This window comes from Pan paniscus, chromosome 2 (assembly GCF_029289425.2).
Source record: "Pan paniscus chromosome 2, NHGRI_mPanPan1-v2.0_pri, whole genome shotgun sequence".
Classification (NCBI taxonomy): domain Eukaryota; kingdom Metazoa; phylum Chordata; class Mammalia; order Primates; family Hominidae; genus Pan; species Pan paniscus.
Genome location: NC_085926.1, coordinates 154013972 through 154580277, shown reverse-complemented (window position 1 = coordinate 154580277; position 566306 = coordinate 154013972). Strand labels below are relative to the sequence as shown.

At 40.2% G+C, this 566306-nt stretch overlaps 2 protein-coding genes, 3 long non-coding RNA genes and 2 pseudogenes across 8 annotated transcripts; 6 read left to right on the top strand and 1 right to left on the bottom strand.

Annotated features, from left to right (window-relative positions):
* Positions 1-107255: 107255 nt before the first annotated feature.
* On the top strand, positions 107256-121298 carry SSR3 (signal sequence receptor subunit 3). Of its 2 annotated transcripts, none has more exons than XM_003830654.6 (5): positions 107256-107634; positions 108810-108936; positions 113599-113697; positions 118166-118297; positions 119339-121298. In XM_003830654.6, exons 1-5 carry the CDS (start codon positions 107502-107504, stop codon positions 119403-119405), a joined length of 558 nt encoding a protein of 185 aa, XP_003830702.1. In that variant the 5' UTR covers positions 107256-107501; the 3' UTR covers positions 119406-121298. The 2 variants fall into 2 exon arrangements, with proteins under 2 accessions (XP_003830702.1, XP_003830703.1); XM_003830655.5 differs by having other exon boundaries at positions 107407-107634; positions 113599-113736.
* Positions 121299-123979: 2681 nt separating this feature from the next.
* On the bottom strand, positions 123980-542943 carry KCNAB1 (potassium voltage-gated channel subfamily A regulatory beta subunit 1). Of its 3 annotated transcripts, none has more exons than XM_034957646.3 (14): positions 542635-542943; positions 240880-240923; positions 209698-209735; positions 205099-205178; positions 202756-202800; positions 198892-198936; positions 196964-197007; positions 187673-187759; positions 148099-148184; positions 147328-147448; positions 146186-146280; positions 138621-138741; positions 131097-131185; positions 123980-125928 (listed from the first exon to the last, which is right to left on the bottom strand). In XM_034957646.3, exons 1-14 carry the CDS (start codon positions 542907-542909, stop codon positions 125839-125841), a joined length of 1260 nt encoding a protein of 419 aa, XP_034813537.1. In that variant the 5' UTR covers positions 542910-542943; the 3' UTR covers positions 123980-125838. The 3 variants fall into 3 exon arrangements, with proteins under 3 accessions (XP_034813537.1, XP_003830698.1, XP_003830697.1); XM_003830650.5 differs by lacking the exon at positions 542635-542943 and adding an exon at positions 520144-522156; XM_003830649.6 differs by lacking the exon at positions 542635-542943 and adding an exon at positions 370126-371268.
* LOC117979804 (uncharacterized) lies at positions 205191-211182 on the top strand. Its single transcript, XR_008624917.1, has 3 exons — positions 205191-207631; positions 210019-210092; positions 211109-211182. It is a non-coding gene; the product is annotated as an uncharacterized LOC117979804 (long non-coding RNA).
* LOC130541372 (uncharacterized) lies at positions 215641-221421 on the top strand. The gene is made up of 3 exons (XR_008955418.1): positions 215641-215792; positions 216480-216542; positions 221150-221421. It is a non-coding gene; the product is annotated as an uncharacterized LOC130541372 (long non-coding RNA).
* Positions 434444-448650, top strand: LOC130541371 (uncharacterized). Its single transcript, XR_008955417.2, has 4 exons — positions 434444-436522; positions 446173-446232; positions 447170-447273; positions 448472-448650. It is a non-coding gene; the product is annotated as an uncharacterized LOC130541371 (long non-coding RNA).
* Positions 486964-489154, top strand: LOC103783671 (U5 small nuclear ribonucleoprotein 40 kDa protein-like; annotated as a pseudogene).
* A 6390-nt stretch (positions 542944-549333) lies between the features above and the next one.
* On the top strand, positions 549334-552639 carry LOC100994130 (double-strand break repair protein MRE11-like; annotated as a pseudogene).
* Positions 552640-566306: the final 13667 nt, after the last annotated feature.

Here is a 566306-nt window from a genome sequence, read left to right as displayed (position 1 = left end):
AGAGAGATATTGTGATCATGTAGGAGAATATCATTGTTCTTAAAAGAGATACATGTTGAAATGTGTAGGAAATGAAACATCCTTTTATATGTAGAGGACTTTCAAATGGCTCTGTAATATCTATATCTATACATATGCATGCAGTCTTCACTTTGCAGGACTGTAAAAAGATATGGTAGTACAAGATTATAAAAATGACCATGCAAGCTGAAACTACAAAGTGATCTTAATAATCAATGGGGAAAATCACAGTTGTTCTGTCACCTTTAAAAATGTTTACCAAAACATTAAGAACACTCTTACGGTCAGTCATAAATGCAGAAAATTGTAAAAAAAAAAAAAAAAAACACACACACACACACAAAACTAATTTGTATTTAGTGCACTGTAATTTAAAACATTAGAAATATTGAGGATTAAAGTGTTTTATTTCTTTGTTAAAAATTACCAAAGGCCAGGCATGCTGGCTCACACCTGTAATCCCAGCACTTTGGGAGGCCAAGATGGGCAGTTTGCTTGAGCTCAGGAGTTTGAGACCAACCTGGGCAACCTGATGAAATACTGTGTCTCCAAAAATAATACAAAAATTAGCCAGGCATGGTGGTGTGTGCCTGTAGTCCCAGCTACTCAGGAAACTGAGGTGGGAGTATGGCTTGCACCCAGGAGGCAGAGGTTGCAGTGAGCCATGATCATGCCACTGCATTCCGGCCTGCGTGACAGAGCAAGACCCCATCTCAAAAACAAACAAACAAACAAACAACATCAACAATAAAAAGCTTACCAAGAATAATTTGAACAGTGTTGCTTCTTCTGATTATATAACTTATCTTATGGATGAAGCATCTTTTCTCCGCTTTCACAAATCATCATATTCCTTTCTAAGTTTAGATTAGCTTATATTATTTTATCCTTTGCATTTTCAGTGTTGTGAAATGTTTCTAAAGAGATTTTCTAATTCTATCAATCTACCTACTTTTTTGTGAAGTTTTTTGGCAATGTCACTACCTCTGGGACATCTTCATCCTTTTTTGTCACAGCCACTTTCTTCATTAATGTCAATAATTCCACCTTTACTAAGTTCCCCTGACTGCATACCTAGAGTCTTTCTAATGATCACAGTGTCAACATTGCCATAGCCAACTATCGTTTCTGTAACTCTATGTTTGATCTGAATTTCACTTCCAGTGTTACTACTTTTCATGTTTTTCCTTCACTTTCATTTTTCTTGGCCAATTTCCTCTTTTTAATATCTGTTTTGTTTTGTTTTTTTGAGACAGAGTCTTGCTCTGTAGCCCAGGCTGGAGTGCAGTGGTGCAATCTTGCTCACTGCTACCTCCGCTTCCCAGGTCCCGGTTCAAGCAATTCTCCTGCCTCAGCTTCCTGAGTAGCTGGGATTACAGGCAGGAGCCACCATGCCCAGCTAATTTTATTTTTGTAATTTTAGTAGAGACAGGGTTTCACCATGTTGGCCAGGCTGGTCTTGAACTCCTGACCTCGTGATCCACCTGCCTCGGCCTCCCAAAGTGCTGGGAGTACAGGCATGAGCCACCGTGCCCGGCCTTTAATATCTATTTTTGTAAAATATTTTGTGAGTTTATCACTGGGAGACAAGGAAGTAACACAATTTCACGCCTTGCTGTCTGTGCATGAACTGAAAAACAGATGTGCAGTGATCAATTGCTGACAGATTTTCAAAGCAGTGAATGATTGGTTACTGTCATTGATGATGATGCACATTTGTTAATTACATAATGGTTGGCAGACTGAAGTTCTTGCAGTGAAGTTTGTGCTTTGTGTAATTACATTTAGTAGGCATAGTCACTGAAATTTGAATCATGTCATTGGGTAACTGCCTTTGTGTATGTATGTGTATATGCATATATGCATAGTTATGTGTGTGAATCTAGAAAAAGGTTATATAGGTAGCCCATTGTATTATTCTTGCAGCTTTTCTGTCACTTTCAAGTTTATCTTAATAAAAGTTAGGGGTGGGAGGGTGGGAAGGAAGCAGATCATAAGGAGATAAGACAATGCAACAGAAAATCTAGAGAAAGAATAGATAAGCCAGGCGCGCTGGCTCACACCTGTAATCCCAGCACTTTGGGAGGCCGAGGCGGGTGGATCACGAGGTCACGAGATTGAGACCATCCTGGCTAACATGGTGAAACCCCATCTCTACTAAAAATGCAAAAAAAAAAAAAAAAAAAAAAATTAGCCGGGCATGGTGGCGGGCACCTGTAGTCCCAGCTACTCAGGAGGCTGAGGCAGGAGAATGGCGTGAACCCGGGAGGCGGAGCTTGCAGTGAGCCAAGATCGCGCCACTGCACCACTCCAGCCTGGGCGACAGAGCGAGACTCCGTCTCAAAAAAAAAAAAAAAAAAAAAAAAAAGAATAGATAATAAAAACAAACAGGGAATCCAGAGACTAGAAAAAGCTATGGAATCAAACCGCCTGGGTTTGAATCTCACTTTAATTACCAGCCATGTGATCTTAGACAAGTTATGGAATATCTCTGAACTTGTTTCTCTTAAAAATTAGGGCTAAAAGAATATCTACTTCATAGGGTAATATGGATGGTTAAATAACTTTCATATATGAAGTAATTCTAAGTGTACAGATGTGTTAAGATGGGGAGACTTTACTGTCTTTAGATACTAATAAGAATCCAGAAGACAGAGGTTGAAGCTAGGAGAAGAGATAGTTAGTGGCGTACGCTTCTTAAGAAGGTGGGAGGTGATGGGATCCAAATAAGAAACAGAGGAGTTGGTCTTGCACTAAGACCCTCTCTATTTTAACAGGAGGGAAAGAGAATAGGATGGGTGAAGGTATAGGTTGGATAGTAACTTTGCTAGGGGGAAGAAGTTATTTAATTTTGTAGTCTCCAAGAAATAAAAGGTGAGGCATTTTCTGAGCATGAACAGCACAATAGGGGATTAGAGGTTGAAGAGAGTGTGGAAGACTTGAGATGGCTCTTGCAGAGACTAAGAGAGCCAGCTGGCCAAATAACTATAACAGCATTGTTGGCAGTGTGGAGGGCCCAGAGTGACTGACCTTAAAATTATAGTTCTTTCAGCCTGCCCTTTTGTGTTTCTTACTTCAGCTGCCAGTGGCTCAGCTGCCTTGGTGCAGGCATGGAGAGTGTGGGCTGTTGAGTTCATCCAGGATTGAGGTTTTTCCAGATGGATGTGAGGAAAAGATAGACAAGAGAATTTATGGTATTGGCAAGGAGGTTACTGAAAGTATGTACCATGAAATCTAACCTGGGAGGGAATTAGTAGTAGAAGAGGGCTAGTGATGAGGGGGAAAATAGGGGGGACCTGTTTTCTTTGGAGAATTGTTGGAGTGCCTTGGGTGTTTCTTTCCTTCTCTCCCAGGCAAAGATAGTGGCATCCCTGTCTCCTTAGCTCAAATAAAAAGGATACTTTATCAAAACCACCTGATGAGGTTTAAATGTGCCTCTGGAGTTTGAAGAGCATTAAGGACTGGTACGAGTAGCTCTGTGCAAATCATCCAGGTTAGAGAAGGTGGGGAGGAAAGGGGAGAAGTGGGCAGGGGCACTGGGAGCAAACTGCACATCCACAAGCAGTGAGGCAAGGGTGGGTGACTGTTTTTCCTGAGCCAGATGTGGGCCTGTGGAGAAGCTTGCCTGGGGCAACCTCATATTCCAAAACTGGCTGGAGGGGGTATGTGACCACAGGGAAGGGAGTGGCCACCAGATAGCCAGGGGCTGAGGAGAGAATTGTAGAGGGCCAGCCTGAGGAGAGACATTGCCTTCACAATGGGAGCATAGTTGGATGTTCCAAGGGGAGTATCTCCCTGAAATTCACAAAAATACCCAGTGAAGTAAAGAGTGAGCAACAGGATTCTGCCATACCGAGAGGCTGCCATAGGTGACTGTGTCTGTGCCTACCAAGTGGGACCTTGATGATCTCTCCTCCCTTTTCCTGATCCAACCCTGAAAGCACAGAGGTAGTTAATTGGGGGTTTAAGAAGGTGGATGTGGGTGGACAGAGAGCAAGGAGAGGGAAGAAGCAGCCGTCTGTATTTCCATCCCTTCTCCCCACCCCCTAGGTTTTCCAGTCTGCTGCAGCAACAAGATGGGGGTGGGGAGGCTCAAATTTTATGAGTGTCATTCAAATTTTATTGAACATTTTAATTACTGAACTGAGACCATTCTTGTGGCTGAGTTACCAGGAGAATTTTTATGACCTGAAAGAAGCCAGGAAAGTAAGTCTGCACTAGGGACAAGGAAAACAAACAAAAAAACAACTAGCCTATAGAGGAGTTGGAAAAGGGTGATTGATGTGGTTTAGATCTGTGTCCCCGCCCCAATTTCATGTTCACTTGCAATCCGCAATGTTGGTGGTGGGGCCTGGTGGAGGTGATTGGATCATGGTGGTGGTTTCTCATGAATGGTTTAGCACCACTGCTCTTGATGCTATCCTTAAGATAGTGAGTGAGTTCTTGCGAGATCTGGTTGTTTGAAAGTGCATAGCACCTCCCCACTCTTGCTCCTGTTCCTACCATGTGAGATGTCTGCTCTCCCTTTGCCTTCCTCCATGATTGAAAGCTTCCTGAGGCCTCTCCAGAAGCAGAAGCTGCTATGCTGCCTGTACAGCCTGCAGAACCATAAGCCAATCAAACCTCTTTGCTTCATAAATTACCCAGTCCCTGGTATTTCTTTATAGCAGTGCAAGAATGGACTAATAGAGTGATTTAGAGAAAAAAAAAAAACTTGTATTATCATTCTGCTGTATAAAATTCAGTTCATTCACTATAATACTGATCACATCAGTTTAGTAAAATAATGATAACAAGGTCCAGAGTGTGGCTGTGGAAGTAGCTGGCTCTGATGGAGTGGACTAGAAGGTCATTGAGGGTGAAGAAGGCAAGGTATGAGAAGACTTGGTGATGGCTGAGTCATCTTTGTAGATAATGAATTCTTCCATGATGCTGGCAAAGGTTGGGGTTGAAAGACTGCAAGCCCAAGGCCAGTGGTTCTTAAACTTTAGAGCGCATTAGAATCCACCTGGAGAGCCATTAGAAGATAGAGGGGCCCAGGCTTATTGAAATAGGATACGGCCTGGGCTTCTGTATGTTTTCAACAAGTTCTCAGGTAGTATGAAATACACAACAAAATTTGAGAACCTCTACCCAATATTTAGTGGTGAGTAGTAAGTGATAAATAGGTACATAACCATATCTACCTGAAGAAAGGAAGAGAGGGCAATTTAGCCAAATAGGAGGAATACCCAGGAAGCAATTTTTTTCTTTTTGTTACATGAGGGTAAAGAAGTAGTAGTTTGAGAACAGTAATAGGGTCAACTAGCCTCTCAACCCATTATCCGTAACTATTCTTTTTCATTTTTTTTCTTTTTGTGAATATGAGTGTTGTTGATTGAACTGTATCTCCCCTGAAAAAGATCTATTGAAGTCCTAACCTTTAGTACCTCAGAATATGATCTTATTTGGAAATAGAGTCATGATAATTTGGAAATATATGTAATCAGTTAAGATGGGTCCCTAACACAATATAATTGGCATCCTTATAAGAAGATGGCCACATGCAGACACAGAGACATACAGTGAGAATGCCATGTGATAATGAAGGCAGAGATTAAAGTTATGCAGTTGTAAACCGAGGAAGGCCAAAACCACCAGAAGCTATGAAGGGAGAAAGAAGGATTCCTCCATAGGTTTAAGAAGAATCACGGCCCTGCTGACACCTTAATGTTGACTTCTGTCTTCCACAACACTGAGACAGTACATTTGTGTTGTTTTAAGTCATCCAGGTTGTGATACTTCATTACAGCAGCCCTGGGAAACTAATACAATAAAGTTGAGATATTCCTTTCTTGGTGTGCCATAAATCATCTCTCCTACATTCTGCCCATGTTGTGTTTTTGTCCCCTTTGCAATGAATTACAGTCTCTCTCAGGACAGAGAAACCATGTTTGAGTCAGCAGATGCCATTAGAACAACAAGAAAAAGAAAAGTCTACTGCTTCCCAACATGCTTAAGCTAAAAACACAATATACTTTACGTGTTCTTGATGGAGTAGTCAGTCCCCACACTGGCGTCTGCATTTATTATTGACAATGAGTCAGTTCATATGAGACTGGTAGCTTATTTGAGTAGGTGTATGCTAAAGTTATTTTGAAAAAAGGAAAATAAGCCTATAAATATACTTGTATGCTACTTTCATGAGAAAGCACTTCTCATGAGGAATCTTTATTAAACCAGTTTTCACAAAAGTGCTGAGAAAACTCAGCAGTCATACATAATGGGTTCCACTTTCAAAAGTCCGCCCACCTCCTTTGACTTTCATAACTTCTCTCCTCTCCCTAATATTGAAGGAAAGTCTTGGGCCACAGATGGCCCAACAGACCACACTAACTGATCCCAGGAAATATTAAATTTCTAATTTATTTAGCAAAGCCTACAGAAACCAAGCAGAAGTGAGGTGCCATTCAGAGCAAGAACATAGAAACATACCACATCCCATTTCAACGTCCAGTGGTCCCTAAGAGGGTGCACGGCTGCCTGTGACCCATCAGATCAAAACATACTGTGGTCCAGAAATGCTACTTGTAGAAATTTAGCTTGCAGAAAAAAAAAGTCAAAGGGCAAGGTAAGGGACTGAGTGGCTTACAGATTCTAGAGAGAAGATAGAGCCAATGGTTGCTAGCTGAGCAGAGCAGTCCAGGACTTATGCCTGGAAGAGGGGTTTTGTGTTGAATCTCCCTTTTTATGTCAGGACCTTGAGCGTGGACTATAGGAGCAGACAGGGTAATGTCGAAAGGGGATCTGGGCTAAACATTCTATTTTTTTTTCTTTTTTCTTGAGACAGAGTCTCACTCTGTCACTCAGACTGCAATGCAGTAGCACGATCTTGGCTCACTACAGCCTCTGCCTCCTGGGTTCAAGTGATTCTCCTGCCTCAGCCTCCTGAGTAGCTGGGAGTACAGGTGCACACCACCACGTCCACCTAATTTTTGTATTTTTAGTAGAGATGGGGTTTCACCATGTTGGCCAGGAAGGTCTCTATCTTCTGACCTTGTGATCCGCCCACCTCAGCCTTCCAAAGTCCTGGGATTACAGGCGTGAGCCACCACGCCCGGCCGGGCTAAAGATTCTTATCCCAGCTTTGGCTACACATGCATGCTTTCCAAGCTCTCTCTCAAGTCATAATCCAGCCTTCTGTAAGATATTTTCACTTGGATGCTCTGCAGCTACCTGAATGAAGCTCATCATACCTAAAAACTTAGTTCACATCTCACCTCCATCTCCCTCCCCCAAATCTCTCTCCTCCTCTTGAATTTTCTTTTTATGTACTCTCCTGAACTCCCAAAGACAGTTGTCTGCTTGTGCTGTCTCAAAATGCTATACTTCTCCCATGTTCTCTGATCCGTCTTCAGCATCCTAGATATTTCTGAAGCTGCCTGGTTAAAGCTTCCAGTGACCCTGGTAGCATGCAACTGAATAGTCTCTTTGCTTGTCCTCATGCTCATTGCTCAACAGCATTCAAGCTGCATACTTCTCAGCTGACCTTTCTCCTCTCTTGACCTCTGGTACATTACCCATCTAGTTTCCCATCTACTTTGGCTATTTCTATATAGTCTTCTTCTCTTCAACTTCTAAAATATAGAGTTCTTCTGACATTTCTTTAAATACTATCAATATATGCTGATAAACTATATTTCTAATAGGCTCCAGACCTGAAAATGTAATTAGTAACTCAAACCTTCTCTCTATATTTCTCTCTCTCTCTCTCAATGTCTCTCAGGCATCTCAAACATAACATACTCTCCATCAAACTCTAGATTCCCTTGAAAGCCTCCCAGCTCTGTCAATCCCAAGTCTTTCCAGCTCAGTAAATGGCACTCCATTTCATACAGATCAGAAATCTCTCCCTTTCCCTCATCTCCCACATCTAATTCATCTGTAAGTTCTCTGGTTCCTACTATCCTTTCACCACTTTGATATAAGCCAACACCTGGACTCTGGAAATGGCCTCCAAACTGATTTCTCTGATATACTTCCTGACATCTTCAGTCCAACTCTGCCCCAATATCTTCACTGAGAACAGCTGGAGAGTAAACTTTTAAGAACTTACTGTGGCCCACAAGGCCATGCATGATTTGGCTTTTGCTAGTCTCTCCAAGCTCATCTCATTCCGTTCTCCTCTTTGCCCACAGAGCTTAAACCTGCTGTCCTTTCAGTTCCTGGGGCTAGCCCAGCTTTTTCCTGCTTCAAGGCTTTGCATAAATTGTTCCCTTTTCCTTGAACACTCTCTGCCTACTCCATATATATATATATATATATATATATATATATATATATATATCTCCTTTGCCTAACTACCCTTAACATTTGGTACAACAATTGATACATAGTAGGCTCTCAGTAAGTATTTGTTGAATGAGTGCAATGAACGGATCTGACTGGAAAAATTCTACCAACAACCCGTTGGTCAGCGAGGAGGACAAAGGGAAACCACTCACTAAGTGCCAGAAACTGCCTGTTAGAAAAACAGAATGTTCTTATAGATATCTATATCTCCTTTTCCTTAAAGATCTATGATTTCATAGGGCTGATTAAAAAATAATCAAAATATTGACAGAACAATATGTAGTGTGAGACTATGTAAATGCTTTCAGCAGAAGTTAAGATATAAATAATAAATACTGGCAGCAGAAGTACAGAAGACAATTAATTGCCAAATGATTAGTACAGGCTCATGGTTTCCAACATTTTCATCAGTAAGGATTTGTTCATTATGCTTTTCCCACAAGGACCTCATATTTTTGAAAACATCTGCCTACTAAACAAACTACATTTACCATGTGATAATTATTTTTCACTTTAAATCATATGTAATCCCCAATTAGACATATATAACCCCTAATTAGGGCATTTAGTCAACATAGCAATGCAAGCCAAAAGCAAGATCAGGAACTTTTGTTTTAATGTCAATAAAATTTTTACTGAGATTTTGGAAGTATTTAAAATATCTTGCCAACCCCCACCTGGTGTTTCATTCAAAGCTTTAGCTTGTGTATTTTGTAAAGAAAATAATACATAGGTTTGTTTACCATATGTATCTTTTTTCTTCATGAAAGTCTCCCTGTGTCTTTTTGCAGATTAGTAACTATAAGTGAATCGGGTTCCTTGAGGGAGAGAAACTTATATCATAGCGGTATTTTGAAAATGAGTTAATTGATGTTTTGATAGTCTACCAGAGCCAAAATACATAGCAGATTTTGCCATGGATTCTAACATGCTTCGTCTTTTCTCTACTTGTCATGCAGCAGTAAACAGAGAAATGAAGAGAAAAAAATGAACAAAACTTTCGTTTTTAGTGAAACTATTGTATTTCTTTTTATCCTGCCTTAATGGTAGGAAGTAACACTACACACTAGTCCAAACTAATTTAGCTACTTAAGCTCTTTGTTTTTCCTTTGAACACGTACATGTAATTTTAATCATTTCAGGCAGCATGGGTTCTCAAGAAGTAATTTTTGTCAAGGAAAGGAAGAATATGTAAATATTTTATATACATAAGATGAACACTCATCCATGTGCTTTAGACGGGTCTGAAATAATCAAACTAATGATATTTTTCAAGCTGCCTCTTTGAGAACATTTCCTAAAAACTGACCATTATTAGCAAAATCAGTGTTTCTATAGAGGTATTTAAGATATTCAGATAGGCTGGATTAAGAAAATGTGGCACATATACACCATGGAATACTATGCAGCCATAAAAAATGATGAGTTCATGTCCTTTGTAGGGACATGGATGAAATTGGAAATCATCATTCTCAGTAAACTATCGCAAGAACAAAAAACCAAACACCGCATATTCTCACTCATAGGTGGGAATTGAACAATGAGATCACATGGACACAGGAAGGGGAACATGGTCACAGGAGATCACACTCTGGGGACTGTTGTGGGGTGGGGGGAGGGGGGAGGGATAGCATTGGGAGATATACCTAATGCTAGATGACAAGTTAATGGGTGCAGCGCACCAGCATGGCACATGTATACATATGTAACTAACCTGCACAATGTGCACATGTACCCTAAAACTTAAAAGTATAATAATAATAATAATAAAAAAGAAAGTAAAAAAAAAAGATATTCAGGTAAATCATGTTACATAAGTTCTGAAGATAAAGGTTGTTAATCATATAGTTATTGAGCAACTTAACACCGGAACTCAAGATATTTCAATTCATAATTTTGCTAACAGGTGCAGAATCTTCTATATTTTTATAGCTTTTGTGTGGGAAGCAAGCTGTAGTGGAGTTGGTGGCAATTTTATCTTACTAGACAAATGCTTGATAGATCAAGCATTTTTGGTACTTAAAGTGTCTCACAATAGATCCAAATTTCACTTCTTTTTCCTGTCGAGATGCTCACAAACATCTCCCACCTTAAGACTTTAAAGAACTTTACAAATGAATGTCATTTTCCTGCATGTTTTAGCCATAGACAAGATGAAACAAGTATATTGACTCTTCTGAGGTTATAAAGCCTCTGCACAGCTGGAACACAAAGCTGTAGGATTTTTTTTCCATTAGGTATACATAAACTTTTTATTTCATTATGGTAAAATATCTATAACAAAATGTGCCATTTTAATCACTTTAAGTATACAATTCAGTAGCATTAGCAACATTCACAATGTTATGCAATCATCGCCACTATTTCCAAAACTTTTCCATCACCCCAAACAGAAACTCTATCATCAGGTGCACTTTTCATGCAATATGTTGAATAAATGTTTATTCATTAAGAAATAGTTCATCCATTAAACAAATAGTTATGAAGTATCTACCACCGGTGTAACCCTCTGTTAGAAACTAGAGATGAGCAATGGGAACAATGTGAGATGAAAAGAATAAACAATGGAGAGAGTGGCCCATTTTCAGAAACTGGTGCCTCTGGAGGCCAGTCGACCAACTAAAACACCAGTAATAATATTAATACTATCTAAGCACTTTAGTTATATTAATTCATTTAATCTTTACAACAACCCTATGAGGCAGGTACAATTATTATTATCCTGATGCTGCAAGTGATGAAACTGAGGCAAAGGGAGGTTAAGTCACTTGCTCAAGGTCACACAGCTAATAACAGTTGGAGCTGGGTTTCCAACCCAGGCTGACACACTCAGAGTATGTACCCTTAACCACTGTGTGCAACTTTAAAAAATTTTTTTAACTGAGGTATAACTGACATACAGTAAAATGCATCCAATTTAAGTTATGATTCAATGAATTTTAACAAGTGACTACAACCATGCATAGCATAATCAAGAAATAGCACATTTTCATCACCTTAAAATGTTCCCTTGAGCCCTTTTGCAGTCCGTGCTCCCTGACCCATAACCCTTAGTTTTAGGCAACCACTAAACTGCTTAATTATAGATTAGATAGATTTTCCTTCCTATAATTTCATATAAATAGATTCAAACGGTACTCTTTCCATCTAGCTTCTTTTGCTTTCCGTCTAGCTTCTTTTGCTCAGTAAACTTTTTTTGAGATCACTGATGTTGTTGCAGGCGTTAATAGTTTCTTTTAACAGTTGAGTAATATACTACTGTTATTTGTTTATCAGTTCATCTGTTGATGGACCCTTGGGTTGTTTGCATCTTTGACTACTATGAATAAAGCTGCTGTAAGCATTCATGTACTAATATAAGCAAATGTAGGGTTTAATTTATTTAGGATAAATACCTACAAATGAGATTGGTGGGTTATATAGTAAGTATGTGTTTAACTTTGTAGAAACTGCGGCCGGGCGCGGTGGCTCACGCCCATAACCCCAGCACTTTGAGAGGCCGAGGCGGGCGCTTCACGAGGTCAAGAGATGGAGACCATCTTGGCTAACACGGTGAAACCCCGTCTCTACTAAAAAACATTACAAAAAAAATTAGCCGGGTATGGTGGCAAGCCCCTGTAGTCCCAGCTACTCGGGAGGCTGAGGCAGGAGAATGGCGTGAACCCAGGAGGCGGAGCTTGCAGAGAGCAGAGATCGCGTCACTGCACTCCAGCCTGGGTGACAGAGCGAGACTCCGCCTCAAAAAAAAAAAAAAAAGAAAGAAACTGCCAAATTATTTTCCAAAGCAGTTGTAGTGTTTTATGGTCCCACTAGCAACGTATGAGAGTTCTGACCATCCATGTCCTTGTCAACAGCGAGTATTTCAGTCTTCTTAATTTTGGCCTTTCTAATGTCTAATGGATATGCAGTGGTGACACACTGTGGTTTTAATTTGTATTTCCTTGAAGATAAATAGCGAGTATCTTTTCTTGTATTTACACAACATTCATATATCTTATTTTCAAATCATTTGCGCCTTGTTTCATTAGATTATTTTTTCTTATTATTGAGTTGACTACTTACTATTGAGGGTTTTAAAAAATATATTCTGGATATCAGTCTTTTGTCAAATATATATTTTGCAAATATGTTCTCCCAGTTTGTGGCTTGTCTGTTCACTTCCTTAATTTTGTCTTTCTAAGAGCAGAGGGTTTCATTTTATGAAGTCCAATTTGTCATTCCTTAATGATTTGTCCTTGTTTTTATTCTAAGAAACTTTTGCCTATCCCAAGTTCACAAAAATTTTCTCCCATGTTTTCTCATCTAGTCTTTTATGATTAAGTATGTGGTTAGTTGCAGATTTTCGTAAATGTCCTTTACTATGTTAAGGAAGTTCCCTTCTGTTCTTGATATGCTGAGAGACTGTCATAAATGAAGCATTTATGAAATGCTTTTTCTGTATCTATTGAGATGGCCATATAGTGTTTTTCTTTTTTTTGTTAATATGGTGAATTCCACTGATCACATTTGAATTTCAAATCAACCTTATTTTCCTGAGATTTCACTGGATTCTGATACAGCATCCTTTTAAATACTACCAGATATGATTTGCTCATATCTACTGAGGATCTTTGCATCTATGTTCATGAGAGATATTAGTCAGTGTTTTCCTTTTCTTGTTGTAATGTCTTTATCAGGTTTTGATATCATAGTAGTGGTGGCATCACAAAATGGGTTGGGAAATTTGCCCCCTCAATTTTGTAAAGAACTGATACTATTTTTTCCTTAAATGTTTGATGAAATTCACCACTAAAGCCACCTGGGCCTGCAGTAAAACCCAGATTAGAACTTCAATTTCTTTAATAAATATGAGGCTAATAAGGTTTTCTATTTCTTCTTGAATCAAGGTTGGTTATTTACATCTTTCAAGGAATTTGTTCATTTCTTTTAAGTTGTCAAATTTATTGTCAGAGGTGTTCATATTCCATTCTTATGCTTTTAATATTTATAGAATCTGTAGTAATGTTCCCTCTTTAACTTCTATTGTTGGTATGTTTTTCTTTTTGATCAGTCTAGCTAGAGACTTAACAGTTTTATTGATCTTTTCAAAGAACCAGCTTTTGATTTCATTGATTTTGTCTTTTGTGTTCTATTTTATTCATTTCTGCTCTTATCCTTATTATTTTATTCTTTCTGCTTACTTTGTTTTATTTCCTCTTTTTATCATGTAAGTTGAAGGCTTTATTGATTTTAGACCTTTCTTCTTTTCTAATATAAGCATTTAGAGCTATAAATCTCCCTCTAAGCACTGCTTTTGCTGCATCCCATAAATTTTGATATGTCATATTTTCATTTTTATTATTTTCAAGATGTTTCCTAATTTCCCTTGTATTTTTTTCTCTGCTGCATAAATTATTTAGAAGTGTGTAGTGTAATTTCCAAATAATTAGGAATTTTTCAGGTATCTATTTTTGATTCCTAATTAAATTCCCCTGTGGTCAGATATTATACTCTGAATGATTTCAATTTATTGACACTTGTTTAATGGCCTAGAATATGGTCTATCTCAATGATTATTCTATGTGTATTTGAAAAGAATGTGTATTCTGCTGTTGTTGGGTAGAGTAGACTACAAATGTCAATTACATCAAGTTGGTTGGTAGTGTTGTTCAAGTCTTCTGTCCTTACTGATTTTTTGTCTACTTGTTCTATTGATTATCAAGAGGGAAGTATTGAAACCTCTGACTATAATTGTGGATTTGTCTATTTTTCCTCACAGTTCTATTAGTTTTCACTTCATGTATTTGGAAGCTGTGTTATTAGGTGTCATTAAGGACACACTTCTCTAGCTGGAAAGAAGTCAAATGACTTCCAGGCCTTTGAGAACACTGTGAATTGTTTGGTTTACAACTCCCCAGTCATTTCGTTATGAAGCTTCTTTGGAATTTCCCCCTATGTCTTCATGATGACTTATTCAGCAACGATCTCAAGGGCAACCCTACCCCTACTCAATTTTCTGAAGCTCTCTCTCTCTTTTTTGTTAGTAGAATTCCCCCTCCTGCAACTCTGCTATTCCAATCCCAGCTGTTCCCACCTTCTGAATTTCTAATCTTTCAACTTGGCAAGACTGCCACACTGTGCTTGGCCATGCCACACCACCATATGAAAAGTATCCTAGGCAGAAAGCTAGTACTATTGCAGAGCTCATCTCATTTTTCTCAGGGTTCAGAGCACTGAATTACCTGTTGTTGTTCAATGACTACAAACAATTGTTCATACATTTTGCTTAGAGTGGGAAGGTATGTCTAGGCCCAGTTACTCCATCATGATTAGAAACAGAAGTCAGTAACGTTTGAAAAGAGGCCAAAGTACTACAATATTCACAAATTATAGCTTACATAAACTAAGGTGAATTTTAAAAGGAGAAAATCCATTGAAAAATACTGGAAATATTTAGATTTCAAGAGTTTCAGGAACTCTGAAAAATAGTTTAACTAGTACCCCTGACATCAAGGGTTGATTATTCTGTTTGAATTAAGCCAGAGCTAATATTCCTAAGGATTCTAATGATTCTTGCCAGCTTTTAGGATTTCAGCAAGTAGTGCTTATTTATTCATTCATAAATAATACATTTACATATATCTCACATTAATTATGACCCATTTCATAACTTAGTATGCATTCATTCATCTTCTTTCTCCAGGGATAATAGATGTAAAGCAGAAATACATTCCATGTTATGTATTTGCATTATGTGAATGTTCAGAAAAACCCAGTCAAACTTTCATATATTAGTTACAGATAAATAATGGAATCTTCAGGAACTCTTTTTTCTCTCCTATGTCTGCTGAATATGACTCCTTCCCAGTGGCTGGTCCTACCATCACCTGGAAAAAAACTCTTCAAAGCTTCTGATCTACTTCTTTCCTCAATTTTTACTTCACCCCATGAGGCAGAGTTAGGATTTATGGTAGGAGGATAAAAGGAGAAAAGAGAATAATCATGAATAATATTAGCAATGAATGTTAAGCCCTTTCAATATGCCATATATTGTGTTCATTAGTCAGTATTGCCTAGGTTTGCTGTGATAACAAGCAATCCCCAAAGCTCAGTGACTTATAACTTGTAATAACAAAGGTTTCTTTCTTGCTATTTTAGATCTTTATTGTATGCTGGCTCTGATTTTAGTCTATATTTTCTTTACTATGTGACTTTGAGGAATGGAGCAATAGCTGTCTGGAACATTGCAGGTCATTATGGTAGAGGGAAAAGAGAAACATGACAAATGGTGTATTGGCTCTTCAATCTTCTTCCTCAAAATGTCATGTGTCACATTCACTCATATTTCATTGGTTAAATCAAATCTCATGGCCTAGGCTGACATCAGTGGGGTTGGGAAGTCTAATGCTCCCCCAGGGAGAAACACCAAATATTTGTGAACAATAAAGTAGTCTACTGTACTGTACTAAGCACTCAAATATTTTCTCCTTTTGTCTTCATAACAGCCTTCTAGAAATAGGTACTATTATTGTTTTATTTTAGAGATGAATAAACTAAGGCTCAGAGAGTAACCTGGCAAAAGTCAAACAATATGAAATGGTAAAGCCTGGTCCCAGATTGTCTGACCCTAGTGTAATTGTGTTATACTGCTATCAAATGAGAAAAGGAAAAGAAAGGAGCTGGGAAGGAATGAGCAGAAAGAAAGGAAAGGAAGCAAGATATTAAAAATAATTGCAAACTACTTCTTAAGGAAATCAGATGCAGTGATAAGAAAGGGGTAAGGAGAAGTAAATGGGAAAGATGAGAGAAAGGAAAACGTTCTTTTACCTCATTGCTTGCCAGTCCACCTGCATATATCCATCTTGCATCACATGCCTTTATCTTATGCCATCCCAAGAAAGCCCAGCTCCTGTCTCTCCACATTCCAAAGGCTCTAACCCCATGACCTACCTCGAGGTTCCCCAGAGTCCTAGTCTATTTTAATTGATTGTTCTTTTTATACTGTGCAAAAAAGTGAGTTAACCATATAAATTTAGCATTGACAAAAAAATTTCTATTCTTTATACCTGGCATGTTATAAAAATGCAAACACTTGATACTTTTCTATTGTTGTCTTTGGAAACATGCATATTAGTGATTTGTATCTGCCCTTTGAATAAAAACCAGTATCCAAAGTTTTCTGAAGCAATTCTGTGAGAACGGAAGGTGAATATAGCTCATTAATATAACTTTAAAATTACATTAAAGTGGGAAAAGAAACTGGAAAATATCACTAGCGTTAACGAAAAAACTTAAAATCTGTGTTCTATAAAATGCTCATACAAAATGAGCTGAGGAAAGAGATGCCTCTTCCAAGAGGAACTAACCAGTAAACAAATACATGGAAAGGATTTCATCCTCACTAGTGGTAAAAGAAATGCAAATTAAAACAAAAATGAGGACTATTTTGTGTTTATTAAAGGGGCACACAACTCTTTCAATGTCACCACTTGATTATGAGTTGGTTTTTCAGTGAAATTGTTATAATCTTAAAGTGTTGTTGATACTCCTTGTAGGAACTATGTGTAACATATAACAAGCTTGTATGGGTTAAATCATACTGTTTAAGCCTCTACTTTCCCGAAAATGAACCGTGAGCTTGTCCCAGCATTCCAGTGGGGCTGCTGCAGTGGCTGGATACATTTCTGATGGAGAAATGTCTATCTCAAATGTAAAAGTGGGAGGCTGTGGGTGGAACCTTCAGAGTTCCTTAGTCACTAGAAGAAATAAAAACCTCCTCATATCCAGGGTTTTGACCTTTGATCCTACCTCTAGAATAGATTCTGAACAAGTAATTCGTAAGGGAAAAAAAGCCAAATAAACAAAGATGCGCTGCATTATTTCTTATAGAAAAGATTATGAAATGTATGTTGGACAACAGGAAAATAATGTAAAAGATGATGTAGCTATTAAAATGTAGATTACAAGGACTACACAGCAACATGGAACATGCTTCTGAAATTGTATTAATTGAAAATGGCAGAAGGCACCCACTGTGATTATCCACAATGGCTAGAAAAGATCAGGGCCAAACAAAAAGTTGGATTTGCTGAGGTGACAAGATTGTAGGCAAAAGTTTTCTCTCAGTTATTTAGATTTATTGTGTAATACAGACAGAATATTTATGTAATTAGAATTTTATTTTCAGAGTAAAAGAGAAATAGGATACTGTGACCCTTTCCTACTCTTATTGGAGGCTTCAGGATTTCACTATAATGCAAAGCTCCAAATCATGCTCAGTTTTGGTATTTTCTGAAAAATATTAGAAGCTCACTCCTAATTTGAATTGGTCAGTCTTTTTCATAGGATGGTTTATGTGTAGATAAGTAGCTCTTACATTAATCCAATTAACTTGGAAGATTGTAGGCAGGAATGTACACCAATCATAGTGTCCCCTTGTTAAATTTTTTAAATTACAGGACAAAGCATAGGAGAAACTGGCATTTTAAAATTATGGTATTCACATTTAAAAAATACTCAATATATTTTTGTTTTCAACCATGTTTCAGGTGATGAATCTCTACATTTAAGGCAGTGGATTTAGTTGTAAATCTGAAACAAGAAGTGCACAATTTCACCTGTGTTTCCAGACTTCTGGATGCTCTTGTAGTGTTTTTATTGTACTTTTTTCAGATCAACAATTGGACCCATTGCATTATTTTTAGAGATGCTTCACCTGAAAGGGGGTCTGGAGGTTGAAGAAAAAAATATTCAGCATATTATTTGGAAATATAACTAAAATATTGTTTAAAACAAATTCATCCTATGTATCCTCACTATTTTGAACACACTGTCTTACCCTTAGCACTGTATCTATCTCATCAGCAAAAATAGAAAAGCCAGACATAGTCTTCCAAACTGGGGGGATGGCAGAGCAGAGCAAGGGAGGTGGAGGAAGATAAGCCATAACTTCTTGTGGCTGTTCTGGCTGAGGAAAGTTAGGTTTCAACAGCAGGCTTGAAATGAGTTATAGGCTCACTGATGGAGGGGGATGGGTTGAGGGGAGGAAACTATTTTCTGCTCTGGGCTCCCACACTCAACAGGGGAATGGGAAAAGAGTTTTGTGCCCTCCAGTACCTCTGAGAACAGCTTTCTTAGTTTTCACCTACTGAGCTTGAGGCAAATTTTCAAGATAGATGATCTAGTTCCTCCTCTCTGTTTAGTGGCTGCCCCTACCCTCAGAGATAGCTGTGCGGAAACCGCATGAGTGTGTGTGTAAGTGCAGGCACACATGTGTTTGCGTGGAACGTGGGAGTGGTAGCAGAGGCAGGGGAATGAGGAAGGAGAGGAAAATCTCAGAGAGAATAATGAGGCTGTTGAGTGTGGGAGCCCAGTGCAGAAAATATTCTGGTGCTTGAGAGAGAACAGGAAGGAGTGTGTATTTGTGTGTGTTTCTTTTCTTAGATCGTTTCATTCAGGAGGCATCTCCCTGGAGACTGAGGAAATTGTGAGTCCCCTGGGGTACTGTCAGCTCTACTTACTGAGCTTCTGGAGAAAGAGTGAAATACTAGGTAAAGGAGATGCCTCCAGCCGGCTTCCAGGCAGAGGCAGTACTGGGAAGAAGGTGCAGGGAGGTGAGAGGGACCCCTGCCCTGAATAAATTGGAGATATTTCCAGATGTGCTCCCTCCCCACACTCAGCCTCGCTGTGCTAGCTCTCGTCAGGAAAGACAGTAGGATTGTACCATGGCTCCCTGAAGCTCTAGGTTGGCAGGAGGGATGCTCCTCACGGTATGCGCTCACCTTCCTTGCTCTGGCCATAACCACTAAGCCTCCCAGCTTCAAATAAGAGCCATTCCTGTGACAACTGCTAAGTCCAGGGAGTGGTTGGAGGGCTGACACTTTCCCTCCTAGGGACTTCGGAAGCCCTGTGGTCTGCCAAAGACTGTCCCTGGCCCTTCTGTCCATTCTCCCGAAAGGACTGCCTGCCAGAAGCTTAGAACCAGCAGCCTCTAAGGCAGAGTAAGCCGGTGAGTTTGAAATGCCTCACCACACATTTGCAACAGCCTTCTTTGCTACTCTTTTTCATTGCAAATGTGAAGTAATCCATCTGCATTCTTGCTTCTGTGGTCCTATTTATATCATTGTTTCTGGAGAAAGTGTGCTCTATGTTGCAAAAAACAAAAAAAACCCTGATAAACAAACATCTGAAACACAGACTCTTTAAAGAATAATGTCTTGTAGCCTCTGGGAATGCCACCTATTTACTAAAACAAACATGTCTCATGCATCCTATGCCAGGCTTTGAAACACTGTCAGTGCTTTCATAAACTGGGTCACTGCGGCTAGTGCTCTGGGATGTACAATGACAGGGCAGGAAGTGCCCTTGAATTACACAGTGAGACCCTCTAATTCTCTTTCCTTCTGATTACAACAAGGAGGTTGTTTCAGTTTGGAGCTGATGGATTTGAACACCTTTCCAACACTTGCTTGTTACTATTATTACTGTTTTAACAGGCCATATGTTCAGAGCTTTTTGGCAGGTTTCTGGCTAGAATTTAATTTGTTTGCTTTGTTTTTGTTGCATTTATTTTTGTAATTAACTTCTGTTCATGGCCATTGATATTGGTCTTCCCTTTATGTTGTGATCATGTATTTTAAAAAATAAACTGAAGTCAGACATAAAAGTTCTATTTAAAGAAAGAAATAGTTATGATGTTGTGCAACGTGGCAAAAGCATGTTCAAAAATTTGGGAAACCCAGCGTTCACATATTATAGAGCACCTTGATAAAGTACTGAAAGCAAACTCATTAAAACAGTGTTTCTTGCTACCCATAGGGAACAACTAGGGTTTTTTTTTAATTGTTTTTAATTCATCATGACCAATTGCTGCTGTAAAATATAATAAAAATGAATTATTATAAACATTATCATGTGCTTGGGTTTAAGGACAATGTCATGTTGCTATATAAGTTATTAAATGCTTACTTTCTGTTTCTGCACTTACCTTGCCACAGAATTCTTACAACCCCCCACGGACCAGCATCCCATCACACTTTGTTATTTATTTCTGTATTTATTTATTTATTTTTTAAGATGTAGTCTCGCTTTGTCTCCCAGGCTGGAGTGCAGTGGCACCATCTCAGCTCACTGCAACCTCCACCTCTTGGGTTCAAGTGATTCTCGTACCTCAGCCTCCCGAGTAGCTGGGATGACTACAGGCACACTCCACCATGCTGGGCTAATTTTTTTATATGTTTAGTAGAGATGGGGTTTTGCCATGTTGGCCAGGCTCTTCTTGAACTCCTGACCTCAGGTGAGCCTCTCACCTTGGCCTCTCAGAGTGCTTGGATTACAGATATGAGCAACTGCTCCTGGTTCCATCACACTTTGGAAGTAGAAGGTGAGTTCTGCCTAAGCAAAATCAAGCAAGTTAATCCTAAAGATAGTTCAGAGGGAATACTGGCCTACCCAGGTTGAGAAAGCCCTTCACAGTTGTTTTATTTTTAGTACCATCTAGACATTCTTTCATTTATCCAACAGAGAGTATCTACTATGTGCAAGATATTACACAAAACCCCAGGAGGTAGGGGTTGAGGGGAGTAGAAAAGGATGACTATAACAAGAGATAAGTTAAAAATAAATTAATTAAAACCCCAGGAAGCTTATAATGTAATACTGAAGACAGAATATATATTACAAAGCAATTGGTTGTCAGGACCCATGAGTAAGAGTCTAAATATAATAGAAATGTAATGTAATAGAATCAGTACTGAGCTAATTCCATGCACTTCCCTGTTCTCTAATGCCTCAGAGAGATATCCTCAAGGCAGGTGGGTGAGGTGGGCACTGCTGTCCCTGGATCAAGCAAGTGGAGGTTGGTCATTAGCCAGAATGGCTAAAATCCTTCTGAGGGAGGCCTTTAACATCCATCATGGCAATAATCCAATCTAGAAAGTTTAGTTTTTTTATTTTCCACAAGGCCATCATGAAGACAAGCAGGAGTGTGAGAATTTGTTAGCCATAATTTGCAAATGTAAATTAACAAGGCTGCATTTCTACAATTTTTTGTTTGCCTGGATTGTCTCTGACTGCAACTTTGTCTTGGTGAACAGATCTGCCCATTCCACCCAAATGGGAAATCCCTTTGCCTGTTCCCAGTACTGAGTAGACCTGGGGCTACCCATGGCTGAGTGCAAAATAGAAGACAAGCCACTGGACCTTAGAAATAGTGCATGAGGGGCCAGGTATGGTGGCTCACATCTGTAATCCCAGCACTTTGGGAGGCCAAGGTGGGCGGATCACCTGAGGTCAGGAGTTGGAGACCAGCCTGGCTAACATGGTGAAACCCTCACCTGTACAAAAATACAAAAATTAGCTGGGTGTGATGGCAGTTGCCTGTAGTCCCAGCTACTGGGGAGGCTGAGGCAGGAGAATCGCTTAAACTCAGGAGGCGGAGGTTGCAGTGACCCGAGATCATGCCACTCTACTCCAGCCTGGGCAACAGAGTGAGACTCCATCTCAAACAAACAAACAAACAAACAAAAAAAGAAAGAAATAGTGCATGAGTTGAAGTCTAGGGAAGAATAGAACTATTGAAACTGTTCTCATTTTAAAGGAACCTTCTGTGTGCAGTAGGAAGTACTATTTGGGTTATGGAACAAAAATATGTAAATTCATGATTTTATAATTTGGTAAAAGGTGTTAAAATATTCACAGGAAAGGCTAATAAAATGTTCATGAAATACAACAAAAAATACAAAGAGATGACAAGATCAATTTGCCAAATTCATTTATTCATTCCCCAAAACATTTATTGAATGCCTACTATATGCTAGGTGCTGTTTCAGTGCTACGGATCAATGAAAACAAACAAACAAACAAATGAACAGACAAATTCCTGCTCACGTACAGCTTACATTCTAGGGTGGGAGACAGATAAAACCAAGTTAACTGAATATATAGCATGTTAGATGTTGACAAATGCAATAGATTTGATACCATCTAACAACAGATAAAAAGAAAATATGGAATGTAAGGAACTGTGCATGAGGGAGAAAGGGAAATTAGTGTTTTAATATGGGGACCTGGGAAAGCCTTGCTAAGAAGGTACCACTTAAGTAAAGATGTGATGGAGTTGAGGGAGTGAGCCATGGTGATATCTGGGGGAAGAGCCTTGTGGGAAGAAGGAATAGCAAGTCCAAAGGTCTGAGACAGGGTCATGCCAAAAAGGTTCCAGGAAGAAGAAAGAAAAAGAAAAAAAGGAAGGAGGGAAAAAAGGAAAGAAGGAAGGAAGAAAAGAAGGAAGGGAGGGAGGGAGGGAGGGAAAGCCCTTCACAGTGTTTTTATTTTTAGTGGCATGTAGACATTCTTTCATTTATCCAGTTCTTACATTTATTCTTTCACCTTTCCAAAGAAAGAAAGGAAAGAAAGAGAAGAAAAAAAGACAGAAAGACAGAAAAAAGAAAGAAAGAGAAAGAAAGAAACAAAGAAAGAAAGAAAAGAAAAGAAAGAGAAAGAATCAAAGCAACAAACAAAAAACAGGACAGAATGATTGGAGCACAGTAAGTAAGAGAGAGGGCTGTAGGGAATGAGATCAGAGGGGCAATCAGAAATTACAAGATGTGGGAAAGACTTTGTTGGCCATTGCAGTGACTTTGACTTTGTGTGGGGTGAGATAAGTAGCCATCAGGGGATTTTGAGCAGCAAAGTGACAATGCTCTGACTTGCATTTTGAGGATCACTCTGGCTGCTGGCATGAGAATGGACCATAGAAGAGCAAGAGTAAAAAAATAGGGAGAGCAATTAGGAGTGTAATGCTGTAAGCCAGGTGAGAGATAAGGCAGCTTGGACCAGAATCACAGCAGTAGAAGTGATGATAAGTGGCCAAACCCTGGATATGTTTTGAAAGTAAAGCTGAGAGCATGAAAAACTGAGGCGTCATGAGTGATGCCAACCCTACATGAATTTTGCTGTTTCTACCCCCGGACCGTCAGTAAGCCTGTAAGCATCTGTACCAGGCTCTAGCATAGAATAGGTTCTCAATAAATATTTAATAGATGAAGGAATGGGCTCTGCCAGAGAAGAAAATACTTTGGGAGGAGAGATTTGGGGTATGAAGGGAAGCTAGAGCTCAGGTTTGGCCGTGCTAAGTTTGAGATCATTATTAGCATCAAGTGAATAGGCAGTATGATTTCTAGGTTAGGGGTGTAGTGAAGGGTTAGACTTCTATAAATTTGGGAATCATCAGCATTGGCAGTATTGAGATGGCATTAAAAGCCACGAGATTAGATGAGATCACCAAGAGAGTTAATGCAAAAGAAATGATAAGATGTTGAAGGACTGAGACCTGGGACACTTCAACATTTAGTTGTTGTAGAGATGAGAAAGCATCAGCAAAGACAACAGAGGCAGTCAGAAGCATGGTAGGAGACAAAGTGGGTAAGTGTGGTATTCTGGAAGCCTAATGATCAACTCTGTTAATGCTGCTCAAGAGCCAAATAAGATGAAGACTAAGAGCTGCCACTGGATTTAGCAGTGTAAAGGGGCCTGGAGATTTTGACAAAAGCAATATGGGTGGAGGGATGGGAGCAAAAGCCTGATTAGGGTAGGCTTTACACAGAAGGAGAAAGACAGGGGGAGTGGGGAAGAGGAAATGGGAAGAGAGGAATTGGAGGCAGCAATCACAGACAACTCTTGAGTTTCGGTATAAAATCAAGGAGATACATGAAGGAAGCAGTAGAATCAAGACAGAGGTTTTTTTTGTTTACTCTAAGTTTTATAGGCCAATGAGAAAGATCTAAGCTGACGAGAAAGATCTAGTAGAAAGGAAAAAAACTGATGATGCCGAACAAAGGAGAATTGTTGAAGAAGTGCCCTTCAGTAGGTGAGAAGCAATAGGATCGAGTGCACACTTAGATCTTTGCTAGATTCATCCACAGTAATGAAAGAGAGCAGAGTTTGGATGCATATGCTGGTGGGTGGTAGATGTGTTGGTGGGAACTTGTAGAAATTCTCTTCTGATTGTTTTCATTTTCTCAGTGAAATAGGAAACAAGGTTATCAGCCTAGCCTAGGGATGAAGTTTCGAAGACAGAAAGAAGGGTATGAAATAGTTATCTAGGAGAGTAGAAATTTGAATGGATCAGGGAAGTGGAACATGCTTCTCAGGCCATATAAAAGGCACTACTTAGGTTTATGATTATTAATTTATATTATGTTCTACAGTTTATAATTGTGTTATTTCATCTGAAGTCTACCTGGGGTAGGACAAAAATTATTGGCTCCAACTTGTAGATGAGAAAATTGATTCTCAGAAAGATGCTGGTCCTGCCAAGTTCACCTAACTGGTTAGCAGGGAGCAGTGTGACCCAGTTCCTCTGACACTTGGTTTAGTTATTTCACTCTCTGTGTTGGCCAGGGGCTATGAGTACTATGACAGCAGAGGTAAAAGATTACTCAGGGTGAGAGTTGCCCGAGGAAGCTTCACGGAGGAAGTAAAGGGACTAGAAGGAGCCAGGACTTCCAAGTGAAGACCAACAGAGAATGCCTGCCAGGTTGATCAGGAACAGTGAAAAAAAAACTTGTAAGGAGTGTTTGATAGACAGTGAATAAACCAATTTGGTTGCTATAGAGGGCAGAATTCCAGACAGGCGTCTTTGAGGCTGAATCCAGCCTGCAGATATGATTTATTTGCACTGCACTTTACTTTTTGTTTTGAGCCAACATTTAAAAACTCAGGAAATTTTGCCTAAAAATTCAGATTTATAAACTCTGTTGAATAAATAGAACATCTGGCAACCTTCAGCCCAAATTTCTTCATAGCAACACCCAGCTCTCGCTTTTAAATAGGCCACATGTTCTCCCATTTGCCACAGTCCATACTACTCCTTACTGTTTATATAGGACCCATATTTTTCACTTCTATTATCTTCCCAGCCCCTCTGAAGTCTACCTGGGGTAGGACTTGGCATTTGAGTCTTACGCCTGTTCTATGAATTCTATGGCTTAAAAGCTAGATTGTAGTCAAACTCGAGTTCCAAGCTAAGGAATTTGGTCTTCATTCTATAGGAAATAGAGAGTCATTAATACTTTTTTTTTTTTTTTTTTTGAGACAGAGTCTCACTTTGTTGCCCAGGCTGGAGTACAGTAGTGTGATCTCAGCTCACTGCAACCACTGCCTCCCGGGTTCAAATGATCCTCCTGCCTCAACCTCCCGAGTAGCTGGGATTACAGGCACCCACCATCATGCCTGGCTAATTTTTGTGTTTTTAGTAGAGACGGGGTTTCAACATGTTGGCCAGGCTGGTCTCAAACTCCAGACCTCAAGAGATCTACCTGCCTCAGCCTCCCAAAGTTCTGGGATTACAGGCATGAGCCACCACACCCGGCCCCATTAATAATTTTTGGGGAGAGAAGCCAAGGCTTAAAATAGCTCTTTCAAAATGATTCTGAAAAAATATTCTGATTTTTATCTGAGGCTGGGAATGAGGATAGGAAAGTAAAGGCAAGGGGTTCAAACCTCATTGCCTGGTGCTATGGTCTGGATGTATCTCCCCCAAATTCTTATAAAACTTAATCACCAATATGATAGTATTAAGAGGTGGGGCCTTTAGGAAGTGATTAAGTCATGAGGACACAACCCTTGTGAATAGATTAGCAACCTTATAAAAGAGGTTGGAGGAAGCACTGTAGGCCCTTTTGCACTTATGTCTTCCACTATGCGAGGACAGAGTGTTCATTCCCTCAGGAAGAAGCAGAGTTCAAGGCACCATCTTGGAAGCAGAGACCTGGCCCTCACCAGACACCTAACCTACTAGTGCCTTAATCTTGGACTTCCAAGCCTCCTTGGAATAGCATAAATAGAATAAATTTCTATTCTTTATAAATTACCTGGTCTCAGGTATTTTGTTAGCTGCACAAACAGAGTAAAACACCTGGGGAAATGGGAGCTAGGAGCTGGGCACAGGCTGTGGAATTGGTGGGCTTGGTCCGTGTGGCTTCTACACATTAAGATCAGGGTTGGCAGGTTTGGGCAGTGCAGGGGTGAACAGGGAACCAAACTTGGACTGGAAATGCATGGTCATCAGTGAGGTTAGGTTAGTTGGCTCAGAGCCTGGAGGAGTTCCTTGAAGTAGAGATATAGGAGAAGGGGGCCTCGAATAGGGTCCTATAAGCAGGAAAGTTACCAACAAAGAGGTCAAGCTGGTTCTGGCCATGTAGTAAAGGCTGGACCAGGAACATGGCTGTGGCAATGGAAACAGTGGGAGTGATGTAAGAGCCATTTGAAAGAAAGATTCAATAGGAACTTTGTGACTAATTGAAAGGGGATCTGAAGAAGGAAGGAAAAAACAACACTAAGGCTTTTAACTCAGGGGTCAAGAAAATAGTGGTGCCATTAACAGACATAGAAAAGTGAAGAAGAGAATGAAGTTGTTAAGTATATGAGACATAAGGTCCCTTTAGAATGCCCAGGAGGCATTTGGAAGGAGAGTTTCTAGAGGAGTCTAGGCTGAAAGTAAATATTAGGATATCATCTGCATAGAGGGAAGAGACGAAGATGGAGGAAAGGCAGAGGGAGGGAAGTAGGGAAAAGAGCTGAAGAGTAAGGACTGAATCCTCAGGCGTATTTATATTTAGGGAGCCCATGAAAGTATCAGAGCCATAATAGATGAATTCAGCTCCATGCTGATCAAGGGGAAAGACATGGTGCTAAGTTAGATCAAACTCTGCAAAGACTAAAGAGAATGAGGACTGAGAAACAAAGGCAGAGCCAGAGGAAGGTGTTTGCTAGAGAGAAGAGCTACAATTTATTCATTTGACAACTGTTTATTGAGAACTTAGCCCTTATCCAGGCCCCGAACAAACTGAGGTGGGCAGAATGGAGATCTAGCCTCAGGGATCTTACATTCTACCGGAGCACACAGACATTATACAAGTGTCTATTGTGGTTAACTCTATGAAGAAAAATGAAGCAGGGCAAGTGGGTACAGAGGGACTGGAGGATTCAGAAAGGCCTCTCTGAGGAGGTGACATTTAAAAAGAACTCTAAAGGAAGTGAGGTTGCTGGCCATGCAAATATCTGGGGGAGAGCATTCCAGGCAGAAGGGAAAGCAAGGGCAAGGCTTGAGTCTGGCACATGCTCAGTGGGTGTGAAAACAGCAGAAAGGCCAGAGTGGCTGGAGAGTAAGGGTAAAGGGGGACACAGGGGCCAGATCATTGAAGACCACGTGGGTCACACTAAGGACTTCAGATGTTAACCTAAGTATGAGAGGCGTATTGGAGGGCTGACACCAGGCAGTGATATGGTGTTATTTATGCTTTAACAGAACTGGATGTTTGTTTCTGACTGTCTGTGACTTGGAGGGGGAAGAGGGAGAGGGCATGAGTACAAGCAGGCAGCTAAAAGGCTCTGGAAGTAGTTTAGATGAGAGATGGCAGTTTGGAGCAGGAGGAGTGGTGGTTTGGAGCAGGAGAAGTAGCCAGATGATGCTAGGGGATGAAGCCATCAGAAAGTGCGATCTTGCAGATCCTATAAAGAGGGGGAGGAGAGAAACTTCCATGAAAGAGTAAAATCTACACTCAGGGACTGTTTAGAAGTTCTGAGATGCAAAGAAAGCAAGGTGCCCTAGCCTTCATTTCAATCACTTTTGTTTGTTTTTGTTTTGCAGATCCCCATGGAATGGCTGTTAATATTAGTGGAAGGTAAATTGGCCAATGTTCAAAAAAAGCTCTCTCAGGAATGGTGATTGTATGCCTTTGGTTTACAGCAGGAAAACGCTGACCTCTCCCGATCTCAGGTATAGGTCTAGAGTGGAGGGCTTCTTATCTTATCCTAAGAGTTTTAAGAATAACACCTCATGACACCCTCCTTCTTAGCCCTGACTCCATGGTTTCTTGGACTCTGGCAGCTGAGGTGTTGGGGAACCCCTGTGGCCCATTACTCTCTTGTCCCATCCGCTCTAGGTCACTTAGTCCATCTGGCTCTCTAGTCTGCACACTGGCACTAAGTCAAAGTTCTCAAAGTACTGCTTGGATCGTGTCAGGTCTCTTCTCAAAAACCTTTAGGAACCTTTCTTATTTACCAAGTTGAAGTAAGTGCTGCTTCTGTTTGGTCCCAGCCTACCTTTGGATCCTTTGGCCTCCTCTTTTTTCCAAGACCTCATCAAGATGTCACTGCTTGCTTTTCTCCAAACACATATCCTCTTTTGCCACCTCTGTGTCTTTGCTCCTGCTGTACCCCAATCCTTCCCTGCCTGGTAAAAATCTACTTACCATTCAAAACCCCTTTCTAATACCACTTTTGCCATGAAGTGTTTTGAATGTGATCGTCCTCCTTGAAATCCTTTCACAACTTATGCTATTCTCAGGGTACTTGCTAGTTTTTTGGGGTTTGGGTTATCTGTGTGCTTTGTCTGATTCTCTCCTCTCTCCCCACATTTGACTGATGCTTCAAGGGCACAACTCCTTTCTCCTCTTTGTATCAACTGAGGTCCTTAGCACAAGGCATTGAATATAACAGGCAGTCAACAAATACTGAACTGGATTGCTTTTCAGACGAGACAAACAAGAATTCTGAAAGAAGTTAGAATGTGGGAAGAGAGACTTGTGAGCAAGCGTTCACAAATGTTGGAATGTACTGTGAGGATAAGCAGAGGAGCAGCCAGTAGGATGAGTGCAGGCGTGGTAGGCAGCCAATCATGTGGGCCTGGCAGTGAAGGAGCTGCAGGCCTGAAGCCAGGACTTCAAGGCCACCCTCCCACATGTGGCCTGCTGCCTGGACAAGCCACCCTAAGAGTCCCACAGACTGTATGAGTTATAGGTGACTTGAGACAATTCACTCTCCTCCTATAAGCTCTTTCAGGTGGCTTGGGAAGCCCCTGTCACCAGTCATTTTTATATGACAGCTGCATGGGCGGAACAGCTGGCCCCCTCCACTCTATTAATGTGTGTGTCTACTCCTAGCTATGAAGGCCTCAGTCCACCATGCCAGTGCCCAGCTTCCTCTCCTTTGTTTATTCTGATTCTCTTTCACTGTTTATCACCATGAAATTACCCCAAATCTGTGATCTGCACCTAACCATCAAAATAACTTGGCTCAATCGACTCGAAATTCCCAAACAGCCATTTCGGCTGTTAGAGCGTGAAAGGACCTCAACAGTTACTGAATTCAGCTGCCCCCAACTAGGCTGCAAAGCAGAATCAGCCGTGTAACTTCTCTATGCCCCACATCTGGAAATCCTGATTAGTAGATTGTGGTGGGCCCCTGTTTTAGTCCATTTGTGTTGCTGTAAATGAATACTTGAGGCTGGGCAATTTATAAAGAAGAGAAGTTTATTTGGCTCACAGTTCTGCAGGCTGTACAAGAAGCATGGTACCAGCATCTGCTTCTGGTGAGGGCTTCAGCTCACCATGGGACAAGCTCTTGGTAGAAGGGGAAGAGGACCTGATGTATACAGAGGTCACATAGCCAGAGAGGAAGCAATCAAGTGTCATGGTAACTGATAGAGCAAGAATTCACTCATTACCTCAACAACTGGCACCAAGCCATTCATGAAGGATCGGCCCCCATGACCCAGACACCTCTCGTTAGGCCCTACCTCTAATATTAGGGGTTGAATTTCAACAAGATGTTTGGAGGGTCAAATATCTAAACCACGGCAGGCCGGGAATCTGAATTTTAACATGCCTCCTAAGTGGTTCTCACAGAGCCTGTGTACCATGATGTAATCCCCTCACTCATCTCATAGATGAGGGCTCTGAGACAGAGCATTTGGTTGCCTGGTTCAAGGTCAGGCTGCTGGTGTTAATAACAACCAACACTGCCTTCACACTTCACAGTGTACATTATTTCATGTGATTCTCCAGTAACCTGCAAAGCTGGTATTAAAGGATCATCCCCATTTTACAGAGGAAGAAAGGAGGCTTCCAAGCAGGCAAGTGAGTTGTTGCAGGTCTCACTGTTAATGAACGAACAAGAACTCATGTTCAGATTTCATAAGCCTCAGTCCTGCCATCTTTTCACTAAAAAATAAGGGTTCTGAGCCCGAGTAGGTGGTGGTGGATGGGGCTGGGTGAGGAGGACATTTCAAACCAAATTCCATGCAGTTCTGGCTCCCTATTGCTTGCTGTCACCTGAAAGAAATGAGTAGTATTCAAAGGCATACATCAACTTAATGTGAGGTTTACAAGCTTTATAATGATTGATTGGAATTTTTAAACAGACTTTTAATTATGAAAGTGTTCAGGTACACAAAGTGAGAACAATTAGAATAATCCTATTTGCCATAAAATTATTCTATTCCTTTTTGTCTTATTGGGGCAAGAATAATCCTGTTTACCCTAATAGAAAATCCTTATTTATCCAACATCCAGATTCAATAATGATCACAATTTTGCTACATTTGCTTTATCTGGCCCCCTTTATTATTTTTCTTTGCTGAAGTTCTTAAATTGAAGTATGTTAAAACAAGCCCCAGGCATTGTGTCATTTCTTCTCTTCATACCTCAGGATGCATCTTGTAGCAACACCCAACCTGTGTTTAAAGGAGTGTGACATTGCAGGCAGAGCCCCCTCCACCCACCCTATACCAGGAGCATAGCATATCTGCCTGGGTGCCCTGGCAGGCACCTGTGTGTTGTACTCTGGCACCAGGTGTGGGTTCTCAATCATCCTGGCTGGAAAACACATTTTTGGCTCCTTCTAAACCCTCTGACCATTCAGGTGTTGATTTAATTCAGTTCCAGCTTGTCAGTTGCTGCTGAGTGCCGCCTTGCCTGCTTTAACGACTGTCAGGAAAGGAGGTAGAGAAGCTGCCTCCAGGAGAGTTACTCAATTCCTGATTCACCAGTAGAACTGTAACTAATTCCCTCTCCATGGTAAGATGCAGGACATCTATTCCTGCTGCCATAGACCTGAGGGACAATCACAGATTGAGGAATCAGAGTGTCTAGCATCCATTGGGCAGAAAAGAGTGGTTATTATTTTTGGCAAGCACATGTGAAATATCTGCCTGATGCTGGGGTATTCACCAGTCACATTAAGATGAAAGGTGCTCTAATGCCACCTCTGCAGAAGTAGGGAGGGATGATGAAAGGAACCTCGTATATTTCACTTTGTTCAGGCTGTCCTCCCGCTACATACCACCAGCTATTCCCATCAGTACTACATCTATAAAATCAAAAGCGAGAGCCCTAAAATCTGGAGTTAAACAGGTCTACAGCTTTTATCCTGGCCTTTGGCACTGCTTCAACCAAAGCCGTGTGTGGACTTCCCTTCGTCTGCCTGGCCAGCACCCCTACCTCTCTGCCAACCCTAGTGAGGCATTCTTAGGAGGCTCTAGAATGACAGTCCACAGAGATTCTTCAGCATTCATTGTGCTGACACACCATCCAACACAGGCTGGACACAGGAACCACAACTTTGGGTTAAGTTACCCACACTTCTATTTCTGGGATACTGCAGCATATATGTGTCCTAAAGTGCTTTTGGAAAACAGGAGTAGCCAAGCTCAACACATTTTTACCAACACCTACTAGTTTCCACTTTTAATTCAAGTAACCAATACTTGATTATTTAGTAGCTACATGAGGACTGCAGCCCTGGATTCTGCCACCAACATGCTGATATCTGACACCTATTGACTCACCTAATTAAATTCTTCTCTCTCAGGATCACATTCCTGTTTTTATGTGGGTGAACAGGGCCTGAGACAATCAGTGCTGTAGTTATTTTTCAACTCAGAAGGAAATTGTTGTCATTTGACACCTAGATGCATAACCCAAATTGAAAATAAACTATACATTATCATTATTTATAGAGTATAGGCTATGTCTTTATGATGCAGGAACCACCACTAAAAAAATAATTCAGTTGGAACAATCAGTGAATTTTTGTAAAGGAATATTTGGCTGGGGTTGCCACCATGTCATGACAAATGACTGGCACCACCTGTTACATCTACCTTATCTGAATCAGGGTAGAGGCTAGGAAGAGGCCAAATGAGGTGCCTAGGACACAAAATTTAAGAAGGCATCTACTCTCTGGACATGCAACTGTTGACCCTATGCTTGCACAACCCTGAGAGTGAGTGCCTCCTTAAATTTTGCACCCTGGGCTCTTTACTTGCCTCACCCTAGTCTCAGCCATGCTGTGGACTGGGGTCAGCTGAGGGCATACTAATCGCCTTGTTAAGTTACAGAGTCTCCCAGTCCCAATTTGAGAGATTCAAATTCAGTATATCTGGGGTGAGGTCCATGAATCATTTAAGATAAGCTTCCTCAGGTAATCCTGATAGGCAGCCAGGTTTAAGATCTACTGATGAAGTGTTCAGAATATCACAATTAGAAGATGACCTTCCCTGAAATTTAGTGTTACTAGCTCCATGTAAAAGTATTGGGTTCAGCTCTGAGTTTTCTCCATGTAAAAGGTACTTGGAAATTTGACTCTGTATAAAGATTTTATTCAGCTGCAAGCAACATAAATTTCTACTAACAATGGCTTAAACAAGTAGGGTTTTTCTTATAACTAGAAGTCTGGGGGTAGGTTACTGCTAGTATTGGGCAGCATCGCTGTGATTTTCTTGGACTTTCCACAAGTGTGTTTTGCTCATGATCCCAAAATGGCAGCTGAGGCTTCAGGGACTACCTACCCCCAAGACTGTAAGGAAAGAAGAAGCAGAAGTGCATGATGTGTGTTCCCTTGTACCAAGAAAGCAAAAATTTTCCCAGAAACCACCTTTTCTCAGTAGAACTCTGCTGGGTGGCATTGACTTGAACTGGGTCACATAGCCACCTGTTGTTGAAGGAAGGCTGGGAAATCAGGGAACAGGCTTATCATAATGGACTTAGACTAGTGCTTCTCAAACTCTAGCAAGCATTGAAATCCCCTGGAGGGCTTGTTAAAACACTGATTGCTGGGCTCCACCCCCCAGAGATGCTGATTCAGTAGGCCTGGGTTTGGACCTAAGAATTTGTATTATTTAAATATCTCAGTTGATGCGGATGCTTCCGGACTTTAAAAAACACTTTGAGAGTCACTGACCTCCACCAATGGCTCTCAACCCTGGTGGTGCATTAAAAACATTTGGAGAGCATTTTTAAAGATACCGTTTCCTGGTCCCACCCCCAGATGTTCTGATTTAATTTGTTGGTGGAGTCCAGGCTTCCATATAGTCAAAACTCTCCAGGTGATTCTAATGGTAGCAGAACTGGAAACCACAGTTTTAGGCCAGTCATGATTTCTTATCTGGGACTATTATCAAGGTTCTATTAGCAAACAGAAGGAGAAGTGGGTAATAGGCTGCAGCAGGTTCAGATAGTGGTTTCTGAACTTGATGCACTTTTGAAGCACTTGAGAATCTTTTTTAAAAATCTCCACTTTAGTACATACTCCAGACACTTAAATCAGAATCTCTGGGGGTGGGACACAGGCATCAGTAGTTTTTGAAGCTCCTCAGATGATTCTAATGTGCAAACAAGTCTGGGAACCCCTAGGTTAAAAGAAGATTGCTGCAAAGCTGATTATATTTGAAAACTATTTAAAAGGAAGGTGTGAAGGGATGTTATTAGTATTTGGATTGTAAAAGAGAAACCTGAAGATTAATTTAATTATGTAAGTACCAAGATAATTTTATAAAAGAATGGTGTTGTCCCTCTGAAGAACAGCGAGGAGGAAATGAGATCAACCTGGTCAGAATCCTTGGGTTAGATGTAAAAAGAAATTTCCTAGCTGCAAATTGTTGCAATGAAATGTGGTATGGTAGGAATGTGGTTGTGCAATCCTGTCATTGAAGAGCTATAAAAATAGTATAGATTCTCATCTGTTTAGAATGTTTTAATGTCATTCTTTCTGAAAGTGAAGAGGTGAATGAAATGACCTATCTAGCTTTCGTCTTTGAGAATTTCCTCTTTTACTCCTCTTCTTCTCATTTCACATCTCAACTTAAAAGGCAGACCTCTGCATTAGCAATTCAAAGAAAACATAACCTTTGCCCACCTATCTGCTTGAATGGATAAAATATCTGACAGCTAGTAATAGGTTGAGATGCCACTAGCTCAAACTGCTTAGATCTCTAAAAGGCTATTTTGAGCTTCCGGATGACAAATATACTGCCAAATAGAGAGGGCCTTCCACATTTGATTTGAATAGGTTCCTGTGTTTAAAATGTAAATGCTGTACTTAAGGATGATTCACTACTGTGTCTGGGTCCTGCTACATGCGTGCACACACAGAAAACCAAAATAGCTATTTTCATGCCACATACAAATAACATGTGTATAAATATAGCTACAACTAAAATGTGTTCTTTGTACATGAAAATGTCACTGGCTTTTGTGAGTAGGACATATCGTCTGAGTTGTCTTTGTCTTTTGCAATACCGATAATGAATCTTCCCTGGTCACATGTAACTTTATTACCAGTAACATTCACTAGTTCAACTGCTGAGATATCAATGGCACAGGAAAAAATAGGAGCCCATCAATGGAGCAAAACAACACTCAGTGGATCTTATCCACACTACTTGTATCTTAGGTTGAAGATCCTGTGATAGAGTTAAGGAAAAGATTTAGGAGTGTTTCCCCCCCTTTAGTCCAAACTTTTCCTGCAAATCAGAATCATTATGGGGGGCTTTTAAATACCCTAATGTCTAGGTTCTATTTCATACCAACTAAGTCAGAATGATTGGGTGTGGAAGTCAGGCATCATTAGTTTGTAAGATCCCAGTTGATTCTAATGTGCAGCAGAGTTTGAGAGCCACTGCCTTAGCCACCTTCATTATGAGATCTAAAAACCTCTTATAGAAAGAATTTCTCTTAGGTCTTATGGTCAAATGTAGATATAAGGATTAGGTAAATTTTCCTCCCTGCTGAGTGTGACAGAGATTAATTATTCTTGAAGGTTTATTCCTCCTAATTCCTCCATCATAAGAGAATGTCTAATTTTTAGCTGCCTACGTAGCCACACAGAATAAAGACCACTTTTCCCAGCCTTCCTTGCAGGAGGGCATGGCTGTATGTTTCAATTCTGACCCATGGGATTAAGTGGAAGTGGTGCATATTCCTGACAATCATTAAAGAGAAGGTATGTATTCTTCCACCCTTCCACCTTCTTGCTAGCTAGAATGCAGATGTAGATGCAGCTCCAACAGGCAATTGGTCACTGAGATGACTTTAGAAGAATGGAAGCCACACAAAACAAAGAAAGTAGGAGTCTTGTTCCCCACACCAAGCTCGATACCAGCTCTAGAATGACTATTCTGGGCTTCTTAATGGGGGAGAAAAAGAAACTAGTTTATAGCACTATTTCTGTTCATTATAGCTGAACCTTATTCTAACAGACTCAATGGTTCTCAAAATTTGGTATATATCAGAAATATCTACAAAATGAATGAAGCATATTCAAGTAGGTGATTCTGATACCTAACCAAGTTTGAAAACAACTGTACTAGATATCCTTAGGAGGTAGAGAGAACACATGATGAGGGTAAAACTTAGAATTCAAAAAGTAATGAGGGATTAGAATCATTTGCAAAAGTGAATCTACTAAATAAAATATTCAGCAGTACAGTGTAGTGGTTAAAGACTTTGGTTCAGGAGACAAACAGAACTAAGTTTAAATCCTGGCATTGCCACTTACCAGCCATAAGTAACTAAACTTCTAAACTGTTTTCCTCATTTATAAAATGTCAGGTTCTAACTGAGGTCCAAGGGGAGTCAGTGGGCGAGTGGTGGGTAGCTGCAAAAACACTCAAGGAATCGTAGACAGTTTTGACGTGGCTTTACTCTCTCTCTCTGGGCATGAGCAAGCTATATGTACAGCGTTAGCAGGGTAATTATACATTTTACAGACAACAGTGGCTTCGAGCTAAGCACAAGATCACGTGGGTGATACCTAATGCACCTCACATGGTGTGGTTACATAATGTGTGGGGTTGTGCACCTGCACTCCAAACCAGATGAGTCATGCTGCGCTGGAAGGGCACTTCAGCCTACTCCTGACTAAAGCTTAGCCATTTCCCTTACACTCTACTCCCTAGGCTGAGAGTGCCCTCTGGGCAGGGACATGTGCCTGTAGGGCAGAGCCCTGCATCCGTAACAACAACAATACAGAGAGCAACAGCTCACTACTAGGATCCCAGCTATGCTACTTATGACTATTAGGGCCCAGAGTAGGCCAGAGCCTAGGGATGCCCACTATTTCTGCAGGGGGTCATCAGTAAGGCTCTGGACCACCTTACTCTCCCATGAGACCTGTCGCAGAGCTACTGTTATGTTCTGCTGATTGTCAGGGATAAAGGTACAACATTGTGTTCCTAAAAAGGCACAGGTGCCTCCTTGGGAAGCTATTACTATGTCTAAGGCCATTCGATTTTTCCACAAAACCTTTCTGATCTGATCAACCTCATCTGTTAACAGGAGGGCCACTCGGATGTAATTCAGAGCCCGAGTGCTGTGCTCTGCAAGAGCAGTAACTTGTGCTTCTACAGTTATGACATCTGCTCCAGGGATAGTCATTGCCAACCATCAGGGGGCTTGTTGCACTCACAAAAACTGAGAGTGTAGTGCCTCCCATTTATGTGGGTATCTGGGCAATGTGGGGAAAACACATGGCAGGTGGCATGGGGGTGGCAGGTACATAAGGCCACCCCCAGGTACAATGTCCAGTCCAGTGTGCTGGTAGGTAAGGCCACCCTGTGTCCCCACAGATCCATAAACTCCCCGGGGGCACAACATCTATCGGGGACCAACCTTGGTGGGGCCACTTGTTCCACCATACCTTCGATATGGTGACATGTGTTATGTTTACACAGGCTGTGATGGGTAGGCATCCCACAGTGGTGTTACCCCAATGTTGCTCTATGCATCATGGCACCTGGGCTGGGGGTACTACATGTTCCCCCATTAGGCAGCCCCACCCATTATAAACACTATGGGCCAGCCAGGGGGTGGGTGCACCATGGGCCTTGTGGCAGCCTTTGTCCAAAGCTTGCTGCATTGCATTCGAGGCATCAGCCGTGGGACCCCAAGTCTCCAACCATGTCCAGTTCACTGAAGACACGGGGTGTATGTGCCAAGGAAAGCAGTCCGCAGCTGCTGCTGGAAGGGTGGTACAGATCGAAGAGTTGGAAACATTGGTCACTTCAGCGTAGGTGTGGGCCCAGTCCACAATGCAGTTGGAGCATGTTAACCTACAGCCAAAATGATAGAGCAGGCACAGGTACTAACAGAGGTAAATCACGTCCCTCAGGCAAAATACAAGCTAAACTTTCATCCCTGGATAACAACGTGGTCACCACGAGCTTTTGCCCTGGGAGATGGTACCATACTTTCTCAGCTCCCCATGGTTCCTTTGAGTCCCGTCTCCATGCAAAAGTCACGGGGGAGCTCATAACATGCCACACAGACAGTACATATGTCCCCTGAGAAGGGTTCCTTCCCTGGCCATTCCCCTATGAACAGTCAACCGTGGGGACTATGCATTGAACACCCAAGGAATGACAAGCAAGTCATACTGTAGGCCTTCCCCCAAGGGAGCTACAGTGGCAACCACCACAGTGGGGGCTTGGAGGGTCCATGGCCACAGCCAGGTTTTCTGTTCCCTCGCCTTCAGGGGTGTTGGGGCAAGCAACATTCATCACGGCAGGTTACCGTTCATCCCCATACCTGGTCAGGGGAGGTCATCCTTGGTATGTATCTGTAACTGAATGAGGGTGGTGGCCTGGTGTAACAAAGCCTCCACTGGGGCCAGGCCACCTTTCTGTGGCTATTCATTCAAGGTTTGGTGCATCAGGTCCAGCCTGGAACTCCAGCCCCGCAAAGACGAGGGTGTGACAGGCAAGCATAACCCATTCTTCAAGAGCCTGTTACATCGCTCAATCATATCTGCAGCTTGCAGGTTGTATGACACATGGAATCCCCACTTTATGTCCATTTCTTGTGCCCATTCTTATACCTGTTTTCCAGTGAAATGTGCTCCCCTATCAATCTCAATGGCCAGAGGGTGACGATACAGGGCACCTAAGTGTTGCAGAGGCCAGATGGTGTTCTGTTGGTTGGCCATCCTGCAAGGGTAGGTGAACAACGGGCTTGCAGCCGTGTCCACAGCTGTAGTGCATGCATATACCCTTGTAGTCTACTTGCCACCTGGTCAAGGGCACTCGCCCTATCGTCACTTATGTAACACTGGGCAGCTGCCTCTGTTTAAGGTATGCCTGAGTACATGCCCGACATTTCTGACAAGCCTCCCAAATATCTTGTATGGGCAGGTACAGACCCCAACACTTATTGACATGTTGCATCAGTTTACCCCCCGCATGTCCCAGTTTCCAGTGTAGCCACAAAGCCACATCTTGTGGAGGTGCTGAATCTAACCATCAGACCTTGGCCAAGGCATCTGCTTCATCCTTGCCAGGGGTGGCCAAAGGCATATGGCCTGACACGTGATAAATAGTTACCTCTTTCTGATGATCCATTTCCCAGAGGTCTTGCCACGTGGCTTGGCCCCAAATGGGTGAGTGGCCAACTAGCCACTTCTGTATTTGCCAGGTAGTTACCACAAGGTTAAGCCTCGAGAGACCACCCAGCTATTGGTACAGATTACCATAGGTGTCACCTCCTTTGTGATCACCATCCATGCTGCTCTAAGTTCAGCCCATTGGCTATTTTGTTCACACCCGGTTTCAACCATATGGTATCAGTACAAGGTTGGACTGCAACGGCAGTCCAGGCTGCAGTAGCACCTCAGTTAGACCCATCTGTTTACCATGCCCCATCAGGAATGGAGGGATGCCCTTCCTTAAATGGTGAAGGCTCAGGGTCTAGGGCTGCCTCAGGCCCCATGGCCTTATCTTGCATTAGGACTACAGGTCCCAAGACCTCTTGCAACTCTGCTGCTAAGGGGTTTGTACTCAGTGTACCCTGCTGCTCCACGTAGGCACCCCACTTTGCCAAAGTGGATGTCTGCACCGTCCCAGTCCGGGGGGTCGTTACCCATGAATGCACCCATCTCACTATTGGGTAAGTTATCCACACGACGACTGCAGCCCATCCTGTCACACTCTCACAGCTTGAAGGGCAACATATATAGCTGCTAGAGTTTCTCTATCAGGGAATACTGGAGCTCATCTCCCTTCCATAGTTGGGACCAAAAGCCTACTGGCACTTGCAAGCACTCTATGCACTGCCACAGGCCCCCCAGCCGAAACCATCTGTGGTCACATGCACATCCAGCTCAAATGGGTGCCCCAAGTCAACTACCCATAGGGCTTGTGCCTGCTGAATAGCCAGCTTGGCTGCCAGGAAGGCGGTCTCAGCCGCATCATCCCAATCCCAGGGAGCTCCCTTCTTTGTTAACCAATGCAACAATTTTATCATTTGAGCTAAAAAGGACACAAATGCCCACTGATATCCCAGGAGCCCCACAAAAATCTGCAGCTTCTTCACTGTGGTGGGCCAGGGATATGCCTGAATCTTATCAATCATAGCCTCTGGGATGGCCTTTGTCTTACCTGACCAGATAACTCCCAAGAATTTGGCAGCTAATCCAGGCCCTTGGACCTTGGATTCATTGATGGCCCAACCGTATGCTGCTACATGTTGCTGCAAGAGGGGTGCCACCACTTCTAAATCTGCAAGAGAATCAGAGGTTAACATGATATCATCAATATAATGGAATAGGTGGACCCCTTCTGGACATTGCCAGGCAGCTAAATCTGTTGCAACTAGACCATGACATATGGTGGGGCTATGCACATAGCCCTGCAGCAACACTGTGAAAGTCCATTGTTGCCTATCCCACATGAAGGCAAATTGTTCCTGGGTCTCTGGAGCAATGTCAATGGACAAAAATGCATTGGCCAAGTCCACTTCATAGTGATACTGTCCCAGTTCTGTCATCAAACAGTCCATCAAATCCATGATTGACAGTACAGCTGCATGCAAAGGGGGTGTTACTTTATTCAGTTCCCAATAGTCCACCATCATCCAACAAGTTCCATTAGGCTTTCTAACTGGCCACACTGGAGAATTGTAGGGGCTGTGGGTGCCACACACTATCTGCACCTCCTCCAGGTTTTTAATTGTCTCAGTTATCTCTGTATGCCCACCTGGCAAACAGTATTGATGGGTGGAAGTAACCTGTCAGGGTTGTGGCAGGACCTGAGGCTGGTGACATGTATGTCCACGCAGCATCGGCTTCACCACACACACTCAGAGTCTGAATTCCCTGGGTGTGGTTTGTAATGCCAGGCCATGTAAAATGTCCATTCCCAGAATGTATTCTGGTATGGGAGAGAAATACACAGAATATAAATGGGGAGCCAAACAGCAGATGCCAAGGTGCAGAGATACAGGTTTCACTTCCACTGACCAGCCTCCATATCCATCAATGTAAGCAGGTTAGCCCCGAAACTTATTTGGGTTCCCATAAGCAAGGCCACAATCTGTGCCAGTATCCACCAGCACCAGCACCCATTGTACACTAGTGGAAGACCAGTGGATCACTAATTCCACACATGGCCGCTGGTTGTCTGGTGTCCCCCCAAGATGGGCACCTCAGCCAGTTTCTTAATCAAACAGAAAAGGCTCTACATTTCCACCTGGCTGCAGCAAGTAGTCTTTGAGCTGAAGTGCCCGGGTGGGACTGGGTCACGCAGCAATGTCCTTCTCCCCGTTGGGCATTTTCTGGAATTGCTGCTCCAGAGACAATTGTCTCCACAAAGTTAAGAGTACTTCATTGGGCTGCTTATTGATTTTCTCTCGGTCAACCCCAGCCAAAACCAAATCTATCCACATCCGTGAGCATGTTACTTGTTGGGGCCCTCTTTTCTCCCATGGGGGGGCCCCTGTGGGCAGAGCATCTTCCCCTTCTTTATGGTGTAGACCCCTCAGTCCTGCTGACAGCCTTCTGCTTCCCCAAGAGCTGTCACAGCAATGGTCACTTCATGTATGTGGTGCCCTATGTACAGGGTGAGGACAGCAGCTAGGGAGGCAGAGGCACTCCGGAGCACAGAACCCAACACAAGATCCCTCATGTGGGAGGTGAAACGTTCATCATCTGGCCTCTGGGTATTCAGGTCAAACATAGCCTGCCACATACCCATCTCCCAGATGACTTGCACCAACTCAGCATACAACTCCCATTACTCACTGTTTTCGGTATTTCACTGGTGTTGTTCCCCACAGTCTGTATGGCTGATCATAGCCACTCAATCAGGGTGTGATCACCTTGCTCTGTGCCAGACACCTGCTCACTTGCAAATGCTGTGCTGCATCACTTAGGAACTGTGTGTGTACTTCTCATAGCACAGTCAAAAATGCCCATCCAACTCTGCCGGCAAAAGCTCGCTCCTTCTCGGTGCTCTGCACTTCCAGCTACTTCAGTGCTTTCTTCATGCTCACAGAGGACCCATCTACTACCATTCAGGTTTCCACCAGAGCCTATCTGAGCAGCACAGCTGCCACCGGGTACCATAACCCATGTTGCGGCCAGATGGCTGACCCAGAATCAGTGGGGACCGAAGGCTCACTCACCTCAGGATCTTGTTCATGATGCCAATTGTTAGGTTCTAACTGATGTCTGAGGGGAGTCAGTGGGTGAGTGGTGGGTAGCTGGAAAAACACTCAAGGAATCATAGATAGTTTTGACGTGGCTTTACTCTCTCTCTGGGCACAAGCAAGCCATAGGTACAGCATCAGCAGAGTAATTATACCTTTTACAGACAATATGGCTCTGAGCCAAGCACAAGCTCACATGGGTGATCACCTAATGTGCCTCACATGACATAACTTGCAGGGTTGTGTGCTGGTGCTCCAAACCTGCTGAGTCATGGTGCGACTGAAGGCCACCTCAGCCTACTCCTGACTAAAGTGCAGCCATTTCCCTTATAGCCAGTAACAGTACTTATTCCATCATATATTGTGAGAATGAAATGAGATAATCCAAGATAATGCTTAGTATAGTAGCTGCCACATAGTAAAAGTTCAGTAAGTGTTGGCTTGAAAAAAATTAGTGTAGAATGTATGATGTGGATTTTTAATTTCATTTTAGCCCCTGACTCTGCTTTGTCTAATATGGTAGCCACTAACCACATGTATCACCCCTTCACACTTACTAGGACAGCTATAATAATAAAAATAATGATGATGATAAATAATTTAAAAATAACAGCTGTTGGCAAGGATGGGGAGAAATTGGAAACTGTATACATTGCTGGTAGGAATGTAAAATGATGTGGCCCCTTCGGAAAACAGTTTGGCAATTCCTCAAAATGTTAAACATAAGTTATTACATGACCCAACAATTCTCCTAGACATATACAAAAAGAAATGAAAACATGTTCACACAAGAACTTGTATACAAGTGTTTATAGCTTCATTATTCATAATAGTCAAAAAGTGGACAAAACCCAAAGGTCTGTCATTTGTTTACCAAAAGGTTATCAAAACATTCTATGTAATGGAATATTATTTGGCAATGAAAAGGAGGTTTGATGCATGCTACAATGTGGATGAACCTTGAAAACATTATGCTAAGTGAAATAAGCCAATCACAAAAGACCACATATTATATGATTCAATTTATATGAAATCCCCAGAATAAAAAATTCCACAGAGACAGAAAGTAGATTAGGGCTGGGGGGTAGAAAGAATGGAAATGACTGCTAATACGTATGGCATTTCCTTGTGTAGGAGAAAAAAGTTTCTAAAATTAGATAGTGGCAATGTTTGCACAACTTGAAAACACTAAAAACCATTGAATGCTACATTTTAAATGGTCTAATTTTATGGTATGTGAGTTACATCTCAATAATGCTGTTAAGAACAAAACATAGCCCCTCACCTACTGACCAAAAAAGGAAACTAGTTTTGTAGCAAAAATACGGGAAATATGAAATTTACCAAGCAATGTCATATAAAAGAAAGAACATTGAGAGTCAAGACCTAGATTTTAGGCTTGCAGTCATTACTTACTAACAGCAAGCGCTAGGGCAAGTCTCTCAACCTCTATTTTCAGACTCCTTATTTATTAAAGAATGAGGGTTCTGGCCAGGCACTGTGGCTCACGCCTGTAATCCCAGAACTTTGGGAGGCCGAGGCGGGCGGATCACGAGGTCAGGAGATCAAGACCATCCTGGCTAACACGATGAAACCTCGTCTCTACTAAAAATACAAAAAATTAGCTAGGCTTGGTGACAGGCGCCTGTAGTCCCAGCTACTCGGGAGGCTGAGGCAAGAGAATGGCGTGAACCCGGGAGGCGGAGCTTGCAGTGAGCCAAGATTGAGCCACTGCACTCCAGCCTGGGCTACAGAGCGAGACTCTGTTTCAAAAAAAAAAGAAAAAAAAGAATGAGGGTTCGTTCCATTTCTAAGATTTGGTGGTCATGATGATTTTCCCTGTTGACCTGATAGAGGAGTAGTTGCATCAGACTCTCAAGGGGGTTCATGATCCAACACAGTTAAGAGCTGCTGCCTCTGGCTTCAGCCTTGTACTCTCTTTAATGGCAAAAATATGATGAAATACCTGCAGGAGGTTCCCACTTTGCCACACCAATGAAGCACTTCTTATTGCATTGAACTTCAGGAGCTTCACTGTATATTGTCGGAGGAATCCTGCAAAGAGACAGGGGATTATATTTTGACTCAGTTTTGCTTGAAGCATTCGGTTCAGTGTGTGACCTTCCCTTACAGACCAACATGGGTGTGAAGGAGAGAAATAAAGCACTCAAGTTGCCTTTGCTCAAAATTATCTTCCTTACACCATAGCAAGAACAAAACAAAACAAAATGATCGGGTACAGACTCATCTCAAGATGAAGAACATCAATGCAGTAAAAGAAGGAACATTTGTTCCAATTCACATCTCACTGATGAGGCAATTGAGAACAGACGGTTTGAATGACTGGCGTGTAGTCCTATCATCAGTATAACTGGTACTAGAACCCTTGTCTGTAGACTCGAATTCCTTGACCTAATGTAATACATTTTCCCAGTTAAATTTCACAGAGTGGGAGAGGGAATATTGAGCCTCATACACACTACAGTTTAGCTTAATTTAATTAAACAATCTGTATAGTAAAGTTATAATACTGAATGAATTAAATCTCAATATACCTTTACCTGAAATAGTGACTTCAATCACATATAAGGATAATGTCTCCAAACTCTTTTCTTGAAAGGTTTGCATGCCTCCTGCCTTAGAACTTGGTCCTCTTTTCTCCCTTAGGCTCACTTTGTTGGTGACCTCATGCTGTCTCATCACTTTTAATACTCATCTGTCTTCACAACCCACATCTGATCCATCAGGAAGTCCTGTTGACTTGACCTTCAAAATATCCAGAATCCAGCTACTTCTCACCACTGTCATTGCCTCCATACTGGTCCAAGCCACCATCATCTCTCCCTCCTGGATTACTGCCATGGCCCCCAACAATTCCTGTGCTCTGCCCTGGCTTCTCTTAAGTCTGATCCCAATATGCAATGTTTTGAAATGTAAGTCAGATCATATCGCAACTCTGCCTCAAGCTCTTATGACCCCTCATAAAAATCAAAATTCGTAAAGTGGCCTCCAAGCCCTTCCATGATCCTCTCACCTCTCTTGTTCATTCTGTTCCTGCCATGGGGTTTCCTTGCTATTTCTTGAGCAGATCAGGCACATTTACCACAGAGCCTTTGCTCTAACTGGTTCTTCTGCCAAAAAATATGTTCCTGTGGGGAAAAATCTTGAAACATATGCAATTTTGTGGATCCTCATTAAGGAACCACAAATACAAAATTAGATTCCAGGACTTGAAGGGGCCCCTGCAAGTTAGGGACCTTGAAATGTAAAATGTCACTAGCTTCAATAGTAAATGTACCTACTTTCTTCTTTCAAATGTCTGCTTGGCTGACTCATTCCCTCCTTCAAAGCTTTGTTCTAATGTTTCCTTGTCAGTGAGGTCTGCTATGACCTCTCTGTATAATTCTGCAACTTGTTCCTTCATGCCTTTTCTTTCTTTTCCCCCCATGGCACTTAGCATCTTTGATCATACTATATAATTAACTTATTTGTTATCTTTACTGTTTCCCCTACCAGTACCTTGCTAGAATATAAGTTCCAGGATTCCTAGTCCCTCAAATCGTCCTGGGCTAGAGTAGGTGTTCAATAAACATTTGTAGAAGGAATGAATTTATATTTCCTTAATGGTATTTTTAAAGTATAATAATCAAAGCTGGGTGCAGTGGCTCACGTCTGTAACCCCAGCAGTTTTGGAGGCTAAGGTGGGAGGATCACTTGAGTACAGAAGTTCAAGACAACCTGGGCTGTCTAGAGAGACCCAGTCTCTACAAAAAATTGAAAAATTAGCCCAGCATGGTGGCATACGCCTGTGGTCCCAACTACTTGGGAAGCTGAAGTGGGAAGACTGCTTGAACCTAGGAGGTTGAGGCTGCAATGAGCTATGATCACATCACTACACTCCAGCCTAGGTGACAGAGTAAGACCCTGTCTCTAAAAATAAATAAATAAATAAAATAAAATCAAGTGGAACGCCTAGGCCTGGCATGTGCTAGATTCTCAGCCATTATCTTGAAGATTAAAATTTAATTTTAAACAGCCATCATTGCTACTGCAGCATCTAGCCTGTGTCAAATTCTTTTTTACGTTCTCTTGACAATCGAATCAAGTAGGCACTATTCCCATTTTATAGATGAGATAACTGAGTTTAAGTCTATTATCCAAGGTCATGTAGCTAGGAAATAACCCAGGTATGTTGGATTCCAAAGCCTGTGATCTTTCCATTTTGCTGGCAGCAAGTGACATTTATATCCCGGTTTCTTTCTGGCATGGCTGAGGGAGGTAATAGAGAAAATCGTATGAATTTGGGATTAATGCCTAGCTTCAATACATCCTTGCTTTGGGACCCTGGGAAAGTTTCTTAACCACTGAGTTTTAGTTTTCCCATATATAAAATGGGCCTCGCAGTGCCAACCTTAAAGAATAGATAAAAGAACTAAAGAAAATAGTGTTTAATATCAAGGCTTTTAAAATTATTTGATAAGTATTCCCTTCAAAGGAGTTTATAATTAAAGTACACACAGACACACACACTTTCATAAATAGAATTTGGAGGAGGGTGCTAGCCAGTTGCTATGGGAAGCCAGTGGCAGGGATGCAGAGCTTTTCTGATGCCAACACACAGAGGCTTGGCTCAAGAGAACATTGTAGGAGTAGGGCAGAGAAGACGATGTTGCAAACCACAAGGGAATGAAAGAGACACTCTTGAAGTTACATTTTGTTCTTACCTCCTACAAGTTGGCTTGCTCACATCTTCCATAAGACCCTAGAGCAGGCCTTTTTTCAACACTTCACTGAACAAGTGTCACAGGATACTTGAAGTTTCCTGGAATTGAGTCATCCCATACAATTTCAAATATTTTAAGTGCTAAATGAAAGAAAAATCTCCAACCTCTTGTTATAGTTCTGCCACGGTTCTTTAGGAACAATAGATGAGGAAAGACAGCCTGACAGTGTGATGTGATGGGGAGGGGGCTGAGGCTAGAAGGGCTCATAGGTGAGGTACAATCAGCTAGTCCCAAGACTCCAGTTACCTGCGCTGAGGGCCCAGGGCTTGCTTCATGCACCACAGAGGGGCCCACATCTCACACAGATCCTGGCATGGGGCAGGCATCACTTATTCATGGTATTTTATTTTCATTTTAAAAGGAGACATTTTGGATATTCTTTAAATAATCAATTTGATCTTATTATTTAGTCCTAATTTATCCGACACATGTCATAAAAGAAAAATTTAAATGCCCATGGACCTATTACCCTAATGTGGCAACAATTAAAACTATGGATTTTATAAGGACTCTGTCTATGTACCTAATTATATGTGGCATGCTAGATCTTCTAGCTCATAATAAAGGGTTCTGATATTGAGGAGGGTGAAACAAATAAGATATGTGTCAGGATTAAGTCTAGATGTGAGTAATAGAGACCTGAAAAACTGTAACTTCAACAAGATGGAACTTTATTTTTCTTTCACTTTATATTTTCTTTCACTTAAATCTTTATGTAGTCAGTCCAAGCATGGTACTCCTCGGCACATGTGGAATCACACCACAACTCTCTGAACTGCTTGTTGATAATGCCAGTCCCAAACTACAGGTGCTGTTAATTGAGGAAGTTGTGCCTGAATGTGCCTTCAAGGCAGTTTATCTGTGATTATGCAGCCTTCTCTCTCTGGTGCCCTGAGAGCACACAGCTGGATCACTGATGGAGGCTGGGAGAGCTTTGATTCACTTCAAGATTTCAGACCTTTCTGAGGTGAGTTCCCTTAAGCTCTGCTGAAATAATAAATGTGCAATAACTTTGTAAAGTGTGAAGCCCTGGAACCAGACTTGAATACCAGAAAGGTGAGAAATCCCTATTGAGGAATCAGTAGGAGAACTCTTAGAATTTTCAAGAAGGTTAAGGAAAATGACTGGTCATAAGAGAATCTGGCAGGAATTTGCAGTTGCCTGGATAGTAGCAGTAACCAGTTAAACCACTGTTTCCCACACTTTGGGCATTAACATACTACCTTCATCAGTTTTACTGTATCCAAGTACTGTTTGCACTATCATTGACTTATTATTTTTCTTTCAATAGACTCATTCTTATTTAAATTAAATGTATTAAACAATTATCCACACAGTAGCCAGGGTGATCTAAAAATGTAAGTCAGATCACATCACCTTATGCTCAGTACTCTAGTAGTTTTATGTCTGATTTAGTATAAACATTGTCTGCAAAGCTGTATGTGATCTGAGCCCTCAGAGTTCACTTCTCACCTCATCTCTATTCACCACCTCCATGGCTTAGCTTCGTGCACAATGGCCTCCTTGCTGTTTCCCCTGCATGCCAGCCTCCTTCCTATTATGAAGTCTTTACATTTTGGGGTGGCTTTGCTCAGAATGCTTCTTCTCCAGATATCTCCATGTCTTACTACTTTAATACATTCAGGTTTCTACTCAAATCTCTCTCAGAGAGGTCAGTCTGACCAACCTGCCCAAAAGGGTGCTTGCTTGTCATTACGTGCCTCTTACCTTCTTACTTTCTTTACTTTCCTTCTTAGCATTTATCACCACACAAACTATTATACAATTACTAATTTCTTTAATTATTATCTGTCTGTCCTGACTAGAATATAAGCTCCAGGTAATCAGGGGCTTTACTTCTTTAGCTGTTATAGTCCCAGAAACTGGAATTGTGCCTGGCACATAGTAAGTGCTTAATACGTAATTGTTGAATGCAGGGACAGATAGATACCTGTAACTGACTTGATTGCCTAGAAACAGCTCCTATTTTTTAATAAGTGAGACTTCACAAGTAAATTAGATGAATAGATTGGTCAATAAAAGTTATAGAAAAACCTGATCAGCCTTTTTTTGGGAGAAACATGAATATAGATACCATCATCATACAAGTAGCTAATTAAATAAATGTGTACCCAGATAGATTAAAATGTGGATAATTTAGAGCAAATAATTTTTGAAAACCCTAAAATTATAGCCAAATTTTCTCCTGCTTTCTCATTGAGAAAGAACTTTCTAATCTAAAACAAGTGGAAAAATATATTAAAAGATCAACAAATTTAAATTCACAAACACTGTTAATTTCTCTAGGATATTTATTTCATTAGATATTATTTGCTTGTTTTTGCATTCTCAGGGAAATGCAAATTAAAGTTATAATGAAATACCACCATATATCTATTAGAATAGCTAAAAAATCCAAATAAATGACAATTAAAAAACCCAAAATGAAAAATGACACCAGCAATACCAAGAGACAGCAAAGACGTAGAACAACTGAACCTTTCATACAATCCTGGTGGGAATACAAAATGGTAGCGCCATTTTGGAAAATAGTTTGACCAGTTTCTTTTTTTTTTAAATAGTTTGACAGTTTTATGTGAAGTTAAATATACACTTGCCATGCAATCTAGTAATCCCACTAGATTTTTACCAAGAGAAATAAGTTTGTGTTCCAGTACTTGTATGTGAATGTTTATAGTGGCTTTATTCATTATTGACAAAAACTAGAAATAACCCAAATGTCCTTCAATTGGTATATGCATAAACAAAATGTGGGATTCCATACAATAGAATATTACTCAGCAATAAAAAAGAACAAAGTGCTGACATATACAAATAACATGGATTTTTTTCAAATGCTTTATGCTAATTGAAAGAAGCCAGACTCAAAAAGCTATATTCTATATATGATTCAATTTATATGACATCCTGGAAAAGGCAAAACTATAGGGACAGAAAACAGATGGGTGGTTGCCAGGGGCTGGAGGTGGGAGAAGGGTTGACTATAAAAGGTCATGGGGACAATTTTTGGAAGTAATGGAGTATTCTATATTTTGATTGTGATGCTAATTGCCAAACTTTATACATTTTTTGAAAATGCATAGAACTTTATACTAAAAAGGATGAATTTCCCTGTGTGTAAAGTATACCACAATAAACTTGACTCTAAAAAATAAAATTTAAAGGTAAGCAAACTGGAAAAGTGTTTAAAACAAGCATGATGAAGTATTCATATTGTTAATACATAAACTGCATAAAAAATTATAAGACAAATAGCAGTTGTTACATAACAAAAGCAAACAATGTTTATTCTAACTAGTAATCAACTAATCAAAATTAAAGCACACTGAGACATAGTTTCCTCATAAATTAGCCCTTCTCTTCTCTTCCCCCATTACCTTTTCTAAAAGGTTAATACAGGGCCAGGCACAGTGGCTCACACCTGTAATCCCAGCATTTGGAAGGCAAGAGGATTGCTTGAGCCCAGGAGTTTCAGACCAACCTGGGCAACACAGTGAGACCACTTCCCTACAAAAAATAAAAACATTTTCTGGTCATAGTGGCACAACACCTGTAGTCCCAGATACTTAAGAGGCTGAGGTAAGAGGATCACTTGAGCCCAGGGAGGTAGAGTTTGCAATGAGCTTTGATCCATGCCACTGTACTCCGGCCTGGGTGACAAAGCAAGATCCTGTCTCAAAAAAAAGAAAGAAAGAGAGAGAGAGAGAGGCAGGAAAGAAGGAAGGAAGGAAGGAAGGAAGGAAGGAAGGAAGGAAGGAAGGAAGGAAGGAAGGAAGGATTAATACAGAATGCTTGTAACAGTATGTAAGGATATAAAGGCTCACACAATTTTGTTGTGAGGGTAAATTGGTTCAAATCTTCCTGGGAAGCAGTCTGGCAAGTCTATATCAGAAGATTAAGAAGTGTTCACGCATTTTGTCTCAGTAATTTCACCTCTGGGAATCTATCCTAAGAAGATAAAGCAAGTTGTGAGAATAGTTTTATGTATGAAGATAGTGGAACAAATTATTTACGGTAATACAAAGTTTGGAACAACCTAAGTATCTGCATTAAAGTAATAGACAAATTATAGTTTATTCATATGAAGACATAGTATAAGGTAATCATTGAGAATGTTTTTGAAAAAAATTTAATATAAAAAATGCTTATGAAATAATGCTAAAAATAAAAATTAGTATAAAATGTGTAACCTCAACTGTCTTAAAAGTATTGATAGGCCGGGCATGGTGGCTCATGCCTGTAATCCCAGGACTTTGGGAGGCCGAGGCAGGTGGATTACCTGAAATGAGGAGTTCAAGACCAGCCTGGCCAACATGGTGAAACCCCATCTCTACTAAAAATACAAAAATTAGCCGGGCATGGTCGTGGGCCCCTGTAATCCCAGCTATGTGGGAGGCTGAGGCAGGAAGAATTGCTTGAACCCAGGTGGCAAAAGTTGCATTGAGCGGAGATCCTGCCACTGCACTTCAGCCTGGGTGACACAGCGAGACTCCATCTCGGGTGGGAAAAAAGTATTGATACATAAAAAATTCAAGGGCCAGGTGCGGTGGCTCACGCCTGTAATCCTAGCACTTTGGGAGGCCAAGGCAGACAGATCGCCTGAGGTTGGGAGTTTGAGACCACCCTGACCAACATGGAGAAACCCCGTCTCTACTAAAAATACAAAATTAGCCTAGCGTGGCAGCGCATGCCTGTAATCCCAACTACTCGGGAGGCTGAGGCAGGAGAATTGCTTGAACCTGAGAGGCGGAGGTTGCAGTGAGCCGAGATCATGCCACTGTACTCCAGCCTGGGGAACAGAGCAAGACTCTGTCTAAAAAAAAAAAAAAAAAAAAAATCAAGAAGACAGTTTCTTAACATGCTGATTATAGTTATTTGTGGTAACTGATTTAGTTTTATTTCTTATTGGCTTCTATTTCTTCTTTACAATAACCCCAAAATGTTATTACGAAAGAAGCAACCTAAGGTTAAGAGGACTCAGCAGATATCCCTGACTTTGGGTTAACATCTTGAAAATTAACTACATTTTTGGTTTTCATCTTCAAAAACTATAAGACATAACAATTTGAAATAAACACAATGCCATTAATGTTTTGAATATATTCATTTTTCTTAGAAGTTAAATTATGATTCTGTTTATATTCTGTAGTTAAATTTCAAAACTTTTAAATATGATACTTAAGGCTATAAAATTGCACTGTCTAATATGGTACTCACTAGACAAATTCATGGGCTATTGAACACTTGAAATGTGGCTGGTCCTAATTGAGAGGTGCTATAAGACATACCATATTTTGAAAACTTCCAGTGAAAAATTGTAAAATACATTCTTAATAATTTTTATATTGACTACATGTAAAAATGACATGTATATATAGGATAAATAAAATGTATTATTTAAATTAATTTTACCTTTTTTTTTTTAACTTTTTCCATGTGGTTACATTAATCAGATCAGCATGCAACAGAAACCACATTAGGTACCTCAACCAAATAGGTATTTCTCTTTCTCATGTTTCTAGAGGTGGGCACTCCTGGACTGGAGTGGCAGTTTCCCGACATCATCAACCCCCAGACTCTTTCTGCCTTTCCTGTTTCACCATCCTTGGGGTGGGGCTTTTCTCTTCCTGGTCACTTTCTAGTCAAAGAATGGCTACTCCACATCCAGCCATATGTCTGCATTTTAGGTAGAGGAAGAAAAAGAAAGTAAAAAGGAGGAAAGGAGACATCTATAGTAAAGCAAAAATTTCCAGAAATCTTCAGCAGACTTTCACTTGTATTTCATTGGCTAGTATTATGTCAAATGATACCCGGGTTTGCAAAAGTGAAAAATACAGTTCTTTCTGTTTTTCCTGTTGTATTGTTGCTGTTGTTATTTGTTGCTTTTTTGTGGGCTTTTGTTTTTGTTTTGCTGGACACATAGCTGCAAGGATATATCAGTACGGAAAAGGGGTTTCTAGTAGTGCCTGCCCACAACTTCTTGGATTTTTTTAGTCAAAATTTATTTCAGTGGATGGTGCTGGATACACATTGAAAATTGATACAATTTTTGTTTCCCCTTTCTCAGCTTCCAGAGGGACTTTGTTTCTCCCATTAACATAGCTTTTCTTCTAGCAAAAAACAAAATAGTTTATCACATTTTGGATTTTCTTAATTACCATCACATTTCAGTCTTGCCTCTAGGGCTTTTTCATTCATTGCACACAATGCCTAAAGTCTAAGAGCTTTTCAGGGCCTGAATATTTAAGACCTGAAAATAATATATTGGTTTCTAACTGCACAAAGGAAACAATGATATCAAAAATCATTAAATATTTAGTTAAATATCTCTACAAAATATACTCAATATATTAACTGTTAAGGTTCGTATTCTTAAAATGTTATATTTGAAATATATTTGTAGATTATGATCTCACTTTCATGAGTATGCATGATGATTACATAGAAATCACAGCTAACCAGAAATTAAATGATTTGTTCCTAGCGTTAGTGGACGTGACTATTGCCTCTCTATGTCCTTTCCAGCCAGATTATTGCTCCAAGCCTTTCACAGTACCTTTAATTCTAAATGAGTGAGTGAGTTGGAAATGGACACATTTAAGCCATTCAGACTCATGAAATATGAGTAGAAGTGTGCTGGCCTCTTTTAGATGTAAATAAGAAAGGATTTTGCCCTTATTGCTGCTGGCAGTCATCTATCTCCACGTCGTAAAGATACCTAGACTTAGGAAAAAGTCCACACTGTGGTGTGCAGAGCAAAGAGGCAAACAAACAAACAAACACCCAGGCCTTTGAAAGATTAATCCACAGAATCAACCCTGAAGTCTGTCCTTTCTCTGTACTTTCGGTTATGTGTGCTAGTGTTCTCTTTAGTGCAACCCCATTAAAATAAATCACATCTTTAAGAATAGTCCAGATCTCATAATCTCATCCTCTAGTTTGTTTGAAAGAATCTGAAGCCCACAGATTCAAGTAATTTACTCGAGCATTGCTGTATTAATTTGCCAGGGCTGCTTTTACAAAGTACCACAAACTGGGTGGCTTAGAGAGCAAAACTGTATTTTCTGACAGTTCCGGAGACTCGAAGTCCAAGATCAAGGTGCAGCAGGTTTGGTTTCTTTTGAGTCCTCTTGCCTTAGCTTGCAGATAGCAAACTTCTGGCTATGTTTTCACATGGTCTCTCCTCTGTGTGCACAAGTCCCCGGACTTTTTCTGTGTGTCAAAATTTCCTTTTCTTATAAGGACACCAGTAAGATTGAATTTGGGCCCACCCCAATGGCTTCATTTTAACTGAATCACTTTTTAAAGGCTTTATCTCCCAATACTGTCACATTGTGAGGCACTGGGAGTTAGGGATTCAATTTATGAACTTTGTTGTGACACAATTCGGCCCATACCTGTTACACTGTGCTTTTCTTACCACAACGCTAGAGCTCAGTTTAGGACCCACATTTCCTGACTCCCAGCTGCACTTTCTTACCACAATGAAAAGAATACTGAATTTCTGCATAATATTTGCATGGAGTATGATAAAATTCTTAGCAGTAAAAAAGTAGCATTTGTAAGGGCGTGGAGGTGGGAGTTCGTGAGCAGCAGTGCTGGAAAGAATATGGAAACTTCAAAAAGCCCGGCTAAAGTGACAACTCTAGAAGCCAAATACATAGAGAAGGAAATTTTATTTTATGATCCAGAAACAATTGAACATATCTATGCTATTCAATAATAGAAGACTGGTTGGGTAAATCATGATGTATCTGCTTGTATGAAATACTATGCAGCCTTAAAAATTATGAAGTTGAATATATTTCTTAACATGAAAAGATAAGTGTGATACAACTGGGGAAAGACAGTCTCTTCGAAAAGTGGTGCTGGGAAAACTGTATATCCACATGCAAAGGAATAAAGTTAGATTCTTACCTTCTACCATATACAAAAATTAACTCAAAATAGATTAAAGAACAAAATTTAACACCTATAACTATGAAACTCCTAGAAGAAAACATAAGGGAAATGCTTCAGAACATTGAATTTGGCAATGATTTCATGGCTATGACACCTAAAGCACAGGCAACAAAAGCAAAAGTAGACAAGTGGGACTATATCAAACCTGAAAACTTCTGCACATCAAAGGAAACAATCAACAGAGTGAAAAGGCAACCTGTGGAATGGGAGAAGATATTTGCAAATTATATACCTAATAAGAAGTTAATATCCAGAATATATAAGGAACTTCTATAACTCAATAACAAAACCACAAATAAACTGATTTTTAAAATAAGCAAAAGACTTGAATAGATAATTCTCCAAAGACGATGTACGAGTGGCTAACAAACATATGAAAAGAATGCACAACATCACTAATCATAAGAGAAAGATAAATCAAAACCATAATTACATACCACCTCATACCTATTTGGATGGCCAATATCCGAAAAACAGAAAATAACAAACGTTGGCAAGAAAACAGAGAAATTGGAATCCTTGCACACTGTTGGTGGGAATGTAAAATGGTTCAACCACTATAAAAACGGTATGGAAGTTCCTCAAAAAATTAAAAATAGAATTGCCATATGATCCAGCAATCTCACTTCTGGGTATATATCCAAAAGAATTCAAAGCAGGATTTTGAGGAGATATTTGCACACCTAGGTTTATCACAGCATTATTCAAAATAGCCAAGTGGTGAAAGCAACCCAAATGTCTACCAACAGATGAATGGATGAAGAAAATGTATAATAGTATATACATCTAATGGAATATTACACTGCCTTAAGAGAGAAGGAAATTCTGTCACATGCTACAACACGGATGAAACTTGAGGACATTATGCTAAACAGTCACAAAAGTACAAATACTGCATGATTCCACTCAGATATAGAGTCTAAAATAGTCAAAATTAAACAGAAAGTTGAAAGGCAGTTACTAAGGCAGAGGGGAGAGAGAATTAGCGTTGAATGGGGTTTCACTTTTACAAGATGGAAAAGTCCTAGAGATCTGTTGCACAACAATGTAAATATGCTTAGCACTCCTGAACTATACACTGAAAAATGGTTAAGATGGTAAATTTAAAGTTCTGAGTTTTCTACCACAATAAAATTATTTTTAAAATAGATTACACAACTATGGTATGTTCTCGTTTAAAAACATATACATGTATGTATATATGCAGTTACTGGCAGTTTACACATGAAACTATTAGTACTAGATATTTATGAAAAATATTTTTCCCTCTACTTTTTTTCTTATTTAAATAAATCTGGATAATGTGTGTGTGTGGAGTACTGAGAAAGGCCTCCGTATCTAGGGGTAAAATGTGGGGACTTTTTCTGGCCAATCAAGCCAACAGCAAACAGCAGGAAAGCGGGCAAATTTTCGACACAAATACAGCACCAGCCTCTGCCCTGGGTCTCTCCTCCATTCACCACAGATCTCTTAGAGCTTTTCTTCAGAGCTTGGCCCCCTGCCTGCCCCCTCCCTTTAGCGATGTGTGGGGAAATTTCGTTTTATTTTGTCCTTTCTTCCACCTTTTCCAGCCGCCGTGGAGAGCAGCGCTTTGGAACTTAAGTACGCGCGCTGCGCAGCCAGAGCGTCTACACACTGAGCCCGCACAGCTTCTAGGCACACGCACCCCGGGTCGGCCGGCCGGCCGGCCGGCTGGCTCCCCACCGCCCTGGTGAAATGGTTTGTCCCCAGTCGCAAGCTGTTTGGGTTGTTTGGAAATGTCTTTTCCTTGCCTGCGCCTCACCCTGAGCACATCCCCTTGCTTCTGGTAATAGCCTTCTAATAATCGCACGTTCGGCACGTCCTGTGTACCGACCACTCTGGGAAAAGGAGCAGCAGGGAGGCTAGGCTAGGAGCGGCCTAATCCAGGCGCCAGGCAGTCTTTGGGGAAGGGCCCTGTCCTTTGGAGAAGTCTGAAGCTTGCTGGAAATGTTTGATGACCGTTTTCCACTAACTTTTGTCATGCAGAGCCCAGGCTGAAAAAAGCTAGTCATCACATTCCAGTGTGGTCAAGGAGCGGTAAGGCGTGGATCTGAGCTTTCCTGATCCACTGGTCCCTCTCAGAGCCCCAGTCCCCACCCTCTCCAGCCCTCAGCAGAGGAGAGAAGTGGCCGGGTGCTGGGAGGGGCTGAGGCCCGTTACTAATGAGTGTGACTTGGAAACTGGACAGGAGAACTGCTTGCTGGTGTACATGTTCCCCCACCCCCACTGCTTTAAGATAAAAAGCAGGAGCCCCCAGAAGGGAAAATACGTGGCTTTTTTTTTTTTTTTTTTTTCCTTTTGGACCTTGGAAACCAAGTGATAAAATAACAGTAATGCGAATGAAACTCTCCCTGAAACACTAATAAGAAAACTAATTGCAGATTCTAGGACAAGTCTCTCTTTCAGTGCCTCCAAGTGTTGCCATTTTGCTTACAAAGAAGTGAGATAAAGGGAGACAATGAAATACATTAAGTAGGTCATTGTGGGGGGAAAGTCTGAGTTCTAATGCACTTTCAGTTGTTTTTAGTCTCTTGATTATACCCAATGTTGACTGATACTGGAATCTTATTTCCATGATTGGACACAGTTACAATTTACCTCGATTAGTTATTAAGAATTACAATGTAAATGTCAGATTGGTAGTACAGAAATTAAGTACAGATTTGCTCTTAGGCAATTTTGCTTTTATTGGTTAACAGTATGGTGAGCAGTAAAGAAAAAGATTGCTTGAAGCATAATTATGCAAATAGAAGCTGTTGCTATATGTTTCAAATGGATTATTTGTAGAAAAATCTATAGTCATCTACAGCAAATATTTAATTAATTTCCAGTCTTCTACTTGGCTAGGAACTTCATCAAATGAAGATGATGCAATCAGCACAAATTTATTGAGTGACACCTCTGTGTGGGATACTGTTCTGATCACCTTCTATTCACTCCATTATTGAAAGAGGAATTCCCCACCCTAAATAGTATGAGATAGTGGAACACCCAGCACCCAACACTGGACAGATGAGATTGATGGCAGTTTATGACTCACATAAGCTCACAGCCTAGGGGAGGACACAGGACACCATGCAGCGTCACTTGGGGTTGCACTCAGGAGTAGAGTGGACAAGCATGGCCTATGGGAGGCAAGTTCTGTAGCAACACAGGCTGGGGTGACCCCTGGTTCCCACTGGAGGATGAGTGGCTTATTTGAATAATTTCACAGGCTGGCAGGGAAGTAGAACCCCTTAGGTTGAAGACCAGGTAGCGTGCAGCTCATTTAGCTAATAGGGAAACTAGCCAGATGAGGAGCCTTTTCCACTGGGGAGGGCCTATCTGGCAAAAGCAGAACTCACAGTTAGTCTTTGGGGGCTCCAGGAAGCTCAAAGATGTCAAGGCAGCACAAAAAACTTTAGGCCTTACACTATAGATCCAAAAGAAGAGTAAGACATAGTCCTTGGCTTTAAAGAACTTGAGTTCTCTAGGCTGGGGTGGGAGTGGGGGTGCCAAACTATTATACATGGTTCTAACTGTAAATACAGGAGGACTTTTGAGCATATAGAGTAAAGTAGGTATAATAACAGCAGCAGACAGACTTCACAGAAAACATGGTGCTTGGCTAGAACTTCAAGGGTGAGTAGGATACGTGGTTGAGGGGAGTCAACCTGGGAAGGGGAAGCATTTTAGGAATGGAACAAGATGAGAATGGTCTTGCTGATGTTTCAAGACTGGTCTATTCATTTATTCAACATGTACTTATTAAGGGCCTGCTTGGCACACGGGCCTTCCAGGTTACAGGGTAAGAAACAAACTCTAAGGACAGCATGTACCTTGCCAGTTGGACTGTTTGGTCCAAACTGGTGGTGAACTGTGTGGCAGTGGCGGCCAGGAAGGTGTTTAGCTGGGGCCTACCATTCACTGGTAGCCTCAAATGTGGACTTTGGTTGTAATCTCCAATGAGGTGGAACAACCCTGGAAAGATATCAGTGGGATATAAATATATTCAATTTGTAATTGTAATTGTTGTAAACACCCAAAATATACCACAATCTTAACACCCTCTTCAGCTTTTATTTTTTAATATACTAGGACCCTTAAAAAAAAAGGAAGTGGCCCTGGTGTCCCTTAACTTCTGGGAGGCCCTGCTAGCCAGACTGCTCCCCATCCTGCCAGAATGTGGTTGGCTCTTCTGGGCTCACCTCTGGACTCTCTCTTCTCGGGTCTGCACTGAGCATTCCCATTTTTGCACTCCTGGAGCACTTTGGGCTTGTTCTCTCCTGTGGAGCATTTAGTACTTAATGATCCTGCCAACTGAACTACCAGCATGTATGGGCAGCCACAATCAGGAAAAGATGCTTTTAAATTACTGAAGGGAGCACTCTGTTCTTTCCAGCACAGGGTGCTTATTTTCGGGTTGTCCAGCACGAGTGTGTACCCCCAAAGTTATTTATTGGAGACAGGTTTCACCTCTTGTACTTGGCAACCAAAGCACAAAGATACATACCAACATATTCTTAGGTTTGTTCTAATTTTATATCCCAAATGGCCTGAGAGAAAAGAAAGGGGTGTTCTTTGTCTCCAGGAAACTCAATGTGACTTAACTTTATCTTCTTTAGTAAATTACTATGTACTTTGTATTACTTATTTGTAATATATCAAATAAGTTAGCTGGTAAAATATAAAGAGAAAAAAACCTCACCATATGTTCAAAGTCAACAACAATGATAACAAAAGAAAACTTTTTTTAAAAAAAATGGGGAGAAGAAAAAAAGGTTTACTGGATACAATTATCCCAATTGACAACAACTAAGTCCAAAAGCTATAATATAAATAGTTAAAATTCTCATGGCAAGGAATGAACTTGCCCCAAAATAAATGACTATACAGATGAGCCCAAAGTGTTCCCACATAAGCAAATTAATAGTTTGGTTTTCTAGGGGTAGATGTGCATAAACATCACATTAACTGTTCTGAGAACTGTTTGCAGATTTTAAAGACAACTGTGACCACTTTCATGATGACCCCATGGATGGTGATGTTCCCAGAACTGGACATCAGGAAATCTTTAAGTATGTACTAAATCAATTAGAAGGAAATCATGCTGACCCTAGAAGGGATTATGAGTTTAGTTGACACCTTACTAGGAAAATGAAATATCCTGTTAATGACTCACTAAAGCATATAATGTCCTGGAACAGGGAATCACTGTACAGTACTTTCTTGCAAGAGGTGTAGCATTTCAGCTGTGCTCTTTGAGACTGGAGTTATTTGGGAAATGAGTACATGAAAATCATGAGACTGAGACAAATCACCACTTACACCCTGAAGAAATTCTGACCTCATCTGTAGACTGTGGTTTTCTTTGAAACCCTGAGTTGCTTTTGAACCATAATGTGTGCTTACGACTATCAAGTAGCTCTGACATGAAGCTTCAGGAGACACAAACCTTAGACATACCACAAAAATATGGGCTTAGAGGATACTATACAATAAAGTAATGTGGGAATTGCTGAAACCCTAGTGTCAGCTCTGGATCTATTGGCACTGCTCCTTTGCTCCTGATTGGCTGAAAGAGCTTTTGATCTGGTGGATTCTTGTGCCTAGGTCTACTCCACCTGGGACTAGAAGGTACCATGGGGTCCGTCTTCTCTCACACTCATAAAAATTGTACTATCTGGAGTCTAAGGCAGTTATATGTAAGAGGAATTACATAAACATAATGCACGTGTAACTTCATTTTGTTTTACATGATAAATTTTGCATAACTTTGTTTTACATTCAAACTTCTTTGTCATTTAACCTGAAAGGAAGTCACAATTTACCAGTTCCACTCAAAGCCAGGATCAGGGTGAGGTGAGTAAAGTACTCACCTTAGACACACAGTTTAAGGTAATGCAAAAAATACTCAGTAATCAAGGTAAAAAATATAAGTCCGCATAACAACATCCTGGTCAATGATGAACCACATGTAAAATATAAAGATACCTTAAATATATTTTATCAGTTGGTGGCCCCATAAGATTATAGTGGAGCTGAAAATTCTTATCACCTAGGGACATTGTAGCTGTCATAATGTCCTAGTGCAACAAATTACTCATGTATTTGTGGTGATGCTAGTGTAAACAAACTCACTGCACTACCAGTCATATAAAAGTATAGCAACAAAATCATGTTCAGTACATAATACTTGATCATGATAATAAATGACCATGTTACTGGTTTACTACACTACACTTTTTATCCTTATTTTAGAGTGTACTCTTTGTACTCTTTCTACTTATTAAAAAACAGTTAGCTGTAAAATGGCCTCAGGCAGGTCCTCCATGAGGTATTCCAGAAGGAGGCATTGTTATCATAGGAGACGACAGCTCAATGTGTATTATCGCCCCTGAAAACCTTCCAGTGGGGTAGGATGTGGAGGTGGAAGGTAGTGATATTGATGTTCCTGACTCTGTGTAGGCCAAGGCTAAGTATGTCTGTGTCTTAGTTTTTAACAACAACAAAAAAAAGTTTAAAAACTTTTTTTAAAGCTTTTAAAAATAGAAAAAAAAAAGCTTGTGAGATAAAGATATAAAGAAAATATTTTTGTACAGCTGTACAATGTGTTGTGTTTTAAGCTGTGTTGTTATAAATACATCTAAAAGTTTTTAAAATTAAAAGTTTATAAAGTAGAAAAGTTACAGCTAGCCAAGGTCAATGTATTATTGAAGACAGAAAACTTTTATAATAAACTTAGTGTAGCCTAAATGATACGTGTAGTAAACAACACGTGCGCTACAACTGCCTACAGTACTCAGTACAGTAACGTAATGTATAGGTTTGTAGCCTAGGAGGAATAGGTTATACCATATAGCCTGTGTGTGCAGTTGGCGATACCATTTAGGTTTGTGTAACTACATTCTATGATGTTTGCACAATGTTTGCACAACAGAATCACCTAGTGATGAATTTCTCAGAATGTATCCTGATCATTAAGCAATTCATGACTTTATTTTAATGCAATGCTTTAAAAAACCAAATTGGCAAACCATGGCTCACAGGTCACTTGCCTATTTTTGTAAATAAAGTTTTGTTGGAACCAGGGCCAGGATTAGGGTGAGGCAAATGAGACAAGGTCATGCAAATGCAGGGTTAGATCCTGTTATTTAAATTTTTATAGTTTGTTCATCATTGAATTTTTGCATTAATTTCATTTTTAAAAAACCATCTCATATGTCTAAGTTGCCTTTCAACCTTTCTCCCATTTCCATCAATCTAGGCAGTGACCAAGTCATCCTAGATTAACAGTACATATCAATTAGTGGCTAGTGCACAAAGCTGACCCCCTACCATCAATTTTTTCTTCCTTCCTTCTTAGGGATGTGATCAAGTTCAACATTGTTCTCTCATTATCCTGTCTTTCCCAGTGCATGCGCGCGCGCACACACACAGACACACACACACACTTTTTTTTTTTTTTAAACAGGGTCTCACTCTGTCACCCAAGCTGGAATGCAGTGGCTCAATTGTAGTTCACTGCAGCCTCAATCTTCCAGGCTCAAGCGATCCTCCTACCTCAGCCTCCTGAGTAGCTGGAACTACAGGTGAGCACCACCGTGCTTGATTTTTTTTTTTTTAATATTTAGTAGAGATGAGGTCTTGCTGTGTTGCCCACACTGGTCTCACACTCCTGAGCTCAAGCAATCCTCTCACCTCAGCCTCCCAAAGCACTGGGATTACAGGCATGAGCCACCGTACCTGGCCATTTTTTTAATTAGAGACTTACATATGCTGAAATGTGTTGATTTTAAGTTTAAATTCCTACTTCATTTAATGGTTTGTAAGTGGATACTTTAGTGTTGTTGAAAAATACGAGAGTGTACCTGAAGTAGCTTACAGAAAAGAGCCCATGTTACTGATATAGCATTCTCCTATGTGTATGTCTTTAAAATGCATAAATAAATAATCTTTAAGCAGTTTTATATTAAAAATGTTTATTAAATAAATGGAAACAGCTCCAAACAAATATAAAAAAGTAAAAAGACCTGCAGCTATGATATAGATACATTAAAAATTATCTATGCCCCGTTCCGTTTTTCATAATGTTAATTTTTAAGTGACCAATATTTAATATGGAAAATTGCTTGGATTTTGACAGCATGTCTGACTGAGAGTATGCAAATTGTACACAATCCCCATGGAAATGACCTTGTGACCCCTGCTTTTTATTTAGGTCAGCGTGGCCAGCAGTAACCACCTTGTCCTCCTCCATGCAATTGTTGTGAGGAAAGGAAGAAAACTGTTGCAATGACAGGGGTTGGGGGTTGGGAAGTGTGAGAAGCTGAGAAAGGCAAGAAGCCAGAAAGGCCTGCCCTGGGGAGCATGAAGGCTCTATGAGCCTGCGTGGTGAAAAACAGTTCTAAATTGTCAGCGTGCCAAGTGTAGCAAGGTGAATACATGTAGCTACCTCCTTCTCCTGCCCCGACTTCATGGGGGGAACATTTTCTATTTAAAGAAAGTGTGCACTCACCAAATTGATAGGATTATAATTAGGTTTTTCCCAGAAGAGGAATTTTAGGGTGATCTCGTCTCCTTGCTTTCTGCCTTGCCCTAGCTGCAGGGCTCCCTCTATACAGAACGATGCTGAATGAGCTTTCAACACTAGAAATCAATCCTGTCATTTCTTCACTAGACCCCTGGGCTTCCTAAATGAAGTCCAAACCGCTTAGCTTGGCATTCAAAGCCTATTGTGAGCTGGTCCTTGCCTTCAGTGCTGGCCTCAAATCCGAAGGTGATTTCAGCTTGACAGTCTTCTATGTAATTTTTATTTCATTTTATTTTTTATTGAGGTTATGTATACATAATATACATAATGTATGCTAATCAACAGGGTACAACCTTTTGATATTTACATATGTATGAATCTGTATGTAACCACACTCAGGTCAATACACAAAACATTTTCTCTACTCCACAAATTTCTCTGGTGTCCTTCTTAGTCTGTACATGCTCCACTTACCACTCCAGGTTTTCCCTGTTCTTAAACTTTATATAAATAAAATTATATAATATGTATTATTTTACGCCTGCTTCTTTCAACATCAGTGCTTGTGAAATTCATCCATGTTGTACATTTATTTAATTCATTCTTTCTTGCTTGCTGAGTTAGTATGTCGCTGTGTGAGTGAACCACAATTTATCCATTTTCTCACTGCTTCTTCATATTTTTCCCATGGCACTCAGCATTGTATAAGGTTTGAATGCAAAGGTATGAGGAGGCCTAGCCACTGCCCGGGAGGCACTTTCCTGAGGCCTCAGGGGACAGTCACCTGGGACAGAGTCTGACCTTCAGCCCCATAGCCTCAGCAGCCTGGACTGTGAGCTCATGAAGAGGGACCTGGTGCAACCACGTCCTTAGGACTCAGAAAATCAGCACTCATTTATTTATTTATAGTGAGAAATACAACCGTCATATATTCAGGCGAACACATTTCATATATTTTTAAAACAGTTCTGTAATATTTATGTAGCCTTTCTTGCAAGGAACTATGAACACATTTAAATAATGAACTGCCACAACATTGTGGTAAATAGACTGTTGGAATTTACAAATGAAGAATTTGGGACAAAAGAAAGAACTAAATGTTCTCAAGGCAAACTTGTAAGGGAAAAACACATCAGCTTTAACCGTATCTCTGCTTTGCTTTATCCCAATTCCAGGAGGTAGGGCAGTCAACTAGTTAAGGCTACAGACTGGGGCCAGAGGCCTGGATTCAAATACATGCTCTGCCATCACCTCTGTGACCTTGGGCAAGTTACAGTGCCTCCTCATGCCTCAGCTGTGCCACCTATAAGAATGGGATGATAACAGTAGTTAAATGAGCTGAGAGGCAGAGTGATTTGAAAAATGCTGGCATGTAGTAAGCAACTTAAAAAATGCCAGCTGCCATTATGTCTTGGGCTCTGTAAATTGTCACTTTCCTCGTTATCAGACAATTAGATCACATTTAGGCATTACTAACTACTAAGGCCTCAGCTTGAAGTCGTAATGGTAAAACCATCACTTTTAAATTCCTGACGGACAAGGTATTTCCAGAGGAGAGTCAGTGTTAGCAATACTCAACACATATACTTTTTTCCCTTTTTTAAAAAAAATTATTATTTCATAAGTTATTGGGGTACAGGTGGTATTAAGTTACATAAATAAGTTATTTAGTGGTTATTTGTGAGATTTTGGTGCACCCATCACTCGAGCAATATACACTGCACCCTATTTGTAGTCTTTTATCCTTCACTCCCCTACACTCTTCCCCCTAAGTCCCCAAAGTCCATATCATTCTTATGCCTTTGCATCCTCATAGCTTAGCTCTCACATATCAATAAGAACACATGATGTTTGGTTTTCCATTCCTGAGTTATTTCACTTAGAATAATAGTGTCCAGTCTCATCCAGGTCACTGCAAATGCTGTTTATTCATTCCTTTTTATGCCTGAGTAGTATTCCATCGTATATATATATGCCACAGTTTCTTTATCCACTCGTTGATTGATGGGCATTGGGTTGTTTCCATGATTTTGCAATTGTGAATTGTGCTGCTATAAACATGTGTGTGCAAGTCTCTTTTTTGTATAATGACTTCTTTTCCTCTGGGTAGATACCCAGTAGTGGGACTGCTGGGTCAAATGGTAGTTCTACTTTTAGTTCTTTAAGGAATCTCTACATTGCTTTCCATATTGGCTGTACTAGTTTACATTCCCACCATCAGTGTAGAAGTGTTCCCTGATCACCACACCCATGCCAACATCTACTGTTTTTTTTAATTTTTTGATTATGGCCATTCTTGCAGGAGTGGGGTGAAATCACATTGTGGTTTTGACTTGCATTTCCCCGATCATTAGTGATGTTGAGCATTTTTTCATATGTTTGTTGGCCATTTGTATATCTTCTTTTGAGAATTGTCTATTCATGTCCTTAGCCCACTTTCTGATGGGATTTTTTCTTTTTCTTACTGATTTGTTTGAGTTCTTAGTAGATTCTGGATATTAGTCCTTTGTCAGATGTATAGATTGTGAAGATTTTCTCCTACTCTGTGGGTTGTCTGTTTACTCTGTTGAGTGTTCCTTTTGCTGTGCAAAAGCTATTTAGTTTAAGTCCCAACTATGTATCTTTGTTTTTATTACATTTGCTTTTGGGTTCTTGGTCATGAAATCCTTGCTAAGCCAATGTCTAGAAGGGTTTTTCCAATGTTATCTTCTAGAATTTTTATAGTTTTGGGCCTTATATTTAAGTCCTTAATCCATTGAGTTGATTTTTGTATGAGGTGAGAGATGAGGATCCAGTTTCATTCTCCTACATGTGGCTAGCCAATTATCCCAGCACCATTTGTTGAAAAGGATGTCCTCTCCCCAGTTTATGTTTTTGTTTGCTTTGTCGAAGATCAGTTGGCTGTAAGTATTTGGGCTTATTTCTGAGTTCTCTATTCTGTTCCATTGGTCTATGTGCTTTTTATACTAGTACCATGCTCAACACATATACTTTTGATGGTAAATATAAGGAGATTAGAAAAATAAGACGAAGTATCAGAGCATCCCAAGATGTTAGAATGTTTTAAATGAATATATTGTATTAGGGACACTGGTTTATCTGTTTTGCTTTGTCTTTTTAGAATATGATTCTAGAAAAGCAAGGAAGGCGAAGCATTATTAAAGCTGAAGACTTTCTGGGATGTTGCTAAGGAAAGTCAGAAATCCAGGGCTACTAAGTAAAATTAATTCTACTTATTGTCCATAAATTAGGTCCTAATGAGGTGAGAAACTGCAGTGAATAGTTAAAGAATGAAAATATTTTCTCTGAATAAAAAGAAAAGCCAGGGAGTCTTTACCCTCTCAATTCTATCTTATTTCTCTTTAGCTACAGTCAGATAAAAAGGAAGCAGCTCTGAGAACCGGGAGATACAAACAAAACCATTCATGTAATTACCTTATACTGTCTGGGCAAGGTGAATGGAACACCTGTGAATAATACAGAATGAAGTCTTTGTAAGCATTGAACGATAAGTCACTCAGAGGCATTTTAGCTCAAGATCAGTTCAAAAGTAAAGGACAAGTGTCTGGCGAAGGATTTTGATTCCAAGCCAGAGTGACATGAATATGAAAAGTTAAAGATTCATGTCAGAAGAACCAAATGATGTCTTTAATTATTTATATATTTCAAAGGTTACTCTTAAAGAACAACTTGTTGATAAATGTGTTCAAATTACCACTCTTTTAATGAAGATAATTATTTTTAGGTAACAGAGTGAGAGAAAGGGAGAGAGAGGGAGAAAGAGAGGCAGTGGAAGGAGGGAGGAGAGAGAGAAATGAAAGAGATATACAGGAAGTCTGAGTATTTCAACGTGTTGGATTTTCAAAAACATGAGAGACCCAACGGGACTTCCTGGAAAAAGCAAATTCCAGGCTTCCTGTTCTTGGTAAGATGCGATGTTAAACACAATGAAAAGGTTAGGCACGGGGACTCCTGAAGTCAGAGGTCATAGTCTTGGGACTCCCTAATTAAACCTGCGTGAAAGCTCATTTTGGTTGATCTACACTGAGTTTTAAAATGTTTTAAAACACTATCAAAAAAGAAGATGTCATATTAAAAAAATCCAATTTCTGGCTTTCCTCACAAACCCCAACATTCTGGCAACCTTGCCGCGTTCCTGCCTACTAAGAGTTGGCCGTACCTGAGTAGTGACAGTTCCTTTGCAGTTCAGCACAGCCCCAGTTTGGTCTGCCCTACCCACCTGTGCTACTGCTTTTTCAAAGCGAAATATATCTGTCTGTTTGTAGAAGCACGAATGAAACTGATGGGAATATTGTGGAATCTCTCTGGGATTAGGAATATGACACAATGGACAGGTCTTTGCTCCACCTATAAGGTGGCATCAGTCAGTTTTTGCGTAGCTATCAAGGTGCATATATTTGGATAACCACCTCCAGACTGAACTTCTCCAGGGCAGGGGATTCAGTCTCATTCATTGTTGTGTTCCCTGTTTAGCACAGTGCGTAGCATACGGTTGGTGCTTAATAAATATTTATTGAATGAATAACAGATTAGAGGACTGTAATGTTCTCCACCTCTAAATCAAGCATGAGAAAGTATCTGCTTTTTTAAAAAGTATCTCAGTTTTCTGGGTATCATCTCTCCCCACCATATATCTATATACCATCCATTCATTCTGTTGATCTTTTTGGACCTGGGGAGTTCAACTCCCACTTACCAGCAAACTAGATAGGATAATCGCTGAGCCACCTCTAGACTCCCATCACTTAATATGATCCTCACAGGAAATGGTCCAAGAGTATACCAGCTGACGACCAGCTGCACGACACGGAGGGGAACACAGGGGATTTATCACTTGCATATCTGAACAACACAGATTATTTAAAATCCGGACACATTGGCTTCCACGAAGTTAATGAATAATTCTTGCATGAACCAGCTGCTTTCACTTTGTTAAAAGGACACTGCTTTTCGTTGTCCCAACACACAGTTGCTGGGACAGATTTTTCTTAGGATAATGATAAGGAGAGCAAAGGTTGGCTCTTCGTAAACTCTACTTATAAACTAGGTATTCCAAACTCAGTAGCCTCCACGGCCAGGCAGGTAATGGAAATGAGTGAAGCCTGCTGGGAAAGTGAAGAGGAACAGCTGCTCCTTGCCGCAAGTAACTGAAGCTATTGCAGGAATCTGGGCCCACTGTCTCCAGGTCTTCCAATTTTTCCAGAAAACCCAGATGCCCAGATTTATAAGGACATTTCCCAATTAAAACAAAAAAACAAAAAAACAAAAACACAAAACAGGCCAGATTGAGCCCAAGCCCTTAGGTTTTTGAAATCTGCTATTTAGCCAGGTAGGGCATAACATTCCCTCATGAAGGCTTTTATGGTAGGCACCTTAGTAGCCTGTGACTAGCAATAAGAGACTCCCTTCCCTTCCCCCTACCACACCACAAAGGGCCCTGGAAGCCTCTGAAAGGAAATCATTGGTTTTATTTTTTTTTCCCTTGGGTTTATTCTTAATTAGGCATGTTGGAATCTTTACAAAAAAAAACAACATATAAATGTAAAGTGTTTGACTCACAGAGTACCCATGTGAAAATGAATTAGTAGTATTAACTGGAGACAACAACAAAACTCCCTGCAGGCAGTTGAAACTGTTCTGCGCATTAACATATATATGTTTATGTGTATGTGTGTATATGTTTATTTTTACTTGTTTTAAGAATGTTTTTTAATCCAAGTTGGACTTTAGTAGGTTTTTTTTTCCTTTATTATAACCATGGGATAGAAATGTATCCCTTGCCCAGAGCTACTTTGTTTTGAAAGTGGGGAAATGGGAAAACTTCAGGCTTTGATCCTTAGACCAGATTACTTTCTGTCTTACACTGAGGTCACAGACAGGACATGTGAATGGAACAAATGCTGAGAACTTGCACTGGCCAAAATCAGAGCAGTAGTTCAGGCCCCTCTAGCTTGATTGACAATAATAGGGACAAGGATATTATCATTTCCTTGCTGCTTGTGTATCCTGCTTTGTGGAGGAAAAAAAGTTGTGTCTAAAAGTCAAGCCATTTCTGATTTTTAAATTTTCATTTGTAAACTGGAGATATTAATAACTACTTTGCAGGAGTTTTGTGAACATTGCTAAGTTTGACATCTACAAAACATCTAGAAGAGTACCTAGTGCGTGGAAGAACTGAAAAGGTAGTAGGTAATATTATTCTGATTTTTTAATTTTCATTTGTAAACTGGAGATATTAATAACTACCTTGCAGGATTTTTGTGAATACTGCTAAGTTTGACATCTATAAAACACACACACACACACACACACATATATAATATATATTATATATTAAATATATTATATTATATATATTATATATTAATTATATTATATATATTATATATTAAATATATTATATATTATATATATTATATATTAAATATATATATTATATATATAGAGAGAGAGAGAGAGTACCTAGTGCGTAGAAGAACTCAAAAGGTAGCAGGTAGCATTATTGTTATTACTTTATACTTTCATTTGTGCTTTATAACCAAGTATGGTCCTGGATCAGCAGTATCAGTATTCCCTGAGTACTTATTAGAAATACAGTGCCTCAGAGCCCTTTCCAGGTCTGCTGACTCAAAATCTCCTTTGTAGCAATATTTGAGGTGATTTGTGTGCTCAGTCAACCTGGACATACGCTGCTTTATAAAGTATACTTTGTACTTAGAACTTTTCACATTTTAAATGTTAAATGGTGTTCTAAAACTTGAATTATTTTTACCACCTATACAAGATTTCCTATATCTGTGTTTCATCTGGACCATTATTTACTTAATAGATATTTTGAATAGTCTCAGCAGTTTGGGAAGTCAAGGAGGGTGGATCACCTGAGGTCAGGAGTTTGAGACCAGCCTGGGCAACATGGTGAAACTCTGTCTCTACTAAAAATACAAAATTAGCTAGGCATGGTGGCGGGCGCCTGTAATCCCAGCTACTTGGGAGGCTGAGGCAGGGAGAATCTCTTGAACCCGGGAGGCAGAGGTCGCAGTGAGCCAAGATGGAGCCACTGCACTCCAGCCTGGTGACAAAGCAAGGCTCCATTAAAAAAAAAAGAGGATAGTCTTAATTAAAAAAAAAAAAGAGAGACGTTAGCCTGCTCCTAAAAATGATATTGTGGGTCTTATATCCTAGCTATATTCATATAATATAGCTATATTCTATATTCATATGAAATAAATAATAGACTGTGAAGTTAAAAATGTCCTCCGTATACCCCTAAAAGCATCCTGGGTATCACTGTGACACACACCCTGTCTTTCAAGCAACACTTTCCCAGGGGCTCACTATTTACAAGAAGATTGTTCTAAGTGGTTTAATAAAGCAAAGACTCTCAATAAAATAGTGGCAAACAGAATCCAGCAGCACATCAAAAAGTTTATCCACCAAGATCAAGTTGGCTTCATCCCTGGGATGCAAGGCTGGTTCAACATACGCAAATCAATAAACGCAATCCATCACATAAACAGAACCAAAGACAAAAATCACATGATTATCTCAATAGATGCAGAAAAGGCCTTTGACAAAATTCAACAGTGCTTCATGCTAAAAACTCAATAAACTAGGTATTGATGGATTATATCTCAAAATAATAAGAGCTATTTATGACAAACACACAGCCAGTATCATACTGAATGGGAAAAAACTGGAAGCATTCCCTTTGAAAACTGGCACAAGACAAGGATGCCCTCTCTCACCACTCCTATTCAACATAGTGTTGGAAGTTCTGGCCAGGGCAATCAGACAAGAGAAAGAAATAAAGGGTATTCAATTAGGAAATGAGGAAGTCAAATTGTCCCTGTTTGCAGATGACATGATTGTATATTTAGAAAACCCCATTGTCCCAGCCCAAAATCTCCTTAAACTGATAAGCAACTTCAGCAAAGTCTCAGGGTACAAAATCAATGTGCAAAAATCACAAGCATTCCTATACACCAATAACAGACAAACAGAGAGCCAAATCATGAGTGAACTCCCATTCACAATTGCTACAAGGAGAATAAAATACCTAGGAATCCAACTTACAAGGGATGTGAAGGACTTCTTCAAGGAGAACTACAAACCACTGCTCAACGAAATAAAAGAGGATACAAACAAATGGAAGAAGATTCCATGCTCATGGATAGGAAGAATCAATATGGTGAAAATAGCCATACTGCCCAAGGTAATTTATAGATTCAATGCCATCCCCATCAAGCTACCAATGACTTTCTTCACAGAATTGGGAAAAACTACTTTAAAGTTCATATGGAACCAAAAAAGAGCCTGCATTGCCAAGACAATCCTAAGCAAAAGGAACAAAGCTGGAGGCATCACGCTACCTGACTTCAAACTATACTACAAGGCTACAGTAACCAAAACAGCATGGTACTGGTACTAAAACAGAGATATAGACCAATGGAACAGAATAGAGGCCTCAGAAATAACACCACACATCTACAACCATCTGATCTTTGACAAACCTGACAAAAACCAGAAATGGGTAAAGGATTCCCTATTTAATAAATGATGCTGGGAAAACTGGCTAGCCATATGTAGAAAGCTGAAACTGGATCCCTTCCTTACACCTTATACAAAAATTAATTCAAGATGGATTAAAGACTTAAATGTTAAACCTAAAACCATAAAAACCCTAGAAGAAAACCTAGGCAATACCATTCAGGACATAGGCATGCGCAAGGATTCCTGACTAAAACACCAAAAGCAATGGCAACAAAAGCCAAAATTGACAAATGGGATCTAATTAAACAAAAGAGTTTCTGCACAGCAAAAGAAACTACCATCAGAATGAGAGAAATTTTTGCAATCTACCCATCTGACAAAGGGCTAATATCCAGAATCTACAAAGAACTCAAAACAAATTTACAAGAAAAAATCAAACAACCCCATCAAAAAGTGGGCAAAGTATATGAACAGACACTTTTCAAAAGAAGACATCTGTGCAGCCAACAGACACATGAAAAAATGCTCATAATCACTGGTCATCAGAGAAATGCAAATCAAAACCACAATGAGATACCATCTCACGCCAGTTAGAATGGCGATCATTAAAGTCAGGAAACAACAGGTGCTGGAGAGGATGTGAAGAAATAGGAACACTTTTACACTGTTGGTGGGACTGTAAACTAGTTCAACTATTGTGGAAGACAGTGTTGCAATTCCTCAGGGATCTAGAACTAGAAATATCATTTGACCCAGCGATCCCATTACTGGGTATATACCCAAAGAATTACAAATCATGCTACTATAAAGACACGTGCACACATATGTTTATTGCAGCACTATTCACAATAGCAAAGACTTGGAACCAACCCAAATGTCCATCAATGATAGACTGGATTAAGGCAATGTGGCACAAATACACCATGGAATACTATGCAGCCATAAAAAAGGATGAGTTCATGTCTTTTGTAGGGACATGGATGAAGCTGGAAACCATCATTCTGAGCAAACTATCGCAAGGACAGAAAACCAAACACCGCATGTTCTCACTTATAGTTGGGAATTGAACAATGAGAACACTTGGACAAAGGGCAGGGAACATCACACACACCGGGGCCTGTAGTGGGGTGGGGGGTGGGGGAGGGATAGTATTAGGAGAAAAACCTAATGTAAATGACAAGTTAATGGGTGCAGCAAACCAACACAGCACATGTGTACATATGTAACAAACCTGCACGTTGTGCACATGTACCCTAGAACTTAAAATATAATAATAAATAAGTAAATAAATTTTAAAAAATAAAAAAATAAAGGAAAGACTCTTTTTCCAATCTGAATAATCATTCCTTGGCTTTTCTTTTTTATCAATTCAAACTAGGGCCATATGATGTGACAGAAAATATTTTATCAGTCTGATAGACCAGAGATGTCACTTTTAAGCATGTATCTGGGCCAGATTCCTTCCTCCCTTCTTAACTTCTATCAACATCCACTGAACAACCACTGCATGCCAGCCCTTGTACTTAGCATGGAAGACAGAGTTGAGGAAGACAGTGCCCCTTCCCTAGCATCTTACCATCTGGTTGGTTGTGGTAGTACAGGAAAATGTGACAAAGCTGATGGTAAAGCAACCCTTAGGACATCGTGGAGGCACACAGCAGGGTACCTGCCCCAGCCAGGGGGTCTAAGCAAGGCTTCCTAGCAAGAAGTAAGGCCTTAGCTCAAACCTAAAGGATTGACAAGGGGAAGAGTCCGGGGGGTATGCTCAAAAGGGGATATAGCCTGGGCAAAGCTGCAGACCAAGAAACAGTAAGGCACATCTCCCAGTCTCAGTTTCTTCATTTGTGATATGAAACAGGAAGGATACTTACCACATTAGGTCATTTAGAGTAAAAACTCCAAGGCTTGTGTTTATATGAGAGAATTACATCTGCATATTCACATATACAAAGACAGAAGCAGTGACAAGCAATAGCTGTAGTTCCACTCACAGATATATACCCAAGAAAAATAAAAACATAGGTCCACATAAAAATTTGTATACAAGTGTTCATAGCATCGTTATTCACAATAGCCAAAAGTGGAAACAATCAAATGTCCATGAATTGATAAATAAAATGAGGTATACCTACACAATGCAATATTAGTGGGCAATAAAAAGAAATGAAGTATTGATATGTGCTACAATATGAATTAACTTTGAAATGCTATGTTAGTGAAAGAAGCCAGAAACAAAAGGACCCATATGTGATTTCATTTATATGAAATGTCCAGAATAAGCAATCTATATTCTGTAGATTCTTATAGATCTATAAATCTATAGAGACACAAAGTAGATTAGTGGTTGCCTATGGCTGGAGGTGGGATGGGAGAGGGAGTGATTATTAATGGGTGCTGGGTTTCTGTTTGGGGTGACAAAATGTTCTAAAGTTGATTGTGGTGATGATTGTACAATTCTTTCTTTTTTCTTCCTTTTTTTTTTTTTTATTTTTTTTGAGACGGAGTCTCGCTCTGTCACCAGGCTGGAGTGCAGTGGCATGATCTCGGCTCACAGCAACCTCTGCCTCCCGGGTTCAAGCGATTCTCCTGCCTCAGCCTCCTGAGTAGCTGAGATTACAGGCATGTGCCACCACGCCCAGCTAATTTTTTGTGTGTGTTTTTAGTAGAGATGGGGTTTCACCATGTTGGCCAGGATGGTCTCGATCTCTTGACCTTGTGATCCGCCCGCCTCAGCCTCCCAAAGTGCTGGGATTACAGGCGTGAGCCACCGTGCCTGGCCTGATTGTACAATTCTTTCAATATACTAAAAACCATTGAATTGTAGACCATAAATGTTTGAATTGAATGGTATGTGAATTATATCTCAATAAAGCTATTTTTTAAGTGATAGCTAACACTTTCATAGCATAACCTAGGCACAGCTCTAAGTGTTTTATGTATGTTAACTTATTAATTCTTACAATATCCAATGATATAGGTACCATGATGGTCCCCAGAAAAGACTGCCTGGGGCCACATGGCCAGTAAATGGTAGGGCTGTGATGCAAATCCATGGGGGCTGGCTTTGGCACACACTCACTTAATTTCCAGCCTACACTGTCCTAGCTTGGGAACCATCAGAAGCTTCAGTTTTAGATTCAGATAAACCTGGGTTCTGATCTCATCCCTGCTATTTATCAGCCAAGTGATCCTGGACAGGCTACTGAACTCAGTTTTCTCATATGTTCAATGGAGATAATAATAGTGCATACCTCACAGGATTGATGTTTAGCACAGGGACTATCTATAGTAAGCTGTTAACAACTATGAGGTCCTTCTTTATGCAGAGTTATCTCTGGTTTGAGAACTGAAAAGCACTACCTAAAAGCAGCAGGCAGGCTAATACCAGGCAACTTGAAGAGTCAGCTTATTATTTCTGCAAAGACAGAATTTTGTTTTTTGTATGAAAATGGCCTAGTAAACTAGTGGTCTGGCATGCTACTTTTTACATAACATAACTTAAAGTCTTAAATGAGGAGAAAAATATTTGCCACATGCACTAAGCATTTGAAATGTTGAAGATCTGCTTTTTATGGCATGAAAATAAGCAGAAGTGTGGGATGGAGAAAGAAATGTGTCACTTCCCCAGCACTGGCCTGCAAGGGCAGAGTGACCTTACACAAGAAGAAAAATGCCAGTAATTTCCAAACTAATCTAATTTTAAATTTCTTGATTTTTCATTTCATTATGTAGAGACATATTTATTCTTGGAAGGAAAGAACAAAAAACCCAACATTAGTGATAAAATAAGTCATATAAGTTTTGCTGGCAAACTCATACTGCACAGTGCTACAGAGTTCATTTGCAAGACAGGAAGCAAGTCAAAGTCCATTGCAGTTCTCTGCCCAGAATGTTTCTTTGAGCACAGTTTGTGACTGGAATTTTTTAAATTTTATTTTGGGGTTGGCATAGTTTGCTGCGGTATGATTCAGTCTCTTCTTTCATCTCCTATAATTTTCCTCCTAACATTCAATGGACCCGCTCTGGGGTTTCCACATCATGGGAAACGTACCAGCATTCATTCGGCTGTTTAGGCCACCTTTGATTCCTCCTTTTCTCCCCCATGGCCAGTGGGTAGGTACGTTTGCTAGGCTTCCTCCAAAATATATCTTGCATCTTTTCACTTCTCTCTAACTCCTTTGCCACTATTTATCCAAGCCACTTACATCTACTGAAAGGACTACTGCAATAGTTTTTTAAATGTTACCTCTACTTCCACTGTATTTCCCTACAGCCAATTCTCCATGGAGCAACAAGAGGTATCTCTAGAAATATGAATAAGATCAAACTTCTGCCTAAACCATCAATGGTCTAAATTCAAATCTATGATTAGAATATTTAAAAGGTGTTCAACATTATTATCATCAAGGAAAGTAAATTTAAAGCTACAATGAGATACTACAGATTGAGTAGCCCTTATCCAAAATGCTTGGGACCAGAAGTATTTTGAATTTTAGACTTTTTTTATTTTGGAATCTTTTTATATACATAATAAGATATTTTGTGATGAGGCCAAGCCTAAACACAATATTTGTTTATGTATTTTTAACAATTTTGTGCATATAACTTATACACATAGCCTGATGATAAATTTTTATAATATTTTAAACAATTTTATGTATGAAACAAAGTTTGTGTACATTGAAAGCCAAGGTGTACATCAAAAAGCAAAGGTGTCACTATCTTGGCCACCCATGTGGACAATCTGTGGTTGCATGGCATCACCAACATTCCTGACTCTGAATTTATATGCTAACAATAAGTAATCATTTTCTAACACTTATTTACACATAATCACTTAACTGTAAAAAATATGACATAATATTAACACAGTGAAAAAATAATGTGGTTTACAGAAACTAAGCAGAATAGCAGCATCAACAGAATACCTGTATTAGCTGTTAAACAACAGCAACAACAATGGCAGGCTTTCAGTCTCTACTGATGATGCTGTGTTCTGTTTAAAAGGTTACTATATACACTTTTTTAAAAGGTGAGAAGAAACATCAGAAGCACTTGAGGGACCAGCAAGTGGGTCCTCTATGGATGAGGAGGCTTTCTGCTGGATGGCTTTTAAAAATATTTCCCCCAGAGTCATCTGCCTCATTAACTATGGTTTTTGTGTTAGAAGTCTGATTTTATACATTGCCACGAATTCTTACTCTGTTAGGAATGCACACTACTCTAGTCCTTCAATAAGCCCACCATAGATTTTTACCATGTCATCTATAGGTGATTTTTCTGCAGTGTTTTCCACTTGTGGTGTCGTGTCAGTGCTCAAAAAGTTTTGGATTTTGGAGCATTTTGGATTTTAAATGTTTGGATTAGGGATGCTCAACCTGTACTATGCACGCACCAAAACAGCTAAAATTTTAAGAATTAAAAAGACTGACAATACCAAATACTGTTGAGGATGTAAAGAAGCTAGAACTTTCATGCACTGCTAGTAAAAAGGAATATATGATACATTTGGAAAATTGTTTGGCTATATCTAATAAAGCCAAATATATGCAATTCTACTCCTGGGTATATACCAGAATAAATGAGTGCCTATGTCCATCAAAAGTTTCAACACTATTTAACTAGCTTTATTTATAATAAACAAACATTGGCAACAACCTAAATGTCTACTAACAGTACAATAGATAAATGGTTGTATATTCATACAACAAAATAGAACAAGTAATAGAAAAGAATGAACTACTGGCTCATCCCATAACATGGATGAATCTCCCGGATAAAGCAAGTGAACACGTACAAAAGTCTGTACTGTATGATTCTATTTATTTATGTTCAAGAATAGGCAAGACTAATCTGCCTTGACAGAAGGCGAATTATTGGTTACTGGACTTTACCTTTGCTAGGGACTGGGGACGGGGTGGTTAGATTGAGAAGTGGCATGAGGGAATCTTCTGAGGTTTGGAACTGTTCTATATCTTGAACTGGGCTGGATAGTTGTTTCATGAGCTGTGTGTGTGTGTGTGTGTGTGTGTGATTGTGTGATCAAGTTGTACAATTTTTGTGCACACTATAATTATGAATGTTTTTCTTCAGTTATAAAAAGTCAGTGGCATCCCAATGCACTTACAATTGACTCTATAAATCATATCATGGTCTGGCGACTGCCTTCCTTTTCTCATCTCACACTTTATTCCTCCTTGTTCTTTATGCTTTTGCTGCACAGGCCTGGCCTCCTAATTGTCTCTTACACATGCCACTCCCTAACCGTTACCCTCTTTTAATTTCTTCATAGCCCCTTCCATCATTTGAAATGATCTTATTTGATTACTTATTTATTTCCTGCTTTCTTGCTCTAGAATGTCAGCCTCATGAGAGTGGAGTCTTTGTCTGTCTTATTCACTCTCTTTTCCCAGCACGCAGAATAAGACACTTGTAAGACTCAGATATTTGTTCCATAAATTGATATGATCTTCAAATATTTGCAAAAAGTAACACTGCTGAGTGTTTACAATATCTCCATATTCTTAACAATATCTCAGATGAAAATGTAGCTATTATGACCATTTTGTAAATATCTTACCTGACAAATTTATTCATTTATTTATATTTATTTAATGTAATAGATGTTTATCAAATGTTCACTACAAGCAAGGTATCGATTTAGCTAGTATTGTCTGGGGTACAATAAAGAAGAATTGAAAATACAGCAGACAGGAGTAGTAATTTCGGACTGTGTCCTAAAGCTAGCCTAGGAGTGGAGGAAGGTCATTCCTTCATGTGAGACTGAGGGGGAAATATGGGTGGGGATATAGATAAATTTATGGTGGAGGAAGTGGAAAATGTTGAGTTCTTACTTGATGGTTTCTATTTCCTCCAAAGTAGGAAGCAGGATCACGTGCTAAAACAGAGAAGGCAGGAGTAGGTTAGAAGGCTTGAGAATCTTCAGTGCTTTCTTGTTCTTGATACATATGGGCACCTCTCCCAAACTGAAGGTTTGCAGGGTGGTGCAGTGGCAAGGCAAGGAGTGAGGGAACTAGGGGTCTTTGTAAGTTGTGGAAGAAATGATATGCAGAATGGGGACTCAAGAATGGGGGTGAAAGGCTATAAAGCCAGGAAGAATTCAGAGAAAGGAAGAGATAAAGAGGCTATTGTAATATCCAGATCAAGATGATGGCATGGTCACACAGAAGGGTGTCTTCTGTGTGATTCTTTTCAAGCACAGAGAAAAACATTTTAAACCAAAATCTAGACAATAATTACATGAGCATTTGGGGAAAATGATGAGTCAGGAGGGAAGTCACATTGCTCTGTCTTGTGCAGGAAGAAGCTAGATATATGGATTAACTATCGACTTTATTAATGTATATAAACCTAAGTCTGTTAAAACCACTAAATGATTAGAACTAGAATGTGTAATTTCCAAACCTGTTGAAGAAAAAGAAAAGGAATTAGGATAATCCAAAAGAAGACAAAAAAGGAGGAAAAAATAACTTCATAAATGGGGAATATAAAATGTCAGAGATAAATTGTCAGATTTAAACTCACCTACTAAAGGATAAGACTTTTAGATAGGCTTTTCAAAAATGCAGGTATATATCTGTTTATAAGTTATGTACCTCAAACAAAATAACACAGAAAAATTACAAATAAAGGCATGAAAAAAGACATACCAGAAAATTAGTGACAACAACAACAACAACAAAAAGCTGGCCTAGCAATACTAGTACTAGATAAAAATGGATATTAAATTAAAAGTATTTCTAGGAAACAAGATCTTATACAGACAATGAAACTACTTACCAAGACAGTAGGACAACCATAAATTGGTTTGCCCTTAACAACAAATTTGTTGTTGTGGAAGGTTTGGTGGAAGACTGGGAAATTGGCTCATTCAAAATGACTCAGCCTTCTGTTTATCATGGAAAAGACTACATTTCTCAGTTTCCCTTGCATCTAGATTCTTCACATGACCGAGCTTCTGCCAAGCAGAGATTTGGAAGATGAAAGCAACTACTATGAGCTGGTGGCCACAGGTTCTTCTGGTGGCCGGAAGGGCAGTAGAGGTGCTCAGTTCTCTAGGGACAGTGATTGCAGGAGTTCTCAAATTCTGGTGGAGTATTGAAGTGGCTAAGTGGCAGGCAGTGGCTGGCCATGGGGTTTCTGCATCACTGTGGATGTTTCTCCTGGCTGCTCACAGTCCGAGTAATACCCAAGCTTGGCTCCCCAGCTTCCCAGAAATTCTGTAAGCTAACTTGGATCTTGTAATAGTCCTGTTCTGCTTAAACTAGCTGGAGTGTATCACAATATGACATGGTATGAGCTGTGCTAGAGGTAAGCTTCAAGCACTATAAGCACGTGTGGGATTCTAAAACTCTGAGTGGGGGCAAGTATAGAATCCTCATAGGCTTCTTAGAGCAGGTGATAGCTGCAATATGAGCTGAAGTATGAGTTGGAATTAGCGAGGTAGAAGCAGAAAGACTAGGAAGGCTTAGAGAAAGAAGGAACAACATGTGCAAAGGTGGAGCCCAGGAGTTACAGAACTCTAATTAGTTCAGAATATCCCTAACACAGGATGAGAGGTACAGAGTGATGAAAAAGGAGGCTGTAGCAGTGGCAGGGGTAATTCACAGATGGCCATGCATGCCAATTTGTAGAATGCAACTGTTGTTTTTCTTGTCTGCTCAGCACCTTGGCTGCTTCTCCTCTAATCTTCTGCTCCCCTCTTTCCACTCCAATACACACACATTTCCTTTGGGAAACTACTGCTTCTCCACTCCAACAGGTGATTCTGATGAGCCTGTCAATCATGGTACCCTCATCTCTGATGACAGGAAAGGGCTCTTGTTCTAGGTCTGACCACTCCTGGTAGCCATTCCTATGAGTATGGTGATTGGTCTAAGGTGGAGCTGTGTGTCAATTCTGACCTGTCAGAGTCTCCCTGGGGGATTTTTAAAATTTAGGACTGGCTCACAGATTTGTGAATTCTGGTAGCCATTATCTGCCATAATCCTCCCTTAATCTCTAAGGAGAAAGTCTGTCTGTGATGGAAGAGACTTATGTAAAGTAGAAAAAAGTAACAATGAGAAATGGAAGAGGAGATATGAGAGACAGAGAGTTAGTTTTAGCAAGGACAAGTCTCAGAATCTAGGCCCTGACATGGCTACCCTAGTTCCTGTAGCCCTTATGTCATGCTGATCAAAGCCTGACCAACATACCTATTTATAATCAAGTTACTCATAGAATTTGTTTATGCATATTTTAGTAAACATTTCTCCTCCTCTTTTCTCTCTTGTTCATTTTTGGTTATTGTATAATATTCTATTGAATTTAAATATCTTTATCTAACTATTAGGTTATTTCCTGTATGTCAAACATTGTTGGTTTGGATTTGGACAGAAGATGAGGAGAGAGGATGTGGCATAGTGTTTGTCAGCTTCAGCGAATGGCATAGAAAAAGGAATGGAGGGGAGAAAGTACACAGCATGTTTAATGATTAACAAATAATCCTGTTCGGCTGGAGTTGAAGAATGGTGGGAACAGAAATAGCTGTAAAAATACAGTCTCTGCTGCATAGTGTACTAATGATAGGGTAGCTGAACATGAAAAAAGGTGTGCAAATTTGTACTATATTTATTGCTAAAAAAAAAAATAAGGAAGTTGTCATGGACAAAATCATGGGGCAGCCACATGGAAACTCCAGCATGCTGTTCTAAGAGCTACAAATTACAAGTGTTGGGAAGAATTACTATAACTATAATAATCTGACTCAGCATTGTGAGGACTTCTTTTCGTGCATTCAGTTGATTTTCTGTAGTTTGAAGGAGTTCTTAAATTCTGGTGCTACTGTCAAAGTGGCGAAGTGGCACGCAGTGGCTGGTCATGGGGTTTCTGCAGGATGTTGGATGTTTCTCCCGGTTAGGTTGTTCACAGTCCAGGTAATACCCAAGCTTGGTTCAAAACTACAGAAAATCTACTGAATGCGCTAAAGGAAGATTTGAGAAAATGAAGAATAGTTGACCAGGTGAAAAGACTAAATTTTATACAAATGTCAATTATTAAATTGATAGATTTGGTTGCAGTGTGTGTAGAAGGGTGTGGGTGGGGTGCTTTTTCCCTACTCCTCTGGTTTTCACGAGGAGAGATGTTGTGAGAATATAATCTGTCATAAAGAAGGCATCAAAATCTACGAGTTAAATCATTATTTAGTAAATGATACTGAAACAATTGAATACATGTTTAGGAAATAAATCAGAATAGATCCTCATTTTATAGTTAACATCGTACCAAATCCAATATGGAGTAAAAAGAACATAACAAATCAAATTTAAAATACCAAGATAAAAAATATATGCCTTTGTAGTAGTTGTAAGTGAGAGGAAGTAAAAAGGGATCGGGGGTAGTTTCTGAACTTGAAAGTGTTGGAAGAAATGTAAAAAAGAAAAAAAATAGTGCACTTGACCACACAAACATTATAAATTTCTATAAGTGTTTTAGTCTTTTAATTAAAACATTCTCAATAAACTTAGAATAACTTTTGCATCAATATGAAAAACAGCTTATTATGTAAAATGCTCATGCATATGAATTGAAATCAGCAAAAACATAATTTCTAAACATCTACCCCAGGCCAGGTCTGTGCTGGATACTTTGCAAACATTCAGTTAAAGAAACACTTCAAGGTGGATGTGTCCAGTCAACCCAGGTAGAAACTCAGGGTCAGAGTTATATAGGGGTGTGCATAGTAATTCACCTAATGGAGCATCTTTTGTTTTTTCCTACGAAATAACTGTTTCTTCCTAGCCCCACCGCAGCCAGGTTCATAATTGAACCCTGATTCCCTGCAGGTACTTTTTCCCTGTGTTCAAGGGAGTCTGGCCCCCTCCCCAGACCAGGAGGTGGGTTCTGAATCGTCTCAATGTGGAATGGAAGGTGTGATTCCAGTGATTAGGAGTGGATATGTGGCAAATTCTGGCTCACAAGAGAGGGAGAAATCATCTCAGGGGCTTTGGAAAATAATTTTTTGCCCTTATAAATAGACAGTGCCTTTTTTTGTTTCTGGATGCTGTTGTGTGTAAGTGTGATACATGGAAGTCTTCACCTGAACACAGGGTGATGGAGGATGGAGGAGTGGCTATCTGAAGGAAATCAGAGTTTGATTATGAACCTGGCTGAGGTGGGGCTGGGAAGAAATAGCTGTCTCATAGGCAAAAACATAAGGTGCCTCATTAGATAAGTGACTAGGCATGCCTCTACACATCTCTGACCCTCCGTTTCTACCTGGATCAACTAGAAATGTCCAACTTATAGCACGTTTTTTTTTTTTAACTGAATGTTTGCAAGTGCATGATCTCATGATCAAGTGGGTGGGGCAGAGCCACACCATCTCAGGGAAAAAGGTCTGAGCCCTAATCATACTCATCCCTTCCCCCATGCAGCTCTATTTAGGGACTTCCTCTTTTGGGAGATAGTACATTTCCTTAATATTTAGTCCTGTGGAAACTGGGTGTTCCATTGCTCACTGCCAAAGGCCTAAATAGTGCAAGTAAATGGAAGAACTGAGGTTTGAACCCATAGAACACACAATTCTAAATGGGAATATAAACAATTAACTAACACTTGGAAAAGAAGTTTTGGCAATTCTAAATGGGAATATAACCAATTAATTAACATATGGAAAAGTTTCAGCCTCATTAGTAAGCAAAGAAAGGTAAATTAAGCAAGATTGAGAATCTGTTTTTTAAAAACTACTACATGACAAAAGATTTTTTTGATGGTGAGTACTGCCATACTTTGCTGGCATTTGAGAATGTAAACTCCCGTAGCTCTTTAAAAATAATAACAGCAGCTATCATTTATCCAGTGCTTACTACATGGCAAGCAGTATGCAAAGCAAGCAAATGGATTTAACCCTTATTCCAGTGAAATGAGTATTATTATTATCTGCAGTTTAAGGATAAGGATTAAAGAGATCCACTGACTTGCTGAGGTCTCACTGGTACAAAGGACCCTTTGTGGAAAGACGATTCCATAAATGAACCAAACATGTGCCAATAGTGCTGGTCAAGTAGAGGCCCCCCTCAAAAAATATTTTTGAGAAAAAAATTTTAAATAGAATTTGCAATTTCATGTTAAAAAATAAAAACATTAAAGTAGATACCACAGGGAAACATTCATTATGAACCATCCTCACAACCGATTTTCAGCTAGGTGTTGTATTTATTTGAGTTTCCTAAATGAGTGGGTGGGTAGCCCCGCACACTTATAGTTGCTGAAGGCCTCTAAGTGTCTCTCTCCAGCCCAGGGAGCTGTGATTCAACCTGATGTGACTCCAAAGCCTGTGCTCATCACAGACCACAGGGAATCGACTTAGAAAGTAATTTAGCAAATTAAATCAATAGCCTCAAAAACATTCATATTTCTTAATCTATTAAATATTGTGACAAATTGTAAAAGCTTTAAGAATAAATACACGAAAGGCAGAGTTCCTTACGATAGTAAAGATCAGAAATTAATACAAATGTTTAACCATAGGGACCTCATTAAATTATGTAATGCAAACATTAAAAACAATCTTTATGAGGACATTATAATAAAGTGGGAAGCTTTATTATACAATGTCAAGTAGGAAAAAAATTGACCTATAGAATATTTGTAAGAAGCAGAACTGCAAAAAGGAAAAATTTAAGTCTATACAGAAAAAACAGTAAAGAAAAGCACTTTAAAATATTAACAGAGGCTGGATCTTGGTATAATGAGTAATTTTCTCCAATTTCTTATATTTTCTGTAATGAGGATTTTCTCTAATGAGTACTATTTTAGAGTAGAAATCACCCTAAAGATCTTTATTTTTAAAAAAGGAATAAAGGCCTGGGAAGTAGTCTTTATATAGGAAGTAAAAATTACTGAGAGATGGAGAGGCTTCCCCATGAAGATATCATGATTATGATTCCTCAGTGTCAAAGCAAAGGCTGGGAGGAAACACCCATGGCTGGCCTTTACTCACAGTTTCCAGCACCACCCAATGTCAAATATTTTGCCTCACTGTCAGACCATGTGATTCAATATTTGATTCAGGAGTCATGTCATGGTAGACTTATTCAAAATGTATATGCTCATGAAGCATCTGGGTAGGTTTCATATGTTTGTGGATCATTAAGCCCAAAAATATCTAGGTAAGTGCAGAACTAAGAAGTTAATTAGCAAAATAAAATACTATAATGGAATAAATCTATAAACATCATTATTATAATTTATTAAAATTCACTCCCTCTTTTTGGAAATTCCCATGATTTCTGTATCCCCCAGCGGCTTCTGCTGGTTCTCCTGTGATTCTGTCTGGCTGTTCCTTCTCTCTTCTTTGAGGCTTATCACTCTGTGCTTCCCTAAAAGGTACAAGCTCACCCGGTCTGTCCCAAGCCCTATGCTTTTCTCTCTGTACCCTCCCCGGGAGAACCTCATTTACTCTATTAGTTGCTGCGAACCTCTGTATACAAATCACCCTTCAACAGCCCCTCAGAGTTGGTACTCAATGGCTTATAAATAAATTTAATATAAAAGATTTCATCAGCCTTCATTTCTGAATAACAGATAATTCTTAAAAATGATTATCAAAGAATAAGCATATAAAACAATGTGTTAACCTTTGGTGACCCTTTCCGCCACTCTGTCTGACAGCTGATGCTTCAGTCTTAAGATGCGCAGACTATGTCTTGCTTTCAATGTACTTCCTCTAAAGCCACTTCATCACAGTTTTAACAACTGCCAAATTAATGTAGTACTTCAAAAAATCCATTGAGAAATACCCTGTGTTGAAGAAGTAACTCGGAGGGTGCAGCCACTCCATTGCTTCCTAGCTGGCTAAACCTTAGTGAGGGATCAAGGGTGACCCCTACTGAGTAGGATGTCCATTCCCAGTATGAATGTATGTGTAAATATGACATTCCCAAATTATCCTTCCAAAGCAAACTGTGCCTTTCCTTGTAAATGGTTTAGATCACATTTGATTCTCATTGCTTTGCCTTATCTGAGAATCAAAGCATTTGTGTTGTCATCCCATCAAAAGATCTGAGACAGGGCACATCAGCCACTTCTCCTTCCTCTTTCCCTCCCTTGGGGTCACTCTTAACTATTTTGGGCAATTCTTGCTCATCTGCACAAGCTCAATTAAGTATCTCCATGTCTTCTGTCCCCTCCCTTTATTGTGTTTGTCCAGTTGGTAGCAAATCATCAGCTCAACAAACATTTTTGAGTGCCAACTATGTATGAAGAGATGTGCTAGGCACTGAGGAGTGCAAGATAAAAGTAAAAAGAATCTTCCAAAGTAATTCTGTCCCTTTCCTCTGGTTTCCAGGCCTGACCTGAGCTGTCAGCCACTATTCCCAAATACAGTTGCTTTGTGGCTGGAGCTCAGTGTCAAAACCAGTAAGGAGCCAGCAAAGGTTACTTTGCTCTCAATCCCAACATTTATTACAACTTTAACTTACAGCTACAAACTTAGGCATAAAAAAAAGACTGAATTCAAGATTAGACATTCCAAATGCTCCCTAACTATCCCATCCTAATATTTGAAATGTTCTTTCTTACATCAAATCCTCCCTCCCTCTTCCTTCCCATCTAGCAGCCTTCTCAGGCAGTAGCATGACTTAAACCCACATAAACCATTACATTCACAGACAACTGGCTTTCTGTGGAGCTACGTGAAAAAAATTGAGACACTCCCAAGATCATAACTGGCCCATTGTTATTTGTTTCCCCTTTCACAGCAAGTTAGAAAGTTTGATGATCACTATTCTTCTTCTTCATTATTATCAAACACTGACACTGGTTTTAGCCTTTACACTAAATTTTTTCCTCCAAGTTTCAAATAAAGGGGAGCAGACATTATTCTGCATTCATTAAAAATAGCCTTGTGTTTTCCTTCATGAATTTACTACTTAGTGCCATGTGAAAACATCTTATACATAGTAAATGCACAGAATTGGTTCCATCCATTCAAGAGCAGAGAGGGTCCATGGAGCAAAGACCAGCTGATCTGGAGCTGTGAACTACACCTCCCTCCCCACTGCAGTGGCACCATCTGCAGCATGAGGCTGGACCCCCTCCAAGTACTCACTGCCTCCTTTAGAACTCTTATAAGCCTGCTTTTTGAAAGCATATTCATTCCATGTGCAAAGGATGGGATACATATGCGCACTAACAGCTTCTATGCATGCAAAATGTGCAGATGGGCAAAAAGAAATGAAGCAGGGTTTGATGTTAAGACAAATTATTAACCCCAAGAATTCCTAAAAGCCACATAGGAGTCCTATGGAAAAGCAGCCTCTCTTAGAACTGGTAACTGGAACTTATTTTATATTTTAGTAACTGTGGTTTAGTAAAAGGGTAAGAAAAACAGCTTTTATAACTATTTTTTTGCATTGTTCCCTTTGAGAACAAACATCTGATGGTCACAGAATTTTAACCAGGAGTATAGTATCATCCCCAAAATTGATCTTTTCTCCAGGGTTCCCATCACATATGGACCACATCTTCTTAGCTGAAACAGTGCAAGAAAACTAAAATATGTGTCTCTTTCAATGAACAGCTGCATGATTCTTTTTAGAAAGGGAAAGCAAGTAGAATTTGTAAGCAGTATACAATAAATCATAACACATTTTCAAATATTTAATATGCCCATAGTATTTATAAATACATAATAAATCTTGCAACAGATACACCAAGAGTTTTTATTAGGGTTATTTATTTCTGACTAGTTTATAGAATTAAAATGCTTAGATTTGTAGACCACATTTAGATCTAAGGGTTTCTAGATTTAGTCAGCATTTCTAAATGAAGATACATGGCTGACTGGATGGGGGTTTGAGAGAGCAAGTCAAGGGTAATGCCAACATTATTTGGGCAACTGGATACAAATTGAAATAGGAAACAATGAAGAAATAATGTGTTTCAGTCATAGCATGGAAGGTGCTACTGAGATATCCAAATAAAGCTATTTGAAGGCAGTTGGATAGAGGGATGTCCAGGAAAGCTGTTTAGGCTTTTTGGGAGTCATTAACATATGGATGGCAGTGAAAGCCCAGAGAGTGAATGAGATTGCCCAACAAGAATGTGTAGAGAGAGAAGGATAAGGATGAATTCTAAGACCCTAAGAATAAAAGAAGGCAAGGAGGATAAGAGGAAAGCTAGCAGAGAAAAGCAGAATGCTTCAAGAAGGAAGGAATGGTCAGCAAGGTCAATGCTGCCCAGTCAAATAAGGTAATGACTGAAAAGAGGAATTTAGCAATGAAAAGTTCTTCAGTGACCTTGAGGCATTGGGAGGCATTGGGGAGTGGAGTGCACTGAGCCAAATTATAGTGGTAGAGGCATGAATAAGCGGTCAGAAAAAGGAGGCAGCAAGTCAAGTTTAATGATGAATGAGGACAAATGAGGGTAGGTGGAGGGATAGATTAGGTTAGATCAGTGTTTCTTAACTCTGGCTGCACATTAGAATCATGTGAGGAGCTTGAAAAAATTTCCATGCCTGGCCCCAACCCCTGGCAATTCTGACTTGATTGTTATGAGGTAAAGTCTGGGTACCATAAATGTATTAAACACCCAGGTGATTCTAATGAGCAGACAGAGCTGAAAACAACTGGGATAGAAAAATAATTTGTTTTCAGGTGGAAGTGAGTTGCTTATGTCCAAATGCTGAAGATGGGAGCCATAGAGAAAAAGCAGCTGAAAGTATATGGATGCAGAGATGATGATAGTTTATGGTTTGGGGCTCCCGAGATGGGGGCCAGTATAGTCAGCACAGGTAGGGGATAAGCCTTGGACAGGAAAAGCATTATTTTACTATGACCAGAGCAAGGGTGAAACAGGTGTGGGTGGTGCTAGAGTTGAGGGTCTTCTGGTAGGAGGGCAAGGAGGTGACATTTTAGTGCATCCTGTGTTCTCTGCGAATTATTATAGAAAAGATGGGGAGGCAGTGGTAAGGTTAGCATTTGGAGGAGAGTGTGGAGAGGACTTGGCAATGTCGAGTGCCTGGTTTAGGTTAGAGGCCCTGAACATGTAGTGTCAGCAGTATGTGAAGCTGATGGTTCTCAGCAGAACATTAAGAAAAAACAGCACTTCTTTAAGTACAGGGTTTGCATTCTTCATGTCATGTTAGTATAATTCAAACCTGAAGAAGTGAAGACTATGAGAAGCACTGGCTGGTGGCTGGTTGCATACTAACCAAGGAAATCCCTTGTAAATAGTTACATTTATTATATCTAAAACGAACAAACAAAAACCTTTATTGATACTAAAACTTATATCCATAATAAAGAGAATATCAACTGCATTCAACATATTTTAAAGGAGTAAAAAGTAAATGCTCTATATTTCTATATTTGCTGCCTCAAAACATGGCAAGATATCCCCCTTCTGTGTTTGCAATGAGATGTTTCCAAATTCATTCACAAGCTGATTTCCCACACTTTCCATATTTGGCCTTGTCCAATACTCACTGCCTTTCTGGTTTTATAACTGAATAACTGATATTTGTGCAGATGCAATCTAGACATTTTGAAGTTGTAAAAAAAAAGTATGTATATGAATCCATGCATAGTTGAATTTTCTGTAAGACCACTCCAGGTAGGTGAGAGGAGTTAACTGTATGGTTTTCAAAGGAACTGAGAGTTTCCTGGGACACTAGACTTTCTATATTAAAGCCTAGAGAGTCCCAGGCAAACATGAAGGATTGATCACTCTACAATATCCCCCTGTCTCTCCCCCAGTAATCCTAATTCCCTTATTAGTGACAAAGTGCCTGCTTTCATATGGCCTGTGAGACTAGCAGAAAACAGGATGATGTCTGGTTTGTGTGCCAGGTTTTTGGTGGGAAGCCAACGTGGTGAAAGGAGACACCAATAATTATTTGAAGAGCACAGCACCACTCTGTTATCTTCCTTCCACTCTGATATGGTTTGGCTGTGTCCCCACCCAAATCTCATCTTGAACTCTAGCTCCCATAATCCCCACGTGTTGTGGGAGGGACCCAGTGGAAGGTAACTGAATCATGGGGGTGGGTTTTCCCATGCTGTTCTCCTGATAGTAAGTCTTATGAGATCTGATGGTTTTATAAAGGGCAGTTCCCCTGCACATGCTCTCCTCCCTGCCACCATGTAAGACATGGCTTTGCTTCTCCTTCACCTTCCACCATGATTGTGAGGCCTCCCCAGCCATGTGGAACTGGGAGTCCATTTAACCTCTTTTTCTTTATAAATTACCCAGTCTCAGGTATTTCTTCATAGCAGTATGGAAGTGGACTAATACATACTCCATTTGTCTTCTTACTCTAGTGTAGTAGAGCACACACATATATTTAATTCTTGAAGTCCCCGCTCAGTTTTCTTCAGGACCATGGTTTCTTTGAGGAGGGTATTCTGACATCTCTTGCCTCTGAGACACCTTGTTTCATTTTGAGGCTAGTATCCTAAGGCCTCCTCCCTTCTCAAACCTTTGGACCTCTGCAGTTCTTTTCTCTCATCCTCGGGTAGGATAAACTAAGTCAAGTACCTACCTTAATTATCCAGCCACAGCACTTCTTGATTAAGGAACCATAAACATCTCAATACAAAAAGGGTGCTTTGCCCTTTAGAACTCCCCAGGACAATAGAGGCCATGACTTTGGAAGAAAAACTACTTTCTTCTTCCAAAACTCTGCTTTCTTCTTCATTCCAGGAAGTCCTTTGCTTAGAACCAATTTTAAAATGATCAACAAAAGAAAAGTCTTATTCTTGAGGTGAATAGGATAACAGATTGTACAATAGACTGAAGAAATAAGAGTTTCATCTGTATTAAATCCTCAATACATGTTTATGGATTTGATGAATAAAAGAAGACAAAGCAGATTCCTTTTCTTTAATAATTGAAAAATTTCTCCTTCCAGTCACTGTTATTGTTTTCTGCCTTCACTATAACCAAGCAAGTACAAATATTGCAACACTATGTATAAAGTTCTGGATCAAATCTGTAGAGTATAAAAGGACAAGTAAAGCAAGGTTTTTGCCATAATAATGGGCTATTACTAGTTAACAGATGTGGTAAGGTGAGGAAAGAAACTTATAGAGCAAAGACTAAAAGAATACCTATTCCACAATTACATGACAAGTCAATCCAACCACAAAATAGAAATTTATTAAGAGTTTAAGTGGAGTATTACAGAGGAAGAAAGTGTAGTGAATAAATTTTACATATCCTGTGCAAAACAGAGTAGGTTCCTCTTTCCAAGGAGAATATGGTGGGTTCATATTTTGCTCACTTTTAAAAGGTTATTCCAGGTTTCATGTGGGCCAGTCTCTGTACAGAGTCATATTCAAAAGAAGCATGAAGTTGCCTCTGGAAGCCTTGAAGATTAATGCGTATCTTTACCCTTGGTGTTCATAAAGAACCAGACCAGATATAGCACCTTCCAGAAAGCATCCCATAAATCCTCTTCAGCCATAGATTTTTTCTTCAAAGCTCATTCATGACAGCCCCTAAAAATCTCTCCTACTTCCTTTGGTCCACACAGTGGTCCCTCATCACCTCCTGCTTCACCCCAGTGCTACTTTCCCAGCTGTAGCTAACTGGGCTCCTGCCCCTACTTGCCAGTTCTGCCAGGTTGCCCTAGGACACTGGAGAGCTCTTTATTTGCCCCCACCCCTGTTTCTCCTTACTTCCCACGAAACAGTTTGTGGAGTGCTCTGAGAAGTGCTCCCTTTTTCTGACTGTGGTGTGAAAAAAGACCATGAAATATTCCTGGTAAATAAAATTCTTCACTTTGTTCTATATGCATTCCTGGGTGGGGGTAATTCTCCTTGAGGACAGCTTGAGTAGCTGGGGGCAGATGAGACTCAACTTGAATTAGAAGTGAAATGAGGGTGAGGGGTGAAGGAGGGCTTGTTTTGCTATGGGTCAATCCACTAGGGACAGCTGTCTAAACTAAAACAAGAAACCCTAAAATTCATCTATTAACAAGATTTAATCTAGTTGAATAGCAACCTAAAGAAATCTCATTTTTTTGCCTCATGAGGCAAGTGCTATAGCCTTCATGTTCAACTTAGTTCTTCTTGGCTTCTCGCCATCCCCATGCCCGTTGTCTGAGCCTTTGTAGAATGTAGTCATTTCCCCTTACCTTACACCTTGCTATGGCTGGCTCCAGGCTAGTCCGTGTTTGTACTCATAAGGTTGTTCACATACTTCAGGCCAGTTTCACCACTCCCAGAAATCTATGCAAAAGAAATAATTAGAGATGCAGACATGTATTTATACCTAATATAGATATAATAGTGGAGAAATGGATATAGCTTAAATGTCCCCAAATCAAGAAATGGTTAAACATTTTTTATAAAAGTTATATGATGAAATATGTAGCTATTAGAATTCTGATATGAAAGACTATTCAATGACAGAAAATCTTTCTGGTTTAGTTTTAAATAAAATCATACACAAAAAATTTTTAAGTATGATATTAATTTTGTATATGTATATATACACATGTATATGTGTGTTTATACACATGCAGACATTTGGTTGCTCCTGGATGGCAAAAATATAGATATTTATCTTTCTGCATTTTATTATGAACATATCTGCATTTTATTGTGAACATATGTTTATTTTACAATCATAAAGAAAGAAATATGACTTTAAAATAAATGAAAAAGAAAGTAATTCTTAGCAGAGTAACAGTCTTAGTCTGTTTTCACACTGCTATAAAGATACTACCCGAGACTGGGTAATTTATAAAGAAAAGAGGTTTAATTGACTCATAGTTCCACATGGCTGGGGAGGCCTCAGGAAACTTACAATCAAGACAGAAGGGGAAGCAGGCACCTACTTCATAAAGTGGCAGGAGGGAGAAGTGAGCGTACAGGAAAAAACTGCCACTTTTAAACCATCAGATCTCATGAGAATTCACTCACTATCATGAGAACAGCATGGGGAGACTGCCCCCATGCTCCAATCACTTCCCTCTCTCAAGACAAGGGGATTATAATTCGAGATGAGATTTTGGTGGGGACACAGAGCCAAACCATAACAGTAACTGATGTAGAAGGAAGCTGGAAAGCAATCTATATGGTTAACAGTAGGGGCATGGTTAAATAAAGTCAGGTGTATTTGTAGGGTCCAACCCCACTGAGGTCCTTATTCCTGCCCCTGGCTCCCGAATGTGTGTGAATGTTGGAATCACTCCTTGCCTGCTTCCCTTTCCCCTCTCATGATCCTGCTGCCTATGATGGTGTAATCATCGATCTCTTACCTGTTTCGATGTGACTCTGCCAGCATTTATTCCTTATTTGGAGAACTCCCCTTCTCCTACTCTGCAGTTTAGTAGCCCTGACTCTCCTACACCCCACCAGGTGTGGTCCCCAGGAACCAGCTTTGTCAATCTGGCATTCTTTCCCCCTGAGAACAGTGATTGGTTCACCTTAAGCAACCAGAATCCTCACAGGCAATTTTCTTTAGGAGCCATTAGAAAAAAAAAATACTCTTTTTCAGGGATCAATAACTATAAAGATGTTATAACCTGGAGAGTCATAAGATAAGCTGTCTTTCAGGAAAATACCCACTGTATTAGTTCTGTTTTCACGCTGCTGATAAAGACATACCTGAGACTAGGAAAAAAAAGAGGTTTGATTGGACTTAACAGTTCGACACGGCTGGGGAGGCCTCAGAATCGGGGCGAGAGGCAAAAGGCACTTCTCACATGGCAGTGGCAAGAGAAAATGAGGAAGAAGCAAAAGTGGAAAGCCCTGATAAACCCATCAGTTCTCATGAGACTTATTAACCATCACAAGAATAACATGAGAAAGACCAGCCCCCATGATTCAATTACCTCCCCCTGGGTCCCTCCCACAACACATGGGAATTCTGGGAGATACAATTCAAGATGAGACTTGGGTGGGGACACAGCCAAACCATATCTTTCCATCCCTGGCCTCTCCAAATCTCATGTCCTCACATTTCAAAACCAATCATGCCTTCCTGATAGTCCCCAAAAGTCTTAACTCATTTCAGTATTAACCCAAAAGTCTACAGTCCAAAGTCTCATCTGAGACAAGGCAAGTCCCTTCGGCCTATGAGCCTGTAAAATCAAAAGCAAGCTAGTTACTTCCTAGATACAATGAGAGTACAGGTATTGGGTAAATACAGCCATTCCAAATGGGAGAAATTGGGCAAAACAAAGGAGTTTACAGGGCCCATGCAAGTCCAAAATCCAGCGGAGCAGTCAAATTTTAAAGCTCCAAAATGATCTCCTTTGACCCAGGTCTCACCTCCAGGTCACGCTGATGCAAGAGGTGGGTGCCCATGGATTTGGGTAGCTCTGCCTCTGTGGTTTTGCAGGGTATAGCCTCCCTCCCGGCTGCTTTCATGGGCTGACATTGAGTGTCTGCAGCTTTTCCAGGTGCATGGTGCAAGCTGTTGGTGGATCTATCATTCTGGGGTCTGGAGGATGGTGGCTCTCTTCTCACAGCTCCATTAGGCAGCTCCCCGCTAGGGCCTCTGTGTAGGGGCTGTGCCCCACATTTCCCTTCTGCACTGCCCTAGCAGAAGCTCTGCATGAGGGCCCTGCCCCTGCAGCAAACTTTTGCCTGGGCATCGGGCGTTTCCAAACATCTTCTGAAATCTAAGCGGAGGTTCCCAGACCTCAATTCTTGACTTCTGTGCACCCACGCACAGGCTCAACACCATGTGGAAGCTGCCAAGCCTTGGGGCTTCCACCCTCTGAAGCCACAGCCCAAGCTATATGCTGACCCCTTTCAGCCCCGGCTGGAGTGGCTGGGACACAGGGCACCAAGTCTCTAGGCTGCACACAGCACGGGACTCTGGGCCAGGCTCACAAACCCACTTTTTCCTCCTGGGTCTCAGGACCTGTAATGAGAGGGGCTGCCATGAAGATCTCTGACATGGCCTGGAGACATTTTCCCCATAGTGTTGGGGAAAAACATTAGGCTCCTTGCTATTTATGTACATTTCTGCAGCCGGCTTGAATTTCTCCCCAGAAAACGGGTTTTCCATTTTTATCACATAGTCAGGCTGCAAATTTTCTGAAATTTTATGCTCTCTTTCCCTTTTAAAACTGAATGCCTTTAATGGTACCCAAGTCAGATTTTGAATGCTTTGCTCTTAGTAATTTCTTCTGCCAGATACCCTAAATCATCTCTCTCAAGTTCAAAGTTCTACAAGTCTCTAGGACAGGGGCAAAATGCCCCCAATCTCTTTGCTAAAATATAACAAGAGTCGCCTTTGTGCCAGTTCCCAACAAGTTTCTCATCTCCATCTGAGACCACTTTAGCCTGGACCTTATTGATCATATCATTATCAGCATTTTGGTCAAAGTCATTCAACAAGTCTCTACGGAGTTCCAAACTTTCCCACATTTTCCTGTCTTCTTCTGAGCCCTCTAATCTGTTCCAACCTCCACCTGTTACCCAGTTCCAAAGTTGCTTCCACATTTTTGGGTATCTTTTCAGCAATGCCCCACTCTACTGATACCAATTTACTGTATTAGTCCATTATCACATTGCTGATAAAGACATACCCGAGACTGGGAAGAAAAAAATGTTAATTGGACTTACAGTTCCTCATGGCTAGGGAGGCCTCAGAATCATGGTGGGAGGTGAAAGGCACTTCTTACATGGTGGCGGCAAGAGAAAATGAGGAAGAAGCTAAAGTGGAAACCCTTAATAAATCTATCAGATCTTGTGAGACTTGTTCACTATCATTAGAACAGCATGGGAAAGACTGGAGCCCATGATTCATTTACCTCTTCCTGGCTCCCTCCCACAACAGGTGGGAATTCTGGGAGATACAATTCAAGTTGAGATTTGGGTGAGAACATAACCAAACCATATCACTCACATTGTACATATTGAGAGAGAATGATGCCAACATAGACAGAGATGAGAGATAATGAATAAGAAAGTCATAAAGATGTCATTTGAGCCTCTGGATTCAGCAGTGATGGAACTTATTATTTACCTCTGCTAATAAATTTCTTCTCTGCCTCCCTTTCTATCCTTCTTATCTCTATTAATTTTTTTCTGTTGTTGATTTTTTTCTTAAGCTTGCTTAGGAAGGGCTTCTGTTACTTGTAAGTGAAAGAGCTGTGACTCAAACAGGTACCCTCCCTTGGATTTGGTGACCTGAGTTTTAGAAGGAACCACCGGCTTTTGTATGCCAAGCAAGTCTGATTCTTTTTCTAAAGAACCTCTTGACTTACGAGGCATGGCCTTATACCGGCCTTTTCCTTCTATTTCTGGACATTTTCTGTCCTTGTTGGCTAACAATGTGTTTCATTCTTACCAGTAAGGAAGTGATATCAGACATATATAATTTTTTACAGGCACTAAAAATTATATTTTGAAAGCATTTTAATGACATTGGAAAATACTTGTAATGTATGACCTCAATTATTTTAAGTACATAATAGCTAATCATAGAAAAATACTAAAAGGAAATATATAAAAATATTAATAGTGGCTATATCTGAGCAATAAGATTATGGGTGATTTATGTATTACATTTTCTAATTTTGCAAATGGACACAATTATTTTGTGATTAGAAAATAATGAGTTATTAAAATAAATACGTGACTTGTGGTATATTCATCTAAAGGGAAATTTTGTAGTCATTGTAAAGAATACTTTGAAGACATTTTTGGTGACATTGAAAAATACTCATAATGGAATAATTGGAAAGGTAGTCAAAACTATATATAGCACTGATTACAGATGTGGAAATAAATGTATAGGAAATGACTAGAGAAATTGCTTCAAAATATTAATAAAGGTTATCTCTGGGTTGTGAGGTCATAGCTAATTTTTGTTTTCTTTTTTATTTATTTTTATTTTCTTTTTGAGACAAGGTCTTGCTCTGTTGTACAGGCTGGCATGCAGCGGTGCCCTGGTTGAGGCTCACTGCAGCCTCAACCACCCAGTCTCAATCAATCCTCCCACCTCAGCTTCCCATGTAGCTGGGACTACAGGTGCATGCCACCATGCCTGGCTAATTTTTGTTGTTGTTGTATTTTTCATAGAGATGGGATTTTGTCATGTTGCCCAGGTTGGTCTTGAACTCCTGGGCTCAAGCAATTCACCTGCCTTGACTTCCCAAAGTGCTGGGATTACAGGTGTGAGCCACTATGCCTGGCCTTTTTCCTTTACATGTGTTTGTGTTTTACAATTTTCAGAATCAGAATTCTTCCTTAATAATAATAATTGTATTAGAGTTCTCTAAATAAACAACTAATAGGATACACACTCATGCACAAATTAACTAGTTAATTAATTATAGAATTAACTTATGCAATTATGGAGGCTGAGAAGTCCCACGATCTACTCTCTGCAAGCTGGAGGCCCAGGAAAACTGCTGGTGTAGTTCCAGTCCAAGCCTAAAGATCTGAGAACCAGGGAAGTCAGTGGTGTAAGTCCTGGTATGAGTCTGAAGGCTTGAGAAACAGGTGCATCAATATCTGAGGACAAGAGAAGATGGATGTTCCAGTTCCAGAAGAGAGAGGAAATTCGCCCTTTCTTTGCCTTTTTGTTCTATTCAGGTCTTCAGTAGAATGGATGCTGCCCACCTGCATTGGCGAGGACAATCTTCTTTACTCAGTCCACTGATTCAAATGCTGATCTCACAGACCCTTCCAGAAATAATGTTTTACTAGTTATGTGGCTATCCCTTAGCCCAGTCAAGGTGACACATAAAGTTAATGATCACAATAATAAAACAGTAAAATGTTACACTGGTGGGGAATGAGTTTGAGAAGGTAACTGTTCCTCCCTGCTACCCTTTTGATATAGGATTTGGACACCTTTCATCTGCTCCTTGGGTCAGGAGCTGAAATACCCTCTGTCTTTAGGGATCTCAGGGATCCCCTTTAGGGAAGGGATTACCTTTTGTGCTGTGCAGAGACTGAGACCTTTTAAAATTTTACCAGGAATGACTGTCTTCTTGAAACCAAGTTTCCCTTGCTTTATCTCCCAGTTTATCTACACACACACACACACACACACACACACACATCTATAGATAATTAATAATACAAATTAAAATAATTAATCATGACAAATTAAATAATTTCTCAGAAAGGGAGGAGCTAAATCTGGGAATGTAGCAAAAGAAAAAATATTTATATGATGATTTGAATGCAAACCATGTGTCTTGAACTGTAATAAGTACTTTGGGTACATAAGAATATGCACACATCTTTACAAAATCCCTGTGAAATAGGTATAATTATTCTCCTAATTTATATATTAGCAAAATTCGGTCTTAGAAAAATAAAATAACTTTCCCAACTTCATGCAATCAGTAAGTCATAGAAAGGGAATTTGAATTAAGGCACTCTTACTCAAGTGCTTATGCTGTTAATCACTATGTATATGACAAACTGTGATAATATGCACTATGATTTTTGTATTATTAATAACTCCAATACCTTCTTAGTTGAGAGTTGGTGAAACCCTTGCAAAGGGTGGCTAAGGCAAAAGTCTCAGTTCCTTTTCTTTGTTAATTATCTGATTCTGCATCATTTCTTGGTGCTCCTCTTTATAACATTCCTAGGTGATGTACAATAAAATGAAGCCTTCTTTGGATCACGGATTTTAAAAGTAATTATAGAAAAAGCTGAACTTATATGCAATTGATTGGAGCTCAGACTTTAAATATATGATATTCAGCGGTGTGTGGTTTTAGATATTTCTGCTTCTATGAGCTACTGTACACATTTATGTAGTAAAAGAAGACAAGGAAACATATTGCCTAATGTGCTTGTTGTAAAGCTCTGTATACATTTTCCTGCTTCCTTTCACTTTGTTCTGTGTGGCTAGGGTGTGAAGCAGTTTAAAGATTATCTCAGTTTTGGTCAGTTAGGAAGCAACATAGTGTTTAAGGCTATCTGAATAAGTTATCCCCATTTTGTCAAAATTATTTCCAGTGTGGTACTACTTATTGACTGGAGCCACCAGAGTTTTACCCCTGACCATTTCATATTTGTATGAGTGGGCAGACCCACCCCAAGAATCAGAGAGGGGCAGTGGAGTCAAAGCAGGGGCCAGAGAAGGAGCTGTCAGAGAGGTAGGAGAAGAACCAGGGGTTCCTCCAGTTTCATTGGAGATGAGAGAACAGAAACTTTTGAGAGGATGAAATATTCAATGGTGCTAAATGCTGAAGGCAGGTAAAGTGGTTAAAAATGAAGGAAAGAAGGTTGGATTTGGTGATTTAGTAGATCATTTCTGGAGCAGATTCAGAAGAGAGGGCAGGAGTGGAATTCAGGTTGCAATATGATAAGGAATGATTGGGAAGTGAGTCTGAACAAACTCTTTTTTTCTTTGTTAGCCAAAAGCAGGTGGAAACTTTAGGTATGCAATAGAGCTGAGGGGAAGTGTGTGCATGCATCTGTGCATGTGCAGGAAATGTGTTTGTGGATAAAATGAGAAAGTTGTGTAGGCTTAACAGTTCAGCAGGAGGCAACACATCAGGAGAAAAAAGAAGACAATTTACCCTGTACCAGTCACGGTGCTAGGGCTTCACATTATTTGTTTCATGTAATGCTTACAGCAACATTTTGAACCTTGTGAGAGAAGCGAAGCTCAGAGAAGGTAAGCAATTTGCCTGAGCACACAGCTATTGTTGTGACAGATTAAACAGACAGGTCTTTCTGATTCTAAAGATCTATAAGCTGTATGCATGGAGAAAAGGATTTTAGTACAGAAAGGTCCTAGAGGGAGGTGGTTGGAGTTGGAATAAAAAATTTGGGTTCTTGAGACAGAGGCAGAGGAAGGTGGAATTAGGAAATGCTGTAAAGGGATTAGAATGGAATTTCATTTTATTTCTTAAATAAAAACACAGACTAGACAGCTGGCATAGGTGTCCGGCTAGGTTTCTATGAGATGTTGATGATTCCATTGATCCCATGGTGACAGAAGCACATACTCCTCTTTTTTTATTCCCTTATTGTGTCTGGTTTTGATCATTCCCCTAAATACTTCATAGAATGATTTGAAAATTGTAATACTGGGCCCTTTTATGACTGTGAACTTGCATGCTATATTAGTTCGTTTTCATGCTGCTGATAAAGACATACCCGAAACTGGGAACAAAAAGAGGTTTAATTGGACTTACAATTCCACATGGCTGGGGAGGCTTCAGAATCAGGGCAGGAGATGAAAGGCACTTCTTACATGGCAGTGGCAAGAGAAAAACCAGGAGGAAGCAAACGCAGAAACGTCTGATAAACCCATCAGATTTTGTGAGACTTATCACTATCATGAGACTAGCCTGGGAAAGACCGGTGCCCATGATTCAATTACCTCCCCCTGGGTCCCTCCCATAACACGTGGGAATCCTGGGAGATATGATTCAAGTTGACATTTGGACACAGCCAAACGATATCATCCCATCCCTGGCCTCTCCAAATCTCATGTCCTCATATTTCAAAACCAATCATGCGCGTCCAACAGTCCCCCAAAGTCTTAACTCATTTCAGCATTATCAGTCCAAAGTCTCATCTGAGACAAGGTAAGTCCCTTCTGCCTATAAGCATGTAAAATCAAAAGCAAGCTAGTTACTTCCTAGATACAAGGAGCGTACAGGTATTGAGTAAATACAGCCATTCCAAATAGGAGAAATTGGGCAAAACAAAGGAGTTACAGGGCCCACGCAAGTCCAAAATCAAGCAGGGCAGTCAAATTTTAAAGCACAAAAATGATCTCCTTTGACTCCAGGTCTCACATCCAGGTCACGCTGATGCAAGAGGTGGGTGCCCATGGTCTTGGACAGCTCTGCCTATGTGGTTTTGCAGGGTACAGACTCCCTCCCGGTTACTTTCATGGGCTAGCATTGAGTGTCTGCAGCTTTTCCAGGCGCATGGTGCAAGCTTTTGGTGGATCTATCATTCTGGGGTCTGGAGGATGATGGCTCTCTTTTCATAGCTCCACCAGGCAGTGCCCCAGTAGGACTCTGTGTGGGGACTCTGACCCCACATTTCCCTTCTGCACTGCACTAGAAGAGGTTCTCCATGAGGGCCCCGCCTCTGCGCAAATTTTTGCCTGGGCATCCAGACATTTATATAGATCTTCTGAAATCGAGTGGAGGTTCCCAGACCTCAATTCTTGACTTCTGTGCACCCACGCACAGTCTCAACACCACATGAAAGCTGCCAAGGCCTGGGGCTCCACCCTTTGAAGCCACAGCCCGAGGTGTACATTGGTCCCTTTCAGCCGCGGCTGGAGCAGCTGGGACACAGGGCACCAAGTTCCTAGGCTGCCCACAGCATGGGGATCCTGGGCCTGTCCCATGAAACCTCTTTTTCCTCCTGGGCCTCAGAGCCTATGATGGGAGGGGCTGCCCTGAAGGTCTCTGACATGGCCTGGAGACATTTTCCCCAGGGTCTTAGGGATTAACATTAGACTCCTTGCTACTTATGCAAATTTCTGCAGCCGGCTTGAATTTCTCCTCAAAAAATGGGTTTTACTTTTCTACTGCACAGTCAAGCTGCAAATTTTCTGAAATTTTATGCTCTGTTTCCCTTTTAAAACAGAATGCTTTTAACAGCACTCAAGTCACATTTTGAATGCTTTGATGCTTAGAAATTTCTTCTGCCAAATACCCTAAATCATCTCTCTCAAGTTCAAAGTTCCACAAATCTCTAGGGCAGGGGCAAAATGTCACCAATCTCTTTGCTGAAACATAATGAGTGGCCTTTGCTTCAGTTCCCAACAAGTTCCTATCTCTATCTGAGACCACTTCAGCCTGGACCTTATTGTTCGTATCAGCATTTTGGTCAAAGCCATTCATTCAACAAGACTCTAGGAGGTTCCAAACTTTCCCACATTTTCCTGTCTTTTTCTGAGCCCTCCAAACGGTTCCAACCTCTGCCTGTTACCCAGTTCCAAAGTTGCTTCCACATTTCCGGGTATCTTTTCAGCAACTGGTACTGATTGCCAATTTACTGTATTAGTTCATTTTCACACTGCTGATAAAGATATACCTGAAACTGGGAACAAAAAGAGGTTTAATTTGACTTACAGTTCCACATGGCTAGGGAGGCCTCAGAATCATGGCGGGAAGTGAAAGACACTTTTTTTTTTTTTGAGACGGAGTTTCGCTCTTGTTGCCCAGGCTGGAGTGCAATGGCGTGGTCTCAGCTCACTGCAACCTCCACCTCCTGAGTTCAAGAGATTCTTCTGCCTCAGCCTCCCGAGTAGCTGGGATTACAGGCATCCACCACCACGCCCAACTAATTTTTTGTATTTTTAGTAGAGACGGGGTTTCACCATGTTGGCCAGGCTGGTCTCGAATTTGTGACCTCAGATGATCCACCTGCCTCGGCCTCCCAAAGTACTGGGATTACAGGCTTGAACCACCGTGCCTGGCAAAAGACACTTTCTTACACGGTGGCAGCAAGAGAAAAATCAGAAGGAAGCAAAAGCGGAAACCCCTGATAAACTCATCAGATCTTGTGATACTTATTCACTATCATGACAATAGCATGGGAAAGACTGGCCCCCATGATTTAATTACCTCCCTTGGGTCCCTCTCACAACACGTGAGAATTCTGGGAGATACAATTCAAGTTGAGATTTGGGTGGGGACACAGCCAAACCATATCACATGCATTGTTCCTTTTTCCTGGAATTGCTTTCTTTATTTATTTGTGAGTATGGAAATGGATTTTACTAGTCAATTAGTAAACCAAGTGAAATAAACAATGAGATTGAATAAATCTCACCCTAGCATTTGGTCTCATGATTTCATCTAGTAAGTTGTTAGACAACATTGACTAGGGGCTGTGAAACAGAAGAATTTTAAAAGAAAGAGTCCTAAAAGATGAGCAACAAATTACACCTGGCTTCTGTATCACCTAAGCCATTCCAGTTGAAATTCGTGACCTACTTTGTCTCACATTCCGTTGCCATAGTGCCTGGGTTAAATGTGTAACGAAAGAAAATTGATTTCCAGTGTAAATCTTAATTTTTATTGTGCCCTGCAGTGCTGCATGAATGATGCATGTGTGATAAGTCTCATATTTAGAAGATTCTGGGGGGAGTTTTGAGATTTAAAGTATTATGGCCTCTATCAGTGGTTATTAAAATAATATATTTTCTGTAGATGTGTATCATTTTCTTAAAGAAGTAAGTGACTTTATGAATATCCTTAGGCACAAAGGGAACAGGTTTTTCTGACTGCTTCAGAAGCAATCCCCAATTTACACTGGTCACATCAGTGTTTCCTAAAAAGGAAAACAATATCTATCTTGAAAAGTATAAGCTTCAAGCTCAAAGACAAATGCTTGTTCCCTAAGTGTTTTAATGCCTCATTGAGTTTAAAAATCAATTCCATAGTAAAGTACACATTTAGAATTCTTGAAACCTTATCTTTATTAAAAAAAAAATCGCAGCTGGCAAATGTCTCCTGTCAACAGTAGCATATGTGTGTAGGGGAATGGGTGGTTGGGGGAGGAGGCCTAACCAACTATAAGGGCCAACTTCCAGCATTCTCTCCAAAAAACACAGTTTCTTCTGAAATGGTAAGATTTTATTTTTTTAAATTACACTTCACTTTTTTTATATTATTTGCATTTGAGTCTGTCTCCTTAAACCTGGGAATTTATGGGGCAGATTAAACCCCAAATCTGTTGAGTTTGGCCTACAGAATATTTGCTGTTGATTCTAGTTTTCTTTCTGTTTAATCTATTTCAGTTTGAGTGCTTTTGGAAAGGTGAGCTTTCCAGTTGTATTGAGCCTACCACTATCTCATGTCCTATGCCTGGCACAATTCACTCCCTGAAGTTATTTACTTGAATCTTATAGACATTTTGATCTTGTTACCTTTGCCTTAAACCTTTTGGGTGGAGTGATACATAAATTAACAAATTGAGTACAGTTATTCATCTAGATGTTCATTTATATGCAGAAGTTGTTTATATTATTTATTTACAAGATTCCAGATCTGTTTAACTTTTATTTTTTGAACAAGTATTTTAGCTTTATTGTAGGTAATGGGGGTTTCTATCAGGTCTACAGAGAGAAATAGGGAAGCCCTAAGGCACTTGGAGCATCTCTCTAATTATCCCTTTTCTAATTTACAGCTGCTGGGGAGTTATGACTTGTGCTTTCCACGTCTTCTCAGTTTGCTTCCCTTGTTCTGTATACATCTATTAACTGTTTTTTTTGGTTTTGTTTTGTTTTTTTCTGGGGTTTCATTTTCAAACTCCCTGAGACAGAGAATCAGGTATGGAGAGCCAAGGCCTGCTCACCAAGTTTTGCCTATTATCCTCTCTGTCCAAAAATACACTAGGGAGAGCTGCAATGTGACAGGACTGTGCCTGATAATTGGTAGATAAGAAACTGCTTTTGGCTGCTTGCTCAGTGTAGGGCTTTTGTGAGCAGTCATGCAGAATCAGAGATTCCACTGCATGGAGGAGACCAGAATTCATTTGTAGTTAAGAGCATACATCCTGGAATCATATTGCTTGGGTTCATAACTTGACTCCACCATTTACTGGTTGTGGAATCTAAATGAGTTATTTCACTAATCTGAGTCTCAATTTCTTCATCTGACAAAGGGGATAACAGAAACATATACCTCCTAGGGTTGCTGTAGGGATGAATCAGACAATACGTGTGAAGGACAAAGCACAGAGGTAGACATATAACAAGGACTCAATTCATGTTAGTTATTATAATCAAAATAATCATGATTATTATTTGGATACTTTCACAGGTTTTGCACAGTACTTTTCATGTAGTAGCTTCTCAATAAATATTTGCTGAATGAGTACATGAACTAATGAATTAGTCAAATATCAGTGGGTGAAATATGTAGTTTGGCTGAGTAAATAATTTTTCAGGTGATACTTTAAAACATTATACTTAGGGACTAATATAAGTGTTCCACCTCTTTTAAAATTATTCCCATCATGAGATTTGCATTTCAAGTAGGCTTTAAAACAGAGGAGCTTTTCTTTTTTCCTCCCCACAGTAGCCCTGGATGATCCATTTGTTATTCTTTAAAGGTCCCAGTGAAAAGCTAGCAGTGGCTTTCTATATTGGCTAGGCAACTTGCAGTGTCTGACACAGAAAAATATGTTAATTTTTAGCATACCAGATTTTCTTTCACAAAGTCATCAGTAATCTCTTATCCATATACCTGACAGCAAAAAATATTATTGCTTGGGGTTTTTCCTCCAATCTGAAAAGAATCAAGTGATATAATAGAAAATATATAAGAAAGCCTGAAATTCATAGAATAGACTCAGACTGCTATGGAATCAAGTCCATTTGGTTCCTTCAGAGTTAAGCTATGTTGAAATGGGCAAAATATATTGTAGATCTTTGCTTGGGTAGAATTTATTACCCACCTCTCCTTCTGTTTTTTAGCACATTGTGTACCCTGGGTGTCCAGTGTGCCACGGCTATGTGTGCCACGGCTATATATGCCACATACAAGTGATCCTTAGGTCTTGCTGCTTGCTTTTTAAAGGGAACTAGGTAGCTCTGGTGCAAGAAAACACTGCTTCAGTACTCCAAGTGTGCCACCTTCATAATTGTAATTGTTGCCATTACCAAAAATGTTCTATCATAAGTATCATTCCCTATCATATTTCTCTAATTTACCCCCACAAAATAATTTGAAATTCATATTTTAGATTATCTTCTGTTTATAGTTACCTTTAGCTTTACAAAATGTATTAATTTTTTTCTGCTAGCTTTTTTTGATTATATCAATTGTAACATTTATATCCACTAAACATTTCAAACTTTTATCTTTCCTATTTTAATTGTTAAAATATTTTTCTCAGGCATAATTTTTTTAAATCTCACCCTTATCATTTCTTCTTTTCTTCTTTTAAAAGAAAGATGATTGTTGTCTCTTTGGATCTTTTAGTTTTCTGATTTTTTTTTTTTTTTTGATGGAGTCTTGCTCTGTTGCCAGGCTGGAGTTGGAGTGTAGTGGCGCGATCTTGACTCACTGCAACCTCTGCCTCCCGGGTTTAAGTGATTCTCCTGCCTCAGCCTCCTGAGTAGCTGGGGACTACAGGCGTGCGCCACCATGCCTGGCTAATTTTTGTATTTTTAGTAAAGGCGAGGTTTCACCATGTTGGCCAGGATGGTCTCGATCTCTTGACCTTGTGATCCACCCACCTTGGTCTCCCAAAGTGCTGGGATTACAGGCATAAGCCACCGCACCCAGCCTCTGATTTTTATCTTTTATCTTCTTTTTATATCCTTAGTTTGTTTATAAATAGGCAGAAGAAAATCTAGTTATAGAGACAGATCCAAAAAGTTTTATTTATGAATTGGTCATAGATGGAGAAGGAAAAAAACAATTAGTGTTGAAACCCACCATTTTAACCAGAACAACAAATGAGTTTAAAAGAATGCAACTTAGTGAGATAGGAAGAACTGGGGGAGAAGTATGTGTAAGAGAAAATAATAATTTCTTTTTCTATCACTACCATGTAATAAAGAGCATTTTTAACATCAAAAAAGACATAAACCCAGATATTTTAAAATGAATACTTTTGATCTTCTGAAAAATTCACTAGATGGTCTTTTTTTCTTTTTCATTTTGTGGTGAATTAATGAAAACTTCTGGCATTAAGGAATACTTGTGGTAGATAATGGAAGGATTTATATTTCAGGAAAACTCACTCTGGTACCTGTATAGAGAATAGACTGGAAAAGATTGAAGACAAAAGCCCAATTAGGACTAGTAACAGGAAGCTGTGGAGGTAGATTACAATTTGGATACTGTGAGGAAGAAAGATATCTACCAAACGGTTAATAAGGAGGCTGGAGGTTGAGGAAACTGTGCCTAATGCACTAGAGTGTTCTCAGTAATCAAAAGCAGCATTTGCTGGGAGTGATGTCGTTGAATTTTTTTTTGAAGAAAAAATGATAATGTGTTGAGTTAAAAATGGAATCTAGCTGTTTTAATAGACATACTTAATCTTTCTGAGCTTCAGAGAAGGAGTCCTGCCTAGACAACCTGTTCTTAGTATTATGTTTTATTTAGCATGGCTTTGGAAGCCACAAAACTCTATAGGTCTAGTTGAAATAAAATAAAATAGTAGTAACTTGTATCAGACATATATTAAATATTGCCTTCATCAATGAGATCATGAGTTTCTTAAAAGCAAGAGTCCCATTTTCTTCTTCCTACAGAGGTGGCCTATTGTTTAGTGAGAAGAGCCCACGCCTTGGAGACCCACACCGCAGGTCTACGACCCTCAGGCTCTTCAGCTGCAATGGCGGTAATGGTGCGCACGTCATAAGATTCTTCAAGGTATTTAATGAAATAAAGGATGTGTAAAGGAGAAGGGATTTTACATGAGTTAGCTATACCTTTCTCTTCTTTCTTCTTCAACGTACTCAGTCCTGGGTACGCACAGAGGGCACTAATGGCGTGGGGCCAGAAGAGCTTTTAATTTTGGAATTCTGAAGAACTGAGAACTCGTGAGTCCGTCAGCAGCTCTGAAGTGGAATATCAATAAAGTTTTGTTAATTTTTTTTTTAAAGCACCGACTAAACTACAAATCCCTTCTCTCTCCTCCAGGTGGGTGGGTCACGTGTCTTGTCAGGAATCCGGAAGTCTGGCCCGCTCGCCCAATCACGCCCGGAAGCCTATCTAGTGGCGCCAAGCTGGCCAATCCTGGGGACGCTTGCTCTTCGCCAAACCGGGTCCCGCCTCCGCGCGCCGCGCTGACGGGTCGTTAGCGGATACGGCGGCCGCAGGGGCGGAGTCAAGGGCCTTTGCCCGCCTTGGCGGCCGGCTCTACGTTCCCTGTTCTCGCCTCCAGCTCCGCCATGGCTCCTAAAGGCAGCTCCAAACAGCAGTCTGAGGAGGACCTGCTCCTGCAGGATTTCAGCCGCAATCTCTCGGCCAAGTCCTCCGCGCTCTTCTTCGGGAACGCTTTCATCGTGTCTGCCATCCCCATCTGTGAGTGCTGGGAGCGAGGCGGGTTAGGCAGGCCGCCGGCTAGTCGGGCTGGGCGGGGACGTGGCAGGACCCGGCGAGCAGGCAAGGCGTGGGTGCCGGCAGGGGGTCGGCAATCTCTCCAGCTCCCCTGAGCTCGGGGAGGCTCGGAGCCTCTTCTTTGGGCACAGTGTTGTCGCTTGGGATTGTCCTGTGCAGCACTCGGGGAGGTCACTTGTTAAAAGTACGCACGTTCCCGAGCTCCACCCCAGGAGAAGGTGGTTAACTAGTTCTGGGGTGGCGGCCCCGAATCTCTATTTAAACAGACAAACTCAAGCATACTGCCTCTGCCCTTTTCTATACAACTGTTGCTTGCCGTTACGAAATTTTAAACTTATTACTTATTTTGCATAAATTAATTAGGTGAGAAACCTATGAAGTGACCCACTGAATTATAAGTGCATCTTTACGTGAGCTACTTCACACCATTGCATAATTTTCCTGGTTTTTGCAAAAAGAGAGAGGTTGAAGTGCCAGGGGTTAGGGATCTACCTTATTTAGACTTTTTAATAATCCTACTGGACTAATTCTAGAATTCTCACTTGGTTGGGAAACTGCAGACTTGGACAAGGTCGTTTTTAGTAGAGCTCAAGTTTCCAGAACTCCTGTCTTTTGCTGCACTGTTGTTGGGCATTTAAAACTAAATGTATTTTTCTCTTTTGTCCTTATACAACCCAGCGTGCCATTAACGTGATGCGAAGCCATATGATGGCTCACTAATTGGACATAGCACTGCTTGGAGTTCTGATAACAGCCACGTCAGCAAGGAAACTATGGTTTGGGACTGCACGTGGCGTTTTCGAATGGCCTGTATTTCGCATGCTAGTACCCTGATGAATGAAATTTGAAGTCTGACTTGTGATTACGTTGAGCCAGAGTTTGTTCTCATTTTAGAAGTTGAAATCTCATCTGGACTAGTAATAGGAAGGTGATGTTTTTCAAATGTTCTGAACTGGAAAGCTTGAGACTATACTGTTACTGGTTATCTCACTTCTGAAGATCCTCAGATACTATTGGATTGCATAACTAATAACCTGGTATTTTACCAGGCTTAGCTATAATTAATTTCGCAGGCTTTTGTTACGGGGTTGTAATGTTTTGTTTCTTTTTGTACTCTTCCCCCTTTTATTTTAATTCAGGGTTATACTGGCGAATATGGCATATGGATCTTATTCAGTCTGCTGTTTTGTATAGTGTGATGACCCTAGTAAGCACATATTTGGTAGCCTTTGCATACAAGAATGTGAAATTTGTTCTCAAGCACAAGTAAGTATGTTTTTCAAGTGAAAGTACGTACTACATGTTATATTTTTATATGTCTTCTTAAAGATCATTTGTGTGTGTTGGTTTTAATAAGCATTAATTTGAGATATATATATATTAATAAACATATTTTGGGGGAAAGGAACATTGATGCTAGGAAGAATTATTAACTAACTGAAGTAGAGACAATGATCATTCTGACACGGCTACAGAAGCAGGTTTTGAGGGTGGAATTAGAACACTTAAACACAGGCCTTAATATGAGGTTCATCAGAGAAACAAACCCACCAAGTAAGTTAACATTTCAGAAGCTAAATGTAATTTCTTATGGAGAGAATTGTTCTGGGCTCTTCACGTACTATTTTTGGAAGTTAAAGAAATGATCTTTTTGTCATTATTATTTTTTGAGACAAGGTCTAGTTCTTGCCCAGGCTGCAGTGCAGTGGCATGATTATGGTTCACTGCAGCCTCAACCTTCCCAGGCTCAAGGGATCCTCCCACCTCAGCCTCCCAAGTAGCTGGGCCTACAGGTGCAGGCTACCATGCCCAGCTAATTTTTTTGTAGAGACAGGCCATGTTGACCAGGCTGGTCTTTTTATTTTATTGCTTTTTTTTTTTTTTTAAACTCTCTGTCATTTTCAATGCTAATTACATTTGTTTTCATACAAGTGTATAAAATGTAAAGGATTAACATAGTCTAAGATCACACATACTGTAAAATACAGCTTTTAGAGAAGAAAACTCAAGCCTCACCACAATAAACTTATACCTTAATTATAAGCAATTAAATATTCTAGTTTCATAGAGGTTAAAATGCAGGATCATGTAGACTTAGGAAAGATGGTAACATTTATTATTTCTCAGCGTCATGGTCCTCATTGTCTCATTGGAAGTGGTATAAATTGTTTAATTGACGCCCTTTGATGTTGCTTTCATGTACACTGTGATACTTGGGTAGGGATAGCAGGATTATTTCCCTCCTTCCTTGATGGGGTCATCTAGGTGCTGTATTGCTTTGAAAGTAATTTCTTAAAAGGCAATTGGAATTTCACTGAGACTTGAAGTACGAACATACTTTGTATGTGCATTATCTTTTCATCCATAGTTCTCACTCTAGTTTGGATGCTGTTTTTACTTGTATTGCTGTAACAACCTCCATCTGGTCTTTTAAAACAAGTTTAGGGCCCGCCCTGCCATGCACTATATGAAGCACATTACCCTATGTAATCCTTATAGCATCCATATGAGGTGCAGGTATTTTCCTTGTTTTATCCAATGAAGAGTATGTATTTCTCCTTATGTGACATCATTTTTATCATGTCATTCTCATAACAACTCATCATGGCTTTTTTTTTTTTTTTTTTTGAGACAGACTCTCACTCTGTTGCCCAAGTTAGAGCGCAGTGGCCCAATCTTGGCTTACTGCAACCTCTGCCTCCTGGGCTCAAGCGATCCTCCCACATCAGCCTCCCAAATAGCTGGGACTACAGGCACGCACTACTACCACGCCTGGCTAATTTTTGTATATTTTGTAGAGATGGAGTTTTGCCATGTTGCCCAGGCTGGTCTTGAACTTCTGGGCTCAAGTGATCCGTCTGCCTCGGTCTCCCAAAGTTCTAGGATTATAGGCGTGAGCTGCCGTGTCCAGCCATGGCCTGTTTTTTTTTAAATGTATTAAAGCCAAATTTTTCTAGACCCCTGGAATGCAAGTCATCTGCTTCCTTCCTATGAGTCTGGCCTCATCTTTCAGAATTAGGCTTTAACCCTTCTGACTCAGCCCTCACATCATCCTTTGAATATGTCTTGTGCCCTACCCTATTTAGGATTAACTTACTTCCTTTCCATTCTTACCTGTGTTTTATTTCTAGACCTAGGAATCTTTTCCAGAGAAATCCTTCCTGATTTTGATCATTTCTTTGCTTTATTGTCCCTGTGTTAGACTCTTTCGGGGAATGAGGAATAGAAACATGTTGAGATGATCTCAGTTAACAGGGATTTATTTTAAGAAATGTCCCAAAATGGCCTCAGTGACTGAAGTGGCCTTAGCAGTTTCCTCCCTACTGTTCTGGACACAAACGAGCTCAGGTTTTCGTGGCTGCTGTTCTGATGGACCAGCAGAGAAATTGGGTTATCTTTGTTATCTTTCTGCTTGGCAGCCCCTCAACCAGCTGCTATTCCAGGATGCAGCTCATGTGGGCCTCCACTGTATGGGACTGTTTCCTGTGAGGCGTGTCCATCTGTGTATCGGGAAGCCCTCACAAGTGGGCATCTTGTATGACCCATCCTTTGTAATACTCTTGGAACTCAGTCCCTTTGAGACTCGTCATTCTTTACTTATTCTTCATAACATTTTTCATTCATCTCTTTAGAATCAAAGTCATGTTCTTTTTACCTTTTCCTTTCTACTTTAGGCTTCTTGAAGACACCCGCCATATTTTATACTCCTTAAAACAGTTAATGGTACATTTAGTTCAGTAAAATTTCAATGACTTACTGACTTAATAGACTCAGAATGGAGGTTTTTTTTTTAAGTCATAGTTTTGGCTTTATATTAAATATGCTACTGACTTTGAAATGCCTACAGATTTGCAAGATGGTTAAGGTTCAAAGATCCAGCAAGATGCTGAGTGTGGGTAGCTGTTGGCAGTAGAAGGAAGATGGCTTCAGAGTTGACAGTCTGGGTTCCAGTGCCAGCTCTGCCACTCTTAAATGTGTGGCCGTGGGCATAATTTTACCTTTGTAGACTTCAGATTCCTCAGCTATAAACTGGAGATGCTAGTGGAATTTCAGAGGGTGGTGAGGATTCATTATGATCATACATGTTAAGCATAGAGTCTGGCACATAATAAATGTTTATGTACAGGGTTGAAGAGGTTGGGGCTAAGAGAGCCCTTAGAAGTTGTTTTTGTTTTTTAACGTGGCATAATTTAAACCATGTTTGCAAAGATGTTTTTATTTTAAGAAATCAGGTAGTGTCTTTTTTTATTTTTAATTTTGGAAGTGTTCTGACTTACTGATGTGAAAGAGTAAAGGAAGAAAAATACAATTGATTTTATGGGTTATCTTAGTTGACTAAGTGCTAGGTCACTAGCGTGACCTCTATTTTGTTTTAGAGTGTTCAGCACTGAGTGAGGTTTATTTTCTGAGAGCTCTAAGACAGAGGGGAGGGCTTCCTCCTCTTGAGTTGCAGTAAACCTGCAGTGTGGTTGTTATGCCCCTGGTAGGTGAGGATAAAATTCTAGACCTAGAAGAGAAATTGCTTAGTTATCTGGTGTAATGTCTTCCTGAGGATTTTTCATGTGGACAATCGGTTGACTGTTCGTCCTAAAGACACATAGTGACAACCAACTCTTTTGAAAATGCAGTCGTTTATTCCTGTGTCCTAACACCTTGATAGTTGGGGTGTGTGTATATATTTTTTATATTAAGCTAAGAAAGGTTTCTGCAGTAAACTGTGTCCATTTCTTTTCAGTTGGTCTTTTGTGGAAAAAAAAGTTGTCTGATGTTAAGTTCAAGAAACACATTTATTTATTTTTAATTTTTCTTATTTTTCCTGTTCTCACAATCTGTTCTCATGAAGAAACATATTTAGTGCGTGGTCTGCTAAAGAGGTTCAGAGAGAAGAATCTCTGCCTTTGGAGCTGAGTGTATCCGAAGTGCAAGAAGCATATGAAAAAAGATAGTTTTTATATAATGAAATGAATCAAATGAAGTTGGATCTTTGGAGTAAAAAGTTCATTTTAGTGTCCTAAAGTGTCTCTTAAAAAGACAGCTCTCTGCCCCCTTAGCAGCCTTTTACTTTAGGTTTCAGAATTGATTTCCTCTTAATTGTGTGTGTTTTGTTTTGTTTTTTTTTTAGAACTATTTTTTCCTCTTTCCAGTTACCAATTTGTGTGGGGTAACAAGGTTTAAAAAGTAACTTTGTAAACCTTTTAAAAAATACATTATTTGAAACTGACTAAACGTTTTCTTTTTATTAATAACAATGTCATTTCTAACTCAGTTCTTGAGTGAGAGAGCTAAAGATGGAGACAGGTAAAAAAATAGGTAAAATCAGTTGCAATTTGTGCTTAACTTGTATCCCAGACACCCTTGTAGTTGAAGAAAGATTGAAAACTCCTGCCTTGAATGACCTGGGGCTTTCTGTCCATCACACCCAGCTTAAATTGTCCTTTGGAGTAAAGTTAAAATAATTACTTTAAGATATTACAGCTATTATTTCCACTTCGTTTAAGCCTAGTTTTCGCTCCTGTTATGTACTTGGAATTGAAATAATACATCATTTACTAATGCCTTAAGAAATTTATTTGTTGAACAGTTAGATGATAGGTTAAAACAAAATGTAGTTAAAATGATTCTTAACTAAATTGTGTTAATAGCATTTGACTTTATTAACCACATTAATTCCTAAACTGTGGAAAATTCTTCTTTTTAAGGGGAAATCAAAACACGTCACTAATAAACCACATCTTGGACATTTCTCGAACTTCTCTTTTGGCTAGTGCAGTGTAATAAACTTGGAACTTTCTGCTCAGCTTCTTTTCTTGAAATGTGAAATATCATTCTGTTGCCAGTACGAAATATGAGTACGGTGTGTTTCTGAGAGAGTGTGATGTTCACCTCTGTAGCATATGGAAACTTTTTCTTTTTTTCTTTTTCTTCCAGAGTAGCACAGAAGAGGGAGGATGCTGTTTCCAAAGAAGTGACTCGAAAACTTTCTGAAGCTGATAATAGAAAGATGTCTCGGAAGGAGAAAGATGAAAGGTTTGACTCCTGTTTAAAGTATGGCCATCATAAAAGGGGGTACTTTGAAGAAAATTTTTTGATTTTTGCTTAAAGAATGTGGATTTTGGAATTGTCTGAGGTAAATTTTGGAATTGTAGTAGTAGTAGTAATGGAAATAGTAATAGCTGACTTTTAGAGTTTTTATTACAACCAGATACTTTTATCTGTGCTGTACAATAGTTGATTTATTCCTCTAAAGAGTCCTGTGAAGTAGGTACTATTTTTATCTCCTTTTTATACCTGAGGCAACAAAGGTACAGAAAGCTTGAGTAACTTGCCCAGGGTCCTGAATTAGTACATGGTAGATCCATGATAAGAACACAGGCAGTTTAACTTGAGAGCTTGTACTTGTGACTGTCTGCTGGAATTGAGGAGGCAACAGAGCTTTGTACAGAGCAGGCTTTGTCTGTTAATAGGTGCACAACCTTGAACATATCGCCTAACCCCTCTGGGTCTGAAGGGTTTATGTGTTAGCATGTCTATGTGGTGGTATTTCTGTTCCTGAGCTTCCCGAGGGATATCCCGTAATTAGTTATCTGTATTGGTTGGGAAAAAGAAAATAACTGGGTTTTTCTCCTGTTGCTCAATTCTGTGCCACGTTTGTTAATCCCTAGTCCCAATTTTTTCTGCCAGCTGCTCTTAGAAGGCTTATTGGACAATCTTAACGTCTGAGTAGCAGAAGTCCCTGAGTAAACTTGTGCTGAAGAATTGCCACATAGTTTAATAGTTGTGAGTCTGCTGGTTTTCATGGATCTTTTGTTTCAGTATCAAGAAGATGCTTTGTTGGAACATATTTTTTACCCCACTTTGCTCCAGAACTTTGTGTGAACTTCCATTGTTAAAGTGCATATAATATATTTTCTGTATTTAATACGGTTTTCTTAAAATGCATATAAAACAAGTAACACACTTTTAAAGGACCAGAAACCATTTAAAAGGAGGAAAAGGTGGATGAGCAAGTACCTTAGAGTTAGTTACAGCAACTGAGCACTGAACTTAGTTGTGGGTTTCCAGGTGTCAGGGGAAGCATCTGAGGTCACATAGCTTTCATTGTCTGACGAGAAGCAGCATGCAAGTCCTTCTGAAAAGAAACTTTCCTGGCACTGGATCTTGGAAATACTTTATCAAGTGGATCCTTATTTAAGGGACACTGAGTAACTTAATGAACAATGTCTTCTATAGTGGTTTTGGAAAGGTACCAAAACATTATTAAAATGATTATCTTCTATGGCTCCTTTATAAAACTGAAGGCACAGTATTATGACAATGGAGGCCTTTCTGCATGGAGCAGCTTTAATGAGGTCGGGCTGCATAGCTTTCCAATTGCTTGTTTTTTGCATAGGGATCAAGGTTAGAGAATCTAGATCACTGTTTTAGAAAAAACTTTTTGTTGAATTTTTCATTACAATGGTGTTTCTTAAACTAGGGTATGCATAGTTACCTAAATTTCAAAATGTTTGTTACAGCTTTTAAAGGTTTTCAGTGATTAATTATGTCAGGGATAGTAAATGGGTTTCCTCTGCCCACTGCAGTCTTGGGCAGATTTGGTCTGGCACTTGTTCTTGATCCTGGGTTATGTCTCGGAATCTTTCTCAGTTTAGTGTTCAGGTAGTCACTACTAGTGAATCAGTTGAAATTGGGAATGAAACCTTTGCCATTTGCTGGATTAGGTATTTCAAAGTGGGGTGAGGTGGAGGTTTCATGGATATATATAAGTGCAGAGTGTCAGAACATTATAAAATTTCTCTTCTTTTCATTGGTAGAAATTTGGCTGTTTTTATTTCCACCATAAAAGCCATACGGGATACAGTTTGTACTGTATTGATTGACCTTGATAACTGGGACCAGAGCCTCTCATTAAGATCTAGCTTGTTTCTCTCTGAAAGAATTCCAGGAGATTTGATGTAAGAAGAAGGCTTATCAGCATTTCTTTGCTTAGATGTGTATCTCTCAAAGCTCTGTCTACATTCATTTGGAATATATACTCCATGCCGCTTAAAAGTACTTTAAAATGTTCATTTATCCAAGGATGGAAATAAACAGAGGAGAATGTGAGATTCATTAACATTCATTCCAGAGTGGGAGTGTGGTTTCTTCTTGATTTACAGGTGATCTATCATTTAACAGTTGCTTGGTCTCAACATTTCTCTTGTAGGAAGCTCTTCCTGAAAACATCCTTAAGATATTGAGAAGTGCTCTCCCAAACCAGGTTCCCTACTAGGAAGAAAATGTCTTCTACTAGGCAGAACCGTTGGCAATGAGGGCATTTGGGGGTCCTAAATTTAAAACAGAAACAAAAACAGGATATGGGTGGACTCAGTAAAAGTTCTAAAGGCTGTCAGGCAGTCCTGACTTTATACACTGATGTAACTAACACGTGGTCATATTGGGATCTAGGGAAATCTAAAGGATTGGGCAACTTCTTTCATTAAAAGTTTTTTGAAAATGGTTCTTGTATTAGTCAATTTTCACAGTGCTATAAAGATACTACCAGAGACTGGGTAATTTATAAAGAAAAGTTTAATTGACTCACAGTTCTGCATGACTGGGGATGCCTCAAAAAACTTACAATCATGGTGGAAGGTAAAGAAGCAAGTGCCTTCTACACAAGGTGGCAGGAGAGTGAGTGAGCACAGGGGAAAGTGCCATTTTTAAACCATCAGATTTTGTGACAACTCCCTCACTGTCACGAGAGTGGCATGGGGGAAACCGCACCCATGATCCAGTCACCTCCCACCAGGTCCCTCCCTCAACATGTGGGGATTACAATTCAAGATGAGATTTGGGTGGGGACACAGAGCCAAACCATATCACTTCTTATTTAGGACTTGACAGAAAAGAAGTTAAGGAGAAGCACTGTGATGCAGGTGAGATAATTTTATCATCTAGAGTAAAGTCAGGCTAATAACCTACATAAGCAACCTGACTTCAGTGGGTCTCATGCCAGAGTCTTAAAAATGGAGGCGGTTGTCCTGAGTGTTCATTCTAGTGTTAAACCATGTTGAGACTATGCATCTTACTAGGCTGGTATCATTGATCAGTGTTAGAATGATATGTTTCCTGGAACTCCAACTCTTGTGTTTTAAAAATTTACATTTAAACTTCTATGAAATTAGAAGGTGTTTTATAGTTGATGGCTGCACTTAATGTAATGTCCTTCCCTTCCTCCAAACTTACAGTAAATGGAAGAGTTATTAAGTCGACGGTGTCTGTAGAATTGAGGAAATATGGCATCTGTTGGAGACTACAGATTTCTTAAGATGAGCATAAGATGTTAATTAGCCTTCATTTAGCTCCTTTCCGGCAAAACTTGTTTTCTTTGGATTAGTATACTTAATGAATAAAATGTGTCAGTTACCAATGACTTACTTAAAGTGCTGTCCTTAGGGTTGAGGGGATGTGTCATCTGACTCCAGAGTAGGTTTACCTTTTTGGGAGACAAAGTGTCTACAAAGTGGCCTTCAACCTTTTTGATAATGACCTACAGTAAAAAATATGTATTTTACCTTTTGACCAAATAAACTCACACGTGGACACATGCACGTTTCATAAAACGATAATTATCCTACTCTGTGCGATGTGCTGCTGATGTTTTTCTATTCTTTCCTATTTCATTTTTTTAAAATGCTGGTCTCAACTCAATTAATTTCTATGGGCATTCGATCCACTTGATTGAGTTCACATCCCACTAATGGGTCACAACCTACCCTTTTAAAAACTGCTTTACAAAGTTAATTAACCAACAAGAATGAAGGCTCCCTTATTCACAGGCATCCTATAACTTCCTTTTGCCTGTGTGAAGGGGTAAAAGAAAAGATGGATGAAATACTAGTAAATTAATAAGATAAACTATCAGAACAAGTAAAATAGAATAAAAAGTAGAAGGATTTTACAGGCATTAAAAAGTCCTCCTAATGATTAAGCGCTCTTTTTTTGTTTGAATTAATAAAGATGGCTAACAATAGCCTACTTCTGTGAGACCACAGGTAATTTTTGTCATTGGGATTGTCTTCTGAAGGTGTGATATTGAAGTCTGAAATCCGTAGGCTGTAGAAAGCCTCAAGCCCAAGGTATAGCCAAGGAAACTCCACAGGCTGCTAATCATGGAGTCTGAGTTTTAGGTAAGGGCCAAGAGAAAGATATTTGACTTAGCTGCTGATGAAACCGTGCGGGTTGCCATTAATGAGTCCTTTCTTCCATAACCCTGGTTGCCTGGGAAAAATGGTAACATAACCAGCATGATGTTTTCTTCACTATCATAGAGTGACATATTTTTTTTCAGTGGAAGAAAGGGGACAATTCTGACTAAATCTAATATTACAAACACATTCTTACCCTAGAACACTCAAGGAAAAACTTGTTTTATGATGAACTAGAGCCATATGGTACTTAAAAGTTTTTTTAAATCATATTTATAAGCTTGTTTGACTTGTTTCTGTGTCTCTAGAATCTTGTGGAAGAAGAATGAAGTTGCTGATTATGAAGCTACAACATTTTCCATCTTCTATAACAACACTCTGTTCCTGGTCGTGGTCATTGTTGCTTCCTTCTTCATATTGAAGAACTTCAACCCCACAGTGTATCCTTTTCAAGGTTGATTATCTTTTTTAGAAGTCAAGAAACAGTAGTTCATTTTGGTTTTGACTTGTCTGGATATTTTAGTGGAAAGAAAAACTGCTCTGGGAGTCAGTCCATTAAATAGTGCTGACTTTAGATAACTTTCTGGACATTTAAAATAACAGCTATTGGTTTAAGATTCTTTTAAGTTTATGAATTATGACTGTATGATAAAGTATTACAAAGTAGTCTATGGGAATCTGTGTCCTTGCCTCCTTAAAAAAAAAGCTCCAAAGAGCCAAAGCAAACCTGTCATTTTTGATAGCTTCTGAAATAATAAGCCCCTGTACCTGTTATTTTTGGGCTCTGAGGGTTGGGTGGATGGCCAATGCAGTTAAATAGGTTCATTCCAGTGTATCTTAATAGTGTTTCAAGCTGCTGTTAAGTTGAGCTTTTGGGCAAGAATCAGTCTTCTCTTATTAATTTATTAAAGGTGTTATCCAGGAATGTGCAGCCAAGATTTTAACAATTGGTGATTATGATGTAATAAAATATCAGATACCCTCCAACGTGTACCTTCTGGGAATGCTGGAGTGGTTTGCTGAAAATTGTAGAGTTCTGAGGCTAGGAGTAGCTTCGAACTTTTAGAACCTCCTTGTTGTTGCAAGCCAACTGCAGCAAAACACTGATTCGCAGGGAAGACTTATTTTTCCATTGCTCTTAGGGGAAGAAAAGGAAAACAAATCTCTTTTCTCTCCATGTTCTTTGATCAGCTCTTCGTGAAGGTTAAATGGAATTCAGATTATTCTTTGTGATCATGTGTTCTAGGTTTCTGTCTAAAGTGTTTTTTTTAAATTGGAACACATTTCCTGTGAATGTTTTCCATTTTTTTTTTTGGTCTTCTGTCTTGCAAATTGTGTTTGCAGACAATGGGGCTGCACATCATTATGATTACACCAAGTGTCAGGAAGGAAGCAGTACATTCCAAAGAGATGGGCTCTTTATTTTCTCGAAAAACTAATTTGGAGTTACTCATTTTTCCATAACATTAAATTTCTTACAGGAACTACATTTTGTCCATAAGTGCTTCATCAGGACTCATCGCCCTCCTGTCTACTGGCTCCAAATAGACCATGTCAGCTTCACCCCCTGGCTTTGTGTCTATGGGTGGCCTGTGGTATATGGAAAAGTAGCAGGGTGGTCAGGGTGGGAGACACAAGATGTTTTTATAGTCTAGAGCCTTTAAAAAACCCAGCAGAATGTAATTCAGTATTTGTTTATTGGCTGTTTTTTGACAGATTGTTGAAATTAAATGAATTGAAAGGGAAACTCAGAGTACTAGGACGTTTATTAAAAGGAAAAAAATGTCTTGCAATGTGCTGTAATCACAAGAGGAGAAAATAACTTGTTTCCTTGATCTGTCAGAGGTCACAGTAACCTGGGCCGAGCTGTTATTATTTATTATATAATAGTAGTAGGAAGTTAATAACTGGTTCTCTGTGTTCCAAGCACAATATTACAACTTCTTTTGAACCGTAAATATCAGAATGAATCCTCTTCCCAGGGGATTGAACAGAGCTTAATGTTTACAAGTGTTTGAATTTGTGATCTGAAATAACACAAAATTAAAAACATGATTTCTCTAATTTTCCAACTAGAGGAAGAGAAACTTGTGGAAAAGTTCTTTTTTTTTTTTTTTTTTTTTTCTTAAAGAAGGGCAGCCAAGGTAGTAACCTAAAAATAGTGCCCAGGCATATGAGAGTTGTCCTACGAGGTTAAAGAACACACTGTTCCACTGTATGGCTTTGGCCCTGAGTGGCCAGGGAGGTCAACTTGACCCTGCCATGTTGGTTTGACTTACTAAGACACAGGAATCATTGTTTTCCTTGACCAGGGTCTTACACCCTGGAGGAATGTTAAGTAAGAGAAAGAACCTCTTTCCTGAATATTGACATGTAAAAGACCAAAGTAATTTTTCTGAACTTCTGCAATTCTGAGAACTCTCCAAGGAATTTACAGTGATTTTAGTGCTTGTCAACATTTTTCCATGAGGACTTTCATACATTTGACTCTTTAGTTCACAGGTTCCCATTGATTGTGAGCAAGATATTTATCTCTTTAGCCCTTGGGGATCCAGCTGAGAGCAATCTCTTGCATTTTTTTACCCGTGTATGTACAGATATCATTTCTTGTGTATGCCATGACTTGAAAAAGTTTGGGAAGCTCTTTAGCAATATCAGCTAAAAGGATATGAAATCACAGGTGATAGCAGTTGTCATTCAGTAATTTCCTACAAGCAGCACCCCAAAGGAAATATAGTCCTAATCTTTACTATCCACTTCTAAATTTAATGTGAATTTCATACATGTTATTAGTTGTTTTCTTTATAATTTTATAAAAATTATTCATCAGGAGTTTAACTTCCACTTCCATGCTATTGGATGTGTTGGGCTCCATGCAAGAACTTGGAAGAAAAACAGGCAGGAATGCATTTGCATAATGACCCAGATCATCATTTTCTGCAACTGAGAATTATATTTCATCATTGCTTCTAGAAGTCTGCAATTCTTTACTTTTCTTTGGTGCATTATTATCTAGGTGCCATCACTGGATAATGTGGAGTGACTAGAGAAGTGACATATCACTGCAAGGTACAGTTAGGGTAACACTTTAGAGGTTTATTATTTTTAAAAAACTTTTCTTGAACTCCTGGCCAACATGGTGAAACCCCGTCTCTACTAAAAATTCCAAAATTAGCCGGGCGTGATGATGGGCGCCTGTAATCTCAGCTACTTGGGAGGCTGAAGCAGGAGAACTGCCTGAACCCAGGAGGCAGAGGTTGCAGTGAGTCGAGATCGTGCTACTACTGCCTGGGTGGCAAGGGTGAGACTCCATCTCAAAAAAGAAACAAAAAAACCCAAAAAGTTTTCTTTACTGTTGGTTAAAAAAAAAAGCCAGACCATAGTTTGACTGGTGGCATGGAATTTGTGTATCAAATAAATGCATTTGCTTATTTGACAAACCATCAGTGTCCACTATTTGTTACCAGAGTTGGGCCACTATCTTTTAAAATTGCTGGTGAAAACTTGCCACTAGATGGCAGTGCCTGTATAGATGGGGAAAAAATTGCCACCATTCTTGGTATAATACAGTGTAGCTTAGATGAGGTGGTGAAATAGGGGTATCAGCCGAATATTCCTAATATAGTTTCTCTTGAATTAATAAACTGAAGATTTGTAGGAAAATGAGTGAGCGAAATTTGTTTACTGTTGTGAATTTTTCCTACAGCACTCTGTTTTTAATCTTGGTGTTTTCCAACTTTCTGTACTAATAGATACATTTCTGTGCATAAGATTATAAAGCATATACTCACAGTTCAGTAGTTTTCGTTAAGGATTTACTGTGTGAGTACTTTACTGTGAGGAATTGCAGAACCTTTTCCCCTCTACTCTTGTCTAAAAGTTCTGTGTGGCACACAGAGATGCGACCTACTCAATCTGACTTAGTAAAACCATGCTGTAGAATTTTTGTCTTAAAAAGACCACATACCCAGCACCCATGAAATGAAAGATTCATCTGTAATTGGGATTCAAAATGATTAAATTCCTTTGTTCATACTCATAAATAGCACTAAAGTGTTATAACATTTTCATTTACCTATTTTTAGTTCCTTCATTTTAACTTAATAAAAATCTTGGATTGATATTCTTTTTTTTTTTTTTTTTTGAGACAGAGTCTCGCTCTGTCACCCAGGCTGGAGTACAGTGGCTCTATCTTGGCTCACTGCGAGCTCCGCCTCCCAGGTTCACGCCATTCTCCTGCCTCAGCCTGCCGAGTAGCTGGGACTACAGGTGCCCGCCACCACACCCGGCTAATTTTTTTGTATTTTTAGTAGAGACGGGGTTTCACCCTTTTAGCCAGGATGGTCTCGATCTCCTGACCTCGTGATCTACCTGCCTCGGCCTCCCAAAGTGCTGGAATTACAGGCATGAGCCACCGCACCCGGCCTAGATTGATATTCTTAAGCAATAAAAGTTTACTGGTTGTCCTATTTGCCATATTATTGAAACTTGGAAAGGATAATTTGAAACAAGGGTTGAAGTTAAATATGGAGATTGAATTTATACTCAATTCTTGTGAAAAGTCTTGCTTAATAAGTATGATTAAACTTTGCTTCTTAAAATTTGTATTTTCCCTACACTTCTTTATAAGAATCCTATGATGAAGTACGTAATCTTTATTATATTATTTTACATTAACCATCTTTTTTTTCCAAATTGTTTTATTTTTTATTTTACTTTAAGTTCTGGGATACATGTGCTGACCATGCAGGTTTGGTACATATGTATACATGTAACCATCATTTTAATATCTCACACATGTAAATGCACATCTTTGTAGTTACCAATCAAATGTATGTGAGGCAATGAAAGGCATTGAGCAGTTACAGTAAAGGGCAGACATCAGGCCTCTGCCAGTATGTACCTGCTGTGCCTTCCTGCCTGCCCTATTTCTTTGTTTTCAGTGTGCGTGCCAGTCACTGCTGCTTCTGGAGACAGGATCGAAGGATACATGTATGTGTACATTTATGGAGAAAACCAATTTATAGCTGTATCAGAGCTCTAAGGGATTCTCTTTCACTTCCTTGGGACTCCTAAGCAGAGGAATTAATAGATTAGGAGGGTCTTTTGGGGGGGTTGGTTTAAATTTTCAGGGCGATAGAGGCTAACTTCTCGTTGGCCTTCATGAATTTTCAATATATCATCTTTTCGCTGACTTATCCCTGTTTGATTTCTGAGTTTGGATTAATAAGTAAGTTTTTTAACTTCAACATTCTCACAAACAATTTCTGCATAAAACTTCTTCTTTAAAGCTTAAAAAGAAAAAAAAAATCTACCTAATGGAGCACTGAACTAGAACACAAAATACTTGGGTTCTAGGCCTGGTTCTGCCATCAACTAGCAGTGTGTGAGTTTGGGCAAGTTTTTTCATCTATCCAGGCCTGCTTTGCTCGTTTGTCAAAGAGGGATGGCTTTGCAGATGGCTAAGTTTCCTTCAGGCTCTGACATCTGCCTCATGACTTTGGCACTCTTGTCATGAAGAAGATGAAGTGACAGTTCTTAAAGTGGGAAGCCAGACACAGGGTTTCTAGTTTGCCTGAGATTTCCATATAGGGATGGCTGGTACCCAGGTTACCTTTTGGAATGATAGATTCTCTGCCAGGGAATTCTTTTTGGAAGAGAAAAGAAAATAATAAGAGTGCGTGGAATTTTTTCTTAAGGACATAACTAACTGTGAAATACATTAGTATATTTACCATGACAGATTCGCATATAAAAAACTGGCTGTTCCCACAGCTAAGCCATAATATTTATATTTGGTTTTGATTTGCAAGTAAGTTTTTAAAAGTGAATTTGTGAAGCCTTAACCTTAGTGCAGAGTGTTCTAAAACCCAGTGAGAAATGGTATCTTCAGTAGTTAATCTCCATTGATTGATTGATAGAATATGTTTGGATTGCAATTTAAATCTCAGACTTTTGATCACTACTATTTCTGTTGAGTATTCAGTGCAGCTTAGCTGCCAATGTAATTTTTATTTAGATGATTATTGCCTAATTTATGGCCACATATATGTAAAACATACACATGTAAAATATATGGAAAATACACATAAGCCTTACAGTGAAAGATCAGATAAAATCTATTGTAAGATTGAATGCACAAAATGCTTTTATTACTCTAAGCAAATAAATCAAATCACATTTCCCATTAGACAGCACCTCAGCTCCTCTATACATACAGCAGTTCGCTGGATTGAATACACAATGAACAACTGAAAAAAATGATCAATTTCCATCATTCTGATAACACGGGCAAAAAATTCAAACTCTCTGTTAGAATACAGGTACTAGTAATCAAAAAGAAAATTTCTTGATATCTCCCACTAGCATTTTCAGATTTAGAATTTAACCATGAAGTACATATCTAGAACTAATGACAGAAAATCGCATTTTAAAATAATAATATTACAGTTCTTCTTCTGTAAACCTCAGAGTGATTTCTGTGTGGGGAACTTGCTGACCAGAAAATTAAATGAGAATTTTGTACATCCTCAGATAGCCAAATAGAGTTAAAGGGCCACTCCCACACCACCCCCTTCAAAAAAAAAACAAAACATGTTTTCTCTCTTTTTACAGATATTGACACAGTATAGTCTCACAATTTTTCTCAAGTGGGATATTAATGAGGGTAAGTAGCCAATAGTGGCAGGGCTAGATACACCTCAGATTTCGAGTGCAACAAGGGTAAGCCCCATTAATCCATGCAAAGAACTTTCATGCATATAGTTTAGTGCATATAATATGATTATAGAACCAGAAGTTCTTTAACATTTTGCTTTTCACTAGGCACGTTAATTTACCCAGCATATTCTGAATAGTGACATAGCATTTTTCACAAAGCCAGTGGTTGACTTTCATGTTAACAATGCCTCAAAAATACCAAACATTATATTATAAAATCCCAGTGCTAATTAAACAATGAACATTTGCCTTCCTGGGTATTTTACAGGTTTACTTAAAAAACTGAGCATGTGTATGTTTATTTGTAAAGCTCAAATATTTAAACTTGCAGAAGTTGTGCCTATAAGCAGTTGAAAGTATAAAGCAGGTTTTAATAAAATGTAGTAAAAAATGAACACCTAATTGCAGATACATTGCATTTTCTTTGAAGCTAAGTTTCCATAGCAGTGTAGCCCTCTCTTTTATAAATCAGCTGCAATGTCACTAAAGATTGGGTATTCATCCTTTTACTGTCTCTACTTGTAAGTGGACATAACATTAGAATCCTAATAGACATTCTGGATAAGTTGTACAAGGCCATTCTTGGGGCCAAGCAACAGTAAATATTTGAAAGGTAATAAAACAAATACCTAGAAATTTTTGTTTTATTGAATAACAAATGGAACAAAACTTGTTAGTATGAATGTGAAAATAGAAAAAAAATATATAAAATTCTTTCTGCTTATTCTTCCAAGCAAGACTTTTGAGTGAAGATACTGTTTTTTTTTTTTGCAGTGAGATATTTTTAATAACTATTTACTTAACAATAATCTATTTACTAAGAAAAATCTCTCAATTCTTTTCCTTCACTGAATTTAGTCTATCTACTCTGTTTCTTATGCAACTCACATTGCATCTGTGGATTTTGTTCTTTTGAAAAAATATATCTGTACAGCCTTCTTTGAGTTACCAAATGCCTGAAGGTAGTACCACACCCCCCGGCCCCCATATTCTTCCCATTGCATAAGCATGAGGTGTATACAGCAATGCAAGAATAGGTGACTCCAGTCCAAGATAAGAAAATAGAATGGATTTTCTTGGTTGTGAGTTTTCAGATGTGCACAGTGGTAGCGACAGCAGACACCTCAAAGAATCCAGGGAGGGACACTAGAGGTTGAGCAGCAAGCTGCTAAGTGATTCAAAAGACTGGTTAGTAACACCTTTCTGTACTGGGCACAGGCCGCTATTTTAACCATGCAGCTTCTGTGGTTCATGCATTGCCTTATGATCTATAGTCCTTCTTGCTGTAGGGCTTGTTGCGCAGTATGTTATCAATCTCATTTACCACATGTGATGTCATCTTTGGGAGAACCTGAGAGCAGGAGGAGAAGTACAAAGGATATTGTTAGCAGTGTTGATCATTCAGTTTTTTGTGCTCTATATTTAGCAAAGTAATCTAGAATCATATATCTTCATAAACCACAGCTGAAATCTAAGCCCCCCGCCCCCAACACCATCACATTGTAAGCTCCTTGAGGTCAGGGGCCTTGCTGATTGACTGCATAAATGAAGGCATAAAGGCATAAGTGAAGGCTCATAGAAATATAGAGCAGCTCTATCCAACAGAAATATAATGCAAGCCACATTTGTAATTTTAAATTTTCTATTAGATACCTTAAAAAGAACAGTGAAATTAATACATGTTTTTACTTCATTATATCCAAAACATTATTTCAACATGTAATCAATATAGAAAAGATACTTGACAGTTGTTTTTGGTACTAAGTCACATCTTGTGAACATGTTACACGTAAAGCACATCTCTGTTTGGACTCACCATCTTTCCCGCATACAATAGCCACATGTGGCTAGAACCATAGTAGTACACAGCACAGGTCTAGAGACTAAGGAGAGATTTATTCTGACTGGTGGTCTTATCCCTGGTGAAGGATGGCTGGGGTTTAACAGGCATCCCAGGTAGATGGAATAGCATGGAAAAGTGAACTGGAGTGATAGTATACAGTGATTGGTGTAGGTGTGGGGATGCTAAGAACAGGATACGGATGGTAAGAATGGGATAAGAGTGTGGAAAGCCTTGAATGCCATTTTATGGAGTCCCCACTTTAGGCAGTGGGGAACCTGTCAGGACTTCTGATCTAGGAGTAACCCTATCAGACACCTGGAGGTAGTTTGAAGGATGAGCTGGAGGAGGTTGAAAGGGGACACAGATGTTAGATATGTATTACAATCCAAGCCAGGCAATAGGGCCTTAACTAGGGCAGTGGAGCAGAAAAGTGGACCTGAGAGACATTTTGGGGGAAGATGGTGGTTTCAAGACTGAGTAACTAGAAGTATATTGGTATTGATTATTGAGATTAGAAACCAAAGGAGAAATAGTTTGGGGAATAAGAAGTTGGGAGGGAATAGGATGTGTTGAGTGTAAAGTGCCTGTGGAATATCCACCTAGGAGTGACTGAGCAGCTGCAAGTGCAGCTGTGGAGCTTAGTAGCTGCCGGAGTACTGGAGTTGAGGGTTTGTGAGTCATTTGCACCGACATGCTGACTGAAGCCCCGGGAAAGGATGAGCTCATCCAAGGCTAGCATTTACTGTGAGAAGTGGGCCAAGGGTACACATTACACCATAAGACAAGGGACAAAGGCAGACTTTCTCACTGGAAAAGTCTGACCCTGTGTGGAGACTGTGGTGAAATACAATTCTGACGACCAATTCTGAGGTTTCAACCTCATTCTTCCTTTGTTGCAATCCTGCAGGCCAAGGTGACCTTGTCTCCAGTCAAGTGCTATCCTCAGAAGCCTTAGGGTTTGGCAAAATAGAGCTGCCAGCCTGGGAAACTTCATTCTGGTTAATGTTTTATTGTCTGAAGCTGAAGGAAGAATTTGGTTTCCCACTAGCTCTGGAATTTCAGTGTCCAAACAGCTAATGTGTTATTTAAAATGAGATTGTAACAATGAGACCAAAAACCTAGAAATTGGATTTGTTGGATTTTTTTTTTTTTTTTGTCTAAAATACAGCGGGTTAGCCACGTGAGGAGAAGAATCCTTCATTCATTACACCAAAGCAAATCTCTATAGGAAAGAGATTTAAACATTAAAAAAATGAAACCATAAAAGTACTCGAATAAAACAAGACATAGTATCACAAGACCAGAATTTTCAAGAGAAGCCCCACTTTGAAACATTGTAAACTACTACAGATTTTACAAACACCCCACAGGCTACTAGTTTTGCAAACTTGATGTTACACTGCCTGGGATAGGTGGTGGGTTGCGGGAGGTCTGGCTAATGTTGCTGGGGCTGGCTGGGCATTAGTAAAGTCCTCCCAGGATTGGGTTCCTATTGATCTGGAACTTGGGGATGGAGTAGGATTTTGCTAGGCTGGGATAGTGGTCAGTTTGTAGGCAGAGGGCCACTGTTATCGCCGAAGCTCTTGAGTGGTTGAGAGCGGCTCAAGATTGAGATTCCAGGAAGGTGTGGTGGGGAGTGATGAGGCCCAACTGCTGTGGAGCCTGGCCTTCTCTGATGGGTGATGGGAAGCCTCAGAAGGGTTTTAAGGCATGTGAGGAGGAGGGGGAGAGGCGGTTCTCCCACCTTTTAGGTGGGAGTGGGGAGGATGGAACCTGTGCAGGTGAAGGTGGGCTGCCTGCAGCTGTGGTTTCTCCTCTTGTCTCTCCCATCTGTCGGGTTCTGATTTATATACGCCCCTTCGTTCCTGCACATCTTAGGCACATGGCATCCCTTGAAGCAGCTGCCTTCCCAGCCTACTAGAAATATTTTCTTACAACTGCTGGTGCTCCGTATTTTCTATCCTTTTGCAGCCAGTCCCACCACTGCTGGGCACCCCTAGTCACCCAGTCTGCTTTTCACCATGTTGTGGGGCCCAATCACAACTCGTCTTGGGTGGACTTTAGTGCTGGGTATGGGGGAGGTGAAGTAGAACAGGGGAGGATTGGTAAGCCCGCAATGGTAGCAGTCTTGCTGCATGGATAATGTCCCCTTTAGGATAGGCAAAGCCTCATCCTGCTGCCAGCCAAAGCCTTGCTAGGGAGGAAATGTTTTGGGAAGAAAAATTACTCAAGAGTTTTCCTCTGAAATATGTCCCCTTCCCTGTCAGCTGCCTTGCCTATTTCCACAGCTTTTAAAACTCAGCCCTAGACTTGCCTCATATGCCATCCCTAGGCACTATGACTGCCCCCAGGAATGGCAGTGATCTCCCTGTATTAGCATGATAAGAATCCTCAATTCCTCCCTCTTCTGCCAAGCCATGGTGTCTCTCTTTCCCAAACCTGCAGAATCCATCCATTTCTCTCCCCCTCCATGGCCACTACCCTCATTCAAGCCACCATCGCCTCCTGCCTGGATGACTGCCCTTGCCCTTCATTCTACTTTATGCATGGCAGCCAGAGTGACCTTCAAACATTCAAATAGGAGCATGTCCCTCCTCTTAAAACCCTCCACAAGGACTTGTTACATGTAGCATGAACTCTAACCCCATGGTGTCCTGCGAGACCTGGCCCTGCCTGTCTCTCCACGTCAGTACATCTGCTGTCCCTGTGCTCAACTACGTGTTGACCACATTGGCCTTAGCTGGCAGTTCCTGGGAAAAGTCAAGGTCTTTCCCATCTCAGGGCCTTTCCACTGCTCTTCCCTGTCCCTGGAATGCACTTTCCTGGACTCTTCACATGCTGTGTGAAGACATGTGAATGGTTGTCAAAGAATGTAAAAAATGAAGGCACATGAAGCCCTCGGAATAAACATATTCCAGAGGGGCTTTTTGCAAAAACATTTAATGTAGGCTCACCCATTTCTCAGTCTCAGTAAAATAAACATTTATTTACTTAATAGCCCTTTTCACAACCTGAAATCATTTTGCATATTTATCTGTCTCTCCTACTGGCACGTAAAAAATCCCTTGAAGGTTAGACAGTGTTTTTCTTCTTTCCTGTGTTATCTCCAGTACCTGGTATACAATAGGCTCTCAAAGATCTGTTGAATGAATTAAGGGATAGATTTTTTAATTCACTGTTTCTCAGCCAGCACATGAGCTCTTTGAAGGCCAGGTCCTGTTCTTACTCATCTCAGTCCTCCCACTGCCTAGCATGATGCCAGGCATAGAATAAGTGCTCCATAAATATTAGTGAAACTGAAATCATTGGATTGAATTTCAGTTCTTTTTTGTACAAAGTGTTCTGTCCCCTCATCACTGTGTACCCTTATCTTTTCCCAGAGCATAAATGAACATAAGAGGGAGAATTCCTCACGTAGCTACAGGGAACCTCACAGAATCCAGTAGGAGTTATGGGGCTGGATATGGGAGTTGTTAGAAGCAGAGAGGCAGAGGTGATTACACGGCTGCACAGTCCTAAGAAAGGTTGGGGGAATGGGCAGGGATCTATACCATTTATTCCACAGTGTATTCTGGGCTATTTTTAAAAAGGATTTTAAATCATGTTTGTCGCTACCTCCACCTGTTTCCTTTTGGGAATGGTAACAGGGCTGTGTGCTTGTTGCAGGGACAGGTAGATAGGGAAGAAGCTGTGAGACAGTTCTTTTCCTCCATGAGCAGGAGAAAAATAGATAACCTTACCAGGTAGTGGCTATGGCAGGAATTGTGGGCAGGATCGTTCCTAGGGCTTTTAGCAGGGTTGAGAGTAGGATAGGCTCAGGACTAGTTGTGGCCTTTGGGGAAAGGAGGTGGTCACAATAGATACTAAACTCCACCCCTCTAGTTAGAGCTCCCAGGAACATCCTTTCAACCCACCCACTGCCACTACAGGCTCCCCAGAATATGGCTGCAGGCCCCATCTAGTGCCCTGGACCAGTGGCCATCTCATGGGATAGGGAATGGGGATGGGCCTCCTAAATTTGCTTCTAGGGAGGTGTGATCCTGGAAGTCCAAAATAGAATTTTGAGCCCATTTCTCTTAAAACATGGCAAATATTTATTCAATAGATCTTGAGTGTTAACTAAGGGACATGTAGTAAGTACCCTAGGAACTGGAAAACCAGTGGAAAAGCAAAGACACAGGTCTGACCTCAGAGGGCTTGCAGTCCAACAGGAGAGACAGGCAGTTATACTACATTATCGTAAAAGATCATGGGAGGGGGAATACAAGATGTTCAGGGAACAGCAAGAAGGGGCTCAGCACACAGCAGGTGGGCAATATTTGTGGAAAGAACAAACAAGTAAATGATGTATGTATATTGTCCTATGACTTAAATTTCCAAGCAAGTTATCAGGCCGGCTTTTATGGCGAGGCCTGGGAAGTCAGTTGCCACATATAACACTGCAATGCACTCTTCCACAGAAACAAACCATCCCAAGAAATGAGCTTTGGGAATACTGCCTGTTCATAGGCAGAGGACAACCCTGGATCCATGTACTGGGAAAGTGTTCTGTTGCCTTTGTTCCCCCTACTCTTGCCCCACCCAGGACAGAGAGGGGGAGAGTTGGGACACTGCCTGGAGATAGCCTCAAAGGCACCATTAAATTCCCTGATGTTGGAAAGGGCTGCAGTACTTGCCTGAATGGCACCAAGGTTTTCAATGAGTTGTTCAGGAGTGGATGATCCCAGGAGCACAGAACTCACACCTTCATTTCTCAGGCACCACGCTGGGAGGAGAGGACACTGGGTCAGTTTATCAAAGCACTTCCAATCATTGATTAGCTTATAAACACCTGCTACAGCTGTTTGTTGCAGCCAAAATTTATTAACTTCTTTTTGTGGAGGATGTACAGTGCTTCCTAGGATTAAAAACCTGAGCAGCACCCCCTGTTGTGTAGAAGATTTGACAGAATCTGTCAAAGCCCAGCTGGGAGGGGAAATGCAAATGCATAGAGGCGCTGGACAATGGATTGTAAGATTCTCTCCAGCACGCTCAGCTGCCCTCAAGTAGAAGCAGAAAACACAGATGCACTGCTGTCTTTCTTGCTTCTCCGCTGGTTTTCCAATTGCTAGCCTACTATATGTCTCTTAATTAACACTCAATGCATTTGGGTTGGCTCGGGGCTTAAGGCCTTTTTGCTTTCCACATAAGGCCCTGTCACCTCAACCAGGGCATTCAAGCTACCCACCCTAGAAACACATTGTTCCTGGAAACACCTAACACTGCTCACCAGCAGATGGCTGGATTCCTGTTTCTACCTTGGCCCACAACCTCCTGTCTTTCCATTGTATTCATGGTCTCATTTTCCACATCTGTTGCTTGTAACTCTTGTAGACTCTAGGTTTCTGGTTCCTTGGTTCCCACCTACCTGGCAGCCCTCTCTGGACCTCCCTTTCTTCCTAACCCAAGATTCATCCTGTGTTGATGATCTAAATTACTCTCTTATGAACCCTCACACCCCTCACTTCTGCTTCCTTAGCAAATCCCCATCAGTACTGCATCTGCGTTTTTGGCTTCTACTTCAGGGCAGCTGAGCGTGCTAGAGAGAATCTCACAGTTCATGGTCTGGTGCCCCTATGCGTTCACGTCTTCCCTCCCAGCTGGCTTTAGCCAGCCTGGCCAGCCTCACTCTTGCCCTTGGTCATCTTTCTTTTCCCGAAAATGACCTTAAACCTGTACTCTTAAACCATCCCATCAACCCCTGCCCCCTCACTCTTAGTAGATGACCTTGTCCTAATGTCTATAGAAAATCAAGTCCCTCCATTGGAATATTCCTTAATTCCCCACTCTCCTACTGCATAAGCATCCACATCCATATCCTCCAGTTTCAGAAGAGGATGTGTGCGGTTTCTGTCCAAGACCAAACTGCCTTGGAGATATCTCCTTTTTGCCTTTTCTTGGACTTGATTCATACATGATCCCACCGCCCCCACCACCCCATTTCAAAATTTCTTACTGTGTCTTTCTGTCAACAAAACATGCTAAAATTTCTCCCATTCTAGAATAGGCTTCCTCTGACCCTTTTTACCTGCTTAGATACTGCCCTAACCTTCTTCCCCTCTTAAACTTCTAAAAGGTCAGTTCAGATTCCCTTACTGATCTTCTTCACATCCCAGTCACCTTCTTGCTGTGTCCAGAAGCTAAGGTCCCCAGGAGCCTGCTGGTGATTACAGTGGACTTCTGAGTCCTTAGCTGCCTGGAACTCAGTGTTGCTGGACTCATAGATGCAGTGTCTGCTGGGCCTTCCTGCTAGATGCCCCACCAGCACCGCAAACTTCTTGCTATAATGCCTGGCCTTCTTGCATTCCCAATCACATTTGGGGGCATCACCAGCAATGTGGCTCCCCAATCTGGAAACCTGGGAGTACTCTTTAAGAACTGTCCTGTTCTGACCCCCTTTTCCCTTTTAACTGCTAAGTCCAGTTGATTATTCCTCCTAAATATTCCTCTAATCAAGTGGTTTTCAAACTTTGGTATGCATCAGAATCATCCAGAGGGCCTGTGAAACACCCATTGTTATGGCTCACCCGCTGTGTTTCTGATTCAGGTCTGGGGTGCGGTCTGTGCATTTTTAACACACTCCTAGGTAATGCTTATGCTGATGCTGCTATCTGGGACCATGCTCTTTTTTTTTTTTTTTTAACCAACTTTATTGAGGTAAAATTTATCCATCAAAAATTTTACCCATTTTAGGTGTACATTAAATAATTTTTATAAATTTACCAACCATCATTTTTAAGGTGCAACCTTCACCATTTTTAATGCAGTTTTATAACATTTCCATCACCCTAATAAGATCCCTACCTCAAGTACCAGGCAGCCACTGATCTACTTTTTGTCTCCAGATTTGTCTTTTCTGGACATTTCATCTAAATGGAATCATACAATAGGTGGTCGTTTGTGTCTGGTTTTCACTTAGCATATGTTTTCTAGGTTTTTCCGTGTTGCAGTATGTACCCGTATACCATTTCTTTTTGTTGCTAAAGAGTATTCCATTGTGTGGATACAGGGCTCAGTTTGACAATGACTGCTTTGGTTCAGCTGTCTTCTCCGGTTCAGCTGTCTTCTCCTCCTCAGTCACTGCTGCCCTCACTCAGGCCCTCACCATCTCTCTCCTGGATAACTGGTTTTCCTACCTCTTGCTTGAATTGTCCCCTTATATTTCCCCCATACAGCTCTCATCCAGCCAGCAGCAGTCTCTCTAAACACAAATCTGATCATATCACTTCCCTAGCTAGTGCCTGACATAACTCATTGTCCTGTAAGATGAGGTTCTTAATTCTTACCTTGGCAAACCTTATTTTCTAGCCTACCTCTGCAGCTTCATGGCTCCCTACCTTGAACTTTGTGCTTCAGGAGCACTCACCTGTCTTTAAATCCTCTCCATCTCCAAGCATCTTGCTGCTTTTCTCCTCTTCCTCTCCCTTCATTCTGGGGCACATTGCTCAAGCTGTTCCTTTTGCCTGGAATGTCCTTTTGCCTTCCCCTTTCTTTTTGCCTCACTAATATTTGCCTGTCATTTGAGATTCCCCAAAGGTATTGCCTGCTCCTAAAGTACTTCCCTGAATTCCAAGCTCCTACTCTAATTCCCTTATCCCCTGTTCCCTTCTCAATATGATGACCTGTATTAAAATTATCTGTTTATTTTCTTGACTTGCCCACCAGACTGTGAGGTATGCCTTATTTGCAGTTGGATGCTCAGCCACCAGCCCAGTGTCTTGCACAAAGTAGGAACTTATTAAATGTTTGTTGAATAAACATAGGCATGGATGATTGATGGATGTCCCCAAGCACATCTTCTGCCCACATTTGGACAGCCATATTGTCAACTGATACTCTTAAGCTGTTACCGTGTCCAGGCCTTTTATGGTAATCACTGAATTTCCACATGGGCAAAATACAAAATAGTGCTGTATAAAAGTACCAATCCAATCTTTCTCTCTCTCTTTTTTTTTTTTGACTGCATTATTTCCTGCTTTGCACTGAGAACTATTTTTGGCCTTAAAGGTAGTTCTGAGGACAAAGCAGGTTCTAGGTAAATTATTGCCCATAAACTACCTGACTACTCGAGGTCACCAACAGCTGATTCCCCTAATGGGCCTGTAGGGCACAGGAGAACCCACTGGGCAGAGCTGGTTACCTCCATGGTAGCAACTGCAGCTGATTATAATTAGCACCTCTAACAAGTGTCACTAGCAAGTATGTCCAGAGTGCCTGTTCACTAAGAACAAAGTATGAATGCTGGCTCCAGTATACCTGTGTGACTTGGGGAGCAGGCACACAGTTGGGTTCAAGTAGTTTGCTTTCTGCCAGAGGATCCCTCTCCCACACTCTCCTAGCAGATCAAAGATAACGTGCCTGGAAATAATTTCCCTTTTGATTCTGAGAGTTTTGTGGCTATAAACAAAATTATTTATTTACAAAGAAAGAAGTGACAGGTGAGAAAGACATCTGAGAGGACAGGAGGAAAAGGGGAAAAAAAGCATGTTTTAATTTAAACTCAGATCCGGTAAAGAAGGCATTTCATGTATATCTAATATCTAGTAAGAGTCTAAATCTTGTAAAGATTTCCTCTGTAGAAAGAGAGTGTTCTTTCCTGTCTTTCAGGGCTAAGTTTAATACTTCATGTTACTATCTAAAAACCATATATGATTGTGCAGAATATGTTTCTCTGCATATTACTCTGATTCCTTGCCATGGCTAAGAGCAGGCAGAATTTCAAGTTTTGCATGTTTACTCTCTGCAAGAACATTATCATCTTTATTAGCACTCACTGAGCACCTACTTTTTGCTTTATATATATAATTTCCCTTTACTCAACTAGTTTGTAAGATATGTATTATTATACCCATTTTACAGATGAGAAAATTGTTACCAGGTTAAGTAACTTGCCTGTGGTCAAATAGCTAATATGTTTTACTGTGCTTGTTAAAGCTGTAGAGTTGCTAAGTAATAACATTAAATACATTGTTTGATTTTATTTTATTTTTTGAAGAAAGGATTAAAGCAACAGTCATACATATACTACGGTACATGGCATTTTCCCCCCTCTAAAACCACCTCCCATTTCTATCTTTCTATGACTGCTAATTGCAACTAACATTTCTCTGCCTTCCAACCTCTGAAGAGTCAAGCTACCAACAAATATTCTATTAAATTATTTTATTTGCATAGACCTTATCTTGAGCTTTTTATCTCATTGGGTTAGTGTTTCTGATATGTCCCAATTCCTGCTATTTCTTAATCTTTAGGATTTTTTTTTTGTCTAGAATCAGCACCCATTTTATTCCTTTCTCATAGCTACCACATGAATTCTTTTATCTCATTTCTTCATTTATAAGTGGAGATAGTAATAGAAAATCCTCCACTAGCATCGGTAAGATATGACTAGTAATAGTATAGACCTCCGCGGATTGTTATGGTGATGAAGGAGACAAGACAGTGAGAGTGAGCCTGAGGTGCTTACCATAGAACCTGACAAATATCCCCTAGTAAGGGAACCAGAAGTCTCAGGGCTTTTCTGCCCAGTGTGTAGCCTTTGGCAGCATGTGGCTATTGAGCATGCAACATGTGTCTAGCCTGAATTGGAATGTACTTGCTCTAGGTGTAAAATATATGCTGGATTTTGAAGATTTGTAGAAAAAGTAAAATATCTCAATTTTTAATATTTATTACATGTTGGAATGATATTTTGGCTATATTGGGTTAAAGAAAATCCATTATTAAAATTAATTTCACCTGTTTCACTTTAATGTTTTAATGTGGTCACTAGAAAATTTAAAATAAGATACAGTTATGCATCCCATAGCGGCAGGGACACGTTCTGAGAAATGCATTGTTAGGCGTTTTCCTCATTGTGTGAACATCATAGGGTACTTATGCAAACCTAGTTGGTATAGCCTACTGCACGTCTAGTCTATATGGGATAGCCTATTGCTCCTAGGCTCCAAATCTGTACAGCATGTTACTGTACTGAATACTATAGGCGGTTGTAACACATGGTGTTGTGTATCTAAACATAGAAAAGGTATGGTAAAAATATGGTATAAAATGGTATACCTGTGTAGGGCACTTACCATGACTGGAGCTTGCAGGACTGGGAGGTGCTTTGGGTGAGTCAGTGAGTGAGTGGTGAGTGAATGTGAAGGCCTGGGACATTCTTGTACACTACCATAGACTTTGTAAACACTGTGCACTTAGGCTACACTAAATTTATTTTTAAGATTTTTCTTTCTTCAATAATAAATTAACATTAGCTAACTGTAACATTTTTACTTTATAAACTTTTAATTTAAAAAAGCTTTTGGTTGGGCACGGTAGCTCACGCCTGTAATCCCAGCACTTTGGGCAGCCAAGGCGGGCGGATCACGAGGTCAGGAGTTAGAGACCAGCCTGACCAACATGGTGAAACCCCTTCGCTACTAAAAATACAAAAATTAGCCAGGCTTGGTGGTGCGCACCTGTAATCCCAGCTACTCAGGAGGCTGAGGCAGGACAATCGCTTGAACCCAGGAGACAGAGGTTGCAGTGAGCCGAGATCGCGCCACTGCACTCCAGCCTGGGCGACAGAGCGAGACTCCGTCTCAAAACAAAAAACAAACAAACAAAAAAACCTTTCAACTTATTTGTAATAACATAGCTTAAAACACAAACACATCGTACAGCTGTACAAAAGTATTTTCTTTATATTGTTATAAGCTTTTTTTCTATTTTTAAAAAGTGTTTTTTTAGCTTTTTAAACTTTTTTTTTGTTGTTAAAAACTAAGACACAGACACACTCATTAGCCTTGGCCTACACAGGGTCAGGACCATCACTATGTTCCACCTCCACATCTTGTTCCTCTGGGAAGTCTTCAGGGGCAGTAAAACACATGGAGCTGTCATCTCCTATGATAATAATTCCTCTTTGGGGAATACCTCCTGAAGGGCCTGCATAAGGCTGTTTTACAGTTAACTTTTTTTTTTCCTAGTAAGAAGGAGTAACACTCTAAAGTAAAGATGAAAAGTATAGTAAATACATAAACCAGTAACGTGGTCATTTATTATCATTATCAAGTATTATGTACTGTACATGATTGTGTCTGCTAGACTTTTATATTACTGGCAGTGCAGTAGGCTTGTTTATTATACCAGCATCACCACAAACACACAAGTAATTCATTGCACTCGGACCTTAGGATAGCGACAACATCACTAGGCAATAGTAATTTTTCAGCTCCATTATAATCTTATGGGATCACCTACATATATGTGGTCCGTCGTTGACTGAAACACCCATGATTGAATGTGGTTCATATTATCTTTCTCTCAAACAGTGCATGTGGTTTGTGGTTTTCTTTTTCTTTTTTTTTTTTTTTTTTTTGAGACAGAGTCTTGCTCTGTCACGCAGGCTGGAGTGCAGTGACGCAATCTGGGCTTACTGCAAGCTCCGCCACTCGGGTTCACGCCATTCTCCTGCCTCAGCCTCCCAAGTAGCTGGGACTACAGGCACCCACCACCATGCCTGGCTAATTTTTTGTGTTTTTAGTAGAGACGGGGTTTCACTGTGTTAGCCAGGATGGTCTCAATCTCCTGACCTCATGATCCGCCCACCTTGGCCTCCCAAAGTGCTGGGATTACAGGCATGAGCCACTGTGCCCAGCCGCGTGTGGTTTTCAATTGTTACCAGCAATCATGACCTTTCATGGACTCCACAGCATTAGAAGAACAACGTTTATGGCCTTCAAGAACTTTCAGGGTGAAGCTATTTCTCTAGGATCAGCTTTTCATGTGGCAGTAGCCTTGGGCCTGTCACAGCCCTGTATCTCATCCTCTCACCAACCTTGGTTTAGTTTTCAACAGACAGAAATTTGAGCCAGAAGAAATGGATGTCACTACACAGTTCACCCCTGACATCTGTGATAGTGTATGTTATCACTGACATGTTCTCATTTAAACTATGTTATAAGGGCAAGGAGAAAGAAGTGAGAAAAATTTGCTATCATGTAGAAAATTCTGGGGAACCTCAAATAACTCACTTTATATTTAGCAGGAGTTTATGCTTCAGAGATCATCTGTCCCTACAATAGACATTTTATCATGGTAAGGGTGTGGTCAGCAATAGAAAACTATGATCTCAGCAGAAGTCCCTCTACCACCCCATAGCTTAGTAATTTTCTTACCAACAGCTAGCTGAGGTAGTGTGCATCCCAGACGCTCTGCAATTGGGGAAAGGTCTTTTAGCTTGTTTTGCTGTTTTCTCCCTTCTTCACTTACAATTCTTTCTTTCAACCACTGGTAGCACTGGGGAAAAGCATAACATTGAAATGTTAATGTCTGGTAAAGATCTGATGTCAAAGAACGGTAATTCAATAAAATATGTGAACCTCATAATGATTTTCTGAATTTTTTGACCCTTATGTTTCACACTGACAGGGATGATTTCATGCAAAGAAGTGTTCCTCACGATCTTGCTCCTTGTTTATTGGTTCAAAACAGATTGATTTTGACTAATATTCACCATTCAAATTGATCAGCCTGCACAGAAGTTGTTATAACCCTGACCGTGACATACAAGCACTTATATCCTAGCCTGTCCAATAGAAGAAGTAATGTTTTTTACTGGGATAGCCCAATTTTAGAATGTAGCAAAAAAAAAAGTGCATTTACAACTTACCAAGATCTATTATGTCTCCTTTTTATTAAGAAAGCTGGGTGCCAAGCTTTCTGCTCAAAGAAAACCACTATTTTACATTTTTGTTTAACTATTTTTCTCCCCCGTGCTGTCAATTCACTGCTAATCTCTTATTCTTTTTATAATGGGGCTTTGTTGTTAGCTTCTGCAGCTTCTTCCTAGAAGCAGACATGGCATAAATGATAGGTACTGAGTTGGTTTTTAAAATTTTAAAGTAGATAAAGACTTTGCAAATGTTATTACCTATTGTATAACTATTGAAACTTAAAAAAGTAAAGAAACTCAAAACAGGAAACTATTCTTTAAAGCCAATGAGAAGAAACTGACCCTGATCTATAGACTACAAAATGACCCTAATTACCTAAATATAAAGAGAAAAATCTTTTAGAACTTCTCAATGCCTTACTTTCCAGACGGCTCTGCTCTTACTATGAGAAAGGGAACAATAGACTCTTCTACATAAAGCGAGCACTAAGCAGCAACACCCAGAGGAAAAGAGTATTTGTAAGAGCATTAGTCTGTTTTAGGGAAAACAATTAAAAATCATCACACTGTGTGGTAATGTGGACTTTCTCTCTTGCGTGTAATTGTGACATAATAGCCATCGCAGATCTTTATCTTCCCAGAGATCGCAGAATGCTCTGCAACAGGCAGTGGGCCATGAACACTGCACCCACATGATTTCAATAGGCTGCTGGCTTTTGTTTTTTTGAGCATTTTTTCATCATTCTAAGACAATATTTCCAAAGAAAAGGGTAACCACATTATGTTTTATTGTGATTTTTTTGAGTTATTTTGCCGATGAGAAAAGGAGAAGGGCAAGCCGCCCCAGTTTTGCCTCCTAAATCTCAAAGGCTTATGGGCTGGCTCCTAACCTGGTAGCCTGCTTGAGGAGATGGCTAAAGTTTTCCCAGCCTTAGCTCTGAGAAGCCTCAGCTTCTTCAAAAAGAAGAGTGGCCTGGAGCATCTCTCCAGAGATGACAGTTGGTGCCAGTGGTGATGAGGTGGGCATTGTGAACAATGGACACTGCCTTGGGGCCGGGGCAGACTTCCTGGGCCAGAGTGCTGTCTATGTCAGAGAGTCCCTGAACTTACTTTTGGTGTCCTCAGTGGGAAAAACATCACCAATCCTCACTAAAGTTTCATAACATCTTTCAGAGGACCAATATCTCTGAATGTTATTCAAACCGACTAACAAAGATTGAAAACTAATAGCCAACTGCTTTTTGAACAATTGCTTCTTATTAGTATTAGAATTTCTGAGTTTCAGTGTATACCATGCATGTAAAGAGTGGTTGGTTTATCAATCAATCTTTTGTAACTTTTCCGTTTTTGAAATCTTGTATGCAGTGCATTCTCTTTCTTAGGATTGGGTTACAAGTTCTATTTATGTGTGTGTGTATATGTGTATGTGTGTGACACACACATACACACCATTTTCAGAGACAGACTTCCAAAAGTAAAAACAATTAAAAAGTAAAAAGCAATTATTTATTGAGTCCCTATCCATGTTCAACACCATAAATCTCATTGTTGCTTTAACCTATGGAAATACAAGCAGATTAGGGTTTTTAAAAAGTAGATGCATAGTTTTTATACTGCTTTCCTCATACCAAAGGAAACAAAAGTGTGTTGGAAATAAACAGCTTTAACTGCTTTACAAATGAGAAAATGTTAGCAGAGATAGGAGATGAGGCTTAATTAAAATGTTAAATATGGAAGCAAACAAGTGTGTTTTGTAGTAAGGTTGGAGGTGGGTGTGGTTGTGGCAGTAATAAACCCTGCTTGCTGACTGGGCAGTAATCTATGAATCAAAAGGTGAAATCTCCTCATCCAACCCTATTCTATTACCCCACTGCACTGCAATGATTTGATTACATGTTGGTTTTTCTAAACCTAGCAGGTAGAAGGCAGGGATGGCTTGTTCATGTCAGCATCTCCAGTTCTGACACTTATGGCTGGCAAGGAGGAGGGGCTCAACCAATATGGTGGTCAGGGAGGAGTCAGAGAAACCAGAGTTCCGTGGGGTCAAAATAAATCTCTTCCCGTTTTTCAGATTGATCATGACACCTCCTCCCCAATGCAGTGTGACTCTGCCAGCAGTCCTGTGGGACTCCATAGGGCTTGTGGCTTCCATATTATTTCATAATTCACCCCTTCATATGTCTGTCCCTATTACAAGTCCCGGAGCTACTCCTTGAGGGTTGAGACTGTCCCATTCATCCCTGTGTCCTCAGCACCCAGCACAAAGTCTGGGTATACTCATTAAATATTTGTCAAAGGGACAATTGAATGAGCTTTGCTCTACAGATTAGTTGGCTATTAGTTTTATGTATGTTACAAAACTCTAAATTTTCCTAAAGCCTATTTCTTTGCCCTCTCCCAATGCTATGATGATTTTATATGTCCCTATTTCATAGGTATTGATATTGGGGTAAGAATAGTCTGTGAGACTTGCCCCAGATCCCTAATTAGTTGTTAGTTAATCTTGGATTGAACTCAGGCTGAAACTGGAGCCATGGACAGAATCAGTCACATTTCAGTTCTGAACACTGTCTAGAATAATTTAACAACCAAGATAGTTGACTATTTTACTTAAACATCAAAGTCTTTGACTCAAAACAAAAACAAAGTCACTAATGAGGTTGAGATCTCTAGGTAAAATGCTAGAGCCGAAAACTTGCCTTCTGAAATTTTACCATAATGTACAATATGCTTAGTTTCTTAATATGAACACTTGATGTACTTGCACCACCTCTCTCTCCCAACTTTGATTCATCCAGTTGTGCATGCTTCTTATTTTTCTTTGACAGAGGGGTACATAATTTTGTAATTTTTTTTGAGACAGGGTCTCATTGTATTGCTCAGGCTGGAGGGAAGTGGCATGACCTCAGCTCACTGCAGCCTTGACCTCCCAGGCTCAGGTGATCCTCCCACCTCAGCCTCCTGAGTATTTGGGACTACAGGTGAGCATGATACCTGGCTAATTTTTTGTATTTTTGTAGAGATGGGGTTTCATCATTTTGCCCAGGCTGGTCTCAAACTCCTGGGCTCAAGCGATCTGCCCACCTCCACCTCCCAAAGTGCTAGGATTACAGATATGAGCCACCACACCTGGCCTATAATTTTTCTAGAAAGCATTTTGCCATCAACAGGGAGGAGCTGCCAATAAATTTTATTGCACTATTTATTTCTGTTTAAAAGCTATACACCTGGTCTCTTGATCAGACTTTATTGATTTTGTTATGGCTCATCAAATTAATTTAACAGAGACTTATGTACCTCTTACGTACTCATCAGGCTCTGTGATGAGTCAGATGAGCAGGTTTCAGTTTGTGTCCTAGATGTATTCACAAATCATTACCTAGTAACATGGGAAGTGTTTTTTTGTTGGGGTTCCACTCCTGCCAATGATTTCCTTACAAGCTATGTCTTTACTGCCTTCTAATGGAAAATGCCATGACAAGATGGTGCACAACCTGAGCTGATCACAGTACCTTACCCTTTTGGCCACTGTCATTGGTCTCACAGGGTGGCACATGACCTAAGCTTGTCCAGTCATCTCTGGACTGAAGTTGGTAAAGAAAAGATTGCTTTTATCTTAGGTTACATGCCTTTAGAAATGCAAGCCTGCAACCACCAGTTTTCCTGCTCCTGGCCTCATTTATAGTAGAAGAAAATGACACCCACATGCAGAGAGAAATAGAGAAGATGGAAAGTCATGACAATGTACAAGTCCATGGATGCAGTCATTGCTGAGGCCACTCCGTACTTCTCAAGGATTGTCTTTGTGAACCAATAGAGTCCCCATTCTCTGATCAGATTTTGTTACTTGCAACCAGAGAATTAGAAGACTCTGTAAGAAGTGTTCGTGGAATAATAGAGAAGGTACAAATAGCTCAGTTTTGTAAAGTTACGACAGTCTTCATAGAGAGGAAGACAACCAAGCTTTGTCTTTAGCAATAAGAAGGGGTTCCACAGGAGAATGAAAAGAAGGACATTTCTGGGAGGCAAAGGAGAGTACAGTGCATTTGCATGGAAAATGAAGTAGTATGATATGGGAGACACAAATGAAAAAAATAGGCTCAACTTAGATCCCAAGGGAATTTCCTTGAATGCTTTATGACAAAGTTATGGCTTTGTCCTATAAGCAATGATTGGGAAATCATTAGAGGATTTTAAGCAGGGTTATGATATGGTCAGATTAATATTTTAAAAAGATTAAGTGGTCACAATGGTGGGTTGTTGAGAAAAGGGGAGGAAATCAGAGTACAGATGGGAGGCTACTACAGTAAATCTGGTAAGAAATGATGAAGATCTATACAAGGGCTGTGCACAAGATGGATCTTAGAGTCAAGATAGAGTCTGGAGGATTTGGTGCCTTGTTGAACAGGAATAAGGGAGGAAAGGAGGCAGTCTGAGGTAATGCTTTGGCTTCTGACTGAGACAACCAGATGGATGGGTGGAGGCACTGTTAAGCAAGAAGGAATGGCAGGTTCTGGGGGTGAGGATAGATTCCATTAGGCATGACTGATGCCCATGGGACTTCTACTTGGAGATGTCTAATAGACACAAAGAAGGAGTGCTGTGCACTTCAGCAGTGAAGTCAGAGCTGATAACACAAATTTAGAAATCATTGTTAGAGTAGTGGGGCCAGAGGAGGGGGCCCAGAAAATCCAGAAAAAGAGTGTTACTTTCTAAAAGAGCCCCAGATAGGTATTTTTTATGCTGAGTTAATTTATCCTTCAAATGCAGTTCAGTACTACAACAGATGCAAAATATTAACATCTTAATCTTATCAGTATAACAATAGCCAATGTGAAACACAAACTATTTACTTATTCTCTTTTAGGGTGGGATGAACGTTACCAATTTATTTATCTACTTGCCCAGATATCTATCTTTTAATTTAATTAACCTTCCTTCCTTCCTTCTTTCTTTTCTTTTCTTTTCTTTCTTTTTCTCTTTCATGGCATCCTCATTCACTCCAAAGGTTGCTCTGATACTTGTCTCCTTTACTTTTTATTTTTTTGCTCTGGTAATGATACTCAAGTGGCTTTCCTAAGTGCACATATATTACTCTGAAAGCACTCAGGTTGATAATGTAGAGCCTTGAGAGTCTGCAGAGCTCTAAAGAAGCATACTTTGTGATCAGCCACCTTTCATCTGTTGAGAGCTCTTAATGTTTATTGTTAAGGATGTTCCAGTAGATACAGAGTTGACTTTATAAAAGTCACCAATAGAAATATTTCCCAAGCTGCTTTTGCACTTAGCCACCTTCAAACATTCATTACTCTTTCTTTTTTTCTTTTTCCTTTCACTAGTGAATTTGTGAAAGATTTTTCAGCTGTTTGCAAGCTTTTCTCAAACAGTGATGGAGGTTAGACAATCATGCACTCCAAATACAGCATAGCTACTTCTTCCTCCTTTAAAAACCTGGGTTTAAAGAGAAATAAAGATGTCTTTGAGGGAGGCAATTAACTTGAGAGCCAGGAGACCTGGGTTCTAATATCAACCTTTTCTGTTACGAGTTTATGGTCTTGGATTGTTATTTAAGGTCTTCGTGTTTTAGTTCCTGCATCTGAAAATGGTCTGCCTCTCAGCAGGTTATTGTGAGAACAAACACTCTGCATATATAGAAATGCTTTGAATTTTTCAGCAAGCCTCTGAAAGAACATATGACAACATGCTTAGCTCAACTGACTAAAAGTCACCTGTATCCATTCTGTTTGTGAGAATAAAAGTTGATGAATGAAAACACTTAGCTCAGTGCTTGGCACATAGTAGGTACTTAGTAAAATTGTAATTCTCAGTGCTTCCCTTCTTCCTTTCCTTCCTTCTTCACTCCCTTCTTGCCTTCCTCTTTTTATACCTTCTTTCCTAAGATGCTTTTAGTCTGTCTTTGCTGACTTGTTTAGACTTGTTTCAGAACAATCTTTAATTTTCAGAAGCAAGACCTTATTTAATATTCTAGGAAAATTGTTTTTTGTAATAATACAAAACTAGAAATAGGACCATGTCATCAGGCTTTAGGACATATTTATGTTGTATTATTTTAGAGAACAAACAAGCAAAAGCTCAACTGTTACAGAGAGAAAGGAAAGTCAAAGGCCTAGAGCCTTGAAAATGTTCTGATTAGGGAAGCTCACAGTGGCCACAGCCACAATGATTAAAGGATTGGTGGTTCAGACTTGACTTGAGCTGTTTTCCCAATAATTTAGTGCTGATGGAGGCAAGAAGTTGTGTCAGGCTTATACTTCCTCTTAGAAGGACTCTGGTTTATCTGATTTTTTAAATGCCTGTATTCTCTCTCCCTTGACAATAGAGAGTAATTTGTGATTCTAATGTTATTACACATTCTCTCAAGTTTTTAAAAACAGGCATGCTGTTATTAATAAGGAGAGATTTTTGAGTACTCTCCAATAAATTAGTCATCAAGATGTCCTGAATGGAGGTAATTTTGTGTCAATGATCTTGAATATCTTTTTGCTTCAGAGCAGAATTTAAGCTGCTTTAAGTGATAGAAGCTTTGCTATGTATCTGTCTCCTGAAGTCTTCCCTTCTAACCCACTGCCCCCAACACACAATAAAAAGTGTCAACCATACTCAGCTACAACTTTTGGCCTCATATGGATTAAGCCTTTATGGCTTACACTTTGTTTGTCAAGAAAAGGAAATAATGTAAGAATCCTCTTATATAGAAAAGAGATTTTGCATTTTATCAGTTTCAAATGATGGAATGTTTTCTTTAATATAAGAATAAAAAACAATGTAGGAATTTGAGCCCTGCAAGTCCAATCAGGTCACTGGGCACTTTTGTCCCAGTCCCCAGAAGAAGAGAATATTCAACGCAGTCAGATTATGAAGGGCTGACTGATACATGGCCAGGAGCCAAGACCTCCAGAAGGCTTAGGGGAACCTGCCAGAGGCCACTGGCCTGGACAACACAGTCAGCCTGAGCTGGGAAGCCCTAGGCTGCTGCAGAGCTGTTCTTATCAACCTTCTTCCCTCCTTCCTACTCCCAGGCTTTTTTCTAGACATTGAGAAAAATACCTTCAGTGAAGCCCTGGAACTTTCAGGCACCCCGTTTCCGTATTTTCCTGAGATGATTCCACAGGCAAGTGGAGACCATGTCATTGCGCCAACACCTACAGAAGAAAAAACTTAGAAAGTTGCTTGTGCAAATTGGGATCAAAAGGTGGGTGGGTGGGGGGCAGTAGTGTTTAAACAGAATTTGGTAGGTTATAGGGGAAAGCTGGCCAGATAAATGAGTTAATATCAGCATGCATTTTTTTCCATTACAATTTAGGAGCTTACAAATTGTGTTTCATTCTTTAATCAACCAATTAAACATGGACTGTCAGTTCTTGGGAGTGCATATCAGAAAGCCTGAAAAATGTGGCTCATCCACGAATTTTTGTTGTCCTTGTCCATTTAGTACCTAACATAGTGCCTGGTACACAGCAGGAGCACACACCTGGTACATAGTAAACACTCAATAAGTGAGAGCAATAACAACAATTATTATGGTTGTTATTGAAGTTTTATCTTTTTCTCCTTTTCCCAGAATTTTCCTGCTCATATGAACTTCTGTTTCTTAGGAAGAAAGTTATTTCTGGAAACTTTTGATAAATAAGCGTGAAAATGTGGCTTGTTCATCTTTTCCTAATGTCTAAATTTCTTGGGTATATTATATATAGATATATTTCCCCTGTCTCTGAAGACATTAGTTCTATCTGCACAAATGTATAGTACCCGACTTAATAGTTGTTGAATTTCCCATTTCTAACTCAGTGCCAGGGCCAGAGTAGTGGATACAGATGTATATATCCACGATTTTTTTTGAAAGGTAGTCATTGTTTACTCGAGCAAGCACCAATGAAAAATGAACTTATTCATTGGTTGTTCCTTTTATTCAGTATGCATTTTTTTTTGAACACCTGCTGAGTACAGCTGAAACACCAGTCACAATTTACAACTCTGCTTGGCTTTCATCAGTGATACCTTGTAGACTAAATGCAGATTCTGCTACATTTTGATTCTGCTACAATCTCTGGAATGCATGGTTCTTACAATGTCTATGTTAATTAGGGACATTTAGGAAAGCATTTCAATAACACTGTTTTTATTTTTTCCCCGAACCAGTGATCTTTCTCTTGTTAAAAATACTCAGTAGCTTTTATTTTGAAGATTACCTATTTTGTGGTAGAGCTCTGGCAGCTGGACCTCCACTTTCTCTCTCTGGAAAAGATGGTACTCAGCTTGTTCACAGACCGGTGGGATCATATTGAACTGTCTTGCTACAGAATAGGCTTCCTAGGGAGGAATGAGATTACAACCGAATTTATACTGATGAGAAATAAGGCTTCGCTGTAATTTGTATGCATGAGAAATGTTTACTTTGGTGAAATCAGTACAAACCAAGAAACATGTAGGATGCCAAATAATAAGCAAATTTGTCACCACTGATTTCACTAAGAGCAATATGAAATGTAGGAAACCCTTATTAATTCTTTGGGAGGGTTTGGATTGAGTTAAGTCCAGGGCAAATTAGTCAAGGTGTGAATTGTACACTATGATAAAGAAAATGTAGTTTAACTATTTTTAAGTTCCTAAAGAAATAAGACTTAGACTAACATATAAAAGTATCTGTAATTAGCTTGGTATAAACAGTATAGTTAATACAGTTTTTTATAAGAAAACTAGAATACTCTGTTAATATATCTCATTAGCTGTGAAATTCACTTTACCCTCTTGCCACCAAAGAACACTGTATTCTCTGTTGTATTCTGAACGGATGAGCTCCGGCTCCAATATCCATCTCTGTAATGATGGAATTGATTCTAGAATTCCAGTGCCATAGTGATTGTGAGAAAAGTTTGCAAAAGATCTTGCAATTTATGCATGGCATCTGAAAAGCAATAATAAGGTACTCAATAGCCATTTAAAAATAGAAGTTAAATTACCATGATCTCCATAGCACTCCATCTCGAGGTGCCCCAGTACATCGCCATGCCTTGGTTTATCACATGTGTCATGGCTCGGACAATTTCTGTGGAAGGTCAAACAGACAGCATTTCATGAATTTGTCTACTTTTCAAAGTTATGTGATTTTTACTCCTCTAGCCAAAGCTTAGAAGCTTAATGCAATTGTTTGTTTGATTAATAAAATTAGCCTAATATTGGTGACAACATTATAGTCTGACATGAAATATTGATGGTGTGAAGGCTGATGGTACCTTTGGGCAAACTGACATTCCATTTTCCATTTGCAGCAACAACACTAAATGATATTGAAAATATAATGACCACTTTAAGTTCTTCCTTTACTTTTATTGCTTGATGATTCCTGGCCTAATAAAGAATACATGATTTACCTTTTTAAGAGCCTGAGTACCTTTCCTACTAAAGTGAAAAGTAAGAGAAGGCATTTGTTTTAACTTTGTAGAATGTAAGGTCATTGAAGGTGAAAGGCTTGTCTTTGTATATTGGACTTGCAGAGCTGGGCCTCACACAGAATGGGTCTCTAAGAGAGGTGACTCAACAACAATGTGTTTAGCAGAAAGATAAACATATTAAATGCTGAACAAACAGCCGAAGCCACCGTGGCTCACAGCTTGCAATGACACACCCTGTCCTTGATCACTTTGAACCAAATTTTGTCCTAAGACACCCACATAATTGATTTCACTGGGGCCTGTTTGTGGTCCCACCCAGCGTGCTCATCAGCCTCATGCAGCTCGACATCACATTTCCTAAACAGGAAAATGAATCCCTTCCCCAGAGGATGGAGCTGAGCAAATCCTCTTGGCACCAGCCAGATGTGCTGCAGAACAAGAGAGCATGGAGACCCTCAAGTTTAATTTAGTTAAAATTCACAGACAGGGTTGGATTTCTTCTACAAAGCAGGTCAGTGTTTAACAGGATGCCAGGTCACTCGACAGTTTCAAAGGGTCACAGGCCTTGGGATTTTTTATTTCTCAGTAATACCAGTCAGTTAAATGCCCTTCAGAAGAACCAAATCCTTGTCTCAAAGTAGAGTTGCAGTAGATGTATTTTATTATTATTATTATTATTTCTCATGAGCAGGCACTGTCTAGATTGATACGGAACAGGATTTGTAATGAAATGGCCAGAGTCAGGGTCTTAGCCTCTTTGCTTGTTTGGCTGGTGTAAACTTTTTTGTTGTTGTTTTTTTTTTTTTTTTGAGATGGAGTCTCGCCCTTTGGCCCAGGCTGGAGTGCAGTGGCACGATCTCGGCTCCCTGCAGGCTCCGCCTCCTGGGTTCATGCCATTCTCCTGCCTCAGCCTCCCGAGTAGCTGGGACTACAGGTGCCCGCCACCACACCCGGCTAACTTTTTGTATTTTTAGTAGAGACGGGGTTTCACCGTGTTAGCCAGGATGGTCTCGATCTCCTGACCTCGTGATCCTCCCACCTCGGCCTCCCAAAGTGCTGGGATTACAGGCGTGAGCCACCGCTCCCGTCCTTCTGTAAACTATTTTTAATTGCCCTTGATTTCTTTTTTGGAAGATGGAAATGCTTTCATTCACCATTGTGTGTCCAACAGAGGTAAAAGCTGGCTTATAAGCAAAATAGTTTTCTTTTTCTTGGAGAAAGACTCTAGAATATCAAATTATTGCCTAGCAACTAAAACTATGAAGTTCATTCTCCATTTATAAAACATATGATTAAAAAAGTGTAAGGAACCACTTTTCTTCTCTTTCATTATACAAATGGAGATGCGTGCCTATGATAAACAATTCTAGAAGTTGAAAACAATGATATGAATCTCTGCCCCAGATAGATTCTGTCTTTAGATGTCTCCATCACTGCACCAGCTCCCTTTCCCTTCACATCCTGTGTCATTCAGAGCTGGGAGTTCAGCCAATCAACAGTATCTACTAGGTGTCTGCTGTTCTGGGTGCTGGAGATACTGTGGTGAATCAAACATGCTGATAAACACAGAAGAGGTTAACAGAGAATAAACTGAACCTGGCCTCTCCCTTAACTCTGTCTCTGCCATCAAGTAAGACAGGCACAGAATGCTGACAGGTGGCTTGGGCACGTGGGAGTCCTTGACAAAAGCAGTGAAGATGGAGTGGAAGTTGTGACTCTTCCTGCACATGCATTCAATTATACAACACACAAGTATTAAAAGCTTAATATTTGCCAGTCACTGTGCTGGTTGCTGGGTTCTTCTGTGAGTAAAACAGACACAAATTTCCTGGACTCAGGGAGTTTCAAGTTGAGTGAGAGATGGAGGGGTAAACAAGTAAGTCATTATAAAATGTAAAGTGTTATAAAGAAAATAACACAGGGGACTGGGACAGGAAATGAAAGAGAAGACATATTTAGTGGAGTAAGGAAGGTCTCACTGAAGAGCAATCATGTTTAGGCATAAAAAAGAAAAAAAGGAACCATCCTTGTGAAGAACAGTGGAAGAGCATTCGAGGCAGATGATGTAGTATGCGCCTAGGCCCTGAGGAAGGACAGAGCTTAGTGAGTCCCAGCAATGGGAGGGAAGGAGGACAGGGGTATGAGATGAAGTTGGCAGAGGGCAAACCATGTCATTTGTATGTTATTCAAGGTTTAATCAAGGCATTAACATTTTATCAGGTAAGGGGATGGTAGAATATAGTTTGCATTTCAGAACAGTCTCTGTGCTGTGGAGAATCATTAGTAACAGGGAGGACTGGAGGAAGTAGAAAGAGCTTGAGGAAGGTATTGTTGTATTCTAGGCAGGAGATGAGGGTGATTTGTAATAGGGTGATGATGGCAAACAGAGAGAGTGGTGGATGGATTCAAAATAGATGTTGAAGGCAGAATCCACAATACTTACAGATGGACTGAGTGTGGTCAGGGAAAGGGAGGAATTAAAGCTGTTTCCCAGATATCTGGCTGTTTACAGAGATAAGGGAGACTGAAGGAAGAACAGGTTTGGGAGAAAAATCGAGGGTTCTTCTTTGGACATGTGAAAAATGGAGATGCATGTGAGATACTAAAAGGGAGATGACGGGCGGGGCACGGTGGCTCACGCCTGTAATCCCAGCACTTTGGGAGGTCGAGGCGGGTGGATCACGAGGTCAGGAGATCGAGACCATCCTGGCTAACACGGTGAAACCCCGTCTCTACTAAAAATACAGAAAATTAGCCGGGCGTGGTGGCGGGTGCCTGTAGTCCCAGCTACTCGGGAGGCTGAGGCAAGAGAATGGCATGAACCTGGGAGGTGGAGCTCGCAGTGAGCCGAGATCACGCCACTGCACTCCAGCATGGGGGACAGAGCGAGACTCCATCTCAAAAACAATAAAAAATAAAAAATAAAGGGGAGATGTCAAGTGGATATTTAATAGTTGGATAAATAAGACAGTGAGCAATCTGGGCCAGAGGTGTATATACATTTATTAGTTACCAGTCTATTGATTATATTTAAATTCATGAAAATGGATGAGCCTTGTAAGGAAAGTCTATAGACAGAAAAGAGAAGAGTTTCTGATGGCCAGCCCAGGGGTTAGAGAGAGGACCCATGCAGGATGCTGGGTAGCCGGCAGCCAAAGGGGCAGGAGGGAAGCCGGCACACAGGGATGTGTCAGACCAAGAGCAGAGGGCACTTCAAGAGGGAGCCATGCCCACAGGGTGGAACGCCATGGACATTTGTGTCAGAACAGCCCCAAACAGTGTCCACTGGATTTGGCCATATGTAGGGAGACCACTGCAGACCATGAGAAAAGCAGCTTCAGTGTCAGTGATGTGATGGGATCAAGCAAGTTTGGAGCCATTGGAAGCCACTCAATGGAAGAATGAGTGGAAGAAGGAGAGGCCTTAAACACAATGCATTCAATAAGTTTGGAAGAGAAATAGGACAGGAGCTGAAGGGATATTCAGGGTCACGGGACATTAAGAGTAAGCCTGTGTGCCATTTGGAGTGACCTAGGAAGAGGGAGTTATTGATGAAATGGCCTGGGGGCTGGGAAGGAAGAGGGAGAGAGACTTGATAAAGGGAGAGGGAGGAGGGACAGAGCCCCTAGAGGTAAGAAGGACACTTTTGTCAAGATGATGGGACCCAGGGAGGTTTGTAGAACCATCATGGGAAGACATGGCAGCACCTGTTTGATGAATTCTAGTCTCAATAAACTGAACCAAGTGTAAAAGGAGGCACGAGATGTGTAGCAGAAATGAGAAAAAGGTGCGGAGAGCCTCTGCGAGGCGCTCCAATGCCTCAGGTCTTTTTGTTGCTGGTAGTTTTTTTCCTCATTGTTTAGTTTTGACTCTGAAGAGAAAAGCTTGGTGGAATTGGGAAAAGGGAACTCTGTGAGTTCTTGTCCTGGAAGGAGGCTGCAACATCAAAAGCAGGGAGAAATTGCAGGAGAACCAAGAGGCTGCAGTTTTGGATATTCATGTTGCCGTGAATTAAAATTTAATTCTATTTCAGAGAAAAATTCGTTTAGCTTACTAATAGGAAACAACCATACTGATGGACAAGGTAGGTTTTTACGTGATTTGAATAATTAAGAACACTAGAGGGCAGCATTGCTGAAAGGAAAAATCAACTGTCTTCTAGATACTGTTAAGTGCATAACATGGAGATGCATTTTAAAAGCCTCCTAGGCAGAATAACAATTCTGAGTGGGGAAAGGATGTTAGAAAGATAGTTTAGTGCACTGCATCACCTGCCTCTGGGAAAGGAGACTCAGACAAATGTGATTAAACCTGATAACCCAGTACTGAATGTGACTCTCCTGGTCTGGGCTCCTTCCCTAGTTTTCCAGAAGCCTTAATCCCAGTGGTTCTCAACTCCGACTGCATATTAGAAACACCTGGAGTGGGGGCTTTACAAACTATCCAGGCCCAGGCTCCACTGAAATTCTATTATATTAGAATCTCTTGGGGGTGAGGCCCCAGCATCGATAATAATTTAAAAACTCATCCCAGATGATGATTCTAGTGTGCAGCCAGGATTTAGAACCAACGTGCTTGTCTACACCAATGGTCTCAGGGTGTAGCTCCTGGACCAGCAGCAGCAGCAGCACCTGGAAACTTGTTACAAATGCAAATCCCAGGGCCTCACCCCAGACTTAGTAAATTACAAAGTCTGCATATGTGTTTTAAGCAGCCTTTCAAGTAATGCTGATACACACTGCTTTATACTATTCCCAAGTAAGCCATTTCAATGGATACAAACGTCTTCCTACATTTCCTCTTTTGCTTTTTTATCTAATCCAAGTGCTTCATGCTATAATCTTTAGTTATTTGCCTTAGTACATAAGCAAACAGATAGCTAGTATGATAGCTACTCTCTCTCTCTCTCCCTCTCCCTCTTTCCCCCCCGCCCCACTCCACCGCTATGAATCAGAATCGCCTGGGAAACTTGACAAAAATGCTGAGGTCCAGGTCCTAGCCTCCTTCAGTGAGCCAGGGCCTTTGTATTAGTTTCATTAGCTCTCAATCACAAACTTTTAGAAAAACTGACTAAACTACTGAAAGACTTTGTTAAGTCCTCCCTCTGCGCTCCTTTCCAGGTTGAAATAATCATTATTCTTTAACTTAATGATGCCTCCCCAGCGCTCACCCGCCACAGGCAGCTCTCGTACATACTCCCTGTATCCCTAGCACACAGGTGGCTCCCTATAAATGCTGCAGGTCCACTTTGTTTCCCTGAGTACTCAATTTCCTTCTGTAAAGTGAGAAATGATATGGATGTTGTGAAATTCTTTCAAAGCTTGACGTGGGATAATGGGTGTAGAATAACTTGTGAATTTGAAACAGTAACACAAACTGAAAATGGCCCAGGTTTCTTCTCAAATAGGCCCAGATTCTGACATTTTGGGGACGGTTGTTTCAGTAATGTAGGCCATCAATGTTTTAAAAAATATGCATTTTATGTCAAAGAAATTAATACAACTATTTGTTCTGAGTGAAAACAATTTTGGTTGATCAATATTTTAATTTTCTAAATTGGATCACATGCCAAAAGTGGTAGCTCACATTAAACTTTTTTTCCTGCAAAATGTTCCCTAGAACTTTGAAAGTTGTAAGCAAATAGTTGTACTGCATGAAAAATAAGCCATAGGGGTAAAGATAAAAATATGCTTATTAGAAATTAATGTTTTGATCAGATAAAATGTACTCAAATTAATCTGGCCACAGAGATAAAAGCAAAAGATAAAAAAGATAAAAGCAAAAGAAGCCTTAGAGGTAATCCAGTGCAGTTCCTTCTTATTCTAGATGAGGAAACAGGTTAGGAGTGAAGTTTTTAGGCATAATTAAAAGCTTGAATATTATTAACAATTATAAATATTTTAAATATGCTTGCAAAATGCTGAGAAAAAACATGCAAAATAATAATTGTATTATTTAGTGGAATTACATGCAATTTTGTTCTTAATTTTTCACATTTCCAGTAAATATGTTATACTTTTATGTAAAAAAGAAGAATGATTATCTAACAAGCAAAGGCACCACTTTAGACACTAACATGTTATATATTTAACCAAATAAAATTGCCATTTTTAGAGCCCCATAATAGTTTAATATTGACAGTATCCTATGGTTCAACACAGCTGATATCAGACTTTTTTTTTTAAGAGGCAAGGATCAAGATGGAGGCTACAACACTGGTATAATGCAAGAATTTGGTTTCATCAGAGGAGTTGCTGTTAACACTAATAAAAAATAGGCCTAGACCTAGGCACAATTTTTACTTCAGGTCAGCTGTTTGTGATTTATCTACCTTAAGTTGTTTATTTATTTAACTTCAGAAGCTTGTGGTGGTGGTGGTTTATAACTGTACTGCTTTGAAGCTTAGAGGAATCATCTTGAATCTTGATCAGTCCTTCATATTCTGAGCTGCAGAGAATCCTCTCAGCTTGATGCCTGGAGATAGAGGACTATCATTCTTCAGAGGACTGGAAACTTATAATCATAAATGAAATGATGTCATCCTTAGTATGGATCATGAGTCACATATCTTAAAGGTTTGCTGAATGTCTGAGGACAGCCTGGTTCCATTTGCCTTACAGAGCATGTATTAGGATGCAGGAGACATTGTTTTTTTTGGTCCCATCACAGTCACTAACCTTTGACATCTCTTGTCCTTGCTGAGATCTCAGTTTCTTCAGTGCAAATGAGCAGATTGATATTAATTAAGCATATACTTAATCTTGACAATAACTGTTTAGGTGGGAATATTTGAATCCCATTTTGTTGAGGAAGAACCTGAGACTCAGAAAGATAAAATCACTTGGGCCAGGTCTCAGCAGATAGTCTATAGACCCCATCTAGCTTTGAAGTTCTGTGATCTGTCATCGTGAGAGGTTCTTTGCATAATGCATTGATGGAGAAGATGGTTTGGGGAGAGAAAACTAACAGAGCATTTACTTAATTCACCTCATTGTGTGTTTGTGAACATGTGATGCCTTGTGTGGTTATATCCATCCATCCCTTTGCATTTAATACACAGATGGCTATAGTTCATGATGAGTATAAATGACTTGGGAAATATGAGCTGTCTTTTTGTTTTTTTTCGAAGAAAGACTAAAATCTGATGACTCTTTGAAAAGAGAGGCAAAAAAAGGGCTGGTGTCTGCATCTGATCTGTCAAAGCTTAAAGAAAGAGTGGTCTTCACAGGGCAGTTTATAGGGAATATGCTTTCTGGATCAGGGCACTGGCCAAACTGATTCTGAATCAGAACAGAACAGATTCAAGAGACTAGAAAGGAATTCATGTACTGAGCCAAGTCAATAAAACCTCTTCTATCTGGAGAAATTGAACCTTCTTCAAAACTCCGACCCAAGAATGGAGCTTTATGTCTCTGAAAGCAATGCATTTTCCTCCACCCTGTAGCTACCCTGAGAGAACCCTCCCTAAAGAGCACGTGGTCCTCAACCTCTCCTCTCTGCCACACACTGGTTTTCCCTGACTCTAGACAGTTTGAAGTGAGCCTTTGATATTGCCCAAATATGATTTCAGAACCTTATTCTAAAATGTGAAATAGGTTATTGAAATGGGACACTTTTAGTCTCACTTTTAGCTCAAGTCCAAAGGCTCTGAACAGCAACTGTTGTTTTTAAGTACCCCTGAGTTCCAAAGTGAAGCACTAGACCACCTATGCAGGAGACCATGGTGAAAAATGTTTGGTCATCTTTAGCCCAGCCTTCACCTTGAAAAAATAAATGAGTTAAAAAGAGAAGCCCTTTTAGAACTGATCAATAAATTCATTAAGGTTGCAGGACACAAAATAAACATACGAGAATCAGTACCATTTCTATACGATAACAACAAACTAGCTGAAAAATAAATCATGAAAGCAATATCATTTACAATAGCCACAAAAAATTAAATACCAAGTGATATGGTTTGGATGTTTGTCCTCTCCAAATCTCATGTAAAAATGTGATTCACAATGTTGGAGGTGGGTCCAGGTGGGAAGTGACTGGATCATCAAGTGGATCCCTCATGAATGGTTTGGCATCATCTCCTTGGTGATAAGAGAGTTCTCACTCACTCAGTTCACATGAGAGCTGGTTGTTTAAAAGAGTCTGGGATCTCCCTTTTCTCTCTCTCTTGCTCCCTCTAGCCTTGTAATACACTCCCTCTACCCCTCTTAGCCTTCCACCATGATTATAAGCTCCCTGAGGCCCTCACCAGAAGCAGATGCCAGCACCATGCTTTCGGTACAACCTGCAGCTCCATGAGCCAATTAAACCTCTTTTCTTTATAAATTACCCAGCCTCAGGTATTTCTTTATAGCAATGCAAAAATGGCATAATACACCTATAAATAAATTTAAGAAGGTAAAAAATCTCTACAATTAAAATTATGAAACTGATGAAAGAAATTGAAGAGAACACACAAAAAATAGGAAGACATCTCATGTTCACAAATTGGAAGAGTTAATACTGTTAAAACGACTATACTACCCAAGGCAATCTATACATTCAATGTAATCCCTGTCAAAATTCCAATTACATTCTTTGCAGAAATAGAGAAAACAATCCTAAAATTTACATGGAACCACAAAAGACCCAGAATAGCCAAAGCAATCTTGAGCAAAAAGAACAAAGCTGGAGATATCATACTACTTGACCTGAAAATATACTACAAAGATATAGTAACTAAAATAGTGTGATACTGGCATAAAAACAGACACATAGATCAATGGAATAGACTAGAAATAAATTCACATATTTACAGCCAACAGATTTTTGACAAACGTTCCAGGAACATTCACTGGGGGAAAGGGAATTCTCTTCAATAAATAGTTCTGGGAAAACTGGATATCCATGTGCAGAAAAATGAAACTATATTCCTATTTCTCATCATGTACGAAAATCAACCCAAAATGGATTAAAGACCTAAAGGTAAGACCTGACCTGAAGCTATGAAACTACTAGAAGAAAACAGGGGAAATGCTTCAGGAAATTGGTCTGGACAAAGATTTTATGGGAAAGACCTCAAAAGCACAAGCAACAAAAACAAAAACAGACAAATGGAATTATATTAAACTAAAAGCTTCTGCACAGCAAAGGAGCTAATCAACAGTGTAAAGAGACAACCTAGAGAATGGGAGAAAATATTTGTGAATTATTCATCTAACAAGGAATTAATTTTCAGAATATACAAGGAATTCAAACAACTCAGCAGCAAAAAAAAAAAAAAAAAAAAAAAAAAACAAGTAATCCAATTTAAAAATGGGCAAATGATCTGAATAAATATTCCTCCAAAGAAGACATACAACGGGCCAACAGGAAGCCCCTGTCTCTAAAAAAACAAAAACAAGGCATAAGATACCATCTTACCCATTAGACTGGCTACCATCAAAAAGATAAAAAAAAAAAAAAAATGCTGGCAAGAATGTGGAGAAAAGGAAAATCATATGCTGTTGGTAGGAATGTAAATTAGTACAGCTATTATGCAGAATAGTATGGAGGTTTCTCAAAAAACTAGAATTAGAACTACCATATGATCCATCAGTTTCACTACTGATTATATATCCAAAGGAAAGGAAATCATATGTTGAAGAGATACCTGCACTCTCATGTTTATTTCGGCACAATTCACACTAGCCAAGATATGGAATCAACCTAAGTGTTCATCAACAGATGAATTGATAAAGAAAATGTGGTATAGATACTCAATGGAATATTATTCAGCCCTAAAAAAGAATTAAATACTGTCATTTGTGGCAATATGGATAAGCCTGGTGGACATTATATTATGTGAAATAAGCCAGGTGCAGAAAGATAAATACTCATATTTATCTCACTCATATGTGGAAGCTAAATCAGTTGATCTCATAGAAGCAGAGAAAAGAATAGTGGTAACTAGAGGCTGGGATGAGTGGGAGGGAAAGGAGGATACGGAGAGTTTGGTTGATAAACACAATATTACTTCCAGATAGGAGGAATAAGTTCTAGTGTTCTGTAGCTTTGTAGGGAGACTATAGTGAACAATTGTTTATTCTATATTTTCAAATAGCTAGAATAGAGTATTTTGAATGTTTCCAACACGAAGAAATGATAAATGTTTGAGGTGATGGATATGTTAATGACTTTGATTTGATCACAACACATTGTATACAGGTAGCAAAATATCACACTGTGCTCCATAAATATGTACAATTTTTATGTGTCAACTAAAAATAATAATAAGAGAATAAATAAATGGAGGTTGAGAGATTATTTGGTCTTGTTTGAGTTTTGTGGCATTGCCCCTGTGACCTTTCCCTCCACCTCTATCTTTCACCTCATCTCTAAGAAAATAAAACTTTAGAACCTAAAATTCCCATTTGTAGAACTTGCAAGTAAGAACAGTTCCCTGAATTGAGAGCTTGACTTTGCTGTGATTTCTCCCAAACAGACAGACACAGGCTGTCCTGGGAACTCTGCTCACTCCTTGTACAACTCTCCCTACAAGGGGAGGCTATGGGATGCTATATCCTCTTAATATTATTTCTTGCTCCACCAGACATGTACTCTTTAATCCTAGCAAGACAGCAGTTGTTCATCTTACATTTAGATAAGAATGGCGAAGTGACTTGCCCAAAGCAATAAGAGAGCTTTCTACTCTATCCTCATTATTTCCCTGTAATTCTTTTATCACCACCCCCAGTTTTTCCAGCTTCTCACCTAGACTTACCACTGCCTGCTGACATGCTCCAAGAAATAATTATGTAGAATATGGTTCACAAAATTGCACCTTTTCTTTCAACATAATCTAAATATAGCCCCACCATTTTCTACTAAAACCTGGTGATTCCAAGTAATCAGTTTGCTGTGTTTGGTTAATGCTAAATGGTAGTAATTAAAGAGGTTATTCTATCCTGATAAAAGTGAGGTGGCATCCACAATGAGTATAGAGTACAATGCTATTATTGCATATGTCAAATTCTATAGGATTTGTGAATAGTGCAATGAATTCTAATTCATTTAAAAACACTCAAAATGAAAGTAAACCCATCAGTTTAAATTTTATCTGGAGCAAGGCAATGAACAAATTTAAACAAACAAACAAACCTAAGTGAACTGAAATTACAGGACTGTGCAACTTTCCTAGATACCTGACTTATATCTTCATTTGTGAAGCTAAAAGTTTTATCATTACTAGGTTGTAGGACACTGATCCTCTTAGCATCCTGGGGGTTCCTTTGGCAATGTTACTGAACTCAGTCTGTAAAAAAGCAACTTTTATAGTTTGAACATGGGTCTTACCCTGATGTGGGATATTTCCCTGACACAAATGAAAATGTTAAAATTTGAAAAAGAATTATTTGTCCTTCTAAAATTTGTGAAGTTTTGTTCTTGTCACCTAAGTTTCCGATTCATCTTGAATTTATGTGTGTGTGTGTGTGTGTGTGTGTGTGTGTGTGTGTGTGTGGTTGTAAGGTAGGGATCTGGTTTCATTTTTTTTTCATATTATAGAAAATAGAATGCCACTTTTTCCATGTCCATTTATTGAATAGTCCCTTCTTTTCCCACTGATGTTCTAGAGTACTTTTGTCAAACATCAATGTTTTATAAATGCTAGTGTCTGTTTCTGGAGTCTCTATTATAGGGACTAATATTATATTACATCAATTTATCCCATAGCCAGTACCTTCCTTAATTACTGAGGTTTCATAATGAGTGCTGGTACTGTGATAGGGCATGTCCTTCCCTTCCACTTTACCCATTTTCAGGAGTCATTTGGCTCTTCTTGGCCCATTACCCTTTCTTATATATTTTATAATTAGCTTATCAAATTATTTTAAAAGCTTGGAAGGATTTTGGTTGGAATAGGGCACATTTAGCAGAATTGGCATCTGATATGGTTTGGCTGTGTCCCCACCCAAATCTCAACTTGAATTGTATCTCCCAGAATTCCCACATGTTGCGGGAGGGACCCAGAGGGAGGTAATTGAATCATGGGGGCTGGTCTTTCCCGTGCTATTCTCATGATAGTTAATAAGTCTCACGAGATATGGTAGGTTTATCAGGGGTTTCTGCTTTTGCTTCTTCCTCGTTTTCTCTTCCTGCCACCATGTAAGAAGTGCCATTCACCTCCCACCATGATTCTGAGACCTCCCCAGCCATGTGGAACTGTAAGTCCCATTAAACATCTTTTTCTTCCCAGTCTCGGATATGTCTTTATCAGCAGCATGAAAATGGACTAATACAGCATCTTTAAGGTACTAAGTCAGGCCGGGCGCAGTGGCTCACGCCTGTAATCCCTGCACTTTGGGAGGCTGAGGGGGGTGGATCACCTGAGGCCGGGAGTTCAAGACCAGCCTGGGCAACATGGTGAAACCCCGTCTCTACTAAAAATACAATAATTAGCCAGGCATGGTGGCACATGCCTGTAATCCCAGATCCTCAGGAGGCTCAGGCACGAGAATCCCTTGAACCTCGCAGGCAGAGGTTGCAGTGAGCCAAGATCACACCATTGCGATTTCCAGCCTGGGCAACAGAGCGAGACTCCTCTCAAAAAAAAAAAAAAAAAGGTACTAAGTCTTCCTGTCCATGGACTTAGGATATATCTGCATTTATTCAATCTCCTATAATGTCTTTCAGTAAAGTTTTATAAATTTATTCATATACCATATACTCCTTGCACATCTTTTAAAATCTTTTTATTCCTACTTAATATTCTAAAAAATATTCTAAATGGTTTCTTCTTGCCTGTGCAGGCTTTTTGGACTCTCATTTTCCCTTCCTTTTGTTTCTATGGAGGTAAATAGCAGTTCCCCGAGGAGGAGAATGGAAGCTGACTATGGAATCTCATGCATTATTAATGTTTTCCCCTTGTCATACTGGTGTTCTGTATTGAGGGTAATTATATTTTAGAAATCAAAGGAGCAGATGACAATGGCAGCGGCCTCTAGTAGAGACGGAAAGGCCTACTTCAGGACATTTGCCTGGTTAGAAGGCTATCTTATCCCTGTATGAGACTCAACTGCTGCAGTCTATGCTACTATATTGATATGTAGTCAGTGAAGCCCCTCAAATTCTATCATAGAACGTGGTCAAGATAGTTTTGACCTAGAAAATTTTCAAAGCAGGTGTTACCAGTTACTCATCACTGCCATTGATGACGATACTTCCACAAACATCTGATTTTCAATAACCTGATTTTTCCAGTGAATGTCCAGAATGAATGATCTACAAAACGTATACAGAAATAAATAAGGAAATTAACCTACTCTGTAGGTTTATTTGATAGATCCAATTTATTCTAACTTAGAATAGCTAAACGAGACTTTTTTATATATCAGAAACAATTAATAAATCTAATCAGCAACATGTGGAAAGATATAAGTTGTTGTTACCCTTCATTTAACTATAATATATAAAAATGTCTAAAGATAATATCTTTAAGAATTGTTAGTTTTTTTATTTTGCAATTCTCTTGAGCTTTGGGTTGCAGTATTTCTTACTGAGAAATAAAGATGTCTCTAACTTCTTGATGTATTAATTAGGTTTTTTTTCTTTTTAAATGGAGTAAGTTATTGAAAACTCAGTTGGAAGTCTTAAATTGTAAAAGATTTATCTGCTCATGTCACTGGAAATGCAGTCACATGGTGCTTCAGGAATGATTGTTCCAACAAATCACTGAGGACCAATCTTTTGTCTAACCCTCCACTCTGCTATCCCCAGGCTGGTTTCCCTTGTGGCACTGGTGTGGCTGTCAGTAACGTGTGAGGTATGTGCTTCCTTGCACCTATTCAGCTGGGCCCTCTGCTTCATCATTCCAAGAAAGACTTCTGAGATTTACTCTAGGCTGTTCCTGTCACATAAACCAATGACTCTGGCCAAAGGGGAAAAACAAAAGGATCGTTTAGCTTACAACCCAGAGCCTACCTTGCAACCAAGGAGTGGCAAGGAGAGAGTAATGCAGTCTTCCTCTGGGTCAACTGGCAATCTTGGAAAAGAGTCACCCCCATATGAAAATTTGGGCACCTGAGAAAGCAGGGTGGCTGCTGGGTAGACAAGCAACAATTTCTACTCTGCTTAGATTGGGTCTTGTGGGTCACACCAGGGAGCTGGGTTCCTAGGCCACATGGCAACAGAGGGACAGAGAGGGCATGGACTCTATTGAGTGCCTACCTTGTGCTTGGCTCTGGGCTGGGAATTTTTCCATTACTGCATTTATGTTTTGCCACAGCCGTATGAGGTGGTATTATTACATTCCCACTTTATGTTTGAAAAAATCAGGTTCAGGAGGATGAAAATTTGATGAAGCCAGTTTTAAATTTCTCTCTAAAACCAGCCCTACCCACTAGCCCCCAAGCTCAAACAGAATGAAGCAAAATATCTTTATCCCTTTTTCTTCATCCACATTTGTATTTCATGCAAACTCTTTTGATTATGTGATTTGATGCACATAGAGGGTTAACAATATGAAGGGACCTCAAAAATTTCATGGAAAGATGAAATTAAAAGATGACAATACAAAGTATAAACTTTATTTCTCAACTTAAGCCCCATCAAGTTCAAGGCACTTTTGTAAGCAGTGGTACCAGCCATTTAGTTCACCCCTAAAAAACTGAGGGTCCTAGAAATTTAACTATATCAATAGTCTTTTCACATTATTAACTAAAGAAAAATGGGTCCCCTTTGAAGATTATTTTTAAGATTAAGAAACAAAAAAGAAGGCAGAAGGAGCCAAATCAGGACTGCAAGATGGATCCCTCATGATTTCCCATCAAAACTCTTGCAAAATTGCCTTTGTTTGAGCAGGAACATTGTCATGATGGAGAAGGACTCTCTGATAAAGCGTTCCCAGATGTTTTTCCTCTAAAGCCTTAACTAACTTTCTCAAAAACACTCTCATAATAAGCAAACATTATCATTCTTTGGTCCACCAAAATGTCAACAAGCAAAATGCCTTGAGCATCCCAAAAAGCTGTTGCCATGACCTTTGCTCTTGACCAGTCTGCTTTTTCTTTGACTGGACCACTTGCATCTCTTGGTAGCCATTGCTTTGATTTTGCTTTGTCTTCAGGATCATACTGGAAAAGCCATGCTTATCCCCTGTTACAATTCTTCAAAGAAATGCTTCAGCATCTTGATTCCACTTGTTTAAAGTTTCCAGTGAAAGCTCTGCTCTTGTCTGCAGCAGCATTGTGTGCAATGGTTTTGGTACCCACGGAAAGAAAACTTTGCTCAACTTCAATATTTCAGTCAGAATTGTGTAAACTGAACCAACTGAGATATCTACGGTGTTGGATATTCTTTCCACTGTTAATCATTGGTCTTCTTTAATTAGGTCATGTATTAGTCCGTCTTCATGCTGCTGATAAAGACATAACTGAGACTGGGCAATTTACAAAAAAAAGAGGTTTACTGGACTTAACAGTTCCATATGGCTGGGGAGGAAGACATGGAGGAGCAAGTCACGTCTTACATGGATGGCAACAGGCAAAGAAAAGAGAGGTTGTGCAGGGAAACTCCTGTATTTAAAATCATTAGCTCTCATGAGACTCATTTACCATCATGAGAACCGCACAGGAAAGACCTGTCTCATATTAAGTCACCTCCCACCAGGTTCCTCCCACAACACGTGGGAATTGTGGGAGTTACAATTCAATATGAGATTTGGGTGGGGACGCAGCTGAACCATATCCAGGCATAAGCAAGATGAATTTTTCTTCTTGCAAATTGATGTGGATGGTTTGCTGCTGTGGGCATCATCTTCAACATTGTCTTGTCCATTCTTAAAATGATTTATCCATTTTTAAACTGCTGGTTTCTTTGGGGGCATTGTCACCATGAACTTTTCATAAAGCATCAATAATTTCACCATTCTTTCACCCAAGCTTCACTATAAATCTGATGTTTGACTTGCTTCAATTTTAGCAGAAATCATGTTGCTTTGACAGGGGCTCTTTTCAAACTGACATCTTATCCTTCTTAGTGCCTCAAACTAGATCTTGTTTAGACATGCTATACCAAGTTAGTGTGAGTTTATTTTGGCACAAAATAAATATGCAGTCCATGCACAGTTTTTTCATAATACACATTTTTCCACAAACTTTTCGAAGACCCTATGTATCTATATCAGTTGAAGAAACAAGCCTTTGGGCCTATCAGAATGTGATGTATTAGGCAACATACTCACTAAGAATAGTTTTCCTAATGTTCATTGAGTTGCTAAAAACTAAATTTAACCAAACCCCACCAGTTCTACATGGCATCTAATATTTCTATATTCATTAGTGGAACAGTTATTTTTATACTTGGAAGCATCTGTCATTGCATTGCAGATATCTGACTCAAGTCTTAAATTTCTGATCTTTTAAATTGTGTAAATGTCATCCTTATTGGTCAGACAGACGGATGTGGAATCTTGACACATAACTTCTTATTCTATTATCCTGTCTAGAGATTTTTATTTATACAGCTGTCTGTGTATCAGCTTCTTGGGACAGGCTTTTAACTATTTTAAAAGGAATTCTGTCTTGTAGATGAAGGAATAAAGCAAGAATCTTAGCAGAGGATTGATAAGAGTAAAAAAATATTTACCCTAATGAGATTTTCTGCTGGTAAATCCAGTTTCATGCTATAACAGGAAGCAATCTTCATTGCTCCTTTAATAGTGTAGAGCTGGCCTTCCTTCCTGGTTGTGCCATGGCACATGTCTGGAAGGAGATGCTTTCTTAATGTTAGTGATATTAAAACCTCCACTTAACTCATGCAGCTCAGCTCACTGGCAGTCTCAAATGCATTTTAGCTCTGTGGCACTTATTTATATTGTCAGATATCTGGTAACTAACCAAAAGGTAAGTTTAAAACTTGGTATGTTAGAATAGACTGCTTTTCTTAGTTTTTCAACAGTGAATTACCCAGCAAGGAGGAGTTTAATATCTTAAATATTAATGTTAATATTTTAAAATAGAGCATCTGTCACTCTATATGTTAAAATGTGAGGCTGACCCAGTAGTGGCTGGGCAACTGTCACTGCAAGGGCCATTACAGAAGAGGCTGTCCTGTCTCCATGGGTCTTCCCTAGGATGCCCCATTTTATTTCCTTGTACCTATTTCACTATTCCACACATTGCCTGGTTGTATCTGGGGCCCTTAATCTCTTTCTTTGGGACTTTCCTTACTGTTTCTGAGGCTCTTCCCCATTCCCCATACAATGTTGGCTGTTTTCCCTTATTTTCTCCATTAGAATCTTCTGCTAAGGAATGATTCATCAAGGTTTATCATGGTAAGACATTGCTTCTACTACATGACCCACTAAAGTGGCTACAAAAACAAGTAGTATTAGATAGTTTTGGGTTTATCATAAAAATGTATGCAAACATTCTATACCATATGTATTAGTCTATTTTCATACTTCTACGAAGAAATACTTGAGACTGGGTAATTTATAAAGAAAAGGAGGTTTAATGGACTCACAGTTCCACATGGCTGGAGAAGCCTCACTCTTACGGTGGAAGGCAAAGGAGGAGCGAAGGCACGTCTTACGTGGTGGCAGGCAAAAGAGCATGTGCAGGGAAACTGCCTTTTATAAAACCATCAGATCTCATGAGACTTATTCACCATCATGAGAACAGCACAGAAACACCTGTCCCTGTGATTCAATCACCTCCCACCAGGTCTCTCCCAAGACATGTGGGGATTATGGGAGCTACAATTCAAGATGAGATTTGGGTGGGGACACAGCCAAACCGTATCACCATAAGAAAGAAATTGATTTAAAACAATAATAATATTTTTCTTTATAAATCTTTACAAATATTGTGCCTTTACAAAACTGACATGGAGAAAAATGTCACATATTTACTGTGTGGCTTCTTCAACTCACTCCTGCCTCCCAAACCCACCTCTTACACACACAAACACATTTCCTTGTGCTTCAGGGGAAACACCTGCCTGGTTGTGAGGCAAAGGGCAGTAGGAAGGAGTCAGTGATAGAAAATGTGTAATGTATTGTCCTTCTCAGGGACTACACATTCATCAGGCACAGACTCCAGACTCCTAGTTCATCCTAACTCTTTATGGTCTGAACTTTTGTGTTATCTTCATGAGACATTTTGAGATGCTCCCTTACATTAATATTAAGGGTCTTAAAAATGACAGTTAACACATATGGTACCTGTAAGGTGCCTAGCAATGTTCTAAACACTTTACACGTTAACTACTTTATTCCTCACAGCAATATGATAGAATAGGGTTATTACTGTTATTCTTATTTCGCACATGAGGAAACTGAGGCACAACAAAGGTGGGTAAATTGTTCAAGGTTACCCAGCTAGTAAGTGATGGAGCTGGGATTTGATAGCAGGCAGTCTGGCTCTAGTCTGCTGTTGTTCACAGAGAACACTTCAGCAAGTTAGAAATCAGCAAACTTAGTATTCCATTGTGTGTATGTATCACATTTTCTTTATCAAGTCTATCACTGGTGGGTATTTAGGTTGATTCAACATCTTTGCTTTTGTGAATAGTGCTGCAGTGAACATACATGTGCATGTATCTTTATAATAGAATGATTTATATTCCTTTGGATACATACCCAGTAATGGGATTGCTGGGTTGAATGGTATTTCTCCTTCTGTGTCTTTGAGAAATTGCCACGCTGTCTTCCACAATGGCTGAACTAATTTACACTTCCACCAATAGTGTAAAAGTATTCCTTTTTCTTCACAACCTCACATACCATGGAATACTATACAGCCACAAAAAGGAATGAGATCATGTTCTTTGCAGGGACATAGATGGAGCTGGAGGCCATTATCTCTAGCAAACTAATGCAGAAACAGAAAACCAAATACCATGTGTTCTTATTTATAAGTGGGAGCCGAATGATGAGAACACATGGACACACTGCAGGGCACACACACTGGGGCCTGTTGAGGAGTTGAGGGTAGGAGGAGGGAGAGTATCAGGAAGAATAGCTAAGGGATGCTGGCCTTAATACCTGGGTGATGCGATGATCTGTGCAGCAAACCACCATGGCACATGTTTACCTATGTAACAAACCTGTACATCCTACACATGTATTCCTGAACTTAAAAGTTGGAAAAAAAAAGAAAAAAATTGGCAAACTTGCTTGTAACCAGCAAGATAGATCAAGAAGCTTTGACAGAACATAACAGGTTACATTGAAGGAATGAAATGTTAACTCTTGAACTTCTTTGGGAACCCACAGGAACCATATTCTGCTTCCTGAGGTCACTTACTTCATACAGATGGCTGCTCAGTGTGTGTGACTACAAGGCACTCCTCTGTGACACAGCAATGTGAAGAGTCTCTTTTCCCTACTTGGCCTTCATTGCCTTGAAACTTTCACACATGAATCTCTTTCAACATAGGAATTTGACAGGACAGATATAGAACAGTGGAGAAACAGGTCATTAGTTCCCAAGCTGTCCTTCACTCATAAGCTATTGTCTACAATAAAGCAGGAAAAGATAAGTGCTGAGTAGAGAAGGAGGCACCATGCAGAATAGGTGAGAAAGGAGGGTGTTTAAATTTAACTAAGGGCATTAGGATGGCTTCCCAGGGAAAAGTCTAGGGAAACACTGGCAGCCCTAAGAGCCATGCTCTTCCAAATTTTTTATTATGCTTCCCAATCAGTCAAACAAAAGGACATAAATAACAAAATAATGCTAGTAATGAATTATAAGTCATAGAACAAAATCAGAATCTATGAGTTCATATTGATATAAATAAACAAATAAATGGGGAAGAAGAGAGAGTTCTTTTTTACAGCAGAATGCCAATCTGCCCCCTTCCCCTGCAAACGTTGAAAGTGTGATGGAAATAGAAAACCACCTTGGCAAGCACAACAGCGCTGGTTTCAGGCAAGAATCACTGATGAACGCTAAAATTACGCTTCATCCTGATGAGAAACAGGATATTTGCATAGTTTCAATGTATCTCCCCCAAAGAGACTTATTAATTACTAAAGGTAACTTTACAGTGGAGAAGCCTGGTAGGTACCACCATAAAACCAAGTGATCAAAGTTAACATCTTCAGTAATGGGAAAACTAGACATTCTGCACCCTCTAGCATGATGTATTGGGAAGGATACAACATTATCTCTGTGGTCCTCCTGCCAAAAGTGCTTAATCTGAATTTAATCACTAGAAAATGCCTGAAAAACTCCAACTGAAGAACATTCTACAAAGTAGTCGATAGTCTTGTAAAGTGTCAAAATTATAAAGACAAAGCCTGAAGAGCTGATCCAGCTTACAGGAGATGAAAGACACATGATGAGTAGCTGCAACGTGTGATCTTGGCCAGAAAAGGATATTAGTGGGCAGCTGGAGAAACATGAATAAGACTCAGATTATATAATATTATTGTGTTAATGTTAATCTCCAGGTTTTGATAATTCTAAATGGTTACAGAAGATGTTAACATTTGGGGGAATCTGGGTGAGGGGCATATAGAAATCTTTGGTACTATTTTCCTTACTTTTTATGTCTGAAATTATATCAGTGGAAAGTTTAAAAATAGACAAAAATACATACAACAAATAGAAACTCCAAAAAGGATAATATAATTTCAGTGAAGGATTTATTTTTTAAAAAAAGGAAAAAGGATGCTGTAAAATAGAAATAGTAATATTTTCTTCGTATCCTGCAATGGATTATCTGGCACAGCCCACTTTGGTGGTTACTGAGGAAGAAGTCAGGCTCCCTACAGCTTGTTTAGGAAGAGGTGGGTGGGGCTCTGGTGTGGGCATATTTCTGGAGGGATCTGGTGAGAGACGGGTTGGCATCTGATCAAGGAATCTGGGCTGGAAAAACTAAAATTGGTTGTGTGTTTCTAAACCCTAAGGACTGTGTCTAGACTTTGACAGACACAGTCATATTTAATACTGACCACTCAAAACCACTGGTATTTTTATCCCATTTGTGTGGTTATTGTTTTACTCTTTAGCTTTGTCAAAGTAATACATGCACAGTATTTAAAGAGTCAATGCTCAAAGGCTTGTAACAAAAAGCAGCAGTCCCTTGAACTCTTTCCATGCACTGCAGAAGGAACTACTTCCAACTTACGTAGCTGTGCACTCTGGTATTAAGCTCTGTATTTCTCAATAATATTTACGTATTGCTCTCTTGGTTCAGCCTTTTGAGACATTATCTGTTGACCTCTCCTGGAGATGAAGCCTTTAGCTTCCTCTCATATATCCTTCAACACCCACTATCTTATTAATATATTCATATCTCAACTTTGGGTTAAGTTCATATTTTGTGTTTTCATTTTTTTAGTGGCTTAAACATTTTATTTCTCACAGCTTTGGGGTTGTTGGACTCAGCTGGGTGTTGCTTGTGACTCCTCCTGCAGTTGTAGTCTACAGAAGCTGAGGTAGGAGTATCTGAATTTCTTTCCTAACATCTCTGGTGCCTGGGCTGGGATGGCTGGAACAACTGAGGATTGGCTGGGTACTTCTCTGTATATATGGTGTCTCCATATGGCAGTTCAGGGCTTGGAGAGTGAGTGCTAAAAAAGAGTGGAATGAAAGCTGCCAGCTTCTTAGGCCTGGGCCCCCAAACTAATATAACATCACTTGTGTCTTATTGTTTTGGTTAAAGCTGTCACAGAGCATGTCCAGATTCAAGGGGAGGGGCTTGCACTTCAGAATGAGCAATTAAAAGAAGTAACCAATATGTTAAGGCTTTTATCTTCTTTTTTATTCTTTATAGCACTTAATATGGTCCTGCGTTTATTGTAGGTAAGAAAGAAACGCTCAATTCACTTTTATTTTTTGAAATGGAATGTACCTATCACCAACCAAATTAGAGGTGACATAGTTAGTATCTATTAATATACATTTTTATAGGAGCACTAGGGCTAGGAGTCAGAATTCTGGATAATTGGATTCTAGTTCTAGTTCCTCCAATAATTAGCTATGAGACCTGAAACAAATGACTTACATTCTTGTCTGTGTCTTGATGTTTTAAAAGAGGATGGTATAATTAAATTTAGCCAAATTACATTCCAGAATCAATAATTTCTCTGACACTATGCAGTGCTAATCAGGACACTTAGAGTTCTCTATCTGGTTCTGTTCTTTTTATTGTTTCCTAATTTTATCACCTCCTATTTTTTCATCAAGGAATAATATTAGATAGCTAGCGTGTATTAAATATTCATTATTTATAGAGTCCTGTGGCCCTATAAGAGGAGTAAAAAGACCTCCCAAGCCAAATAAAGGCAATATAAGAAAATAAATTACAGGCTAATTTTGTTTATGAATATAGGCATAAAAGTCCTAAATTAAATATTAGCTTACCAGATATAGTATGATATTTAAAATGATAAAATAATACATCATAAGCAAGTTAAGTTTATCTCACAAATGTAAGTATAATTCACTGTGTTTTCATTTTTATGACTAAGTATTTAATATCCATGGCTGAGCAAAGTCATCTATAATGATTGTATTTCCTTTCTCCCATATATTTTCATGTTACCTTTCATTAAACAATTGCTTTATTAATTTAGTTTGATTTGGAGCTACAGCCCAGCTCCAAATATCTCTCAGTACAGTTTTCCATATGGTCAAGCTGATAAGAAACTCAGTTCCTTTTTGTTTTCCTGGCAACATTTCTTCTAGAGCCCTCCATCGTCCTGCTGCAGTCTCTGCTGGTCACTTTCTGTGCCTGCTGCATAGCTGTCCTCTTGGCGTTTTCCTTCCCATTATCTGGAAAATTCTTCTCCTTCCTTTAATGAATTGGATCCCATGGCTTCCACTTTGTGGCTTTATCTTTATGTGTTGGTGGAACATATTTTCCAGCAGCTTGTGGAGAAATTGTGTTTGAGAGACAGGAAAGTCAAAATGACATTACTTCTTCACCCTTGGTTTGTAGTTTGCCCATCATCTTTTTGCTTAGAATTTTGAAGGCCTGCTTCATGGTGTTTTGGTTCCCCATGTTGCTGTTGAGAATCCAGCAATCTTTTTTCTGGATCCTTCATGTGTGTATTCAATTAAATCTCTGAAATGTATTAGGATGCTTTTCTTTCTCTTTTCAGTTGTGAAATCTCATGATAATGTTTCTTTGCGTCAATCTCTATTCACTGTATTGGGTACTGAGTGGGCACTTTCCATCTGGAGACTTGTGTTCTTCCGATCTGGAAATTTTCTTGTATTGCTTTGTGATAACTCCCCCTCCTCCATTTTATCTGTTCTCTCTCAAGATATCCTTCAGTTGAAAAGATGTTGGACTTGTGGACAGAACCTTATTTTCTTATCTTTTCTCTCCTATTGTCCATTCCTTTTTCTCTTTTACTTTCTGGAATATTTTCTCAACTTTAATGTCCAGCATTCTAATTGACTTTAAAAAATTAGCCATTATATTTTAAATACGTAAAATCTTTTTCTAGTTCTATGTTGTTCTTGCTCTTTTCCATCTCGTTTCTGTTCTATTGATGTAGTACCTTCTCTTATATCACCAAGTATATTATAGTTTCTTTGAACATTTCTGTATCTCTCTGCATTACTCTGTTTTCTTTTTTCTATTTATTTGAGCTTCTTTTCCTGTTAGAGACTTTCTTTGAATGTCAGATGATCCTTGGGTTTCAGTTCACATTTAAGAATAAAGCACTAAAATTGTGCTTGAACGGTGTTTGTCCACTAGTGCCATTCATGCTGTAATTTTCAATAGGGTTTTCTTCCACAACAATGTCAATATCTGTTAGAATTTTTCCTGGGACAGTTAATTGTCTCCTAGGAGATATTCTGTCTTCTGCATGGGGAGGGTGTGACCTGGCTGCTGGTGACCTGGACATGGGTGAGAGAAGGGGTCTGGGGTCTCAAGTCTCATACTCTTTTTATTTGCAGCCTGGCTCCACCTTGCTCTGTGCCTGATATCTCTCAGCTTAGAGCCTGTCAACTCAATGTCTCCAGTTAATAAAACTCCTCTTCCTTCATTGGAGGAGAAAGGCAGGACACTGACCGCAGACCTGGGGACATGAGCTTTAGTAGCTCTGTATCCTCTTTTAAAGAACTACCTTGTTCCTAGTCCCTGCCTCACCCCCATCTTCCGTGACATTGGATTCTCTAATAGATGAACCATCCTGAGGTTGTGTGGTACATGTTAACTTGTTACTCATCTGCAGGCACTTAAAAAAAATCTTTCCTCAGTTCTGCTAAGTTATTTATAATCCTCATCCCTTTTCCATTTTCATACATATTGGTCTAGGTTTTCAGTTCACTGACACTTTCATGAGAAATGAAGTTTCTATTTCTGTTTCTTTGTCTCTGTGTTGTGTATTGGGTAGCTTTTTATTTTTTAAAAGGAAAGGGTAGACGCATTTTTACTTTGTCCTGCTAATTCCAGATGTTTCCTTACTTTTTTCCAAATTAGGAAACTGTGAGTCAGAGGCTAAGTGGCTTTTACTCACCCACTCCCTCCTTACTTCACCAGAACTCTCTTGTCAATGTTGTTAAAGATTTCCACATTGTTAACACCAATAGACAATGTTCAGTCTTCATCTTACTTGACCTATCAGTAACATTTGATATAGCTGATCCCGTCTTCATCTTACTTGACCTATCGGTAACATTTGATATAGTTGATCCCTTCTTCCTCTTTGATGTGATTTCTTTATTTCTTTCTTGAACATTACACGCTTCTCCCCATCCTCTCAACCTCCTAACACTGCAGAGTCCCAGAGCTCAGTCCTCAGTCCTTTCTTTCTATATCTTCTTTTTTTTCTGCTTTTACTACTTGTGTGATTTCATCAATTCTCAAGGGTTGAAATACCATTTGCATGCAGACAGCTCCCAAATTTATGTCTTCATCCCAAGATGGAGTTTCAGCTTTGGTGTCTAACTCCCTACTCAGCATCTTCACTTGGCCACCTAATAAACATTTCAAACTCAAGATGACTAAACTCAAACCCCTGAGCTTCCCCACAGCTGGTTCCATATCAGCTATGAATCCCATATCAACTGATGGCAACTCCATCCTTTTGGTGACTCAGGCCTAAAACCTTGGAGTCATTCTTCACTCTTTTCTTTCAGTCACACTCATATCTAATTCACCAGGAACTTCTGTTGCCTCTAACTTCATTATTTATCCAAACTTAACCACATTACAGTCCACGGCTAGTACCCTCATCTGTACCCTATTCTCTCACCTAGATTGCTATAACCATTTTTTAACATGTCTCCCTGCTCCTACATTTGCCCCTATAATGTATTCTCAATCCAAGGAGGGAATGCTTAGGACTCTGGAGTTGGCTATTGAGAAGGCTGCCCCTATAACGTATTCTCAATCCAAGGAGGAGGTATCCTTTTGAAATGTAAGTCAAGTCACGTCACTTTTTTGTCAAAAATTCAGAGATCCCAAAGATCTGGCCTCACTTATTTCTCTAAACTCATCTCCTTCTACCTTCCCCCTTCCTTACTCTGCTGCAGCCACATCTATGTCCTTGACGTTCCTCAAACATGACAGAAGGCTCCCATCTCAGGGCCTTTGCACTGTTTCTACAGCCAGAAGTAGTCTCCTTATCTCTCTTATGGCTATTCACCTGACTTCTTCAAGTCCTTGCTCAAACCCTACCTTCTCAATGGCCAACTCCAACTTCCTAAGCATACCCATTCTAATTTCCCTGCTTTAGTTTTTCTTTTTTTTTTTTAATAGCACCTATCAACATCTAATATTCTATACAATTTAACTTTTTGTTATATTATTGTTTCTTATCTCTCCTGCCAGAAAGAATGTGCCCAACAGGGGCTGGGATCTTTGTCTATGTTGTTCTCTAATAAATCTTATGTATGCTGTGGTATACAGTAGACACTCAATAAATATTAGTTGGATATGAATAAATGCAGAAGGCCAGGTTTTGCACCTGAGTGTTTATACTATGTCATGTTCTTCTGTGGGTCATCTGAGTACTATATGGTGACATTTAAAATGCATTACGTAGGGTTTTTGAGACAGGGTCTTGCAACATTTGATCTCTGCTCAGGAAGAGAGTAGGGATGAGAGAAACAAAATTTCATTCTTTCCTCTTACCCATTTTTTATTTTTGTTTTTTTATCTCCCTTTTTTGGCTTTTTGTTAAGTTTTATGTGAATTCTCTTGTCAAATGGGTTTATCTCCTATCTCATTAGATAAAAACATTCATTTTAAAGTGGTTATTGGGTTTGTTTAATTACCAAACTTGCTTCTAGTTTCAAAGGCGATGATACAATGCTTTCCTTTTTGCCCTTAATACAGAAGAATATTGGTTAACACTAAGCTTTCTTTCCCTTCCTACTGCTTCCCTGTACAAACTGTTCCATCCACTGGCCCTTAAAAACAAACAAAATGGTTTTCTTGAATAAGCAAATTCTGAGCTGACTATATTTGGATTGTCAAAATTTTAAGTCTAAAAGTATCTTATTTAATTATCAGCAATTTTGTATGATTGGCTTCACTGGAGCTAGACACAACACACGCTTTCCCTTTTGAATTTAAAACAAATACATAAAACTTAACATGGGGATACATTTAGAAATGATGGGTAAATTCCAAACTGCAGAGGTTGAGGCTTTTGTGGCATATAATATTTTACACTATTTGAACATTAACAAATAATTACTTCCCAAAGTTGAAGTGACACCTCAAAAGTTTTCAGATTCCCAAGGAGGGTATGTGGGGTGAAGTAGTGCTGGAGTATGAGGGATGTCTTTGTATAATGTATGAATTTTATACAGGGGGCCAAGTGCTTTATTCTGTAATTTATGGAGACTCGAATCTTAAGCACATAAGGTTTTCCTAAACTTCCAGTTATATTGGACTTAATGGTATTTTCATATAAAGTAAACAAATTTGTTTCTGAAACTAAGAGTTAAATTTTTTTGGCATGTGCATGTAATTTAAGTCAGATTTAAACTTAGGTATTTAAACGTGTAACAACCATAACTAATGATAATGTAATCCTTCAGCTTAATTTTTTTAAATCTCCTACTGGTCCTTAACATTCAGTAGAGCAAGTATCCTTTGGCCTTGATGAAAACTCAGACTGGTCCCACATCTTTTCTGCTCATTCTATGGTAATACAGAGACCTAAAGTCATTTTAAGTCATAAGCACATCCTCCAACAATCTCAATCAAACTTCAAACTCAAACTCTTTTCCTCTGCCCAAGCTGGGACCTGTTTAGGCTAGAAGACTGCAAGAGTGTCAGGTATGTTTGGTTTCTCTGTTTCTCTATTTTCTCCCTCAAACCCCTGTCCTCCAGCCTTCATCCTCCAGGAGGCCCTGAAGGGCAGGACTCAAGAAGACCCCACACAGGAGACATTTGTAACTACCTTCCCTACCAGTCCCAGGAGGTCAGCACTCCCCCAGTGGTGCCATCAAGACAGATAGTCAGCCCACCTCTTTACCCCTGGATTTTCCAGGCATGCATCAGCTCCTAGGCCACTATGCTCCCCAGTCATGGGGGTAATGTTTTAAACCATCTGAATGGCCTTCAAACCCCCATCCCAACCAGGGTGGCAATGAAGAGGCAGCCTTCTCCCATGCTGGGGTGGATGGAGCTCACAGCACAGTTTTCTTCATACATGCCCTTCTCACTAGACCCCCTTTACTCCCCTCTCTCAACTTCTATACTTTTGAAGCCAGTGAGGAGCTCCAGAGTCACTGAACAGAGAGGAGGGTAAGAGCAGAAGGGAAAGCTTCTCTTTGTAGAAGAAAACCAACTCCTAAAGAAAGAGGAGCTGATGGAATCAGGAAAGCACCGTCTCACAGCCCTCCTTATAAAAGCGGACACAGGCAGGGATCCTTGGTGGGTGCTAAAACGAGGTTGTGGGGGACAGGCTATTCACATAGTCTCAAATAATCACATTCTAGGTTTTTTATTAGTTATAAAGTTAAAGAGGTACTGTCACAGGGGAGAAACCTGGCAGACATCACTTGAATCGAGTGATCAACCTGAACAGGACCAGCAATGGGATGCAGCAACCCTCCTGGGCCCTCGGAAAACAGTGTGGAGAATACTATGGAATAGTATGCAGACAGAAAAAAGAATGAAATCATGTCCTTTGCAGCAACATGGGCGGAGCTGGAGGCCATTATTCTAAGTGAAATAGAATCAGAAAATCAAATACGTCATGTTCTCACTTGTAAGGGGTAACTAAACAAGGGCTACACAAGGACATGAAGATGGAAATACTAGACAATGGGGACTCCAAAAGAGGGGAGGGTGGCAGGGTGGTGAGTATTAAGAAACTCCCTATTGGGTACAATGTTCACTATTTGGGTGATCAGTTCACTAGAAGCCCAAAGCTCAGCATTATGTAATATACCCATGTAACAAACCTGCACATGTACCCCCGAATCTAAAATAGCATAAAATAAAAAAATTTAACAGTCATGACAATTAAATGTACTGCAGGATTCATGCCCCCCCAAAAAAGCAAAACAAATAAATCCTATAAAGGACATTTTAGAAAATTTGAATATGGCTTGAATATTCTTGAGTATGATGATTGCGTTATGGTCATATAGAAGAATGCCTTATTCTCAGGAGATACTGGAGAAAATATTTATGGATGAAATGTCACAATGGCAAAGAACAAGAGAGGGAAAAACAAAGGCAAAATGTGGCACAATTTGGTAAATGTAGGTGAAGAGTATTGGGTGTTTATTCTTTCACCATTTCTATAAGTTTTTAATTTCTCAAAATAAACAGTTGGGGGAAGAAAGAGCTATGGAACAAGCTCTTGCACACTTCATTTGAAAGTACAAATGGAGAACTGGCATCTCACTCTAAAATGTCATTTCAATTGTTTCTTGGTATCTGGCTGAAACTTTGATTATTACATCTTCCAAGGTTTATATATTCCTAAAAGTGTAAACATATGTAACAACAACAACCTCAAAATATTTGTGCAGGACAATTACAATTTATAACATGTTTCCACTTATCTCATTTTGTCTTCACAACAATCTTGGAAATAGCTAGAATATTTTTATTCTTCCCATTTTACAAATGAAAAACTGAGAAGCTGAAGGTCTGAGCAACTCAGCCAAGTTTATATACCTAAGACTAACGCCCTCACCTTCTGATTGCAGACCTCATATTTTTTTAGGACACATATTAAATATTCAGGAGGGGGGTTAACAAAACCACTTACTCTCATTATTAATACTTCCTTTTGTACAGAAAGTAAGAGAGAGGCTCGAGGGTATTTGTTTATCCCCGGCTGTCTGAGAATTTTCGATTACCCTGACACAGGTGGCTCTGCTCACTGCATTCAATCAGCATGCCAGTAAACCCTCAGAGTGTGTTGCTGCTAAGTCATGTTAGTCTCCAAGTCCTCTGCATGTCACTGCAGATCTGCTGCAGCAGATCGAGGAACTTACAGAAATGAATTCTCCTGAGATCCAGTCAACATCCCCTCAGAATATGGAGTTAAATTTTGTCACAACTCCAAATATCTCTCAGAGAAATGACAACTCACAGAAGGAAGTGCACATGAGTCATAAACCCACAGCCCCAGAATACTAAGCAGCTCTGTTTTTCACCTGACAGCTGGGGTGAGCAGAAGCACTCTCTGTTCTCCCTCTCTCTCTCTCTCTCTCTTTTTTCTTAACTAAAAACAACTTAAGGGAAGAAGAAGAAGAAGAAAAAAGCATCCTTTTGGAGCTTGGTGAAGTCCACAGACTTGTTGTGAGAAGGTACAATAGTCTCCCAAACATTTGGCCCACCTTGTTTTTCCTTTTTTAACTTACTGAATGATACAGATTGAATCTCTTCTGCCTTCGCTGTTGAGTAAAGATGTCATGAAAGAAAAAAAAGGTGGGGGAGGGAGGAGAGAAAATAGAGGAAGTAAACTGCATAGCATATAAGCATATCCTTCTTTAGAATCTTCCCTTCAAACCAGGACTTTATGGAATAAGGTTGGGAATCACTGATTTCCAAAGAAAGCGGAAAATACAACACCAGATGAGTACAATTGTTTTTCTGGAGTATAGTTTTCTTTAAAGCCAGCTCTTCACATATTTTCTGCAGCCTTGGCAATTGTTAACTTCTCAGTAGTTCTAGTAAAGGTAATTTCTCTAAAGCTCTTGTTCTTTCTATGGAACCCAGCTGGAAAAGATCATTTGTTAACCAGGGGCTCTGTTCTTATAGATGCATATCAGAATGATCCACAGTCAGAACTTTGTGGGCCTCTTGTTAATGCTGGAAATTTTTCAACAGGCCTGGAAGATTTGCCGGACCTGAGGCAACATGTCAACAACTGAGAGTGGTGAACTCTGTAATGTGCCTTTGCTGTATGACTTAAGATTATTCAGTTCTGCTCAAGAAAGAAAGTGAAACAAAGAAAGAGGATAAATGAAACTGGGTGGAGATGCAAGTAGCTTGTGAGACATAGGCAGAATTTATATGATGAGCATGGTAAAACTAAGTGGATTAGTAACCCCTGAGTCATAGTGGCCATCAACAAAGTAGAGAATGTGCATGCTGAACACAGATAGGAGGGAGGAATGGAAAGAGGTGATATTGACAACATATCCATATGCATATGACATCAAACATTTGAAATATACTAAATATAAATACATAAAATATGAGAACTTAAGTGAAGTCTTCAGTCAGCCACCCATTGGTGACCCCCATTCTAGCCACAGAAATCCTCTGTGCAAGGAATGCAAATAGTCCTTAGCTGTCCATCAGGCCAAATGATGAGCTACAGGTCATGGCCAGGTGGGCTTGTCCCTGTGTCTTTCCAAGTATACTACTGACCCGGGCATCTTTTCCTTGCTGAGCCCCTTGCTGAAACCTCAGATTTGACCTATATAATCACACCACGGAGAAGGTCAATGTGGTAGATAGAGAGAACAGGTCACATGAGCACTGTGTGTCCCAAGATTTAAGTAGCTGGGTTCTTTCTCCTGTGTGAATTCTACTGTAATTATTTTAACTGTCCCTATCTCTTCCCCTCTTTCTTCTCATAATGTGTTTTAATTGATTTGATAAACCATGTGACTCATGCATCTTAATTTGTTGTGTTAGCCTTCTTCTTTGAGACCTCTAGGATAACCTGGTAGTAGACTTGGAGACTACAATTGCATCAAGGTAATTTCCTGCATAAAAAAATTACAGCAGTACTATACAAACAGTAATAATAACAAAAATGGTAGCTCTAAATTTCGAGTAGTTACTAGGCAACATCCTAAGCATTTTGTGTATATTATCTCAAATAATCCTCACAATAACCCTATAGAGCAGATATTATTACCTACGTTCTACAGATAAGAAAACCAGGGACAAGAGAAGTTCAATAACTTGCCTAAGATCAATTGGCTCGTAACAGAAAGAGGATTTGAATTGAGGTCTGACTCTTAATGCCATACCTTTTCTATTTTGGAGGAGTCCAAGCTATTTTCCAAACCCCCTCCCCACTGCCCACCATTTCCTCCTATAAGGTCATCCTAACTAAAATCTACCCCCATAACTTCCTAGCCCCCTCCCATGATTAATTTGTTTCTCCATTCTATTATCACCATCTAATGTAACTTTCTTACTAACTTTTTGTCTGTCTCCCCAACAAGAATGTGATTTTTCTAAGGATAGGATTTTTGTTTATTAACTTCTGCTTCTCCAAGTGCCCAAAACAGTGCTTAAATAGTAAGTATTCAGTGAATATCAACTGAATGAATGAGTTAATCCTATTATTGAGTTGTTTTTTTTTCTAGAGACATCTTTGAAAATAAAGTCACAGGCACAAGATCACCTTTCAGGCTGAATAGAATAACCCTGGAAAATTTATGATTAAATCAGCTTAAAGGGCATAAAGAGTTTCAGAGCAAAATTTTAGGAGAAAAAAAGGGCTATAAGAAAATTACACTGCCAACTCCATGGCTTGAATCTTACATGACTTCACCACAGATCCTGTGCAGCCCTGCAGCTTGGCTATCTCCATTAGATTTTCATCATATTATAATTTCAGGGCCTTGGACTTCTCCCATGATTACCTCTGAGAAGAGATCCAGAGAAAGGAGAGTTTTACATGCCTTACCTAGGGCATTCTAGAAATGGAGCTTACGTTTGTTTGCCCCAGCTGTGAGTGAGGTGCTGTAACCACATTGTTAACTCATTCAGATGGTGCTTTATGTTTCCTCTGTTTTCAGGTGAGGAAAGTGAGCCTCTGTGAGGATAGTAGCTTTTCCCAAGTGTACAGTCTGATAGGTAGCAAAGCCAGAATTTGAAGTTGTGTCTGTCTAATGCCCTAGTCCACTCTGCAGAAATATTGTTCCAATGAGGAGGTCCACTATGAACAGAAACATGAGATTTTCTAAACAGACGAACTTGAGATGGAAAGAACCTGAAGTGAACCCTACTGTCCCCCATTGTCATTTCTTAGGACGGATGAAATAAATTTGTCTTTTTATGACACAATTTTTTTGGTCTGTACAGGATAAAACATCAGCTAAATAGGCCTAAAGTATCAGGAAAATTTTTGGTGAATTTGCAGTTAAAATGGAAACAAAACTGCTTTTTAAAATTGAAACACTTTTTTTTTTTTTTTTTTTGCCACAAGCTTGGCTGGGTTTGGCTCATCTTCTTGGATATGAAAATCATTTTCTCCAAATTAATTTCTTGAAAACTCAACTGTCCCGGGCTTTCAAGCCAGGGGGTTAAATTGATCTGATGTACACCAGAGGCCTTGGGAACGTCCTGGCCAGGGTAACAAATGAAATGCATTAAATAATCTTAATTGATATAGTAATACTCAGGGGGCAACTATATTGCCAAAGAATTGTCCCTTTATTCATTTCTGCTCATTTAGATATCAATCAGATTTCTAAAGAGAGATGCAGTGCATCTGGATGCTACTGTGATTGTAGATGAGAAACAGCATGTAAGTGTCCTGGGGCTGTTTGGCAGCAACCTGTCAACATCTCCTTGAAATATGTTGAACCAGGTACTAGAATGTTTATAGAGGTTAGGAAACCAAGATAGGTTTTCAAGTAGAGGAAAATGAAGTTGGAGCTATTTAACTATGGAGCTTTTTTCATTCAATCACTCAAACACTTGCTCAGTCATTCATCCAGCTATTCAATCAATATTTATTGAGCACCTACTATGTGCCTGCGGCTCTGTTAGACTGGGAATATGGTTTATAAGCCTGCGTGGTCAAGTACAGTAGCTACTAGCCACATGTGGCTATTGAGCACTTGAAATGTGGCTGATCCTAATTAAAATTGTCTACTGAGCAGCTGAAATGTGTTGCTCCAAATTAGGGTGTACACAACTGATTTCAAAGACTTAGTAGGGAAAAAAAAGAATGTAATATATGCCATTAGTAACTTTTGGATACTAATGGATCATGTTGAAGTGATAAGTTTTGATATATCACATTAAATAAAATATAATAACTAACCTCACCTGTTTCTTTTTACTTTTTTTTTTACTTTAAGTTCAGAAATACATGTGCAGGACGTGCAGGTTTGTTACATAGGTATACATGTGCCATGGTGGTTGGCTGCACCCATCAACCCATCATCTAGGCTTTATACCCTGCATGCATTAGGTATTTATCCTAATGCTCTCTCTCCCCTTGCCCCCCACCCCACAACGGGCCCCGATATGTGTTGTTCCTCTCTCTTTTTACTTTTTTAATGTAGCTAATAGAAAATTTAAATTATATGTATGTGGCTTGCATTATATTTCTATTGGACAGCTCCCTGATAATATTTGCAGGAGATTTCTTCCTTCTATATCATGTTTTTTCGGATGGCTTGAAGGTAACTTTCAGGGAAGATAATAAAAGATAGAGGCAGAAGGCCTGATCTACTGTGGTTAAATGATGTTTCTAGGTTTTAGGTGGTTAATTTTGGTTTTGAAAACTTTTTACTTTGGAAGTTAAATATCTAGGTCCAGTATTTTGGAACTGTCAAAATGTAGAAAATTTGGGATACTGCAATGTTTTTTGCTTTCTGGCATTTTCTAAGTTGTCATTGGATATCCTGAATCCCTGAATATCCATAGATGCCTGCTTTCACATGACAACACTAAAAAAGATGGCTTAGAAAGAAGTAAATACTTATGGAATGGGTTATTTGACAAGATGATACTATGGGAATAAGTGAAGCTAACTTTGGTCTTGCTTCTCTTATTTGAAATTGAGACATCTGGGCTGCTTTATGTCTGTGCTGATCTGCTGGCAGGAAAAAATTAATAACTGGAACCGTAATCAGCATGGAAATAATATTTAATGACTCAGGAATTCTGTAAGAATAATCAGTCTTGGCAACAAGCTCTATATGAAAAGTAAGGACTCAAATCCAAGTGTTTTTAAAATAAAAAACTAACTAAAATTTAATTTAATTTAAAAATCATATTCTCAGATCGAAAAGTTAGTGTGTCCCCTCTTTTTGCTGTTGTCTACAAGTGGTACAGGCTTATACCTTCCTTTCATGACCACAGTTAGGCTCAATCTGTTCTTCCTGGAGCAGTGAGAAGAGTATAGGTAGAGATATTAGCCTGGTGTTTGGGAATGACAGAAAGTCAAAACAAACAAACAAAAAACCCCAAAAAACTCCTCATATGGCTCCTTGGACACACAAATGCTCTGTGTCCATCCATGTCCAGACTGACTCTATTGCCTGAACTTTTTCTTGTCTAATGAGCTCGAGAGAAGATTTTGAAATACAGGTTAGGGATTTGTGGAAGTGACAGAATTAGGGATATGAGCTTCATAGAGCATAAAGAACTGTCAGTGACTCTACTGGGAGGAACACAGACCCATAAGAAGGAAGAAATGGGATGTGGGGCTGATTTTTTTCTAGGACTGGAAAACATGCCATCGTTGCCAGATATTGTAGCAGAGACAGATGGCATGGCAGATGCTGTGAAAGAAAAATGACTTACTACTAGGTGAACCAGAAAAAATAAACAAGAGGGACAGAGGAAAAAGTACACAAGCTCCCCTCCATTGTCAGGAACATCTTCCCATAGCCTGAAAATGTCTAACTGTATTCCATGGGGTTGCAGATTGCGAATGAAGTTTCTCACCCCTTTCTCCACTGATTGCACCTTTGGAATTTACAGCCATTCTTTTGAGAGGACTCGCTTTTTGTCTATTGATTTTCTAAGAAATAAGGGAAGGAAAAAACTAATTAGATATATGATGCCAATATGTTATAAAGATGCTGCAGTTAATCTTTTTCTGGCTCAAATGGTTGCTATATGATATGTAGAAACTGGATGAAGCTCGTCTTGGTTTATTTTTAAAATGTTCCCGATTAACATCATTTCATGGTAGAAACTACATGAATACAATTGGCATTTTAATAATATTTAAATGGAAGTTGTTTAAAATGTATCTTAGCGATGCTCATTGTGGGCACACACATGACCCTTGACATTTGCATAGTTTATGACTGGAGACTCTCAGTGTCCCCAAGTTCTTGTACTCCACGCTACCTGGTAATCAGTGACAAATAAGAGCAAGCACTGGGTTGGGCTGAACTCATTTGAAAGTGCTATGTCCCCTGTGTTTAAAAGAGGTGCCTCAGCAGAATTATGTCAGCGTGGGTTGTGACTCCATGGGGTTGGCAAATAATAGTTGAAATCAATAAAAATGATTTACAAATGCTAAGCGTCCATAGTATTAATAAATGTAGATTTAATATATAAATACTCAACAATATATACTTGGCAACCACTGTTGTGTCACTTAAACAGAAATGGATGCAAGTGAACCTAAAATAGCCAACGTGAGTTGCTGAAACAAGAAAAAAAGTAGTATCATTTGATATTAAGGATTTTTCTGCCACTACCGAAAAAAAAAGGTTGGACAACTATCTGGTGATGATTTTTTCACCACATTTGAAAAATAAATTGAATAATTAATTAACGCCAATAGAATATCATTAACTAACAGAGTTACTGTAGTGTTTTCAAGGGTAATTTGATTATAAATAACATTTGCCTTCTGTAATGTTTTTAGAAACACCCATTGTACATGTACAACTTTATTCCCATACACACACTGTATGAGTTACAAAATTGTTGCAAAGGTGACTCTCAACAACATGGAATCCAGAACTAACACAGGCACCTTGTTTTTCTCCCATTTTTAGGGTGCCAAATGTACCCAAGTCCACCGGACAGTCCTGTCTCTTTATTTCCTATTTCTTCTTTATTTCCCAGATCAGTACCTTCCCCTGGTACAGTAAAGTAGAAAAGACTATATGTATAGATGTGTTTCCAGAGACTTATATCAAACTCTGGTTGTTCCAGTGGGCCCACCTTGGAACAAATGAGTGTACTAAGTTTGAGGATAAACATTTTCTGAAAGCTAGGAAAAGCTCACATGGAAGCTATTTCAATCTGGAACAAGTCCTGCATGAGGAGCTGCCTGTGGAATGTCCCTGCAGGGTCCTCCCAGAAGAATAAGCCTCAGAGGTTGATTGGCCTGCTGGGGTGAGTCTCCCCTTCCTAGTGAGGGGGAGCAGGCAACATTCCAGCATGAGGTGGTTGATTGCTGCTGTGCTACAAAATGCCATGTGCCTTGACCTTATCAACAAGTGGCGAATCTCCATTGTTTGACATCCTTCATTATGCTTCTGAACTTGGAAAATGACTCAGGATAAAATAGCTTCCCATTCCGCTTTGTGGAATTGTATATAAGAAACTACTCAGGAAAAATGTAAATTTTCTCTGATTCCCATAAAGGCTAAATAATGCTGCAGTTACGAACTCCACTGGGCAGCAGCAATTATTTTTTAAAACACTTTGAAGATTTTTTAAAATAAATTTCAACATGTAATAAATATTGATACAAGAGACATCATTATCTTGTTGGTATCACATAGTTTGGCTCCTAATTGAGGATTTCCTCCTTCTTCTATAAATATAATGCAAATTATGTTTTCTGTTTGAGAGACTCCTACAATATATTCCTAAAATTAAAGGTAGGGGTAAGATGGGAACAAAATCCTTAAAAATCTCAGATGTTCTACTATCCTTTACATGGTATAACTGCAAAGAACACTGTCTAAAAGAGGAAAATAGTCACTAGGCACTTAAAATGTGAAGCAATTCCAGTCTTTCATAGACCCCACTAAATGGCATTTTACTTGACACTATTGCAGACTAAATAACTTTAGTGCTCTGTTTTAATGTGTCATTAAGAATTGACTGGAACATTTCTACACTGCTGGTGGGAACGTAAACTAGTACAGCCACTATGGAAAACAGTGTGAATATTCCTTAAAGAACACGCGTGTTTACAGCAGCACAATTCACAATTGCAAGATCATGGAACCAACCCAAATGCCCATCAATCAACAAGTGGATAAAGAAACTGTGAGATATATATATATGTGTGTGTGTGTATATATGTGTGTGTGTGTATATGTGTGTGTGTGTGCGTGTGTGTGTGTATATATATATATATATATATATATATATATGATGGAATACTACTCAGCCATAAAAAGGAATGAATTAACAGCATTTGCAGTGACCTGGATGAGACTGGAGACTATTATTCTAAGTGAAGTAACCCAGGAATGGGAAACCAAACGTTGTGTGTTCTCACTGATATGTGAGAACTAAGCTATGAGGACACAAAGACATAAGCATGCTACAGTGGACTTTGGGGACTTGGGGGGAAGAGTGGGAGAGGAGTGAGGGATAAGACTACAAATATGGTGCAGTGTATTCTGCTCTAGTGATAAGTGCACCAAAATCTTACAAATCACCGCTAAAGCACTTACTCATGTAACCAACTACCACCTGTACCCCAATAACTTATGGAAAAATAAGATAAAAAATAAAAAAAGTTGAATAACGTCATATTATCCTTGCAATAAATACTTCTTATACTAATAAAATGCTTATGATTTGCTTTATCAAACACCTAATCTTTGCTTTAACAAAAAATATGCAGTTTTATGTCATTTCCATGGAAAATTTCCCACGCTGATACTGTTTTATAATAAACTCCTAATTTTACCCGGATTCAAGAAAGAAGAAAACTGTAGGAGAAAGTTAGATATAAGACTATATATATTTTACATTTCTCTGTAGTTGAGAATGAGATAAATGGCAAGGAAAATAATTTCCATAACTTTTTTATGGTCAGAAATACAACCCAGAAAAATTTATAATATGTCAATCATTTATACTTTTCCATTACTATAACCCTTCTATAACCCTATAACAAGAACCACTCTTTACAAAACCTGATTTATTACAAGATCCTGCCTTTTGAATCATCAAGGACAAAGTTACCTTCAATGTAATCTCATGTGAATCAAACTATTCTAATTATTTTAAAAGTGGTAATCCACATCATACTGTTCAAATAACCAGAATATTCATTTTTGCTCTTTTTCTCAAATATCTTCATTCTCAATCACCTCAGGTAAGTGATAATCCATATGATTTTAAATTTCAGTTAACTGGAACATTCTTTTTAATTCATCCTCAGCCTCTCAAACTATCTTCTGTCTCAAACATCCTAGCAAGTTCTGTAAATAAATGTAAATCGAAGAAAATCTGGTTTTAGAAACATTCTGAAAGCTTCCACAGGGAGAAGCTTAAACTGTGGTCCTCAAACAGTTATAACAGAAGGGGGATAAAATGTTGCAGCTCCTTGAGACTCAACAATCAAACTGCAATGATATCTTATTTTGAAGCAGTCACTGCTGTGGAATCCCTGCTGGTGGCACCACTGAGCATTGCTACCACAGACTGGAAACTAATCAGACTTAGAGCCATTATAAAATAGGAAGACCCTCAAAGGATTTACTGTGAAGCGATGATGGCTGAGTTATAAAGCCCCTTTCCAATTAACTTTATTGTTTTAGTTGATGAAATCACAAAAGTGAAATGAACCTGGAAAAGGTGAGCACTGTAACCAGCGGAAGCCACAAGCCCAATGCCTTCAACTGCTTTAAAAGAAGAAGACACAGCACGCAGAGCATTGGTTTTGGGGTTAAACGCTGAGGCCAAAAGGCATCGGTCAGAAACATTTTTATTTTTCACATTCAGTTTGATCAGTCTGAATACAATTCATTTCCTACTGTGATCAGAATAAGCCCTCAAACTGAATCAAGATTTCTAGAGTATTTTATTAACTTTCTTAACTTACCTTCCATGGGAGTGTTACTGTCCGGTCGATTTGCAAAGACCACATCCACATACTCGAGCTGCAGCCTCTGGAGGGAGCCCTTCAATCCTGGGAACAGAAGCAGGAAACAAACCCCAAAATCTAAATATGAGCACTATTCAGAGTTGAAGTTTGGTTTCTTTCAAGAATTTGCTTTAAAAAAATAGAATTGGAATAGTTTCAAAAATGCGTTGAATACAATGATTGTTAATTGACTCTAGAACGTTTTAAAAATATATCAAAGGCTGACTTCCCTCAATAAAAAAAGTCTTAGAGCTTTTTCAGGAATATTATTACTCTCACAGGAAAATATACACTTAGGAATGACCTTCACAGTGACTTGTATGTGGCAATATCCAGAAGCAAAATTTAGAATAAAAAGCAGCTTCTTTCCAACAGTTAGTGTTTTTCTTCTTGAACAATGCAAATTAATATTTATGTTTTGGATCACTTAATAGGCTTATAGTGAGCTAGAGGTACATTTATTACACATAAAACTCATTAAAATGGTTTAAATCAGAAATAAATGACTGCCCCAACCCCATCTTAATGTAAATGTTGGTTTTAATAGTAATATAAAGGGGTTAGCAAATGAAGCCTTTGCTCAACATTTTACTAATTGGAACAAAGTTTAAGGAACATAAAATATAGCTGAGCTCTACCATTTCTATTATTCTCTGTTTTGGGGGAAGAAACAAAAACACTAGACGCTAACGCTATAAAGACTGAAGATGTAATATGAAGGAGAGAATAAGAACTTAAAAAGGGAGTCAGGAACCAACTGCCTATGTTTCAGCCCTAACCATTTGGTCACATTTCTATGAATACTCAGAAAAAAATTAATTTTAGTAAAATTAATGCTTCCCTGAAATAGAATGTATTGTATATAATATTATGCAACCAAAAGGATGACAGTGTTCGAGAATCATGTTACCCTATTTCCATGGGGCACAGCATTTAGCATTCTCTTATCAGCCTCTTTAATTCCTCAGGGAGACCAGAGGCTTTAGTCTCTTTATTATAGGCATAAAATTAATTGCATGTTAAATGAGGCTCTTATAAATTTAAATTTGGTTCATTTAAATTTGATTTTTCATACTGGTTTATCAGCCAGCCACAATTACTTTTCTGACAGGAAAATGGAGTGCTTGAATATTGTTCTGGAAATATTTTCCATCCATTGAGAAAGGATTGTCTGTGATAGTAGCTTGTTAAAAGCTTTGATGAAGAGATTAGGGCAGACAGATGTTGTGAGGTCTAATGCCTGCTCCTATAAACCTTCTGTGATGCTCAGGCACAGGGTATCACCAGCTATCTCAAGAAACAGTGTGAAATTAAATTAACATGAAAAAGTATCGTGATGTGAGCCACTTTTGGGGACAGTTGTATGCAGGGAGGAGGTAAGGAAAGGACAGAAATACTAAGTAAACAAATAACAGGGTATCACAAGGTTTGAATGGTCGGAAATCTGCACTCTAGCATGCTAGGGACCCCACTTGGAAAAAGTATCGTGATGTGAGCCACTTTTGGGGACAGTTGTATGCAGGGAGGAGGTAAGGAAAGGACAGGAATACTAAGTAAACAAATAACAGGGTATCACAAGGTTTGAAAGGTCGGAAATCTGCACTCTAGCATGCTAGGGACCCCACTTGGGTTCTCTGACCTTTCTTTGAGACTCAATTCTCTAGTCTGCAGTGGGCCTAACAATACTGACACCTTCAGAATTGCTGCTCCTGGGAGAGCTGTGTAACATAGTCTACAGAACCAGAATGTGAAATTATACCATGGTGTTCGCATCTGGAAAGTTTCAGGGGGAAGACAGCAAAAGACCAAATGCCAAAAATTTTCACTACACCCCCTGTTTTGGAAAGGGGCATTTAATGACAGTTCTGGCCTATGCCTGGCAGAGGAAATAAGTATCTTGTTTTCTGACAATGGCCCTCTCTCTCCGTTCTCTTCTAAACAGCTCAGTGTGGGCTGAGAGTAACTAGCAGAAGAGGCTACAAATAACTTGGCACTGTTACAGCACTGTGTGATCAGGCATGTCACAGACAGGTGTGACTTTTGTCATTTATTATTCCATCCCATGAGCATGTATTGAGTTCCAATTTTATCCTGAGACCGTGCCAGGCTCTCGGGGTTTAAAGATGCACAGACACAGTCTTCATCCCAAGGAGCACTAACAGTGCATATTGAGAGCGTCTATTGGCACAGGTTCCTTGTTCAAAGTCGTAATATGTACCTGGAACTAATGATATGGACTTGATCCTAAGGTCAGCCTCATGGTATTTGGTCATTCCCACCTCTTTAGTTCTTTCTCTGAAAAGCACTTTCTTGATATTTGGCAAGAAATTCAAGTATCTGAGGCCAGTGATCCCTCCTCTGACTTTGAAGTGGAGTGAAAGGAAATTGTCCCTCTAAAGGACACTATCCACTCACTTTAAAAATCTCAATCACGTAAAGTCTTGTAATCTATGGTATGAACTTTGGATTCTGTGTGAGATTTAAAGACATTGGTTGGGGAGGGTCGAGTGAGGAGGAGATTAAGCAGAGGAAATAATATGATCAGATTTCCATTTTGAACTGATGGCTCCACCTGCTGAGAGGGACCTGAAGGCACAAGAGTGAAGGCAGGCACAGCCACCGCAGCTCATCCAGCTCAGACAAAGTTAGTGAGAGGTGTACACATTTGGGACAAGTTGTGTAAGTAGTAATACATGGACTTGCTGGTGTGCTGGACATAGGGTGTGGAGATTAGAGTAAATAAGAATGACTCCTAGATTTTTGGCCTGAGAAGTGAAGTGACTGTTACTAAATGGGGCAGTCAGGGGGAAAGCCAACTGGAGGTGGTCGGGGAGCCAAGTTGAGTCTAAGTAGCACCTCAGTCACTACATGGAGCTCTTGGCAGCTGGATGGACCAGTCTGGCATTCAGAGGAGGTGAGGCACAGGGTTTGGGATTCAGGGTACTGATTTGGGCTGTCCCGAATGACCCTGTGATATCCCTTAGCCTCTCTGAGCCTCAGTTTCCTCATCTGTCCAAGGACAAAATGGTGCTTGGTGATCTTCCTGCTTTGGTCTTTCATGTGACTGCAAACCAAATCAGATATTCCTGCTTTTTCCTATCTGGGTGCTTTAATTTTGTAGAAACACATAAATGAAATCAACATTAAGATATGTTTCATGAGTATCTCCTTAAGAGCCATTTATGTTTAGTTTCAAAAAACAAGTCATCATGTTCTATCTCCATTTAGCAAATGTTTGTTGAGGGCTGGCTTAGGGCCAGGTATTGTTTTAAGTTTAAGTAGACATGCAAAAATGCATTAACCTTGGCTCCAGAAGGGCAGATGGGCAGCCAATCTTAACCTAAGGAGGTAAGTGCTCCAGTGCAGCAAATGCACTTGCTGGAGGCTATTTGACCTTAGCCTGTGCCTCCGCACTAACCCAGCGTCTGTGGAAAGAGGAAAACAGGAGAAGCAGGAGAAATGCTCCCTGACCTTGAGGAGATAATTAGAAGTAAACTGGCAATTTCTCAAAAGTCCACAGGAAAATAAATTACTCAAAGAAAATAGTTTTCAAGTGACTACAGTAAAAAAAAAAATCTAAGTCCATTTTTCTTTTAGGTTCCAAAGTTTAACAAGAACCATACTGTTTAGAAGGTAACCTTAATTCAATTTAAGTGTATTTCACAGGTTTCTAAAGAAATATGTTTATTCCAGACAGTCAGCAGATTGGCACAGTTAGAGGTGGATGGGGTGTTCACTGTTGCAGGTTTGACTGTGTGGAAGCAAGGAAATCAGTAGTTTGGAGATTCTGCAAGGGTTCTATTTAAGCATGCTGTGTTGTCACCTTTTACACCTGCCACGCACTTGCTTTTCTATCTAGCTTGCAAAAAAAGTTGCTTCATATACATTGTTTATATAATTTCTAGTTTTTTCTCAGCAGACCTATCATCATAATTTGAGACACCTGCTTCTTTTATAAAGGCTGGGTTGTATTGGAATCATATTCAGCATATGGCTGTGCCTCCCGTTACAAAACGCGGTTATCCTTGATGGCTGATGTACGTTTACATGAACGTAGTACACTGAAAAAAAATCCTGTGGCAAATCCATTTGTTCAGAAATGTATTCTTTAATTGAAAAATCATAGATTGTCTTTTTCTTTTAAAGTTCATAGAGTTTAAGATTTGTTATTAATTAAAAAGTTTCAAGCAGAGCTTTCTCAGATTATTTTCCTCTCCTACTCCAAAAACAATGGCAGTGGGTTTGTGTTTTGAATTGTGTAACAAAATTGTTTACCTGAAAGGCAAATGTAGAGTCGGACACAGCTTTTGGCTGTTGGAATATACAAGCGATTTACTTATTCTTACTTGGTGACCTACCAAACTATTTCTTTTCCTTCACATTAGGCACTAAAGGAATGTATTTTATTTTAACTTAATTAATTAACTTTTTCTGTAGAGACAAGGGTCTCACTATGATGACCAGGCTGGTCTCAAGCTCCTGGCCTCAAGCCATCCTCCCACCTCAGCCTCCCAAATCGTTGGGATTACAGGCATAAGCCACCATGCCCAGCCAGTACCAAAGGAATCTGTTCTGCTAAATTCTAAGACTGGCTCAAATTGGGGTTTAAAAAATGTTTGTGGAATGGCTGAATGAGTAAATTGGATTTTAGAACCTGAGGGGACTTTGTGATTCTAAATGAGTGTAATCAATCTGCTAGTGAAATTTCTTCCTCCTCCTTGTGAATCTAAGGAGAACATTACACCTAAGCAGATCTAAGTCAAGAACTTTGGGCTCATTAAAAAGGCCTTTCAATATGAATTCTTTCAAATCTACGTTATGCACAAATCAAGCTCATTGTATACTCTGTAAACTAACTCAGGTGGCTAAGGTCACCCAGCACAGAAGTGGCCTGAACTCTGTATCAATTTGAACTTTCTGTCTTATCCTCTAATGGTACTTCTCTAATTTAATTTGTATACAAATCTCCAATGTCGAATGAGGTCACCTTCATCACAGAACCAAGTACCAATGAAACCCAAGGATAATAACTTGTAAACTTTTTTAAACTTTATTTTGGGTCTCATCTCATGTCCTTGCTTTTCTGCAAAACTCACTCAATTCCCTAATTTCAGCCTGCCTAGAAAATACTTTGAGCTAGTTCTCTTGTAATCACAAGGCTTTATCTTTGGCAGAAACTATGGACTGTAAAATAACACCACCACCACCAACATAATAACAAATGATCTCAATTCTTCTTCCATCTCAAAAGTTTGAAATTTTGTGTTAAAGTTTGAATCTGGGTCACCTTGAATTTCAGCTGAACTGGTTTATCCATCCTCAGAGATTAGTTCCTAAGAGAATTCCTGACTTATTTAAAGGTGGAGGGAATTTAAGATATTTCTATTATGTCATATGAGGCTTGAAAAAATGCTTATTTGCAGGCAGATCACTTGAGGTCAGGAATTTGAGACCAGTCTGGCCAACATGGAGAAACCCTGCCTCTACTAAAAATACAAAAAAATTAGCTGGGCGCGGTGGCACATGACTGTAGTCCCAGCTACCTGGGAGGCTGAGGCAAGAGAATCGCTTGAACCCTGGAGGCGGAGGTTGCAGTAAGCCAAGATCGTGCCACTGCACTCCAGCCTGGGCGGCAGAGTAAGACTCTGTCTCCAAAAAAAAAAAAAAAAAAAAAAAAAAAAAAAAAAAAAGAAAGAGAGAACCCTGAAATTATGTACACACTCTGGTAAATATTAAAGCAATGGAGATGCAGTGAGGAGCATAGTAGCAGACCTTCTCCATTCTTTTTCTCTTCGATTTTATATTTCTTTGTTAATTGCCAATGTGAACCATTTTCTGAATCTCTCTTTTCTAATTAATTAGATTAAAAAGAAAAGAACAAAAAACAAGAACTTTTCGGGAAACATACTGCTGCCCTGTTCATTCAGCGTGGTTCTGTAAGCTGACTCGAGTTATTTGTCACTGGCAAACTCCATGGAAGAGAATACAAGTCATGAGGGCAAATGCTGGAGCAGGAATGCTAGGGCAGTAACAGCTTTGAGAGGCAGCTTAGCTTTGACTTTACAATGTCAAATGGGACACTAAGGCCTGAGAAGGGATGCTGTTTGGGTGAGGAATTTGGATGCTTTTCTTAGGGCTAGAAGGTTGTCACTTATTGTAGCTGTTTCAGAATGTCACTACTTAGTAAAGAGTATCCTCATCCACGGAATGAAGACTAGCAGTTGTACTTATAAGGACAATGATGATGACAAAAATAACATGCGTTAAGTGCTTATTATGTGACAGACACTGTGCTCAATGTGAATTATATAATTTTTATCCCCATATAGTAACCTTTATATATATAGTCTATAGCTAAGGAGACAGAGGCTAGGTAGGTTAAGTAACTTGCACAAAGTCACCAGCTCATAAATCACAGAGTTGGAACTTGAACAAAGGTCTGATTTGAAAGCGCATATGCTTAAAATTATATTAAAAAACAGTCAGTGAGAGATACCAAACCTATACAAAGACTTTGGAAACAATGGGGTGATTTAATTATTATGGCATATATCTATGTACACACACACACACGCATGCACACACATATGGTTCACACTGGCAATCAAGAAAGAATACATATATATACATTCTGAGATCTGGCTTCAAATGTCTTCATTTTAAATTCAGTGATTGAATACTGAAACTATTTTTTTGCTATTGCAAGTCTAAGATATTTCAACGTAGTCTTGTTTATAGGTCTATAAAGATCTTCAGCTTCCAAGTTGGAATAAAAATACTCAAATGAAACATTAGCTCTTAGGTTCAAGGAGAGAAAAAAGTTCACAATGAAACGACAGCCTGAGAGAAAATATTTGCAATACATATGACCAAGCAAAAAGTGAACATCACTAGTATCAAAGAGCTCCTGCAAAGTATTATGACCAAGACAAACAAATCAAAAGAAAAATAGCCTGACAACATGAAGAGTGAATTTCCAGAAAAAGAACAAAATTATTAAAAGAAGCTCAAACTCACTAATAAATAAATATATAAATAAGGAGATAAATAAGACCAGCTCATCTAACAGGATGGCATATTCCTTTTAGAAAGTAATTTTGTGTTAAAATTTGTATAATTCTTTGACTTAGCAATGCCACTCTGGAATCTACCCCATTTACCTAAGGATGGTCACTTGTATAATTCTTTAAAACGCTAAAAACTGAAAATAATCTGTTAAGTTGTGTATTTTAATTAAGAAAAAAATCAAGGCTTAGGTTAATATTTGTGGCCTGGTTCTACTGTTTATATATATATTTAAAATATAAGCCAGTGTTTGGATGGATGGATAGACAGATAAGTCAGTACAACCATAGAGAAAAGGTGAAGAAGATGTGTACCAGATTGTCAGACTCTAGGATGGGATGAGATTGGATGAGCAAATGGAGAACCTGGCTTCCTTATCTATTTTGATTTTCGAAGTGGTGAGATTAGAGCACATTTTACATTTTTGGTGATGTTAGTATTTCCTAAATGAAAATATTTTTTAAAAAGGAGAAAATCACTTGTTTCAATGATCAATCATGAATCCAAAGTTACAAAATTCTTGGATTTTTTTTGAAATACAGATAGTTCACAACTTACAATGGTTTGACTTATGGTTTTTCAACTTTATGATGTTGTGAAAGTGATAATGCATTTAGTAGAAACTGTACATCGAGTTTCCATACAACATTCTGTTTTTCACTTTCACAACAGTATTCAATAAATTACTAATGCATGTGACATTTAATTTATTATAAAATAGCCTTTATTATAAAATAGGCTTTGTGTTAGATGGTTTTACCCAACTGTAGGGCAATGTAAGTGTTTTAAGCATATTTAAGGTAGGCTAGGCTAAGCTATGATGTTTAGTAGGTTAGGTGTATTAAACGCATTTTCAGCTTAAGATATTATTCTCAATTTAAGATGGGTTTATTGGGATGTAATCCCATCATAAATTTGGGAGGATCTGTACTTCACAAACTAGTATAAACTCTTAACATTTTTCTTTACTGCAAAAAGTATAAGTGTAAAGTTTTATAATATATAGACAAGCAAGAAATAAACAAAAATTACTCACAATTCTCACAATCTTCACGATTAAGTAGAGTAGTAGTACTTTATTACATAATGGTTCTTGTTGACTGTTTTATTTCCTGTTTATTTCTAAATTATACAAAGTTTTGGGTGCCTTGCAAAAGTAATGCACCAGGAATCAATTACCTAGTGGTAATTTTCTACACATTTTTTATGCATATGTATATTCCCTTCTAAAACAGTATAGTATACTACTCAGTGATGAGTGCATTAAAGCCTTAGAGGTCACTACTATACAATTCATCATGTAACCAAAAACTACTCGTACCCCAAAAGCTATTGAAATAAAAAATATATGTATGAAAAAATCTAAACAATAATAAACTAAAAACTAAAAACTATAGTAGTCTTAACATATGTCTACACAAAAATTTGCACACAAATGTTCATAGCAGCATTATTCAGAGTAGCCAAAAAGTGAAAATAAGCCAAATGCACTTTAACTGATAAATGGATAAACAAAATGTGGCTATCCATATAGTGGACTATTACTTGGCAAAGAAAGGGATAAAATACTGACATGCGCTACAACATGAATGAACATTATGCTAAGTGAAAGAAATCAGTTACAAAATATCATATATCATGAGATCTCATTTACATGAAATGTCCAGAATTGTCAAATCTATAGAGATAAAAAGTAGATTTATGGTTGCTTGGGACTGTGGGAGGGGGTGAGGAGGTGATAGGGAGTGTCTTCTACTGGGTATAAAGTTTATTTTAGGGGGGATAAAAATGTTTTCACATTAGATTAGGGTGTTTGGTGTACAACTCCGTAATTATACTCAGAACAAATGAAATGTACACTTTAAATGGGTAAACTTTCATGATACGTACATTATATCTCAATAAAGCTCTTTTAAAAAGTCTTATGAGAATGTTTTATTAATATTAGTAATAGCTGAAAATGAGAAGAGTTCTATACAATTTTGCCTTTTCCTTTTGAGTTCCCATTCTCCCCTCTACATCTCTGCATTCCCTATATTTAACCCCAAGAAGAAACTTGGTTGATTGTGGCACTTTTCATACAGAACTTTTTCCTCTTCCAGTGTGTTCTGAATTTGTTTGGTTGGTACCTTTCTTGAATGAGGGGCCCACAACCAAAAATAAAATTGAAGCAGAAGTACCCACCTTCAATAATATGCTTTCTTGACAGCCCTCTTTCTGTTTCAGCTCTGCCAAGAAAAAGAAGCAAATAACTTTGAATGAGAGTGTGCTTTCTTTTCTTCTCTAAATCTCAGATCTGAATTGCTAATTTTGCACCCTGTTCTTATCAAATTCTACACCACTGGAGGCTAAGGAGAGAAGTCTGGTGGGCAACACACTGAACCCCTTTTCTTTGGAGATCTCAGTAGATGAATCATCCACGACTGTCACCAAGCCACTAACATGCTCAACACCAGGCTCCAGTTAACAGCAACTCAGCCACGTACACTCTGTCCATATTTAACTCAAGACACTGTACGACCTTTTCACCTTGTTCTTAACCAATCTAGAGAAAATAAAAAGGCTTGACATAGGTTTGTGAGTTTATTGTAAGATTGCCAGGCTGCTGAACTTTTTTGTTAGCTTTTCTGATAAAGGAAGCAAATTTGGAAGTGCCTTTTGACTTCCAAAATAAATTTTAAAACTAAATTAAAATGTGATGAAGCAAATGTTCCTTAAATTCGTACCCCCAGAAGACAGACCCTTAATCATAAGGACTTTTGCCTTCCCAATTCTCAAGCTCTGGCCAATTACAATGAAATATGGTACTTGAATTTTAAAGTATCCATAACATGTTTCTTCAACATCAATACCTTTGGCAGCTTCTTTTTAAATATAATATTTACCATTCACTTTTGTGAATGTATTCTTATTTGGTATTCTTAATAAGTACATTAGTAATACCGTAGGTAGTATTCTACTACATATTCTACTATATAACGGTTCTTGCAGACTGTCTCATTTCCTGAAAGGTTTTGTAGCATTTCGAAAGCACTGAGCAATGGCACTGTGAATCAAAGCTCGGGCAATGAAAATCCACATTTCTCACAGGCATGATGTTGCTTTATTTTTGTACAGATTACTACAGGAATAAAATATTTAAATTCCATCTTTCTGTCTTCATATCATTATAAATAGGCTCAAAACCAACAACAAAATAGAGTATGTGTTTGCAAGTGTGTATATACACATAGACATTTTGATTAGAAGGTTCCTAAAGAAGAATTGGCCTCTGCCTCTAATTAAAAAAAATTCCCTATCAATTATAGGAAGGTAAATAAGGTTTTGTTTGTTTTTGCTTTTTGTTGAAACTCCAGCATTATTATTATTATTATTATTTTGCGATTTCTGTCTCAAAGATGGAAAAGCACAGTACCAATGATTGCTCTGGTATATGGAATAGCTTGCTGTTTTCTTACATGTCTGTCAAAAAGGCCAGCCTTCTAAGTCCTGCTGAATAATGTAAGTACCAGTTCAAATGCCAGCAGGCCCATAAGAAGCCAATTCATCCTGTGAAATCTTCTCTGCATCCCACAACAGAGAGCATTTCTCTTTCATTTGGCCTGACAGCGAGTGATACAGGTAGCTCCATGTTATTCTCCAATGAGATGGTCCTTTTGATCAGCACTTTCAGAGCCCTCTGCAGAAATGATCAGAGACTTAGACATGGAGCCAGACAAGATATTTTTATCTTTGCATTCTGTAGAAGTCTCTGAGTTTTGGCAGATTTGAGTGACTTTTCTTCTGTGATGCTTTGTGCCTATTTTTCTTTCCTCAAATTTGAACTCTATTTTGGCAATGATTCTAAGTATGAGATTGGTATTTGAAAAATCTACATTAATCACTTAGTAACAAGTGACCACATGCTTTGCACTAAATTTCTTTGGGAGTACCTTGCTAAAATGAAATCTTAGGCTAATTGCTATTTCCTTAGTGTGAGAAAAAAACAAAAAAAACAAAAAACCCTCTCTCTAAGCCAATTAATCTTGGTACGTTATATGTAAAATAACTGCCTAACAGCAAAAAAGCATGAACTACTAGTTGTTTTCTGTTTAGTAGGAAAAATAACTTACTTTCCACCCCAGTAGAGTTTGGTTGTTATGACCAGACTGGACCTCCTGTATATCAAAAAGACAAACATAGAGAAGTAGTAAATAAATGCAGGTTATTGTACCGAGTCATATTATTATAATAGCACCAGAAAGAATTTGTTATTATACCTCACATTTTAAAAATTGGTAAAGAGGTAAATTTGTTAATCCATCTCACTGAAATAAAGACAAAGGGAAGCCAGTGCGGGGGACTCAAAGTCGGATCCTAGAGGAAGAGGCTGAATGGAAATGATCTTTGCCTGGAGGAGGTGGAGGGCAGTAGTAACAAGTCAGATTGGGAACTGACAGCAAGCCCATGTCGACATAGCAAAGTAAATGTGAGTGGTGGGCCAGCATGGAGGGTCGGAAATGGCGTGTGGGGATGGAAGTGAAAGGACTGAGGGGATGAATTGCTTTAGTAAGTCAAATGAACAAACACCAATGAACACGTATTCAGCATCTGGCCTCACGCTGATTGCATGTGAACTCCTCCCAGGAGGACTCCACTCTGCCAAGGAACATGGATCCTTGTGGCTCCAGGTTATTATCCCTTCTAACATCACATTCACAGGCAGGAACTGACTACATAGACATTTAAATGATGAAGTGAATTATAATAGTAAATATTTAGAACAGGAAAAAAATGTCTTTGAGTGTCTTATTAAATGGAAATGTCATTTTAGGAAAACAGTCCTAAAGTCCTTAACTCAAGTTTCTACCATTTTACTGCTAAGGGAATGAAATGTGCAAATCTCATCAGCAAACTTATTACCTTCTGAAAGCCACAGCCAAGGGCAGGAAATGCAATCCTAGTATTATGATCATGGAATAAGAAGTATGTCTTGAGAACTACAGGTATACAATAAAATTGGGAAACAGATCTCAGTGCAATTTGGTTTCCCTCGGTATGTAATTTGATCGCACTGGTCTAGAAAAAAAATCATTTGAGATTCAAAGGTTAAGGCCAATCTTCAGGAGCGCTTGAAATAAGGCATTTATAATTCCATCATCTGCAGAGTCAATGCCTCAGGGCTCTCAGGTATAAAAACCTAGTATGATTAGTGATAACCAATGGGGAATGATGGTGACAACTCTGACAACTTGGTTGCAACAAGAAAAATTTGTTGAAAATGTTAGCAGCCCCATCCCACTGAAGTTAATCCCCCCAAAAGTAATTTGAATCACTATAATGGAAGGTCGATAAATACATGTACCTGGAGATAACACAACCTGAAAGGGCTGATGTACTTTCCAGGTTAATACATCAACCTCATGATACCTATTATAATAGCAATCTGCCACAGGGGAGCCCGGTCTCCTTTAGCACTTTCAACCTTCAACAAAAAGCTGGATGGAATATTATAAAAAATGAATGCAGTCCTTTTGATTATTCAAAGCTGCATATTCTATACAAACACTGCCACAGACTTAGTTTTTCAAAGTTAGGCTTCCTGTAAAATATTTGGCCTATATGGATATGCACACTAACATATATGTTCAAAGAGCAAGAGCAGACAGCAGCCTGGCAAATTGTCACTGACTCCCACAGAGGCTATTAGAGCAACTGTTCTGAGTGGGTAGAGAATGATAATGTATTTTACAGTGATACAGCACAGACTTCAAAATGCTTTTGCATACCTTATCTCACTCTGTCAGCATGACACTTCATGAACTGTTATGCTGTCCATTTTACAGGTGGGTAAATTGAGAATCAGAGAAGTGTAATAACTTGTCCTGGATAACACAGCTAGCAAGTGGTAGCGCCAGGACCAGAAGTCAAGTGTGCTAGTTGAAACAGCTTTTATAGGCTCAAAGCTATGATGATATGGTTTATCTTTTCACCAGTCTCACGGGGGCAACTGTGAACTGATATAAACATTATGGAGTATAATAATAGCTTGAGTTTTTATTTGCAAGAATGAAAGGCAGTTTGTGGAAAATGCATGGTGATCTATTTTCTACAAAAGGTATATAAAATAGGTTCTGCAGCTATGGAGAGTGATAATTTAATGTTCTCTGGGTGTTAAGAAAGAAAAGAGCTACTGCACCGATACTTTTCCTCCTTCCTTAGATGTACTCCAGCAGCCTACGCCTTGTTGCAGACCTCACTGTACTATTAGTGGAATTATCTCCAAGGTTTCTGTTATAATTGAAGTGTGTACCCCAAAAAGATATGTTAAAGTCCTAACCCGCAGAACCTCAGAATGTGAGCTTATTTGGAAATAGGATCACTGCAGATATAATTAGTTAATAGGTAGAGGAGGCCCGTAATCCAATATGACTGGTGTCTTTATCAGAAGACACTTAGACACATGAGAGAAGAGTTAAAGTGCTGCAGCTGCAGGTCAAGGAATGCCCAGGATGGCTGGCAACCACTGGAAGCTAAGAGGAAGAAAGGAAGAACTTTACCCAGAATGTCAGAGGGAGCATGGCCCTGCCAACCTTAAAGTCAAACCTTGATTTTGGATTTCTGGCCTCCAGAAACATGCAAGAATAAATTTCTGTTATTTTAAGTTACCCAGTTTCTGGTCCTTTGTTGCAGCAACCATAGGGAATGGATACAGTCCCTATTTAGGCAGTGATGGGTAAACCAACACTCTGAGTGGGAAAGTAACTCAGGCGAGGTGAAGGACTGAGTGGGAACATGAATGTTTTTCCATATATAAGGTGGAATATAGTTTTCTATTAACATCCTTACAGTTCCCTGGGATGGGGGAGAGGGAGAAGGAGAAAGTAGGTCATCAAAGTTTATTTGTTCATATCTCTATAAATGTTTGGTTTTCTGTTTCCACAGGGCCCTCTATTCCTACCAAAAGTTTATCTCAGAGTGGGGAGTAAGCAGCCCTAAAAATACATGGGTCTGTTTCACCTTCTTAGTTTTGCTTCCTAGAGAGAGTTTAAATCATGTGTGCAAAAGCATAATAAAACCACTCTTGAACTCTTTGAGAATGTCCATTTTCTCTAGACTAAATTTTAGAAAATACATGCTAAGTGTTGAAGCATGAGTACACAGCTCTTTCCACAGTTGTCTTCACTAATATGATTACACTGTCATTTATTTGGTAATCAGCAGATATTATGCCAGGGCAGAGGAGGACCCCAAACTTGTCCAGTAATCTTTGCTGGGCTTTGCTTAATTCTGTACTCGTGCTGGGGAAGTAGTGGCTGTTGGGGCTGAAATCTATAGTGAAATGGGGAAGTATTACCTCCCCACTGCCCATAGATGTTATAGCTTCCCTTATTACCAGTATCTTTGGCTACAGGAGGTGTTGGAAAGGGACATGTAAGCACAGCCCCTTATGTTTCTCAAGGATAGCAGATGAAGCATTGTTCTGAATAGCCAGATAATAGGGTTCCTGGGCACACAGGAGAGATGCTGACTAAATGTCTTCAGATAAGAAAGCTTTGGGGTATTTATCCCAAAGTCTTCTTGTTTCATCATTCCTTTGCATCCAGAGTTAATAAAATAAACAGCAAACATAAATGCATGTGTGTGGGGGGATAATCAGCTTCTTGTCAAGTTACTTCGTGCAAGAGATTAGCACAAATGGCAGTCAGAAGCCATGAAATTGTCACTTTTTTATGCACAAATATTTCATGAACATCCCCCCCCCTTCTCTGCTCAACTCTTTGGTAATTCATTGTGATCAATGACTAGTCAGTAAGTTTTGAAGCTCCAGAAGTGAACTTGCCGGCATTTATTTTCAAGCCACTATAAATCATTGCTTTAAAAACAGTTGATTTTTTTTGACAGCCTTTTGGTCAGGTGTCATATAATTTTATTTTTCCTTCTCTGGTGCAAAATAATACCTTTTTAAAAACAAATAATTATGGCGAATGCAATACCTCCAGCCTTTCTTCTTGATGATGCTCCCCAGAATCACTTCAGCCCTGGAAGGGGAAACAGATAATGTCTTAGGATGCAGTGTCCTGGAAAAGCAAGAGTCAATCCAGAACACAAGAACCATTCCTTGTTTGAACTCTCAGTGCCTACATATCCCGAAAATAGAAGCCGCTCTCGGCTGGTAGCACAGTTTCCGCTGTTTCTGCTTGTGCCTGCAGAATCCTGCTCTGGAGCATTCCAGAAGCACCTGCCAAATCCTGACACGCTGGCAAGAGACCGCCTGCAGTCCTGATACTAAGCAGCAGCAGTCATTTTGCAGTTTGGTGTTTTTGAACCAAAGATCCCATATATAAATGTCCAGCTTGGTGGTGTCCAAAGGGAGTCAGTTTTCCTTCTAATTGCTGTGAAGCAATTCAACTGTGACTATGGAGAACAATGACATCTCACATTGTTTAGATAAAAAATATTTGCTCCCAGGTATAAACTGAGAACCGATGTGTGGGTTTAGATGTCCCACATAGAGAACACTCACGTACAGAACATCTTAGGTTCCAGTGACAAACTTTGTCATAGGAGCAAAACAGAGGAAGACATAACGAAGTGTCCTTCCTGCCCCTAAGGCTGGGTTGCAGAGGCATACTGAAGGCATCCACCATCCTCTCCTCTTCCACCTACCCAGGCTGGGACCCGATTGAGGAGACAAATGTTCTATGTCCCTCCCAGTAAGACCAACATTGTCAGAAGCAGCTGGGGTCTCAGAGGCTTAGTGAATGGGAGATCAGTGGAATTAGCACCTTGTCCATTAGGATGCTATGGATGGGAGTCATGGCTAGTCATTATTGGTCTTAACTGAGAGTTCTGTCTTTGTTAGAGTGTATAGCTTGCAATAAGCCATGATGCGGGTTAGCTGTGGAGCATGCCCCAAAGAGACAAGCATTGAGTCTTACATTGGTGTTGCTTTTGTTTTTCCCTATCTCTCCTTTACCTTTTGCAACCTTGCATTTCACAGTGGAAACCTATCTCAATTATAGACCGACAATCAATAATTAATCAGAGCGATTATCCTCACAGGAGTAATACAAACAGGACTCTAACAGACTTGCTACTTACTTCTCCCTTTTTCTACCTTAGTGCCATTTGGTACTAAGCAGGATTCCACAAGAAGAAAACAATGGAAAGGGGTAGAAGGCAGAAAGGAGCAAGACCGTATAACCTTTACTTTCTCTCCTTGGATTCAACAGAAAGCATCAAGAATGTGAGCTCTGAACCTCCTTGATGGTCCTTAAACATAGACCTCTTCTTGAAAAGGAGGAAACTCGTGCAAGGAAAATGCACTGGGACCATCCACTGATCATCCTGATTCAGCAAATCCAGCAATTTGATTGTAATTCTAACCTGGAAGGAGGTGAATTAGGCCTGCAGGTGATTATACCTCACAGTTCAGTTAGAAAATTGCAGAGCTGTTCAAACAGCTGGGCAGCTATTTAGTTTCCTTGGTTCTGAGAGCTGGACATCCATGTTCCCAGTAGGAGGCCAGGGAACCCCAGATCTATTCTGAAATGTGCTGGTTAGGCTGGGACTTGGATGGCCTGAACCTTGAGGCCTGGCCTGGCACATTTCCTATGTGTTCTGGTTTAACAAGCCCTGTCTTAGGGCTCCAAATCTGCCTTGGGTTCAAAGGAAGGTTGCAGTTGGATGTGACTCCTTTCACAAAAGAAGCGAGGTCTCTCTGCAGCCCTTCCTGTCCTCAGAATGGGCTCTGGCTCTGAGATCCCCTCTTACAAAAGATGATAGATTCTTTGGCATCTTGGGGGATCCTGACTTTGACGTCTAATCTTTCTGTAATGCTAGTGTAGGGACAGGCAGGTCAACAGTGAGAGCTCCTGTTTCCCTGCAAGGAGGATGTCCCAGTTCCTCAGGGGCTGAAAAACTATGAGATATGGTTATGAAATAAAAAGACTAACTTTTGAGCAACCATTTTGGAATCTGTTCATTCATTTGGTCACTCATGTATTCAACTAATACTTCTCAATCTCCTCTGCCACTACTCTGGCATCAGACTCTGCTGCCCCTCACATAGACATGGCAATTGCTTCCTGGTCATATACCCCTTCAGCCCATTCTTCATACAGGGTCCAGAAGCAGGAAGGTTTGGGTGAGCAGAGAGTGCCAGAGACAGTCAATATCCCCAATTCTAGTAATGGTGGTAGAGGGCAGAACAGAGCAAAGCCGCCAACACGTGGAGAAAGGACAGAACCTTTTCACCAACATGCTGGAAATGGTCTGGGCTGATTCTTTTGGTGCTACAGATGCCATTTGAGTGACATAAACAGGTACTGACTTACTTTCCAGCAGCATAGACTTCGGCAGTATCAAAGAGGTTAACACCACTTTCATAGGCGATGGTCATCAGCCGTTCAGCAACCTGCAAGGGGAGAGAAAGGTCACTCAGAAAAGCCAAATGCTTTCCAAACCTGGAAGCAACTTTGAGTCCTCTACTGGTCTTTAGGAACACTGACCTCTCACTAACCACTCCTTATTTTTCTTAGTTTTAGTGAAGAGAGGGAAAGAAAGAAGTCTCAGCCAGTATCCACAGGACAGAAGTATTCTTTCCTTCAGACATAGGGCACTGAGGGGTTACTTGAAGGCTGGGATTTAGCCTCCCCAAAGTGGATAGATTTGTGTTTCTCACTCGGCTGGGAAGAGCTGGTTTGACAACATTCTCTACGGCATCTTAATCTTTCTGACAAAGCGGGCCATTTGTATCACTGTGTGACTCCATTCCTCAACTCCTTTCTCCAAGCCAATAACTTTTGGCAGCTGGGTGACTCCTGACCTGAAAGCTTGTGACTTTTTCCTTGAGGCTGAGACAGAGCTGTGACTGTTGTAAAACTCCTGCCACCCACAGCTCAGCAAAATCTCAGGCACCATTGTAGAGCAGCCATTGAATCAACACAGAGAGGGGGCAGCGTGACTCTGACTCACCAGGAACCCAGCTCCTCACTGTTCCGCCTGCAAACAGACCTCAAAGCTCCTTGTTCCTTGCTTTGTGCTGCTGAACGCAAGTGGTGAGTATGACAGAAGAGTACAGAATAGCTATACACAGCTTAAGGAATAGCCAGAGAGGGATAGCCGTAAACAGCAGTGGAGAAGGGCCATTTTTTCATTTTGCCGATTGACTTACTAGTCATTTGAAAAATTACACACCTCACAAATAATTTTAATTGATTTTTCCATTATGTTTTGATGGCAGGCTAAAGTTGCTTCATCCGCATTTCCAAAATAAACTATTTTTCTGTTGCTTTAAAAATTAGCCTACCAAGAAAAATGTTAAGCTAGCAAAATGGAGTCCATCCAGATTCTTTAGCATAATAGTATGCTATTACTGCTTTTAATTTACTACCATTAAAACATTTATCTTATATTCCTACAATTTTTAAATTATATCCTAACTGGAGATTAAAAGTTAAGACAAGTTTTTCCTGTTATGACTGTCCTATGTTTTAAAAATTATTGTGCTTCTATTTTATATTAGCCTGTGTATGTCATATGACATACTGGTATATTATTGGATATGTACACAAATCTTATCTAGAGAGTTTTTTTAAGATAAGATGGAGAATTCTGGATGAAGATTTAAACTAAATGATGACAGAGATGTTTCCCAATCATTGAACTTGAAGGCCTGAATGTGAAATAATGAAAAACATCACCAACTAAGTCTGAAAAGTGATTTCTGGCCTTGAGGGTCCTACTTACTAGAAAAATAAACGTAGGCAAATCATCTGACCTCTCTGTAGATTCAGCTTCCTTGTTTGCAAAATGGGGTTGATTTTGTTCAGGGATCTCCTCCTCCTGCATGAAGCCCAGAGGCCTCAGGCAAAGCTGACTTCACCTCCCTCCAGCGGGGGCCTGGGGGGCCTACGAGTGAGTTGCTCAGGAAGGGTCATGTGACACACCCCGGCCAATGAGATATGAGGAGAAGTTTGCTGGAGACTTCTAGGAACATTATTCTTTGTTCCTACTGAGTTTCTAGGAGCAACACCCTTTCCCTGGAGTCACTGTTCTAATTGAGGCCTAGGTTTCCGGCAGCTGCCTTTCTTAAGCAGTTGATACACAAAGACCCACACGGCCAGAGACTCGCTGGGAAGCAGACTGGGAGTCACTGACTGAGGCAGCCCTGAAGTTTGCTCTTCATCTACACTTCTAGTGTAAAAGTCATAATAATTTTTCTTTTATGGGTTAACCTGATTTGAGTTGGGTTTTTGTTACCTACAGGTAAAGGTACCTTAACTACCTTACAGATTAAAAAAATGTAAATAAAACTCCGAAAATTAAGTGCTATAAGATGCTAATATGCTCTCATCATTATTTTAAGTAAATAATTATTCATATCAGTAACATCTATCTTTATTTTTTGATGAAGCCAAATCATCTTTGAGAGGCACCTTAAAGAGTTTGGTGTTTGTATCCTTTTGATAATATCCCTGCCAAATGGTAATTCAATAAATGAACTCTCCCAGTGATGGGGACATCCCCACCTCCTGAGAAAGTGTTGACAGTCATGTAATTATCAACAATTAACTCAGCACACTGTGGTGTGGCCAGCCCTAGTATTCCATATTTGCATGTACTTTGTGTTGAGATTATTTGACGCCAGAGAGAAAGCAGGAAAATCGAGGTAGGTGAACTCATTGCTATTGGTCCGCATTTTTGCTACACGGAAAGCATTGAGCTCAAAGAATTCTGTGATGGGTGAGACTGAATCTGGCTGTGTCTCCCTTCTTCTCTTTGCTGGTATTCTCTCTTCAGGGACCCAGGGAAGGCCACAGATGCTCTCTGGAAGTACAATAGCTATTTTCCTGGTCTGCATCTGAGGTGAGTGCTTCAGCAGCCATTCATGACAGCTTTATCGTAGTTTTTAGACTTGAAATTTTGAAATTATTCATCTCAGAGGTCAGCCCTTCACACTACGACCCGGGCAAGCTTGGCTCATTGCAGCAGAGAGCAGACACTGTGAAGAGGAGAGTGAAGACTAGGGGGAAATAATGTACTTTACTTGGCCCCTCTGCTCAGAAAGGGAAGATATTTTTGTCTTTTTCCCTTCCAAGCACCATCAGTAGTAGGTTATATATGTGCTGGATACAGTGGATTACTAACTGTAGGCCTCCCTCCCTGCTTGCCACCTATTTTGTATGAGACTTCAAGTCCATAGCCTGTGCTCTGCTTTCTGTGGCTTTCCCTTTGTGCCTCCTCCATACACCCCTTCCTGGTGCCAGTCAGACAGAGTCCTGTAGTAAACTCTGGGATGTGCCCTCAGGTTCTCCTTTGGAACTGAGGGACTTATTCCCTGAGCTGCTAGGAATGCTGCCATCAAATGGCCTTCCTCTGTCAGCCCTCTCTGGAAATTGCAGTTGGCTAGAGAGAGTCACCTAGCCCAAGGTCAGACCTGCTTCCTGATCAGCCTCTGGTCCAATGACTGGTCAGTAAAAGGACATAAAGGCCCAGTCCTTTATGTTGTCCCAAACTGAGACAACTCTGCAGAACCATCTCAGCTTTGGAGATCCCCATGGAGTTGGCTGAGGTCATTGTTGAGGCTGCATCATGACCCAAGTTCTCTGTCTGCCCAGTGCTGCTTTCTTCCCTGCCCTGTGCTGATCCTGAGAACACTTCCTAATAACTGTCCTGCATGCTACTCTCTAGCTTAAAGTCTGCATCCCTGGGGAGCCCCCATGAGACAAGCCTTAAAAGGTGACATGTGCCCAATACAGGGAACAGGCATTAGGACAGACAAGAATATACAGTTAAGACTTCTCTCTCAGATCTGCTAAATAACACTGGTGATTTGGGGAGCTGTGGAGAAAAGCCCCTGTTTCCCAAGTGTCTCGTTAGGAATGATAGTAAGAACTACCTTTGTAAAGGGCTTATTCTGGGCCAGGTACCCCACTAAGCACTTTACAGGCATCATCTCATTAATCTTAACCACCATCCTGCTGATTAGAGGGTTAGAGCATTTTATTGATGTGGCCACCATTAGTACACATAAATGTTAGTAAACCAGGTCGGTCAATGGTAGAGTGGGACTGGATCCCACTCAGTGCACCCACTCAGAGACACTATCCCTGACTCTTCTTGCAGGTAGACACGGAAGGATCAGAGGGACTCAGGGCATTGCCCTCAGGGGGAGTTCTTAGTGCTCAATGCCTGCATACCTCACTTATGCCATGAAGGTATTCCTTAAAGGAAATGATAAAAATATCACTTTGGTAAGCACTGTTTTGACTGTGCAAATGATGATCTAAAGGAATTTTATTGTAAATATAATTACCATGGCTGCCATTTATTGAGTGTCTGCTACCTACTAGTCAGAGGACTATATAAACATCTGATAAGCATGGTGTGTTAATCCTTTCAACAGACCACCATCAAGGTTAGCATTAGCATCTCATTTTATATAGGATGGACTGAGGCTCAGAGAGGTTAGATTAAGTCGCCCAAGCCAGGTGACCAACTGTGCAGTTTTCCCAGGACTGAGAGAGTTTCTGCAACGTGGGCTTCCAATACCATAATTGAGAAACTTCTGTGCAAACTGAGACCAATTAGTCATCCTAGTTGCAGCTAAAAGTAAACAAACAAATAAAGCAAAACAACATCACAGCAATACAATCTTTTCATAAAGTGACTAATGTTTATTCCAAACTGTTTCATCTCTGACTGTTCAACCTGCATATATAATGTACAGCTTCAAGGGCTATTAATAGTCTAAATGTAAAAAATGCAACAGGAAAAATAAAATCAACAATAATCTCTGAGTCAATTTTACCATTTCCTGTGAATTAAACCTTATCCCTGTAGAGTGTCAGGGTCCCAGGAAGAGGACTCCTGCTATACAGCTCTCTCTGCATTTTCTTTCATTAGTATAATAGAGGCCAAAGGTAACTTACCTCATCTGAAATTTGACCTCCAAACGTCACCCATGTTCCTAGAAAAGAATAAATATTTGCATATTATTCATCATCATTTTTCTAATATTGTGCGTAATAAGGGAAATTCTTACTTTGGGACTACCTCAATAGGTTGTGTGGTATCTGGATGAGGGGCACATGTGGGCTGTGGTCTAGTTGGTCTAGTCTGTCTTCTTCTCACTAAGTATTCCAGAAGGGGTCTGTATCCCTCTGGAGAAAGGGATGCTGTTTCTTTACTGAAAGCCACCGTACATACTATTGGAAGCCCTGTCCTAGAAGATGCTTTCCCTTCTGCTATAGGACCATGGATGCTAGTGTACAAGATCCATTCTTGCTCCCACTGAGCTAAGAAGCCACATGTTCTGAAAGTGAAGGTAAGACCTTGGGTTATGGTTATGGTTCTCCCCTTCTTTGCCTCCAAATAGTGGCTGTATTTTTTATTCATTATTACTTTTCAAAAGAAACCCTCTTAGAGGTCTTTCCAGTGCCCACTTACAAGACTCAGGAGGTGACACTTATGTGCCTTCTCTGTCATAACCTGCCATTCCAGAATGGAAATTTCCATTGGTTTGGGTGAGAGTGGAGACAGCAGCAGGAGTAAGGTTTGGGAAGGCAAGGGGAGAGATGCACACTCAGCAGCCAAAGACGTTTGAAACTTTGTAAAGCAGAAGGGAAGCTGAAGTGGAGTGGGCACTTGCTATGCCGGTCTCCAGGTACCTCATTTATTCATTCCATCGTTTATGGATAGATCCTCCTAAAAGGAGGATTTATTCCCTTCCTTTTCCCTTCCTTTTCCCTTCCTAAAGGAGGGAATGAATTCTTTTGATTCCTAATTACATGCCACATAAAAACATTGCACTCACGTGTAAGGGACAGTGAGATGATTGGCCCAGTTCCTGTCTCGCAGGAGCTCACGGTTTATAAGACCATTTGACAAATGCTATGACTGAGGTGAACATAAGGCAGATAAAAGGGAGTGCTCTATTTAGATTGGAGGGTGGTGGCATTCTAGGAAGACTTTCTAGAAGAGGTAACAGCTAGGTCGAGTCTCACAGGGGTTAACTGAACGAAGAAGAAAGGGACAGACATTCTAGGGAGAGGCAAGAGCACGGGCCAGGAAAGGAGGTGGGAAACTCCAGAGAGTGCTGATAAGCAGGGGCCTACACCATCAGGCCGTGAGATGAAATGTGGGAGCACAGGGAGGGACGGCAGGAGTGAGAGCAGTAGAGCCTGGGCACAAGTGATATTTGGGAGGCATACAAAGAAATGTGGTCGAAAATGCATATTTTGCATTTTGTAATAACAGTCCTAGCTACCATTTATGGAACACTTTCCAAATGCCAGACAGTATACTAAGAAGCTTACCAGATCACTTTATGCTTACTTCCAGATGAGGAATCGAAAATTAACCAACTCGATAAGTGGAATACCCAGGATTCCCCAAACGGACTGGCTTCAAGAAGGGTATCCTTTTCACCACACCACACTGCCTTATTAGACCATTTCCAAATTAATTATGGCACTTAGATTTCATATTCCATAGGAATATATTGATATAATTGTACCTTTTCTCTTACTTCTCAGGGACTAAAATAAAAGTAGGGTATAAATTGTTTTACTTTTATACTCTACGTATCCAGAGGTTGCAGATGGGCAGCCCACAGGGCGCCTTGTTTTGCTTGACTAGAATGGTGTTGATCCACTTGGTATTTTAATAAATTTTGAATAAGTTGCCGACATTTAAACAATTAGAAGATTTTTCTTGAAATGTTTTGATTTCCAGCTGCCTTTGACAGCAAAGAGCTGATGTCCTCACCAGGTAGACAGCCCCTAAATCAGAGGACTGTGCCCTCTCAGTTAACTAAAGCCACCACATCTTCCTGTTGTATTCCCAGCACTGAAATCAAAGAGTAGTAGCTTTTTACCACCATGTGTTTACTGATATTTTTCTTACTGTAAAAAGAAGAGGAAAATGAACTTGTGCATCTCCTAAAAAACAATTATTATAAGAAAAAAATAGGAGCATAACTTTTTTTTTTGGGGGGGGGTGGATGGGAAGAGTATCCAAACAAAGAATGTTTGCAAAGAAAAATTACATCTTAAGGCACCATTGAAAAAAAAATCAGCCTTGACTGCTACACAGAAAAGATGGGTGTTGGAAAATTTAATGGACTGAAGAAATGGCAGCATTTGTTTTTGAATGAGAATAAAATAAGTGAGCTGCTGTGAAATACAGTTCTTTATTAAGTGAAAAATTGCCTGGGTATCAAAACCTTTTTACAGACAACACAGTTTATAAAAGAGTCTCTTTTGAATGCTGCAGAAATTATGTGTCCAGAGCCTCAACAGGCATTTGTAAATGTTAGTCTAATGAGCAACTTTGTAGCTTGGTATGTTAAAAATAAGATTGAGAACTTTCAGGACAAGTTAATTTATGGGTGGCATTTTCTCTTGCAGCAAATGAGAACACAGATATAGAGAATAGCACACTGTTAACTATATTTATTTGTGGTGTGGTGAGAATTTTGAAGGGGTCAAGGAACTTCAGAAACAGGAGCCCATGAAAGGCAAAACATCAGGAAATGGCTGACTCTGTGTTATGAAAAAGGTCTCAGACCATTTGGATGTAGAATGCATTGGTCAAAGTCACCAAGTGTTATAGATGGAGCTCTCAGGATGTGTGGAGTTAACGTCAGGCCGGTCAAGTAACAGCCCATAGGTGGCACTATTTTGTAGGTACACTATCCCCAAGTCCATTAATTTCCTCATTCATCAGAAATTGCTTTGGGCACAAAGCTAAAATGGGAGAAGCCATGGATTCAGTAATTAATACCACTAATTGGCTATTCTTCTATGTCTCTGAGCAAAATCAGGTCAACATTTGCTTAATGAATTTGCTGGCTTACTTGCACTGTGGTGCAGAAGAGATTTTTTTAACTATTAATGTCATCACAGGGGATAGCCCTATCTCTGCCTAGCAGTGAAGATTAGCCCAAAGTCCTGAGCTTTTTGCTGACTCTACAACTTATCTATATTTTTTGACTATTTTTCTATAGGTACAGTCACAAGTATTGCACAAATGTTTCATTTGTGAGCTTCTCTCCGTCCAGATAAAGTTAACTTTTTGGGAAATTCATTTGTAAAGGAATAATTTCATCTACTTTCCTACATTGAGATCAGTTTCCAGAAATGAAGATACCATAAAATTTATTCTCTAAAACTATGCCATTGAAAACCAAATTCTAAAAATGTTCTCAGACTTCAAACTTTATGAAAATAAAATAACATTATTTAGCTTACCTTTCTTATTTTTTGATAGCACCTATGTTGGGCTATGATTAGACGTTATCAAACTGTAATGCAAAAACGGTACTGAAGTCTATTTGAAGTCTAAGTAGAACAATGCTGAAAGCCAGGATTGTACACACATTTTGGAAGAGGTGATTCTAGATATAAGAACCATTTACAGTAGTAATTCCATCCATGTTAGGAAGAGCCTATGTTTAGGCTCGACTCCAAAATTTATCTGAAAAAAACCAACCACCCTCCTGGCTTAAGTGTTTAAGGCTGCATTCTGTACATCACAGTGAAAAATACAGGGCCTGAAACATGTTTTGGTACAGAAAAAAAGATGTGAGGTTTCTGATTCCAAGTCAAAGCAGTAATGAATTATGAAATAAAAATATAGCAATAATTGTTTTCCTTTTTCAATGTTTTTAAAATTTAATATAAAATAGCATATGAATATTATCTATATTTACATTATTACATACCTATTCCATAATTTAATAAGAATAAAGTGTTTGCTTCCATTTCTTGGAGTTTGTCATTCTTATATTCAGCTTATTTTGTTCATGATGACTACCTCCCTGGCCCTTCGACACTTGCTACTCATTTGTTTTCTACCTACTTGTTTATAGAGTTTATATCTTTTACTAGAGAGTAAGCTGTCTGAGGGCTACACTTTTATTTCATTCGTCTTTGCATCTCCACAGCCCTAGAATAGAAGTGGGTTCTTAGTACATGGTCAGTAAGTGTTGGTTAAATTGAATTACATTGCCTTGTTGACTGTTATTAATCTTTAAAATTTTGGGATAATTTCCTACCAAACAAACATCTTTATTATGACTTATAGAAAAATGAATAATGCTTATCAATAATCTTTAGTTCTTCTAGTCTCTAGATGATTGAAATGTTTCTCCCTATCCCTGGGTACCCACCCAGCTATGCCCCTTTGTGGAAAAAGGCCAAGGGAAAGTCTTTCTCCTTGGCTGAAATGCCTCCAGCAAGCAGATGGGTAAGTGGCCCAGTGTAGGTGGGGTCCACTTTCTACTCCTGAGGAGGAGTTGCCTCTCACAGACAGGACACATCCCCTCCTGCTGGAGAGGAATGGGGCAACAGCCTTCTAGACAGAAGAACTCTGTTTCTATGATTTTATTTTCCACTGTGCTCCACTCCAGAAGAACTAAGGTGACTTGTTAGTTAATATGATTCTCAAAAACCCTCTGTGACAGTTTTCTTAACCATTTTTCTCCCTCTAATGAGAACATGCTTTCCTGAGACCTAGAATGGCATACAATTATTTCACTGTGTAATCTCAAATTAGTGGGATGTTATTTACAAGATGATTTTACTAAACTGACAATTGTTATTTCTAACCTTTTAAAAGAAGGGAGAGTATAAAGATAACTCTTTGAACTATTTTGTGTCTTCTGATTAAACCCCTTTATGGACCAAGGAATATTTGCTTTGAAAACCTGTGTTAGGTTCCTTGGAGTAAATCTACCATAGCACAGAAAAATGATGGATGAAAGGTAAAAAGAAGAAAACTGCCCACCACACACATCTATCTTGGTTACATCATTATCTTTTGGTGATTATCAGGGTAATTACTTCTTGCGTATTCATTCAAAAAACATGTTTACCATTTAAATGACTGCCTTGCTTGGAGTATAAAGGATATTTAGACATTTAGATGAGATCATTTTAATATCTTACATCACCATAGGGCAATTATCAAAACCAGGGAATTAACATGGGTACAGTACTAATACAATAGGTCTTTTTGGAATTTCATTGTCTTTTTTTCTCTTCCAGGATCTTAAGCAGCATCCAACATTGCATTTAATTGTATGTTTTCTTAATCTACTCCAATACGTGACAGTTCCTCAGTCTTTCCCTGTCTTTCATGATGTAGACACTTTTAAAAGTACTCATCAAGTATTCTGTAGAATGTCCCTTAATTTGGGTCTAAATCATCTTAAGGTTATAAAATTCTATAGTGCAGGTTGGTCTCCCTATGGTTTGAATATATTATTATAGCTATCAAGAAGAGAATATGTAAATGCAATTATAATATTAATATTTATTATGCCACAGTTAACATTTCCTCACTTTTTCATTCAACAAGTATTTATTGAGTCTACCATGTGCCAGGTATTGTACTTAGTTTATTGGGAAGCAACAGTGAACAAAACTGGTAATTATTTCTCCCATCGTGAAACAGATACATGGGTAAAGAAAAAGGAATAAAAAAAATAAGTTAAATATATAGTGTTTATAAATGTTAATTTTACAAATAAATAAAATGTAAAATAAAATACATAATGTTGACTGATGAATGTTAGAGAATCAATTTTATAAAGCAGGGATAGAGTATATGAAATGTCTAGGAATCAGTATTGAAATTTTAGATAGGGTGGCCAGATAAGATTCACTAAGAAAGGAGCTTTCAAGAAAAGACCTAAAGAAAGTGAAGGGGCTCACCAGGCGCTTATCTGGAGGGAGAGTGTTCCAGTTGCAGGAAGCAGTGAGGTAGGGGCTTGCTCAACATGAGCAAGGACAAGGAGGAAGCCAGTGTGGCCAGAGAAGAGAAGGTGAGGTTCATGGAGGCCAGATCATGTCATGTCAATCGTAGGAAGGACCTAGGAAAGGCTAGTGAATAATTTTGAATACAGAAGTGACACAATCTGACTTTCTTTTAAAAGGAACACTCTGCTATTGTGCTAAGGATAGACTGCAGAGGCGAGGCTGAAACATGGGGGACCAGTTAGGAGGCTGTTCCCATAATCCAGGTGAGACATGACAGTGGTTTGGTCCAAGGTGGTGGTAGTGAGGGTGGCGAGGAGTGGTTGAATTTTGGATAAATTTTGAAGGGGAAGCAATAGTATTTACTGGTGTAAAAGGATGTGTAGGGTGTGAGAGAAGGTGAAACCTCTAGGAGAACACCAAGGTCAGAGTATGGGGAGAATGGAGAGCCAATTCAACACATTTCAATATAGATTTAATGATTTTAAGTTTGGTAAACAGAGCACATGTGAACTGCAGCTTAATATAGTCAAGACTGACCAAATGTAGTCATAATTGAGAGACATTTCATCTATTTTGAGGTGTTAATCTGTTACGTCACTAAAGAATTTAAGATAAGAGGTTCAAACCCTAGGTCACATTGAAATTAAGCAATACACCAGGTAAAATTAACATGTTCAATGTCTCAGTTGTATAGTATAACCCCCAAAGAGGAGTGGAACTGGAGGTGGGAGCATCCCTCTAAATTGCATATCCAGCAAGAAATAGGTGTAAGCCCAAAACTAGAGTTGATGTGGAGGAGGGAGCCCTAAGCTGTTGGCCACCACCTGAGATCTTTAAGCTCCAGGTCATTACCTGGTGAGCATGTTCTCCTTTGAGCTATGGGCTGAGCCTTCCACTGAAAATCTAAACCTTCCCCATGCCTTTATGTCCAAATTCTACTTATTTTTCAGGACCCAGAACTCCAGCTTCAGAGTCCAGTGCTGCTAAGCCATAGTTTCTTAGCACTTCCCCTGGTGAGTTAAAGTATGTCTTGCTACATCATTAGAATTTTTTAGGTTCTCTTGCATTAACTCTGTGACTCTGAGAAACCTCCAATCTCTTGATTTCTTGTTTCCTTATGCACAAAATTAGGAACCTTGAGCTTCCTTCATCTCTATTATTTCATGATTCTATGGTTTTTCTTTGAAAGGAGAAGAAGTCATTCCATTTACTCTTCTCCTACCATTTTGAACTAACTGCTATTACCATATTGACCACACTATATTGTAACCGCATAGTTTATTTTTGGCTGTGACTTCCTCATTAGACTGCAACTGTCCTGAGATCAGGGACTAAGTTTAAGTTTAATTTAAATTTTAAATTTTAGCCATTGCACTGGAGCCTGGCACAGGGTAAGTGAGTAATAATTGCTTGTTCAATCAGTAAGCATTCTCACCCTTACTAAGAAAGTGTCTCTAACCAGAGAGCATTTGTGGAACATTGGTTGTTTTCCTATCTTCAACAAGAGGTTTTTAACCACAACTGCGCATTTGAATATCCTGGGGGGATATAAATGGTATTGCTGACCTGATTCCTCACCAGACCCCAGTGAAATCAGAATTTCTGGGAGTGGAATCCTGGCATCAGTATTTTTAAAAGATCCTCAGATAACTCTAATTGCAGTCAGGGTTGAGAACCACAGTTTATATTCTTCTCATACTGGTAGCATCTCATCCTTTTCCTTTGTGTTTTGTTTTGGTTTTTGTTTCAGAGACAGAGTCTCGCTCTGTCGCCCAGGCCTGAGTGCAGTGGCACAATCTCGGCTCACTGCAACTTCCGCCTCCCAGGTTCAAGCAATTCTCCTGCTTTAGCCTCCTGAGTAGCTGGGATTACAGGCGCGTGCCACCGTGCCCGGCCAGTTTTTGTATTTTTATTAGAGACGAGGTTTCACCATGTTGGCCATGTTGGTCTTGAACTACTGACCCTGTGATCCGCCCACCGCAGCCTCCCAAAGTGGTGGTATTACAGGCGTGAGCCACAGCATCCAGCCCATCCTTTTCTTTACACCCTGACTTGCCTTTCTTCTTCTTTTACTCAATTGCTGCCATCTCTATTTTCCAGAGGTTAAATGACATGCCCAAAGTTTAAATAACTAGTAAGTGGTGGAGTAAAAGCTGGGATTTAAATCCAGCAGACATGCTCCTGCACCCTGGCAATCACGGGATGTTGTAGAGAGGGCACTGTTATTTCAATAAGAGAGGGAAGTTACATAGTTACGTTAACCTTCTTTACTTCATGCAGAATCAAAACAAAACAAACAGAACCAAATTCTTAGAAATCTGGCCTGAGGGGAAGGCCCATGATGGCGCTGGGATGTAAAGACAGGTAATGGAGGTGAAGAATTGGCTTCTTGCCCTTGGCACTCTCTACCAATTGAAGGGCATGGAATGAAGATACCCTCTTGCTGGTGAGGCCTAGAATGAAAGGGTTAAGTAAGTAAGGGGACATCAGGAGGCCTGGGCTGGAGTTCTGACTCCACCACTCACTAGCAAGATGGGATGGTAATGGTAATAATCATAACTAGTTCACAGGATTTTTGGGAGAATGCAGTGAAATTTCCTAAGTGCTTACCAGCCTCCATCATAGCTCGAGCATTAATTCCCAATCTCAGATCAATAGGTCTTACTCTTCAGGGTGCATTAGAATCCCCCAGGACCCCCACACAGATTCTTATTCTGCAGATATGAGCTGCAGCTGGGGCATCTGTATGTTTATCAAGCATCCCATGTGATTTGGAGGCAAAACAATGCTCTGAGCAACCCTACTGTGGCCACTAAGATAAACTACATGAAGACCTGTGTCTGGGTGCTTGGACGTGTTCTTTTTCAAATGACGCACACAAAGCATTCTTCCTTGTTCTGGCTCGCATCTGTCAGTATTTTCCACAGAGCCTGGCCCTTATTTTTGGATCCAAGCTGCAGCCTGGTCTTTCATTTTTGGCTTCTAGCCTGTTGCTAATGAGCATCTGGCCAGAGTTGACAAATGTGATAGCAACTTAGCCTTTTCTTTTTTACTTTCATTACTTTTTCTTTCAAGTACCAGTAATGCCACCCAGGTCCTCAAGGGGGCTGAGGGGTGGGATGCTTTCACACCTGCCTTTTACAAAAGAGCTTGAAATACCAATAAAAGTAGGTAAGGAAGTGGTAAAGGCCAGGAGAAATAAAGGTGGGCCTCCTCAGGCAGGTGAAGTGCAAGCAGCATCTCCATTTACAAGTAAAGAATAGTGTGTGTGTGTGTGTGTGTGTGTGTGTGTGTGTGTGTGTGTGTGTGTAAGGACTAAATATTACTTAGAACCCTCTCCACTATTTAAAGTTTCTGTGTCAGCACTTAATAAAATAGGAAACTATGGCCAAATGAGAAAGACATCCTCAGCCTCCACCATGTAGATCCATTGTGCTTTCCTAGCTCCTTCGGTGCTAGGTGCTTTACATACATCAGCTCTAATCCCTATCACAACTACAGGGTCTGAATGATTCCATCTATTTTCCTCACCTGAGGAAATGATAAGAAAGTGACAGTGAGTGGTAAGAAGTGACTTGCCACAGCTGCTTAGTGGACACTCCACAGCCCCATGCTGATTCCTGGTGATGATGCTCCTTTACCTCCCCACAGCCCCTATGCTCTACTCCAGCCAAATGGTATGGCCCAGGTTTGCTCTAAATGCTTGTAACAACATCCTGCTTTACAATCTGCCCATGTTCTTCCCTCTGCTGAATGCCTTCCCCACTAACCTTCCTTCCTTATGATAAGCTTCGTGTTCCCATTGTTTAGCGGAACAACACACACTGGGGCCTGTTGAGGGGGCGGCGGTGAGAGGGAGAGTATCAGGATAAATAGCTAATGCATGTGGTGCTTAATACCTAAGTGATGAGTTGATAGATGCAGCAAACCACCATGGCTCACGTTTACCTATGTAACAAACCTGCACATCCTGCACATGTATCCCGGAACTAAAAATGAAATTTTTTAAAAAAGCTTTGCACCTATCTCTGCCCCCAAACTGGCTGTCTAGATGAAGAACTCCATATGTTTGCCTTCACTCTCCTGGGCCACCTCCCTGCTCTCAAATTCTCTCAGTCCCACCTGAGATCAGGATTTATCTCAGGTTTTTTGTCATCTGAGGAGCAGTGTCTCCAACCTCATGCACAGAGCCATCCTTGACTTTTAGCCCTCAAACCCTTTTAAGAATTCTGGATCAGGGCAGAGAGCTGGGCAACAATGAGATGTGATTGCTGTTGAAGGGATCCTAGGGCAGGCTGTCTGCAGCTGGGAGGGCAGAGGCAGAGGGTAGCCCAGTCTTTCATTAGGAAAGGCTGGGATGGGGATGGTTGGCTGAGCCTCCCAGAAAAACCTGTGGGGAGTTGGAGGCTGACCTTCTAATGCCTGTGCATAGCTTGAGGTTTTGAGGGTTAAACGTCTGGGATTGATTAAAGTTTCTCATGATGCTTATAGAGATGTACAGGTATTTGATATTTTCTTTCTTTCTTAGATTTAAGGTTTATGTATTTCAGTGCCAAGGAATACTGTTAGCTCCATTTTGTTTTAAGATTTGTTTCAGGGCAAATCTGTCTGGAACCATTTTGTTCTGTTTCTCCATTAATCTGATTGGTACAGTTTAAAGACAAGGGAATGACATTGGAAATAGGATGAACGGTGGGGATGTGAAGTTTAGAAGAGGCAGTTTTGTGTTATAAAGCAGACTGCAAGGATTGACATTGCTCTCTAGAGGCTGTGTGGGCAAAACAGGAATGAAATTTCAGTGCACTAAATCTACCCCTAGAAACAATGACCTACTCTCCATACTTGGATCTTAGAATTCATGATATGTAGTAACTTAAATTAATGGCTTAATTTCCTTAAATTTCCTGATGTAGGCATGACACCCCCAAACTGATTAAGTTAGCATCTTGAGCCTGATAGGGAAATTTAAAATAAAATAAAGCCAAAAAGTCTTTAGATACATGTTTTCTTCTCTGCGTGTTTTAGTTTTTTGGCCCACATTATTGAAATAAATATTATTACTTTTATAATCAGAAGCAAAATTTATTTAAAAAATATTCTTGTTACTAGAAAATCCATTCATGAGCAAGAGTTTCTACAAGTCACAGCCCTTCCTACATTTTAAAGATGAAAAGGAGGCAGTGTTTACATTTTCTTAATATTTTGTCCTAAATGTCTTGGTCAAAATTCCTCATATTTTCTCCTGCTGACATTTAAATGTTTAAAATTATTTCTTACAATAAAGTTTCCAGGGCCTTTAAAACAATCTGCATTGTTATGCCCTAGTAATTTTGCTTTTTGAAGAACTCCTGTAGTAAATGTATCCAGTAGTTAATGTAGATAAAAAACACAGTGTTAGAATAAAATTAGACACCTTCCATGTGACACTAGGACTAAATGGCAATTTCTGATTTTTAAAACAAATTTAAATATTTTCAATATCTTCTTCTAAAATAGGAACTATTATTAAGATTGAAAATTCTTTTTTTTCCCACAAATTATTTGCATAGTGTCTGGAATATAGTATGTGTTCAAATATACATTTTTATTTCTTTTTTATTTATCTTTTGGTTTTCCACAGTAAGTTACTATGAAAAGAAGTCTGGAAAAATGCTACCGTCAAGAAGTTTGAAAGTCAATGTGACCTCTTTTATGCTTTCTTTTGTCTGTGAAAAGCTAATGTCAAATCTTTATCTTCGTGCAGGGATATATTTTTTGATGGTTCAGTGAATTGTTCTCTCCTAAACAGTAATAATTTCGAGTAACTCTTGTTCTATCTGTACATAAAAAACACAGTGTGTGCTTACAGAGCTGTCAGAATCTGCGAGGAAATAAATTTTAATTCCATGGCAAGGCAAATAAACTCTCTTAGTGAAAACAAGATAATACGTTGTAAAAAAAGAATGAAAAATATATTGCAACAGTCCTTTCAAATTCTTCCTCTTGAGGTATATATGAACTTCATGATATTTAGAGTATTGAATATCATTAATAAAAACTCAAAGAGGAATATAAAATGATTCATGTACTTTTTGACTAAGAATTTTTTAAAATACAGAAAAATTAAAACTGAGAGAATATATAAGGGATAATTTAACAAAAACCCAAAGATTTAAAAAGTTCCCAACCATATTACACTCAAATTTAGCCAGTTTTCATGTTTCCCTGTAGATTTACAGATTTACATATAAGGATTAGCTTATTTCGTCTGTGTCTGATAGATACCAACTGTTAATGATTTCGGCTTAAAAAAATCTGTAATGTCCTTTTCCTAAAGAAAATTTATAGCTGTATCAAGTGGACAGGATATTTTTGCATCACCCATAGGACTATGCATAGATTCTCTTTTTATGCACTGACTCTTAGTCTATTTCTAAGTCTATTTCTTCCCTTTGCAGCAATTATATGCAATTTAACATGTTAAAGAAGAAAATGGAGCAATAGTAAATCATAAAACAATGTTGGTACATCTTCAATCTTGGGAGATTGCACTTAGTCCAAATTCTACAGAGTCATTCTCCTTTGAAATGATAGACTATAAATTAATTATGGTTCAGGAGAAGCAAAGAACAGCTCCTGGCAGCCTGGCCTGAAGACAAGTTTCCATTGTAAGAATGCTGGTATTCCCAGCCATGCTTTGGCATAGAGGTGATGATGTTATAACCATAGTCCCAATTGTACAGGAATGAAATGACATTTCCTAACAAGCTGTATGCAAAGTTATCCAGAAATTTAGGTAACTAGAGACATCAAAAAATATAAATATTTTTATCTCAACAGTATTTTGGATTGTTCTCAAATACACAAGGCAAGCCTTCTTGAGACAGTTTCGAGATTAACAACATCTCAGGATGAACTCTGTATCCCCAGAGACTATATAAAACCTGGCATAGAGGATGTGCTTATGAAATGTTATATGAATGATTGAATTCAAGAACCAGCAGAGGAGAAGTGATGAGCAGAGAAGTAATGTCCAATGTATTCATGTATGCCTGCAGTTGCTTTTTTCTTAATTAATTCATTGCTTGGAAATAAGTTAATCTAAATGAATCCATTCCTGGCCTTTATGTAAGTTTGTGGTCTGGGTACTCACCAGCCACCACACCTGAATAGACAATGGGAGAACATTTTGGAGGGTGGCTGGGAGGTCAGCATCGATCCAGGGAGTTATGATGGTAGAATAAAGCTTGCATTTGCCATCTTAAAGCACTGATGGCGTCCATTTCTCTTCCTGCTGGCACCAGGGGCCCTGGCTGTGGGAAACGAGGGAAATGTTCCCAGAGGGCACTCCTGGAGAGCAAAGATCTCGTCTGGTGATGCTCCATTTTTCATTATTTTGTGATTGGCCCAAACCTCAGGACTGCTTACGATAAGAGAGTAGAACTTTCTGTTAACTCGGAAAGAGTATACATCTGTGGTGAAGACTGTGCCATCAAAAGGCCTGTGTGCACACTTCGTGATAGTGTCAAAGTCAGATGGAGATTTTAAGGTCCGCTTGGCAAGGACAGGGCTGTCTGTCTTGTTCATCACTGTCTCTCCAATATCAAAACAGAGTCCAGCTTTGCAGATTAACTATCTCCCAGGCTAAGTAACACATTCTGAAATTATTTATTTTATTTTCCAACAATTCTGAAAGGTAAGTTTTTCATCTTCCTTCCAACACGCCTGAGATTGATTATGCCCATGCATAATTAGTTCATTTTGAGACTTGTTTATCTCTAAAATGGATAATGATACCTACTCACGGTATTGTGAGAACCAAAAAAAAAAAAAAATCACAATGATGCAAATTAACACTTTTTTTTTGGAGAATTTACATTGTTCCAAGCACAGTGCTATACCCTTTATAGACATTATCTTGTTTAAAACCCACGACCAATCTGTGATTTGTGTTTATTTGTTGGTAAGTGGCTGAGCCAGGATGAGTCCAGGTAGTCTGATGACATAGTCTATCCTGGTTTTTTTTTTGTTTTTTGTTTTTTTTGAGATAGAGTCTTGCTCTGTCACCCAGACTGGAGTGCAATGGCACAACCTCGGCTCACTGCAACCTCCGCCTCCCGGGTTCAAGCGATTCTCCTGCCTCAGCCTCCTGAGTAGCTGGAACTATAGGCACACGCCACCACGCCCAGCTAATTTTTGCACTTCTAGTAGAGACGGGGTTTCACCTTGTTGGTCAGGCTGGTCTTGAATTCCTGACATCGCGATCGGCCCGCCTCGTCCTCCCAAAGTGCTGGGATTACAGGTGTGAGCCACCACGCCCGGTCAGCCTACACTGTCAATGATTTCAATAGTATATGTCAGTGTCTAGAGTAGTACTAGACAATAGTACTAGACAAATAGTACTAGTACAAGCATACAACAGGTGCTCACTAAATGCTACTTTCCTTATTATCTCCAAAGAGATAATATATGAAGTAGCAGAAGTTCCACAAGAACATAAATGACTTTTTCAGAACTCACAGTGAAAGCCACAGTCGACATTGGAATGTATCAATTCTAACCACATACCTGTCTTAACAAAGCTTAGAAAAATGTATTATTTATTATGGATTATTCTGAAGTGACACATGAAGAATGATGAATAGATTAAACATTCAAACATTATTCAAAATTCTGAATTTTAACTTGGGATGAAATCTAAGTGAAAAACAAATACCTCACCTGCCCCTTGCTTCTTGCATTGGTCATCAAAAGTGGCATCTGCCCTGCTCTCTGGCTGTGCTTGCTGCAGCTGCCTGGGAAGAAAAATGTTCCCAGGTACTCAAAGCCTCCAGTGGACTCAGTCATTGGATGAGCAAGTAACTTAGGTGGGGAGCCAGGCCACCTTTCAGCTGCACAGGAAGCCAGAATTTGGAGCTCCTTATCCAGGCCAGTGATCTTCAACTGTGGCCCAATTAAGAGGACCACCTAGGAAGCTGATGTATTGCTCCAAAGCAATAGATTCTGGTTTGATTGGTCTGAGGAAAGGCCCAGGCACAGGTATGTTTTAAAAGCTCCCCCTGTGACTGTAATGGCAGCCGAGATGACAACTTGTCTAAGCAGTGGGTTGGGATGTTGTAGGAATGAACTCTATGAGGTCCCAATACAGTGAGAAGCCTTGGAGTGACAGGAAGAGAGACAATAAATACTGGTCCTAGAGGATGAAGAACAATTTGGAAGGTTGAAGGTGGCCTTGACCCCAAAATGGAGATTGTAATACCTTGCAGGGTCTTTCGCCCTGACCAAATAAAGAATTACAGACTATTCCTTCAAGATTCTCTTTGGTGCTTTGCCCTTCATTTTATTAGTACTACTAACCTTCTGCAAAAATCCCAGTGGCAGCAAATGACTGTAGCAAAAGAAGCTTAGCAGAATTTTTTTAAATGTGAAATAAAAAAAAATAATATCAGCAGTCTCGTTTTCTGGGACAAGATTACAAGGGCCACCAGTCCTGCTAGAGTAAGGGGCAAGTGGGACGCATCACTTTGATGGGGTCAGAGTGGAATTTCTCCCACTGGTGCCATGCAGAATGATTAATTTATTATGGCAATCTAAAAGCTTAACTGAATGCTACCCTGAGATGGGGTACTAAATCTTTATATTGTTCCTACGTATTTTATTAACTGTAGATGACTCTTGATTTTCCACTGACATGTTATGCCTGTGACACCCAGATTCAAATAGAAATAGAAAGTGCATTCCAAAGACAAACAAAAATACAATTAGATTTTCGATGTCACAGTTCCCTTCTCTTAGCAGAGGTAACTGAAAATCCACTGTTTTCATGTGGTTCCAATGGGTCAATTGGAAGAGCAACACAGCAGCCACTAATCCCCCTGAATAAAAGACCAATCCTTCTTAAATTTACACTGGTTATAGAAATTACATGCATTTAGGACACTGTGGATATCACAAACTTTCAAGTATAAACTTCAATTTTAAAAAAAATATGCAAGATAGACATTGATGTAAAACCCAAAACTATAAAAACCCTAGAAGAAAATCTAGGCAATACCATTCACGACATGGCACAGGCAAAGAATTCATGACAAAAACATCAAAAGCAATTCCAACAAAAACAAAAATTGACAAATGGAAATAAACTAGAGAGCTGCACAGCAAAAGAAACTATCATCAGATTGAACAGACAACCTACAGAACGGGAGAAAATTTTTGCAATCTATCCATTTGACAAAGGTCTAATATCCAGAGTCTACAAGCAATTTAAACAAATTTACAAGAAGAAACAATAAACAACCCCATTAAAAAGTGGGCAAAGGACATGAACAGACACTTCTCAAAAGAAGACATTTATGCAGCCTACAAACATATGACAAAAAGCTCAACATCACTGATCATTAGAGAAATGCAAATCAAAGCACAATGAGATACCATTTCATGCCAGTTAGAATGACCATTATTAAAAAGTCAAGAAACAACAGATGCTGGTGAGGCTGCAGAGAAATCAGAACACTTTTACACTGTTGGTGGGAATGCAAATTAGTTCAACCATTGAGGAAGACAGTGTGGTGATTCCTCAAAGACCTAGATCCAGAAATACCATTTGACCCAGCAATCCCATTACTGGGTATATACCCAAAGGAATATAAATTATTCTTTTATAAACATACATGCACATATATGTTCATTGCAGCACTATTCACAATAGCAAAGACACAGAGTCAACCCAAATGCCCATCAACGATAGACTGGATAAAGAAAATTTGGTATATATATACCATGGAATACTATGCAGCCATAAAAAGGAATGAGATGTCCTTTGCTGGTGCATGGGTGGAGCTGGAAGCCATCATCCTTGGCAAACTAATGCAGGAACAGAAAACCAAACACCACATGTTCTCACTCATAAGTAGGTGTTGAACAATGAGAATACATGAATACAGGGAGGGTAACAACACACACTGGGGCCTGTTGGGGGTGGGCAGGGGTAGGGAGAGCATCAGGAAAAATAGCTAATGCATGCGGGGCTTAATACTTAGATGATGAGTTGACAGGTGCAGCAAACCACCAGGACAGGCATGTACCTATGTAACAAACTTGCACATCCTGCACATGTACCCTGGAACTAAAATAAAATAAAAAGATAGACATAGACTTTTAGATGGAGCAGAAGAAAATGTTGATGGGGTAAAAATACAACAAGATAGCAATGCTGCCATGAAAAATAGAACTGAACATGCACACAACAGAACCTGGGTGAAGGTATGCCTTATTTAATTCCAAATATATCTATATATGTAAGATCTGGTCATTAATCTCCACGAGCTAGAATCTCACTCTTGCAGATTTTGTACATTCTCCCCACATAATCTGACTTCAAACTCTTTCCCTTCTCTTCTGTCTAATGTCTGTCTTCAATTCCTTCCTTATCCAGGAGGGTCAGGGTGGCTAGATGATGTGGTTCACCATTTAGAAGGTTCTCTTGCTTTATTCTCAAGTCCATTGATTCACTGTCCTTTCATTGCACCTGCCTGACAAAAACCCACATCCTTATAAATCTGACTATCTGGCTGCTCATCACCTATAACCGAGGTGCTGAGCTGTGCTGGGGAAATTAACAAACTATAGAGACTGACACAGTGTAAATTCTTTGTCTCTAGTCCCTCATAGACCCTCAACAGTCCTCTGTTTTCTAGTCAGTTTTCTCCAATGTGTGCATTTCAAACCTGCCCCACTTTTCTCAACCTCAGGTCCTACGTCTTCTTCCTTTAACCTCAGCAGGTAACAGTGCCTCCTGCTTCACAAAGAAAATAAAGCAAGACAAACTATAACCCTCTCTACTTCTTGCCATATCTACTATCTGACCCATAGCAGACACAATTGGTGCCCTGCCCATTTTCCCTGGGGCTTCTAGATGTTTGATGACTCTCTATGGTATGGAAACACCCCATCTCCCTCACTCTCAGGTAGGTGTGCATTCCACACTGGCTCGAGTCCCAGGGGAATTCCAGCTTCAGTTACCCACACTAGCACTGACTTGATTATATGTCCTTTATCACCTTCCCTTTCCAATCTCACATCTCAAAAAATCATCAAACTACCTGCCTTCAAATCCTTGTTTCAGAGCCTGCTTCAAAGAGAACATAAATTAAAACAGTACCATCTTCTCTTCCTTTCTTCCTGCCACTGTGGAAGGGTGTCCTTTCTATTCAATGCTTATTTTTCCACTTATCCTATGGATCCCAACTCCTTCTTCTTTCTCAGGGACTCCACCCCACTAGTTATCACCTCTCATTACTGTCTTTTCTTTGCCTTGAATTCTAGTTTGTTTATTTCATATTAATTTTACATTTCAACTTTGATTTCCTTTTCTGCTTTGATTTGTCTGTTTGCCCATTTATTTATTTTCTATTTATCTTTGACCTTTTCCTTACAGAAAATATCTAGGAACTAGCATTTTTTTTCCTCACCCAATCTCAGAAACTTTGTAGTTTACTATGATGACACCTATATTAGAGATCTTTTTCTGATATGTTATTTTATGCTTTTAAATGTATTTCCTTTTGTATTTTTTCTACCTGCTTTTGCCAATTTGGTCAAGCCTCATTTACCTTACTGCCCTGATATACCTTCTGTATGGGCTGTCTGTATATGCTGACAGTATGATGAGCTTGGCTTACAGTGAGTGGGCAATTGATGTATTGCTACATTTAACCTTCCGTAAAAGTGAGAATACTCAAGTCGTTGAGCTTGTCTCCCCGCCTCTATTCTCAACCCTCACCACCTTGCCATCTGCACTGTGACCATGGTGAGCTGACTAAAATGTATCTGGCCAAGTGACTCCTGGAGTTAAATGTTTTCATGACTCCCAATCACACAACAGATAAACACCAAGCTTTGTGACATGGCTTCAGTGCTTTTCATAATCTTTCTGAGTCATCTGTTATCATTTTTCTCTCCCACATGGCTCCCTCTCCAGGCCATGCTAATTGAGGCTTCCAAGCTGCTCCTCTTCCTGAAATGTATGTATTAATTCACTTAGAAAATATTTATTAAACCCCCAATGTTCCCCCAGAGCCATGCCAGATGGTAGTGTCAAAATGGCAAATGATAGTAATGGTCTCTTTTTCCTAGAACTCTCAATCCAGTGGTAAGACAGGCAAATACGAAAATAAATACAACCACGGGGCAACATATTGATAAGAGGGATCGTGATGGGAACTTGTAGGAAGCCTCTAGCCCAGACTTGAATGTTCAGGAAAGCAACAATCAAGCCAAAACCCAAGTGAGGAGTAAATAGAAAATTTAACAAGATATGCCTGTGGCTTTCTTTCCCTTGTCAAGCTGACAGATTGCTCTTCATCCTTCAACATCAGGTGGCTTCCAGCAGCACTTTCCCCTACTCCCCCAAAAGAGGTGGTCACTTCCTCCCCTGGGCCATTTCTATGTCTTGTACCTCTATCTCTCTGCCTCTCTACTTCTATCACATTCTTGTTTAATTGTTCTTTTCCTTGTGTTCTCTTTGACCTGGCTCCTTCCCAATCTATCCTTTAATACTCTTCCTCCAGGAAGCCTTCCATGACCTCCCTTAACCCTAGCTTAGGCAGCCCTTGTACATGTTTCCATGACACTTTATATTTCCTTCAGAGTACTGACTGTGTGGTCCTGCATTCTTTCATTCGTCATTCCATAAATGAGTGTATATTGAGAACCTTTTTCTCTGTTCTAGTCATGTGTTCTGAACTGACAATCCAGCAGGAAATAAGTCAGGCTAAAAAATTAATCACCATCAAACGCAAGTAAAAAATGCAAGGTGTCCTTTAGGGGCATATAGCCCAAGGATCTGATTCATCCTGAGAACCACGTCTCCTCCACTCCCTAGATAGGCTCTGTGAGGGCAGGCATCTGTGTGTCGTTTCTCCCTGTTTCCCCAGCACAGCGTCTACTGCATCTTTGTGAAATCCATGAACACATGAAAAAATGACAGAAAAAGTGCCTGGCTGTGCTTTACAGGGATGACCGAGTCAGTCGCAGTGTCTAAGAGTTCACAAACTGAGACGTAGGCAACATCCGAGGCAGCAAATCCATCAGCAGGGCCAGGACAGCCAACCAGTCCTTCCTGGAAGGCACTGAAAAGGAGGGGGACTGCTGTGCTCCTCTCTTTTGCCCTGAGAATGGTGGGGGTAGGTAACGAAGTCAGACAGAAGGTCACCTGTAGCAACATGTCTCAGGACCAGTCCTGTGTCCTCTATTCTTCAGAGAGCAGTTACAGACATTGCTGCCAAAAGAAACAGCTCAGCAAGGGCCAAAGGAAAGGCTATTGTCAAGCATAAGGTGGAGATATGGGAAGTGAGGCAAAGTAAGAGACTATGAAGAAAAATGAAGCTAATTCCAGGCACAGAACCAAATCAGGTCCTGTTTCCTTCTTTTCAGCTAAAGAAATCCCCATGGTTAGACCGTCAGCTCCAATTTAGCCATTGCTCATTACCTCATCACCCATTTCCTACAATTATGTGTTGGTAGCCTCTTTTTCCTCTAATTGTAATTAGTTGTCAGATATGAAATGAGTATTGATGGTATTTTCTGCTTCTCTCTCATGGAGGTCCTTCTTTGCATATTTTCATCATCCAGGTGTTAGGATGAAGCTTTTATTTGTAAATGAACCTTAGGTTTCACTAATCCTTTGAGATTATTAAAAACATAGAAACGAGAGAGTATATCAAGAAGGCAAAGCTGTATATTTACCCTGCAATGGAAAATTTTGTCAATTAGGCAAATTGAATTGACTCACAAAACTCTGAGCATACCTCATGCCATAGAAAAAGCTGGGAGAATTTCAATTTTCAACTATGGCTACCAATGACATAGAAAGGGCTCAGATAAGCCAAATAAGTAGGGGAAGGCATCCCAGATCCAGGAATATGTTTTCTTCTTAACTATTCATGGTGGTCATCTGCTTATTACCTCAGCCACTATTTGTCCTCTTTAGGTAAGAGTTCTTTAATTTTCTTTTGAGAATGAATCACTTCCCTACTCCCAGAATGCAGTTTGGATGGATTTAAAGTACCCTTCCCCAGTGTCAGGGTGGGTCTTGAGAGACTGAAGTCTTTGATGATTGGCTCAGGGATGGATACATAAACCAACCAGAGCCAATGGGATGTGAGGCATGAAGCCTCTGCAGTCCTCTTGCCTATTTCAGGACAGCTTGAGAATAGAACCAACCTGCAGCTCACAGAATTCACAGTTTGATCCCCAGATAAACCCATATGGGTCCACTGTCCAGGTGAGCCTAGAAATTCTTTCATGTGGGCCTAGAAATTTGTGTTTTTGCTAGAGCTGACGTCTTGACTTGCTTTGAGCTGGGTTTTCTGTTGTCTTACTGTGGAAGGTTTCTGATTCATTCATACTCAATACGCCTGAAAAGAACTGAGACTTTATTTCTTCTTCATTCGGCTGAGGCCCTTAAGGCATTCCTATGAATGTCTGCACAGTCATCCTCGGTGCATTGGCCCCTGGAGGGTCATTCAGCCACGTACACTGCACTTTCAGAGACGACTGCCTGCAGCCCTGTGCTCTCCTCACCTGGGCATACCAGAGGCAGGCACAGACACAGCACAGCCCCACTCCACTGGCAGACAGGATTCAAATGATTTATCTATTTTTTGCCTTACTGTTAGATAAGCTTAATTGCATTATTGATTGAAATTACAAAACTTTCATTTGGGTTTTTATGCTGCACAGAGTTTAGAAAAATAATCTTTATATAAATGTAGAATGCACAGGCAAACCCGAGGTAAACAACATGAATAGACTTGTACATACACAAGATGTGCCTTAGTCAGGCTGCTGCTTAGAGTACAGGAACTATGGGGACCTCGTGAAGCCTTTAGGGCAGTGTGCAAAGGAGGGAAAGGCAGGCACTAGGAGCTTCATTGATGGTATCCACACAAAAACCAAAATGCCTGCACTCAATTGCATCCTTACTTTGAAATTTCTCATGGGGAAAGCACACCTGATCGTGGGCCAAGAGACATGGATTCCGGTCCCCATTCTGTCTGTGGAGCTTTCATAAGTCATTGTCTACCCTAACTCTGGAGATGGATGCCAGGAGTCATTCAGGTTCTGACATTTTCTAGTCCAAAGTAAAGACATTTTCACCAAGCTGCCAACCCAGAGTCATGCCGAACCTAATCATGACATCACCTGAGTACTGCCTGAATGTGAGAGACGCAAGGGGCCCTACACATTTGGTGCAGCCATTCTCATTTCAAGGAGGAAGCGGAAGTTTGGGACATGAAGAGATGTGGGTGACAGCAGTGGCTGTGTGTGCTTGGAGGCTGGAAGTAGATGGGCCATAAGGGACGAGGCTGCTAGTGGAGCAGGGAGGGATAGAAAATGGGTGAGTCTGCTGTCTCTAACACTGGCCTTGAACAAGACATATCGCCTCTCCCTGACCCTGTTTTCTCACAATGGAGCTGGTGGCTGCAAGGACTAATTCTCCATCTCATGGCTGTGATGATGTTTAGTGAGATCGTCTTTATAAATGATGAATTTCAGCAAATTGCCCAGATCTGGGCCTAGAGAGGACCTTTTGTCCCCCATTACTAATGGTTTTGAAGCCATTTGTTTCATTTTTGAATCACAGGTTGGCAAATGAGGGCTACTTATCCCTTTGCGGCTGCATGGAGAGAGATGATGTGTGTGCGTGCATGCATGCACATGGGTTGTTTGCATGCCCAGATTGTTGAATAAACCCCTCTGTGTACAGACCCTTCTATTTTCTCTCCTCGAGTTCTCCCCTAAGCCTCAACTCTGACAGCGTGTGAAATATTAGGTTGCCACACTCCTACCTAAGCTATATCGTCACTCCTAATAGACTCCTGGGAGCAGAGGCAAAGCCATGTGGCCAGCAGTCCCTGCTGATTCAGAGGGCAACCACTTGTCAGCAATTCTTTCTTTCTTTCTTTTTGTCAGCAATTCTTAAGAAGGATTTTATCCATAAAAGTAGGAAACTAGGAAGAAATATTTTTAGACAATTTTGGAAAAATACAAAGGTCTGCCCATTTTTAATATGTATGCATCATGACATTTATTCAAGTTAGACTTTCCAGAAAGAGTGACATGCCTAAAACACTCTTGTATGTTTAATATTCATACACCATTTAAACTCTATGGGTATTTTGGAGTTAAGATAGTTCACTCTGTTTGTGTTATGCAGAAAAATTGGTAAACTCTTTCAGGGAAAGCTTGCATTTTAAAACTACCTCTCAAGTGTCCCAGGAGGCACTTCATATTTATTATTGCTGCTCTTATGTTGTTATAATAGGTGAGCTAGCTAGTTTATATCGGCCTAAACAACAAGAATGGGAATCATGAAGGGTGTCCATAAAAATAATACCATCCATGTTAAATATTTAATGTCGTGTTCTCCTAGTGTCAAAATATTTAGTGCAGTGAGAGCATCACTAAGGCAGAGGGAGATGAGCCAGGACTACATTCTGCACGTATGAATGCATTAAAAAGAAGCCCACACAGTTTATTCTTAAGATTCACTGCTTTTGCTCTAGAAAGTTCTCTTGGTTAGGGAGGGGCATAAGGCAAGACTGGCACCCAGATGGCAGGAGTCGAATGGCAGGGAAGCCAGTTCACCCTACCTGCCCTGAGGCCAGCCCTAAGCAGGGCAGATTCTCCTCTTTGGAGGCTTTCCAGTCCAGTTGGAAATGCCTCAGGCCAGCTCCCAGGCCTAGATCTGCGGGCGGCTGCTGCCATGTAGATAAGAATCATGGCTGCTGGCACTGGGTACACTAGATATCAGTTCACACATTTTTCTATCTTAATCCATCCAGATAAGACAATGTATTCCAACCCTGATACTGCCTCAGAACCGTCAGGGCAGCATTTGAAAAACACATGCATGTAGAGCTCCTTATTGAAAAGGTCTAGGTTGAGACGAGATTATCTGAATTTTAAATTAAACAGGTAACTCCAATGTGCAGCCAGAGTTGAGAAGAAACACCTTTTGAGAGACTCATATAAGTCCTCCAAGGTGTTAAGAAGTATTTTACCTTATGACTTTATTTCTTCAAGGACGAAGCATGAAGCAGCTGCCTAAAAGGACACAGAACATTTCCTTGGAATCAGTTTGCATTCCCTAGGAATTAAAGCCTTGAGGATGTGCGAAACAGGGACCCAAAGGTATGGGGGTGTTCTTTCTCTCCTTCACTGCTTAGGTCCAGATCAAACCCTATCTGACAGGGCTGCCTAAATTGTCCTCTTGACCTGCGAACAGCCCAGGAAAGCTCCATTTGGATGACGGTATTTTACATTAGGTTTAATATGTGCTCAGCTGAAAAATGAGCAAGTGACCACATTACTCCTTACTTGGGTTTTCCATATCTTCCTACCTATATCACTTACAAATACTTAACTCTGGTTGGCCACATACACTTGCATGATGTTTCAAAAAAAAAATCAACAAAATCACTCCTCAGGGTTCTCCAGAGAAACAGAACCAATAGGGTGTGTGTGTGTGTGTGTGTGTGTGTGTGTATAGAGGAATTATAAGGAATTGGCTCATGTGATTATGGAGGCCAAGAAATCCCAAGATCTGCAGTTGGCAAGTTAGAGACTCAAAGGAGTTAATGGTATAGTTCTACTCCGAAAGCTGGCAGCCTTCAAGATCCAAGAAGGCTGATGTTTCAGTTTGAGTCTGAAGGCAAGAAAAGATCAATGTCCCAGTTTGAAATGGTCAGGCAGGAATTCCCTCTTATTCACAGGAGGGCAAGTATTTTTGTTTTATTCAGGCCTTCAACTGTTTGGGAAAGTGCTACCCACATTAGGGAGGGCAATCGGCTTTACTCAGTCTGTAAGTTCAAATGTTAATCTCATTCCAAAACACCCTCGTAGGTGCACCCAAAATAAAATTTGACTAAATATCTGGACATTCCATGGCTCAGTCAAGTTGACACATCAAATTAACCGTGATGTGCCTTTTTTCTTGCAGACATCTTGCCTGCTGGGAAGCATGCCCATTCCAGAGTGAATGTTGGAAGGTAAAGTCAGCCCCTTTCAAGCACACACAGGTGAGCTGGACATTGTGGTGTGTTACCTCCCATGGAATGAATCAGACCGGCCTACTGCTCCTAATGTGAGACTTTTGGAGCAAGTCAGTGTGGGCAGATGCTCCTTTCTAACTGTAGAAGCAAGAGCTCTGATGAAACAGCTCTGGGTCTAAACCCAGCCTAGACCCCATGTCACCTGTGTATGTGGTAGGTTCCCCGGTCTCCAACGCTCTTTTAGGACAATCCCTGATGCTGGGCCTCTCTCTATCTCCACTCCCTACCCCACAATTCTGTCTCTTCATTGATATGCCACTGGAGGAAGTCAAAGAACTGGGCTGGGCCTCAGCAATTCATGATTTTTGACTTCAGCTGGATCCTTGCTATTATTCAGTGGACCTTTTGTCATTTCTTAGCAATTGATCATCTCTCCAGTCATTCACTCGAAAATATTTTGAATACCTGCTACTAGCCAGATACTGTGATCTGCTAAAGTGCAATAGGAGTGTAGAAAAATAGGCAGTCCCTGCTCTCAGGGAGCATACACTCAGGCAGACACCATGAGCCAGATGTCCTAAACCTGTCCAAGCACCTCAGTCCTCTGTGTTTCCAGGTGATCTCAATGACAATCATAGGGTCATCACTGTGAGAAGTTCCTGGGTCTGTATTTCCAGCCTAGAGATCTCCACAGAGTTCCCCTTGTTCTCTAGATATCTGAAGCTGGGAGGTCACAAGCTCTTTGGTCACCACTCCCCAACAGTGCTGTCTGCCCTCACAGCTCCCTCCTGTGTCTCCTGTCTCTGAGATTTCAGCTCATCCACCCCCATGCCCAATCCAGGAGTCTGGGCATCTTCCTGCACTCAGGAAGACTTCCTATTCTGTATCCAGAGATCACCAGCCCTATTCATTCTTTCTCCTAATCACCTCCTTCCTCTACATCTTTCATACCACTGTCTCATCAACAACTCCTAATTAATTTCCCTGCCTCCAGCCTCAACCCTGTTCCCTCTATGATAGCCTTCATGTTGCTTCTAATACCTTTGATCATGTCTTATTCCTGACCCAAGGTTTTCAATGGCTTATCACAAGCTTGAGCAAGGTTTTGATAACTGTTTTTGGCATAGGATGAATTTTTTTTCCAAAATGTAGTATGAAGCACTAAAAAGAAATGAACTATCAAACTATGAAAAGACATGGAAGAAACTTAAATGTATATTACTAAGTGAAAGAAGCCAATGTGAATAGGCTACATACTATATGATTCAACTATATGACATTCTGGAAAAGGCAAAACTATGCAGACAGTAAAAAGACAGTGATTTCCAGGAGTTAGAGGAGAGGGAGGGATGAATAGGCAAGACAGAGGATTTTTTAGAGCAGTGAAACTATTCTGTATGATACTATAATGGTAGATACAAGTCATTATACATTTGTCAAAACCCATAGAGTGTACAACACCAATAGTGAACCCTAATGTAAACTATGGACTTTGGTTGATAATGTTGTGGCACTGTAGGTTCATCAGAGGTAACAAATGTGCCACTCTGGTGAAGGATGCTGATAACGAGGGAGGTTATGCATGTGTAGGGATAGGGGTGTATGGGAACTCCTTGTGCTTTTTGCTCAGTTTTGTAGTGAACTTAAAACTGCATTAAAACATAGTCTATTTTTTTAAAATAATAATAATAATATGCAGAAAAAGTGGGCTGCTTTGATGGAAGCTGTGGCAGGTGGAAGGAAGAGAGTGGAGAGAGATGGAGCCTTTGCTCCTCCTTGTCCCTGAAGTGTTTGTTGAGACCTGGGGACCTTTGGATTTGAAGGAATTCCAGAGACATAGAGGACAAGAGCTAAATGGCTTAGCAAGGCAAACAAGGGTTCTTATAATCAAACCTAGCTTTCTTTCCAGGCTCATTTCTTGCTGTTCCCCAATACCTTGTACTCATAATATTCTATACATGTGACCCGTTTCCCCAAGTACCTCCCCTCGGTGGAGTCTCCCTCTGGAGTTGCCGTTGCTTGCATTGCTTCCTGTCTTAAACCTCTTGCCCTCCCTCTCCACTTGACTTCTCTCTTCAAGTGTCAAGCCAAGTGGCAACCCTTGTTCCCCCATCAAGCTATCCCAAATCCCCCAGGAGACCTTCCTCATGCTTCACTTGCCCCGTACTCTCCATTATGGCATCTGTCAGATACATTATCAGTTTGTTTTTTTGCAAGCGTAACTCCCACTGCACTATGATAAATTTGAGGGCAGGCTCCATGCTCTTGTCCTCGTATCTCCTGTAACCAATGTCTGGCTTCATAAATGTTTGCTTAAGATGAATAAATGAATGAGTGAATTAACGTAAATTCTACCATTTTTCTCTCGTAAGGCAGTTCCACCTCCTATCAGATCGGGGTGAGTTTGGTCACTCTGAGTTTATTCCTTTCCCATGAGTTTTTTGACTTCAAGTCTTGACAATAATGGGCAGTATATTTACAGAACAGGCAAGCCACAGCAACCCACAGGTAGGATTGGCCACATAATATTAATATTTTTTCCCATTTCTCTCCTTGGCAGGGCTGTGTTCTTTCGGATGTACCATCAGTTCACTCTCAAGTTACTTCACCTTTCTACTCCCATTTACACATTTGCTCTTAGTTCACCAAAAGGAAAATTGTCAGGGCAAGGAATTTCCGGCTGCCCCTTCTCTGGTAGAGAAGAAAGTCAGAATTGTTAGCTTTAACTATGACTTTTAGAGTATTTCAAGAAAAGAATCTGTAGCTTTCTGATTTCCTGGCAGTTTTACTACTTAATTTCTAAGGCCTCAGTTGAACGTAGGTCGTGACTGAGCTGACATCCTAAGCCTACAGCAGTAAACCCAGCTCCATTTGGATTTGACAGCTGGGGTCTGCAGAGCCTGACAAATTATCTAAGGCTGGTGCATTATTTCTTTCTATGAATTTCTTGTCTCCTCTGGCTTATAGAGGCAGTTCAAAAAAGTTCTGAAAGAGTGCTTATTCAAGTTGTCAAGCTTAGTTACCTGTTTTGAATGAAGCAAGTCAGCCCTATGAACTTCCTTGTTTCCTCTTATTTTTCATGCAGTGTCTTATTACAAGTGTTCAGGCTCTTGAAAAAACTTGAAGCTCAAATAGAACTTGCTGCTCCTGAATCAAGCCTGTTTCAAAGTTCACTAAAATGCCTGCACCTCACATACAGTCTGCGTTTTAAAGAAAACAAAAATCAACAAAAACTGGAGACTGGCCTCTGGAGACTGGGATTGCATGGGCACCTGAATTTGTTATTGTCTTAAGGGCTTTCAGCTGAGTTTTCTGTGTACTTATTGACTAAACTATTTTCCACCGTAGACACAAGCTCGTAAATAGTTGGGCAATGCTTTTTCACTACATATATTTCTTACTTTACATTAATAGGTAGTTCCTTTCAATAATGAATACCGAATAGTTATTTACTGTAAAGATATACTTAAAAAAAAAAAAACTAAGGTCAGAGTGTCCCTGGTAATGAATCTCCAGGGTCTTTCAAATATGAGTAAATAGTAACAATATCAGAGCCATAAATTAAGCAAATGTCAAATTACCTTAGACTTATGGTGAACAAATACTGCCTTCACCTCCCAAGTCAGATTATTAGGAAGAATCAGAAAAACTCAGACATTGATGGCTTTCAGTATCTTTGAAATACCCCCTCACACATGCCAGCTCTGAGTCTCACACATCATCAGGACCCTCATGTTGTAGTTGCTGACCCACCCTGGTCACTCCCTCTCATTCTTTGAAAATTTTAGCTCACTTCTCACTGCCACTCTCCAATGTTAGTTTTGCTGTACTCTTTAGTGAGTTCAGTGACCCCAAAGATGATCTTCCCTGCACCTTCACCTCCAAGTTTCTTAACCTTCTCTCCTTCACTGATCTTGTCTTCGATACAATCTCCACCATTCTCTCCCAATGGACACACCATAGACTATGTCACTAACAATAACTGAACCACTCTATAACCCCAATTTCAAATGTTTCCCTTTTCAACCACTTTCTATCCTTCCAACCACTGTCTCTAATGTTTTTCCTTCAACAATTCTTTAGTCCCTCTGGGATATATACTTTATTGATCCTATCCAGTTTTCACAGTCCCTCAGCTCCCTCATTTTAGCTCCTGGCTCATTTTCCTGACTCTGTCCTCATTTTCCTTTCTACTCAGTTTAAATGCCAACTCCACCATTAAAATAACTGCCCAACACAAGCCCTCAGCATCTTTGCCCTCTTTTTATCATCTTATGTAAAAAAACAAAAACCCACCTGAACTTGCAAAGCTGAACATGTCTAGAAGAAAAACACATAACTATGGACATGGTCTCACTTCAAATTTACTCATACTGATCTTAAGCTGATCCTTAATGCTGTCTTGTCACTGTGTGGCCTAGCCCTGGTCAATTCACTCTTCTCTCCCGCATGTCTTCTCTCCAAACTTCTAACACTTCCTTCTCATCCTCACTAACAGCTGATGATTTTGCTTCTGATTCCCACTGAGTATATAAAAGCAATAGAAGAGAACTTTGACAAAATACCTCCCCCTCCACCACCCCATCAATCGCCCTACTAGCCTCAAAGCCCATGTACTCTGCTTCTTTCATGTACTGTCTCCTTGTGTGCTTCTCATGTCCTCAAGAAATCATTCCAGATATTCTTCTCTCTCCTTTTTCTGCATCATTTTTTCCTCTCAAAAGGATTTCCCCATAAGTGTATAAATATGTGGTCATTTCTTCCACGTGCAAAAGCAACCTCTCTGATCCCACTTATCTGCTCAGTGCCACTCCATTTCTCTGCTTTTCTTTATAGCAATCATCATCCAAAAGAGTAGCCTTCAGCTTGTCTCTTTCCATTCTCCCAGGGGACCATTCCAATTATGCTTTAAACTCTACCATTCCACCCAAACAGACCTTGTAAAAGTCACTGATGACCTCCATGTTGCTGAACCCAATGGTCAATTCTTGGTCCCCATCTTGCTTGATGCATGAGCACCACTTGACAGGATTGGTCACTCCATCCTCCTCGAAATGCTCACCTGGATTCCAGGACTCCATTTTTTTTTCTGATTTTTCTCCTGCTGCGCTGGTTGCTTTATTTTCAGCTTTCTTTGGCTCCTCCTCACTTTCTCGATTTCTTAATGTTGGATTTCCTAGGTCTTAGACCATGTGCCTCTGTTTTCTATTCTGTCTATAAGCACACCCTTAGTGCTCTCATCCAGGATCCGGGCTTAAACAGCATCTACTTGCTGATGACTCGCAAGTTAATATATCTAGCTCTCCTTTCTAAATTGGAGTCATAAGTCTATTTGCATACTTGACAATTTTTATTGCAGGCCTAATCGATATCTCAAACTTAGTAGGTCCCAAATCAATCTCCTAATCTCCCTAAATTTCTCTCTCATTTTTCTACCTCATTTACTCGTACTTCATCCTGTCTGTTGCTCAGGCAAAAAATCCTTAGAGTCATCCTTGACTTTTTTCTGTCATCTTCCACATAGAACCCAACAGAAAATCTTTCAGGTTTTACCTTGAAAACATAGCCACAATCTGACCACTCCTCACTACTTCCTCAGTTACCATCCTGGTCTAGACTTAGGTGACAGAACAGCTCTGATTGGTGTTGAATGGCAGGAATGCCAAGGCTGCCTTTTCCTGGGCCTAAGGGATGTCTGGAGGCCTCAAGCCTCCCCAAGTCTCACAGTCAGATTCCACGACTTCAGATTCATCTTTATGCTGTTAGAATTGCCATCTCTATTTAATCCTCTTCAAATATTGACTGGGAGGAATAATACTTTTTATTTATTAATGCATATTAATGTACATGTGTTTATGTGTATCTCACCTTGCCCCCCCAAATATTTAAGGCAGATTATAAAAGTATATAAAATGCATAATAATAATATAGAAAAGTGAGGAAATTAGGCAAAGGGAAAACAAGGATAGATAGAAAAAATTCAGGTGAATTGAGGGAGTGGTGAACTGAACATGCCATGCAGTCCTTCATGCTTGCTAAATGGGAGTGACGCATAAGTCCCTTTCTCTGAGGTGTGCTTTAGCATCAGGTTGCCTTATGCTCGACGGGCCCCTATAAGGAATCATGAACACGGTGGCTCCCTGGGAGAGGGTCATGATGGGAAGAGAAAGGCTCAAAGGAGAAGTGGGGCAATACTGGCCAGGAAGCCTCCTCCTCATCTGAGACCAGGTCCTGGCCTAGACCACAGTCACTCCCTGGTGCCCTCCCCAGTCTCCCACCTTCCAGCCCACCCCCAGGTCACACCCTCAGTACTTACCAAGACCCAAGCAAGAAACTCTGAGTCCTGATTTTCCAAGATTCCTATAATAAAAACAAAGCAACACTTGGTCATCATTTCCTCAGGTGGAACTGTACATGCATAAGTGGATATTGTATCTCCATTTTGGCAAGATTCTTGATGAGTCCTGATAGAGGCAGAGCCACAGATGCCGGCATATTGTCTTGAGACAAGTCTCCCTTGCATGGCCACTCAGGCACCAGGAAGCTCAAAATCTGTTCAGGCGCAGCACAGAAAATGTCCCTCACAGAACACAGCTTCTCAGTCTCATATTGTCTTCTTTATTAACTTGTTTACCCATTTACTGGCTTTCTCTCTCCTGCTAGAATTTGAGTTTCTTCAGGGTAAGCTTCTTTAACTTATTCACCAACCATTCATTCATTATTTGTCAACTGACCACTTCTCACTACTTCCTCAGTTACCATCCTGGTCTAGACTTAGGTCACAGAACAGTTCTGATTTGTGTTGAATGGCCTGACACACGGTAAGTAGAGCCTTAATAAATATTTTTGACTTATTGACTAACAAACTGACTTCTAAAACAGAATATTAGTTCTAATGGATGTGAATTATTAAAATAACAAATATAAAACTATCTTTTAGGTTATTTTAACTATATCCTATATTTAATATATTATAATATAATACATAGATATATATTTAACTATATTACATATATGTGTGTGTGTGTATATATATATTTAATTCAAGATTACATAAAATTACCACGGGAACATCAGATATTTCTTTATTCCCAAAAGTTTAAGGAAAAGAAATATATTTTTGCTTTCTAAACAAGGATAGAACTAGGAGCTCTAGTATGCATTTGCCTATAAGTCTTTGTGGAAATCCAGACTCAACCCATTTTTGTCTTCTGACTAGCAGCTGTTAGAGGAAAAAAACAAATTCTCAGAGACAGGGTGCCTCATAGCATTAGTGTAAGGGTCCAAAGTGAGCAGGCAAAGCTGAAATAACTGTAACATTGTAGAAAAGTGCACCCTTATTCTCTGATAAAAGGCTTTCATAAAAATACAGTTTCCCTTCTTGCTCCCACACCAAAGGAAACAACACAAATAAAACTTCCAAATTGGTGGCACAGCTGAACTATCCCAAGTTCTCCCTTGATTTGTCATCAGTTTTGGTTTCTTTAGACTTAGCAATTAGTACTCCCATTTTTGCATCACATGTTTTTCTTCTGCTTATTAATGTTGTCTATAAAATGCCACCTAAGCAACACATTCAATTGCACAACATAATAAAAAATGCATAAAAATGCAAAGAGTTGAAAGACCCGGGCTTTTGACCCCTTGTCACAACTAGTTGGGTGACCTTGTAGAAATTGCTCCCTTTTCTTTCCGGGGTTGAGTTTCTTCATTTGGAAGATGTAGCGTTGATGTCTATGCCATTTGCATAGCATCACTGTTTGTAGGGCCAGATCGTGAGAATGTGTGCTAAAGTGTTATACTGTAAACAAATGCAAGGCATAGCGATTTCTGGTGCTTTCTGACTCCTACCCTCCAACCAGACATGGTGCTAAATTTTCCCATATGAACTGGACATGTCCAACTGGAAGAAAACTGTTGCATAAAGATGCATGTGGAAAATATTTTGAACCACTAAATGGGACGAAAATAATTGGATTGCTCCAGTGAACATAATTTTTATAAGAAATTGTTCATTTAGTAGTTTTTCAGAAATCAATAGATGTACAAAGACTTTTCTTGGTAGTCCAAAAGTCTACTGATTTTAAGGGGTAGGAATCTAGAGCAAATGCTATATTGTAGGGAGAATTTTTTTAAAAAGTCATGGAGATACAGAGAAGAACAAGGCATGGTCCTGTACCCTCAAGGAGCTTAGAGTCCAGTGAGGGACACAGAAAAACCAACATGTAATTCCAGTAACATGGGATACATCTTACCGTGGAGATCACATGAGGTGGTGGCTTCCTCAGGCTTATATTTGCATAACTTTGTAGGTATCATGGAGAAAAGGATCTAGAAAAGGGTTTTCACGTATTTTTAATGTCTTTCAGTAGGGAGAAGTGACTTGTAGAAAACTCTATAGAGCAAGACAGTTCTAAGGCTAAGTCTCTATAGTTCAGAGATTTTTCTTTTCTTTCTTTTTTTTTTTTTTTTCTCTTTTTTTGAGACGGAGTCTCGCTCTGTTGCCCAGGCTGGAGTGCAGTGGTGCAATCTCGGCTCACTGCAAGCTCCGCCTCCCGGGTTCATGCCACTCTCCTGCCTCAGCCTCCCGAGTAGCTGGGACTACAGGCACCCGCCACCACGCCTGGCTAATTTTTTTTTATTTTTAGTAGAGATGGGGTTTCACTGTGTTAGCCAGGGTGGTCTCGATCTCCTGACCTCGTGATCCACCTGCCTCGGCCTCCCAAAGTGCTGGGATTACAGGCGTGAGCCACCGTGCCCCGCTAGTTCAGAGATTTTTCTAACAAACTCAAATAAGGCAAAGTTATATCACTGGGTACTTAGCAACATCTCAGCATCCATTTTCCTGATGGCAGTCCTATTTTCCTTATGGCAGCAACTGAAGATAATGATCACTCTGTTATGGGTGTTGAAGACCAAACATGAGAACTGACAGCAAAAACAAACTGCAAACTAGCAAGTACTAATGGCCCATTTTCTTGCCACTGCTGTTTAAACGCCCAAGATGGCCTTTCTGGAATGAAAGCCTTACAAGATTTTAAAATGTAAGAAAAGTTCAGTTACAGACTAATACTGCTATAGTGGTGATAGGTCCCCACCTTAAGCCTTGATATTTTTGTTTCCCTTAACTCTAATACTTTTAATTCTTTTTCCAAATACCTTCATCCTCTAGATAGAACAGTTATGAAATTCAGGTGGTCACTTTTAAAGTGAGAGGCATTTTCTCTGCATGAGATATATCTGGGTCTCTGTGTGCATTGCTCTAACTTTGCTCAGATGCAAGTCTCTTTGTGAGACGTGTACCACTTAAGGCACTCCCAACGCAGGATGGTGCCACTCACTTTGCAGCTGGAGAAGGTAGGAGGAACTAGCTACCTCCAATTCAGGGCATGAAATCCCAACATGATTTCTGCTATTCCAAATGGCACGTCTGCATCCTCCTGTCTCTATCCATGTTTGTGCAGTACTAAGTGAAGATGTAGCTATTGTCCAGTTACTCTAAGCCACTTAAGATCTGCTGTGTAATAGAAGCCCAAATACTTGACACATTTGATCTAATGAGTTCAGCAGCTTGTTTGTGTGGCTTTAACATCAAATAATGACCAAGTTTACTAATCATGCTGGGCTATAACACATACCCTGGAACCTTTATCTCACTCATGTAGAATTTTCACAAATACCTCATAATCTTATGTGACATTGTGCAGAAAAACAACTTTATATGATGTTATTCTATTTCTTAATTCCTCAGTGTTCCCATAAGTGAGGCTACATAAAAATTCTGTAAGCACATCAAATTGCCAATTAGAATGAATTATTTTTCCATTTGATTCAAAATTGTTTCACTGCACAGGTTTAACTATTTTATCTATGTCAGAGATATCAGAAACAAGTCTCACCATGTTCATTTTTAGTATCTGCTCCTGTTCAACTCAAAATAAAAGCTCCTCTTTCTCAGGTGAACCTGAACTGCTCTGCTGCTAATATTAGAAACAAATGACATCAATGTGGAGGCACAGAACACTTAGCTTTGTCAGTCAAATTTTGGAAATCCTACAGCGTCAGTAAAGAGTTATGTGGAGAAGGGATATAGCTTCTTGAGAGCTCAAAGGTTGTGATTCCCCTTTCTTTCTGAAGGCAGACTCTCCACTCGGTGAATACATGGCTGACCTTATTTCAGGACAATGATTTGTTCCATGGCAGAGGCACTGAATGTAATTCCTAGCCTCACTTTATGGAGCATCCACCAGGCTTTTTTTTTTTTTTCTTTTAAGGCAATACTGGAGTAGTGAGAACTGAAATCAAGCATCTCTCAGGCTCAGTTTTGCAGGCCACTCTGATGCTCACAGTTTCTTTACAAGTCAAAGAGGCTAAAAGCAGAAAATTCTTAACCCAAATTTGTTGTTTTAAATGGCTTGTTTCTCGATGTACGTATCTTAGACCTTATTCACAATTTTAAACAGCTGAGAAAAGTAGCTTGCAAAAATATGTGCCCTGCATTTGACCAAGCAAGAAGCATATGCATGGGGCAAAATCCCCGATTTAAAGGTTGACGTAACAGGGACAGCTGGAAAGCATATGCAAGGGGCTCCAGCAGCTGTGTCAGGCTGGCAGAAACAAGCTGGGTTTGACCTGGTTTTCATGTGGTCAGAGAATTACATCATTTGCTGTCTCACTCTATTTGAACATCTTTCTGATCCTTCTGAATTATACTCTGCCTTACCTGGAAGTTACTAATCAAATATGAGATTTGGGTTTTTTTTTTTTTTTTTTTAAGAAATGTGCATTTAATAATGTACATGAGCAGAAATCATGTTCATTTGCCAGCCAGCTGGTTTTGATAGTTACAAGGTAACATACATTTTGACAGCCATGAAGGTGGCTACAAATAGTAATAACATTTTCTTATGAGGGCACTGTTCATCATTGTTGGTAAGTAAATAATGACTCATTTGGGATTCACCAGGCACACAAATGATTTAGCCAGGCATTTTGAGGACAGACATTGACAGGTGGCACAACAAAACTTTTATTCTTACCTTTTTAAAAATAGCAACAAAGTAGAACAGGATTCTTCCAGATTCTTTGATTTAAAAGTTTAAGTCATTTGTCAATTGCAAATTCTGTCTAGGTTCTTATTCATTTTCTTTGGACAAATAAAACACCTGATGATCCGTATCTTTCTAGAAAAGTCTAGAGAAGTGTGGAAAAAAGAGACTTTCCTATAATTAATTAATTAGGTCAAAGAAGATGTACCAAATTTCACCTATGTACCAGGCCTCAGACTAGGCTGTGAGCCTGGGCTGAGTGGCAGATAGTTGCTGCTCTCGTGCAGCTTATGTCATAGGAGGTGAGACAGGTATTAAATAGATTAATTATTTGATTATAATATTAAATAAAAGGATAGTAGGCCCTAAATACAAAATTGGGACCCTCAGAAAGCTGACCTAATATGCGTGGTTAGGAAAAGCTTCTCTAGGGAAGTAATATTTAAACTGAGATCCAAAGGAAGAGTAGGAAGAAACTTAGTAAAGAGAGCAGGGATCAGCATTTCAAACAGAGTGAACAGCATGTGCAAAGGCTCAGAGACTGGAAGAAGCATGGGTAATTGAGGAACTGAAATACGTTCTAGGCAATAGAGGAGAGGAGAACAAAGGGTTGAGTGGCTCTACATGAGTCTGATAGGGTGGCAGGAGCCAGATCAAACAGCGCCTTAAAGATTATGTTGCAGATTTTGACCTTAATATGGAGTAATGGAAGATGTTAGCAGGGAAAATGGGTTGAAGGAAGGTAAGAAGAGGAGCTAGATGGCTGCTTAGTTAATCCTGATGAGAAATGGTGCTACCTTGAAATCGGATTTAGTGGAGTGGAGAGGATGGGGAAGATTCCAGATATCCCCAGCAGGTAAAATCTACAGGACTTGGTATTTTGATTGAATATGAGGGTGAAAAAGGAGGAATAACAGGCCATTCTCAGGTTTCTGATTTGGCCAGCTGGGTGAAGAGGGGTGCTTTTCACCGAAGTAGAGTGTTCATTGGGGACATTGGGGGAACAACGGTTTTGGATCTTTGGGCAATCTCGTGGGGACTGAATATCCATGAGACATCCAAGGTTAATTGCCTATAATTCAGAGTGGGGAGGGGGATTTTCTGAGTGTCCAGGGTAACAGGCACCATGGGCTGGGTCAGCGGCTGAGGGAACCGATTCTGTTAGTGAACAGGGCCCAGGATGGGGCCTTGAGGAGCTCCAGCACCACAGATGATGGAGAGGAAGCTGCATCAGCAAAGAAAATTGAGAAGGGGCAGCAAAGGTGTACATGGAGATCAGGAAAGTGTCTGTGGAGAAGCCAAAGCAGGGGATGGTTTCAGCAGGGAGTGAGTGGGCAGCAGTGTTGAAGGCTGCCGTGAGATAGAGCACAGCGAGTGGGGTGGAGAAATTCCCTTCATGTTCAGCTTTGTGGGGATGGCTGTTGACTTCTGTGGCAGCCATTTCAGTTGTGTCACGGATGGGAAGCCGGGCTGAGTGGGCCAAGGAGAGGAAAGGTGTAGAAATGGTGTTCACCAGATGTGTGTGACCTTGGGCAGGTTGCTTGGCTTTTTAAAGTCTCTTTCCTCATTCATAAATGGAGGTAATCATCGCACACTACTTTTGTTGACAGTTAAGTGAGAAAATATAAATGCAGTACCAGTCCTAGCATATTTCAGTGTTCAATTAGTGTTAGTTGCTTTCTGCCTTTCTTATTTCTTAGGAAAAGCGCTATTTTAAACACTGAATCTGGTTCTGGTATGGGTACAAAATCTGGTAGAAGGCTGCCTCTGTGACTTTCAAGACCCACTTCCCCGGCCTAATGATCCTCTCAGTTGCCCTAATGATCTTCCAGCCTAGATAAATTTGTGCTTAGACATTGCAGATAGCCTGAATCTATTATATGTGAATTGTAAGTTATTTTGCTGGAGTCACTAGAAAAAGTGGGAATCAGAGGATGAAGACAGATAAAAGAGGCAAAGAAGAAGGTGGCACTTTGGAGAAATGATAGAAGTCTGAGGTGTTTAGAACTGTTTCCATGATCACCAGACCAGGGAAAATGGAGCTGTGACATAAAGTTGTATGGATATAACCATACAAACTTGAGTGTTCTGTGGAGGTGGGGCTTGAGAAGTGCCCACTCATGTCTACTTAGCCCTTAAATAAGAGCTGCTCTTTGCTTTTCCTGTCTCAAGCATCTAAGGCAGCAGAAAAGCTGGACATCAGTAACTCAAAAAGTCTTAAATCAGAAGAATCTGGAACCTCTGTCTCAAGGGCATATAATTTGCGGATACACAAACTTGAATGGGAAAAATACATCTTTATTTTTCACCACCTTTTAACTGAAAGTTAGCATATCCTTCCATTCTCAGTGTAGGCAAGAAACCCCATAAGTACTCGTGTTACTGTTTGTGACTTTGACACCATCAAAAACTACAGGTGTTTTTGTATCACTTCAAAGTTGGAGACATCAAAAAATCATTTACGCTCACCATTTACACTCATTACCACTTGGAAATTGTGGCAATTGACCCACACCTAGAACTTGTTAATACATTAATAAAGAAGTGTATGTATTACTAGATCACAGATTTGGTTTTTACATATTTTGAACTATATTTCAAATTAACTGGGATCCTGTGTATTTTATGTAATGTTATTTAAAGCTCTTTCCACAAAATGAAGGGAAAGCCTTCTCTGGCATTCACTTTGTGATGAGAGCTGTAATTAGTTTTCACTGTGATGAGTTTTCAAAGGCAAAAAAACAAAAACAAAAAAAATCTGAGGTAGGACTTCTATGCCTTATATCTTTCTTATTCCATTTACTGTGGGTGAATATCTCACTTTCTCTTTAGAAAGCAAAGTCAGCAATGTAGCAGAGACTGAGGAATGAGCCTGACTGAGGAGGAGGGTGATATTTAAACATACACTTAATCAAAAGTAAATGCTTTCAGCCATAATGCATTAGTCTGCCTTTCATTTTCCTTGACAGAGGAACAGAAAATTAATGCCTGTTTCTCTATGTGCCATGTCTTTTACATCTGCAGTCAGAGTGCGATATATCACAGTGCATCTTATGGCTATTGTGTACGAGATTATTTCCCCTTCCAGACTGAGATCCATGAGGCCAGGGATTGTGTCTAAGGTGTCTGCATATTCCCACCACCTAGCACAGTGCTGGGTGCATAACAGCTGTTCAGTGATGCTCACAGTGGGTGCTGTAATGCTATCGCTTTGCTGTGGATAAAGACAGTATTGCTACTCACTTATGACTTTCTTCTTGGCCAGGGAGGCTCTGTGGTTTGCCAGAAGACACGGGGCAGTTGAGTGCAGTGGTGAAATGCAGCATAGTGCAGCAGTGCCTCTATCACTTACTATCAGCAAAGCCTTGGGAAATGTATGGAACCTCTCTGTGTCCCATCTGTTACATGGGGATAATAATAGAAACTACTTCATAGGGTTGTTGTGAGGATTCAATGTGAGGGTTGCAGCATTTAAGATAGGGCTTGGCACATGGTAAATGCTCTGTAAGTGCAAGCTGTTATTAGACAAACACAGATTGACTCCAAGCTCTGCTCCTGGTACTTAGGGGCAACTCATTTCACCTTATTTCAGAAGACAGATTCCTGCCTCCATAAGTGAGTTTCTAACCCTGCTTTGAGTGGAGGAACATCGTAAACACTGTGGCTTTTCTTTTAACCAGCATAGGTGTTAGGACTTCTTTTAATTTTACAAGAGGCTGGAGCTCGTGAACCTGCTTAGCAGGATGCCTTCTATCCCCACTCAGACCCTTCTTGTCCCTCTACCTCTCCAGTTAACTGTAGTCACTGTTCCAATGGAAGGGCCAAGTCCCAGGTCCCAAGTGTTTGCAACCTTAGAGCTTGGGGCTGGGGTGAAAGGGGGAATCCTACCATGGTCTACTGCTATGTTCAGGGTTGACTCTACTTTTTAATTCTAGTAACTCCAGCACTTTAGACCACCTGCTGGTCACCTCATCTGAATCTTCAGTGCATATTTCAAACTCAGAATGTCAGTCTGTGGGTCAGCCCCCATCAAAACAATGAAGCTCAAACCTGGATATTTTGTCTTCTTCCTCTCCCTTGGTCTCTACAGCCAGTCAGCAAATCCTGAAGAGCCAGCAAATCCAGAAGAGCCAGCTTCCTTCAGCACCACCCTGACTTCTTCACAGCCACTACTAGGTCAGATTCTTGTGACAGATAGCTCCTGGCCTGCTCTTCTGCCTCTAGATTCAATCTTGTTCTGTCTCTCTCTGTTTATCTCTGATCAGCCTTACCACTTTATTTTTATGTAGCCACTGTTATTCATGCCCTGTTACCTTTCCTCATTTGCAAAGTACTCGATTGTAGACTCCAAGCCTGATTTATATTTGTCTTCCTCGTAATACTTAGCATCATGGAAGTGCGACTCAATACTTCAGTGACTAAATGAAGGATCCAATAAAAGTTTGAGAAGCCTTTCTTAACTCTCTGATGTGGAGCCTACAGTTAGATATTATTTTATTCTTCTTTCTTTTATGTTTAGATTGACTATTACAATTCAGTTGTCTTATTCACTGCATAGTACAATAAGGGAAGACAGAGGCATTCATATTTTAAAAAAGGAAATAAAACTGTCTCTCATCGAAGACATGATTGTCTATGCAGAAAAAAACCCCAAACAATCTACAAAAATCTCCTAGAACTAATAAATGAATTTAGCAAGTTTGTGAGATATAAGATCAAGATATAAAAGTCAATTGTATTCCTAGGAATAAATTACTGATTGGTATTAAAAATTTAAAAGAGTAATACTATTTATAATAGCACCCTCAAAATGAAGTATTTGTTTATAAATTTATTAAAATATGAGCAGTCTCCATATACTAAAAACTAAAAAACATTGAAGAAAGAAATGAAAAAAGACCTAACTAAATAGAGAGGCATATCATTTTCATGGACTGCATGACTCAATATGGCTAAGATGTTAATTCCCCTCAATTTGATCAAAGGACTAAATATTATCCCAATTTATATCCTAGCAAAATGCTCTGTAGACAGCAACAAAGTGATTAAAAATGTATATGGTAAGATAAAAGAACTCAGATATTCAAAACAATGTGAAAAAGAGTAAAGCTGGAGGACTCATACTATCTGATTTCAAGATTTAATATAAAGCTACAGTAATCAAGGCAGTGTGGTGTATGTTAAAAGGAGTGAAGCACATATAAATGAAACAGAATAGACAGTAAGTGGAACAGAATAGACAGGTCAGAAATAGCCCCACACAAGTACAGTTAACTAATTTTTGACAAAGGTGCAAAGGTAATTAAATGGAGAAAGGACTGTTTATTCAACAAATGGTGATGGGGCAAATGAAATAATTGTTCATATGTAAAAACATTGAACTTTGACACAAACCTCACATCTTATACAAATATTAATGAAAAGTGGATCATAGATCTAAATGTAAAATATGACACTATAAAACTTCTAGAAAAAATGGGAGAAAATATGTGTGACTTTGGGCTTGACAAAGTTTTTAGATATGACATAAAAAAGATGATCCATTAAAAAATTAAAAATTGGACTTTATAAAAATTTAAGACTTCTGTTCTGAGAAAGATACTATTAAGAGAATGAAAAGACAAGTTACATGCTGAAAGAAAATATCTGCAAAAACTCATTTAAAAATAGCTGAAGTACTGAACAGATACTTCACCAAAGAAGATATTTGATGGCAAATAAGCATATGAAAAAAAATGCTCAACACCATTAGGAAAATATAAATTAAAACCATAATCAGATACCACTATATACTTATTAGAAAGTGTAAGATAACAAACAAACATACTAAGTACTGGCAAAGATACAGAGCAAATGGAATCTCATTCTATTGCTAGTTGATATGCAAAATGGTACAGCCCACTTTGAAAAACAGTTTAAAGGTTTCTTACAAAGTTCAACAATCTATACCATGTGACTCGGCTACTTCATTCCTAAGTATTTACCAAAGTGAATTAAAAACTTACATTCACACACAAAAAACTGTATATAAATATTCATAGCAGCTTTATTCACAAACACCAGAGGTTGAAAGTCCCCCAGATATCTGCCAACGGATGAATGGATTAACAAATTTGGGTACATTCATACAAAGGAATACTACTTGGCAATAAAAAGAATTAAAGGCATTTTGCTAAGTGAAGGACACCAAACTCAAAAGGCTACAATATTGTATGATTCCACTTACATGACATTCTAGAAAAGACAAAACTAGAGGGACAGAAAGCAGGTGTGTAGTTACCAGGATTTGGAGGTGGGGAGAGCTTGACTACAAAGTGGCAGTATGAGGGAATTTGAGGGCTCATGGAACTGTTCTGAATGGGCAATAGCATGACTTTGTGCATTTATTAAACTCCATACAACTGTAGAAACACAAAAAGTGAATTTCACTCTATGCAAATTTAAAAATATCTACCAGAATGTTGGAGGGACCCAAGATGAAATACAGACTATGAGAAATGAATTTAACTGTATTACAGATTAATGGCATACCACACTGAAGGAGATGGGGGCAAAGGACCTGACAAATAATTTTGGAAACAGTCTTTTGACTGGATATTGTAAAGCTAAGAACAACAATAACAAAAAACTATACACAAACACGGTACTCTACCTGGCAAATTTGTTTTTCACAGGGTTATGAGTTAACAATTCTGAAACTAGAGTTGAATACTAGGGTTGACAAATAAAAAATGCAGTAAGGAAGCCTTGAACAGTAGACCCAAAAATTAAATAAAAGCAGAAGAAAACTGAAGATCTCTTGAAGCCAACATCCTTTTATTATTTAATTTCATTTTATCTACAAACGTTCTCACATTGCCAGAACATTGGTTTTGGTTTGTTTCTGTTTTTTGTTTGTTTTCTTTTCTAATCCAGCACATGCTTACTCAGTAGCTACTAAGATGAATCAAGAGCTAGTAAATGACTTTGAAGTTAATGATGCTCTTTCTCTCCAGAAGAATAACATTGAATACAGTTGGCCCATGACTACTTTGAGCTCTGTTATAAATGACTAATGCTTGGTCAGGCTAGAGTTCTGGTTTTAGTTTATCTTTATTCTCGAACCTCTACTTTGATCTTTTTATTATTCTTCATTTTTTAGTTTGTTGTGTCTCAGAAGTGAAGGTACTGTATATATCTCATTGTGCAGTGACCAGCAGTGAAGTGGTGTCTGACTAGAGCACCAGGCATTGTGCCTTCTCATAGTGACTAGGAAATACCTGCAACCAGCAGTGAGAATTGCCCTTCTAAATGCAGAAGTCCCTTGGTGCCAATCCTGATTTTATTTGATATAAAAGGAAAGCTCCTTCCCATAAACACATGAAAGGGAGGAAAGGTGAAAAGATTGTCCTCTCATGATACAGCAAGGCACCAGATGAATATATTCATTAGGGCCTTAAGATAAAACCTGATTGAAATTCTCTTGAAAATGAAATCAAAGCTACCCCTCCTTGGGCCAGGGTGAATTTTTACTACTGCAAATAGTTTTTTAATTGACTTCAGGCATTTTAAATTAATCACTGCATGGCAACTATAGAATCCTATGAAATAACCTTACTTTATGCATTTGTGAATTAATCCATCCCGGAAAATTAAAGTAATTAATTCCAGTTGGTTAAAATCACTACTGATACTTTATTCGAGTTGAATGACTTGACTGGTTCTAAGCAAGATTTAGATGACAGAATTTCATAGGCTAGAGCCCAATATTGATGGCAGAGTAGCTGGTGCTCTGAGAATTCTTTGGCACAGCCCTAAAGAAGTCAATTTTCAACTTTAGTATCACCATATAATGAGAGTGAAAATCATTATGTAAAGTCGGTGCTTCCTACATTGTGGCTGGTTATGTTAGTCACAACTCCAATTACGCCTAATTTTTGGACAGTATAATGCCAGACTGAACAACTGAGTAAAGCTTTGTATCTACTTTGAATCCATTAATTAGAATGTTAGCATCTATAAGCACATGTCTCTGACTTTTGAAATGGAAAAGTACAACCAATCATAATATATTTTTTCTTTTTCACTTAATGGGTGAACATAAACACATACTTTATTTTGCCTATACCTGAACTCAGGTTCTTTATTTTTTTATTATTTTTTTTTATGGAGATGGAGTCTCACTCTGTCACCCAGGCTGCAGTGCAGTGGCACTATCTTGGCTCACTGCAATCTCTGTCTCCCAGGTTCAAGTGATTCTCCTGCCTCAGCCTCCTGAGTAGCTGGGATTACAGGTGTGCCCCACCACACCCAGCTAATTTTTGTATTTTTAGTCGAGAAGGGGTTTTGCCATGTTGACCAGGCTGGTCTCGAACTCCTGACCTCAAGTGATCCACCCACCTTGGCCTCCCAAAGTGCTGGGATTACAGGCATGAGCCACTGCGCCTGGCCCTCTAGGTGCTTTTATACACCATTCATACACAGAAGCACAGGCAACCATTCTGAGTAGGCACTCTTGTTCCCATTTTATCCACAAGAGAGACGGAGGCTGCGAGAGGTTAGGTAATGCGCCAGGGTCCCGCACATCCAGCAGGTTGCAGAGATGGCAAGGAGTATGGTGTGATGTTGAAGTGTGTGGTCTTCCTCTGCCCCTTGCTGCCTTCACATGGTCCGTGCATCTGAAGTGACCCGATTCTTAGCTATTCCCTAGAGAAATAAGTAGGCCTAGAAGGGCCCTGAGACCTGGGATAGGGTCCCTGCTGAGTTCGGCCATTTTTGGAGGCCTAGAGAAGGAGAAACATAAAAGTTTCTGCTGCCTGAGCTAGTTCATGCACACCCCCTCCCAGCGCCTCCCTGTTTCTTCCATGTCCCGCCACCACTGCCTGCCACTGCACCCCCTCCCCCGTCACCTTCCACAATCTCTCTGTGATTGATGCCATGGCAGTGGTGGGAGTTGGTGAACTGTCACTCATCTCAGTCCTTTCCCCATCAGCCCTCAGCCAGAAACAACGGGGTAAGAAAATAGAGCAGAAGGAAATTAACAACTCAAATTGGTTCAAAATTTATCAGAACTTATTTCATCCTGTTTTGCAGTTTTGAAAAGAGGAGAAAATGAAGTTATTTGTGTGCTCTGCTGATTGCAGATAGGAAGAGCAATGTGGCTGGAAGAGATCATGTTCACAGCTTGTGGGGTGTGGGGTTAAGTGTTTGAGAAGGGGAATGGAAAGGAACACTTGGAAGAACTGAGGTAACATTGCCTAAAAAGGCTGAATCAATAGTGACTTTCAGCACAATTCAATTCAATGAACACACTGGAGCTGCTATGAGCAAGGAGCTAAGGACATAAACTTTAAAAGACCATATCTCAAAGGTTGATTATTCATTCATGCAATTCATATTTATTGAGCACTGTTCTAGGTGCTAGGGTTATAGCAGTGAACAAAACAGGCCAAGTTCCTGACTCATGAGGCTTACATCCTAGTGGGGGAGACCCATGATAAACAAGTAAACACAGAAATAACTTCAATGAATGATAGGTGCTATGAAAACTTAAATGCAGGAGAAAGGCAAAGAAAAGGTGGCCAGAAACAGCTTCACAGAGGAGATGCATTTGAGCGGGGACCTGGAGGAAGGGACAGAACCAGCCTTGGAAATACCTTGGGGAAGAGAATTTCAGGCAGAGATAACATGACCCTGAGGTAGGGACAAGGTTGAGGAGCAGAAAGCAGGTGAGTCTGCTGGAGTTTGGTGTGTGAGGAGAGAGCAGGACCAGATGAGGTTAGAGAGAGAGAGATAGGAGCCAGGTTGCTAGCAACCAGCTTAACCCCTCTCAATCACGACAGAGTAGACAGTAAAGATCCAAAAGCTGCTACAGACTCTATGTGAAGAGTGAATAAAATAGAATTGTATAACAGAGAGGGGATTAACCTTTGCTGGAGGACTTTTAGAAGAACACGGATACTCTGTGGATTAGGTTAGGTAACCTTCACTTGGGGCCAGGTCACACTCCCATACTGGTGAGGGTTTTGGTATTTGGAACCTAGGCATCGCCTTGTTGTACAGCTCTATGTGCCTAATCTCCCTTTCCCTATGGAATAGTTCAGTGGTCTTGTCTTAGGCTCCCTACTTCCCGTCTGTACCCCTTTCCTTTTTAATGGTATTCTCTCCTGCCCCTTTGATCCCAAGTACCTCCAGTTCTCAGGTTCTATCTCTTTTCTCTTCATCAAATTCTGCTCTGAGGAAAGTCAGAGTAACCAATTCTCACTAAAATGTTAAGTGACCAACATGACAAGGTGCTGACTGGGGTGGGGAAAGAAAGGGGAGATTAGCATCCCATCACTAGGATTCTCTGCATTAGGAAGAATGTGTCTTTGCATTTGCATCTGCTTGGAGTGCTTTTCTCACATGTTCTTATTCAAGATCCAGCTCCAAAATCCCCCTTTCCAAGGGGGCTTCCCCAGGAAGAGCTGGTGACTTCTTCCACTGCTGTGCTCAGACCTCTCAGTTCTGCCCTTCTCATGGTTCTTTGTGTGTTGTCTGCAAATCTGTCTCTCCCACAAGCTTGTGTGCTTCTTGAGGATAGATTCCAATCCCTAGTGTGATGCCAGGCCATGCAGACTGACTGACCAAGGAGCTGGGGAATGTCATAGGAGCTGCATTTACTTTGACCATGATAGGCTATGGTTTTCACAATGTGGATTGAGGTAATGCTCATTAGAAGCCCCATTCTCCTCTACAGTCTTGTATTCACTATAACTTTTATTTCTTCAATTTTATAAATATTGCTCTCTGAATTTATACCAATGTAAGATGCATTTGCTAACAAATTTCATCTTTTAAAATGCAGATACTCCTAATAGAATTAAGCCTATTCATTTTTACAACATTTATGGTGTATCTACTCTGTGCTATACACTGTCCCATAACTCTCACCAAGATACTAATGGGCTTACAAAAAAACTGTTCTTTTCTTCCATATATGGAATCAAGAGCTCCAAGTCAAGACCCGATAATTCTACTTTTAATAATCAATCTAAAAGAAAACTTCAGAAATGTGAAATTAGGTTTATGTACAAAAATATGGATCGTAGTAGTTATTTATAAGGTTGGAAGGAAGAAAACTCTTCAGTAATAGGAGACTCAAATTGTTTTATCAATAGGATGTGTTATTATGTAACTATTTGAAATTACATTTAAAAGAGTATTTTATTAAAACAAGAAAATGCTTGCATTACCATGTTAAATGAAAAAAGCAAGATAAAAATTTGGTTTCAGTATGATCTTTAAAAATGCATAGATAAAAAAGCCTAAAAATAGTCACTAAAAATATAAATAATGGTTGTCCATCTAGGTGGTAAAATAGTGGTTGATTTTTAGTTTTTACATATTTATGTTTTCTAAACTTTTTGTCCTGAGCACATATTGCTTTTGTGATGAGAAAAAGAAAGTTACTGTACTGAGAAAATAGAACCACCTCCTCTTAGTTGCTAAGGTCAACTACACAAATGGAATGGGATGAGACGGGGCAGGACCAATTTATGGGTAAGACGAACCCTTGTGAAGATGGACACAGAGGGCTGGGCTGGCAGTCTGAGGGCTCTGGCCCCTGCAGTAATAATCAGGAAGACTGGATAGCAGGAGGTGGGAAGGCATAGAAGACATATTTTGGGGTGGCTTCATCTTGCCTAGGCTGAGCCTAAGATGGGACCGTGACTTCTCAGGGTTTGGACAAACGGAAAAAAGGCTCTTGTTCAAGACTGATTGCATGGCTCAGCAGGAGCCCCTCACTGGGTCTGCTTTTTACAGGTAGAGGGAGCTTCTAACCTCATCAGGGTTCATATTTCTTCTGCCATATTTTTAAGTTAAGTCTCAGTTAGAGGAGTTTATCACCATCTAGCAATGTTAACTTGCCATTCATTACTAGGTGCTGAGCCTTCTAGGCTTGTCTAAAGTTTATAACTGAGCTCTCTTGAGCTTTGCTCCTGAATCTTAAGTACATCTCTTTTATGGCTGATACCTTCCTTTCTTTTCATTTTCCCAAAACAGATACATGCAGCATCAAAGCCATCAAATTGTTTTGCATGAAGTAATTTCTGGCCACTCTCCCTCCACTCCTTCCTACTCCCAAAAAAAGATTTTAAGTAAAACTGGAGAAAGGGAAGTATAGTAGTGGGAGGCTGGAATCAGCAGCAAGGACCTCTGACTTTAGGGCTGGACTTCACCTGTCACTTGCACCGGGACGTACCAGGATGCACTGGGATGCTGGGATAGTTGCTTAACTTCCACAAGCCCCGGTGTCTTCATGTATAAAATGTGCATACATTTAATGCTTGCCTTAACCTATTTATCTCACAAAAAGTACTTGTGAGATAAAGCATGTGAAAAGGTTTGCAGAGCTTTAGATTCTTTACCTACGTTAGTTACTACCATGATAATAACTATTGGGATTAATTGTTCAGAAGCTGCTGCATAAGCTGAAACAAGTGGGGGACAGACAATCCATCATTTGTATGCTGTCAAGGGGAACAATAGCCTTCAGTTCCATGGACTGATGGACAGACTTTGTAGTAAAATCAAGTTATTCACACTGTTAAGAACTCGGTTGAAGCATAACTGCATACTCAGTTATGCAGTAAAGAAAAAAAAACAGACTAAGAACAGACTAAGAAATATTTTTAATAGAAGTGGAGACAAATATTTTGTGAAAAAGAAAATTATTATGCAGTCATTGTGCTTTGAGACCTTCACTCAAATTCAGGCCAAAAAAGGTACTAGGAAGTAATTTCACTTTAAACTTGTCTTTAAACTCCAATATACACGTTTTTACAGGGGAAATCTCTTGCTACATCAACTATGCATTGTATTTAGGAAGAGCCATTATAATATAAAGCAAAGAATCCTAAATCTAGAAGTGAGGTAGGTGAATTTTGGTCCCATCTAACTGGAGGCCATGCACCTTGGTTAACCCAGGTCAGGCTCTAATCACACCTGTTGTTTAGTACACAATTATGCATGGGACCACCTCCCTTTTTTTTTTTTTTTTTTTTTTTTTTAGGCAGAGTCTTTCTCTGTCACCCAGGCTGGAGTGCAATGGCGTGATCTCAGCTCACTGCAACCTCCATCTCCAGGGTTCAAGCGATTCTCCTGCCTCAGCCTCCTGAGTAGCTGGGATTACAGGCGTGCACCACTACGCCCAGCTAATATTTTTTATTTTTAGTAAAGACCGGGTTTCACCATGTTGCTCAGGCTGGTCTTGAACTCCTGACCTCATGATCTGCCCACCTCGGCCTCCCAAAATGCTGGAATTACAGGTGTGAGCCACCATGCCCAGCTCCCCTTTTTGTTTTAAAAAGCCTCCCATTTTGGATAATAAATTATATGGTCACCCTCATCAAGTCTAATTAATAGCTATGTGTCATTGAGCCTTATATCAGAAGGAAAATAGAACTCTCTTCTGCAGGAAAGAAGATAAAAATAAGTCAGAAGTAATTGTCTGGGCTCACCCCCTCCCCTTACCTGCCCACTATGGTTAAAATTCTCCAGAGGGTAAAGAAAGAATAGAAATAACCAGAGAAGTTTGTGGGAATCTCAGACTTAGTGCTTGTTCCTCAGGTCCTTGGATGCCCAGAATAATTCCAAGCCCTGGATGGAAGCTCCCCATTAGCATGGCTTGACCAGAAGGGCAACACGGCATGGTGACCAGGCTTCACTCTGGCAGCCTGGAAGTTTCCTACACTTTCTCCTACTTCCTCACACCATTTTGGGAAAAAGAAAAGAGAGGCTCCTGATAGAGAGTTTCATCTTTTAAATCAGAAGAGATGGAATTAGCTTTGAATGAAATATTTTAAGTGGTTTCTCACCCGCCATCAGCAAGAAATAGATTTTTTCCCCATATCTAAGTAGTAGAGGTAAATGTTATCCCATCTGTATTTATATCTTCAGAGCTCGGCATAGGGTCAGGGGCAGGTAAATCCTCAACAAATGTTTGTTGAATGAAGCTTCAAATCATAAAATGGACAATAAAACTCTAGACTATTTTAGTACAATTCTACCAAAATATTAAAACATTTCCTGAAATAATATTCATAGTTATAGTTACCATAATAGGGGGAGGAAAAAACTAACAAAGGAATTTAGAGAATAATCTTTGTTGACTACTGAGCCTTCAACAGTGATTAGTTTCCTTGTGGTATAATTACAAGCTGGTCTCATATATTATAAGGATTTAGCCTTCCTTCATGGCATTTTACATAGGCCACTGCCAGAGGTAAGCTAATATGGACTGTAGTCTCTATTGATCTTACTCAGATAAGGAAATCCCAGCATCCCAATCTTTATCAGATAAAACACATTTTGAATAATCACATATCATTGTCTCATCTGTTCTGCAAAGGGAGAAAGGAAACCTCTAGATTTATCATTAAAATAGCAGGTGTTGGAGGAATGTAGATTCAGTTATTGAGAACCTATTTATTTAGCTCTGGGCAGTTTGATGATAATTACATTAAAATTCCCTAAGACATTTTTGATGAAAACACTGGTAGGCCAAAAGTATATGTTTACAAAGACAGCTTATGTGAAGGTTGGGAATAGACCCATTTCTTTCTCTAAGTGAACAGAAAAATATATTCTTTAGACTAACTTGTAAATATACTGTTTCTATATTTAGAGATACTAGATTCTGATAGTATTTAAGGTCTCAAAGGATTATGAAACACTAAGATCGTTGCATTTCTTAATATGTTCCCACCCACAACACTTTTTCTTTTCTTTTCTCTCTTTTTTTTTTAAATTATACTTTAAGTTCTAGGGTACATATGCACAATGTGGAGGTTTGTTACGTAGGTATACATGTGCCATATTGGTTTGCTGCACCCACCAACTCATCATTTACATTAGGTACTTCTCTTAATGCTATCCCTCCCCCAGCTCCCCAGCCCCTGACAGGACCCAGTGTGAAATGTTCCCCGCCCTATAACACTTTTTCTTTTCTTTTCTCTTTCTTGTTTTTTTAAAAAAGTCAAACCACAATTTGCTTCTCCAAACACTACTAGTGTAAAAAAAAAAAAAAAGTTGGAAATCTTTGGAGAGAATTTGACCTTTTCTCTTAATGCTGCCTTGCCAAGCAATCATTCTTTTACAAATGTAGAGAAGAACATATTCTAGAATGATCTTTAAATTTAATTTGGCTCATTTTGGACAAAGTACTTTGGAAAGTTGGCTGCAGGCCTTTGTTGCTGTTCTGAAAAAAGAGAAAAGGCAGATTTCATTGGGTGGCTGTAGCCTTGGTGCAGCGAACCATTAACTGGAAGGAAATTGAGTTCTAATTGTTCGACAAAGAGAATGGAAATCTAGACTCAGACCCTCATTTTGGCTTTTCCATGGACTACATGAATGAACTTGGACATCGAGGGGCCAGAACAGCCACATTTCAACACCAAGATGCATCTATTAGCTGAGACATTCTTAACTTGAATTTCACTGCCTCTCTATAAAAATAGAAAGGAAAAAAACCTATAATTAAGACTCAATTCAGTGATTCATGATGTACACTTTCAATGTCAAGGACTGGTTCAATCATAGAGGATCAGATGCAGAATTGCTGGTGAAACCCAGCTTGCAGCTGGTTCATCCGGGACTTGCAAGTTTGCACATACACGTATGTATAAAGGGCCCAATATATGTGGAGAGAAGAAGAGTTAGCAATGAAGGACACTTGTTTCTGTTTACATTCTATTTCAGTTTGAGGCTGTTTATTTACCAAAAATCCATAATTTGATTAAAGATGTTTATAAAGAAGTGGTGACTAGGTCTGAGATCCCCCATGTCAAGATACCTGAGGATTGGGCCACCTGCAAACAAGAATTATATAAACCCCCCCAAGAAGGAGATTTTCTCATTAGGAAACCTAAAAGTTCAATAAGTTCTCTTCTGTGCAGTCAGTCATGGATCATTTATTGAGTAGCCTTTGGGCATCACTGTGTCAGGTTCTAAGGGTATAGAGGCAGGGAGGACAAGTAAATAAACATCATTCTATGACACAGTGAGTACATAACAGAGCTAAGTAGGGGGTAGGATGGGAACAGAGAAGTGAGTGAGAAACTGCTTGATGGTATTTGAAAGAGGCTTCCCAGGAAGAAAGGATTTTAGCTAAGACCTGAGTAGAGAGAAGGTGTTCACTAGGTGAAAAAGTGGGGACAACGTCAGAAGTAAATTTGAATAGACAGCCAAATCTAAACAAGAAAGTGCATTGTATATACATTGCAGGGACCATTGTACAGATGAACCAGTGGGTCAGAGTAGAGCTTGGGATCCTGAAACAAAGCTAGAAAAATCTATTAGAACTAGAGTGATAAGGGCTTGAATTATCCTGTTTAATTCGAAATGTAATCTGTAGGTGATGGGAAACTATCAGAAAATTTAAGCAAGGATAAAGTATCATCTGATTTGCATTTCAGAAAGATACTGACAGCAGTGTGGAGGATGGATTGGAGGAGGCTGTGATTGGAAGAAGGGAGATCAATTAGGAGGCGATTTCAGTCATCTAAAGAAAAAAGTATCAGAGTCTAAACTAGAGCAGCTGCCTTCGATTGACAAGGGCTTTTTCTCTCTAAGGAACCTGAGGCACAGTGGTGGTTATCTTTGCAGGCTGCAGGGTTTTACAGGCTCCAAACACATTGCCTGTGCACTTAGCAAATTAAGGAATACCACTCCCGGAAATACCCTCAGGCAATTTAGACATTTTAAAGCATTAACATCAAACTTTTGTAATCTTTTCTTCTGCTTTCTATATCACTGACAGATATCTTACTTTCCCCCCTAGGAAGTGTTGAAAACAAATGAAAGGCTCACATTTGGAAATCACATGGAAAACTAATTGTGAATTCATCTCAACTCTCAGGTGTTTAGAACCGTGGCCACCATAAAGAGGACCCCCTTATATGGAAGGCGTGTGAGGGTGTGGTATGACCTCAGTGGGGTGTGCAGAATAACCAAGAATGCTGGTAACTGAACTAGATGGTGGTAGTCAAAAGCCCAAAGGAAGAGTTATGGTGGAGAAGGTGGTGGTGTGGTAATTTTATACTGCTTCTGAAGTGGATGATTGCAAGCTATTTTACAATGGAATGATTTCTATTTTTCTGCTTTTAATGATGGAAATTCTAGTGATAAAACCTGCCCACCTCTGAAGTTTTACTTTGTGGTCTACCCTTTCAAGGCAGATTCAGTTCATCAAGAATGGCTTCCAGCAGCATTAGAAGGGTGTGTTCAGTACCCTGTTCAGTATGAGTTTCCATCTCTAAGCAATTTGGTTGTCTCTTTCGGGCAGCTCTGATCTCATAGGCCGTGTTGTCAAGACTCAGGCTGGACACACAGATCTTCCTCTGAATAACTTTGCCATGTCCTGTCAATGCCAGCTGCTTGCATTGTAATTTAGTTTCCCCAGTTCATATTTAAGAAGACTAAAACTCTCTAGAGAGAACACCCTGTCTTAGGGATTCCTAGCACATATTCAGTGAGAAAGCTATTGTATGGGCTCACTGGAAACCCACAAATGGCCCAGACTTCATGTCACACATACCCCACCCAACACCTCTTTACAGCACTACCATCTGCATCCTGGAATGAAAAACTGTTTTTATTTTTTCTAGAAAGAACATTTTCCACAATTTTTGTGGGTGGCCTTTCCATACAGCACACCTAACACGACTGAAACACCAGACAGATTGCAGGCTCCTTCGGAATAAGCAACCCCTGGGAGATTCTTGTATTTATTAGGATGAGGGGAAAATGAAGGCTACTGGTGTATCTTTTATATCCAATAAAATAATCATGAGTGTAAGCTAAGTAAAAAATGCCCAAATGTTGCCCCAAACACCTGCTAAGGCAATGTGAATGGAAGAGGGAGGCATTAAAGAGAGAGAGCTTGGTGGGTAGGAGATTGATGGGAGAAAAAAAAGCAATGAGAGAGCACATCTGGTGGCCAATCATGGCAGAACACAACTGGATGGTTAGTGTGGCTACTCAGTCCTGAAACAGATTGGCCTGTTCCTCAGTGCTAGGGGACAGCCATCTCCAAAATAGGATGGATATGCCCCAGGAGACAACCCACTATGGTGTGGGAAGAAAATATTTGGAGCACTCATGTTTGCATCTCTAAACCCTTCTTTTAAAAATTTCCACTTTGTTATTTTTTTAATTAGTAAATATATATATATATATATATATATAAAACTTTAAGTTCTGGGATACATGTGCTGAACATGTAGGTTTGTTACATAGGTATACACTGTTACATAGGTATACACTGATGGTGGTTTGCTGCACCTATCAACCCTATCATCTAGGTTTGTTTTTTTTTTTTGAGACGGAGTCTCGCTGTGGCCCAGGTTGGAGTGCAGTGGCGTGATCTCGGCTTACTGCAGGCTCCGCCCCCCGGGGTACATGCCATTCTCCTGCCTCAGCCTCCCGAGTAGCTGGGAATACAGGCACCCGCCACCTCGCCCGGCTAATTTTTTGAATTTTTAGTAGAGACGGGGTTTCGCCATGTTAGCCAGGATGGTTTCGATCTCCTGACCTTGTGAGATCCACCCGCCTCGGCCTCCCAAAGTGCTGGGATTACAGGCGTGAGCCACCGCGCCCGGCCCCCATCGTCTAGGTTTTAAGCCCTGCATGCATTAGGTATTTGTCCTAGTGCTTTCCCTCCCCTTTTCCCACAACCCCGACAGGCCCCAGTGTGTGTTATTCCCCTCCTTGTGTCCATGTGTTCTCACTGTTTAACTCTCACTTATGAGTGAGAACATGTGGTGTTTGGTTCTCTGTTTCTGTGTGAGTTTGCTGAGGATAATGGTTTCCAGCCTCACCCATGTCCCTGCAAAGGACATGAACTTTATAGTTACTGTAATATGAGCATAGTGGTACATGTATATATTTTTAAAATAAATATTTGTTCATTGGAGGTGCCTGGTTTTCCTGATTAAGGCACACAATGAAAGCAATTGGAAAATATCTACTATAGTACAAACCATCCATACACTAAAGCTCTTATTTCCAAAGAGCTTACATTCTAATTAGGGAGTTGAATAAATATATTTATGTAAACAATCAATTATTAGTTGTTTTTCCCCACATATACACACACAATGAGTGTGGTAATGGTTCTCAATGATCATGACAGATGTGGCAAAAAGAATGAGTAGAATGGATATAAGGAACAAAGAAGCTCCATTTACCCTGTAAAAGGATGGGTCCCTGGGGGCTGAGGTTGTAATTCTTGTGTGGGCAGGATTCTTAATACACCAAAGTAAAGTAATTTTTAATGTCTCTATGAAAAGGGAAGGAAACATATGCATCTTCACATAGACTGTGAGCCAAGCTGTTATAGTTTCCCAGGAGGCACGGAGCACTGTTACATAGCATAGGAGAAAGGCATTGAAAACTTCAATAATTCCATTTCTTCAGAAAGACAGCTTAATTTCCCACATGAGCCATTCCTGAGGTCTTTCTTCCAGTTAGTATAAACTAAATGTGCAGACGGTTCAGACATTTGCAAAATAAAGAGATTCAAATCTGCATGGTAGGCATCCAGGTACTCACAGTAATGCTCTTTCTACAGAGAACTTGGGCCAATTTCTTTACATATATTACCCCATTTACTCCCAATAAGCAACACATGTAAGTTGCTGTCTCCCACATTTCCCCCATTTTTTAGAGGAGAACAGTGAATCATAGAGAAGTCCAGTGGCTGATTCAAAGTCTCTTAGCTAGTGAGTTTTGAAGTGGGGATTTTACATAACTCTGCCTTACTCATGATGTCATGAAGTTCTCAAATACTTTATAGAAGGAGGCCTCGCTCTGATTACCCTGTGCAGTTTCTGGTAGCCAAGTGTGTTCTCTTGCTTCAAGGAACAGCGGCAATTACTACTCCTCAGTCCAATATTTTTACATGTACACATCAATCGTAAATACCAGAGCAGGAGCCAGCAGCAAGCCCAAATGTTTTATGATTCTTACCATATGTGTTTGATTGTGTCATTACATCGCCTGTCCTAACTAAGAAGAAACGCATCTGAACTGAAGTAACTGGTTATGTGAATGCCAGAGCCACTAGAACAAAATCCTCATGAAACTCAGGTTTCCCCAGCATGGCTTGTATAACTTCTTGAGTGATTCCATGACTGTGGTCCAACCCCAGTTTTAGAATAATTAATTGTCATTGGAAATGTTGAAAAATGAATATTGCTGCCAAATATATACCCAGGCAGATAAAGCTAACCCAGAAAATTTGAGGCAGTAGGAGCAACAGGCTTTATTAAACAGTGTATTTGTCAGGAAGATTTAAGCCCTCTACAATGTTCTTTGGGTCCAGTAATTGGTGGAAGAGGATGGAGTCACTGGAGGCAGAGAGGAATAAGTTGAATTATTGAATGATTTATCTCGTTGACTTAGAATGATATGTCATGATTGAGCTCTTTGGTAAGTGAGGCCACATATAAGCAGAACTTGGTAAGAAATGACTCGTACTGATTGAAAAGATGCATTTTAAGTATAGAAGGATGAAAGTGGCTGCCCTGTTGGATGTTAATATTTTGCATTTTAACTTTATAGTTTTTAAATTAAAAATGGAAACAAAATGTTGTTTCTATTTTCTTTTTAGAACTTGCATAGTCTATATGTTAAAACATTTATCTGAGCTAGCTCTACCTACCTTCAAATAGCAAGGTTAGTGCTAGCTATGCATAAAAAAATCATCTGGGGCCAGTCAACCCATTAGGATGATCAAAGGTGACCTCAGAGAAGAAAAACAAATAAGTCCTGTCCAAACAGGAGTGTTCTTAAGCCTTTCAGAGTCAGCTAAAACAAGGTTTACACAGCCAGATGGTTTTACAAGAACCTTTTGGGGTCACTGTATTGTTTAACATTCTTATTACCAGTCACCAGTAAATTGTTTCGACTTCTACACTTCTTTGAAGTAATAATTTAGTTTGGTCTCACTATCTTTTAGAAGCACCAATCTTGGGCAGGACTGAGTAGGTATTTTCTACACACGGTAACAAGGTATGAAATAGGAAGGAAGGTGGCTGCTTTTCCTGTGCACTGGAGGAATCTGTCTCTTCACAGTCATAAATCTGTCCCTTTATGGCTGGTCTCTTAGATGTTCTCCACATACCATTTTCAGAATACATATTTAAATCCAAAGAGAGCGAGCTACCCAGAATTAAGCATTCTGCTTTGGAAATGTTCACTATAAATCCAGAATCCATTGTTCCCTTAGGAGGAAAAAATAAATAAATAAAACAATAAAATTTGCAGCACTAGCTTCCTTTTGAAAACAGTACGTTGGAACCAATGGCCTTCACAAATAACAATGTCTGATTTTGAGACTGCACGTTACAACACAGCTGAAAATTTATTGATTAAGTACACAAAAAGAAGAACAAGCCATTTGTTTTGATCAATGAAAATTGTACTATGTATGGTGAGCACTTGTCTGGAAAAATGATCACAACACTCTTGGGATTAAAGAGCACAGGTCTATTAGTTCAATAGTTTGACCAAAGAAACTTAAGAAAATTAATTTAGGGAAGCTGTACTTCATGTCTGAAGGTTATATGAAATAGAATGCACAATACTAAGAAGAGCCTGCATTTTAGAAGTTCACAAATCATCATCTCGGGTTATTTAAGAATATTTCCACGTTTGCAATGAGCTGCTTTCAATAACACTAGATGATTGACACATTAATCATTACATTCATTTATATCCTGGACCATTTCCAAGTTTGCATTGAACACTGGAGCAAGAACTCCTGGTACATTCTTTCTCAGAGTTGAAGAGAGAAGAATAAAGCTGGTAAACAAAAATATGCAAAGACTGGAAATTAATCGGCAGTTACTAGGATAAATGCAGCAACTGTGCCTGGGGACATGTGCTGAGGGTAACATGAAGGCAGAACAGCTTAACGTCATCTATATGGGACAAACGTGTTGAACTTCTGTAGGTGATCTGGCCTCAAACATTCTTTTTTTTTTTCTTTTATCCCCACAGAGCTTGTCTTCACTATGTTCAATTGTGATGGGGAGTTGACAAATGGTTGTGGTGGCAGCTGCCTCCCTTGCACAAGTCAGCTGAGGAAGAGGTCCTTGTTCACCTCTCCTCTGCCCAGAGTCAACACTGTGTGATAGCTCTCAGGCTGAAACACCTCCAAGGCTTTTCATCTCTATCTTAGCCCAACTTCCCCCACCACTTCTGGTCCCTATCTTTGAAAATAGACTTCACTCTTGTGGGCCCATTTTTAGAACATGGCAGAATCAACACTTGACTTAAGCCAGTTCCCTCAGTACTGCTGAGCTCCATTCTAGGATATTCTAGGGGAGATGGTGAAGCTAATACAAATGGAGTTTGTATTTCCAGGTTTCTCTTCTCCAGCATAAGCCAAATCCTGTCTCTGTAAGACAACTGTGCATTTGTATAGCACTGTCTCATTTGAACCCACTATATTCATTATTCTCATTTAAAGTGGGCAGGGTACATATTGTTCTCATTTAATGGTGTTTAATTAACACTCCAATAGTTAACTGACTTTGTAGAGAAGAAATGGAAGGACAGAGTCAGGTCCCCAACACAGGTCATCTAATTCCTGCATTTGTGGTCTCTCCCTAACCCATGGGATTTCTCTCAGCTGGCAAAGGAAACTTATTAAAGGTATTTTAAAAAGGCTTTTATCTTTAGCATCTTCTTCCTGGTGCTGCTGTGGTAACCATTTTCAGCTTGGCAATTTAAGACAGGTTCCAATTTGTGCAGATGAATAGATTAATCACATATTCCTTAACTAGATTTAGCTATTTTATTTTGAACATCCTGTCTTCAACCCTCCCTAGAAAGAGGGAATGGAGGAAGAAGTAATACCTTGCCACTTAATCTGTCATATACTGGCTGATATTATTTAATTTATAAGCATTTATTAACACAGAGTATGTGTTCACTGATGTGCCATGCAAGAATAGTAGCATAGGAAGCAGGACTCTCACGTTGAAAAAGGCTGCCCTATAGGTTGTCAGACAGAAATCTTGACTTGATATAATCATTATAAGAAGCAGCACAGGAAGGAATAAAAAGCTGAGGGGTGCATATCATTGCTAGGGGTTGGATTAGTAAGAGAAGGGTACACAGAAGAAGTGAGACCTGGCAGTCAGGTGGCATTTCAGCAGCAACTGGGGGAGAAGGAGGGCATCCTGAAGAGAGGGTGTGGCTAGAGAAGGTGCAGAAGTGAGATGAGTGGGATGTGTTTGCTCTGAAGAATAGACATACGTAAGGGGTAAAAACTCCAAGGAGATCATCAAATAATGCCTCCTTACAATTAAGTTCAGCCATGTTCATCTGGATGAGTGCTATCTCCCTTAAGGCAGTCTCCTTGGGAGACAAGTTCCCACCATCCTGCCTGGCGCAAGTCTGTTCTGGAGCCCCTCTTAGAGGGGGTGATTCTCCAACTCCAATGTGATCTGCTGCTTCCCAAACCTCTGACAGAAGCACAGGAAAATTCCAGGCCTAAATGGCTTTGGTAGTAAATTCTAACAAATACTGGAGAGAAAAATAACAGCCATCCCACACAAACTCCCAGAAAATAGAAAAACAGGGAAAACTTCCACTTTATCTTATGAGGTCAACATAACCTTGATATTAATACTAGATAAAGAAACTATGAGAAAGTAAAGTTACTGACCAATCTCACTAATGAGCATAGATGCCAAAATTCAAAGCAAAATATTAGCAAATTAAGTTCAGCAAAATATGAAAAGGATATTTCATGACCCAGCTGGATTTACATCAGGAACGTAAGGATGGTTTAAAGTTAGATAATATAAGGGGAAAAAAAGTCCTTTGATCATTCCAATAGTTGCCACAAAATTATTTGCTTATATTAACATTCATACATCACAAAAAACATCTTAGTAAACTAGGAATAGAAGGGATTTTCCCTAATCTGATAAGGATATTTCAAAACTTCTACACCACATATTATACTTGATGGTGAAGTGTTAAAAGCTTTCTCTTTGAGATCGGGAACAAGAAAAAGAAGGCTATTATTATCATTATATTCAATGTTGTATTGACTGAACCAGTACAGTAAGGCTAGGAGTAGAAAGCATAAGCATCAGAAATTAGTAAGTGAGTGATAAACTTGAGCCCAGAAATAGGAGAGAGTTTTTCTGAAATGAGAGACTACTGAGTCAGTTTGGCTTGAAATCTACCTTTTACAATAGGACACAAATTCTAGCCAGATTTTAAAAAGTATTTTGGGAGGAATAATTCATTCATTCCTTCATCAAATACTTGTTGAGTGCCTGTCAGATACTGCTGTAACCCCTGAGGATACAGCAGTGAATAAGGGAAAGGTGTTTTTCCTACTGGGTAGAGAGACTGACAATAAACAAGTAATCAGAAACATACACCATAGAATTTCAAATGATGTTACAGCGGTTGGTGGCAGGGGCAGGAGTGGGGGTAGGAGAATGGCTGGAGAGAAGGAGAGACCTCAGACGGTGGATGGGAAGTCCTCTCTGAGGAGGTGTCTGTGAGTGGGGCCCGAATGAGAAATCATACTTTATACCAAGAACACTTCAGTTCTTTTCTCCAAGCTAATCGAAGTATTTCTCACCTATTTTTGTTTCTGGAGATCAAAACATTTCTTCTTTTAATGATCCATAAGTTTTTGGGCATCTGCAAACTACAGAGGCTGAAATACTAGTTAATAATGATGATCTCTTTTTCTCCCATGTGCCATCACTCTGCCCCTCCTCTGTGCCATCAAAGTCACATGACTTTTTGAAACAGGTAAATACAGTTGGGATTGCTCTACTTTCAGGGAGATGTGAAGTAAAAATGTTTGCCTGGTCAATGTCTCAAGCAGGTCTGGAACCCCGTTCTGTTACAATCATCTTTCTACTTCGTTTTATTTTCCCCATAGGTGATAGGCTATGCTTGGAATCCTTGTCCTCTGGCCCACAATTCTCCCTCCCACATTTTGTAGAGGTATTAAACCCAGGAAGAAGCAATTTCAAAGACAGCTCCTCAGTGGAGATAAATAAATGAAGCACTTTCCTGAAATTTAGGGAAGTTATTTTAGCTCTCTTAAAGCAGCACAATTTGTTGCCAAAGAGTCACTCTTTTCTGAGTTCTGCTAAATTTTCTAAAATAACAAAATGAAAGGACCATAAACAAAAGGAAAATTTTTAACAATGGGCCAGTGGGGCAAATGAACATATTGATTAAGTACCCTTATACCATGTTAGGAATTTATCAAGTTTTAGTTAATCTCGGATGTAGATATAATTATCCTTATTTTATAGATGAGGAAACAGGTTCAGAGGGTTAAAGTTAAGTAACTTGCCCAAGGCCACTCCAGTAGAAAATAACAGGGCTGAAATTTCAACCTGGGTATTCAAATTCCAGAAACTTTCTTGCCACTCTGCCACATTACATTGTTGACCTTCAGGGACTGCTGTCCCAGAATGGCTATTCCCATTATCTGTATATCTTAAATACCCCTCCCCTGGAGTATATCCCTGTCCTGCTCCCTGCCAGATAAGTATCAGAAACTGAACCATACGTCTAAACTGGAGTTCTGACTTAATGACACTCCCCAGCTTTAGACACTTACAGACTGCTCTTGTTCTGGGAACACTCGCAACTGGGAAGAGTGGGGAAAGTGTATTCAATCACTGTAAAAAGAATCCACAAAGAAAGGCCGGGCGCTGTGGCTCACACTTGTAATCCCAGCACTTTGGGAGGCCGAGGCAGGTGGATCATGAGGTCAGGAGATCGAGACCATCCTGGCTAACACAGTGAAACTCCGTCTCTACTAAATATACAAAAAAAAATTAGCCGGGCATGGTGGCAGGCGCCTGTAGTCCCAGCTACTTGGGAGGCTGAGGCAGGAGAATGGCGTGAACCCAGGAGGCAGAGCTTGAAGTGAGCCGAGATCATGCCACTGCACTCCAGCCTGGGCAACAGAGCGAGACTCCGTCTCAAGAAGAAAGAAAGAGAGAGGAAGGAAGGAAGGAGAGAGGGAGGGAGGGAAGGAAGGAAGGATGGAAACCAACCACAAAGAAAAGTGGAGTTTCTTAGCTGCCAAGGAAAAGAGTTCAAACACTTTCCCTCCTTTTTTTAAGACTCTAAACTAATCAAATATGCCTTTGATATACAACCTTTCATTTTATGGACATGTTGATCTGAAAAAGTCATGAGTATGTTGCCATAAAAAAAAGTAGGGTTTTTTTTTTCTAAGTCAAGGAATGCTTAGACTACTAAAAATTAGCCTCTTCTCTACACAACCGACACCCAAGCATTCCTGCCTCTCCATTCCTGTGAACCTGCAAATTCTTCCTCTGGTCTATCCCTCAGACCTGGGGTGGGTGGGAGGCACACTGCTAGTAACAGTCTCTACCAGAGGCTTCTGATCTCAGCTAGAGCTGCTTTCATAGGTTTGAAGAAAGCCCTTTCATTTCCAGACAGAAAAAATATGCAAGTGCCCAGTTTCCCCTTGTGTTATTATTGTTGTCTTTGCCTAAACTCCATTTGGCAAGATGGTATGCAGTTTGTCCAAAAATGATATGTCTGTGTAAGCAGAGATCGACACCCCTTTTTCATAAATATTTTCAGCTTTGCAAGACATATGGTCTCTGTCACAACTATTTAACTTTGCCATTATAGCAAGAAAGCCATAGACAATATGTAAATTAATGGGTGTGGCTATATTCCAATAAAGCTTTATTTACAAAAACAAGTGGTAGACTGTATTTGGACAAGTGGCTAAAGTTTGCCAACCACTAGTATAGAATAACCATTTCCCCAAGTGCATAAGTGGTTCTCACTACATGGTACTCAGATCAACAGCACCAGCATTATCTGAGAAAACTGTTCGAAATGCAAATTATCAAACCTTGGCATGTATCTAAATCACCTGGCAGGCCTGTTAAACACAGAATGCTGGGCATCAATCCCAGTATTTCTGATTCAGTAGATCTGGGCGGAGGTCTGACAATTTGCCTTTCTCACAGGTTCCCAGATGATATGGATGCTGCAGCCAGGACCACACTTGGAGAATCACTGCCATAAACAGATCTCTTCCTGTACATGGGATCTGGGGTGGCGGGCATATGGTCATAAGAATGCAGTAGTGGCAGGAGCTAGTTTAGGAAGAGCAGTTGGGAGATTCAGACTTGCTTGTTCCTCTAATTGACTTCTTGCTGGGGTGAGAGTAGGACAGCCAAGGAGGCAAAAGGAGCCAAGGTCATGGCAAGGCGAAGAGCTTCTGGTGCTGTTGTCACCAGGAAGCTCTTCAGAGAGAAAAACTTAAAGAGAATTGGACTGTGCCTTTCACTGCAGCTGCAACTGGCCTGGGCTGGCTGCATTTGTTTCTGACCAGGCACGGGAGAGGACAGGGGAATTCTCTGAGCCAAGTGAGGAGGACACAGGGAAAATTTACAAAGACCTCGCTTGTCATGAGAGGCTGCAGTGCCACCGGACCCCACTACTTTGCTGTGATGTCAGATCATATACCTTCAGAATTGACTTACTAGACATGTGGCTGTGGAACTGGAGGCTTCAGTGAAACATCTGGTGGGAGGGAACTTACCAAAACACCTGCACCATCACAGCCCAGTCTCTCTTATCTGCCAATACTTCCAACTCCCTAAGACTAGGAGAGCTGAGATTCTTTAATCATTAAATGCCCCTGACGTGAAAGGACAGACTTGTCAAAGCTGGAGGTTGGTGTGCAAAGAGCTTGGATACTAAGCCCTCAACTGTTGTGGGCTTCTCAAGAGATTTGCTGTGCAATTGGTGAACAGATGCTGCAGAGAGTTTGAACTGCGAGTGGAGCTGCCCACAGGATGTGAGGCATGTGAGGCATGCTCTTGCGTTTTCTGTTGTGAAGAATGTGAGCATAATTATTTCCATGGCCACTTGCTCAAATAGCATTTGCAAATTTACCTCGACTTCCTCTACTTTGGCCTTAGCAAGAAATAGACTATTATGTAACTCACACTTGTATCACAGGGATGCAGTCTTGGTTGGGCTCACACCAGAACTTCCCAAGCAGACAGACTGAAGAGAATCAGCTCAAGGTCACAGAGTGTTGGGAAACATGGTGTTAGAATATTATTAGGATGTCTAAGGACCAGACTGGGAGAAGAAACACTGTCCTTGCTATACTGCTCTTTGCTCTGTGAGACTCTTTGCTCTGTGAGGCTCTTTGCTCCTTGAAGGGGCTCTCACAGTCCCAGCTCAGAGCCTTCATCAACCTTCCAGGAACTCTGAACCTAATTTCAATCCTGGTTCCTGTTTAAAGACCTCACTCCAATCCTATTTCAGAAGCAAATTTTTTATAGGATTAGCTCCAGATACAAGGTTCTACTTCCTTTGATTTTTGCTGGGTCTGCAGGGTTCTGGCACTGGTTACCATATCATACATATTTCAATTAACAGTTGCCAGGTGATCCGTGATGCCTCCCTTGGTCTTTATGAACAAATTGACCAGACTTTTTCCAAGCATAGATAACAGAGTGACACCTTGACCATAAGACATTTATGTCTTTTCTACAGAAATGAAACCCAGTATAAATAGCAGTGATATGTTTTTTAAATTAACAAATGGAACCTGAACTTAGAGAAGAATTTTTAAAAGTACAATAACAAATATGCGGTGAGTTTTCTTTACCATTTAATTTAGTCTTAACTTTATTCTTCGAAGAAAAATCTCTAACTCTTTTCTTCTATAATGGTTTGGATTTTAAAAAAATAAGTCCATATCCTGCACACATCTCCAAGAGTGCCCGCTCATTCACACCATTTTCAGCATTCAGAGTTGCTTGGTCTAAAACACTGATTCACCCTAATGGCTTCAAGATTGCCCCTGCTTGTTAAGTATGTTTATATTGTTAACAATGAAAAATCTATATTTTTCTTCTTACATTGGTGAATACAGATCTGTCTAGTAATTGTCCTTTCCATTTTAATTTTTGAATGTATTAAAAATGAGAATCAATCTTGAAAATCAATCACTGTTACTGAACAATAAGGAAATGGCTAAAGACATTACAGCTATAATGGAATATATGCAGCCACCAAAAATGTTTTAAAGTTATACTAAATAATGGGAAATGCCACTGGATTAAAAGATAGGACTGTGCATTTTTATCTGAGAACATGAAACCCCATTAAATCCCCTGCATCACTTTCTATTTGCTCTTGATCTCTATTCTATCCCTAGGCCAATTCTAACCTTTAGGCTTGTCTCTCTGTCCAGCTCTGTACTCATTCCCTAAGGTTTGATCACAACATTCAGCTCCCTGGCTTGGCCTCGGGCAATCCCTACAGCACAAAGGTGGTCATTCTTTCTTTTTTCTCGCCCGGGGCTGCTTCAGCAGTCACCCAGCTCCACACCCTTTCGAATCCTGGGACTTCATCCCTATGTCAATCACCCTGGCCACATCTGCCCTGACCCAGCCAACCTTCTAGAATGCATAGTACTTTTCAATTTGAAGAGGAAAATTTTGTAAGTCTACAGAGATTGTAGAGTAGCATACAGGCAAAAAAAAAAAAAAAAAAAAAAAAAAAAAGAGAGAGAGAGAAAGAAAGAAAGAAAGAAGGAAAGAGAGAGAAAGCAAGCAAGCAAGAATGAATGAATCAAGTTCAGATCCTCCAGGATCAGCAAAGGATAAGGAGCTGACATGAAAGGGAAGCTGGGCCTTGCAGCCCTGGCTTTGGTTCTCAAAGATTCATCTTTCCTTTGGGACCTCTCCCATTTGCTCCAAGACTGTTGGTGGTCACCATTATCAGGTAAGGGAACCTTTGAGCATTTGGCCCCAGTTTGGTAAAGAAATTGGTAGATTTCCTCAGAGATGAGGTGAGGTGACTTTAAACAATGCCCTGTGTCTAATAAGTAAATTTGACCTAATTTTACACTTATATTGATAATCATGTTACAGGTAGTTAGACAGGCATGAGCAGGGCAGGAAAGGGCTCTTTCCCCACCCACTAGGAATGTCGGGTGATGGTTTGGCAATTATCACATTGCCTCTCTAAAAGTGATAAATTGGCAGCCAGTACCAGGGAGAGCTCATTTCCTGATGGTCCACACCTGTTGCACTGAAGTGTCAATTGAATGCAGATGCCAGAGAGATGCAACTTCCCTGTCATGTGCATTAAGAGACATAATGGCAGAGAACGACCTTCCAAGGGCACACCACTGGAAAAGGGAAGAAAGCCTCAGATGGGCATTTGTGCAACTTCCTAAACACACTGTGTGTGCTCACCTGTCAATGGCAAGGAGGGCACTGCGCATGAAGGCATCCCACCCTAAAGGAAGAATCATGGAAAAGGGGCCAGCGTATAAAGTCCTAGGATCACAGTTAAACACCACACTTGTTCTTCAAGTTATTCACTTGGGTCTCTTCCAAGAGTATCTTTTCTTTTCTGTTCTAAAGCCTTTTAAAATAAAACTCCACTCCTACTCTAAAGTTTGCCTCGGTCTCTTTTTCTGCCTTATGCCCCTTTGTCAAATTATTTCTTCTGAGGAGGCAAGAATTGAGACTGCTAGAGACCTGTATGGATTCACTGCTGGTAACTTGGATACCTTCCACCAGTAACAATCATGATTGAATTATTTGAAATACCCATTGCTTAGAAGCTTGAAGGCGATAAGAAGAGCCATACAACTTCTTTGACCTAAAGAGGTGATTAAATCTTTCATGATTTATAATCAGAAAAACTACATTAAAAAAATTGAAATCCAATCTGCAGAATACAACAAATACACAAAATAGAAAGTGCTCACTTTAATTTATAGATATACTTAATGAGCTAATCACAGGGAAATCATTGCTTATGAGAATGAATAAACTTCTGAAAGAGTCTAACATTCAGAAAAATGTCAAGAATGTATTTTGCTGTGTTCATTTATAAAGTTATTACCTAAATTAAACTTCCTTTTCTGGTTTTACTTAAAATATTATTCTACAAAAGTTTCTCTTAGTATAATTTATTTTGCTTTTGTTTCTTCTAAATTAGGTAACTGTGCCATATCTGACATTTTATTTAATTTTGAAATAATGTTTTAAATATGCTTTTTTGAAAAGTATATTAAAATAATTATTTTTATTGTAGGCAATATGTATATCTTTAACTTGGATGCTTTTTTTTTCTTCCATCCAACAAGATCCTCCTTTTGTCTAAAGCAGAACACAGACTGGTTTCTTCCCTGATAAGCTTCTTTCTAAGCTAATAGACTTAAAGATCTAGAAGGCACTAAACAACCAGGCATTTTAGAAACAAGGAGTGGGGGCCATGGAGACTGTGAGTGATGTGGCTTATTGGAGCAGACAAGATTCCCAAGGTAGCACTTTTATCATCATCCTCATCTCTGAGCTTCCTTAAGGCACATGTTCCTCAAACACGGGTGTCTCCCTCAAAACCCCAGATTTAGAAAGCCCTAAAGATACTCTGACTGGCACTTTGGCATTGGCAGGAAAAGCCAAAGTCTTAAAGAAATAAATGACATTAAGGCAAACTCTACTTGCACAAATCTTACTGAGATTAAATTCATGAGGAGGTTGGTTAGGAGAAAAGTCCAATCCAAACAATTTTATTCTTAATCTTTCTTGTTTTCTTTTCCTTCCCATGGGGCCAGCTGTTGGAAAGGTATTGAAGTAGAAAAAATGATATTCATTGCCTTTACCCTCCTTCCCATGCTTTTTCACCTTCCAGGTGCCCCTACCCCTTCAGGTGCCCTCCTTCTCCTGCCAGAAGAACAAAACCTCTCTGAGGAATCCATTCCAAGGGAGTTTTCACAGAATGGAAGCTTTCTGAGGAGGACCCAACTTCATCTAAAAGAAGAAATAGTACAAGTTCTGATGCGGTTCCTGTGCCAGTGTGAATATATGAAACAAGAAGCCTATCCCAGCACATCTTCAACTATATTCCCTGGCACCTAATGACTGCCTACCACATGAACCATCCCTGCCTCTAGAAAGGTCCTTATTTCCCTTCCTTTCTTTCTACTCATATCTCATGTTCTCATTTCTTCCTAATTTGGTCTCCCTAGAAATAGACTTTTTTTGCTTTTGCACTCTATTTTCCTTTGGTACATTTCTCCAAGAGCAAGTTGTTTCTAGAACAACCTTTGGTCTGAGACCCAGGACTTTTTGAGAGCTAAAGGAGGGAAGAGAGTGATGAAGAAAGGGAAAATCGGGCTTTTCAGCAAATCATTCTTTACTATCGGGCTACTAGGCTGCAGAGTAGAAGGACATTCAGGCAAAGAGTTCACTCAGAAGTATTTTCTGAAAGTTGAATATACTCTCCTTAGTCACTTCATAATATCTTGTAAAAAGACAGTGGTGAAGCAAATGCTGTATCAGCTTTAGCCACTCTGGGTTTCACCATTTTCCAACAAGCTGCCATTCAGTTGTCCATTATCCATTTTTAGCAAAAGGGCAGTGAACTTATTTAATTGCAGAATAAAAAGTGCCTAATTTTATACAACCCTTTAATCTGACTCTTCAAGTAGGATACAGACCAGCCTCCAACATTTAATGTTTCCTGAATCAAATCTACTCTGGGGCTCACCCACCCTGAAAACAACCACCCAAGTACTAAACACCCTTCAAATGACATCTTGTCTAGCTGTCAGAACAGAAAAACTCAAAGCAGGCCTGATGGTGACAGACTGTAGCATCCCTGCCAGCGTCTGGAAACCTGGATGCCGTCAAGTGGCAGAGCTGCGAGGCTCAAAACCAGCTCAGGGGCGAAAAACGCTGTTGGAAACCACCCATCTCTGCCGATGCCTATCAAGCTGGCAAAAGAATCAAGCTGAGAATAATTTTTTTCTTTTTGGCTAGCATATTGAAATCTGTAAACCTCTTTCTGCAGAACAGAAGCTGTTGAGGTTTTATTTTTTTCTGACTTGAGCCAGAGCACATGGGAAGAGCTTGAAACCTAACTTTGCCAAGTATCAGGGTGGGGTGAGGAGAATTTATCTTCACAGTGATGTTATTAGAAAGAAACAAAATGGCCTGTAGGGTGACCAACTGTCCCAGTTTGCCCAGAACTGAGGAATTCCTAGGATGCCAGACTTTCAGCGCAAAACTGGGATAATTCTGGGCAAATCAGGATGGGTATTCATCCTAAGAGTGGATTGAAGTGGCCTAAATTACAGTGCTAAGGAGTTTAGGCCTCATACAAAAGGGTTTCCAGGCAAGCAAAATTTTAAGGGACCATCTTTACCCAGGATGAAAACCCCTGAAGCAGATTACCCATTCATTTATATACAAATTCTAGTGGCAGGAAATGTTGAATTGTCAAAAGTAGAAATAGAAATTCCAGCTGCCAAGTTGGCCTTCAGGCCAACTTGAATTGACCCTTGGGAATGTACCTACTCCTTGCTCCCAACTATATAGCTGCTCTCTCTGAGAGCTCTGCCCTGCCCCCATCCCCAATCTAATCTCTTCACACTGCCTATTTTGCAAGAGCAGCTCTCAGAAAGACCTGACAAGGGCTTTTCCCATCGGATGGCCAGTAAGCATCTTACCAGAAGTTAATAGCTAATAACCTGTTTACAGAACCAACAAAGTTCAGATGTAGAAAGCACCCGAAAGATCATCTAGCCCGAGTTTGTCAAAGCCTGGCATCAGGCTGACTGTGTACAAATCACCAGAGGATGGTTATCAGTCAGTCTAAGCTAGGTTAGGCTGCGCTAACAAGCTCCACACCTCAGCGACATGTACCAAGCCCTCAGGCTTCTTTTTCATTGCAGGTAGGCAGGGTGCTCTGCTTATGGTGGTCACTTGGAGATCCCAAAGTGGCTGCTTGCAAAGCCAGAGGGAAAAACAACTTGGGACAGTCTCAGTCTGGCAATTCCATGCTCCAGTCAGGAAGAGACACTTGCCCCTTCTACTTCCCACTCAGTGGCCAGAACTGTTCCCATGGCCCCACCTCACCACAAGGGGGCCACAAAATGCAACTCTACTTGGTTCCCAGAAGCTAGTGGGACAAAAAATAGTCGGTAAATGGCACCAACCAGTATCACAAAGACTAGAAAATGCAGGTTCTGTTTAGTTGGTTGGTTGGTTGGTTGGTTTTTTTGTTTGTTTTTTGTTTTCGTTTGTTTGTTTTGAGACGGAGTTTCTCTCTTGTTGCCCAGGCTGGAGTGCAATGGTGTGATCTTGGCTCACTGCAACCTCCACCTCCTGGGTTCAAGAGATTCTCCTACCTCAGCCTCCTGAGTAGCTGGGATTACAGGCATGCACCACCATGCCCAGCTAATTTTGTATTTTTAGTAGAGATGCGTTTCTCCATGTTGGTCAGGCTGATCCCGAACTCCCGACCTCAGGTGATACACCCGCCTCAGCCTCCCAAAGCGCTGGGATTACAGGTGTGAGCCACTCACCCAGCCTGAAAATGCAGGTTCTGGATCTCACTTCTGGAGATTATGATTCAGTAGATCTGGATGGGACCTGGAAATGAATATAGCTTTTAAATTTCCCCAAGATTTTGGAATGGGCAGTGTGTTGGGGAACTTTACAGATGAGCTGTGTGGCCCTATTTTACCTAGGGCCACACAGCTATTCAGGTGAAGTAAAAATGAGGTTAGGTTTCTTGATTCTTGATCCAGTGTTCTTTCAACTTAGCTGCACTGTTCCTTCAAAAGAGTTTGCATTTCATCTTTTTCTTTACAGCTAAAAGGGTAAATATAATGAAATGTTAAGCATCTGTGCAAGGCTAATGTGGCAGTTGAGTCTTGGGAACCTTTCACGTGTCAAATGACTGGATGGGTATTACCAGTTTTACCCAGGTCTCATCTTTTCCAGGGGCCACAGGATATGGAGGTGAGCAGAGAAGGAACTAGGTAGTAGTAGTGTGTTAGAACCACTTCCCTGTGTTTCCTGCCTGCTGAAACAGCTCCACTTTCCACAACAAGATCCTTTCCTCATTTTGTGTTTCTGGCCCAGCTTATAATTGCCTTCTAGCTTTCAAAATGTCCACTGATTTAGTTCAGTGAGAAGTTCTGTAAATTTCCCTGAAGAGCCTATTAAAGAAACTTGTGATAAGGCTCTTGCTGACTGTGTTCACTTGGAAGACACCCATGTTAGAACATCTGCTTGTGGGCAAGGAGACCCCAGCCTTGGTGAAGGAGTGAATGCTCTATTCTCTCTACACTGGAGGCTTCACTTGCTTTACCACATGGCCCTGGCTCACTTCCTAATCTCCTCAATATCACCAGAATCCCCTCAGTATCCTCTACTGGGACTCTTCTCTAAAACTGCTACACACTTTGGAGGATCTCATGCTGTTCCCTCAGCCAAAAATGTTCTTTCTCCTTTTGCAGAAATGTCCATCCTTTAACCGGCCAGTTCAGATATCACCACCTATCTGCAAAATTCCCTAATCCCAAGACTAAGCTTTAAATACTCCATACTCCTTCATCTGTGGTCTAATGGCTCTTTGGGCGCTTTTTTGGTTTGTTTTTTAGTGTTATTTTTAATTGAGAAATGCCAATTATATATGTTTTTGGGACACAATATGATGCTTTGATATATGCTTACAGTGTGGAATGATTAAATCAGGCGAATTAACAAATGCATCGCCTCACATCCTTATTTTTTTGTGGTGAAAACATTTAAAATCTACTCTTTTAGTAAATTTGAAATATTTAATGCACTATTATAATGGCTCTTTGTTTATGGCTCTCTTCTGAAAGATTTTCCATCTCCTGTTATAGTGAGTTTAGTTGGAGGCTGATGTCTCCCTCAGCAGACTACACCCCTCAAAATCAGGGACCAGATCTATTTTGTGTATTTGTGCCTTTAGCATCTTATGTAATTCTTGAACCTATTTGATGTTTAATACATGTTTCAGGGAGGAAGGAAGAAAAAGTAGGTTATTTTACCTTTCTCCCTAGTTTCTAATTTCCCTAAGGCTATATTTTATTCATCTTTGAAATTATGCCTCATTCCCAACCTCACCAAATTTAGTAATGGCTTCACTAAACATGCTGGGCACACTCCTGCTGCAAATATTTGCAGAGGCCGATCCCTCTACCTGGAAATCTACCTGATAAGTGCTCTAGAAATGTGTTCAATCTGGAGACTGAAATCTAATGCTAGTTTTTTATGAAATAGTTGTGTTATTTTGGAGAGCTTAGGTTTTAAGTATTCTTAAATCTAAATTGAAAGGCTTCAAAATATCATTCAGGACTTCCGAAATAAATGCTCAGTACACCAAGGAATGCATATAGCTATCAAAAGTAAATATCAGTCATTGTATAGAACAAAACATTCACAAAATCAAGGTATACTGGAGGAGAACATGGTGAATATTTTTCTATAATCCAAACCAACTAAGAAGACAAAGCTGCCACATGTTGTCACCCTGGTTTTCTGCTCTCTTCCTGGCAATGGAAGATAGAGGGGAAGGCACTGGAGAAGGATCAGGTTTGTTTAGAGACCTCAGCTGATGGATGGGGAGGGGTCAGAGAGCAGAAAGCCAACTTGCTGCAATGTGACTGTTCAGTAGCCTCCATGTGCTTGTGGTGAGAAGCCCCATATCTAGAATTATGAGGTGTAGGAAAGGGAACTTGCAGAAAGAGGACTTAGAGCAGCCACATCCTCCTAGTTATTCAGGCTGAAACCTTAGCACTAGTCCTGACTCTTCCTTTTCACACACTACATCCACCGCATGGTGAAGTAAATCTCGTCTACTCTACCTTTAGAGTATGTCTGGAAAAAAATCGTTGCTTACCACTTCTACTGCCACCACCTCTTCCTAGATCATTGAAACCACCTCCCAAGAGTCTCTGTGCCTCTAACCTAAGCCCCTATGCAGTGGCCAGAGTGATCTTATTAAAACATAAATCAGATCCCATCACTGCTTTGCTCAAAACCCGCTGGTGAATTCCCATTTCCCTCCATGCAAAGGCCTACAAGGTCTGGCTCCTGCTATCTCCCTGACCTGCTCTACTCTTCTCCTCTTGTTCACTCTGTGGTTCCACAGGGGCCCCCTTGCTTTTTCTTAACATGCTGGGCACACTCCTGCTGCAGACATTTACACAGGCTGTTCCCTGTACCTGGAAATCTTCCCCAGATTATCACATGGCTCACTCCCTCACCTCCTCCAGCTCATGTGTCACCTTCCCAAGAAAGCCTTCCCTGAGTACCCTTCAAAAAATACAATTCCCACACCAACACCCTCATCCACCTTCCTTTTTTATCCTTATGTATAGCACTTAACACCACCTAACATGGTACATGATTTCCTCATCTTATTTATCTGTTCTTCCCCAGTTAAAATGTAAGCTCCACAAGGGCAGAGATGTTTGTTGGATTTGTTTATTGCTATGTCCCCAGCACCTGGAACAGAGCTTGCAGACGTAATAGGGCCCCAGTATATATTTGTTAAATCAACCAAGCTCAGAAACAGACAGGATCCCGACTCTTCTCAGCGGGATGGTCACCTGCCTTCAGAGTGCTGCTGCCATGCAATGCTCACAGAGTTCTTCCCAGAGGGATTAAAAAAGATGAATCAGCAAATCCCCCTCAAACTGTTCCTAGGGAACTGGTTGGCTGTAAGTCCCACAGAAAGCATGATCCTTGCAGGCAGGAGCCCCTACAGCTCTGGGGATTTTTCAGCAGAAACTGTCAGAGACAGCCTTTGACTCCTGGAATGGTTCCCATGCCAGCTTGAGGCACTGGGGGACATTCCGTTTTCTCTTTTGTAGACCCTCCTCCCTCTGTTTTTGGGTCCCTGCTCCTGGCTTCTGTTGAGTCCAGCTTGGCTCTTGACCCTCCTCGTTCCTGGGCTTGGAGCCACCTTAAGGTAAGAGAGAACCAACCAATAAACATGTTTGGAGTATCAACCCAGGCACTATGTTGGGTTCTAGAGACCGCAAGATGAACCAGTCATGAAGCCCGCCATCCAGAACTCTATGGCCACACTGGGGAGATGAAGTGAGTGCACATAGAAAGGAAAACAGGGAAGCAGGACCTGATTTAACGTTGAATGAATAACACACCATTGGAGTTCAGAGGAGGGGGTGAGGGATTTCTTGAACATAGATGCTCAGAGAAAGGTTGAGGAAGAAGGAAGGGTGTGAACTGGCCAAAAAGGGCTAAGGGGAGATAGATAGGCCAACTTAAGAAACAGGCTTTCGGAAAACAAACCATGCATGCATAGTTCAGTGCCCAAATTTAAGGGGCAAAATTCTAAGGTTTCCTCCAAATTCCAGGCTGGAGGTGTCTGCCTTTTTTTCTAGGTAGACTGTAAGGGTCAGAGAAGCTCCACCAAATAGTGGCTTTCAATCCTACCTCCTCCACCCTTTGTTCTGGGACTAGGTATAAACTAGGTGTCCTAGTTTGCAGACCCAAACACTTAGGAGTGATCTCTGCTCCTAAGCTCTGGACTCTGGAGCATTCTAATGATGAAGAGCTGAGTTTCTCATCTTTACTTCTCTACCCAGGTCTGTTCCTTAGTTACAGCAAATCCATTTTCCTCATCATCCGCTTTGTTTGCTTTTTCATTTCTGAAATGTGTTCTGAAGATAAAGGCTCCCTGCATGTCCATATACGCATTAATTATCCTTCTTCAGAAAGTCAGGCGGGCTCCTCCCCACGCATACCACACCTTCCATAGCACCTCCCCGGAGACTTACACTGACAGTGTCTCTCTGCATGTGACACTATTGGAACCAATCGTTCCTGTCTGAAGAAAAGTTGAGGCAATCCATAAAAATAGGGAAGCACACCGAGAATAAATCAGCTTTTCTCAGCACTTTCCACAAGCTTAGCTTGTTCTTATGGAAGCTTTACTGGGCCTTTCTTTTCGTAATGAACTTGAAAAGCTATTTTCCCAGATGGGCTTGGATAAAGTTTTCTTAGCAATCGCTCTCATATCACACCTGCAGGTATTTACCTCCTGCATGGGACCTCTTTCCAACTCACAATAGGCATTTCCTTTCTTCGGTGGCGATGAGGAAAAGAGGTTGGGGGAGAAAGTGCTGGGATCCGTGGAAGTGACTGCAGAGCTCGTTAAGCATTGACAAGTCAGGCCTTCACCTCACACACAATACAGTCCACCAGCCTGGATTTCCTCAGTACCCCCTCCTCTGAAGTATCCTTATCTCCTTGTCACAAGTGGCAGTATACAACCATTGGTCTGTTTTCTCCCTGGCCTGGCATTCTTCCCCAGTTCTCCACGAGCAGCACCCTGGTCTTCCCTGAGAGCTCCCTGGCTCTTGGTTCGCGTGGCTCGGGAGGGGCTCATCCCTCCTCTAACTCACAGATGGGCTTGTGACCTGCTCAAGCCAACCTGCTCTTCTTTCCCTCCAGCTGGAATCATTGGTCAGGAAGGGGTACATGATCCAATGTAGCCAATAAGAGTTAGTTTTGAGAATTTTTTTTCAGATGCGAAGAGAATGCCTCTTGAGCATCTCCATGTCTTTGAAGCCAAGTAGAAATGAAGAGCTGAGAAATGGAGTAATATCAAACCCTAATGTCCATGATCCAGCTGCCCTTAAAACCAGATACATCCTTAGAATTTTCCATTAATGACTCAGTTAACTTGCCTTATTTTAAGTGAATTGCTTCATTCTGCAAACCAATGGTTAATTATTTTATTTTACTTTTTTTTTTGCTGTTTGACACAAAATAAGAGTCCCACTCCTAAATGGGAAAAGCATATCCCTCCTTCTATCTACCTGTGTCCTCGATCTCATCTCCTCAAGTCCTTGTTCCATTGTTACTTTCTCTCTCAACTTTAGTGCCTTGGGTCTTCTTTTTCATTGACTCCTTCCTCTAGATTAAAAATAAGCCCAAGTCTCTTGCGTTCTTAAAACGCAACTAAACAACCCTCCCTTGGTAGCAGCTTCAGCCTTTCCATAAGCTCTTGACTACCCGCAGATTCTCCCTTTTCTTTCCAGCCAAGCTCATTGAAAGTCATCTGATCTCAGGGGCTTACCTCTTTTTTACCCTTCTTTACCTGTATTATTCCTCAAACAACAATTATCTAGCTTCTTTTCCCTGCACTTCATTAGAACTGTGCTTATTAAAACCACAGCAACCTCCCAATAGTTTTTCCCTGTGGTTGACTTTTGGTCCTTGCTTTTTTTCACTCCACTATGTGTTATAGTGTTGGCCTTGCCCTCATTTTTCATTCTCTTTCCAAATTGTCCTCTTCAGTCTTTGAACTTTGCTTTGTAGTCTTCGCTGACCTTGCATCTTCTGTCTGTCTCTTAAATGCTGGACTCCATGGCTCATCCTCTGCTCCTCTCCCTCCTCTCACCATTCTTTCCTCTTGGGCATGACTTCTTCATCTACTCCAGTGCCTTCCACTGTTGCTCTCACACTGCCTCTCTCTTGCTTCTGAATTCCATCTGGGAATTTCCAACTTCCTCTGAGTACCCTATGGACCAGGTTATGGGGACATCAAGCTGGCGTAAAGCCCCATACATAGTAGATGTTCAGTTAATAACTGTTAAAAGAATAAATGAAAGGCTGGGTGAGGTGGTTCACGCCTGTAATCCCAGCACTTTGGGAGGCCAAGGCGGGTGGATCGCTTGAGATCAGGAGTTCAAGACCAGCCTGGCCAACATGGTGAAACCCCATCTCTACTAAAAATACAAAAATTAGGCGGGCATGGTGGCATGCGCCTTTAATCCCAGCTACTTGGGAGGCTGAGGAAGGAGAATTGCTTAAACCCAGGAGGGGATGGTTGCAATGAGCCGAGATTGTGCCGTTGCACTCCAGCCTGGGTGACAGAGTGGCACTCCAACACAAAAAAAAAAAAAAGAAGAAGAAATCTTCAATATGTAGGAGACTTAACTCCAGGCATACAGACTTTCCTCCCATACTGGCAAAGTTATGTTGTGCCTCTGTTCTTTTGCATATGGTTTTTCCACTACCTAATTTTCTTTAGGTGTCACTTTGCTGCCTACTTTTCTTCCTAATATCAATTCAAGTATTCCTTCCTTTGAGAGACTTTCCCTGGACAACACACACATGCACATGTGCCTCCACGCAGACACAATTATTTTCTTTTGCCTCTGAGACCAAACACCATCTTATAATTCATTTTTAAAGAATTATAACATGTATTAACATTGTTTTGATTTGCTTACCTATGTTTCTGTCTGTGTCACTAGAAAATGAACAGGTTCTGGTCTATTCTCTGCCCCTTCCCAGCTTTGCAACATCAGGAATGTCGTTAAACTTCTCGGAGCATCAATTTCCTTACCTAACAAATGGAGATAATAACACCAGCCCAGCTTCCACCACAAAAGTGGCTGGGAGTGAGGGGCTGCATAGGGATGAGCTTCATAAACTCTACAAAGAAGGACTGTGGCCTTTTGCAAGGAACAGAGGATGAAGAAAACTGCATTCTACGTTCTGCTCTGTCACTCACCAGCTCTATGAACTAGGGTCAATTTTCTTGTTTGAAGAAAGTTGGACTATGAATATAGGAGATAATGCATGTGAAATTGTTTTATAAATCATGACAGTCTAATGCAAGGCATTGTTATTTTATCATCGTTTACCTTAACTGACCTGCTCTGAACATAAAACCAAATCAAACAATATCAGTGCAGTGGTCAATAAAGGAAGAAGTGAGGGAGACTTACATAGTGAATATAGTCCTTGTATATTTATATCAAAGAATGATGTTGGCTTAACATTTTAAATTTCTTTGTGTTTTCTACAATGAGAACTCACGTCTATTAATCATTTATATTCAGAACATCGTGCTAGGCACTTAATCTGTATTTTTTTAAAATATAACCTTTACAACAACTTATTAAAGTAGGTATTGTTAATACCTACTTTCCTAAGCCCCACTTCATACATAAGGAAAGCGAGGTTTAACTAAGGCCAAACAGCCATAAGTGGCAGAGCTGGGCATGGGACCACATCTGCCTCAATGAAACTGAAGTTTGTGCCATTCACCTCTGCATTCTACCACCTCTCGCTAATGGGAAGGGCAAAGGTGAAGCTTCTACCCATGCAACCACCAAGGCTGCTATTTCCGCTGCAATTTCCATAAGCCAATTTCTATAAGGCTTTGGACTGGAACTACCTATTGCTAGGAATTAAGCCTCAATATTGGTGTACCTTCTAAAAAATAATGTTTGACAAATAAACACTTTGTATGTGCAAACTCCCATGAACAAATCAAGCTTCCCAAGCAAATAAAGTGCTCTAGGGTATGGCTCAACACTGAAATAGCTCAGGAATTCATGGCCAAAATTAGTGAGGAGACCAAAGTTAGTCTTTTGCTCCTCTCCATTCCTTTATTTCTCACAATAGACATTCAGGACAGAGTCACAGGATCAAAGAGTCTAAGAACAGGAAAGTTCTCTGAGGTAAATTCATCCTATTCTCTCATTTTCTGAGAAAACTGAGACCTAGAGAGGTTAAGTGAGTTTCCTGAGGCCACCCAGTTGGCAGGCAGCTGGCGCCTGGTCACTCCCTATGGAGTAGAGGACATGTAAGATCTAACCCATTTAATATTCACAATAACTCTAGAAGGTAGGTGCTATTATCACCCTCATCTTACAGATGAAGAAACTGAGGTATACAGAGATTGAGTGACTTGTCCAGTGAAGACAGAGCCAAGAATCTAACCCTGGCCATTTGGCTCCTCTTAACCTGCTTCCCTCCAGATCTTTCATGAGCTACCCCATTTCACACAGGATAGACACAGTTGGGGAGCCAGCCCCTTGCCTGGCCTGAATGGATCAGACCATTATGATTCCCTGTTCTGACCGATACCTGAGGTAGGATCAATTGTTTTGTTTTTGCTTGCTAGGGCCTACCACAGTGCAGGTCAGAAAGGGCCTTTGGTACAAGGCTGATGGCCGTGGAGGGCCTTACATTTAGCCTTTTGGTATTCTTCTTACCCAGGCCATGCACAGTCTCAGAGAGACATAGAAAAAGTGGAAATAAATTTTGCCATATAGACTGAAAACATAGCTTATCTTACAAACTGTGGGTTGTTTTTTCTTAAAAAAAAATTATTTTGTTATCCTGTGATTGACAACTATTTTACATTTTACATTTCCTGTTAAAAGGGTATTTACAGGATAATAAACATTTAAAATGCACTTCAGCTTCTGTAACTTCATTTCACATTTCTTCCTTTTTTAAAAACAGTGAGGTCTCTCTTGAAACCTGAGAGGCCTTGACTCTTCACTTCCGTGAAGTCTCTCCAAATTATCCTTTATGGAAAATGAAAATGAGATTAAGCTCCCCATTTAAGGACTGGCTGCAATAAGAGTGATTAAATCTGTCTAGATTTCATATACCCTGGCTCTCAGGAAATTTCCAAGCCTTTTGTGGTGTTTTTCCCTGGCCCGGCTGTAATTGTTTTTCAGTAGATGAGATTGCTTTGTGGATTTGCCCTGTTGTGTTGGGATGAAATAACAAAAGAAGACAGTTTCAGCTGCTCAGCTGCCTTGAAATCTTGTGTTTGACCTAAGAAGCTCAGAGCTGCCTGTGTTTTCCAATTTAGGAAGTTGCTAACTGGTCATCTGCTGCCCTTTATAATTTACACACATAATTTTATAATGCTGTTTATAATTTACACATAATTTTACCTTTTCTGCTTACATGCATTTAGCCCAGAAGCATTTAGTAAATGTTCACTGTATGTCTGGCATGTGCCAATGCCTCTGCCAGTCCTCCAATAGCCAAAGTCTCAAAACAGAGAGGACCTGAGAGAGGCTGTAGCCCTAAGTGTTCATCAAGTCATCATTTAAAGTTTCGGTGGCATTCCCAAGCATTCACAAACTATCCTGTAATATTCTTTCACAGCCTCACCTTGGCATTCCCTAACCCCAAGGCATTGTATATTCTGGCTATACCAAATTTCCAATTTATCTCTGAAACATCACGCTGTTTCTTTGTCTACAGTGTCCTCTTGTTGAAGCATCTTCCTCTACCTGGCAAACCCAGCTCCTGGCAAAAGCTTATAAATGATAGCTCACACCTACTGAGTGTTTGCCATGTGCCAGAGTTGTTCAGACTCCACACTTGTATAATTCAGTGGTTCTCAAAGTGTAGCACCCTGTCCACCAGCATCATCAGTATTACCTGGGAGCTTGCTAGAAAAGCAAATTCTACAGTCCACACTAGACCTATTGAATCAGAATCTCCAGGGTGGGGCCCAGCAATCTGTCTTAACAAGGCTTCCAGGTGATTCTGATGCAGGCTTAAATTTGAGAACCACTGTTTTAAACTTAATCCTGAAAACAACCCTATGAGGTGAATAATATTATTATCCTCATTTTACAACTGAGTTCACTGAGGGATAGAGATATTAAGTAACTTACCCAAGGCCACAGTGCTAAGGCCAAAGCCACGCCCTTAACCACACCATATCCTACTATTCAATGTATTACTCTCAGAATTTTATTTTCTCCGTGAGGAAATTCCTCTCTGCCTAAATTGCTTCTGTGTTGCCCAGTATGTTGTATCGAATCTCCCTTTTCACATTGTATTATTTAATAAATAATTTTAAGTCTCTGGTTTGCCTGAGACCAGTAAGGTCCTCTAAACCAGGGACGCTGCAAGTAATTAATCTTTAACTGCACATGTGGTCTCGGGCAGACGGCTGATGACTATTTGCTTATAATGAACAAAAAAATAAACCAGTCACAAGATTTTATCAACAGTTTGCTACAACAAAATTAGTTTGAAACCATTTTCAGTATTCTGTAACGAGCAAAGATTTATGGATTCATAATCCTCATTCTATTGCCTTCTGGTTGTTAAAGTAGTTTTTGTGAGGAAAATTAGCTTGGGCTCTGCTTATATTACATGCAGAGTTAGACTGACCATTGTAATTCACTTCAACATCTATTGGCTATACCGAGTATTTTTATATGCAAAATACTGAAAAACTGAGGGGCAGATTTAATTGGTTTTTACTAAAATTGATGATCACTGCAGTACATTCAAGCCCCAATTCCGCTGGTTTCTTTTTCACATGAAAAAAATGTACCCTGAGCCCCCTCCTTTAAGATTGCATTTCTGTAATTTTTCAAAACCTGTTTTAGACCCTAGTCTGCAGTATCCTATTTTTCTCTAAATAGAATCATGTCTCAGGAAGTGAAAAAACGGTATCAGCAGTCAAGACAATTTCAAGAGGAAGAAATGATGCACTGGCCTGCTCAGGGTATTTCAGCAGAAAAAATAGAACGGGGGAAGGCTGGGGATGTTAGAAGCAAACATTTGTCGAACTTTTTGCTGTTTGACTTTACCCTCCCAATAACCCTGTGGTAGCTTCTTTTTCATATAAGAAAACTGAAGCTCAAGAGGTTAATATTCACAAGGTCACAGAGCTGGTGACAAGTTTAAGATTTGAACCTAGGCCCACTGCCTCCCAAGCCCACACTGTTCTCTAAGCAATTTCCTTGACCCCTTGAGGGCAGATGGTGGGTGTAGGGGAAAGACACCTAAAAACAATAATCTAAGCATATCCTTAGAATGACTCTGTATGGCAGATACTTCTCAATGTGTGTTCCATGCTGGAAAATCTGGAAGTGGCCAATGCTGAGATTCATTCCTTATCTATGATAAACATCTGAGCCCCTGGTTTGTACCATGGAACACAGGACCATCCAAGGAATTGAGGCCTTGAGTTTGGGTTAAATGAAGGATGCCAGGTGGAGGTTGTTGAGTGAGAAGGCTATATGAACTGCATGATGTTCACAAGCCATTGCAGTTTTCCTGTGCCGCCTGCCGCCACTGGATCGTTTCCATGTATAAGGTGGTTCTCCTACCCAGCCTGCCACCACGGAATCTCTCCCCTGTATGTGAGCCCTTAATAAAACCCCACGTCTCCTTTGCTGGTTCTGGGTCTCTTTGGCCTCTTTAACCTGTGCCTTCCCTATTGAGTTTAACAGAAGTTCGGCACAACAGTGGGAGAGATACAATCCAGGGAGGGATTTAATTCCTCCATTATGGAGCTCAGGAGCCAACCCTTTGGCTTCTTTTGTATCATATCCCCTTCCCTTTCCAGTGACCTGATTCAGTCTCATACATCAGTTTGCATTAAGATGTGTTTTTGGATGAACAAATGCCACATCAGAACCCTCATCTCTCTTAGTGTCCTGGGGCATTATAAACATGTTCTCTGAAGGCTTAATTTTATAATCCTGGCACTGGACTTTTGGTATTATGGATTATTTCACTTAGTGTTAAAAAAATTTCAGGCAGGATAATACATTTCACATTATTTTATAAGTGATTGTACTTTACAACCACATTTTTAACTTTTTGGCACTTTATCTGAAAGAGCTCTTGCTTTGGTTGGCTCTAAATGCTGCTTCTCCCTTACTTTGTCCCATAAACCTCCTTCCCTGAGTAGCTTCAACAATAGAATGCCCAGACCTGTATGTTTTAGTGCTGACATCAGAGGAGCATGTTTGCATGCAGTGATCCAGTTGAAGCTCAACTCCTCTCTTATCCTAGTGTCAAAATGTAGCTGTATTCACTGTCATAACACAAGAGGGAGAATTTTAGACCTATACTGGGAAATTGCAGCAGAAGGCACAAACTGTCCAGAGGGTGGAAAGTGAAAGCATTATATTGTCCCTTTTTATGAACATTTTATTGTGCATGAAATTTAGTCTTCTATTTCTTTCCAGAATGGAAGCAACGTTAATGACATTTAGTGTATCTTTGGCTTTTAAAAACTGACTTGTTTGGGAAGTATTTTTTATGTCTCAGAACTAATCTCCATGATGTGACAGTTGGAGCAAATTAAGAATTCACAAAAGTATCATTAAGATTGGTGTAAGATAAACAAATGACAAGATTGGAACATACATTTTATGTTAGAAGAAACTACAGTTTTCTTAAGTGACATTTGTTTAAGCTTAAGTACATCATTTATATGTGGCTAAGTATATAAGGCCCAAGATTCTCTGTGGATTCTGTTTTCTGAACTGTGTCAAAGAATCTCTTCCCCTAAATTCAGGAGACTTTCCTACAGTGGAATGTGAGGTTTGGTGAGGGAGATAGGCTAGCTGTTCCTTCCTTTTTTCCTTTCTTATTTGCTGCTTCTCTCCCCTTTAAAAAACATATTTGCAACTTTGCTACACAAACTGTGTGCTTTTGATCCACCTGGGGTTGGAGAGAGTGAGAACTCTATGACCCAGTCAAGCTATTTCTATATATCTAAGAGAAATGAATACATATGCTTACAGAAAGATACATACAAGAATGTTCATGATGGCTTTATTTATAATAACCCCAAACTGGAAACATCCCTAATGTTCATCAACAATAAAATGGATAAACTGTGGTATATTCGTACAATGGAATATCATACCGGAATGAAAAAGATCAAACTACTAGTATACATGAAAACATGGATGAATTTCAAATATATGATAGAAGCCAGACTTAAAATGATACATTCTGAAAAATTCCACTTCTGTGAATTTTAAGCACAGGGAAAATTAATCTATGGTAAAAGAAATCAGAATAGTGGTTACCTATGGAGAGGTGATATTGACTGGGAACAGATATGAGAAAATCTTCTAGGGAGGCAGCGGGTGGGGGTGGAAATGTTCTAGATCTTGACCTGCCTGTGGTTACATGAGCATATGAAAAACTAACAAGTTGTACATTGAAGATTTGTGCCTTTTACCACATACAAATTATATATCAATGAAAGTATTAAAGAAACAAGCAAAGAAAGAGCTATAGCCAAAACCTATGCATCCATGCTTTACCAAGGAGCTTGGGGCTATAATTATTTCAGCATTTCCTTTACTAAGGGACAAAGCATTGCAGGAGATGGAATAACATTGGGTGGTCATCTTGTACATGGGGCATTGTGTTAGTAACTTTATTTTACCTTTTAATACTTACTTCAACTTGGGAAGTATTCAGAACAGGTATTTATCATCTCTGGTACTAAATATGAATGAGTCTGAGGTCACACTTATTAATAAATGTCAGAGTTGGAGTTATATCCCAGGCACATTGATGCCATTCTACCATGCTGCTATTCCAAGGCAAGCTTTATTTGCAAATAACAGTTGAAAATAACAACAAAGGGTGATGCTTTGAGAGGCCAAGGTGGGGGAATTGCTTAAGCCCAGGAGTTTGAGGCTGCAGTGAGCTATGATTGCACCACTACACTACAGCCTGGGCAACAGAGAGAGACCCTGTCTCTAAAAACCATTAAGAAAACAAAGAGTGAAACTTCCTCTAAACAACAATGACAAAGAGTGAAACTGTTGCTCATCATCACCTTTGAACGGATCACCAGGTGAGCTTTATGCACAGATGAACTCATTGAGATTTTGGGGACACAGAGAACTGCTCCCTACTCAGAATGCCACCTCCCAGCCCTCCCAGGTTTGCCAGATAAAATACAGAATGCCCAGTTAAATTTGAATTTCAGATCAATCATGGATACATTTTTTAATACAAGTATGCCCAATGTATTGCATGGAAGACACTTACACTGGAAAATTATTCACGGTTTATCTGAAATCCAAATTTAACTGGGCATTCTGTATTTTTATTTGCTAAATTTGGCAACCTTATCCATTCCCATTCCATCTTTTCTGTGATAACTGCACATCCTAGAGCCTTTCATTTCACAAACAGGATTTAGGTTTAATTGCATAAAATCAAACATATATACAAACAAAACCCTGAAAGCAGCTTTGAGGAGGAAAGTGGACATTGTTTGTTTGGAGTTTGGGATAGGGAGGGAGATCCTGTAGGGAAATTCTGCAACCTCAAATTTTTATCTTGTTTATTTTTTAAAATATCTTCCGATTTCAGAAATAGAAAAAAAGAAAAGATCTCTTTGCTTTGTAAATGAATTTGTGACAGAGTTCCTTTGCATTTCTGGCTTATTTGCCTGCAGCATGCAAGGCAGGGAGAAGGGGAAAGAAAAGGGGTTAAACACTGGGCCCCTCTCAGGCCTGCACAATGTTGCTGCTATAGCCATTTCCATTTGGCAATTTGTTAAGAAAAATGAAAAGTCTCCTCAAAATTGCCAGCTACTAAAACAGTACCAGCTGCAATTTTTGAATTAGCAATTTTTGGTTGGAAGGATAGAGGGAGATTGCTTTTTCATATTGTCCAAACAGGTTTTTCTGTGAATAAAGGATGTGTGTTAAAATAGATTACTCGGCCGGGCGCAGTGGCTCAAGCCTGTAATCCCAGCATTTTGGGAGGCCGAGGCAGGTAGATCATGAAGTCAGGAGATTGAGACCATCCTGGCTAACACAGTGAAACAACGTCTCTACTAAAAATAAAAAAAAATAAAAAAATAAAAATTAGCTGGGCGTAGTGGCCAGCGCCTGTAGTCTCAGCTCCTCGGGAGGCTGAGGCAGGAGAATGGCGTGAACCCAGGAGGTGGAGCTTGCAGTGAGCCAAGATTGCACCACTGCACTCTAGCCTGGGTGACAGAGCGAGACTCCGCCTCAGAAAAAAAAAAAAAAAAAAAAAAAGGTAGATTACTCTGAGATGCCACTTGCAGGGAGGTGAATTGTTAGCGGCACTAATAATTCATGCAAAGGACTTTTATGAACTACAAAACTCTCTGAAATTTTCCATTCAAATTCAAGGATCTAATCAACCTGCCCAGGTACTAGATTAGCCATTTTGACAATATTATGACTTTCTGCTTTTAGTGCAGGTTTTTTGCAATACTCCCGGGACCAGGTCTTTTCCTTCTGTTAACTTTATGCCTATTCTCAGCAGCTAATATTATTCTTGGGAGCTATGTGGTTTAAATTTAAATGCAGCAGTCCTTTAAAATAAGACATATGTAACCTATAACTGCGTGACAGGTCACTGTTGAGCAAAGTGGTTTCCCTGTTTGAATGTTATTAAGACAAAATTAAGATGCAGAGATACTGGATTCCCCTATGAACTTGATAATGATTCCAAATTATTGCTCTAAACATGGCTTAGGTGGTGATGCAGCAGTCTTTGCTGCAGGCTGGAGAATTATCCTTGTCTTAAAGGGATGGGATGCAGGAAATTCTCAATTCCTGATTTGGTTATCCCTCAAATGACCTTAAAGGGTATCATGGTGGCTGGGAGCTCCACGCTATGGCTACCTTTTCAGTGGGGGCCATCACGCCTGACTTTATCAAGCCCCACAAGCTTAGGGGTCAAAATTCTGTCCTCTATTTTCTCATTCCTTAACAAATGATTATTGAGCACCTAGTATGGCCCAGCCCTCTTCTAGGAGCCAGGGGCACAGTGATAAACAAAGCAAACAATGTCCTTAACAGTTCCAGTGGAGGAGACAGATGACAAATGGCCATATAATGCATGATTCCAGATTTTCTTGCTTCACCATTTTCTAGCACCAGCCTTCCATACGTTCAGTTATTCAAAGTTCACTCTTTTTTTCATCCCATCATTTGTTTTAAACTCTATAGAAGAGAAGGAGTGAACATACAGTTTCAAAAAAGAAACTGCAAACCATCAGTTTGCCATTTCCCATCTTCAGTAGTCATGAAAATGCCAGATTGCATTCATATTGCACATATTGTGATATTTGTGCATTAGTTATAATAATTTTTATCAACTTTTTGAGGGCCAAAACTTCTACTTTCTTTCATTAATTTTTATGTGTAAGGGCCAAGTGTAGGAGAAAAGATAAAGGCTGAGGAGAAGAACATTTTCCTTCAAGTCCCAGCCTTTCTAAACAGTGAGCCCACCCCTCCAAGCCACAGTCTTTACCTCTTAGACTTCTGCAGTCTGACAATTTCATTTCTACAATTTTTAAAAACCTGTTTGCCTTGATTATGTCTGATCTGCATCCATTTGGATTGTATGAGGCTGTAAACTCCTGGAGTTTAGAATCTTGTTTATTTGAATTCATTTTGGAAAGGCTGAAGCCAGGACCAAATGCTTTGCAAGATAATGAGCAACAGCAAGCAAAAATTCAAGATGAAGAGGCTCAGGCCTTCCAGACAAAAGGGTTTGATTTGTCCCCAAATCACTACAGACAAAAGAGCACAACACACAGCCCAGCAGGAGCCTAGACTCAAAGGTAAATGATAAGAAAGTATATGAATATGAAAGCGTGCAATCACCATGATTACAACTGTGAAAAATACTGGTGTATAAGAGCAAACACTGGAAAGGGGGTGCAACAAGCTAGGAGAATTTGGAGGCACTATAATGCCTTATTAATGTTAACATTCTATGAGGCTAAAGAGAAGTTCAGTGGCAATTAGCATTCTCCTTAGTCAAGAGGAAGATGAGCCTCTTGCACGTCTACGCCATACAGAAAATAGAAATTAACACTATTGACAGTATCTATTTACCAGGCAACTTACACATGTTCCGTCATTAAATATCTCAACCACCTTATGAGGTAGGTACTATTACTACCAGCATCTCCATTTTTCCCATTTTTAAAATGAGAAACCAAGAGGTCAGGCAAATTGACTGGGGTTACACAGTGAGTAAGAGTTAGAACAAGGTTTTAAAACCACGCCAAGTTAGTCCAAAGCCCAACTCTTAAGCCCTGTTCTGTCTCTGGCACAAAAAACACCTAGAAAAACTAAATTTCCTCTTTCCTTTCCCCAGCTCGGATCTAAGTCCCTCAAATACCTATGCTAGACTTCATTTCTGGAGATGACAATCCACATCTTCACTAGTAACGGGTTGTGTTTGATATTTAGCTTTGCTATTACCTTTTTCCTGGATGTCATCTCTCCTATGACCTCCCTCTGCCACTTTTTCCCTGAAAATAAGTGTACAAGTATTTTTAATGAGATTGATTTTTGCATATTGTTTCTTTTCCCATTCAAGTGTCTGTGCTTATTTGTGTTGCAGGTTTTGTTTTGTTTTGTGTTTTTTTTTTTGGAGACGGAGTTTCACTCTTGTTGCCCAGGCTGGAGTGCAACGGTGCCATCTTGGCTCACCAGAACCTCCACCTCCCAGGTTCAAGCAATTCTCCTGCCTCAGCCTCCCGAGTAGCTGGGATTACAGGCATGCACCACCACACCTGGCTAATTTTGTATTTTTAGTAGAGACAGGGTTTCTCCATGTTGGTCAGGGTGGTCTCGAACTCCCGACCTTAGGTGATCTGCCCGCCTCGGCCTCCCAAAGTGCTGGGATTACAGGTGTGAGCCACCGCGCCTGGCCTTGTGTTGCAGTTTTAAACCACACAGAGGCATCTCCATTGCTGTGTGAGGGACACCTCCTTCAGAGTAATTGCTAATATATGTTGTTATGAGCTGATCATCATTTGATATTCATCAAAGGACTTGGTTTCATGCTTAGCTGAGGTCTGAAGAGAGAATTTCTGACATGAAAAATGGACTGATCTTAACTAGAACTAATCACTTTACCCTAGTGTTCAAATAAACCTCATTTATCATAGATATATCCCAATTGCTCTGAGAGAGTAAAGGTCTATGCAAATCTGTACTCTTAATTCTACAATTCAGTCTGAATCCAGAGGAATGGGACAGATTACCTCTGGAACTTCCTTCAGGTTGATAATCCCGTGCCCTCCTTGGCGTGCCACCCTACCCTGGCAGTCTCTCTTGATATGACAAGAATTGAGTAGTAGTGACTGAAAGATTTTTGAGACAGTGCCAAGTATTGTGTGGAATAGAGTAAATAAAGGTTGTTCAATTATCAAGTACATAAGCACAACACACCTAAATCATAGCACTGAACTTATTTGTCACTAACGTTTAGTGGCTACAATGGAAATGGTATGATCCAGCATCATGGAGTTTGTCTTGGAGCTTTCTAGTTATCAGTTTGGGAGAAAATGGGTTGGGTTAATCTGAGATTCTGCACCATTTTATGCAGTCGCCTTGTAAACATCCCTAACTATAATAAATAAGATTGCTGAGGCCAGGTGTGGTGGCTCATGCCTGTAATCCCGGCACTTTGGGATGCCAAGGCAGGCAGATTATGAGGTCAGGAGTTTAAGACCACCATGGACCAACATGGTGAAACCCCGTCTCTACTGAAAAATACAAAAATTAGCCGGGTGTGGTGGTGTGCGCCTGTAATCCCAGCTACTCAGGAGGCTGAGGCAGCAGAATCTCTTGAACCCAGGAGGCGGAGGTTGCAGTGAGCTGAGATTGCGCCATTGCACTCCAGCCTGGGCAACAGAGCAAGACTCTGTCTCAAAAAAAAAAAAAAAAAAAAAAAAAAGATTGCCAAAGTGCAGAATTTGCAGATGTCTTACACTTATTCCTGCATTAAGCAATATGCTTGATCAGATTTAATTGGATTATTTGTGAATGAGTATGATAAATGCTCAATTAAAATATTTTCAATTAATAACATAATCCATTTTGGCTGGACATACAGTCAGAGTAGCAAAAACAAATGAATAAATAAATGACTAACCAAAATACTAAAACCTTCAAGGTTAGATGTAATAAGGCATAACCACTTGTCAAACTATGGCATTTGAATATGCTTTGCAAAGAATTATATGTATTTACCTAATACACAATAATGTCATTAATTTCAAATGTGATCTGGGGTAAAACTAATTATTTTTCTGAGGCAATGTAATGGTTTCTTTAGCTTTAATATAATTAACTTCCCATTGGGCACCCAGGCATTCACACTGGAGTGCCAATCACACTAAGCCATTTCCGCTGCTCTTTCTGTGGCAGCTCTGGAGGCAGCATCCTGACTCCCTTCTCCACATGGCCAGAAAATCTGCTGCCACAGACAATGCCTCAGAAAGTTCCGAGAACTGAGCTGGGCTCATCAGGGTTGACTGCTTCTGTTCTCAGAATTGTTGTTTAATTCCTAATGAATTTACCAATAGAAGACCATACTTTAGATAACTTATTCAAATTTGTATATGAGAATAAAATTATAAACAGTATTTTTTTCCAGGAGCCAGTAGATTCATAATTAAGTGTAATGGTCTAGAGAATACAACTTTCCCCTTTTTTCACTCAACAATAATAAAGATAACTATAATAGCAACAAAAACAATAATAGTACTTATCATTGATTATCAGTTCTGTGTCCCATACTGTTCTAAGCATCTTACATGTATTTACTCAATTCATCCTCACATCAACCAATGAACTAGTATTACTAATAACAATACTATTATTATTTCCAACTTTCAGATGAGGAAACTGAGCTAGATAGCCTAAGTAAGGTCATGTAACTATAAACGATTAAAACCCAGGCAATTTGTCTACAGCAATCCTGCTCTTCAATTCAATGCCACACTGCCTCAACAACAGCAGTGATATACAGTTGTGATACTTAATCAGACGTTGATCAAGTTCACATGAGCACAGTATAGATGTCAAAGTTTTCTCTTGCATTTAACTGTTGCTTCACTCCTCATTCCTATTTACACAATTGTTTCTCATTACAATAATAATCATGTCATTCTAGAAATTTTAAAAATTACACTTTTAGAAAATTTAGAATGTATAGAAGAGCATCAATAATGAAAAATCAGCCATAATCCTTTCACTGTACACTTTTCAGTCTTAGATAGATATATGTAGATGTGCATATAGATGTTGATATACATAGATGGACATAGAGCTATAGATACAGATATAAGCTCTATGAGAAGAGTATTCTTGTCTAGTTTTTTTGCAATTGTATTTTAAGCTCCTAGAACAACGTTTGGCACAGGGTGAGGGGTTAATTATATTTGTTGAATAAATATAGACAAATAATTCATTCATTGCAGTGGCTCATGCCTGTAATCCCAACACTTTGGGAGGCTGAGGTGCGAGGATCACTTGAGCCCAGGAGTTAGAGACCAGACTGGGCAACACAGTGAGACCCTGTCTCTACAAAAAATTTTAAAAATTGGCTGGGTGTGGTGGCATGAGCCTGTACTCCCAGCTACTTGGGAGGCTGAAGTGGGAGGATCCCTTGAGCCCAGGAGGTCAAGGCTCCAATGAGCTGTAATCGTGTGCACTGTCTCTGTTGCTTAGGCTGCACTCCAGCCTAGGCAATCAAGAAAGACCCTATCTCAAATAAAATAAAATAAAAAATTCTAAAAATATTTATTGAGAGCCTTTTCTGCACCAGGCACTGCTCTGGGCAGTAGGGCTATCGCAATGAAAAAGTAATCCCTGCCCTCATGGAGCATACAAGATAGTGGGGAGTGGCTGACAATAAATACATTTATGTGTGTGTATATATTATTCACACACATACACATATATACACACACATATCAAGGGGTGATAAAGTCAGGTGGTGATGAGCTTCATGGGAAAAAATGAAGCAGGGAAGGGGTATGTGGAGTAGGAATGGGGTGGCCATGTGGAATAGGGAGCCGGTGCTGATGTCTTCACTGAAAACCTGCCCTGTGAGATGAGACCTGAAATTGGGGAACAGACAGCCACGTGGATGGCTGGGGAAGAGAAGGAAGGGAGAAGCAAGTGCAAAGGCGCTGGAGTAGGAGGGGCTTGGTCTGTTAGAGGAACATCCCGGGGGATGGTGTGGCAGGAGCAGAGTAAGCTGAGATGAGAAGAATGATGAGGGCGGTAAAGTTCTGGGGAATTGAAGTGTCAGAGCATGTAGGGCTATGTTAGGCCATTGTGAAGGCTTTAGCTTTGATTCTGAGTGTATTGGAAAGACATTGGAGGGTTTTACACAGAGCAGTGATGTGAAATGACTTCAGGTTTAAAAAAGTATCACTGGCTGCTGTGTTGCAAGTGGGCCAAGGGGACAAGGGAGACAGCAGCAGGATCGGTTAGGAGGCTGTGGCAGTAACCCAGGCGAGAGATGGCAGTTTGGGCTGGATGGTAGTAGACGAGGAGGTGAGGAGCAGCTGGAATTCGAATACATTTTGAAGGGAGAGTCAACAGAATTTTCTGACAGATTAGATGTTAGGCAGAAGATAAAATAAAGAATTAGGAATGATTCCAACATTTTGGTTTTTCTTTTTTTTTTTTTTTTTAAATAGAGGGAGAGAGACAGAGTCTTGCTCTGTCACCCAGGCTGAGTGCAATGGAACAATTGTAGCTTACTACAGCCTTGACCTCTTGGGCTCAAGCAATGCTCCCTCCTCAAGCCTCATGAGCTGCCAGGACTACAGGCAAGTGTTACCATGCCTAGCTAATTTTTTATTTTTATTTTGTAGAGAAGGGGGTCTTGCCATGTTGCCCAGGGTGGCCTCAAACTCCTGGCCTCAAGCGATCCTCCCACCTCAGCCTTCCGAAGCACTGGGATTATAGGCATGAGCCAGTGTGCCCAGCTAAGTTTAGACTTTCCTGACTGGAAGCATGAGGAAAAATTATCTGTCATTAACTGAGGTGAGGAAGGCTACAGAAAGGCAGGCTAGGTTGGGATGGTGAGTCAGGAGTTAGGAGTTTGGTTTTGGATATGTGAAGTCTGAGATCCACATAGAGATGACAAATGGGCAGCTGGATGTATGTATCTAGAGCCCCAGAGCTGGGAGAAACTCAGGCTCGATGCAATGATGTGACTAGTTGATTACAAAATTTACATAATTTTTGAATATGGTAATATACTGTTTTTATTTAACAATATATTATGAACATTTTCTCATCTGGTTAAATAAAATTACATAAATTTGAAATGAATAGTAACCGAACACTGAAGCTTAAGAATAGTCCTAGAAAACCACATTTATTATCTTGTTTAATCCTCACACAAACACCATGGTATAGCTATTTTGATGCTCATTCACATGTGAAGAAATGGAGGCTCCAATGGAGTAAAATGGTCCACTAGTATGTGGAAGGATAGGACACAAACTTGGATTTTCTAAGATTCTTTTTCTACCATACCACCATTGCCTTTAATATAGCATTTCCGGTTCCACTTTTCTGGAACTCTGACAAATCTATAGAAAGCTCATTGCAACTAAATATCCATTAAGTATCTCAGGATCTTGCCCCAAAGTATAATCTATAATGGCATGCCGTACATATCACATAACATGGTGATGCCCACCTTCTAGCTAACCTGATCACTTACAGATGACATAAATTCACATAATGATGCATACCCACCACAGTGATGATTTCATCAGCATTACATAAGCAAATCATTCATTGTTCTCTTGGTGTCCTGGCTCAGTTTTGATCTCCTGGATGCTGGTTTTTAAGGTCACTGATCTTACTAGTCCCAAAGCAGCAACAGTCAATCGATCTGAGATGATAAACTGGGAGGAAATGATTGCTTAGTCATAGGCCTTCACCTTTTGAAATTCCTTTCAAAACCAGTGGCAATGGGTTATGGGGGAGGATGGACAAGGTGTAGATTGTTGCACATTTTCTTAAACTCATGGACGTTTGGCCTCTGATGTCCCCTCTGAGCCACAGACTGAGGACTATCATATCATAAGGTGCTGGTGAGCTGAGGAGAGGAGGAATGGGCTAAAAAATAAGGAAAAAAGCGTAAGCTAATAGAGAAAAGCAGATGAGTGACCACTGGAAAAAATCATGTTTTTTCTTTTGCAATGCAGGGGGCCACATTAATTTTTAATAAGTACCAACAGAATGACTCAAACAGTATGATTTTGAAAGAAGTTCTTCAAGTAATATATACACCTCTTCAGGATAAAACTAGAATGGTGCTGTGAGGCACATTCATATTTTAAAAAGCCCAATATTTGTTTATTTAAAAATAAATGCTTTTTGCCAAATTATAAAAGACATTCAGTCCCTTGTGCACTGTGGGATGTGCTGTGCTTAAAATATTCATATTTTATATATAGTAGTTATACAGTTCTTTGTTGAAAAACTTTATAGGAATCCATAGTGTAAAACAATAATAATAAACTCTACTGTTTCTTGAGAGCTTTCCATTCATCAGACATGCTTCTAGATGTTTTAAATACCAACTTACTTAACCTTCATCAAAACCATGTTTCACTGATAGGGAAAGTGAGCTGTGTTTTCTGGCATGGGGCAATGCAGGTGGGAAGAAAGGGAGCTGGAACTCCAGCCCAGAGCCAGTTCAGGCTCTCCCTTCAATTAAAAAAAAAAAATGGAAAGAGAAAAACCCTACCAGGGATAACTAATATAATAATTTCCACAGGCATATGCAATGTTTTCTAATCTTCTTGAAAACCTCTACCCTTTCCCAAAAGACTCTCAAGGAAATTGCAGAGAAGTAAGTTGCTGCAAGGCTGTTTGCAGTGATTGGGAGGCAAGATGAGGGAGGAGACTAGAAGACCATGGCCAGAGAGGAGACCTGGTGAGCGAGCAGGTTTCCTCTGGGCTCCTGCTCTGGCTTCCCTGCTGTCCTCTCAGCATGGCTCAGAGCACAATTCCTCCCTTCCCCTTCTCCTTCCCTTCTTGCTGTTAGCTGATGGAAGGACAGAAATGACCACCCCAAATTATGTCATGACCTTAGCTTTGTTGTTGGTGATGGTGGTTTGTTTCAAGTGGAGGGATGATACGAAGTAATCAAAAAAATTCTCAAGCCTCATTCTGCCAAAAGTTTTAATCTTTTAAAATAAATCCATCTCCAGTGAGATCTATGGTGGCTCAAAGATGAAAAGGATTCATTGATGTAAACCTGTGCTTCTAATGAGGTAGCTACTAGCCACAGGTGGCTGTTGTTTACTCGAAACAACAATAATTCGTTAGCATAATTAAGAAACTGAATTTTTAATATTATTTAATTTTAATTAACTTACACACGAAAATTATTTTAACGGTGTCTGGAACAACTTGGAAACATGAATCAACTTTTTCAACAGTAAATTTTATGAAATCTAAGTACAGATTAAGGATTTCTCATAAAACTTTAGCATCTAAATTGAGTTTTCCTTAGGTACAAAATACTCACCAGATTTTGAAGATTTAGTATAAAAACTATAGTATTTATTAAATATATAATTAAATATATAATATTTAGTATAAAAATATAAAATAATACCTTTTACATTATGATATATTGATAAGGTATCTGAATCATGATATATGATTACATATTGAAGTGATAATACTATGGATACAGTGGATAAATAAAATGTATTATTAAAATTAATTTCACCTGTTTCTTTTGACTTTTTAAATACAGCTACTAGAAAACTTAAATTTACACATGTAGCTTCATTATACTTCTATTGGAGAAAGTTGCTGTAGCACTCTCTATCATTTAAAAGTTTGAAACAGTATTCCAAGCATTAGATAGGCTCTGGTGGCTTTTTTAATAGGTGGAATCACATAAAGAAAAAACAGAATTTTGTAGTACATGTCATGCAGTCACTAAGTATGTGAAACATTACATTGTCATACAAAAAGCAAGAAATTGAATTCTTGAGGGTCTCGTAAAAAATTTTCTCTTACAGCTCAAAAATTATGACTTCCTTTTCTAACTGTCCCCACTTGAAAGTTTCCATCCATTGCAGTATGAGCCCATTTTTTGACCAGCAAACAAATTCACTGTGGAAACTTTCAACACTTTTATTAAGAAGCACCAGACATCTATCCAGTCTTGGTAAGATAATCGAGTTTCAGAACAGGGGTGTGTGTGTGTGTGTGCGCGCGCATGTGTGTGTGTGCGCGCATGTGTGCGCGCATGCAGAAGCATATGCACTGCTTCTGCAGTGCAATTTGTTTAAGATATTTTTGTAACCCCTTCCCTTTGAGCATGGGTAGACCCAATAATTCCTAGCAAATAGAATGTCACAAGAATAATAGATGTCACTTCTGAGATTAGGTCACACAGAAAAGTGCTGGCTGCTTTCAGGCTCGCCCTCTCTGTATGTGTGAGAGAGAGAGAGAGAATGTGTGGTATGAGTACATGCTCATGCATAAATCTGTATTTCATTGTGACTTTGGCCATAGAGAGTTTGTTTGTTTCTTTCACTTCACCATTTCAAATAAAACACCCACCACATCACAACATGCCAGAGGCATCTGCCAGTTGAGTGGGAAGTTCAAGGAACTCCCTATTGCTGTAACTCTGGAAAGACAGAGCCAACTAGAGTAATTATTCTTAGGACTTACTTCTAACACCACAGTCCCTCTCTTGTAACCTGGACCTGTTTCTTTAGGATTTCATAATTGCTAGAGAATTCAAAAGAAACAATGCTCTTCCAGCCTTTCTTTTTTAGGCTACTAAAAGACACTTCTGCAGAAACTTGTGCAGCCAGTAAGGGAAGTTTATTTAGAAACCCACAGTGTACGTTGTGGAGCCAGTGATGACAAATCCCCAAGATAACTGTAGATTTAACTTGTGCTGCATTTTATTATATTATTTGTACAGAAAGCCCAGAGAAAGGGAGCTTCAAAAGTTGCTTAATTTCTAAATTTGAAAAATAGGAGGCTCTTGGATTTACAAAACGTAGTGAGGAAAAAATCAGAGCACGTGGGTTTAATTGGTACCTGACTGCTGATGTCGCCGTCCCTCTGTGGGGTTCTATTGTCCCATCAACAACTTGGGTGGATGATCCCTGCCCCCGCAGAGGTCAAAGAAAACTTTAAACCTTAAATAAGTTCTTGAAAAAAAAATGAAAACAGAATTTAAGTTATTTTCTGTGGTCTCACCTTGGTCTTACTTGATGTGTTTCTTTTGGAAACTAGCCTTGCAGAATGAAAGTTTTTATGTTCACATTCATTCCTCCATAAGTTATGCATTATGACAGGTTTCCAAGCATTTCTTCTCAGTAATCTCTCATTTGGGATCACATTTCTCTTCTTTCTTTCTTTTTCTTTTTTTCTTGCTTGCTTTCTCTCTCTCTTTCTTTTCTTTTCTTTTTTTTTTTTTTTTTTACAGGGTCCCACTCTGTCACTCAGGCATGAGTGCAGTGGCATGATCATGGCTCACTGTAGCCTCGACCTCCCAGGCTATAGAAATCCTCCCACCTCAGCCTCCCAAGTAGCTGGGACTACAGGTGCACGCCACCATGCCTGGCTAATTTTTGTGTTTTAGTTTTTGTAGAAACAGGAGCTCCCTATGTTCTCCAGGCTGGTCTTGAACTCCTGGGTTCAAGCAATCCACCTGCCTTGGCCTCCCAAAGTGCTAGGATTACAGGGCTTAGCCACCATGGCCAGCCCTCGGGTCACATTTTCTTTAGTATGAAATTACAAGCACTTTAGAATAATAAAATAATGGGATGGGAGGAAAAACAATATCTGATACTCTGAAGATTCAAAATCGAGTCCCTCAAAAGTGGCTGCAGTTGAGTATTAGAAACCCGCACATGATATGGAATATTTCCAAACTGAATTTTGATTAAGAAGATAAATTTGCTCATTTACAAAATTAGCAAAACAATTCTAACTTTTGAGTTATAAGTATGACTTGGCTTTATTTTGTCTTTGTACTTAAAAAAAAACCCACTATGAATTTGCAGCAGTATTTCAATTAACAAAGACCTTTCAGGTAGGTCAACATGCAGGGCTTTTTTGTTTTGCAAGCAGGCAAATGGAGTGTTGAATGTCAATGAGGAAACTGGCCAGGCAATGAGGACATCTCCCTTAATTCAGACTCAGGCCTGTGACTTTTCTCTCAGAGGACTTGCAAGCACTTATGCTTGTTAGACTGAGTTAGAATCTACACATGTGGGTCTCATGTCAATGTCAGCAAATTATGTTAATTAAAATAATGGGATTCTTTGGTGAAGTATCATATGTCCTTTATAAAATACTTAGATATTTCCAATCTGCATTTGTTTCTGTAAAAATGATGGTACATGTGAATATACTTTAAAAAATCTTAAACAAATTACACTGCAGGATCCATTTGTGTGACACATGATTAATCTTTTAGACTGAAACACAAGTCCCTATAAATCAGGCTTAACAGACACTGAAATATCAATTGATATTATTTCAAATGTGTTATATCCCAAGGCAACTAATTAGGAATGCCTTCAATCTTTCTCTGATCTGACACTATAAATGAATAATAACCAAGCTAGTAGACTAGATTCTGGAATGGAAATCTTTCTCTTGGGTACTGAGTATGAACTAGTATTCTTAATAAGGTCACAAATTTTGCTGGTTGGAAACTTGAATACAAAACATATTGAGTCAAACCAGATACATTGCAACTTGTAATGCCTTAGTTTTTCTGGAACGAAATAGGGACAGTTGAATATCCCCTACCTGTCTCACTGGCACTGGTCTCTTTCTTTCTTTCCTTTTTTTTTTTTTTTTTTGAGGGGAGATACACTTGATTAAGCAGGACTGGTGAAGTTTATCCCAATTCTCCATTAGAGACAGCATCTGAGTGTACCTTTTAGCAAAGTAGGAAAACAGGAATAAGGAACCATCTTTATTATTTGGGGCTTTAGTCTAATCCAATGGAAGTTTCCTCACATACCTTCCTTACGGCATCTTAAAGAAACGGTAATTGATGTTTTTAATTTGCTGTGTTCGGGCCCAGTGATTTGAGGCTTAAATGTCTTTAAGGATATTATGGGCCGGGTGCGGTGGCTCATGCCTGTAATCCCAGCATTTTGGGAGGCCGAGGCAGGCAGATCACTTGAGATTGGGAGTTCGAGACCAGCCTGACCAACGTGGAGAAACCCCATCCTACTAAAAATACAAAATTAGCTGGGCATGGTGGTGCATGCCTGTAATCCCAGCTGCTCGGGAGGCGGAGGTAGGAGAATCGCTTGAACCCAGGAGGCAGAGTTTGCGGTGAGCCGAGATCACACCAACACCATTACACTCCAGCCTGGGTACCAAGAGAAATCTCCATCCAAAAAAAAAAAAAAATATATATATACACACACACACACACACACACACACACACACATATATATATACACACATTATGACAATACCTCTACTGTGGGGGGCCTTTAACATGCCCCCAAATCCCCCATGTCCTGATATTCATTAATCACGTGTCACACAAATAGCTTCTGCAGTGCAATTTGTTTAAGATATTTTTGTAACCCCTTCCCTTTGAGCATGGGCTGGACCCAATAACTCCTAGCAAATAGAATGTCACAAGAATAATAGATGTCACTTCTGAGATTAGGTCACACAGAAAAGTGCTGGCTGCTTTCAGGCTCGCCCTCTCTGGCTTGCTCACCCTGCGGGAAGCCAGCCTCCCTGTTGTGAACTGCTCCCTAGAGAGGCCCATGTGGCAGGGAACTGAGGGAGGCCTCTGGCCAATAGCCAGCGAGGAGCCTGGCAACAGTCACATGAGCTTGGAAGTGGCTCTTCCTGCCTCTGAGCCCTGAGATGACTTCAGCTCAGGCCAACATCTTAAGTATGGCTTTGTGAGGGTCCCTGAGCCAGAGGACCCAGCTAAGCCACCTGGATTCCTGGTGCCCAGAAACTGTGAGACATTAAATGTGGCTTGAAACTGCTAAATTTTGAAGTGATTTGTTACACAGCAATAGACAACTGATACAACCTCCAAAACTTAATATGTTCACTGGTCTGAATGTGAGCTCTTTGAGGCCAGGGTCTTGGTCTGATTCATCATTTTCTATCTGGTACCTAGCCCACTGCCTGTACATATAGGAACTCGGTAAACATTTAAGAAAGGAAGGAAGGACGAGGAGGAGAAAAGGATGGAGAGAAGGAGAGAGAAAAGGAAAAGGTAGGTATCAGTGAAAGCCTGAAGACTCAAGCTCCAGTTCATTTGATAGAAAGCTGTGGATTAACAGTCGGCTGCTAATGAAGAACTGTCACTGAATGCACAGATTTTACCTCTACTACTAATTTAATTTTACAATTGGCAAATTGCTTCACAATCACTTATAGCAGAGTTCTCTCCTTTGGTATGTGCTACAATAATCTAAGGAAATTTTGTCAAATGTGTGAGTACAGAATGCCAGATCCACTGGCATGTTAGATGTCTGGGTGAGCCCAGGCATCTGTGCTGCTCCTGGATGAGAAGCCAGAGGCTGCACTGTCAGCACAAGGGAAGCCTACAGATGGGCTTGATGACAGGTAGCAAACTTCCCACTGTGCAGAATCCCTGAGGCAGAGGCCTGCCAGGAAACAGGGCAGGCAGCAGGAATGGCTCAGCTGGGCCCAGGCTGACACCCTCTGCCCAAAGCCTTTTTCCTGTGGTTGGGGGTCCTTTCCTTTCCAGGCTGCTCAGCTGGGGCCTGAGCATCCAGGAGCATCAAAGGAACATGGAAAAGACCCATTGAGTGTGACGCCAAGGACAGACCTGACTGAGGTCCAGATGTCACAGGGAGACTTTGGTAAAGATGGCACTGTTCAGCAACTGAAGGGGCTGTCCAGGGCCGAGTAAGGTTCCTGCCATTAAAGTATGGGATACTCTAGAAAGACCCAAACATAGCTGAGGATTGGGAGTGGATGAGCTCCAAAGTCCTTTTCAACTGTGTGAGCTCTGTGAGGACAATATAGTATGGCATATTCACTGAGGCTCTGTCCCTTATAATTCCTGCAGTTGTCATTGCTTAGAGCGGCTGTGACACCACAGAATGCAGAAGTTCACCTTCAGAGTTGATGGGAAAGAGCTCTGGGCATACCTGATAGCTTTGGAGGAATCTGATCAGGCATAGCAGGATCCTCCCTGCCTGTAGATAACAGCAGTCTTTACAATGGGAAAGGGAGGCAGCCAGAGGAAGGAAGAGAACTAGACATTGATGCGGGTCCCTGGGAGGAGCCCACAGGAGACGGGTTGTTGGCAGGTACTCTAGGGTGAGCTAGGGGCAGAAGTGTGGCCCAGGACAGTCGCAGTGTACTCCCTGACGCCTCCGACTCCAGACCCCGCCCCAAGCCTCACAGCAGGCTTGAGCTGAAATGGCTGCAGGAAGCCTGGGTAGCAGCCCCTGAGCCAGCCTCACAGAGCTCAGCAGTGGCCCAGGACAATGCAGGGGGCTTCAGAACATGCCCTGAGAGACAGCCTGAGGAGGCCCCACTGGTGGGATAGGGCGGTGTGGACCCGCATGGATGAAGACTCAAGGCCAAGCGGGAGCAAGGGTGGCCCACCCTAAACTCACCTTGGCTCTGTGTGACTCTCCCCAAAAGAGGGGAGGCAGGGAGAGAGACCAGAGGAAGGCAGGGAGAGAGACTCTGAATTGCCTGAGGTTGTTTCACACATCTACTAGAATAAATAAAAGTAAACCCAGAAGTAAAGAATGCACAGCTCAGCTGGTGAGGCAAGACTCTTACCCATCTCAAGGCCTTTCATTTGTCAGGAGGACCAGTGAGGAGACTTAGTGACTGAGTGGAGCTTCTGCCAGAACCCACTATCCCAGGCCTCTCCACCTCCAAACAGGCTGGAAGAAATCTCTGTGTGAGTCCAGAAGTTTGCACTGCCAGTTAGATGCCAAATGAAGATTAAAAAGTAAAAAGAAATTGGGGGGCAATGAACAACTGGATAGTAAGCACTAAATCAGAGGAACTGGAGCCTTAATTAACATCAAGGGGATGCTGAAAGACTGGGTGGAGCCCAGCGTGCCAGGCAGTGGGAGAGAGAGCCTACATCCATGCACGCCTGTCTTTAGGTCTCTATTGCCTCTTCCCAAGAAGCTCACATGAACCCCTGACGTGGAGCTTCCCTTTGTTATCACAGAGCTGTCTGTTTAGCCCCAACTCTTTTGTTCACTAGATTCCGTGTTTGATTTCTTTGCTTACCTGCCCTGATGGATTCAGCATGAGACGCACTCAGTGTGGCCAACCAAGAGAATAACAAAAGCATTGTGTTTGCTCTGAGATTACTTGAAAAAGTCAGCAGTCTTTCTTATGAGATCTTTCTAGTTGCGTTCAAGTTTTCATTTCCTTTCCCTACTGGATGATGCCCAAATTAGGTTGTTCTCCCACCGCACTATCTTTTAATCTGTCTGATTCCTTCCGTTCACTACGTCCCTCCCATGACAACTGTGCAAATCTCACAGGAAACTTTTCACACACGGTGTCTCAGCTGCTGAGCCCTGCTCTCACACTCCCTTCACAGCTGGGTGAGGGCAGAGGCTGCCCCTGCACCTAGCCCACTGCCAGGGACACAGCAAGTACTAGGAATTATTTAATTAAAAAAGATATTATTTAATGATTAACCAGAATTTTGTGATATAGGATCTCTGGCATTACACAAGCAATGCTTTCCTGAAAATTTCGGTGAATCAAAACACATTTTCATGGAGTCATGTCTTAACTTCTGAAATGCTTTATTTTTATTTCTTGCTCATCTTCAAGAGGCAAAGGTTATGAAGCAATTTAGAATTCCATTTTTCCTCTCTTGACCTCTCTTGTCAAGTAAAACACTCTAGAAACAAAAATCTACATATATTCAGAGCACTTCTTTTTTGGAGAAGAATTTTTCCCTGTGAGGAAAATAATCACTTTTTTTTTTTTTTTTTTTTTTTTTGAGACAGGGTCTCACTCTGTTGCTGGGGCTACAGTGCAGTGGTGCAAACTTCCCACATCAGCCTCTCAAGTAATGGAACTATAGGCACGTTCTGCCATGCCCAGCTAATTTTTTATTTTTTGTAGAGATGGGGTCTCACTATATTGTCCAGGCTGATCTTGAACTCCTGGGCTCAATGACCCTCCTATCCCTGTCTCCCAAAGTGCTGGGATTACAGGCATAAACCACTGTGCCTGGCCTTTTCTCTTAACCAATCTGATCAACTCAGCTTTTTATCTCATTTATCTGACACGTTTTAAACATCTGTACTCATGTGCTCAGAACTGAACCAAAGTTATCCTGACATGATCACTTGTCATTATGGATTTTCAGAATACAATGATAAAAGACACAGGTAACAATAGCATAAAAATAACAAGTCATGCATACAAATGTTGGTATATGTAAAATAGAACACTCAGCTCTGCATTTTGAAACTAGTTGGAAAAAAGATGAACAAAATTTGAAAAGATCTGTCCTAGGCTAAGAAGAAAATCCAGATTAGAGAACACCAATAGGCTAAACATTCATAGGAAATAAGAAAAAGGAATTACAGAGGGGAGAAAAGAACTCAGTAGAAAATGAAAATTAAATAAGAAAAACAGCTGAGCACAGTGGCTTATGCCTGTAATCCTAACACTTTGGGAGGCTGACGCAGGTGGATTGCTGGAGCCCAGGAGTTTACAATCAGCCTGGGCAACATAGTGAAATCCCATCTTTACAAAAAAATACAAAAAAGTTTGCTGGGTTTACTGGCACTTGCCTGTGGTCGCAGCTACTCAGGAGGCTGAGGCGGGAGGATTACCTGAGTCCAGGAGGCCAAGGTGTAGTGAGGCGTGATGGTGCCACTGCACTCCAGCCTGGGTGACAGAGTGAGACCCTGTCTCAAAGAACAAGAAGAAGGAGAAAGGCAAGAAGACAAGAAGCTGGAGAATTGGTAGAAATGGTAAGGTGGAAGAAAAGAAAAATAGAAAAGTAGAAGTGGTAAGATAGAAGGTGACCAACTATTGCCTCATTGCTATTGATTATCTTCCTCTCATTAGAAAGTACTTGTGAAGCAGACAGGTATTTACACAGGGAACTTTGCTAATACCTCCTCTGGGAGTTGTACTGAACTGTTTATGGGTTGGCTTTCCAACATAGGGCTGGGCCAGAGACAGGAAGGGCAGTTTCTGTTGCAGTCCATCAGTGGTGGGAACATGATGTGAATGCACTGTCTCCAGATTTCTCTACTTTTTTTCTTCCACTTGCCCCTAAATAACCTCAGAAGGACAAATTAAGTGGTTCCTCTAGACTGATTATCATTTCTGTTAGTTGATGTGATATAATAAAGTGGTTGAAAATTCAGAAGCTGCATAACTAAGCATGTGTTCCTTAACTTCCCTGTGTCTCAGTTTCCTCTGTAAAGTAGGGGAAACAGCAGCTCCTGCTGCGAAACACCAGGATGTTTCTTGCATGATTGCTTATAACGTTCTTCAGTATAGGCTGATAGCATGATCTAATAAAAGCCATTCTGTGTTCAGGTACAGCATCAAAATACAGTCAGTGGCCTGGCTTAATCCAGAGAAAAATTTTAGAGGGTCCAGAGGATTCTCCCTAAATACTAATTATTCAGCTGAGCTTTTGGGAATGGAGAGAACCATCAAAGATGAGTACCATATAGAGAGGCTTCTTTACATTCACTCAAACCAGGCCTCAGTCCTAGATACATGCTTCCTGGGAAATCACATCCATTCCCATGGATTCAATAACAATATTGAATTTAGGCTGACAATTCCCAGTTATTTCTTCAGATCAGAGCACTCCCCTCTCTGAGCTCCAGACACAGGTACAGAACTGTCTGTCTTATAACTCCATTTGGATGTCATGCAGTTATCTCAAACCTTACATGTCTAAAATGGAACACAAGTTTTTTCCTCCAAAACCTGTTCCTTTACTCAGTAAATGGCACCACCATCCCCGCATCTCAGGCTAGCAACCTGGGAGGAGTCCTGTTTCTCAATCTCTCATGCCCAATCCACGGACAAGAAATGTCAGTCCCACCCCTAATATATCTCAACTCCACCCACTGCCCTGAACCTTTGCTGCCACCACCCTGATCTGATCACTAGTGTCTACTGCCTTAATGCTGCAATAGACCCTTGCTGGTCTGCTTCTTCTGCATCCAAGCGAAGTTGTTTCCCAACTCATGGCCTTTGCATGTTCTGTTCTCATTGTCTGGATGTTCTTCCACTCACTCTTTACTATCCCCTCCTTTTTAGGCCTCAGCTTAAATGTCATAGCCTCCAAAAGACCACACTAATCACCCTATCTAAAAGTCACTCTCTTGTGACTTTCTGTCTAAACCCCTTGGTTTATTTGGTGTTTTTTTCCCTTCATATCTCCTATCCTAGCCTACGTTATTTTATTATGTCTGTTTTTGTTTGCTTGCATATAGCAGAAAGGGGCCCTGTGTGTCCTGTTCTCCCTATCTCCCTAGTGTGTATAACAATGCCTGACCCTTGTTAGATGATTCATATGTATTTCCTAGTTAAAAATGAATGGAGAATGGACAAGAATCCTTGTAACTAATCCCCGTTTCTGGTTTCATTGATTTTGCCCTGCCAGATCCATACTGTGTGAATTTAGAGAATTCTCCATAGGAAACTCACAGAAGTACCAAATTAGTTTGAAGTACACAAAGATGAGTGGATTTTAAGAAAATTTGAAGGGTACAACTTTGAAGAGCTTGAAAATGATGTTTGGAAGAAAAATACCACTCAGAAATGATGAACAAGCTCTCCCAATTAGTTGAAATGTGAGTCTATCAAACAACCTGATGACTGGGCTTCCCCAGATTCTTTAAGTACTGTTTTGATGTATTTTCTCAGGGGCAATAACATACTATAATGGGCACATTTCCGAATAAAATGTGCTAACTGGTGGATGAGTTTTTTATAATATGGAACTGAGGAAGTCCAAACTTATTGATTCTCTAGCTCCTTCCAAAGATTTAGGTTCTCATTGATGGCAAAACCATGAGAGAAAGACAGAGGTGTCTTCTCAGAGTCTTCAGAGGACTCAAGCTCAGAAAGGTAACTTTTTCCTCACACAGCAAGCAATAAAGCCCTCAACTCACCTGTTAGGGCTGATTCTTGGGGTTGGAAGCTGCATTTGCAGCTGAGTTGGATGTGACCAGTGATCTCATTTCTTCTGGGATTATTTCAGTGTTTGCTGCTCTATTTTTCTTTTCTCTACAGTTTCCTTTGTCTCAACACAAATACTGGATCAGAGTCTTTATCTGGTACTTGAGGCTAAACATTTTTTCCTTTTCCTTTTTGTCTTTTAAACTAATTAAAATTTGTGTTACCTTTTTTAACCTTAAGCGTAATAAATTAATAAATACATGTTTTATATTTCAGGGTTTTTTTCTTCACATATTTATGCCACAGACCAGAAATAACTTATAAGCAAATACACTCTGAAAAGAAAATAATATCATTTAGGTTCTTTCTCTATCTCTTTGACTATCTCAGTAAGAGAGGTGGGTTCATTCTATTGCTCTAATATCTCTACTCATAAGTTTTTTGACAATGGCATGCTGACAAGAACAGAACTGAGTGAGCAAGATATGTGACAGACATCTGCTGAAAACTCATCTGATAAATAAATACAAAGGCTATAACGGAAAAAAAATTTCCATAAAATTAATCAACTTCTGGATTTTTCCTAGATGTTTCCATATTTGACTACTTAATTTTTTATGATTATTGTAGCTAGCTTTCATTGATTACTTATTACAAATAAGACAATTTACACATATTATTTAATTTAATCCTCACACCAACCTGAAGCTTATGATACTTGTTTTTTAGGAAAGAAAAACTGGTACATAATAAGTTTTCTCCTGATTATAAAGCATTTAAGAGACAATGTCATGATTTGCACTTTAATCTTGGCCAATTACAAATTCTATGCCCCTTCCCGCCAGGTGCCACTCTCTTTAGTGAAGTGTAGTGGTTCCATATTTGTTGGGAGACATGATGTTTCTGCTAATTTATTTCTTTGTGGACTTTCATTTTACCATACTTGTCATAGACCACATATTCATCAATACGTCACACATACAAATTATGTTCTTTCCTCTGAGTTTTTCTCCTACCACATATACATCAGTACTTCATACATACAAATTACATTATTTCCTCTGAGTTTTTCTCCTACCAGTTCAAAAGTAATAGGGCTTAAGCTGTAGTTAATTTGCTTTATTTCCCTTTAGGTGTCTGCAAGAAGAGATTTTTTTGCTCTTCTTCATTTCCCTATAGGTGTCTGATAGAAGAGTTTTCCGTGTTCATACAGTTACATTTTTTGGAGTAGTTCCAAAAAATATAATTAACTGTATGAACACGGAAAACTTACACATCAGACCATGATAGCCATGAATACATATTGCTGTGATTTCAGGTAAATGCTAAATATTCATCTAATTTAGGCTTGTACTCCTCCCATTTGTTTCTTTAGAACAATGAGATGGCTCCAAAAATTAAGCTGAGCAAAATTGTATTTATTTCAATTCAGTATTCTATAGTGAGGTGCTGCTCAGTAGCACAGCATAAGACATCCTCATTGATTTACTTTGCTTTCTCTTTTTCTTATCTTTTCCTTCTCTTCTTTCATATAGAGGCTGGAATTGATCATTCTTCTCCTCTGTTTCTAGTGCAAATTGGAGTTGATGGAAAATATTCAAACACTGTACTTCTGAATCAGTTCTGAATTGCTTCTGAGTTTCTGCCTCAAGCTGTCCCCAGCCACCAAAGTCCCAGCTACTATCCTGTCCCTCTATCTGTCCTCACTATTCAACAACTAAATGGCTAATGCTCTGCTATAGCACATGGGCTAAATTATCAGCCCTGCATCCGACAGAATTTGTCCCAGCCAAATGTAGTCATACAAACACTTTTCTCATTCTCATTGCCTTGAATCCAAGGTTCTCAAATGGAACACCCTCAAACTAAAACACTTTAGCTTTGTAGGCCATAATACAATGTTAACCTCGGAGATAGATACCAGCCATAAATCCATCAATCTGCTTTAAATTCAAGTTTCATTATCTAAAATTCCAGGCTATTTGAGTTTTTCCTTGTATTAAGATTATACTTGAACAAAAATAGAATATTTCCTTATTTTCAATTATATACTAAACTTACAGAATCTAAGACTATAATTTTAAAAAGTAAATTAAAATGCAACTTCAAAGTAATACCTTTATTTCTGAAATGTCAATCCATTTCCTTCACCCCAAAACAAACATTATTAGTGTAGAGATCAGTTTTTCACCTTTGTCACTAGGAAAAGGGAAATTACAAAGCCTCTTGAATCTGATCCACTGCCTGCTGAACACAGCATGCAATTAAGGTACAAGTAAATAAAACAAATTATGCTACTTATCTGTTTATATGAGTAGTTCTCATTCCAGAAAAGATTTTAAGCAGCTCATTGTTATTTGGGAGGAGAATGCTTAGGGTCATTTGATTTTATTTTGCCTATTTAGAATGTGAACTCTGGGATGAAGATGCGATACCTTCTGGGGTACCATGCATATGCCATGGATGCCCAAGAGGTTGATGTTCCATTTTCCTGGAGATAGGACGTAATGGGATCTTAGAGCTTCAGAACACAAACTTACAAACTGATCCCATTTAGTTGTATGCTATTCTCTCAGTTTATTTCTTTTTATTTTTTTCCTCATTTAAAAAAATCTCTTCGCTAGTGTTTCTCAAAATGTAATCCTCGGACCATGTTGCTCAGAATCACTCAAAACCATCCCAGGCCCACTGAAACAGAATCTTTGGGTTTAGGAACTTATTATCTGATATTAAAGTGGTTAATATCCTTCCATGGATTCTTAGACATATGAGTTTGAGATTCACTGCTCTAGCTTTTAGTAAAGGTTTGTTTAAATATTCCCACCCTCTCTCAGCTGTGCGCTGAGCAGATTGTAGATTCACCTGTGGTTGCACACATGGCAAGAATGTTAAGAGGGAGGTACGCAGCATCTAAGACCTGTGGTGAGGGGTAGGCAGTCAGCAGCAGCAGCTTTCAGAACAGGAAAATGGCTCTCGGCAGGCGAGGAGAGAAGAGAGCATAAAAAAATCAGCGCTGAGAAGTTGAGCAGTTCTTTGTAGCAAGGCAAATTTCTCCCCTTTTCCTTAGAGAGGACCTTAGAGGACCATGTTTGATTTTGTTGAGGGAGACGATCCTGTCCTTTATAATCCTAATAGATCCTTTAGGAAGTTAGCCAGAAAGAGCTGAGCTCAAATGATAGGATATTGAGCTCCCTGATAAAAAGACATTGTGGGGGTGGGGTATCTGTGGCCAAGGCAGGCTCCATTTAAGAACTGAAAGGAGTGGAGGGGGTTTGCTAAGAGAGCCTCATCAGATAGGAGACTGACTGGGTATCAAAAAAGAAGACATGTAATCAAGACGTGGTTTTAGCAAATTACTGAATAGGAAAGTAACAATATAATAAATTAGCCAGGATCTTAACTGCTAAAAGAAATTCAGAGGGAGCCAAATGTGTCAAATTGGATCTTCACATTCTAGTAAGGAACAGCAATACACATTTTTCTGCTTAGAAGTTCTTTGCTTTCTTTAACTTCTTGGTATTTCTTCATTTATATATTTATGTAAATTAGCTGTTAGGTTGCTACTATAAAGAAGTAGGCTCTTTATGTAGTCACTGGTGATTGTTCCCTGGGTTTATTAAACTCTCCAATCCTAAAGATGCTGGTGCCTAAACCATGATGCTTTTGATGTTATCAGATCCAAGATCAAAGTCAACCAGCCAAGGGGAGACAAAGAGGGAAGGTCTCAGCTACAGTGAGAACTGGGGCCTTTCCAATAAGCCCCATACCCTCCCACAAGCTGCGGAGGCTGAAAAGGCCCTGACTCGGAAGGCCAATTTGCTGAAAGAAGCTTCTCTATAGCCAGAGGAGCAATCCCTCCCTCTCCCTCGACCTCAGGTCTCTGAGTATACTTCATGGAACCATCACAAACTCCCACATAGCTTTTTACCTGCTTATAGCAGTCAGGTAGGGGATCTGTGGCCAGAAGCCAATCTGTTTTAAGGCCTAAACTCAAAGAGTAGACCAGCAGCAACAGCATCACCTGGGAGCTGATTAGGAATACAGAATCCAGAGCCCCTTCTCAGACCTACTGAATCAGAAACTGTATTTCAGCAAGAACTGAGGAGATTCCTGTGCATAATAAAATTAGAGAAACACTAACCTAAGATACAGAGAAGAAAATACTCCAAAGCTGAAGCAACTAGAGAGCTGTAGCTCTATGATTAAAATCCATTTTATGCAGGAAGGTCTAAATTTCCAGCCTGGAAAGTAGAGATTGAATAAGGAGGCGAGGGTAGGGAGGCTGATACAATTTTTTATAATAACAAAAGGGGCTGTGCATATTGTGTTACCTATGACAGTTTTCTTCTTTAACATGTATGTAAACTTCATTGACTCTAATGATTATTTGTTTTGGGGAGAACTATCTGTGTGTCTAATTCCATAGCTCACATCTATGTGCTCAGGAAGAATTCTTGTGCACCTCAGTGGGGTGAGAACATCTTGAAAAGCCCCCCATTGGACTTCCCTCTTGAAGATCCCCAGTCAGGTCAATCAATCCCAATGTTCCTCAGCCCTGGTAATTCATTAGAAACACATAGGGAGCTTTCAAAAATTCCAATGTCCAAGCCCCATTTCCAGCCAGTTCAATGTGAATCTCTGGGTGTGCAGCTCTGTGCATGGGTATTTTTAAAAGCTCTCAGTGTCTGCTGGCCAGGCTGACTAACTTTGTATTGGGAACTATACGGTGTGCCATGGAGGCCATGGCTAGGCATTGAGATTCGTCCATAAGGAGACCCCATGTGAAGAACTTCCCTTTCTTTGGTGCACTCCCTCGGATTAAGATGATAGTCAGTGAAGCATTGATAAACTTTTCTAACTGAACGTCTAAATTCCTTTCAGGTCTCCCCAACCCTGAAGTGTAGTCTACCTCTAGCACCACCTGTGGTTGAGGTGGCGTAGAGGAAAAAATAAATGCAGAAGTGAAAGGAAGTGTGGCTTCCCCACACTCACGCTTTCTTTGCCATTCATCTGTTTGCTGGGGACAGAATATTATTGAAGGCATCAGGCATTCCAAGTGGCATCCACAATGAAGCCGAAGGTAGCACAAGCTCACCTGGGAACATAGAGGTGGTGTAGGAGGTAGGAGAAGCTGCCAGGGAGTGGCTCTGGTGTGGGCAGGGGATAAACCTTTCCAGACATATCCTGGTACTGTTTTTTAAATTGATAGTTGTAACCCATTAGTTTGTCATGAAATCTATTTTAAATGTCACATCCAGTATATTAAAATAGAATAAAAGGTCACAGAATGAAATGGAATAGAATAGAAAATATCAGAGCTCAAGGTCCATCTCATATATAAAGATAATTATTGTTTTGTGAAACTAGTTTATGGTATAATATGTATATGTATGTATGCACTAGGTCACCATACAAAATGTATTTCTTTCTATATTTTTTTTCTATGATTGTGGGCAAAGTATTTGAGAACCACTGGATTATATTTCTATGTAGCAGAATAAAAATTAGATGTTAATGGACACAGCCCAGATGCCTGGATGCAGCACTCTGTAGCACCATGACACAGACCACAGAGACAATAAGCCATGATCTCATCCTAACACAGCTCGGAGGCCAATTGGGCTCTGAGAACAACAGTAGCAAGAGGGGGGAATGACAGCATGTGAGCAAGTGTTGAATGACATGTGTCAGGCCTCAATGGCAGTGTAAATTAAGGGGAATTTAGGGCATTGATAGTGTGGTTAAGGTGGTAAGAACTGAGTTTACTGGTATCGCTTTTTCTTGGAAAACTTAGAAGGTAATCTGATGGGCTTATGTGCCTCAGAAGAACTTAACTCATCGTCTAGATTTGGGTTTTATTTTGTATGTTGCTCTCATTTGAGGGTCAATGACTTACTACCAGCATTTGATGCTACGAATTATCCATGAATGTAGGTATGGTACTCTAATATCTGTATCTATACATCTATATCAATAAATGTGACTTTACATCATAAAAGAAGTTCTGTATTTTTTGCTGTCATTGAGATTTCAAAGTGTATTTCAAATAATTAAATTTGCCATAAAAATACTTAAATGTAAAAATATGCTCCATTTTCTAGACCAACGTATTGCATAACGGGAGGAGTGTCTCTTTTCTTTGATAGTCATTCGATAAAACCAATATTTCTCTAATTACTCACCTTAATTTTGGAAGTGATAGAGATGGGAGGTCTTGAGGGAGTCTAATACTTTCAGGAAGAAACAACAACAAAGTGGAATAGCCTGCCATTATATTTTGGGAGGATATAACTCTACCTTGGCAACAAAGATAGCCAATAAAGACATAGCAATAAAAGTCTGTGCAGGCACCCAAATTATAAAACCCATTTCCTCTCCTCACACTGACTTGACCAATCTGTTGAGATGATCACAGGCCCACTGAAGATGGAGGTAGTGATTCTGCCTGCAAAGTCCCTACATTGGCTGTTTATTTCAGATCAGCTTGTCCAAGGCAGCAGGAAAGACAGACCATCTGGAAAGGGAAGGACATGGTCAGCAGAAGGCAGCAGCAGCACTAACCAAGATGGGTTAGGAAGGATGGGTGATGGTCCCCAAACTTGGTCACATAGTCCAAAGGGAAGTGTAGGGTGAGATGGAACCAGGGGTCCATCTGCCATGGTGCCCCTCAGCTACATCTGCCAGGACCTTGCACCTGGCATGCTCAAGAAAGGTGCTTCTGGCTGAGGATGGTGCACTGTGATGGTCTCAATGCCCCTCCCACTCGAAGAGAGGTGTAGTGGGAATTTGGCATTTAGTAGAATAATTTTTCTCTCTTTCAGAAGGAAAACTGAATCACTGCTAAGGACTTTGGGGGTTTTATTTTATTTTTTCAGCTTATCTAGAAGTCATTTTCCATTGGGTTTTTCCTTTGACTTGAGCTGAATTCCAGTCAAGATGGGCTTTTCCACTGCACTCTAGGAAAGGATACTGAGGGGTAGGGCTGATATCCAGGCAAAAAGCTATGTATGATTCTCTGTGGATCCCTCAGAAATGCTTCTGCTACTAATATTGAGACGCAATGCCTCCTCCAGTTTCTCTTTGACACAAACCATAATACTAGCATTTGAACTTCAGAAGTTGTTTTTATATCCATAATCATATTTGATCTTTATGATCATCTTGAGAGAGAAGTTGAACAAATATTATGATCTACCATCATGGGCAAGAGGACAGACACGGAAATGTGACAGAAAAGACAAGGAATGAACTGGATCATCCTGTCTTCCAGTACCACCTCTTTCTGGGACTTCATACAGAGGGAGGACAAAACACGCATGAAGCCAGGAGTGGGGTCATTATCCCTGGAAGACGTGGGAGCCCCCTCCCCCTCCAATGGGTCACGCAGGTCACAGACGTGCAATGGCCAGAGGATGTACCCATTCAGCCCAGCCATGACTATTACAGGGAAACTCAATGGCACGTGCCCTGCTGCCTGCCTGAGTAAACAATTGACAGACAATGGACACAGGTATTATTATCACAAAACAGTCTGGCCTTTTGCATGGATTGAAGTAGGCAAAGTCGTGAGCAGAGGCCATAATAATATAGGCACTGGAGCCACAGATCTGGAGTTTGAACCATGGTTCTGCAACTTGTCACCTTTGGACAGACCACTTCACTTCTCTGAACCTCAACTCCTCCTCTGTAAAATGAGGTAATAGTCACCATCCAGGGTTGTTGTAAAGATCAGAAATAAACACAGAGTAGGCACTTAAATTTGGGTGTGTGTGTGTGGCGGGGGGGTGTTATTATCTTGGGTCCCAACTAGGTGCACTAAGAATAGACCTTACTGCTGCAAACTTTATTCTGAGAGGTAAATAAAATAGTCCTTATGTTCCAGGATGTCAAAAAAGAGTAGCTATGGAACAAAACATTAGTAACTATTGCTAAAATGTAGATACCATGCCTACACCTGGACTACACATGCATTCCTCCTCTAGGGGGAAACTTCACAATCATTTAGTGTGGACCAGAGTCACTGGATCATTCATACCCCGACCCCTGAGCGCAGGCCAAGTTCCTGCCTTCCCCTGTCAATCTGAGCTGCCTACTCAACCCTTGCCATGCCCCTTGCTGGATATAATTTGCCTTTCCTGGGAATATCTCTGTACTTTGACTGTATGTTTCTAAAGATATGTGTTAGCAGTGTTGTTGGAATTTTGGTGGTGTTGAGGCCGTATTGTGGTCAGGTGACTGGGAGCACCCTAATCCTGCCTGTGACACTGCCCACCTGGCCACAGCCCCATGAGGTGCCAAGGGAGATAAAGGCACAGGACAATGACTCACTGAGATGAGCAAGGAGGAGAATGCTCTCTCCTCTGCTAGCCAGAGTTTGCTGGCACTCCCGAAAGCAGAATCATGGGAACTGGAACCTGGGACATGGTCAGGGATAGAGACCCAATGGGTCTGTTTTCTCTCCCTTAAACTTACTCTTGAAATTTACCACACTCTGGGATGCTTAGTGAAATGAAAGAAAGTGCAAATGCTAGGCCAGGTGCAGTGGCTCACGCCTGTAATCCTAGCACTTTGGGAGGCCAAGGTGGGTGGATCACCTGAGGTCGGGAGTTCAAGACCAGCCTCACCAACATGGGGAAACCCCATCTCTACTAAACAATACAAAAATTTGCTGGGTGTGCTGGCACATGCCTATAATCCCAGCTACTAGGGAGGCTGAGGCAGGAGAATTGCTTGAACCCGGGAGGCGGAGGTTGCGGTGAGCTGAGATTGTGCCATTGCACTCCAGCCTGGGCAACAAGAGTTAAACTCTGTAAAAAAAAAAAAAAAAGTGCAAATGCCAAAGAAAGTATAAGATGAGTGACTCCCCAAGGGAAAGTGGGCCATTGTTTTCAACCTAAAAGGAAGAAAAGAGAGTTCTGTCTCCATATGCAAAACCTTTGAACACACAGCAAACTGACTGATGTGACCTTGGAACTTGATCAACCAGATTTGTGAATCCTTCCTTGAAGCAGGCAGTACCTGGAGAGGCACAGAGAGTTGGACCATCCCCTCATCTCTGGAGGCCAGCAGCATATATCACCCAGTGGCTTGCAACATTGTTACTTGTGTATACATCAGCAAAATTGTTACTATTATATACATCGCCATCCCCACCAGACTATAAACTCTTTAACAATAGGATCTGCTATTAGTTCATACTGCAGTGTTTGGAACAGAGAAATAGATAATACTTGAATGTGACATGGCATAAAGAAAGAAAACAGTATTAATCAAACATGCTTTATTGCTATGTTACATACTGAAATTTATCATTGTATTTAATTGTCACAATCATTTTTTCAGGTAGGGATGGATCACTGTTCTCTTTCACACGAGGCTGAGTCACAACTTACCTAAGGTTACTAGTGGCAAATACTAAGTGGAGAGAGAGGTGTGAACCCAGATTTGTCTAACTCTGAGACTGTGATCTTTACATTCACTGTGATTTCCTTTAAGGTTCCAGAATAGAGTGAAATGTACTATCAACCACACACAGTGAATGTACTTTCACACTCTGAATGGATGTACTCTGGCTCTACAAAGGGGACTCATCGGTGGAGAAGGCAGTGCCCACTTGGTGCCTCTAGGCAAAGTGAACTCTGGCTCCAGGAGGAGGAGGAAGAAGAAGAAGGAAAATGAAAAGGGAAGGATGAGAGAATAAGAAAAAATAAGGAATGAGGAGGAAGATACAGAAAGGAAAAAAGAAGACAGTGGGGGGAAAAAAAGAACATGAAACAGGTCAAACCATTATTATTTAGCTCTCTGATTCCTATGAGAAATGCTCCAGTCTCTCTTGGCAAATAGTGCTAAAGCTACCAGCCCTCTACTCCTCAAAATAGCAACTTCCTTACTCCAACCCGCCCCAACTTCAGTGTTCTCAGGTGATGATTTATTTCCAACTTATCTCACTTGTATATAATGCAACTTTATTTCTAGAGGAGGAGTTATTGGTCTTTCAGGTAGAAACAGATGATTTGAATGTCTGTACATCTAAATGCCATGTGAATTATGTAAACTTAGTACAATTGGTAGCAAAGGCAAAAAGTTGGGATAATAAGGTAACAATAATCGCAGTCACTTATAAAACTCTGATTTTTACTTGCCAACCAATTCTTCACACTACAATAGCATTTTCAGTAGGTCTTATGTCTAGTCCTTGCACTTCAAGTAGCTATGAACATATAATGCTAATCTAATCTGCATTTATCACAAAAATCTAGTTTTGAGATTGTAGTCTTTGGATTTCTCGTGTGAAACTTGCTTATGAATCTGGGCATGATTGAACTGTGATGTATCAACTCACCAAACTCCACAACTGGTTCAGCTAACTGGGCTGCCCAAGTGGGTGTCCATTCTTCCTTCCTGCTCCTTGTATTTTTTTCTCAAGATAAAGCACTTGTTCAAAAGAAAGAACACTCCCTTAGAATCTGCAAAAGGCATCTCCAGGTTTGTCACTGGAAATTTACCATGAACACATATGTACAAATACATCAGTCTAATTTTTCATCAATATAAAAATCAGCACCCAAATGTCCTTAATCCATGCCATTCTGAACATGTACAATTCAAGGACGGTCAAAATTAAACTCCAGATTCTCTTCAGGGTGCTGTTTAGAGTTATGGCCGTAGATTAGCTTGAAAGAGTATTTGTTGTTATTCTCCATACATTATGAAACTAATTCAGTAACAGCCATATGGTTAAAAGTATTGTTACTCTTTGTTTGTTTGTTTGTTTGTTTGTTTTACAGAGTCTCACTCTGTTGTCCAGGCTGGAGTGCAGTGGTACGATCTCAGCTCACTGCAACCTCCGCCTCCCAGGTTCAAGCAATTTTCCTGCCTCAGCCTCCCAAGTAGCTGGGATTACAGCCACCCGCCACCACATCTGGCTAAATTTGTTGTATTTTTAGTAGAGTCGGGGTTTCGCCATGTTGGCCAGGCTGGTTTCGAACTCCTGACCTCAAGTGATCCGCCCACCTCAGCCCTCCAAAGTGCTAGGATTACAGGTGTGAGCCATCACGCCTGGCCTGTTACTTTTAAATATCTTCTAGATTCCAAAAATTAAGTTAAACCAATAATTATAGTTCCTAGAATTGTAACCAATGTTTCTGACTTTTTACTCCCAAGTAGATAACCACAAATCAACTTCACAAAAATGACACCTTACAGTAAAATATAAAATGCACAATGTTAGCCAAAAGGACCTCAAGCTATTATTTTCATAAATGACATCTCACAGTAAAATATAAAATGCACAATGTTAGCCAAAAGGACCTCAAGCTATTATTTTCATATCTGTGTAATGCAAAAAAAAAAAAAAACCCAAACAATTTTATAGAATCACACTTTGACAGTTAGCACTGTTTTTTTGAAGGCATTGTGTTCTTTCTATCTAAGCACAATATTGATTTATTATTATAAGCTCATGTCATAAAATACCAAATGACAGGTGAAATGTTGACAAGGAAAAGAAAAATGAAAGATTTTTTCTTGAGGTATCTCAGTGTTAGTTGAAAATGATATGTTCCAGAGTCTGGAAATCCTAACACAATTACTTCCTTACCTGGAAATCTAGATAATGTCTGGATATTGATGGATTAATATGTTTAACAAATAATTGTAGTGTTTAATATGTGCTAGGACATGCGATAGGAGTAAATAGAGCTATAGTCCTCAATGGCAAGGAACTCACAGTCAAGGGAAGACCAGACACGTATGTAAACAATTTCATAGTATGTGAGGAGTAATGGAGGTGTCAGCTGGTGTCGTGATTGGTGTATGTATAAAGTGGTGACTCAAAGAGGGAGTAGCCACTTTCCTTGGTTAGAGGCAGAAGAAAAAGCAAGGTAATGACAGAGGGCAAAGGGGAGGGTGTGTAAACACACAGGAGGAGGAAACTGGAGTGGGCTCTTGAGGAATAAGCATTTTCTAGACTAAAAAATAAGGCAAAATGCATCCTGGATTGAAGGAATGCCAAGGATAAAGTCACTGAGACAGGAAAATTAATAGTGTGTTCAGGAAATCCACAAGAAATCAAAGGCTCCAGATGCCAGCAGGAGGGAGATCATGGAGGGCACTGTCTGTCATGCAAAGCCACTGGGGTTTTAGCCTTTAAGCAGGAAAGCATTGTGATCCGATTTGTTTCTGGAAGACCAATTTAGCAGCAGGCTGTAGCATGTATTTGGGAAAGAAGGGCAAGGCTGGAGTCAAGGAAATGATCAGGGAACCAGTGCAATGATGGCAGTATTGATACGAGAAAGCCTGAGGTTGGGGAAATTCAGGTGTAATTTCAGGTTCAAGCTTAGTGGTTCACATTAAAGTCCACATGATTCCACAGTGAGTTCTGATGGGTATAGAGGCCAGGGTCCCAGATACCAGAAGAGTGGGTGAAAGGACTAAGTTGTGAGAAGAAGGCCAAAACAGGAAGCTGGGGCTGTGATTTCCAACCGGTGTTGATTTCTATTGGTATGAGAAAAACTTAAGTGGAAAAAAATAAAAGGAAAATTAAGGATTAAATGCACATTTATTGGGCAGCTTTTAGATGCTGGGCACTGTGCCAGGAAATATCATACACTTTTTCTCATTTAACTCATAACAATCACGATGTGTTGGAACTGTTGTCCTTAACTTTCACAGATACAGAAACTGAGGCTGAGATAAAACAACTCATCACATCTGAAAACAGTAAAGCCAGGTTTTGCCCCTAGGTCCATATGACTCAAGAGCATTCTGCAAGTAAGATCCGATAGGAAAGAGAAGGCCCTTCCAAGGTGGTTCCTTCATCCAACTCCTTGATGTTGGGGAGCATCATTCTATCAACACATTCATTTGTCAAAAAGCTTAGAGCCAGGGAGATAAATCCACTGGTCAGGGAAGGTTACCTACTGATGGTGTAGCTGTCCACTTAACTCTGTATTTCTATTTCCCTGACCCTGTGCTGTCACAATGGGGAATGTTCTTTTTCCTTTAAAATAAAGGGAGAAAGACACTCGTTATGCCAAAATAAATTCCAAAATGGATCAGGAATTTAAATGCAAAAAATAAAACCATAAAAGTTTTAGAAGAAAATTTGGTATTTAAAAATTAATCTAGAAGGGCTTTTAGGGTTTTTAAAGCATGACACAAACCCAAAAACCGAATACATTTGAATACATACAAATTAAATTTTTCTGGGAAAATATCATTTGTTTTCTGCCTGATATCTAAAAAGATAATTTTTTTATAAAGAGCGCAAACACATCAACATGAAAAGACCAACAACTAATTGAAAAATGAACACATTCACAGAAAGAGAAAAAAAAAGTGAATTTTAAATATGTGAAAAGATGCAAATTAAAACTTCATTGACATATCACATTTTACCTGTCATGTTAGCAAATATCAAAAAGTTACTAAAGTGTGGCAAATAGGCATTCTCAAACATTATCACTAGGAGTGTATTTGGAAGCTATCTTATTAAAGAATAATTTGTCAACGTGCATGAAAATTTAAAATGGACATTCATTTTGACCCTGCAATTTTACATCTCTGATAAATATACTCATAGCTGTATACAAAAATGCATGTGTTGTGCTATTCAGTACAACTATTGTGTGTGTGTGCAGAAAAGAACTAGGAACTATTTAAATATTCATTGATATGAAGTCTCTACGTCAATTATAATATAGCTACACAAAGAATAGTCTTCTAAAACAAATGAAGCAATACATACTGATATGACTAGATTTTAAGATATATTATTAAATAAAAAAGCAAGACGAAGGTCAATGTGTATAGTATGTCACCATTTTATAAGAAAAAGCTATACACGTGTGTGTGTGTGTGTGTGTGTGTTTCTATGTGCGTTTGTATACTGGTATGTGCGTGGACTGTTAGAATGCATAGAAAACTGGTTACGGTCCAGCGTAGAGGAACTCAGGACAGCCAAAAGGGGGAAACTTACTTGTGACTATGTATTCTTTTTTACTGTTTGAAGTTTTGTCCCACTGTGTGTGCATTTACTCCATCTTCCAAAGTAAAAAGAGTAGGGTAAGACAGGATGAAGGAGTGAGAAATGATGCCTAAGTAGGGTTGGATTGCAGGAGTACTACCCAGACACATTTTCACTCCATTCCCATTTTGTCTCAGGCCAGCTTCAAAGCTCCTTGAGGCTTTACCTGGCAAGGCCAACTCCACAAAGTGTTAATAAAGAAATCAAGGAAAAGATACATAATTTTGAGAACAGTTTCACATTTAAGCTTCTGAATAAACTTGGTTGTGGAAACCAGGAAATAAACAATCATAAAATCCAGGGGAAAAAAATTGATCTCCCCAGAGGAAATCTCAGATCATACATAGCACTAAGTACTTAAGGGTAAGGAAGTTTTCACAACAATCAACCACAATTTTATTATTATTTTAAAATTTTACCCAATGGGTTTGTATCACAATGGTCATATTTTCGAAAAGAAAACTCAGACATCTGGGTCTGACTGTGCTCTGATTGCTGGAGGGAAATTACTATATCTCTAGGGCAGGTGGAAGTTTATTGAGCATGGAAGCCTTGGTCCCGTTTGGCAGGTGGAGACATTCCTCATAGCCGATGTCAAGACACTCTGAAAAACTGTGCTTGTACCACAGTGAACATTGGCAAATACTGGTTGAAACTAACCCACTACACTGGGGGGGAGCACTATTCTACAACAGACCAGTTCCAAGTAAATGTATTGCACAAGTTTATGGGTAAATACGGTACAATTGAGAGGGTTAAAGGACTAGAGTATAAAGGATTTCACTTCATGAAAAGAAATTGGATGACTAAACTTGATAAAAACAATTTGGTGAAGGGGTGGGATCCTTGTTTGAAAGCAAGAAAATCTGGGCATCAAACTATTTATGCCTGACCCCTTTTAATTCATGTGTAAACTTTCATTAATGTTTTATATTATAAAACATACCATTCAAATAAGAATTCAAACACATAAAGCCCAGAAATGAATAATTTTTTTGGTAACCAAACTCATTTTAATTAAAAACCCCACATACTATTCATAGTTTATTTTTGTATAAAATGTGTCAAGTCATTCCAATCAAGAGTATTGCATCAAGTTATAGCAGATATTCACATGTGATGAACTGAAGGAAGGCTGCAGGGAAGTCATGTGCATCCCAGCCTTAGATATCCTGAGCTCAGGTACTTCTGACAAGAGCAGGGAGAATTTCCAGGCCACTGCTGACTTGTGTGTAGGTATACAACCCCTTTCTTAATGTTTGTCTGGCTCATCCTGGTAGGTTTCAGAACACAAGACTGTTTGGAAAATTTGACCCCCTGCTGCCAAACTTGGTTCATGGGGAATTCATCAACACCAGGGGCTTCCAGGTGTCTGGATTTCAAGGACAAGTAGGCAATCTAAAAGAATTTGGGAAATAGACATAAGACTGCTAACTTTTATTCTGCCAAACATGGACATAGCTAACATGCAGCAAAATGCCCACCACTATCTGCTATTATCAGGGTTTCATAATTAAAAAAAAAAGCCATTGTAATACCATAAAAAAGTGAAAGAAAATACTCTAAATTTTACTTTAAAATCATTTATATGCCCTCATTTATGTAAAATTAGGTATGTGTCTATATGTCAAAATATTTTTTAAATTCTCTTAAGAAGAAATGAAAGGGTATTCTTTTACATTGAATGTTAGCTTTAAAAAACAACTGACTCCTTTGTTTTTATTTTACTCATTTTGCCATGCACTGTTAGAATCTTCTGTCTGAACTAGCTTGGACCTCTGTCCAGCAATTGGGTACCACTGATCTGCACAATAACCACCCCCACCACCCCTGGTTTTTTCCATTCTTCAGCTCCACTCTTCATTAGTTGTGTCTGAATACCATCCCAAACGGGAATGTGTTTCCTACTGTTAGAACATCTACATGATCGCTGGTGCTGTTAAGTGTTCAGAAAAGGATCTTAGTATAGTTTTAAATAACTGGTTAGAAAATATTGTTTGCAAGCCAGTCAGTCACTTCAAGGGTCCTAGGAGCAGGTTTCCAATGACTGATTATCAGTGATGGACAAGGAGCCCCTCTCCAGCCTGAGGGCAGAGCCACATCCCCTGCCCACAAGAACCTCTTCCTAGGCTAAGGTGATGGCTACGCTCAGGATGAGAAGGAGGTTCAGTCTCCCTACCCTGCACACAACTGTTTTTTGTTTTTAGAAAGTAGTTTTAATAGATATAAGGGGAACATTCCATAAGAGGAACACCAAAATAGTAACCTAGAAAAGGAATGCCAAGGGCTTTGCTATAAAGCTTGAAAGGCCTGGAAGCTTTGAGAAGCCATGCAGCGTGCCCTGGGAGGACAGAAGTGAGCTGAGGCTTACCAAAAGCACTAAAAGACAAAAGAAAAAGGCTCAGGGACCACAGAAAACATGCTGGGAGCTCCGTTCACTCAACAGAGATTTTCTTTGCATCTACCTGGGTCAGGCATTGTCTTAGGGAAATGATGAAAGAATGGTCACTGCTTGGGATAGGTGATGTAATGGGATTAGAGACAACCAGAACAGAATTGCTGAGCTGTCCTTTTGAGCTCATCTTGCTTCATTAAGTGAAAATAGTCTCAAGGTGAAAACGTCAGAAGAAATGATTCAAAGTGGAACTAAGACCTAGCACTGGGGGCAACAGAGTAAAATACCCTTGTGGCTGTAAAAGAATTTTTTTTGGAAGCCTTCCTGGTCATCTTCCAAGAGTGTAGATACCTGGATTGTGGAAACTGTCAGGGCTCTGAGAGCAATCATGGTAAAGAGAAGTGCCTAAAGGGAGGAAACAGGCCGATGCTGCTCTGATTTTTCTTTTTTAATGGGAAGAAATGGGCCCTGGAAACAACACTGATAAGGCGAATGCTGATTCCTAGGCTAAGGATATGCATTTAGCTGACGAAAAGGTTATAATTTATAATTAGCCACCAACATGGATTTGATCATAAGCCATAGAAAGTCCAATTTCCTCACTTTTCATTGTTTCTCCCCACTTTATTATAAAAGGGGGGATGGGATATATTTTACACACTTAAGTTTGTGAAAAAACAGGTTTTAAATTTTTTTCTGAAGGCCTCATTTTCAGAAAATTTAATTATATTTCGGGAAATTAATGAAATTTCATGATTTCAAAGTTATTTTGGAAATAAAACTCTGTTTCATTCAGAATTCCTTTCTCTATTTACCCCATTTTCCGTGGGGTTGATTATAAACTCTGAGCTTATGTAAATGCAAGTGTTGAAAAAGGAAAGCATTTACTTCTAAATCTTAACCCAGCCTGGTCTGGACTCCCTTGAAATGTGGAATTAATGGAAGATATTCAAAGGAGAGTTGTGTCTACACCCACATTTGCTAAGAGTCTCTAGTCTGGTCTTTCTACCATCTTCTATTGGATGGTCCCTGTGGCTCTCTTCTCTGATGTTTTCTCTTGGCAAGAGTGAAATGGCTTCCTTTTTCAGCTTCTTTCTCTTCCTTAGCCAAATTCCCACATTACTTGGGACACTGAGAGAGTTTAGCTGTCCTCCCTCACTCCTCTCAGGCCACAGATGGCTCCATGTGTCCCCCTTAGGATGCTCTGTCCAAGAGACCCCTTGTAGTCATTCCTAATCTACTATCCAACCTATTCCCATCTCATGCCACTGGTGCATAAGGCCCAGCTGTGGGGGGTTTCTCTCCCAGGGATCCCTCTACTCTTGGATCTCTAAAGGTAGAAGAGTTCAGTAGATTTCCATCCTTTTCTTGGACTTGAAGAATTGTAGGCAGGCAATCATCCCCTGCTCCCCCACCCCTGCCCCAGCATCTCAATCTCTTGTTTCCTACTTCTCCATCCCATTTCCAGCTCAGAGTGCCTTTATCTTATGTCCACATTAGGTGGTGGGGGAAGGAAGGGGAAGATGGGGACAAATTCTGTCTGATCTCAAGGCATTTCAAATTTTTGCCCTGCTTCTAGATATTTTGACCTTTAAAGTCAAGCATCTCATGTTTTTGGTCTTCAATTCCACTCACCCTGAAGATATTAGAGATCTCAAGTTGACTGGCTGAATACAAGGTTGTCACCAGCAAAAAGATAAGTGCAGCAAAAGGAAGTTTTTTTTAAACCGCACCGTAACTTCCCACTTAGAAAAGAACTCACTATAGAAAATTTTGATAATATCAAAAGGTAGAATCTTTTCCCATTTGGATACCAAATGTCTAGATATACTATAATAAGTTGATAGACTATAGAAATAATACAAATATCAAACAACTCCATTTCAACAAGGCAAAGACTCACCAGGTAGACTGTGGAGCCAAGTGGCTTTGTAGCTGACTTAAGAACTTACTCAAAGCCTATTGAATTATAGATCAATTTCTCCCTGGAAGGAAATCCTTAATGCTTCTGTGCAATGCTTTTCTATGCTATACTGCACTCTGTTCAACAACTCTATTAACAATTCTACAGAGATCAGAAGATGCAACTATGGAATTTGTACCCGGCCTACAAGTAGAAAGGACAGACAAGCTGCAACAATGAGCTGAAACTAACTTGATGAAACTCAACTCAATAACAGTTATGTCTTATAATTGGTAGTATTTAATACAATAACGACATAACTACAGGATAGGGTGACCCAGCTAAATAATAAAGGAGCACCAAATTCATATCCAGATGACTTAACCACAATAGCAACACGTGCAAAAGATGAGACAACACTTTGGGAAATCTAGTGGATTTGGAGGTGTTAATATAAGATCAGTGTCCGTAAGAGGTGTTTATCTCATTGTAGTTTTCCCAGAAACGACATGTTCTTTCAATCCAACCTCCAAGCTTCTGCTATAGCTCCTCCTCAAAAACATTTCACAGCTCATCACGGCCTGTAGAATAGAGCCCAAACTCTTTTTAAGTGGTATACCAAGCCCTTCATGATCTACTTCCACTATCCAGCCTCATTTACCATTGTCTTTGTTTCCTATCTGCTATCCCACTGCAAACGACATGCAGCTCCCTGACAGGCCAAGCATTTTTGTGTCTTTGTTTCTTTGTCCATGTTGTTCATGCCTAAATTTTCATGTTATGAGGTATGGAGAAGTGTGGATGGGAAGGAATGTTGGCTGTTGGGCTAGAATTTTGGGGTGGTGGGCAGGTGTAGGGAGCATAATTCCATGGAGTCAGGAGTTAGACAACATGAGATCCCAGATGGAAGTCACAGGCAAAGTTAAGAGCTATGCAGAACTGGGGAAAAAAATGCTGGGTGAGCACCAGAGGGAGACACGAAAGCTATGGTAGAGAGTCAAGAACTTGAAACAAGGGAGATAAGCAGGAATGAAGAAAGCCACCTATCTGGAATGCTTGCCTCCTGTTGTCTTAATCATCTCCTGAAATGTTTTTAATCTTTGTCTTCTCCATTTCCCCTGACTCCAAGATACAGCTGACCACTTTCTACTCTGTGCCAACTCTGTGCCTGGGATATTTCTCTAATAGATCCCATAAGCCTAGATATTCAGTTATTTGTTCATATTTCCAATTCCCATGCTACGAATGAATGCTTGCTTGATGATAGGGCCATGAGTTACTTACTTATGTGAGCCCTGGATCTAGCCCATAGTACTATATCTGCATCAGTAACACAATACGTGACACACAGTACACATTATATATGGGTTAATAAATTAATGTTATATCTAACTTGCTAAATATGGCTTGAAATCATATTTCTCAAAGTATGATGCTAATATTAGCATATAGAAATTAATATATCCTGATCTATCTCATTATGGATCATCCTTAAAAAAATACATTATTGAGAAAATGCCTTTCAAGCCATGTTCCAAGGTAGTCATATCTACTCAAAGACAAGGCATTTGGATTGTATGGCCTCAACACATGCACTCCTGTCTATTTCGGGCAGATTAAGGTGAATTCTAAGTCTCAGATCAAGAAGGAAATAAAGTGACTGATATTAACACAAAATTCTTCTGCTGTCTTTCAAATATTGAATATGTCAGTGGGCTGAATCACAACCATAGAGACATGCTATTTTATTATTGCTCTTACGTTTGCCTTAACCAGATTTTTAAAAATATGTTTAATTTGGTGTAGTAAACTTTGCAAAGAGAATCCTACTTAGACACAGAGAGGTTTGCGAGCCAGTATTCCTGTCAATTGTTTCTTATCTGCTTTTCAGGGCATGGAGTCTGAGCTACAACATGATAAATGTTGTTTCTACTCTTAATTATATGTTCTAATGGGAGAAGACAAAAAAGACCCCAAATAATTAAAGTTATACCAAGTAGTGGTCAATGCTATAAAGAAGAATAAATGGGGTGAGGAGATAGACAATGACAGTGATTACCACTTTAAACAGTGTTTCCAGACAAGATCTCAAGGAGGAGGAAATATCTGAGCAGAGAACTGAATGAAGTACAGAAGGGAGCCATGCCAAATGCTGTGAGAAGAGCTTTCCAGGTAGAGAGAACAGCAAGTGCAAAGGTCCTCAGGCAGGAGCATGCTGCAGTGAGGAATGGTAAGACTGTATCATAGTTGTAGTATGCTGAATAGGGAGAGTAGTGATAAGAATTGAGGTTGGAGAAGTTGCTAGATGCCAGATCTCATAGAGTCAGAGTAGACCACATTGCTGAAGGATTACTGAGAATGTAATGTTTTTCATCATGAGAATCCCATTCCTTGCCATTACTACTCTTGTGCACTGAAAGCATCTGGGATCAGAGTGGGCACCTCCCTACAGGCCTGAGACATCTATATATTTGCCAATATTCTATGACATATGGTCAGAACTCTGCCTAGACAGAGATAATGGTTATAAGCTGGGCATATCTGATCCTCTCTCATAGAAATTTTAGCTAGAATATCCTGAGAAAATGAAGTTGTTAGGAGGTAGGGCAGCAGTTTAAGAGATGTATAGAGATGCCATGTCAAAGACAGTTAGGGGTTATAAATAAGCACATCCAATGCAACAGGGCAAAAATACGGGAAAGAAGAAATGAATAAGCAAGTCAGAGATGCAGGAGAGGGGAGCAGACCCCCATAGTAGCTGGGCATGACTGGTGGAGAAGCACCCAAGGCATGATGAACTAACCCCTGCTTCTGAAGTTTCTAGAGCTGCCTAGTATCCACTCTAGGGGAGAACTGGCTATTCTATGATTATTTTCTTTGGAGTCCTGTAAGATTCCTGTCATCCATGGTTCATTATCTTATGAGTATCCTTTTTGTAAACCCCAACTTACTTGAGGAAATATGAGGAGAAGTTTGTTTTGTGCAACTATAAAACCTAATTAGGTTAAATAAATAAAATATATGTGCATTCCTGAGTTGGTATGACAATTTTATTTTATTTTATTTTTTTCCATTTTGTGGAGAACAAGGTCTTGCTGTATTGCCCAGGCAGGTCTCGAACTCCTGGGCTCAAGCTATCCTCTCATCTCTGCCTCCCTAAGAGATGGGATTACAGGTGTGAGCCACCACACCTGGCCAGTATGATAATTTTAATTTGGCAATACATATCTCAGACTTTCATGTTATGCTGAATGCTTACATTCTTTAATATAGAAATGTTATATTTAATATACATTTATTAATATATAAAATATTTTTTAAAAACATGGAACAAGTATCCAAAGGAAAGATAAGTTATTTTCTTAACTTAATTTTTAAATCTTTCTGAAATCCATTAAATAATAGTATCCACTTCCTCTTCCTAGGTCTATGAATCACATTTACTTTGGAAGAGATTTAAAAGTAAGAGACATGTGCTTCTCAATAAAGTGTAACAAAAATAGTGCCATGGATATCAGTTTATAAAAGAGAATGAACACTACAGTGGGACCCATAACTTGCCATGGAGTAATTATGACTGTACTGCAAAGTTTAAGAACTTGAGCCCCAGAGTCAGACAAAATTGGGTTTAGATCTCAGCTTTTCCACTTATCTACCTAAGAGATCTCAGAACAGTTACTCTGAACCTTGATTTTCTCATATGTAAGACAGGAATGATAGTAGTATCCACCTCACATGGTTTTGTGAGGATTAAATGAGCCAGTAGGTGTAAGGTATTTCACACTATATCTGGCATATAACAAACCCTCCATAAATGAAAGTTGTTATCCCATATACTATATTGGGCGCCCTTGGGCAAATGAAGTTCAGTGCCATGATTTTCAGGAATTGTACCCTCATAAGGCCTTGCTTGGAGGAGCAAAGGGAGGGGAGAATTGAAGAGATGAAAGAGTTTGAAGAAAACCTATGATTCTAGTGGGGTTAATAAGAAAAGGAGCTCCCCTGTACTCACACTCTCAAGAACTGGATTCCAAAGGGTCTGGACTAAGCCTCTTAGGGCAGGGACTACCCTGGTCTTTTTATTACCTGAGCATGGTAGAAAGCCTGGCCTAACTAATGCCAGTTGAGTGAATGAGTGATATTGTGATAAAGAGCCATTGAAAAATGAACATGACTGTGAGGGTCTGAGGAAAAGTCCCCAAACTAGCAAAGCCTGGGAAACATGAGAGGCCTGTGACTGCTGGCTCCCACTTGGTATCAGTTCTGAACTTGAGAACTCCATCAGTCAAGTGAGCGTGTGGCATCAAATTAGCATCCTTGGCACAAAGTACGTGCTCAATAGTATCTATTGAATGAGTAAATGCATGAATAAATGAGGTGTCCTCTGAAAAACGTGTTCAACATAATCACTAAAATGGCACCGATTCATGGGAAACATACATGGGCAACATTTCCCTGGAGATGAATGAAAATTATAGAGCAAGGTCTTAATGAAACCACTTTCTACTTACCTATTATGCCTCCTAATTAAAGCGCATTGTAATATAGACTAATATAGAAAATATAGCTTGGACTCTAAAGGCTTGTGAGAACCAAGCTGTTGCCAAGGACAGGATGAACTTGAATTATTTAAGTGAAAATACATGTCTATCCATTCAGCTAAAAAAGATGCTGATATAGCAGGGCTTAGATTATGGTTTCAATTTTTCTATTAATTCAGACTCACATTTCTGATCATACCCTAAAAGCACACCCAATTCTTCATGTATTTTCATCAAACATATGTGCAGTCCTGAGGAAGTGAGAGAAAAAAAAAAAAGCAAAATAAATTATTCTGGTTTTTGATAATTGTCCTATGTGATGTTCCTTGGTTTTAAGAAGTAGTAACAATGCATAACTGAAGAAACTAAAAGCAAAGCACTCTACATGTTTGAAAATGCTGTAAAAATCATGGGAACTTTGTTTCTCTATCATACTTAATAAAAGCCATTTCCATAATAATTCTCTTTTTGGTTGTTCTAAAAGCAACAGGAAGCAGTAAAAAGGAAGCTTTACACTAGAAATGCAAATTCCGGATAGTATAAAAGATGGAAAGACTGTTTGGGACCAAGAAAAGTCAAGGTATGACACGACTATAATAACAGGAACCCAATATGGGGTTGCCACATGCCATGTTCCTAAAGCACATCTCCCAATATTGCACAATAAGTCATTACCATGGCAACTCAACCTTTACCAACATAAAAGAAACACCTCACATCCTCTCTTCAGAATGACACAGATCTCACATAGGATCAAGGGATTTGTTTAAAAAATACTTCTCTAATACTATTTTTAATGGTTGAAAGACTTAGGACATGGGGGTCAATGTACAGAGAGAATGAAGATAAAACCAAGTACATGAATGATTGAGTTAAGCATTTTTACAGTTTTATGACATGGAGTTCTACTGGGATGATGTAAATAAACACAAATCTGTATACATTGGATAAAGGAGAAGTCTAATAAATGCAAGTGTCATTTCCCCCCTGAACACCAATGAAACAGTACAAGTATTTCAGTTTTATGCTTTTTCAAAGGACACTTTGAAAACCCACTCCAGTCATTGGTCCTTCATATCTACCACTTTACCTAAAGAATCTTCCTGAAAACCACTTATATTTATACACCAATATGAGTAACAAAAGAATTAATTTCTTACATAGGTGAGCCCCCAATCTTAAAAAAATTAAGAAGAATTTAGGAGTCAAATAATAGAAGGTAAATCCACAACTAAGGCAAAGGGCCTGCTGATCAGTGCACCAAGCGGATGCTAGTAGAAAGGTGTTGCTGATTGGTGCAGATTCACACTCTTGGAAAAATAATTTAAAATATGAGCTTCTTCTTGGCACATCGGTAGCATCATCTTCTAATAAAATAAGAGCTGATCACTCAAAATCCAAGCAGCTTCTCCTATAGTGTAGTCTCCTCAGATATGTGGACTTAAAAACTGACATGGGCTAAGAGGCTCATTAGGCAAGAGGTATTGGAACCCCAGAAGTACTTGGAGCAGTCAGTAATGCCTCCGTCTCTTAATACTGCATTTCTAAAGGGAATCCCTTGGAAACCAGTGGTTCTGTTAAATATTAAAATGTTCTACAGAAGCAGGTAAAGGAATAAGAATTAGAATGCTTTTGTGATTATCTTAAAATCATTCTCAGACCCTAAGTTTCCTATTGACCTGCATCACTATATATAGTCATCTCTCGGTCTCTGTGCAAGGCTGGTTCCAGGACCTACAATGGATATCAGAAGCTCAAGTTAAGATGGTGTAGTATTTGCATACAACCTCCTGTATACTTTAAATAATCTCTGATTACATACCTAATACAGTGTAAATGCTATGTAAATAGTTGTTACACTGTATTGTTTAGGGAATAATGACAAGAAAAATGTCTGTACTTGTTTGGTACAGATGCAACTGTTCTTTTATTTTTCCCAGATATTTTCAAACTGCAGTTTGTTGAATCCCTGGATGCAGAACCCATAACTACAAAGGGCTGACTGTACATATTTTGAGTTCAGTCACATCAAACGTTCATTTAACATATTCAAATTTGATAAAACACACTGGGGCAGAAAAGTGACAGGAGAATAATCAAAACCATTCTGTTGGTGGTTTCCTTCATCTAAGAGCTGTTCTGGGACGAGTATGAGCTGGGAGAATCTGCCCTTTGTGTTTGCTCAGCTGGACCCAGTCCTTTGTGACTGTCGCTGTGCAAGTGAGCATCTCACTAGGCTGAAGGGATCCTGAAGTTATGCACTTGTTTGTGGCCCTAAATGCTGGCTACTTCACCTAGTGTTCAGCAGAAGTAACCATAGTTTGTTCCCACATTGGAGGTGGTTAAGTTGGCTTCTAGTGTGGAGCCTTCCTATTTTCAAGGGTAGTTTTGACACCTGGTTTTCTCTGTATGCAATGATTTTGGAACGTAACAAACAAGTAAGATGCATCTCTTAAGATCTATCTTTTAAATTCTAAGGTATGTTAAAGGATCTTGACTTTCTGGAACCAGACTGCCTGGTTTCTTTAAAACACAGTTTTAACTACCTAAAATTTAAAATGAAATTAAAAAACCAAAAACAAAATCCAGCTTACAAATAGAGTGAGGCCCAAAAGTTTATTTGCAAGCTGAGAGTTTAGAACTCAGAATGCATTTTGATATTAAAAACAATGTTATAAATTGTATAAAAGGTATATGCATTCCCAAAATACCCACATAAATCTTTGTTCTGAAATGTATATCCTTGCAAAGAAAAACTGGAAGCATAAGGGAAAAAGGATATAGAGCAGGAAGCCTAGTATCGCAGCTGAGAATGCTAGAGCAGTGCTGTTTGTGTTCAAATACCATCGCTCAGTAGCTTTTGGTCCTGACAAGTTGAACTCTGAGTTTGTGCATCTTTAGAATGAGATAATAGAGTATTTGCCTCAGAGATGTGCTTGAGGATATAATGGGCCAATATTACCCATGTTGCACATAAAAAGGGCTCTGTGTTTGCTTCTGCACTGGTTCCTCTGGGTGTGATTGGCTTGCACGCCACATTTTCACTCCCTATGCTTCTCCAAACAGCAGCCATTCTTGAGACAGGGAATTCAGGAATCTTAACCAAAAAACCATGCCCAGCACATAAACATTTGCTCTAAAGAATATTTTATCTAAATGTGAATGAAAAGAAAGGAAAAGTGTGCACTACAGAGAGGGGTCTGGGAAAAGTTTCTCTTACTGGGCTCCAGCATCCACTCTTTCCTGGGCCAAGCACTTGTGCCGACCTATTCTGCTATTAATATTAGCAACTAATATTGGAGTTTTGTCTGTTTGTTTGTAAGTGTGACCCTGGTGCCTATAAGAGTGTATGACACACAGTAAGCTCTCAAAGACTATTGGTTGAATAAATACATGTAGAAAAAAAAAAAAGTAGAGAAGCAAGCACTTGTGCTTGGCCAGGCACTTGCGCTGACTTATTCTGCCATTATTATTAGCAAATAGCATGCCCTCCTCTAATCCGGGGATGCCTGCAGCAGGAGGCAGATGTGCACACGTGATGGTGAGGAGAGGAGAACTTCCCCATGCTTCCCAAAGCCCACTGGACAGGCCTTGTGGAGGTGTCTTTGTAGGCCAGCCCAGAGCAATAAGGACAGAGGGACGAGCAAGAGCTATTTCAGCAACATTCCTGGTACTCTCCCCTCTGCCTCCCACCATGCCAGTCTTTCACTGGACACAGTCCTGCTGCGGTAGCCTCCTACTTTCTAGATTTTCTCTGAGATCTCCCAAATGTTCTCTGTGGGAAAATGGCAAAAGAAAATGAATTGTACACAGTGAGAATACCAAGAAGTCCGTATGGGCCCTCACCACTTTCTCAATTCCAAGGAAGCTGTCCTCAAATAAAACATATTTGGGCGAAGAACTTCTTTCAGTGCATTTAAGCTCATATCAATTGCTTGCACCATTCATTCATTCATTTAATAAATCTTTTGTGTAGGATTATGTAGATTCTAAGAATACAGAAACAAGTAAGCCTTTGTTTATTTTGTTTAAGGAAAATGTACTTCCCTTGAGGAGCTCGCAGTTTAGATTAAGGAGAGAAAATAGTCAGCTTTGATTCAGGGCAGCATAACTGAGGGTAACTCAATTATTGACAAATCAAAATTTTTCTTATCAGTGCAGCTAGGACACAGTAGCTAAGCCTGCAGTCTACAGAGCATGGCTCCCTGACACCCTGTGCACAGCACTGTCTGATGGCCTGGGGAGTCCTCAGAGAATGTAGAAAGGAAATATAATGTACTTGAAAACACTTCATTTTCCAGGATGGACGTAGCCCTGCTCCTGCCCACAGTGTGCAGGGCTGATTATGTGGATAGGATGCTCACGAAGTTGGAGAGGGCCTGTATGATCTACATTAAAACTGGACTTCATCAAAGCAGATGGTATACTTACTTGGAAACCCAGAATAGTAACATGGTACTTACAATTAAGCTATATTTCTAAGTTTTTGTTTCCTTCCATCTGGTTAAGCACTTGATTACCAGGTTATTAGGAACAATTTTAAAGGAGAGAGGGCAAAACGGAGAATATCCAATAGGAGATGTGGATAAGCAGAACATTTGGTTTTCCTTTCACTAGTCTTAGGGAAAAAATGTAGATATAGTCAGTGCATTTCATGACATCATCTAAAACTAAGAATGCATTGAGGGAAAATAGTGTCTTTGCACAGGGCTCTTGAGCTCTGCAGGTGAAGTTGTGCGTGGTAATCAACAGCACTGTTCACCAGTGTTTCTGGCCCCCTGCATTCCCAGCAAATGGTAGGATTGTACTTCCCTGCCCTTTTTAAGTTTGGCATGGCCATGTGACTTACAAGGCCCAAAAATAAATGAATAGAAGTGATAACATCACTTCTGGGAGAAGCTTGAACAGCCAGTGTACCATTTGCCATGCTCATTTAATTAGTCTGCCACAGCAATGGACAATGCCACCTTGGGTCCCAGGGTAAGGACAATGCAGAGTGAACTTCCAGTGGACCCATGAAGGAAATGTAGTGTGAGCAAAAACTAAACCTTGTGCTTAAAGCTGCTGAGATCTTGGGGCTATTTGCACCTGCAGCATAACCTGGACTACTCTAACTGACAAAATATTGGAAAGGAGAGCTTATTTCACTGCCAGGCTGACTGTATGAAAAATCACAGGAGGGATGGTTCCTCCTGTATCTTTCTAAGTTGTTCCATGTTCCCTTGCAACTTATCTTTTAATTTTAAAGCTTTGGGCTATACTTTGAAATCTTATGAAGGAATATAACTTTATTTATTAATCTTTTGCTTTTGTTTTTGTATTTATTTTTGAAATAACAGCAAGGTATGAAGGAAGAAAAAGCTATAAATGGGAAATTTAAAGATGAAGGTTAGTTATCTGGTTTACTGGCTCTGCCACTAATCATCTGTGTGACCCTTAAACAAGTCCTTAATGTCTTGGGGCCTTGGTTTTCTTGTCTGCAGCACAGAGAACTTGAATTAGACATGAGATGGCAAAGTAGCATCTCGTGATAAATCGCACCTAGCCCTGAGATTAGTTTTGTTTGGTCCTCCCAGAAGTGGGCTCCTAGTTTTAATTAAGCCATGCAAAACAAAAATCTATTTGTCAACATTAAAATTCAAGAGCATTCACATAAAAATCCAGCTTGCTTGCTTGTCTACTTTCTTTTCTACATGTATTTATTCAGCAAAACCTTTTTGAGAGCTTACTGTGTGCCATATGCTCTTATATGCACCAGGGTCACACTTACAAACAAACAGACAAAACACTCCATGCCCTCATGGAGTTGACATTTGAGAAGATTTCCAGCTTCTCTTGAATATTTGGAAGATCTGGCAACATAGGGTCCATATTCCAACAAAGCAACAGTTGCTGGGAAGCTGGGGGTCCACTCCATGTGGATGGGGCATGTGGTCTGCTCCTTTAGGTTCAGAGAGGCCCACGGGGGCACTCACTCTGCCTGCCTGGACCCTGTGGGCCTCTGAGTTTGTGATGACCCCTCAGAGACCTTTATTTCTAACAACCATGATTCTAAATTTATATCCAACCCAAAATGAAAACTGAGTATTTTCAAGTATGTTATAGAAAATCATGAGCTATGGATGTATATTAAAAAGCAAAGGATTTTGCCCCCATCCTGCTTAGTCCTATTGTCTCTCACTTGACTGAACTCTTCCAGAAAGAAAGAAAGAAAGACACCCAGCACACTTGATATCTCCTTGGCTTTCTTCCTGTTCCTTTTACCTCTCTGTCACTGCTTTTAAAGCAGGCTTGGCTTTTTATTCTGGAGGTGCAGATTAGCTTTGTAAATAACCAGGAGTACCTCTACCTTAGGTGTCTTAGATATCTAACTACCTGCCTAAAATTTCAGTTGAGCAGTTGAATGGGAATTAGCATATTGCTTTAATGGAAGCAATATGCTAATATTGCTGGAAGGTCCTGTTTGCTCTACAATGTTATTTGCTAACTCAGTCATTGTTTTCCTTCCCAGTAAATCCAAGAAGGCATGTAGGTGCAGAGTAATGGTTACGTGTTTCAGCTCCAACGGGAACTGACTTTGTGAAAAGTGTGAGGGCTGGGATACATTAAAAAATTATTTGCAAGGCTATTGTAAATCATCTGTCACATAGCCATTCTTTTCCCTTCTGCCTTTTCCTGCTCTTTTGCTCTTTGTTTCTTCTCTTCCGCTAGGTGGAATTGTGGATGAGTCATCTTTTTGAGTCATTTCCTTTATTAAGTGGCAGGGTTAATGGCATCGAGATAGGGAAGAAGGAAGACAAAACATCAAAGCTATTACCACACGTATTAATGGATGGATATACACACACATCTACACCCACAATGAACACACATATATTCCATTACTCAAGTGAAAGACAATTATAAGATTGTTTTTCTCTGTAAAAAATTTCATCTAAAGGCTGAGATATAATAAGCCAAGTTTTTGCCAGGGCAAAAATTTATAACCAAGTTATAAAAGCTTGAAAATAGCAAGACAAAATGGAAACCCTGACATAATCTTAATTACACTGTCACCAGACGCAATGTGAAAATGTACATGTAAAAGTTCCTTTATAAGCCTATGAATTAGTCCTGTGGATATGTCTAGAATCATATTTCTAACTGTTGACAAACCTATCCCACCTCTGAGTAGAATAATTATTCTAGGTTCCAGATCAAAGTCGGTTCTTTTCAGCCAAGATTCTAAAAATATCTCCCTGAAACTGAAAAACACCACCAAATATTAATGGGAATAATAATAAGAAGAATCATTCTAACAACTAACATTTATTGAGAACTTATGCTCTGGGCCCTGTGCTAGTCATTTCTCTCATCTTATCTCATATAATCGTCCCAGCCTCCAACCTGCGACGGGGTTTGTGTGCAGGTTATTCTCCATTTGCTTCTGCAGATCCACTCTCCATCTCTCTTTACCCTGCTTTGTGGCCTGGGCTCTGACCTTTACGGATTTCATCTTTGGAGTTCCCATGTCTTCTGGCTTCTGTCAGGTTCCCAGAGTAAGATGAGAGTAAAGTCTGGTATTTCTTCTCCCAACTTGAGCTCTTTTGGGCTGAGGACTAGCACCTCTCTTTGTCACCTGCCTCCTGGCAGGGGCCCTCTTCCACAGGCACCACCCTCTCTTCAGCTGCTGGCAGCTGCTCCCCTCTTCAGAGTTGGGAGCTGCTTTGCTATCCACAGGATGCTTTACTGTCCTTTGTTGACTGCCCTTAACTCTGCCTACACTTTTATCCCTTATTAAATTTTCTCAATTACTTTGAATGTGTCATCTATTTTATGAACCCTGAAAAGTACAGTACAATCAGTTCCCATTTTATAGATTGAAAACTACTGAGACTGACCTGTTATGGGACACATCCAAGATCGCACAGCTGGTAAATGCTAGAGTCAAGATTTGATCTTAGATCTTACCTCAGCCCAGGCTCTTAACCAATATGGTATACATTCTAGAACAGAGTCACTACTATGTTGATTTTCTGCAGAGGTGTCAAGAAAAGAGTCTAGGCTTCCAGCCCAGTAAAGAGCTGACTTGACTTTACCACTGCTTGGCTGGGGGTGGGTGTTGGTTTTCTAAGCCACCTGGCTTCTCTGTGCCTTGGCTTCATCATCTATAAAATGCGGGAAATAAGACTTGTTCCACTTAACTCCTCAGGATTCTTGTAAGAATAAAAATGAGAAAAGAGACGTGAAACAACCTTAAAAGGATGTGACTGCTACATAAATGTAAACTAGTTTTTTTGAGTTGTACCATTTGTAACAGTATTAAGATATAGATCTCTCTGTATATATTTATGTATATGTGTGTGCATGTGAACACACGGAATTTCTCTTTTATTTATTCTGTAGATTAGAATACCATTATTCTTCTATGATACAAACATGTTGTCAGGTTATCTACTATTATTTTCCCATATTTCAATGTACAGTTCAAATTTTATGTTCTAAACATTAGGACCCCACATTCACATTCAACCATTCTAGAAAGTAAGAAAATTGTATTCACCATTATCAGTTCTCTGTGTAACAAGACATATCTATAACTTTAGAGAATATGATAATACAGATATGAAGATATAATTTTATAAAGTGGTTTTATCCCACATGAATAGATAATGAGAAACATTTTTCTTAAATGGGTTCATTTATGCTACAGTTGAGATACAAATACATAGTAGTCATGATTGAAATTAAAAAAAAAAAGCTTTTGTAAGGGATAGTAAAAACATGGATTCCACTCCTTTACATCAGCTTGGAGGTAAGTAGATATTTGATAATATTCCAGGACACAGGTCCTTGGAATGAGAACCAGTGCTTGTATCTGTAAAGCCTCAGGTCATGAGGAATTCCAGGGACCTCAGTGAGCAAGGTGCTCCTGGTTGTGGAAGTGGTGGACAGATGGGCTCCCAAAGAACCTCAGCGGTTTGGCTAATGCCACATCATCTGGAGGCAAATCCAGAGCCCCTGAGTGCCTGAGTGTACTATAGCCTATATACCCCAGTACTCCCACCCCCTGCTTACAGATAGATGATGATGACCTCCTTTTCCATTGGCAAGGCAGGCTGGCCACCATAAGAGAAAAAAGCAGGCACTCACATAGCACCATTGAGACAAGCCTCACCTTCCTTTGGCCATAGTTCTGACTCATTCTCTGATGTTGGAAATATCATGTAATTATTTGGTAATGCAATTGTCCTATTGACAAAGTATGTACCAGTTCCTGTCTCTTGCTTACGTGATGCCAGATTTTTTGGAGACCCGAGAAAATGTTGCAATATAATTTTTTTTTTAGATGGAGTCTCCTTCTGTCACCCAGGCTGGAGTGCAGTTGTGCAATCTCGGCTCACTGCAACCTCCATCTCCTGGGTTCAAGCAATTCTTCTGCCTCAGCCTCCCAAGTAGCTGGGACTACAGGCATGTGCCACCATGTCTGGCTAATTTTTGTATTTTCAGTAGAGATGGGGATATCACCATGTTGGCCAGGCTGGTTTTGAACTCCTGGCCTCAAGTGATCCACCCACCTTGGCCTCCCAAAGTGCTGGGATTACAGGCATGAGCCACTGCACTCAGCCTGTAATAGAAATTGAAGGGCAATTAATTATTTGCATCTTGAGCTAAAGTCACCTATGCACTTGTCATATGTCTTTAACTTATGACCAGCTTTTAATCAGAAAATAGGCATTTGGCATTTAGTGTTTTTGACGTAAAAGATCTTGGCTCAGGGCCATGGGGCTTCCTCATCCTCGGCAATCCTGCCCATACTGCTTCCTAGCTGGGTAGGCTTATGGAGGCAGTAATGCAGAATGGTGGGGAGGCTGGCCCCTGGAGTCAGGCAGGTTGGGTGGCCTTTGATAGAATTCCTTTCTGAGCCTCAGTTTACTTATCTATAAAATGGAGATAATAGCACTAACCTCATAGGGAAGTTGGGAGCGTTATATTAGAATAAATATCAGCACTTGGTAACATGCATGATACATAGTAACAACCCAATGCATGTTAACACTGGCCCCCAACCCCTGTACATTTTTGACACAGCACCTAACATACCAAATACATGTACTACATTTTTGCCTTTTTACTCTCACCTCCAACTCTGCCCCTCAAGTGCTCTGAACTGTGCCCAGTATATAGCATGTGCTCAATAAATATTGGTTGAATGAATCAAAGGAAAGTATAGTTGGGATCCCTGCCCTACAGGAGTTTACTAATGAATTGGCAGATAAGAGGTTTATATGCCAGATACCTAGTAATTATGCCTAGCAGAAAATAGGTGGAAGGGGAGTGTTACACACAGAGGTGAGAGACAGAGAATACTTCTAACCAGATGGGGAAAGAAGGCTACATGGAAAAGGGGAGCTTTGAGCTTAAATCAATACTGTGAAAATGAGCTAGTGCTCAAAAAAGGAATTTCACGCCACACTCTGGTCACTCAAACACTGACAATATTTTTCCCTCCATTTTCTGTGCTTTAACTTGATGCTTTAACATGATGACGGGTACCTCTATTAGTTTCCTATTGCTGCTATCACAAATTATCACAAAAACAGTGGCTTAAAACAACACCAACTTACTTTCTTACAGTTGTGGAGAGCAGAATCCCTAACTCAGTCAAGTCTTGACTTGCTAAAGTCAAGATGCAGATGGGGTTGATTCCTCCTGGAGGTTTTAGGAGAGAATCCATTTCCCTTGCCTTTTCCAGCTTCCATAGTTGCACTCCTTGGCTCTCAGCCCCTTCTTCCATCTCAAAGCTAGCAGCATGACATCCTCAATCTCTCACTGCTCCATCATCACATCGCCTTCTGTCTGGCTCTTTCGTAGTCAAATATCCCTCTGCTTTATTCTTGTAAAGATACCTGTGATTACACTTAAGAACCACTCAGATAATCCAGGATAATCTCCCGTCTCAAGATCCTAAATTTAATCCCATCTGCAAAGTCCTTTTTGCCATGAACATGCACAGAGTCCAGGGATTTTGGGAGATCATTATTCAACCTACCACAGTAGCCAAAAAATAGGGGTGGGAGGAAATGTTTTCAGAACACTTGGATTTTTTTTCTAGTCCATTTTAATATTGAATCCAGCAAATATGTCAGTGAATTGATAATAATATATTTTTTACACTGTCTACTGTTAATCAGAATTTGCTTAAATTCTTTCATTGGATTTTATTTAAATGTATAAATTTGAGCTATTGCTGTTTGCTACTAATGCTGTGGAAGTATAAGACCATCGATACCTCCTAAGAAACAGAAATGTGAAGCAAAAAGATCCAGTTTGCAATACTGGGTGAGGTGCAGGGTTGAGGAGACACAAGACAGGGAGAGAAGTGCTCACAAAGTGGACAAATTCCTCAGGGCTAGTTGATCCAGCTGGAGCCAGGCTAGTGGCCATTTCTGTCAGAAGAGGCAGTTGTTAACACCTTCCCTGCCTTGAGAGAAATTTCCACAAACCTTGGGGAGAGGGCCAAATGAGCAGTCAACCTGCATCTTTTGAGTCTGCAGTAATCTTTTTCTTTATAGCAGAATTTGACCACTCAAATGCACATAGAACTAATTTCATTATTATGAGGTGTTTTTTTTTTTTTTTTTTTTTTTGGAGACAGAGTCTCACTCTGTCACCCAGGCTGGAGTGCAGTAATGCTGTCTTGGCTCACTGCAACCTCCACCTCCCAGGTTCAAGCGATTCTCCTGCCTCAGCCTCCCAAGTAGCTGGGATTACAGGCAAGCACCACCACACCCAGCTAATTTTTGTATTTTCAGTAGAGACAGGGTTTCACCATATTAGCCAGGCTGGTCTCAAACTCCTGGTCTCAAGTGATCCACCCGCCTCGGCCTCCCGAAGTGCTGGTATTATGAGATATTTGACATAGCCACAATGGGCATTCATACTTACATATTTTGGGGAAATTTTGTTGGTTTTAGCATATGAAAAGTCTCTTTCTTACTGGAACTCTCAATAGTTCACTTTTCACGCTATTTAAAACCTCTGGGAACATGTCTTCTTCAAGATAAGGATGTAGCCTTGATTTCTGTCTTAAGTTTAATATCCATGTCTTCCACCAGAGGTGATGGTCTATGTTAATGTAGTCACAATACCTGTCGCCTATTTTACTCAGCAATAGCATCCACACTGCCAGTCATCTCAAAACCAATTTAACACTGCAATTGTGCATGTCACTAAGCTCTGCTCGTTCTAATAGCATCATGTTCCCATAGTTACTAATGCATTTCAAGGCAAGGTTGGGGGAGCACACAGCAGTTTAAAATTATAGATAACAGGAGAACGAAAAGTAACATAAACAAAATGTGTGATGAGTGGGGTGCTCCAAAGCTGATTGCTGCCCAGGTAGGGACATGCAGCTTATGAATGGATAGCCGTCAACAGGCTGCAGAGCCTGCCTACCCAGTGAACCCTTTAAATACTTAAAACGAAGGGCCTTAAGTGCACACTGCACTATTCGCAGTCAATAAATGGGGCTGAGGAAAGATTCAGGAGTAACAAGTCACACTCGTATTGATGTGTCCCTTAGCCCCACACCAGAGGTTTGGAATAACTTCCTAAGGAGCACCTTTGCTTCTTCTCTGTCTCACACACCAGCCATCTTCCTAAGGCACCCTTCCTGTTGGACCACTCACTCAGTGCTAAAGAATATGCAATGACTCCCATTGTCTTTCTGATGGAGACCAAATTCCTCCTGTGGAAGCTTGGCCACCGCTGGCCCAGGTCTGCGCATGGGTGCAACTTGTCACACTCCCCATGCCTCTGCTCCAGGCAGACTGGTCCTCCCTCCACCTCACACAGCTCACCTGTTCTCCCCACTTCATTCACCCACGACCTATCCTTCAGTGGTAGGACCCAACCCCTACCTTCTCCGTGAAGCCTTCTTGATAACTCTCTGGTCAAAATTCATCTTTGCCTTTCCTATTTTCTCACAACACATACTCTTGCCTTAACTTGTTGGGGTATAAATATCAATTGGTTTTATTTTCCTGCTCACAACTTTCAACTCAACTTCTTGGAACCCTCTCTCTCTTTTCCACAGGGTGATAGCTTCCACTGAGCCTCTGTTGGCTCAATTCCATGACGTTTAAATCACTTTTCTTAAAACACGTTCTAAGATTCAGCCCTGCTGCTTTTAACATGTTGACCTCATATTTAATTCATATTTCCATCTCTTTTCATCCCTGATCCTACCCTAATCCAGTGCTACTGGCACATAAGAGCAGGAGAAGAAGGGTGGGGGGTCTTCTGCTCCTCAAACACCATCTCCTCTTTCACTTGCACCTGCTTATGGTGTTGATCCAAGAAAATGAAGAAAATGGAGGAGTCTCCTTTCTGCTCTGCCCATGGAGAGTTCCAGTCCTCCCCACATCTGGGCCCTAATTGCTGCCCTAGCTCATTTTCTTGAAGCCCAACAGTGGATGCTGATGGACAATTCTTAGGAGGTGGGACCCTTTATGAGATAAGCTGAGAGCTTCTTTTTTTTTGTTGTTGTTTTTGAGTCAGAGGAGTCCCGCTCTGTCACCCAGGCTGGAGTGCAGTGGCGCAATCTCAGCTCACTGCAAGCTCCGCCTCCTGAGTTCATGCCATTCTCCTGCCTCAGCCTCCCGAGTAGCTGGGAATACAGGCACCTGCCACCCCGCCCGGCTAATTTTTTGTACTTTTTAGTAGAGACGGGGTTTCACTGTGTTAGCCAGGATGGTCTCGAACTCCTGACCTCGTGATCTGCCCCCCTTGGCCTCCCAAAGTGCTGGGATTACAGGCGTAAGCCACCATGCCCAGCAGGTAAGCTGATAGCTTCTTATCAACTCCTCTGGTGCATACCTATCCTGTCCCACCCAGAAGTCTGTAGCTTGCAAACTCATCTCTTTGGGCTCAGTGTTCAGGGCCTGCAGGACCAATTGGGATCCTGTTTTCACATGTCTTCATACTTATGCCTTTGCCCCATGTCACACCACCCATCTCTCTCCTGACCCTTCCTCCACACCCTACAGCAGCCAGTGGCTTGAAAACTATCAAGATGGCATTCCATCACCATCTTGGATTTTAAAGATGTTGTACAGTCATGGCAAGTTTTATAAGTGATTCTCTTGGAGTCTCCCTCTTGGCTTGGGGGCAGGGAGAGAAATACCCCATTTTTTTGAGGAGGATTAGTGAGGGGAAAAAGACCACTGCACTACTGCACAAAGAGTCCTCTTGTTCACTCTTTCTCCAGTTTGCTTCTTTATATTAAATTGGCGGAGTAGAAGATGGAGATGGTGCCAAGATTGATTCTGCTGAAATCTCATCACTCAACAAGCCCTGTTGGAGGTACTTGGCAGCTGTGTGAACAGAACGCACAGGACTAATCTCACTCCCTGAACAATAGAAAACATTGCACTAGGCACTTGGCTTTCTCTTTAGTTCCTAGAATTGTGAAGGCCTACAATTCTAGAATTCTAGAACTAATTCTCTTTAGTTCCTAGAATTCTTCTGCCCCTGCAATCTCTGGCTTGTGACACTTGATAATGTGATTGATCACAAACAGGGCAGCAGGACCGAGGACTGCCAGCCTTTACACCACTCCTTTCGTAAGCATAGGCCAGCTCTTTCTTTGATGCTGATCACAAAGATTGTGTGAGCTGGTATCCATGGTTTGTAACATTCCGTTTGATATATTATTTTAATTTTAATGGGCAATCTACTTTACATTATCTAACATTGTTCTCGACTCATTAAGCAGGTAAATTTTGTCTCCCCAGTAAAGGTAAAAGCTGAAAGGAGTAGCATTCAATATTTCTTTTGCTTTATGCAGAAACCCTATCATGGTGCTATGCACACAACAGATAAAAACTAGATTTGTTGACTTGAATGGAACATGAACAGCATGGGCTTATAGACCCTGAGAGCCAGTGCTGGCATCTGTGTTGGCTTCCCACTGCCACATAAAAGCTAGAGAGGGCTGAGGCCTCTGTGGTAAAGACAACTGCAGCTTCATTCAGGCTAATAAAGCTGTATCTACATGATACACAATATTAGTTTTGTTCATCAAAAACTCAGACAAGTCAGATTTAAAATTTATATTTCCAGTGTCAGAGACACAAAACACCCATATGATTAGGTATTTGCTTTTTATTTTTAAAAAACTGATATATTATTTACAACTCAGTATGGAGCCAGAGAGAAGTAGGTAAGACAAGAAAAAAATAAATTTCTAATACATTTCCAGATGAAATGTTTGATTTCCAGTTTTGAAATTGGAGGGAAGATTATTTTTTCTTTTTAGAAGAAGAAAAAGCAGAAAAATAAGTAATGGACCCCCAATTAAAAGGGAAAAAATAACTTTTATTGAAAATCTGAAAGCTAATGCTAATAAATTATCAGTACAAGTGTGTGTGCCAATTTTTTATTTTTATATTATATATTTCCTAAATTCTAATGTTCCATCAGTTGAAAAATGCACCATCCATTTAAAAATAGCTGTTCAGAACAAAGAAACATGATGACAAAACTCCTGATGCTTTCTAACATTAACATGATAAAACTAAAGTGTCAGAATGCTAAAGTCAGTGCTGTGCAAAGCCTTCCATTCAATCCTCTTAACAACTTGTAAGACAGACACTGTCATGATCTTCATTTCACTGATGAAAAGCTTGGCCAGCATGAAGAACGTATAAGTGGCAGTGCTGGATTCAAACTCAAGGCTAAACACTACAGTGGGCAGCCCCAGAAGAGAAGCTCCATATGTGAGAGAACTGCATCATTATCATCATGGGCTTATCTACAGCTTCTCACTGTTTCCATCCCTGCCTCCACAATTCAAGCCACCATCGTCCTCATGAACTGACTATACACTGTTTTTTATTGACCTCTCAGCTTACACTTATGCCCCTACAGTCTATTCCTCACCAAGAAACCCGAGCAATCCTTAGGAAGCCCAAGTCGGATAATATCACTCCTCAGCTCAAAATCCTGCTCCATCTCACTCACCCAGAATAAAATGAAAAGTCCTCACGATGGCCCACAGGGCCCTCAATATCTGGCCCATTCTAACCTTAATGTTCTCCTGATTGTTCCTCAGATGTGCACTCAGGCCTTTGCACTTGCTTTTTTCTCTGCCTGGATTGATCTTCTCGCAGATACTCAAAGGCTCACTTGCTCACTTTCTTCCAATCTATTACCGAAAGTTATCAAATAATGTCCCCTGCCCAACCTATTTCACTAGCACCCTCCACAACTTTCCACCTTTTGCTCAGCTTATCTTCATAGCAGGTATCACCTCCTGACATGCTAAACATTTACTTGTTTCTTTTTCTCCTCTTCTACTATATAAGCTTTTCAAAGGCCAAGGCTATTTTGTTCACTCCCTTATCCTCAACACCCAGAACAGTGCCTGGCACACTGCCTGCTTAGGGAATGTTTATTGAATGAATCAACTGACTCCAAATCATATGGTTAAGAATTCATATCTCTGAGCATCATGCTCAGAGACTATATTCTGTACAGCCTTACTGTATTCTGAAAAATCAAAATTAATATGAAAAAAGTTTTAATAACAATAGTTTAGTAATTAGACAGACCTGCCCTGTAACTCCTGCTCCATCGTGGTTGGAGTAATGACATTTCAGTAATAATGTGCTCAGTTGACAGCCTCCCATTTACACATCTGCCCCTTCCTTGGCCCAGAGATGAATGGAGCCACCTTGGGTTCTCCTCTCTCAGAGGGGAAATGACAGCACCAGAATGATTTCACAGCCCTTAATTTTCTTTTTACAGTTGGCCCTGCACTACCAAACTCAACTTCAATTTTAATAAAATTTGTTCATGCTCCAACTCTAAGTGGAAAAGCAATTTAACCATTCTTTTGAGAAATAAGTGTACTGGCAAGAGGAACTTTTTAACATAATAAATAATTTCTTTTCTTGTGGAGGTAGACCAACAATAAAAAAAAAAGATGAAAAGAATCCAAACTTAAGAAGTTCCTGGTTTTCATAAAAATAATCTCTTCTGTTCTAAAATCAAATCAGTATAGTCTCTGAATGGCTAAGTCTGGAGACTCATGTCTCTTTGCAGTATGAAGCATATGTCCTCATCTTTGTCTCCATGCTTTGGCTGGCTGGTTTCTATCTTGAAATGATGCCTGAATTGTCCTTCCTGCTCTCCTCTTCCATCTTCCAAAATGTACATGAAGCAAGTTAGAATCTTAGGTCACAAACTTAGGTAGCAAGACATATAACATGTTAATATTTTTCTATGAATTAACTTAATTTCAACCCAGGGACTCCCTCCTACTGAGCCAAAAGGAAATTTAATTTTTACACAATATTAACTCCCTCACCGCCTCCCTCCATGCTGATGCTGCTGAGATTGGGTCAAGGTCCCAGGGTCTTAGACTCTTAAGCGTCAGGGAATTCTGTCCATGTTTACCACATGATTACAGATGATTCTGCCCATCATTGGTCATCTGTCTATGGCTGTCCCAGACCACATGGTCCTCAGTTCTGCTGCTTTCAAGCCACACCAGGGGCTTCGCAGAACTTGGGAGAGGTTGGAAACCCCTAGCTGGGGATCCAGTCTCTCCACTGTCACAGGGCCATGTCCACAGGGCCATCACGTGCCTTGGACGCTGCAGGGAGCAAGGCTCATGGGACCCACAGACTTCCCACCAAACCAGCAGAATCTCAGCTTAATCTGGGAAATGCCTTTTCTTTCAAACCTGACTCTCTGTAATGGACTTAGACATCTGGACACCGAAAACACACTTTCTGCAAATAAGAACGTATTTGCAGAATACTACATAAGCTACTTGCTTGAATGTAGTAAAGTGAAGAGATGCAGGGAGGAACACCACATGTTAATATCTTCAAATGGTCTCACCAAACTTACCCCAGTACAACCAAACTGGAGGATCCCATCTTTCTTCATGCAACCTAGAAGAAAAGGTTGTAGCTCTTTGCAGGTCCTGGTGAATGGACTTGGAGTTGGGATTTCAAGTGGCCCTGCTGCCTAGGCCTGGACTATTCAGTCTCCTGGCTACTGCACCCCTTGAGAAAAGGCCAGAGTCACTGAACATGCCACACAGGGAAAACTCAGCTCCTTCTGTGCACCACATCAGATCAACACTCAAAATCCATGTTTTTCTAAGAGTTTTGGAATAGTTACATCACTTTTGCTAATTGATCAATACTAACCTGTAAGTATCAATATAAATAACTTGCTCCCACTGTATAGCTTCCATGCAGATATTCTCTTTTTGTTACTTGATCTGTTCACTACTTTAAGGAATACAGTTTCACAAGCCATGTTGCTTCCATTGACCCCTCTTTGTAAAGGATCAAGTGATAAGTTCAGGAATCGCTACCTTATGCTGACCCACATTCTTAGCAGACCAACAAAAACAAAGACTCAAGCAGTCCCTGCACAATTGTCTCCCAAGGACCCCGCACACAGCTCCACTTTCTCTTTTGCAACTACCCAGACAATGACCAGGAAATGTTTCTTGAGGATATGTGTGCTCTTTAGTGTCTAAATAGTAGGATGAATTGTCACAAGCATCCTTGACTCCTGTCTCTGTTGTTTTTAGGTTTCTTTTCTTTTGTAACCTATGCAAATTTGAGAGCCACCTTAAATTCTTTTCTGGAACAAGGCTGGGTGTAAGTAGATATAACAGAAACTGTGTACAACTATTAGTTTCCAGTCATTATGGCAGAATAATTTGGGGGACACCAAGGATAGGTCAGGCTATTCAGTAACCAAGGTCAAGAACAGATAGGATTCCTATTTCCAAAGGAAAGAAGCCCATCATGAATGTGAAGAGGACAAGTCTCATAGAGAATTAAGCCTGCACTGGAAAGCAAAAGGGTTGTATTGTAATGCAATCCCACAGAAGACTTTGAAGCTTATGAAAACTGGATCACTCATGCATCCATTCATCCATCCTGCAATCCTTTATTGATCACCTACAACATACCAAGCCACCGTGCTAGGACTGGGGATGATTAAAACAGGAATATTTTGAAGCCATGCACATACAAAGCTAAATAACAAGACCTATTGCAAAGATATCATATGTTCAAAGAACTTAATTTTTTTCTTGTCTATTTGTCCCATTCTATGCTAATACTGATATTAATGACAATTTTAATGGATAGTAATTGGTACTTCAGGTATATGGTCGCTTGCAATTATGAAAACAATCCTGAAAGTCTTGAAAAAGATTACCAAGTCCATCTTACAGATACTGGTAGTAAAGACAAAGTGAAGCAAACTGATACTCGAGTCCCTTTAGCTACTATGCCATGCTTCCACTGAGCCATTCACCCCTATGACCTCATGTATGTGTGTGCACCTTAGCGCACATCACACACACACTCACATACTCGATATAAATTATGGACTAAACATGTAGGATAAATACTTGCCATAAAAATCATCTTCAAAATATCTCTTACTTCTTTAAGCTTGATATTAATTTACCTATTAACACCTGATGATGCTTTTATTCCTCCCTTGAGGCAGATTTCTAATAGCTTGAACTGCCAAAAACAAAAAACCGCAATGGCTGCTGAACCTTCCATTAGCCTCTGGATTCTGGCATCAGTCCTGAACTCTTTAGTGCATGTTCTTTGTACCACCACACTGCTCCAGTCCTGCCTCTGCCCTGGTTTTCTCGGCAGGGTAACTATGGGGGACATTCCACTGCCACATGCCAACAAGGGAAATTAAAACCTTGTTCAGAAATGTCATTTGCCAATATTACATTCCTTTTAATCCTGAGTCACTATTAGTATACACATACGCTGGTCAGTATAACAGGAAGTAGGCCAGAAGCTGTCTGAACTTAGAATTGAAATCAAAAGTCCAATAATTTAGACTACATAATATACCATTAAGTTCTGTTTATGTTGTGCCTCAGTTGCGGTAACTTAAAATGGGCATAACATCGCTTGCTACCCCCTTCAGAGTTTTTCTCAAGGATAAAATAATAGTAGTTAAACTATTCAATCCCTTAGTTTGGATGTTGACATGAGGTAATCACCATAAAGAATGATTTTACTGGCAAAGAATGTTATTCAGACATTCTGATAATTAGCATTTGTCTTTTGTCAAACCCTGTCCCCAAAGTATTTCTATCTCAAAATAAGTAGAGACTGTGCTAATATCCTTAACATGAATACTAACAAGCAAAATGATAAACTAACATTTTACAAATGTTCTATTTCTAAAATTAATCATTATTAAAGTAAGGCCAAATACTTTCTCAGTGATATTGTCGTGTGATAGTACTGCCTTGCTGCTAAGAAATGAAATTGAAAAACACTAAACTCATCACATTTGCTTCATTAATGATCATCAATGACTTGTAATCAGGCAGAATCCACCTGCAGAATAAATATGCAGACTTCGATTTGCTTATTTTTCTTTTCTACTGTCAACATGAACCAACATTTTCATTGTTGTATTTGCATTAGGCCCAAGCAAAATGTCTTTTCTAAGTCAGAATACAGACCCTGGTGATAGTAATTTGGAAGACAGCAAAGTAGGTCAGGCTCTTCCCCTTACTATCCTCAATGTAGTACTAGAGGGGCTTGATGTGCACTGTTGACTCTAAATACACTGCCCTGTCTATATAAAGATGATGCCACCTAGCTGAAAGTGCATGGGGAGTTACCTAGCCCTGTGAGGGGTTCTAGAGCAATATCCTCCTATCCCTATTTTAGAATGACTTCCTCCATTATTGCATTCTAACCCATGCTTTGCTTCCCAGACTATAGGTCAGGGGGGTAGCAGAGTTCACAATCAGCAAGGTCCCCCAGGAGCCATTTCCTTATTTCCATCTTACTCAAGCATTGTGTCTCTTACAGCCTCCAGGAAACAATATCTGGCCACAAGAGATTAAATTATAGGCAAAGGTTGAGTTTTAACTCTTGAGTCTCCTGATTTCTGAATTTCCAGAAAACTCTTTTCCTAACTCACTTTGATTTGTAACCACTAATATTTCTCCCCAGATATAATGCAATCTGGTACTTTTGCTTGCATGCCAAGAGAGAGTATATAGACTTAAATGATTTGAAATCAAGAGTATAACCTTCAAAGCCCAGTATTCTAGGCAGTGATAAGAGAGCTGTAGGTCTTTGGAAAGAACTGGGGAACACCCAGGCTTTTCTATTGGCATGTGAGACAGAACTTCACAGAGGGGAAACTACATCAGATTTAAAACATTTGAAAATGTGTGTCATAATAAACTCCTTCTTTTCTCCTCCACAACACTGCTATGACAATGTGAACAAAGCAGGGACAGCGTGAGTTTTATGGAAGGGTTAAGGTCTATTCTGTGATGTGAACAGAGCCTCCCAGATGCACTGGGAATGCGCTGCTTCATCTGCCATGATCCCAAGTGCTAGAAAGAAGTTCTATTCCCATATCTCACTGATTACAGTCATGAAATTTGGAGGTAGATATATTTTTAAGTCATGAGCATTTTAATTACAGCTTGGTCTTTGTGGCTGTCCATTGATTTTCAATTAATGTTCACCCCTTAATTTAGTTTGTACTTAGGTCTTGGTAGCAAAAAAAGAAAAAAGAGATACTCCTTGTAGGTGTTAGTGAGGGGCTGAGGGAAGCAGAGCAGATTCAGATAGTAGCTGCTGTAATAATAATTGCAAAGGCCAAGATAAAACTTTAAACTTTACCACACTGTAGCCACACAATGTAAATGAGAGTTTTATTTCTGATTCAAAACCCAAGCTGTAGCCTTACTCAGAGAAAATCCCCAGCACTCAGCATTTTCAATGATCCCATTATTCTTTTTGCTGCCTTGCTTCACCTGGACAAGTCTTGGATTCTAGAAAAAGTGATGGGGATATGATGCTTGATACTTTAGGGTTCCTTTAACTCTCCCCTCTCCCATATAACATTTTTTGCATGATATGGGTGGCAGGCTGTATACTGGCCCATGAAAGACGTCTATGTCCTAATTCCTGGAAACTGTGCACATATTACCTTCTATGGTAAAAGGGACAGTGTAGGTGGAATTAATTAAGGATTCTGAGGTGAGGAGATTTGCTGGATTACCTAGGTGGGCTCGATGTTATCACAGCAGTCCTTTAAGAGGCAGGCAGGAGAATCGAAGTGAGAAAAAAAGAGATGTGAAGACAGAACTGGAGATTAGAATGATGTGCTTTGAAGATGGAGGAAAGAGTCAAGGAATGCAGGTAACCTCTAGAAGCCGAAAAAGGCAAGGTAATGGATTTCCAACCAGAAGCCTCCAGAGAAAAGGAGCTTTGCTGACACTTTAAGTTTAGACTTTGGACCTCCAGAATTATGAAATAATACATCTGTGTTAGTTTAAGACACTAATTTTGTGGAAATCTGTTGTAGCAGCAAGAGGAAACCAATACAGTGTGAAATTTACAGCTTTGCTTCTGAAGGATACTTGCTGTACCCCCTTTTAAAAAATCACCTCTTGTTTTGAAACAGAACCCACAGAAGGTCCTGCTGAAGCCCTCAGGAAAAAATATCTGGTGAAATTTGGAGTTCTCTGGCAAATGTCCACTTGTTTTTCTCATTAAGGAATTATCCCAAACTTTTATGAACTAAGATCCAAGCCTCTTGATTTCCAAAAGATCACTTCTGGAGAAACTGTATTTCAGTGAAAGTGAAACCTTAAGCTCCTTCCTTGGAAATGAAATATAAGCCATTATTGAGTGAGACGCTGTATGTTAGACCATGGATTTCCCAACTCCTTTCTATTTGGGTCTCTTTAGAGTAGCAGTTCATTTATTTTCTCTTCATTAAAATGAAACAAATATGTTCTTCATCAAGATGAAAACCTTCTGAAATCAGGCTACTAAGATTTCTTCTGAACATTTTCAGTTTTTTAAAGTAAATGCACGGACACTATCATGCAGACGTGCTTGTGCATATACAGATAGGAAACTGAGTAGTGAGTCAAAAGGTTTATTTTCCTCAAATGCCTCAGAGGAATTCTTTGCTGATTCTTGAGTTGAAAGAGAGTAGCATTCATTAAAGCCATGTTATTTACGCAGTTGATTTTTATAACAAGGTTGTTGTTGTGGTCTCAGGCCAAAGACATTTTTAAAAAAACTAAAACATAAAAACCTAGTTTAAAGAGGAAGCTAATGGAAAAGAGGAAGCTTATTAGCATGTGTTCCTCAGGAAAAATCTTGCATTTCTTACATAAGAGCTCTGTTAAACCAGATGGGCTTTCCAGTAGATATGAACTAATCATGAGGAGCTCTGTGCTTGTAATTTCTGGAGTTGAGCCCCTCCATGGGCATTCTCCTATAAGATGTTAATTACCCATACAGAAAATTTTTCTTGTTAATCATAGCAGTCATATACAGTTGCATTTATATTTAAACCTCCTATGTTAAAAATAAATTATCTATAAGAATATATCAAAAAGCAAATTAATCACAGTACAAGTTGTTAGCTTTCTACCTGGATACTCAACTATCATTGAAACCTATACATCAAATTTGGCCTTTTCATATTTCTTTAACCCAAGAAACTTCAACTGTCACCATTATAATTTTTCGAGTTGATATCTCATAAGAATTGCTATGTGTCAGCATAGTCATCCCCCATTACTCTAATAAATAGGTTAGGATTTTTTTTTAATGTTTTACAGAAATTGTTGCATAGAATGATTCAAAATATGAAAAACATTTTTTTTTCCTTCTAAAACAGGAAGCATGACCAGGGCATGCAGACGAAAGGACATACCATGTTTCTGTTATTAGCCAATCTTGCTATTCTATACTGAAAAGTCTAGACTTTGACTTGGAATTGTATCCAGCACTGAGTGACTGAAAGAAGAGATAGACATTGTATAGAGGGTTTGAATGAGAGTTATAGTTACAGTTGGGAGTCAGAAAATGAAATCTAGGAGAAAACTGCTGGTATCGTTCTGGAAATTAGGAAGCTGAGTTGTAGTAACGGTTTTCAAGTACCAGCAACCTTATGAGGCAGAAAATTATAGTTAGCTCATTTTCACGTCAACAGAGGACAGGACAAGAAGTTTCCGATGCAGCTTTAAAGAAGCCGAGTCAATTGCAAAGAGGAATTTTGTGATTGGGAAGTATTTTTTTTACCTTGGATGGTTTCGTAGTAGAACAGTCAGGCCAGATCTGATGAACAGGTGCTGGGATGAGAATGGGAGAGAATCTCCCTCCCCAGGTATCAGAAGGAAGTGGGAGTCCTCTGTATGCCACATGTGCCTCCTTTGTCTTGTTGCTGTGCCCTTGGTTTCTTGTTTTTTAATCTTTTATATTCATTTTTCTCCCTGACTTGACTGTTGGAGTCCAGGCAATAGAGAACAATTCTGAAAACCCTCACCTTATCACTTCCTCTGAGGACTTTAGAGCTTAATGAATGATTCTGATTCTCAAAAAGAAGAGCCAAATTTTTTCATGACTGCTGTGAAAGATTATACAATATTTCTTTAGAGGCCTTTACAAGTAGTTGCTGCACAGTGCAAATTGGAAAAACAGGACAGATTTCTCATGGGGGCTAGACCAGATGGCCTGTGTGAATGCTCTCAGAGTCCTCCCTAGCTGTCAATTCCAAGAAAAAAAAAATCACTGCTGGGCTTCTGTTTTGGTTTCCAATCTGGGTAAATGAAAATCAACCTGCAGTAAGGAATTTTAAATGTGTTTTGATTTCGACTTTCAGGAGCAAGCTTTCAAAGTAATCTTAAATGCATACAGGAGAGTTAAGTATGTTCAGCACAGAATGCCCAAATGAGCATTTCCTGTCCAGTGTTGACATGTGGCAATGTTCAATCATATGTGCCTATGGTTTTGTAGATCTCTTCCTGAGAAGCCTGTGCTTTAGACACTGTGATGCTAAGCATGCTATCATCTGGAAGTTAATTTATGTCCAACTTCAGAACATGTACCAGTGAAGAGCCTCTGTGGCAGCACTGTGGGGTCCTCACGGCTCTACAGGAGATGGAGAAAGTTGGTCTGGCTCTCTCAGCACACAGCATGGCTTTGCTTCTTCCAGAGATAAAAGCTTGGGCTGCAAATTGTGCCTATGTAGAGAAGGGAATTGTCCTTTCTAGAAGTGTTGCATGTGCTGTGCTTCTTTCCTGTGTTGAAAAATGGGGCCTACCCAAGAAGCTGCAATGTGGAAGCGAAAGGAGCATAAGGAACTCTGCCCTTGGAGTCAGGACCTCACTTTGGCCTTGGCCCTCTGCCCAACTTCATGGGTAACTCTGACCAAGGAACTAACTGGCCAATCTGTATAAAACAAAGTAACTGCACTAGATGGCGTCTTGAGTTCCCTCACCAACAACCATTGCTAACTCTCTTATTTCTGGTGATCACATAGTATTAATAATTCTCAATATTGAAATGAAAATTTAAAGGACTTTTGCCTTGAATTCCAGACTCAATCACTCTATTTCTAATTCTTAAAAAAGTGAAAAACTGGTTACAAAAATGTCTTTAAGCATACAATATGATTAACTTGCAATATCAAATCTTCTTACGATGCCTAATAGCTATTTATCTGAATGGCTTTGAAATTCTTCAAGAAAAAGTATGAATTGATGCTTCTGAATTCTTCTCATAAGAGAATTTTCTCTCCTAAAAAAGTTTTTAAAGGGTACTCAAATAAATTAAGAGTCCTATATTTTGATCAAATTCACTGAATCCAAATCTCATACTGTTCATAAATTGATATACTAAAGATAGACTATGAATTTGGTGAAAGGAATTTTAAAAATCAAAGTGAAATTTAGGAATCTGATTTTCCTTTTGAATGTGATGGGATTTTTTTCTCCTTTCAGAACATTTCTCAAATTACCATAAATTGAGATGTTTGCAGAATTTTTAAAAAAGAATTTCTTTAAAATGAGTGTACTTCTAAAGAGGATCATTGAGTGGATGTGGGATTAAGGACTCCATGTGTAACAACCAAACTGAAGATTGCAGCTAGAAAACTAGCCATTTCCGGAAACTCTTCAGACTCCTTCACGTCCACGTGCGCACATGCATGCATGCACACACACACATACACAGCCCCACAGCCCCCACACACACTTCCAGAACCATAGAACTGGAACAATGTTTGCGTAATAACTTCCAGGAGGCTCCCTCCCCTCCTACCATTTTCTCACCATCCCATGGATGCCAGACTTCTGACTGCTGCCTTGCAGAGGTGGAATAAACTCTATGAGATTGAATCAGCAGTTAATTTTTAGGAAGGCTCTTCCACCTCCCCATTCTCACCATTTTACTTTGAGGCAGAGAGGAAAGCCCATACCCATGGGTGTCAGTGGAAATGACAACGGTATTCTTTACCAAAAAACAATAACAAAACCCAAAAATAAACCAAGAAACTTGGCATTTCAAATAACCAAACTGCTCTTTTTTTCTGGACTAAAATCAAATATTTCTGTTTGAAACACAGCCACAGAGCTAGCTCTCCTTTTCCTCCTCTTCAGCCCACCTATTTCCTCCCACTTTTCCCCATACGGAGACTTGCATGCACACACACACGCACACGAGCACACGCGCGCACACACACACGCGCGCTAAGTGCCTTTTACATAATTGGCTGACAAGATTGATCTTTCAGTTGAATTGTTTTAATTCAAAAACTACCCACCATTCGTGGGAGGTAAAGAATGGTGACTGTGACATGTGCTTTAATAAAAAGGCTCTGAAAGGAATGGCATGGGAAAGGCATCTGGTATCTGGTCTGAGTCTTTTGCATATAGTCCTGACTCTCTATAGGAAAGTAGAGAGTGCCATGGAATTTAACATAAATTTTCTTATTCCATAGCTACAACTCTTAATTTTTTTTTTCCTGGAACAACTGCCAGATTAATCCTTTCTTAACAGAACTTTGTAAGCAGACATCCTGCTTAAAAATCCTTACTGGTCCCTCCATTGCTGATGTTCCCTCGTGTCTAAATATCTTACCCTCCATGGAGCCATATTCCAATCTCTTTTCACCACTACAAGATTCTTTCTCACCACTTCCCTGTACAAACCCTCTGAGTAAAAAAAAAAAAAAAAAAAAAAAAAAAAAAAAAAAAAGCCAACCTCAATACATACTGTATTATGCCATTTATATTCTTGAAACAATAAAATTTCAGAGATGACTTGAAGATTAATGGTTACCCAAGATTAGAAATTGGAGAAGGGGGAGTGGATGTGGACAGAAATGGGTAACATGAGGGAGCCCTGTGATGACGGAACAATTTTGATTCTTCGTTCTGGTGGTGGTTACACAAATCTATACATGTGATAAATATACATAGGCATACAACATGCAGACAAAAATGAATACATGTATAACTGGTAAAATCGGAATAAATCCTATGGATTGTACCAAACCATATGGATCATCAATTTCCTGGTTTTGCTATCATGCTATATAGTTAAGCAGGATGTTTACCACTGGAGAAATTAAGGGCATATGGAAATTCCCTGTACTTCTTTTCTTTGCAAACTTCTGTGAATTTATAATTATTTCAAAAACAATTTTAATGGTAGTTAACTTTAAAAATGGGGGAAAAGTTGGCCGGGCGCGGTGGCTCACGCCTGTAATTCCAGCACTTTGGGAGGCCGAGGTGGGCGGATCACGAGGTCAGGAGATCGAGATCATCCTGGCTAACACGGTGAAACCCCGTCTCTACTAAAAATATAAAACATTAGCCAGGCATGGTGGTGGGCACCTGTAGTCCCAGCTACTCGGGAGGCTGAGGCAGGAGAATGGCATGAACCCAGGAGGCGGAGCTTGCAGTGAGCTGAGACGGCGCCACTGCCCTCCAGCCTGCGCTACAGAGCGAGACTCCATCTCAAAAAAAAAAAGGTGGAGGGGGGGAGTTGAAGTTTTTAGTGGAATTTAAAGATTGTTTTCAATGAAATGGGGCCCATCATATGCCAATGTTCTAAAACTAAAATAACAATTTCAGAATGAGGAGGAGGGAGTTTATCAGTACAAACGTGCTCAATTCTGAATGACAAGCTCTGAGACCATGTCAAACACTGGTAGCTGGATCATTCCAAAAAGTTATTTAAAAAAACAAAACCCAAACCAACCAAACAAAAACAACCCAATGTGCCTTAACTTCTGTTCTAAATGATTTGCTCTTCTTAGGTTGAAAGATTCATGTATATACCTACATCTATCATGTGTAAATCTATCATGTATGGTTGTAGAGTGTACACCAAACTAACACAGTGTAATGAAATCTGAGATTAAAAATAGACATAAAAATAGAACAAAGGAACTTTCATGCACTAACAAAGCACAACTATGAAACTCTGAAAGTGAAATGATGAAGAGTTTGGTTAATGGGTACAAACATATAGTGATATAGAAGAAATAAGTTCTAATGTTTGACAGCAGAGTAGACTGACTATAATTAACAATAACGTATTGTATATTTCAAAATAGCTAGAAGAGAGGACTTGAAATATTCCCAATACATAGAAATGATAAATACTGATGGTAATGTGTACCCTAAATACCCTGACTTGATCATTACACATTCTATGCATGTAATATATAATATCACATGTACCCCATAAATATATACAAATAATCTGTATTGGAAAAAAAAAACCCTCTAAGGAAAGGAATAATCCTGTGTTATTTACATACAGGATAGTCCTCAGTATAAACATTAGGTGGAATCTTGTTCTCTTGGGCTGACAGTAGCTTTGGAATGCCAGAATGTTCCAGTAGATTTTTTTTATCTTCTGCCTTCAAACAATAACCAGTTTTATGCAATATTCTTATACAATGATGGTGTGAATATAATAGTGCCTTTAAGCATTTTATTCTTGCAGAATTCAGAGGTTTTGCACAAGTATACATTAATTCTTTCTAAAATCTCAGTTTTGTGAGTTATTGATTAATGGGTGGTAAACATAGGCTGTTATATTAGTTGGCTTTAAAAATCATAAGGCATTATATAAGTAGAAGGCATTATACCTATTTATCAGGGTTACAAGTAGGTCCTCAGCTGCCAGGTAGCACCATACACCTTAAAGAAGTCTCTGGATAGCAAAATGGGTGGCAGACATACGCACAATTACTCATGCCCCAAGATGCAATCATTAATTCTGGAACTGAAGCAGAGTTGGTAACTTCAAAATGGATCAACTAAGTTGGCCCAAGCATGACTATCACCCCTCCAAAAAAAAATAACTTCATAGGAATATCTTCTATTAGACAATTATGTTATTTGTTTGTTTGCTTGTTTGTTTGTTTTGTTATTTATGGTCTGTTTCTTCAACCTGTACTTTAGCCCCAGACTTCACCTGGCTTCTGCACCTTTGTGTACCAGTTGAGTAAGGTTCCTGATACAGAATAGGTGCTCAACAAATATTTATTGACTATGCTGACTAAATGAGTACCTCTTCACTAGGCAACATTGCTGTTTGACAATTTTTGAGTTGTAGACCATTTTCAAATTCTGGTGAAAGCTATAAACCCTTTCCTCAGAAAAATGCACAAAAAGACTTTTTAAAAAATCTTATGTTGGATTTAGGGATCCCCTTTAAAGCTCTGCCTATGAAAACCATTTTCAAGGATGAAATTGTGACCACAATTAGCTACTACTAACTTTCCATTTTAGTTATTTCAGGCATTCTCCAGATTGCTTACCTAAGCCAATTATCTTCCCTATTCTATGGCATTATTTTTGTATATTCTGCTATTTGTTATCATTAACAAATAGTCCATATATGCACATTATACTTTAGCTAAAACAATGTAAAAAAGGATAATTTAGCTAATAAAAGTTACTTCTATCATTTTTTATAAAGTATATAATTAGTCTCCCTCCCCCTTTTAACCCTAAGAAAGCTTGGTGTACATTTGGCATAATCTCATAATCTCCTTCATAAAGGTCACTCAGAGTAGAATCTGAAACAGAAGAGTAAGTCATATTCACACACACACAAGGCAAATCTCCTGACTGTTACAGATAGAGTGGCTTGGAACATGAGCACAAGTGAAAAAGAGGCATCTTGTTTAGTTACCTTAAGAAACAACATATACCGAAGATCCCAGTGGCTAACTTTTTGTTAGAGAACTGTCTTTAGTTGTCAGTAATGAAAGGTGCCCAAGCGAACCTTGCTCACACTCTGAGCTTTTGGGAAGCAGAGTTATCACTCAACAGGAGTTGAGCTGTGCCACCAGAAAAACCTTAATGGAAATCTTCTGACTTCCAAAGGCCTTCATAAGAGCAAACTCTTCCAACACAATCATCAAGCAACTATGAAACTCTGCCTCAAGAAATTAGTGGTCTTACTTTTGATTTCTTCTGATTTACAAAAAGAAAGTTCATAGTGCTGCTAAAGTACTAGAGGCCACAATTTAAACCACCTTCTGTGATCTGCCTTAACCCTGGAGGGTCCTGTTCCTGGGGACCTTGCCCAGGAAAGCAGCTGCTTATCTCCATCTCAGTAGCTGAAGTGCATGCAGAGCAGCACTGTGTCCACAAGGCAGGGGCTGCGTGTGTGCCACAGCAGCAGCCATAGAAAACATCAGTGGACTCAAGACTACAGTCTCATTTAGAGAACTGTCATTGTGGTGCCCCACTCTCTCCATCACAGGGATATCAGGAAAAGCAAAGGCACTCACACAGCTGATGCTTCAATGAGTTGACCTAAGTCAGGCTGCTTACATTTGTACTGCAGCTGGGGTAAAGAGCTTTAGTTATGGTTGTTTTGCTTTTTCCCACCCAAGGACTTTTTTTCTTAATGGCTCAAACATATATCAAAATAACAGTGCTTGATGTTTGTGCAATGAGAAACTTTCCTGTAACTCTGCAAAGAAACTTTTTTCAAGGGCAACTTTTATAAAAACAGGTTTAAATGCTTATTTCAGCAACCTCACATGAGAAACACATGTTGCCTATGCATTATTTTCATTAACTTCATCCTATCCTAAAACCTGGTTCCTAACAAAGACAAGAGATAGTTAGATATAGACAATTAACAAAATCATATCTGCAATCTGAAGTAACCAAAGTTTTTTGGAAGATGTGTTGGTAGCTTCTCTCCTCTACATTCACAAACACTTTTAGAAACTAGAAGCACAGTAGTTTTAAAGAAATAAAGTCAGAGGGACTTGGTACAAAGCAAATGTAATGAGGAGGCAGGAGTCACATAATTGAATAATGAAATTTTCTACTTGTCAAATGTAAGTCATGCCCTATTAGAGCAGCCACTATTACCAGGATGATTCCAACTATGGAAAACAACATAGGGGATGAGGAAGCTTTAAAATTTATGAGGAAACTAGTAGAATTGCAACAATTTACATTTTCTCCATATTTCACAAGGTCTACATTTAATTTCAAGCAGTAATTTAGGCTTAAATATGGCTATTCAATCTAATTTACCATTATAGGTGGTTTTTCCTGCAACAAAGCTTCTTTAAAAAGCTTTGTATAGCATTTGCTAACTTGGTCTTTCAAAAGATAAATAAGGCCAGGCGCGGTGGTTTACTCCTGTAATCCCAGCACTTTGGGAGGCCAAGGCCGGCGGATCACTTGAGGTCAGGAGTTCGAGACCAGCCTGGCCAACATGGTGAAAGCTCTTTTCTATTAAAAACATAAAAAATGAGCCGGGTGTGGTGGCAGGTGCCTGTAATTCAAGCTACTCAGGAGGTTAAGGCAGGAGAATCGCTTGAACCCAGGAGGCTATTTCCCAGGCGACAGAGCCCAGATCGCACCACTGCACTCCAGCCTGGGCAACAGAGCGAGACTCTGTCTCAAACAAAACAAACAAAAGATAAATAAGAGAGCAGTACTAGATGAGAAACTATTTCTGATAGTATAATCCCAGAAACTACTGTCTTTATCATAAAATAGAACAAACACATTTGCTATTGAAAAACTATCCTGATCTAAATACCAGTTCCAGCAGTTGTGTTTTTTTCTCGGGACTGGAATGTACATAGTTTATAAAATGTTCATAGGACTTTAGAATTATACAAAATGGGCCACATTTTAAAAAATCTTTACACACACAAGCACCCTGGGTTTATTCATCCCCCTAAAGAGCTATTTTAGAACCACCTGAGAATTCTAAAGTGAGCAACCCACTGATGAGTAAGTCACTTTTCAAAACCGATGGACTGTCTCCACTGCACCTGTATAGAACCTGGATACCCCGCACAGAGGGAATCTTACATGCATACCTATATTTCATGCCAGTCTGCTTTGCGGTGGACTCTTTGAGAGAAATGTGATGCTGAGGCGTGAACGTCCCCAGGCTGCGCGCGATGATAGCGACCGTGCGGAATTTGGCCCGGGCTGCGTTCACCACATTGGGGGCGGTGGAGCTCTGCTTGCTCAGAAGTCGGTCCTCACCATTCCGACTCTTCAAATTGTGCTCTGTGCAGGCTATGGAGACTTGCATTGCTTCCCCAGGCAGCGCACGGTCCCTCTCAGAACCCCAGAACACAGGCAGTCACGAGAGGTTGAGCAGTTGCGGGGATTTCTGCTTTTCTTTTAAGCCCTCCTTGCTCCCCCTTCCTGGGGATGCCGTCAGAGGAGTCCTGGCGGCTGACTTTCGAGCCAAGCCCACAAAGTGGCACAAGGGGCTGCGATGCAGGAAAGAGTCCCTGGGGACCCAGAGAAGTAAACAGACCGCCCCGAAGTTGTCACAGCAGCTGGAGGGAGAATCAGGTTTGCAAATCTTCCCGGGCTGTAATCTCGGCTGATTAAACAGCCAAATCCATGCAGTGGGGGAGGTTTTTACAGAAGCCTAGAGCTGAGCATTCATGGTGACTGCACGCAGCCCTTCGCGGAGCCGGTCCGCGGTGTCTGAATGCGGGCTCGCTTCTGGGCGATGGCTCAAATCAGCGCAGGCTTACCGCAAGATGCGCCGCCAGCATCCCCTGGACCACAGGCAGGATGCTCAACTGGCGCGCGGAGCATCCCAAGAAGCAGCTAATCGCAAGCGGGTCCCCTCGGACTGGTGGTCTCCATCCACTCCGGCTGTCAGCTCCCTCCCGCCTCCGCTCCGGGAGGACGTGGGGGCTCCTCAAGACCCCTCCCCACTCATTCTCGAGCGAAAGCCTGGGTTGCTGAGCCTGCACCGACACGGGTTTGCAGCTGCACGGAGGAGCAGGCAGGTCCCTTTAAGGAGCTCTTTGCCTTTGTGTGCGATGGGAAGGCAAAGATCACTTGCACCAGGCTCTTGCTGTAACAAATCGGGAGGGTTGCTCCATAAAAAGGGGCTCTGCCCAGACTCAGACCAAATCTGCTGCAGCACAACAGTTGGAACTGGGGGAAGGCAGAGAGGGGGTGCTTATGCCGCGGAACACGCCAGTGAATTAACACGTGAATACTCTGTGACTGGCTTGCTGAAACACAGCTTGAAATCCCTGTTATTAGCCTTGTCAGAGTTCCTTTTCTCTCTGCAAGTTATTTCTTAAGCAGATAAGTTTGGTTTCCTGAGATGCCACAGTGCAGACTCTTTGGAATCAACTCTGCTAACTTACTGCAAAATTTATTCTGGCTACCAGAGGAGGGACTGGGATGGGGGAGGGGCAGCAATCCAGCACCACCCAGGAGGGGGATGCACTAGGTGTGCAGCAGGTCCATAGTACCACCCAGGAAGGTCCAGGCATGTGGCTGAAACCACATACACTGCCCACTGATCATCTGTGGCCACCTGTGAGGACAAGCACTATATCCTGTCTCCAGGTCAGGTGGGCAGTAGGACATCCCTGGGGACTCTGAACCCACATGAGGCAGGAATATTTTCTGGTTTGATGTCAGGTGCAAAGCAATTGCTCAATAAATGTGACTGAACCAAACTAAGCATCAGTTGGCTGGTAATTTACTTTCCATTTGAAATGTATGGAAACCAAACCCCTCTCACAGATTTACTTACAATAAAATTATGGCTTCTGCAAAATCAGCTTTCTAAATGTAGTTCCCAACAGATACTGCTGTCAAGCAAAAAGAACCAGTATTTAACGCAACAATATTTCTGAATACCATCACTGTATTAGTCAATGAAGATCAATATGGAGAAAAAAGGAAGCACTGTCCCCCTCCTCAAGGAGCAGGCCATCTGGGAGGGAAGGACAAAATATTCAGCCTTAAAGGGTCTGACTAACAATGTTGGAAGGCATATTATGACATATCTGAATGGATGGCACAGACTCTAAGTACACTAGAGAAAGTACACTGGAGAAAGTTGTTCATTTTGATTCATTCCCCACACTTCTACCAAGTCCCTGACTTTGCTTGTTGCTGGGCCACAAAGATGGCTGAAACAGAGGCTGGGCCCTCAAGAAGCTCATGGGTGCCCAGGCGACCCTCCTAGAAGAGTGGGACTTTGCCTGGTACATGAAAAAATGGGTTGAATTTGATTACCAGGAGAGGAAGAAGGCAGTGATCCCAGGGGTTGCCAGGTTTGGACAGGACACACAATCTATCTATGTGATTAAAAAAATAGCTGGTCTGACCATTTCTTCCCAACTAAATTAAACTGCAGGAATAAAATTTTCAAGGAGAATATGTGCCTGTGTTGCATTCTATTCCAAACATGAATTTTAACATTTTATAACCTGCAGATAAGATTTAAATCAGATTATAGAATCTCATCATTCACTCTCCACAACCTTCCCACATTTTACTTTAAAAAATAAACATATTGACTAATGTTCAGTGATTGAGAAGTAATTTTAGAATCAGTGAGGGTTGGGGAAAGGAACAAATAAGTCTGGGACCCCTTCTTTTACTCTCAGCTCTGAGGGAGGAGTACTTGAAGCATGTCTTTACTCCCTGGATAAACAACAGTGGGCAGAGAGGAAGCCAGATCATTAGAACCTTTATTTTTTCACACTCAGCCGGCTCATCAGAGATGATCAATGTGAATTGGGAAAGGAGTCAAAATGAGAAGAGGAAGAAGTGGGAGGAATCAGAAGGAACAGCTCAGAAAAGGAAAAAAATAAAGCAGTCTGGGAGGCGAGACAGAGTGAATGGATAATCATCCGTCCAGAGGGGTCAGGAGCCAGGAACTTCAGTTTAGACACTGGCTGAGTTTGAGGAGATGTGTGGGGGGCTCAGAGATGAGGTGGAGTGCTGTCAGTTCCACAGGGAGGACAGAAGATCTTGAGGGTAGGGAAGGTCTGGATGCTGTTAGCTGAAGTGGCTTTCAGCCTTGCCAAGAACTAGCAGAGCAATTTCTGAAAGCACAACCAACAGCAGAACAGGGAGTAGGTTATTAGAATGAAACATGCAAGGCAGAGTGCCTCTTAGTCACCTTTTTATCCCCCATAGGACCACACAGAGTGCCTTGTGCATAGCAGGCCCTCACTCTATAAATAATTGAGAGAAGGAGATAAGAAAACAAAGAAAGGAAGAGGGAGGAAGAAAGGAAGGAAGGTAGGTGGATGGGAAGATGCCATATTCTTGGATAAACTTGATTCCTTAAAAAAAGAAAGAAAGAAAATCCTGCACGTTCTAGTTTAAGCACAGCCAGCTCACTTGAAAGGAGTGGATAATTGCCCCACATTCATGTCTGCACCTCTTGTGTGTAGATGAGTGTCCCAGCCTTTAGGACATGCCTCAAAGAAAATCAAAGACCTGAGGCCAGAGGATGCTCACTTTGCTAGTCTCTTTCTGGCTGCCCACAGTGCACCCTTTCAGATCTGATACCACATGGGCATTCTGACTGCCAGCCAGCAGATTGGTGGCTTCCCCCAGCCGTGCTCCCCTTCCCAGCGTTAGTGGAGCAGTCGGTCTCAGGAGCCCAGAAATTAGATAACACTTGGCTGAGAAAACGCTCATTCCTAATAAGTTTGTGCTAAGAGGCCACATGTCAATTAGACTTGGAATATGTATCTTTTCATTGTCACATCATAAGATTGGGAAGAGTCTTCACTGCTATCATTTCAGGTTTCAGTAAGACCCACAAACATAGATATAGATGTGGGTGTAAATATAGATATAGATATTGTTTTCAACTGGCTTGTGCTCCCTCCAAATTCATGTGTTGAAGCCATAACCCCCAGTACCTCAGAATGTGATTGTATTTTAAGATAGGACATTAAAGAGGTAACTGAGGTAAAGTGAGGTCATATGAGTGGGCCCTAACCCAATGTGACTGGTGTCCATATAGAAGGAGGAGATTAGGACACAGATATGTGAAGACGATGGGAAGGCACAGGAGAAGACGACTATCTATAAGCCAAGGACAAAAGCCTCAGAGAAAACCAATGCTGCAAGTACCTTGATCTTGGACTTCTAGCCTCCAGAATTGTGAGGAAATAATTTTCTGTTGTTTAAGCCACCTAGTCTGTGGTTCTTTGTTATAGCAGCCATAACAAATTAATACAGATATAGACACAGTTTGTTTTTACTTTAATTCTTATATCATTGCTTGCAAGAAACTATTGGAGCTCAGTGAAGAAGGTGCCTCTAAAAGTTATTAGATCATGATAACTATCATTATTATTCCACCCTATGCAACCTATATACAAAGTTGTATTTTGAGTTTTTTTTTTTTTTTTTTTTTAAGATGGAGTCTCACTCTGCCACCCAGGCTGTTGGCTCACTGCAACCTCTGCCTCCTGGGTTCAGGCAATTCTCCTGCCTCAGCCTCCTGAGTTGCTGGGATTACAGGTGTATACCATCACGCCTTGTATTTTTAGTAGAGATAGGGTTTCACCATGTTGGCCAGGCTGGTCTCAAACTCCTGACCTGATCTGCCCACCTCGGCCTCCCACAGTACGGGGATTATAGGTGTGAGTCACTATGCCCAGCCTGGAGCTCTTTTTTGGAGCACATTGTATATAGGATGTATAGCGTGAATGATAATGATAGTTGTCATTATTTAATAATAAAGTTCTTGAAAATCACCACTTCTTTTATCAAGAGTCACCGTATAGAGGATTTATTACTTTGTAAAACTGATTTCCTCTTGTTTTGTGGATGCCCTGGGGTAGTTTTTTTTTTTTTTTGATACGGAGGTTGCAACATTGCACGGGGCCAAATAATGACTTACTCCTACACTTTGCCTGAGTCTCAGCTGGTCCCTATTTGTTATGTAACATGTGGAATTCTTTGGCATTAATGTCTCCCATATTGGGTCATGGTGACAGAACTGGTTAGGAACAGATCACAGGCTACATAACTCCTATGCCAATGCCCTGTCTCCTCATGCTCATCTTAGAGTCTTCATGGTAACTCAAAGGACTTTAGGGTGTGGAGTCAGTTGGAGTTGGGTGTGAATCCCAGCTCTACTCTGCCCCGCCTTCCCGTGTGCCATTTAGCAGGATGCTTAACCTCCCTAAGCCTCAGTATCCTCAGAGGGATAAAATGGTGCAAGAACGTGGTTCTCCAGGAAAGGTGCTATCGTTATCAACCCCATTCTACAAATGAAGAAACATGAGACTCAGAGAAGTTAAATAACTTGCCTAAAGTGACACAGGCACACTACAATTTAACTTGAGGCAGCCTACCTCCAGAGACTTGCATAGTGATCACTGTGCATAGTGATCCCCACTGCAAGAACTTCCTTATGAGAGGAGCTTTAAATCATGTCACTTTATGAATATAGTTTAAAAGAAACCCCGATATTTTTATAAGTGATAGAAATAATTTCCATTTAAAAAGACTAAAGATTTTAGAACAACTAAATCACCTATGCTTTTGAGTATGTCTTTTACCAACATTTTCAAATACTTCACGATAATTTATTCCTGTTGCCTAAAAAATTTTTTTTCCTATCATCTGGCAAGTTATTGATTGATTCAATTTGTTGCCAGTAAAGTCAGAACCAAACATTTTTTGCTGGGTCCACTCAGAACTTATGGTTTATATTCCATTGGAAACCACAGCCAACAGGGGACAGAAAACACTCAATTATGCAGCCAGGCAAAATTGGGTTTATCCAAAACAGAAAAGAATGCTAATATTAGAAGAATTTTAAACATGTGAGTATACAGATGGCAAGCCACTTTTTGTGCCTATCATTTGTGATTAAAAGAATTTCTAGGATGCAAGTTTGCTATTCATCAGAAATTCTTAAAACATGGGTTTGAAGAGCAACTTATTATATTCTGAGAAATTGAACCAGCTATAAAAATTAGTATGGGCCCACATTTGCATGAGCACAGCATTTTGAATAACAGGCAAAGTAAAATGGAGAAGCCATATTGGAAATACTCAAGGCTCTGCTGAATAGAACAAACTTCCAGATGTCTACCCTCCTACTTCCCTGGAAAAACAGGCTCACCAGAGAACCTCCACTGAGAAACTCTGAAGGCAGGCTTAATACAGATTTTCTCACACTACCAGCCACATGTCCAGGACCATAGCATAATTAATCAAAGGATAGGTGTGCTTTCCTATTAACATTTAAACTATATCTACAGCCACTAATGATTATTTCCTGAATTTGAACACTCTGATATAGCAGACCTCTGATATTTACATAACACTTTATATGCTCAAGGCAAGGTGCCATAGCGTTATAGGAAGCAAGTGTGAAAAACAGGAAATTCAGACCGGGTGTGGTGGCTCATACCTATAATCACAACACTTTGGGAGGCCAAGGCAGGTGGATTGACTGAGCTCAGGAGTTGGAGACCAGCCTGGGCAACATGGTGAAACCCTGTCTCTATCAAAAAATACAAAAAATTAGCTGGGCATGATGGCCCCTACTTGTGGTCCCAGGCACCCAGGAGGCTGAGGTGGGAGGATCACTTGAGCCTGTGAGGCAGAGGTTGCAGTGAGCCAAGAGTCACGCCACTGCACTCAACCTAGTGACAAAGTGAGACCCCCCATCCCCCCCAACAAAAAAAGAAATTCACAATTCAGATTATTTTGTTCAGGCCTCTTCATGGTAGTTAACTTCTCATAAGCTTGTCTGGAACCTGGACATAGCACTGAGAGGAGACAGGGACACATGGTCAGTTTATTTTTTACAACTGTCATTAGTTTTTCCTAAATTATTAGTCATTAGTATAATTTTTGCCATTGTCTTATGTTAGAACAAGATGGCATAAATATTGGCCATGTCTTTGGATAAGAGATTTATCTAAAGACCTTAACTCACAGAGAATTTGTTTTCAAAGATAAGTGGAATTATTATATTTCAACTACTGTAAAATAATGTCAACCCGAGTACACATTTATTTTATATATCACTAAGATTAAAAATGTGGTCACTTATGACATAATGCTTTCTTATCCCTTGTTTATTTTCAATTAATCAAAAGAATCTTTTTAAACTCACACTGCCTCCCTCCAGTTTCACTCTTGTACATATATAAAAAGAAAATACGACAGAAAAAAATTGGTTAAAGTATTCCCGGGGGGAGGAGCCAAGATGGCCGAATAGGAACAGCTCCGGGTCTACAGCTCCCAGCAAGAGCAACGAAGAAGACGGGTGATTTCTGCATTTCCATCTGAGGTACCGGGTTCATCTCACTAGGGAGTGCCAGACTGTGGGCGCAGGTCAGTGGGTGCGCGCATCGTGCGCGAGCCGAAGCAGGGCAAGGCATTGCCTCACCTGGGAAGCGCAAGGGGTCAGGGAGTTCCCTTTCTGAGTCAAAGAAAGGGGTGACAGACGGCACCTGGAAAATCGGGTCACTCCCACCCGAATACTGCACTTTTCCGACGGGCTTAAAAAACGGCGCACCACGAGATTATATCCCACACCTGGCTCCGAGAGTCCTACGCCCACGGAGTCTCGCTGATTGCTAGCACAGCAGTCTGAGATCAAACTGCAAGGCGGCAGCGAGGCTGGGGGAGGGGCGCCCGCCATTGCCCAGGCTTGATTAGGTAAACAAAGCAGCCAGGAAGCTCGAACTGGGTGGAGCCCACCACAGCTCAAGGAGGCCTGTCTGCCTCTGTAGGCTCCACCTCTGGGGGCAGGACACAGACAAACAAAAAGACAGCAGTAACCATTGCAGACTTACATGTCCCTGTCTGACAGCTTTGAAGAGAGCAGTGGTTCTCCGAGCACGCAGCTGGAGATCTGAGAACGGGCAGACTGCCTCCTCAAGTGGGTCCCTGACCCCTGACCCCCAAGCAGCCTAACTGGGAGGCACCCCCCAGCAGGGGCACACTGACACCTCACACGGCAGGGTACTCCAACAGACCTGCAGCTGAGGGTCCTGTCTGTTAGAAGGAAAACTAACAAACAGAAAGGACACCCACACCAAAAACCCATCTGTATGTCACCATCATCAAAGACCAAAAGTAGATAAAAACCACAAAGATGGGGAAAAAACAGAACAGAAAAACTGGAAACTCTAAAAAGCAGAGAACCTCTCCTCCTCCAAAGGAACGCAGTTCCTCACCAGCAACGGAACAAAGCTGGATGGAGAATGACTTTGACAAGCTGAGAGAAGAAGGCTTCAGACGATCAAATTACTCTGAGCTATGGGAGGACATTCAAACCAAAGGCAAAGAAGTTGAAAACTTTGAAAAAAATTTAGAAGAATGTATAACTAGAATAACCAATACAGAGAAGTGCTTAAAGGAGCTGATGGAGCTGAAAACCAAGGCTCCAGAACTACGTGAAGAATGCAGAAGCCTCAGGAGCCAATGCGATCAACTGGAAGAAAGGGTATCAGCGATAGAAGATGAAATGAATGAAATGAAGCGAGAAGGGAAGTCTAGAGAAAAAAGAATAAAAAGAAATGAGCAAAGCCTCCAAGAAATATGGGACTATGTGAAAAGACCAAATCTCCGTCTGATTGGTGTACCTGAAAGTGATGGGGAGAATGGAACCAAGTTGGAAAACACTCTGCAGGATATTATCCAGGAGAACTTCCCCAATCTAGCAAGGCAGGCCAACGTTCAGATTCAGGAAATACAGAGAACGCCACAAAGATACTCCTCGAGAAGAGCAACTCCAAGACACATAATTGTCAGATTCACCAAAGTTGAAATGAAGGAAAAAATGTTAAGGGCAGCCAGGAAGAAGGGTCGGGTTACCCTCAAAGGGAAGCCCATCAGACTAACAGCAGATCTCTCGGCAGAAACCCTACAAGCCAGAAGAGAGTGGGGGCCAATATTCAACATTCTTAAAGAAAAGAATTTTCAACCCAGAATTTCATATCCATCTAAACTAAGCTTCATAAGTGAAGGAGAAATAAAATACTTTACAGACAAGCAAATGCTGAGAGATTTTGTCACCACCAGGCCTGCCTTACAAGAGCTCCTGAAGGAAGCACTAAACATGGAAAGGAACAACCGGTACCAGCCGCTGCAAAATCATGCCAAAATGTAAAGACCATCAAGACTAGGAAGAAACTGCATCAACTAACGAGCAAAATCACCAGCTAACATCATAATGACAGGCTCAAATTCACACATAACCATATTAACTTTAAATGTAAATGGACTAAATGCTCCAATTAAAAGACACAGACTGGCAAATTGGATAAAGAGTCAAGACCCATCAATGTGCTGTATTCAGGAAACCCATCTCACGTGCAGAGACACACATAGGCTCAAAATAAAAGGATGGAGGAAGATCTACCAAGCAAATGGAAAACAAAAAAAGGCAGGGGTTGCAATCCTAGTCTCTGATAAAACACACTTTAAACCAAAAAAGATCAAAAGAGACAAAGAAGGCCATTACATAATGGTAAAGGGATCAATTCAACAAGAAGAGCTAACTATCCTAAATATATATGCACCCAATACAGGAGCACCAAGATTCATAAAGCAAGTCCTGAGTGACCTACAAAGAGACTTAGACTCCCATACATTAATAATGGGAGACTTTAACACCCCACTGTCAACATTAGACAGATCAACGAGACAGAAAGTCAACAAGGATACCCAGGAATTGAACTCAGCTCTGCACCAAGCAGACATAATAGACATCTACAGAACTCTCCACCCCAAATCAACAGAATATACATTTTTTTCAGCACCACACCGCACCTATTCCAAAATTGACGACATACTGGGAAGTAAAGCTCTCCTCAGCAAATGTAAAAGAACAGAAATTATAACAAACTATCTCTCAGACCACAGTGCAATCAAACTAGAACTCAGGATTAAGAATCTCACTCAAAACCGCTCAACTACATGGAAACTGAACAACCTGCTCCTGAATGACTACTGGGTACATAACGAAATGAAGGCAGAAATAAAGATGTTCTTTGAAACCAATGAGAACAAAGACACAACATACCAGAATCTCTGGGACACATTCAAAGCAGTGTGTAGAGGGAAATTTATAGCACTAAATGCCCACAAGAGAAAGCAGGAAAGATCCAAAATTGACACCCTAACATCACAATTGAAAGAACTAGAAAAGCAAGAGCAAACACATTCAAAAGCTAGCAGAAAGCAAGAAATAACTAAAATCAGAGCAGAACTGAAGGAAATAGAGACACAAAAAACCCTTCAAAAAATTAATGAATCCAGGAGCTGGTTTTTTGAAAGGATCAACAAAATTGACAGACCGCTAGCAAGACTAATAAAGAAAAAAAGAGAGAAGAATCAAATAGACACAATAAAAAATGATAAAGGGGATATCACCACCGATCCCACAGAAATACAAACTACCATCAGGGAATAATACAAACACCTCTATGCAAATAAACTAGAAAATCTAGAAGAAATGGATAAATTCCTGGACACATACACTCTCCCAAGACTAAACCAGGAAGAAGTTGAATCTCTGAATAGACCAATAACAGGAGCTGAAATTGTGGCAATAATCAATAGCTTACCAATCAAAAAGAGTCCAGGACCAGATGGATTCACAGCCGAATTCTACCAGAGGTCCAAGGAGGAATTGGTACCATTCCTTCTGAAACTATTCCAATCAATAGAAAAAGAGGGAATCCTCCCTAACTCATTTTATGAGGCCAGCATCATTCTGATACCAAAGCCAGGCAGAGACACAACAAAAAAAGAGAATTTTAGACCAATATCCTTGATGAACATTGATGCAAAAATCCTCAATAAAATACTGGCAAACCAAATCCAGCAGCACATCAAAAAGCTTATCCACCATGATCAAGTGGGCTTTATCCCTGGGATGCAAGGCTGGTTCAACATATGCAAATCAATAAATGTAATCCAGCATATAAACAGAGCCAAAGACAAAAACCACATGATTATCTCAATAGATGCAGAAAAAGCCTTTGACAAAATTCAACAACCCTTCATGCTAAAAACTCTCAATAAATTAGGTATTGATGGGACGTATTTCAAAATAATAAGAGCTATCTATGACAAACCCACAGCCAATATCATACTGAATGGGCAAAAACTGGAGGCATTCCCTTTGAAAACTGGCACAAGACAGGGATGCCCTCTCTCACCACTCCTATTCAACATAGTGTTGGAAGTTCTGGCCAGGGCAATTAGGCAGGAGAAGGAAATAAAGGGTATTCAATTAGGAAAAGAGGAAGTCAAATTGTCCCTGTTTGCAGATGACATGATTGTATATTTAGAAAACTCCATTTCTCAGCCCAAAATCTCCTTAAGCTGATAAGCAACTTCAGCAAAGTCTCAGCCTACAAAACCAATGTACAAAAATCACAAGCATTCTTATACACCAACAACAGACAAACAGAGAGCCAAATCATGAGTGAACTCCCATTCACAATTGCTTCAAAGAGAATAAAATACCTAGGAATCCAACTTACAAGGGATGTGAAGGACCTCTTCAAGGAGAACTACAAACCACTGCTCAAGGAAATAAAAGAGGATACAAACAAATGGAAGAACATTCCTTGCTCATGGGTAGGAAGAATCAATATCGTGAAAATGGCCATACTGCCCAAGGTAATTTACAGATTCAATGCCATCCCCATCAAGCTACCAATGACTTTCTTCACACAATTGGAAAAAACTACTTTAAAGTTCATATGGAACCACAAAAGAGCCCGCATTGCCAAGTCAATCCTAAGCCAAAAGAACAAAGCTGGAGGCATCACACTACTTGACTTCAAACTATACTACAAGGCTACAGTAACCAAAACAGCATGGTACTGGTACCAAAACAGAGATATAGATCAATGGAACAGAACAGAGCCCTCAGAAATAACACCGCTTACCTACAACTATCTGATCTTTGACAAACCTGAGTAAAACAAGCAATGGGGAAAGGATTCCCTATTTAATAAATGGTGCTGGGAAAACTGGCTAGCCATATGTAGAAAGCTGAAACTGGATCCCTTCCTTACACCTTATACAAAAATCAATTCAAGATGGATTAAAGACTTAAACGTTAGACCTAAAACCATAAAAACCCTAGAAGAAAACCTAGGCATTACCATTCAGGAAACAGGCATGGGCAAGGACTTCACGTCTAAAACACCAAAAGCAATGGCAACAAAAGCCAAAATTGACAAATGGGATCTAATTAAACTAAAGAGCTTCTGCACAGCAAAAGAAACTACCATCAGAGTGAACAGGCAACCTACAAAATGGGAGAAAATTTTCACAACCTACTCATCTGACAAAGGGCTAATATCCAGAATCTACAATGAACTCAAACAAATTTACAAGAAAAAAACAAACAACCCCATCAGAAAGTGGGCAAAGGACATGAATACACACTTCTCAAAAGAAGACATTTATGCAGCCAAAAAACACATGAAAAAATGCTCATCATCACTGGCCATCAGAGAAATGCAAATCAAAACCACTATGAGATACCATCTCACACCAGTTAGAATGGCAATCATTAAAAAGTCAGGAAATAACAGGTGCTGGAGAGGATGTGGAGAAATAGGAACACTTTTACACTGTTGGTGGGACTGTAAACTAGTTCAACCATTGTGGAAGTCAGTGTGGCGACTCCTCAGGGATCTAGAACTGGAAATACCATTTGACCCAGCCATCCCATTACTGGGTATATACACAAAGGACTATAAATCATGCTGCTATAAAGACACATGCACCCGTATGTTTATTGCGGCATTATTCACAATAGCAAAGACTTGGAACCAACCCAAATGTCCAACAATGATAGACTGGATTAAGAAAATGTGGCGCATATACACCATGGAATACTATGCAGCCATAAAAAATGATGAGTTCATGTCCTTTGTAGGGACATGGATGAAATTGGAAATCGTCATTCTCAGTAAACTATCGCAAGAACAAAAAACCAAACACCACATATTCTCACTCATAGGTGGGAACTGAACAATGAGATCACATGGACACAGGAAGGGGAATATCACACTCTGGGGACTGTTGTGGGGTGGTGGGAGGGGGGAGGGATAGCATCGGGAGATATACCTAATGCTAGATGATGAGTTAGTGGGTGAAGCGCACCAGCATGGCACTTGTATACATATGTAACTAACCTGCACAATGTGCACATGTACCCTAAAACTTAAAAGTATAATAAAAAAAATAAGATAAAATAAAAAATAAATAAATAAAAAAATAAAATAAAGTATTCCCAAATTTGTTTACATTCAGAATTTGAAATTATGAATGTTTTACTGAGCATTATTAATGTCCATGTCTTTCCACCCAGCCATCCTTTGTGTTGATGATGTAGCATTTTTTTTTGAAAGCATGCTGAACTTTTGTCTCTGAGACTTTTTTCCAATCTGGTGACACCGACTCTGGGAGTTTTGATGCTCACTTACAGGCATTAGCAACCAGATCATGACAGCTGCCTGGCCAGCAGCAGTTAAAAATGATTTCACAATTTCAGCAAAATTTTAAAAATATGCTTCAAAGAATTGATGAACTATGATGATTTCTAAAATGGTACATTACGAACTCTCATTTTATGGCAATTTAAATCTAAAATACTACAAATTAAATGAAGGAGGGAAGGAAAAAAGAAAATGTTTTTTAAGCACCCGCTATGTTGCAAGCACTGTGTTAAAAACTTCCACATCCATTATCTCATTTCAAAGGAAAGGGGGAAAAAATAGACTTCGTGAAGCTAGTCTAATTGGACTCAAAACTAACTATTCTATAGGTGGAGTTACATAAACATTTATCTTCACCCTTGAAAACTACAGTGAACCAGACTCTGGAAGAGCTTCCCGCATAAAGCTAACCTCGCATGATGGGATGGAGAAAAATATCTAACCTGAAGGTCTTTCAAGAAATAAGTTAATAAGCCAAAATCTATTTGTTTCTGTTCAAATTTGTTCATCTTCTTTGGGTGAGAAAAGCCATTATTACATGTCTCTTTATCTCATAACATCTAATATATTTTTATAAATAGGCGTATTTTCTCACTTCTTTTTTATTCCATTCATTTTTGAAGGAAGAATGTTGTAAAAAGGGCAGATCCAAGATCCTATGAAATTCTGTAACAGTTAAGTTCTTAAATTTGTCAGATCACAGAAAGTTAATGTAGGAGACGCCCTCAGCTTTTCATCACAGGTAAAATGAAATGCATTTTGGGAACATAAATGTTCTGTCACCTCACACCTGTTGCTATCCATCAAAAGGACAAGAGATAACAAGTATTGGCAAGGATATGGGAACTCCTGTACACTGTTGGTGGGAATGTAAATTAGTACGCCCAACTATGGAAAAATGATATGGAGGTTCTTCAGCAAGCTAATAATAGAACTGCTAAGTAACCCAGCAATCCCACTACTGGGTATATACCCAAAGGAGATAAAATCAGCATCTTGAAGAGATATCTGCAGTCCTGTGTTTGTTGCAGCACTATTCACAATAGCCAAGATGTGGAAGCAATCTGAGTGCCTCTCAATGGATGAATGGGTTTTTTAAAATGTGGTATATATACAATAGAATATTATTTAGCCCTTAAACAGAAGAAAATTCCACCATTTGCAACAACACAGATGAACCTGGAGGACACTATGCTAAGTGAAAAAAGCTAGAAACAGAAGAACAAATACAGGCATACCTCATCTTAATGTGTTTTGCTTTATTGCACTTCACACATACTGCATTTTTTATAAACTGAAAAGTTGTGACAACCCTGCATGGAGCAAGTCAACTGGTGCCGTTTTTCCAATAGCACACACTCACTTCATGTCTCTGTGTCATATTTTGGTAATTCTCACAACATTTTAAACTTTTCACTATTATTACATCTGTTATGGTGATCTATCATCAGTGATCTTTGATGTTACTACTGTCATTGTTTTGGGTGCCACAATCTGTACCCATATAAGATGGCAAATTTAATTGTTAAATGTTGTGTGTGTCCTCAGTGCTCTACCAACCAGCTATTCCCTCATCTCCCTCTTTTTCCTTGGGCCTTTCTATTCCCTGAGATACAACAATATTGAAATCAGCCCAATTAATTACCCCACAATGGCCTCTCAGTGAAAGGAAGAGTCACACATCTCTCACTTCAAATCAAAAGCTAGAAATTATTAAGCTTAGTGAAGAAGGCATGTCAAAAGCCTAGACAGGCCAAAAGCTAGGCCACTTTTGCCAAACAGCCAAGTTGTGAATGCAAAGGAAAAATTCCTGAAGGAAATTAAAAGTGCTTATCTAGTGAACACATAAATGATAAGAAAGCAAAAGAGCCTTATTGATGATAGCGAAAAAGTTTTAGCGGTTTGGATAGAAGATCAAACCAGCCACAACATTCCCTTAATAAAAAGCACAATCCAGAGCAAGGCCATAATTCTTTTCAATTCAAAAGGCTGAGAGAGGTGGGAAAGCTACAGATGAAAAGTTTAAAGCTAGCAGAGGTTGATGCATGAGTTTTAAGGAAAGAAGCCATCTCCATAACATAAAAGTGCAAGGTGAAGCAGTAAGTACTAAATAGAAGCTACAGCAACTTATCCAAAAGATCTAGCTAAGATAATTATTAACAACACTAAACAACATGTTTTCAATGTAGACAAAATAGCCTTCTTTTGTAAGAAGATGCCATCTAGGACTTTCATAGCTAGAGAGGAGAAGTAAATGTTGGTCTTCAAAGCTTCAAAGGACAGGCTGACTCTCTTAATAGGGGCTAATGCAGCTGGTGACTTTTAAGCTGAAGCCAATACTCATTTACTATCCCAAAACCCTAGGGTCCTTAAGAATTATGCTAAATCTACTCTGCCTGTGCTCTAAATGGAACAACAAAGCCTGGATGACAGCACATCTGTTTACAACATGGTTTGCTGAATGTTTTCAAGCCAACTTCTTAGACTTACTCCTTAGAAAAAAAGACATATTTCAAAATATTACCACTCATTGACAATGCACCTGGTCACCCAAGAGCTCTGATAGAAATGTACAAGGGGATTAATGTTGTTTTCATGCCTGCTAATACAACATCCATTCCACAACCCATGGATTAAGGAGTAATTTTCACTTTCAAGTCTTATTATTTAGGAAATACATTTCATAAGGCTACAGCTGCCATACATAGTGATTTTATGATGGATGTGGGCAAAATAAACTTAAAACCTTCTTGAAAAAAAAAAAACTCACCATTCTAGATGCCATTAAGAACATTTGTGATTTATAGGAGGATGTCAAATATCAACATTAGCAGGATTTTGAAAGAAGTTGATTCCAGCCCTCATGGATGACTTTGAGGGGTTCAAGACTCTAGTGGAGGAAGTAACTACAGATACAGTAGAAATAGCAAAGAAAACTGGAATTAATAGTGGAGGCAGAAGATGTAACAGAATTGATGCAACTCATGGTCAGACATGAAAAGATAAGGAGTTGTTTCTTATGAATGAGCAAAGAAAGTAGTTTCTTAAGATGGAATCTACTCCTGGTAAAGATGATGTGAATATTCTTGAAATGACAACAAATGATTCAGAATATTCCGTAAGCTTGGTTGATCAAGCAGTGGCAGAGTTTGAGAGGATTGACTCCAATTTTCAAAGAAGTTCTATTGTGAGTAAAATGCTATCAAATAGCATTGCTTGCTATAGAGAACACTTTCATGAAAGGAACAGTCAACTGATATGACAAATTTCATTGTCATCTTATTTTAAGAAATTGCCACAGCCACCCCATCCTTCAGCAACCACCATTCTGGTCAGTCAGCAGCCATTAACATCAAAGCAAGACCCTCCACTAACAAAAAGATTACTCACTGAATGCTCAGATATTCATTAGCACTTTTTTAGCAATAAAGTATTTTTAAATTAAGGTGTGTACATTACTTTTTAGACATGCTATTGTACATTTAATATGACCACAGTGTAATGTAAACATAACTTTTATATGCACTGGGAAATAAACTTATTGGAATATTTTCTTTATTCTAGTGGTGTGAACTGAATTCATAATATCTTCAAAGTATACCTGTACTGTCTGATCTCACTTATACATGAAATCTGAAATAGTAAAACTCATAGAAGCAGAGAGTAGAATGATGGTTGCCAGGAGCCTGGGACAAGGAAAATGTTGACATGTTAGTTAAAGGGTACAAAGGTTCTGTTACGCAAGATCGCTAAGTTCTGGAGATCCACAGACAGCATGGTGACTGAAATTAACAATACTGCATTGTATACTTGAAATTTGCTAAGAAATTAAATCTTAAGTGTTCTCACCAGAAAAAAATAAAAGAAAAAGAAAAATGGTAACTATGTGAGATGACAAATATGTTAATTACCTTGGTTGTGGTGATTATTTCACAATGTATGCATATGTCAAATCATCAAGTTATACACCTTAAATGTACGTAATTTTACTTGTCAGTTATACCACGATAAATCTGTAAAACAAAAACCCAGGAAATGTTAAATAACTTTCCACAAAACTACTTAATGGTAGAGTTTGAGCCATCATCCAGGTATCCTGACTGATATTCAAAGACACTTTTGACTACATCACAGAGATAGTTATTTTTTTATTTAAAACCTTCAAATCTGTCATTAAGATTTTGTCAAATAAATTTCCTAGTTAAAAGAAAAAAAAAAGTTCTTACCTTATGCTCCAAGTACTGTATTTTCTGGTTTTTACAATGTCCATGTAATTACTCTTGTAAGTCAAATGAAATAAGTATTTTATTATAAGGGTGTCACAAGTTCCTAATGGAAAAATTGAGAAAGCATAGGTAATTTCTCTTAACCATGTGTGAAACTTGGTTACAGAGCAGGGCGGGAACAGGGATACATGGAAGAGAGAAGGAGAAAATGTCATTAAGTAATCCAGATTTTCAATGTCTTCTTGGTTTTGGTGTTTATTTCCCATGCATAGTTTTGTGGTTGTTGTAATTGATAATGTTGTTGTTCATGTATGTAGTTGAGGATTTTTCAAGGTATGTATCAGTTACCCCATGCTTTTGTTTTCTATTTGTCCATTTGTTTTTTCCTCTTTGTGTATCATCTATCCTTAAATCAGCTATTAATTTTTGTCATCGCCAACATCCATATGCATTTTTTGTTGCTTGGGTGACAAATTCTATACCTTGGTAAGGGAAAAAAGGTGGAAAATTCAGCCCTCTTCATGGGACTCACTTCTTACCTGGGGAGTACACAGATATTCATGGATGACTAGCTGTATATTCTACATGTCAGAATAAGTGCAATAGCTGATACACACTTTAGAGGAAGAAGGAGAGACAACTGTGGGTTGGGGCAGTGAGAGAAACTACAGTGATGTCAGAAAAGATCTGGAGAAGGTGGAGCAAGATAGCTGAATAGAAGCCTCCATTGCTCATCCTCCCCACAGGAACACCAAATCTGACAACTATCTACACAAAAAAAGCACCTTCCTAAGAACCAAACATCAGCTGAGAGATGACAGTACCTGGTTTTAACTTCATATCGCTGAAAAAGGCAGTGAAGAGAGTAGGAAAGACAGCCGTGAATTGCTGACGCCACCCTTCTCCCACCCCACAGCAGCAGCTGCATGGCATGGAAAGAGAATCTGTGTGCTTAGGGGAGGGAGAGTGCAGCAATTGTAAAACTGTGTATTGGAACCCAGTGCTGTGCTGTCACAGCGGAAAGCTACATTGGGCAGACTCAGCCAATGCCCACAGAAGGAGCATTTAGACCAGGCCTAGCCAGAGAGGAATTACCCATCCCAGCAGTTGGAACTTGCTTTTTGGCAAGCCTCACTGCCAGGGGGTAAAGTGCTATGGGATCTAAATAAACTTGAAAGGCAGTCTAGGCCATAAAGCCTGCAGTTCCTAGGCAAGTCTGAATGCTATGCTGTGCTCAGAGCCAGTGGATTTGGAGGGCATGTAACCTAGTTAGACACCTGCCAGAGCAGCTAAGGGAGTACTTGTTCCACCCCTTCCCCACTCCCAAGCAGCATAGCTCATAGTTCCAAAAGAGACCCGTTTTTTTTTTTTCACTTGAGGAGAGGAGAGGGAAGAGTAAACAGAACTTTGTTTTAAAACTAGGGTATCAGCTCGGCCATGGTAGATAGGGCAGCAGGCAGAGGTGCAAGGCCCCCTTTCCGGGACCTAGCTTCCAGATGACATTTCTAGACAAACCCTGGGCTAGGATGGAACCTGTTGCCTCTAAGAAAAGGAACTGCTCCTGGCAGGATTCACCACCTGCTGACTACAGTCCTTGAACCCTGAATAATCAGCAGCAGTAACCAGGTAGTATACACCATGGGCTTGGTTAAGACTCTGAGACATGCTGGCTTTAGGTGTGACCCAGCATATTCACAGAAGTGGTGGCTATGAGAAGAGATTCCTTCTGCTTGAGAAAAGGAGAGGGAAGAATAAAAGGGGTTTTGTCTTGCAGCTTAGGTACCAGCTTGGTGACAGTGGGGAGGAGCACCAAGAGGGCTCTTGGCATCCCTAATTCCAGGCCTTGGCTCCTGGAAAGCATTTCTGAACCTACCCTGAGCCAGAGGAGAGCTCATTGCTATGAAGGTAGAGTCCCAGGCCTGGCAGCATTCACCACAAGCAGACTGAAAAGCCCCTGGGTCTTAAGGGAACACTGGTGGTAGCCCGGGAATATTGCACACAGGCCCGTGGTAGTGGTGAACATGGCGAGACTCCTCTGCCTGGGGAAAGGGGAGGGAAGAGTTGGAAAAACTTTGTCTTGTGTTTTTGTTGCTAGCTTAGTCACAGTAGAATAGAGTGCCACCTAGATTTCTAAGGTATCTGACTCCAGGCCCTGACTCCTAGACAGCATCTCTGGACCCACCTGGGGCCCAGGGGAACTTGCCACCACCCTGAAAGGAAGGACAAAAAACTGCCTGGCTTTGCCACCAATTGATTGTACAGCCTGAGGCCCTTGACCAAACATAGGCAATAGCCAGTTAGTGATTACAGCAGGCCTTGGGCAAGGCCCAGTGCTGTGCTGGCTCCAAGTCAGACCGAGTACAATCCCAGTGGTGGTAGCCACGGGGGTGCTGGTGTCACTCCTCCCCCAGCTCCACACAGCTCACACAGAGAGAGACAGACTCTGTATGGGAGAAAGTAAGGAAAGAGAACAAGAGTATCTGCCTGCTAATTCAGAGAATTATTTTAGATCTTATACAAGACCATCAAGGCAGTACTTCTACAAGTCTATAAGAACTACAGTGTTACTTGGCCTGAGGGGTCCCTTAATGCAGATATGGCTGCAGTGACCACAAACTTAGATCACAACACCTAAGACTCTTTAAATACCTGGAAAGCCTTCCCAAGAAGGATGGGTACAGACAAGCCCAGGCTGCAAAGACTATGATAAATACCTAACTTTTCAATGCCCAGACACTGGTGAACGTTTACAAGCATCAAGACCATCTAGAAAAACATGACGTCACCAAATGAACTAAACTAGGCACCAGGGACCAATCCTGGAGAGAGACAGATATTTGACGTTTCATACAGAGCATTTGAAATAGCTGTTTTGAGGAAACTCAACGAAACTCAAGCTAACACAGAGAAGGAATTCAGAATCCTATCAGATGAGTTTAACAAATAAATTGAAATAATTTAAAATACTCAAGTACAAATTCTAGAGTTGAAAAATGCAGTTAACATACTGAAGAATGCATTAGAGTCTCTTAACAGCAGAATTGATCAAGGAGAAAAAAGAAATAATAAGCTAGAAGACAGGCTATTTAAAAATACACAGTCAAAGGAGACAAAAGAAAATGAATAAGAAAGAATAAAACACACCAACAATATCTAGAAGATAGCCTCAAAAGAGCAAATTTAAGAGTTATAGGCCTTAAAAAGGAGATAGAGAGATAGGGGTGGAAAGTGTATTTAAAGGGATAATAACAAATAACTTCCCAAACCTAGAGAGAGATATCAATACTCAAGTACAAGAAGGCTATAGAACACCAGGCAGATTTAACCCAAAGAAGGCTACCTCAAAACCTTCAATAATCAAACTCCTAAAGGTCAAAAATAAAGAAAGAATTCTAAAAGCAGCAAGAGAAAAGAAACAAATAACATATAATGGAGCTCCAATATGTCTAGCAGCACACTTTTCAGTAGAAGCCTTACAGGCTCAGAGAGAGTGGCATGACACATTTAAAGTGTTGATGGAAAGAAAACTTTTATCCTAAAATAGTATACCTGATGAAAATTTCCTTCACACATGCAGAAGAAATAAAGACTTCCCCAGACAAATAAAAGCTGAGAGATTTCATCATCAGTCCTGTCCCACGAGAAATGCTAAAAGGAGGTTTTTTTTTTTTTTTGTCTGAATGAAAAAGATATCAACGAGCAATAAGAAACCATGTGAAGATACAAAGCTCACTGGTAATAGTAAGTACACAGAATATTATGACTCTGTAATTGTGGTGTATAAACTACTCATATCAAGTAGAAAGATGAAAAGATGAAATGGTTAAAAATAATAACTATGAGAACTTTTCAAGACAGGGCAATGGCATATAAATAGAAACAATAAAAAGTTACAAAGCAGAGAGACAAAATTATAGTTTTATTAGTTTTCTTTTTGCTTGTTTTTTAGTTTGTTTATACAATCGAAGTTAAATTGTCATCAGTTTAAAATAATGAGTTATAAGATATTAAGTGCAAGCCTTATATGGTAACCTCAAATCTAAAAACATACAACAGATACACAAAAAGTAAAAAGCAAGAAATTAAAACATACCACCAGAGAAAATCACCTTCACTAAAAGGAACACAGAAAAAAAGAAAAGAAGGAAGATAAGACCACAAAACCACTAGAAAAAAAAATAACAAAATGGCAGGAGTAAGCCCTTATTTATTAGTAATAACATTTAGTGTAAATGGACTAAACTCTCCAGTCAAAATACATACAGTGCCTCGATGGATTAAAAAAGATATGGCCGGGCGCAGTGGCTCATGCCTGTAATCCCAGCACTTTGGGAGGCCGAGGCGGACGGATCACGAGGTCAGAAGATCGAGACCATCCTGGTTAACACGGTGAAACCTCGTCTCTACTAAAAAATACAAAAAATTAGCTGGGCGTAGTGGCAGGCACCTGTAGTCCCAGCTAATCAGGAGGCTGAGGCAGGAGAATGGCGTGAACCCAGGAGGCAGAGCTTGCAGTGAGCTGAGATTGTGCCACTGCACTCCAGTCTGGGTGACAGAGTGAGACATTGTCTCAAAAAAAAAAAAAAAAAAAAAAAAAAAAAAAAAAAAAGCAAGCCCCGGTCATCTGTTGCCTGCAAGAAATGCACTTCATATATAAAGACATACATAGACTGAAAATAATAAAGGATGGAAAAAGATACTCCATGCAAATGGAAACCAAAAAAGAGCAAGAGTAGCTACACCTGTATCAGACAAAATAACTTTTCAAGACAAAAACTATAAAAAAGAGACAAAGGTCATCACATAATGATAAAGGAGTCAATTCAGAAAAAAGATACAATAATTGTAAATATATATGCAACCAACACTGGAGCACCCAGATATATAAATAAACATTATTAGCACTAAAATAATATCTGAAGACTTCACCACCCCACTTTCAGCATTGGACAGATCATCTAGACCAAAAAAAATCAACAAAGAAAAAACAGATTTAATCTGCCCTATAGGTCAAGTGTACCTAATAGTTATTTACAGAGCACTTCATCAAATGGCTACAGAATGCACATTCTTCTTGCCAGTACATGGATCATTCTCAAGGGTAGACAATATGCATATGTTAGGCCACAAGACAAGTCTTAAAATATTCAAAAAACTGAAATAATATCAAGTATCTTTTCTGACCACAATTGAATAAGGCTAGAAATCAACAACAAGAGGAATTTTGGAAACTATACAAACACATGGAAATTAAACAATATGCTCCTGAAACAAAAACAGTATTGTACTGGCACAAAAACAGACATATATACCAATGGAACTGAATGTAGAACCCAGAAACAAATCCATACATCTACAGTGAAGTTATTTTTGACAAAGGCGCCAGTAACATTCATTGGGGAAAAGGACAGTCTTTTCAATAGATAGTGCTGGGAAAATTGGATATCCATATGCAGAAAAATAAAATTAGGCTGTTATTTTTCTCTGTGTACAAAAATCAAATCAAAATGGATTAAAGACTTAAATCTAAGACCTGAAACTATTAAACTACTACAAGAAAACATTGAGGAAACTCTCCAGAACACTGGACTGGGCAAAGATTTCCTGAGTAATACCCCAACAAACACAGACAACCAAAGCAAAAATGGACAAATGGGATAACATCAAGTTAAAAAGCTTTTTGCATAGCAGAGTAAACAGCCAACAAAGTGAAGAGATACTGGGAGAAAATATTTGCAAACTATCTATCTGACAACAGATTAATAACCAGAATATATAAGAAGCTCAACCAACTTTAGAGGAAAAATTATAATAATCTGATTTTGAAAATGGACAAAATATCTGAATCTCCAAAGAGGACATATAAATGGCAAACTGGTATATGAAAAGGTGCTCTACATCACTGATCATCAGAGAAATGCAAATCAAAACAACAACGAGATATCATCTCACCCCAGTTAAAATGGCTTTTATCCAAAAGATAGGCAATAACAAATGCTGGAGAGGGTGTGGAGAAAAGGAAACCCCTATAACTGTTGGTGGGAATGTAAATTAGTACAACTACCATGGAGAATAATTTGAAGGTTTCTCAAAAAACTAAAAATAGAGCTACTATATGATCCAGCAATTCCACTGCTAGGGATATACACAAAAGAAAGGAAATCAGTACATTTAAGAGATGTCTGCACTCTCACGTTTATTGTAGCACTATTCACAATAGTCAATATTGGAAGCAACCTACATGTCCATCAAGAGATAGATGGATAAAGTAAATGTGGCATGCATACACAATGGAATTTTATTCGGCCATAAAAAATAAAGAGATTCTATCATTTGCAACAAGGAGGTCATTATGTTAAGTGAAATAAACCAGGCACAGGAAGAAAAACTTTGCATGTTCTCTTTTATTTGTGGGATCAAAAAATTAAAACAATTGAACTCATGGAGATAGAGAATAGAATGATGGTTACCAGAGGTTGGGAAGTGTAATGGGGGGTGGGGAGGAAGTAGGGGTGGCTAATGGATTTAAAAAATAGAAAGAATGAAGAAGATCTAGTATTTTATAGCACAAGCAGGTGACTATGGTCAATAATGATTTAATTATACATTCTAAAATAATTAAGAGTATACTTGGATTGTTTGTAACACAAAATATAAATGCTCAAGGTGATTACCTTGATGTGATTATTACACATTGCATGCCTGTATCAAAATATCCAATATACCTCATAAATATATACACCTACTATGTACCCATAAAATTTTTTTAAAAAAATTAAAAAGCAAAGAAAACATCTGGGCAGTAAGGGCAGAAAAGAACCTGGGCAAAGATAGAGAATAGGAGAGGAAGACTCTACCAGCAGATAGAGCGGCTTCAATGGGGAGGTTGAGTTGTCTATCAGGGAATAATGAGCAAACCATGTGGGATGGAAACTCATTTAGACAAAGGATTTATGTAATAAGTGATGCAAAACAATGTACATAAATCATCTTGGACTTGTTGAGGACAGCCTGGAATAAAGGGCTAGGTGAGAACTCCTCCCTCTAGGCAATTGGGGCAGAATGAAGGAAAAAGTTGTATCAAGGATTCTGGTTGGGGGTCAAGGGTACAAATAGTATTTTAGGCAGATCAATCTTGTAAACAGGCATAGGGTGGCCAGGGAGTGTAAAAGACTCAAAGCAGGAAGACCAGGAGGAGATAACTAGAGTCAGCCAGCCATAAGGTAAAATCTGTTAAAGGAAGAACGATGCTTCTACTGCCAGTTCTAACATGAATATAATGGGAAAATGTTCACCATGCACTATGAGCTGAAAAAGCAGCCCGCAAAATAATATGTACAGTGTAAGACTGTTTTGACATAGGCAAAAAGTATCTCTGCAGAGAAAAAAAGATATACTATATACTGAAATATTATCAGTAGTTATCTGTGTGGATACTGGGATTAGGGGCAATTTTTAGTGCCTTTATTTTGTTAGTATTGTATTTTTTTTTTCTGCTGTGAGTACATATCACTTTTGCATTTGGAACCAAAGAAAGTCATACCTAGAAAAAAGAAATAATGCTTTCTGTAATGGGGAGCCTGTAGGTCTACATATTCTGAAGGGAAGACCAATGACTTTTTTCTGTTTATTTCACCACATCTAGTAATGTGGGATAAATTTCACTGGGCAGACTCAGTTTACTTTATAATAAACAAGCATCTGGGGGCAGACTATCCAAAATACGACCGCTGAGCTTTGCTGACTGATGTGGAAGAATTTACCAAGTCACATCACTGTGTAACTGATTCTCTATAGATCTGATATGGATTACTGTTGAGAAGTCAGGCAGGGAGTGGTCTGATCCACTAAGGACAGCAATAATTATGCATGGAATATTAAAGGAATTTTATGCAATAGTGACTTTGTGAATTCTATTAACTGAGGCTTTTTAACCCTCTCTATAGTTGGCCTCTAGTAAAGAAAAGAGAAGCTTTAGTCCATAGTTAATCAAGGTAATGTGAACTGAGCTCCTTGGGAGCAAAGGACATTTCTCAATCTATCACACAGCTGTGCAGAGAGGTGCTTTTTGAATTCCTATTGAATGAAAAAAGGGATTTAAACCAACCTCTGGGATAGTGACATAACTGGATGGGAATAGTCTATTTAGAAATTGAATCATTATGTTAAAATTTCTACATTATCTCTAATAACATTAGTGTGTCCCCAGTTTTTTGCTTTTATTCTTTGCCCTTCCCTCTACTTGATTTTACATAGTTCTATAGTAATGAAGGAGAGAAAATGGGAGTAATGCAGTATGGTATTTCTGTGTAGATGTTCAGAATATTGGCAGAGGGGTAGGAATGAGGAAGGGGCTGGAACAATGGGGAAAAAATTAGCTAAAATCAAATGTAGGAGAAGATTTGAAGAGAGGCATAAAGCTTAAGCTTAATCTGCTCACTAAATTCCAAGGGGAGGTGGTTGGTCAGTTTTGGGAAAAGTTCAGGATATTATTTATATTCACAGTTTTTTTTTGTTTTTTGTTTTTGTTTTTTGAGACAGAATCTCGCTGTGTCGCCAGGCTGGAGTGCAGTGGTGCAATCTCGACTCACTGCAACCTCCGCCTGCTGGGTTCAAGCAATTCTCCTGCCTCAGCCTCCCAAGTAGCTGGGACTACAGGCATGAGCTACCACACCCAGCTAATTTTTGTATTTTAGTAGAGATGGGGTTTCACCATGTTGGCCAGGATGGTCTCAATCTCCTGACCTCGTGATCTGCCCACCTCGGACTCCCAAAGTGCTGGGATTACAGGCATGAGCCACTGCACCCGGCCTCACAGGTTTTAGAGATTAGGAGACGGGCATATCTTTTGGGATCTACCATCCAATTAACTATAGTCAGTTTGGGGAAAGCGTGGGTAAATAGAAGAATTCCCATAAATCAAATAAGGGCAGGTGAGCCTGCCCATACCCCACATAGAGGCCCTTTTCCCAGGGACAGCAGTGTTGGCTCAGGTATGGAGAATCACGTCCACATGAAAGAATCTGCATGAAAGGCTCACCAGTCACCACACTCATGGTGAAAATGGAATGGCCCACTGAATCAGGGCCTCTTTGGGAGCAGCACTGACCCAGGGATGGGGAGATAATGACACATGGCCTACTTGGGAAGTAGAAGTAGCCAGATGGAAGCTTAGGGAGAAGAAGTAGCTGGATGGAAGCAGGATGGAAACTATAAACATGCAAGTTGTGGAGAAAATAGCAAGCAATGATAAAACCCCTAAAAATTATGGGTTTGTTATTATTTTCACCATTTTCCTAAGCAAGAGTACCCCAAGTTTTTAAATGAATACCTTTCTTGTTTGTGAAAGCTTGAACTATCATGTTCCCAGATGTAGACATTAAAATCTGGAAGTCATAGTATTAGGTGGTCCAGGACTAGAATGGCTCAAAATTCAACTGGAACTCAGATCTCAGATTCAATTCTGAATATGGAAGATTACAGGCATGTGACTCATGGTAAGGTCAAGGAGCTCGGAAAGACACTAAAATTCAAAAGAATTGAGTGTTTCTCATTAAAAAGAAAGCCTGGAATCTGGACAACTCAAGATAGTAGTTGGGGAACCAAATAAGCTAAGCGGTCACTGAGGTCAAAGTGAATCAGACACTGAAATGGAAAGATAACTCTGAAAATGTTAAACCAAAGAGCTTTTCATTCCCTATAAAACAAGATTCGCAGGGAATGTAAAGTGCTTTAGTTTAATATTAAAAGACATAGCATTGCATGAATAAATAATTTTAATACTGTGTTGTTATTATTATATACATGTGTATGTATGTGTGTATATATATAATATTACAAAATATAATACAAAGGATAAGGAATGAATGGAAGTATATTGGAGCAAAGTTTCTACATTTTATCAGAATCAAGTTATGTTAATCCGAAGTATATTGTGATAAGTTAAAGTGCATATCATAATCACTAGAACAATATCACTAAGAAAATAACTCACAGAAATATTTTTAAAAATGAACAAGCTAATTAAAATATGTATTTAACACAAAAGAATCAAAGAGGAACAGAGTGACAAAAAAGAAAGAAGACATTTATAAAATAAATAGCAACACAGTAAACGTAAATTAAATCATATCAATAAATGCATTAAACCTTCATAGTCTAAATGAAAAGACAAAGATTGTCATGAAAAATCAAGATCCAACTATATGCTGTGTATAAGAGACACACCTTAGATTCAACGAAAAATATAAGTTGAAAAAAATATTGTAAAAAGATAGACCATGCAAACATAAGAGAGCTGCAATAACTATATTACTGTCAAACAAAACAAATTTTAAGATAAAAAATGTTATCAAAGATAAGGACATTTTATAAAAATAGAACTGCCAGTACATTAGTAAAATATGACAATTATAAATGTATATATGGACTTATAGACAGAGCACCAAAATACCACAAAAACAATAGACTTGAAAGGAAAAATAGACAATTCAACACTTCTTCTTGGCGATTTTAATGCCCCACTCTCAGTAACTGATAGAACAACCAGATCCTCCCCTGCAAAATTGCAAGAATATTGAAGACTTGAGCAATACTATCAATCAACTCTATATGAGTAGCAATATGCAATTGGCCCTATCTGCAGATTCAACCAACTGTGGATTGAAAATATTTGAAAAAATCAACAATTAAAAATAGCAAGTCAACAATAAAAATACAATGCAACTATTTACATATCATTTACATTGTATTAGGTATTATAAGTAATCTAAAGATGATTTAAAGTATATGGGAGGACATGCATAAGATGTATGCAAATACTACACTATTTTATATAAGTGATATGAGCACCAGGAGATCCTAAAACCAATCCCTGGTGGATTCTGAAGGAAAACTTAATAGAGCTCCATACCCAATGAATGCAGAACACACATTCTTTTCAATTATATATGAAATATTCTCCAAGATGGACCATATGCTAGGCCAGAAAACAAGTCTTACTATATTAAAAGGGTTCATGCTATAAAAATATATTCTTCAAACACAATGAAATTAAGTTAGAAATCTAAACCAGAGAATAAACTAGGAAATTTTCAAACATTTGGAAATTAAATAGCACTATTCTAAATAAACCATTGGTTCAACAAAGAAATAACAGAGGAAATTTAAAAATATTTTGAACTGAATGAAAATAAAATTTTAATAATTTATGGGAACAGCTAAGGCAGCATTCTGAGGAAAACTGAGAGCTTTAAACACCTGTATCAGAAAGTATCAAATCAATAACCTAAGCTGTCACCTTAAGCTGTCACCTTAAGAAACTAAAAAAGAAAGTGAAAAGTAAACAAAATCCAAGCAAAAGAAAAGAATTAATGAAGATTAGAGTAGAAATCAATGAAATGGGAAAATAAGATAAAATCCATAAAATCAAAAGTTGGTTTTATGAATTACCAACACAGTTAACAAAACTTAGCTAGACTGACTGAAAACAAATTACCCAAATCAGAAATTAAAAGGGGGATATAACTTCTGACCCTACAGAATTAAAAAATATATAAGAAAATATGAACAACTTCACAACAAAAAAATAGACAACTTAGATGAAATGAATACCTAAAACAACACAAATTACCAAAACTGACTCAAGAAGAGAAAATCTAAATAGACCTATAACAAGTGAAGAAATTGAGTCTTAATTTTAAATATTTCCACAAAGAAAAGCCCAGGCTCAGAATTCACCAGTGAGTTTTCTTAAATATTTTAAGACAATATAGTAACAATCCTTTACAAACTCTTTTGGAAAACAGAAGAAGGAACAATTCTCACCTCTTCTTTAAGGTATTATTTTGATACCAAAACAACACAAAGATACCAAAAAAGAAGAAACTACAGATTGATATCACTCATGAACATAAATGTAAAAATCCTTAACAAAATATGAGCAAATCAAATCCAGTGACTTGTAAAAGGATTATAGGCCATAACTAAGTGGTCTGTAGTTTGGTTTTACACCCAAAATACAGTTAGTGTAAGGTGCCAGATTAATAGAATAAGAGGAAAAGAATGCATAATCAGCTCAATAGATGAAGAAAAAAACACTTATCAAAATCTAACACCTATTCATGATAAAACTTTCCCAAGCAAAAACTAGAGGAGAACTTCCTTAACCTGAAAGAGTGTCTCCATGAAAAATCCACAGCTCACATCATACTAAATGGTAAAAAAGACTAAATGTTTTTCCCCTAAGACAGGGAACAATGCCACTTTGCCACTTCTTTTCAACACTGTAAAGGATGTTTTAGCTAATGCAATAAAAAATAAATAAAAGGAAATTAAAGATGCCCAGACTTGAAAGGGAGAAGTAAAACTGTTTTTATTCATAGATGACATAATCTGTTATATAGAAAGTCTCAAGGTATTCATCAAAAAAACTACTAGAATAAATGAATTTAACAAGATCACAGAATATAAGATCAATATTTCTATATACTAGCAATGAACAACCAAAAACAAAATTAAGAAAGATTTTTGTCATAAAAACATCAAAATGAATCAAATACAAAGAAATAAATTTTTAAAAAGAAGTACAAATTTTGCATACTGATTACTACAAAACGTTACCGAGCAATGAAAGATCTAAATAATGTTCATATTCCTGAACTGGCATAGTCAATATTGTCAAGATGGCAAATTCTCCCCAAATTGATCTAGAAATTCAATACAATCCCTATCAAAATCCCAGCAACTGCTTTTGTAAAAATTAACAAGCTGATTTGAAAATGTGTATGGAAATGCAAGGAACTTAAATAGCCAAAACAATTTGAAGAAGAACAAAGAGAACTTACATGATCTAATTTTAAAACTTACTCCAAAGCTATAGTCATCAACAGAGTGTGGTATTGGCAAAGGATAAGTATATAGATTAATAGGAGAGAACTGAGACTTAGTAATAATTTCTTACATTTACGGACTATAACCTTAACTTTTGACAATGATGCCAAGACAATTCAATTGAGAAAGCATAATCGTTTCAAAAAATAGTGCTAGGACAATTGGATATCCATATGTGAGAAAAAAATTACTTAGGCCCTTCCCTCAAACTGCACACAAAAATAAACTCAAAATGGATCACAGACCTAAAGTTAAGAGTTAAAACTCTAAATCATCTAGAAGGAAACACAGGAGAATTCTTTATGATCTTGGGTTTGGCAAAGCTATGACACCAATAAAAGAAAATATATAAAAGAAAAAAAGGTTAATTGAACTTCCTAAAAATAAAAATTATTTTACTTTAAGTAAAACAATTACTTAAGATATCATTAAGTAAATGAAAAGACAAGCCATAGTTTCAAATCCTATGCTTGATAAAGGACCTGTATTCAGAATGCATGGAGAATACTAGTAACTCAATAGAAAGAAGATATGTAACCCAACTAAAAAAACTGGATGAAAGATTTTAGTAGACATTTTACCAAAGAGAATAAGTGAATGGCCAATGAGTACATGAAAAGATGTTCAACCTCATTAGTCATTAAGGAAATGCAAATGAAAACCACAATGAGACACCTCTATACACTTACTAGAATGGCTATAATAATTTTTTTTTAGTACCAGGAATTAGTGAAAATGTGGAGAAACTGGAACTTTCATGCTTCCTGGTGAGAATGTAAAGTGGTACAGCCACTAGGAAAAGTAGTTTGGCAAGTCCTTAAATACTTAAATACAAGTATATCATTCAACCAAGTAACTGCACTTCTAGATATGAAAATGTGTGTCCACATAAAGACATATACATGAATGTCACAACAACATTTATAATAACCCAAACCAGGAAATTATCCAAAGTCCATCAAATGGCAAATGGAAAAGCAAAATGTGTTGTATTTATGGAACTCTATTCAGGATTAAAAGGAATGAACTGCTGATACATGCAACTACATGAATCATCCTCAGAAACATTATGCTAAGTGAAAGGAGCTAGACAAAAAAGACTATATATTTTATAATTCTATTTTTATGACATGTCTAGAAATGGCACATTTATAGACAGAAAACAGGTTAGTGGTTGCTGGGGCTGGGAGTAGGAACAGGGATTAACTGCAAACAGGAATGAGCGAACTTTTTGAGGATAGGAGAATATCATAAAACTGATTTTGATTATTGTTTCACAATTCCATAAGTTTACTAAAATCACTGAATTGTACATTTATTTTGAGTGAATTTTATGGTATATAAATTATACCTTAATAAAACTGTTTTTAAAAAACACAACAGAACATGGTTTGCTAAGAGAGAAGGTTTATTTTTTTAAAGGCCCCAGATTTCCTTTACACGTCAGAAGCAAAGGTTGGAGGTCTGAACGCAGACTTCATTACAAGCTGCTGTAGAAAGAGGTCAGAGGTCTGGGAAGTCCTAGACAGAAGTTTCAAGGCAGGATCAGAAAGAACAATGCGTTTAGTTGCTGTGGGGTTCTTGAGAAAAGTCTGAGTATCCTGCATTACAAGGCTGAGATACTAGACATCCCTAACAAGGGTGAGGGAGAGTCCAGGGGCATCCAGAAACGTTCCCCGTTGGGCATAACACTGGGTCTGGATGGCACGCAGAGATGGCAGAGCAGCAATAGTGGAGAATGGCTGCAGAGGCAGCCTCACCGAGTTGCCCACATTGTGGGATGGGGCGACAAAGCAGTCAAGGCATAAACAGGACCTCCAGAGCATCATGGAGGTCACAGAGCAAGAGCTGATACTGAGCAGTGCAAGGTTTTTAGTTAAAGATACTGGGCACAGCAGAGTGTCCCAAAGACAAGGCAGGACAGCTTTAGGACACACAGGTCCAGATGGGCAAGGAACAACTCAGAGGAAAGCAACAAAACCTAGGCAATGGCATAAAAGTCAGCTGTGTTAGGGACTTGGAACTTTAAACTAGCAACGCTCCTGTTTCGGTAATGGATGGGTTACCTTGAAACAGCAAGTTCAGGAGTGTTTGTTTCTCCCAGCCCTTAGCAGAACTAAGAGCTTTAGACAACATGAGGACAGTCCAAAACAAAAAGAAATATCTCCTTTTGCTGCCCGCTGGCAGACATTTGCAGGGTGTGGAAAGCTCCCAGTGAGCTGAGGGTTAGTGATGTGACTTTTGATCTCAGGCTTCCCAGGTTGACTTGATAGAAAGAACATTTTATATCCCTAATTAATAGTCAACTCTTCTGAGTTTAAAGGAATCTCACTTTATCAGATTAGGAAGTCTCCTTGAGAGTCAGGACCCCTTAAGGGGGTCAGGGCAGAGAACAAGGTGCCCAGAGATAATAGCTGGGCCACTGTCTTCTTACCACTGGAATCTTCTCATTATTAACCTCAGGCAAAACCCCTAGCTGCCAGGGTGTTGAAATGGTTTGCTTCTACAGCATTGAGTCACTAGATCCCAAAGGTGTTCAAAGGTTTAAACTCTAAGTGTTGCTAGGTTCATTTACAGATCAATTAGTCAATTTGTGACACTTTAAGTGACATTTGAAAGAGAGACAACATTAAACAAAGACCAATTGGAAGCAGAATCGTTCCATTTCCCTGCTCATCAGACTGGATTGTCTGTTATGTTCTGCATGCAGAGGGGGATTTGCCATTCTACAGCTAAAGTCATTATTTAGGCCCAGTGCTGGCTCACTCAACAGCAAGGCACATTATTTATAGCAATATAGTTGTCTGTTATAAAATCTTCCATGTGGGGGAAGGGGAGAGAGAGCACTTGGATTCCTAATGTTTTTGGCTTGGGGCTTTTAATTGAGTAGGAGTGAGTTATTTAACGTTGCATGTAGGTAAATGAGAAAAATATGTTCTTTCCAGCAAATGATTGCCCGATTTTAATTTCCCTGTAATCATTCTTAATTCTTAACTGTCATAAAATTCAAAAGGCTGTCATGTGGAGGAGGGAGGACATTTGGGAGTGTTGTTGCATAGGACAGAACAGGACCAAGGAGAATTGGCAGCAGGCAGGTGGATGCATATGAATGAGGGACTTGCTACGGTGTGGGCTGTTCAACAGCATATCAGGCTGCCCACCTGGAGGTTTAGTAAGCTGTCCCTGAAAGTATTCAAATTGTGCCCATAGGACTAGATGACAGTACATGATAGAAAAAAGAGGATTTGCTTTTCTGAATGGTAGTTATGTTAGGCAGGATCTTTCAGGTAGTAAGAAACTGAAATGTGCTAAAATGACCCAGTCTGTTCTTTTGGCCTGTCCAGGCTTCTCCTTTCTTCTGAAAATAGCATTCCATTGTTCAGGTAAGACAGACGCTCCTCCCAGGCTCTGGGTGTGTATATGTGACCCAGCTCCATCAATGGGAGTGTTCCATTTCCCAAGTCACAGTGATTAGCTCAGGGTTGGTCATGTGACTCTAACCAGTCCAAAAAGACTCAATCCTGGGAATTTTATTAGAAAAGAGAGACTCTCTTTCTTCTGTACTTGAAGTTAGTTAAGCCTAATGCTGCCTAGGGTTATTGCAAGGGAAGGACCTGCTTGAGAATAAGTTGGAAAGTCATTAAGGATGTATGCTGTAGCAGACTGCTTCTGGTGGTCTCCCTCCATACATAATGTCTTCTCTTTCCTATTCTGTTGTTATTCTGTCACAGTGATTCAGCTACTTGGTCCCTTCTTCCGCTGCTCCCAGGTCTACAGGCTTAATAACTGTACAACTCCTATTCAAATTCCCCAAGAGAAAGGATTGACAGGTCCTTTCTGAGACTGCACCAGCCAGTCACCATCCATGTGATATCCCCCAGTAAACTATGACTCTCATAAGCAGCCACCATGGATGGAAGGCAGTTTTTGTGTAAGGCATCAATCCTGAATCCAACTCCCTGTGATCATGGGGATACATTATAAAGAAAAGTGTGCTCCCTATAGTGAAAGTGCTCCATGATGACTAGTAAAAGTTTTAGATCTATCAAAAGGAACCTGCTTCAAACTTCTTTATTGTGTAAAGATATTGTAGGGTAGAAGCTGTCCTCAGAGTAGGGCTCTGGACATGGAACAGGCAAAGCACCCCGGATCCCTCCCCAGACAATTTCCAAGGTTCTTTCCCATTTTCAGGTTCTCCAGTTCCTTTTTATTATAAAATTCTCTTTTTAAAGGAGAAATTTTGTTTGGGTTTTTATTAACATTGAGATGCTTCCCAGAAGAATTGATAAAGGAAGTTGCTAAGCAGAAAGCCCCATGAATTTTGTTCCTTTCCTCACTTACTACCCAATTCTTGTCTCACTAAAGTCTGGAGCACAAGTTTTTCATAAGGAGAAGGAGATTTAAAAACAAAACCAAATCTAGGACACTCCAGGTGTGTCTGATATGACACTGTGATTCAATCAAGTCCTGGCAGGAAAATGATGGTACACTCATGGGTCATGAGGAAAGTTTAACACAAAGACTATTGACAAGGTATAATGGGAATGTCCCTGAAGGGAAGTAAAAGTATCCCTAAAACATAAGAGATGGCTGAGGCCTAGTAATGGCTGGGTCTGTTACCACCTCTCAGCCTAAAGGGGCAATTGGAAGGAGTGGTCACCAGAACCCAGACACATAGAGAGCTCTGTGGCCGGGGCCACCACAGAAACTGTAACCTTCAATGGAGGGACATAGCCAGCCCACAGGAAGAAGCTCAGAGAATAAATACCCAACTCCCTCCCTACCTTCCTCCAATCTCCTGCCAATGGGCTGAACCCAACTAGAAGCCAGAGACCAAAGAAGCACAGGACAGCCTCCTGGGGCACAAAGCAGAGTAGAAAAATGGTAGGAAGTATATCTGGAGGAGTAAATTAAAAATATTCAGCACACATGGGGTAAAAAAAATACTTAAGCTACATTTTCCCTCAAGTGGGCAAAAATATCTCAAAATCTAGTGGCCCACTGGTAAGTCTTCAGTGGAATGGGCTGATTCAACGCTGCTTTTAGCATAAAACAGAAGACGATGCCTGAGGAAACAGTGAGCATCCACTCACATTGGTGGGGCTAAGCTGTCCTGCCTGAGGATATCATGAAATAGGAAACCACCTCCTCCATTAAAAGCACTGCACAGTGACCCTGGGGAGGGAGGGCACTCCTGAGTGTTCTGTGTAAAGTGGCATCAGCCATAAATGCTGGGCCACATCATCCTTCAGGCGTTTCCTAAGAGATAGCTGAACGGGATAGTGCCATTCTTTCAGTCAAATATATTTCTTTTTAATCAAAATGTGGAACAACATTGTGTTTGAAAAGAAGTGAAAAAAAATTATAGAAGAGAAAGGCCAGATTTCTGGGAGCATTGTCTTATATTTAAGATTAAATCAGGAATACAATTAGGTGCTGAAAACATAACACTTTTTCATTTGTTAATTTAAAATTAATCCACAAAAAACCTAAAGAAACAAACAATTTCTCTGAAATTATTCAAACTCTGCAGTCAAACTATGGCTGCTTTTTTTCTGCCTGTTTCTAGGGAGAATCTAATGTGGAAGAAAAATCATAATAGTCTTCCATTTATTAAGCATATATTTACTGAACACCTACCGCACTCTGGGCGCTGCTCCATGTGCTAGGAACAGAAGAAACATTTCAAAATAAATAAGACCCATTTTCCCCTTAAGCAGCTTACACAGTCACATGAGAAAGACAGACATAAAAACAGCTAACCACAATATAGGGCAAAATGACATACATGTTAAAGAAGTGCAGGTAATCTGCTTGGCGAGTTTGTGTGGGTGCCAAGGAGAGATTCATTCTGAGTGAGAGGAAACCAGAGAAGGCTGCATGGAGGAGGTGATATTTACTCTGGACCTTGAAAAGTGAGTAGAATATTGTCGGAGGACACATGAGCCCATTGTTAGACAGATAAAACAAGGACATTTCAAGTCAGGGTAGGGCATGAACAGAGACATGGATACATGAAGTACTGGGCAAATGCAGACCACAGCAGGCAGTGTGCGGCATTCCGAGGGAGTGGTAAAAGAGAGTGTAAGAGGAAGATGGAGCAGGAGAGAGGCTCGGGTCAAAGCAGGAAAAACCTTAATGCCAGCTTACTAAACTCAATTCAGGAAACAGCAGGGACTCTGACTGGGGCCACATCTGGTTTGGAATAAATGTTACATGCATTATTTTGAACACCACAGTCTACAGCAGTTCTATCTTACGCCTTGAGTCTGTGCCCAATTTGCTTCCATGACAGTAACATCTGTAGTGCATTCATCCCTACTGTGCCACATTAAATCACTTCAACCTAATGATATTAATGACCTCAAACTGAAAATAAGATCCAGCTCATAGCACCCTCTTGGATAACGGAAATAGTTCACTACCAACAATTTCAGATGAAGGAGCTAGAATGAAAGCGGTTTGTTGGAACAAAGTAGCCTATAAATAGTCACACTGGGACAGATAGGCCGTGTTGCTGAAAGGCCCTCCAACTAATGGGCTGAATGCTCCCTAAATCAGTGAGAGTGCAGAGAGGGAGCCCACGTGTCACCCACATAGTCAACTCGGCAGGGAAAAGAGAGGGAGCCTGCTAATTAATCTCCACATTCTGCCGTTGCAATAAAATTCACTGAAGTTTCCTTTTTATCTGGGCAATTGGTATTAAAAATGAAAAGAAACAAAATCAGTCTGCCTGCTTTGTACGGTATATTACCTAAGCCCAAAGGCCAAATCAGGAAATGCTTTGAGATTTTGATGTTACAGAAGACTGGAGGATGGAAAGGAGGTTGTATGAAATCAGACCAACCATTACAAAGTTAACTCTAACTTAGATGGATAGGAAGTCAAAGTCCCTAGCCTAACTCTCAGCAACCAACACTTCTTGTGCTTTAGGGCTCAGTTAAGAAAATAAAACCGAACGAAAGGTCACATTTTCTATTGTGAGCCTTTGTAACTAAATATCAAATATTGTGACTCCCTTCTGCAGAGTTCACAATGAGACTTCTCATAAGCCTGGAAAGAACTGCAAATAATCCTTGATGAGAAATAGCTGAGCTCTGCAAACACTGCTCTTGGTCTGAGCAGTGGCCACTGGGCAGCTACAAACCCAACTCTGGGGGCCCTCTTTGTCTTAGCATGGGTGAGCTGAGTGACATATAAGCCTAACCATTCCTCACCATCCTGGGAAAATGCTCCTGTGAGAGACAGAGTGTTTGGCAAGGGATCTGCACAGAGTGGATGGCCCCATTCCTGTGGCCAGTGCCTGACCTCAAGGTGACATCCCATGAGTGAGGTTCTGGGCCAATTGAGGCATACCTGCAGAGGGCAGGTAGCTAAACAAGATCTCACTTAGCCAGAATATTCCAAATAAATTATTCACATAAACTACATCTAACCTCTGCTCTCTTTTTAACATTTTATCATTTCAAAGACATAACTCTTTGTCAAACCTCTTTACTAATACCTCTTGTTCATAAAAATCGTAAGTTCTCTGGTTGTAAAAATCATAAGCTCTCTGGTTGCAGAGGGCATTGTGTCCTTACACATCAACCTCCAGAGGCAAGGGAAAAGAGGAACATACCTGTCTTCTGTCTCTTTTAAGAAGCCTCAGCTTCCCCTCACATCTCATCAACCAGAAATGCATCATATACCCCCACTTAAAGCCATCACATCGCTGGGGGCATGGCCTCCATGTTTGGTTTAGACCGATGGTTCTCAAACTTCAGCTGGCATCAGAATCACACAGAAGACTTGTTAAAACAGATGCCTGGTCCTCTTCCCTGGAATTTCTGATTCAGCAGTCTGGGATGGGATGGGACCTAAGAATCTGCATTTTTAACAGGTTTCCAGGTTGATGTTGACACTGCCAGCCCACACATTAACAATGTGGTTTAGACAAAGCAAGGTTCACTCTTAGGCTCAGGGAAGAAGCTGAGCCTCCCCTCAAACACATGGCTGCTTAGAAGAAAGGGAATAAAATCAGGGTTCTGTTAGCAAGGAAAAGAGTAGGTGTATGGCTGATGAATGGCAACCATCAGAATCTTCTGGGTTGGAATCCACTGAATCTTGTCTTCACAAAATGGTAATCTTTTGTGGTCTGTGTTGATTCTGGCTTCTTGCTTACCTGGTTAATAGCACTCAGCCCTGCTGCTCCTAACAGGCCCAGGAATAGAACTGAGGCAGAGCTAACACTGGAGATGGCCAATGGCTCATCAGCCCTGGAGCCCAAAGGACCTTGTGGGGAGGGGATGTGAAAGCCTTTGTTTCAGCCACGTATCTCACTCCTGTTCAGTGTCTTGAGGGGAAGTACTTCCATTTTCTGGGATGACATGGTGAAACAAAACAAAGAAAACAAAACAACTGCTACTCTTAAACTATTTCTTTAAATTGAATTAAGGCAGTCTTCTTAAACACAGGCCTGGTGCAGCAACCCACCTTTTATGTATCTTCTATGTATATGCCATGACACCCACGGATTTAGTTAAAATTATGCTATGAATTGGGCCAAATATTACTGCTCCATGAGAATACTCAACCATTCAATAATAGGTTAATTTGGTCTTTTCTTTGCTGCTCCTCACAAGACAATCTTTGCTCTAAGCCTAATTTTAAATCTCATTAGTTTGGAGTTTAACTACAGGTTATGTTAGGAAAGAATGCCTAAGGTCATTTGAAAGAATTCAGAGGTGAAATTGCTGATGAGTGAGCTTTCTTGTTCACACAGCCCAGTAGGCTGGATTTGAAAGTTTTTAAGACAATGCACGTTGGAAAGCTGCTGACTCTCTTCTGCCATAAGTCCCTGTGTAAGCTCCTGCACTGAGAAGAAAGCCTGTCCTGAGTGCTTTGGGGATTAGGATGAGGAGTGCTACAAGTAATGCATCTTGGGCACTCAGCTTCCCACAGTCACCTTATCACTGTGAGTATTTCTTCCTATATATTTAAAGTGAGCCATCAGTCACTTCTAATCTATGTGCCAATTCTAGGGAACTTGCAACTTTGAAGACAGCCTCAGAAACTTCATATATTGAAGGAAGATAAAATATATTGCATACCATATTAATACTTTATTTCAACCAAAGGATATCAGCTTCTTGAAATAGAGTGCTGTCAAAAACAAATCCATTAGCTGTGCCTTTCTCCTGTAGATTCAGGCAGAATTAGAAACACCAAAAGAAAAAACAATAAAAGAATAAAAGTGTTGGTTTATCAAATGTACACAGTATTGCTCTACTTTCCTCTCAGCCAGCAAACAGGGGGAAAAATAGCAATAAGAGATAAAAGAAAAGCCACCACTTTCAGCTGAGTGATTTGGTTCTACTACGAATGACATTAAGCGTGTGCCAGGGAACAGATTCACATGTGTGCTGTTTAGTGCCTGAGCACATGTTTCCTGCACCAGAGATGCCAAGGCAATATCCCAATGTCTGTATGGCCCAGTGATGCCCTCCGTCAGGGGGAGCCAGGTGCTTCTCACTTGCCATGCCCATCATGTAAGACACCTCTCCATTTCCTGGGGGTCATCACAGTCCAGGAAAAAGGCCCAACTCATCAGCAGGAGGAAACCAGAACTGTCACCAGACTGGGCGAGAACAGAGGAACATGCAGCAGTCATGACTGGAAGTAACAGTTTCTTTCTTAGTCACTTCTTGAAAATTATAGGCACTTGATCTCTGACATAGCTTTGACAGATATTCAGCAGCATTTGACCTACAATGTAATTAGATCAGGAAAACTATAAATCTTTATAGACAGGTTTAAAATATAGTTAGCAGCCTAAATTTCAATTGCACAGAACATCTCGAGGAGCATACCTATGAAAATTCTGGGATTCCTCTTGTTCTTTGGCTGTACCTTTGTATTTTAGAACACACAATTAAATTTTTCAGTCAGTATAAAGCTACCGAATGAGTGAGTGGGAATCTCCTTTCTACATCATCCCTTGAGCCCGCCCATTCAAGAAAAAGGATACCCCTCCTCCCAAGCCCAGACCCAGGAATGTGACCAAATGAGTAAACGCCATCAGCTGTCCTGGGAGCCCTGACAGTTACTCTCTCCAGGGGTAAATATGTTTCCGTGTGTCTGCTGGCCATATAATATATACCCAGATATTCCATATAGTTTCAGTACTCTCAGCACTTGTCATATATTTGTCTGTACTAACCTTAGCCCTGGTGTTGTCGTCCTTTCCTCATTATCCTTTCACCCTACCCTGAATCCTTCATATATTTCTGTTAATAATCTTACATATTGGTAACAAGGACAATTAGACAATCAAGCATACTTCCTCTCAAGTGATTTGTATTTCAGGACTTTGGTTTAAAGCCCCTTGTGTGAAACTCAGAACATATTTTACCACGGGAATTACTTAAAGCCTCCATCTCACACAAGCCTACTTAATTGTATATTTGCAAGCATACTCAAATATTCTCTTTGCTGGCCATGTCTTCTAGCATCAGGTTTTTACTTGGTACATACTAAGTTATTCATCAGTAACTCAAACTCTTCGATGAGCTGGGTATCCTATTTGAGTTTCTATTTTTCATAAAAATTCCCCTCTGGGTACCTTCCAGCTTCTTAGTTATGCATCAAAGAATGGTATGAAATAAAGTTGACTTAAGAAAATCCTGGGCAGATAAAAGAAAAAAATATTAAAAAGAATGCTCCCTCCCACATTCATAAAATCAATTGTCAAATGTCTAGCAAGATAACCAGTCTTTAAAGGAATATTCTGGTTAAATGACATAAAAGCATTAACCTGAAGATAGCCTGGGCATTGAGAGAGATCTGACTATGACCTTTGTCACTCTTTTATCTCTGGGGTGTTTTAGCTCATCTAGCTGACAGGGCAAATCCCCCTTTCCACATCATCTCCTGAGGCCACCCAATCATCAGAGAGGACACCCCTTCCAGGCTCAGACCCAGGAATGTAGCCAGCTAGTCAAAATCATCAGCTCTTCCAGGAACTCTGATAACTACTCTATCAAAGGTAAAAAAAGAGAATGACTTCTCACTGATGGTAAGAAGCCCTAACCCAGATGCTACACCATACATTTGGGGACACCACATTTTTTGGAGTGGGTGCACAAAAAGCTTACTGAATGAATACATGGTATTAGCTAGAACTATGGGTTCTGAGAGCAAAGGACCATATGGCACACAATGGGAAGAGAAGGGATAGGAGGAGGAGGAGAAAAATAATGAAATCCCTTTTTCCTGAACACAGCTGGCCTTGGGCAAATTTGTAAAACAGGCTTTGAAGAAGAATTGACTAGGATCATGACTCCTCCCCTTATAAGCTCTCTGGACTTGCCCTCCCTTGTTAGAAAGGATGGACTGTCCCTGATGCTTTCTAGGGCCAACAACTCCCTTGGTGCATTGGATTCCTTCTGCTCTTCCCTTCTCAAAATGTTTGTTCTTTCCTGTCTCCTACAATGTCAGTTTCTCCCTCGAAGCTTGATCAATCCTAATAGCTTTCAAAGATGCTATAAAACCTCCAATTTAGAAAAAGATCTCCCAGAGCCCGCATCCTTCTAGCCAACATGCTACTCACTCATATATAATAGGAAGTCTCTAAAAGTTACCAATCACTCCAATCAGTTTCCCCTGACTCCATTCAAACAGCTTTTGTCAAATCATTAATGATCTTCATTTTGCCAAATCCCGTGGTCAGTTTTTGGCTCATCTTGCTAAGGTCTTACTGAAGAAGATATCCCCAAAGGTTTGTGCTCCCCTTTCCATAGTGTGGAGCCTGTGTTGACAGAAGGCTGCTGAGCTAGAGACTACATTTTCCAACAACTCTTTCTGGCCCCACTAGCACATGTGGCCATGTGACTAGTCCTTGACAATGATCAGATTGTATAAGGTCTTATAGAGCATGGAAAAGAGACTGGATTTTATTCTAAGATTGATAGGCAACTGGGTGGTTTATAGTAAAGCCGTTCTCCTCCTTGAAACTGCAAAGCTCATTTCTGGTCGGGTCCTCTGCATTTACTTTTTTTTCTTTTTTTCTTTTTTTTTTTTTTAGACAGAGTCTTGCTCTGTCACCCAGGCTGAAATGCAGTGGCACAACTGCAACCTCTGCCTTCTGGGTTCAACTGATTCTCCTACCTCAGCCTCCCTAGTATCTAGGGCTACAGGCACGCACCATCATGCCCGGCTAATTTTTGTATTTTTAGTAGAGACAGGGTTACACCAGGTTGGCCAGGCTGATCTCGAACTCCTGACCTCAGGTGATCCACCTGCCTCGGCCTCCCAAAGTGCTGGGATTACAGGCATGAGCCACTGCGCCCAGCCTGTGTTTACTCTTGTTCCCCCTTCCCATAGATATTTTCATGGTCAGCTACTTCTTTCCAGGTCTCTGGTCAAAGTCATTCCCACTAACTAATCCATCCAAATAGGATCATCCCTCAAATTAATTTATTTTTCTCCATAGCACTTTTCATTGCCTAACATTATATTATATTCTCTTATTCTGACTTCCAGGTGCATCAGAATCAACGGAGTACTTGCTAAAAAATAAAAAAATTAAAAAATTAAAAAAAAACCCAACCAGATTTCTATCTAAATCTCCAAGGCTTCAAGAGGTCTTAGTGCCCAGTAATCTGCATTTAGCCAGATAATTCTAACCCAAGTGGACCAAACATAGGCACATGGACTCCTAGTCCAGCCAAAGAGGTACTGCCCTCTACACTCGGCCACCTGGAAGGTAAATGGTGCATTTTCAAAGAGGAATCTCTGTTAAGAAAGGGCTCATATCACGTGGAGCTTCACCTGGCTTAACCAGGGGGAAAATACTATCTTGCTGGGCAGCAAGTTTGTCTACAATGTTTCTGAACTATTCTAACTGTACAAATCCTGTTTCTAAAACCATAAAGTCAACATGTGACTTTGGGTATGTTACTTTGCCTCCATGGGCCCCATTGTCATTTATATGCAATGAGATTATATTGAATTAGGTATTATCTCTCTTCTCAACCCCAGAGAGTCTTAACTAATGGCATTCATTCTATAGTACTTACATCTGTAAGCAGTAACATGAAATAAGAGGTAAATGCTCAGAAACAGAGGGGTTTGTTACCAAAAAAAAAAAAAAATCTCATTACAGGCCTCCACAACTATGTAACAACTTCCCATGGCATCAAATTGCCAGTTAAAGAAAAGCACTTTAAGAGCTGTGTCTTACAGAACTACCGGAGAGTTTTGAACATTTGACCATAAACATTTCTGTGTTTGTAAATGCTAGGAACCTAGGCACTTGCAACTGTACCAAAAAAAGGATATAAAAGGAAGCCACCCCAAAACAGAACAGTTAAAGCAACAATGCTACATTGCAATTAGTAAACATCACAAAAGCTCAAAACTCTAGCTGCAAAATATAGAATATAGTTTCATTGGTGCATTGATTACAACTTAACAAATAGTGCAATTTGTTAAGGCTTTAAGGAAGAGAAATTAACAGGAGGGACAAAGTCTTCTCAAGGTGACAGCATCAAGAGAATATGAACTGGGGAGATAAAAGAACTGGAGAAATGGCCATCATCTCACTTATTCAGAAGATATTTGTTGAGCCAAGCACTGTGCTAGGAACTGGAGATATAGAAATGGTTATATGAGTTGGTTCCTGCCCTCAAGGAATTGAGAACTGTAAACAGACAATAGAAACACAGTTGCTGGTGACACAAAAAAAAAGACTGTCCTAGACTGGGCACCATGGCTCATGCCTGTAATCTCAGCACTTTGGGAGGCGGAGGTGGGCAGATCACTTGATCCCAGGAGTTCAAGGCCAGCCTGGGCAACATGGCGAACCCTGTCTCTACTAAAAAAATACAAAAAATTAGTAGGGCATGGTGGTTCATGCCTGTAGTCCTAGCTATCTGGGAGGCTGAGGTGGGAGGATCACCTGAACCCAGGAGGTCAAGGCTGCAATGAGCCATGATCATGCCACTGCACTCCAGCCTGGGAGACAAAGTAAGACACTATCTTCCTCTCCCCCGCAAAAAAATACTGTGGTTCAGTCTGCTGGAAGAAAGGACAGGCCAGATTCCCAGAGGAGGCGGTGCATGAACTGAGACTTGAAGGATGAGTAAGAGTTTCACAAGAATGTAAGAGAAAAATCTCTTACCAGGTACAAAAAAAACCAAGTGAACATATTGGTTGGGTAATTTTGTTAGCATTTTTCTTTTAGCCATTGTGATCAGCTTTGAACACGAATTAGCATTGTGATTTATTTTGTCCAGTAGAATGCTGCAGAAGTGACTGTGTACCAATTGCAATCCTAGTCTTCATAAGGCTTTGCATAGTTCCATTGCTATCTCAGACCCCTGCAACCACCATATGAATGAGCTCAGGCTAGCTTTCTGAAGACTAAGCAACCACGAGGAAGACAGCCTTTCTATACCAGCCAGTCGGCAGACAGTCTGCCAACTGACTGCAGATGCATGGCTGAGTGCAGCCAAGATCAGTCTGACCTGGCCAACATCACTAGTTTTTTTTTCCCAGTCAACCATACATTCATGAGCAAGAATAAATGGTTGTTTTAAGCCAACACATTTTGGAATGGTTTCTTATGCATTGATAGATAACTGAAAGAGCTCCTTCCAATCTGAATTTATAATGATATAGTTCTCATGCTCTAAATCAGCACCACAGATAGACTGAAGCAAAAGGTTACAGAGCACTTACACAAAAAAAGTTCCTGTTATCCCTTGTTTATAAACGCTCACTACCTTTGTCACCTACCTTGCCTGTTCCTGATCAAATACAGCAGATGAAACCACAGTTATCTCACAAACACAACCTCCCAGAAGAGCCCACTAAAAAGAGAATAGGAAAAAATAGTATCCCTTTCTCTCACCTAAATACACTTTGTAATATGGCACAATATACATAAATGACTAACATAAAATGTTGGGTGGTTTTTTTTTTTTTTTTGCTGCCTTTTTTTATTAACTTTTTTTTTTTTTTGAGATAGAGTCTCGCTCTGTTGCCCAGGCGGGAGTGCAGTAGCGTGATCTTGGCTCACTGCAACCTCTGCCTCTCGGGTTCAAGCTATTTTCCTGCTTCAGCCTCCCAGGTAGCTGGGATTACAGGCATGCGCCACCACACCCGGCTAATTTTTGTATTTCTAGTAGACACGAGGTTTCACCATGTTGGCCAGGCTGGTCTCAAACTCCTGACCTCATGATCTGCCCTCCTCGGCCTCCCAAAGTGTGGGGATTACAGGCGTGAGCCACCGCGCCTGGCCTATGTTAACTTTTAGACTAGATGTTGCTTGGTTTTGATAGTCTCATACAGCTCTCACTCCTACTACCTGATTCTGAGTACAAACATATATTGCAAATTTTCCATGACTGCATTAAATTTGATGCAAATGACCTATTGGGGCAATTTAATTATCTGAGTGCCCAACTACCAGCTATGATTATAGGGGATTCAGGAACGCTACATATTACAAAACAGATCTCCATCACCTCTCTATTTATGCATGCTGTTGATTCATTAATTCTTCATCTCTACAGAAATCAGAAAATATAATTTTTCTCTCCAAGAAGAGAATGTGATTCTTTTTAAATGCTGTTAGTCTTTTTTTTTTTGACCAATATTGATTAAAATAACCTATCAGTTATAATTCTGTATGGATAAGAAGCTTGGCACAGAAACAATTCAACACCATGATCCTAAAAAGTCTGTTTATTCTCTTTTCTGTTGCTAAATGCCTTTCTCTGGGCTGATTTTTTAAAGGGGAGGAAGGATACAGAATGTTTAGAACACAGTGAGCTAAACAAAGAGCCTTGTTAGCTGACCCTACAGTCCATGGGCAAAGTTGTAAAGAAGATAAAATTTACCCATGCTCTGCTCTTGTTTGCAAGTTCAAGATACTTTTCGTTATGTTTCCAGTCATTCAGCTTTCAGAAGAAGATGGCACATGGGATATAGCATCTAATTTTGCATGTTTCAAATATTATAGTAAAGGGAATTTTTCCTTAAATATATACATATATAATTCATATTACAAAATTGCATAGAAGTAAATACACACACATGAGCACACATACACATATGCGTGCACACACACAAATGAGTGCATGTAAAACTGGTGAAATGTGAATAAAACCAGTGGATTATATCAATGTCAATTTCCTGGTTCTAATGTTGTACCATGGTATGCAAGATGTTATGATTAGGGGAAGGGTATGTGGTTTCCCTGAATGATTATCGTTCTTTTAACTGCATGTGAATCTAGAATTATCTCAAAATAATATGTTTAATTTAAAAATAGAAACCTGTAAAAATAGGAAGAAAAAGAATGGATAACATCGATAAAAATTTTAGAAGCAATCAAGCAGATCGCTAGGAGATACCTCTCCTAGCTAACTCTAGAAGGTAAATTCTAAGATGGCAGGAAGGACAGTTGAGAAGCAACCTTATTTAACCACATAATCTCTGAAACATTGGAAACTGATAGCAACAGGCTTCTGGAAATGGAGTGAAGAAGAGGTGATGGTAAATAAAAGCAGAATCTGATAATGACCCTTTTAGAAACAGTGAAATCCCTAGAGCTTCTCCCCTTTGCCTGACCTTGAGATTCTGCTCCTTCTTCTGTATGTGGCCAGAGGTTGGAGCGATGCTCTCTAGAGGCGATAATGCAAAGGATATCAGTCCTGGGGACTCCTACAGCAGGCAAATGAGGTAGAACCAAACTGAAAATAGCAAAATAAAGTCAATGAATTGATATGACCAACGAAGACCCCTCTACTATTTTCATTATCTTGGCCCTCAGACCCTTGGCAGCCAAGTCTTTGTCCTCTAGGCTGGAAACTAGAATAACTCTGGTAAAATCTGAAAGAGGAAATACATAGAGATATTGACATTGGGGGTGTATCTATCAGGGTTAAGTCAGAAAATCAGACCCACTAAAAGTGTATTAGGGGAGTAAGCGGCTTACTCTAGGAATTAGAGCTTGCACAAGTGTGGGAAGAGCTGAGGAAGTAGGAATCTGGAAGAGAAGACTCAGAGGATCCAAGGAAGTCATTACCTACTGTGGCAGTCAGAACAGTGACCCCCAAAGAAACCCACATCCTGCTCCCCAGAACTTATGAATATGTTGCTTTACATGGCAAAAAGGGACTTTGGTGGTGTAATTATGTTAAGGATCTTGAGATGGGGAGATAATCCCAGATTAGCTAGGTGGACCCAATGTTATCACAACAGCCTTTATAAAACAGAGACAAGAGGAAGAAAGTGAGAAAAGGAGAGGTGAAGACAGAACTGGAGGTTGGAGTGATACACTTTGAAGATAAAAGAAGGAGCCAGACCAAAGAAATGGACGTGACCTTAGAATCTGGAAAAAGTAAGGAAGTGGATTTCTCTCCTGAAGCTCCCAGGAGACACTTCGGTTTTAGACTACTGAGCTCCAGAACTGTAAGAGAATAAATTTGTGTTGTTTTAAGCCACTAAATTTGTTGTCATTTGTTACACCAGCTCTAGGAAACACCTACAACAACTTAAAGCATGGGTGTGGATGGAGTATGTGGGAAATGCTCAGAAAGACTGGATGTTTGGCCACCCAAGTGGAATAGTGGGTGAGGAGGTTATGGCAGGTCCATGGAAGCTATAGCCTCTGTAGAAATTGCAGTCAAGCATTTGGTGGCTTGGAGTCACTCTTGGCCTGTGGGGTCAGTAGTTGGGAGGGGAGGCTACAGCCTACTAGGCATCTCTGCATCTAGATGGCACATTCCCTGATTACTGTGACCTTCTGAAAGTAATGGCTCCTGCTTTACCTCTGCTTTCCAAATTCTGTACAAGTTTTTCTCTTAGCCAAATCTAATCACAGAGAAAATGGAGTTCTGGAAAGGACAATTCCTAATCTTAAATAGAAGTAGTACTGCTAAGGTGATAAAACACAACCCAGCTTTAGGAGTTTCCCTACAAAAGACTCAGATAGCTCACCTGTCAACAAAGTTCAATGTCAACAAGCTCTACTCCTATGTTTAGAGCTTCCATCAAAGTTTTAGTTTCTCACTCTTGAAAATAAGCACACCAGCCAGGCGCGGTGGCTCATGCCTATAATCCCAGCACTTTGGGAGGCCAAGGCAAGCGGATCACCTGAGGTCAGGAGTTCGAGATAAGCCTGACCAACATGGAGAAACCCTGTCTCTACTAAAATACAAAAAGAAATTAGCCGGGCATGGTGGCGCATGCCTGTAATCCCAGCTATTCAGGAGGCTGAGGCAGGAGAATTCCTTGAACCCAGGAGGTGGGGGTTGCAGTGAGCCGAGATTGTGCCACTGCACTCCAGCCTGGGCGACAGAGGGAGACTTTGTCTGAAAAATAAAAAATTAAAAAAAATAAGCACACCATCGGCCAGGTGCGGTGGCTCACGCCTGTAATCCCAGCACTTTGGGAGGCCGAGGCGGGTGGATCACAATGTCAGGAGTTCAAGACCAGCCTGACCAACATGGTGAAACCCCGTCTCTCCTAAAAATACAAAAATTGGCCAGGTGTGGTGGCACATGCCTGTAATCTCAGCTACTCAGGAGGCTGAGGGAGGAGAATCACTTGAACCCAGGAGGCAGAGGTTGCAGTGAGCTGAGATTGTGCCATTGCACTCCAGCTTGGGTGACAGAGCAAGACTCCATCTCAAAAATAAAATAAAATAAAATAAATAATAAATAATAAATAAGCACACCATCAAGGATGATCAGACATCTGGGGAAAGTCTTGAACATGAAAAATGTCAAAACACAAAAGCCAGTATCAAAACAGAAAAAAAAAAAACTTGAAAAAATAGAGACTGTTCACAGAGAAGAAAATATGACACAATGATAACAACTGGAATCACTGGTTTATTTAGAGTTAAGAGAAAAATATTGCATCTTTGAAATATTACTGACAAGATGCTTTAGAAGAATAAACATTCAGAAAACCAAAAGAAGGTTTTAGAAATTTAAGCATGCTATCCAAAATGAAAAGCTCAATAGAAGAATTAAAGAATAAAGTGGAAGAAATTTTTCAGAAAAAAAAAGTGTATAAAAGAGAGAGATACAAAGCAAGAGAGAGGATATACGACAACTAGAGAAGCAGGGCAGAAAGTTCATTATCAGAATAACAGAAGCATGTGGGAAGGGGGTGGGGGATAAAAGACTACGAATTGGGTTCAGTGTGTACTGCTGGAGAGACAGGTACCCCAAAGTCTCACAAATCACCACTAAAGAACTTACTCATGTAACCAAATATCACCTGTTCCCCCAAAACTTAGGGAAATAAAAAATTAAAAAATTAAAATAAAAAAGAATAACAGAAGCACCAGCAAGAGAATGGAGAAAATGTAGCAAATAATAATAATAAAACAAAATAATTTAGGAACATTTCCCAGGAATGAGGACATGAGAGTTTACAGATTGAAAGGGCCTGGCCCACAGAGCACACTGTACAATGGACAAAAATCAGCCCACACTAAATGATTTCACGATAACGTTTCAGAATAGTAGAGCCAAAAAGAGATTCAATAAGCTTCCAGAGATTTAAAAACAACAACAACAGGCCAAATAGGAGGGTGTTGATGTCCAAATTGCTTCATATTTCTTAATGGCAACATTGGAAGATAGAAAAGAAAGATTTTCAAAATTCTGAAGGTAAATTATTTCCAACATATAACTTGATCCAGCCAATCAGTTCAAGGGGAAAATAAAGACATTTTCAGACACACAAGATTTTAAAAAATTTATTTCCCAGTCACCTTTTCTTAGACACTGGAAAGTTTATTCCATTAAAATGAAGAAACAAACCAAGAAAAGGGAAAACACAGAATAAAAAAAAATAATAAATAATAAATTAAAAAAAACAGAGGAGCTTCAAAACAATAGAGTCCTGAAGGAACTCTCCCAGGTGCTAGGGAAGGGAAATGCTAGAAGAGCAGCACCGCAGAAGCACGCAGCCCCAGGGGAGCAGCATTACCCAAGAGACAGACCCTCTACCACTGAACTGAGTCTGATTATACTCAGAATGATGTGGTCCAACCAGAAGTCAACCAAGAAAGAGAAACACTCAGACCAGGAAACAAAGGAATCCAACTCAGAAGGCAAAGAATATTCCTGAGATGACAGCACAGCTGTCCTAGGGTGTCATCTGTGTAGAAGACCTTGAGTGCATACAGTCCATAGAGCATAATGGAGGCCTCCAAGGATGGCTCTAAGAAAAAGAAATTAGAGCTGGCAAATTACCTGATATGATTAACTTTATAAAACATTGTGTTGAGAAACTATTAGGAGGTATGGGAAGATTTGCAATAAGTATCAAGAACACGAAGGAAAGTTTAAAAGGCAGTAATTAATTTCAGGAAAGAAACAAAAAGAAGGAAAACATAATCATGATGCATTATAAGTTTGTCTTCTTGGCTAAGTTTCAACTGTCAGCATTGGCATCTCTTTGCAGAAGACTTTCACAAAAGCTTCAGAAGGTCATGCTGCCTGCACATGGCAGGCTGGAAGTATTGGGGAACTAACAACCCTTGGGAGCAGCCTTCAGTAAGTGGCTGATAGAAACTGATATACAAATACCCCAGCTCCCTCACCTTTCAGGTGGGATGGCACTGAATTATGAGTTTTACACCAGTTCCCAGAGTTTCCCTCACAGAATTAAGCTCCAATTACCCATAGTGGTTACTTCTTGATAATGCACCCTCGATTACTGCCTTTTCTTCCATTTATCACTTCCTTCCTCCCCTACTGGTGTTTCCTGTGCCTCCCAAATGAACTGCTTGTGCTTGAATCCTTGTCTCAGGGCCTGATCCTCGGGAACCCAGATATTACAGTTTTCAGCTGTGAATAAAACTTGAATAGGCATAGTAATGTTAACGTTGAGTATATACTTAACCAAAATTTGGAACATAATTAAACCAGGAGAATAAGTGAGGAGAAGTGGATAGGATGGTAATATAAGGGAGTTAAATCCTCATCTGCTATATTAGAAACTCAATACATTATGTCTAAATTGATGAATCAAAGGAGAGCAGTATTCACATATTATTTGAAAGCATAAAATGCTAGAAGGAACAGGTTAAAGAGTCAAAAGTGGTTGTCTCTGGGGAGAGGGAGTCGGGAGAACGAACATGTTGGAACCAGGAATTGTGTATTTTCATATATAAACCCTTTACGTCATTTTAATAGTATTACTATTTTAATAGCATTACTACTAGTATGTACTATTTTGATTTAATTTAATTGAGGGAAGAAAAGAAGGAAAAAATAGAAAGAAAGGAATGAAGGAAGGAAAAATCAGAGAGGAAGAGGGCAAGAAAATTTAAAAAGGAGAAAGACAAAGGAGGCCATATCGCTTAGAAATGTCAAAATGTGTTATTATGTTTTAAGCTGTCTTTCCTCAGCTGGACTGTAACTCCTTAACCCCAAGGCTTATGTTAAATCCAAAGCTAGGAAAATTTATTTTCGAGAACCATGAAGTCATAAAACGTGTCTATTGTAGGAAATATTTTTGGACAATGAAATACGTCTTCCATTAGTCACTTAAGTTGTAAATGACCTCATTAGTGTGTATGTGTTTCTCATTCTTCTTTTTTTTAATCTCCCTAACATGATGTATTTCCTTTAGCTTTCAAGTTTAAAAGTACCTCTAGCTTGTGAAGCTCTTTCCACCTCATCCCATCACAGGTGTTTTTAATCTCTTTTCTAAGCAAATACTCTCCGTGAGGGGAAGAGACTCAAGTCTTCATGGATTTGGGGTACAGGAGACATGAAAGATGAAGAAGATGGAGTTTTCTTTTATGAAACTTACATCCTATCCCAAGGACTGATATTACATGAACAAATTTTAGAAATCAAGATACAAATTATGATAAATACGTCGAATGGAATAAATGGTAGGATATAATTAAGAGCAAGTGCAAAAGGGTGCTGTAGACAGTGTGGTGAGTGTGGGCTCTCCAAGGACTGCAGGTGCTACTGGTTGGACATTCCCAGAGGCCCCAGCGCTGAAAGCCACAGGTCAGAATGGGCTTTTCAACATGGATGAGGTTGCAACCACCACAGAGTAGTGGCTGGAGAAGGAGACCTAGGTGAAGGGAAGAGAAAAGCAGCTTTAGTGGGAAGAGGAATGGGGAAAGGTTGACCTCTTCTACAATTTGCTAAGGACTGACTCACTGCCTATCTGCTAAGAAGCTCCTGTGAACTACTAATAGATTTCCTTAACAAGCATAGAGAAATACAAACTACTACCTTTGAGTTCATTTTTCTATCTTTACATTTAACATGAAAGGAAAGGCAATAAAAAGAAACAGTGTGCTGCCCAATGACCACAAAATACCCAAGAAAGAAGCAGAAAGACAAATTTTATTATGACAAACTTATCATGTATTCCATATTTGAATTCTATCAAAAGTTTGTCAGAATGACAAATTTATTATGTATTCCACATGCAAAATAGTGTGTACCTTCAAGAGAGATCTGAATATTAAATAAAATTCTTCAAATTTTTTATGGTTTTTCACACCAACACTTCTGATTAAAATACTTGTTTCTCAATCGTCTTATCTCTGAGTAAAGGTAACGATCTGCTCTTTTTTCCCCAAAGGTGTCGAAACTTAAGGAAACTTAAGTTTCTTTAATTAATTAATTAATTTCCTAGCAGCCTCAAGTCAAGGACTTATGTGACATGAAAGCGAAGTATTATTGTAGACATTTCTCACAGTAATAACCTCACTGTCAGCTAGCTGGTTTACAGCTTGAAGATTCATGCATAATTTCATATCTCAACATATTGTTCATTTTTCACAATTTTAGATCAGAGACAAGGATGTGCCAGTGAGCTGAATCAATGACACAACAAGCAATGCTATTTAGAAAAATTACTCATGTTATTCTAGAGTCAACTACTCAAAACTGGTAAGAAATTACAAACTTTCAGTCTAAACAATTAAACTGAAAAAGGCAAACTAACTAAAAACAAAGAGGCTATGAATCTAAAAGCTCTGAGCTAATTGTAGAATCATTTGAATTCTATCAAACTCTCATTTTGGATCTGAGATTAAAGAAACATTTTTCAGGTTTTGCTATTTGCCATTTGTTAGGGTCCAAACAGTGCCTTTAAGATCTCTCTGGGCTTGTTAAAAGGGAACCCTTTTTTTTTTTTTTTGAGACCAAGTCTCGCTCTTTCACCCAGGCCAGAGTGCAGTGGCGTGATCTCGGCTCACTCCAAGTTCCGCCTCCCGGGTTCACGCCATTCTCCTGCCTCAGCCTCCCGAGGAGCTGGGACTACAGGCGCCCACCACCATGGCCAGCTAATTTTTTGTATTTTTAGTAGAGACAGGGTTTCACCGTGTTTGCCAGGATGCTCTCGATCTCCTGACCTCGTGATCCGCCGCCTCGGCCTCCCAAAATGCTGGGATTATAGGCGTGAGCCACCATGCCCGGCCGGCAACCCATTTTTAAACATCCTGCTTTGTCTGTTTGCCCAGCCATGGACTCTCAGCTCACCTTCTCAGCTGTGGCTCTGACTTCCACCCTCCCAGGCCAACGGTCTCATTCATCCTCTCAGTAGTCAGTCTGTCAGTCATTTCCTTATCTATTCTACAAATGTCTATCCAACCCCTACTCTGGGCTAGCACTGTTCTAGGAAATGGGTGTACAGAAAGGACAGAATAGGGCAGAATAGGACAGAAAGGGCCCTGGTTCTGATGGCACCTGCACTGTGGTGGTGAAGACAGACAGGAAACAAATAAACCAAACTATTAAGAAAGTCACATCGGAGGTAAAAAAGAAGATCAGGAATGATTTGAAAATGGGGTGAAGCTTTAGATTGAGGGGTCAGGAAAGGCCTCCCTGAGGATGTGACCTCTAACCTGAAGCACAAATGTTAAGAAAACAGCCACTTGGAGGAGGTAGGTAAAGCATTTCAGGCAAAGGAAAGCACATGTGCAAAGGCCCTGAGGTGGAAGAGAAAATAGACACAGTAGAGCTAGATGCAAAAAACTTCCAATCCCCCAAATCATTGTGTTTACAAGTTACAAAACAATACGTATAGTTGAGCGGGGTGGGGGTGTTGAATTCAAAAGCAAGAGGGCTATTCCCCAAAATGTCAACAGTCATTTCCCAAAAAAAAAAAAAAAAGGCAACTTTAATTCTCGTTTTTCCATTTCTTGTAATTTCTAATATTTCTTCAATTAACATTAAGCTACTGATGTAATTAAAAAGCAACTATTCTGAAAAACCCTGTTTACTTTCTTAAGAACAATAAAATACACATTCAAAGAAAAAAATGGCAATTTTATCCATTTAGTAAACTTCATTTAGACTTCTAAAATTCAAAATCTGAGATAATTCTAGACACACTGGACTGAAAATTTCATGCTATCATCTATGAAAGTACATTATTTAGAAGTAATTCAAAGAAAATGATTTATATGAGGGGCTAAAACCAATAAACTCCTTTCAAGCTACTCTTTTCTAACCTTCCTGTTCAAACATTGTGTGTACTGAGGACAAACAGTTGTCTACATGCATCCGTCCTTACAAAGAGCCTAGCCCCAGTCTCTGACCCCAGTTCATCGCCTACACTCAAGAGCAATAACACTGCAATTCTGTAAAAACATTCTTTTAACTCAGCCTTTTACTAGATCCTATTTGCAAGACTTTTGTTATATTTATTAAATTTAGTGTGTTGAAAACAACTAAGAAGTCATGCATGCCTAACTATAAAAGCTAGAATCCTACAGCCTTAGACTGGGTATATAATTCTGGCAAATAAACAATTCTAGTTTCAGGCAGGTCTCTGCCAGCAACCAGACACCATGGTGACAGAGTACTGGAAGTAGCCATGCCAGAGGGCAGGCAGTGGCAGCATTGGCAGACAAACAGAAGGAGGCTAGGAGATAAGGCAAGAAAAGAAGAAGTCTGCAGAATATGTTCACTGAGTTTGTAGGTAAGAGGCAGTGCAAAGTATCAAGTTGATGTAATCAGTAGTTTGAGAGCATGTTTGTTTTCATCAACCGTTCAGCTGCTGCAGCACCCCCAAATGGCTGTTATGTTGGCAGTTCCCTCCACGGTCATAGACTTATGGCTCCCAAATTTGTCTCATCTTAATTATCATCTGAATGCTTCTCAAAATAGGGATTCTGGACACCACTCCTAGAGACCATGATTCAATAAGTGTGGGTTGAGCTTCAGAATCCATGTTCTTGCAAATCTCCCCCTGGTGATGCGACTAGGTTTGGGAGACCTAGCTTTAAAAGAGCAAAGCTGGCAAGCCCTCAGTTTAGCCATGTATCCCAGAGGTGCAACTTTGCAGGAGCTGAATGGCAGTCAGCACCCAGAGCTGCTGCTCTCTTATGAAGTGAGAGAGTTTTCCGGCACAAAGAATCTTTTTCAAATGAGCTGAAAAGAGTTTGGCATAAGGGATGCTTTACATTTCCAACCTGGCTGATCATCAGAATCGTTATAATTATTATTGTGATTATTGTTATTGTTATTACATTTTTTAAATTCAGAATCCCAGGCCACACCAGAGTCTGATTTAATATATCTGGGATGAAGTCTTTGAATCTGCACTTTCACCATCTCCAGTAGGTGGTTTAGGAACCACCAGGTTTGGGAGCAATTGCTCTATACTGGTAGCCCTAAAACTTTAGACTATATGTACCTTTTGGGTACTAATCAAATAAGCAACATCATAGCCCCTACCTTCAGAGACTCTGATTCTGTAGTTTGGGGAAGGACCCAGGAATTTCTATTTTTGATGAGCAACCCAAGCAGTTATCTTGCAGAGAATTCAAGGATTGTCCCTCCAGAAACACTGATCCAGAACAACCACCCACCCCATCTCCTCTGCCTTATGCCACCAAGCTAATGGTAATCTGCACCTCACAGGAACCTTTCTTTCAAAAGTAAGAAGTAAAAGAATTTACGCTAATATTTCTTTAATGTATGCCATGGTAGGTATCCACCGTGATGATTTCTTTTCATAGGCTCCAGGAAGACTTGTCAAAAAGGCCAAACATTTGGGTCAGCCACGTGGGCCACCAACCTCAAGGCTTGAACTGCACTGGGTAACACTGTCACCCAGGGAAGCTGAATGTGGACTGAATTGGGAGGGAAAGAGTAATCCATTACTGAAAAGGAAAGTCAAGTTTATGGCACCTTGTCAGGTGCTGCTTAGTCGAGCAACATGAGACTATAGCCAGGAGATAAAGATGAAGGGCAAGATTTGAGAATTAAAGAGGTAGGACACAAAATAGGTGACATGAAGGAGGAACCATGGTTGTGATGCCAGATATGAATGAAGCAAGGCTGCTGGGTCCTCAGTCTTTTGTTGTGTAGGCCAAGTGGCACACAAGTGGATCAGCTTGATCAAAGAAGGTAAATGGCAAGCTTGAACGAGAGTAGAGAGACTGACGTGTACGAATTCAGCAGTTGTCCTTTCTACCAGCAAATAAAATTTTCTGAGACATGACTTTGAATCTTGCACTCAAGGCTGGTGGGTCAGAGTGAAACACTTAGCTAGCGAGGGAGCCCAGTTCCCTCACCACAGTTATATCTCAATGTAAGCATGCTGCTCTTACTCATGGCTTTTGTGGTGAGTATTCACATGAAGAAATTTAAAACTAGAAAATTCACATTTAACAGTGCTAATATACATGAAAAGAAAGAGATCACAGATAGTTATGGTCACATTTCTCATAATAGCAAACTCTGGTATACGTTGACCTCTGATGTGAGTGAAGATATCAGGAGTCTATTTTCAGGGAGAAACATTAACTCTGTATACATCTAACTCAGCCTGCTCTGTACATGGACCTGTGTAGCTAAATGCAACTAGAGCAAACCACACAGCCATACTGATCAGCCTCACTTTAAATTCATGACATTAATCTTTAGGAGCCCCTAGTGGTACCCAGAAATCATACTCTGCTTCCCTAGTCCTTTCATCTTCCCATTCTTCACACCTTGTCTTCCATCTTCAAACCTCAGGACACCCCCCCAACCCATCCCCACTCCCAGCGTTGACCTCACTTCCTATTTTGCTAAGAAATAGAAGGCATAGGAAGCTTCTTCTCATCCTACGTAGAAATGGGTGCCCATTTCCTCTTCCTTTCACCTATTCCTATGGATGAACTGTCCTGCATCTAGGTAGGGTTAAGCCTTCTGCTTATGTTCTGGCTCCTAAAGTCTCTGGGGTACTTGTGGAAATTGCTGCAGCAGTTCTCTCTTCTCCTTCTTACAGTATCAAGTTTCCTTTCTCTACAGGGTCTTTCCCATAGGCACACAGACACATTTGCCGGAGTTGATCATGCTCTCCTCCTTCAAGCATGGTCCTCATCTGGTTTCCAGGACACTCCCTCTCCTGGTTTTCCTCCTTCCTCACTGTCTGTTCCTCTCACTGTTCAATGCTGGTGCCTCCTCCTCTCCCCAACCCCAGCCCCTGGGGAATTCTTGGAATTCTTCTCTTCTGTGTCCACGCTCACTCTCAGTGATCCACCCAGCCTCAGGATTGTCAGAATCATGTATGAGCTGATGCCTCCCTCATTTCCATCTCTAGCCCAGGTGTCTCTCGTAAACTCTAGAATCACATACCCAACAGCTTATGTGACGTCTCTGCTTGGGTGTATAATGGTCATTTCTACTTTTACAAGTCCAAACTAAGTTCCTGCTCCTACTCTAACTCTTTTCCCACAGTCTTCTTTCCTCAAGAAAAGGCAGTGCCACTCTTCCAGCATGTTACGTTCCAAACGCTGGAGCCATCCTTGACACCTCTTTTTTGTTCGTTCCTCAGATTCAATCTATTAGCAAGTCTTCCCAGCTCTTTATTGAAGAGAGATCCAGAGCCTGACCACTCCTCACTGTCTCCACTATACTTCCCCTGCCTGGGCCACCTCATTCTCCATCTGAATGGCAGCAGGAGCTTTCTAACAGGCCTTTCTGCTTTTGCCCTTGCTGGTCCTCACCCAAACCTTAGCCCTGTATGCTAAAACACTCTACTCAGGCCTTCTCATCTCACTATGAAAGAAAACAAAAGCCTTAGAATGGCCTCCAAGGCTTTACTCAACCTGGCCTCTATCACTCCATTCGTGTTGTTTCTTACTTCCTGCCCTCTCCCTCCAGCCTCACCCACCTCATTGCTGGTCCTTCAGTTCATTGGACACACTCCTGTTTCCAAAGACCTCTGTGTGGCTTGTTTCCTATCTCCTTTGGGTCTTTATTTAGACAGCATCTTCTCAGCGAGACCTTGCTTGACAGCCCTATTTACACTTGCAGCCCCCTGTTCTCCCATATCCTCCATTCTCGTTTTATTTTTCTTCTTCTTGGCACTTACCAGTATCTAATATGTTACATATTTAAATTGTTATAATGACAATGATTATTATTTTCTGTACTCTCGGCTACTCACATAAGCTCCACAGGAGCAAAGACACTTATCTGTTTTATTCATTCCCCTTTGTGCCCCAAAAGTGTCTAAAACAGTACCTGGCAGATTTCAGTGCAGAACTATTATTTTTTGAAAGAATCTAAGAGTTGGACCTTGACATTTCATACTTCTGCAAGGCATGGACCATCCTCTAGAAGAGGTATAATAATCCACAGGTATAATAATCCAAGGTATCATAATCCACACAGCCTCTTAGCTCAAGGAAAGGAATTCAGAAAGGAAGCGAAAAAAAATGAAAGAAAACATTCTCTACTATTTCTGTGTTTTTCTGAAAATTGAATACTTTTATATTCCAATTTTATTTTTAGAATGGTGACTAAGGCATTTTAGTATTTCTGTATTACTACCAGCCCTTCATTCTTTCCAAATAGTTTATAAAACCTTAATAATACATTTTATTTTAAAAATCACAGTCCCAGATTAAAATTCCTATACACTTGGGGAAAATATTATTGTCTCACTTTGGAGTGAAAAACCACCTTTGCATTTCTGCCTTGTGGACATCCACAAAGATAGGAAGAGTAATTCTATGCCTTCATCTGGCGTGGGCTTCTGTGCATTGATCAGTAGTAAAAGTTCTGGCCATATCCTTGCCCTCTTGGCCAAACCTGTAGTTTAGCTGGGAAATTGTGTTTATTCTTATAGATCAAGAAACAAGAAACTAATTGGCCTGCCTGTGCGAAAGCATCAGGACAGAAGCAAATAAGAGCCTGTCTAAAGGTCTAGCTCCCTGGACTTTGAAATCCAAAACAGAAGTATAAGTAAGTATCTGGTATTTCTTTGTTGAAGGGCAAATTAATATTTATCAGAATTCAGTATAGTTTGATCTACATTTTAACTTTATTTTCATATGTTCACCACCCATGTAAAACAAATCTACATTTCTACTTAACCAATGGGGGTGAGAGTTTGTATGAAGGGAGGGGTTAGGAGGCAAATTATTAATCTAACTTCCTTTTTTCAGGTGGCTAATGCTTACTATTACTTTCTAAGGAATATTATTTAGATGCTATTTAAATATTTAGCTGAAGAAGTGTTTGATGTTGAATAAGGGATACATACATGGGAAAATAACATTAGATTCAAAAACAATATAATTATTAATGTTGACGAAGAGTCAAACTCTGTAAAATATGAGAAGAGATTTATTCTGAGCCAAATATGAATGACCATGGCCCATGACACAGCCCTCAGCCTGAGAACATGTGCCCAAGGTGGTTGGGGTACAGCTTGGTTTTATACATTTTAGGAAGGCATGAGACATCAATCAAATACATTTAAGAAATACATTGATTTGTTTCAGAAAGGCAGGACAACTCAAAGTGGCAGCTTCCAGGCTACAGGTAAATTTAAACATTTTCTGGTTGGCAATTGGTTGAGTTTATCTGAAGACCTGGGATTAATGGAAAGGAATGTTCTGGTTAAAGCAAAGGATTGTGAAGACCAAGTTTTATTGTGCAGAGGAATTGCTTAGGTAGCGGACTTCAGAGAGAGAGCGGGTTGTAAAATGTTTCTTATAAGACCTAAAAGGGTGCCTAGCTCTTAGTTGATTATCTCCTGGAGCTAGGAAGGAAGGAAGGAAGGAATGAAGGAAGGAAGGAAGGAAGGAAGGAAGGAAGGAAGGAAGGAAGAAGGGAGGAAGGGAGGAAGGGAGGAAGGGAGGAAGGGAGGGAGGGAGGGAGGGAGGGAGGGAGGAAGGAGGGAGGGAGGGAGGGAGGGAGGGGAGGGGAGGGGAGGGAAGAAAGGGGATTCTCTGTAGAATGTGGATTTTTCCCACAAGAGATTTTGTAGGGCAATTTCAAGGCATGGCAAGGAAATATATTTTGGGGTAAAACATTTTTTATTTTCTTCCTTGTTATGCCAGAGTCAGATTGGAAAGTAAGTCATGATATACAGAGTCAAATAAAACCCATCTGATGAGAATTTATGGTTTGTAGGACATGACTCCCCAGACCCCTTAGATAGAAGTTTGGGCAAAATAAAAAATCAGAGCTTAGTCCTCATTAATGTACAGGAAAAGAAAAGTAATCATATGTGATTACAAATAATCCCAGCTCAACTGTGGTCAAAATGATGCAAGTCTTGAATATTGCTGTAATCAAACTGAAGATAAATCTGTAAGAGGAGGATGGAAAGGGTACACCTGTGCACCAGAGCAAGAGGAGGAGAGAAAGCTATCATACCCCAAATCATCAACACAGAAGTTACAAACAGATCCATCTAAGAGTAAAAGACAGTTTTCTCCAGAAGAGGGAAAAGAGGGAGGCTGAAGGCTGTTTCTCCCAACAGATCCTCAGGATGTGTTGACTCTCTAAAGTGTGTGCATACAATTGTAATGCAAACTTTTTGTAAAAGTAAATAAACCTTTTTACTGATATATACACACAGAAGATACACAATCATATGTAATTCTCACAAATAAACATATCCTGTGTCTACTACTTAGATCAGAGAGGTTCTGACTTCTTCTTAAGAAAAACCACTCCCTGCATTCCTATTCTTTATCTCATCATCCCTCGTGTTTACTTCATAGCACAAGCTGTGTGTGTATATTTATTTGGATGTTGACATCTTTGTTTTCTCTCTCTCTCTCTCATGTAAATTCCACAAGTCAAGCTCCTTGTCTTTATTAATTGTTTTATACCCAGTGTCACTGTATATTACACAGAACAATCTATCTCTGAATAAATGCAGCCATATGTTGCTTAGCAACAGAGATACATTCTGAGAAATGTATCATTAGGCAATTTGTCATGTCATTGTGTAAACATCATAGATTGCACTTACACAGACCTAAATGGCATAGCCCACTACACACCTAGGCTATATGGTACATCTCATGGCTCCTAGACTACAAACCTGTGCAGCATGTTATTCTACTGAATACCATAGGCAATTGTAACGCAATGGTATTTGTGTATCTAAACATAAAAAGGTACAGCACAAATATAGTCTTATGAGACCATGATCATATATGTGGTCTGTCATTGCCTGAAATGTCATTATGTGGTACATGACTGTATTGTTAAATGAATAGATAAATGAACACAAGGCCACAAATATGATAAAATGGTGCAGCCATTAAGAAACTTAAAACTGGATGATAACAATTCTAAGTATTGTTTTGCCTCATGCTCTTTGGATGTCAAGCTTATATAATAAAGAATAAGCCTGTGAGCTTATCTTTACAAGTAGAACATTCAGCACCAGGCCTGAAACATAATGAAACAATCAATAAGTATGTGTTAGATGTCTAACTAAATGTTTTCCCATACTATACCAACGATCACAGTTTGAGACATAGGCTCTTCCTACATAGGAATGTGGTCTTCTCTTAAAAAAAATTTTTTTTTAAATTATAATTGCAGGGTTGGCAATATCTTGCTACCCAAACAAGTACCTCTAGGCACAGCTGCTATTTACCAACACCCAACTGGAGAGGAAGCAAGGAATTAGCACAGTCAAAACTGGAAGGTCTTCGATACATTTCTGTGTTAATCCATTGTCTCTCTTCTCTGTACCCCTCTCTATACCCCTCATTTAAGACCTCTAGTGCCTCCTGCTTTTCTGAGCCCATCTTCTTACCAGCTTAGGAAATGACTCTACATCATCTTACTCCTCCATTGATTACACTTCAGGATGAATAAGTGTTGTCCTTTCCATTAATGCATCCAACATAATTGTGTCCCATCTTTTATCTGTAACCACATAATATGGTTTAAATTTGTGTCCCTGCCCAAATCTCATGTCGAATTGTAATCCCCAAGGTTGGAGGAGGGGCCTGGTGGGAGGATATTGGATCAAGGGGACAGATTCTCCTTTGCTGGTCTCTTGACTATAAGTGAATTCTCACAGATCTGTGAGGTGTGTAGCACCTCTCCCCACTCTCTTCCTCCTGCTCTGGCCATGTAAGCTGTGCCTTCCACCATAATTATAAGTTTCCCAAGGCCTCCCCAGCCATGCTTCCTGTACAGCCTGCAGAACCACGAGCCAATTAAACCTCTTTTCTTTACAAATTACTCAGTCTCAGGTATTTCTTTATAGTAGTGTGAGAATGAACTAATACACCATAGAAAGAAAAATAGTCTTGTTCTTTTTAAAACAGAGTTTCAAACCTCTCCCTCAAAAAGACTGTGTTCAGGGCTGAGACCCCTCAGAGGCTCCCCTTTACACACAAGGAAGAGGGGAATGATGCCTCTGAGGTATGTCTAGTGCCCTCTCCCCAAACTCCACACTAGAACAACACCTTCTCTCTGTGTAAACCCTAGTCTCCGCTGGGGTTCAGGTATGCCATGGAACTCAGAGGCGGGCTTGCCCAGAATCTTGACAGTGGGAAATAACCAGCCTGCAAAGGGCCATGTGGTCATAGACAGAAAACTGTCTGTGGAAGGAGAAATAGGGTGGTCAGAAGAGGAGAGCAATCCTGAGAATCACATAGTGGCTGTCACTGAGGTTTTTCTCTGATCTATCCCCCATTGACTCCAACCTAGGTCAAGGGTAAGAAAAGCCTGGAACTCAACCTGAACAAGCTATTTCACTTAAGACTCTGTAAACCTTTGGAGCCTTTCAGTGGAAGGCAACATGAGAAGGAGAGGTCCCCTCCCCACTTCCCACCTCCAAGCTCTAGCACACCTGCAGCGGTCTCTAGTGGAACATGATAGAACCCCGAAGAGGCAGGCTAGTGAGAAGGAAGAAACAGCAGACGCTGTGTGAAGGCTGACCAGGCTTGCTTTCGACCACACATGAGATGCATTTCAGGGACTTCCAGAAATGCTTGAGGAAACAACACAGGGGCTGGGATCTGTAACAGTCAAATGGAGGCAAAACCATCAACTGCTGCTCCTATGTTCAAAGCACACGGTAGGGCTGCAGACAAGAAGTGTATGGATTTTTTCAATGTACAAAAATCACAAGCATTCTTATACACCAACAACAGACAAACAGAGAGCCAAATCATGAGTGAACTCCCATTCACAATTGCTTCAAAGAGAATAAAATACCTAGGAATCCAACTTACAAGGGATGTGAAGCACCTCTTCAAGGAGAACTACAAACCACTGCTCAAGGAAATAAAAGAGGATACAAACAAATGGAAGAACATTCCTTGCTCATGGGTAGGAAGAATCAATATCGTGAAAATGGCCATACTGCCCAAGGTAATTTACAGATTCAATGCCATCCCCATCAAGCTACCAATGACTTTCTTCACACAATTGGAAAAAACTACTTTAAAGTTCATATGGAACCAAAAGAGAGCCCGCATCGCCAAGTCAATCCTAAGCCAAAAGAACAAAGCTGGAGTCATCACACTACCTGACTTCAAACTATACTACAAGGCTACAGTAACCAAAACAGCATGGTACTGGTACCAAAACAGAAATATAGATCAATGGAACAGAACAGAGCCCTCAGAAATAACACCGCTTACCTACAACTATCTGATCTTTGACAAACCTGAGAAAAACAAGCAATGGGGAAAGGATTCCCTATTTAATAAATGGTGCTGGGAAAACTGGCTAGCCATATGTAGAAAGCTGAAACTGGATCCCTTCCTTACACCTTATACAAAAATCAATTCAAGATGGATTAAAGATTTAAACGTTAGACCTAAAACCATAAAAACCCTAGAAGAAAACCTAGGCATTACCATTCAGGACATAGGCGTGGGCAAGGACTTCATGTCCAAAACACCAAAAGCAATGGCAACAAAAGCCAAAATTGACAAATGGGATCTAATTAAACTAAAGAGCTTCTGCACAGCAAAAGAAACTACCATCAGAGTGAACAGGCAACCTACAAAATGGGAGAAAATTTTCACAACCTACTCATCTGACAAAGGGCTAATATCCAGAATCTACAGTGAACTCAAACAAATTTACAAGAAAAAAACAAACAACCCCATCAAAAAGTGGGCGAAGGACATGAACAGGCACTTCTCAAAAGAAGACATTTATGCAGCCAAAAAACACATGAAAAAATGCTCATCATCACTGGCCATCAGAGAAATGCAAATCAAAACCACTATGAGATATCATCTCACACCAGTTAGAATGGCAATCATTCAAAAGTCAGGAAATAACAGGTGCTGGAGAGGATGTGGAGAAATAGGAACACTTTTACACTGTTGGTGGGACTGTAAACTAGTTCAACCATTGTGGAAGTCAGTGTGGCGATTCCTCAGGGATGTAGAACTAGAAATACCATTTGACCCAGCCATCCCATTACTGGGTATATACCCAAAGGACTATAAATCATGCTGCTATAAAGACACATGCACACGTATGTTTATTGCGGCATTATTCACAATAGCAAAGACTTGGAACCAACCCAAATGTCCAACAATGATAGACTGGATTAAGAAAATGTGGCACATATACACCATGGAATACTATGCAGCCATAAAAAATGATGAGTTCATATCCTTTGTAGGGACATGGATGAAATTGGAAACCATCATTCTCAGTAAACTATCACAAGAACAAAAAACCAAACACCGCATATTCTCACTCATAGGTGGGAATTGAACAATGAGATCACATGGACACAGGAAGGGGAATATCATACTCTGGGGACTGTGGTGGGGAGGGGGGAGGGGGGAGGGATAGCATTGGGAGATATACCTAATGCTAGATGACGAGTTAGTGGGTGCAGCGCACCAGCATGGCACATGTATACATATGTAACTAACCTGCACAATGTGCACATGTACCCTAAAACTTAAAGTATAATAAAAAAAAAAAAAAGAAGTGTATGGATTTTTGTGAATCAAAAAATCTAAGCTTTCAGCTACATCCCACCTCCCAACCAGCACTTGCTTCTTTTCTCCTCTCCCCTTCATCTGAAGACTGTGCACTATCTGAGGGCAAGGACAGCATCTGACTTCCCACCGACACAGTTACTGCCAAGGGGAGGTGCTCAATAAAGATGTGTGGAATGGAATGAATGAACAGAGGAATGGAATTGAACCAATTTGGTACAATAAATTATTGTGCAAAATTTTAAGGTGGAAGACGTTTCTGATGTTTACTTTCAATGTATGCAACAAGAAGGTAAGTTTAAAACCGGATCCTACCACTTACCTGCTCTCTCTTCCCGTGCCTCTAGGATTCCACTGCTAAATGTGCAGATAATTCCCATATTCATTGCTGACTCAGTGTCTCTTTCTGACCTTGTATTGATGACATGGCAGAAAGGGCTGGAGGAGGAAAATCCATGTCTAAGCAGAACAGCTGTGTACGAGGAGGTCCCTCCTTAAGCACAGTTTGCCTAAACAGCTCTGAACCGGGATGGTGCCCTAAAAGGGCGTTTCCAGAGTTTAGGGTGAGAACTTACCACTGTGCCTGCTAGTGGGGGCCTTGAGCCTGTTACATGAAGAGGAGAATCATTTGGTGAGTGACTGGGGTTTAGGTTTAAGCATCCCTGTTTACTAACTGCATGACCAGGAACAAATTTCCTAACTTCTCTGGGTCTCATTTGCCTTCTTTCTTGAAGTATAATAATGTCGACTTACCTACATCACCTATTGTTGAATCAAACAAGAGAATCATATACTAATTTGCATATAAAAATAGTACACACACACTAGATTCAGACTATCATGAGAAAAGACAATTCTCACTGAAATCGGAGAGAAAGTCTTTTTTAGTTGCTTGGAATTGTCCCACTTTATTGCAACATTGATTGTGATTTCAAACACTTTTTTTTCTAAGTCAAACTTTCAGGGCCTATTAAATACCTTTGAGAACAATGTCCTTTGTCTTTGCTTTTTAAATTAGTTTCATTCTTGCAAATGGCCAGTCGTTTCAGTACTATCAAAAGGAGTTCACGTTGTAAAAGTATAAAAAAGAACTTTTTCCTTGCATTAGTTACTGATCAGCGGAGTAATGGCCTACATTTGTTCACACAAAGACCTAATGGATAACTTTTTAAAAACAACATTGTGACGAAGAAGTAGTTAGATTTAGAAACCATTAAATATTATAGAATAGAATAACCCAAAAGCACTTAATCATCATGTAGCTTTGTAAAAAATCTATAGTTGGAATTCATTCTTCATATGCTTTTATTTCTATGGAATCCTTACAAGCTCCAGGCTGTGTGTTTTTTACTTTTAGTAAATGTTTATCCCTTGTGTCTGTGTCATAGTCCACCAGGGTTTGATTTGCCCCAAAGTCAAAATACTCTCTTGATCATTGTACACAGAATTAATCAAGACTGACAGGACTATTAATGGTGCTTATCGCTTACACAAGAGAGAGGAGGAGTGCTGGGCTTGGCTGTGGGGTGTTTCCTGAAACTGGAATAAAAGGATCACCGCCAAAACATGGAAAGTTGTTCACAAGCTTTGCAGATGAGCTTTTCTTTTCTTTTTTCTTTTTCTTGATTTCAACAGGTTTTTGGGGAACAGGAGGTACTTGGTTACAGGAATAAGTTCTTTAGCGGTGATTTCTGAGATTTTTGTCTGTTAACCCTGCTGATTATTTCTTTTGCTGTGCAGGAGCTTTTTAGTTTAATTAAGTCCCATCTATTTCTCTTTGTTTTTGGTGCATTTGCTTTTGGGTTCTTGGTCATGACGTCTTGTCTAAGCCAATGTCTAGAAGGGTTTTTTGATGTTATCTTCTAGAATTTTTATGGTTTCAGATCTTAAATTTAAGTCTTTGATCCATCTTGAGTTGATTTTTGTATGAGGTGAGAGATAGATATCTAGTTTCATTCTTCTACATGTAGCTAGCCAATTATCCCAGCACCGTTTGTTGAGTAGGGTATCCTTTCCCCACTTTATGTTTTTATTTGCTTTGTCAAGATCAGTTGACTGTATCTGGCTTAATTTCTGGGTTCTCTATTCTGTTCCACTGGTCTATGTGCCAATTTTTATACCAGTATAATGCTGTTTTGGTGACTGTGGCCTTTCAGTATAGTTTGAAGTCAGGTAATATGATGCCTCTAGTTTTGTTCCTTTTGCTTAGTCTTGCTTTGGCTCTGTGGGCTCTTTTTTGGTTCCATATGAATTTTAGGATTTTTTTTCTAGTTCTATGAGAAATGATGGTGGTGTTTTGATGGGAATTGCAATGAATTTATAGATTGCTTTTGGCAGTATGGTCATTTTCACAATATTGGATCCATGAGCATGGGATGTGTTTCCATTTGTATGTTATCTATGTTTTCTTTCAGCAGTGTTTTGTAATTTTCCTTGTAGACGTCTTTCAAGTCCTTGGTTAGGTATATTCCTATGTATTTTATTATTATTATTTTTTGCAGCTATCGTGAAAGGAGTTGAGTTCTTGATTTGATTCTCAGCTTGGTCGCTGTTGGTATACAGCAGAGCTACTGATTTGTGTGCATTAATTTTGTATTCTGAAACTTTGCTGAATACATTTACCAGTTCTAGGAGCTTTTTGGATGAGTCTTTAGGTTTTTCTAGGTATACAATCATACCATCAGCAAACAGTGACAGTTTGACCTCCTCTTTACCAATTTGGACGCCCTTTATTTCTTTCTCTTGTCTGATTGCTCTGGCTAGGACTACCAGTACTATGTTGAGTAGAAGTGGTGAAAGTGGGCATCCTTGTCTTGTTCCAGTTCTCAGGGGGAATGCTTTAAAATTTTCCCTGTTCAGTATAATATTGGCTGTGGGTTTGTCATAGATGGCTTTTATTACCTTACCGTTTGTCCCTTCTGTGCCGATTTTGCTGAGGATTTTAATCATAAAGCAATGTTGGATTTTTGTCAAATGCCTTTTCTGCATCTATTGAGAAGGTCATGTGATTTTTGTTTTTAATTTTGTGTGGTGTTTCACATTTATTGACTTGTGTATGTTAAACCATCCCTGCATCCCTGGTTTGAAACCACTTGATCATGGTAAATTAACTTTTTGATATGTTGTTGGACTTAGTTCCCTAGCATTTTCTTTGAGGATTTTGCATCTGTGTTCATCAGGGATATTGGTCTGTAGTTTTCTTTTTTTGTTATGTCTTTCCCTGGTTTTGGTATTAGGGTGATTCTGGCTTCCTAGAATGATTTAGGGAGGATTTCCTCTTTCTCTATCTTTTGGAATAGTGTCAACAGGATTGGTACCAATTCTTCTTTGAATGTCTGATACAATTCAGCTGTGAATCGGTCTGGTCCTGAACTTTTTTTTGTTGACAATTGTTAAATTACCATTTCAATCTCACTGTGTGTTATTGTTATGTTCAGAGATTTTATATCTTCCTCATTTAATCCAAGAGGTTATTTCTCCAGGAATTTCTCCATCTCCTCTAGGTTTTCTAGTTTATGCATGTAAAGGTGTTCATAGCAGCCTTGAATAATGTTTTGTATTTATATGGTATGAGTTGTAATATCCCCCATTTCATTTCTAATGGAGCTCATTTGGATCTTCTCTCTTCTCGGTTCATCTCTCTAATGGTCTATCAATTTTATTTATCTTTTCAAAGAATCAGCTTTCTGTTTCATTTATCTTTTGTATTTACATTGTTGTTTGTTTCAATTTCATTTAGTTCTGCTCTGATCATCATTATTTCTTTTCTTCTGCTGGGTTTGGGTTTGAATTGTCCTTGTTTCTCCAGCTCTGTGAGGTAAGAACTTAGATTTGAGAGGTGACAGCGTGCTGGCAGCCCTCGCAGCCCTCGCTCGCTCTTGGCGCCTCCTCGGCCTTGGCGCCCACTCTGGCCATGCTTGAAGAGCCCTTCAGCCGGCCGCTGCACTGTGGGAGCCTCTTTCTGGGCTGGCCAAGGCCGGAGCCGGCTCCCTCAGCTTGCAGGGAGGTGTGGCAGGAGAGGCACGGGTGGAAACCGGGGCTGCGTGCGGTTCTTGCGGGCCAGCACGAGTTCCAGGTGGGTGTGGGCTCAGTGGGCCCCACACTCAGAGCGGCCGGCTGGCTGGCCCCGCTGGCCCCAGGCAGTGAGAGGCTTAGCACCCAGGCCAGCAGCTGTGGAGGGTGTGCCGGGTCCCCCAGCAGTGCTGGCCCACCGGCACTGCGCTTGATTTCTCGCCTGGCCTTAGCTGCCTCCCCGCGGGTCAGGGCTCGGGACATGCAGCCCGCCATGCCTGAGTCTCACATCCCCCCCAACCAACTGCCGTGGGCTCCTGCGTGGCCTGAGCCTCCCTGATGAGCGCTGCCCCCTGCTCCACGGAGCCCGGTCCCATCAACCACCCAAGGGCTGAGGAGTGCGGGCACATGGCACAGGACTAGCAGGCAGCTTCACCTGTGCCCCAGTGCGGGATACACTGGGTGAAGCCAGCTGGGCTCCTGAGTCTGGTGGGGACTTGGAGAACCTTTATGTCTAGCTAGGGGATTGTGAATACACCAATCAGCACCCTATATCTAGCTCAAGGTTTGTAAACACACCAATCAGCACCCTGTGTCTAGCTCAGGGTCTGTGGATGCACCAATCAGCGCTCTGTGTCTAGCTGATCTGATGAGAACTTGGAGAACCTTTATGTCTAGCTAAGGGATTGTAAACACACCAATCAGCACTCTGTATCTAGCTCAAGGTTTGTAAATGCACCAATCAGCACCCTGTGTCTAGCTCAAGGTTTGTAAATACACCAATGAGTACTCTGTGTCTAGCTAATCTAGTGGAGACTTGGAGCACTTTTGTGTCTAGCTCAGGGATTGTAAATGCACCAATCAGCACCCTGTCAAAATGGACCAATCAGCTCTCTGTAAAACAGACTAATCGGCTCTCTGTAAAATGGACCAATCAGCAGGATGTGGGTAGGGCCAGATAAGAGAATAAAACCAGGCTGCCCAAGCCAGCACAGCAATGGCAACCTGCTCGGGTCCCCTTCCACACTGTGGAAGCTTTGTTCTTTCACTCTTTGCAATAAATCTTGCTGCTGCTCTCTCTTTGGGTCCACACTGCCTTTATGAGCTGTAACACTCACCGCAAAGGTCTGCAGCTTCACTGCTGAAGCCAGCGAGACCACAAACCCACCAGAAGGAAGAAACTCCGAACACATCTGAACAGCAGAAGGAACAAACTCCAGACACACTGCCTTTAAGAACTGTAACACTCACTGTGAGGGTCCGTGGCTTCATTCTTGAAGTCAGTGAGACCAAGAACCCACCAATTCCGGACACAGATTGTCTAATTGTGCTCTTTTAGACTTGTTGATGTAGGCATTTAATGCTATGAACTTTCCTCTTAGCACTGCTTTTGCTGTATCCCAGAGGTTTTGATAGGTTTTGTCACTATTATCATTCAGTTCAAAGAATTTTTAAATTCCCATCTTGATTTCATTGTTGACCCAACAATCATTCAGGATCAGGTTATTTAATTTCCATATATTTGCATGGTTTTGAAGGTTCCTTTTGGAGTTGATTTCCAATTTTATTCCACTGTAGTCTGAGAGAGTACTTGATGAAATTTCGATTTTCTTAAATTTGCTGAGACTTGTTTTGTGGCCTATCATATTATCTATCTTGGAGAATGTTCCATGTGCTGATGAATAGAATGTATATTCTACAGTTGTTGGGTAGAATGTTCTATAAATATATCTGTTGAGTCAATTTGCTGTAGGGTATAGTTTAAGTCCATTGTTTCTCTGTTGACTTTCTGTCTTGATGACCTGTCTAGTGCTGTCAGTGGAGTGTTAGAGTCCCCCACTATTATGGTGTTGCTGTCTAGCTCATTTCTTAGGTATAGTAGTAATTGTTTTATAAATTTGGGAGCTCCAGTGTTAGATGCATGTATATTTAGAATTGTGATATTTTCTTGTTGGACTAGTTCTTTTATCATTACATAGTGTTCTTTGTCTTTTTTAACGGATGTTGCTTTAAAGTTTGTTTTGTCTGGTAGAAGAATAGCTACTTCTGCTCACTTTTAGTGTCCATTTGCAGGGAATATCTTCTTCCCGCCCCCCTTTACCTTAAGTTTACGTGAGTCCTCATATGTTAGGTGAGTCTACTGAAGATAGCAGAATTGGTTGGTGAATTCTTATCCGTTCTGCCATTCTGTATCTTTTAAGTGGAGCATTTTAGGCCATTTACATTCAATGTTGATATTGAAACGTGAGGTACTATTCTATTCATCATGCTTTTTGTTGCCTGAATACCTTGTTTTGTTTTGTTTTTTAATTGTGTTATTGTTATATAGGTCCTGTGAGATTTATGCTTTAAGGAGATGCTATTCTGGTATATTTTGAGGATTTGTCTCAAGATTTAGTGCTCCGTCTAGCAGTTCTTACAGTGCTGGCTTGGTAATGGAAAATTCTGTCAGTGTTTGCTTGTCTGGAAAAGACTGTGTCTTTCCTTCATTTATGAAGCTTAGTTTTGCTGGACACAAAACTTTTTTTTTTGGGGGGGGGGGATGGAGTTTTGCTCTTTTCGCCCAGGCCGGAATGTAATGTCGTGATCTCAGCTCACTGCAACCTCCGCCTCCCAGATTCAAGCAATTCTCCCACCTCAGCCTCCCAAGTAGCTGTGATTACAGGCGCCCACCACCATGTCTGGCTAATTTTTGTATTTTTAGTACAGACAGGGTTTCACCATGTTGACCAGGCTGGTCTCGAACTCCTGACCTCAGGTGATCCACCCGCCTCAGCCCTCAAAGTGCTGGGATTACAGGCGTGAGTCTCCACCATGCCCGGCCACAAAATTCTTGACTGATAATTATTTTGATGAAGGAGGCTAAAGATAGGACCCCAATCCCTTCTATGGTTTCTGCTGAGAAATCTGTTAATCTGATAGGTTTTCCTTTATAGGTTACCTGATGCTTTTGCCTCACAGCTCTTAAGATTCTTTCCTTCAATATCGTGAAAATGGCCATACTGCCTAAGGTAATTTATTAATTTAGATTCAATGTTATCCCCATCAAGCTACCACTGACTTTCTTCACAAAATTGGAAAAAACTACTTTAAAGTTCATATGGAACCAAAAGTGAGCCCACATAGCCAAGACAATCCTAAGCAAAAAGAACAAAGCTGGAGGTATCATGCTACCTGACTTCAAACTATACTACAAGGCTACAGTAACCAAAACAGCATGGTACTGGTACCAAAACAGAGATATAGACCAATGGAACAGAACAGAGGCCACAGAAATAACACCACACATCTACAACCATCTGATCTTTGACAAAACTAACAAAAACAAGCAATGGGGAAAGGATTCCCTATTTAATAAATGGTGCTGGGGAAACTGGCTATCCATATGTAGAAAGCTGAAACTGGATCCCTTCCTTACACCTTATACAAAAATTAAGTCAAGACAGATTAAAGACTTAAATGTAAGACCTCACACCATAAAAACCCTAGAAGAAAACCTAGGCAATACCATTCAGGACACAGGCATGGGCAAAGACTTCATGACTAAAACATCAAAAGCAATGGCAATAAAAGCCAAAATAGACAAATGGGATCTAATTAAATGAAAGAGCTTCTGCACAGCAAAAGAAACTGTCATCAGAGTAAACAGGCAACCTACAGAATGGGAGAAACTCTTTGCAATCTACCCGTCTGACAAAGAGCTAATATCCAGAATCTACAAAGAACTTAAACAAATTTACAAGAAAAAATCAAAACTCCATCAAAAAGTGGGCAAAGGATATGAACAGACACTTCTCAAAAGAAGACATTTATGCAGCCAACAGACACACGAAAAAATGCTCATCATCACTGGTCATCAGAGAAATGCAAATCAAAACCACAATGAGATGCCATCTCATGCCAGTTAGAATGGCAATCATTAAAAAGTCAGGAAACAACAGATGCTGGAGAGGATGTGGAGAAATAGGAATGCTTTTACACTGTTGGTGGGAGTGTAAGTTAGTTCAACCATTGTGGAAGACAGTGTGGCGATTCCTCAAGGATCTAGAACTAGAAATACCATTTGACCCAGTGATCCCATTACTGTGTATATACCCAAATGATTATAAATCATGCTACTATATGGACACATGCACACGTATATTTATTACGGCACTATTCACAATAGCAAAGACTTGGAACCAACCCAAATGTCCAACAATTATAGACTGGATAAAGAAAATGTGGCACATATACACCATGGAATACTATGCAGCCATAAAAAAGGATGAGTTCATGTCCTTTGCAGGGACATGGATGAAGCTGGAAACCATCATTCCAAGCAAACTATCACAAGCACAGAAAAGCAAACACCGCATGTTCTCACTCATAGGTGGGAGTCAAACAATGAGAACACATGGACACAGGGCTGGGAACATCACACACTGGGGCCTGTCAGGGGGTTAGGGGCTGGGGGAGGGATAGCATTAGGAGAAATACCTAATGTAAATGACGAGTTGATGGGTACAGCAAACCACCATGGCACAGGTTTACCTGTATAACAAACCTGCACGTTGTTCACATGTACCCTAGAACTTAAAGTATAATAATAATAATAATAATAATGATAATAAAAAGATTCCTTCCTTCGTTTTTGACTTTAGATAACCTGAGGACTATGTGCCCAGGTGATGACATTTTTGTGATTAATTTCCCACATGTTCTTTGAGCTTCTTGTATTTGCATGTCTAGATCTCTAGCAAGGCTGGAAAGTTTTCCTCAATTATTCCCTCAAATATGTTTTCCAAACTTTTAGATTCCTCTTCTTCCTCGGGAACACCAATTATTCTTAGGTTTGGACATTTAACATAGTCCAAATTTCTCAGAGGTTTTGTTCATTTTTTAAATTCTTTTTTCTTTGTCTTTGATGGATTAGGTTAATTCATAAACCTAGTCTTCAAGCTCTGAAGTTCTTTCTTCTGCTTGTTTGATTCTATTGCTGAGACTTTCCAGGGCATTTTGCATTTCTCTGAATGTGTCCTTGATTTCCAGAAGTTGTGATTCTATTTTGTTTATGTTCTCTATTTCACTGAAGAAGTTTCATTTCATACCCTGTATCATGTTTTTGATTTTTTTTAAGTTGGACTTCACCTTTGTCTGATGCCTCCTTGGTTAGCCTAATAATTAACCTTCTGAATCCTTTTTCTGGCAATTAAGAGATTTTTTTCTTGGTTTGGATCCATTGCTGGTGAGCTGGTATGATCTCTTCAGGGTGTAAATATCCTTGTTTTGTCATATTACCAGAACTGTTTTTCTGATTCCTTCTCATTTGGGTAGACTGTAAGAGGGAAGACCTGAGATCAAGGGCTGCTGTTCAGGTTCTTCTGTCCCACAGAGTGCTCCCATGATGTGGTGTTCTCCCCCTTCCCCTAGGAATGAGGCTTCCTGAGAGCCAAACTGCAGTGATTTTTATTTTTATTTTTTTAATATTTATTTATTTATTTATTTTTATTTTATTTTATTTTTATTATTATTATTTTTGCTGTTCTGGGTCTAGCCACCCTGCAGAGCTATGGGACTCCAGGCTGGTACTGCGGAGTGTCTGCAAAGAGTCCTGTGATGTGATCTGTCTTCAGGTCTTGCAGCCATGGATACCAGCACCTGCTTCAGTGGAGGTAGCAGGGAAGTGAAGTGGACTCTGTAAGGGTCCTTGGTTGTGTATTTGTTTAGTGTGCTGGTTTTGTTTTCGTTGGCCTCCAGACAGGAGGTGACGCTTTTAAGAGTGCATCAGCTGCAGTCCTATAGGGATGATGCAAATTTGCCCTAGGGACAACTGGTTAAGTATTCAGGTTTCTCAGGCAGTGGGCAGGGCTATAGAGCTACCAAGAGATTATAACCTTTGTCTTCAGCTGCCAGGGCAGGTAGAGAAAGACTACCAGTTAGGGGCTGGGATAGGCATGTCTGGGCTCAGCCTCTCCTTTGGCAGGGCTTGCTGTGGCTGCTGTGGGGGATGGCAATGTAGTTCCCAGTCCAGTGGAGTTATATTCGCAGGGGGATTATGGCTGCCTCTGCTGAGTCATACGGGTCACCAGGGAAGTGGGGAAAAGCCAGCAGTCACTGGCCTCACCCTGCTCTCACACAGCCCACAGTCCTAAAGGCCGGTCTCATTCCCACCATGTCCCCACAACAGCACCGAGTCTGGCAGCTGGTGACCAGGGCTGAGAACTTGCCCCAGATCACGAGCCTCCCTGTGAAGAAAGCAAGCTGACTCACAGTTTTTCCACATTTCAGGGAGCCTGCAGCAGTGATTCTGTTCTTTCAGAGCGTCTGTGGATTCCCTCAGCTTTTCTGGTATGTTCCTGCGGTAGTTCTTGGAGCAAGTTTATGATGTGAGTCTCCACATATCACTCAGTCCATCAGAGTGGGAGCTACAAGCTAGTCCTGCCTCCTTTTTGCCATCTTAATCCCTAGACTGGAGATTTTCAATTCCTGATACTGGCGTTACCTGTTCCAGGTAACTGGAGGTACACAACTCTCTGTTGTAAATGGGACATTATGACCAGCTTGTTTCCAGAGACACCATAACAGGTATTTGCCATCCCCTGGAGGGAGGCACAGGCATGTTAAATAATGAGCACTCTTTCTATATCAATAATAAATGCCAAAGCAGCTCCAAGACTTTACATTTTTAAAATGACAAGAAGAAAATAAGCTCTATAGTCTCTACATCCCTGGAACTCAAGTAAGAAAAGAGTTCCTGATTTTCTTTGTTCATACTAAACCATAGTGGAAATGCAATGACTTCAAAAGAACAAAAATCTCTGAGAGTGAATGAGCTCATCAGGACAGCCTCTTTTTACTCAGGTCTTAAGAAAGTCATTTTTAAAACTAGGGAAATGATTTTTTTTCGTATATCACTCTAGTTTCCTGATTGCATGTCTCAAAACATAATGTGACATGAAACTTTAAATCATATTAACTTTTTTGTTGTTGTTGCTGTTGTTAACATATTTGGAAAAGAGAGGCCAAAGTAATAATAATCATGTCACCCAAATTAATAGCACAACATCTGGATTGCAACTTTTACAGATTCATCAGAACTGGAACCAGATGCACATTATCTTTGCTGACTCTGAACAATATTATTGTACTTTCTCTAAACATAGCAGTGGAGTCTGTTTGACGTGTAGGAATCTGCGGCATCATTACCTTGGGTGTAAAATGCTGTTTTCATGCCTTTGGCAAACATCAGTCACCTGGCCTTGACACTCTAATTTCATCTCTACAGCCTGCCTTGCCATTGTCAACAAATGGACCTGATTACACTTGTACGGTTCAACTCTAGTTGAAAAGAAAATAAGCCTCTGAACAAATAAGCATTTGTTCCTCCAGGTCAGTCATGTAAAACCTAAAATCACTTTATACTGGGGATGCTGATGGAAAGAACTCAGGTGCTGGACAAACAGATGTGGGCTTAAACTCTGCTCCACCACCCTCGTGCTGGGCAACTGGCAGCAATTTTCTCAATTTCTTTGAGAGTCAATTTCCTCATCTGTCAAGCAGGGATAAAACTACCTAATTGTCCAAAAGTAGGGGAATTTAAAGGAGAAAATGAGTTAAAAGCCCAGTGTCTGGCACTAAGTAGGGACTACTGAATGTTCCTCTTGCCCCCATCCCACCCTATCTTCCCCCAGAGTCTACTCTGCCTCATTCATGCACAGGGTTAGTACTTAGACAGTCTTTCTTAACAACAGTTTTGTCAAATGTTATTCATTCTAGTTTGGGCGGAAAACCTAAGGACCAGATAAACAAGTTATCTAGCTTATTTCCAACCATCTCTTCAGTGCCTAGAACTGTTCACAAAACATTTAGGCACTCAGAAAACATTTGAAGAATGACGGAATGTAATTGCAAGCCCAGGACCACCCAAGGTTGCCTGGAAACATGGCATGCCTATGTTCATGCCAGCTTTCAGCAGCAATCTGCAGCAGCCAGTAGTTCTTACCATCAGAGACCTTTTAAATCTTCATTTCCCATCTACCTCCTCCCTATAAATACTAGAAATAATGATTTCATCTACAACTAATCAAGGGCTTGGATCAGCATGAAGTAGCTAAGGTTACCATCCTTAGTTAATCAAATTCCAGCTTGAAATAAGTAAGATTCTATTTCATTAACGTATTGCCTAAGTTAAAATAATAAAAGTCAGCAGACCTCAACAGTGTTTCTGAGGATCTGCGAGGGCCAGGAGACCCCAAATTTGTAGCTACCCACTATATCCAAAGGCTTTTCCAGAAGCAAAGCAAAATCTTGAACTGTGTTGTGTTGAACCATATGAAATTGTGATTTTTGTACTTTGAAAATGGTCCTATGTCAGCAATTTCATAAAAATCAATCTAATACCACACTGAGCACCAGCTAACAAACCCTGAGTGCTTTACTCTCCCACATAATGAAAGGAATTATGTCATCTCTCTCCTCGAAAAATCTTCCACGGCCACCCATTCTATATGAATCCTGTAGGCAGCAGTGGAGGCCATTCTTACCTCAGTTCAGCCTCTCTCTGATCCTTCCCTTTCTTCCTCCCCAGGTAGCCTGTGATGCCACTGCAGTGGTGGATGTTCCCTGAACACGCTGTGCATTTTCTCACCTCAGGGTCTTCAGTCAAGCTGCTGCATCTATGTGGAATTCCCTGTCTGTCTCCACCAACTGCCAAATGCTTGCTGATCTTTCAAGATGGAAGTGAAAGGACACTACCTCTCCTAAGCTTTCCCTAGTGCCTTCATGTACCACCAACCCCCAAGTCAAAATTTACCTCCACCACCTCAGCACTTTCATAACCTCTGCCTGACCTCTACTTTAGGACGAAATAAAACTTATCTTGTTCTATTAACTGGATGTATAGGTTTAATTCCCCAACAGATTTTAAGGCCTACAAGAAGAAACTAAATTTATCCATCTCACGTCTCTTATACTGCACACATACTAGGAGGTCATTACATGTCAATTGAATTGAGTGATGCTTGCGGGCCACAGGTAACTCTCCATGACTTATGCCTTGCTCGAGAGCGTAGGTTTTGTTTGACTCCCACCTCTGCCATTAATATCTGAATACATTCTGCAAGTTACCTAACTTCCATAGCTTCTCTTTTCTCATCTCAAACAAATGAGCTAATAGTCTCTACTTCTCAGAATTGTTATAAAAATTAAATGAAATAATGTAGAAAACTTACTTAGCCTGTCATGAAGTAGGCACTCAGAAATGAGAACAATTACAATTTAGTTACTCTTATAATAATTATGATTATCTGTTTAACAATTAACTCATAGGTAATAGGTTTAAAGAAAGAATAATGCTAGAGGTGGATAAGGAATAGACATTTCCAAGGAAGGCTGTACACCCTGAAAGACCAGTGTGTGAAGATCCTGCTTGTGGCGGGCGACAGCCTGATGTGTTTGGTGCAAACACATCAATCCCACTATCCCCTGGTGACAAGAATGAATGTTTCAACCTTTATCACACTCACTGGGAAGACATGACTAGATCGGAACTTTTGAGAAATTAGTTTTGGCTTCAATTGAGCTGTGAAAACTTGTTAAATCATTTCATTCTGTTACCATTCAAGAATACGGTCGGGTGGTTTCCTGATCCTTTCCAGCCTGTAGATGGCCTTGGAATCATTTAGCTGAATGCCCTACCTTGAGATCACTGCAGTCAGGTAACTATCTGCTCTCAGCTGACAAAATCTCTCCATCTTCCAAAAACGAGAGCAATAACAGGAAGTTTGGGGACTGATTTTTTATGAGTCTTTCCATTTTTGTCTTGGGTGGCAAAAGAAAACACTCAGTATTCTCTACTCACACAACAATTCTAATACCGAACGTGTGGGTTTTCCACACCAGGCAGTTCTCCAGTTCTCTGTGGATGCCAACCAGATGATACTAAGTGCCTGCAATTAGCATAGACCCCAAGATTAAGGGCTCAGTCCCACAAGACTGCCCCCAACTTCAGATGCCAATCATAAGTAGTTCCCCAGACTACTCACACTTCCTTCCAAGTTGGGTACAAATTGGGGGTTCCCACAACCCCCTCCTCAGATTCAATAATTCGCTGTAACATTTCATAAAACTAAAAAAGAAATTTACTTACTTTACCAGTTTATTAAAGGATACAAATAAAATGCCAGAGAAAGAGGTACATAGGGCAAGGTCTGGAAGGGTCCCAAGCACAGGAGTATCTGTCCCCGTGGAGTTGGGGCACACTACCTTCTGGCACATGGATATGTTTACCAACTCAGAAGCTCTCCACTTCATTTAGGGATTTTTAAGGAGGCTTCATCACGTAGGCAAGATTGATTATCAATCCAATCTCCAGCCCCTCTCCCCTCCCTGGTAGACAGTGGATGGGCCTGAAAGTCCCAAGCTTCTAATCATGGCTTAGCCTTCCTGGTGAAAGGCCCCATCCTGAAGCTACTCAGGAACTCTAAAGAGTTGCCTCACTAGAACAAAAGACACTCCTGTCACTCCAGAAATTCCAAGGGTTTTAGGACCTCTGTGTCAGGAACTGGGGGCAAAGACCAAATACAAATTTCTTATGTCACAGGTAGAAACAGATAAGGGATACTGCTTATTACATATGACCAGAGTCTCCAAAACAAAGGCAGATGACAAGGCTGACAAGAGTTTCCCCAACAATCCCCACCCTGCATGGAGGACAGCAGAGCATCACTCATTTTCCCCAGAAGCTACTTTAGCAATGTGGGTGTGTCGTGGCCTTGGCAGAATCTTGCAACTTATTAGAGATGGAGCTTAAGAAAGGGAAAAAGGCTGAGCAAGGTGGCTCATTCCTGTAATCTGAGCACTTTGGCAGGCTAAGGCAGAAAGATCACTTGAGCTCAGAAGTTCAAGACCAGCCTGGTCAACATAGCGAGACCCTGTCTCTACAAAAGAAAAATTAGCCAGGCATAGTGATGCATGCCTTTAGTTCCAGCTACTCCAGAGGCTGAGGCAGAGAATTGCTTGAGCCCAAAAATTTGAGGCTGCAGTGAGCCATGACCCCACCACTGCATTTCAGCTTGGGTAACAGAACGAGACTCTGTCTCAAAAGGCAAAAAAAAAAAAAAAGTGAAAGAGACTGATAGGACTCCACATTGTTTTATTTGGGTAACTAAGAGAATACTGGAACTTCTAACAGACACAGGAGGACAGCACCTTCCTCCTTACCCCATACTCAGCCCATCACCAGATCCTACTGGTGTTAGTTACTAAGTGAGCTGTTCAATCTGGCCCAGATCTCCCTGCTTCCCCACTCGTCCCACCAAATCTATTCTCCAAATAGTAGTCAGAGTGTCTTTATTTTGAAACATCACTCCCCATTGCCTTAAAAGCCTTCCACGGCTTCCCCACTTACTCTGTTGACACAGTCACAATTTTGCACTATCTAGCTGACATGGTCACAATTTTGCACTATCTACAAGGTCCCAGGATTTATGCTCCAGCAGCACTTCTCACCACCTTCCCTCTTGCCCTTTCCATGTGACACACTTTCAGAGCTTTGCCTTCCTCAAGCTCCTCCCATCCCAGAAGTGCTTCCTTGCAGTTCCTCTGCCTGAAGTGCTCGCCTCCCCTCTGTGCCTACCCTTCTGATTTTAACCCAATCATCAATTCCTGGAGGTCCTAGCTGCTTAGGTCAGACCTCTGCAATAAACTCTAGGAGTCAGAAGTGTCATCCTTTGCCACCTGGTAGTGGGTGTGAGTTTACAATCATTTGTCTGCTTGTCTCCCTTCGCATCCCCCACATAGCCAGTAAAATCCAGGAGCACCTCCAACCAATCTGTTTCTGCTCCATTGTAGCTATCTCTAAAGCCTGGCCTACAGCCTGCACATAGTAGGGATTTCATAATTAGCTCTTGATTGTGGAATGACTGAAGGAAAAACAGCATTTTTTTATTCATAAAAGAAATCTACCCCATCATCTTTCATAGTATCTGAAACCATCACTAACACTTTATTCCTTTGAGGATTTTCAAGTTTTCTAGAGAGATCAATAAACTGAAAATACCCCTGGGAAAGGTTAGAAAATTTTTCTCTGCTTGGACTTGAGTGTTCCAGGTGAAGAATGTACTGCCTCTTCCCTGGTCTGCACACAGCCTCTGTTCTTTCTATCACTCCACCTCCTATAGCTGCATCTACAGGATGAACTATCACTAAAACTGGGAACCAGGAAGATGCTTGATTCACTGAACTAACATGGTGGGGGATCATGAAGTTCCCTTACAAGGCTTCCTTGCACCCCAGTAAAGAGCTCATCAGTATCATCAGACACCTGAAATCTGGAGGACAAAACTCTCTGTGCAGCCACATTAGCCAGCATCACCCCTTCTGGCCCTGTTTCCCTTCCGGTTTTGACTTGAGAGCCCAAACTCTTCCTCCAATTCTAGCTCCTCCTCAGAGCCTCTTCCTGTGAACAGCTCTTGCTGGGCTTTCCACATCTCAGATAAGAAATTCTGTTGAGCAACCTGCCACAAGTTCAGACACCACCTGGACTGTCACATAGATAGACATATCCCTCAGTTTCCTGGAGTCATTCATTTCCTTTGAGTAATCACCACAGAATTATGAGAAGTGTCAAAGTAAGCCAGTCTCTTGGCCATGGGTAAGTAAATTGGCTGAGTTTCCCATTACTGCATCATCTATTTCCATCTTCATGGGGCATAATATGATAGCAAGGAACAAACTGCCCTTTGAATGCCTTTTCCACAATAGTGCTTAATTGATCATCCTGTGTGTGGGCATTGGCATAGGACCTGGGGTTATTAAGCTGAGAGATTGATTTTAGAATTTAGTCAATTATATTAGGGCTGAAAGGCATCTACCTGTTTTGATAATATCCAGACGAAGCAACTGATGATTACCCAGAAATCCAACCCATTGCATTGGCCATATATCTAAAACTAATGCATGTTTGCATATTACAAATATTAACCATTGCAGATAATTATTTAACAAGTTCAAAAGTAATAATTTGCTGCAATGCATCAGGCAGTAACAAACCTTGAAGACAATTTCTAATTAGTAATTCATTTTGTGACTTTTTTTGTTCTCCCCCTTTGATATATAGTTCCCCAGAATAAGGTATGAAAATTTTCAGTCATGATAATTTGATTCTCATTTCTGACTCCTCTTCAATATTCTCTCAGCATGGATGAGAGGACACTCCACTGCACCCCTTTTTTCACTGCCCACACTCATACTGAGGACCATCTCAAATCTCTGTTTGACACCAAACACAGCCTGACAGCTTGGATTTCATTATCATTCACAAAGGAAATTTTCTCTCTTTTAAAAAATCTTTGAAACCTCCACATTGCATTTGGCCAACTCTGCTTCCTGGACCAAACCCTGTGGAAAATCATACTATGAGGCACCCACCCACGAATTTGTTTACCCCATGTCCTCTTTGAGCAAGTAAATAATAAAATAACTTTGAAAGTGGAAGGGATTTTTCCAGAAGGGCAATACCCAGCCAAGAGACACTGAAGCATGGCTTCCAGATGCAGGTGCCTGCCAGGTACAGTCCCAGCCCACTCCCAGGGAACCCTGTGGGGAGCAGAGAAAGCCCAGGGTCTGGGATCAAAAGACACAGCTTCTAGTGTCAGTGCTGCCACTTGCTCCTGAATTTTAGGACCATCTCTGGACCCGGTTTGGTGATGGGTGAGGTGCCATTTTAGCTAGCATGGCTGCTCTCAGCATGGTGTCAGGCACATCATGGTGATCAATAATTATCTTTTGCATGCAGAGATGAATGGATGATGCGAGTGTTTTGTAAATATCATGATGACTGGCTCTCTCTAGTACAGGCTGAGGAAATAACCTCTATCTGCTGGAGCCCTCTGACCTCCAGAAAGCATAAACAGAATGCATAGGAAATCACCCAAATTTTCTGTACTACAGATACAATCCAGAATTATAACCCAGGATAGTGTGAAAACTAAGAATGAGATCTGTATACATTCATATCTAGCCTAAATTCTGTTCTTTACACAACACTTCAGAAAAAGTGAAATGTACACCAAGTAAAATGGAGGCACAACTGGCTCCATAGAGCAGGGCCAAGTTCTCAAACAAAGCAAGGGGAGGCAGGGGCATTCCTGGTCAGCGAGATGCCCATGCCTTCCTGAGCAGCAACCCTCAGCTCACCGACAGTCTCAGCCTGTGCTTCTTCCACTCCAATTCAATAACCCAGTGCAGTCTGACAGTTTGCTTAGTGAGCAGCCATGAGGAGTGCAGATCATTGTAGATGTCCTGCAGGGAAGCAGGGAAACTGGCACAATGTATTGATGATTTAGTAGTTTTAAATTAATATCAAGCTAACAGTTTTAAGATCTTTTTTTCAAGAAATTGTCTCTAATGTCTAATGCGGAATGCAAGTGCACTGGTTTGAAATTAGCTCATTTGATTTCCGTCACTGCTCCAAGCCCTTATCTTTCTGCCATTCTGGAGAAATGTTTGCTATGCAATAAACAGTTTGAACAAGATGCTGAAGGCATTTAACCTTGATAAGAGAATAAACTCTTTGAAATAAATTTAGTAGACTTGCAGACACACCAATATTGAGCATGTTTGTCAGCCCCCACACAACATACTTCCTTATGCCTCTGTGCTATGGTGGAATTTTCCAGACATCTTGTGTTCTGTTCACATCTGTGACCTGAAAGTACAGATATTTTCAGATTCCTGAAAGTATCTGTATCAACATGAACTGAAACGCATGCAGTCTATATTTTGTCTAAACTATCAAAGCCATAACACCTGTCTTTAATGTTCAGGAAATATTTGGAAATTTTCTTTTCTTCAAAGCATTATGCTTTTAGACTAAAGTTCATTGACGTGAGTGTTGGCTTATTAATTAAGGTAAGCATTGTACATAGACAGGAGCCCTTTCATGACCTTTTACCCTAAAGGAGAGCATTCTCCATTATTTTGAATAAACTGCAAACAAAATACCAGTTAACATAAGTACAGTCTGTTTCCCTGCCATAGTACCTTTGCACATGCTATTTGCTCTGCCTAGAGTACCCACCCTAATCCAACTCCAGCTCAACTCCCACGTCCCTTCCAGAAGCATTCCCTGGCTCTTGCCCCTCTTTCCACCAAGCCAAACTGTGTCTTCTCTGCACCATTAATACTATACACACTCTGATTATGGAACTCATCATCTCTAAATGTGATTGTATACAAATTTACTTCTCCACTTGACTGTGTCTTTAAAAAAATTAAGTTTAAAAAACATAGTATCTTATGCCTCTTTTAACACTAAATACATGAATAACCCTGGATTTTTATCCATTAAAGCGGGGCTAGAAAAATACCTGTCTTTGCATTTCTTACGTTATGCATTTATATTATTATGTATTCTTGAGAACTATACACCTGAAATAACTATCCCATAACTGAGATTTCTCATTAAGCCTGATGGCCACTTCCAATAGGTATGAATGAGTGAGGTTTCACTATAGAACCTTTGGCTTGCCCTGTGTATAGAACATGTGCCCACATAGTAAGAATGCTGGCTAATTAGTGAACATTGTGATACCAGGGCAAGCAGTCAGGATGCAGGATTCTTGGACAGCTGACTTACACCAGAATTAACAGTTTGTTCTGGTTTCTCACAGCATGAAATTCAGCTCATTGTCAGTATGGGCAAGTATTTTTTTCCCTCCTTGTTAACATAAACCCTCATAACACACTCAGAGTACAACACAGAAACACCTCTTTCCCCCTCCAAGTTGTCAGAGATGTTCTTAGCCAAGTCTGTTAATGACTCAGAGGGGTCATTTGGAAATTTAAAAGCCATTAATGAACATGCTTCCTGCTCCCCACTCTCATCCTCCTTCCTAGTCTCACAAGATGTCGTTATTTTTAACTCCACACTGCTACAGCTGCACTTCAGAGAAAGCCAAGCTGAGATAGAGGCACAGCCCTGTTCGCAAGATGGGAAGCATGGCCGTGAAAAAGGAGGAGCATCAAAAAGAAGGGTAGACATTGGGAGAGAAGTTAGAAACACTTCTCAGAGAACACAACTGTTGCAAAGATCAAGTAGGAGCAGCGGCAACCTTCAGGAATGGGAAATCATGATGATCCACCCTTTCCCAAACTAGGATGCAGGAAGTTCCCAAACTTTGGTCCCAGTCATGACTAAAGAATTAGACAAGGATATAGCACAAGCCTTAGGAAACTGGTAGTTCTGCCAATTGGTGCTAGAAAAAAAAAATATATCATGTATTCTGACCTGAACAAACCTCTAAACCAAAGTTTCTTACTTTGAATCACCACTCTTGGTCTGTATTATTTCAGAAGTTTTACACTAAAGGAGCAAAACCCAAGGCCAAAAGAAGCTGAGTTGTTTGGAGATTTCTTTTTCTCTTTGTGGCTCTTGTTAGTACCAGTTTTAACCTCATTTCACCCAAATAAAGGTACTTGATTTCCTCTCATTCTCTATATATTAAACAGAAATAGTTCTGGTTGTCAAAATTTCCTAAAGTTAGCCTGAATTATCCTGTGAATGACATGCCTGAGGTTGTGCAACGGGAAGACCTGCTTGAATACAACCAAGGAAGCCCTCTAAGCATTTCTCCTCTCTGATTTGTCTTTTTAGTCATTTTTCTATGGGCACAGCTAACATGGATTCTATTCTTCCACCAATCTTAAAAGATAATATTTCATGTAGCGGCATAAAAGTGGATTAGATTTGTATTGTTCCTGTTTAATTTTTTTATTTCTGAAATATACATGTATCACTTGGGTTCCCACCAGAAAACAGATGGCACACTCAAATTAGGCAGTTCAAATGAGTTTATTTGCAAAGGTGTAGAAGAATTGTAAGGGTTGCTGCAGTAACCTAGGGTGAGTTGCAAAAGAGAGGAGGGAATAGTTGCTAGAACCAAGGTAGACAGAGTCATAAAGAGTAGGCTGCCTAGAGCCCATTATCAAGGACTAAACTACCTCTGGTCAAGAGACAGAGTCAGCCTTAGATGATCCCCTGCAAGGAGAGTATAAATACCCAATGGGGACATAAATACCCCAACCACATTTTCTTCTTCTCCTACCCACTACTCCTACCCACTACTCCCACCCTGCCACCTGCTGGGGCTTCCCATTGGCCAAACCAAATGATAAGGCCTCCTATTGATGTAGGCCATGCAGGTCTGCCTTCTGGGTTGCAGAGCAGGGTAGAGAAGCAAAGAGAGTGCATCTGGAGAAAGAAGATAATTGGCACAAAATAGAGTATTATTTAAAAACCAAAATCTAACACTTTATTTCAACAGCTGCAAATTTACAGTCCCTCAATTTCTAGTGCCTTCCAGGGACAGACAATGTCACGTCCTGCAAATTCTCTGATATGCTCCTTGGTAAAAATAAATGAGAAACAGAAATTCCTGATTTTTTTCTTGTGTAAGTCCTTTGCTTTTACTGAAACATTTTTTCCATATTTTTTCCAAGAAATAAAATACAAAAGGATTGAAATCTAAAAATATCAGAGCAAAGTTTTGCTACTTACATAGCCAAGCAGAAAATACTTAGGAAAAACTACAAGTCTCCTTCCTTCCCATCTTTTCATAAATGCTTACTGAATAACTATGATGTCCCCAGGTGGCTGTTATATGTTGAGATGCAAAGATAAATGTAAATAAACAAACTTTACCTATGCTGGGTTATCCAAAAAACGGTGGTTAGTCAGTTTCAGTTAGTTAACTTTTATTTGTTTTTGGCTCATGAAGAGTAGTTTAGAAGGCAGAACTAGCTTTAGCCTTGCCCTGATTTGGGGGTTCACTGATGTTTCTAGGCTCCTTCTCTCAACTCTTCCTCCTTAAAGTACTTGTTTATAGCCTCAGGAAGGTTCTCCTTGTTGCAGGGGGATGGTGATAGGAATCTAAGCCTCATACCACCAAACCCAGAAGAGAAGTGATGTCTGTGTGTCACAACCACAGTATGGTTTTGGGTTCATGCTAATTGGACTGGCTCAGATCACCCTTGAGCCAGTCACTGGAGCCAGGAAAGTGAAATATTCTTAAGTCAGTGAGAGCCATCATTTGGGCTGAGTGTGAGGTCAAGCCAATCCCCATAACCTGACAATGGAGGAGAGACAGATCCCCAGGGATCTGAGAACCACTGGTCAAAGAAAGAGGGAATGAATGCTAGGGAACCATCATCAAATAAAGATACGTGCAAATGCTCCAGAGGCCAAAAACTGGGGAGTGCAAACTCCCCAAATGGGCTTGGTGATGTTTTACCTGATTCTTGAAGGTAGAATATGATAGGACAGTGCACAGTAATGTAGTAAAGGGGCAAAGGTGATCCCGGCAAACAAAACAGCATGTACAAGTGCACAGAGGCATAAAAGAGCATGACGTCTTCTAGGAACAACAGGACTATCCATGTGCCTGGACTGAAGGGCCTGGGGAAAGTCTCAGATTGCACAGATGATTGAGACCACTTTTTGCAATGGTAAAGATTTCAGTTCTTATCCTTAAAGGCATTAAAGCATCTAGTCAGGGTATTGACAAGGCCAGATCCATATTTTAGAAGTCAATGTAGGACAGACAATGGGGATTAGAGGAGGGCAGACTCTAAAAGCACCTCTTCAGAGGCCACTGAATTTGGGGGCAAGAGATTATGTCTCAGTGCAGAGGAAGGAGTGGGTAGTTTGGGGAGAGAGCTAGGTGTTAGAAACAACTGGACTTGATGATCGATTGGACCTGACAACCAATGTATAGGGGAGAAAAGAAAATGAAAGTAACTGAATTTACCTGCATACTAAAAAGGATGTTCTGTCTCATGCCAGGTGTTCCTACTGTTCATCTCATATTTTTTGTGCAAATTCATTTTTATATTTATTAACGCCATCAAATTCTATTACACCTGAAGCTTCCACTGGCTTAATTCACATAGGCAAAGCAAAGTGGAATAGTGAAATAATTTCACTATTATTTATTGAAATAATAAATTCAAGCCAAAAAATATTTTGGCTTAAATTAAAACACGGAAACCAAAAATTCATACCAAGGTGGATGTTTAAATGTTTTTTCATTATCTGAATAACTGACTTATGGACACAGATATAGAACCAATATAGCTCAATCTATGAAAATTAAGCTTGAGAAAGGAAACTTGGAATTTTGCCTTCTCCGTGAAAATATTCTTTCTAAGAATCCCTTCTTTACCCCAGAGTTGGCAAAGAAAAGAAGTCTTCTTACAATTATCTTTTCAAGTAATTTACAAAACTCACTTAAAAATATAATTATCAATTGCCAAGGTATTTAAGAGATATATAATTTTTGTGTTGTACATGTTGGCTATTTCATAGAAATGTTTTCTCTTGTGTTTGAATACCACAATTTTTTAAAAAATAAGAAAATCAATTGACATCTGATTCGAGTCCATCATCCTAGCTGCCCAACTTAGCTTGCCCCTTATTTTTATTTATTTATTTTTGTTGTTGTTGTTATTGTTGTTGTTGAGACAGAGTCTCACTCTGTCGCCCAGACTGGAGTGCAGTGGCACAATCCGGCTCATTGCAACCTCCGGCTCCTGGGTTCCAACGATTCTCGTGCCTCAGCCTCCTGAGTAGCTGGGATTACAGGCATGTGCCACCACATCCAGTTAATGTTTTGTTATTTTTAGTAGAGATGGGGATTCACCATGTTAGCCAGGCTGGTCTCAAATTCCTGGCCTCAAGTGATCCACCCGCCTCAGCCTCCCAAAGTGCTGAGATTACAGGTGTGAGCCACCATGGCCGGCCAGCTTGTCCCTTATTTCTATTCAAATGGATAGAGATAGAGAATTTATGTCAGTTCTAAACAGAGGGAAGTGTCTCTTCTATAGGCTGGTAACTTTGAAAATGCCTATAAGATAAAATACATGTAAGACTAGATTTTAAAAGGAGCCTACCAAACCCTGAGTCATAACCTAAAAAGTAATTTCCCACCTGGGAAGTTAGTGAATGAGACCCTGAGCCAAACCTCTACAAGTGACAGGAGCTGGAGACAAGAGAAGGCCATGCAGCAATGAGTAGGAGGGCAAATCTCAGTCCCGCCCCACCTGGGAGTGCATGGCTTCTAATAATTCAGTAAATATAGTGGTTGGAAAGTGCTCAGCTAACTTATGAATGTAATCGTCATAGAAAATAAACTTTTTTGGACAAGTGAAGCTTTCAGCCTTACAGCTTAAATAAACAATAGCTGTCTTCCTACTCCCACTGACATCTTGGTTTCTACTCTAAGCTCTTCTTTTCACCCTGTGCCCAGACCTGAAATATTGGAGAAAGACCCAAATAAGTATGATCTGGACCTATCTGCAGTCCCAGCAATGAGCAAAAGATGATTCCCCCTGATGCACAAATGAAAAACAATCACTGAATATATGAGTAATCACAGAAGTTTAGAAGAGGATCTGAAGAATCAAAGCAAGAAAGAATACAAAACTATAAAAGAGACTTGCTGAAAAGACAGAGTAAACTTTAGAAAATATTATTTCTGTAAGATTTGAAAAACATATATTTGATAGAAAGAATCTGGATTGGAAAAATATTTTCAGATAAAAAACTAATTTACTTAATTTAAGAATATATCTTTGGCAGCAAATAGCCTTTGGGTACTGCAGAAAACAAACCATGATTTGACGGCAGTATCAAAAAACTCTCCCAAGAAAAACATAACAATAACTTGTATTTAAGAATGTATGTGTTCCTAGCATTCTGACAAGTATTTTGAACATGTGTTAACATATTTCATTCTTTATAGTATTATTTTAAGCAAGTATTATTATTTTTATTACTATTCACATTTTATAGTTGAGGAAAACGGTCCATAGGAAGGTTAAGTATGTTGCCCAGCAGCACATCATTAATAATGTGGGCTGGAGCTGAGTTTTAAACCCAATGGTACCTTACTCTAGAGCCCATGCTTTTGTTTCAGGAGTGAGCTCCTCTAGATCATCAAGAGACAGAAAGCATTTCTATGCTATCTAAATTATGCTAAATCAGAGATCAGCAAACTTTTATAGGACCAGAGAATAAATATTTTCAGCCTTGTGTACCATACAATCTCTATTGCAACTACTCAACCCTGCCACTGCAGTGGGAAAGCAGCCACAGGCAATACATTAATGGATGGTCATGAATATCTCCCAGTGAAATTTTATTTGTAAAAGCAAATGATGGGAAGAATTTGTCATGTGGGTCATACCATAGTTTACCAACTGTGCATACAAAAGATGAAAAGATCATCTTTTGTGTGTATGTTAAAATATCACACCACTAATACCAAAACTTGTCAAAGATAATCTAAAAACTTTAAAAAATTATCTCACTATAACCCTAGCGGTAAAAACTACAAATACAATTTTTGCAAATTAAAACTTATAGCAAGTAAAAGACTACTACACAGTGACCAAGTAGAGTTTATTTCAGTAATGTAAGGAGGTTTTTACTCCAACTTTTAAAAATCTGTTATTAGTAGTAATCTAAATAAATGATATATTATTTATTCAGAATTTTTTTTCAGAATTCAGCATTGATTTCCAATTTAAAAAATAATACCACTGGCACAGTAGGAATAAACAATATTACCTTAACATGACAGACAATATCTATGACCAAAAAACTGTTGACATTATAAATAAAACTATGATTAATATACTAAGGGCACTGAGTGGACAAAGTAGACAACATGCGAGAACAGATAGGTAGGGTAAGCAGAGAGACGGAAATTCTAAGAAAGAACTGAAAAGAAATGCCAGGGATTCCTGCTCCAAGATGGCTGACTAGACACAGCCAGAAAGAACATCTCCCACTGAGGGACAGGGACATTAGGAAGACTGGTGCACTCCTAGCAGATCGTTAGAGAAAAGGCGTTGAGAGTGGATGGAGGGAAGACACAGATGCTGGGCTGAAGGAGGAGGAAGCTGAGAACCCTGCAGAGGGCTACTACACACCCAAGACTTGTTTCTGGCCCCCAGTGACTTCTGTGGAAGGGGTGAATGGGTAAGTTGAAGAGGCAAGAAGCAACCCACTCTCACCACAGGCCTCTGGAATCCCAGCAGGAGGAGACTCCTCAACCATGACAGACACTTGAGTTGGCAGGGAGAGCTGCTTAGAGAAGTGGTAGGAGCAGAACTCCAGCCAGTGTTGAGCCTAGAGGGTTTGGTGTGGAAGCATCTGCAGCGGAGCATGGCCAGGGACAGCCATCCCCATAGGCTCAACTTGCTCCCACAGGAGACTTTAGCCCCAGAGAAACTATTGTACCTGAACTCTGCAGGGCAGTCTTGCCAATGAGATGAGCCCTGTCTGACCTGAGAACCCCTTGGTCTGCTCGCCTCTGTGGGAGCCCCAGCCCAATTGTGCCTGCCTACAATAAAGCACCCAGATACCTCCTGGGGGCCTAGATCATAGCTCCTGTGCTGGCAAATGCACCTGACCAGCAGAGTGCTCCAGCAAAGCAGCCCTCATGGACATGCACTAGCCTGCCTGAGCCCTCCCCACACCGCAGCCTCCCACATGCCACTTTACATACCTGCACTCACCAACGGCCACCTCTCATGTGTGTATGGATGGACCTTGCCTTCCCTTCTCCACCAGCATGAGTGTATGCATGCAGCCTACCATGCCACTGCTGCCGGCATGAGTGCACTGCACTTCCCCTCCCCTGCCGCAATGTCATTGTCATCAGAGCATTGGTGGACATGGAGCCTGCCAGCCCTGCCCCTGCTAGTCCCCCGCCCCTGCACTGACACTGCTGCTGGAGCAGAACTAGGCAAGGAAAACAGCAGACCCACTCACCCTGACTATGCTACAGTGGACCCACTCACCCTAAACTATGAACTTTGAGTGATAATGATGTGTTGGTGTGGATTCACTGATTGTAACAAATTAACTGTTGTGTGTGGGATGTGGATAGTGAAAGAGATTGTTGGGGTGGGGAGGATAGGGTATATGGGAACTTTCTGTGGTTTCTGCTGAATTTTGCTATTAATCTGAAGCTGTTCTAAAATTATATTTATTAATAAAAAATTAATGCACAGGGGATCTGGCAAGATGGCCGAATAGGAACAGCCCAGGTCTGCAGCTCCCAGCAAGACCAATGCAGAAGGCGGGTGATTTCTGCATTTCCAACTGAGGTACTTGGTTCATCTCATTGGGACTGGTTAGATAGTGGGTGCAGCCCATGGAGGGAGAGCAGAAGCAGGGTGGGGCATCGCCTCACCTGGGAAGTGCAAGGAGCTAGGAAGCCTCACTCTCCCAGACAAGGGATGCCATGAGAGACTGTGCTATCTGGCCCAGATACTATGCTTCTCCCATGGTTTTTGCAAGCCGCAGACCACACAAGGACATTCCCTTGTGTGCCTAACACCAGGGCCCTGGGTTTCAAGCACAAAACTGGTTGGCTATTTGGGCAGACACTGAGGAAGCTGCAGGAGTTTGTTTGTTTGTATGTTTGGTTGGTTCCCCAGTGGCACCTGGAACCATAGCAAAACAGAACTGTTCACTCCGCTGGAAAAGGGGCTGAAGCCAGGGAGCCAAGTGGTCTCATTTAGCGGGTCCCATTCCCACATCGTGCAGCAAGCTAAGAACAACTGGCTTGAAATTCTCACTGCCAGCACAGCAGTCTGAAGTTGACCTGGGATGATCGAGCTTGGTGAGGGGAGGGGCATCTGCCATTACTGAGGCTTCAGTAGGCGGTTTTCCCTCACAGTGTTAAGCCCTTGGGAATTTCTGCGGAATTCACCACAGTGCAGTAAAGTGGCTGTAGCCAGGCTGCCTCTCTAGATTCCTTCTCACTGGGAAGGCTATCTCTGAAAGAAAGGCACCAGCCCCAGTCAGGGGCTTAGAGATAAAACTTTATCTCCCTGGGACAGAGCACCTAAAGGAAGGGGTGCCTATGGGTGCAGCTTCAGCAGACAAATCTTTTTGCCTGCCAGTTCTGAAGAGAGCAGTGGATCTCCCAGCACAGTGCTCAAGCTCTGCTAAGGCACAAACTGCCTCATCAAATGGGTCCATGAAACCCATGCCTCCTAACTGGGAGACACCTCCTAGCAGATGTCAACAGACACCTCATACAGGAGAGCTCTGGCTGGCATCAGGCAGGCTCCCCTCTGGGATGAAGCTTCCAGAGGAAGGAACAGGCAGCAATCTTTGGTGTTCTGCAGCCTCCACTGGTGATACCCAGGCAAACAGGGTCTGGAGTGGAACTCCAGCATATTCCAGCAGACCTGCAGCAGAGGGTCCTGACTGTTAGAAGGAAAACTAACAAACAGAAAGCAATAACATCAGCATCAACAAAAATGATGCCCACTCAAAAACCCCATCCAAAGGCCATCAGCATCAAAGATCAAAGGTAGATAAATCCAGGAAGTTGAGGAAAAAAACAGTGCAAAAGTGCTGAAAATTTCAAAAACCACAATGCCTCTTCTCCTCCAAATGATCACAACTTCTCTCCAGCAAGGGCACAAAACTGGATGGATAATGAGTTTGATGAATTGACAGAAGCAGGCTTCAGAAGGTGGGTAATAACAAACTCCTCTGAGCTAAAGGAGCATGTTCTAACCCAATACAAGGAAGCTAAGAACTTTGATACAGGGTTACAAGAATTGCTAACTAGAATAACTGGTTTAGAGAAGAACATAAATGACCTGATGGAGCTGAAAAACACAGCACAAGAACTTTGTGAAGCATACACAAGTATCAACAACCAAATCGATTAAGTGGAAGAAAGGATATCAGACACTGAAGATCAACTTAATGAAATAAAACGTGAACACAAGATTAGAGAAAAAAGAATGAAAAGGAATGAACAAAGCCTCCAAGAAATATAGGACTATGTGAAAAGACCAAAGCTACAATTGATTGGTGTACCTGAAAGTGATAAGGAGAATGGAACCAAGTTGGAAAACACTCTTCAGGATATTATCCAGGAGAACTTCTCCAGCCTAGCAAGGTGACCAACATTCAAATTCAGGAAATACAGAGAACACCACTAAGACACTCCTCGAGAAAAGCAACCCCAAGACACATAATTGTTAGATTCTCCAAGGTTGAAATGAAGAGAAAACATTAAGAGCAGCCAGACAGAAAGATCAGGTTACCTACAAAGGGAAGCCCATCAGATGAACAGCAGATACCTCTGCAGAAGCCCTACAACTCAGAAGAGAGTGGGGTCCAATATTTAACATTCTTAAAGAAAAGAACTTTCAACCCAGAATTTCATATCCAGCCAAACTAAGCTTCATAAGTGAAGGAGAAATAAAATCCTTTCCAGACAAGCAAATGCTGAGGGATATTGCCACCACCAGGCCTGCCTTACAAGAGCTCCTGAAGGAAGCACTAAATATGAAAAGGAAAAACTGGTAGCAGCCACTAAAAAAAAAAAAAAAAAAAAAAAATCAAAATATAAAGACCAATGACAATATGAAGAAACTGCATCAATTAATATGCAAAATAACCAGCTAGCATCATAACGACAGGATCAAATTCACACATAACAATATTAACCTTAAATGTAAATAGGCTAAAGGCCCCAATTAAAAGACACAGACTGGCAAATTGGATAAAGAGTCAAGACCCATTGGTGTGCCGTATTCAGGAGACCCATCTCATGTGCAAAGACACACATAGGCTCAAAATAAAGGGATGCAGGAATATTTACCAAGCAAATGGAAAGCAAAAAAAAAAAAAAAAAAAAAAAAAAAAAAGCAGGGTTTGCAATCCTAGTCTCTGATAAAACAGATTTTGAACCAGCAAAGATCCAAAAAGACCAAGAAGGGCATTACATAATGGTAAAGGGATCAATGCAACAAGAAGAGCTAACTACCCTAAATATACATGCACCCAATACAGGAACACCCAGATTCATAAAACAAGTTCTTAGAGAGCTACAAAGAGACTTAGACTCCCACACAATAATAGTGGGAGACTTTAACACCCCACTGTCAATATTGGACAGATCAATGGGACAGAAAATTAACAAGGATATTCAGGACTTGAACTCAGCTCTGAACCAAGCAGACCTAATAGACATCTACAGAACTCTCCACCCCAAAGCAACAGAATATACATTCTTCTCAGCACCACACAGCACTTATTCTAAAATTGACCACATAATTGGAAGTAAAACATTCCTCAGCAAATGCAAAAGAATAAAAATCATAACAAACAGTATCTCAGACCACAGTGCAATCAAATTAGAGCCCAGGATTAAGAAAATCACTCAAAACCATGCAACTACATGGAAACCGAACAACATGCTCCTGAATGACTACTGGGTAAATAACAAAATCAAGGCAGAAATAAATAAGTTCTTTGAAACCAATGAGAACAAAGACACAATGTACCAGAATCTCTGGGACACAGTTAAGCAGTGTTAAGACGGAAATATATAGCACTAAATGCCCAGATCAGAAAGCGAGAAAGATCTAAAATCAACACCCTAACATCGCAATTAAAAGAACTAGAAAAGCAAGAGAAAATTCAAAAGCTAGCAGAAGACAAGAAATAACTAAGGTCAGAGCAGAACTAAAGGAGATAGAGACATGAAAATCCCTTCAAAAATCAATGAATATAGGAGCTGGTTTTTTGAAAAGATTAACAAAATAGACCACTAGCCAGACTAATAAAGAAGAAAAGAGAGAAGAATCAAATAAACACAATAAAAAATGATAAGGGGGATATCACCACTGGTCCCACAGAAATATCAACTACCATCAGAGAATACTACAAACAAATAAACTAGAAAATCTAGAAGAAATTGATAAATTCTTGGATATATACACCCTCCCAAGACTAAACCAGGAAGAAGTCAAATCTCTGTATAGACCAATAACAAGTTCTGAAATTGAGGCAGTAATTAACAGCCTACCAACCAAAAAAAGCCCAGGACCAGATGGATTCACAGCCAAATTATACCAGAGGTACAAAGAGGAGCTGGTAGCATTCGTTCTGAAACCATTCCAAACAACAGAAAAAGAGGAACTCCTCTCTGACTCATTTTATGAGGCCAGCATCATCCTGATACCAAAACCCGGCAGAGACACACACACAAAAAAAGAAAATTTCAGGCCAATATCCCTGATGAACATCAATGCAAAAATCCTCAATAAAATACTAGCACACCGAATCCAGCAGCGTATCAAAAAGTTTATCCATCACGATCAAGTCAGCTTCATCCCTGGGATGCAAGGCTGGTTCAACATACACAAATCAATAAACTTAATACATCACATAAACAGAGCCAATGACAAAAACCATATGATTATCTCAATAGATGCAGAAAAGGCCTTCAACAAAACTCAACAGCAATTCATGCTAAAAACTGTCAATAAACTAGGTATTGATGGAATGTATCTCAAAATAATAAGAGCTATTTATGACAAACCCACAGCCAGTATCATACTGAATGGGCAAAAACTGGAAGCATTCCGTTTGAAAACTGGCACAAGTCAGGGATGCCCTCTCTCACCACTCCTATTCAACATAGTGTTGGAAGTTCTGGCCAGGGCAATCAGGCAAGGGAAAGAAATAAAGCATATTCAAATAGAAAGAGAGGAAGTCTCTGTTTGCAGATGACATGATTGTATATTTAGAAAACCCCATCATCTCAGCCAAAAAACTCCTTAAACTGATGAGCAACTTCAGCAAAGTCTCAGGATACAAAATCAATGTGCAAAAATCACAAGCATTCCTATACACCAATGATAGACAAGCAGAGAGCCAAATCATGAGTAAACTCCCATTCACAGTTGCTATAGAGAAAATAAAATACCTAAGAATACAACTTACAAGAGACATGAAAGGCCTCTTCAAGGAGAACTATAAACCACTACTCAAGGAAATAAGAGAGATCACAAACAAATGGAAAAACATTCCATGCTCATGGATAGGAAGAATCAATATCATGAAAACGGCCAAACTGCCCAAAGTAATTTATAGATTTAATGCTATTTCCAGCAAGCTACCATTGACTTTCTTCACAGAACTTGAAAAAACTACTTTAAATTTCACATGAGACCAAAAAAGAGCCTGTATAGCCAAGACAATCCTAAGCAAAAAGAACAAAGCTGGAGGCATCATGCTACCTAACTTCAAACTATACTACATGGCAACCGTAACAAAAACAGCATGGTAATGGTACCAAAACAGCATGGTAATGGTACCAAAACAGATATATACACCAGTGGAACAGAACAAAGTCCTCAGAAATTACACCACACATCTACAATCATGTGACCTTTGACAAACCTGACAAAAACAAGAAATGGGGAAAGGATTCCCTATTTAATAAATGGTGTTGGGAAAACTGGCTAGCCATATGCAGAAAACTGAAACTGGACTCCTTCCTTACACTTTATACAAAAATTAACTTCAGATGGATTAAAGACTTAAGCATAAAACCTAAAACCATAAAAACCCTAGAAGAAAACCAGGCAGTACCATTCAGAACATAACCATGGGCAAAGACTTTATGAGTAAAACACCAAAAGCAGTGACCACAGAAGCCAAAATTGACAAATGGCCTCTAATTAAACTAAAGAGTTTCTGCACAGCAAAAGAAACTATCATCAGAGTGAACAGGCAATCTACAGAATGGAAGAAAAATTTTGCAATCTATCCATCTGACAAAAGGCTAATATCCAGAATCTACAAAGAACTTAAACAAATTTACAAGAAAAAATCAAACAACCCCATCCAAAAGTGGGCAAAGTATATGAACAGACACTTCTCAAAAGAATACATTTATGCAGCCAACAAACATATGAAACAAAAGCTCATCATGACTGGTCATTAGAGAAGTGCAAATCAAAACCACAATGAGATACCATCTCACACCACTTAGAATGGCAATCATTAAAAAGTCAGGAAACAACAGATGCTGGAGAGGATGTGGAGAAATAGGAAGGCTTTTACACTGTTGGTGGGAGTGTAAGTTAGTTCAACCATTGTGGAAGACAGTGTGGCGATTCCTCAAGGATCTAGAACCAGAAATACCATTTGATCCAGCATTCCCATTGCTGGGTATATATCCAAAGGATTATAAATCATTCTACTACAAAGACACATGCACACATATGTTTATTGCAGCACTATTCACAATAGCAAACACTTGGAACCTACTCAAATGTCCATCAATGATAAACTGGATAAAGAAAATGTGGCACATATACACCATGGAATACTATGCAGCCATAAAAAAGGATAAGGTCATATCTTTTGCAGGGACATGGATGAAGCTGGAAACCATCATTCTCAGCAAACTAACACAGGAACAGAAAACCAAACATTGCATGTTCTCGCTCACAAGTGGGAGTTAAACAATAAGAACACATGGACACAGGGAGGGGAACATCACATACCAGGGCCTGTTGGGGGTGGGGGGAAAGGAGAGGGAGAGCATTAGGACAAATACGTAATGCATCCAGGGCTTAAAACCTAGATGATGGGTTGATGGGTGCAACAAACCACCATGGCACAGGTATACCTATGTAACAAACCTGCACATTCTTCACACGTATCCCAGAACTTAAAGTATAATAAACTTTTAAAAAGATTTAAAAATGAATGCAGAGAGCATAAGTGAGGTGTTGGATAATTCAAGTAGCTTAATATATGTATAATTAAAATCCCTGAAAACTGGGGGACGTGGGAATTTTAAAAATTGAAAAAATAATGGAATGGCTGAAAACTTTCAGTTTGATGGAAACTGTAAACCCTTGGATCCAAGAAGATAAATAAACTCCAAAAGTAAGAAACTTAAAGAAAGCTATACCAAGTCAAACCATAATCAAATTCCTTGAAATAAGTGCCAAAAAGAAAATGTTAAAAAGAAGCCAAAGGGAACAAACACATTATATTCAAAGGAAGAAACATAAGAATGAGAATAGATTTATTACAGGAAACAATGTAAGCCAGAAAATAGTGGAAGTACCAAAAGGAAAAACTTTTCAATCTGTAATTCTATATTAAGTGAAAATCTACTTTTAAAACAAAGTGAGAATCAAAAAGTTTTCAGCTATAAAGGAGCTGAAATAATTCATCATCATCAGACTTGCAACACTAGAATGCTAAAGAAAGCGTTTCAGTAACAAAAAAAAAACAACAAATGGAAACCTGGTTCTATATAAAAGAATGACAAGCATGAGAAGTAATAACTATAAGGGTTGTTATAGGTAAATATTAAATTTTTTCTTAATATTTAACATCAAACTAATAGCAATATATTATGGGTTCTATAATATAGAGAGAGGAAAAATGTATGACAACAATTGTACAAAAGGATGGGAGGTAAGAAATACAAGTATATTTTTAAGATTCTTTTGCTTTATGTGGTGTATTATCACTTGAAAGTTAACTATAATAAATTAAAGATATATGAATGCTTTTCAACTTATGATGAAGTTACGTCCCAATAAATCCACTGTAAGTTAAAAATATCATAGGTTGAAAATGCATTTAATACACCTAACCTAGCAAACATCATACTAGCCACTGATATGGTTTGGCTGTGTCCCCACCCAAATCTCATCTAGAATTTTAATCCCCATAAGCCCCACATGTCGAGGAAGGGACCTGGTAGGAGGTGTTTGGATCATGGGAGCAGTTTCCCCCATGTTTTCTCATGATAGTGACGACTGAGTTCTCATGAGATCTGATGGTTTTATAAGGGGCTCTTCTCCCTTCACTCTCTTTCATCTGCCACCATGTAAGATGCACCTGCTTCCCCTTTTGCCATGATTGTAAGCTTCCTGAGGCCTCCCCAACCATGTAGAACTGTGAGTTCATTAAACCTCTTTCCTTTATAAATTACCCAGCCTCGGGCAGTTCTTTATAGCAGTGTGAAAACAGACTAATACGCCCACTTTAAACATGCTCAGAACCCTTACATTTGCCTAGAGTTGGGCAAAATAATCTAACACAAGACCTATTGTATAATAAGTATCTTGTAATCTATTAAATCATTGAATATCTCATAATCTATTAAATACTGTATGCTGAAAGTGAAAAACAGAATGGTTGTATGGTGGGTACTCAAAGTATGGTTTCTACTGAATTTGTATTGTTTTTGTGTCATCAAAAAATCATAAGTCAAATCTTCATAAGTTAAGAACCATCTATATATTAAACACCCTAAAGCAATGACTAAAATAACAAAATAGAGTTATAACTAATAAACTAAAAAAGGAAAAAATCATTAAAATATAATTAATCCATAAGGAAGACAGAAAAAGAGGTAAAAGGGAACACAGAATAGATAAGACAAGTAGAAAACAAATACAAGAATGGTAGATTTAAATCCAACCATATCAATAATTACATTAAAAACAATGAAATGTAATTAATTTACATTTAATTAAACCCAATTAGAAAGTATGGAGATTGTCAAATTGGATAAAAAACCAAGACTCAATCTCCCACCTACAAGAGAGCTACTTTAGCTATAAAGACACAAATAGATCAAAACTAAAAGGATTGAAAAAGATTTACTATCATAATACTAATCTAAAGAAAGCCAGATTAGCTATAATAATATTAGAAAAAGCCTACTTCAAAGCAAATAATATTACTAGGGTTATAGAAGCTCATTTCATATTGATAAAAGGGCCAATTTATTTATAAGATATAACGAACCTAAATATTCATGTACTTAATAACAGAACGTCAAAAATGCACAAAACAAAAACTGATAGAATTGCCAAAAAAAGGCAAATTTACCATCACATTTGGAGAACTCAACACCCCTCTTTTAATATTTAATAAAACAAAGAGATAGAAATCAGCAGTGATATCAAAGACTTGAACAGCACTATCCACCAGTTTATCGTTTGACCTTTATAAAAAACCCTAACAACAGCAAAACACATTATTTTCAAGTGTCTAAGGAACATTTACCAAAATAAATTATATTCTAAGCTATATTTTAAAAGTCTCAATAAACTTTTAAAAATTCAAATCTAATCCTCTTGGAATTAAATCAAAAACTAGTAACAAGATCTCTTTAAAAATCCTCAAAGAGACAAGAATGTTAATGGCAATTTAAAACTACCCCAAATCACCAAAAGGTAAATAAATAAATTGCAATAGATCCATACAATGGGACACAACTCTGCAATAAAAAGAATGAACTCATGCTACAGGCGACAACGTGGATGAGTCTCAAAATTATTAAGCTGAATCAAAGAAGCCAGACCAAAAAAAGAGTATACATGTATGATTTCATTTATATAAAGTTTTATAAAATTCAAACTCAGTTTTATAAAATTCAAATTATCTAATCTATAGAGACCAAAAGCATATCAGTGGTGCCTGGAAATAGAGAAGAGGGACAGAGAGGGACATTCCAAAGAAAGGATGTTCTAGCTGTAAAACTTTAGATATTAGCCAACAGTAAAGGAAAACATTTGGAGAATCAGAGTCCTTTTCCTTCACATCAAATTCAGTCTTGTTTGTGAGGCTTGCCTTGGGCATCACCTGGGACTGTGCCTTTGGCTATCTTTGTTCATGGGGATAGCATTAAATGAGGCAGGGAATGAACAAGCAAACTGAGGGGTAAAAATGCAGCAAAAGCAAATGTCATCAGTAGCTGGCAGCTCTTCATTTAGCATTATATCAATGGGAAAAAGAAGACATTTTTTTGAAAGTATTTTTTAAAAAAATACTACGTGGTTTAAGTATTGCCCTTAAACCACAATAGCTGTAAGAACCCGGGCACATTTTGTCAACTTCTGACTGAGCCCCTCTGTGACATTTTCTCACTTACAAGAATTGTATTGTGTGTCTTTAAATTGGATTCATAAAAAACATGGGGGTTGCATATAGGCTTTACTGATAGGAATAGCCAGTTTGAAGAACAAAAGATGAAAGAGCATTTTAAAAGTCCATACAAGGAAGCATTCCTGTGTGTGAAGCCATTTTCCAGTGATGCTCAAGCCCCAAGGCAAGAACAGTGCTAATGTTCTGTAAAGCAAATTGGCCCTGGGACGGGAGGTTAGTTTCCTTGCCAGCCTTGCAGAGCAGGTTCCCTAGTGACAGGTCACAGAATCTAAGATACTGACACTGGAAAACCATGAATTCTTGTAAGGCTGCTGCACAGGCAAAGCAAACTCTTGCCTTGAGGCCTTTTCTGCATGTTCTACATGTTCTTGATCTGATGTTCTGAGGCTTCTCCTCTGTGATCTAACCAGTTGATATTTGTTTATTTCTACATGTGAATCCATCTCTTCAAATCTCTAGCAAGGACAAACATCCTCAAATTATGAGCCTCTGCTTCTGCATTTTGGAGGAGGCATGCCTTTATATTACCACTCTGTCTTGTATTTTTATTATTTAAAAACACGCGGTAGTTCACGCCTGTAATCCCAGCACTTTGGGAGGCTGAGGTGGGTGGATCACCTGAGATCAGGAGTTCGAGACCAGCCTGGCCAACGTGGCTAAACCCTGTCTCTACTAAAAATATAAAAATTAGCCAGGCGCGGTGGTAGCACCTGTAATCCCAGCTACTTGGGAGGCTGAGGCAGGAGAATCTCTTAAACCTGGGAGGTGGAGTTTGCAGTGAGCCAACATTACACCACTGCACTCTCCAGCCTGGGTGACAGAGCGAGACTCTGTCTCCAAAAAAAACAAATCTTAAAAGTGCTTTCCTATTTTCTAGACATCACCTTATTTGGCCCTCTCAAGGGTCTTATGAAGTCAGCAGGGCCGGTATTACTGTTCTCATTTTGCAGATGAGGAACCAGGCTCAAGGAAATTTAGTGATTTGTCCCCCATCTCACAATAAGCTACAAGACACCTAATTGTTCAATAGGTACCAGCTATTTACTTTATTTCTTGCTTGTACTTTATAAGTGACTGACTATATTTAGAAATGGTCTACACTGATTCTTTTTTTTTCTACTTTTGATGCTTCTTATGTCTCTGAGCTGTCATGAGGAACATATCAACTTCTACAAATGAAGGATGCAATTATATTTAGAGCTAAGCTTTTTTATGTTTAATACAGAATAAGAAAAAAAAATCACAGTCTACTGGTCCTAGCGGTAAGGAAAACACAGGTTGGCAATTGCAAATCGTTTGCAGCTATACAAAGGTAAGAGGCCTGGGCACTGGGGGAGCAGGCAGAAGGAAAGTTACTTTCAAATGCTTTAGGAAGATGCCTGGGAAAACCACAAAAGCGATGCAGGCAAAGTGCAGTGGTGAACTTCACAGAATTTCTCAGGACTGAAGCTTTTGATTAATGACTCAACATAACTCAGAAACTAATTGTAGTTGAACTTCTTTTGTATGCTTGTACAAATTTTCTTAAAATAAACATTTTTAGAGTATTAATTGTTTTAATAATTGCTTTTGGTTTAATATTTGGCCAAACATTACACCTGTCAAAAAGGCCCTTCAATTCAGCATGGGTATCAGAATCTGGAAGATATTTGATTGGAGATTTGTTTAGTTAAAAAACCCACGACAATGCCCCCCTCAACCCCTGACCCAACAAAATGACCTTAGCATGTGTTTGCTCTGCCCACTGAGGCTCCCATATTGCCTGTACCTTTTGGAGATAGATGTTTCCTAACCTGTGTCTGAAAAGTATAAAGCATGTATCGTTGTGAAATTTTAACTGACGATTACTGAAAAGAATAAGCTTTTCTTTCTCTGAATTTCATGGCCACATTTATTTAACCACACTGTCATATTAGGGTACACTAGAGATTTAAATGGTAGGAAAACAGAACAGGAGATGCAAAAGATTAGAAAGGGCAAGAAGCACTTTGATTTATCAATACATGAGCACCGTCCCCGGCACCCTGTCCCCCAACACACCTTTAATGAAACGCTGGGTTTGGCAATGTGATATAGCACACACTGGCCATAATAACAGCATTTTGTCCATTGTGGGAACACGGAGCTCCTCACCCACCATCCATTTTTTCTTCTGGCAATGCCAGTGGGTGGCTGCTTACTCACACACCCTCTCTGGGATTAAGGAAGGCTTTTGTCTCTGGGGTGGCTCCCTGGACTAGGCAGGCAGCTCTCATCATGGAACAGGTTAGCTGGACTACACAGGGATTCAAATAACTCTGGACTCCTTAGCCCTGTGATCCCATCAGCTGGGTTCCAGTGATTCTCCTCTTAACCAAAAAGAGGAATTATAAGTTTACAGCTCCTAGTCAGAAACAGAAGCTGAGAATGTGTCAAATAAAGGGAGTCATAGGACAAGAGGACCATTCAACATGGACAAAGTGTCACCAGCACTTTTAGAGAGCAGGAGAAGGGCATCCTCAGGCTTGTGGTTGGAGGAACCTGTCTTGAGTCAAGGTAGGCTCCAGATCCAAGAAGAGACCTTGTCAGCCAACTCCAGCAGCAGCTGCAAAGCATGGTCAGTCCCCAGGGCCCACCACGACTCACCCTTCTCCAGTGGGCAAGGAGTTTTCTGAGAAGTGATCACAACTATCTGTCTAATATCCTCCCAGATTACTCAGAAAACAGTAAATTAAGTTCACTCGCAGGAAAACAGCTTTCTTCCAAGGCCTCAGGGTATAGTAGAAGAGAAAAATGCAAAATGATGATTACAACTGAGACACCATTAAAGGTCGTTTTTACATTTTCAAACATACGTTGTTAAGTATATTTTAAAAGAAAGTTTCAGAATAGATGAAGCATATTGTCCCACAATATAAATTTTTAATGTATATTGAAATTAGTAGAAGCATAGGAAAGTCCGAAAGGGTATGCTAACAAACTGTTCAAAACCTATGACAGGATTATGAAGGACTTTGCTTTTCTAAATTGTAAATTTCTGTACTGTTTGCATTTTTATTTACATGAGCATGCATTTCTTTTGAAATCAGAAGAATCAATTTTTTAAATTAAATGTCAAGCCTTTGAAGAATATTTACCATGGCTTTTTTTTTAACAAAGCAGGCTATAGAACAATATATAGTATAATACTGGTTTCTAAATATATGTAAATATTTATGGTAAATATACCAAAAGGAGGTCCACTAAAATGCTGAGAAATTAATTTCTGGGGGAATGAATTGCAGGCAATTTTTATTTTTTATTTTTCCATATTTTCCAAAATTTTCTAGAGTGATGACATTTATAATCAGAAAAAAAAAAAACCCACAGGGAGATAAGCCATAAAATATAAACTTACCAAGGGAAGCTGGGAAAAGATTTATCCAAGTAGGTAATCTTGAGATGCCCAAAATATTAATAGAAATTCACCAAGGGAACGTGAGAATGCTCTCTGAGGGAACAATGTGTGAAAGGACATGAAGCTATAAAAGAGAATGAATGGTGTATTGCTCTGCCCACCAAGGGTCCCATATTGCCTGTACATTTTGGAGACAAATGTTTCTGTCCCCAAAATGCCACATAGTTCAGCATGATAAGCTTGTGAAGTACAAAGGAGTGAAATTGATGAGAAATTAAGCTATAAATTGGGGAACCAATGAAGGGGAATATATACTGTGCTAGCAAACCCAGATTTGAAGCTGTAAGCCAGGGAAGACACTGAGGATTTTAAGTAGGGAAATGACCTGATTTGATTGGCATTTGAAATCACTGGCTTCACCATGGGTGATGGAGTAAAATGAGGCAAAACTGAAATAAGAGAGATCAGGCTTTGCGATTGTTAAGGTAAGAAGTCATGAGGATGAATGTGGATGCAAGAGATCATTAGGAAGTGGAGTCAATAGGACTTGATGACTTGCCAGATGCACAGAGGGCACGGTTCAGGGCTGAGGATGAGTCCAGCAGGATGCCCAAGTTTCCGATCTGAGTGGTTGTGTACTTCATTATACTGTTTTCCAGAAAATAGGGATGGAGAGTTCAAGAAGCAGGATGGAATGGGGAGATAAAGAAATATTAATTATGTTTTAGACATGCTGAATAGAAGTGACTGTGAATCATCCAGGCAGAATTATCCAGTTCACAGATATGTAAAAATGATAATATGGATGTGGCAGTCAGAAAAGACAAATGGACAAAAGACAAAGATTTCAGAGCTAAGAGTTATAAGCGGTAGTTCATTTACCAAGAATGTGAGTGAGTCAACTCATGGGGAGTGTATAAAGGGAAAAGAAAGCCAGCCAAGCATGAATCTCTGAGAAATACCAAGGTGGAGGGTCAGTGATGAAAGAGAACTCATTCAAAGATAGAGTCAAAGACACTGAGATGTCCCAGCACGGTGGCTCATGCATGTAATCCCAACACTTTGGGAAGCCAAGGCAGGAGGATGGCTTGAGCCCAGGAATTCTAGACCAGCCTGGGCAACATAGGGAGAACCTGTCTCTACAAAAAATAAAAAGAAATTAGCCAGGTGTGGTGGTGCACACCTGTGGTCCCAGCTACTTGGGAGGCTGAGGTGGGAGGATCACTTGAGCCCGGGAGGTAGAGGCTACAGTGAGCTCTGATCACACCATTGCACTCCAGCCTGGGCAACAGAGTGAGACTCCATCTCCAGAAAGAAAAAAAAAAAAGATGCTAAGGAGGGTCAGAAAAACAATGCCCTAAAAGTCAAGAGAGGAGAATAAAAGGGAGGGAGGGCTCAAAGAACAAGGAGAGCCAGGCCTGAAACCTCTCCCTTAGCTATTAGTAAAAGCACACATCACCTTGTAGAGGGCAGTGTTCCTAGAGGGATGGAGACTGAAAGCTAGGGTGCAAGGAGGTAAGAGGTTGAACAGAAATGAGAAGGCAGAAGCAGGTAGGACAGGTCTAGGAAGGAAAGACAGGCAGCAGCTACTGGGAGAGAGTACAAAAGGAAAGGAGTTTCATTTTGTCTGTAAAAAGGAAACACTTGCACAGGCTTGTATTCTGAGAGGGCAGTGACAGAAGGCAGGAACAAGGAATAAAGAAGACAACAGAGGCTGCCATGTCTGGAGAGATGTGGTCCACAGCACAGCCTAGGAGGGAGATGTCAGCTTTGAACAGGAAGGGAACCACTGATGCTACAGAGGTGGAAAGGAATAGGACAGAAACAACTAATACGGACAATTTTGTGAATTAAAAAGCTAAATTTTAAAGGCAATCCTTTAAAGATGGGCTCTAATTTCTCCCCAGAAAAAAAATAGGCAGGTTCTTCAGTTTGGAGTCATGGAGTTGGGCAAAAGAAGGGAACTTGAAAAGAGAGATGAAACACTAAAGTAGCAAGTAAAACAGAACTGAAGGCTTCAAGAAAAGGACCATCCGTTTGAATTGAGCCCCCCAGCAAGGCTGGTCATTGGAGACTTGTGGCCAATTGATTGGCAAAGTGAGATTTTTCTGCACTATGCTCAGTAGCTGCTCCTATGTAGATGCAGAGAAGAGAATATTTAGATTTCCCAAACTTGGGATTTGCAAGGCCAAAGGAAGGAAAGGAAGGAAGTGGGGAAGATATCAGTACAGAAGTTGCAGGGATGGCCTATATGTGTTTAGTTATAGAGAAGTTCAGAACACATTGCCCCCAAAAGGCACCAACTGGCATATTGACAATCTTGAATTAGAGGTACTTGAAAAACAGAAGGTACAAGAAGATCACTCTTCCTCTTTTTAAAAATAGAAGATGAAATTCCCATCTGAAAGGTGTCCTCCCTATACCAGAAAAAAAAAAAAAATACTCCTATCCTCGAGGATGGGAAGTTGGGGCTGAGGGAAATCTGTACAAACCTTGTTACACTAACCCTTATCTTCCTAGTTACTTCTCTACCCAATTAACTGCCCTAGCCCAAGCCCCTTAGCCTTGTCACATTTTCACAATTTACTAATCTTTCTCCAATTCACTATATAAGCATTCAACTCAGGCTGGGTCTTTGGGCCTTCATTTCCTTATGGAATCTTCCATATCACATAAAAGTGACATTAAATACATTTGTATGTTTTTCTCCTATCTGACGTCAACTTAATTCTCAGGCTAATCAGAAAAACTCTAAGAGAATAGAGGTAAAGTTGTGCCTCCCCAGCTGGCTAGGGGAGAAAGTGAAGCCCAGGAAATTGTTGATAATTTGGAGATGGTGAGGCGGGAAGGTAGCTATGGAGGTAACAGGGACATGGGCTTGGGCCTGCTAGTAGAAAAGGTGGCTGTGAGTGGAAGAAGGGATATCAGAGCCTGGAACCATAGAAGATGTTCAGCCCTGAAGACTGAAGGTCACATGAGCTGGGGAAGAGCTTTGCTAAAGTGGGTGGAGTGTCAATGAAGGTCACTGAAGACAACAGGTAGGGACTTAGTGGGGAATAGTGGAAAGGCCTCTAGACCAGTCTTCAGGAATCCTGGGTTTTAATTTTATCCCGCCACTTTCTTTCTGTGTGGCCTTGAGCTTTACACCTACCCTCTCCGAGTTTTTGTTTCCTCTATGAGAACAGAGATATGGAGGTACTGTAATGTTAAATAATATGCATGAGAATTCCTGCCACTTAGTTGGTCTCCATCAGTATTGACTGGATCTGGAGCCTGGCATGTTAGACATGAGCCTGTGGAGCATAGGAGCCCAGGGATGGGAGGGAAAATGGCCCAACCAGTATGGGACAAGAGACAGGAGAAACAGGTATGGGGAAGGAGGGGATACACTTTGGCAGACTTCCCAGTTTTGCTTAGAACTGACCTTACTTACCTTCAGGTGGAGGAAGGCAAAGAGGAGTTACCCTGGAAGATATTTTGATCGTCCTAGGTTGTAAAGATAGACAGCTTTGTTTCACTTGATTTATGAAGACTGTTTTTAAAATCCAGCCAACTTTGTTCTTAGATACCTGTGTCCTTGAACTCATGCCATTTTGGCTGTTCCAGGCACTCTTTCCATCAATTATCTGTCTAGCCAGCATATTCCATTCCTCTGTCTCCACTGGCAACTTCTTTTTAGCCTCCAAACACCTTGCAGGGTCTCCTTCTTTAAGAGATTCTCCCCAGCCTGCCTCCCAGCCCTGAGAGCTCTATTTGTCTCTCTCCACTTCCTTACTAATCAAACTCTGGCCCAAAACAGAGCTGGACAGAATATAAGATTCTTTTTGGTACAACAGGGAGCCTGGAGATGCTACAAAAGGATCCAAGCCAGGCCTGGCAGGGGCAGAATCAAACTGGCAGAAAACAGAATGGAAGGTGGTTACGGAATAGAGGCAGGAGCATGAACACAGAAGGAATAACCATCTTTCACCCAATTCTAATTTAAGTCATCTCTCTGCATTGTATAAGCTTTGGACTGTCTTGGATCCTATGGGGGACAAAAAAATCGTATGTATATAGATAAATACATCACCACTTGTACAATAATAGTAATAGTATAATAATAGCTAACACATGTATAGAATTTACTGAGCGTCACAATTTGCTCTATGGTCATTATGTATACTAACTTATTTAGAGCTCACAACAGTCCTAGGAGGTAGGTATAATTATTATCCCCATTTTACAAATAAGGGGACTGAGGGTCACCAAAATTAAATAACTTGTTGAAGATCACGTATTCTGTAAGTGGTGGCCAAGCCCATGCAGCCTGAGTCAATAGCACTTACAGAGCATTTATACTTATACTTTTTCTCATGTCACTCTCATAATGACCCTGGGAGGCCCAGATGGCATGTATAATTATGCTCATTACCACTAACAAATAAGGAAACTGAGTCCAGGAGATGCAGTGATTGCCTGAGTTCACAGAGTCAGGAAATTGCAGAGTCAAGGACCTAGGTTCTGTACTACAAACCCCTGCAACTGGGGAGAGATGAGTGAGAGAAACTGGCATCTGAGGCTGCTATGGGCAAACAGCAGAGCACAAAGCCAGGCTGGCTACTAGGTGAGCTGCTAGGGACAGCTGAGCACACGTTCAGCCAAGTCAACTTCAATGTTCAGGGGTTCTCTGAACAGCACACAAACCATGCACTGCCGGTTTTATACAGTTAGTGTAAGATTTCTGGAGTGTCCCCATTCTTTCAGGCAGTCACAAGTCCTCCAGTGAATGTGACAATCCCAACAGGGATCCTGGGTCTGGGTCCTAATAGCACCACTGTACCGAATCCCATGGCCTCAATGACTTTGTTTCCATTTTTATTCTTCGGAACCCTGTTCCTTGAGACTTATCTCCCACCCCTTCTCAAAGCCCTCACCTCCCTCAATTTGGCTCTGCACCCTTCTGATCCTCCTACCTCATGTTTCCTTGTCTCCCTCCCGGGGTTCTCTATGCCCCAACTCCACCCCTTGTCGTGGGCGCTCCTCAAGGCCTCATTTCTTTCCACTCTGTATACTCTTCCCAGATGGTCTCATCTCTCTCCATGATGTCCAACATTTAGTTATTTTTGAAGTACTCTTTAAATCAATTATTGTATGGTAAAAAATATATTAAAGGCTAGAACTAAAATTCTTCCTAAGAATGAAACTGTCGGCTGGGCGCAGTGGCTCTCTCCTGTAATCCCAGCACTTTGGGAGGCTGAGGCAGGCGAATCATGAGGTCAGGAGTTCAAGACCAGCCTGGCCAACATGGTGAAACCCGGTCTCTAATAAAAATACAAAATATTAGCTAGGCATAGTGGCGGGCGCCTGTAATCCCAGCTACTCGGGAGGCTGAGGCAAGCCAATCACTTGAACCTGGGAGGCAGAGGTTGCCTTGAGCCGAGATGGCACCAGTGCACTCCAACCCCGGGCAACAGAGTGAGACTCCGCAAAAAAAAAAAAAAAAAAAAAAAAATTGTCTTACTTTAGGAAGATACCTTGTTGGGACATTTGGGTAGAAAAGATAAGACCCAGGGGGAAAAAAAAAACCAACCCTGGAAAGAAGGAGTAGAATATAAAGAAGGCTAAATTGATTTGCTTAAGAAAATGGAAGGAATTTGGAAAATAAGGGTGAAGGAGAAGTGTCCACCTGAGGAAAAGTAGAGATGAGTGGCATAAACTTAGGCTGAGTTGGTAGAAATGGCTGAGGGACTCTTTAAGAAGGATGTCCCTAGGTCAATGTTAGGTTATTTGCACACATGCATGTAAAGCCCCACAATCTCTCCTGAATTTTAATAAATTCTAGTATTAGCCAAGGATTTTCATGAGCCTTTTTATGATCTCTTCTTCATAAAATAAGCAAAATTCTGATTCAATATCTGCATAAATGAGATACAAAATAGGAGCAGGGCCTGTGAGTTTTAGACAATCCACAAACTAATTGGGTGAGAGGCTCCTAAATTCTCAAATATCTTGCAAAAGGTATTAGACTTATGATGAGTGAGGGAATGGGGATTTTAAACCCATCTTATATAGGCACTTAAGAAACATGGATACCTCACACTAATATAATTATAAAGTTATTAAAGTTGCTCATGATAAACATTTTGAATAATACGAAAAAGTAAAAAGAAGGAATACAAATAAACTGCAGTCTGCCTCCCAAATACAACTAGTTTAACATTTTCATGAATAACTCTCCAGTTTCTTTCCTGGTAAAACTTTTTATATAACTTAATAATCTTTTATATACTCCAATGTCACTCCCATATTCTAGACCCACCTTTTCAAATTCCTGTCTATTGAACATCAAGCTTGACATGTCCTAAATTGAGTTCAACGTCTTTACTCCCCCTACCCCACCTCACGGCCTTTCCTCTTTCAGATAATGATGAAACCATCCACTGACTCATCAAGCCTTAGAGCCTTTTTTAACTCCTCCTTCCATTTCTCCCCACACACAGCCAACTAGTCACCAGGTTCATTGAGGTAAGCCTCCATGGAGTCATTCAAAGATGGAGTCCCTCTGATTCACTGTGTTCACGCACCTACCACCATTACTGGCCTGCTCATTCACATCCTCATCTCCTCGTGACTGGACTCCCAGATAAGCCTCCTAGAGGGCATCCTTACCTTCTCTCTGTATTCTTTCCAGCCAATCCAACGCATCATTGTTTGATTGACAGTCCCCAAGGAGAGCTTTATCAAATTACTCCACTGCTAGAGAATTTCAAATCACTCCAGTGCCCACCAGTGTAAGCACCAACTCCTCACCCTGGCACTCGGGACTCTCATAAATGCCATTATTTTTTCCATCATGTTGGGTTACTTAATTTCTCCCCCAAATGCATTTCACGCTGCTCCCTTCTAACCTCTGTCTCGTGTTGTTTCCTCTGCTAGACTTCCCCTCTCTTGATAGTTTACCCATCTGTCATGGGCTGGATTTTGTTCCTCTCAAAACCCATATGTTGAAGGCCTAATCCTCAGTATGTCAGAATATGCTTGTATTTGGAAATAGGACCTTTAAAGAGGTAATTAAATTAAAATGAGATCATTAGGGTGTGCTCTAATCTAAGATAGCTGGTGTCCTTTGAAGAAGAGGAGATTACAATACAGACACAGAGTAAAGGATGGCCATATGAGGACACAACCAGAAGGCAGCTCTCTGTAAGCCAAGGAGAGAGGCCTCAGGAGAACCCTACCCTGCCCATACCTTGATCTCAGACTTCCACTGTCCAGGGCTATGAGAAAATAAATTTCTGTTCCTCAGTCACCTAGTCTGTGGTACTTTGCTGTGGCAACCCAAACAAACTAATGTACCATCTTCAAGGCCAATCTCTGTTTCCACCTTCTTCATGTGACATTTCTGTTCTCCCTCCCTGAGACCTGCATGACACTCTGCTTAGCTTATTTGCCTATCTACTCTCCTGGGTGAGGCATGAATCCCGCCTCGTTCTTCAGGACAGATGATGTTTTACTCATCTCTATCGTCATCATTGCACCTAACTCAGAGCCTTGCATGTGGTAGGTATTCAAAAAGCAGTTATTGGACTGTATTTAAAAAATTTATTGCAGAATAATTCACTGAAATATTACTGTAAAAAAAAGTAGAAAATGGATCACTGTAAGCAGTAATAAACATGTCATAATTTTTTTGTTTTTGGTATTCTCCAGGTACCAGGCATTTTCCTCTGATACTGAATATCCAAGAAAAGAAAGTTGTTAGGCAAACCAAAATAAATGTCTAGTCTTTTAAAAGTTTAAATAGCTAAGTAACTCCCTTTTTACATGGTAACATGCTTTAAATCCACAACTAGTCAGTATGGCACAATGAAACAAACATTGGTTTATGAGTCAGACTAATCTGGTTCCATGCTTGGCTCCACCATTTACTTCCTATGTAACCATTATCAGATTATTTCACCTCTCCAAGTCTGCTTCCTTATCTGTAAAATGGAAATGTACATAACTACTTTATAGGATTGGCATGAGGATTGAATTACAAATAAGATTAGAGAAGCTGGATTGGAATCCCAGCTTTCCACCATTTATAGGCTGAGTGACCTCTGACAACTTATTTAATCCTTCTAAGCCTTCATTTCCTCAATTATAGAAGGAGGATGATGGCAATAATAGTACCAAGCTAATAAGCCTGCTGAGAGAATTACTTGGGTATCTGAAACAGTAAATGTTCAATATATGTTAAGCGATACAATGTCAGCATTAAAGTGACTAATACAGAGCCTACCACATAGATAATATACAATAAATCATATTTATTAATATTATTACTTACACTAGGATGATTTACGTTAAAAACATAACTATGGTCATGAAAGAAAAGTGGTTTTTTCCTTATACTCAGTCAATTGTACATTTTCTAAGGGAGAAGTTCAGTATTTGAAGCAATTCAATCTTTTCCTGAGTGAAAATAGTTTTGAGCAACAGCATTGACAGAGCAATATGTAGTCTCATCACTTTCGGTCCATTCTATTGTTGCCTTTGGTGCCTGCGGTTACACCTCATTGCATGCAGCCAGAACTTTTACAGAGTCATTTCATGCAAAGGTAGACAGGAAGATAAAGCTGTTAGTGAAGCTAGTTCAGCTCCATGACAGGTGCCTTCTGAGGGAGTCCAAAATGGGCTGCTTCCCCACCTCAAAACACATGTATGTGGCTGGGTCCTTCCACGTGAAATAACGAGCAATTAGCCAGAAGAACACGGGGGAAGAATGCAGGGGGTGAGGGGGTGGGGGGGCGGTTCCAAACCAGGGAATAATAAAGAATATTTTAAAATTGTTTTTAATTTTATAAAATTTTATATCCCCCCTTCTGGAATGGAATGGAAAGGAAAGGTATAAATGGACTATAATATTTTTCAGAAGTAGTACTTACATTTATATATAGTATTAGCATGGAACTATAAACCCTTTTCTTAAGTCTTTACTATTTTGAAAATTCAACTGTGTCAAGCACATAATAAAAGCTTAGTAAATATTCCTTGAATTTCAATTCATCAATAAATTCATATCTATTTCAATGACTTCAGGAAAAATAAACCTTATATAATATTATATTGGTGATTCTCAAAGAATCACTGGAGTGGAGAAGCAGATGCTCATTACAATCACTTAGTTAAAAAATAGTAAATCTTGAGAAACAATTTTATTAAGTAAAAAAACACATTCATTCTGTACCTACCATATGCCAAGTAGGTTCTCAAAAAATAAAGATAAATTAGATTATCTATCCTTTCAAGGTTGAATAGATAAATCCTTCCCCAATCCAATGGACTCTTAATGCAAAGAGAATTAACTCTAGAAGGGCTCTGCTCCCTTTCTTCAATTTTCTTCCATGAAACAATGGAGCAGAGTGGAAAGAAAAGTGAAGTCAGGCTTCTGGGCATCTCTGTCGTGCTACATCTTCTCTTTTCCCCACTAGGGGTAGGAGTGTCTTCTCAACTTTGTGGAGATTTCTGGAGTAAAACCTCAGAATCAAAGAATGCTGGAGCCAGAGGTCATCGTAGAGGTCTCCTTGCCTCATAGTTCTCAACCCCAGTTTCTAAATGACTGTGAGGGTCAATATACTCCTAAAGTTTTATATCTAGTTGAAACCCACTGATAGAGTCTATGGTTTTCCTTTTACAGGCAAGAAAGCAGGTTCACAGGAACACGGAAAGCTTGCCTAAAATCACAGTGGAAACTCGAATCCAGGTCTCCTTACTTCAAATACCAAACTTTCTTTAACCCTGGGATCCCAAGATGAGCTCTAGGAAGTCTGGTGACCCTTCCTAAAATTGTATGTAAAATTTGGATATGGGCGGGGTGCGGTGGCTCACACCTGTAATCCCAGCGCTTTGGGAGGCCAAGGCGGGTGGATCACGAAGTCAGGAGTTTGAGACCACCCTGACCAACATGGTGAAAACCCGTTTCTACTAAAAATACAAAAATTAGCTGGGCATGGTGGCGGGCGCCTATAATCCCAGCTACTCGGGAGGCTGAAGGAGAATCGTTTGAACCCGGCAGGCGGAGGTGGCAGTGAGCCAAGATCATGCCATTGCACTCCAGCCTGGGCGACAGGGCGAGACTCCGTCGCAAAAAAAGATATGCATGCCTGTGTACATTTAAATGAGATGAGGATCCATGGCTTTTGACAAATTCCCAAAAAAATTAAAAACGGCCGGGCGCAGTGGCTCACGCATGTAATCCCAGCACTTTGGGAGGCCAAGGCGGGCGGATCACGAGGTCAGGAGATCGAGACCATCCTGGCTAACACGGTGAAACCCCGTCTCTACTAAAAATACAAAAAAATTAGCCAGGCGGGGTGGCAGGCGCTTGTAGTCCCAGCTACTCCGGAGTATGAGGCAGGAGAATGGTGTGAACCTGGAAGGCAGAGCTTGCTGTGAGCTGAGATTGCGCCGCTGCACTCCAGCCTGGGCGACAGAGAGAGACTCCGTCTCAAATAAATAAAGAAATAAAGAAATAAAAATACCATAAATTCAAATTTGCATTAGTTATTTCCCAGGCAATTATAAGAAGTATCTGGGTATAGTGAGCAGGATTGGCCATGTGTGACTGAGGGTTAGAACCCCACATAACGTGATTGGGGAGATGTGGTATGAGCCCCACTCTATAAGAACTCGCCAGTTTCCTCCCAAACTTTTGCCTGAAATTGCTTTGTGAGTTAACGGATTTCGTACTATTCAAATGCAGATGTCCCTGGAGAAACAACAGAAGTCATTGTCACGTACAATAAAGTTGACATCATCATATTGCCTTCAAAAAGCTGTGGAGTAGCTGCAAGCAGATTTGAAGGATGGGGAAGGGACAGAGGCACTACAGGGACCCTATGCACTGAGGGATGGGAGAGCTCCACGGAGGAAGTGGCACAAAAATGGAGGCAGGTGGGCCTCAAAAACCCAAAGCACCATCCGGTTGCCGCCATGATAGAACAGCAGAAGCGTACGGGCCCAGAGTTACCGCTGGTCCCAGTCAAGCGGCAGCGGCATGAGTTGCTGTTGGGAGTGGCGGGATCGGGCCCTGGAGCCAGGCAGCAGCGGGCGACGCCAGGAGCTTTGCTGCAAGCAGGACCTCCGAGGTGTTCCTCCCTTCAAGCCCCAATCATGCTGCTCTCTGGACATGAAGGGGAAGTATACTGCTGCAAGTTCCACCCCCAACGGATCCACCTTAGCATCTGCAGGATTTGACCGACTGATATTGTTGTGGAATGTCTATGGTGACTGTGATAACTCTGCCATACTGAAGGAACACAGTGGAGCAGTGATGGAACTGCATTACAACACAGATGGCAGTATGCTCTTCCCAGCATCCACAGATAAAACTGTGGCTGTGTGGGATAGTGAAACAGGCAAGAGGGTTAAAAGGCTAAAGGGACATACTTCCTTTGTGAATTCCTGTTATCTAGCCAGCTTGTTTGCACTAGCAGTGACGATGGCACAGTTAAGCTTTGGGACTCTGGAAGAAAGCAGCCATCTAAACATTTCAGAACATGTACCAGGTGTTAGCTGTGACCTTCAATGACACAAGTGATCAGATTATTTCTGGTGGAATAGACAATGATATCAAGGTCTGGGACCTGTGCCAGAACAAACTAACCTACACCATGACAGGCCATGCAGATTCAGTGACTGGCCTGAGCTTAAGTTCTGAAGGCTCTTATCTCTTGTCCAATGCAATGGACAATACAGTTCGTGTCGGGGATGTCTGGCCATTTGCCCCCAAAGAGAGGTGTGTAAAGATAGTTCAAGGAAATGTGCACAACTTTGAAAAGAACCTTCTAAGATGTTCTTGGTCACCTGATGGAAGCAAAATAGCACCTGGCACAGCCGACAGGTTTGTGTATGTGTGGGATACCACAAGCAGGAGAATACTGTATGAGCTTCTCGGCCATGCTGGCTCCATCAATGAAGTTGCTTTCCACCCTGACTAGCCCTTCATTATCTCAGCATCGAGTGACAAGAGACTATTGGGATATGGAATGGAAGACTCCAAGGCTACTTGTCTTTGAGACCTCAGACTGCATAAGTGACGTCAAATATTTATTGCCTAGGCTAGCACCCTTCCTTCAGATGACCATTACTGGCAAGAAACAGAGGAGGTGGTGGCCATATTCCAAAAGCCACTGCTATCCCATTTCACCAGGATGACTAAGGCAAGCTCCCTGTGGCCTCTAAAATCCACCTGCCTGATTTCAGGAACTGTTTTGTTTTGTTTTGTTTTTTGAGACGGAGTCACGCTCTGTCACCCAGGCTGGAGTGCAGTGGCGCATCTCTGCTCACTGCAAGCTCCGCCTCCCAGGTTCACGCCATTCTCCTGCCTCAGCCTCCTGAGTAGCTGGGACTACAGGCACCTGCCACCATGCCCGGCTAATTTTTTGTATTTTCAGTAGAGACAGGGTTTCACTGTGTTAGCCAGGATGGTCTCGATCTCCTGACCTTGTGATCCACCCGCCTTGGCCTCCCAAAGTGCTGGGATTACAGGCATGAGCCACCATGCCTGGCCTTCAGGGACATTGTATTTTATTTTTTCTTTTTCTTTTTTCCTGTTTTCTAATGCCTGCCCAATGTGACAAATTTGCTGGTTGGGATTTTTTTTTATTTAGTAACTGGCTTGTATGATATTTTCTTTCTGTATTTCTCTAAGTGATTTTGTATTAAAAACATTTGCATTAAAAGCCTTAAAAAATAAAAAGCAAACAAACCCAAAGCACCTCTGTTTTCTGTTGATGACAGTCCTGAGGGGTAAAAATCCAAACTCACTGCAACAGATCAGAAGCCTCATGAGCTGACAATTTGGCTGAGACCACTCTAAGCCCTGTGACGTTCTCCACCAAATAGTTGAGTAGGTAAATAAATAAATATTGTGGCAGCCAGAGAAACACCACGTTTCCCTGAATAATTCCACTTGTAGACTTGAGGAATAGTTCAACAACTAGCATCTGGTAAAGTTAGCTAGAAGCTGCCATATCTTCTAAAAGTGAAAGCTCACTGACAGATGCCCCCCCTCATTGGCAGCCCAAGCCCAGTCTTCCTGATGCCTTTTTAGACCCCTGCATTGGTGGCTCCATGCCTCCTGATGGGAGGTTGAGCTGCTATGAGAACAAGAGGGTCAGTGGAAGTGACCACATTGGCTAAATATCAGCCCCTCCAGCTCTTCTCGACCTCAGGCACACTGATGTATGGGGTAGCTAACCAGCTTCAAAGAAAAGACCTAAAAAAGGACTTGGTAGGTATGTGGGTCCCTGATTTCCCATTGATACTTTGACTATAGGCTGGAACAGTCAGGGTGTCAGGGAAGGGCTCACCCATTCCTTAAAGAGTAAAGAAGCATGGCATTCTCTGCTGGGAGAATTTTATTTTGCTGAATACTGTAGATCCTGCTAACTACCTACCCTTCTGATGGATGTTCACACAGCTAAAGAGCTCCTCCTGCTGAATTCTCATCAAGAAACTGGCTGCAGAAAGCAGCTCCTCCTTATAAGCTCTGCATGTAGCCCTCTGTCAGCTACATAATGTTTCTAATTCCTAGCCAAGAACAAACCACTAAAAATTAATTATTGCTTGAAGGGAACAAAGAGAGAAAATACCAAGTGTTTAATTCCTAAAATTATTTTGAGTAAAATTGGAGATAAGAAGGCTAGCCTTGAGCAATATCTTTGTCCCCAAATGTATAATGTATTAGAGTTCTCTAGAGAACCAGAACTAACAGGAGGTAAACATAAAGAGATCATTACAAGGAATTTGTTCATATGATTATAGAGGCTTAAAAGTCCCATAATCGGTAGTCTGCAAGCTGGAGACCCAGGAAAGTTGGTGGTGTTGTTCCAGTACGAGTCTGAAGGCCTGAGGACCAGGAGAGCCAATGTTATATGTCACTGTCTGAGGGCAGAAGGCCAACGTCCCAGCTCAATCAATTGGGCAAAGAGAGTGAATTCTGCCTTCCTCCATCTTTTCTTCTATTCAGGTCCTCCACTGATTGGATGATGGCCACTCACATCAGGAAGGGCAATCTGCTTCACACAGTCCTCTGGTACAAATGCTGATCTCATTGGAAACACCCTTACAGACACACCCAGAAATAACATTGAAACAAACATCTGGGCACCCTGTGGCCCTGTCAAGTTGACATATAAAATTAACCATCGCATACAATTTGTTGCATTTTTTTTTTTGTTACATAGAGTGTTAATAATACTGGATAAGAACTGAGAATTAATGCTGTCATTTAAAGATGGGGAAACTGAGGTCCCTAGAGAGGTTAAGGGGCTTGACTGAGACTCCCACTGACAGTTGGATAGACCTGGAAGTAAAACCCAGATGAACTATGCTATTTTCTTTCCTACTGACCACTGGACGGTAATTGCTCTTATTACCTGGAAGATTCATAACCCATTTCCAGTGTGTTTAACATTTATAACTAATTAGTTAAAACTAGGAAGAGTTTCACTTACAGACATTGATTTTTTGTGTATTTTTTAGACCCTCTTCTTCCCATTGTCTTATTACACCCTCACTCCCTCATCTCGGAAACACCCTGGTTAACTCACTGGCCATCTTGATAATGGTTCTGTTGCCCTGAGAGTGAAATCAGGGCTGAGCTTCTTAAGAAGAAAAGTGCTGAATCAATTTCTACCCAATTTTGTGTCAGGGCCTTGTGACCAGGGTCCCTTCCCCTCTTAGACGGCAACACTGCCTGTTGACAGCAGTGACTTGAGGCATCCAACATTCAGATCTTCTTCCAGGCTTTTCTTTCTCTCCAGAGGAGAAGCCTTTTCTAAACACTTGCCAGATGCTTTCAATGAGCCTTACATGTCTTTCCCTAGAAGCAAAATGTGTAAGGTCCACAAGTGAATACAATACCCACACTGGCTTCTGAAAGAAACTGCCTGATGACAGAAGGACCTTTACATCCAGAGGTGTTAGCAAAGTTGTGTGGGGCCACATGGGTAGATTGGAACTGCTCTAGCTTAAAAGGCATTAGATGCCCTGGGCTCTCTCCATGGCTAGCAAAACCCAGCTCAGAGAGTATTCTCTGCCTGCAATATTTCCCTGGGACTTTCCAGGACCTATCTCAGTCCTTTGGCCTACGGTTTTATCCCCTTGTCTTGTCTACTCTAAGACTTCATGCTGACTACCTCCAATTACCTAGAAAGGCCCCTATCTACTCTCAGTGGCCACTTGCCACTAACCACTGACCTGGGAATAAGTAACCAATCATGTCACCATCCTCATTCCCTTTTTTAAAATGCCGTTTGATAGCCGGATGTGGTGGCTCGCGCCTGTAATACCAGCATTTTGGAAGGCCGAGGAGGGTGGATTGCTTGAGGTCAGGAGTTTGAGACCAGCCTGGCCAACATGGCGAAACCCTGTCTCCAAAAAAAGTACAAAAATTAGCTGGGTGTGGTGGCGAGTGCCTGTAGTCCCCGATACTCAGGAGGCTGAGGCACGAGAATTGCTTCAGCCTGGGAGGCAGAGGTTGCAGTGAGCTCAGATTGCACCATGGCATTCCAGCCTGGGCAACAAAGCAAGACTCTGTCTCCAAAAAAAAAAAAAAAAAAAAAATGCCATTTGAATTATGCAGAAGGGCAAGGCTTCAAAATTCTGTTATGAAACTCTGCTGTCCCTCTGTCTGTCACACATCCCCCACCAGAGGGACTTAGAGTGTGTTTGCTCATAGTATGTGGTTTAATAACAGCTTCTGATGAATACAGATACGAAGAAAATTGACAAGTTTATGTGTGAATCCACTGGGCATCAAATGCTCACCTTGTTCCTAGAGATTTTTCTTGGTATAATGTCAAGAAATATAAAACCCAGTCCTGTGTGCAGTTGAAATGCATTTAGAAGGTGTGTGTGATAAGATTTCTCATTAAAGAACACCCTTGGCTGATATACACAGCCTCAAATATATTTTAATCCCAGAAATCACTTGGTCAGATTGAATAATTACAAAGATACTAGAGAAGTCTGTGATTTGTAAAAATAAGCTTACAAAATGGAATCCACCAATAGCCTAGGCATTTTTGTCACTGATTTCAAAAGAAATTTTCAGAAACTGACTGTCCAGAGAAAGACAGTTGGTTATGTACTTAGAGATTAGAGGCCATGTAGTGTTTTAACTCTCTGGAGGGCGTAGGGGAAATGAAGAGCCCTCGAAATAAACACTTTGAACAGCTCAGTACATTCGCATTGGACTCTTTCTTGCAATTGGCTTCTTAAAGCAGAAAATGTCATACAAATATGAAGAACTGTCTTCAGAGAAGACATATTTCACATTCCTGCCCTTTAATGGTCCTAATGATATAAAATTGGATAAAGTACATATTGCCACTAAATGAAAAGTATAAATCTCTTTCCCTCCTGCTATCCCAATTTCCCTCAAGGAAATTCTTTCAAGCACTCTGCTTTATATTTCACGCTAATTTCTCCATTGCCAAAGGACCACTGGGGAGAAATTTGTGTTTAAAATGTAGTCATATGGATTAGGATTCTTCAGGAAAGCAATTATTCAATGACATTTATAGAAGAGAGAAACCAATATAGACTATTCTTACTCTTACAATGGATGTTCCTGCAAGGGGTGACACAGGTTAAAATGATATAAATGGGAACTGATTTCAGTGTGTGTGTGTGTGTGTGTGTGTGTGTGTGTGTGTGTGAAGTTTCTAACTATGAGCCGGTGCTCAGAGTTGACAGAAATGGTCTTAGGCAACATATTTAATCAACTATAAATTCTAATCCTTGTGTAGCTCACACAAAGGTAGACATACATAATTGGGTAAAAGCCCACTCACTGCCAAAAAGCAGTGTATATAATTCCTGGGTCAATTGAACAATTTGTTTCTCAGATGTATTCAACTGAAAAATTTGTCTTTGGATATTTATACCAAAACATACTAAAACCAAGAGTCAAAACATCATATTAGTTAACAGGAAATTGTTCTGCTATGTGCAGCAAAAGGGAATTGAAAACATTTCCAAATCAATCACACCACATAAATTTGGCCAAATACGAGTCCAACATATCATGAAAAACTCCTCTTGTGGTCTTGCCCTTTGCTTTACATTTGTTCCAATAGGACTCAATGTTTGGGGTGTGCATGCCAAGTAATGACATGAGACAGAAGTTGGGAGCATTATGGCTAACTGGAGCATGTTGGAAACCAAGGAGAGGCTGAATATTATTATATGTAACCCATGAATTGTAGGGAATGGTAGAACCAGGCTGAACAATGCACTGCAAAACAGGTGGCAAAGTTTGGATACAATTGTCACCAGCAATTTCCAAACAACAAATAGCTGATTGATGGGTAGTATCTATCATACCAAAACCCATATTTGCCCTTTCTGGAGCACGGCCAGGATGACACTTCATTTTGTGGCTTAAACAGGACTTGGCAATTTGCAAGTAATGACCTGTACCTCCAAGCTGTATTGGATGTAGTTCTAAGTATTCTTGGACAAGCATACTTTGCAATAGTAATTGTAGGTATCAACTACAGTAGTAGCCGGAATGCCAATAACTGCAGTTGGGGCTTTCTCTATGACTTCATAAAACCATAAGAATAGGTAAAGCCACATTTTCAGGGAAATGTTGCACTTAGGAAAAAAAAAAAAACCGATTCCTTAGGAAGGGAAACCCATGACGATTGGCCCCGCAGACCCCATAGGAACAAATTGTTCAATTGATCCTAATTCCTCTCTTCATCCCAATTTGGAGAAGAGATTCAGCTGGTCAGAAAACACAATGTGCTTGGCCCCAAGAGAAACAGGAAGCTGGGAAGCCTTCTGAGCCCAGAGAAAAGCCAGTCTCAAGATGAGTAGCCTTGGGCAGTAGAGGGAAAAAGGGCCTCTTTGGGAATATGATTGATCAGGGCACTGTACTGAAAATGAACTTTGAACAGAAACTGAAAGAAGACTGTATTAGTCCATTTTCACACTGCTATGAAGAACTACCTGAAACTGGGTAATTTATTAAAAAATGAGGTTTAATTGACTCACAGTTCTGCATGGCTGGGGAGGCTGCATGAAACCTACAATCATGGCCGAAGGCGAAGGGAAAGCAAGCACATCTTATCATGGCAGAGCAGGAGAGAAAGAGTGCAAGCGGGGGAAGCACCACATACTTTCAAACCGTCCGATCCCATGAGAACTCTATCACGAGACAGCACTAGAGGGACGGTGCTGACCATTAGAAACCACTCCCATGATCCAATCACCTCCCATCACGCTCCACCTTCAACATGTGGGGACTAAAATTCCACATGAGATATGGGTGGGGACAAAGAGCTAAACCATGTTAAAGACCAAATAGAAATACCCAGAGAGCCCATAAGCCAAGAACGGCTCAAGAAGGGAAATCCAAAGAGAATAAGAACAAAAACTGTTCTCTCAGTCATTCCTGACTAAATTTCTTGCCAGTTCCTTCCTGAGGAGGGTCCAAACATCACTGTTGAATATAATTAGGCTTAAAATCACCGCATAACATTGCATATGGTTTCCATTATATAGATTGAGCTCAAGCATTTCAACTCATTATTTTGCTATTTTCCTAAGGTCTTCAGCATAATAACCCCCGTAGATAAAGATATTGAGACTAAATGAGCTTTATTTGTCATTTGTTGCACTCAAGATTCTGACTGTGAGGGAGAGCTTATCAGGGAAATATTCCTTTAAAAATGTTGCTTTTGGGAACTTATTTATGTCTTAGGACACTATTAGATACAAGTGGATAACATGAAGATTTCTTAAGTGTAAAAAAATCAATTTAACAGTAAATTACAATAATAAATCATATAAAAGTATTTCATATGATATAGCATCAAAGTGTTCATAGAAAATCATCCCTCACCTGATTTCTACTGGAAAAGAAATTACAGCTGAAAGAACATCTTCATCAGAGTCATGGAGGCAAGAAGTGATTCCTTCAACAAGATTTTTACAGAAATGTGAAAGAAGTAACAGAAGTCCCTGGATGACAAAGAAACTGATCTGAGAACTTTTGTTTATCTGCGTTCCATTTTTCAGTACAAATTTCTTTGGAGCAAATGTCTACATTAGAGATCAAGTTTTTGGTAATTCTGCTGTCCTAAAAAGAAAACATCTCGCTGTTTTCTTGAGCTGATTTCTCAACAGCATCACTAGCTTCATGTGCACGTTGATGTTACAAAAAGCAAATATACTTCAAAAATTCCATTATTCAGTACATTTTGATGTATCCATGTTGTATTGCTTAACATATAATAGGCATCAAATTTATATTCACTTGTTGAATAAATACACGGATTTTTAATAGATATGGTAACTACTGTGCAAGACTCTGTGAAAAAATTTAGATGAATAAAATAATAATCACCATGTATTAGAGACTCTAAGATATATTTTTTATATTTTCACATTTCTAAACTGGAATGCTTCTTACAGCCTTTTAAATTTTTTAAATTTTAAAACTGTATTCTTATTGTTGTCTCTTTAAATGATAATAGGCAGTGTGTTTCTTTCTTAACAGTACACAAATTACTGGTGTACCGTACAATTGATAGTATCTTCGGTTTGATAGATACTTTATATGCTGTATAGCTAATAGAGAACATGGTTTTTACACATTCAGGACTTACTTTTTTGGGGGACGGTTGGGGGTGGGACAGAATCTCACTCTCTTACCCAGGCTGGAGTGCAGTGGCACGATCTCAGCTCACTGTAACCTCTGTAACCCAGGTCCATGGTATCCTCCCACCTCAGTCTCCTAAGTAGCTGGGACTACAGGTGTGCACCACCGTAGATGGCTAATTTTGGTATTTTTTGAAGAGACAGAGTTCCACCATGTTGCCCGGGCTGGTCTCTAACTCCTGAGCTTAAGCAATCCATCCACCTCAGCCTCCCAAGGTGCTAGGATTATAGGCATGAGCCACCATGCCCAGCCAGGACTTTCAAACATATAAGAAAGTATAGAGAGCATTCTGTCCAACCCCTCTCATTTAATAAATATCAAAAATGAGATCCTAAGAGGCTGTGCCCCAAATAACTCAGCTGCTCCATGGAAATGCTAGAACTAAAGCACAGTTTTTCTGACTCTTGGCTGAATATCCCACACCATATCACCTTATACTACAAAAATCTTATAATTCAATCTCAATCTCCACTTATTTTTGTTGTTGTTGTTGTTGTTAAAAAGTTTGTTGAAACTGGCTGTTTCGTTTTCAATAAACATCATATTTTATACATGTCAATGAGTTTTTCTTCAAAGTAAGCACCTTTAAAAATGATATTTTTATTCTATTGATGTTGTCATAGCACAAAACACCCTTGGGGTTTGTTTTAGGTCATCTTCAGAGAAAGCTTATTGGTTAAAAAAGAAACCCAATGTTCTTGCTTAAAACAGTAGCACTGTTGCCTCCCAGAGGTTATTTCAGAAATTTCCAGAAGTGATTTGATCATAACAATAACTGTATTGCCACTGTCATGTAGTGGGTGTGGCTTGGGGACCAGCTCATGCCTCATAATTGTAGATGGAATCTCCTCCTTTTCCATTCCCTACTCCTTCAGCCCTTGCAAAAAGTCTCACACGCCACCGTCTGATAGACATGCCAGCCCACACATCCACACCCTCAAGCTTGGCCACCTGTGGTCTGGGGCATTGTCCACTCTTAGAGGAAGAGATCTAAAGAGGCTGTGTAAGTCATTCAGTGAGGGAACACCAGGATTCTGGGTATGTGGACATGGTGGGGCAGAAAGGGGATGCAGATAGCTGGGCACATCCCTGGGGTCCCATGGACTCTGTCTTGTTGGAGCCAGAGTAGGGTGCTGGACTTCTAGAGCAGCACTGGTCAGGGATGGAGACCTGTTGCCCTTCAGGGACAGTCTAGCACAACCAAGAGGTGCCCATGTCCAGGATGACTTCAAATGTCCTGCCACACTAAACCGCTATAAACATCAACCGGTTCCTACAAATCCTAAAAAGCCTTCGCAAAACGTTACATGAAAAGCTCAATCATCTAGGAGAATTTTATTAGAAGGGGAGATGCTTAAATGGAATACAATCCCTTATCATAAAATTGTTGACCAATTTATTCACTCCATACATTCTACCAATTCCATTAGACATTTAGCTGAAACAGTCTGTACAATAGTGCAATTACCACAAAAGCAAAGAGAATGTTTGCAAACAGCTAGCAAATGAAATCTGGAAATGCTTTAAAAGATGTAAACCCATATAAGAAGCACTGGGATCTTGCTGATTTTCATGAATAAGGACTGTTTTAAAGTACACCATATATTGCCTACCTGTGTGTGTGTGTGTGTGTGTGTGTATGTATTTTTTTAATTTGTCTAGCACAATGAAAAAAATAACATGTTTACATTTGTTTTGGGATTGTGCTTTCATTCTTAATTTGTTAGTATCTCTCTAGTGCTACTACACAGTTTCTTTATAGCTCCTTATATTACTGTTTGTTTTCAAATGCATCCTCTGCTCCCCTGTTCCTTTTCAAAGATAAGATTTCTAGAGCCTTTTTATGTATTAAAAACTGAGTGTGTGCCTCCACAGACCTTGGAACTTTCAGAAAAGAGAGATGTGCTGCCTCATCTCTGCCTCATGCCCATGGCATGATGCTGAGAATTGTTTTCAACACTACACTTAACAGTAAAGCACAGCATATCATCTGAGACATTAGTCTTTCTCCTTACTTCTGCTGTGTATCGTGGCATATTACTTTCCCTTAAGTAAGGCCATTTCTCTCTTTCTCTTGTAATATACAAATGTTCGCTGAACATCTGAATATAGAAAAAATGAGGGGCCCAAGCTCCAGCCAGAAATCAGGTGATTCACACTCCCCAGTTCCCAACATCGCAAAAGGCTTTCTTTTGCACATGAGCACAGCCTTAGAATCCCTTACACACCTTCCAGGAACTACTCTGTGATCCAACAAGAAGGCAGAGATGCCCTTGTGAGAACACAGTAAACAAGTCCCCAATTCAAGGAGATTCAAAATGGTGAGAATTAATCATTTACATTTGAAAAAGTGAGAACTAATTATTTACATTGAAAAGAAAAACCAGGAGAGCTCAGAAGAACAAAAGGGAATAAAGCCGCAATACAGATATAATGTTAAAGATAAATACATATAAAAACACTAACTATAACAAAACATCATTTGCTTAGAAGAGAAAGGCAAATGTAATATAAAAGATCTGTAAGCAAATTAAGGTGTTGATCAATGGAGTAAAACTTCATGCTATCTTTTATTAGTTAGGGGTATTGACTCAATACATGAAACACAGTAATGCTGATTGTGGAGACTGCTCCCTTCTTCAGTCTCCTCTGCTTTGTTCATCTAAGCTCTGCCTCCCTCTTCTCTCAAACTGCCAGACTGAGCACAGAGCAAGACCTTTGGTGCAGGTCTGCAAACTGCACATCCACTGACCACACACAATATCACAGGCCTGGGTCCGTCAGTTAGCAGCAAACTCACCACTCCGTTTCTGTTTATAGTCCAGTTTACAGTACAATGCTCTACTCACTTATTTGCTTTCATTAGGATCTTCTTTCAACATCAAAAGCATTTTAGACATCATCCCCAGTAACAAAAATGTAAACAGCAGTACAGCTTTTCAATTCTTCCTATTTAAGCACTTGCAATCCATTTCTATTCTGAATGCAAGTAAAATTTATTTTCCCTTTTGCTGGGCTAACTACAAAAAGAGATGGAGTGTCTTAAAATAAAGCACAGTGGTATAAAAAGAAGAGAAAGTTTTAATGAGAAACATATTGTAAAAAGAGTCCTGAGCCCTAGATCTCCATCACTGGTACTGAGGCCTGGACCAGGCTAAACAACATCTTTTTCAATTTGGACAGGGAAAACACCCAAACTGACAAAATCCAGCATGTTTTTCTCCCTGAACAAACATCATAATTCCTTCACGGATCTTTTGTGTTACATTTGCCTTTCTTCTGGGCAAATAAATAGCTGATGCACCAGGCATCACACTATTTGCCAGGAAAACAAAATGAGTAAGAACATGGTCTCTCCCTGCAGGCAGCTTCAAGTCTAGTGAAAGAGATGGTCATGTACACAAATAATTAAAAACAGGGGCATGTAGGGAGGAATGAAGCCAATGGGACACTGATGGAAAAATGATCAATTCTTCTCAAGAGAGCGGCCTCATTGGTAACATCTAAACCTTCTCTGCTTGTATACAGAATGATGTGAGGATCAAATGGGGTATAATATATTGCAAAAGCACTTTGAAAGGTATAATGCTCTCTTATTCTCTCAAGCATTCACCTTACATTTTCTGCCTCTCTTATTTAGTCACATCTAAACCATAAAGTTAGGCAAACCATCAACAGGCAGAGGGGAGGAGGGAGGCCAAGTCATTCTTCATATTACCCAGATTAATTCACTGTATTTATGTAATTGATTCTGAAAGGCACCACTCCCTGTCGCCAGTGGGTTAAGAAACAGTTAGAACTGAGAAGGATAGTATGCAAAACTTTGCAGTCTTGATGCCTAGCATTAACTCTTGCACATTAGTATGCACCAGCATCCAACTCCTCAGTTGGAAGACAGGATAAAAAGCAATGAATCACCTTGTAGATCATCAAGGTTGTATCCACACTAAATGAATCTTCATGCCATGGCATCCGTGCAACATTTGGACTTGATTTATAATTCTGCACAAAGTTTGCCATTGCCACAAAGGGTAATGAATTAACAAGATAAAAGTTGACTTAAAGTGCTTCTTCATCTGTGTTTACACCCAGCAAAAGGTTATGGCTGGAAATGAATCAACAAGAATAAAGACAAAATTCATATATTTCTTATCGTAAGATTCAGCTGGTGCCAGGAATGTGCTCATTGCAGAAATTTAGTCACCAAGACCAAGATGCTTCTCAGTAACTTGAATAATAGCTGAATATACAGAAAAGCATACATCAAAATGTTTTTAGGTGAGGTACGTCCTGACATCTTTTCCATAACTGAGTTTTATTTACAAGTTACTAACTCAACTGCACTGCCAGATAGTAATCTCATTCTTATTGATCATAACTCCTACACATTCACCATGAGGTTGACATTGGGTAACAACCAGAGGTCCCACTATCTGGCATGACTCAAGGTAAGGGGACTATGTGGCATTTTTTTAAGTGCCATAGCTCCCTGGAAAACCTAAAAAAAATTCCATAAAACAAAGACAACCTTAAGGATGTTGAATCTGAGATTTTTGCCTTGAGTTGTATTTTATAATCCCCATCTCTTTTATTGGATGATGAGGCTGTTTTATATCTGCACTGCCCAGCACAGTAGCCACTAGCCTCATATGGGTATTCAGCACTTGAGATATGGGTAATGCCACTGATGAAACTGAATTTTTAATTTACTGTTATGTTAATTTAAATTAGCTACATGTGACTAGTGGCTACCATATAGGATAGCATAGTGTGAATCTTACTTTCAAATACTGTTCAGTAAACCACACCTAAACTTGAATTTTAAAAGCAATTTTCTAAGCTACCTAATTATAATTCCTCTGCAATTAGTTACGGACTTCAGAGCACCAAAGTTTTGTGAATTATATAATTGGCTTTGTGAAATGGTTTCCCTTGCTTTTCTGATCTTATTTTTGTCCAAAACAAGTGTCAAGTCAATGAGGATTTTTCCTTCCTTCGGTGTAAATTTGAAGCAGCTAATCAAATGAAGGAGGTAAAGAGTGGTTTTCATGCATTTGGAGCCAGCAGGGTGGGCAGATTTCTCCCCAGGCTGTCCCAGGGTCAAGCTCTTTGGTGTTTTGTTTTTTTTTAAACCAAAGGTAAGAGTTACTGAAGATGTCATGATGCTGGCTGGCAAATCGCCTCACTTTCAGTCATCAGCAGAAATTATCTGAAGGAATTTCACAGACATCACAGGTCTATGAGAGATGTTAGCAACTACCTTATCCTTTTTAAGCAAGAGACTCCATGTCTTAGTAACATCCGTGATTCTCTCCAACCTCAAGATACAGCTGAACATACAATGAAAATAAGACAACTGTTCTCTCAAGACCATCAGGAGTAAGGAGACTGATGGCAACTAATTAATGGAAGGCTCTGTTTTGAGACCTAGTTAGTCCTAACTTGTGTCTAGCATAATATCTTCCACATAGCAGGTGGTCAAATACCTAAAATGGGAAGAAACATCAGATTCACATAATGCACAAAAATAAACAGGTATAGTGATATTGCTACCATTTTCTCTGTCTTCCTTGCTAAAACTTAAAAAAAAAAAATCCAGTATAAATATGTCCTAAATACTCTTTCTATTCAATTTGGCCATAGGCAATGTTTAGAAAGCCATTCTATGATTTCAAGTATGAAAGCACTTCAGATGTGAGTTCTTCAAAGGCTGTTATGTGCCCAATCCTAAAAATCAGGCATCCCACGCACAGTGTTCTAAATGTTTATTCTAAAGTCTTGTGAATTCTTAGAATGCTTTCAATATCGAGACCAAAAAATTCAAAACCCTGTCGTATTTAAGAATGCTATGTGAGTAGTTTTCAGTTTGGGTTTTGTTTTTAACATAAGCAAAACATGCTATTACGGATAAAAATTAAGATGCCTTGTCAATAATTCTTCATTCATTTTCATCTGAGTTCACATGCATAGGTATTTTGTAGATAATACTATTATGTAAACATACTATTATGGATAAAAATTAAAATCCCTTATCAATAATTCTTCATTCATTTTCATCTGAGCTCACAAACTTAAGTATTTTGTAGACAAGTCAACAACCAGTTATTTTATGTAAAGTGTAAAGTCACAATACTTTGCTTATGTGGACCAGCCTTCACAGATTATGCAGAAACCCATATGTGGGTAGAATTAAAATATTTTAAAAATATATAGACAGTTACCTATATTCAAAAAGAAAATATGGACGAAACTGAATTACTAGTTAGATCCAAAATCAGCATGAAATGGAGTGAGGAAGAGTGAGGGGAAACTCCCTGTCAGCTGATCTTATCACAAATGTCAGGTAACTACATTCTTCTTGACATCAGTCCTCTGGAGGGTTGGGGGCTGGATGGGAGTGGTTTGTGTGGGTCAACAAATTATTCCATCTTTCAGTTAGGTCATCAATAAAAGGGGTCATTAAAACCATTGTGAAACAAGAAAAATAAACATGTGGTAAAGATCACAGGGTTTTTTAAAGGAAGTACACGGTGAATGGGTGAATGACGAGGCAGTGAGGTGATGCAGTTGATCCACAGGATTTGGTGAGCACCCCCAGGGGCCAGGCCTACCCGCACTGGGCCCTTTAATACCTCTTAAAGGGCAGACACAGACAGCCTTGGAGGAAAGTTTTGTGCTGCTTAAAAGTAAAGGATTTGAGGTTACTCTCAGTTAATAAATTGTAGTGAAGAGATAATTGCCTCAGAAATGGAGTGGTTTAGGGAGTTGCTTTAAAGTCAGAGAAGAAAGAAAAGATTTTCTAGTTCAAGGGCTCTCTCTGAGATTTCCTTTCATGTGAATGAGAATAAGAGGATGATTTAAGTGATTCTGTAGAAGCATTTTAAAGACACAAGAGCCAAAAGCAGCTACAGCTGCTGCAGAGTTCTGCCCTTCTGCCTCCTTCCTTCATGCCACAATGACTACCTCCGGGCCTAATTAGATCAATGAGCATTTTCCCTTCTAGACAACCTCTTAATGTACGTGTGAAAATGAAAGCCAGAATGCAGCGAACAAAGCTATGCAGAACACATCCTGCTAATTTAACTTCCCCAATGTCTCTTGATCCATGCTTTCCTCTCCTTTCCATTCTACTGCTGTTACTCATCTTCAAGCTCTCTCACCTATATTATTCAAATCACTTCCTATCAGTTTCCTATGCACAGATCTTCCAGAAATACCTTTTTTCAATGGCAGTTTGATCTTGTCACTTCTTACCTAAGAATCCTTCAACAGTTTTTCATGGTCAGCTTCTAAGACCTCCACTGATCTCTTTCTTCCCTGCCTCTTAACCTCATCTTCTAACACTCTCTTCGCCAAAAGGGTTGAGGGGTGGGGTGAGAGCAAGGAGAAAGAGGAGAAGGAGGAGGAGGAGATGGAGAAGAGTTGCTACCTGCTCCTGAGCTCCTACTACATTACATGTTTTATAGTTGTTCTATTATTTAATCTTCTCCAAACCCTGTGGGATAGGTATTGTTATTTCTACTTCTGATGCAAACAAGTCAATGTTCAGAAAGGATACTTAAATTGTATAGTCACTCACCTAGCAAGATTTAAAACAAGCATTTAGTGCAGATCTGCCTGTCTCTAAAACTTGTGCTTATTACTATCGCCTTGGTTCCCTAGCTCTTGGGCCTTCAAACATGCTGTTTCCTCTACATCAAATTCTCTTCTAGTCTTAGACCACTTGTTGAACTCTTATCCAACCCTGTGAATGATTTTCTGCCTCTAAGAAGTCATCCCTGACTATCAAGAGAGCATTCATCACTTGCTCTACTATGTTATGACTGTGTTTTTAAAAGCAGTATTATATGTATTATGCCAGACTCTAACTATCTGGTTGTCATGGCTCTTTCTTCTACTGGACTGCTCTTAGAATTTCTTTAGAGAAGGAACTATGTCTTTTACTGTTGTAAACTCAGTGATATTGCCCAGGGCACAGCTGGTGCTCAGTGAATCTTGCTGATTTGAACAATTCTATTGTGCAAAGAGAAAACTGGTGGATCAAAAGCCTTTGATTAAACTCTTAACTAGGGTAGCAAACCATCTATGTGACTGTTAGCAGGTTGCTTAACTTCTTCAAGCCTCAGAAAACTTACTTGTAAAATTAGTTAGTGGGATGGGGTATGCAAAATTATTCCTAATATCTCCTCAGATTCTAAAATACTGTGCACTTAGTCTTCGCGTATGAAGAATATATGTGGAGGGGGCACTGCCATAATCAAATGCAAAATGAAATGTGGCACTTGTGTAATTGTACTTACTGAAGAGTTGATGGAACTTAATGGTATTTATTGGAACAATGGGCAAGGGGAGGCTAACCGCCTTATAAATAAAATACTTTATGAGTTTTTAATGTGTTCCTTATTAAAAATGTATTACTTGCCATGCTAAATTAAATATCATTTAAAGCCAGTTTCTCTTCTTACTTTTCGTTAGATGAGATAAGATTTCTGCTCATTTTAGTCATGTGACTAAGCAGCACAAACCACTTGGGACATAGACTAATAGAGGAAAATATTCCCCTACCCCTAAGAAGTCAGAGTTTTAGAGCAAGAAGAGAGCTAAGAATAAGACCCAAAGCTCAAGAAATAGAAACAACACACAACTAGGTAGCATAGAGTAGTGTCATTCCCAATTTCCAGATGACTGGCCACCTGGAATCTTCACTACCATGAATTTACCACCACATCAGCTCATCTCCATCTGTGCCCTCCAGACTCAATTATTACAGGGGGGGCGGACATATGTAGGTTGCCTCGCCATAAACTACTCCCCTCTTCTCCCACCAAGAGTATTCTGAGTCTTCATTCTCAGTCAGGCAGCTTAGGAGGGGTTGAGCACAGAAGCTACAGAAGTCATTCAGCTTCTCTCATCTCCCAGATAAGGTCAGTAGTTCAGAGACGAACAATGAATCCAATCAAAACTAAAGAATCATAAGCCAGAGCTTCTGGGAAATGAAAGGTGCCTTTGCTTTTTCCTTCTGGGAGTGAATGAGGTAGGGTGTAACCCTGACAGTTGTCAGTCACATGCCACATTGCAGACGAGAGGAAGGCTTGAAGCTGCCACAGACCCACCATGTGGAGCTGAGAGTGAAGCCATTATCAAGAAAGAAAGCCCACAGATGCAGAGAGAAAGAAACAGAGTCCTGTCCACATTGTTTGCATCTTAAATCTGAAATTTTTCCCTACCTCTGGACTTTTCAGTTGGATGAGCCAGTAAGTTTCCTTTATTATATAAGCCAGTTTGTGTTAGGTTTTCTGTTACTTGCAAAAAAAACAAGTTATATCTGATAAAAAATAGTCTATATGATCCAAGGTTAACTGTAAAATAGAAGCACTTTGATAGAATGCATTTCAGTGTCTTGTTTACATAAGAGCCCAAATTTTTCTCCTGGTTAATTTCAGTGTAAGAGTATTTATTTGTAAACCTCAGTAGAGATATGACTAACGAATCCCAACACTTGTTTTGGTTTTAGATCTGAGCTATCTCACCTTATCTCAAAAAGAATTTCAAAACCATATATCTTAAATTCTTAAAATCTAATAGAATTAATGTTAAATTTTATTTTAATTACATTTTTGGCCCATTTATTTATTTATTTATTTATTTATTTATTTATTTATTTATTTGAGACGGAGTTTCGCTCTGTCACCCAGGCTGGAGTGCAGTGGCGCTATCTCTGCTCACTGCAAGCTCCGCCTCCCGGGTTCAGGCCATTCTCCTCCCTCAGCCTTCCCAGCAGCTGGGACTACAGGCGCCAGCCACCGCACCCGGCTAATTTTTTTTGTATTTTTAGTAGAGACGGGGTTTCACCGTGTTAGCCAAGATGGTCTCAATCTCCTGACCTCGTGATCCCCCTGCCTCGGCCTCCCAAAGTGCTGGGATTACAGGCGGCCCTTTTATTATAGTAATACACATGCATTTGGAATAGAGGAGAGGGAAAAAAACAATCCACCTTTCTAATGCCTAAAAATAGCAACGGCTAATATTTGTGTGTTTTTCATCCTGTTCTTTTTGTTGTGACTTTTATAATTTAATGGTATCCATTTTGGTTGTTAAGCATAATATCTATGTTATTTTGACTGAAAAATTGAGCTGTGGGTCAATATAAAAGATTTAATTGATGTGGAACATTCTACACATGCATACGCATACACACCTCAAGCAAATAGAATTTCTGAATAAAATATAACAAAATGAATTTAAATGCAATTTTATAACCTATAAAGGGACATTTCCAGTTGTCAAAACAAAGGGAGCACTATAATATAAAATATACTGTAGAATAAGAGCACAATGTCTTTCTACTCTCAATCGGGGGCAGAGATGCTGTTTCATGAGACAAACAGATAACTTATGAGTACTATTTTTAATAATCCAGCTTTATAAGTATCATCATTTGTGGAAAACCTTTCTGTATTCTGCTCATAGGTAGGGCCAATTTCTTATGATTTTTTTCTATATGTTCATAAGTAGGAAGAAATTCAGAGATGCTGCTCAATGGATGGTAGTCAGAGTTCTGTTAAGTAGGAGTTCAGAATTAAATTTTAAAATGTTCCTACATGCATATATGGGTCTTTGCTTTCTCCTTTCAAGCATAGTGCTGTGTAGAAAGTAAGATACGTTTTTCTCTCTGCTCTTATAAATAGTGGCCTCCATGTTCCTACATCCAATGGTCTCTCTCAGTCCTCACCTTACTTGACCTAGCAGTAGTATTGAACATAGTTGATCCTTCTCTCTTTTGTTTGATCCTGACACCCCACTATCTTGTTTCTCTCCTGCCTTTCTGCACACTCATTCTCAGTTTCCATTGCTGGTTCCTCTTCATCTCTCCTACCTCCTCACATTGGAGAGCCTAGGCTGTAGTCCTGGGGCTTTTGTTATAATCTCTCTCTACACTTACTTGCTTATCTCATGGCTTTATGTTCTCACAATATACAGATGACTCCAAGATTTATATATTTATATTTATATTTTGAGCATGAATCTCCAGTCCATACCACTCCCATGAACTTCAAACTTTTATCAACTTGACACTGTTCTCTAATAGGCATTTAGACCCAACCTGTCTAAAAAGTAAGTTCCTACTCTTCTTCCCTCCAGATCCACTCCCCTGAAATCTTTCTCATCTAATTTAAGGGCAACTTGTTGGTCCCAATTGCCTGAGCTGAGAAGCTTAAAGTCATCTTTAAGTATTCCCTTTATTGCATATCATATCCATTTATTTTTCAAATCCTCCTGATGCTACTTTTATAATAGATCCAGAATCCAACTACTTCTCACCATTTCCATTCTGGTTTAAGCTGCTGTTACCTCCTTCCTGGGCAATTATGGTAACTTCTTAACCAGTAACCCTACTTCTACTTTTCAGCCTATTTTCCAACATAGCATTCAGACAATCCTTTTAAAAAATAATTCAAATCATGTCACACCCTTGATCAGTATTCACAAAAGCTTCCATCTCACTCAGACTAGAAGCCACCACCTTTAAAATGGCCTACACATTTTTGTACAATGTGCCTATTGTGCAGTAAAGAATTAATCTTGCCCAAAGAAAAATCTAGCTCCTTGCCCCCAACTCCTGGGAGTTAACCTCTAAGCCCTTGGAATGCCCTACCCAATAAAAATGTCTTTGTTTATCTGGGGGCCTAAGGCCCTACGAGATAGTCTAGGCTAAGTATTTAATTTATGGTGGGAGTCTTGGGCCACATTGTATCAGCCTGAACTCCAGAGGGGCCAGAGACTAAGGTCAAACACACAGGTAGTCAGCCGTGTCTACATGGCCAAACCCAAATAAAAACTCTGGACACCAAGGTTCAGGTAAGCTTCCCAGTTCCTGAGAGAAATAAGCACTATCCACACAACTCCAGTGGGAAAGGACAATTGGAAGCTCCATTCCTGGTTCTCCTGGACCCAACCCTAAGTACCTCTTCCTGATGCTAATTTTAATCTGTATCTTTTTGCTGTAATAAACCACGACCATGAGCATAATGACTTTGCTGAGTTCTGTGAGTCCTTCTAGTGAATCACTGAACCTGAGAGCATTCTTGAGGACCTCCTGAACTTTCAATTCTCCCCTTTACCTTCTTGACATCATTTCTTACTATTCTACCATTCATTCACTCTGCCCTTGACACACTGGCTGTTTTTGTTTCTTTCTACAGACTTTCACACTGGGCTTTTGCACATACTGTTCCTTCTGTCTATAATACTCTTTACCCCGGAAACTTCAATGATTGTCATTTCTACCTCCTTCAGGTACTTATTCAAATGCTGTCTTCTCAGTGAGGCCTTCCTTGGCTATGTTATTTAAAATTGCAACTGCTCCTTGGCACAAATACTCATCCTCCTTCTGTGCTTTGTGTTTCTCCAGAGAATTTATGCTTCTAAAGTATTATAAATTTTATTTATTTTTGTTCATTAACTGGCACGTCCCCACTAGAATTAAATCCTTTAAAAAGCAGAGAACTTAGCCTAGGTGTTCACTGCTGTATCTCCAATGCCTGGAATTGTGCATAACTCAAGGTGAGCACTCAATGGAGAGCTGTTGGATGAATCTGTGTGAGGGGTGGTGGCAGGGCAGGGGGAATAGGTAGATGGTTCAGTAAAAATAGATAGTGTACCAAAAACAGCGAGGCTTGACTAGTGGTCATACAAAATAGCTTTGTAAAGAGTGTCACCAATGTATCATATAATATGTATTAGTAAATTTGGCTGCATGAACCTGTTTTTCCATCTTGTATAAGAATATGTTTTGGATTATCCAACAATTTAAATGAGACAGTCATGAGACATATTAGGGAAAATATTTAACCCATACAGGATCCAGAACCCAAGAAGTGGTGAACATTAGGTCAGAAATGGAAGGCCCTTGGGGAGGTACCTGTGAAGAAGGGGCAGAAAGAAGATAGCTGGATTCTGTCCACTGTAATGAGTCTCACCCAGGCTCCTGCAGGTAACCAACCCTCTGAAGTAGAAACGCATGACCCCTCCACTGCCATTGCCCAGTCCCAGCAGCACTGACTACCTTTGCTGAGTCAAATGGGCCAGGGTCTTGCCAAAGTGGTAGAGTAGGGCAGACTTAAGTAAGAAAACCCATGGATCTGATGATACCACCAAGGACCAGCCTGCAACTATTAATTACCAGTGAAAGAGTGTTTCAGTTGTAGGTCAAATAGTTGATGGGAAAGTCTGATCTATACCAAGAACAAGAAGTCTAACCAGAACCCACACTCATCCACAATTACTGAATAGACAGAAAATCCTCTGGTGCATTTATCTAGGAGGACGAGTCAGCTAGGAATCCCAACAGGTAAGCTAGCTCTCCACACTTGTCCCCCATAGTTCGGAGGATGACAACTGGCTGCTCCAATGAGATGATGACCCCTCCTGTAATAAGATGGAAAGGCGAAATGAGGAAAAGAGTAAACTTAAAGAGGACTTGCCAGTGGGATTGAGGGACAACTGGTAGAAAGGGAAAGAAGAGCTAGCTGGTGGTGAGAGGAGTGGAGAAGGAGAGGCCCATGGCTCTGTAATATGAGTGTGTTAGACATCTGCACTACTTCTGGTGACCTTAGTCAGACTGTAATCAGCTAAACCTCCCTCAGAAAGCACCACCTCTAAGTGGAAACAGGAATTCACACTGAGTGAAAGCAACGAGTGTCTCATTCTGGTCAAGGTAACTCAAGGCCCCACTATGAATAGGCCTGGGCAGCAACACATGGAGAACTTTTTTGGAGGAAAGTACAATGAGAAATCTATGTTACTTAGAGTTTTCCAGATAAACACAACTAACAGGAGATGGATAAATTCATAGATAAATGGATAGATAGGGATTGACTGATTAATTGATTGATTATAAGGAACTAGTTCATGCAACTGTGGAGGCTGAGAACTCCCAAGAATAGCAGTTGGCAAGTTGGAGATGCAAGAGAGCCAATAGTGTAATTCTGATCCAAATCTGAAGGCCTGAGATTCAGGAGGGTCAATGGTGTAAGTTTGGACCCAAAAGCCAGAAGGCTCAAGACTTGACTCAAGAAGAGCTGATGTTTCAGTTCAACTCTGAAAGCAGAAATAGACCGATGTCTCAGATCCAACAATCAGGCAGAAGGAATACCCTCCTACTTGTGAGAGGTCAGCGTTTTTGTTCAACTTCAAATGACTGGATGACGCCCAACCACAGTGGGGAGGGCAGTCTGCTTTACTCAGTCCACCAATTCCAATGTTAATTTCATGCAAAAACACCTTCACAGACACACACAGAATAGTGTTTGACCAAATGTCTGGGCACCCTGTGGCCCAGTCAAACTGACACAAAATTAATCATCACAAACTTAATGAATGATTGAAGTAAATGAGCAAATTAAGGTTAAACAAAATGGATATCTCAGAAGAAACAAACGTACAGTGGGCTATGCCATGATGAGCATGATATGGTCACCTCAAAGCATCTTAAAATCCAAGATTTAAGGACCTATTTCCTACGAGAACAATGTCATCCTCAAGTATCACTATCTCAAATAAGGATACTTGGATTTTTGGTAAAGAGAGAAAGTTAGGAAGTGAGCGCTGGGGAGACTATGGATCCTGGTGAAGTGGTGCCATGTGACTGATATCCAGCGGCTTGTCCTCCAGTGAACATTGAAGGTTTGTTAGACTCCTGCTTAATAATTTATTTATTCAGCAAATATTTATTGAGCTCTACACTAGATGTCAGATTCTGGGAATGCAGTAATTAACTATACAGATAAAATCCCTGCCCTTTTGGAATTCACATTCCAGTGAGAGAGACAGACAATACAGAAATAAACAAATAAGTGCGCCAAAAGGAAAAATAGAGGTAGAGGAAGAAAGTGCTAGCATGGAATGTTACAAAGAAGTTACAATGAGAGTTAACCTTTTGGGAAGTTACGTATAAAGGTGCCCATCTTATACAATGGTCATCTCTGGAAGTAATCATAGCTCTGTTTTGAAACCGTAACTAGCTTCTAGAGGCATGTATTGTCACTATGCACTGAGTTATAGAGTGCCGTAAAATTCCAAAAGCAGGGTGAATCACTGACCTGTTACAAACCCTTCAAATGCTAAACGGAGAGCTTGGATACTTAATGAGCTGCACATTTTACACCCACACTCTACAATTGTCAGAGCTTCTATCTCGTCTGCCTTAGCAAATTAAGAGGAATATCACGAAGGAGAAAATGACAGAAGACAATTGGGTCAAAATCCATTGTCTAAAAATGTTCCATCTAGCCCATTGAGAACCTGCATCTTTCTGAAAGCTCCCACCCCTCCCACAGTGGGTTCACCAGAAGCTAAGGCCAGAATCCATACTCCCGTCACTCTGAATCCAGCTGGTATCAGGCCTCTCCTTCGGCTGCCACTTCAGCCTCTTGGGATGGTTTCCTAACCCAGCTCATTTATGGGCACCTGACTTAGGGGCTGGACAATCCTGAGGTAACCGTGTCTGTGGTCCATCAGTGCTCAGAGGGCCTTACCCCTCTTAACACCTGGTGACTCCCTTTTAACACACCTACCACTAACACCCACCCCTCAGGGGATGTGCTGAGCACAGGGACACAGGGGACCGGATTTATGTAGGCTAATAAGGTCAGCAGGCCTATGAGATCCCTCAGCTTTGGGCCTAAAGTTCCAGAAGAAAACGTGGTAGCCCTCGTTGGGTAGCTGTGGGAGACACAGTCGTTGTCAGGGACACGGTAACAATATCCAGAAGACCTTCCTGCAGGCATAACAATTGTGTGGCACCACAGCGCCACCTCCCAACCCAAGGCGGACTTGCAATTAGTCATAGTCTTTCCTTTGACCTCCTTCCTATACTAAAATTAATTTCTCCTGAACTGTTCCAGATTGAAGGAGACCTAAAAGATATGACAACAAAATATTTCCATCCAATACTGATCCTGTACAACTGGAGTAAAAAATGCCATTATTGTGTCAGCTGACAAAATTAGAATACAATGGTAGATTAAAATATCATATTTATGTAAATTTTACCAAAGTTGTTAATTGTATTGGGGATAAGAAAATATCATAACTATTAAGAGATACTGAGGACTAAAAAGCCATGATGTGTGCAACTTAGTTTTAAAAAGCTTGGAAAAATAAATGGAGAGGTGGGTTGTAAGGAGTGAGCATGTGAGAGCATGAACAAAAGTTAAAGCAAATGGGGCAAAATGTTAACAATATGTTAAGGAATAAATAGCCCAGATGTGTTCTTTATATTATTTTAGCAACTTTTCCTTATGTTTGAAATTATTTTCAGATAAAAATTTTAAAAGAGTTCTGGCCTTAAGTACTAGACAGTTTGTCTAAAAATAACCTGTACTCCCATCATTAGGGATTCACTTCTTTGGATGATATATTTTGCAGACACTCTATTAAAAAGCATCTATATTTTAAAACTTAGGGAGAATTAGTTGGTAACTAGATAAGGAGAGGAAGAGGAATCACTGGATGGGAGGCACTCGCTCTAAGTGTGGAGAGGTGACACGTGATAAGTGAAAACAAACAGTGGGTACAGAGGAGGGCCATCTCCTAACTTGGTGATGAGCCAGGCCCACAAGACCATGGTTCTGAGAGCATTGACAGGCTTTGATATGGCCTTCTCCCGTGCAGTCCAGATAGCATACACGTTCCAGTCTGCTCCATCTTAACTGTGTAACAAGGTGCCTGCACCTGAGGTGGGGCTGACACCAACAGAATATTCTCTGAAAGATGGTAGGGGATGAGATGTCTACTTTTCCTTTCTTCACCAGCCATGCCCAGAGGTCTGTGGTGTAGCTCAGAACCCCCTACGCTAGAAAACTCCCAGACATAGAAAATTTGCTCTATAAAATATCTAACTGGGTTAGGTTATAATAACATAGGCTTGCCATGGAATCTAGGCTTCTCAGAACCTTAGGAATATGCTGGTCTTACCTTTTTAATTTTTTTCTCACTATATAAAATTTCCCATTGTCATAATCAAGGTAAATACATAGATTCAAATTTAAGTTCGAGTCTAGGACTGTCTGAATAAAGTTTTCTGCTAGCAGCGTTTCAGGCAACAGAAGAGCTTCCTTTTCTTTATGAAATAGCACATCCCAGTGGCACTCAAAGGCACTGCAGGGAAATTCAGGAATTGTTTTTCTCTTGGGTGAAAACATCTTTGGCCTACAGTTCATTTTGGTCATGAAAATCAGATTTCAAAATGCTCACTTTTTTTCAGATGAAACCGCTGTCAACAACTTGTATATAAGAAAGCACGGATCCCTGTAATCCAGTATTGTTCTCAAGCCCTGAATTTCCAGTATTTTCGTCATGCTGCATAAACAAAGCAACTTTTATCCTGGAAAACCCCAAGTGGAAATTTCAAAACAGATTGAATATCTGCCCCTCTCAACAATATTTCAAACCCAAGCAGCATTCATCTCTCACTCTTGCTTAAATTCCAAGCATTTTCTATCTAAACTGACACTTTCAAAACATACTTATTTTAGAATTTCTATTCCATTCAATAGGAAATAACACGTTCTGTTTGTTTTGAATAAGCCCGTTTCACTACGCCTCCACAGCCCTTCACCAGCAGCCTATTCAGGTTTCAAGTAATCACATACGTCCTGAGCCTGAGCCATCTTGGTGTCATCTACTTTCCTCCAGAAATATTGATGCAAGGAGAAAAACAGCTAGAGAGCTCACAGCAAATAAGCACAGGCCCAGAGACTTACCAAATTAGGTCATCTAAAATAAATCATGTGGACATTTTTTAATACAACCCCCTGCATGAGTAGCATTTTTCTAGGATATTGATTTTCACAGTCACAGCCCTAGCTATTAATACTTTTCAAGCAGGTCTGAGTGTGCCAAGTGTCTCATGAAAAGGGCAGGTCACAAGAACACATGATGAAAGGGTGTTTTTGGTGGGGTTTGGAGGGTCCTGGGAGGATGACAGTAAGTGCAATTTAGGAACAAATGTAATTTTCAACTTCCACATATGTCAACCCTGTAATACTATGAAAAGGAGAAAGGGCAAGAGGGATAGTCTTTCCTGGGTATCCACTATATGCCTCTTTGAGAGGATGGCGTTACCCTTTGAAGTAGGGTTTTCAGCTTCATTTTGTAGATAAGGAAGCAGGGGATGAGAGGAGGGAGGGAAGAGCTTGTCTTTAAATCCTTCTGCTAGAACATCATGTTTGCACTGTGACAGAACCCACAGAGAGGGGTTCAGGTGAAAAATTGTTCCTACTTATCTCTGGAGTCTTTGTGTAATGATCAATGAAAACTCTCATTTATGCCTTCAAATTCTCTGCCCTGACATCTCTGAGAAAAGCAAGCTGGTAGCTGAGTGAGGTTTCTCTCTAGTTTTCCTTCCCCTTTTTTTCAATTCCATCCCTCCTGCTTCTATGATAGTCCGTAGCAATGTACCATGCTCGGATACTCGAGCTTTTCTGTTGATCTAGCCTGGAAGCTTCCTTCCTGTTTTCTCTTATTTTAGGTCAGGCTTGGACTATGTCCGGTTTCCTTCTTGGTCTACCATCTAGTAGCTTAGATTAGCGTGGCCACCACTCAGCAAGCACACTCCCCTTTTAACAGAAGTCTCTGAGAACTGATGTCTCCAGTCTAGGGAGATCTTCGGACACTGGGGCAAGCTAATGGGAGAGACACTGCAAGCTGGTGGAAGTTTCAGTCCTTTTCATTTCATTCTGGCTCAAATATTTTTGTTCTAGGCACAATGCCAGGCACTGGAAATGCAGCAGCTGATAAAAGATACCTTCGTATTACATCGTTTGAAGAGTTATTTATTCCCATACTTCCTGAGGCCAAGCTGATTAGGAGCCCATGTGTGAGATAAAAAGAAAGAAAAACAAACACTTTCTGAGTAGATCCTAATAGCAACAGCAAAAAAAAAAAAAAAAAAAATGAAAAAGCAAGTGATGAAAGGAGGGTGATATGTTCAGAATTGTGCAATATTCAATATTAGGTGTTTATTTTCTGTCCCTCTATCCTTTATAGATAGACACACACTTCTTTTTGGAAATGCTAAAGATGCCTAAGTGATAGATTACTAGGATTGGTTAAAAAGGAGCTTGGAGCAAGGGAGCACTTAGGTTCCCACGCTAGCAGGCAGTGAGCCAAGCACTTTCACATATGTGACTTTATGGATTTCTTATAATGCCATTGTGAAGTAAGTTAAATTAGGCCCATTTTACAGATATGGAAGCTGAGGCTTAACAAGATTAAGTAGCATATTGTATCTAAGATACAGGAGAAAAGATGGGGCTAGAGCACTATTAGCAGGGAAAAGGAAAGTTCCTACTTGCTCTTTGGTTTCTCTCTTTCCCAACTTCTGAATGGATGCACCTCAATCAAGCAACAAGTATGTACCTAGCACTTTCTAAGTGCAAAGGCATTGAAGAAGTATAAAATATAAGTTTTAGTCCTCATCCTCAAGGTCATGATGCACAATTTTGACAATAAGATACACACACACACAAATAACTAACAATCTATATCCTATATAGAGAAAAGACTGGTGGTAAATGCTGTAGGGGCAAAAGGAGACCCTGTGGGTTGGAGTTACCTAGGCAAGTGGGATGTGTAAGAATATTCCAGGTAGGAAAACTAATGATGAGTAGAGACTCAATGATTCTGGCAGAAGGTGGAGGGTAAGCATGCAAAGCAGCAAGACTAAGCAAGTCACAGAGCACAATAACGGGGAGCCTGGAAAAGTAGACAGAGCAGGACAGTGAATATGGCTGGATCTGCAGTATCTCCAGGGTGCGGTGTGTGTTTGTGTGTGGGTGTGCGTGTGTGTGTGTGTGTGTGTGTCTTGGCATGTGGTGGGATGGAGGTTGGGGAGCTGGGAATAAATATGGAAAGCCTGAAGAAAGCACTGGAATGAGAACTAAGAGACAGGGGTTCTAGTCCTAGTTTTGTTGCTAGCTAGAAGTGCAACTTCATGCTAGACACTCAACATCTCTGAGCCTCAATTGTCTTCAGCTGTAAGACCAGAAATTGGAGCAGATTATCCTTAAGGCCCATCTCAAGTTAAGAATTCCAAGAGTTTCTCTACTTTTCCCTTTCTTCTTTTATAGCCTTCTCCCTGCCGTCAGCTCAAGGCTTTAGAAAATTTTATCCTTGATTGGCAAATAACACTTATTTTTCTAGAAACAATTGCTTCATTCCATGAACCTGGAGAAGCCCTGTCATTCTTAAAAAAAAGAATAAAAAAGAAATCTGTGTTTTTGTTATTGGAAAATTCTTAAAGCATAGCCCAAAGTGGCCAATATGGTTTCTATTTAACCAATGTCACTTTTTTCCATTATGCACCTATTTGTCTTTACTGAGTTATTATTTGATATGACAGTAATATTAGGGGCTCCATAGGAAAGATCCTCTAGGAACCTTACTGCTGTGTTTGCTATAAGGATATTGCAAGGATATTATTCCTTACACAAAGAAGAATCTCAAAAGGAACTTCTCTCTGATTTACAGATCAGGAAGAGGTGTGCCATTATGGAGCAACTGGCTTGTCTCTAACTCAAGGACCCTGTAACTTTGTAAAGGGCTCAGTTTCCCTCTTCACAATTTAATGCTGCTGGAAAGCACAGAGCCAAATCCAGGTCTAACTCTTGCAACACATTGGCTTATACACAGCATGGTCCCTCACCCCAGGCTCTCTGTTCCCTTCCTGCTCTTTTGGTCTTTCTTGGCACTGTTTTTTCTATCTTCTTTGTAATTTATTTTTATCTTTCTCAATTATATGCATTTGAGTTCCTTAAATACCTCTGGAAACAAAAAGGTTTAAAAATAAATAAATACAAACAAGTAAATACATAACCTGAGCAACTGAAGGCCTTGCTTTCTAAACCAGGGGTCAGCAAACTATGGCCTGCTGAACAAACCCAGCCTGCCACCTGTTTTTGTATGGCCCACAAGCTAAGAATGATTTTTACATTTTTAGTGGTTTGGAGGAAAAAATAAGATTTGTGATATGCAAAAACTGTATAAAATTCAAATTTCCGTGTCCATAAATAAAGTTTCATTGGAACATGGCTGTGCCCACTCATTTGCATATCATCAATAGCTACATTCACCCTACATAGCAGAGGTCAGTAGATGTAACAGAGGCAGATACGAACCTGGAGCATGAAATATTTGCTATCTAGCCTTTTACAGGAAAAGTGTTGTCCCTGGATTAGAGCTTCATTTTATATCTGTTTAAGTTTCTCCTGCCAATGTTAGTATTATAAGATTGCTTCAAAGCTAGGTATTTGCTACATCCTAACTCAGTCTAGATATTTTTGGTGTTTTTCTCATAAAACTACTCCTCGGTGTATTTTAACCTTGACTCAGGCTCGTGTTTACTGTCTGGCTTAGAGTTCAGTGCTATCTAATAAAGACAATTAATTTTCAGCCTCTTAGAAGTAAACTGAAGACCCTCTTAGGTAACCATTTTATAGTCACTGATAAAATGAATTTTAAAACTTCTATTTTTGCTGAGATTTCTAAGCCAACAGAAGGATCTACACAGCAACTTGGCACTTTTTACACCACATTCAATGTCCTCCAGTTTCTTTTCAATTGATGCATGTGTTTGCATATTTACTTATTTTTTTTCTCCTCCTGGTCAACCTTAGTTAGAAATAAAACGAAGTCTCCATGGAAACACAACATAATGCTCTCTCACAGATGATCGAGGGACCCAAGCAGCTGGTATTGGGCTAAAGTCTGCAATGGCGTCTGACCAAATTCGGAATGGAAAACAGCTTACCCGGCTCTTCCAGACCTCTCAGAATTCTAAAGCTGAGCATGGAAACCTACACAGATTGTGAACTACTGTGGGTTGTCTTATTCTTTTTTTTTTCCTTTTGAGAATATTCTCTTATCCATTTATATGTTTCACCTAAAGGGTTTCAATCCCTCCCCCACTTAGACTGATGGACAGACACTACAGAGTAAGTGGGAAGAAAACCTCCATTCCCAGTGAGCACCTACTGTATTAGGCATTTCTATGTCATGACTGGCCCAATGTCACACAGTTCTAAAACAGGCAGAGCTTGAATTTGAACTCTGGTCTGTTTAACTTCAATGCCCATTTTCTTTCAACTTTACAAGAAAAAAGAAAATAGAAAAAACAAGGCTTAACAGAGGTTTTTTTTTTAACATAGCCATGGTCCCCTGCCCACCCTCTTTTTCCTGAGGGGGGAAAAAATCATAATAAAGAAGTAAGAATATGAAAGTCAGCTTCTCTCTTAACCCCAACTATGTTTATAAGAAATCAAGGTCTAAAGCTAAGTTGGGGAGGAGCCAAGAGAACCCTGGTTCTCTTTCCTAAAAATCCTTTCCAAATGGTTGCAGGAGAATGTCTTAAATAAGAGCAGTAAGCGAGTGTCTTAAAGGGAGAATAAACAGAGCACTAAGGACATTGGGGAGTGGGTAATGGAGAAATGTGTCAGGAAGATGTGTCAGAGCACAAGCTCATCATAATTTAGAGCCTTGGCTATTTCTTAGGGTTAATGATCAATTAAACTGTGCTTTTCTCCCCTCAAACTGATTTAGGGGCAACATTCTCCTAAGTCCCATTTCTTACTAGGGTGTGATATGGTAGCATACACCCTTGTCCAAGGCAGTATCTGGCATCTCCAAGGTAACAGAACCTTCCCCACCAAGGCATCATGAAGAGTCGCCCAAAACCTATGGGGAGTATGGAATCCACATAGGTGTCTCAGAAGAGGCTGAGGGATGACTGCTCCCCTCAAGCAGGTGGGCTCCAAGCTCCCACCTTTAGCTGAGGCAGCTTTGCTTTCACCTGTCTGAAGAACGTGTTCCTCTACTTCATAATCCTTTGAAAAACGCTTTCCTAGAACATACCTTCATCTGAACATTGGCACACAGCACAGATCTGTAACTGATATTTAAACTAGACTTTTGAGAGAGAAAGGCATACCCTCTAAAGGTTTATGTAACAATTCATGGTAATACCACCCATCCTATGACAAAGACATGGAGGCAGACTTTTTTAAAAGTGAAATGGTCCATCTTCCCCTTCGCCTGATCTGTGTTCACATCACCATCACTACCACCACTGAGGGTCGAGGAAACACGAAGAACAGAGAAAACGTGGGGGGACAGAGAAGCAGGCTCCTTCCGGTGACAGACAGATTCAGAAAGAAACAGCAGCATCTCCTCCTCATCCATCCCTCCTCATTCCATGAGCTACCATGAAAAGGTGAGCTCCCCTTCTAAAGCAGGATGTGGTAGGCTGTCCTATCCTCCTTATAAATTGAGAAGAGTTCATTTCTTTTCTGCACAACCCTTTTATTACATAGAGTCTGTGTAAAATACTTTGCTCTCCAGAGAGGAGCCATATCATTGCAAATTGCTTTATGAATATAATTAGCTGATAAATTAGAGCAGCAGCTACTACACTGAAATAGACCTTCAGATTTTGGAAAAATGAAATCACTGGGGACATCTTGTACATGAAAAACAATCTTATGCTGTGCAGAAGTTTTGATATGAGCTAGGACAACTGTTCTTACAATTGCTAAATTGTTTTTTCAGTTTTCAGTACCTTGTCCTTCTGAATAGCTTTTACTCAGCTTCTGGGCTGTTTAAAACTCCAGGCGTACGTAAAGGAAGCACTTGTGCAGGAGCAATAATTGCTCTGAATAGGAAAGATTCTTCCCATCACAGAGCAACTTATAAAGATTACACATCCAACCCTATACCAAGAAAACATTTCTCCTTTTTGTTAATCTTTCATAAAATAAATAATGATATTGGAAGTTTAGTGTACAACCAGTAATTTATCTTGGGTGACACTGATTTAAAAAATAAATAAATAAATAAAGTGCTGTCATTTCAAGGAGAACTTGAACTACTTTATTAGCTATTAGTACAGACCACATGATTCAAGTTTAGAAGAAAATAAGCCTTGATTCCCAGGCAGCATTAAAAAAAAAAATTCTACTCTTAACTTATAAATTCTCTTTCCCTTAAGAAGAATGGAGTCCCCATTCTTCATTTTGACCTGCCAAATCACCTCCCTACTCAGAGCCAAAGATACTTCTTCTGGAGCACATGGTTAGGAGTTTCCACAGATGAACTTGACTGTCTTTTCTGTAACCCTCTGAGAAAAGAGAACGCTTAAAGCTAAAAAAAAAAAAAAAAAAAACAAGAATGCAACCCAAGAAGAGGGCTCACTGCGTTTTTCCTTCTTTTTCTTACAGGGTTTTGTCTTGCTATTTCAGTCCTTATTTCTTTAATAACAACCTTTGACATCAGTGCAGTGCCCTGGTTGGATGACTTTGCAATCAGCAGTACCTGTATGCCATGCCCGTCTCTGCTCTGGTGGTTTCCTGCAACGAAATTCCATGAACACGTAGAAACTTTTCCACATATTTCTGTTCGGCTGCTCCACTGGGCCTCACAGGTTTGCAGGCCGCCTGAGGCTGAGTCTTGGTCACTGCTAGGTGCCATCTACATTTTAGAGCCGATTCACTGGATTTTGGCAGACCCAGCTTGGGGCTCGGGATGTCTGCGCAGGCAGGTTTATACAGATGCATGTTTCAAAAACCCAAGGAAGCAAAGCTAACTGCACGGTGCTTAACTTTAAGACTCACTGTATCTTGCTGTGAATACCTTGGGTTATCTGGCTTCAGTATGTCCCTCAAAAGGTTTAGCTTGTTTTCTTTAGATCTCTCTTATCATTTTTGTAGGCGAGCAGGCTCCTAAGTTCCCGACAGAGCTGTTGGTTGTGTGTCCCTGCCCAGGCCTGTGCATAAAGGAGGCTTTTGGTGGCCAATCACTTTTCTCATCCCTTTAAAGTACTCAGAGTCAAACATAAGCAACTATGTACTGGCCCTGGGGAAAAAAAATATGGGAACTTCTTCCCATGTCTTTCTATTTAGGTAAAAGGAAATATTTTGGTGGGATCTGGGCCAATCTGTTTTTATAAAGACCATAAAGCCTTAGGGATGATTCATGAGTATGTAATGAGACTTCTCTAAATTATTAAATATTTTGTAATCAAATAATTTTTTATACTAGAGGCATGATTCATTTGGGTGAAAGGTCCATTAACCTGTTTCAGATGTTGCTGTCAAATGATAGACAAATATCAACAAGTGGTTGTAAAAGGCAAAGGGTCCACACAAATATGGCTAATTATTTTTGACAAATATGAAGAGCAAATCTGTGGAGGAAGAATAGCTTTTCCATCAAATGGTGCTGGAGCAACTGGATATCCATAAGCGAGGCAAAGCAGAACAGCAACAAACAAAAATAAATGAACCATTGACCTAAACCTCATCTTTATACAAAAATCAACTCAAAATTGATCATGGATTTAAATGTAAAATGTAAAACTATAAACTTGTAGGTAAAAACAGGAGAAAATCCTCAGAACCTAGAGTTAAGTGAAGAATTATTAGACTTGACACCAAAAGCACAATCCATAAAAGGAAAAGCTCATAAATTAGATTTCATCAACATTAACAACTTCTGCTCTATGAAATACCGCGTGAAGGGGATTTTAAAAAGCAAATTACAGACTGGGAGAAAACATTTGCAAACCACATATCTGACAAAAGACTTATATCTAGAACATACAAAGAACTCTCCAAACTCAACAATAAAAACATAAACAATCTAATTGGTAAACGGGCAAAAGATATGAACAAACATTTCACTGAAGAAGATATACAGATGGCACATAAGAGCATCAAAAGATCATTAGCCATTAGGGAAATACAAATGAAATCCACAATGAGAGATCACTACACACCTATCACAATAGCTAAAATACAAATGGTGATAACACTAAATGCTGTCAAAGATTCAGAGAAACTGGATCCCTCATAAATTGCTGGTAGGAATGTTAAATGGTTCAGCCACTCCAGAAAAGTTTCTTATAAGATTAAACAATCCAAACTTACTATATGACACAGCAATCACACTGTTGGGTATTTATCCCAGAGAAATGAAAACTTATGTTCACATGAAAACTTGTACACAAATGTTTATAACATCTTTATTCATAACAGCCAAAATCTAGAAACAACCCAAATATTCCATAATGGGTGAATGATTAAACTGTGGCATATTCATACTATGAAATACCACTCAGCAAGTAAAAGGAATGAACTATTGGTCAAAACAACCAGTTGAATAAATCTCGAGAGGCTTACGCTGAGTGGGGGGAAAAAAAAGCTAATACCAAAAGGTTGCATTTTGGAATCTGTATCATTCCATATATATAACATTCTCGAAATGGCAAAATTGTAGCTAGAGAGGAATAACAAATTCATAATTGTCATGGGTTAGAAAAGACAAAAGGGAAGAAGATGGCTATGGCTATAAAAGGGTAGAGGTGGGATTCTTATAATGGAACTGTTGTGTCTTGATTATGGTAGTGGTCACATCAATCAATACATGTAACCAAACTGCATGGAACTAAATATAAATTACTCAAAAATGAGTGCATATAATACTGGAGAAATCTGAATAAGGGCAGGGGCTTGTGTCATCATCAGTTTCCTGATTGTGCTATTGAACTATGGCAAGGCAAGATACCATCATTTGGGGAAACTAGGCAAAAGATATATGGAATCTCTCTATTGCTGCTTATACCTGCATATGAATAAACAGTTATCTCAAAATAGAAAGTTTAAAAAAAAAAAAAGCAAAGAAACTCCTCACATATGGGTTTTTCCACCACATGATTCCAGCTGTGACTCTCCTCCAACTGTGACTCCTGGACATAAACTGTTCATTCGGTCTAATAGCTTCACACTCACACCTCCCACCTGCCATCACATCTTACATCTCTGCTGACATGAATCTTCACACACACGCCCATGCTCCCTTAAAGCTCACCTCCTCTAGGAATTCTTCCCAGCCCCGGTACACAATTATTCATTGAAATTCCACTTGCAATTCAAACCTAAAGCCCTCACTTGACACTTCTAAACTGTTTCACAAACATTTGCACACCCCTTGTGATTTCTGCCATATTTTTGTATATCCTATACCATTATTTATTTACTATTTGGAATTAAGTTGCTTTTTCTACCTAAATGAATTTTTTTAGTGTTAGGTACTGAATGTTTGCATTCCTCCCAAAATTCATATGTGGGAATCTTAACCCCCAGTGTGATGATATTAGGATATAGGGCCTTTGGGAGATGAGCGAGTTGTGATCTTGGAGCCCTCAGAATGGGATTAGTGCCCTTATAAGAAGAGGCCAAAGGTAGCTTGCTGTCTTTTCACCATGTAAGGACACTGGAAGGAGAAAGCAGTGGCCCTTCAACCAGGAAGAGGGCCCTTACCAAGAACCTGACCCTGCTGGCACCCTGATCTCAGACTTCAGCCTCTAGAACTGTGAGAAATTAATGTGCATTGTTTAAGCCATTAAGTCTATGGTAACAGCCTGAACTAAGACATTTAGTCAGGAAACATTATATTACTACCACCATAAACAGAAAAACCTTATCACTTGTAATAAAATAGAATGTAGTCTGTAAAAAATGCAATAAAAATGAAGAATGTTATTACATTGCAGCTGGATACTTAGTGTCCAGAGGCTTGGGATCAGAGTCTTAACTCTTTTTATCTTTTATTGACAAAGATTTAAAAGTATTAGAGAGGTTTTAAAGATAATTTAGCACAAATCTGAGATTTTCTCTTCCCTTCTTTTTAGATAATGAGAAAAAAATGAAAGGAAATTGAAACAGGAATACATTACATTTACAAAGTGAATCAGTTATTTAATGCCGTATGAGTGGTACTTGTACCTCCTTTGGGAAACAAAGACATAATATGCTGTTCCAGAGTATGAGATACATCTCTTGCAAGTGTACCTCTTAACTCCCCATCCAGACTATAAGCTCTTTTAGGGAAGGGACTGTATCTGACATAAGCTTGTAAACTCCAGTTATAATGATCAGAATGATGCTTTGTGCACAATCAACATTGCATAGAGATTAACAATTTCCTTGCTTTAATTTTAAACTCCCAATAGCTACCTTTTCTCTCATAAACCTATTTCCATTTTCACCCTAGCAGCAAAAGCCCTGAGCATGAAAGAAGAAATAAGAGCTTATAAAGAAAAGGCCAGAAAAGCTAGGGGGAAAAAAAAAAAAAACACAGTACAATGGAGTTAGGGAGAAATTAGCATTCCCAAGTAAAGTTGCACCAGTGACATCACTTATGGTAGCCACCAGTTAAATCTGACTATGTGAGCCATGAAAGTGGTTCCTCCAGGGCTGAGAACACCTGGAGGTTCAGGCAGTGGTGCCAGTGGAGGGCCAAGGAAGAAACACAGGTGAACCAGGAAAGCAGTTTCTAAAACATGGGGCATGAGCCCTCTCCCATGTGTCCCTCTCTTTTTGTCCTCCAAATTTGGAACTGGGCCCAGGAAAGGAGAGAGAAATGAGAAAGCCAATATTTGTCTGGAACTGAAATTTCTTTTCATAAAGTTCTAAAAGCAGGTCAATGTCATAAAAGGTCCAAGTCTAAAGGTGGAGGATAGAAACTATATTTAATAAGAGAACTATTTATCCCTTTGGTTGTCAATACAAACTAAGATCAATTTTAAGCTCAATGTGGTAAGACTGTAAGAAATGCCTCTGAACAGCTGAGAAGGACAGTTAATGTCTTTCTTGCTTTCCTTCTGTGTCTCAGGAACAATGATTTTCATATTCTTTTTAGGATATTTAAGTACTGTGCAATCACATGGTCAGCAGAGTGCAGGAAAAAGCAACAAGGCCATGTGATGAGACAGGTGCTGCCTGCCCCATCCTGCTGATGGAGCACAGGAGGCCTGGGACACAGAAGCCACATATAGAAGCTCACGCAGCTCTGGGTGGTGGGCAGACTTCATCTACACCTGTTCAGGATTCATAAACAATAGTATGACCTTGGACAGGTCTTGACCTTTCTGACCCCTTAGTTTCTCTACTGGCTCAGACTTAGGTAATCTCTAAGATTCTTCTAATCTACATCTGATGTTCTGTGTATCTTAAAAAGTAATTGCTCTAATCATGCTATAGAGGTGATGATCCTTCCTCCTTTGTAACTGGCGAGACTTGGAGTCCATGAATTATTCACTAGTTATAAAAGATACCAGGCTCGTGAGATTTATGTTATTCTTGGAATATAGCAAACACCTTTATAGCCTAGTTCTAAATTTTTCTTGGCTAACAAGGTGATTTGTTGAACACTGTATATCTTGGACATGTCGCAGTCATCCAAGAACATCCAGGTCTAAAATAAAAACTGAGGCCAGAGCTGGTGGGGCTAGAGGAGTGGGAATGCACTGCCACTGCCGGGGTGGGGAAGTATTGGGACCACCCAAGTCAATTTGGACAAGGGACACCAGACTACAGTCCAGCGCATATTTTTCTATTCTGATTATTTACCGGAACTTCATCTTTCTGCTCTTGTTCACGTGTTTGCTCACTAGTGCTCTGTAGGTGATGCTGTGAGACGTCTGCCTTCATCTCACTGGGAACCATCTAGAGGGATTGCTCCTCCTGTCACTGCCATCTTCTCTTCACCCTTGCCAGAGCTACCTTGGGGTCTAGCTATATGTGGCAAGACCACAGCTAAGTATAGTATGTGTGTGCTGTGTTAACAAAACACAATGCATAAAACATTGCCTTTGTCATCAAGGAGCTCTCAGTGGAGGAGAGGAGAGAAACCAGTAAAGATTACGAAGTGATGTGATATGAGCAAAGATAGAAGCAATCACTGAGGCTAAACCCAGTCTGGGAAAAGAGCAGAGGATCAGAGAAGATACCCTGAGACAACATCAGCAGTAAAGGTAAAGGGTGGGAGGAGTGGAGGGAGTTCTTTCACAAGTTTGCAATCCAGGCCGGGCACAGTGGCTCACGCCTGTAATCCCAGCACTTTGGGAGGCCGAGGTGGGTGGATCATCTGAGGTCAGGAGTTCGAGACCAGTCTGGCTAACATGGTGAAACCTCGTCTCCACTAAAAATACAAAAAAAAAAAAAAAAATTAGCCAGACTTGGTAGCGGGCGCCTGTAATCCCAGCTACTTGGAAGGCTGAGGCAGGAGTATTGCTTGAACCTGGTGGGGGCGGGGGTTGCAGTGAGATCGCGCAAGTGCACTCCAGCCTGGGTGATAGAGCAAAACTCTGTCTCAAAAAAAAAAAGAGGAAGTTTGCAGTCCATCAAGAAATCTAATGTTAAATGTCTCTGTCATTCATTGGTGTTTTTCTAGGCAATCCCTCACATCTCCTGTTAGTCTAGATTTTCTCAGCGAATACAACACAACAGTCCTGGTAGGATAGGGGAGGGGGTGCATGTTACAGTGCATGGGAGTACAACACATGACTAATGGAGAGCCCCTGTTGAGCCAGCCTTAGCTCCTTCTCCCTAGACCCAAAGGTAGCATCTTCAGTCTCACCTGATTCCTTTTCCTTATCCCTACTGCTTATCTACTGTATACTCCTGCGTTATAGCATAAAAACAATCCCCCCCCAATGTATGATACATACACACTATAACCTTGCTTTAGAAAAAATGAGTAGGAGAGGATAGAAAAAATAACTATTTGGTACTAGGCTTAGTACCTAGGTAATGAAATAACCTGTACAACAAACCCCTGTGACACAAGTTTACCCATGTAACAAACCTTTGCATGTACCCCCAAACCAAAAATAAAAGTTTAAAAAAAAAGAAAAAAATGAGCATATTTATTGGTGACTACATCTATAGATCTCTACCTTGGCAGAGAGGATTTGTGGGCAAGACTGGCCCTTGAGATTTAACTGCTATTCTGCATTGGTCCCACAGTCCTCAACTAGAAAGCATCTTTGAGTGGAGCTCTGGCATCTGTAGCAAAAACTCTCCTCACCTACTTTGGGCATGACTCTCTTGCTCTTTATTCAAAAGTTCCCAAAAGATGCCAAAATGTGGCCTTAGCCTAAAGCTAAAGGAAGGGAAGTGATCCATGGGGCCCGGATGTGCAAAAGTGCACAATGTGGCCAGAAATACCTCAAAACGTGGCAGTTAGAAGCAATGACTACTTTGGAGGAGAGGTAGGTGAGCGGCGTGGAAAGGATGGGAGATGAGGTCTCAGTCACATTATTTAGGCTCTAGGCTCTCTTTTTAAGTAATGTTGAGCCATGGAAGGTTTGATATCATGATAGTATTGTGGTCTCATGCTGTTAAGTCAACACTGAAGTAATGCTTGCAGGGTGCTGAGATCACCTTCTTCTTTATCCCAGTCTGCACTGGCCTGGCTTAGGAGAATTTCCACAGAGAGTACACTATGGTAGAAAGAGCACAGGCTATGAAGTCAGGAAGGCTTGGGTTCAAATCTTGCCACTACAACCCACCAGTGGGCACTTTCTGAGTCGCAGTTTCTTCCCCCAGAAACTATAGCTCATCATATTACCTAATAGGGTGTTGTGAAAATTATAAGAAATATTGTATTTGATGTAACTAGTACAGAATAAATGGCTCAATAAATGGTGATTATTATTATAATACCTGCAATGCTGTCAGTGTCTAAGGGTTACCACATACACTGCACAACTCCAAGGACTGCCATCCAAATTTTAACCCATGTGGATTGTGCCCCCTAGTGTTGTGCAGTGCACAGCACACACAGTTATACGTGGGAGACTTAGACTTCTAAGAAGCAATAATTTTCAGGGGACTTCAATGTTATGGGCTGCATGAGTACAAAATGGATGGGGATGGCTTTAAATATGACTTTCTCCCTTGCTAAAGAGAAATGAGAGATTATCTGAATGATGCTTATTTGTTCTTCATCTAGCAAGAAATACCTCCATCACTCCTTAAGTGCCTACTCAGAAAGCAGTTTTGAAAGTTGCAAAGAACTCCACATATTTTGACACTGGTGCCACATGCTCTGCCATGGGGCTTATCTATCTTCTTTGACACGTTATTTCTATGGGGTCTGGAACTTGTCCATGACAAGGCCTTGGAGGCTGGGGTGCAGAATGGCACCATGAAAAGTAAATCTCAGCTACAAAAGCAAGCCTAAAATTTTATATTTTCAGTTTTGTGATATCATGCACTAAGAAGTCTCACTGGGATCATTCCAACCAAGCAATCTCTCTCTTCATCTTCTAGGCACTTACGATTAATCTAAGATATCTAGGAGTCTAACTAGAGCTAGAAGAACTCTTAAAAATAAACTGATTTAATTATCTTGTTTTACAAATAAGGTAATAGACATCCAGGTAAATTGGCACTATTAAGCAGTCATTATTGTAAGGACTGGAATAAAGTGCAAGTTTCCAGGAGCATGGGCTTAGTGGACAAGGACTTAAATCTTTGCCTGGCAGCCTAATAGTTGCATGATTTGAATACTCTCTGAGTTATTAGCTTTTCCTCTGGGGAAAAAAATGGGGGGAAAAAAAGCTAAACCAGGCTGGGTGCAGTGGCGCATTCCTGTAAACCCAGCACTTTGGGAGGCCGAGCTGGGAGGATCGCTTGAGGTCAGGAGTTTGAGATCAGCCTGGCCAACATGATGAAACCCTGTCTCTACTAAAAATACAAAAATTGGCTGGGTGTGGTGGCAGAAGCCTGTAATTCCAGCTACTCGGGAGGCTGAGGCATGAGAATCACTTGAACCCAGGAAGCGGAGGTTGCAGTGAGGTGAGATTATGCCACTGCACTCCAGCCTGGGCAGCAGAGTGAGACTCCACCGTGAAGAAAAAAAAAAAAGAAAAAAGAAAACTAAATCCGTTTATATATTTTGAATTCCCAAATATACCATCCTGCCTCTTGAAATGCCATTTCACTGTATAATAATTGTAAATGTTTAATCACCAAAGTTCCAAGGCAAAACTGTTGAAAAACAATCCACTGAAAAGCCCTCAGTGTGTCTCTGCTATAGAAGACAAATGAATAGTTTCACTTTGTTTACTCTATTTGTGCTAGAATGTTTTCTTTGGCTGAGAAATTTATAAAATGTAGACTACAAGCATCCCATCAACATTTTGAAATATTGTGTTCTATATGGTTTGCTTTTATAAAATATCTATGGTTTATTCCAAGATAAACATAAACTTGAAGTAATTTCAGCATTTGACATTTTCCCAAACAGATTCAAATGTTAGTTCAAATAGAGTAACAACTGAATTTGTAGAGATCACCTTTTTTAGAAACCTTTCCAGATAAAACACAACCAAGAATGAACAAATGAACAAATAAGATATCCCAAAGCCTACATTTCAAACCTCCTGGTTGAGTACCTCAATTCATAAACCATGTATTCTTTCTTGGTCATAATTTGAACAAGACTGGATTTCTTATTTCCCATCCCTCCCTAAAGTAAAGATAGCAAATTAGATTAAAAGAACTATCAAAGGCAGGCATCCTGACAGCAGCAAGAAAAGCTTACAGCAAGGTGAGGATACAGAAAAAATAATAGAGGAAGAAAAATTTCAGAAGCCAAAATTTAAAAATAAAATAGCAAAATGAGGCCTCCAATTTTCAAGGCAGATAGATCCATATGCTTTAATAGCCCCTGAGGATATTTTAACATAGCACAATAGCTGACATTTATTAAGATAAATGAGAGTTGTCAAGTTGTTTCTTCAGGTTTAGAAAGTTAAAATAAAGCCTTGACACTTAAATTAGAAAGTTTCAGGTATTAGAAAAATCACCTGGGTGAAAATTTTCATTCTCTGACAATGTCAGATGAATGCGGCTTAATTGGGAATATTTCCTGCATTTAGAAATGTTATCAGTCCCATCCTCATAACTTTTTTCCAGTTAATAGCAATTTGGTGGGTTAGCCTAAAAAAAAAAAACAAAAGTCAACCAATTTGTTCTCAAGCTGCCGATAACATGTTTCTTTCCTTCGGCTGTTTCTTACCTGCTTCCTCATTGGTTTGCATTCCCACAAACCCCCATGCATTCTTGTATAAGTCTAGTTGAAATGGCGCATCTTAAGTGTATTTTTTCCTGATGCTTCTCTTCCCTGTCTCCCTGCCTCCCGGCATAACTAATCACCCTTTTACCTGAATTTTATAGCATTTCCTTCACACTTCTAATATCACACCAAAAAACTTGACTGTAGTGTTGTCTTCCCTGAACAGACTCCAGGATCATTCAGGGCAAGAAGCCCTGACTCTGCATCCCTGTAGCCTCAGAACTGGAACATGGTAGATGCTCAAACTTCCTTAATAAATTCTGTTTAATTTTCTAGTTTGATTGTTAGAAACTATTTCAATGTTACATATATGGTAATAAAAGAATGTCCTTAAAAGTAAGTATATTTTTTCCTTTTTAAAAAACTAATTCTGAATGTTAACTTCATTGAAAATTCATTTAACTGAAAATACTTTTAAAACACATTCAGTACTTCTTTTGGATAAATGACCATCTGGAATGTAAAATATTGCAAACAGATTTAAGCATTTAATATTTTGTTCAACAGCAACTGGTGTTTGGATAGTCACATCGTTCAAGTTACTAGGCTTGAGACAGAAAGAGCTGATCTTTCTAACACATCCCACTTGTGGAATTGTTTATGCTGACTCTCACCTCCTTAATCCCAGAGGTAATTAAATAATTCAACAGCCCTTTGGACAGCTTGTTTCATACTTAATATCCATTGCTGTAATCAAATTAAATATGAAGATTAAGCTACGAAATGTACCTTAGGCTTTGATTTTTTAAGGAAATATTTCAAATTGGAGATATTTGTAATAAAAAGTCTCTTGTATACAAACCATATTTTCTTAACCTATTATTCTCCAAATTCCTCATTAATTCTGCACAAAAATGTATATATACCTTGATTGAGGATAGTGACTCAGAGAAGAATGCCAGAATATCATTGAGGATATGCAATTTTATTTAACAACATTACATTCAAAACCACACTGTCTCCTGCTTCTGGGAGCAAAGTGATTATCTTGTCTGTTGTTATGAATCCTGGAGGTACATTATAGAAAAACACGTGTAATGATTACACTGTTTAAATGAACACAATGTTGTAGAAGCTCCCCTTAAAAACACACACCTTATCGGTTCTGAAATAACGGACTGAATTAGTGAGCTCTCCTGGCTCTCCACAAGTGCTCCCTGACCCTTGTTTCCATGTGCCTGATCCTGCCTCCTGAGACATCAGCCCATGTCTGTGGCACCAGAGTCTGTGGCTGTTACCGTGGAAAGGGATGGCCTTGCAGCAACTCCATCTCACAATGGAATGGGGGAGGAATAACACATGAGCTGCCAAGAGCCTCATCCAGCCATAAGTGAGTCTCAGGGCAATGAGAAACACTCTGACAGGTTCAAAATGAGAGCTGATGCTCATAGACTGACATAAGGAAGGCTGCTTACTTTATCAGTGTTCCACTGCCAGGTGGATATCAGATGACCATCTACAGGTCTCTGAAGTGTCATCAGCCTTCTCAGTGAAACAGGAAAGTTGAGATCCAAACAAAGAAGCCAGAAGAGATTGACCCACCATGTGGCTCAGGAAAGGTCAGGTCAAGGGGTCCAGTTTGAACAAGGGGAATAACATTGAAAGTAAAGGAATACCTTGGTCTCTCCATGTTATGGAAAATAGCCAAACTCTACTGTAGAAGCTCCCTAACCCTGTTTCAAGCACAGCTCTGTGGCAGAAACAGACCTGGGATTCACCATGCCCACTTCTCTTCCTTCCAAGGCATACATTTATAACTACAATTCCCAGCCTCCTTTGCAGTTGAATGTGGTCATGTGGCTGAATTCCAGTCAATGTTGCCTCTGCCTGCAGATACCACTTACAGGTCTGGCCCACAAAATGGGGCCTCCACCTGCTCCTCCCATACTCCTCTCTTGATCCATGTCAATGCTCAGCTATGGCCCAGCTTAGAAAACAAAAGATGAAGATGACAGAATTTTCATCAGCCCAAGTCCCACCTGACTGGACCCTTCCCACCCCTGGTCGGACTTGCATAAGTAAGAAACAAACTTTCTCTTTTTTGAAACAAGGTCTCACTGTGCTGTCCAGGCTGGTCTCAAACTCCTGGTCTCAAGTAATCCTCCCACATCTGCTTCCTGAGTAGCTAGGACTACCATTGTGAGCCACCACTGTACTCAGCTTGAAATAAACTTTCTGATTTCAAGGTATTAATGTTTCAGGTTTTTGCAGCTAGGGTTACCTTTAATAAAAACAATGCACTTTATTTTGTAAAAGGCATTCACCTACAGCCTATTCACAATCAGCATTTGGGAGCCATTCCTGGATTGGGAACCAGAGCCAGATATCTGGCGGGAAGCCTAGTTTAATTTTTTGGAGACTGAAGAAATATTTGGCAAGTTTCTTTTTGAAATTAGGTCACAATGTGTGTACCAAAAATGCACAAAAAGCTCCTAATTTCTTTTGCCATGGAATGGAGATTTTTCTCTAAAACTGACACCTGATGACATTTCACATACCTGGGAAGGCTGCTGGGGAAAGCTGTTGTTTCAACTGCCATCTCCAAAGAAATATGAGTAAGTGCTCCTCAAAACCGTGTTGTTTCCTCCTCCCATGCAGCAAAAACACACAATACAATGGTAAAAATCCCTGGCAGGACATTAGCACATGCCATTCAGTGACAACCACAGTCTACAATTTGAAAGACCTGGGCAGCTATTGCTGTCTAGCTCTCAGAGCTAGGATGAGAAGGAGATGGCCAAAGACTGACTTAAACTCAAATTCTGAAATTGAATTAAATTTATCTAATAAAGGATGTCACTTGGGTGCCTCCTCAGGCCTCTGCACTTACACAGCTCTTTCGATGGAAACAGTTTCTGTGGGAGAAAAGCCTGAGGAAACATAAAAATCCATAGTTCATCCTATGACACAACCCTTTGCTATCCACCTGAGTGACTTCCCAACATTCCAGCCTCCCAGCCTTTTGATAGACAGGTGCAGAGCAAGAAGCAAAGACTTCAAATGGGAGGGGAAGACATGACTGCCACATCCCGAGTTACAGAACCTTATAGTGTGGTGGAAAGTGAAGGTGAAAAGTGAAATTACTAAAATGACATCTTTGTAGTGATCAATAATCAACCCAAACTAGGGGGGGAGCTATTCTGTTGAGTTGAGATGTGCATCTGCAGTCTGCAGCCTGAGTCTCCAGATTCAAGTACTGGCTTTATCACATGCTTAACTGGCTAACATTGGGCAGGATCATTTTTAAGGCTCAATTTCCTTCCACAAAGTGAAGATCATAAAAATAGGCATCACATGCACATGGATCATTGGGAAGGAATCAATGGAATATCTAAGGAATGTGCTAGCTGTATAATAAATATTCAATAAACAGTTGTTGATATTAGGAAAAGAAGGCAGATGTCATAGACTTTGGTCAGCTCACCCAGGAAGGCTTGTTCAAGGTCAAGGAATGAAGGAATGAAGGCTATATCTACACCTATTTTTACTAGAAAAACAGATTAGGGGTAACCATGCTCTTAAGCCATGTTCTAAGCTGACTTAGAGCCCACGTCCAGTGCAGAAGGTAATAAAAATAATAGCGAACACATAGATAGTAGTTTATAACATAGAGAGTATTTTCACATATACTTTGGATCTAATCTTTAAAATCCTAGAAGATGGATAACACAGATGTTTTCATTTCCACCATATAGATGACAAAATCAAGGCTTGGAGAGGAGAGGTGTTTTGCTAAAATCCACACAACCAGCCAGAAACAGAGCTAGGATTTAAACCTAGGCCTTTTTATTCCAGAGTCAAGAGATGGATCCACTGTGCATGGAGAGAGGAAGTGTGAGACAGACAAGGCGTTTGGTCCATGTTAATCAGAAAAGATTTAAAATCAGGGTATGAATGAAAATCTTAGAACAAGTTTCTAAGTTAAGCGAGGAGGGAAGCAGCATGTCAAGACCATTTGCTAAGGCTTGGAGAATTTTCCCAAGCTTGAGGGGCTCATAGAGAGACTCCTAGCTAGAGGAAGATCAGGGAGGCAAAATAACAGATGGCCTGATGGCACTTCAAAGGGGAATAGTAATTATGGCTTTTGCTGAAGGCCCCTTCCTATGCACTCAGCATTGTGCTAAAACTTTTATGGATATTATCTCATTTAATTTTCTCAACTCTATGAATATGTAACCCTGTTATTCTGATTTTACTGGTGAGAAGACTGAGGTTCCAGGTCACATAGATTGTAAGGGGTTGAATTTAGACCTAAGTCAGCCTGACATCAGAGCTTATATTAATGTGTCCCCAGTTTATATATCTGTGGTGACTTATAGAGGAGGCAAGGGGCACAACATCTCTAACTGGCTAATACCACAACTGCACAACAACCTGAAAAGTAAACGTGAAACTTTAATAAGCTAAGCTGTATAGCTAAGGCTAAATTTTAAACTCATGGTATGATATCACCACACCCCAGAGAAGCAGAGTATTCGGTACATAGAGACAGAACTAGAAAGGTTGACCTTCGATATGGAGTAGAATAACGAAGGCTCAAAAAGATAACCTGGAACATACTTAAGCATATTCAGCAGGGAGGTAGCTCAGGGAATATTTCATCCCCTTAATGGGAAAAGAAGAAAAAAAATCAACGACTGACAAAAAATGAATAGGCAGAACCACACTCTCCTTCACTGAAGGATATGGGTTGTAACAAGACTATGAGGTTGTTGTATGAATTAAACAGAATGACTATAAAAAGCCCCGGGAAGAAGGCATGCTTTATAAATGCTTGATAATTATGAAGGAGATGAAAGAAATAGTCCTTTGTGTATCACCTTGAGGATTTTTGTCAGATCTCAATTCCACCACTACTTATAGTTAGTGAATGTTTTCCTCTCAATTGACTCATTTATTTTAAAACTTACCCTTGCGCCCTGCTATCATAGCCATGAATTTATAGATTTTAGGTGTATGTTATATATTTCTTCCTAATATTCATGAAAATAAATTATCAACCCATTGAAAGATTTAATTTCCACATGCCCCCCAAAATTATCTTTGGCACAATTAGAGTGCCATAGTTTGGGAAACATTGAAAGCATGTAAAGAAGCCTGGACAAGGAACCAGGAGACCTGGGATCTGGGCCTAGATGATCAGGCACGTCGCCTTTATGAGGCACGTTCCCTCACAGGAAAGTAGGAGAACACCTGCTCTATGTTGTGTGAAGGCAAATGAGATAATGCACGACAAGACATCTTATAAACAAGGATACTACAAATTGTAGGTATTTGTGTTACTCTGTCTCCTTCTACTAAAGAACACTTTTTTAAAAATTAAACATATCTGTCAGTAATCAACTAATAAAATAACACACTTTGAAAATCAAAGAGAATTTTTCTCCTTCTCCTACAACTTCAAAACAAAGTATCACCTCATCCCCTTTTTCTTTCAGAGATACTTCAGTTGCACTGTCTCTATAAACAACATAGTGTGCCCCTTTGGTCAGGTTTATGTCATTATACTCCGCAGGCTCAAAGCTGGACAAAGCTCAAGGGATCATCTCGTCTAGTCTCATTATTTTACAGAGGAGCACTGATTTCTGGAGAACTTTAAAAACCTTACTTATGACCATACTGCAAAATGGGATTTGAATCATGGCTCCTGGCCCCTCAACCAATTTTCCTACTGTTACATGAGCCCATTCCCTGTAGCGGCAGAGAGATCTCAGAAAGAGGAGCCAGAGCTGATGCTCTATCTAATTTACCAACGTCCAGTTAGGAAAGAACCCTCTGGGCAAGTCAGAAGACTGAGACAGAGGCACTGCCTTCCAGGTGTCCACAGTTATTCAGAAGAAACCAGGCGCGCACGCACGTGCACACACACACACACACACACACACACACGCCAAATGAAGAGGAATCTAAAACTGAGAAACTGGCTCAGTTTTGTCAAGATAACCAAAAAAGCAGTCACAGGGGTGCAGACTGAACCAAGTCCCTGTGCATTTGGCTACTCCCATGGAGTGGATGTGCCTGTCCAGGGATGTCTACTTCCAACTCACCACCCCAGTGGTGCAGCTACACAGGACAATGGCAGCTTCATGGCCAAGTCAAAGGACATCATCACCATCTTTAGTGGCCATGGCAACCCTAACCCTCCCCAGAGGCTGCTGCTAGAATGCTGTAACTTTCTCTGGCTACCTAAATCCTGTCCTGTTGAGGTTCACCCTCCCACTCCTAGCCCAATCATTCAGTGGTCCAACATTTTCTCTAATATGCAAAACAACAGAACAATGAGCTAGGAGGCAATCTTTCTAGCATATAACTAAAATCACAGTAAACTACATAAATATGTCCTCATATTCCAATATCTCTGAAAAAAATACTTCTATGTGACTGCTCATGCAAACATGACAAGAATTACAGCCTTAGGGAGAATGTGCCTGCTCTAAGAAATAGATATCATCTTTTAGAAAAGGAAGAGCTTTCTCTTCAACAACAAAAAATGAATTAACAGCTTTTTCTAGGAAAAAACATATTGGTTGAATAATTTAGAGTTATTCCATTGTAGCTCACTTCCACCATTCCATACTCCATCCCTGATACCATCTTACTATGTCCACTATGTTCCAGGAATGTAGAAAAGGAGGAAAGTGGCAGAGGTGAGCACCAAAATTGATTGAGTGTCTAATCTACACCAGATGATTTACATCATTTCATGGAATCCTTATAGCAGTCTTATGAGCTAGATATTTTTATGTCCATTTACAGTATCAGTGTGAGTACACTCCAGAAAAGAGAGGCATCCCTACTTTTGGCATCTCCAATAACAGTCTCATGATAATAGCAAGGGCATAGATCATGCGTCAGGAATGATGCTAAGACCTTTGTATAATATCATATTTACTACTATATGTGCCCACTGCTGTTCTGTGAGCTATACTTACTTAAGTCACTTGAGCTCCCATAACAACCCTAAGGTATTACTGCCATCATTACCCACTTTTTATAGCTAAGAAGACTAAATCACATAGCTGATAAGTGGTAGAGCCAGGGCTTGAACCCAGCAGCCTAGCTCCAGGATCTGTGGCCTCAACCAAAACCAACTGCTTCTCTCAGGCAAGGGGCTTACCCAGAGCCTCCAGGCTAGTAAGTGGTACTGCTGAGATGCAGCCTGCAGGCCACCAGACTCCAGAGCTTTTTCATCACCAGGCCCAGCTACACTTCACTTTGCCAAAGCTAATACCTGCATTTGATACCCAAGAGGCTCCCCCTCCTTGGGGATATGGGGACGATTTTGCTCTATTATTTGCATTACACACATTCTCTCTCCCCTGGACTCCTCCCCTTTGCCTAAAAACATCCACAGATCAGCTTTCTCCTACAAATTTCCCCCCAGACTCTACTACAGACTTCAACTATCATACTCTCTCCTCTGCACTGCCTCTTCTTGAGAGTGGCCTGCACACACTGCCTCTCCTCCACGCCTGCTCTCTGCCCAACTCCCCAGTCTCCAAAGTAGTCAAATGGCCTCCTCTCTTCCTGTTCTCCTGGCCACACTCCCAGATCCAGCCTGCAAGAAACTTTGAAGGATGCTGTCAGTAGCCTCATGAACAGAAGCAGCTCTCCATCTTCATTTCCTGCCCCTTTCATCTGCACCTCTGCTCACTCTTCCCTATACATTGACTGCCGTCCCCTCCCCATCTCCTCCTGCTCAAATCCTGCACATCTTCCAAGTCCATACCCAATTACTCCTAGGCTGCAAGCAACTAGAATCTTTTCTAATTTCATCTTTGTGTCACCTACAGGGCCTTGTACAAACAAGAATCTCAATCAATGGCTGTTGAATGTTTACTCACTGACCTCCAGCTTGATTCTTAACAAGAATATCTTCTTGCATAAACTTCTTGCATCAATTAAGATGCTTTCATAAACTCAGCCAAAGGCTTCTAAGCTCTTGGATCTCCTGCTGCCTGTTGGCAGGAATCAAGTCTACCAAACTCACCTGGAAAACTAACTGCCTTTTCTCACATAGAACCACATTCAGCCTTCTAGAAGCAAGTGTGAGTAAACACTTTCTTGGAAGTCAAGCAGTTTTGAGAGCAGAGAGAGAAAATATTAGGAGCGAGTCTCAGTATAACTACTGTCCTAGATAATAAGAAACATTCATTAAGGTGGTCAAAATCAGTATCAAAATGCTATAGCTAAATTTTCACTCACATGTCAGTTTGCCCTACTAAATGTTCCTAGTAACTTCAATTTAATAGGTTCAGTCAACTATCGTTTGAAATGTGAATACCGATAGTATGTAAAAGCTCATTGTATTCTATCTCCAAGTCACTTTTCCTCAGGAGGGTGGTATCCTATAAATCCTTAAAAAGCTTTTGGTGAGGACACACAAAGGTCTCTTATAAAATATTAATTGAGCACAGCGGGATGCTCAGCTCTTGATGCTAGGTGAAGTATATACTTTTGTTGGGGATTTTTGGAGTCATCCATCCTTAATTTTCTTCATAGGCCTTAAATACACCGTGTACAGTATGGGTTATATCTCAAGCCCTATTTTACAGAGTGTGAAAACAAAGCACGTTCCTCTTTCAAATCACTGCACATTATCTCATTTAAGTTTTGCAATGGTTCTTTTTTTTTTTTTTTTGAGATGGAGTGTTGCTCTGTCACCCAGGCTGGAGTGCAGTGGAGTAATCTCGGCTCACTGCAACCTCTGCCTCCTGGGTTCAAGCAATTCTTCTGCCTCAGCCTCCTGAGTAGCTAGGACCTCAGGCATGCACCACCACACCCAGCTAATTTTTGTATTTTTAGTAGAGACAAGGTTTCACCATGTTGGCCAGGCTGGTCTTGAACTCCTGACCTTGTGATCTGCCTGCCTCGGCCTCCCAAAGTGCTGGTATTACAGGCATGAGCCACCATGCCCGGCCTACGACTGTTCTTTATAATGGTGTTAGCACCCTTTTGCAGTCAAACAAATTGAGACCTGGAAAAGTTCATTAAATAACCCAACATTTTGTTGAACTATAAAACTCAATGTTAAAGATTCCATATAAACATTGTGTAGTACAGAGAAAGCAATAAGATAGGCATTCTTGAATATTGCCAGTGAGAAGGTATAATGAGAAAAATGTTTCCAGAAAGCAACTGGATAATATTCATTAAGAATAAATAAATATATATTTGCATATCTCTGTATATGTGTATACACATATATAATACATTCATCCATTAATTGCACTTCTAGAAATAGAGCCTCGGCCAGGCATGGTGGCTCACACCTGTAATCCCAGCTCTTTGGGAGGCTAAGGCGGGCGGATCACTTGAGGTCAGGAGTTCAAGACCAGCCTGGCCAACATGGTGAAACCCCAACTCTACTAAAAATATAAAAATTAGCTGGGCGTAATGGCACCCACCTGTAATCCTAGCTACTTGGGAGTCTGAGGCAGGAGAATCGCTCGAACCCAGGAGGCGGAGGTTGCAGTGAGCTGAGTTCGCGCCACTGCACTCCAGCCTAGGCAACAGAGTGAGACTCCATCTCAAAAAAAAAAAAAAGAAAGAAAAGAAATAGAGCCTAAGAAAATAAGCAGAAATATGGTTTTTTAAGATCTGATACAAAGATGTTTATTGTAATATTATATCTAATAATGATAAATAGTATATAAAAGAAGAATGGCTAAGCAATATTATGGTCATAAGATATAGTCCTTAGAAAATTTTAAATAGTTTTTAAGATAATAAAATAGATTGGTGTAATATTAAGTGAAAAAAGGAAGGATATGATCATATTCTGACTTTCACCCATGACCCAAATTCAAAACGCTGGGGAAAGCATGTCAAAATATTAACAACGGTAGCCTTTTCTGCTTTATATTTTCCTGTTTTCAAACTTTTCTACAAAGTTCAGATGTTACTTTTGTAAACAGAAAAAAAATTTTATTCAAAAACAATAATTTTTTTAAAAAAAATGCCCACAGTTACAGGCAGTAAGAAGAAAAGCCAATCCTTTGCCCTCAACTCCAGAACTCTGGCCCCTGCCCTATCCTCCCTCAAGGTGCAGGGCCCTGAGCTGTCATTCTAAAAAAATCAGTATCACAGAGTTATCAAGTCAACTCTAGATGAACAATAAATCTGCATTAAGCAAAGTATATTAGATTGTTTCATTATATAGTCATATGTAAATACAGCAGGAGTCAGAACTACTTACCACAAACCTAATGTGCATTCCCTATCCTGCTGCCTGCAATTTTACTTCTTAAATATACCAGGACTGCTGAATCTCCCCCAACTCTAATGCTTTCTTCCAATCATTTAATAATACCCTTTGTTTCAAATATAAATTACCATAGAATATGGACATAAAGCAATCCTCAAATTCCTCAGGAACTAGAATTAACCTGATGTAAAATATTTTAATTCCATCTTCCAAGAAAGGAAACAAGTTTGAGTTCGCTAGCAATTCCTTACTGATGAACATTAACCAAAGACCCACAGAATTATTTCCAATAGCAAATGTGTAATGTCTTCAAGGACTCTTCAATACATTTCATATTCTGTCTTGTAAGTAATGCTTCACAGGTGGATGAATTTGTTAATATTTTATAAGTTAATCAGATTTATCTTCTACATACAAGTTTCTAATGGACATATCACTCATGGGCCATGTTATTGGAAGAAAAAACAATTGGAAGTCCAAGAAAATTTTCTGGGACTTCTCAAAGGCTGACATTTACAAATGAAAGAAAAATTTGGGTGACTTGGGGGATCGTACATTCTATCGCTAACATTAAAATTGGAAGAGATTGCACCATCAGACATTGTCACTGTCCAGGAATCTCAAGGACTCGACAGAGGAATGTAGTTCCAACATTTGAGAGGTAAAAAAGCTGCTGGCGATGAGAAAAACTGCCTTAGTTTCCTGAGCTATTGCAAACATTGAACTCTGTAATAAATGTATTTAATTTATAAATAGAGTTAGTTCCAACTACACATACTCGTTTCTTCCTGGAAATAATCATGCTGCAATAATAAAGGAGGACGGGAAATTTTTAATTTTTGATCATGTAAGGTGGACATATCTTCACTCTTTTTCAACCCTTTTACTAAACAAGGGAAACACCATGCTATTGTCAATCAGTGATTAATAACACTACCCCACAGATTATCATAGGAGACATTAATTCTGGATCATGTCTAATCTAGTCTTTTCTGATTACAGAACAAAATAGTATTGTTTAAGTGAAGCAGAAAAGAGCAGATATTTGCTTTTCCCCAAAAGTTTCTTGCTGAACCTGGTTACCTTAACTAATATGCCACTCTGACTTGTTCAATGTTGTTCCAATGTCAGATAATGAAGAAGTCTGTGGTCTTGTATTAGACTCTTTAAAGGAAATTTCTGGTATATCGCAAGTCAAGGAAAATGTTACGGAAGAAAACCATTTTCAATGCTTTCCTTTGCCACTTAACTCTTTTTCCTAGAGGATCTTTAATAATAGCTTTAAGATTTGTAGATGTGAGATATGTAATAGTTTGAAATATGAGATATGTAACACTAACAAGCTCATTCAAACTTTCTTTAAACGAGACTATTTTCCTTGGGTCTTCCTCCCATGTACCCCAAATGTGGGCCCAACAGCATATACAAGAGCTTCAGACAAACCACTCTGGCCATGAATACCAAATGTATTTCATAGAACATTTCCAGAAGCTTTATTTTGTGCTAATTTTTAAATGTTGATTTTTGAATAATAGTTTAGGTTTTAAAATATCTATTTATTGCTGCCTTGAAAAAGAGAAAATGAAAGTTAGTTGAGGAGTTTTAAAGTGTATGGTACAAGTTTTTAGTCTATATGCACAAGTTAATTCAATTACTAAATAAGTTTTTCTGTAGTGTCTTTTGGAAATAGAAATATAGACAGAAAGGCAGCTCAGAGTGCACTGGATGCTTTGATACAGGCTGCATTGCAGAATTTCAGTGCTACCATACAGTCTCTACAAAAGGAGTTTTCCATACTTTGACTACGTAATTGGAACCATTTTTCATCTCAAAGGAATTTTTATTACCATTTAATAACATAGCTATTCTAGGTATTATTTTCACAGTATTTTTTCTTCCAAAATTATCTTTAATTCCTAAGAGATTTTTTGCACAAATTATAGAAAATAAGCATCCTTAAATTTCAGGACTCCAGACACTTTTTACTCAGTACGTTTTGCCTTGGAACACTGGGATTTGTGAAATTATCCTTCCTCTGCTTTATTTGAAGCTGAGGCTGAGTAAAGAACAGAAAGAAAACCCATAGAGATTTGCCTTACATTTATCTCTTTTTTAAAAGGTACCTTTTTCTCCTGATGTTATCTGTCTTAGACACGGGGCTCAGATCCCTATATTGGTGGTCAATATGTCCCATTCTGCATCCCTATGGCCAGCCTGACCCCTCATTCAACAAGTTCACACTACTCAACTCCACTTTTCAAACAGGCAAAACAAATGTTCTTCCCTCATCCCCAAGTTCTCAGAGCAAAGGAAATGCTGAAAGATTGCAAACTCTTTTTTGTAGTTATTTTGGAAGGGAGCACTTTCCTACCATCTCTTAACTCCTCTGATTTTTACTTAAGAAAAATCATAATGCTCTTTTGTCCTGTCAGCTCCTAAGCATCTACTGCCTCCTTGTAAGAGGACTTTTCTGAATAACAATGCAGGGAACATTATTTGCCATTTGCACCAAGATCCTGCTCTTTGTGGTTACACATTCTGAAGTGCCAATCATCTCTAAGGCAATTAGAGCCGTTAAGACTTCCAGCTGCAGAGGAAAAGAAATCAAAGCACTCTCCAGAGCACCTTCGAAGGGCGTCTCCCAAAGCCCGCGCAGAGCAGGGGCAGCTTACCTGTGCGGCATGCCTGTGGTGCAGGCGGTGGTGTGCTCGCTGGACAGGTCGCAGAGCTTTAGGTACCAGTTCATCTCCACTTCGCGCAGCAGAGCCAGTTGACGCGCCCTGAGCTGGCTTTCCCCTGAGGGACTAAGGCTGCTGTCTTTAGCATTTTCTGAGGCTTTCTTGGGAGATTTGTCTTTCCCTGCTACAGAAAACCCAGACTGTCTCCTTAACTTGGTGTTCTCCTCTGAGATCTGACTCCCCGCTGCCCCTGTCCGGGCTGCCAGCATCGTGGAGATCTTTCAGAGAAGACTGGAAGTCACTGTCATCAAAGTAATCTGAATTGATTTTTCTGCTTCTGCCTCCCTCCCTCGTCCCTGCCCACTCCACCTCTCTTAACCTTATCCTGCCACAAAGCTGTAATTGAGCCCAGTCTGTGGCTTGGGATGAAAATGTATCTCTAACCTTTCCTAATGAAGAGGTAAGCTGGCCACTACCTGTGGTATCTTCGAACACGGAAATTTTAAAAACAACTCCCAACAACTTTGTAATACTGAAGTTTAGCAGTGGCTGTTTCTTCTGCAAAGTTAGGACTTTTGCTTTATTTAATAGTGACAACTCTGAACTTTTGGTCATATAGGTTTGGTAAATTACATTCGATAATCATGTTAGAGTTATAAAAGATTTCTGGAGGCTCATTAGCCATTCCTGATTAGAGTCCCTTTGGAGTTTTAAAAGTTTTAATGTGAATTTCCTCAAATAAGTTCAACAGTATCAATGCAAGGGGAAGATTATTTCTCTTGTGTAAACCTGAACATTTTAAATTTATTTTATATTTCTTTGAATGTCAGTGAACCACATAACGTATGTCAGGCACTCTTTCATTCCTAATGTGAGAATGGTAATCCCTCATAACCGATTCAGTAACTGCCCCTCCCAGCACTTCTGACAAATAGAAGCCATGAGAATCATCTGATAATTGGGAAGATGAAGGCCAAAATTGGTGTGAAAAAACAGAAGAGTGGGAGGGAATGGTGGGAGCCTGTATGTGCATGGATGTGTATGTGTGTGCCCAGTGTACATGAAAACTAGTTTGGGAGAAAGAAAGAAAGCCAAGCTGATGGCCCTATGGTTAAGATGCATGGGGTTGACCCACACACACCCATGGATCTCACTCTGTTTTAGTTTAGGAGATAATGATGTCAGTGTCCACCTAGGGGTCTATCACAGAGTTGTTTAGTGACCCGTTAAGCACCAGGCACCCTCCCCCTCAATCAACTTAAGTCTCTTCTGGATCAACTATCTCAGTGCCTGCTGCATGTAAAGAACTTGGGAAGGTGCATGTATTTTTCTTTCCATGACAAAACCATAAGTTAAAAATTGTAGAGTTATAGCAAGTCCTTAGAGTCCCTGAGAAGAGCAGGAGAGGAAGGAGGAAAGAAGCATGCCTTCTTAAAGAGATAGGAAAGTGCAGTTAGCTCTTTTGGAAAGTCTGTCAATAGGCTGTCATAAGGCCTCCTCTGCCACCATGGTATGGAGGAAGAATTTCCTTCACTGCTATTCTCATCCCTTTACTATCTGAACTAATGTGGTCACTTCGGTCACATGGCTTGGTAACAAGTCATCTACTGCTGTCTTGGATTATCTTGCTTCCTTTAATGTACGCCTTGCCCCCTTTCACTTGCCCTTAGTCCACTGTCACTCTCAAAGACCTGCCAAAGGTCTTTGAGGATCCCTATGGCTGTTAATTAACCAATATCAATATTAACCAATTAACAGCCATGTGGGCTCTTGCACATTTGGGTGAAACCTGTTTGATATTACTGTCCAGGATAGTCTAGGGTTAGAACCGTAACCACCAAGTAATGTGCAGCCTGAAGCATATATCAAAGGAGGCAACTGATACCAACTAGCAGGGTCAGTCCCATCTGACGCTGTGGGGTCTTAGGAACTTTTAGCACCAGCAGGCGACAGCCTCTTCAACTACTCTCTTTGCTCCCATCCCTTGAGTCATTGAGGAGTTCTGGCAACATTATATGCATAGCAACTAGACTCCCCAAAGTGTAGACTGGAGATAATCCCCCCAGTTTAATATTCTTGGAGATGTTTCAATAGGGGGCTCTGCAATGGAACTGTGGAAAGGGCACTATGCTCATTCAGCCAAAGAGACAGAGGGCTTCCCAATGTCCTTGGCTTGCAGTGCTGTTGTGTTTAAGAGCTCTGCTCTGGAGTCAGACTGCTTGGGTTCAAATCCTAACTCCATCACGTACCAGTGCTGTGATTCTAGACAAATTTCTTAACTCCCATATGCTTTATTTTCTTCATCTATAAAAATAGAGATAATTATCTACTTGTGCCAGTTTTAAAACTAATTCTTTGACACTCCTGTCATTGAGAGGTGGGGCCTGTTTCTCAGCCCCTTGAATCTGGATGAGCTTCACACTACTTCGATGCAAAACGTGGTGGAAGTGGTGCTATGTAACATTCACAGTTAAGTCAGAAAGACCATGCAGCTTTCACCCACCACTCTTGAGATGTTCATTCTGTAAGGAACCTGATTACCTTAACATTGCCTTGCTGGACAGCCACATGCAGGTGCTCTGATCAGTAGCCCCAGCTGAGTTTCCAGACAACAGCCAGCTTGAGCAGTATCCTTAGATGACTGTGGTCCCAGCCAACATCTGACTGCAACTGTAAAAGACATCCCAAATTACAATGACCAACTTATACCCTTCCCAAATTCCTAACCCACAAAATTGTGAGCTAAATATAATGTTTGCTTTATTACCACCATTAAGTTTTGGAATTTTTTATAGTGCACAATAGTAATAAGAACATTACTTTTATCTTTATTATAAACATTTAACAATATATGTGTGAGACTTAGAACAATGTCTAGCATTATTAACATTCAATAAGTATTAATATTTATTCTCCAGGTTAGAAACCATTGCATCAGTAGAATGCAAACTTTCTGCTTCTGCTTCCCTTTTAAAAATTTGGAAAGCTAAGTATTAACTTCAACACTTTTAGGTATACAAACAACATTTTTCATCATAAATTAAGTAGTCATGAGCCACATAATGACATTTCAGTCGATGACATACTGCATACATCATGGTGGTCCCATAAGATTATAATGGTGCTGAAAAATTTTTATAAACTAGTGACATCATAGTTATCATAATGTTGTAGTACAACCATTACCTTTTCTGTATTTAGATACACAAATACTTACCATTGTGTTATAATTGCCTACAATATTTAGTACAGCAATATGCTATACAGGTTTGTAGCTTAGTAGCAATAAGCTCTACCATATAGCCTAGGTATGGAATAGGCTATACCATCTAGGTTTGTGTAAGTGCATTCTATGATATTCCCACAAGCATGAAATTGCCTAAGGAGGCATTTCTCAGAAAGTAACCCTGTTGTTAAGGAATGCACGACTGTAGTTGCAAAGGATGCAATGTCTAGCATATTGTACATACTAGTATTTTTAAATAAAGTGGTTACATCACTATCTTAAATGTATCCAATGAAATTTAAATCCCATAGCTATTTGATATCTATCATTATCCATTTTAAAAATTCATGAACAAGCTCTTCTTTAGCAGCTGGAAATTTAACATTCTTCCTTTTTCTCCCTGAACTATTTTTTTCCAGTCAATTTCTCACCCAGAATTTTAATATATAATATTTGTATACTTGAAAATGTCTCACAGATAACCCTGTCAAATAATTTTGATGCAATGAAAGTAATATAAATAAAAATTTAAATTATTTTTTATGACCATAAGATTAAGTGTTATCAGATATCTTAGGGATCGTGTTATCTTGACAACTATAATCAGACATAATTGATCAAATGCAGATTTTATAAATTTTGATAAACTTTGCTTAACATAAAAAATAAAGTTTTTTTGGAAATCTGTCTTTTAATGGCTTGTATAGGGCTGCGATAGTTTTTCTGAATTAGGTCATGTGTTCATGGAGGTATGTTATTTGTTGGGAGACTGAGACAGGTAGGATTAAGCATTAATTCTATTCCCTTTATTTTTTCATTTTTAAAGGTACATGTTGTGAGAATCTTGTTTACATAAAAAATAAAAATGGAACTTTCTTATTATAGTAAAATCATTCAGTTCTTTTAATGTCTTCTCAAATATATATAAAAATCACAGTGATGTGTCATTTTAAAATGATATATGTATATTTTATTGATGCATAATAGATGTACATCAATTCAGGGTACATGTGATAATTTAATACATTCATTTAATTTGTAAAGATCAAATCAGTGTACGTGGGACATCCATCACCTTAAATATTTGTCTTTCCTTTATGCTAGAACCATTGAAATTCTTCTCTTCCAGCTATTTTGAAATACACAATACGTTATTGTAAACTATAGTAACCCTACTGATCTAATACTAGGTTAATGATACATTTTTAAATATAAATATAAAAATGATGATGTATCCACCCCCAGCTATGAGATGGAGAGCTTCTTAGAAGGCTATGACAGAGGAGTGAAATGATCAGAGTTATGTATTCAAAGAATCATTCTGGCTACGGCGCTGAGACCAGGCCGTTGGGAGTCAAGGGAAGAAGAAAGGAGGGTGATTTGAAGGCTACTGCGATGATCTTGGTGGAGATGAGGGTGGCTTAGAACAGGTTGGTGAACACTGGAGTTCAATGTGTATATATAGTTTGCAAGTAGAAAGGATAGGACTTCCTGGTTGATTGGTACAAGAAAAGTAATACAAAAGAATAAGGGGAGTTGAGAATGACCCAAAGGATCGTGGCCTGAGCCACTTGCCAGGACTGGGAAGATGCAGGAGGATGAATTTTTCTGGGTAGGTGTGGAGTAATCAAAAGGTTATTTCGCATTTGTTCACGGATTCACCATGTTTTCATGCTCTTTATTTCTTCCTGAGGATACAAGTTTCCATCTATTATCATTTTCCACAATCTGAAGAACTTCCCTTAGCATTACATATCTAAGAGCAACAAATTCTTCTTTATCTAAAAATATCTTTTTTCAACTCTGTACCTGGAGTTCTGTTCATCTTTTTCATTCTTGTTTCTTTATTCTTCAGATTAGATAATACCTGATCTGTCTTCGAGCTCACTCTGTCATCTCCATTCTGTTAAGTGCATTCAGTGACTTTTAAAAATTTTTCAAATAATATATTAATCAGTTCTAGAATTGTCATCTGGTTATTTTCTACAGTTTCCATTATTCCAATGGGATTGCTTATCTTTCATTCACTGCAAGTATATTTTTCTTTACCTCATTGAGCATAGTTATAAAAGCTCACTTTAAAATCCTTATCTGTTCTTTCCGTTTCTAATTATACCAAAATCGTATTCAATCTACCTACCTGACACATATATTTCCCTTTAAAAAATGGGGTGAGGGAAATCTAAATCTAAATATGTCTCTTTCCCTTGCTCAAAGTCCTTCAGTGGCTCCCTTGTACCCAAGAATAATATTGAAATCCACCAAACTGATTTTAAAGGCCTCCAACCTACTTTGTCAACTTTATATCTAACTGGTTTCCTTCCTTCCTTCCTTTCCTTTCCCTTCCTTCCTTCCTCCCTCCCTTCCTTCTTTTCTTTCTTTCTTTTTTTTTTCAGGGTCTCACTGTGTTGTCCAGGCTGGAGTGCAGTGGCACAATCTCGGCTCTTGGCTCACTGCAACCTCTGCCTCCTGGGTTCAAGCAATTCTCCTGCCTCACTCTCCTGAGTAGCTGGAATTACAGAAGCATGCCACCACACCCAGCTAATTTTTGTATTTTTAGTAGAGACGAGGTTTCACCATATTGTCCAGGCTGGTCTCGAACTCTTGACCTTAGGTGATCTGCCTGCCTCAGCCTACCAAAGTGCTGTGATTACAGGCGTGAGCCACCATGCCCGGCCATATCCAACTGTTTTTCTGCACAAAGAATGAGTTTCAACTATTTTGGTTTACTTCTGCTTTGTTTCCTGTTCGTTTAAAGTACCTATTGTTTTATGCCTCCTTGTTTTTATATTTCTTTTCCTTTCCCCCTATGAAAAACTCTACCTACCCAATTTACAGTTTTCTCATTGAAATTCCAGGCTATCATAAGGCCTCCTCTGCCACCACAGTATGGAGGAAGAATTTCCTTCACTGCTATTCTCATCCCTTTACTGTCTGAACTAATGTGGTCACCTCAGTCACACGGCTTGGTAACAAGTCATCTACTGCTGTCTTGGATTATTTTGCTTCCTTTAATGTACGCCTTGCCCCCTTTCACTTGCCCTTAGTCCACCTCTCACACACACCTTCAGCATCCTGAAGCAACATTCGACATGATGTTGGATTTCTCCCCTTAACATCAACAAGATATCTTAAAGGCCAGTGGTGGAACCAGAAACCTGAAATAGAAAGGTTTTGTTTTGTTTGATTTCTAGAAACTTCTGTTAAAATAGTAAGGAGAGAATTCAGGTTTATGGCCCTGCGGGTTCTCAGAGGCAAGTTCCGACCATGCTGTTTTCTTCTCACAGATCCCACCCTTTCTTCCTGGAAAGAAGACAGCCTCGGGTCCTGATGGGTGGGGCTTTGAAGAGTCCAGGAGTGGGAATTTCTAGAATTTGGAATCGAGTGAATTTTCTGACATTTGAGTACAGGACCCAGGGGTTCTTGGAGAAGAACTTGGTCCCAGAGGAGCTTGACTGACCATAAAAATGAGTCCTGCAGAAGCACTTGATGATTAAAACTTGTTTAAAATCTTAGTTGCAACAGATATTGATCTTGGATTTATGGAGAAAGATGCAGTCAGAGGAAATGATACATGTGTAACGCTTGATGAAATTTTAAAACTTGCCCAGGAAAATGAAGTGGATTTTATTTTGTTAGGTGGTGATCTTTTTCATGAAAAAAGCCCTCAAGGAAAACATTACATACCTGCCTCAAGTTATTAAGAAAATGTTGTATGGGTGATAGGCCTGTCCAGTTTGAAATTCTCAGTGATCAATCAGTCAACTTTGGTTTTAGTAAGTTTCCATGGGTGAACTATCAAGATGGCAATCTCAACATTTCAATTCCAGTGTTTAGTATTCATGGTAATCATGACGACCCCATGGGGGCAGATGCACGCTGTGCCCTGGACATTTTAAGTTGTGTTGGATTTGTAAATCACTTTGGACTTTCAATGTCCGTGGAGAAGATAGACATTAGTCTGGTTTTGCTTCAAAAAGGAAGCACAAACATTGCACTCTATGATTTAGGATCCATTCCAGATGAAAGCCTCTCTAGAATGTTTGTCAATAAGAAAGTAACAATGTTGAGATCAAAAGAAGATGAGAACTCTTGGTTTAACTTATTTGTGATTATTTGTGATTACAGAAGTAAACATGGCTAAGTACTAACTTCAGTCCAGAGCAATTTTTGGATGACTTCATTGATCTTGTTATCTGGGGCCATGCACATGAGTGTAAAATAGCTCCAACCAAAAATGAACAACAGGTCAGGCGCAATGGCTCATGCCTGTAGTCCCAGTACTTTGTGAGGCCAAGGTGGGTGGATCACGTGAGGTCAGGAGTTCGAGACCAGCCTGACCAACATGGTAAAACCCCGTCTCTACTAAAAATACAAAATTAGCTGGGCGTGGTGCCACATGCCTGTAATCCCAGCTACGTGGGAGGCTGAAGCAGGAGAATCACTTGAACCTGGGAGGTGAAGGTTGCAGTGAGCCAAGATCGCACCATTGTGCTATAGCCTGGACAACAGGAGTGAAACTCCATCTAAAAAAAACAAAAAACAAAAATGAACAACAACTATTTTATACCTCACAACCTGGAAGCTCAGTGGTTACTTCTCTTTCCCCAGGAGAAGCTGTAAAGAAACATGTTGGTTTCCTGTGTATTAAAGGAAGAAAAATGAATATGCAGAAAATTCCTCTTCACACAGTGTGGTAGTTTTTCATAGAGGATGTTGTTCTGGCTAATCATCCAGACATTTTTTAACCCAGATAATCCTAAAGTAAACCAAGCCATACAAAGCTTCTGTTTGGCGAAGATTGAAGAAATGCTTGAAAATGCTGAATGGGAACATCTAGGTAATTCTTGCCAGCCAGAGAAGTCTCTTATACCACTGCGAGTGGACTATAGTGGAGTTTTTGAACCTTTCAACGTTCTTCGCTTTAGCCAGAAATTTGTACATCGGGTAGCTAATCCAAAAGACATTATCCATTTTTTCAGGCATAGAGAACAAAAGGAAAAAACAGGGGAAGAGATCAACTTTGGGAAACTTACCGCAAAACCTTCTTCAGAAGGAACAACTTTAAGGGTAGAAGATCTTGTAAAACAGTATTTTCAAACTGAAGAGAAGAATGTGCCACTCTCACTGCTAACAAAAAGAGGGATGGGTGAAGCAGTACAAGAATTTGTGGACAAGGAGGAGAAAGATGCCATTGAAGAATTAATGAAATGCCAGTTGTAAAAAACACAGCAATTTCGTCTGGGCACGGAGGCTCACATCTCTAATCCCAGCACTTTGGGAGGCCGAGGCGGGTGGATCACAAGGTCAGGAGATCGAGACCATCCTGGCTAACACAGTGAAACCCCATCTCTACTAAAAATAGAAAAAAAATTAGCTGGGCATGGTGGCAGGCGCCTGTACTTCCAGCTACACGGGAGGCTGAGGCAGGAGAATGGCGTGAACCTGAGAGGCGGAGCTTGCAGTGAGCCGAGATCGCACCACTGCACTCCAGCCTGGGTGACAGAGAGAGACTCCATCTCAAAAACACACACACACACACACACACACACACACACAAACCAAAAAAAACCCACAGCATTTTCTTTAAGAACGTCATATTGATGCCCTAGAAGATAAAATCAATGAGGAAGTATGTCGTTTCAGAGAAAACAGACAAAAAAATACTAGTGAAGATGATGACGTCCGTGAGGCTATTAACAGGGCCAGAGGTCTCAGATCTCAATCAGAGGAACCTGCTTCTGCCTTTAGTGCTGATGACCTTATGAGTATAGATTTAGCAGAACAGATGGCTAATGACTCTGATGTTAGCATCTCAGCAGCAACCAACAAAGAGGCTGAGGAAGAGGTGGAAGAGGAGGAAGAGGACAGAATTCAGCATCAGAGGAGGGTCTCAAAGAGGAAGAGCAGGCCCTGGTCTGGAGACTTCTACTCATAGCAGGAACTCAAAGACCATGGTGCCAGCATCTAGAAATATGTCTATTACAGAAGCCTTTAAATCTACAAGACAGCAGCCTTCCCAAAATGTCACTAAAAATTATTCAGAGGTGATTGAGGTAGATGAATCAGATATGGAAGAAGACACTTTTCCTACCACTTCACAGACACATCAAAAGTGGTCCAGCACATCATCCAGCAAAAACATGTCCCAGAGCCAAGTATTGAAAGGGGTTGATTTTGAATCAGATGAGGATGACGATGATGATGCTTTTTATGAACATTAGTTCTTTAAGAAGAAATAGTAGATAATATATTTAGTGGCACTGAGAAATTTGCAAAATACAGGAAAAATCAAAACGTTGCAAGCTAAAAGTTTACAGTTTAAGATTTTAAGTATTGCTTCCTGAGAATGACTCCGTAAGTAAGAAACTTCTCAGCACTGATTCATCTTGTTTTTTAACCAGGTTGTTATATTAAGAGCTTTGTTTAAATATAATTATTCTTTTTGTTTTGTTTTGTTTTGTTTTGAGACAGAGTTTTGCTCTTGTTGCCCAGGCTGGAGTGCAATGGCGCCATCGTGGCTCAGTGCAACCTCCGCCTCCCAGGTTCAAGCAATTCTCCTGCCTCAGCCTCCCAAGTAGCTGGGGTTGCAGGCATGTGCTCCACCATGCCCAGCTAATTTTTTGTATTTTTATTAGAGACGACGGGGTTTCACCATGTTGGCCAGGTTGGTCTCGAACTCTTGACCTCAGGTGATCCACCTGCCTTGGCCTCCCAAAGTGCTGGGATTACAGGCGTGAGCCACCCCACCCCTAAACATCATTCTTGAGTAAAGGTTAAAATAAATCTACCATTTTACATTTTTGCTTCATGATCATTTAGTTTTCTGCATTTAGTTTTCTAAATGTAGCTATATAAATGGTTGCATTTAGCCAAAGTTGAGGGAAAGAGCTTATAAAATTTAACTTCTTCATAATATAATAATTTCCTAGAGGTTCTGGATTTCCTGAAAGTAAAACAAACTATGTGAACCTGGGCCTGAACTCACTGTTCGTTACTATGTATGTTTTTTTCTAATGCTCCCTGAAAGACTGAATGATTAGAAGTAACTTATAGTTTGAACAGATATGTTTCTATTAAAACAGTAGAATAACCACAAAAAAAATAGTAAGGAGAAAGCTTAGAGCGTAAAGGCATGGAGTGGAGAATAATATTTGATTATGTAAGTATTACTTTCCTTCTCTCCTTTCCCTTAGGCAAAAAAGAAACTTGAGGCAGGATGAAAGGATCAGAGTGGACTGGATAAGGTTCGAGTTGCCACTGGGCCTGACCTACCCTGTGTCCAAGGAAGCATCTACATGAAAGGGAAGTGGAAGATTATGGCAATGTAGGCCTGAGGGCAGCCTCCCTGAGTCTTGTACCCTGAGCAATTGTAGAATGTACTGCGAAACTGGGACACTTTTGAGCAGGAAGAGGGCTATTAATAGTCACATAGAGACAACAGGCAAAAACTGGCAAAGTCTTCTGCAAACCAGGAGGTATAATCATCCTACGCATCCCCCCAGCATGATGTGGGACAGCATCCAAACGTTTCTCTAGCAGCGGTCCCTGCCATCAAAAGTCGTGCAGGAATGCCTGAGGAAGCCAGCAGCTGCGAAAGCTGGGGTCGAGATCAAGGGGATACAAAGTGCACAAATGGGGCCCTGGAGGCCCACAGATGTGAGGGGAGAAAGTTTCATCCTGGGGGCATGGATTAGCAGCCCTGTCATGTGGGCCCCTGAGGACTGAGGATGGCACACAGACCAGGTGCTCGGCCCTGGCTTAGATCACAGATCACCCCTATGGAGAAGGGAGGTGAGGAGAGAATCCAAAACTGACTGAGTTTACCTTCAAAGGTGACTGTTTATCTTGAATTGCCAGAATTTTTATTCTGTAATCAATGCGAATTAAGGTTTCATGAGCTAGACACTGAGGAATGAGTGATGTTTTTGTATTCCTGGCCACCATGATGTGTAAAATGTAAAATTATTTCAATTTTCGTTCTAAGATGATCCACATTTGTTTCCAATGTCCCCTGCATCCTCTGAACTTGGTAGAACATCAGACTATTCCCAAGTAAGTAAAACACACACATCTTCAGACAAGCAGGTTTTAGATATAGACCATAATGGGCAGAGCCTAGCGGGGGGAGCATGAGGATACAGACCTCCAAATCTCAGCACAAAGAAGTTCAAACCAGGGCTGCTACATACAGTCAGAATAACAGCAATAATGATCACAATAACTAATACCCATCTAGTTTGGGATCTGAACCATTTTTACATGTATTCTCATTTCGTTCTCCATTTTTAGATGAGGAAATGGAAGCCCAAATAGGTTGTATGACTTGCTCTACTTTAAGCAGCTTTCAGGGACTCAAACCCTGATGCTGTGTTTCACTGTCCATATATTCCTTCCAGGTCCCCCAGCTGCTGACTCAAGGACCACCACCCAAAAGCATAGAGAAGGGTATTTTCCCACACGAAGAGTATGGAATCCTTCCAGCCATGAAAGAACTCTGTGCATTAACTATGTTTCGAGAGATCAATTCCTTTCACTCTCACTTAATGGTATTGGTAGATAGCACACTGGCTATTTGCTGCACTAATGCCTTGGATTTTTTCCTTACCCATCTGGTGCAGGCAAAGAAAAAAAGATTTCTTCTTTCCTGTTAATTTGCTAAACATGAATTACTGTTGGTCATCTTTATCGCCTTTTACATACCTATCGCTGTGTAAGGAGTTGCTTTGTATTTTTACAGCATTTTTGCTGCATAAATACGCCACACATTTCTTTTAGAACATCATCATTGAAAGAAAACACAGTTCATCTTGGTAAGTTTTAGAACATCGCTATTTATAAAGCATGGAGCAACTCTCTCTAAAAATATTTAAGTGTTTGGCAAATAAAGAAAACACACTGAAGCCATCAGCAAAATATGTGCTAAAGGCTATGCTGTCCTTGCTATCACTGCTTTAAAGAAACATCAAGAAAAAAATAATATTCTCTGTGAGCCTTTAGCAGCCTCTTATAGAAATCATCTGCTTCTTCACCACCTCCTCTCCTTTGGAAGAGAAAAAGAACGGAGCATGATCCCAAAAAGGAAAAGTAGAGAGTGTGTAAAATGGGAAGAAATTATTTTCTTGTTTTTAAAGGTAGACAAGTTGTGATAATGATCAGGCAACCAGAATCGATGACATTTTGTGATCTTACAGGAAACATTTGGGATGTCAGACTATCAGTAAGCCTGGCCCAACTAGTGCCCTTTATTGCTATAATGTTCTCAAAGTTCTTTTTTCAAAACTTGAAATGCCCTTTATTAATAGACTCAAAGGGCATTTCTAATTCACAAAAACTATTATGGGGGTCCAATATCTAAATCCGTTTCTCCCTTGTCAGAGTTTTGATGCTGTGATTACTTTGGTCCATTTCTTGTTTATGTCATGTTGCCTTAGTTTCAATCCTAGGGACTGATCAATCATTCATAATTCAATCACTCAAATAAATTCAGTCTCAAAAATTCAATCACTCCCAATAAAAATAACACACTGAGGCTATGTGTGACTCAGTACAAACTTAAATATTTCTTCAGCCCTACAGTGAAAAAACAAATAACGACCCACATTTTGGATGCATTATTCCCACCGTTTATACACTGATACTGCCTTGCTACCTGGTAGAAAAAAGAAATGACTTCATTTGCCACCCATTCCTGACATAGAAGAATATCATTTTGTGTAGGGTTTAAACTTGACTAAATATTTCAAAGAAACATCCCACTAATATTTTCCAACATGATGATCACATTGCCTTAAGGGGAACCTTATTAATAAAAACCACAAATATTGGGAATGAGAAAGTAAACAGCAAAACTAAAACAATGCATGCGTTCAGGGAAGCGGTTGTCTAATGAAAAGGGTGCCTGAGAGAACTGTTAATCTGGAGAGGCAGAAGGTGTTTAACAGGCATCAGACAGAGGCGGGTGGACCCAGGCTATGCTGCATATGAGCTGTGTAAACCAGGCAAGTAATTGATCCTTTCTGCGTTCCTGTGTCCCCACTGGCACAAAAGTACAGATTCAATGTTTCTGTGAGGATTACAGATATTGAATATAAAGCATCTAGTCATAGTAAGCGATAAATGAAACATCTTGTCATTCATTGTTATATTATTTCCATTTTAACACCTAGAGTGTTTTTAAAATGTGTCAAAGCATCCACACGTTTTATTTAAATGTAATGCACATTGAAGCATTTGACCCAATTTTTTTTCCAGCTTCTAAAAGCTGATTTATACAGTGATGACCCAGTACCTGTGAAGTTTAGGCCATATCACCAAGGAACTCTTTATTCCAAAATGTCAGTGGCCTGATTTAGGATACACTTTGCACAGGCTGGTTAACGGTAAGGAGACTGGAAGCATAGAGGTTCCCCTATAACTATTTAAGGCACAATAAGAGGGCTAAGGTGCTGTGATTAGTTACGACATAAATTAGGAGAAGGCATGAGACAGGGCCAGTAGGGGCAGCAGACCTGACCACACTAAGAATAAAGCAACCAGAGGGACCCAAGCATCTGCGGGGCTGCAGACTCCTCAGAGCTGCTCACAGCACTTCCACCATTCCTGTAACAAGTCCTGGAAAAGGCTAGGGCACATTGTGGAACTTTCAGTTGCTATAAAAAAAACACTGGCTCATTTTCTTTTCACACTCAGATTATCCATACAAGGAGTTTTTGCTTCTCAAAAGTGTGCTCCAAGAACCAGCTGCCTGGGCAGCACCTGGGAGCTTATTAGAAATGCAGAATTGGCCGGGAGTGGTGGCTCACACCTGTAATCCCAGCATTTTGGAAGGCCGAGGCGGGCGGATTGCTTGAGGTCAGGAGTGCAAGACCAGCCCGGCCAACATGGTGAAACCCTGTCTCTACTAAAAATACAAAAATCAGCTAGGCATGGTGGTGCATGCCTGTAATCCCAGCTCTTTGGGAAGCTGAGGCAGGAGAATCACTTGAACCTGGAAGGTGGAGGTTGCCAGGAGCCAAGATCGTGCCACTGCACTCCAGCCTGGGTAACAGAGTAAGATTCCACCAAAAACAAAAAACAAAAAAAAGAAACACAGAATCACCCCAGACCTACTGATTCAGGATCTGCATTTTAATAAGGTGTCTCAGTTGATTCGTATGCACATCGAAGTTTGAGGCTTTAGTTTGCACATATTGGGGTATTGTGTGTATGGAGTGGCTGAACAGGGTGAAGAAGCCATAATTTTTGAGTGGTACAGAAGAAACTGGGACCTACAGAGTTTTAGTAACTTTTCTAAGTGCATCTATCCCTGAGTGATTCCAAAATCCATGCTCTTTCACTATTATTCCACAATTTTCATTACTTGAAAAATAGGAACTCTTCAAACTTGAGCTGCATGCCTGTTAAAGAATACATATGTCTTTGTCTACGGCCATACCACCCTAAACGTGCCTGATTTTGTCGAATGCATATGTTTTCTATATAAAATTTCCTCCAGACAAATAGTGGTTAGCAGGATTAGTACAGATCGTCCCAGGTGGGTTGGGGGAAGGGAGAGTGGGAGTAGGGATGGAAATAAAACTCAAACCAGGGCAAGTAATTTCCCCATAATGCAGCACAGACTCTTCTATTAATAGAATAAGACTATATGTGAATTCTCCTTGTCTCAAACCCTAAGACCTGCTTCTAGCCTTGAGCTTCTTAAGACACTGCTTCCTGCCTCAATGGTACATGAAACATGCCTTCCTTTGTCTTGATGCCATTCTGACCACAGCATACTCTATTAAGTGCTGACGTACCATATTTAAATTTTCCCATTGATTTCTTTTGTGAGTTATAACTAAAAAGTAACTGTGGAATGTTGGCATTAACAATGTTTGACAAACTAATCAGTTTCTTAATTCATTTTCTTCCTGAAATATAACTTTTCAAGTTTTTTTTGTTTTGTTTTTTTGAGACGGAGTCTCGCTTTGTCCCCCAGGCTGGAGTGCAGTGGGGTGATCTCAACTCACTGCAAGCTCCACCTTCCAGATTCACGCCATTCTCCCGCCTCAGCCTCCCAAGTAGCTGGGACTACAGGTGCCCACCACCACGCCCAGCTAATTTTTTGTATTTTTAGTAGAGACGGGGTTTCACCGTGTTAGCCAGGATGGTCTCGATCTCCTGACCTCATGATCCACCTGCCTCGGCCTCCCAAAGTGCTGGGATTACAGGCGTGAGCCACTGCGCTCGGCTGATATGATCTTTTAAACAGATATGCTACCCATTCAGAGCTTGACAGAACATGTTTTATTCTTGGCAAACAGGAGGTGAGGCAGGGAGGAAGCCAGAAAATAAGCAGCTCAACTTTCCTCTCCTCTTGCCCTCTCATTCTTCTGCTGGTGCTTCCCTTGGCCAAGCCCAACAGGAAGCCAGAGGCCAAGGGAGCCAGATGATAGTCTGTAGAGGTTGGACAATCAGGGCACAGAAAAGACATAGGTAGAGAATGGATCTGCAGGAGAAACAGAATAATCAGCAAGTGGAGGATGTTCTAAAATGGCCACTGTCTCCACAGTGGATGAAAGAGCTGCCTGGGAATGGAGCCTGCCTGAAGTTGGAGGCCATGAATTTATAGTGGCACTTGCCAGTGCAGACCTGTGACTACCTCCTGGAGTGCCCAGAAGTCCAGTTGTAAGCCTGGAGAAATGGGACGGTTTGGCTGACTTGGAGTTTTGCAGGCAGGAGAAATGAAAGCACAGTGGAGGTGAGGAATTGGACACTGGAAAAACATCAGTGATGGACAATGACATGTAATGTTTGTGAATAAGATATTGAAAAGAGGAAGCTACTAATAGAAAAAAAAGTCAAATTCCTGGAAGTGAGACCCGGGGGTACACTGCTGTGCTTCTCAGCGGTCTCTGGAGAGTCACAGCGTCTCTGAGTGGACAGGAAACTGGGCCAAAACAGGGATTTATTTCTATTGCTGAGCCTCCTCCTGTCATGAGCATCTCTTCAGGTCGTGTTGGTTTTTGTCTGACACATCTTTTTGTGTTGGTGAATGGCAGCTTCACCAAGATATCATCGAATATCATCAGACTATAAATCACAATGCCCACCTGGCTCCCGGTCACACTGGTGACCACATCGTCCAGGGCATTGGATTTTGAGCACTGTAGCATGCCATTTACATGCTACCATATGCTCATGCAAGGAATGAGCACATAGCTAACAAAATCCAATCAGAGCCCTTCCACAGGACTGACGTGTGGACAAGGGGAGAGAGAAGACCTCTATTCCTGTTGTATTGTGTCTTATCGTATTGTATTGTATTCTACTGTATTGTATTCTACTGTATTGCACTGTATTGTATCCCTATGGCACTGTAAGCCAAAGTCTGCAAGCCTAGGTCTGCCAAGATCCAGCTTGGCTCTCAGGTGGAGAAAATCTATCAGAAACAGGAGGAAAAATATAAGACCAACATTCAAAAAGACAGACAAGAAGAACAAAAAGATGTAGAGATAAAATGCCCTGACAACATCATTTGAGGTCCTCAATCCAGTAGTGTATGGATCTATCCCTTTGATTGCCAAGATTAATGAGACAATAAAGTCCCTTTTATGCTGATTTTTACAGGGTTCCAACTGGTTTTTGTAGGGTTTCTGCTGCTTCTCACCAAAAGGAAGCTGAGTAATACAATAGTCTGGATCTGTCACCAGTGCCTAGCTTGGTCCTGGAACTGGTTGGTTATTCGGAACTCCATGTAGGGCTTGGGCTGAATCTCCCTGGGCTGTTCTCCTGGCCAGAAGGACTCAGGATGTTACCTACCCTGAGTCCCTCTAACTTGAAAGTTCCTCAGGCCCAGTCAAAAGTCACTCTGCCCACGCCACCCAGATACCTGTGGTCATTCCACCTTTCACCTGGAGCTAATTCAATTCAGCGTCATTGAATGACGACAATATAAAGAATCAGAGACTCAGAGACTTTTCAGGCCTGATACAAATTACAGTGTGTGAAGAGCTGGCTAAGCCCCTTAATTTTACAGATGGGTAAACTGAGACCAGTAAGTCTCAGAGACTTGCCCATGGGCACTCAACTATAAAGCACTGGAGGAGGCTGGGGAAGGGACCTAATATTTATCTAAATGTATTGAGCAATCACCATGTGCCACATTGTGAGCTTTACAAATGTCCCCTCATTCTCCAAACCACCCTGCAAAGTTGGGCTTACTACTGCCATTTTCCAGATGGGGATGGCGAGGATCACAGATTTTTAATAACTTGCCAGGGACAATTTAATGGCTAAGGTGGAATGCATGCCTTGGTCTCTCTGCTTCAATGCCCTCCCACATTTGTTTGTTTGTTTGTTTGTTTGTTTTTGAAGGAGGGTCTTGCTCTGTCACCCAGGCCGGGGTACAGTGGCATGATCACGGCTCACTGTAGCTCGACCTCCAGGGCTCAAAGGATTTTCCTGCCTCAGCCTCTGGAGTAGCTGGGGCTGCAGGCAAGGCACACACCACCATACCCGGCTAATTTTTTGCATTTTTTTTTTTTGTAGAGGCAGGGTTTTGCCATGTTGCCCAGGCTGGTGTCAGACTCCTGGGCTCAAGCAATTCACCCATCTCAGCCTCCCAATGTGCTGAGGTTACAGGCAGGAGCCACCACGCCCTGCACCCTCCTGCCTTTTTTAAACTCTGCAGCGTTAGCTCCCCATTCCAAAGATAGAATAAAAATCTGAAGAAGAGTTATAATATAGCTTTAATTTTAAGATATCCCAAGTAGATACTGTCTGGGTTATACTGGAAGCTGGTCTTTCCAATAATCTCTCCACCATAAAATATTTCTCACTGTGACCTTTAAGGAATATTTTACCATACATTATAGCCCTAAGCAGTGAAATATGTTACAAAAACTCCAAATTTCTGAATACTTTCTTCCATGAGTATGATGGAACAGGAAGAAAAGGGAAAACAAAAGACTCTCCCTGTCAAAATAAAATGTAGCTGACTTCTGCCAAAGCAGTTATTCCCGGAATGTCTAATTATTAAACCAGGAGCTGGGATAGAGAAGTCAACTATTTCATTCTCTTCACTCCTGCAAAAAGCCCTCTAGAAGCTCTATTCAGCAACAGAAGAAAAAATTCTTCTGAGGACTATGCAAAATTCGGTTTTATTTGAAAGAAAATCCTGCCATCTCCTTGGCAAGAGCTGTATGCCCTGCACAGGAGATAAAACAGGGTGATCCAAACAGCCCAATTTCACCCTGGGGCCTCCAGACTTCCTCCCAGGCATGGGCCTTCCCCAACTCAGCTTTAAAGGGCTGCCAGTTGCAAGGCACAGAATCAAAGAGTAGGCACATTGTCCCTCTGACTCCAAGAACCCTAGATTCTTGAATGTTCATTTCTGTTATTATTAATGATAGCTAACATTTATTGAGCACTAAGCATGTGCTATGCATTATTCTATGTACTTAATGTGCATCGTCTCATTTAAATGCCACAACAGGCCAGGCACCATGGCTCATGCCTGTAATCCCCGCACTTTGGGAGGCCAAGGTGTGTGGATCACTTGAGGTCAGGAGTTCAAGACCAGCTCGGCTAACATGGTGAAACCCTGTCTCTACTAAAAATGCAAAAATTAGCCAGGCGTGGTGGCACACACCTGTAATCTCAGCTACTTGGGAGGCTGAGGCAGGAGAATCGCTTAAACCCAGGAGGCGGAGGATGCAGTGCACAGATCACGCCACTGTACTCCAGCCTGGATGGCAGAATGAGACTCTATCTCAAAAAAATAAAAAATAAAAAATAAAATAAATGATACAACAATTCTATAAAGTAGATAGCCCCCATTATCTTTATTTTATAAATGAGGAAATTAAGTCTTGGAAAGGTAAAGTAATTTGTTTGAGAGAAACATCTGTTTTGTGCCTCCAGCATGGAGCCATCTTGGGGGAGATGAGGCAGGAAGGGAAGGAAGTCAGTCTTTTTAGCATCTACTATGTGACCAACACCAAACTAGTAACTTTGTTTCTTACCTCTTCTTCATCGTAAACCTGGTTTCTATAAGACAGCCCTATTTTGTGTAAGAGTTAACTAAGAACTCAGAGAAATTCAGTAACTAGACTTTAGCTAGTAGATGATTGAGTGATAATTTGACACAGATCAACTGTTCCTAATATACCTTTCTATATACAACATACGTGTATAGATTATTTGTATTCTGGCTCTGTGATACTAGCTGCATAATTTTGGGCAAGTCTCTGCACTTTAGTTTCCCCATTTTTAAAGGAGGAATCATATTCTCTCCCAAATAGAAATTGGGAGCCAACTAAGATAATGTTTCGGAGCACTTACCATGTTCTATAATATTTTTTCCTACACACATCTCCCTTCTCTGATTTCTGTGGTGCCTGGTTGACACCCTTTTTAGATCCCTCCCTGCTCATCAATGCTTCTTAGTGGCTTATGGGAGATGTAGGGAAAGGGATACTATAATGTGAGTCCCTGGGGGCCTATTCGTTCTGCAAAACCCACATCTTGGGGTGGACTTGTCACTCACCGGTTATGCAGTAAATGTTGATTTTTAAGGATCTCCTGCTGTCTTCAATCATGGAAACTACAAATGTCCTTAGAAACTCCCAAATCTATTAATGAGTCATTTGGCCTATTGTTCATCTTTGGGAGACTTCAGACTCTGCCCCTTTAGGAATCCTGGCCATAATCAGTCCCCTCTATAAAATCCAAACTCCCAAAGCAATCCCCCAACCCCAATATCCATTATATTCTCCTCTGAAGAACTACTTCCTTCAATAAACATGGGATTAGATTTTACTCTTTTAAATTTCATTTTCACCAAAGATTTTGGAACAATATATAAAGGAAGGGATATTCGTACCCACTCCTGTGGTATTCAGCCACAGTAAGAATTAGGCAGTACCAGAGCTGTAGATTTGCCTTTCTGCTCCTTAAGCCAAATGGCCTTCTTGGTGTTCATGTGAGCCACATGGATGAGAAATCATTGCATTAACTATGTAGTGACCAACAGTACAGATTAGTCCGGTAGGGCATTTACAGAAAGGTATTCTAGAGGATGATGCTGTGTCCGGAATTGGTGGGTTCTTGGTCTCACTGACTTCAAGAATGAAGCCGCGGACCCTCACGGTGAGTGTTACAGTTCTTAAAGGTGGCGTGTCCGGAGTTTGTTCCTTCTGATGTTTGGATGTGTTCGGAGTCTCTTCCGTCTGGTGGGGTTCGTGGTCTCGCTGGCTCAGGAGTGAAGCTGCGGACCTTCGCGGTTAGTGTTATGGCTCTTAAGGTGGCACGTCTGGAGTTGTTCTTTCCTCCTGGTGGGTTCGTGGTCTCGCTGGCTTCAGCAGTGAAGCTGTAGACCTTCGCGGTGAGTGTTACAGCTCATAAAGGCAGTGTGGACCCAAAGAGTGAGCAGCAGCAAGATCTATTGCAAAGAGCAAAAGAACAAAGCTTCCACAGTGTGGAAGGGGACCCGAGCAGGTTGCCACTGCTGGCTCATCAGCCTGCGTTTATTCTCTTATCTGGCCCCACCCACATCCTGCTGATTGGTAGAGCCGAGTGGTCTGACAGGGCACTGATTGGTGCATTTACAATCCCTGAGCTAGAAACAAACGTTCTCCACAACCCCACCGGATTAGCTAGATACAGTGTCCACACAAAGGTTCTCCAAGTCCCCACCAGAGTAGCTAGATACAGAGTGTCAGTTGGTGCATTCACGAACCCTGAATCAGGGTGTTGATTGGTGTGTTTACAAACCTGGGGCTAGATACAGAGTGCCGATTGGTGTATTTACAATCCCTGAGCTAGACACAAAGGTTCTCCACGTCCCACCAGACTCAGGAGCCCAGCTGGCTTCACTCAGTGGATCCCTCACCGGGGCCGCAGGTGGAGCTGCCTGCCAGTCCCATGCCGTGCGCCCGCGCTCCTCAGCCCTTGGGTGGTCGATGGGACTGGGCACCGTGGAGCAGGAGGCTGCGCTCGTCCGGGAGGCTCGGGCTGCACAGGAGCCCACGGAGTGGGGGGGAGGCTCAGGCATGGCGGGCTGCAGGTCCCGAGCCCTGCCCCGCGGGAAGGCAGCTAAGGCCCTGCGAGAAATTGCGCACAGCAGCTGCTGGCCCAGGTGCTAAGCCCCTCACTGCCTGGGGCCGGTGGGGCCCACCGCCGCTCCGAGTGCGGAGTCCGCTGAGCCCACGCCCACCCGGAACTCGCGGTGGACCGCAAGCACCACGCGCAGCCCCGGTTCCTGCCCACGCCTCTCCCTCCACACCTCCTCGCAAGCTGAGGGAACCAGCTCCGGCCTTGGCCAGCCCAGAAAGGGGCTCCCACAGTGCAGCGGCGGGCTGAAGGGCTCCTCAAGTGCCGCCAAAGTGGGAGCCCAGGCAGAGGAGGCGCCCAGAGCGAGCCAGGGCTGTGAGGACTGCCAGCACGCTGTCACCTCTCAATGCCTGAATCAATATCACTGTGTACATCTGGTGTTTAGATGATAAACTTTAGATCTGCATTGCTCTTGACCTAGGCATTTTACCAATATTTCAGTAATGTAAGAACAAAATATCTCAAAGGATTACAAAGAATACAACCATTCACAAGACATACAGTTTCACAAAAAAATCATTGGTTCTCAAAGTGTTTTCCTGACCAGAAGCATCAATATCGCCTGGAAACTTGTTAGAAATTAAAATTATCAGACCTCAGAATCGGCATGTCAGCATCATTCTGGTGGCCTGATCTCATGGCGTCCTATAAGAGAGATACCATGCCATCCAGTGGAAGCTATCTGCTTGCCAGGATGCCCTTCTAGAACTGAGAAATGGAGGGAAATAACCCCATAGGTGTGAGTCCTGAAGCTCCTGTGAGACAACTGGTCAACCGCACAAATAGGAGAAGTGAGAGTGTGAAGAGTCAGAGAGCACCCTGAAGGTGAGAAAGGAAGGCCAGGGCCTACACTGGGCCTCATTTGGGTTCAGAGCACCCTGCCCAGATGTCACTGCCAGCCCTGGCAAGTTCTAAGCACCAGAAAGGCACTTAGAAAACTTTGACGAAGAGACTTCAGAGCACAGGAGTCCCTGAGGCTGGGGTTTGGGGGAAGGACAGTGGATGGCATGGAGCCTGGGGCAAAAGCCCTGGTGGCCCAGGTCTAAGCATACTATTGACCTCCGTCTACAAAGTGTCTCCACTTATTGCTAAACACCAGCCTCTACTTTCCCTTAGGCCAGTCTTTGTACATCCATAGATCCCAGCATAGCATTTTGCATGTAAGAAGAGCTCAATAAAGTTTGTTAACTGTTCCACACATAAATCTTATGGTTATTTTAATTAAAAGAAAAACTACACTATTTGTGGTCTGAATTAATACCACCTGCTGTGGAACGCTTGTCTGAGTCACAAGGTGATCACAGCAAGTCAACAGCAGACTTGAGATCAGGAGGTTACTAATCAGGTCCTTCTGACTCTGAACACCACTGCTTTCTACTATACCATGTGGCTCTGGGCCCATCAAAAGTCATAGAGACCTGAACTTGGGAAGATTGGATTAGGTGAAAATCAAATAAGAGAATGGAGTCAAAAAAAGGTCTCTGGTAGAAATCCCTAAAATAAAGAGTATACAACCAAACTATGGCTACAATGATAGGTCTCCTGGAGGAGAGGGATCATTTGACTTCCTGCAAACTATTCATCCAGACTGCTGTGGTTTTAAAACAAATCATTTGATACTCTTCCCACAGAAGATGGAGTCTAATTCTCCCTCCTTGATGTGGGCTGGCTTTGGCAACTCATTTCTAATAACTTGAATGTAGCAAAAGAGACACTTAGTATCTTCTGAGGTAGGTTAGAAAAGCAACACAGCTCCCTCCTAGCTTTTTCTCTCTCTTGAAGGACATGTCTTGGGAGTCTCCAATCAACATGTGAAAAAAATCTGGCTACTCTGAAGCCACCCTACTGGGGAAATCATATAGAAATAGACAGAGATGGCCATAGGGCACCAATTGTTCCAGACCTCGGTTGTTTGCATCAACCACCAAACACATGAGTAGGGAACATTCAAATAATTTCATTCCTCCACCTTCAGCTGCCAAAGCTGATATCAGGTGGCTCAGAGACAGGGTGCTCCCCCCAAGCCCTGGCTAGTTACAGATTCATAAGTAAAATATGGGTGTCTTTAGCCACTAAGTCTTGAAGTGATTTGTTCCATGGCATTGCATAACTAGAACATAGTCCAAACCAAAGGAGGTAAAAGATTCCTATCAAACAGAGAACAACTGCTAAATATTATTACTTAGAAGGATGGTTTTCAGCATCTATAAATAACACATTTTTGCCTACTTTCTCCAGTAAAGGATATGGACAAGTATACACATTCCTCCCTGCCAGGAACAAAAAGCCAGTAAAATAGGGGAAGTGTTTAGTGCCTATTAGAGCTGCCCATGAAATTTGAACA

Coding starts and splice junctions, on each gene's coding strand:
- SSR3 (XM_003830655.5), top strand. CDS start 107,502: ATGGCTCCTAAAGGCAGCTCCAAACAGCAGTCTGAGGAGGACCTGCTC. Junction 107,635..108,809: donor CGTGTCTGCCATCCCCATCT/GTGAGTGCTGGG, acceptor ATTTTAATTCAG/GGTTATACTGGCGAATATGG. Junction 118,298..119,338: donor AAGAACTTCAACCCCACAGT/GTATCCTTTTCA, acceptor AATTTCTTACAG/GAACTACATTTTGTCCATAA.
- KCNAB1 (XM_034957646.3), bottom strand. CDS start 542,909: ATGCTGGCAGCCCGGACAGGGGCAGCGGGGAGTCAGATCTCAGAGGAG. Junction 187,760..196,963: donor AAGAAAGCATATTATTGAAG/GTGGGTACTTCT, acceptor TTCTGTTCCCAG/GATTGAAGGGCTCCCTCCAG. Junction 138,742..146,185: donor GTTCCAGGGCTTCACTGAAG/GTATTTTTCTCA, acceptor GCTTTTCCCCAG/TGCTACCAGTGGTTGAAAGA.